This window comes from Natator depressus, chromosome 17, assembly GCF_965152275.1.
Source record: "Natator depressus isolate rNatDep1 chromosome 17, rNatDep2.hap1, whole genome shotgun sequence".
Taxonomy (NCBI): Eukaryota; Metazoa; Chordata; order Testudines; family Cheloniidae; genus Natator; species Natator depressus.
The window spans coordinates 16,486,242-17,049,671 of NC_134250.1; the positions used below are offsets into that span (position 1 = coordinate 16,486,242).

Sequence of the window (563,430 nt, forward strand, 5' to 3'; positions counted from 1 at the left end):
CTGGCTCTGTCACTGGCCTGCTGGGTGACCTTGGGCAAGTCACAGCACCTCTCTGTGCTTCAGTTTCCCCATCTATAAAACAGGGACAATAATACTTAACCTCACTTTGTGAAACATCTTGAGATCTACTGACGAAAAGTGCCTTAGATATGATATTTTCAAAGCTACCTCAGGGATTCAGACAGAGTTTTGAAAATGTCACCTCTTTTTAATGTGCTTTCAGATAAGATGTTACAAAAATGATCATTAGTTAGTATTATGAAGTTTAAATAAATCCTTGTGTAACCTCCCTGGATTCAAATTTTAGGTCAATTGCACAATTTTATGAAATATTTTCATATGATATTTCAGTCTTGGTACTAAAATTTCCATATATATAATTTCACTTACAGTCCTCTCTCCATTACAGCGTATAAGGTCAGCAAGTTTTGTGTTATATTTTGTCTGAGAACAGTTTGTGGTCTGCACAGTGGTTGAATGTCATTTCCTCACTTCAGTTTCATTTTATTACAAGGTCCCAGGACTAATTTAATCTAAAATGCTTTAAAGGTAGGCTTGGAAGGATTAGATTTTTATCAGTAAATGTTGATTTCACAATGCGCACACAAACCGAAGAAAAAATATTTCTATCAATAATAGTCAAAATTTACAGACAGGCAAAGTATGAAAACTGCAGCTTCAGAACTCTTAGAGTTTGATTTAAGGCCATTGACTTTATGTATTTTGATAAGTGATGTTGACAATTTGTTTTTAATGGTTATAAAGCTTTAACTTTTTGAATCTCAGCGTCTACTGTCATTAAATAATTGTCTGACCACTGCCCCCCATAATTTCCCACAACTCTGAAAATTTAAATAGATAAAAATAGAAAAAAATGCTTAAAAATAAACTGAATTGTGCTAAGCCTATTTTAAAGGCAAGTACATCAAGAGCTGGTATGTTCCTGAATGTTTTTATATTTCATGAGCAGAAAACTTGAGTTAAAAGAGCACTTTACTTTCTCCTGCAAAACTTCCAGTACTCCTGAGAGCTCCTCTCGTAAACAGCCATCTATCAAAGTGACTCTTATTTGCATTTCACCAGTGTAGCTTCAACCAGGATGAGAGGCCAGTTGTGTTAGGCATTGTACACGCTTATAGGAGGACACAGTCCCTGCTTGAAGGAATTCACTATTGTAGGATCAGGGCTCTAAATTGTAATCTGCTCTTCGGAATCCCTGAAAACCTGTGGGGTCCCAGAGGGCTAGATTCTCCTCTCACTCACACTAGTCTACATTAGTGTAAAACTGGTGTAGGTGAGAGGAGAATCAGGCCCGTTGACCTCAACACAGAGCTGGTCAAAAAAACTTTCTACTACACTTTTTCCATTGAAAATGCCATTTTGTCAAAATCAAGAAGTTTTGCAGAAATGTAGCTGTTTTGATTAAATTTCTCAGGTCCAGGATGGAAATTCTGCTGACAGGATGGAATTCCCCCCATGCAGATTTACCAGTAGCACAGTTGTTAAGTAAGTTGGGAGACCTAGGTTCAAGTCCCTACTCTGCTTGATTTGTAGGCAGGACTTACACCTGCTTCTCCTACATCACAGGTGAGCATCCTAACCAGCAGGCTATACAGCCAGTCTCTCGGGCATGCTTTTTTCACAAAACATTTTGAAAGGTCTCAGTTTTGTTGCACAGTGGAACAAAAACAAATTTTGAAACCTCAGACTTTGTTTTGCAAAAAAAAAAAAAAAAAAAAAGAGCTGTTTTGTGGACAGCCCTGTTCAACGGGGCTCCTCATAGGTACAGGAGCTTGCACTAGCAGACCCCAAATCAGAATCAGAGCACCCTGTCCTGCAAATAGTTATGCATTTGCTTAACTTTACACAGGTGAGTAGTGCCAGTACAGTCAATGAGGCTATTATATGCATAAATGTTGGCAGGACTAGGGCCTCTGACTAACAAACGTTTCTAGCCTACTGTATTTGCCTTAACCACCCTCCTAGCATAGACTTGCTGCCTTGAGCTTGAAGTGATGGGATGTACATCTTGTTTTGAAAAGTGGCTTTTTATAGGTAGTCAAAACTCTCTCTGCTTGACTGATACATTATTTTGATTCAGTGACGGGATTTGCATTAGCTTTTGGGATCACTGCAAATCTTCAAGGTTGGGGTTTTTTTAACGGTTCTGATTGAAATGTTACACAGACAAAGTAACACAGAAACCCAGGGCATATTCAGTGCGCGCACACGCATAGTGAAAAGAAGAGCAGACGCAGGACATCTATATTGCTATATCTATGTTATCTCTGAACGGAGACAGCAGAGATGAAATGGACGCAAACTCTTAGCTATTTTGTTTTCTTTTGTTCAGCACATCCTCAATCAAATCACCAGGAGGGCTGACGAGATGTCTTGAAACACAATGACTCTGCCATTACTTCAAAGGATTACTCTTTCTAAGGCCCTGGTCGTGCAAGGTGTTCTTGGGAGGAGGCGACACCTGTCACTTCACATGGGGACCTATGAATAACTTCTTGCCGGATCAGGGCCAACATTTGCTAATTCACTCAAATCTCCTCAGTATGTATTGTTGTTTTTACAGCACCCAAAGCAGGGATAGGTGCAGCACATAAACCGCATGGGATCCCAGCCTCAGAGCTCACAATCCATGTCCCCCATCCAGCAATTGGATTTGAGTGAGCAGACCCCTGTGCCCATGCAGACCTTCACTGACTGCAGTGGGACCCTGTGCAGGGGTCTATCCATACGGATCCAATTGCAGGACTGGGGCTTAACTGGGGAGAATACCACAGAAGGGGGAAGGGATGCAACCCAAGACTCTTCAAAATCCATTCTAATCATCGTGTCTCTGGGGCTTTTTCAGCCCTTGCCATTTTGCTGATTTTTATTTTCTATTTTTCCATTTGTTTGATTGTAACCTTTTCATTTTTCTTTTTGTTTTTTAATCCTTTGCTATTTTTCTTATTTCCACCCTAACCCTATTGGACTTCCCCACCCCAAAACAATTTCAAGCACTCCTCTTTTCTTTCACATTTACACCAGAGTAACTACATCTTGGCCACACTCTCTGCTCCCCACCAGGGACTTCTCTCCTGACAGTCCTACCTGTCTTTTTACTCTTAGAGTCCTATAGCCCAAGTGTCACTGAATGCAAGTTAGTTCTGATGGTTAGTTCTGCTGACGTCAATTACCAAAGGCCAAAATGAGAACTTTGGTGGATGGAGATTTGCCCTGATGACATCAGTCTGCTACATGGGACGCTGGAAGTTCTTCCCTGCTCCGTTGGTGTCCTCCAAGCTTTTACCCTGGTGTATCTCCCCTGATTTCAATGGAGTTACCCCTAGTTTACATCACTCTGAGTGAGAGAGAGAGAGAGAGAGAGAGAATGTGGCACAAGATCTTTTAACGACCACTTGAACACATGTATGTTGCCCATTTGATTGGGGTGAGGGAAGGCCACAGGGGCCTGATTTCATAAAATATGAGAAGTGGCAGGTTTGAATTCTTACAGGCTGTGTGTTTGCAACTACAAGTGCTCTTAAAAGAATGTTTATGTTAAGTAGCCCATGGAGGGCTATCAGTCTGAAAAAATGCCAGTTGCTCTTCTCTTCTTCCTGAAGTGAGCCTAAAAGAGCCCTGTGAATCTTAAACATTCATGTTTCTGAATATATATATATTCCTGTGATTGTGACTTGGGAGGTGGGGGTGGAAATCTACTTGTTTGTTTAGAAAATATCAACATGAAATGACCATATTTGGAAATGTTACATAATTTTGTCTGCTTCCTCTGTGCACTTATTTCATTCCCACCAGCTCATTGATACAGTAGCAATGACAGCATAAGCTCTTCCTATACAATTACACTGGAGCTATAAATAGTATATTGCACCGCAAGGCAAAGTACAAATCCCGGCATTGGTGGGAAAAGTAGAATTACAAGAACGATTCCAAAAAACGAGTCATTTAGTTCTTTGGATCCAGATGAGCTGGAAGGATTTGCTGCTTTAGGCCTGATTCATGCTGGGCCAGGAATAAAGTTAAAGAGCAGAGTGTGAGCAGAATTTAAACATAGCTTCAGCTAAACCAGTTTCCAACACATTTTGACCAGGTAGGGCTGGATTTTCAAGGGTTCAGCTCCCATTTGGCACTGAAACAAGAACCAGCTATTCAAAAGTTCTCTAGCACCCAGCAGCCCCCGCTGTGATACTTATGGCCACATTTCCAAGACAGCTCAGCACACTGGGTGCCACTGACTTTAGTGCCTGATGGGAGCCGATCTCTTCTGAAATTCTAGCCTCAATTGTGGGTGCTGAATTCTTTTGAAAATCTGACCCAGAGTATGGATGGGGCCAATCAATGTTCAAACTAGAACATATTTTAAAAATATAGTTGTAAGGCCTAATCCCAGTCCCACTGAAGACAACTGGACTGTTGGCATTGATTTAACAGGAAGTAGGATCTGGCCCTAAGACTCTCCTGTGGGGCTCTCTACCCTAGGATTAGCACAGGCTTCTGGAAGGAAGCTTTCCTCAGAGCTGTGCAGTCCTAAACACTTGTTAAGATCACTTAGAGGCAGTGCGTGGAAACACGCTGAAGGATCATGGCAATTTTCTGAGGAATTGTGAAGACAGAGAAGAGCTCACTTACTGCTTTTCCATTATTGTTCACCCCTGCTCAAGTTAAATAGGTATCTTGACTTTAAAACACCAGTATAATTTATTCATTAAAACAATCCTGGTTCCTGTTGTTCTACATTTTTAAAATAAACCTTCTTGCAACATCCCTGTTGATCGTATGATGGTATTGAACAGAGTCTATGCAAGAGCAACCTGATAAAGCAGCCCATAATATAACAACTGGGGAGTCAATGTGGTTAGCCGCTGAAAAGGAGCAAGAGTGCTCAGCACCCAGCAGCTCTCCTGGGGGCCAGATTTTCAGAACTGCTCAGCCTTCAATATGTTGAGCCCTTTAGAAAATCACACCCCAATTTTGGGAGCTGAGTCTAAGTGGCTTGCTCAGGATCACACACAGAGCCCATGGCAGAACCAATAATAATAATACTAGCTCTTACCTAGCACTTTTCATCAGTGGATCTCGATGCACCTTACGAAGGAGGTCGGTATCATTATCCCCATTTTACAGATGAAGAAACTGATGCACAGACGAAGTGACGTGTCCAAGCCCAAAGTAACCCAGCAGGCCAGTAGAAGAGGCATGAATACAAGCCAAGCCCCCTGAGTCCCAGTCTAGTGATCTAGCTGTTAGACCATCCTTCCTCCCAGCTGTCACTGAATGTGCAGGTGCAATGCAGATAGGGGTATCAAACACCTGGGAAGGCAGAACCAAACTGCAAAGTGACCCAGGAGGGTCAGAGCAGTGAGAGGCTGAAAGGAGACTTGATGCTAATACATGCAACCTCCTATGCTCAGGAGAGAAGATAACAAACCCCAATATAAAGTGAAGAGGAGGATGTAACCAAGCAGCCATACTCCATTGTCTTATGGCACGTTCACTTCCATTTTCTTTTCTTGATGCTGCCCTAATATTGCTGGTTTGCCTGAGTAAGGACTGCAAGTTCAGGCCCTTACTCTCTTCTCAGAGGATCAAGGCAGTTGACTGTGCTAGTTCAGCTAAAAAGCAACAAGAAGAAGGAGCACTTCTAGCGAGGACTTTCCCACTGTAGATCTCAAAGCACATTACAAAGGTGGGAAAGTATCATCATCCCCATTTTGCAGATGGTGAAACTGAGGCAGGAAGCGATTAAATGATTTGCCGAGGGCTGCACAATGAGTCGATGGCAGAGCCTGATTCTCCTCATTAAACTGGTGCATTTCCATTATTTTAATCAGTTACTCCTAATACACACTTGAGAAGCCAGCCCCAGCTCTCCTGATACCCAGTCTAACGCTCTATCCCCTGGACAAGGCTGCATCCAACCCCACTCACCTTATGCCTGCTAATTCTTTGCTTAATCTCTTACCGGCTACACTGTACCTTAAAAAAAGATCTTATTAATGAATGGGGCAACTCTGAATTGCTTTGGAAATCAGGATTAGTTCAGGCTCATGGATAGGGAGGGTTATCTTTAGAGAACATGATAAGATGACTTTTTCTTGCTGCTGCCTCAGCTATGGACCAATGGAGTTTTCTTTTTGTTGCAGGGAGAAAGTCTCTTACCTCTCAGTCCTTATCATTTGGGGTGTGTAATGATCAGGGCCCCCATCATATGGTGTGAAGAAAGTAGCCTGGTTGCCTGTTGTATGGGCCCTAACACAACTGTTTTTAATCTGAGACTGAATAGAAGAACCAGATGTTTCTGGCACAGAACTATGGACAAAGTGAGCAAGGGGACAAGAGACTCCCATTTCCTTTGGATAAACTGGGTGTTTTAGAAAATCAAAGAGTGGGGATAAGAGCCAGGCTGAAAACGTCCCAGCACTCCTATTTCCATGCCTACAGTTTTCAGAAGAATTCAGCATCCACAGCTGGGACTGCATTTACAAAAGAGCTTAGCTCCCATTTACGCACCTAAGGAAGGGCCTGATATTTTCAAAAAAGCTCAGCACCCAATGTGTTCAACTCTCTTGAAAATCTGGCCCCAACTGCAGGTGCTGTGCCCTAGAAAATTTGACCCTGTCTGTTACATGCAATCAGCTTGATTTCTTGGCTTCTCAGCACTCCAAAATAGTAGCACTGTCAGGAAAGAATGGGCTAGCGAGTAACCCCTTGCCTCAGAGGATCGCCAAGCATTTAAAAATATAGGAACGTAACATTATTCCCCACTTTGCACATGGAGAAAAAGTAAGGCAGAAAGAAATTGGTGAGACTTGCTCAAGGTCCTACAAAGAACATCCTGATGTCTCTTACTTTCCATGTGCCAAACTGTAACCAGTAGACTACACTGTCTTTCCCGTTTACAGGTGACCATGTATATGGTATTTGGTTTTAGCCGGAGATCTTGACCCACCCCCTCAGATATCACAGTAATGAGCAGGGTAAAACAGACAGATGAAACCCCAGAGCAAATCCTATTTCCAGACTAATGGTGGGAAGAGGAATGTGCCTCGGGGTTTTTCTTGATGACAATGATTAAATTGTATTTTTTTTCTTTTAACAGAAGTGTCCACATGCAGCAGCAATGCTTTCTTCTAATACAGGGGAAATATCCAACATCTGCTGGAATTTCAGTTTTCTCACCACGCTGTTTTTGTCATCAGCCTGCTCCACCACCCACTAATCTCTGCTTTCCTTTGTTAAAGAAACAGTAAAAGGTTTAGAGAATTCCTGCATAGGAGAGAGACTATTTCCTTGTGGAGTAAGGATATATGCCTCTTGACAGAAGAGTAGTGAATGACCTCATTCTGCCACAGGATATTGCTGGAGCGTGAACGCCATGTGGAAGGGACAGCAGTTGACAAAAAACACTCCGATTAAAATGTTGATACAATCAGGGTGAGGAGGCAAACTATTTTGCAACGTGTTTTTTCTTGCTTTTAGAATGTTAAGTATGGAAAAAGTCCAGTGTCGTGTGGAGTTTCAGTTAAATGCCATAACAGATATTAAATCCAGGAATTCTCTCACAGTTTCAGGCTCCTGTCAGCTCATCTGTACAACGTCTTGCCTGCATGGATATCCTGATAAGACAGAATCACCACTAGGGGGCTCCATGGCACTATAATACTACTATAATACTAGGTCCCATCGTGAATACCTACCCTTGAAGCCAGTGAGTATCGCACATGCTTGATACCATTCAGTCATGTCAGGTCTAATAGTATTTAGCATTTATCTTCAACATGCAGTGCAAGACAGTGTGGCCTAATGGAGAGAGCACTAGACTAAGATTCAGGAGACCTGGGTTCTGTTTCCAGCTCTGTGAGTGGCCTATGGAGTGAGGCACTTCTCCATATGGAGATAATGATACTGACCTCTGTTTTAAAGTGCTGTGAGGTCTATGGATGAAGAATGCGGTAAGAGCTAGCTATTGTTATTACAACCATTAACTAATTCATCCTCACAACACCCCTAAGTATCTACTATTATTCTTATTTCATAGTTGGGGAAACTGAGCCACACTGCCAGTGAGATCTAGCATTAGAACCCAGCAGTTCCTGGATCCCAGTACTGTGCTCCTTTTAGTTGAGCAGACTGCACCCATACCACATTACATATACATAGTGCTTGACAGGAGCAGCATGCTCTTTTACTGCTGCTAAGTAAGGTACAAGAAGTATGATTGCAAAGAGCATCCCTTTGGAATAGGATGGCCTATAAATCAGACACAAACTGATGGTTAATATTTTATGAAGTAGGTTATATTCTGCATGGGGAGTAAATAAAAACCAGATCCATCCATCATTTAGCTTCTTGAAGTTTTAAAAACAGTTTAACTTTCTGGAGCAAGGCCAAAGCAGGTGATGTGTGTATTTCCTTCCTTGACGTCAGAAGTCAAGTGTGCCCTGTGCATGAATGACCAGACAGAGCAGTCTGCTACAGCTGAATCACTTTCTGCAAATATGGGCCCAAACATTCAAACACATACTTATACTTATGGGCTTAAATAGCATGGAAGTGGTGTATGGGCCTCATGCTGGGATTCTGCAAGGGGTGAGCTTCTCTCCGTGTGAATTAGAAGGGACATATCACATGAATACAAAATAATGCATGGATCGGAGGAGGTAAATTGTGCACTCCTATTTGCCCTCTCATTATACAAGAACAGGAGATGGTCAACAAAACTGAAAGGCAACAAATTTAAAATTGATAAATGGAAATCTATATACAATGCATAATCTGTGGAACTCCTTGCTACAAGATGTTAAAGGCAAATGCTTAGTGAATTCAAAAAAATTAGCAGCAAAGAGTCCTGTGGCACCTTATAGACTAACAGACATATTGGAGCATAAGCTTTCGTGGGTGAATACCCACTTCGTCTGATGCATGTCAAAAAAATTAAACATTTATCTAGATAGGAGAAATATGTAGAAGGGATATAAAACCACACGTTTGAGGTTATCGGAAAGAAAATTCTATGGACAGGCTATTCTGTAATTGTTTGCTTGTAGGGTTTCTAGTCCTTTCCTGTGAAGCATCTGGTACTGGTCGGTCTGCAAGGCAGGATATTGGATTAAATGGATATTTGGTCTGCTCCAATATGAAAAAATTTATGTTTCTAGGATCTTACAGACTTTGCAGTGCATATGGCAGCTTTTATGCAGAGAACAGAAATAAGGGGTTATTGTTGTAAATATACACTGAAGAAAGGAAATATGTCATGAACAACACGTGTCATTTACTTTTTATGTAAGGATCTCAAACTGCTTTAAAAGCCATTAAAGAATTAAGCCACATGTATCTGCAGATAAATATAATTTAATGGCCCCATTGTGAAGATGTGGAAACTGGGTCAGAGAAGTTAGCTAAATCTTCTGGGTTCTGCAAAATTGGGCTCAAAATCTCAAGGAAACGTGTCTTCACAGGATATCCAGGACTTTACCTCTAGCTCCTGCAATGGAAATTTATCTATTTACCCCCTGTACCTATGTAGGCATGTATACCCCACACAATAACTTGTAAATATTTTTTTAAAAGCCAGCAACACCAAATTGTAATGTCACGTTTGTTCTAGCCCTCCTCCGCCGGAGGCTGTAGTAAGAGATAATTAATAGCTTCTGACATCAAGGTCATAGTACAAAACCACGACTGTATTGCAATTCCAGTGAAAATTGCCTTTTGAATGACATATGGCAATGACCTTCAACTCTTAATAGTTTAAAAGGAGGTCACATCTGATGGCTCATGCATTCAGAAAGCCCAGCTTATGCAGAGCATCCTTTAGGAGGCTGAAATGATAAAGTTAGGGAAGAGGAGCCAGAGGAGAAAAAAGAGCTTGTAGATGCAGGGTTATCTTCTAAAAAAGTAAACATTAAGCACGGCATAATCCCCATAACTAGGAATGGCTCTGAAGGGGAGATTAATAAAAACCACTCTGTTCTCTTCCCCTGTGCACTGAAGTAAACAGGACGATACTCTTATGGCTGTTAGTATCACTGCATGGTCACAGTAGAATGTGACCTCAGCAGATCCAGAGGCAGGTCCGGATGGGTGGTGGGTGAGGAAAAACCAGGCTCCTTTTCATCAGAGATGATACCCTCCAGCATCACTGCTTTGGTTTTGTATCCTAGGAGGCATGGGATGCTTGAGGAAATGCTGGCTCCGGCTGCCCCAGGGACTGTCCATGTGGTGGGCTAGGTCCACCCTGGCTAGCTCAAAGAGATGGAGTAGCCCCCCACTCACTGCACTCCTGTAGGGGGAGGGCACTTCCAGAGGAAAGGAAGCAGCATTCCCACCTCCATCTCTGAGAGTTTCTGCTGGGTGGAGCAGCACTAATTTCCAAAGGAACCTCACCTCCAGAGTCTCTGCTAAGTCAGCACATCCCCTGGCTATACCTGTCTCCAGCCAACGTCTCCCAATTTTGTCATGCCACTGGGCCAAAGTAGATCACAGCCATTTTCGACCCCGGCAACTGGCCCTGCCCCCAGCAGACTTTCTACCACATCACCCTTGTGCAGCAGGAGTTTGCATATTAGACTACAGTGGAATAGTTCCCATGTGTCCGATCCTAACCGGTCCTGAGGCCCTTCCACTCTCTCATGTCCATGGGAGTTGAAGCCCCAATTCACCAAAACACTTAAGTGCATGCTTAACTTTAAGTGTGGAAGCAGCCCCACTGAAATCAATGAGACTACTCATGTGCTTGAAGTTAAAAACTTGCTTGTGTGTTTTGCTGGCCTGGGGCCTGAGGATGCTCAGCACCCCACAAGATTAGGCCTTTACATGAACTTCACGTACTTCCATTGTTTCTGGGGAGCATAGCACAGGTTCACTGGGATGCCATTAGAGACAGCACTGGAATTTCAAATTGTAAATCGTTCATTTCCTCAGGAAAACTCCATTCTAATGCAGCAGCTGGTATCTTCAATGGCGTTCTGCCTTTTACCCAATTTTACAGCTGGGCAGATTGAGGCATAATGAAGTCAAATGCATGCTCAAGCTTAGAGTGACTGATAGGCTTTTTTTGCCCAGTACATTTTTGACTGTTGAAGATGACACGTATCTTCAATCATTTACTGCAAGCAGAATTTTTTTTAAAAAGGACACCAATTCCAGCAGGAAAAAATGATAATTTATAACCCTGTCAGATGAGGTGTGTCTGCTAGATATGTACCTCTTTCTCACACATGCACAAACTACTCTGTGGAACCCTTATTGTAAAGTCTTTTTTTTTTTTCTTTCAGAGAACAGCATTCTGAGATGAGAGGCACTCTCATTGGAATGGCCATTTGTTCTCTACAATGCTATGAAACAAGGGGGATATTGATGTATGTTGGTTCCATGAGAAGTCAGACACCAACACATCAATAATATCAGAGGTGTGGCTGACATCGATAACCCATACAAGTAAAGCAGGTTGTATAATTGCTAATGCTGCTAGACTCCAGTGATAAATGTGATCCAGTCTCTACGCTGGCGCAACACAGCACAGGATGCCACATGCATTGTCCTGTCATCATAGTCGATGACAATAAATTCTGAAAGGCAGAGAGAAGCCACCAGGCCAGCCCCACCTCCATTCCAGTTTCGTGGGAGTACATGAGGTTCCCTCATCCTTTGGCACTTATACCACAAACCGTCAGTGACGGTTCCCTGACCTGACAGTCAGTAGTGTCTTTGAGGGAACAGTAAAGGTCGGTCAGGTCACTGTACACTTACGGAGCACTCAATTTGCACGCCCTTGCCAGCCCGAGCAGCAGTTTGGCTAACCATGAACTGCAGCATTAAAGGGTAGTTTACAAGAACAATGGCCACCTCATTGAGTGAAGAATAATTTGAACACTTAATAATTGCACTTGATTTACTTTGACTAGTACAGAACACTGCAGCATTTCTCCTCAGAAATACAGGCTACTACCAGCACATCAGACCTCTCCTTCACTCCCTACCCTGGCTTCCCATAGAATTTTGACTCAAGTTCATGATCTCAGTCCTTATCTTCAGAGTGCTCCATGGCCAGGGCATAAAGCTCTAGGATGAAGACCGTGGTTGACAGCTACATTCCTCTGGCCCAATGGAACTCTCCATTATAAGGGTAAAACTTGTCAGTGCATGAGGCAGGACTTTCTCAGGGGCTGGTCCAAGACTGTGGAATGAACTTCCCCAGGAACTAAGGGCTATCATAAACCTCATCACCTTCCGCTCCAAGCATAAAGTGCATTTCTCTGACCTTGCCTTCTCTAACAGACAGAGAGCAACATGTAGATTTGTTTTAAAACAAACCAGAAAAACCCACCTGCCAAAACAAAACATTCCACTGCACATGCTTCTATCCCTGGGGAGAGGATGAGAGAACAAACACGGGACTAACGGTAGTTGCCTTGTGCAATGCGTTAATGGAAGGCACTCAGATACTACAGTGATGAGCATGGTATAAACACCTACATAGAGTAGAACATATAGCTTCTGAATGTACAAATACTTGTGTGTACAGATCTACACCAATACTTGCATGTGCACACACACTGAAACATGTATGTACATACACACACTTTATATAGGTGCATAATAAACACATGCACACTTATACAAACAAAGGAGGAACATACTAGTTCTTAATGAGAGTGATGGTTCCAGGTGTATGCCTGGCTTAGCTGCTGAATTGCTCTGTGGCCTGGGATAAGTCACTGCACTGATTCTTGCCTCAGTTTCCCAATCTATAAAATGGTGATAATAATGCTTACCTTGCAAGTGAGTTGTGAGTCTTAATTCATTAAACTCTGTTCATTGCTCTGTAACCGTTGGATAAAACAGGATCTAGAAGGGTGAAGAATTATTATTAGTGCATGTGATAAATTATTTCAAGACTGAATCCTTCTGTTACCACACAATAACCCTGCCTAGGTTCTAAATCTTGGAAATAGTGAGCTATAATAGAAAAATTGGCACCTAGCAGGTCTGTTTCCTGCTGATATGTATGTATATTACACTCAAAAAGCTACATAAAAAACTTTAAGGTTCAAAGTTGAGCACTCAAAAAGTTAGGCAATGCCAGAAGTAAGGTTGTTTGTGCAACCTTAATTCAGCCCCTGCATTATGATACAGTCTTTAACTGCATGATCACATACTTACTTTATCCACAGAACTGCCTGGTTCCTAGTAGTAAGAGCAATGAGAGCACAGGAGAGACAGTCACCCTCCTCAGTTCTGGTGCCAACCACAGTAGCCAGATGCAGCAACTGGAGGGAAAGTCCTGCTCAACCCCTGCAGCCACAACCTGGAGCATGCTGAGTACAGACAAGGTCTTCAGAGAATTTAGGTGCCAAACTCTCACAAGTGTCTACCAAGCATGTGCAAAGTGAGATTTTTTTTTTTTCAAAGAACTAGCAAAATTTGGGTGGTTTTTCATGGGAACAGCAAAAGGTGCAGACCTGACATCAGTGTGACCCCTCTGCCAAATTTCAAGACCCTGCTCCAAAGCATGGAAGCATGGAAGCACCAGAGCTTCTCAACAGAATGGTTGTAAGAAACTTTTTAACGTAGGTAAAACAATGCATTATTTTCTAATCTCATTCTCAGAAAAGGCTGAATCATTTTGCGGAAAATTCAGCCTGAGGCAGACACCCAGCGTGGAAACTATCAGCATAGACAGTGAAAGTTTTACGATGTTATAAGCAACTGAAAACAAGGTCTTATAATGGGACGTGTTGGGCAACATTGACTATAGGCAGCACCATCAGCTCTGCCGATAGTTTTGATGCCTATAATTCAAAGCTGACGGCATTCAATCTTGAAGGCTTGGAGATTGGTTTTTCCCTCTCCACTCTGGCTCTCTGGGTATGTGAGGCGGGAGGCATCAGCAACCAAAGCAATAAAGAGCTGTGGGCCACACCAGCTGGCAGTGGTTTCCTCCCTTCATGGCTCCAGAAGAACAGCTCATATTTTATTCATGAAAAGCGGCTGCTGGAGGTCTAGGCAAGAAACAGGAAGTAAATATTTCTTGGGGCACACTGGGTCGCAATCTGGCCAGCATCCAAAAAAAGGAATCGAGAGGGAGGTGGGGGCAGGAGGCGTGAAACCTCCCTTGCTAACAGATGCTGCAGTGGGAAGGAGAAGGATAACGGAAGGCATGCAAGCCCACCCAGCAGATCTGCTCCCTGCATTATTCCCAGGCTGAGCAGCAGGCACACTGCATATGGAAAGAAGCTCCCCTTAGTGCGGTGCATGCGAGGGCTCATTCACATGGGGTGGCCTAACGTGGCATCTCTGCCTGTGTCCTGACGCTGCAGAGCCATCCTCCTGCGAGTTGTTTTGAGTGCTGCACAGACCCTGCAAGGTTGATTTGTGTGGGATATATAAGGGAACTCTCCAGGGTTTGGTTCACAGAGGCACCAGCCTAGTCTCTGCTGGTCAACCTCTTGCATGAAGGTCTGGCTTCAAGTAGAATCTAAACCTCCGTGGAAACTTCCCCTCTCCCTCTGCCAGGTTCCCTCTCCGGGGTCACTCTCAGGCTTCTCTCCTAGGTCCCAATATTAAAGTCACCTAACTCCAAGGTTTGCAAGTGACTTCAGAGGGAGCAGGTTTGGGCCTCTAGTCCTTATTGCCAGGGCTTGCTCCTCCTCCATGCAGTTAGAAATCTCCCTTCTTCTCCTTGTGTCTTTGTAGGGGGTGCTTGGTCTTTCCAACCCCCTCTCCAGGTCTCTTTGGGGGTTACCAAGGGGGTCATCAAGGAAGCCACGGTCTTCCTCAATCTTACAAAGTTCTTGCAGGGACAGAAATGGTTGGGCAGGAGGTGCCCAGACAGGCAACCCACTGCCGCTGCCCAGGAACTGAGGAGGGACAAGTGATATCCTGTAATCCTTATGCCGCAGTAACTAGGGAACCACCACTAGAAATGCCCCATGATCCCTACTCTGTTTACTAGGGAGCACGTAGGGCTTCCCAAGCTACCCTACCCTAAGGATTATGGGGTGTTGTGTGTCCCTAGTCAGTCCTGAGCAGGACTGAATCAGTTTACCAGCTCCGGTTGCTTGGTACAGGACATCCCTTTTCGGAAGATCTTTCAAGACTGGGGGGCGTGGGAGGGGAGGAGGGCTGTGGCCCTTTCTGCTCTTCCCTAAATATCTGGGGAGAAGGGAAGACCCTACACAATGCCCACTTGGAGACCTGAGGAGGAGGGACAGAGCGGAAGGAGGTTCACCCACTGACAGTTACAAGAGAGATACAGTGTTTCACATTTACACCAATCATTCCTTTGTTTTAATGACCACCTAATAGAGACCCCCAATATCCACTATACAAGGCCAGAAAAAAGAAACAAGTCACAGCTGGGCAGTCAGCGTAACAAGAAACAGGAGAGGCAGAGAGAAGCAACCTTGGTTGTAGGAAACTATCCTTATTTAATAATCCCAATCATATGCAAAGTCTTTCTCTGTGGCAGTAAATCTATATTAACATTTCACATGTACTTTACAGTTTAAGAATTAAATTCAGAAATCAACTTGGGGGGATCACATTTTTCACATAAGTGAAAAGACTTAGCTACTAGCAGTACAAGTATCACCTACGGTTACTGTAACAAAAAGAAGCTAGTGAAAAAATGGGTGAAATCCTGACCCTACCGAAGTCAGTGGGAGTTTTGCCATTGACTTCAATAGTGCCAGGATTTCACTTATTATATTTAGTTACCTTTTTAGTTAGTTTACTTTGAAAATCCCACCCAAAGTGCTGTTCAAAAACACCAAGCCTCCATGGGATCTGACTGTCCAAGCCCCATTAGAAATTCATAGGAATTGGGCATTCACATATGGAAAACACAGACTCTGAGGTGCCATTCAAAATCTCAGCCTTGTTCATAGTTCGTTCCACTGTTCTCCAGTTACAGTCCCTTTTCCCTTGGCTGAAAAGACTTACATATCTGAGCAGAAGAGGCAGAGGAGGAGAAGTGTAACAATTAAAGAATATTTTGTTTTTAAATCAGGACATATTATTTAAAGAGAGCTCTATCAATGTATTTTTAATTAGTCAGAATTTTTTTAAAAAGTCAAGCTGTGTCTCTTTAAGATTTGAAGAGGCTACCAGAAATTAAGGTATATAAAATATATATATTTTAGATATGATTTTTAAGAATGAGTTTCCTTTTACATTTATCACTGAAACAAGACACATCTCCCCAGTGGTATGGCTAGTTATTCTATGTATAGTGTGTCAAGGTGTTTGTTTAACCTCTGTATGACAGTAATGATAATCATCTTACATTTATCCAGATGGGGCTCAAAGCATTTTACAGACTATGGCCTGGATCCTACAAACATTTAAGCACATCTTTAACTGTTCGCAGGTGTGAAGCCAATAAAGTCATTTCACAAAAAAAAAAGGGGGGGTGAAGACTAGTTTAAGGTACACATGCCCCTGAGTCCCCCAGCCAATTTTGCTATATTTTTACATTTTCTTTCTCCCAAATACTGTGTAAAACACTCACACAGACAACAGCGGAAACTGATTGAATACACTACCCATAGGAACCCTACCCCTAGGGCGGGGAGCCCTAACCATAGCAACCCTAACTCCAAATGGCCTACCCATACGAACCCTAACTCTACAGCATGGAGCCCTACCCATAGGAACCCTAAACCTAGGGTTGGGTATCATACCCATAGGAACCTAAAGCGTAAATCCAAGTGGTCTACCCATAGGAACCTAACCCTAACTCCAATTGGCATAACCATAGGAACCCTAAACCTAGGGCAGGGAACACTACCCATAGGAACTCTAACCCCAACTCCCAGTGGCATACCCATGGGAGTCATAAACAGGAAGTCCTACCCAGAGCAACCCTAAACCTAAGGCTGGGCGCCCTACCGATAGGAACCCAAACCCTAGGGCAGGGAGAACTGCCCATAGGAACCCTAATCCGAACTCAAAGTGGCCTACCCACAGGAACCCTAACCCTAGGGCAAGGGAGCCCTGCCCATAGGAACCCTAACGCTAGGTTGGGGAGCACTACCAATGGGAACCCTAATCCTAACTCCAAGGGGCCTAACCCATAGGAACCCTAACCCTAACGCCAAGTCACTCACCTATAAGAACCCTAACCCTAGAGTGGGGAGCCCTACCCATAGGAACCCTAACTCTAGGGCGAGGATCACTACCTCTAGGAACCCTAATCTTAACTACCCATAGGAACCCTAACCCTAATTCCAAGTGTCCTACCCCTAGGAACCCTAACCCTCATGCCAGAAACGCTACCCATAGGAACCCTAACCCTGGGGCCTGGAGACCTACCCATATAAACCTTAACCCTAGGGAGCCATACCCATAGGGAGCCATACCCATAGGAATCCAACCCCTAACAGCAAACGGCCTATCCATAGAAATCCTAACCCTAACTCCAAGTGTCCTACCCACAGGAACCCTGACCCTAACTCCAAGTGGTATACCCATAGAAACCGTAACCCTAGGGCGAAGACAACTACTCATAGGAACCCCAACCCATAACTTTAATTCCAAGTGGCCTACCCAGAGGAACCGTAACCCTAACCCCAGGTGCCCTACTCATAGAAAGCCTAACCCTAGGGCAGGGAGCTCTAACCCTAACCCCAAGTGGCCTACCTATAGGAACCATAAGCAGGTAGCAACCCTAAACCTAGGGCTGGGAGCCCTAGGAGAAACACTAAAACCAACTATACAAAAAATGTTGTCAAATTCACAGAATAAACAAACTGGAAGAAGAAAAAAAATGAGAGAAATACTATTTTCTTGCTTTAAAAGCTTTCCATTACTGTAATTGTAGGGTTTACTTGAAACAATAGGAGGTAAAAAATATTCAGAGAGAAGTGGTATTTTTTAAGTTAACATGGTACCTGTAACTGACTGCACTAACTATGGATTAGATTGTGATCTCAGTTATTCTGGTTACACTCCACTGATGTCAAATGCTGGATGAGATGGGCACTGGTCTAATCTGGTTTAGCAATTTCTAGTTTCTTGCATGTGAGATCAGTGGGGTGGCAGAATCACTTTGACCACCACTAAAGTGCAGCCATCTCTAGGGTGAAATGTGACAGCCGTTTAACAGCGCCCAGCAACACCTTACAACAGGTGAGGACAAAGAGGCCAGGGTTTTCACTACCAACTTTTTCTGGCATAGCTGTGTCTGTCAAAGGTGTGATGAGGTATGATCTCTGACCAACATAGCTATGCTGGCAAAACCCCTACTTTAGATGCAGCTGTAGCTGGCATATTATCATTCTGCTCTGATCCAGCACTTTGCATCCCAAGATGATATTCAACCATTAACACCAGTCCTAAAAATACAACCCCTGTAATTGTATCAGGTGTGTGGAGATTTATATATAGCACTTTGGGTGAAATTCAATAATGTGTAGAAGGCTACCACAAGGCTGATAAACCACTTAGGTTTTCTTTTCCTCCAACAACCTTCCCACTCACACATCTGCATGTCTGTCCATCACCACCACCAGAACATTGCTGGAATCCATCCTTACCATAACCTTCTGCTATAATCCTTCTTCAGGCTTCAAGTACACTCTGACTTGACTACTGCAGTTTCCTTTTATGGCATTTCTAAATGCTCACTCTGTTAATTTCAAGGATCCAGAGTGCTCCAGCCAGATAAATATTAGGCTCTAGATAAACAATAAACTATTATTAGTCCATCTTTAAAACACTGAAATTGGACAAAAATGCAATTGGTTCTGATCTGGGTCCCATTTTCTCATAGCCCCACAGAGCTTGGGTGGATGGACTCTGATAAGTAGTTTGGACCTCTCTTTAAGAGACTATGTACAAATGAAATGAATTGCAATGTGATGCATCACAATCAAGAAGCCAGTGTTGAAGAATACCTGAGTGCTGATGCTAGGAACTGAATATGAGATAATGCAAACAGTGTTAACACCATGCCAGGAACCTAGAAGCCTGCAATAGTTCACAGTAGAAAGAAAAATGTAATAGCTTGGGATGCAGTAAATGGAAATGCTCTGGTGAGATATTTCCTACTAAATCTTGCTTGGGCTGTGTCTGTCCTGTAATCAGGCATTATTAGTAGTATTAATACTTTGTATTTCTGGCGTAGTCTTCATCTAAAGGGTTTTAAAGCACTTTATAAACATTCATCAAGTTTTATAATAACCTGGTCCACTTTTTTATATGGGGAAACTGAGGCCACAGAGGTTAAGTGACTGCCCACGGTCACACAGTATGTCAGTGGCTCAGCTGGGAACAGCTTGGATCCCAACGCCAGTTCTCACCACTAGACAACATTACCCTACATTAGAGTGGACTGAGCTACCTGCGTCCCAATATGCATCATCTGGATCTGCACAGCACCACAGCTGAGTTTCAAAGCTGGATCCTCATGGTGCCTTGATTGCAGAAGCATCAGGTGAGACAAAGGGATCCTTCCTCTGGCTGAGCCAGTGAGCTTGTCTCAGCTGCAGGTTGCCCTTTGCAGAGCTTACGTTTGGCAGCAAAACTCATGCGCACAAATGCTTTCTTTGTATCTTCAGTGAAAGGAGAGGAGGTGGCATCATCTCTGGAAACACACAGCATGCAAACAGGACACTGTAGCCATTTATACAAGTGCCTGATCCTAACAATAAAAGATGCCACCCCCTGCCAGCCGTTAGCAGCAGGTGTATGTGGCCAGAGAGCCCCAGAGCGTGTCAGCTGTAAGAGTGAAATCTTTTAGGAGCCTAAATGAACATTCGCTTCTCCACCATTTTTAGCATATTAACAATATCCCACATTTGCATTGTCGCCTCCAGGAAAATCTGTGATTAAAGGAGTTCTCTGTTTACATAGACGCAAGAGGAATCTCTAGTTCTATTTGTTTTCATGGCTAGCATACGGCAGTATAACTCCCTCTAGTGACTAGTGCTGTAACTTCCGCTCTCTTGCATTGATTGGAAAATTCAGACGGTTGAAACAAGAAGTTAAGGGGCTTTCACGAGGTTGTTGTTCTTAGGCTATGTCTATACTATAGCCGCTACTGGGCCACTGTAGTTCCATAATGTAGATGCTTCCTGTATTGAGAGAAGGGATTTTCTGTCATTGTCATCAAGCGAACTCTCAGGGAGGCGGTAGCTAGATCAACCGAAGAATTCTTTTGTTGACCTACCAGCATTTACACTGGGGGGTTAGATCTACCTAACCAGGCAGTCAGGGCCCAAACTTTTTCACAACCCTGAGTGACTTAACTAGGTCAATCTAATATTTAGAGGTAGACCAGGCCTTAGTCATCAGTCCAGAGAGTGTGTGATCTAGAGTTAGAGTAGGACCTGGGAGCCAGGACTGCCGATTCCTATTCTCAATAGCCCTGCCACTCATTCATGGTAGGACTTTGGGCAAGTTATTTCTGTGACTCAATTTCCTTATCTGTACAACTGGGATAAACTTTCGGTACCTCATAGGAGTGTGTTGTGATCCAAACCCATTCTTTTAAGTGCTTTGATATCCCTTTATGAAATATATGTGTTATTTAAATGACAATAAAGGTATCCGAGCTTCCCACTCAGGCAGTCTACCGCAAAAATCAACGTTGGATTGCTGCTATTTTTTTACAACTACTGGCCCACAGGCCCTACTGAATGTGCCATGAAGCTCTTCCAGGAGTATGAGTTTGCTAACCCAGGGCTAAGGCACCAGGCTCAGATTCTGATGTTGCCTGTGACTCTGTATACACCATAAAAAACCCACATACAATACTTAGGCACATAAAGTAAAAAGTGAATACATGCAGTGTATAAAGGTGCGTGCCCAGAGTCAATTAACAGAAGTGGATAAACATTTGACTGGGCCCATCCTGCCTATCCTGAGGTGCCTCCACTGCTCTGCAACAGCTGGAGATGCTCACTTGAGAGGAAGGAGGACCTGGTGGGTAGAGGGATAACACAGGGCCTGGCAGAGTCAAGTTCAGTTCTCTGCTCTGCCAGAGATTTCCTGTGTGTGACCTTTGGCAAATCACTTAGTCCCAGATCCACAATGGTATTTAGACTCCTAACTTCCACTGAAATACCTTTGTGGATCTGGGCCTCTCTGTCTCTATTTCCCATCTGTAACATGGCATTGATAGTTAGTTCTTTAGCTCACAGGGGTGCTGGGAGGATAAACAGACAAACAGATTGTGAGATGCTCAGAGACTACGGTGATAAGGACAATCTAAGTACCTTACATTGTTAGCAATCTAGGATACCCCATTCTTGTTTGGGGTGATCAAGCCTGTTAACTCCACAGTAATCTCAGCCTCTACAGGCCTGAGGAGGGAGAGCTCCAAGACACCCACCCAGCAGTGCAGTGTTTAACACGAGAGAACCAGCCAGCTTCCCTTGTGGCACTCCCTTTATCATTTCTTCACCTAGTGGCTTCTGTACCTGCTTCACCTTCTGTTACAGGTAATCTCTTACCACACTGGGAAAAAAACAACCTGTGCAAAACAAAATGATTGGCAGCAGTGGTGGTAACAGCATTCGTTCCAGCCCCAGCAGCATGAGAGAGAGAGAGCAGGGAATATTCTCAAAAGGGATTGCCGACACTGTATGTCTCTGGCAATGAGACAGCCCGGCTGCACAACCTAATTGTGGTGCTGAACAAGAGCAAGTTGCAATAGGAAGCAACAGATTTAAGATTAAGAAGGTGCTGGTGGGATGGATGAGAGGAAGGAACCCTGCACATCTCCTAGTCACCTCACCTTTGTCCGGCTTGTCCTCGTCCGTCCTTCCACGAACACAAGTCGATGCCACATTGTTCTATTTTGTTGCGAGCACGTTCTTTCCATTTCTGGCCAAAGAGTTTTGTCCTGGGATCAGCCCCGCACGTTTTCGGTCTGCCCAGCGGTCACTTGTAGTCTCTGGGGATCAAGTCACTGATGCGGGTTGTCCACCTATTGTCTTGCCTGCGGACTACATGACCCACCCATCTCCGCTTTGCATCATACATCGCCTGCACTACATCAGTCACCTCTGTACGCCTTCTGATCTCCACATTTGGTATATAATCACGGAGCAATATCTTACACATTCGCCTTTTCATTGCTCTCTGGGTGACAGCGAATATTTCTTCCTCTGCTTTCATCATTGACCAGCTTTCTGCTCCATATATCATTGCTGGCAGAACAGTGGAGTTAAACAGTTCTTTCCTTTTCTTCATGGGCAGTTCATCATCTGTTAGAGACGTCTTTATTTTGTTGAAACTTGCCCGCCCCACCTTTCGCCTCTGACTGCATTCCCCTTCAAACGAGTTGTCTCTGCTGACGCTGGTAAATAAATTTGTCGACCTCCTCAATTTCTTTCCCATTTACAGTGATGATTCCTTCTGCACAATGCTCATTCCGCATCCATTTTGTCTTCTACGTGTTCACTTAGAACCTGATATCATGCAAAAGTGTTTGCAGTTGTTGCAATTTTGTTCTCCAGTTCTGCTCTGTCCTGTGCCAGTATTACCCAGTCGTCAGCAAAGAGAAGACGTGTTAACTGTTCTCCATCAATTCTGATTCCTTTCTCAGTTCAATTTCTTGAACAGCAACTCCAGTACTGCTGCACACAGCTTCGGTGAGATTGTGTCACCTTGTCTGACTCCTCTGCATATAGTAATAATGCAGGGGACATTGAATAACGTTATCTTTGTCAAACAATTGTGGTTAATTTCTTCCAGCAGATTGATGTACCTTGGGTCACTTCCAATTTCATTGAGCGTGTTGAGTACAGCGTTAATCTCTACCGAGTCAAATGCTTTTTTGTAGTCGACAAATGCAATATACAATGGTACTTTGTATTCCTTGCATTACTCTATGAGCTGTCAAACTGAGTGGATGTGATCAATTGTCGAATACCCTGGGTGGAAACCAGCTTGTTCTCTGCTTTCGTGCATTTCAAGATCCTTCTTAATCCGATTGAGTATGATGCAGGTGAAGACTTTATACACTTGTTAGAGGAGTGTGATCAGACAGTAGTTGCTCCGTTCTTCTGGATCACCTTTCTTCATCAATAATATTATTTTCGATTTCTTCCATGCATCTGAAACATGCTTGCTATTGATGTTGATGGTGAACCATTGTGCCAACGCTTTGAAGAGAGTATCTTTCCCTGCTTTGAGATATTCCGGCCAAATATCGTCCACTTCCGGACTCTTCCCCTCTTTTTGTTACGAACTGCGTATTCAGTTTCTTCCCACATAACTTTAGGAACTTCTTCTGTAACCTGCTGCCTTGACAGTGTACGCTGGACATTGACATGCAAGGAGTAGAGGTCATTGTAGAATTTTGTACATATTTCGTTCCTTTCCGATGTCCTTTCACCATTTTAATCTTTCAGCTCTGCTGGGATAATCTGTTTCAACCTAACATCTCTTTCTACTTTCTTCAGACTCTCATTCTTTTCGGCCGCCTCTCTCAATTTCTTCTTTCTATAGTCTTCGTAGTCTTCTTTGATCTTCACACGAACTTCTTTGCACAGTGTTCTGTATTCTTTGCCCATGTTTCCTTCTAATTATATGCGTGCCCTCCTCGCCATCAGATTCAGTTTCCTCACTGATCCTCTGCTTGTGTCCCAGCATTTTCAATGCCTTTGCCTTCTTAGCTGCTGAGATTATCTGCGAGATAAACTCTTCTAGTCCTCATCAATGTCCTTGTTGACCTTATATTCAAGGTCCATTTCACTCATTTCCTGTGCAAATGCCTCTTCATTGAAGTTCCATTTTTGCTTTGGTTTCTGGCTTCTCCTAACTCAGTCTTTGTAGACATTGTCAACACATAGTTTTGAGCGCAACATACGATGGTCTAAGCCTGTGAAAACAATTCGTTCTCCTATTGTCGCTACATCGTTGAAGATTCTTCTGGTATCCATCATTACATAATCAATCTGATTCAGTGTGACTCCATCCGGGCTTTTCCATGTCCACTGCCAACGCTGTTTTTTTTAAAAATATCATGTTCATTATGTGGAAATGGTTTGCCTCTGCGAATGCAACCAGACATGCTCCACGATCATTTTTTACACCTTTACCAAATTTTCCCACGTACTTTTCTTTCTCACTCTCCTTTCCACCTACTGTTGCACTTGGATAATTGTGTAGGTGGATCTTTTCTGCATCACCTCCTCCAGCTCTTGGTAGAAATGTTCCATTTCTTCGTCTTCCGCTTGCTGCATGGGAGCATACACCTGAATATTCCTAGTGCTGGAGTTTATAGTCTCAGCATTTGGCCTCATATAAATCCTGGACAACAAAAGCCACTCTGTGTTAGTCCCAGTCTTAAACGAAACTAAATCCCAATGTTTCTTGGCTCTTTGTGTCCCCTCACCAGCCTCTTCTTCTGGTTGCTTATGGACAGAGTAGCTCTTCTGCATAAGTGGAATGATCTCCCAGGAGAAATAGTGGAGGCTCCCATTGTTTGGTATACTTAACATTAAGCTAGACTGTTGTGAACCTTCCTGCACGAGCGCCCAGTGATGGACTATATGGCCAAATTTTTCAATTCTCTGAGCTGGTCCTGGATGGAGCAGGGTGTTAGAGACAGGGTAGCAAGCAACAGCACAGCTGATTGCAACTGACCAGCTGCCTGTCCAGTGGGCTATCCTGGTCCACTTGAGATAAAAATCGAGGATTTAGAAGCGGAAGTGTAACAAGAATCTATCTGAGGCTGTGGGGCTAGGAGGGAGAGTCTGTCTCAGGTTAGGTGGGCTGTATAGGAATTGTATAGTCTGTCCAGGGGACCACAACATTTTGATTGCATGTTGGTTCCACTTACCATTAAAAATAATGGGAACTGCTGGGTGAGCACTTTGGAAAGTCTGGCTACTTCATTTAGGCACCTAAAAGGAAGCAGAACTCTTTTGAAAATCTGAACTGAAGGCTCCCTTACCCATCACCAGTTCCCTGAGCCATCTAATACCCAGGTTTTTTTTAACTTTGCTGTTTGCAGTGAGTGCGGGTGGGGAGTGTGAAAGCTTCAGAGAGAAGTCATTATAAACAGAGAACAGTTTAGTTACCTCCTTCTGCTACCCATAATCTTCTGGCCTCTTCCCTGTTTGCAGGCTAATAGGATGGACAATACCATATCCTTTCTTCCTTCTGTATCTCCTTGGTACTTATAATTTACTGACAACAGTCACAAGGGCAATTTCTCTCCTGCCAGGGAAAGAGGATTAATGATTATCATGGGGTCCAACAACACCCAGAAAGAATTTTCAGTGAATATATTTTCACAGCATAGTAGTTCCATGTGGTCTAAGCCTGAGGCTTTCTGCTCCTTAGAATGTCTCGGGGCAAGTGTTGATATTATTGATCGGGTCTGCTCCTTCCCGTTATTAAATGGCCACGGTTTTGGTTGTATTTGCACATGAGCTGTGCAGTCAGACCTTTGAGGGTTTGGTTAGGGCATCAAGAACATATCATCCTTCAAAGCAGGGACATGGATAAACAAGGAACTGAAACCTTTAGAAACAATAACCCATTTTTTTGGTCTGACAGGGAACCTGACGTGGTCCTACCCTCAGGAGCCTGATGGAGGCTCCCCAGCAGTGTGTTTTCTCTCATGTATTATTTTTCCAATTTTTGTATTATATACCAGTTTGTACTTTTCTCTATAGTATCCTGGTTAGATGCTGACGGGTACTTATTTTTTTCCTTCTTCAGAGTGTTTGCTTGTAACTGGACCTTGAATTACAACTCTACCTGCTACATTCACTTTTTTTATTCCAGGCTTCTTCATTAACATATTAAACAAGTTCTGCCATTTTGACACTGAACTGGATAGAGTTGTACCCTGACTTTGGTCCAGGAGCCTAATAAAGAAGCCAGCTTAGCAACGGTTGAAATTGTGGCAGAGACATTATGGTTTTAAAAGGTCCAGTTCAAGGGGTTCTGATATCCTAGGGAACCTAGCAAAAATCCACTTTTCAACCTGCCCCAAATCACCACAGTTACAAGCAACCCTTAACATTCTTCTGCGCTAAATGAGTGCCTGATCTGCCTTTATGGCAAAGGCAAAGCCATCCCTGATACCAAACTACTGGATCACCATGGATCTGAAAGAGGTTACCGCTCTTAATGGAAGCCTGGATGCCTGCATATAGGCTGTACAGGGCTACTATAGAATACTGTATGCCAAAGAAATACGTTAATTGCATCTAGCTAGTGGAATATCATCATGCAAGTGGTCATCATGCACTCAGCAACAGTTCTTCCGTATGGTTTGCACAGTGCCCTTGAGTGGAAATTTGCAGCAATACTGCACGCATAATGGGAGAATGAATGTCAGCCAGGAAATTCTATCTTATCAGAAGGTTGGCACCTCTTAAGAGTGCAACACCTATTGAACTTGGCAAAAAAACAAAGCACAATCCACTGTTTTGTACCATGGGAGCGCTCTGACCAGCAGCACTCAGTCAGTTCAACCTATCTGCATTATCTCACTCGAGTGAGTAGGCTCCTTACAAAGGGGTTTAATGAGCTACCCCGAGAGACAAATAAAACAAATGCATTGACTGCCTAACTCTAGTGAGTATAATAAGTTACTAGAACTATGCATTCAGATATCAACAGTGATGGGAACAGTGCAAACACTGAAAAAAAAAAAAAAAGCTTATGCTCAAATAAATTGGTTAGTCTCTAAGGTGCCACAAGTACTCCTTTTCTTTTTGCGAATACAGACTAGCATGGCTGTTACTCTGAAAACTGAAAAAAAGATTGACAGACAGATAAATAGGAGACGTTTGTCCTGTCAGCCATATATTCCTTCCTTAACAAGTTTATTAATTTACTGCCCTTGAATATCTAACCCAAAGTGACTTGCACAGTAAGTCTGTGTCAGACTTGTGTCAGAATCCACAATCTCCTAGCGTTATATCACTCAAACTCACTTCCCTTTCTATATTTTAATCGGTAGTTCATTTTCAGTCAGATTATTCAGACTCATACATTTGGGGGGTTTTTTGGTCAGTTGCTGCCTTACCTGGGATACATCAAGCTATACAGAGATCCTACTTCTGCTGAGAATATATGGCTCTCTGACTCTTCTCACAACAAAACACCAACCCGAGCATGAAGTTTAACAACTGAGATTTGTAAATATAAGTTTAAAAGGTAGGTATCAGTCTCCTCAAAGATCACAGCCAATTCCGAATTTCTAAACAAGGGAACATCACATTCCCGATTTTTTTCTCCCCAGTTTTACATCAGCCTAATTGCACTGACCTTGAGTGGAGTTGCTGCTTATTTACAACAGGAGAAGATCAGAATCAAGCCCTCTATTTCTAATTTTTTTTAATGAAAATGCGGCTGACTCTGCCATGGCTCGCCCCTTACACCCATACAAAATGCTACTGTTCTGATTTGTCTAAAGAGAGCAGTACTGCACCCAGGACTCCCAACTACTCGAACACCAGCTCAACCCTCTAGCTCATGCTCCCACCTAAGGGGTGAGACCAGAATCTAGGAGTCCTGGTTTTCAGTCCTCTGCCCCTGGCATGAGCATGGAACCCAGGAGTCCCGGCTCCCAGTCCCCACTGGGTGGAAAATAGGACCCAGGAGTCCCGGCTCCCAGCCACCCCGCGGTGGAAAATAGGACCCAGGAGTCCCGGCTCCCAGTCCCCCCGCGGTGGAAAATAGGACCCAGGAGTCCCGGCTCCCAGCCCCCCCGCGGTGGAAATAGGACCCACGAGAGCTCCCCAGCCCCCCCGCGGTGGAAAACAGGACCCAGGAGTCCCAGCCCCCCCGCGGTGGAAAACAGGACCCAGGAGTCCCGGCTCCCCAGCCCCCCCGCGGTGGAAATAGGACCCAGGAGTCCCGGCTCCCCAGCCCGTGCTCTGTCCCTCAGGTCCCCCCATGGAGGTATCCAGGAGCCCCCATGCCGGGGGGGGGGGCACACACAGAGCCGCCTCTAGGCTGCCATGGAGACCCGGGCAGGAGGCCGCGGAGGCCCGGCCGGGCGCCGCCTCTTTTCAGGCGGCCCCTGGCTCCGCGGCCCGGCGGTGACAGGGCGAGGGGGCGGTGCTACGGCCGGCGGGAGCGGCAGGCCGGCATGGACGCGGAGATGGCGGAGGCTGAGCGGCCTGGGCCGCGAGCCGGGGAGCAGCGGGGAGCGGCCGAGGCCCCTGGCGCCTCCGGCAGCGCCCACTATGAGCTGCCCTGGTGAGAGCCGAGCCGGGCCGGGCCGGGCCGGGGCTAGTGCGGGGGGGCGGGGGCTGTAGGGCGGGCCTGGGCCTGGCACTGTGTGTTGGGGGGGGATCTGGGGGGTTGGGGGGGAGAGCTGGGGTCTCCTGGCAGCTGGGGCCCCTTGAGCGAACTAGGGGATCCCCTGCCCCCCTCCCCAGCTGCAGAAAGGAGGGAGGGAGATGCCAGCTATTGATGGGGGGGGTTCCCCGGGGGATCCCCTTAGCTGGGGGTGCAGCCCCATCAAGCTCAATATCCTGTAACACTTCCTGAGGGCCCATCAGCCTCGTGTGCTCTGGGGGCGTCCCGCCGCCTGCGGAACCTCCCTGACATGCAGCTGGCTCTGGGGTGGGGAGAGGCAGCTAACCCCAGCATTGCTGCACAGCGAGCCGATGCAGCGTCGGCAGGACATCCGTGCACTTTAAGGACAGGATTGTGGGCTTGTTAATGTCCGTGCAGAGTAAAGGGGAGCTTGGTTCCTAGAGTCTGGACCTGAAACCCCACAGTGCATGGAACTGAAGCCTGAAAGAGCAGCATCCTTGGTGTAATGAGTTGGCCGCTATGCAAACACCGGTGCCTGCTATTAGCGAGCGCTAGCTAAAATTATTAGTGGCTGTTGGTCCACTTCACTAGCAGATGTAATGGCTCTGCACCTGTGGCTTCCATGGGAACATACATTTTGCTCTCTTATCTCTGGTTTGTGTAGCCCAATATCAGCCGTAACTGATGCTTCTGAGAAAAGGATGCTAGGCACAGTTATAAAAGGCCCATAGCCAGATGTGCAACAGCATAGATAGGGTGGATGATTCCTTTTTGCCCTCACAAGTACTCTTCAGACATGGTCATTGATTATTCTTGTAATTTGCATAGCTGCACAAGTTATTAAGGTCATAAAATGATCAAGTCCCAAGCTGTCCTGCAGCTTACCATGTAGAAGTCCATGTCTGGCGCTACCGTTTGAGAGTTCAGTTTTGTTGTCACATGTGATTTGCTGATGGACCTGGTATCTCTAAAGCAGTCACATAACTGCAAGGTTTTACGTACATGGCCATAAACTGTTGCAGTGAAACAAGTGTATTACTCCTTGGATATTATTCCTGGTCAAATTCCAACTTGCATAATTACGTTATTTTCCTATACCTAAAATGTTGTATAGCAAACAGTTGTTGCATTCCATCCTAGAAAGTGGATAAAGGAATCTGTTTATCCTTTGCATATCATTTAAAAGGACATCATCAACTCAAAATCAAGTCAGTTTGATAAATAATTAAAAGTTTCAGGTACTACACCTGCCCATATGTCCCTTTGCAGTTTTTAAATGGTTCTGTTTTGTGAAAAAACAAACAAACATCCAAATAGCACAACAGACAGCAGTGTGATCTAGTGGGTAGGTCACTGAATTGGGTGACCTGAACAAGTCACTTAATCTCGCTGCCTGTGTTCCCCTCCTGCCTTGCCTATTTACATTTTAAACTCTCTGGGGCAGGCACTGTCTCTTACTGTGTGTTAGTACAGGGCCTAACACAATGGGACCCTGAACTCAGTGAGGCCTCTAAGTACTATTGTAATACAGATCATGACAATAAAGAGGGTAAACTGAAACTGACAGCGTGCTGTCATATGCACAAAGTAAACAAACTGAAAAATAAGAATCTCTAATGTTTTCCTACTCTAACAATCGTAGGTGCCATACTTGTGGCAGTAATGATTTTTTTTTAAATACTTAGTGTGAGGGCATTGGGATTTGTTTGTTCTAAGATGATGGTGCTCTTCTAAGTATGCAGGTGCTTTGGAATCCTTGGGAGGAGGAGTGCCATATAAGTGTAAACTGTGCTGTCATTCTGCATGACTATAGAACCAAAATGATTTCCCAGATATTTATCCTGAGTTCTGTTAGCACAGTATGGTGCCTTGCTGTGGTATAAACTAGGCAAAATGAGGACATGCTCAGATGGCCCTGACCCTACAAATGGCTATGCAGGGCCTGTGCAGAGTCCCATTGACTTCGGTGGGGCTCTTTGCGGGTGCAGCCGTCTGCCCAAATGCAATCATTTGTGGGATCAGGGCACAAGTAAGTATGAAAATGGGTGTGGGGAAACAGCAATTAGATTGTTACTCGGCATAGGATTACAGGTCACATTGCATTGGTATATAATGTTTATTTAGAATCCAGCATTTTTTAATTATCTGAAGGGTGTAAACCCTAATCCTGCAATTGATAGTGTTCAGTGCAGCAGTTCAGCATTATGCTATCAGTTGCAGGGTTGGGGAGGCCTAAGTGTCATGTATGCAAATAGTGTACAGCAGTTAAATAAATTTCTCATCATCCTTCTTTGTCCTTTACAAAAAATCAATCAGATTATAATGATGAAATAAACAGTCATTTGGTAAGATAACTTACTGTGAGGGAATACAGTCACAGGATCAACATCTCCTCCCTTTGCATTTAGCAGCATCAAAAGCTTATCAAATGGCTGTGTTCTAATATATTGACATATTTAAAATATTTATTGAATGTTTGCTCTTAACCACGTGAGCAATTTGCATGTAATTTTCCTTTGAAAATGTCAGAAATCCTCCTTAAGAAATTTAGACATTGACTTCAAACATTTCCAATTATTTTATACTAATTGAATCTGTTTTGATTAGTGTAAAACATGAGCTAAATTAGCTATGTCTAATGTTTTGGGATTTATTTTTAAATAGGGTTGAAAAGTACAGACCTATGAAGCTATCTGAAATAGTTGGGAATGAAGACACTGTGAGCAGACTGGAGGTGTGTACTTGGCTTGTTATAACAAAAACAAATTGTTGTCCTGTATTTATTTTGTATGTATTGTTTTACCATACAATTCTGCTTAGAAACCCCAATTCAGGAAAACATTTAAGTCAAGTTTAAATCCCTCTATTCAGGAAAGCACTTAAACAGATGTTTTTGCCTTCAGTGGGATTTAAGCCTGTACTTAAGAGTAAAGCATGTGCTCAAGTGTTGTCCTCTTCAGTAAGGATGCTTTCCTGAATCAAGGTCTAAGTTTATTCATTTAAACTTACTATCAATTTGTCCAGTTTTGGGGTGGTTCAGAAAATTAAATTAGTGCCCAGCATGTTAATTAAGCGTGTTAATTGTAATCATCACTAAACATAGTTTGAATTACAACTAATTTTATGTTGTATCTTCCTACAGATATATTTTTGTTTTTCTAGAGTCTTAAGTTAGGTGAAAAATATTTTCATTGTAGTCATCCTAGCAAACTAGTTTGTAACAGAAACGTTTACTAATGTTGTGGTCATACAAAGTTATATTCAGTTTTGTATACATAAATATATTCAACTTCTTTAAATTGCACTATTTTATGATGTGTGTGTACTTGCAATTTGGAATGACCATTTTAACAGCTTCCTTGGGGGTTACTCTACAAGGAAGTGTTTAATGGTTAGAATGTGGGACTGGTAGTCAGTATTCCAGAGTTCAATTCCCAGATTTGCTAGTGACTTATCACAATGTTGTTGGTTTTTTTTTTTTTTTTTTAATGGATGGAAGGAAAATGCAAGGATACTAAAAACCTCAGGTTAGATGAACCGTTTTAAGTACAACAGGACTCTGCACACACAAAGGATTCATATAAATGATCAAGTAAGGAAACCTGAAGTAAGGCACCTGAAGAAGAGCTCTGTGAAGCTCAAAAGTTTGTATCTTCCACAAACAGAAGATATTGAAAGATATTGCCTTACTTACTGTCTCTCTCAAGTAAGAAATATGAAAATGATAAGGTGGGGTAAAAATTAAAGTAAGAGGGGAGGAAGTGAATGAGGAGTTTTTCATTCCAATTATGAAAAATGGTAGTATGTAGGAATTACTCTCCAAGTTTTTCTAGCCAAGTAATCACTCATTCTTTTCCTAGGTTTTTGCAAGGGAGGGAAATGTACCAAATATTATAATTGCTGTAAGTATTTTTGTGTTGCACCATATTTCTGCTTGCTGTATTTTTGTTCTCTATTGGTGGTGTCAGTTCAGGATGGTAAACAGGCTCTCTCTAGATTTGCATTGGTCCATGAGTCTGTTGGTAAGGGAGATCTTAATTGTACAGCCAAAGATCAGTATTTTTGTTTAATCTGTAATTGTCCCAGATACACCCCCTCATGCTTCAGGGAATAAACCTGTTGGGGGGGTTAGGTTTTGTCCCATAATTCCAGGGTTTCTTGCACTCTTCTCTGAAGCATCTGTTTGAAGCAGGATATTAGATTACATGGACTCCTCATATGAGTCTGTATAGGAATTCCTATGTTTCTGTTAGTGCTAACAGAACACAGTAGCTAGACAGTGCAACTCACTTTAATGGTATAATACTTAAAACTCATTGTATTCAAAGGGTCCTCCAGGAACTGGTAAAACAACCAGTATCTTATGTTTGGCTCGTGCACTGCTTGGTCCTGCATTAAAGGATGCTGTTCTGGAGCTGAATGCTTCAAATGACAGGTGTGTATGAGAACTCCGAAACTAAGCTTCAAATTAAGGAAGAAATGCAACAAACTTCAAATGTTTTTACTTGAAATCTACTATGATTGTTAGATTAATGATAGTAAGGTTTCCAATATTTGCTTCTCAGTCTCTTCCTGCCTCCCTCCCTCCACAAAAGACTTACATGATCTTTGATGTTTTAAGGTCTCTTGTAGACATTATCCACTTCCTGTTTTGGGAACTTCATAAATATTAATGGAATGGAATTGTTAAACATATGCAGATTATTAGGAGCTATGTAATCTGTAATTTCTGTCCATAATTTCTTAAATTTATCCTAAAGAGCTCTCCTCCTTCTGTTGTGTTCGTAAAGTTCCCATTAACATTTAAAGGAAAATAATTTTATTTAGCTAGTTGACAGAGGAAAGATTATTTGAGTTTAGGTATATAGGTGGTAGGAACCTCAAATACTAAAGATTGCTTTGTGGTGAAAGCTTATGGGCAGGAGAACTGGGTTATATTCCTGATTTTGCTCGAGACTTCCTTTTTGATCTTAAGTAAGTCACTTAATTTCTCCCTATGTCATTGCCCTGGTTCACAAGGGTGTTTTAAGGCTTGCTTTGTGCATAAGGGCTTGCCGCACCACTGATTACTTTCAGGCTCTAAGTGGTTTGAGAACCTATGCTGGAAGAGTGCATGTATTGTTCTGTCTTTATTGTTAACTTCAGTTACTGAGTAACTGTAGAACACTAAATTTTGTAACTCGAAACTGAACATTGAAGGATAATAAAATGTTTGCTCTTATTTTCCCCAAAACTATTTACTAGATACAGTTCCCCTCAAATGTAAATAGCGTCCATTTTGTGTTAATGGAATGTAATTTGTTGCACTTCTTTCTTTAAATTGATGTGAAATACAAACTGGTCTGAGTGATCACTGAATGAATAAGATTATTGTTTCAGGGGCATCGATGTTGTGAGAAACAAAATCAAAATGTTTGCTCAGCAGAAGGTCACACTTCCCAAAGGTCGGCATAAGATAATCATCCTGGATGAAGCAGACAGGTACACTGTGTTTCTTTTGATCACAAATAACCCCTCAGAAGTGTTCTGCCTCCATGTTCTGCATAACTTGCATAAAATGTAAGGCTTCTATTATAAACCAATTTCAAGTTTAAGGTATTTTGCTAGCCTCTCAGAAGTAATTTAGTTGTGAATAGATCTCCATTTAACAGCACTCTTATCAGACGCTCTTTCAACAGAGGCTGCTGCATTTCAGAGATGTTTAGTATCTGAGAGAAGCACTTTAGGATTTGATGGGATGTAAAATAGTATCCAATTTACAGGCTATTTCTAAGCTCTCATTTGAAAAAGGGGTGGCTGATATAGCATACATCATCCTATAGTAGATAATTCTATTTTAGCTTTACTGGATGAAAAGATTACTACATGTGCATCTACACCTAGAGATCATTCTTTCAAATGTGGATGGTTTGGTTTTAATTGGGTAATTTGTATAGAATATTCAGAGATGGTATGTATTGTATGGTGACTTGTAAGTTTCTGGATAAAGCTACTTAGCTTCCTAGTTGCCTCGCCAGAAGATCAAATAATTCGCAAGGCAGTAGCTAATATAAATAGAAACTCTGAAGGCGGTATAACCATTTATTAGACTGCAGCTGGATGTTAGATAGTGAAGGGCAAAAGCCAACCTAACTTTTTTTTTTCTCCAGCATGACAGATGGAGCACAGCAAGCATTGCGAAGAACCATGGAAATTTATTCCAAAACAACTCGCTTTGCACTTGCATGCAATGCCTCAGATAAAATCATAGGTAAAAGAAAGCTGCTAGTCTCTGTATGCACCTTTATTACACATCTTCCACGTTTACAGTTAGCTTCCTGCCGCTGTTACAGTATGTGATGGTAGGGCTCCAAGATTGGAGCTCCCAAAGTCTCCTAGGTAAAGCTGTAGGGTAAAGTAATCATCTGCCTTTGCTTGTACTTTCTTTGTAGAAGACTTTGGAGTTTGAGGCAAATCTTGGTAAGTTCAGTAAAGCCAAACTTTTCAAGTTTAAATAAAGGTGGCCTGATTTTCATAGATGGGTGAGCATCTGCCTGCACACCACAAGGTGTAGGTGCTCATCGCCCCCCTTGAATCGCCCCCACCACCTCTCTCTCCGTGACTTGGCCCTTCAGCCAAGTTGTGTAGTCCTCCCTTTCTGGGGTATCAAAGTCCCACTGGACAACTGTCCTTGGCAATCTTCAGCTCCACTGCCTGGTCTGTGCCACTTCCCCAGTGGCTGGTAGGGAATCCAGGCCTGCCCACTACTCCAGGTTCCAGCCCAGGGATCCTACAACCAGCAGCCAACATCTGCACAGTCCCAAACCTGGCTACTGTTTCGCTGGGCTGCGCCTACTTTCCCTCTATCAGCCTCTTTTTCCACTCTGCTCTGGGAACATACTTCCTTCAGGGCTTCTATTCTCCTCCTGGTTTCCTCCTTTCCCTCTCAACAGCTAGAGAGTGACTGCTCTATGTTGCAGCCCATCTCTGCTGTCAGCTGCCTGCCTTTTTCATAGCCTCACCTGTTCCTTCTCAGCTGAGCTTTATTTCCAACCGGGGAGGGGGGGTTGCTTATCTAGCCTAATTCCCCTCAGGTGTACCCTATCCAGTTAATTGGCCCCCTTCTCTGCCTCATTAACCCTTTTAAGGCTGGTATGGGGTGAACACCCAATCCCAGTTACATTTCAGAACCAAATTTGGCCTTCATATTAGCTTGCCGGAGACCTGGCCTTTGGTCTCAGTTGAAGAGCTCTATGGCAGAATGTAAGGGTACTACACTGCACAAAAACAAAAACTCTGCAGCATCAAGTCTCAGCATCAAGCTCAACGGACTTGGGCTCATGCTATGGGGCCAAAAACACCATCTATACTGCTAAATATACCTGTGGCAGGTGGGGGTGCAGTCAGACATGCCAAACCTGCGAAAAAAATGCAGAAATTGGGCTTGTTTTCGGCTTAATTGGCTTGTGAGTTGCTTGTTGGCTAGTTTTTGGGTTACAGCTTGTTGCTTTTTTTTGATGGGCTCCTGGCAAGGGAGGGCAAGCAGGAGCAAGGGGAGGAGAGTCAGGAGTGCACAGCTGGCCCACCACAGTCTCAGACTGCACGCCAGGGAGATCTAGTCACATAGAGTGTTGTGGCTCTTAGGGCTTGGCTTGTTTTGACCTTGTTTTGAAACGGGATTAGCTTAATTTTTAGCTTACTGCAAGAGTCGGGGTGCTTATTTACCACGTGAAAGTTAGCAACTGTGTGTGCAGTATACGTCCACTACACACCACCATAAGTAGTGTGCATTGTAAACATGCCCTCAGAGTGGACTTTGACAGTGAAACTATTCCATATAAAAGGAAATCAGATTAAAGGGTGATGCAGAAATTTCACAGATGCCTTCTCCCAAGCTGAAAAAAGTAATCTTGGATGGATACTTAAGAAGAGAACAAGATGTCTCTCTCTCTCTCTCGCTCCAGAGCCAATCCAGTCCCGCTGTGCAGTGCTGCGCTACACCAAGCTGACAGATGCTCAGATCCTTGCCAGGTTAATGAAGATTGTTGAAAGAGAGAATGTACAATACACAGATGATGGACTGGAAGCTATTATCTTCACAGCACAAGGAGATATGAGACAGGTATTAAAACAAACCCAGCAAAAGAAAGGCCTTCTTACTGAAGTACAAAGCCTGGGGTTGTGGCCGTACAGGCTTTAAGTTGTGGGAAGTAAAGGGGAGATTACATGATCTGCAGTATTCCAGTAACTAAACTGTATGGTTTTGCTGAATTCTGAAATGTCTAGTCACTAGACCCTGCATCAATGGAAATTGAATGCTGACCTGTAGCTGGAGGAAGTAAAATCTTCACAGCTCTTAGAGTTTGTGCTATTAATTCGTGGGAATGCTTGATATGGCAGCAGTTACGGAAAAGTCTCTGGTTGAGTCTGAGGAGGGGAGCCAGAGGTAGAGCTTTTCAGATAGTAACAGAAACGTTAATTTTACTCTTTACAGGCACTAAACAACTTGCAGTCCACCTGTTCTGGATTTGGCTTCATTAACAGTGAGAATGTGTTTAAGGTTAGTAAAAGTTCTTATAGCAAGATGTGATTGCTCAGTATTTGCACTGTTATGGGAACATACATAAACACGTTTTCTTCCTAGTTTTCAGTATCTGGCATCGTTCCCACACTAAAAATACTTGAAGTCTGTCAGCTCAACTATATCAGACATTGTTTAGGACATGTAAAAGTTTGACATTGCTTTGTCAGTTCCCAAGCAGTATTATGTCTTGAACAAGATTGCTACGTTAAACATGCTGCATGTCCCTTATGAAAAGACTGACACAAAGTAAGAGGTTTTCCCTTTAATGCTGGAGAAAGAATGCATCTGAATGTAAACTGATACAGCTGAGACCCATTGTCTGTATAGCAAATAATGAATCTTAATAGGACTGCTGTGAAATTCAGTGATAGTAACTGTTAATGCCTAGTATGTTGGGTGCTTTGTACTCAGTGATATAAAGTCTGACTTAATGTTGGGTGAGTAATTACGTTACCAGCTAAGTTAGTCACTTAAAAATAAAATGTGTGGTGAATAGCCTGTGTTATAGGGCTCTCTCAGATATAGCATTTAAACTATCAACTATATAGAAGACTATTAAAATTATTCAGGGTATTTGGGTGCAGGAGGGAATATGCGCATTGATGTTTCCTAAAATTCTAATTTCTCTTTGGTATAGGTGTGTGATGAGCCACACCCTCTGCTAGTGAAGGAAATGATACAGCACTGTGTGAATGCAAATATTGATGAAGCATACAAAGTATGTATTTTTGTCTTTTCAGACACTTTCTCAACAGAATGCTTGCTTTTCAAAAGATTTTAGTTTACCTTACTTTCCATCCAAAACAAAAGTAAAACTATACAAATGCAGATAAATTCATGAATATAAACCTTTTTCATGTAAGGAATCTTAATACATAGAAATCCCGATAGCATGTATATTTCTACACTGAAGCATCCTTGTGATTGACTGGATCTAAATGTCTGAATACAAGTGACACCACATTAAGTGACACACTTTGTAATTCACACGCACAAAGCTCCACTTCTCAAAAATTTAGTAGGCAAGACAAGATAAGGTCTAGTATCACTACCTGTATTTTCAAAGAACATACTACAGAGCCGATACTGGTGTATTTTGATAAATGGAAAAAATCTGTTGCCAAGATAAACAAAATACATCTTAAGCACTATCCTTGCTTTCAGTCTTCACTTGCAACTCATTCATAATTATGTGAATTATTTACTGGAGAGGATGAATGAGGTTCTGATACTTTACTCTAAACAGGCCCTTCTGGCATCCACATGAGGTTCTCCCTCACCTCCCAACTCTTTGGTGCCATTTTTAATTTATACCTCTCTGCTGTTGTCAGACAGTCATGGTGTTTCCACTTGCAAAGGAAAACTTGTGTTCATTATAGAATCCCACCACTACTACTTCGTAATATGGCTGGTGGAAAAAGGTTTTGGTCTAAATAACATGTCTGTTCTCTGCTGGCCTCTGAAACAGCTCAATCCCAAACCTGGATTATTCTAATGGCACCATGAAGGGTACCAAGGAACTTGAGGGATTTTAATATAGACTGTTTACCTTATGGTGGCAGATGTAGCTACTGTGTAACTACTGGATATAAATATTAGGGCAGTAGCAGCACCAGGAGGAAATGTCTGCACTCAGATCACTGAACAGGAAACTTGTCGTTCTGGTAAAAGATGCTAAATACAGCAATAAAATATCAATTTATTAGTTTATAAATTGGAGACCATCGATCCTGGCTCCATAAATGTGCAGCTTGCCTCAGATGTAATTATGTCTAAGGTGAAAAAAAGTAACAACCAAAACAAGTACGAATGGAGTGTCACTTTGGCACAAAACTTCTTGCTAGCACAGGATGGAGATTAAACCTGTTGCTTTAACATTAAAGAACTATATGCAGTTTCACCATGTGGGAAATGATTCATATACAAAAATGAGTACAAACTTGATCCACATTACTTAATTTTCCTGGGGGAAAAAAAGTTAACATTTATTTTCTCCTGCACAGATTCTTGCCCACTTGTGGCGGCTTGGGTACTCACCAGAAGATATAGTTGGCAATATCTTCAGAGTGTGTAAAACCTTCCAGATGCCGGAGTATCTGAAATTGGAGTTCATCAAGGTTAGTGCTAGCCTCATTATCACATTCGTCTTTAAAAAAAACAAAAAATGATTCCTATTAAAGGGGCAGCCTCAGTTTGTTCTCCAAGAATCGCTAGTTCTTAGTACAAAAGGTATCTAAACCTCTCATTGCGTTTCCCCTCCCATAAACTTGTCATAAGAACGGTGAGAGTTTATTTACACTTTAACAATAAACTCCCATGCAAGCTCAAGGTGCCATATCATTTAATTAGACTTAGTCATAATATAATCCTATTCAGATAATGAACAAACTCAGCTGGCCACTAAATCAAAGCTTCAAATAACCATTTCAGCCCTTGGCCCTGGAACGTACGTTCTTATTTCCCCTAAAACTCTGTCAAATAAATGGCTTTTGTAGCATGGCCAGATGGTCATCAAGTCTGAGTTATTTCAGTAGCTTACTAAAGGTTAAATGGCATTGAGTTCTAATTTGACATGTGATAATCATTGTATGTATTGGAATCAGACCCCTTAGGGTTAAATCCTGCCCTCAGATACAGGCATAGTGCTTCCTTGAAGGAAAACGGGAGAGATATGCTTGCACCACAGAGCAGTATTTGACCTGATCTATCAGAAAGTTGTCGTATTACCCTAACGTGGCTGGCTTCAAGAAGAAATCAGCCCTATGCTTGTTGACAACTTAATTTTTCCTTCAGCTCAGGTAGCTTGAGGGCAGCATCTTTGGAGCGGACGGGCAAGCTCTATTCCATATGGTGTATATGTAATTCATTAATGTCTGGGGACTCTGTATAGTGTGTGCTATCACAGGACAAAGTAGACAAGGCAAACTACTCTTGCTGCTGGGGGAAAAAGTACAAGTCAGTCTTCCACGAAAACTGCCTCGCTTTGCTGTAGAAATGTAGACAAAGCAACAGAAAAAGCTGAGGTTTGACACCTAATATTTGTATTGCCAGGAAATTGGATATACTCACATGAAGATAGCAGAAGGGGTGAATTCTCTCTTGCAGATGGCTGGACTGCTTGCCAGGCTCTGTCAGAAGACGGCTGCTCCTGCAGAAAGTTAAATGGAGTATTTTACTGGACTGCAATTACAGCCTTGATTCTGGAAGTATGAGGTTACAGTGTTTAAGGCCAGCAGCTATCTGCATACTAGAACCTTGTGTATATAGTAAATTCTGAATTCAGTGAACTTATTCTCTGTTCTTGCTGAACTTGAAAATGAAAGCCAGCATTTGTTTTTAAATTACTTTGTACTTTTTTTTAGGCCAAATAAACTTAAAATCCACTGAGAACGGTTGTGTCTGTGGTGTAAAAGTGGTGGGGTCGGACTGGATAGTACAGATGATTAGCAATAGAATTAAAACCCCTTGTCCTGGTCTGCCTTTTGAAATCGTTCATGGCTGTACTGACCAGAAGTTAACAGCCCATGGCTGTTCAGTGACCTGTGAAATGAAATGGTGTCAATCTCATTCCTAATGGACAGATGTATCCATCAAACAACCGATCGTGACTGGAGATCTCAGTGAAGCCAAGGATGAAATGGGCTGTGGAAAATGACCTACCCTCTTGCGCACAGGTGATTTTACTAGGTTCGTGTTGAGGTGTATTGAGCAGGATCTAAGCTATACCTGTGCTGTGAATAACAGGGAAACCATCCAGTAGGCACCTTTAATACAATTAACAAAATGTGTGGTATAATAAAGCGCAGATGTAGTCGATGTGACACCTTCCCTTGGATACTGCCTTTGGAACCTTTGAAAATGGAAGTACTGTGTCAGTATTGAAGTGTGTGCCCATCTCAAATAGATGCTGGTGCATTCTAGATTTAGGCATCAATTCTTGCCGGCCTGGGTTAACTTAATAATCATGAGAAATGAAGAATGCCTGATCTTTTGCCTGTAGGATTAATTCATCTAAAAGCTAAGGCATCTATTCTCCCCTTCCATGTTCAGATTCAGAAGTAATGAGCAAGCAGTTCAAATAAAGTATCAGAGGGGAAGCCATCTTAGTCTGTATCCACAAAAAAGAGGAGTCCGGTGGCACCTTATAGACTAACACGTTTATTTGGGCGGACTCCTCATAGTTCAAATAAAGTAGTTCCTCTCATAGGCAGTAACTATAAAATACAAAAGGAATATAAATATGGAGTGAAGATTTTACCCACCTCTCCAGGAAGTCTAAGAGAAGGCTTCTGGAAATGGAGCCATGTTAAAATACCCCAAGTTCATAATTTACAGGAATTATGGATACACAGAAGGAAGACAAATTAATTGTTGATGCTGCTGGCGATTACCCGGTCATGCTTCTGTAGGCGGGGAAAATCTCTTGCCTGATTCAGCTGCATTATGTACATATCTGCTCACTGAAGAGATATGAGAGTTGAGTGAATTACTGTATACACAAATCTCATTGGCTGTAGGGATTTCAGTTTAGGAAAGATTTGTAATTTTTTCAGATGTAAAAAAGTGGAAGTAGTTAAGGCAGTTTGGCAGAATGATGTGACAAGTTCCTCTTCTGAAAGGGCAGTTCTAGACTGTGGCATGGAGAGGGAAGCTGTGAATGAGGCCTTTGCATCCAAAGTACAGGTACGCTTGGTCTAGGTCCTGATTGGTAATGCAAATGAAGACAGCACTATAAGCACGTAAGAAAGAGTCAAAGTATTTTATTTAATTAACACAGTATTTCACAAAGTCTCTATCAAACTGCGTACATCATCACGGACACTTCTGATTCTCAATGTATATAGCAACTCCTTAGTACAATTATAAACTATGCATTTATTAAATACTATAAAATCCAGGTTGGGACCCTAATCTGCTGCATGCTCTACACACGCAGTCTTGGCCCCAAAGAGTTTACCAATCTGAATAGAGTAGGCAGCCAAGCAAGATATGAAAGGCACTGAACCACTTCCCGAATCCTTCCCCTTTTTCCATGTATTCTAGACAACCTGTTCTGCCCTTAATGACCCTCATTTTCATAGCATTTACTACAGGCCCAGTCAGAAGCAAGGGGAACGAACTACAATTGCAGACTAGTCAGGTGTTCAAGGGCTTCCACGGGCACAGTGGCCAAGGCCCTATAGGGTTGGTCTTTGCCCCCACTGTATCCTCCACTGGGATCTCCTAGCTGTACACTTTCCCTATTCCCATAGGGGAGAGAAGAGCAGCTTTTGGTGACGTCTAGAATCTAGGGTGACTCCCTCTTCTGTAGCAGCTGCTGCCTGTTCTCCTCCTCCCACCATCAGCAGCTTCCAGCAGAACCCCCCAGGATTGAATGAAGGTGTGGTCGTAGATGTATTCAGCTTTGCGCTACGCCCCGTCTCCCTGGGTTGTTGCTGGAACACACAGGCTGGATGCTACTCCCATTCACTGGCAGCCAACGTTGTGCATAGCCTGAATTCCCTGTACGCCTATAAATTAAAGATTTCTGAAAAGGCAACCAATCTGTCATTGTAGATACTTTTATTTCTGTACACAGGTGACAAAGGAAATGTTAGTAATGGGTGGGTGTGTTTTAAAAGCTACACTGTAGAATTCCAATCACTTCAATATAATTTATTGTAAAATTTACTGGATATGTTCCAGCACACTGTGACCCTTGAATGAAAGGTGCCCTTTTTATTTTAAAGTGCTTCACAAAACTAAGAAAGGGTTTACCTTGCTTTACAAAGGACCACCAGAAGGTGGGGATTTGCCTGCATTTTCACACTGGCAGATTGGGGAATAGAATCTGTATCTTCTCCTTTAATCACTCTCCTACCCCATTTATCTTACACACTTTGAACTCCTGTTTGGGCAACAAATATTTTCCATAAATGCTCCAAGAAATATTACTTGGTTTATTCACCTCTCCCTGCTGAGCACAGAGTACAATAAATCCTGTATTGCCCTGGCCTAACATCTGTCGAAATCCTGGAACTTATTCAGAGTTCTGTTACTTGATTAACTGTATCCCAGGCAACTTGTATTACCACTAAACTTTAAGCATTTGAACGTCTCCCTCCAGGTATTACATCAGAATCTTAAACTGACACATCAACACAATTGCACTTCTCCCCTACAACTGAGACCAACATTTTCAAAATTGAATTGTAATTCTGAGACACCTTTATAGAGTCAACACTTCTGATAATGAGGCAGTTTTGAGAGGTATCATATTGGACATTCATCATCACCGGTCACATAACATTTTGCATGGTCTGTCAAGTAACACAATATTTCTATAACAAAGGTTAGAACTTTTTTGTTCAGTCACTTTGGATGAAATTCACCTTTCAACAAAAGAGCCAGGACATGGTCTATGCAGTGCATAAATCTTCAGATTAGGGCTTTAATGGTTTATTAGGCTTTAGGTTGTTCTTCAAAGGTAAATTGCACCCTTAGTCTATTGTCTGTGTCCCTTATTTGTGTGGGCCCTTTGCACAGCAGAGAAAAAGAGAAAGTGTGATTCTAGATACCAACTGGTAGGAAACTTGAGTAGGTGTAAAACCGACGCTGTTTAACTCCAGTTCTGAAACTAACTAGGTGTACCCCTTTTAAGAGGTTAAGGACGTTCTAGATAGTTCTCTTTCCTACATGGACTACATTAAAGGCCCTGTCTTGCTGCTCTTTGCAGACTTCAGGAATACACCCATTAGTGGGAGCTGCAATTAAGTTTTCCCCCAATCGCTAATTACAAAATGCTTGATTGGCCTCCTAGTTTCAGACACAAGAGTAACAGGCACCTTGTTGCTGTGATTAAGGTGTCTCAAATACAAATGAAATGTCAAATCCACATCTGTAAAGAGGCTTAAATTCAACCTTAACTCTCACTGTGCATAGACTGATTAGATCAAATAGACTCCTCCACTCAGAGCAAAATTTCATAAGTGAAGTACTTTGTAGTAGGAAAGGTTTCACGTCCATACCTTCCACTGCATAGCTGACTCTTACTACCCTTATTCAAGGTTCTTTCTAATCACTGGTAACAAAAGGGAGGAAATTGCTTGTGTGACCCTTTTCCCTGCTAGTTAGAGAGTACCTGTTCATGCCAGAGCATAAAAGCTTGGTGAACCAGTTTCTAGCAATAAGTAGGACTGGCAGGAGACAGTCGCTCCAACACATAACTTGCTGTTCTAAAAACTCCCTTACTAGGCATTTACCTAACAGTTCTCACTCTACCGTGGGTGAAGTTTACCCCTATGCAGCAGGCCAGCATGTACACCACTTAAGACTAAAGTAGTGCGTGAGCTTTTCCTTGATTTCCTGCACAGAGGTGCATTTCACTCTCAACGAGCATGTGCTGTAATGCTGCCGGGTAAAATGCTATGCTCCTGAACATTTTAGTGGTCAGAACTAAAGCATGGTTCAAATGCAAGGTCTGAGTTCTAGCAATTCTGAAAAGCAGGTGCAATTCCTGAGGCTGGCAATGTGGTAAAGATGAGCTCAGGGCCCTGTTACCTGTCTCAACTCCTATGGATGGCTGTAAAATAAATTCCAAAAGCACAAGAAAGATACTATCTGACAGCACTCTGAATATGATCTGTAGCTGCACTGATCTTGTTTGTAGTAGCCTTCGGCCCTTCACCATTTGTGAGCACTTCAGTGTATTACTTAGCTATACAGAACTACTCCTATTCTAAAAACTTGGCATCTGGCTGGAAGGTTCGATCCCTCTGTTGGAAGCAGCGTCTGTCCAAGAGCTTTGCTACATTGGGAACTAAACAAGAAATATAATTCATTCGCTTTAATGCCTCCTTACACGAGTCAGCTTGGCAAGTTAAACTGTCAACTGCGTTGCTGCTCAGCGGTTTAAAGATTCATTTCACACTTGACAGCAGAAAACATTGGTGAGCAGGCAAGCCATCGCTCCCTTGAATGGATGTGGAGGAAACTCTGACAGAATAACAAAACCTTGGCATTTCCTCTCGGTAACTAGGGGACTTCTATAAAGATCCACCAAGCAGCTGAAATTCACTTGTCGGGAGGGAGGGGGGTGGGCTTTCTCCATATGCTTTTTCCAGCTATTTTTGTGGGACTTCTGGATCCAGTGCATTTACTTTCAGCAGTGTGCATCCATGTCCTTTAAGTTAGTTAACGACTTTTGGCAGGGTTTGGAGAACAGGTGATTCCATTACACTCGTGAAGCCAAGGATTCCATTACACTGTGTGTGTGTAGCAGTCTTCAAAATAATACAAGCTTCTGCAACTTTGCAACAGCTTTTCTTTCAGATTGTAGGGAAGGTACCTTGAAATAAAAGAAAGACAGTGAGTTCACTGCTTCTTTTCCCCCATACCATCATTGACTTTCTGCTTGCGTTTTATTTTCAGTGCTAGGGTTTTCTCCCTGGGCTGCTATCATTCAGGTAGATTTTTGTATGAGCTGGATAATGTAAAGATTTAAAATTCGTGGGGAGTGTGTTGCCTAATTGTTATAACTGATGAATCTCTGAACAGTTCCAAAAATATATGGATGCCAGGAGTCCAGATAATTTAAGAATCCATCATTCCTGCAAAATCCATCTAACTAAGGGAAAGTCTATACTAGAAACTCTTGTCAGCATAGGTATATTGGCAAGGGGGGTGATTTTGTTTTGAAATTACATTGCTGTGCCAGATGTGGTTGCAGATCTAAAGGCAAAAAAGTTCTTTTGGCAGGGTAGCTTATTTTGTTTGCAGAACCAGTATGAGCTGTCCTGGCAAAAGCAGCCTTTTGCAGTATAGCTGTGTATACCCAAGGTGGGTTTACTGGTATAGCTATACTGGGAAAACTTTTGTAAAGTAGACTAGGTGTTTGTATGGCCCCTCCCATAGTCATTTACAAAAGGGGGTCTTAACCTTTTTCTTTCTGTTTGGCAGACCCCCTGAAGCCTGCTTGGGGCCCCCCCAGTGGGCCCCAGACCCTTTCTTGAGAACCACTGATTTATAACATTCAGTGTTGTTTACTATTTCTTTGTGGTAGCACTGATGATGTGTTAAGTGCTTACCTGAGATTCACGAGGGGACTTCCATAGAGATTTTTTTTCAATTACAGTGCTTTACAGAGATCTAATTAATCCTTGCCTCATCCGGAGAGGTACCTTCCATTTTACAAAGAGAAACTGAGGCATCAGACTGACTGGTCAGAGCAAGGACTGGAACTTGCTCAGTCCCATAATAAAACCACTAGACTAATCCACTCTAATATGAAAATTGAATCCCCTCCTCTTTGAAATTCCATTGGAAGGGGGGTTAAATGGAGAATAGCTTACAAATGTTATCAAGTAGCCTTTTTCTCTGCTTTCATGTAGATCTGATTTCCCCCTACATTTGTCCAAAACAGTGCCTTGTAATTCAGTAAAACTTTCACACACGCCAAAAAGAAAAACTTCAGTTAATTTCCCCTAACACAAATTTCCCATGCCCCTTTCTGAACTAATTCACTTTTATAATAATCACTAATGGAAAACTGTCATTTTGCTTCTGTTAAAGCAAAGAGCGACACCTAGCTGTGAAATGCTGCTAAGACGTGGACAGTGAGCATCTTTAAAGGTAAAACTGTTCCTCTCCCACAACTATGCACTTTAACTTCTAGCAGACTCCTAGTACCACTCAGTTATAGGCTTAGGGGGACTATACTGTCATATAATGGCTACTTGCTTTGGAAATTTAGGACAAATATCAGATCATTAACGTTGCCACAGCCATGACTTGGTTTGTGGCATCAACCAGATAATTTTATAGGCACTAGATATTTGCTAGCTGATCCAAAAATGTTAATTCCTATAACAGGGGCAATAAGCACTTGTCATGCTGTTACTCCGATTATGGATACATCAATACATGCAACATCATCCCCGCTTTCTTAGAGTCTGCCAATACAGAGATTCGCTCCTTCCAAGTTTGCTTTTAACATAGGCTAACGCCACCTTGCTGTAGAATCAAGTTTGAGTGCAAATCATTAACTAAGAACTGATATGCCCCAACCTCTTGGTTTACAAAAAATGCATCAAACATTTTATCTATTTTTACCTTTAGTTCGGCATGGCTGCAACATCTGAGTTAACGTAATCTGGATAATCATCTGGGCTTTCTAAATGTAGAGAGTTGTTATTGGGAATTGAAAGCATTGATTAATAAATGCATTGATTTACAGACATCTTTATACACCCTGCCAACCTCTTTAAGCCTTGATGTTGATATCAGCTTGTGTGTTCCTTACCAGCCATTTTTCTGTATGTGCCAAGAAATACCAGATTCCAGCATCAAGGCTCCTTGCAAAATCTTCAAGACTGTACGTAACAACAGTTTGCAAGTGTTCCTTCAGTAGATTTTTAGAATAGATCATAACAGATCCACAGAGACATTACAATCTACTGGATTTATAAACAGGGCACACACACAAAAACAAGAAACTGTTTGCTTAGAGCATCCCCAAATCAGATACGAGAAGTTCCTAAGTACACTCAACACCGCATCTCACAACCAAAGCTATCCCTATGTGCCTCATGGGAAGCTACATATCCAATTGAACCTCTGTTTTAAAAAATTAACCTAACCAAGGCTTTTATGCTGACATAATTACTGCTGGCCCATCAGGGAGCTTCATAGTCCACGGACATAAGATACAAAGATACGGTTGCTTGTTCGTTTCCTGGTCTTAGGGCTCTAAAAGCAAGGCAGAGTTTGCAGCATGGAGAGTTAAAAACTGAGAAGGTTTGAAATAAGAGAAGAGACAGTCTTCTGTAAGGGCCTGCTGGGGGATCTCAGTCAAATTTTAGGCCTTCCAACTCTGTCTGTGCTCCCTTAAATATCAGAAAGGCAAGAGTCACATAAAGATTCCAAGCTAGTACTCAAAATCATTGCTAAGATATGCAACAATGTGCAATTAGTTTTTAAAATGTTTCTATTATCATGACTGTACAGGAAAAGTACAAGGAAAATCTCTCGAGGCAGGGGTCATGTCTTCATCTGCAGCTCGCAGAATGGGACCCCATTGAGGTGCTACCGTAAAAATATTAAACAACAATAGTTTCAGAACATACCTGACATATTTGATTGTTGCCATATCTTTATAGATGCACTATTCTCATAGTCCTCCACATCATCTGTGAGCGAGAAAAGTGTGCACAGAGCAATGGAAGCAAGTGGACTAAGAATGTGGAACCGTTCTTTGAAATGTCTCACTTCCACCCTCTAAAAATGTAACCATTTGGACAAGGCTGAGTTCCCAGTCACACCTGTGGGCTTGTGCATTTTAATGTGGAGCAACTCCACTCCCATGTCTGGTCATCACCATCTCATCTACTTCCCAGTTTAGCGCGTGTTTTGTTTTGTTTTTCTTCCCAGGCATGGGTTAGACCTGCCTGTTGATGCTACTGCTGCCCATTATACCCAATGTAATCACAAAGCTAATTGTGATCAGATTCTGAGGTGTTATCAACAGAGCATATAATATCAAAAGCCAAAATTAATCCACAATTCTGAAAAAATATCCCAGAGATAAATGTTCTCAGAAGTTCATAATCTCTAAGCAGAATTCCCCCTCTTCTTCACTGAAACCAAAGCTACAATGAACTCTGTGCAGAGCCCCAGTGACTTCAGCTGGATTCCATGTGGGGAACTACCTATATGGACCTCATTTCAGGATAAAGGTCTGTGTGAGTAAAGCTTTTAAAGCTTTACTTTAAGCGAAGTGATCGGGGGCCCTGCTCCGTGACTGGGGCATCTCAGCACCACTGCAATACACACAGTAATCATCCCCCAAAAGCGGACACTTACCAGACTCAGTGCTATTGGATGCCCCGATCACAACATTTTGATAGGAACAGGAATCCTCTTCCTTTTCTGTAAGAGATAAAAAGGAAGGACTTAATGTGTTGGATGATGGTGAGAGCTCTCCGCGCATGGCTCTGTGTACAACACTAAGTTTCAGCACCATCCGCCAGTGGAGAAGTGGTGTTTACCACAAAGAAACAAATGCACTACTTAAGGAAGTTAGCAGAAAGGTCACTGTAAAAGACTGTGCTAGAACTGGAGTTTGTGAGGCATGTTCACTTTTAGTATAATCCCTTTACCATGTTAACATGGGATCAGATCCTGCATTGAAATCAACTGGAGTTTTGCCGCTGGCCTCAAGGAGAGCAAGACTGGGTGTTCATGACAGAGTTTAGAGAGGCTGGGAGCATCTGCTGGATGATAATAGAGCAGGGGTGGGCAAACTATGGCCCGGGGGGCCGCATCCAGCCCTCCAGATATTTTAATCAGGCCCTCAAGCGCTTGCCGGGGAGTGGGGTCTGGGGCTTGCCCTGCTCCACGTGGCTCCCAGAAGAAATGGCATGTCTCCCCTCTGGTTCCTACATGTAGGGGCAGCCAGGGGGCTCCGCACACTGCCCCCACCCCAAGCACCGCCCCCGCAGCTCCCATTGACTGGGAACCGCGGCCAATGGGAGCTGCAGGGGCGGCACCTGTAGACAGGGCAGTGCGCAGAGCCGCCTGGCTGCGCCTCCGTGTAGGATCCTGAGGGAGGACATGCCACTGCTTCTGGGAGCTGCTTGAGGTAAGCAGTGGCATGTCCTCCCTCAGGATCCTCCCTCAGGATCCTCTGACCCCCTCCTGCACCCCAACCCCCTTCCCCAGCCCCAATCCCCCTCCAGCCCTCTGAACCCCTCAGTCCCAGCCCAGAGCACCCTCCTGCACCCTCAACCTCTCTAGTGCATGCAGTTATAGCAGTATAACAGTGCCTTACACTGACATAGTATATTTCCCTTCCTGTACGGGAAATTAGCTAGCCCAGTATAAGCCCTTTTATACTGTATCCACACTAGGAAGTTGTATTGCTTTAACGATATGAGTATAGTAAAGTTGTCTGAGTTGTATGTAAACATGCCAGTTGGCAGCCCTTGAAACCAATGTTACCTACTGAGCGCACAAGGCAGCCGGGCAGTTGAGAAACCTGCATCTGCTGTGCACTGCTCCACCTAACCAGATAGAGACCATTTTTGGGGTGAAAGGATTCTTCATTTTCCATGGCCAAATCACTCCTTGGCCTCTCTGCTGAGACTGATAACAAAGGATGGTTTTCTTGGGACAAGGACACAGATTCAGTGAATTGGATGGAAACGCTCGCCAACGAACCATGAGAGAATAAGTTTCCATCATTACCGCCTACTCTGAAACTGGTCTCTCAAAAAAGTAATGGTGATGGGAGCTGTCTGTGTTTACTGTCGGTCAGTGGCTTCCAGATCAAATGGGCACCGACTGCTGGTTTTAAAGGACGTTTCTCTAACTACCACTGTCTATTTTCAGACTAGCACCACAGCTGAGAGAGACTATTGGCTGAGAGAAAGGCTCAAGTACAGGCATTAAATAATATTTATAATTAGAATCTGTTTAAAAACCAACCATGATGTACATGGGCAGTTAAACCACACGAGCAACTGCCTGCAGTTTACTATCTGAAATGTACATCCACAGATGCAGAAAATGTAACAGTTGATGTGGTCACCACATCAAAGTTAGGAAGATTCTGCAGATATTCATTCTTGCAAATAGACATGCCAATCACTTTCCATCTTGCTTTAACCCCTCCTATGGCACAAAATGGAATATCCCTCCCCAAATAGTTACTTTTTGCCACACACACAAAAAAACCATTCCAGGAATGTGTTTCTTTTTCTTTTTTTTCCCCTCAAAAATAAGACCATCTTTGAATGGAAAACAGACAAAGTTTTGAAATTTCTTTCGGACAAAAAAAATGGATTATCCAAAAATGGTGTCAGAATCAGATAAAATTTCAGATAAGTTTTGCACACTTTGGGATATCAAAATGGCCATTTCACAGAATTTCACACATGCAGCATCTGCATTGCGTTTTTTGAGAGTCTCCTCCTGCCCATAATTTTCACACAGTCCTCAAACACTAGTTTTATAAAATAGAAAAACAAAATAATTACAGACATTGCTCGGATTGCAAGCTTTTGGGACAAAGACTGCCATTTAGTATGCATATGTATGGCACCAGGCACAATGGGGTCCTGATCTCCATGAAGTCCTGTGGTATATACCACAATATAAAAGAATAATAATTAAACAAATAAGTCAGATATGTTTTTTTAAAGGTCTTTACACCACATCCACCTTCTGGTGACAGACTACTTAAATTAGTTAACCTCTTTTTTGTACTTTTAAGAACAGTGTATTAAACACCTCTTTCTGTTACAACTTATTTAACTCTAAGTGCATTACAGGATTTAGTTTTGCAGAAGCAATTTGGGACAGAGTTTTCATGAAAGACCCTAGACAAAATAGGACCCTAATTATGATGATTATTATTTATTGTTTTTATTATGGTATCGCCTAGGGGTCAGGGCTTCATTGTTCACGGCACCGTACAAACATATAACAAAGAGGCAACCTCTGCCCTGAAGAGCTTTCAATTCTGCAATGGGTTTAGCTGCACCTGCATGGAGCCCCGTTAAAGTCTATGTCTCTCTAAACATAGCTTCCAGACTTGCTACCTCATCTGTTCTGTATTTAACACTGATTAGTGTTCCTAACAGTAGAGATCTGGGGCACCGTCCTGCATCCCTCACAAGAGCAGGCCCACTTACTTCAGTGGGCCTGCTTGTGAGGATGAGAGCTGCAGGATCAGCCCCAAGGTCCAGGACCTGCAAGCATTTACTCTCGGGAGTAGCTTGAGACACTTCAGGTAGCCAAACGGGATTACTCCCTCCCAGTGCATCCAGGGAAGCACATCTATAAGTGTGTGTGGCGTCAGGGCCTAGGTGGATGCACCTTTCAAGTTATGAGAACACAGAATATCATATGGTTTGAAAAACAAAGTGACCATTGGAGATTTAAGACCTATGGCACTTTGTATTCTCTTCCCCGGGACAGCCAGCTGCCTCAGAGAATTCCCCTGTGAATGTTAAACCTCAGGGAATTCCCCTGTGAATGTAAGGTGCTTGGTATAGGACAGCAGTGCCCAAATCACTTTCCTGACTTGCTTGGGCTTGGGGCTGATTTTGTTTGCACCACCTACTGTACGCCCCTGAGACACGCACTTGATGGTGCTGCTGTTAGGCAGGGATAGCATCACCTTTGAACATTCAGGGCTTCAGTTCTGGACTACCTGCGGCTTCAGGCAATGCTTTGCCACTGGCCTGAAGCCAACCAGGGCTTCATGAAAATAAACCAGCTGATTTGCACTGAAGGATGGCACCTGACCATAGCCCTGAAGCGTGTCACAGCTTTTCAGTGGTTTTGCCGCTCTGTAGAACACTCCTTTTGTATTCCCCCTCCTGCCACAATAACTTTTAACCCCTTGCTGCCCATGAGCCATATGTCTGTTCCTTAACTAAAATTGTGTCAAACCATACTGTAACAAAGGAGAAAGATAAAAGAAGAAAATTGTCTGTTTCCAGCTCATTCTAAACCCACACTATAACCTGGCTGGCTGGAAATACTTCACTGGTTTTATCGTCCATAATAGGATTGAATAAACAGTCATTTGTCTGTCTTGTGAACATACCATTTGGTGGTCTCAAGAACGTCCCACAGTTGTAGTAATCTGTAGCTATAGGGTTGCTGGAAAAGATAAAACATCTCAGTCTTAGATATTTTCTGCCTTTGAGATGGCACTTGGGGCAAAATCCCACTCACCTTACTCATGCGTGGGACCCCAATTTCCCAGCCACCCCATGGCCCCAAATCAATCAGAAAGAGCCATAGAGCCTTCTCTTCCCAGAATCTTAAATTTTCCTTAAAGTTGCCACAACTATCACAAGCTGCCTCATCTCCTGGGCAATACACGTCTAACTGAGTAAACCAAATACAAAACTTCCAGAGAGGCAGCCCAAAGCTACTTCTTTTAAATGACATTTCTGTGACCCACATCAATACCGCTGTCCATTTCTGTGACTAATCGAATAGGCAGATTCTACAGTAGTAGGTCCATGTAAAGGTGAAGTATTTGGTTTTCTGTATCTTGGCTGCATCTGGCATGGGTATGTTTCTTGTAAGTGATTGGCTCCTTGTCCAAGATCATTCTTGAAACAAGCCAATTGTATTCTTCATGGTTCTAATACTACACAGACTACAAGATATGTAGTTTCACGTTCAGGTGTGAGCTGCACTAAAGGCTAATATGATACAATGGAAGTCATATTCAATACGAGTTAGGTACAACTGCAGAACTTGGACATGGAACACCTTCTCTGTGCTTGTATCCTGCTTAGCACCTGGCTTCCCATAGGTTGTTCATGACAAATTCAGAAGCACTTAGGACAGATTTTTCATTCCCATCCTGAGATCTTGCATATTCTTCTGAGAGTAACTGCAATAGCAAGTTACTATTCACAGCGGAAACAATGGCTCGCAGTAATGTGGCCCACTGCAAGGTCTTAGAGAGAGTGTGAAATTAACAGAGCTATGCATAATCTGAATAATGAAACCACAGGAATGTCATGATCTTCAAAGCTCTGCTTCAGAACCCAAATCTTTGGAATTTAATTTCCTCTTTAAGAAGATGAACTAAACCCACTGTAACATCCTACAATTCAAAGCTACCGTTAGCAAGGGAGACTAAAGAGATTAGATTCAATGTCCTGGTGGATGAGAGAAAGATTGACTTACACATAGGCAGCATCCAATTCCTGGTTGTCTTCTGCAAGTACAAATCATTTGCCATTAGCACAGTCTCAGGGACATTTCTCACAGTGCAAAATCAAAATAAAACCACAAAACTGATCCAGAAAAAGTCTATGCACTTAGAAACACACAGGGCCAGGTTAGATTCTCCAGGAACATCTGTAGGCGATTGCTTCCCTTCAGACAAGTATTCCAGCTCTTTCCTTTCTCACTCAGTTTTTTACTGGATCTGTGTATCTCTTGTCTCTGAAAAATTAACACTCCCCCCCCCCCCCACAACGTACTGTTGCACATTCTGCACCAGTCTCACCTTCCTGTTCTCTTGTCTTGGTGTTCCTCATTTCCTCCCCACACCCCATTCTGCAACACCTTCTCCTCTGCATGCCCCACCCTGCTGCTTTCTAATGCACTGCCCAGAATCTTCAAAGTGAACTGACCAAACGGCATCACTCGCGAGCTTGCCACTCAGACACCTCAAGAGAAGCATCTGAGCAGGCTCAAAATCTTGAGCAAGCCACATCCAGCCTCACACCCTTTAACTAAGCATGAATTCAATGCAAATTTTGCCATTGACTTCTATGGGAGCAGGACTGGACCCTATGGGTATGTCTACATGGCAATAAAACACCCGCAGCTGATCCTCGTCAGCTGCCTTGGGCTTGTGGGGCTCAGGGTGCAGGGCTGTAAAACTGAGTGTAGAAGCTTGGGCTGGAGCCTGGGCTCTAAGACCTCACAAGGAGGGAGGGTCCCAGCCCAAGCCTGAACATCTACATAACAATTTGATAGCTCCACATCCCACATCCGAGGCCGCTGATGTGGGCCAGCCGTGGGAGTTTTGTACAGTGTAGATCTACTGTAAGAGCCCAGGGAAAGAGAATTTAAGGGGCTTTGTTTTAGGTAAAGAGTAATTTAGCGTATAGTCTAGGTTATCCTAAAGCAGTGATTCTCAACCAGTGGTACGTGTACACCTGAGGGTACGCAGAGGTGCTCAAGGGGGTACCTCAACTCATCTAGAGATTTGCCTAGTTTTACAACAGGCTACATAAAAAGCATTAGCGAAGTCAGTACAAACTACAATTTCATACAGACCATGTCTTGTTTGTACTGCTCTATGTAGTATACACTGAAAATGTAAGTTCAATATTTACATTCCAATTGGTTTATTTTATAATTATATGGTAAAAAGGGGAAAGACAGCAAGTTTTCAGTAATAGTGCGCTGTGACACTTCTGTATTTTTATGTCTGATTTTGTAAGCAAGTAGTTTTTAAGCGAGGTGAAACTTGGGGTACACAAGACAAATCAAACTCCAGAAAGGGGTACAGTAGTCTGGAAAGGCTGAGAGCCACTGTCCTCAAGGACTATGAGGCCTGGTCAAGGGGCATAAATAGTTAAACAAAAGGATTTGATGAGCTCCTCTATAAAAAACAGACTGAGCAATGCCATCGTTTGGGCTTCAACATAATCATCTGTGGCCTTTGTGATGGTTGCTTCACTCTGTCATTGCGCAATGGGCTAGTGCCCCGATCAGCCCTATCTTCCTCCAAAGATAAAGTGTCCGTTATAGAGCTGTGCTACTGGAGACCTCAAGACCGGAATAATTACTATATTCCTCTGTATTAAAGAATAAAATACTAACGAAGGGAATTCGGACGGCAGGAAATGCCTTCTTCCTGCTACCTCTATTATTATTATTATTAATTATTTGTATTACAGTACCATCCAGAGGCCCCATCTGAGATTAGAACCTTGTTGTGCTATGGATGCTACTAAGAGACAGTCCCTGCCGCTCTTACAATCTAAATAGACAGGAGAGGAGAAAGGCAGCATTCTGACCTCCATTTTACAGCTGGGGAACATCTTTTAGCCTAAGAAATATCCTGACACATCTGAATACAGGCAGGGTGTGATTAGCAACTCAAGGGGAAGCCAGCCCGTATCCTAACAGGTTCTCCACTCAGAGAAGGGACAGGAACAGAAATGTGATGTTGCTTCCAAAGGCTAGTGACCTTCCATCTAATCTAGGTTTAGAAAGCAGAAACACCCACATACAGTAAAGCAGGGATCACAGCTTTTCATTTTCCCACTGTTATTTTAAATAGAGGAGTAGATCCAGTCCTAGCATAAGTGGGCGCAAGGTCTATTGACTTCAATGGGAGTTACTTATACTAAGGCTGAATTGTTCTCAGCCTAATTGAATTTCGCTGCAGTTGTAATGTTTACCTCTCCTGAAATTTTGGTATCTGGGCTCTGCACTGTCACCTAGAAGAGAGCACATGTTGACATTGTACGTTAGCCGTGGTATGCTAGCTAGCAATTACAGGGGCTATGAAATCAGATTCGGAGGCGATCAAGCCACGAGATGTGAAATAGAGCTCAGTATAAAAAGAAAGGGGAAATGATGAATTGTGGAACATGGGACCAAGCTGGGGAAATGCTCGAACAGGAAGAGCCATCTAGGTCACTAATTAGGAAATAGATTTGGGGGTGAGAGAGGAAGAATCACCAACATCATCAGCTCAGTGCAACACTGTAGGAAAAACAGAAACACGAGGTAGCAAGCTACAGTAGCAGAGACTAGAATCCAAAACAAAAGTGGCAATACGACTGCTTCTCTCTAAGACCCTTGCTAAACTCTACCCCGGGCAGAGCGGGTAGCGCTGTGGTTAGGGCATTGGTCTGAGCCTGAGTACAGCTTGTTTCAATTCTCAGCTCTGCCACAGACTTCCTCTGTGAGCTTGGGGGAGTCACTTAATCTCAGTGTCCCAGTTCCCCGTCCGTAAAGTGAGGGAACAACAGACCGACAGACTTCAATAGGGGGTCTGGGGATACATTCATTCAATATTTGTGAGATCCTCACATACTACCTAGAAAGGGGCTCCAAAACTTGGACAGAACCCTTAAGGACTCTGTCTCCATGGCCGGCAAGGTGCTTCTGGGAACAGTCCCTAGCTGTATGGGGGACCAAAGATGTGAAAACTCCCTCCCCTCTAGTATTTCAGCAGAGCCCTGGTTTGCAGATCAAACCAGGGTGTGGTGCGAGACATACATTTTAGGGAAAGCTGTGGTCCACTCGAGTTATCTATTATTATTAATTATTATTATTACTGGGATGTTTAAGCTGTTGGAAGGGCTCCGCATTTGCAATCAGCAAGATCTTTCCCCCAAAGGAACAGGGTTTGTAGCAAGGGACGGGAGGATAATAAATGAATATAAGCAGAAAGTCAACAGGAAAAACTCCCCGATTGCAGTTTAACCCAGTCGTAGGGCCATTGGATGAGAAGCCTGATCTTCAAAAGGGCATTTTTTCTACCACATTCTCACAAATAGCCACTCCTATAGCCTTGGCTAAGCAAGAGGAGGGGGTAACGCTGAGCTGGTATTACTCCTTGCTCACCAATGACTAGGTAGAATACTGTCTCACAGCAGGACAGGGATGGCAGCTGTTTGTATGGAATATTGTGGGGAAGAGGGATTTCACTTAATACCACATTTAGGGCCTGATTCCCAGAAGCGTTGAGCACCCAAAACTCCAGTTGAAATTACTGGGAGATGCAGGTGCTCCGCTTCTCTGGAAATCCAGGTCACCTGCCCACATGCTACAGCAATGGGCACTCAGAAAATTAAGCTGGAATACTGTGTACAGAGCTGGCTACCGCACCCCAGCAAGACAGCCATTGCTTAGGGGAGGGTGCAGCGTAGGGCAACAGAGATCAGGTCTGAAGAATCTGCAAAGTTGTGGAAAGACTCAGGAGGTTGGTCTCAAAGGAAAAGAGAAGAGGAGAACTAAAAATAGAGTTTTCAAAGGGACTGAGAAAGGTGCTAGACAGAAATAGTCACATAGGTAAAGGGTTTAAACAGGGAAAATATGGATAGAGAATGTAGGCAACATTCCATCATGCAAAGAGTAACAAGTTACGTAGGGTGTCATGAAGATTCGTTCTGTTTGTTTGTATAGTTCTACAAATGTTTGTGCATTAGGGTATTATTATAGGAGTAGGTTGTAGCATTAGCTAACTTACTTCCAAGGTAACACCTGTCCCCATAATGCACCATTCAGAATTCAAAATGGATGACCATAAATGGGAACGGAACATCCTCTCCTGGGCTTAGCTTCCTTGAACATTGTAGGCATATACAGGAGTCAGGGATCTTTTACCATATATGTTCCATTTGCCAATATAAACAGGCAAAGATTTGTAATATTCCCACATACTAATTTCGTATTGGAGTAACAACCCACCCAGGGCAGATGACAAAAGGTGTAAAGAAATGGATACTTTTGTATAAATACCTACCATCAATGCGTGAGGCCTGCAGTCGCTCACTGGTTTTCCTGAAAGAGATAAATTTATTAATGTAACAGATTCCTGCAAATGCTATTTCTCCCGCTGTGTAGGTCTATACCTGGGATACAAGCCATTCACACTGGAAAGTAGCTAAAATCCCAGTTCTATACACACTATATTAAATATTGGATATTACAGTGGTCCCCAACCAATGGGCTGAACAATCCCCACACTCCACGGAGCTTTTCCTGGTGGTGCTGTGCAACAGGAGACATTTTGAGGACTAAGAACTGGCGTATTTGGAATGGGATGTGGATAAACAAATATATACTCGAGCCACAATATTTCTCCCATATATTATCCATATCCGTTTGCTAGGGCTTCACAATATCAAAACGGTTAAAATCAAGGACCTCCTGCACTACTTGCCTTTCATCTGCAATGACAGTTCATTTCTGTGGCTTGATTTTAAGGATTCATGCTAGTGGATGCTATAAAAGCAGTTGGAACGCAGATATCAAGAAGATTTAGAACATTATGAAAGGATAAGCAGTAAATTAAATATAAGCCAAGCCAGGGAGTTCAGATCCAAATCCTCAATTTTCTCAAAGTTTGGGGGGACCAGTAGCCCAAATTTAGGCTGAAATATCTTATTTTGTCACATACCTTGTTACTGGGATGTTGTCTGGCAATTTAATTTGCTCTTGCCTTGTCACTGCAACTGGCATGGGAAATAAAATCAGTTGTTGAAGGTTATGGCAGCAGGAGACACGTTTTCAAACTGAGCACAGAGCAGTCAAATGCAAAGGATTGCCAAGTATTTGCAGACTACGAAATCCAGAACTTTTTCAGTTACCTACTTAAAAAGCATAGGATGGGCCAAGGAAGGAAATGACTATAGAAACCTGTTGTATCTACAAGCAACAGGAACAGGCCACTACAAACAAGTACATGTTAGATAAAGCTCCAGTCCTAATAGTTAGGCTGGTCCCTTTTCCCCCTGTAAGTTATCTGACATTTTCTCCAAATTTGCATGAGTTTCCATCCCTAAGCTGCTAGCAGTTCTTTTTTATAGACTTCCACTCTGAAAACTATCGCTATGGGTTCTCCCAGATGCTCCAATAGCAACTTCTCCTGAGGTTTGGTTGCATCTGTCATTGTCCTAGATCTTGTTAAAATAAAGATTTCTTCGATTGTTTGGCCCATTGCTGCTTAATAATCCTCACTCTCCTCCAGGGCTGGAGGGCTGCAGAAAGGCAAAGTATTATTAAAGGTAAGTTGCTACAGCCCACTTTTGTTCATTTTTAAATTAATTTCTCTCCACGCCACAAAAACCTCTTCCCAGTTCTACCTATCTATATTAGGGACTTCTCTGGCCCCCCTCACTGTAGTAGTCAAGTGAGGCTGGAAATTGCTATTATCCCCACATATTACAGATGGGGAAACTGAGGCATGTAAATACTAAGTGACTTGCCCTAGCTCATATAGGGAATTTGTGGCAGAGAAGGGAACTGAATCCAGGTCTCCCAAATCCCAGGCAGGTACCATAACCACTGGACTATCCTTTCTCTCTATGCTGGTTTAATCCTTCTGTGGCTGGGAACACATTCCATTGTACAACAGAAACAGCACTCTTTGGACCGATGGATCATCGGAGGCAGAATATCCACAGCTCCGATTACTGGAGCTTTCCACAGCATTTGTTGCTGTTGATCATGGTTTAGCATTGTCCCATTTTAAAGACACTGGAGGAGTCAAAGGACACCTGCTGCAATGACCCATATCCATTACTGTCAGGGAACAGCCTGGAAGGACTGTTGGACGACTGCTCTTCTGCCACCAGAGCACTCCCTCATGTTTTCCCCCATCCCAGACAGTCACAGCACCTCGCTGCTGGGGAAAACTGAGACATCAAGTCAAAGGCCAGCAAGACATGGAGGGCACCCAGATGTGTTTCGTTTACATTCTGAGCTAGCAGCACCGTCTTTCAGCTCTCAGAGGTCAGCACCTGGATGTAAAACAGCTGCTTAAGGCAGCAAGACAGAGGTATTGTAGGCAGAGAGAAGGAAATGCTCTGAAAATCCAGCTCCCACCGTAGTGTCTCGCTCTGTGGCGGGAGCCTTGCTGCTCAGATCCTCGTGTCACTTTGCAGCCTCGACACCCTTTCGGACTCCTCATTGCTGCTAGATACTCTAACGACTACCACTGCAAAAGACGTTATCTTCCAGCTGCAGCTGGCCAGAAGACTGCACCACATCCTGTCCAACACGGACTTGGCCAGGATGCTCTCTAGGCTGGATTACTCCAGTTCACGGTATCTAGCTTCGAAACGCAATTGGTTCAAAATGCGGCAGGCCCATCTCCTCAGCAGCACAATCCCATAGTGCTTTGCTTGTTTTAATAGCGGCCATTAGAACACCAGGCACATTCCAAGGTCTCAGTCCTATGTGCTCCATTGGATTGGCTCATGTTACCCAAGAAACTTTCCCCTCTCTCAGTGTGACAGCACTCTCCCGAGAGACCTGTGGTCCTCAGGCACTAGGACGCAGCCTCAAGAACCAGAAGACAGAGTTTTCTCAATAGTCAGCTCAAGACTGTGTAACTCCTTTGCACAAACCCTGCTCCTTTCAGAGCCAGGCATAATACTTCTTTCTTTCAGATTAGCTTTCCCAAAACCCAATCAGAAACAGGAGAGGAAGGGAGGTAGGAGCAGGAGATGATAATAAAGAGAAGAGGGGGAAATAATTAAAAATTTTTAAAAAAGACTAGAAAATGTAAAGAAAGACAAAGGAAGGAGAAAAAAGAAAGAAGGGGCAGCCGGAGAGGAAAGAAAAGATCAAAATGGAAGTCCCCTTGTGGTGACTCAAAGGAACAAGGGACCAAGTGATGGTGCCTTTCTTTGGTGCTGTGATATTACTGCACTCAGGATGGTAGGAGTACTTAGATAGACTGCAGCGGGAAGCCAGTGCCTCAGCAAGCTTAGCTTCCAGCACCTTCTTTGTTTACGATGACCTTTAATACCGACCCAATCAGCAGCTCAGTTTAGGATGAAACCAAAAGTTCAGCTTGTAACCAAATATGCCGCAGGAAGCAGTGACAGGGCAAGGATAAATGAGTCATTCGTATCAATTTGGGTTCAAGTGTTTCCCCCTCACTCTCTGTCATTTTCAGGGGCAGTTTAAGTTTCTGCTCAGAAGAGCAGGAACCCTGTAGCTTAAGCCAATATGTTGTTACATTTCACAATACAGATTCTATGTGGCACTAAATATTTAGGCTGGGATTTTAAAGGAGCTTAGGGGAATTAGGTACCCAAATCCCAAGTGGGCACCTAAGTCTGCTTTGAAAATCTCAGCCTTCTGGTTCTGTCAGTTAGACCTTCCATGCTTTCCCAACTGTAATGCATTATTCTTTGAGACAGGAATTTAATTCTCTGCACTGCAGGACACGGTCATGAAAAAAAAGACACAAATTGGTATCCTTGCAAAAACTGCAGCCTGAAAAACTTTCTCAGTACTTACAAGAAGATTCTTCCAGATAGCTATAGAGTTTTGTAAAAATGCATACTCACTTGAATAGGATCGTATCACCTCAAATCCCTGCTGGTTTTCATGCCTGAAAATACAGGGAAAGTTTTGGCCAATGCAATATGTCCTAAAGGGAAAGACATGCAATGCGGGGCGGGGGGGCATTGTTGATGTCACAAAGCATAAGACTGGGGTCTCAAACATGTGGCCATTTCCTGCGGCCGGCCATAGACGCCGACTCCACCGGCAGCCAAGCTCCCCTGCCCCCCTGCCTCCCACCTCTGCCCCCCCCCAAGCGCGCCACGTCCCCACTCCTCCGCCTACCTCCCAGCGCTTTCCACCACCAAACAGCTGTTTGGCGGCACTTAGGACTTTCCAGGAGGGAGGGGGGAGGAGCAGGGACACAGCATGCTCAGGGGAGGAGGCGGAGAAGAGGCAGGGCTGTGGCAGGGATTTTGGGAAGAGGTTGGAATAGAGGCAGGGAGGGGGCAGAGTTGGGGTGGGGACTTTGGGGAAGGGGTTGGAATGGGGGCAGGGAAGGGGTGGGAAGAGGCGGGGCAGGGGCAGGGCCTCATGGAAGGGGTGGAGTGGGGGCGGGGCCGGGGGTAGGAGAGGGCTTTTGTATCTTTGTATGAAAAGGTGTCAGTGATGCGGCCCTCGGGGCCAGTATACTAGTCCTCATGTGGCCCTTGTGGTGATATGAGTTTGAGACTCCTGCATAAGACTGTGGCAGAAGCCACTAAGGGTATGAAAGTGGAAGCTAAGGAAAGAGGAGGCTTATATTTCACAGCACGTCAGCACGAAGGCTTTTGCAACTGAAATCCAAAGAAAGGGGCTTCCCTGATCACTTTAAATGTGAATATTTCTCTGAGGGGGGCAGACAAGTTGTTTGATTTACAGCTAGAACTGGGCAAATAACTGACTCTATAGCCCAATGAACTGAAAAACCATTCTCACTCTCTCTCTCTGGCCCAGTGACTAGTCAAGTATTTTATACAAAGTGGAAAGACCCAACCCAGAATACCCTATGGTCCAATGACTAGGGCACTCCCCGGTGAGTGTCTTAGCCAAAGGACGATAGGTATTAGGGAGGCACCACCATCATCTTCGCCTCCTCCTCCTCTCCTCTGGCTGTGTTATGAATGGAGCCTAAGTCCCAAACATATTTTTTGGCCAAAACTTTTTGGTGACATCATGTCACATTCATGAACACTTTCGGGTCAACCAAAACTTCATTTTCAGCAAACAAACTAGGAGTCAAAAAAATTTCACCCAGCTCTATTTTCAGCCTCTTTATGGGTCTGATCTTGTGACCTTTGACGTCAATGGGAGCATTGCCAATGACCCTTGAACACACAACAGGAGCTGGGGAGGGAACCCAAGGATGGGGGCAAAGCCAGGTGTGATGAAGAGATAATCCTGGTCCAGAAAACAATTATGATTTTGACTCTTTCCATCCCATCATGGAAGCATTTCGACATAAAGTACATGCAGACTTGCAATAGAATTCAAAAGATTCTAGAGACAGGTCCACAAAGCCCAGAAGGAAAGTTTAACCTCTCGCATACCTTGGGTCTATTCCAGGGGTGGGCAAACTTTTTGGCCCAAGGGCCACATCTGGGTATGGAAATTGTATAGCGGGCCATGAATGCTCATGAAATTGGGGGTTGGGGTGCAGGAGGGCTCCGGCTGGGGGTACAGGCTCTGTGGTGGGACTGGGCATAAGGGGTTCAGAGGGCAGGAGAGGGATCAGGGCTGGAGCAGGGGGTGGGGCACAGGACAGGCTCAGGGGTGCAGGCTCTGGGCAGCGCTTACCTCAAGCAGCTCCTAGAAACAGCAGCATGTCCCCCCTCCTGCTCCTATGCAGAGGTGCGGCCAGGCATCTCTGTGAGCTACCCTGTCCGCAGGCACTGCCCCTGCAGCTCCCATTGGCCGTGGTCCCCAGCCAATGGGAGCTGCGGGGGCAGCGTGCGGCACCCCCTGGCTGCTCCTAGACATGCCGCTGCTTCCAGGAGCCGCGTGGAGTGGGGCAAGACCCTGACCCTGCTCCCCGGCTGGAGCACCAGAGCAGGACAAGCCCCAGACCCTACTTCCCAGCAAGAACTCGAAGGCTGGATTAAAATGCCTGGAGGGCCGGATGTGGCCCCTGGGCCATAGTTTGCCCACCCCTGGTTTATTCGGTCTTTTCAGAAGACAAGCATCATGTTTTTCACTTTTTTTTTTTTTTAAATAAGGTAAAAGAGAGCTGTTGACCATGCATTTTGCTGTGGTAATATTTAAAAAAAGAAGGTGACATACCAAAGGGAAGGGAACACAGCAGAGCGGTAACACTAAAGATTATCTGTTACTGTGGGTACATACACTGAGGGAGGTTTTCAAAGCACTAATGGGATTTGAGCACTCAGCTCCCATTTACTTCCCCAGCCCAACCCAATGTCTTTGGGAGTGGGTTGGTCTCCTTCCTCTGAAGCATCAGGGCTGGTCACAGCTGGAGATGGGATGTTGGACAGGAAGGGACAGGACTCTGAGGTGGCGCCAAGCATTCTCTCAGGTGCTTGGCTGGCTGGTTCTTGCTCACATGTGCAGGATCTAGCTAAGGGGTCGGCAACCTTTCAGAAGTAGTGTGCCGAGTCTTCATTTATTCACTCTAATTTAAGGTTTCGCGTGCCAGTCATACATTTTAACATTTTTAGAAGGTCTCTTTCTATAAATCTATAATATATAACTAAACTATTGTTGTATGTAAAGTAAATAAGGTTTTAAAAATGTTTAAGAAGCTTCATTTAAAATTAAATTAAAATGCAGAGCCCCCCGGACCCGCGGCCAGCACCCGGGCAGTGTGAGTGCCACTGAAAATCAGCTCGCATGCCGCCTTTGGCACGCTTACCATAAGTTGCCTACCCTTGGTCTAGCTGATCGCCCTACGTGGGGCTGGGAAGGATTTTCCCCCACATCAGATTGCCACTGATCTTGGGAGTTTTGACCTTCCTCGGCTGAAAATGGCTGTGGGTCACTTGCCAGGATAATCTGGGTATACCTCACTTAATCATTTCCCTGCCATCGTGGAGGCCTCAGGCACTGATGCCCCTCCTATTCTCCCCCGTGACACATTACGTCTCCTGTGGGCTGTAACACTTCAGTCTCATTTCAGTTGTTGGGTTTGGTGAGCGGATGCTAGCGGGTGTTAGACAGGAGCTCAGATTAGATGACGTGGTGGTCCCTTCTGGCCTTCAACTCTGACTTTCAATGGGCGCTGGGCACTCAACTCCCCTTTGTGCCTGCGAAAATCTCTCCCTCTTTCTTCCAGTAGCATAGCTATTAATCTAACACAGAATCTCTTCATTCCGATCAGTCCTGTTCCTATAGCCGCAGTTTGGCGGCTATCAGGGGTGCTTTCAATCAAAGTCCCTGTTTAGATTCCTTGTGACTGTGTGGGTGTGTCACAGGGGTTGCAAAAAAAGCAACAACCAAAAACCAGCTATAGAAATGGAACGTGAAATCTTGACCCCTCTCAAGTCCGTGGTTGTTTTGCTACTGACTTCACTGGACCAGGAATACATCCAGGCTCTTGGTTTAATTTCAGCAAGCCAGGACATCTCTCTAACCCCAGACAGGATTCAGAGGGATAGAGCCCCTGCGGTTGCTCTTCCATCAATTGCCAAACATCACACCAAAAGCCTGTCACGCTGTCATCTTTAAACTGAGCAGCAGGGTGGCAGCACACAATATGGCCCATCCTTGGGCCCTTCCAGAGCCCTCTGCAGCAGGTTAGCTATGCTGCCAAAGGCAGGAAGAGGTTAAAAGCCATGATTTTTCTTTTTTCTCTAATCTTCTTACTTGTGGTTCGTCTGTTATTGAAGGAAACAAGAGTGTGTGTGAGAGAACTCATGTTTCCTTACTTAGCTGACGTTGTAGGTTTGGTAGTTCAATGCTAGCATATGATCCTATTAGCTAGCACATGTTATTGTTTCAATACCGGTTTTTGTACCTAATGAAGTTGTGAATCTACCTTAATCCTAGAATAGATCAATGTGGTGGCACCATTTTGCAGTGCACTAATTTGCTCCTCTACCCTTTCTCATCTAAAACTCTTATTAAAGCCAATCGGTACATCATTTAGGCCCAAGCTCACAGCTTGTCGTTTAATTTCATGTTATTCTTTCTAAGGGCACTAGGCAGCTTTCCTGTGTCTCTGAGCCATTCTATGTTCTTGGGCACTATGGGATTGTGGACGATCATTATTGCTCCGAGGCAGCTATTTTTCACCTCCAGATTTCCTAACATGTGCAGAACTGGGATGCATAGAGCTCCACAGAGCCCACACAGCAGCTGGGATCAATTTCCTCCCTACGAGGACCTCTTGGGAAAAAAGTGTGAATGTGAAGGGTAACTTACAGTTTCCTCTGCTTGCACAGCTTCTTTTCCCGTTTAGTAGCTGGAAGAAGATCATCAAAATGGGTGACAGGAATTCAAGTGCCGAAAGAAAACAAAAGACTTAAGATGAGCTAAAAGGAATTTAGACACAAAGAGGAAGTGGAGAACAGCAATTCTGAAAGGATTTCAACCAGTGCCTCCATCAAACCTGCAGCCAAGACCAGGAAAGAGCGCTGGACTAAAGCGGATGTCCTCTCGGCCAACTGAGAGATGTTTTAACAACATCTGGAGGATTGGAACCAGGATCAGTCAAATTAATCCCTGGCCCAACAGCATGGAACGCAGTTTAGCCAAGCCATGCAAGTCTGTGCCCCACAAGCCACTCAGTAGTAAGCCTTAGAGCATTACTGTCTGTGGCATTCTCCAAGGGTCTGCTCCTTTGTGATGCTGAGCAGCCTCCATTCCCCATGACTTGCATAAGAGGTGAGGGTACTCGGCATCTTGCAGCAGATGCTGAACACCTCACTTCTTAGGTACTCTGCTGGCCCTCATTACTGTAGGGTCTGAGCACCTCACAACCTTTCCTTTACTGTCCCCCCAACACTCTTGTAGATCGGGCAGTGCTATTATCCCCATTTCACAGATGGTGAACTGAGGCCTAGAGAGACTAAGGACCAGATTTTGAAAGTAACTTAGGCCCTCAGTGGAATTTTCAAAAGCACTTTGACACTTAACTCCCCTTGAAACCAATGGGAGTTAGGTGCTTTTGAAAATCCCACTAGGCACCTCTCTGCATCTTTAAGCACGTAAATAATGTTAACAATCTGTCCTTAAGTGCCATGCCTAAGGTCACACAGGAAGTCTGTGCAACAGCAGGAAATCAAACCCTAGGCTATCTCCCTGACCAGCAGACCATCCTTCTTCTCACAGGATCAGCCGTAAGCTGGGCAAGGGCCACTTCTCCAAGTTTAGTACCACTGCTGCTTTGGGGTTCGAGAGAGAGAGAGAGAGAGAGAGAGAGAGAGAGAGAGCGCGCGCATGGGGTCAAACTCATCCTTTGTACAAATCCAATGAACTGAGTGGAATTCCACGAAGGAGGTATTTGACCCATGGTTTCCTTTAAGGAGTCATTTCATCTCATCTCATCTCTGACAACAGGTAGGTATACAAGCTCTGACCTTCAGGTGGGAGGTGAGGGTCCCCATATCCCATTGTCCTAAATGATCACAATGGCCAGACAGGTGGCTGCCAGTAGCAGAAGAAAGATCAGTAATGCCCAACTTTGCTTTGAAACCACTGGCACCATGCTTAGCACGGAGGACCTCCTGTCTACGACCTTTTGGAATGACCCACTGGGCCAAATCAGTGCAACTTCATTAAACTGCTGCAAAACCCACCCAAAGCACTGCCAAAACCCACCCATGATTACTTTGTAGCAGGAGCCCACTCTGGCACTAAGCAGTGTGGCTAGTTAATTACCCACATCTCCGAGTCAAACCAGCCTGGGGAGATCCTTTATGGCTCCGCACCACCGCAAGACAATGGATGAAACGCATCCATTGACTCGGAGATAGATTTGCCCCATTGCACACAGGTGCTGAACTGAGAGAGGAAGCGGCAGAACAGAGATTCAGGTGGGAGATGTGATACTGAATGCGAGGGCTCTGGGCCAGGTCGGAGATGCGTGGTATCTCCCGACATTAGAAGGCCGATGATGAATGAATCACAGAGTTGTAAAGGTCAGAGATGGTAAAGCTCTACTAGGTCATCGAGTCCAAAGCCCCTGCCAGAGGGAGAGTTGGCTAGGAAGGGAAAGTTTTAATCTCAGTGTAAACTGCACTGCTGAGCTCATCCCCACTGACCAACCACCACCAACGAAATGCCAGCCAGTCAGTGCTCTGCCTGATGTGGATCCTTTGCTGGAGGAGAACAGAGACAGAGTCAGGTCCAGCAGCCTGGCTGGTTGTGACTATTGGGCCGTACTGCTGCTGTGGTTGCATTCGTTTGCATAATGCCCACTCAGCAGCAGAGCAGGGCAAGTATGCTTTGCAAGGCTCCCTTGATTTACTGCAGGACTGTGAGCCCGTTATTGGGGGTCCCATGCACACACAGAACATCTCAATTTCAAAATAAGACTTCTTGAGCGTCTTGCTTTCCTAGTGAACAGCCACAGCCAAGTGCTTTTGGATTTCTCCCCCATCCCCAAGGCTATGAAGCTTTTCCTTCTACATCCTGCAGTCAGCTGCACTGACTGGGGTGGAGAGAGAACCCCAGGGCCCTCCTGCTGTGTCTCTCCCTGTGTAAGAAGCCAGGGATTACAAACTCCTGATCAATGGTTCCTTGCATCTGTTCCCACTGGCCCCTAGACAGCACAACTCCTGAAGGGGCTGTGCTGCCAGGGACTGCCCCTAGAACCACCCCTGAAAGCTTCCACAGCACGGATGAGTAAAAGTCGCAAGCCCACACGCAGGCTGTATTAACTTTCCCTGGTTATGTATGGCAGGGGTTAGAATCTGGAGGGGTCCAGGCAGATCCCCACCATCCGTCTTCCTCTCTACCCCATTCCAGCTCTACAGAGCCCTAGCTCTGTGCAGGGGATTGCACTGGTTGAAGGGAAAAGAAGGGTGCAAGCCGCACAGGTGGGAACTGCCTGCGAGCACCAGCTTCCCGCCACCCCCCATTTCAGTAACAGGAGTTGCATGTGAAAAGCAATACTCGCTATGCACACGGTGGGGTCGAGGCAAGTGACTCCCTGAAGGACTTTGTGTATCAGAGGAGAATGGGCAGCAGGAGCTCACGCTGCACCGAGTGCGGGTGGCAGACAGGTAACGCCTAGATCTCGCCTTCCCGCACATGCCCAGAAGAGAAACGCGGGCTCAGGCACCTGTTTTGGGACATCAGGCTCAGCTTGACACGGGGGAGGGTGCGGGGGGGGGTCATCTCTGCAATACTGAATGGCAGCAAAACCTTCATGCTCAGGCAACCCACCCGTGACAGTTAACTCCTGAGTAGGAGAGCAGGCACCATGCCCAGCGCACACTGGGACTGCAGGGAGATATGTAGCTGTTTGGCATAGGCAAGCAGACTGAGCAATGCAGGATTTCCTCATGCTGAAGGTTCCCCAAATTCAAGGCTGTGGGAGAAAGTCCTACCAGAATGCCGACACTTCATGCACATGCTCACAAGAGCCCCCAGCAGCATCAGTGAGGCCGCAGCCCAGAGCAGCTCCACTTGGCTCATTGCTCCGCTGAGGTCCAGCCTGAAACACATGCAGCAGAGGAGAAAAACGTTAACTGAACCTGTCAGCGCGTTACAGCTGTGTCAGCCACATGCACGTCTGTGGCTGGGAGGGTTTAAGCACAAACAAGACCTATTTCATGCCTGCTCAACAAGTCTTTCACACAAGAGCCAAATACTTCCCTCCCTTCACCACAGAGCCAAAAGTGCTTTTCAAAGGGGATCAAAGTATCGTCATTAAGTTGTGTAGAAGTTGCTTTTTCTTATTCCCCTTTCCCTGATCTTTGTGGTTAGATTGTGAGGTCCTCAGAGCAGGGACTCTCCTTAAGCATTTGGAAAGCATCTAGCACAGTGGATGCTACCTCAAATAATTCAAAATAATCATCATCCCCATTTTACAGATGGGGAAACTGAGGCACAGGGAGGGAAAGTGACTTGACCAAGATCACCCATGAGAGGTCAGTGGCAGAGCCAGGAAGATAATCTGGGTTTCCTGACTCCCAAGGCAACTCCCAATCCACTAAGCCACACTGCCCCCCCGCCATAATTTTATTAAATAAAAACCATCCAGGAGAGATGGCGATGGAGAGGCAGATAGTGTTTTCTAGCATAACAGACCTCAGAGGTGGGAAAGACCTACACATTAGGCCATCCAATTTTTCCCCCTGTTAATGCAAGATTGTTCTCTGCACGATATTCTCCAATATTTTTTCTGCATTTAAATGGCTCAAACCATGGGGCCTCCACGGCTCCTCCACCCCCTTAACAGAGTGCCTCGACAACAACAAATATTTCTCACTATTCTGCCTGGATTTCAGCCTTAAAAATGTGAAGTACTACATATCATTACCCTAGACTAGAGAAAACAGAAGGTCTGATTCTCCCCTGCCTTGACCTCTGTGAAGCGGGCGTAAAATGCTACCAAATCAGAGCTCTCCACTCTCACCACTGGTATCCTTCACCAGCCACTTTGCATAGGTAAAGGTTGGAAAAAATGCACCCAAGATGGCCCCATTACCACAGCATCCAAGCACTTCACAATCTTTAACGTATCCTCACAACCCCCCCTGTGGGGCAGGGCAGTGCTACTATCCCCGCTGTACAGATGGGGAACTGAGGCACAGAAAGATTAACTGAATGGCCTAACATCAGACAGGGAGGCTGTAGCAAAGAAGGAATTGAGGCCAAGTCACCTGACTCCATAAGCTGGCACTTCTACCACTGGGCCATCCACGCTCTCATGGGAACCCACAGGAACTAGGCCTTGGGTGAAGTTAAGGAAAGCACCATCCAGTACTTCAGGCTGATGATCACCTGGAGACAATGGTGCTTTCTCTCTGCCAGCAGCACCTAGATGTCAGAAAGAACAGCAGGAGCTGCAGCAGGTCTGTAAGGATTACTAGTAACCTCTCCCCATTAGAGCAGAGTTTATCGGCAGACAGTCTGCATTCAGCACACAGGTCCTGGCAAAGCCATCCGACTTTCCAGGCATGCACACAATGACTTGGAGACCAGCATGTCATTACAGATGACAATATTAATCCATATCAATCTGGAACCACTTGAATCCTCTCTGCTCATCTAGGATTGGATTAAAGCTCCCTCAATTCACTACAAAGTCATCTTTCACTGACAGTTTCCACATCCCTCTCTCCACCTTCTCAGTTCTTTCCGCCTTCATAGAGAACGTTGTGACATTTGCATGAGTACTGAAACGATTCTATGTCCGCAGTGTGCGGAAACCATTCCCGCCATAGCTTGCCTTCTAGAAGGCCGGGGTACGGACAGGCCCTTGCTTTTAGTACAGCTCTGTCCTACGCACACATACGCACAATGGAGGATAGCTTCCTGCAATCTCTTTTCCTAGGATTGACAAAGTGGGTGAGGTAATATCTTTTATTGAACCAACTTCTGTTGGTGAGAGAGATGAGATTTTCCCCTGGGACTGCAAGTCATGGCTAGAGCTGGTGACTTTCTGGTAGTTCTCCTAAGCAATACCCAAAGTTAGGGTAAAAACCAAGTCAGGGATATAAACCCTCATTCTTCAGGGCATAAGGAAATCACTAGCTCCCCATGCTTAGGAAGAAACTTCTCGTTTCTTAATCATAGCTCAAGCTTAGAACTGGGAGGTGCTAAGCACTTGGGCCGCTCGTCAGCAAAGGACTTAAAACACTCGCTTACTCTTATGTACACGAGTAGCTCAATGGCATTGGCCAGAAAGGATCCTGGACTAATTAGACCATTAGTCTGATGCTATATTTGAATACTGTTCTCACATTCTGTATTTATCTATATGCACTCAGAGACAGAGAAAAATAAGTCCCTCGGTTTTCTCCATGCGTGGTCCAAAATATTCCATGTTACAGACTGCAGCCGTTCAGGCAAATATGGTAGAGTTTTAATTTTTTTTTAAATAAAGGTTCTACGTGGGCCAGTTAAAATCTCTGCTCCCTGCAGCGGGCAGGGAGCTATTTAGGCTTAAAGGGCTGTGACTGTCCTTCGGCTATGCCAGGTTTTGCCCCCCTCAGGAAGGAGTGGGGGTTGAGGTGTCTCAGGAACAGGATTTTAAATCAGTAACTGCACGAGCTAGCTGTAAGAAGAACTGCAGGAGGAGAGTGCTCCCGCCACAGAGCCCGTGAGAACACTGTTGTCCTCGCAGTATATCGTCTTTTTCCACGGGAAGCCATAGCCCAGTGTCTCTTGTTGAGGTTTGTGCAGGAAACAGACCTAGTGAGGAAACAGCTACTGTGAGCAATCAACTGCACTCTGCCAAAGCCCTGAGGACTCCCCCTTCTTTATACCCTGGCCACAGCCGCCGCATCTTCATTGTATTCAATTCCCTTCACTTGTGTGTGCATCCATGTAATTTTTAGCTTATTCCTCTCTCTGTTGTACAGATTGCCATTGACCACCCCAGAGGTGGCTGCATTGCTGTGGCACTACAGGTACATAGCCTGTGAAGTGCTTCAGGATGCCCGGTACTATAGAAGCACAAGATGTGATTATCAATGAAGCCTCCAGAGTACAATGAAACTTTTAGGTCCTGGTCCTACTGATTCAAAAGGGGGGAAACCTCCCATTGGCATCAAGTGGTGCAGGATCAAGCCCTTGGTCTAAAGGTATTTTGGTATTTAGCAAGGTTACAAGGTGGCAAAATTGATCCCCAGACAGGCTATTGCTGTCACAACTCAATGTCACCACAACAAAATGTTAAGAACAGCTTTTTCTTACAAGACACCCTCCCCAAATCCCTGAAATTTCCCACTTCTGCAGTGTCAGAAATTGTTTGTGGACATAAAATCCTCCTGGAAAGCCGAGCCCCAAGAGCCCGGCGATGCTACATTCCATTATAATTCAATCCAAGCCCAGATAGAGGCAATTTGCACTCCTGAAATAGGGGTGGAACTGGTTTAAAAACTAACGAAACACCCCAAATCAGAAAAAAAAAAGTCCCCAGCCCAGATAAATGCATTATAAAAGCCCACTGGATGCCTGCAGTATGACCAGGTTCATGACTATGCAAGGATGGAAGCACAGTCTGACTCTTGGAATCTCCAGGTCAAGCAGACATCACGAGAGCTGCTGGGAATGTGATCGTGAGGTGTACAATGACTGTCCGTTTGTCTGTAGCGCGTTAGCCCCAGAGTGCAGAAATGCTGAAACACACAAGCCTCTCTCTCTCTTGAAAGATCTAATGGAAGAAGTTGACAAAAGGATTTACGACCCGGCAGGGCGAGGCCGGTAACATTTGCTCAGCGTTTGAGGAAAATAAACCAGCGGGATGTCTTTTTGAAAGGCTGAACTCTTCCTTCTCTGGCTGTCTTTGGGAAACGGGCAGGGAGGATCAACATCCTCAAGCAGCCACGTGTTTGTCTGGGTTTTCAACACACCACAGTTCAGGGGATTTCAGAGCACAGGGGGTTTTGGAGTGGGATAGTTTAGAAGATGAGGGCCATTTGCAAAATTCGACTGTGGATAGAAAACATGATTCCCTATAGTTTGGGGCAGCTCAGCTCCTTCTCTAGGGGTAACATTCAGAGATAGCGCTGCAGGCTTGGTCCATTTTAAAGTTTCTCAAGCTTCTCCTTGATCTGTCACATGTCCCCACACAAACAAGGAGACCTCTGTAAGTGTTAGGTAGCTGGAACCATTAATAGTCACTGTTCTAATGCTTAGATTTAAACATTGTAAGAGGCTGAAGAAGAGCAAGCAACCGTCGGTGAATCACACACTGCATGACAGTTCCTGGAAGAATGTCTGACCATAAATGATTATTCCATTCAGAACAGCAAGTAGTAGGGTGGATACACCACTAGTAGTTTCCATTCCATACCACCCCGTGAGGATTAAGCATACATTTCGGAGCAGGGCACTCAACTACAGCAGTGCGGGGAGTCTCTTTTTTCAAATACAGGGGTATTCTGCATAAACAAAGATGCACATTTTAATGACAGGTTTCAGAGTAGCAGCCGTGTTAGCCTGTATTCGCAAAAAGAGGAGGACGACTTGTGGCACCTTAGAGACTAACCAATTTATTTGAGCATAAGCTTTTGTAAGCTACAGCTCTTGCATCCGATGAAGTGAGCTGTAGCTCACGAAAGCTTATGCTCAAATAAATTGGTTAGTCTCTAAGGTGCCACAAGTCCTCCTTCTCTTTTTGCTCATTTTAATGGAGATGAAATAGGGAAGTTTTCAAGTGTCCTTCAGTCTATACTAGCTAGGTCCTGTGATCTGGGCTGCTATGGTTAAAGGCGTTTCAGTGGTTGGACATTACAACCTGATCCTACAGTTAGGTCCCCATAAAATCATTAGCATTGCCAACCCTCCAGGATTGTCCTGGAGTCTCCAGCAATTAAAGATTAATCTTTAATTAAAGATTGTGTCATGTGAAGAAAATTCCAGGAATATATCCAACTAAAACTGGCAACCCTAGAAATCATTATAGCGAAGCCAGCAGGGCTCTGTGAAGGCACCATATTTATCCTGATTGCAAGAGAAGGGTTGAAATTGGTCACCGAGGGAGTTCATAAACCTCATCTACAAAACACATGCTTCTGCCTGAGAGGCTGGTGTAAGTAGAGGGTCATCCCCCCCCCCTTCAACCTCCCCGCCCCCCCACACCACTATTTTAGATTATGGTTATGAAAGCCACTTGTATAACCCGCCCGGCTTTTAAATAAAATGTGAAGAATCAAGATGGTTTGGTGATTTGCTGGAGTAAAAAAATCAAATGGTTGGCTGATTGAAAAGCGTCACTCCAGGAATTAAAGCACGCATACTAAGCCTACGTGTAACACGAGGAACACTTTATTGGTACAGGAGTTCGGGTATACTACCACGGCAAAGCGCTCCTGGTGTGGATGCAGCTATGCCAGGAGAACCGCTCTTTGTACTGATATAGTAAAATCACCCCGCCCCGACAGAAATACACTGCACTGGTAAAAGCACTGTTTTGCTGGTGTAACTGTCTATGCCTGAGACTTCTGCCAGCACCACTCTGTTGGTCGGCGATCACACCCCTGACTGACAGAGCTATGCTGGCAGAAGCCTGTAGCATAGACAAATCCTTGCTAAACAGAGGCAGTACTCACGCCAACTCAGAAGCTTCTAATAGTTACAGAGAAAGACCCTTCCCTTTTTCCCCTCATCTATACTAGCTATTTCCCCAAAAATTCTAACCGATTTTAAAAACTATCAAAGCCCTAGGATAGGCCAGGCTCCAGCGACTGTTTTTGTAAGCGGTTTGTAGTTAAGCCTTCAAACCAGTTACAGAAAGCGATCAGGCTGCCAGAACTTCGTCCACACCAGTTCTAAAATCAGTTTGAGCTTTAGGGAAAGTCTCAGCAGCAAAGATAAGGCCTTACTGTGTATTTGTGCAGCACCCGACGCAAGGGGGCCCCGATCCCGACTGACACCTCTGGGCATTACTGTGACACAAATAGCAACATTGTCAAGGAAAACAGACTAAATTCAGCTCACAGTTCCCAAATGAAAAGGAGTACTTGTGGCACCTTAGAGACTAACCAATTTATTTGAGCATAAGCTTTCGTGAGGTACAGCTCACTTCATCGGATGCATACTGTGGAAAGTATAGAAGATCTTATTATATACACACAAAAAGCATGAAAAAATACCTCCTCCCACCCCACTCTCCTGCTGGTAGTAGCTTATCTAAAGTGATCACTCTCTTAGAGCTACTACCAGCAGGAGAGTGGGATGGGAGGAGGTATTTTTTCATGCTTTTTGTGTGTATATAATAAGATCTTCTATACTTTCCACAGTATGCATCCGATGAAGTGAGCTGTAGCTCACGAAAGCTTATGCTCAAATAAATTGGTTAGTCTCTAAGGTGCCACAAGTACTCCTTTTCTTTTTTCAGAGTAACAGCCGTGTTAGTCTGTATTCGTAAAAAGAAAAAAGAAAAGGAGTACTTGTGGCACCTTAGAGACTAACCAATTTATTTGAGCATGAGCTTTCGTGAGCTACAGCTCACTTCATCGGATGCATAGCATATCGTGGAAACTGCAGAAGACATTATATACACACAGAGACCATGAAACAAAACTTCCTCCCACCCCACTCTCCTGCTGGTAACAGCTTATCTAAAGTGATTATCAAGTAGGGCCATTTCCAGCACAAATCCAGGTTTTCTCACCCTTTTCCCCCCCCCCACACACACATACAAACTCACTCTCCTGCTGGTAATAGCCCATCCCTCGACTAACATGGCTGTTACTCAGAAAGTTCCCAAATGGAAACCAAAGGAGTTGCAGCCACTTAAACTTGAGCTGCATTTTGCTCATGTGTTTTCCAGATAGCCCTGAACAGATGTTCAAGTAGACCCAAGTATTTTGTGCCAAGAGAGGAGTAGATACATGTTAGCTGTAGATGGAACAATACAGATAATGAGTCCCTTCCAACCCTCCATTTTTATGATTCTATAAACATTTGAACTGGTACATTATTACTTTCACACAGATTTTTACCTAACGGATTCTGACGGATTGCATGACAATCATGTGATTTGCTGTTTTGTTTTGTGTTTTTAAGTAGGCAACCACTCCCCACCCCCCCAATCCACCCACGCTACCTCCTCCTGGAAAAAGAGCTGCCTGAATCTACACGTATGTCAAAGGGTACAAATAAATAAATAACTTGCTCCTGACATGGCACGCCATTTGGGTGTATGTTAAATATGCCCACCGTCATTGTCTCTCTCCATCTATATGCCGATATGTAACCAATTCAGGTGAAACACAACAGGTTAGTGCTTTTATGGCCCTTTATCTTTTCAAAGCTCTCCACACACCTTAGCTCATCCTGCAAAGTTTATTTTGCACAAAAGCCCTGAAATTGTAAACTTTGTAGAAATATACAGGAAAACCCCCTGCCTGAATTCATATGACGCTTTGTGTCCCCAATCTAGCAGCCAAAGGTGTAAGTAAAAACAAGATCCAATGGCTTAAAGGTGAAGATAGACAAAAAGGAAAAAAGGGGCAACTTTGTAACAGTGAGGTAATTATTCACTGTAGCAATTTACCGAGGGTTGTGACGAATTCTCTATCACCGGAAATTTTAAAATCAAGATGGGATGGTTTTTCTAAAAAATATGCTCTAGTACAAGCAGGAATTAATCAAGGAAGTCCTAGGGCCTGTGTAATACAGGAGGTCAAACTAGATTATTACAATGATCCCTTGTAGTTTTACAATCTGTTAATCTTATGTTTTGAGCATCAGGATTGAATTCAGAGCTAGGCAAAATAAAGAGGAGACAATGGCTCTTCATCTCAGATTTACAATGTCAAGGCCACAATCCTGCAATGCGCAGGTGAATCCTGTCACCATCACAATGCCCCTCGAAAGTCAATGGGGAACCATCCTCTGCCCACTTAGATCCCATTGAAGGATCAGGGCTAAAGGGCCTGATCCTGAAAGCAACTGATTGTTGAGGAGCGTTTGCTGTTGTTTAACCCCAGTGAAGCTGATGAGAGTAAGCACGGCGCTGGTAGCAAGTGTTTGCAAAGTGGTTTTAAAGAATTAGAACAATTTCCCACAAAAGGAATCCAGCACTGTATGTCAAATACATATTGTGGATGTCAGAGTCGTGGAACGGTTCAAGCAAGAATAAATTGACATAGCAAAGGAGAGAGCTAGAGCAAATGTAGAAGCTGCATAGAAAGAGTTAAGGAATCAGACAGCAGGTGAAATAAAACAGAATGACAAGGAGCCTCCAGTTATCAACTAGTTAATTCCTTAGAATCTTGTAAAGTGTGTTGACAGCCTCAGAAGATGCTAAGGAAAAGTCTATCACCTTCTGCATTGGAGATTGCACTCACATCAGAAAATAGCTGATAACTACCCATTACTTGTCAAGACACAGGCGACACTGAAGCCATGCTGTATGGTTAGTCCTCACCACAGCTCCTGGGAGGGATTCAGCGTTCGGAATGGCACACAGAAGTATTTTATTCCATATATGCGCTTATATTAACTTCTATGAGACAGAGAATGTGTCACAAAATTCTCTGATTATCCCAGATTTTGCTAACCTCCTGGGGCATAGCTCAATGAACCTAGATCTCAAGAACACTTTACACCGGTCCTGATCTTAAGAACAATTTGGCACGAAGAGGGTTTTATTTTTTTCTAACCAGAACTGGTAGATATTTCAAGGCATCCGTATGCACGAAAATTCAAACACACACAAGCCATGAAACAGGAGGAAACCCCAGTAAGTGTAATTACAGCTCAGACCTTTCATAGGGCTGGACTTCTGGGGGGGAAAACATGGCAGACAGCTGGAGCCCTGAAGTCAAGAGTCATACGCAGGAAGCTATGGCCCGATTGCTGGAGAGGACAGCTAGATAAGCCTAGCACATAACTTATACACAGGATCCTGTAAAACCTAGGGCTCACTGCAGATTTTATATTATAAAGGGCATAATAAAAATAAACAGCCAGGATCAACCAGCAGGAAGACAGGGAGGGGATGTAAAGCCACTTTTACGGTCTGACTCAAAAGCAGTGGAAGGAGCCGGTAGGAGTCTAAAGAAAAGGAGTACTTGTGGCACCTTAGAGACTAACCAATTTATTTGAGCATAAGCTTTCGTGAGCTACAGCTCACTTCATCGGATGCAAAGCTTATGCTCAAATAAATTGGTTAGTCTCTAAGGTGCCACAAGTACTCCTTTTCTTTTTGCGAATACAGACTAACACGGCTGCTACTCTGAAACCTGTCATTATGGTAGGAGTCTAATGGCCTTTGGAGCAGGCTCTTAGTGTGAGTAAAATGCTGCTGGGGAAAATATATTTTGGTACCTTCTTTGCATGGTGAGGCCGATCAGCTAATTTATGTACATTCCACCTGAACCCCCACCACACAGAGCGACACACAACAGAATGACAGTAGCCCAGATGCAGTTCTTCTTGACACGGATAATCCAAAGCTCCAAATGCCCTCCCAAAATCATTGCAGAATTAGGGCCTGATCCAAAGCTCAGTGAAGTCAATGGGAAGACTCCCACCGACTGCAGTGGACTTTGGAGCAGGCCCTACCCACTCCCAGCCAAACCCCCTTCTCTACCCATCTCACCTGTAGCATCAGCCAGTTCTTTGCAGCTTCCCCATTCTTCTCTATCTCCCCTCACGGAAGCAACCAGCAATACTGGAACAGGTTCCTCATGGGGACTGTAAGCAGGTCTCTGGTTTCCTGTCACCATCTGAATCACTAAACCCGACATCCGTTGCTGTGCTGGACAACCCCCTTTGGCTGATAAAGAAATCAACACACATTTTGACACACTCGTCTCAGCTGGCTCTCACTCAAACAGTTCATTTTGGGTTTGTTGGGCGGAGGGGGGAAGAGACTCAAACAAACCACACTAAATACACCTATTGCTAGAGCTTGTTTCTACGCTGAAATAGAGCTGCAAAAATTGTCTTTTGCCCCTAAACAAATCAGTGCCAGCAAATTATTACTCCTCGGTCAGCAAGTCAGTACCAGGAATTAATAGCTACACAATTCACTACAATTGTTATTATTCGTATTACAAATAGCATCTAGAAGCCCCAGTTGAGTTCAGGGCCCCAGCCTGCTGGCTGCCGTTTACACACATAGGAAGAGACAGTCCCTGCCTCAAAGAACCACCGGTCATCCCCATTTTACATATGGGTATACGGAGGCCCAGAACAATTGCCCAAGACCTAAGTTGCCGTCCAGTGTCTTTACCACATCCCTCCCTCCCAGCTTCAGCAGCACTTTCCAGATTGAAAGCCTGCAATTAGATCACAGTCATAGTTTATTCCATTGAACTTTTCTACAATGCTTGAAGAATTGTTTTGGATTTTTTGTTTTTTTGAAGATAGGGGTTCTGCTTAATGGCAGTGGGGAAGGACTTATGGCAGGGAATTTACTTACTGGCTCAGAACTTTTCCAAGGAAGCAGATTTTCGTGTTTCAGGAACAAAGTGTGCGCATAAATATAAAAAACCCACAAAAACCATACACACTGGATATACCATGTTGTAAAGCACGTTCCATTGCTGTACAGTATCTCCCAAATATGCAGCTGTGTTTGTATTATATGTGCTTTAATAATTACACACCTACTGGATGTTTTTCAGCAGATGGAGGGGTTTATTAAGCTTGACATTGAACAGTAATGGCACATAGTATCTGTCGTAACAACCAGGGATTTAGAGTAGCAGCCGTGTGAGTCTGTATTCGCAAAAAGAAAAGGAGTACTTGTGCCACCTTAGAGACTAACCAATTTATTTGAGCATAAGCTTTCGTGAGCTACAGCTCACTTCATCGGATGCATTCCAGGGATTTGTGCACACATTCAGCAGAAGGTGGCATTTTTCTATCACAATACCTTATTGAACCAGCTCCCCAGTTTTGGGTCAGGAATGCCGTTAGCCAGGTTAACATCAGAAAAAATAGAACTACATTAGCAAATACACGTGTATGTGTCATGGAGCGTGGGGGAGTCAGGGCCCTGCACCCCCCACTTCCGGCAATTCACCGTGACTCTCAGCCAGCCAGTAAAACAGAAGGTTTATTAGACAACAGGAATACAGTCTAAAACAGAGCTTGTAGGTACAGAAAACAGGACCCCTCAGTCAGATCCATCTTGGGGGGGTGGGGAGCCCAGACCCAGGTTCTGCCCCTCCTCCCCACCCCATCTTCCCAGCCAGCTCCAAACTGAAACTCCCTCCACCCCTCCTCTGGCCTTTGTCTCTTTCCCTGGCAAGGAGGCCACCTGATCTCTTTGTTCTCCAACACCTTCAGTTTGCACCTTGCAGGGGAGGGGCCCATGCCAACAGTTGCCAGGAAACAGGGTGTTGGCCATTCTCTGTGCAGACAGCATCACACCTGCCCTCTAGGGCTCTGCAACAATCACACCACCTAGATACTTAAGAAATGCATAGGGGAAACTGAGGCACCCACACAGCATTCAGAGAAAACATTAAGAACATTACCACTTCGTCAGTATGTACATGTGCAAATATATTTAAGTCTATATATAACTTTGATTTTGGGACAAAAAGTAGTTTTTTTCCACGTCTTTCAAAATAGCTACTATGCAAAATCCAGATTTGTGGAAGGCTACATTGGAAGCAGCATGTATGTTTGTAGATAAAGCGCCCTAGGAGCAGGGCATGGAATGGAGCATCGGTCTGCTTATTTATTATTTGATTATGCTGTGTTCTATTACGGGGATGGTACTGTGACCCTTCCCAAGGGTACGCGGGGCACCTCACTACCACCCGTCCTTAGCGCGAGGGAGCCTTGTCTGTGCCTGCCGGGGCTCAGCTCCGACTCTCCCAGCCACAGGCAGCACGAGCCCCCCCACCTCAGCCCACATGGGCTTTGCCGTCCCTCATGCACGTTAGTGACATACTCCAACTCCAGCTTCCTCCCAGCAGCCCCCCGCAAGGTCCACCTTCCAGTCCACTAAATACCCACAGCATTACCAGACCTGCTGTTCCCAAGGAAACAATCACCGCAGCTTAGTTACACCTTCGAACACAGCTCCACCTAATGCCATGCTTTGATTTGTTTGCAGAGAAAGCAAGGATACATTTATTTAAAAAGAACAGAGATGTATAGGATAGCAAACAAACATTGGCAAACAGTGCTACATAGAAAATCAAATCACAACATGCATTCTAGTGCCTAAACTTGACTAACAAGATGCCCCCTCTTGTCTAATAAGGCACTGTTTACCCAAAGTCCTTCTTGCAGCATTTTTCAACCAGGATGGCTGCTATCCTATTTCATAAGGCAAAGCCTGTCAGGAGCTTGTCTTCCCAGAAGTATGCCCAGGTGTCTCTCTGCACCCCTAGATATATTAGGCCAGTCCTTTGTTATATAAAACAGAGTACCTCCTCTGTTTACGTATTTCTTCTGAAACGTCACCATCTCTTCATTTGACTCACTAAGCTAATAGACTTCTGTGTAAGACACACAATACACAATGGTCAGCTAAGAATATAAGCATCTCACCTTCTCTCTGGAGGACTCTCCAGGCATGCTACAGGTCACCTGCCTTTAACTACAAGGCCTTAAAAACATAATTTCCAATATATCTACAGATCTCCTTACATATCATCCACATATACCTTGTGCAAAGGTCATGATGATCAGTGTGACATAGGCTTTCAGAAATCTTCACTACCAAACCCAGGGATCCCTGGGACCCTTATGCACCCCTGTGGACTCTGCCTGTTGGCATTAAGATACTAACTGAGGTTATTTACCCTAGTGCATAATTTTGGATGTGGTTTTGAGTAATAGCAGGGCAGCTAGAACTTTGAATATTTTTTTTCCTCCAAAATAAAATAAGGATTTTAATCAGAGCACTTAGCTATCGATCAGTTTATTAGGTGTTTTCCAGCGATTTTTCTCAAAAATATAGAATATTAGCTGTGCATTGCTATTTAATCTTAAACAACCTATTTCTAGTCCCCATTATTACAGGCCCAGTAAACACTGCATGGAGAGAAGTGAAGAAGTTATTTTACAAGTGTAGTCACCCAATAGCTATATGTTCTATAATTAGAATGAAGATCATGGCTAGTTTTCTCTCTTCTTCAATATTAAAAGCAGAAGTGTTTAATTCCATTTGTTGCTCCATTCACATTATGACTGTACGTGACAAGGAGAGATGACTTTTTTTTCTTCTTCTTTTTGGTAGTTGGCACACCGCTCTGTGGTCATGATGTAGGTGTTCTTTATACCAACATCCCCCTTTTCCACTAGTTTGCAGCTTGTGTGGCCATTTTCAGGTGGATAGCATAGGTTTGAAATGCCACTGCAATGGAATGGCAATGTTTTACAACCACACTGCCCAGAAGTAAATGACAACAGAAGGTGCCGTGGTGGAACAGACACTTGCTGGATTCAAGTGGCATGCATTTCCCCCAGTACTACAGGTAGACTCTTTTCCCTTGCTACATTGCTTTTAATTTTAGATACTGGGCCACTTTCTTAATTTCTAACTAACTTAATTATTTCAACAGTAGGGTCAGGTATAAAAGCAGACTATTTACCAACCATGACAGCTGCACCTAAGAGGCTAGTTTGCACAGTTGGAAGGTTCCAAGATGCTGTCTCCTCTAGTGTTCAGGTTTCAAAGTAGCAGCCATGTTAGTCTGTATCTGCAAAAAGAAAAGGAGTACTTGTGGCACCTTAGAGACTAAAATTTGAGCATTAGTGTTCAGCTACTTCTAGTCATCTGGACTTTGACTTGTGAAGAACCCAGGTGCCTTTAAAAGCAACCGGAAATGAGACGACAGCCTGGCTGCAACAAGGGAATAGGAAAGATGAGGCCTTGGCTTGTTCAAGTGTCCTACTCATCAGGACAGAGCACACACTCAAAGCAGGAGAGAAGCTAGCTGAATACTCTGGTCTTTGTAATACAAGACAAGATTTGGGGAGGGCTGGCAGCCTTCTTCCTGCCTGAGAGGAAGCTCGTGAATGGTTATTCTCTGGTGATATTTGAGGCTGCAAGACCAGTTAGTTTCCCCCCCGCCCCCTTTCTCTCTCACACACTCACAGTCCCACTGATTTGAGTTACGGGTACAAAGGAGGGGTGATTAAAAGCCAGTGGTAGAGCCGCATGCTGTCACCTATGGCAATAAATTACTTCGGCTACATTTATACTCGAAGCTGAGGGTGCGATTCCCAGCTCAAGCAGATCTACTCACGCTAGCTCTCAAGTCAAAAGTGGGTAGCCAGCCGCAGTAGAAGGGTCGGTGGCGAGCAGCGGCACAGGTTAGCAGCCCAAAGCGTGTACCCACGGTATCCGGATGGGTTTGTTCTCAGGGTGGCTAGCCTGTGCTGTGGCTCTCCAGGCCCAATGCTACCGCAGCGACACTTCTTGTTGTCGTGGGCGAGCTCGCTGAAAGCTAGAGCGAGTCACGTCTATTTGAGCTGGGAAGCACAGCCCTCACTCACACCGTAGACCCAGCATCCGATGCCAGCTGAGACTCCATTACGCTTTTAAAAATGTATCCGTTTCAGGTTTTTCTAGGCAAGTTTATACAGGTTGCTCCTTTGGGCCAGTGCTGCCTTGTACACAGTGCTCCACATGCCAGTTCACATCACCTCTGTATTCTGAGAAACTATTGATGTGGGGAGACTTCTAGAGGCACTCATCGGACGTAGGCACCCAACTTGTATTTGTGCCATTGAAAATGCACCCTCTATGGGGTGGGAGAGCTAAATGATTCAAGTGTGAAGGATTTTAATTTGCAACCACCTTGCCTTGGAAGGTTGGCTGACACCCCTAATATGCCATATAGAAAGAGGGATGACAGATCAAAGTCTCTAGCCCAATTAGCTTGGAACAGAGGTTACAACTGCACAGGCCTCAGCTAAAGAAGAGAGAACATTTCCCACAGTCCACCCTTCTCACTGCCTTAATGCTGTAGGTCTGACCTTACCGTGGCTGTAACTGAAAGTGGCTGAAGATGTACGCTATGCTACCACCCAGTGGAAAGAAGACCTAAGTACAAAATAAAGACTGTAGCAGGCCTTTATAGGAGCTGAGTAGCAATTTGACATGAAAATTTACCCTGGCACATAATTTTAACCTTCCACCTTATACTTACAAATGCTACTGTACACCACTTAATGTTAGGATGAATCTGGCAAAGGGTATTCTCATGCTAGTGTTCACTTTTTATGGTCAAGACAATCATTTCTAAATTGGAACACAACCCTACCAAGGGTAGAATGCTTTATTTGATTGTTTACAGCAATACAAGTTACACATTTGTTACAGTAGAGATATTATTGCAGGAATTTATAGAGATACTTACTGATTTTGGTTAAATTTAGAATAAAGAGGCAGCTCTCGGGAGCAAGGTGTGCACAAGTCATCCAGTCTCAGATACCACTCTGGACACTAACCTGGCTGAAAACCAGTAGGCAGAAACAACTTGACATTACTACATGTGGCAAAGATAGCAAAATTAAACACCAACCCTAAAGTTTTACGTAAGAGCTTGTGGGTTTCCAAGTAGCACATATGTTTCTTTAACAGGGCTTAAAACTAACTCTTCAAGCCCACGGAGATTGTTTTGCTTGGAGTAGAACAAAAGTACCAGGGAAGCCAATATTACAAGTTTTAACTTGCAGCTGAGAATGCAGTGTTAACAGGAGGTGAGTGGACCTGGCTGCATAAAAGTCAACGTATCCCTCAAACACTTTAGACATATGGGCTTATGTAAATATCTGTGTGTAAAATTGAAATTTCTTTTTTGTTAATTGTCTACAGTTTAGACTAGAGGTCCCCAAATTGTGGGACGCACAGAGGACCCCTGACTCCCTGCTGGAGCTGCAGCCCCACTCTCAGCCCTGACTCTTGGGGGGGGGGGGGGGGACGTGAGCTGTGCGGACGGGGCAAAGGGGTTGTGACCCTGAAAAGTTCAGGGACCACTAGTTTAGACCCATTGACAATTGATTACACCATGATCATATACAACACTGGGACCAGTACTGCATTCCTTATGAACCCATATACTTCCACTTTAAATCAACAGTTTGGGGAAGAAACAGAAATGCAGTGCCTGGCCCTTTATGAGTGGGACAATTCTAAGCAACGCAAGTATAGCAAGGTACAAGAACCATGGGGGAACAGAATACCAAGGCCAATTAGAAAGACCCGAAGTATTGTTGTAAGGACAGCAATATTACTACATATAAGCCAGGCCTTGTCAAGCTTCTTGTGTTAAAGGATTAAATTACTGCTGATGTGAGAGTCAGTGTATACTTCTACATTGTTTCAAATGCCTCTCCCAGCTCAAGTCCCCTGCCTATGGAAGTACTTTGCTTTAAAAATAAGCTACTGAACATGTAGTTTGTCATGTGGAGCCAGTTATCACTAACCAGAAAGGACAATGTAAGGTGGTACAAAATACAGATGCTTTCAGTCATCGGGATTAAAATACAGATTTTTGAGTCCCTATGACCCTGGGTAAATGGTATGTAATGTGTGGGATTTAGCCACCAGCTGATAAGAGGTTGATTACTACAAATCACTGCAAATTTAGCTGTCTTAAGAGTGAAAAGTAATCTGGTGTCCAAGGACACAAAGGAAATTTCTAAGAATTAAATACAAACATTAGTACTTTATATTCAGAATTTAAATCTCAAAAGCTGAGACCAACTGAATGCTTTTGGGTACCTCCAAAATTATACTTAATTCTACATTAGCTGAACATATACACAAATATTCTTCATAAAACTACCCTGGTGCACCACCACTACCTACAGTTAGCTAACAAATGAAAGGCATGTTATCTCCAGCACACTAAAACACCAGCAAGACACAAAAAGCCTGATGTCCAGGACCTGGCAAATGTGACCTTGAATAGGACACCGTGGCCTGTGATAAGTCAGTAATCACCGAGCAGAACAAACTGATGGTCTCTCCTTTTGTAAAAAGAAAAAGAGAACTTAGTTAAGCTCAGTCCATGCCATGGGATGCATGCTGTTAAACCCCAGGAGGAATACTGGTGGGCCTGCATCAGAAGATACATTTGATACCTGATTTATCTGGATATTCAGGTTTGCCACTGTGATCCAGCCCAACAGCAGGATATTTAAATTTAGTTTCAGTAATAAATTATGTTTCCGTAATGTTTAGTTAGGAGATATTCAATGTATTCTAGTTTTCCAACATTGAAGTTTACTTCCAATTCTGAAGAATATTTCACTAGGTTGAAGACCCCAAATCCCCTGCCTGGTGACTGACAGGTTTCATCCTGCCTCTTGAACTACAGAGCAGAGGAGCAGTAAGCCTGGACACTCAGAGAAACCAAGTATCAAGTTTATCTCCAAGACTAATGTGTATTTTTACAATGCTGTTACAAGCTGCACCGAAGGAATCTTGTGTCTCAGAAATATGCATTAAAAGAACACTAGCACAGATCCATTGGTGAAGAGGGACTATTTGCAGTCTCAGAAAAACAGGTTGCCTTCAACTTAATGTGATTTATTAGTACATTGTACTTAGTTTAAAAAGCCCATGCAAAGTGTAAAATAAAACAGAATGGTATTTTTCAGTACAATTTAGATGCTCTTATGTAATATTTACAGATTTCCCACACCAAAAAAAGCCTTAAAAGTACAGTAAATCCTTGTTTTCACAGGCACCTAAGAACTTCAACTCCTACTGCGGGTTTCAGTTATGCTACTAGGATTCTCAGAACACCAAGTCTCTCATGTTTCCCACTTTCTGCTGAAGATATGTATTTGAAATGCTTCTGTATTTTTAACCAGACTCCAAGAGAACCTATTGCAATGTTAGAACAATGCAAACTACCCCATAAAAACAAGCACGTAAATTTTTCATTTAAAAAAAGTCATGTTACAGAACAGCCTTCTTTATGAGGAAGCCATCACGCCCAAGGCTGCTTAAGCTTATAAGCAGTTTCCCCCGTCTTGCCCAGCTACCTTATATCTCACTGCAGAGAGAAAAAGACCTCCCAATGGAGTACTGACCTGTGTGAGAAGACCTTTGTGTCCTATCAGATAAGATAAATTCTAGGAACAGTTCAGAGATCTGTCCACTTAAGGCTGTTAACTTGTTCCACTTTAATAAAATGCTCTGCAAGAGGAACAGAACTAAACTTCTAATTTAACATGAATTAAACCAAGAGACATCAAACTTTTAGAAGAATTGCAGCTTTCACTTCTGCATCTGTCAAGCAGCCCAAGGCAGAGAAAGAAAATTAGGATTGTTTTATTCAAAATGACCTTAAACACAAGTATTTTTACTGTATTTACAAACTAATTGATCAGTTTTATGCCATTCTTATAAGCTCCCAATGCTTTATTAAACAAGAATCTCTCTCCACTTAAGATGTTCCTTTGCTACTACAAGATACACCCCATTCTGCATGAATATCTAATCTGATAGCTTCCCTATTTTAAATGGATTGACCAAAACTTTAGAATTAAATGCAATATTGCAGAGGGCTAAAAAACTGTAGCAGACTCAGAAATAAAGATGAGCATTAAATATTACTTAATGTTTTCTTTTATTTAAAAGATCATCACAAAATACCATATTCATAAATTTACTTTCTGTTATGAAGCAGAATGTGTTAAGTGTTTGGAATTCCTTTTTTACATTTAAAAGTCAACTTTATTGAGTAGAAGTGAGTTTATATGGGAGTTTTTTGTTCTTAAAATCTTTTCCACATTGAAGATGCAAATAGGTCATTGGCTATTATTGGTTTGGAATACAACCACACAAATGCATGTCTTTGTCTTAAATTAAGTATTAGTGTTAGACAAATGGTTCTTATCTCAGAAGCAGATTAAGTGACAGACAGAAGGAAGGAAAGAAGGATTGTTCCGTAAATTGCTGAGACTCTGATGTTAACAAGGCAACAGTAAGGAAAAAATCCAGTACTATCAAGTGAATTTGGTACTTCCAAAACTCTTGGCCTCTTGCAGGTACTCTGGTAAACTGGTTGCTTGACACTTGAAAATTCTCAGCAGTGGTGTTTGGGATCCAAGAGTTCTTTTCATGCACTGGATAAGTCTTCACTTAATATTTTTTATAAAGTGTTACAGCTCAAAGTTTTTATAACACTGCAACTATTCAGTAGGTCCTTCCCCACACTCTTCCATCAAAACTGGTAACAAAATAATTCATATTCAAAGAGATGCAGCTATTACCACCTATCTATCTGTTTGGAGATAACCATTATCTGAATCTCTATGCAATACAAAGCAGAATTTATGGAGTGAAATGAAAGTAAAGAATTTAAATCCTGTTCATTTTAGAGACTAATCTGTCAGCTCTACACCAATGGGCAAAGATATACAGGGGCTGAAGGCAAAAAGAGTGGCAAATTATACACTCCTTAAACAAAACAAAAATAAAAAGTCAACTTTATTTGTAGAAACTTCATTTAAAAATTTACCAACCATGTAAAACTTAAATAGTAAGCAGAAAGAGCCAGCCAGCAGTAATGTGCTAGAACATGCACAGCTTTATAGCACCAATCTGCAGGTTCAAAAGAGTGTAGCATTTACCATTGGGGAGCTAAAGGTAGACGGCATGTTGCAAAACTTAATGGCAGATGCATTTTCCCATCTAGCATGCCTATTGAAATGAGTGCTTTATTTGTTCACGTAGACCAACAGCCACAGTGGTTTGGTGAAATCAGTTACAAGGTATAGTCAGCCCGGAGGATTTCCTTGTGCACTATACACAGATATTTCAATGGAGATCTTTCTTCTCTTTTACTTCTGTTTAGAAGGGATATTTTTCCTTACTGTTGGAAAGGACAATCTAATTTGTTTTCTTAGTTATATGGAGCTCTACTGTTGTATGTGGTAATCCTATTATTCATCATTGCATATGGTACCTAATTCTACATAGTCAGGGATGTATAGCTTACGGATTCTGTTCATCTTGCCAGGACTCTCTAGTTTACCTCTTTAGAGCCACAGCAATACAGAACAAAACATGCAGATCAGAAAAGGAGCACTGAGGACGTCAAAAGAAAATGATATTCGATAATAATTAAGTCTAACCTGTGCTTCTAAAGTAAAACAAACCCAGAAAAGAGAAAGTGAAGCAGCACCTTAGTCTAGAGAGGATGCCACAATGGTGGAAGCAGCCACTGATTTACCTGCTAGAAACAGTGTGCTGCTTGGAAGGAAAAGCAGAGGAGGGAAAACTTAGCACAAAGCAGGCACTAGATACAGCAAAGCCAAGAACGTACTAAAAACCACTTGTTAACAGCTGACATGCATTCACAAGCTCTGTGTTTTGGGTTTCAAAGAAGACAAGCATCAGATGGCAGGAATGGTAACTGCAGGGTAGACGTTCCAGCAGAGCTAGTCACTCTGTACTGTCTTGCTTATTCTCCTGCCCGCCCCAGCCCCTCCACTCCCATTCCCTCAGCCCCAAGCTCATTCTTGCTCTTTTGCTGTTTCCTCTCGGGGCTTGGCTCCACCGAAGATAGCAGAGTTAGGGTTGGCTACTTGATTGAGGGGAGTAGCAACTGTTCGAGGTTTGAGCTGAAGTCGGGGCCGCTGTGCTCTTTCCTCTGGAAAGAGAATATTTAAAGATGTTAAAGAGGGACGAAATGCTGAGCAACAATTTTGAAATGCTCAGCTATATTATATGCATCACTTTTGCAGAGCTATGCAGTTTACTTCCGGGACAAGAATAAAAATATTGCCTGTTTAGGGTGCTAGCTTTAAATTTGGAGTGAATGCTAAAGGTTAGCTTTACTGGAGATACTTAGTACAAAATATACAAGTTTTCCACCTTCTGTTGGCTCTCTGAAGTCCATGGAAGTCCCACGAAGGGGAGGTCCATCTCTAAAGCGACCAGTCCCACCACCCCCCATTGGGGGGGCACCTGTTCGACGATCTCCACCAGGACGAGTTCCTCTATCCCGGCCTCCCAAGAAATCATCATCTTTGAAGCCTGAAGAAGGAAGATGTTGAGTTTTGAGAGCAAATTTTTGTCATACCTTCAAACTTAATGCATTTCTGGATGACTTGATCGCTGTGTAACTATCACTGCAGTTAGAACAAATACTGCAATGTGATTTTATGTAAAAGACAATTCATCTTGTCATTGAGAATCAAAGATCACTTCACAGACCTGAAGGAAGCCAAAACTAATTTTAGAAAAAAAACCCTAAAACTTCCACTTGAACTGGAAACATTACCATGTGGTTGTCTTGACTCAGAAGCTATTTACCCACGTAGATATATATACCATGCTCACCAAAACATCAGGCGAGCTTTGGACATGAGTTCTTAACAGCAAGTGAAAGTATTGTTAAAATCACAACCACTATAATCTGGGAAGAGGGTTGAACATTACACCACTGAGTAGATCTAACACAGGCTTTCTGTTTAGAAGCACTTTGACTTTGCTAGCCACAGAAGTGGAGGCAGCTTTTGCATGGAGTATGTACAAGCTGTGTACGAGGAAGAAAGGAATGAGGGAGCAGAGAAGCATATATTCAGTACTATGAAAGCAAAGCCAGACAACAGTAATCTACTGATAGTGTGAAAGTGACTGCATGTCTCCAAAGACTAAAGTTCAAGAAACTAAATAAATAATCAGCATTGGGGGAAAAACATCACTGGATCATTAAAGATGAGGTTTAGAGTACCTCCCTGTGATTTTTATATCAAAGAGAAGAGATCAGTAGAGAGAACCAGGAGAAGAGGAAATCACATCAGAAAAGGATTCTTGTACAAACACCACCTTTTGTGGTAGCAAATACTTCTGCCACGTTACCAGTGGAGCGTTCTCTCAGATTCATCAGGAATTAGAGAGTTTAGTATACCTCCCAATGCAGTGTTTCATAACTATCAGAATATCGAAGTTTATTTGGAAGCATATTAAGAGATCTTGCAGACGTTACCTGGGATTGAAAGCTATCTTGCCCCTATTATTAAATCTCTTGAATTAGAATGATAGGGTAGCCCCCTTCACCAGAGCAGAAATAGCAGTAAGGTTTACGGAAGACAAGTTTCAGACCAGTGTAGTGCCCCAAGAGACAGATGTTCTGTAACAACTAATTACAGTGACAGTTATTTAATGACTTGTAAGTATTTGGGTGCAGAAGAGTACCATTTGAAAGAGTATCATTTAAACTGTAATAAATTAACTGCATTATGAAATGCTTAGATATCAGACTTGCTGTGCATTTCTGTCAGATCAGCTTATCCAAGTAGTGCAAGTAAACTGTACTTTCATGAATAGGCTACCTTCTGATTGCGTTGATGGTTTTTATCAGTGAATGGTCATCCATTCAACATCTAACTGGCTGGAACAGATTCCATTTCTTTCAAAAGGAAATTACTAGTGAAAGGCACAAACTAAGACTTGGATATCAGAACTCTAGCTAGAGTACACTGTATGAGCAGTGGCATTACAAGACTCTCCTACTTCCCCTCAATATCATGCTCCTAATAGTATTATTTCCTCCAGGGTGAAGCTGAAGCAGGTTGTGCAGTTTGCATGTCCATTCAATTCTAAGCAGGGACTGACAACTGTCCATTTTGCAACATAACATCTCCCCACCAGAAAATGGATCCAATGCATCAACCCATTTCACAGAGGGCAATCAACTGCTATCAGGTGGTTATAAATGATATCATCCAAGCAAGTAGGTGGGTTTTCTGGATGAAGAAAAGTTATCAACTTTTCAACATGAAAAATACATCCATTGTCACCTGCTATTTACAAGCTGTAATCTGAAGCTACTTGCAACTACATTACCAAAAAAAAGATTAAAAAAGAAAATTCTGGAAAACAATTTTTAATCATTCAGACTTGATAATCTCTGTTGGAGAAGCAAATCATGGATTGTTCAATGTATTTGAAAGAAAAGATGAGACCATACTCCCACCTGTAGCAAAAATAAATATCAACTTGTAAGCATCTTGTGAAAGTTAAATGCATCATTTTCTGCACAGGAAGTACCTACTTCTGCTCCTATTCAGACGTGTACTCTGCTGATGAGTTTGTTTTTGTCACAGATTATGGGGCAATCCTCCAACTGTTCTCAATCATCAGGTTTTTAAAGGAAGCATCTATTTTGCAGATTCACACTGAACCACAGGCATCATTTTATCACCTTTTCCAGAACTAATGTTACTCCGTGCATCCTGCGAGCTTCCCTGTCCTTGCTATTGTCAAAGACAACGGAAACCTTCCGTCTGGAAAGTTCTGCTATAACTCACCTCAGATGCCTAAGTGAGACTGGTTTACAAATATTACTTCTATAAATTTGATACTTAATCACCAGTTACAGGACCCACGTAGTAGGCATGTCAATTAATAGGCAGCATAAGAAATGCAGGAGTTTGTCAGTAAGAGTATATATACCGATACCAGAACTGAAGTCATCTCTAGGTTCCCATCCACCTCCTCTTGACTCTCGAGGACCTCCTCCCATTCCTAGAAAGAAAACCATGTCACAATTGTGGTCAGTTCTAAAGCTATGCAAAAGAATGATTAATGGGGAAAAAAATCTGAATTCTAGTCCGTAAACTGCCAAATTAATCTGGTGCAAAACCCTTGTACAGTTTAATAAAGTCACAATGCTGCCTACTCCCATTAGAGATACACAAAAACAGTTTCCGAAGTGAGAGCTTTCCAAGTGAACTAAGGAAGGGCTGATGACAAAGCCTCTCTAATGCAAAATCAACTAGGTAAAAATCTTTAAAATACTCTCCCTCTAGAAATCCAGCTCAGAGAAGCTGTGGTGAAGGAAGTCAGAACTCAAATTTATCACAGGATGTTTGACGAATGTCATATTAAGCCTATACCGTCTCAAACTGACTTAGCCTGCTCATCTTTTATCCCATGAGAAAGCATAGAAGACCAGACTGCTGGACTAATGATTGTAGTTTCACTTCCTGGGCCAGGAGCAACAATGCATCCAGTTCTCGAGTAAGTTTATTTACTCCTCTAGACAAACTAAGGAGCAGCAATGACTGGGCTAAACGGAAGTATGCATCATTTCTACTTTACATTAAATCTGAGTGGAAAATTTATCCATATGCCTGCTCTTCAGATGTCAGGTAGTTTTCACCCTACATGGTCACTATACAGCTATAATAAAAACCTGAACACATTTTAAAACTGCCATGTAAGTAAGAGAAAGTCACCTCTGTCATCAGGCCCGGCACCTTTTCTGAAGCCAAAGCCACCTTTGTCTTGTTTTCTGCCCTCTGCTATGTCCACTCGGAGTGGTCGGTCATTCAAGAGCTATTGAAAAGAAGAGGGGAAAGTCCTCTTAAGAATTTGCCAAACTGGATTGTCAAAGAACTCTAACATTCTGCTTGTCTTTACATTTAGGAACATAAATGGAGTTATACTTACTGCACCATCGAATGTCAAGGCTTCCTTAAGTGATTCCACCTCATCAAATTCTACATAACAAAATCCTGTAAGAAAAATTAGAAATTAATAAAAGAGCTTCAACAGTGGGAACACACATCAATACCTAGAAAGGTGAGGAGCAGGGATATGAAGAGTAATTCTGCTGTATATAACTAATAGATGGCATGCACATGTCAGACTATTTGCTTTTAATTTTGCAGGTTCTCATGATAGATTAAGTTTAATATTTCTCAGATTTTACGGTTAAGTAGACAGTTTTCAACCACATCAATGAGTGAACGATTAGTTGTACCCAAATTTTCTAGGATTAACTGCAGCATCTGTTGGGCTGAAATCCTGATTATTTTAAACGCCAAAGTAACACTATTACCCAATTCATTTTAACATCACCTTAACACTACCATTCTGCTTGCCATTGTGTTTTTTGAAATCCTCTCCTTCCTGAAGTTACAAACTCACTTCCTGCTCCAAACATCATTAGATTATATACAGGCTACCCACTCTGGCAGCTGTTGAGGGAGAAAGATGCCAATAGCTTAGTGGTGAAACAAGGGTGCTAGAATCTTTTTTTTTTTTTTAAAGCTGGTTGTCCTCATGAAATGCAACCCCCTTCTGCAGTTTATCCTTTTCCTGTAGTAACTAGAATTGAAACCCATTCAAGTTTTCCTAAGAGCTAGAAACTGAGTTGATCTAAGGACTGAGGATCAGTAGAATTTGTCTAGGTTTCATGGTACTTAACTATTGCAGAAGTCTCAGTTCTGTTCTCAGAAGACTGTCAGTTGCACAACTTGTTAAAAATATGCATGGTCTGAAAAAGCTTGCAAGGGAAATCCATGAGAATAATTCAAGTTCTAAAGTCCCTTGTGTTGGGCAGCAGAAACATTTATTCTTCTGGACCATATCACCTCAGTTTTCTGCAAATGAAGTTCCTGTCTCTCTCTGTTATCCATTTGAGAGAGGTTGTGTTCATTCAATTCATATTCACGTCAGATGCCAATAGGTCCACAGAAAGTCATCAGCATGCATGAGAAGATTCATTCAAATTTGTCAGATTTACTTTAAAAATACGGATTAGAACCCTCAAAGATAAAGCATCTCTGCAAACCCAATGAGTCTCACCACCCTTTACTAACCATCTGTAGCTATGTAAGAAAAAAAAAAATCACACAAGTGCCCACCTTTAAATTTGTCTGTTTCTTTGTCTCTGACTAGTCGTACACTCCTTACACTGAGATCCTTAAAGATTGCATCTATGTCTCCTTGAACAGTGTTGAAGGGTAGATTTCCCACATATGCTGTGAAAGGGGGTTCTGTCGGCAGATCTTTCTGTTTACGAGAACCAGGGCCAGCACCACCACGAGACCTAATGAGAAACACAGAATTACAACTGACACTTGGACAACTTCCAGGGTGGTTAAGCAGTAGTAGTTACATTCTAATTGTTGTTTGACTTGTAGTTTTTAGTCATTGAGATGATCCCAGCTCTTAAAACATTTGTTCCTTTTTATTTCTTTCAAAAGGTTAGGTAATATTAAACACGAATTTCCCAAGAGACATGAAAAGTCATCACTTTAACGTAAGAAACACTGGTTAGCTCAAATACGTTAACGTCAAACCAATAATAGCCATGGGGAATGAAATCTACCCCAAGAACTACAGTGCAAGCTTATGGACACTGCCCACCAGTACACCTCAAAACTGAGCAGAAGGGAGGGAACACTTTTAGGGGGCTATGTTCCCTGTAAGCTGCATGGCTGTGCAGCAGGCTGAGCAGGCAGGTCAGGAGAGACGCCCCTCCCTCGGCCTGCCCCAGGCCCACCGGAGCTGCCGCAGCCGGGGAAAGGCGTCTCTCACTCGGCCCCGAGCTGCTGCAGCAAGAGGGGAGCTGGGGGGAGGGGGGGGAGAACAGGGGGAGAGTCCTCTCTCCCCACCGCAGCCCTGTACAGATTGCACCCCAAACCCCTCATCCCCAGCCCCATCACATAGCATGCACGCCCCATCCCAACCCTCTGCTCCAGCCCTGATCCCCCTCCCGCACCCCGAACTCCTCGTCCTCAGCCCCACCCCAGAGCCCGCACCCCCAGCCGGAGCCCTCATCCCCCAACCCTCTGCCCTAGCCCTGAGCCCCCTCCCGCACCCCAATCCCCTCATCTCCAGCCTCACCCCACAGCCCTCACCCCAACCTTCTGCCCCAGCCCATAGCCCCCTCCCACACTCCAAACCCTTCGGCCCCACCCCCACCACATGAATTTTGTTATGTGCACCACTGTGTCACACATCTCCGCCATATTGGTGCACATAACAAAATTCATTCCGCACATGGATATATAAAAAAAAGAGGGAATACTGGTGAGGGGAAGTCTATCTGACTTCCACAGAGAATGCCCAAAGGGTTCAGATTAGTGCTTACTGGGGTGGACATCTTTGACACTTACACCTTCATTTTAGCATCTTTAAGTTTTTGCAGTATGGTCTTGGTTTTGTTTTTTAACCTGTTTAAGGTTATTTTTCAAAGGTCAGAACAAGATGCACCTGGGATATCACAAGCACCTGCTGCTGTCAAAGAAAATTAAATACTCAAAGGAATACGCAGTAATCAAGGAAAATCAAGCAATGGCTGAAAACTGAGGGGAGACACCGCATCTTTGATTATAGCAGTTTGCCCCTGTACTGTCAAATACAAGACTTACGGGAGCCACGGTTATGCTCTGAATATAGAGTGTAGTTGAAAGCTTAATTAAGAGTGAGATTTTCAAAGGCACCTAATTCCCTTAGGCACTCAAAGTCAACAGATTTGGGTACTCAGCTCCCTTATGCTCCTTTGAAAATCCCAACCTTAGACCAATAGATCAACTCAACTACCCCTTACCTATCATTTCTAGGCTACTGAAATTTTGACTGTTAATTCCAGTATGTTACTAGATTAAGCTGTACCAGTGTGAGATCCCCTTTGCACTGGTGAAGCTCATCTACATTGGGGGTTGCACTGTGTGCAGTTACACCAGTCTGAATTTCCTTAAGGTAGACAGGACTGGAGATTGGAGAAACATCCATTCAAACTACCTGTAAGAAAACAATTTTAATATCAGGTTCTTAGAAAACAAACTTTCCTCCAAAGCTGTTTAGAACTTGGCTCTACTAAACTTTTTGTCAAGTCAACTGCATTTCTCTGTCCAGAGGCTATAAAAAGACATAAAACAGCCACCTAATATTACAAGTTTACTCTGCAACCGCCTAATAAACTCACTGAGATCATAAATAGGGTTCAGCATGATGGCCTAACGGTGATCTAATGTCAAAATTGTTATTTTCTAGGCAGTATTAAGACAATAGTTCTTGCAGGGGAAAGCTACAGGTGAAGGAAAGAATCAATAGCATGGAGATTGCTCAAGACTTTTCTCTTTAGTGATATTTATCAGAAAGCAGTGTACAGGCTACAAATTGATCGGTCTCACTGTAGGAGTAAAGGTACGCCAAACCATATTGGCCATTTCCCAAAAATGAATTTGGGAAAGAGGGAAAGGCAGAGGGAATAAGCAAAGAATACTAGATTTTCAAATGATGTTCTCAATTTACTGGCATTCAAGACTTCCAAGTGCATTTGGAATTTCAATATTGTTTACTACACCATTCCTGAAACAAGAACACAGTTTAAATGAAAGTATAAACAAGTACTGTTCCAGCAGTGTTCTTTCTACCTCCACATCAAGTTACTGGATTCTTTCGAACGTTGTCCTTTGCTCAGATGTCTGCTGCTACATGTGTAGTCTGCTTGTCAAACTGGCACTGGCTTCCAGTTGCCAAGTCACCGTCAAGTTCTCCCTTGATTTCATCTCTATAAATAAAAATGTTTGCACACTGCTGCCCACCCTATTTGAAGTTGGTAGTAATAGAGCTTATATTTGTTCAAAAACTACAAGTTTGTATTTGAAGTTTCACCATGTATGTTCTATTTGCCACCTCACCGACCTATTTTACCCTAAACAAGTGAACTATGCAAATGAACTGAGGTAGGCTACAAAAGAAAAAAGAGTGATTTACTTCCAACACTTACAATTGGCAATACCGTTAAAACATGGTGTCCTTCGCAGGAATTTGTAACAACCTGCTTCCACTGGACAGGTGGTCTCCAACCTTTTTACGCACACGATCACTTTTTAAATTTAAGATCAACCCAGGATCTACCCCGCCCCTTCCTCACAGCCCGGCCCCTTCCCCAAGGCCCAACTCTGATCACTGCTGTCCCCCACCCTCCCTCTGTCGCTTTCTCTCCCCCACCCTCACTCACTTTCATTGGGCTAGGACAGGAGGATGGCATGTGGGATGGGGTGCAGGCTCTGGACTGGGGCTGAGGGGTTCGGAGTGTGGGAGGGAGCTCTGGGCTCAGCCTGGGGCAGGTGGTTGGGGTGCAGGAGGAGGCTAGGGGTGCAAACTCTGGGCTGGAGAAGAGTGCTGGGGTATAAGAGGGGGTGAGGGGTGCAGGCTCTCGGAGGGAGTTTGGGTGCAGGAGGAGGCTCCAGGCTGGGATAGGGGATTGGGGTGCAGGAGGGGGCGCGGGGTGCAGGCTCCATCTAGGAGGCGCTTACCACAGGGGGCTCCCGGTCGGTGGCGCAGTGGAGCTAATGCAGGCTCCCTGCCTGCTCTGGCCCCACGTCGCTCCCAGAAGCAGCTGGCACGTCTTTACAGCCCCAGGGGACCATCCTTCCACAGGCCTGCAAGTGCCGCCCATGCAGCTCCCATGGGTCACAGTTCCCAGCCCATGGAAGCTGCGGAGTCAGTGATGGGGTGTGTGCGCGTGTGTGTGTGTGTGGGGCAGTGCCAGGGGCCGCAGAGACATGCCAGCCGCTTCTGGGAGTGGCATGAAGCCAGGGCAGGCAGGCAGCCTGTCTTAGCCCCGCTGCGCCACCGGACTTTTAGCGGCCGGAGATTGCAATCAACTGGCAGAGGCTCCAGGATCAACCAGTTGTTCGCGATCGACCGGTTCGTGACCACTGTACTAGGCTGTAGAGACTGCCAACTTGCCATGACGTGATATGACACAGTTTATTTATCTGTATTGCAGTCATATCTAGACTTCCCAGTGACGGACCAAAGTGCCATTGTTCTAGGCTCTGAAGTAAAAAAAGATCCTGCTCCAGAACAATTTACAATCTAAGTATAAGACAAGAAATTGTAGATGGATGCAACTGAAAGGGACAGAACACAGACAGTAAAACAATACTTGTCACCAGGAGAGGCAGTGGTCTCAGAATACCAGCTGCCTACCTCTCCTGATGAAAGTAAAATGTCAGAAGGATTTATTTGCCTTATATGAGAGAATTTTACCATCTAATAATCTGTACTTGAGAATCAGGTTTCAGATCTCTATTTGGGATTAGGTGAACAATGCTCTCCCTCTAAGTCAGTGATTCTCACACTTATTTGATCACATCCCTCCTTCGTGTCTGTAATAGTTTATGCCCTCGCCCTGCCACACAAGTACATATAATGATAAAAAAGTCAACAAGCAATTCTCACTAAATATTAAAAACAATAAGGCATTGATTCAAACAGAGCCTGTCCAGAATACCTTCTGCGCCCGCCCCCCAGTTTGAGAAACTCTGCTCTAAGTCAACCACATATGATTTTGGATATATCTTATCAATACAGTAGCTATTATGTTTCAACTGATAATTCTGAAAAGTTTCTACAACAATTTTATATATGCTATTTTATAAAATGGGTAGAACAACGGAAGACAATTTCTGAATTTAAGAAACTCGAATTGCACAGAATAAGATTTAACTTCATTTCCATTAATCCTTTGTTTCTATTAAAACAAAAATGGAAGGGAGACTGGAGTAAGGAGTACAGTGACCTGGTATGTTCATGCTCATCATATTCATGATGTCAAAGCCTTATGAGTCAGCAGTGACTGAACAGTCATTTTCATTGGGAAACTAGTAAAAGCTCTCAATTAGGCACAATTAAAGAGATGATGAAATGTTTTAAAGTAGCACAACCATTTACAAAACTTTACTAAATTGAGAGTTCAGTGTTTCAGGCACAAGAACAAGACTGTATTAAAGAAAAAGTAATGTATTCCCTCAACCAAAGATTTATTTACTGATCTTCCAGGTATGTTTTTATATTCCAGCTTCATGAGAAAAAATGTCTAAGCAGACGAAGCTGTCCTTTGCTTAAGAGATACAGACTGTCCTTTCGTTTGTTAAATCTCATCTAGATTTTCATTTTTTTAGGAAAGAAACTTGTCCTGTCTCTAGAGAACCACAGGAGTGCATGGCCCTATGTTTATACTAACATAGCCTGTGAACTCCTCTTGTATATTTCATATGACTCCTTCCCTCCAATTTTGTGCTTATGTGATTAATATACTTACCATATTTCAGCCATCCGAACACTATTTGAAACATCTGAGAAAGATGAACAGTGAAGTTGTTTTAACTTCATTTTCATTTCATGAGTTTTCTACAAAACCTTCGGATGTTTAACAAGGTTATATCATTAACTGGTAGTGGCAAGATATGATACAACAAATTCTGAGTTTTATTTTAAGTCATTGTCAAATAAGCTTCTAAACTAACATGGGCTAAAAAGTATTGCAATTGTACTGGAATTGCAAATAAGATGATGCTTTATACATCCTTCAAGAGATTACTGGTGCAGAAACACAAGAACACTTGATCATTCAGGCACAATATTTGGTTGCTTAATTTAAAAACCTAGACATTCTCTTAAATATTTCTAAATAATAGATGCAGGGTTTTGTTTTGACTTTCTGTTTCTATTACTTCACTATGCATTGCTTATTATTCGGACAATGTGCTAGGACACAGGAACCAGAAACTGAAACTAATTAGCCAATTTTCACTGTGGACACTGACAGAAGGGCAAGAACAACACAGGTGTAGTGGAGAGTAAATTTGATATTTTAAAGTGTTTTATTACATGGTAATTATATTTTATCAACTAAGATTTGTTTTACAAAAGAAGATCGGAATACCCCTTTTATACACATCTGTGGTCCAACCTAAGCAAGACACATTTTAATTAAACCATCTGACCTGAATAACCCACACAACAGTGGAATGCCAACTGCTTCCTCCTGCAGTATGCAGTAGTAGACTATGCTGTTATCCTAAAGAACCCGTTACCCCTCAGAAGGGCTTGGAGGAGAGACAGAGCACGAGGCACTCCCGGGGAGTAAGGCAGCCCCTCGAGACAGCTTTACCACGAATGTCACCCTGCAGCCCCAACGCTTTGACTGACGCAACTCCCCCCTCCCCCAAGGGCTCGCAGACTCGGGAATCAACTTCCGAGCCCTGAAGCCCCGAAAGCTCAGCAGGCAACACGTAACCCGCGCGCCCCCCAACCCCCGCGCGCCCCGCGGCGAGGCCGCAAAGCCGCCCCACTCTCTCCCCGCCGCAGGCAGCGCAACGCTCCTCCCCCTCCGCACTGTCCCGACTCAGGCCCCACAAGACCCTCCCTCCCGGCCCGTCTGCCCGCGCCCGCCCGAGGCGCAGCCCCCGCCGCACACGCGCACCTCGCCCTCCCCTCCCCGCTCCACCACCGGCTCGTCCCCGGCCGGGCGTCGCCCCCCGCCGCGCTCCGCCTTCCAGCTCCTCCCGGGCCCGACTATCGGGTCCCCCCGCCCCGCCAGCCCACCGGGACCCTACGGCGCCGGCCCGCAGCAACTCGCCGCGCCCTGGGCCTCCTGCCACCCAGCCCCCAACGCTGCCGGCCCGGCGGTTTCGCCCCCCAGCCAGGGCCAGTCCCGGCCCCAACGCTTCTCCTCAGCCCTGGCCCGGGGGAGGAGGGGGGGGTCCCAACATTTCCCCATCCCGGCCCCAAGGCAGGGAAGCGCCGCCCCTTTTCCCCGCGCGCCCCGGGAGGGCCCCGGCCACCCCCCGCCCGCGGGGCCCGGGCCGCGGCCCCCCGCGCTCACCGGCCTCCGCCGAAGCTGCTGTAGGCCCGGTCGTCATAAGCATCAAAATCCGCCATCGCCGCCTCAGCCTCCACCCCGTGCGAGCGTGACAGGGCCGCGCCCTTAGGACCCCGCGCCACTTATATAGGGGGCCCGGCCGGGGCTGCCCGCGCCGGTGCCTGCGCCAAATCCCCCCCGCTCTGCGGCAGCTGCCCGCTGTGCTGCCTGTCTAAAAAGTCACACCCCCCCCCCCCACACACATCCCCAACGCACATGGGGCTGCTGCCCCTCTCCCCGCTTGTGTTAGCACCACAGGGACCAACGCAGCCACCCCTCCCCCAGCTAGTGGCAACACCACAGGGGCTAGTGTGTTGCCTCCTCCAGTTCCCAGGCTGTGTGCCCCATAGGGGTCAATGCAGCCTGCTAACTCTGCATGCCTGTGTATGGGCCATGGGGTGCTCGCCCCCAGGCCTCCAGCTTGTATGTGGGCCAGGAGCGGTGGTTACTGCCTTTGTCATCAGACCCTGTGCCAGCACTGTCAGGGCTCGGGCCGTTATGGGGTGACCAGATGTCCTGATTTTATAGGAACAACGAGGAGTCCGGTGAGACCTTAAAGACTAACAGCTTTATTTGGGCATAAGCTTTCGTGGGTAAAAAACCCACTTCTTCAGATGCAGATGTCTGGATACAGACTAACACAGCTACCCCTCTGATACGATTTTATAGGGACAGACAGTCCCGATATTCGGGGCTTTTTCTTATATAGGTACCTGTTATCCCCCACTCCTTGTCCTGATTTTTCACACTTGCTATCCGATCACCCTAGGCTGTTATCACAGGCGTGTACTTGTAGAAACCAATAATGTGTAATTCATAGCAAGCACATTGGTGTACTCTGTCAGGTACTTTTAAAGAAATGCTGTCAGGCAGCACAAGGCCACAGCATTTAGGTTTTGGAAAGAAAAAATAGTTTTACAAACTATTATTCATAGAAATGGGTTTTGATTTTTTTTTAAATATAAAAACAGTGGATTTGAACAGTGCTTCCAACACAAACGCTGCAGCACCATATTATATATGGGAACTAGAAAATGGAATGGCCTTTAAAAAGACCCTGACCACTATCCATTTTCGCCATGCAACCTGAATGGAACGTAGAGGTAAACAACATAAATTGTGAAAAGCCTTAGATGTTACAAACGCTTTCACTTTTAATGATCTAAGATATCAAGAACACAAAGGATATTTGGTTTAAAATAACAAGATTTTTAATGTATTTTAAAATAATATATGAATATATGAATCTGTCAGGATGCCTTTAAGTTGACAACAGATTGTCTAGCTATCACTAATAGCATAATAAAAAGTACAGTTATTTCACATTCCAGATACTGTTCTGTTTTCTCTATATACTTGTAACAGATCGGATATGAGAAGAGATTTTAAAAGGAAAAACTACAGTACACATTTATTGGACAGTTCTTCCTGATAAATAGCATCTTCAGTGGGAACCTATCCTGGTTCTTTGTGGTACCGTTGAGAGGGAAGATAATGGATTCTTGCTGAGAAACTTCTAATATCTTTAAAGGTATATCCTTTGCATTATTTATTTGTTTTCTTTTATTGAGCTGCTCTTCGGGTTTTTATTATTGAACTATAAGACTTATTGATTTTTTCCACAGTCTGATTGATTGTATCAGTATGGCTAATGTCTGACCCAGACAAAACCAGGCTGTCATATTTCAAAAGCATTTAAGAGGCGAGCTTTCTCAGCATCCATATCCACACAGCAGCCAGTTTTAGAGAATCTCATGTTAAAATTTAGGTCAGGAGAGATGGTTCCTGTTCATAGGGTCTGAGTCAACTGCCAATAGGAAGATCCTACTTTGTGTGTGTATGTGTGTTTCAGACTTCGACACTGGTCGCTCCGTGGAGTTTTGTGAAATGGAGATCATGTGATTCTAGAAAATTTAAGCAATACATGTTAAAAAGAAATTAGTTGATCTCACATCACTGGTTCTTGATTTCCAGTTCTCTGCTGTGAGTTTTTTGGCCCGTCTTCCTGTTTGAGGCCTATCTCAAGCTATGAGAGTTGGCTTTAAGTTTTACAGGGTCCTATCCAACTTTTCTGCCAAGGGGACCCTTTCCTAGATCTCTCATGATAGCCGGTGAGCTCCTCTCCCTGCCTATAACTAGTAATAACAATACTTAGCACATTACATAGAACTTTTCATCTTCAAAGCTGTGTACAAACATTACAATCACTTGACAGATTGCTCATGAATTTAAACCGGGCAAGTCACTCAGCCTAAAAATTATGGGGGAATCTTCAGACATGGCGATATGGGTGGGGGATTGTGAATACTGAAGGACACAAAGGCCCATGGGGAAGAGGGATAAGATAGTCACCTGACTGTGTGCACACTGACAGCACAGGTTACCCCAACGTGCAGCACCTCCCCAAGTGTGGAGCCGGGGGCATTTGCCCCTTCTTGAGGTCTAGATTCTGCATGTGTAAGACAATTTAAATGAAGGGATTGGGGGGAGTGCTAAATCAATAATCAGTGAGATTTTAAACATTTTCTACTGAAGGGCCCACAGCAAAACCCTTCATTTCCAAGAGGGAGAGACTTTAAAGGACTCCTTAAAATATGGTTTCAGAGTAGCAGCCGTGTTAGTCTGTATCCGCAAAACAAAAGGAGGACTTGTGGCACCTGAGAGACTAACACATTTATTGGAGCATAAGCTTTCGTGAGCGTCCGATGAAGTGAGCTGTAGCTCACGAAAGCTTATGCTCAAATAAATGTGTTAGTCTCTAAGGCGCCACAAGTACTCCTTTCCTTAAAATATGATACCTGCCAATATTTGAAACCTATAAATGGACACTTCATGAGCTGGTCGCTCAGTTTAAGTACACCAGGCTAGAGATTTTTGGATGGACCCAGTGGGAAAATAATAAGTATTTTGCTAAAAAAAAAAAAAAAAAAGAGAGAGAGACTCCACTATTTTCTGCCAGGCTTGGCCATGTGAGCTGCCGAGTGCCCCCTGCGCCGGGGCCATGCAGGACCTTGTAGGCTGGGGACCAGTTGGCACGTGTGAAGTGACTTCCCAGAGAGGTGGCCGTGGCTCGCTACTCCGGAGTCAGACGGAAGGCAGGTCTGGCGAGAGCAGCCCCGTTGCTGGGACCCTGCTGCCGGGGCCTCTCCGCTGTTGTGACTGGAGACCCTAAGTCCAGCGGGGGAATTTCAAAGGGCGCCGTCTCAGCGACCAACCCAGCCAAAGACTCCGCCCAAGCTCCCAGGCTGGGCCGCCTTCCCCGGAGGCCAGGGCACGGGCTGCGCGCAGCGGGGGGCGGCTGCTGGGGCGAGCCCGGAAGGGGCTGGCCCCGGGAGCCCACGTGGAGCTGCAGCGTGGGTCCGAGCCGCGCCAGCCGCCGCCGCCGCCGTCGCGTTATGGAGGCGGCCCCAGCCCCGACCCTCCCCGGCTCCGGCCCGCGGGGGGTCCTGCAACAGAACCGGCAGTTCCTGGACTTTTTCTGGGACATCGCCAAGCCCCAGCAGGAGGTTCGCCTGGCGGCCACTGAGAGCCTGCTGCGGTACCTGCGGGCCCGCGGGCAGGTCAGAGCGACGGTGCCTGGAGGAGGGGGGGCTGGGGCCGCCGTGGGAGCTTCGGGGGGAGTCCAGAGCCCTCGGGGCAGCTGTAGGCGGGAGTGGAGTCCCGGGGTGTGGGGCGGAAGGGGGGTGGGGGAGCGAAGGGAATCGGGCTCTGCGGGGGGGGAGTCCAGGTTCCCAAATGGTTGGGGGGAGAATCGGGCCCAGAGAGATGGGAAGGGAATTGGGCCCAGTGTCCCAGGGGGCCGGTTGGGTTCAGGAGGGGGTGGAAGGGTCTAGGCTCTCAGGCGGCTGCTGTGATTGGAGCTAGATCCGGAGCACTGTTTTGGTTGAGGTGAGTGGGTGCATAATCCCATCCCTACCTTCTACAGCTGTGAAGGAGAGGATCTGGTTACAATGCAGTTGTTCCCTGGTCTGGTACCAATCAGTGTCCCTTTTCCCGGGTTTCAGAGTAACAGCCGTGTTAGTCTGTGTTCGCAAAAAGAAAAGGAGTACTTGTGGCACCTTAGAGACTAACCAGTTTATTTGAGCATGAGCTTTCGTGAGCTACAGCTCACTTCATCGGATGCTGTAGCTCACGAAAGCTCATGCTCAAATAAATTGGTTAGTCTCTAAGGTGCCACAAGTCCTCCTTTTCTTTTTCCCCGGGTTAAATCCCTGAGCAGACCAAGGGTTTGATACAGTCGCAAGGATATATGCTTGGGCCTGGCTAATCTGAATTAGGGCAGTGAGGTGCATTTGTAGAACTGGGTATTCTTTGTAACTGACAGTCATGAGGCCAGTTGGGAGAAGTGGTCAGACAGTATTTATGTATTAACTAGCAGTACATCCTTATGATTTTCCTTATTGTAGGGAAGCATTCCTAAATGTACTGTATTTTTTAAAACATAATTTTTTAGGAAGATGAGCTGAAATATACTCTAAAACGATTGATAGAAGGACTGGGAGCAACTCGAGAGGCAGCCCGTCCCGGTTTCAGTCTGGCACTAGCTCAGGTTGGTATTTTCCCATGGGAGCGCACTCTCTATGGATTTCAGAGTATGCATCGATGGGTATGTTAGTAACGAAATAGTTCTAACTTGGCTTGGTTAAAGCATGGTGCTTATTTTTTGTTTAAATACTTGGGAGTTCTGATTGGTTAATCTCTGGATGCACAGGAGTCTTGGGAAGAGTTCTTGCATCTCAGAGTGAACTCTTGTAGGCCTTGTCTAAACACATACTGTTTTAGCTACACTGATGTGGTAAAGCAGTACTACCCCACCCCACACGTAGTGTGGGCACACTGATGTGCTTTTTCCCATAAGGTAAGGGGAATGTGTTCTATGGCAGGACTACGATTTCCTGAACATCAATCTTATGAACAACTAATTATATGAACCGTTTTTTTGCCGCTGAACGAGAGTTCAGTTCTTTAGCTAATGGTCAAGCAGCTATACAGGTTGGAAAAGATGAGAGAGTGGGTGACAAAGAGATGCAGTACTCACAAAGAAAAATCAAGCATACTGTATAAATTTGTTACCATTCTTTGAGTACACTGGTATTGAACAATTAATGCATTAACTTTCACACCATACCCACAGTCATTTTGAGATCTTCAGTTTTATGAACTTTTTTAGTTTTTATGAACTGATCAATCCACAAATAGTTCATAAAACAGGGGCTCTTCTGTACCTACATTGGGCACCTTTAGTGTGGACGCTATTATACTGGTATAAGGGTAGTACTGGTATAACTGTATTGGTTTTTAAAAAAAAAAAAATCAAACCCCTCGCTGACATAGAATAATGCAAAAACTCTCCAATCCTTAACTCTGGGAGCCAGCCTTACCCTGCTCTGCTGTGAGAACCCCCACTCCTGAACTGTTCACGCACATGGAGCGTCACAGCAGACCAGGCTTCAAAACAAGTTGGCCTCTGGAACTGATTGAAAAAACTGAAAACATTTAAAAATCAAAGCCAGTCTGCTCTTGTTTGGTGCCAGTCTGTTTGACCTCTGAAGACTGAAGTACCCTACCTTCGGAACAGGTACAATATGGGCAATGAAGACTGTTCTCTTTCATGCACCCCCTTGCTAGCAGGTCTCTATTCTGACCCAGAAGGACCACCTCTCGAGGTCAAAGCATATTTTGTGCTCTACTGTAGACGGTTATACTTGAAAAATGGTGTGCACGCTATGGCTTTTCCCAGCATAGCCATGTCATTTGAAAATAAAATACAATTTTTAAAAATGGCACCCCTAACCAACATAGCTGTGCAGGGAAACTTTTAACTGTAGACCGGGTCTAAGGTTGGTAGAAAGAATCAGAGAGTTTGGTTCTAGTTCTTCGTTCAGTCTATAGTTGTTGAACATAAATATGGATGTTCTGAGAGCATTTTCTCCTGGAGTTTAATCTCTGTCTCATGTTGGTCCTGATATCCAGGTTTTGCAATTTTTTGAAGAAATTCCACTGCATACTGTCCTGCAGCAGATAAAAGAAAAACACAACCTTGAGAGAGTAAAAAAGGTACGTCCGTCGTGTGCTCATAGCAACACCAGACAGTAGTTGTAAATCCTCGGTGTTCCTCAGTGAGTATTGATTACCTCGGTCACCCTTGCTTTGGGGCCCCTTTTAAGGTACATGATTCTATTTGTCTGCCGGAATCTGTAGTTACCCATGTTGTCACAGGACCTCGATGTGCGTGTACCGCTTCCATTGAAGAGGTTTGCATATGTGAATTGAGGGCAGCACAGCACCTTTTGCATGGAAGGATATTCAAGGTTGACTCTTCCTGCCTGCTTCTGGGCATTTTTCACCTACAGTGGGAGCTGTTGTTGAACATGAGATCTACCTGTTTTTGCATTTTGAATTGTTGGGCTACAGTGTTGATTTTCTTCTTTTCAGAAACTCTTTAGAAATGCTGCCTTTGGAAACTTTTTTGGGGTACTGGCTCTGTTCCAGTCTGGTCGTCTTGCAAAGGTAACATGGATGTTGCTTGTTCATGAGCAATTGACCTGGTGCTGTCCCAAATGTGGAACAAGACCTAGAGAGAAGGGATGGTCCATTGGTTAGGACTTTAGCCTGCGGACTTAGGAATCGCAGGTTCAAATCAATTTCTTGCTCCGCCATATGCTTCCTGTGTGACTGTGGGCAAATCAGTTAGTCTCTGTGCTTCAGTTCCCCATTTTACAAATGGAGGTAATAGCATGTCTCTCTCCCATGGGGGTGTCATGAGGATAAATACATTTAAGGTTGCAAGGTGCTCAGTTATTATGGTGATGGTGGCCAGACAAGTACCTTAGATAGCTGATACCTGCTGCTAAAATCCCAAGCTTTGTTTCGTTCAAATTTGTTATATACAGCTGGAAATCAGCAGCGTCAAGAAGATCCAGAAAATGTGTAGAAAAGTGATCAGATCCAATCACCTTTGATGTGAAAACTGGGGAGGGTGGGGGTGGAGAGGGGAAGGGAAGGATGCGGAGAGAGTGAGAGAGGACAGAGATAATATGGTAACCATATAAAAACTGTCCGTAGATAGAGGGACAGAGGAGGTAGAACAATTCCTTTCCAGAAGAAAGGATATCGCGTGTCAGTCACATGCAGGGAATGCTGTATCAGGAAGATCTGACTTACGCATCAGGAAGCAATTGGGTCGGTTTATTATTAATAATAGTAAGATTCAGCATATCCATTAGGAGTTAATAATGGAGCCATGAGCTTAACCGTGGTTGTGTACCCTTTACTTTTTTCTTGTTTTAATTTCTAGGACAAAAAGGCCCTCCTGGAGTGTGTCCGACTTCTGCAGAGCTTGGCCCAGCACCATGCCCACCTCCGAGATCTTCCCAGGAAAACGCTCGTTGACATCCTCTCGGAGGTATGAAGACCTGGCACCTGAATAGCGGAACTTTTTGTTTGTGGTCTTTGGTTTTTTTCCTTAGGCTGGGTCTGGACCAGCTCCACTGATGTCAAAGGAGTCTTTCCATTGACTTCACTGGGTGTTGCACCAGGTGGTTGGTGGTCCTGAAAACTGTCATGTGGGCAAGTCAGTATAGGGAAGCTCCTTGTCCATAAAATTGGTGCAGCAGTGTAAGTCTCCATGTGTTGCTCGGTGCTGGTTGCTCAGGATAGGGGTGGATATGTGTAGATTGTTGGGGCTGGAGGAGAGGTAGGTGATGATGAGAAGGGGAACTGAGGATTTAGCATAAAAAGAGTGTAGAATGGTTTATATGCATATTTCCGTGCTCCGTATGGTTTCTGTGGGTAGACTGTGCAGACTAGCAACCTTAACTCTAAGTTTACCAACCTTTTGATGTAAGAATGTTCTTGGTCTAGCAATTTTGATATAAGGTTTTTTTGTATGCTTGCCATGCTCCTGATCTGTGGCAGATTCAGATACTTTGTAGGTTCTTCAACAGTGGAGTTGGTCTTTTTTATTTCAAAAGCATCTATCCAGTTTATTCCAAAATGTATTAAAGTGTTCAAAATATTCAGCCAGGAAGATCCCATGGAGATGAACAACACCATTTTAAAATTGATTTGTATTTAAGAAATAATACAAACAAATCATGGCTGTATAGCACTGAAAGAGAGAAGAATCAAAATGCAGCAGGAAGTTTGCAATTAGAGCCATGAAATAAAGCTCTTAGGGCAGAGACCATCTGGGCCCCATTCTTGGTTTGCCTTTAGGTTTTACTGTAGCAAACTAATTACAGCACGCTTTCTTCCTGTTGGCATGTGTGTCTCTTGTACATCCTTATAACCTTTTGGGCCCATTGATAAATTTGGGTCCAATATTGTCCTGAGGTTTTGGGGTTTCTGTTTGTTTGTTTGTTACATCAGTAAAAATAAAGTTTTTATAAGGTGCAAAAAATTATACAGCCTTTGCTGCAATCGATGATGGATCCCTAAGGTATTTTTAGGTCAGAATCTGTGTCTTATAAAAGTGAAGGAAAAGGGTTGATATCCCTTTTCCTATCAGATCCACCTTGGCTTTTCATGTTGTGCAGTCTTGTCTCTTAGGGTCTGTTTAAGCACAAACTTTGTACCCCTTTAACTATACCAGTATAATTACACTAGTACAACACCCCTAGTACAACTATATTGGTATAGCGGTGTGGTCGGTCAATATAGCTATTTCTGTGTAGGAAGGAGAATATGCCATACTGGGTATAAGGCACCTTTGTACTGCTACAACTGCATCCGCTCTAGGGGATTTAAAAAAACCCACCCCTTTACCTCATATAGTTATACTATTCAATAACTATGTATAGAGCCGGTATCACTTGCTGTGTTGCTTCTCAATTGCATTGCTGTGTAGATTCCTGAAGCTGTGTTTGAGGAAGTCCTGTTCAGCGCCCTACAGGCTGACCTCACTTCGGCCTTCAGCACCCCGGAGCAGCTGCACCTCCTGCTCGTGGGCATACAGAAATTTCCTGGGGTTCTGAAACCCGATAAGCTGAAGATACTCCTAGGCTCATCTGCCATCGTAACCATGGAGAACGTTCCCAGGTGAGCTGTAGGAGAAGGGTGTAAAGATGCCAAGTCTCCCAACTTCCTGAATGTAAATGAGAAACCTAATTTGGCTCTGATGCCTAGGGGTGCTGGATGCCTGCATCTCCGGTTGAATGTAATGGGAGATATGGTATGGAGCTGCTGCTGGGGTTGATATTTATTCTTGGGCATCTCCAGACTGGCAGAGAGTGCTGCTCCCAATATTCAGATCAGTTGCTCATCTTTAGAGGCCGTGGCCGCAGATAACTTGTTAGTTTCCGTGCAGTTGTCTGTCCATTCCAGAAGGTGGTTAGAGGAAGGGATTTTGCCTTCAGAAAGTTCCTTCCTGACTGGATAGTTCAGATTTCCTATCCTCCTGTGGTTGCTTTTCTCTCAAGGCTTGTGAAGGTTTTGAAAACTGCTGCCAGGTCTGAGAAGAAGGATAGGAATCTTCCACGTGTCGGGCTGGACTTGCTACGAGTGTCTGTGAAGGAAGGCGCCTTTGAACTCTTCTGGAAAGAAGCTGTAGAGAATGGGCTGCTTAAGGAAAAGTCGGGTCCTAATAGGTTTGTTTTAAAATGTCATTCATTGTTCTTAATATAATCTACTCTTCTGCTTCCTATCCGAACATGAATTCTGCTGCTGTATGGTAACTAAAACCTGACTAAAAAAAAAAAAAAAAAGAGGGGTGGGGGGGAGAATTTCTCACGAAAAATCTGTCGGGTTTTTATTTATTTATTTTTTTTAACCCAGATCTGATTGTGACAAACTGAAGAAGCAGCTTTGCTGCAATCTAGGAAATACTGCTTGAAGTGTGATGATGTTTCCTGTTCTTAATAACTGGGACAAAAATTAGGCATATGTGATTGTGAGGACCATGGAAACTGGCAGAAGAACTTAAGGGCAGATGTACAACCTGAAACTACTGACACTGAAATCTGGTCAATTTAAGAATTATAACAGTGTGTGTCTTAATGTGAGATTTGGAGGTGGACCAGATCCTGAAATTTGTGTCCATTCCCCTTTGTGTGTTACCATGAGCTGAATTCAAATCCTTAGACCGTATGCACTCCCGATTTGGATTTGACACAGAACTAAAAAGTATCTGTTGTTTCCATTTCTAACATGAAGGTGGTTGAGACGGCAAGAGTTAATTGTTTTAGCAAGTTTTCAGGGTAAGATACCAAAATATTTTCAAGAACAAAGCTCATCAGTCATCTGCTGTATTGAGATTGATGCTATTGAGATTGGAGCCAAAATCTTGTGAGTGGTTTTTTGGCACTGTTTAATCTGAACCTGGGTTTGTTCACAAACCTGCTCCCTGAAACCTGACCCGAATCCAGAGTCAAACACTGGTTCCTTGGCCTGTTGCTAAGGGATTTTGTTAACTTGCTGCGTGCAAGCTTCAGGGAAAAAAAGAGGCTATTTTCCAACAGGAGCTGCCCAAATCTTGTATTTTGGTGCTCGAATCAGCATCAGGATAGATGGGTGAATGCTCATTTTATGCTCTGAAGTGCCGTTCTTTTACAAAATCTGCCCACCTTAGAGTGCTAGGCTGGTAGTGTCCCTGTAGTCTTGACTGCTGTCCGTTTCTTTACATCTCTGTGAAGCACACACAGGTGGCTTTCTTTCTCTGCCCTGTCCTTGTGTGTGGTGTTACTACTGTGTCCTTCCCTGAGGGAATCTGTTCTCTTTCCACTCAGTTACATGTGCTATCGGTTGCTGGGCAGCGCTCTCCCACTCTTGTCTCTGGACCAGCTACAGATTGTTCTCCGAGGGGAAGTGATGCGGCACTATGGGGATCATGTGGTATCGGCTCAGGTAGGCATCCCTGTGAGGATATGATGCAACCCATGCTAAAGACCCCAAACTCAAGAGCAAACCCTACCTGATACAGCCATTTTCAAATATCGCATTACAGTATTGTTAGACCTTGTGTTGTTTAAGGCAGTATTCGCTGTAGGTATAGTGGTCATTATGGGCTGAATTTGGATTGTTCTTTATCTTCATTGTGTGTTAGTTTCTGGTCTTATTCCTCAACTGCTATTATTTTAGGCTGAGATTTTTCAAAAGGAGTCAGCAATTGCCTAACTCTTTTTATTAACGTTGGGGTAGAATCCCCATTCATAGAATCATAGAATATCAGGGTTGGAAGGGACCTCAGGAGGTCATCTAGTCCAACCCCCTGCTCAAAGCAGGACCGATCCCCAATTAATCATCCCAGCCAGGGCTTTGTCAAGCCTGACCTTAAAAACGTCTAAGGAAGGAGATTCCACCACCTCCCTGGGTAACGCATTCCAGTGTTTCACCACCCTCCTAGTGAAAAAGTTTTTCCTAATATCCAACCTAAATCTCCCCCACTGCAACTTGAGACCATTACTCCTTGTTCTGTCATCTGCTACCACTGAGAACAGTCTAGAGCCATCCTCTTTGGAACCCCCTTTCAGGTAGTTGAAAGCAGCTATCAAATCCCCCCTCATTCTTCTCTTCTGCAGACTAAACATCCCCAGTTCCCTCAGCCTCTCCTCATAACTCATGTGTTCCAGTCCCTTAATCATTTTTGTTGCCTTCCGCTGGACTCTTTCCAATTTTTCCACATCCTTCTTGTAGTGTGGGGCCCAAAACTGGACACAGTACTCCAGATGAGGCCTCACCAGTGTCGAATAGAGGGGAACGATCACGTCCCTCGATCTGCTGGCAATGCCCCTACTTATACATCCCAAAATGCCATTGGCCTTCTTGGCAACAAGGGCACACTGTTGACTCATATCCAGCTTCTCGTCCACTGTAACCCCTAGGTCCTTTTCCGCAGAACTGCTGCTGAGCCATTCTGTCCCTAGTCTGTAGCGGTGCATTGGATTCTTCCGTCCTAAGTGCAGGACTCTGCACTTGTCCTTGTTGAACTTCATCAGATTTCTTTTGGCCCAATCCTCCAATTTGTCTAGGTTCCTCTGTATCCTATCCCTACCCTCCAATGTATCTACCTCTCGTCCCAGTTTAGTGTCATCTGCAAACTTGCTGAGGGTGCAATCCACACCATCCTCCAGATCATTTATGAAGATATGGAACAAAACCGGCCCCAGGACCGACCCTTGGGGCACTCCGCTTGATACCGGCTGCCAACTAGACATGGAGCCATTGATCACTACCCGTTGAGCCCAACAATCTAGCCAGCTTTCTATCCACCTTATAGTCCATTCCTCCAACCCATACTTCTTTAACTTGCTGGCAAGAATACTGTGGGAGACAGTGTCAAAAGCTTTGCTAAAATCAAGGAACAACACGTCCACTGCTTTCCCTTCATCCACAGAGCCAGTTATCTTGTCATAGAAGGTAATTAGATTAGTCAGGCATGACTTGCCCTTGGTGAATTCATGCTGACTGTTCCTGATCACTTTCCTCTCCTCTAAGTGCTTCAGAATTGATTCCTTGAGGACCTGCTCCATGATTTTTCCGGGGACTGAGGTGAGGCTGACTGGCCTGTAGTTCCCAGGATCCTCCTTCTTCCCTTTTTTAAAGATGGCCACTACATTAGCCTTTTTCCAGTCGTCCGGGACCTCCCCCGATCGCCATGAGTTTTCAAAGATAATGGCCAATGGCTCTGCAATCACATCCGCCAACTCCTTTAGCACTCTCGGATGCAACGCATCCGGCCCCGTGGACTTGTGCACGTCCAGCTTTTCTAAATAGTCCCTTTCTCCACAGAGGGCTGGTCACCTCCTCCCCATGCTGTGCTGCCCAGTGCAGTAGTCTGGGAGCTGACCTTGTTCGTGAAGACAGAGGCAAAAAAAGCATTGAGTACATTAGCTTTTTCCACATCCTCTGTCACTAGGTTGCCTCCCTCATTCAGTAAGGGGCCCATACTTTCCTTGACTTTCTTCTTGTTGCTAACATACCTGAAGAAACCCTTCTTGTTACTCTTAACATCTCTTGCTAGCTGCAACTCCAGGTGTGATTTGGCCTTCCTGATTTCACTCCTGCATGCATGAGCAATATTTTTATACTCATCCCTGGTCATTTGTCCAATCTTCCACTTCTTTTAAGCTTCTTTTTTGTATTTAAGATCAGCAAGGATTTCACTGTTAAGCCAAGCCAGTCGCCTGCCATATTTACTATTCTTTCTACACATCGGGATGGTTTGTCCCTGTAACGTCAATAAGGATTCTTTAAAATACAGCCAGCTTTCCTGGACTCCTTATGCATCCGATGAAGTGAGCTGTAGCTCACGAAAGCTCATGCTCAAATAAATTGGTTAGTCTCTAAGGTGCCACAAGTACTCCTTTTCTTTTTCCCCCTCATGTTATTCTCCCAGGGGATCTTGCCCATCAGCTCCCTGAGGGAGTCAAAGTCTGCTTTTCTGAAGTCCAGGGTCCGTATTCTGCTGCTTTCCTTTCTTCCTTGTGTCAGGATGCTGAACTTGACCATCTCATGGTCACTGCCTCCCAGGTTCCCATCTACTTTTGCTTCCCCTACTAATTCTTCCCGGTTTGTGAGTAGCAGGTCAAGAAGAGCTCTGCCCCTAGTTGGTTCCTCCAGTACTTGCACCAGGAAATTGTCCAAAACCTTCCTGGCTTGTCTGTGCACCGCTTTATTGCTCTCCGAGCAGATATCAGGGTGATTGAAGTCTCCCATGAGAACCAGGGCGTGCGATCTAGTAACTTCTGCGAGTTGCCGGAAGAAAGCCTTGTCCACCTCATCCCTCTGGTCCGGTGGTCTATAGCAGACTCCCACCACGACATCACCCTTGTTGCTCACACTTCTAAACTTAATCCAGAGACTCTCAGGTTTTTCTGCAGTTTCATACTTGAGCTCTGAGCAGTCATACTGCTCTCTTACATACAGTGCAACTCCCCCACCTTTTCTGCCCTGCCTGCATTGACTCACCAAAAATTGCCTGCATTGACTTTGATGGGAGTGGAGTTAAGACAATGCTGAGCACTTTTGAAAATCCCATCCTTAATCCTTATAGTTTCTTTTTATTTTTCGTGGTGGGCTAGTGCCCAGAGGCCCCCATTAGGACCAGGATCCCATTGTGCTGGGTGCTGTACAAACACATTTGAAGACAAGGTATAAAAGTGTCACGGATTTTGGTAAGTCAGGGGTTCCCAAACTTTTCACTGGCACGATCCTGTTTTAATTAATAATTTCCTCTTAGGACCCCAGAGAGCCCATGTGCGAGGTAATGCCGCACGGAGGATGCCATTTTGTAGCGCAAAATGGCGTCCTCCACCCAGCAAGACTTCGCAAGAACTGTATGTGCGAGGTCACGCCGCATGGAGGACACTACTTTGCTCTCCAAAATGGCGTCCTCCATGACCTCTCACCCACCAGACACGTGAGATCACGCTGTGCGGAGCAAAACAGTGTCCTCTTTGTGCGTGCGCGCGCGCACACACTCACACGATTGCTGTGACCCTGTCTGTTTATGGCGTGACCCCATTTGGGTCAGAACCCACAGTTTGGGAACTGCTGTGTTAAGTAGTTTACCATAAAATTGTTAAATAATTTGGTTGGGGCTGAGGTGTGAGTTTCATTTGGAAAGTCACTGTAAAATTCATCCCTTTTGGCTCCAAGAAAACTAAAATAGTCATTTTTTGAGGGGAACTCGCCAAAAAATGGTGCTGGCTAGGCTTTGTGGGCTAACGCAATCCTGTTGCCCTTTGCTGTGGACACAGCAGTCATTGCTCTTTTCTTTTTTGGGGACAAGCCAATGTTCCAAGCTTCCATTGCTGGTATCACAGCAGCAGCTGAAGTCTGCAAGTGAGGGTATCAGTGGCACCTTCTTGCTTTTTTTCTCTAATATCTGCAGATTGACAGTTTTAGTACATCTTGCTCCTGTTAGCCCTGCAAAGCCAAGACAGTTGTGGGAGAGTGGACTGAATTCTGTTTCTCTTTGTGCATCAATAGACTTGTTTACTAAATTCTGTTCCGTCATCCTTGTACGAGGCTATGGGATTCTACAGGTGACATGGAAGGCCTAATTCGAAGGCATAGAAATAAATGCTAATTAATTTTAATCTCCAGCACCTTTATTACTAGTTTGAGCTTCCAATCCCAGGTTAAATTAGCAGGGTTGGCTGTTGGGAAACTACCGCTGGATTCTTACTTTCCTCCAGGTCACCGGTGTAGGTTATTGGAGACTGGGTGCTCGTTTGGTGATTCGCCTGTTCCTAAAAACGTATCAATCCATTATATATATTTATTTTTTCACTTGTAAAGTCACCACATTTGATTTTGTTTAATCAAGAGACAACCAACATGAAACCCCTGTATCCCGGTGCTACTCCACTTTCAGCATAGAATCACATTTTAATGAAATTTTTCAGGGTGGTTCTGCTGATTTTGGGGAATACTGACAGTGGGAGGAGCTGACTAATAGAATGCAAATGTAAGCTTATTCAGATGTGCTTTGCAGACCTTTCTTTCTGAGGCATATGTTTTATGGCCAAATGGATGTGGCTGCAGATTAATTACCTGTTAAATTTATTGGCTTTCTAGTCTAGGGGAAAATTCAGTCTTTAAATTTCATTACTGCTCCAGCTTCCCTCATATCACCGTATTGATCTTGACATTTCATAAAACAATTTGTTTAATTCACTTAGAAAAGTTGCATTATATGGTTGGAATGGAATCACCGTTCTTTTCCCCTTCAAGCTTTCTCCAGATATATTTTCATTCTCTTCACAGCACAGTTGAGCGAGCGGGGATGAATGTACGGCATAGTTGAAACGCTGTGGGTTGTAAAAGACCATCACGAAAATGGGATAAATAAATGTGTCTGGTGATGCTGGCCTGAAAGTTCTGACCCTCGCAGACTGCTGTCTGTGTCATTCTAGCATATACGGCGTCTGGGTCTGGGATCTAGTGTCAACAACGCTCCCAGACTCAACATTTGAACCATTTGATCTGCACAGCTTTCAGAGAATTTGGAAGAACAGGCCACATTTATATGTGCTGTGTTTCTACTGAAGGAAGCTAAAGCAGTTCTCACAGACTTTTTGGGCAACACTGCCAGCTGATGGTTCTTAAGACTTCACCTATATCAGTCCATGTAGTGTCTGATTTACCAGGGAGGGAGGGCTACTTGCAGTTTGAGATTAAGGTTTGGTGAAATCCAAGATCAGTGGCAGGTTAGAGCATGCAAGACTCCATTGCTGGTAGGTGAGGCAGTTTGGTCTAGTGGATAGAGCACTGGACTGGGCCCCAGGAGACCTGGGTTCTATTCTTGACTCAGCCACTAGCTTCGTGGGTGACCTTGTGTAAGTCGCTTCCCTTCCCTGTGCCTCAGCTTCCCCATCTGTAAAATGGAGCCGATGAGCTCATTGTCCAGCACTCTGTGATATACTGATATCTGATAGATCAAGCTAGCATGTAGGGCTGACCTGACCACTGAAGGGGTGAGTGGCTTGTGGGGATCTGGTGTATCGGTACTGCCCCGGTGAATGTTCAGACCCAGGATGTACCAAGCGCAAGTACAGAGCAAAGTCAGTTTTGTACAATGACTGTGTGTGCATATTTCTCTGTCTCCATCGTGCAATATGGTGGGCCATAACCTGCTTGTGTTGACTGTGCCTTTCAGCTTCCGGACCGGTTTAAGTTCGCTCCAGAGATGGAAACCTATGTTAACTCATTCCTAGAGGGCTGTGATGATCCAGAGAAGCAGTTGGCAGTGATGATTGGCTTCTCCACTCTGACCAATCAAGGCTATCCAGTTGTGCCCAGCTTCTGGAAGGTGGTGAAACACTTGCAGACTGAAGCGTTGCTGAAATATGTCGACTGGCTCAAGAGGATGTTTCTTAGGCCAGAGTTTGATTGCTGCTTAGATTTCACCACCAGCCGACAGAAGCAGAACCAGGAGAAAGTAAATATGTGAGTGTATTTACAGCACAGCTCCCTCCTCTCTCTCAGATGCGTGTGGTATGCATCCTCCCATGTTTAGCTCTGTTCGGTTGGCCTGGAGGAGATGTGGGGCATCTACAACAGCTGATGCACTTTTAGCTGGTCCTAGGTCAGGAGCAGCTTGTGTTTTCTGTTCCCTTTATCCTTATTGGGAAACCATAGAAATTTCCTATTGGGAAAACCTCCTGGGAAAATTGGGGAGTCTCTGTAGGTGGTCTTTCTCACTGAGTCATTACTGTGCTACTAACCCAGCTGGGCACTGTGTCGCTCAGTGTCTTTTCAAACTGAGATGTAAAACTTAGGTCCTGATCAGTTGTGTTACAGCACTTTGTGTGACAGTTGGAGCACCGGTCAAATGATAGTTTGGGTAATGCTTATTTAAAATTCCAACTGCACTCCCTCAATTTTCGATGAAGTGAAGGATAGGGGCCTGTCTGTCTTAACTGTTACTGTGGTGTGGTATGCCAGCATGATGCTTCACCCCAGACATGGGCAAAGGCTTGTAAAGCATTTTGTGATCTTCCCGGGTTAAACACACTATGTCAGTATGTTGTACTCTCTTTGTGAATAAAGATCTTCAACCATAGGAACATTCTTGCTTTTCTTTAAAGCAGTTTTTGGTGGAACACAGAAGCTCACTGGATCAGAATTGATCTGAGTTCATATTTGTTTATAAAGTGCATTTATACCAGCTGAAGAGCAAATGTAGGTCGCTTAGGAAAGGTACCTTTATACATGCACCTGTCACTTCTTTCTGCATATGTGTCAGTATATGCTGCATTCGAGCTGATTTCTAACTATATAGGGGCTTTGAGTTGCTAAAAGTCTACACGGTATTCAGATTCTCATCACCCATTGTTTCAGTGTTTTCTTATCCAGTGCAGTGTCTGAGCTTCTGTTTTATAATTGTATCCATTTGCTTATTGAAAGGACCCAGCACCGAGTGGTTCGGCTGAGAAAATGGATTATTGCCCGACTAGTCAGCATCATTGACAGTCAAGGGAAGAAGGAAGAGGATTTGGTGACAGATGTTGTCAGGTGAGAAGGATTTAAAGACTACTTAGTGTCACCCAAGGGTGGGGTGATTCTTGCTAGAAGGCTGGAGTGGTACTAAAGCAACTGACAAGCAACCTTGGGCCAGTCACTTACGGTAAAAAGATGGAGGAGTACTTGTGGCACCTTAGAGACTAACAAATTTATTTGAGCATAAGCTTTTGTGGGCTGAAACTGACTTCATCGGATGCATGCAGTGGAAAATACAGTAGGAAGATATATATATATATATATATAGAGAGAGAGAGAGAGAGAGAGAGAGAGAGATAGATATAGAGCTATAGATATAGATATAGATATAAAACATTCAAAGTTATAACATTCAAAAACCAGTCGGAGACCACTTCAGTCTCCCTGGTCACTCGATTACAGACCTAAAAGTCGCAATACTACAACAGAAAAACTTCAAAAACAGACTCCAATGAGAAACTGCTGAATTGGAATTAATCTACAAACTGAACACCATTAACTTAGGCTGGAATAAGGACTGGGAGTGGATGGGTCATTACACAAAGTAAAACTATTTCCCAATGCTTATTTTTTTTCCCTCTACTGTTCCTCACACCTTCTCGTCAACTGTTGGAAATGGGCTATCCTGATTATTACTTCAAAAGGTTTTTGTCTCTTGCTGATAATAGCTCACCTTAACTGATTACTCTCGTTATAGTTGGTATGGCAACACCCATTTTTTCATGGTGTGTGTGTGTGTATCTCTCTTCCTACTGTATTTTCCACTGCATGCGTCCAATGAAGTGGGTTTCAGCCCATGAAAGCTTGTGCTCAAATAAATTTATTAGTCTCTAAGGTGCCAGTCCTCGTTCTTTTTGCTGATACAGACTAACATGGCTACCACTCTGAAACCTGTCACTTAGGGTAGAATTTTCAAAAGCACCAAAATCACTTAGGAGCCTAACTTCCATTGATTTTCAGTAAGACCTAGGTTACTTAGGCACTTCATATGTGCTTTGAAAATTATACCCCTAAACTTTTAGGCCAGAGTTTCCAAAGGTATTTAGGTGTCTTATCTGCATCTTCAAGCACCTAACTACCTTTAAAAAGTTGATCTTTGTGCCTAAATGAGTATTGTAGTAATAAAAATGATGTTGCAGGGTGTTAAAGGCCTTTTTTGAGGTACTGAGCACCCTCCTCTTCCATTAACTGCAAGTACCTGGCAGGGTCGGGTGCCTATAGAATTAATGAGGCCTAATTAAAATTTGTGAAGTGCTTGGAGATGCTTGGATGAGAAATGCTAGATAAGCACATGCTGTTTACAATATTGAATTTGCTTTTTGTAAAGGCTGCTTTGTATAGGTACACAGAACCCAAGTCAACTCTTCATTCTGCTCTCTTCCTTTCTCCTCTCTAGGTTTTGCTTCTTCCATGCTTTCTTCGAGACCCAGAAACCAACCTCTGAAATACCAGAGACGAAATCCCTCCCCTCAGTACCTCTGGATGGACAGTCTCACTCGACAGCTGCAAACTTGTTTTTCAGGTATGGACTTTGCCTGCGTGCATTTAATGTTAGAAGTTGATCTCCTTTCCAGAGAAAAGGAGCATATTATTATTTATTATTTGTATTGTCCATGGCTGGGGCTTCTAGGTGCTAAGACAAGTACCCCATGATAAGTAGTGTACAAACACAGAACAAAAAGATGGTCTCTGCCCCCAAAGAACTTACAATCCAAGTGCCAGGAAACAATGGGACAATATTGTCTAAATAGACAAGACAAACACAGGGTAGGGGAATGGGTAGAACACACAAGCAGAGTGAACAATGTGATGGTGGGAAACACCATGTGCATTCCACCATTTTTTGGGGGGAGGGGGTACTTAGGAGAGTGTCTGCTAAATGGGGGGAAAAAGGGACGGGGGAGGGGGACAGGACAGGACAGGTGTAGAGTGAAACTGAGGTGAGAAGGGAGTGGGAGGGCTGGCGCCAACAGTCCATCAGCACAGGGCTCCGACAGCCAGAACATTCTGGAATTTTGACTTGGAATGTCCTGAGGTCCCAGCTTTGGCCGCTTCTGAGGAGTCTCTGGCTGGCTTCTCTGGGGTAGGGGGAAGGCACTGCCTTTTCCTAGTGCCTCCGGGGGTGTGTGTGTGTGGTGTCTCCCCTGCACAGTTGTGGGTCCGAGAGGGATGTGGCTGGACCTCGTATTGCCCCCTCCCCTGCAGTACGGCAGTCCCTGCTTTGGGTACTTCTGGCCCTACCAGGTGCGTGGCAGGAGACAGGGGTTATTGCACTTCTGTTGCATGAAGTGTTGTGTGCTCGTGCATCAGTGCAGCCATAACTGAAAGCCCTTTCCTTAGAGGTCTTGGGTAAAACTTCCTAGAAATGCTTAAGCGTCTTCTGAACACAATAACTGACCCAAATTGTATCTGTGCTGTGCTGAGGTGAGGCCAGATTGCCTTTCTCCTCCAATTTCAGTTTGGCTCCTATTGACTGGCTGAGGGGAGCGCTATTTATGGACTCCAGAGAGGTGGGTTTTGTTTTGACACTGCAGAGCCTGGCAGGGTCATGTGGCTGCTCTCTGTTGCCTGCCAGTGGTGTAATACAATTCCAGTGATCCAGATTCCCTCGATCCCAAAAGCCTAGTTATCCGAATCCACAGTGTGTTCCAGTTGTAGCCCGTGTTAGTTAAGATAAGTATCGGTTTATCTGACCACCTGGTTATAGGCAAGTTTCGTCTGTCCCATTTCTATGAGCAGGAGTGTGTTGTTTTGGGGACCTGCTGATTGGTGCTCCACTCACTCTGCCTATTCTTAGGCAAAAGAAATGGAGTATTGATCTCAGGGACATTGCTGCAGCTAACGCTCTTCTGTCAGGCGATTGAGAGGCCAGGTGCTCAAGTGCCCCTCTGTTGGAGGTTGGGAGGAGGAGGTGGCGGGAGTATGAGTGGAGCGGTCACTTTGCAAAGAATCCTGTGAAGCGTTGTGGGATAAAGGGTTTGGGGAAGGATGGCCTTGTGGTTATAAGACACTGGACTGATAGTTGGGAGATCTGGGTTCAATTCCCAGCTCTGCCACAGACTCCCTTGATGACCTTGGGCAAGGTACTTAATCTCCCCTGTGCCCCAGTTCTCCATCTGTAAAATGGGGATCATGCTTCCTGTTACGGTCTACTTAAACAGGACAGGAAGTCCTTCAGGGCAGGGACTCCTCTGACTTTGTGTTTGTACAGCGCAGCTGGTTTTGGTTGGGGGGTTTAGCTACAGCTGTAGTACAAATGGGACCACAGAAGCGAACTGTGGCTACATTTTGGGCCCTGGAAGCAAAAAGCTTGCAAACTGATGTTAAATTAAATAAATCTGTGGAGCTACCCAGAAAGGAATAGAATGAGTGAGCCATGTTTTCAGACCAGTTCGTCTAACTCATCCCAGCCATTGTGGTGTTGGGAACGGATGGTGGAATAAATCAGGCTCAGTGGGGCGCTAGTCCATAATTAGTGTGTCTTGATGCTATAATAATCCAGTAAAACTAATGAAAACAGCAGCATTTCTCCATGTTAATGTGGCTCTCTCTGCTGTCTGCTTGCTTTTCAGTTTGCTTCAGATTTTAAACTCTCTGCCCGTGCTGGGAGACACGGCAGAAGCTGTAGCCCTGAGGGAGAAGCACATCCATGGTGTGACTGCAGACAGGAACCTGTGGATCTACCTCATTATCCAGTACGCCAGCGTCCTCCTGTCCCATGAGAAACATGTCAAGGCTGTGACTCCTTTCACCGCTGAACAGAGGGCTGCTTGGGACCGGTGAGAGGCTTGGGAAGTCTGTTGACTAACTGTGGGGATGAGGAACGGCATTGGGAATGGCTGATGCATGCAGGAAATTGAGGCTTGCTTAGCAGAGTGCAAGAGATTTGGGGAAAATGGGCTCCATGAGTGTGTTTGCCCAGTCCCTTCTGTTGGTGTCTCTAAGACTGTGAGTTATGCCTCTGCTTTTGGGTCAGATCGTCCTAGATCAGCTGATTTGTCTAGGCCGATGGGTATGTAACATGAGACAGTGGAAGCTGCCTGACTGAATAAGCATCTCCTCCACTCTGGGTGAAGCAGCCTGTATCTGCCTGCTTAGTGTTTGCTGAGGGTGTATCCTAGATGTTAGAAGTGGATAAGCCCTGATAGGGCACCTAGTCCAGTGACTTGTCCAGTGCAGGATTGTTCCCTATTCTGTACTATGCTTTTTATTGCTTTGTCCAGTGTGGTTGAACCGTCCTAAGCAGTGCGGTTCTGTTCCTTCCCTTTGGAGACCCGTCCTCAATGTTTTGTTAGTCTGTGGAATTCTGCCTGAAATCCAGCTTGTGTTTTCCCTTTAACTTCACCCCATTGCGCCTAGCTAGACTCCCTTGCACCAACTCTAACTCTTCCTCTTGCTCCTTCCTCCCTTCAGATACTTGTTAATGGTCATGTGACTTCCCACTGCCATTAGCTTTCCCAGGCTGGATTTCTCTTTTAATCTTTCTTCTTAGAAGGCCAGTTCCTTTGGCCCCTATCTGACTGTTCTTTTCTGAACTCATTCTCCTCTAAATAAGTATGCTGTTGCTGTGTATTCAGCTGAAGTCTATTGGGAATCCATGCCTTGCCCTAAATACATTGTTGTTTAGAAGCCATACAGAGAGTGCTGTTGCGAGAATTAAAGCGAAGACCTCTGTTACTGCCAATTGTTAGTCAAAGACAGATCCTTTCCTACATGCTTTGATGTCATTCTGGTCTAGTTAAATTGCCTCTGAGTATTTGAAGTGGTGCAGCTGATCTTGCTGGTCCCTGCACAGATTATCTGAAGCTCTTGCTCTTGTTTGAGATTACATGGACTTTATCTTGTAACACTGAAAGGCCCATCGTTGTTTGTCTCTTCAGAATGCTGCAGTCTCTGGAGAACCTGCAGAAGAAAGAGAAGGAGTCCCGCAGTATGGAAATCTTTGCTTTCCAGCACCTTCTGCTCTTAGTGGGCATTCATCTGTTCAAGGTAACAGTCGTAGTGCACATTGAGCTGTATAAACCATGCCGATGTCTGCTGGGCTTTTTCAACCGCTGGCTGAAACAGTTTGAGGGTTCCTTTGTGTTTGACAAGATATGACAAGAATCCAACACTGGTCATAAGCATTGAGCTTTCAGCCAACAAAGGAAATGCGTTTGGCTATCAGGTAGGGAGCAAGAGTGACTGGGAGCTGGCATCCTGGTTTCTAGTCCCAGCTCAGCCTCCAACTTGCTGTGCTGCGACGGTGGCAAGTCGCATACTTTCTTTGCTCCTAAATGGGATAATGTTGCTGCCTTCTCTGGGGTGTTGTGGTGGTTGATTAATGTCTGTAAATGTTTGGAGTTCCATTGGTGAGTGGTATTATACACATGCAAAGTTATTAATACAGTGGGGGTTGGAGGACTCACGTTGGACTGTCCATCAGAGTCCTCATTTAAAATATAAAGAGGATCCAAAAATACATTGTACAAAGTGCTGCTATTTTCAGACCCTCCACTTTGGGATTGGCACCTTGTTAAAATAAGAATCATGTCTGCTACTGGTAATACAAAGCAACCAGGAAATCCTCACTCTCTTTCTCATCTTGGCCACCCCAGCTGCCAGCTTTGCATCATCTCCAGCTCAGGTGTGTGCTATGGGGTGGCCTGGTGCTGACGGCCAAGGTGGGCTCTTCAGTTGTACGTTCTGCTTGAACTGGAATCCCTGGTCTGAGCTATAATATAATGTTCACGTGCACTATATATACAGAAGACCAGCAAAGCGTTTTCTGGCAGTTAATGACCGGAAAGTGAGGGGCTTTAAAACTGCACTCTCCTTGCAGAATTGTTCTACATACAAAAATCCTTTTTTGGGGGGAGTGTAGGGAGTTGCCTCTGAAGTGCTGAGATCCCTTCCTTCCTTCCCATGGACTTGACTCCTGATTCTCCATGGCACTTTCCTGAAGGCCTGCACAACCCTGAAGCACTGGGTCCAGTAGGTTCCCAACTAGTCCTGTTAACTCCTGCCCTTTGTCCTGCGATATCCACATGGTTGAAATGACAATCCCAACATGTCTGTGGGCCTAGCATCCTAATGGTGGCACATTGTGCTGAAGTCGGGAGCAGAGATGGGTACGTTTCTTGCATTGTCATTGCACTTGCATTGGTAGAGGGTATTCACTGCCTGGCTTCTCTCTCTGCTCGTGTTTTACATCGAACAGACTCCAGCAGAAACCCTGGACCTTCTGAATGACCTTCTGAACTGCATTGAGAGGGCGTTTGACAAGAAATCCAAGAAGAAGAAGCCTGGTGAGTTCCAGTCTAAAGAGAGAGACTTGGGGAATTTATTAACAATCCTTTACTCTGTTAATGTGTTTTCCATTGCCCAGAGCACTGGGAGCCTACCAAAATATAAAGCCCATCTTAAAACAAAACCAGAGGAAGTGCGCTACTAACCAGCGGGAGCTAGGTCCTGCCCTCTGCAGAGAGTGTTGATTTTGGTGGAGGAGGGAGTGGGGTGTGTCTCTTCCCTTCCTCAAGCATACAAAAATATTAGGTGCAACACCCTGACGGTTGCAATCCATGTCAGCATAGCTTGTCAGCTGGGGGTCGGCTTGTTGTCCTCTCCCACCAGCAGGTGTGTATGGTGCCCATTCAAAGGTGCTCAAAATCCACCTCCCCATGTGACTAATTCCCTTCACCCTCCCACCCAAGGAGAAGAGCTATGGGGAATATACTCTGAGATCCTGAGCACCTGGATACTATTGTGATGGCCATGTTATAAATGACGAGTAGTTTCCTTGGTTAGAAGCTCAGGACAAGGATTCTCGATAAATCTCACAAGGGAATCATCTTTAGGAGTTTGGTCTGAATTTTTACTTATGAAAAAACTATTTCTTAACCACTGACGGCTAAATTCATTGCTGGGAGCTTCTGCAGTGGATTCGTTGCATCTGCTTTTGCCAGCAGTGAATTTGGCTTACACCATCTGCTTTCAGTGTGGTTATTTGAAATGGTTGCTCTCTAAGGTAATCCTTAGGGTAGAACTAGTAACTCATGCATGATCCAGTGATTGCAGCTGGGCACTGGGAGTCAGGACTCCTGGGTTCTAATTCTGGCTCAGCCACTGACTCATTGTGTTGGACAACTTGTGTCCGCTCTCTGTGCCTCAATTTCCCCACTGAGAAACCGTGATGATAATACCTGACTTGCAGGGTGTGTTGTGAGGCTTAAGCCTTTCCCTTAACTAATTTTTTCCACAGAGTGGCACAGTAGTTCTCTGTGTATATAAAATCTCCCCACTGTATTTTCCACTGTATGCAGCCGATGAAGTGAGCTGTAGCTCACGAAAGCTTATGCTCAAATATATTTGTTAGTCTCTAAGGTGCCACAAGTACTTCTTTTCTTTTTGCGGATACAGACTAACACGGCTGCTACTCTGAAACAGTAATTCATGTAAAAGATATGGCATAGAAAACAAAGCATCAAAAACCAAGCAAGGGACTGTGTAAACATACCTCATTAGATTATTAAAGTAGAACTTGTTACATTGTGGGGCCAATAGGACCTCAAGATCCCATGTAAAACCCAGGTACAAAAGAGCATGGTTAAGCTGTATGGTCTGGGGATTGTGGAAGGAAATGAGGGAGAGCATTCGAATTAACTTTCCCTGGCCAACAGAGTAGGAAGGCTAATGGAGTGTCCAACTCATTGGGAGCAGAGGGCTAAATTCCGTGCTTATTCATCTGAAGGCCAGGGTATAAATTCAGAACTGTTTGCTCCTCACAGCACACTGGATGCCCACTGGCATTAATGGGAGGTTTGCACGGAGATCAGGGGTGAACATGACCTGTATAGATTAGCTAAGTGCTCAGTTATAAGTGGGCCAGTGCGTTTTTGTTGTTCATCACTTGATGAGAGCATCTGCTCCCCTTTGGGTCACTGCTGCTAGAGTTGCTGTTTGTTTCTCTTTCTTCTCCTCCAAGCCTTCCCATCTTTGTGAGTCATCTTTGTTCGTCCCTGTGGCAACTCTCAATTCCCCTGCCAGAGGGTGTCAGTTCCGCTCCCTGTCCCTATCGTCCGTGGAAACGATCAGCCGTTCAATGGTTGATGTTGTCGTTAGTAGTATGAGTGTTGGGATTTAAAGTTGACCCTTCAATCAGATTAATTGGAACGAGGGGAGTTTGCTCCTTCAAGTCATTGGTTCCAGGCTGTCTGTTGATTCAGGCATCAGTTACCCTTGGTTCACTTTTGGAAGGTTTTCTCTCTAGTTGTAAGGCAAAAAATTTACTCCTTTTTTGTTTTGTTTTGTTTTTGTTTGTTTGTTTAAATGAAAGCTGAGAATCTGGAAAATGAATATTTCCGGTAGGCTGGGTTGGTCCTGCCTACTCTGTACGTGACACCCCTGATCTAGTGGGTGGGACACTAGCCTGTGACTTAGCAGACCTGTTCAATTCATAGCTCCCGCACAGACTGCCTGTGTGGCCGTGGGCACGTTGCACTTTATCTACCCTGTGCCTACATTCCCCATCTGTAAAGTGGGGCTATCGCTTCCCTGACTCAGTGGGCATGGGGACAAATCCATTAACGGTTGTGGGACTCTTGAATACTAAGGCAATGAGAGCCTTTACATAGCTAGATACAGGCCTGTGGAGAAAACCAGATAGCAGGACTGGCCAGGCCTGTTGCCTGGTGGAATGCTCATTTGCTTTAGGCTGTGTTCTAAAGAAGATTTTAGGTCTGTCATCTTTATAGTGATAGTAACATTTTCAATACAATTGCATCAACCACCAACATAGTGTATTATTCCCGGACCACGTCACTGCAGAAAAACCTGTGTTCTTCCCCCATTTGGCTAGCATTATTATATTTTTGCCTGATGGAGGTGTCTGCAGCCCTTTCTTGGAAGCACCTTGAGAGCCTGGTGCCCAAGTTTTAATTTCTCCTCTGCTGACGCCTTTCTGTTTCCTGCACAGATGACGAAGAGCCAGAATGGGTGGAGGTGATTGTGGAAATTCTTCTATCCCTCCTCTCCCAGCCCAGCCTACTGATGCGCCGGGTCTCCAAAAGTGTGTTTGGACGCATATGTCCTTACATGTCAAAGAAAGCCCTGCACCTGATCCTGAATGTAAGTGAGGGATCTGGGGTGGGAGCTGGATGGGTTGAAGTTTCTGATTGTTTCACAAGTAAAGTGAGGTTTTGGTTAAATGAGGACAGTAAGGGGGCGTCCTATGGCTTGGGGGGTTTTGGTAAAGCAGATAGCTCCTTCACCTTCTAGGTTGCAGCCTGCTATCTACCTGCCTGTGTCATTCTAGGTCCAGGAGTATGTGTCCAGTTCCTAGCTCAGGGGTTAAAGGAGAGGCCACCGTGAGAGTGCATGCTATGAAATGGGAATGTCCTAAAATACGTACTTCTGAGTCTTAAAAGAATCTTATGAGAGGATTTGTGCCGGGCCACCTGTTCTTGAACCAGCGAACCTGGGACAGCTTATATTTGTCCACTTTTTTTTCCTTTGTTATCTTTAGTTTAGGAAATTATTGGGTCACTTTATACATCAGTGTGCTTATATGTTTTAGCATGAATCGTAATTAAAAAAAAAAGAAAAGAAGCTAAAAGTACCTGAAGTTCAAACTCTGAAAGAATAGTGTTACACCGCTACCTAATGTTGCATCTGATGAGAGAAGAATCTATCGATTGCAAAAACAACTCGAAAGTACTTGCTATGAGGAATGTAATGTGTATTATGAGTTAAAATAGATGTCTGTTCATTTTACCACTCTCTTCCTCTCATATTTTCCTTTCCCCCTCTTATTTGTTAGTTGTAGAAGTATCCTATGGCTTTTTTTCAAATTTTCTGGTATGGGTTTCCATAAATAGCAGGTGTAAAAGTATTCACACAAGCTAGAAAGGTATGTTTTTCTAGCCTGTTATAACTTGGTCATTGTTCAGCTAATTCAGTTTGCTGAAAACAGCTGTACATTCTGTGTGTGTGTGTGTATAAAAATCAACACACACATATATATATATATATCTATATATATCTATATCAATCAAAGTAAAACTTATTTGGAAACTCTTCCACAGGTTCTTGATCCAGAGCAAGACCAGGATGAGGAAAGTGCTGTTGTTGTGATGGAAGAAACAGACAAGAAGAAGAAAACCTTGCTGGAGGATTCGGTAACTCTCCCTCATTTAAAGAAATAATCTTCCATCCCTGATCATTGAAAACAGTATTACTGCAGATCTGTGGCTTTAGAAGTTAGTTGCATTTCTCTTTTAATGAAATGACTGCTCCTCTGCTAAGGGATATTTTTCTGATGCAGTCCTAACACGTCTTGTTGAAAGTGCCTAAATGTTAGTCTCTTTGTGCTGAAGACAAATACTGTTGGAAATACAGCTTTATAAAGTGTGTGATTTCCAGTGGACAGGTCTCCGCATCGGACAAGCCACCATGATGATCACCTGTTGTTGGCAGTTAAGCAGAAGGGCCACAGCCTGAATAGTTGCGACAAAGGATTGTCTGGACCCTGGAGCTCAGAGTTTAGGAACTGCAGAGACTCAAGTGGTGTGGGCCAAATCCAAGTTCATTAGGCATGAAAATAACTCTCCAAAGCAGGTTCTCCAACAAGGCCCCTTCCTGCAGTGCCTGCAGGTCTTTTTCTCCAAAGCCAGTACCAGACTGACTTCTCTTTGGGAATTCTCTTATTTTATAGCCTGGAGCGGTTTCCCAGCCTGTCCTGCTCTTTCTGCTACAGTGATATCCCTTTCATGCAGACTTGATGTCCTTTCTGCCAGCATCACTCTTTCCCCATCCCATTTGAGGCACACGGGCCGGGCAGCATCGAGAAAGCATGCGTTGCCATTGCTTGTTCTTTGTCTCACCAGCGTTAAATTCGCATGCCACTTAATTGGTGGGGTGGACTCTTTTTTTTTCTTCTTCACAGAACGAGGAGGAAAGTGCCGACTCTTCTGATGACGACAGCTCCGAGGAAGATGGAGAGGAAGACCGTGAAGATGAGAATAATAATGAAGGCGTAGATGAAAATTTTCGGAATCAGCTGATGAATGTCCTGCAGGCGGGGAATGCATTGGTAGGTGTTGGCAAAGCTGCAAGATGATTGATGCTTCGAAAGAGCATAGGGGAAGGCTCTGAATATTCTGTGGTACAATATAACTAAGGCCCTGATGCGGTGTAATCCACTTTCTTTCTGGGTAGGAGGAATCCTGATCCAGCTATCCTTTATATGTATTTGAAACCCGTGGCCGGTGTTTTCACAGGAGTCTAAGGGAGTTAGGCACTTAACTCCTATTGAAAGTTAATGGGACTTGGATGCCGAGCCCCATTTAGGCTCCTCTGTAAATCTCAGCCTGTAGCTAAACATGTATGCCTTAGGCGATATTTGTGTGGACTGGCACACCTGGGCTATGCCAAGCGGTGTCACTAGAGGTCTGGATTCAGGTTGGTCTGCGTGTGGGGGCGCAGTGCCTGCGTATGCTGCCTGTGGAGACTTCTCATGTCTGTGGTAGCAGAGCATCGGGGGCAGGGGGGCAGATGATAATGCTGAGCATTTGTATAGCAGGTTTGGTTGGAAGTTCTCTAGGCCCTTCACAGATGGGGCTAAGGGTTACCCATTTTACTGATGGAACGACTACAGGACAGAAGGAGCTGCCAGAGATCACACCATGAGCCAGAGACCAGAGGGAAACACAGGCCTCTTCCCTGTCACCTGCTCCAAACTCTAGGCTTCTGCAGTCATCTGTAACCCTGAACTCGTCAGATGGGAGGGATTGGAGCACAAAAGTTGTCCTTCTTCTCTGGCCGCTTTTTTCCCCCCCACATGCATCCATGTTGGAAGCAGTCTGAGTTGGGCCCATATAGCGCAAGTGTTTCTGCCTCTTGCCCCTCGCTGGGTCGGGTGGCTGGAAAGCACCCAATCACCTGTCCAGTCAGTTTCGCAGTAACCTGGCCATCGGAGACATGCATGCAAGACATAGGCAGGTAGTTGCCCTTTTACACGTCTCTGCAGCCTTCTCACAACCTTTGCATAGTAGGCTTACGCTGGGCTAATCTTTGTCGCGTAAAAGCTTCTAAACCTCAGGTCGGTCTCCACATGTGGGGAAGTCTGTCTGACACCTGTGCTAGCCAAATCCATCCTGTCCCTCTTGAGGCTTAATGGCTAGAACTCTCCTTTGCTCTAAGTGTTTGGACCCCAGTGAACTGCAGTCCCAAGAGGCTGAGGAAAGGGGGATCGAATTTTAAAATAAGTAAAATTACTTTTTTGTTTTTTAAAGGGAGGAGACAAGAGTGATGAGGATGTGGATGATGAGACCATGCTGGCCCTTGATGAGAATGTTTCGGCCCTCTTTGCTGAGCAGCAGAAGCGGATCCAGGCAAAGAAGGACGAGAAAGAAAAGATGCGGAAGGAGAAAATCTTACGGAGGGATTTTAAGATTAAGGTGGGAAGCAAATATCCTATTGAATGGCTCATGTCTATCTTTGTAGCATGTTGTTAGACAGCTGGGTGTATTTTATCGCATTGAATACGCTGCTAATGCAACCAAAAACATAAAATGTGTCTTTATATTGTAAGCTTCGTTTGATGGGGACTGTGTTTTGTTCTGGTTTTTGTACAGCTCCTAGCACATTGGGGTTCTAGAGCATGAGTAGGTCTCCAAAGACTTACTACAGAATATATAATAATAATAATAATAATAAATTAATAATAAAGAAGCAAAGCTTTTCAAAAGAAAACAGTGATATTGGGTGTCTTAGCTGGCTGTTGTATGTTCAACTGGGGACGCCTTAAAGGGGCCTGATTTTTCAGGTGGTGAGTACTTGGCACTTTTTGATTTTATGTCTCAAGTTGAGCACTGAGAAATGGAGGCACCCAAAATCCCTCCTGGAAACTCTTGGCTGTATGTTTTTCCCTGAGTTATTAGGTATAATAATGGCAGGGCTTGGAGATGAACTCGGCAGTGAAAAGAGTTTCCCTAGGTAGCTGTGAACGTAGTATTAATTTGTGACCACTGGGTGACAGTAGAACCTGTAGAATGGATTTGCAGTTTGTCAAGCTGCTTCATCTGGTAAAAGGATTCTTGAGCAGTAATTTATAAATAGGGCCCTATCAAATTCACGGCCACGAAAAACATGTAATGGACCATGAAATCTGGTCTACCCCTGTGAAATGTGGTCTTTGATGTGCTTTTACCCTATACCTCATACCATACCTCATAACGCAAGAACTAGGGGTCACCAAATGAAATTAATAGGCAGCAGGTTTAAAACAAATAAAAGGAAGTATTTCTTCACATAACGCAGTCAACCTGTGGAACTCCTTGCCAGAGGGTGTTGTGAAGGCCAAGACCATAACAGGGTTCAAAAAAGAACTAGATAAATTGATGGAGGATATGTCCATCAATGGCTATTAGCCAGGATGGGCAGGAATGGTGTCCCTGGCCTCTGTTTGCCAGAGGCTGGGGATGGGCGACGGGATGGATCACTTGATGATTACGTGTTCTGTTCATTCCTGCTTGGGCGCCAGGCACTGGCCGCTGTCAGAGGATGGGATGCTGGGACGGGATGGACCTTTGGTCTGACCCAGTAGGGCCATTTTTATGTTCTTATGCTATACAGATTTCATGGGGGAGACGAATGTTTCTCAAATTGACCCAAAAGGGAATTTCAGGGTGGGGGGATCACAGGGTTATTTTAGGAGGATCGTGGTGTTGCCACCCTTACTTCTGCGTTGCCTTCAGAGCCGAGTGGCCAGAGAGCGGTGGCTGTTGGCTGGGCTCCCAGTTCTAAAGGTGGCACCCTACCAGCAGCAGTGCAGAAGTAAGGGTGGCGATGCCATACTATGCCATCCTTACTTCTGCGCTGCTGCTTGCTGAGCTGGGCGGCCGGAGAGTGGCCGCTGCTGACTGAGGGTCCAGCTCTGCGGGCACCAGCACAGAAGAAAGGGTGGTCATACCATCCCATCCCATCCCATCCCATCCTTCTGTGCTGCTGCTGGCCGCAGTTCTGCCTTGAGAGCTGGGACCCTGGCCAGCAGCCGCCGCTCTCCTGCTGCCCAGCTCTGAAGGCAGCGCTGCAGCAGCACAGAAGTAAAGGTAGCAGTACCACAAACTGCCCTACGATAACCTTGTGACCCCCCCACAACTCCTTTTTGGGTCAGGGCCCCTACAGTTACAACCGTGTGAAATTTCAGATTTAAATAGCTGACATTATGAAATTTATGATTTTTAAAATCCTGTGGCCATGAAATTGACCAAAATGGACCCTGAATTTGGTAGGGCCCTACTTATACGTGTGGCCAAACTGATGGGGGGGAAAAGAACGAAGGGGTTTCCAGGGTCACAGGAGCATCTGCTTTTTAATTTTAGTAACACCTACCAGTGCACTGGTGTGAGATCATCGTGCTGGTCTGGAAATCAGTGGGTCTTCAGCTGGTGAAGTGGTTGTAGTTTATTTGTCTTCAACCGAATTATGCCTGTTTACACCAACTGAGGATCTAGCCAGGAAGTGTTATTGACCCATCAACAACACAGAAACTGACTATCCACAAAGCACTGTCAAATGCATTAACTAAAGAGAATGTTCTTCTCTCATCTCTATCAGTTACAGTAATTCTGGGTGTTAGTAGGTGTCCAATTTTCAGATGGAAATGTGATTTTGTTTTATTCCCTACTACTTCCCCCAAGTTGACAGGTGACCATTGAAAATGGACAAATTTGAAGGAGCTGTATTTGTCCCATCCTGATATTCGATATTGCCTAGTCCACAGGGATTCTCATTTGAATGACCTATATTTCTAGGTACTGGACCTCATCGAGGTGTTCCTTGCTAAGCAGCCAGAGAACCCCCTTGTGTTTGATATTATCGAGCCCCTCCTTCTGGTGATTGAGCGGAGCATGAGTTCAGACTCTGACAAGCAAGAGCAAGACTTCCTCCAGAAAACAGCTGATATCTTCACGTAAGTGTCTGCACTGAGGTGGCTTTCAAAGTCCTTTAACTACCTGTCAGTATGACTTTGGTTTCTGTAGCTACTGCTTGGTGGTGCTGACCTGACTCCTAGCAGCTGGTTGTGATGAGTCTGCTGTGTATGTGGATTAAGTATAATTCTTCTTTCTGCTAATTGCCTGTTATTAGAAGGAAAAGAATCCTGATAGTTTATAGCATTCCTCCTCCATGCTTCTCCCACTGAAGGATTCCAAGTACAAAACACATATGGAGGAGGTGAAATCCCTACATACCATGCCGCTGAAGTCAATGGTAACTTTTCCGTAGACTTCAGGCTATGCATTGAATTACATGCTTTAAGTGGAAACTCACCCTCTTTTGTCCAGAGTGAAATCACCCAACATCTTACTCTGTTACTAAATTGCTGTGTAAATTTCACGGGACTGTAAAAGATTTTTGTAACAGCCCCACCCTGCTAGACCTTGCCTGGTGAGCCCTGCAGTCGGGTGGGGGAAATCACCAGCTGAGTTGTTCATGATCATGCAGCAAGGAATCTCACTCGGCTGCTGGAGATTATTTTGAGAAACATGCTATTCTCCTACACAAGGTGCGGAGACACATGGGGCTGACACATTCCTGATTTCTCTGCTAGTTGACGTCATCCCAGACAGCTTTGGCAGAGAGGGTGTTTTTATGAATAGAGATTCTTCACGTGCAGAAGCAGAATTCTGCATGTGTGTGTGAGAGAGAGAAAGTGTGTGTGTGTGTGTTTGGGGTCGTTAAAGAGCACAAGAGCGGCTGATAGGACAGGCATAAAGTGCTGTGCACGGCACATGATACTCTCCTGTCCCTCACACAACCCTGCTCTAGGCACCTTCAGTTCTGAGTCACACACTCAACTCCAGCCGCTGCTCTGCATGTGCTTCAGTACTGACGAGGTTCGAGGCCACCAAATGCATTTCATGTGTGAGCCTGGATCTCTAGGTGAAAGGTATAAACAGCTGCTCCGCAAACCCTGCCATCTTTGAATTGAAGCACAAGAAGTATCAAGCAGCTAACGAGTCCTGTACCCACTCCGCCACAGGGCTACCTGTGGCTACAGCACAGCTCACATTTCCAGCCGTGAGATGCATGCTGGGTAACTCTGAGCCCTAATGTCGAGGGTTAATGCCAGCGCTTTGCTCCGAACTCTCTCTTCCGAGGTGACAGCCCTGCATTCTTACTGCCTGCATCCTCCTTTCAGGAATCACTTATGCAGAGCCAAGCAGTACTGCAGGAGCGTGGGTGACCTGCGGGAGGATTTGCATATCCTGTTGGAGAGCCTGGTGAAGAGAGCCAGCAAGCACACGGACTCCGCGTTGGCACTCTACTATTTCAGGTGGGTAGCAAGGCTGGGAGAATTCTCTATTTAACACTGTGCTAGGAGGAGGGCCTATTCACAGCTGCTGTAAGTGGGTACAGTTGCACTGACCTCAGTGGAGACATTACACAAGGTCTGTCTTTGGTCCATATGTCCATATGCCGCAGGCGTTTCACTAAGTGAGTGGGGAGGTGTCACCATTCAGGTTGGTGAAACTGAAGACCTCGGTGGCTCATAGGCTGAGGAAATGGTGCTAATATTTCAAATCGTTAATTGAAAGGGGTAAGGGGGGCCAGCGGCAGTTTTGTCTGGTCCATTTTATTTGATTACAATGGTTACAACTAACCATTATAGCTTGTTAGTTATGGTAGCACTGAAACCATTCCATTAGACAGAGCCGGTGAAACCAAGTTGACCAGTAGGCCTGGGGGAAATGTGAGCGTTGGAAAATCTTGAGGAGGCTGTAGAAAAGTGAGGGGGGAAGTCCTGAGGGTCATGGGACAGCGCCTGAACTGGCAAGCTAGGGAGAGTGTCCTGCCAGTTTGAAGCACCACTGACATGAAAAGCAAAATTTGTAATGCTTCTCTTGCCTGGGATATATGGTACAGAAATGGTCCAATCCAACTGGTAGAAAGTCTCTCGCTGGCTTCCGAAGTAGGCGATGGAATTGGGTCTTGATTCTGGCTGATCGGGATGGGAGCTGGTGTCACTGCAGGGCTGGTGTCCCCTTGCAGTGGCCATTCTGCATGCACACTGGTAGCTTGTTTCCCCATCTGTGTTTCACAAGAGCTTTAAACAGCTGAAAATCTTAAACGGAAGGGCGCTAACCTCTACTTGACAGCGCGTGCTTCTCTCCCCCTTGGTACAGGTGGGTTAGGAGCTCCCAAGATGCTGGTGCAGCCTATATTTATTTCTCCTGTTGCCGTGTTATGCCAGAAAACGTGGGTGACCTCAAGCTAGTCCCTTCCCATCTCTGAGCCTTGGTTCTCCCATCTCTGAATGGGGATGCCACTACTTAGCTCTCTAAACATGCCTAGTCAGGTTTGACTCAACTGTAACATTGTGCTTCCCTCTGCAATCTGTTGGCTGTATCCCCCTGATGCGTTAGACTGTCTGCCCTTTGGGGTAGGGGCCGCCTTCCCATTGCATGTGTGTACAGTGCCTAGTGCAATAGGGGAGCTGTAGGCGCTACCACAAGACAGTAAATAAGAGTGTGCAAGGCACTGGGCAATTCTGGGGTGGAAGGTGTAATGAGCAAAGGGGTGTTAGCTCCTGATGTAGCCGTCAGTAAAACAGAGACTGCATTAGAGAGAGGAGACCCTGCAGCCCTACCCCAGCATCCAGACTTGTTTGTTGTCCCTGCTGCAGATCACTGAGAAGAGCTGCTTGCTCTGTCTGTCTGACCAGTGGCCTGCTTGTAAGTTCTGTTGGAGACCTGATTGCAGGGGCCACGAGCCTCGGCTTTTGGGCACTCCACTAAACACTGCCCACCTGTCCGTTTTGTTTCTGGTTCAGCGCCTCTTTGTACCTGTTCAAAGTGCTGAAAGGAAATGTGGCCAGAGAGATGGCGACTCCTCTTTCTCCCTCGAAAAAGAAACAGAAAAACAGCGAAGGGAGCAGTGCACAGACTGACCAGGTAAGAGGGCTGGCCGCTTCCCCAGGCAGGGGCTTTACGGGGCTGGGATCCCAGGTGGCTTTTGTATTGTCAGTCTGCCTTGTATTATTGCCCTTGGTGGTCATGGTCCCACAATGTCCTGCCTCTCTGATGAGAAGACCCTTCGTTTCCTGAACTCCCATATCCTCCTACCTTGTCTCCATCTTAACCACTTGTCCAGGTGAGGTATCTCTCCTTCAGCCATCAAGGGGTGCTAATACATTTTGGGTGCCTGCTAATTGGATAATAAACCAGACCCCGAGCATACATATTCATACTGCTCACCCCATTGTTCTCACATATCTTTGCCCCGCTACCTCTTCCTGCTGACTCTGAGCCCTTTTCCAGGAGGGTAGGGTGTAATCCAGCAAATTGGAGCATGGCCTAATTCACCTGTGTGTGGCGGTAGTGTTGTCCAGTGGATTGTCAGTCAGGAAACCTGGGTGCTGTTTCTAGCTCTGCCACTGATCTGTGGCCTTGGGCAAAAAGGTCTCAAGCTGTTCTGAAAATCCTAGTGTCGATCCCTTTCTGTGCCTTAGTTTTCCCTACCTGGTCAATGGGAATAAGGATAGTTACCTTTCATAAAGCACTTGGGGAGCTATAAATTAAAGGCACCAGGTAAGAGCTGAGTGGTCTTGATCCCGCATTCATTGCGCGCACACAGCTCTCATGAGTTCGGTGGTGTGAGGAATATGCTTGGGGCGGGCCCTGAAAGGCATGTTGTTTGGGACAAATGTGCAAGTTACCAAAGAACGATAAGCTTTGGCAATCTTGACGTGCTCCCTGGTGCTCTGGTATCGCTCCCGTTGGTTCACAAGCTCATCCGTCCTTGCTGCGCTTTCCAGCTTTCTGGCACAGGCCTTCTAGACCTGAAGAGAGTGACCGTGCTGTATCAGGAGGCGTTGAGTGGATTCCTGACCAGGCGAAAGAGTGCCCTCACGGGACCTATGTTTCTTGATCTCTTCAACCGCTTCCCGGTAAGCATTGCTAGGAATGTGGTACCCTGTGTTCCAGTGTAAACCCTCAGAAAGCAACGAGGTTTTTTTTTATTTCAGTTAATTGCAGGCTTGCAGAACAGCTGTAAGATTTACAAGCATTTCAGCTTGCTAAGTCTAAGAGGCAGAGGAATGAACTATTCTTACATCCTGCCATTAACAACACAGCATCATACAGGGGAATACTGGCATAGAAATCTAAATTGAATTGAAAGGCCATACTTTTTAGGATGCCTTATGAGGCCCTAGCCAGATGAAATCTGCCATTGTGTATTAGCTTGATATGTGTACTCAAGACGGTAGGGATGCATTAGGCTTGCAATTCTAATCCAGCTGCCTCCGGGCAATGGCTTTTTATCTGCACACACAAGGTGTGCTGAGTGTCTGCATTTTCTCAGTCTCCTGCAAACTAGACTCCAGTGCACATATTCCAACCTTGTTGGTAGAGCAGTGTCGTCACCCTCAGACCTTTGGGATAGGCAGTGGATGTTGACTCCTGCAGGCTTTGAACCTCTGCACCTATATAGGCTGCCTCCAGCCCTCCAGATGGCTTTCCAGGAGTCTGTCCAAGAAACAGTTCTCTGAACCCCTTCCCTCCTCTTGACAGCTAGAGGACATGCCCCTCCTGGTACTTCAGATACACAGAGGCTTTCGGGTAAAGGAGACTATGCTTTAGGAGGGCCCTTTCTCCAGAATCCTCAGCATTGTAAACCGTCTCTGGGGATGAGGCTGACCTCAGTGTGTTGGACTCAGTGAGCAGTATTTGTCCTGAACACGTCTCTTCCCAAATAAAACCTCAGACCTGCAGACAGCCATCTCTCCCTGGGCTGCTGTGGCAGTTTAATTAGCTTCCTGGAGTGCTGTGGTGTTTGCAATAAGCTGTGATCATGGAGCGTCTGAGCTGGGGCCATCAAGAAATGGAGGTGATGGCTTAATAAAAAACAAACCCAAACCAAAACCCACGAAATTCTGTGATGCTTCAAGCCCTTTGGGAGCAGGGGAAATAGCCACTGGACAGCTGTCTCATAGCTGTTTAACTAAGGAAAGAGGCTCCAAAATGTCAAACTGAGAGTGAGCCATTTTCAGATTCTTTACTTAATTCAGCTCTGGCCAGGGGGAGCTTCTGGAAGGTTGGTTTCCTTGCGAGGCTGTGCCCTGCCCTACCCTAATTGGCCAGGGAGAGGTGGGAAGGGCAAATACTGGCTATTGGCCACAGAGTCTCATGTGCCTACTCCTGGCTTTTCCATTGATCTTGGGCAACTTGCTTAAGACCCGATTCTGCAACACGCCAAGTGCTCTGGGCTCCCATTGGAGGCACCAGGATCTAAGGGCACGGAGTTGCTTTCAGGATCATCCCCATAACCTTCGTTTCTGATTTTTGTCCATTTAAAGGTGATGGTTTACCAGGGTGTTGGGATGTTCAGTTTCAGTTTAACCTGTTGCCCGGCCTATTCATTCACTGAGTCACAGGTCTGAGTTGTCTCCTGAGTCTCTACGGTTTTTAATAACCACACAAAGAGTTCGGGAGGGGTCCATTCTATAGCAAAGAACTGCGAGTGCTCTGATGGACAAGGTGCTTGGTCAGAGCAAAGCATTACAATTATTTATACATGAAATCACAGATGTTTGAGCAAGATATTTGTGCACCCTTCTTGTTTGCATTGTTCTCTTTGGATTCTTAATGCTCGTGAAGCTGGAAGGATTCATTTACGGACATAGGAGTTGCCAGATTGACCTCAGACTTCAGGTCCACTAGTCTGGTAACCTCTCACTGACAGTGGGGAATACCTGCTTTTTCAGAGGAAGGTGCAAGAAACTCCAGAGTGGGCAATTATGGAATAACCTGTCCACAGGGAAACTCTCCCTGACCCGCATTAGTTGCAGGCTGATTTCACCATGAAGCATGATAGTGTCCCTTCCAACACTCTTGTTTGCTTTTTTTTTTTTTAGTATTCTCCATTCTAAGGGCTTGTCTACTCATGAAAACTAATCCGGAATAAATTAGGTTAGGGTGTGACTTTAAAGCAGGATTAAGCACTTGCAAAGTGGATTAAGCTAATTCGGAATAAGGCACTCTGTTCCAGAATTAGAGCATCCACACACGGAATTAATCAGGAATAATTCCCTTTGTAGACAAACCCTAACTCTGGGTATTCCCATGCGTCAGTGGGATTGTAGAGGTGCCTAAAATGTTGGCAGGATCTGGGCTTAAGCCCACAGTGCCAGTCAAAAGACAGAGCATGAAATTGGGGCCCTATTGAAGACAGTGGGAGTTTTGCCACTGACTTCACTAGAGCTAAGGCTTTGCCCAGAGTTGTTGTGAGCAAAGCTGGTTACCTTTCCAGTAACCGGGTGCTGAATCAACATACACAACAGCTGACTAAAATTTAGGCCTTTTTTAAAAAAACAAACAAGGAAACTAGGTTTTGCAGCGAGTCACTAATGGCCGGGTCTTTCTTTGTTACAGGTCATGTGTAAGCCGTTAATAGACACCCTCGTGAAGTCTATCACAGCAGGAGCAAGGCAGCATCAGCAGGTAAGAAGGAAAACAAGGAAGCAAAGCTGCGTTCAACGGCAATTTGGAGATGGCGCTTAATCATGCTGGCTTGGCTGATGCTTCATAGATGTATTGCTGCCTTTGGAATTGCCCTGTTCTGCAAAGTGGGCTTCCCAAGGAGTGTTCTCTTGTGGCTCTTGCTTTCCCGCTGTGGGTATATGAGGTAGATTCTGAGGTTTTGTATTTTCCTGGTCGCTCCCCTGTATTCTCTCAGCTGCTGAGCTTTTTCACTCCTGCTTTTTACTCATTAGTGCCATCAGGGTGCTTGGCACCTCACAGGAGTGCTCCCCTCGCAGCGCTGAGCTGGTGGTCTTGCAGAAGGTGCCTGATTTCCCTTGCCTTTGAATCACGGCTTGACGCTTTGTGGGTCAGAAGCTCCTTTTGTTAACTCATCATATTAGGAAATATCTGCTTCCTAATGTCACGGGCCTGCAATCCCAAGCTTAGCCTCCTGCACCTGCCTTAAGCCCCATATGCCCTCCAGGCAATGCCTTCTCCTCAGCGACCCAGCTGCGGCTATCCTCTGCTTCCCCGGTCCCGTAGTTCTGTGTTTCGTTGGCAAGCCCCTAGTCTATGGAACTGTTTTGTTTTTTTTCAGGTTAATTGTGTGAGCCGGGCTTTGCTATATGTGTGTTGCCTTCTTGATAGAACGTGACCGGGATGACTGCCCACTGAGGCTGCTTCACGCCTGTGCGATCGAAGCCTGTCTGTCAGGACTTCTATACGTGCAGCCATCACTGTGACATCCGAGTGCCTCCGCTGAAAACCCCTCTAGGCCAGTGGCATAGTCTCTCTAACACTCCCTTCCTTCGCTGTAAGGTGCATCTGGCTTAGAAACCCACAGCCTGGAGTGACCTTACTCTGTTATTGTTTGATCATTAACAGCAATGGAATTAAAACACGAAGGGCCAGATACTCCTCTATACTAAGGCTGCCTGAGGTTGCCAGTGTAAATGAAGTTAACTCACTCTGAAAGGCCCCTGTACGCTGCCAGAGTGACCTTGGTGTAAATGAGAATCAGACCAAAGTGACTTTGATGGATGAAAATGAGAACGGGTTCTGTTAATAACAAGCAAATTAATTAATAGAAGCATGTTCTTGGTTCTGTCCCCGAGAGACCGTGCAGCATCCCTAGCAGAGGGCTTCGTTTGTGTTACTATCTCGGCTTCTTCCATGGGGAATAACATCTCTTTCCTGTAGGGATTCCCGTGGTAATGTGTGAGCTTCATTTCAAGAGTCTATTTAGCGGAAGGACTCTTGGCTCTGGGTGCGTGGGAGGGGAGAGAACATAGATTTGGCTACACTGTGCTGATAAAGAACAGCCTGGTGAAGTGTTCTTTTGGAGTCTGGAGTAGCAGGTAACTCACTGCAGTCAGCCACCCGAATTATCCAGGCTGCATTCATCTCAGGACGTTTGGCTTCTCACAGTCAAAATTTCAGTCCGTGTGTGTGTGGGGTGGGGGTGGGGGGTGCCTTCTGTTAAATCCTCCCTTTCTGATGCAAACTGGCTTTATTTTGTCTGGGGATGTGGCCCAAAGGGAATCCCGTCCCCTTACCTATAGTGTAGGTGGTGTGCTAGAGATGGGGGGGTGCTGGGCACAGGAGGGCAGGAGGGGACATTTGCGTTGCACTTGGTGTTGTTCTGAGCTTCCCTTGGGAAACTCATGAATTAGAACAGCTCCTTGGAGGATCTCACTTATACACAGCGCTATTCTGCCCCAGAATCCAGGAGGTGAAAAAGTGGAATAAAGCCATCTTTGGCTCACCCTGGACTGTGCCTAGGAACATAGGATTTGCTGGACTGGAACCGAGCCGAGGTCCATCTGGTGGAGTGTCCGGTCTCCAGTGTCAGATGTTATGATAAATGTCCATGCTATGATAAATCTGAATATTCTCGATAGCCATATGAATGGCCTTGAATCTTGTTGAATCCTTGGCCTCAACAATTTGAGTTCCACAGACTCTGACCCCTTGTCGCTGTGAGGAGACCTTGTACTTTCTGCAGGGATATATTCAGGATCTGTAGGGCATTCAGAAGCGATTGAGTCTGCTGACAGGTGTCTCTCGTTAGCCTGTCAATTAACCCAGCAGGCTATCATCGGCTGTTCTGCTGCTAGGCGGAATGTCCCAGCCAGAGCCTGCAGGAAGGACTCGTGCCAAAGGAACAGGGTGAGTCAGATCTGAGTTTGGACTTTTGTGTTAACGTCTACAGTTAGTTTATGGTGAAAGGGGCGCGAAGCCTGTTACCCTGGGTTTGGGGGGGGGGGGAGAGTCCTCTAGTGCAATGGTTTTCAAACTTTTGTACTGGTGATCCCTTTCACATAGCCAGCCTCTGAGTGCGATCCCCCTCCCCCCCCTTATAAATTAAAAACACTTTTAAATATATTTAACGCATTATAAATGCTGGAGGCAAAGCAGGGTTTGGGGTGGAGGCTGACAGCTCGTGGACCCTCACCCCCGCCATGTAATAACCTTGTGACCCCCCTGAGGGGTCCCGACCCCCAGTTTGAGAACCCCTGCTCTAGTGGATTTGTTCAGCTGAACCCTCAATGTGGAGAGACAACATGGCATGGTCTTGTATTTAGTATATTGGGCGTCAGGAAACATGGGTTCTGTTTCTGGCTAGGCCTCTGGCCTGCTGGGTGCCCTGGGGCAAATCACTTCCCCTTTCTGCTCCTCTCCCATAGTTTGTCTGGCTTGTCTGTTTAGACTGTAAGTTCTTCAGGGTGGGGACTTTCTCTGGGGTGTGTATGGTGCCTAGCAGAATGAGGCCCTGCTTTTGCTGCAGGGCCTCTGGTGCTATTTTCATACAAGGAGTTGAGCTACTAATAATGGGTAACACCTTCTGTTTCAGTCGTAACCCTCTGTGTGTGGGGAGGGAGGTGAGAGAGACAGACACACACACAGCAGGCTTTCTGTGTTTGTTCGGGGCTTAGTACAAAGCAGCTCTGCCCTGGTCAGCCTCTAGGCACTAGCACAATGTTTAAATACTAACAATCCATTTGTAGACCCAATGCATAGCTGGGGTGTGTGTACGTTTACATAGCATTTACAAAACCATTCCAATTGTTGGAGCGGGATTGGGTTGGGAGACCTGGTGCAGGCTCTTGAGACAATGCTGGATATTTTTAATGCAGCAGGCTTCGTTTAGGAAACTCATCAGTGCAGATCAATGATTGAAGGTTCTCTTGAAGAGAAGAAACTATGCCAGATGCAGAAAAAGGATGGCCCAGTGGTTCGGGTGCTAGTCTAAGACTTAGAAGACCTGGGTTCAAGGCCCTGCTCTGCCACACGCTTCCTCCAAGACTTGGGGCAAGTCATTTAATCTCTCTGTTCCCCATGGGTGAAATATGGATAATAGTACATCCTGCACAGGGGTATTGTGGGGATAAATACATGAGATTGTGAGGTGCTCATAATCACTACAGTAATGAGGGCCATAGAAGTACCTAATAAGTACATTGCATTGACCCTCTGTAACACCCCCACAGCCCCTCCCTCCCCCCAGGGGGTTCCCTGGGAAGGCAGATCAGCACTACATGTTGCTAACGCTGTTGCAAGCATCGCAAAGCATTTTGGGGAGGGTCAAAGGTGTAAGTGTGGAGTGGAAGATTCCTTTGCAGGCTGTGAGAGGCCAAAGCGGGAGGGAGGAAGAGAGCAGAAAATGGGTTAACTCAATACTTCAGCTAGCTCAGTCTGAAGATAAGACACTGGCCCCAGTCCAAGGTCATGGAGCCCCACAAGAAGTCTGCAGCTGTATTCATCTCTTAGCCAACCCCAGCCAGCCGTAAGAAAAGGGGAGAACTAAGCTGAGCAGGACTGCAGAGATTGCAAAAACGAACGAGATGGCAAAGGCCAGCAGAATGGGGGGGAAAACAAAGTCTCGCGTTCCTGGAGCCGATGTGTTTTGGGAAAGCTGGGGAGGCCACAGAGACCCGGTTTGGACTGGTACAAAGAGCACGGGGAACAGAGGTCTCTGAACAAAACGCCCCCAAAAGAACCCAGGACTTAAAAACCCTTCCGAGAGCCGAGGCAAATCGGAGATCAACAGGGGACCCTGGACGACCTGTGCGCACAGGATAAGAACTCCCGTCCCCTCCTCCCCCCCTCTTCTTTTACGTTACACCCAGGCTTGGCCAGCCTTGGGTAGTGCGTGTGTGAGTATGAAAGTTGCTTAAGGCCTGGAGCACTAACACTTTCTTCATTCCTTTGAGTGACATGGGGAAACACCCCCCCCCACCTCCGCTGTTGTTTTATGATTTTATTAACAAAGCTTTAAAATTTAGACACTTGGTGTGTTCCGTCATCTCCTCCCCAAATGATCCCACGGCCTTAGCCTGATCACCTGACGCCTCAGGCAGATTGGTAACAGAAATCTGTCACGCCTCCTTATAATTACTACAGAACCAGCTCTCTCCTGGAGGGATTTGGGGGAGGGGGTTCTGGAAAATGGGGCCTTGTCTGCATATAAAGATGCACCAGTTGAGTGAAATATGTGGTTTTTAAACTGATTCATTTAAAATGGTGCAACTTTGTGTGCAAGTCATTTCTCTCTCAGGGCTTCAGTTTCCCTACCTGCGATATGAACTGATGATGCTCATCTCCTTTGTAAAGCACTTTGAGATCTGTGGAAGTAGGTGCATCATATTGTGGGTGGGAGCTCTTAAATCAATATAAACCTGGCTCATAGGGGGTCTAGCCTGTGTTGGTAAATTTGCAGACAAGCTAAACCAGTATAGCCAGTTTTAAACTGGTAGAAATGTATGGAGAGTGGTTTGTACCAGTCAATCAGTCTGTTCTGAAACCAGTTCACGTTTAAACCAGTGCAACTTGTGTGATTAGATAAGGCCTGTAATTCCATGAGTGTTACTCCCATCGAAGAAAGGAATTATAGACCAGTCAGCCTAACTTGGATACCTGGCAGGAGACTGGAACAAATTATTAAACAATCAGTTAGTAAGCGCCTAGAAGGTAACAGGGATATAAGGAATAGCCAGCATGGATTTGTCAAGAACAAATAATACCAAATCAACCTATTATCCTTCTTTGTCAGGGTTTCTGGCCTAGTGGGTAGGGGGGAAGCAGTAGATGTGATGTATCTTGATTTTAGTAAGGCTTTTGGTACAGTTCCCCATGACATTCTCATAAGCAAACTAGGGAAATGTGATCTCGATGAAATTACTGTAAGGTGTGAAGTATTTCCTTCCTGTTGGTACAGTGCTCTGAGACCCTCTGATGGAGTACAAAGCATTGACATTTGTAGTTGGATACAGTGGTCACATTCCGAATGCTGTGTTTCTTCTGAGCTAGCCGCAAAAGAACAGGGACTGATGCTCCAGACATGCCCATCTTGAGGCTAAAAATCTACAAGCTGTTGAAATGAACCCCCTTCTGCTTGGTAGTGCTTGGCAGCTGCTCCCTCTACAATGTCTTTCAAAGCTTAATTTCCCTTCAAGGGCTGGGGGGAGTGGGCTGTGCTTTTTAAATTTATAAAAATTCACAAAGGCTTAAAAATCTTTCAGCTCTTTTGTTAGTTGCTTTTCTTGCAGTGCTTTCTACCATTGCCCCTGAAGCCATATGTATAGGTAATTTAGATCTCCACTCTAATGACCTCTAGGAATATGGCCTATTGCATGTTTATTGGAGTGTTAATTTAATGCTGCTGCTGCTAGCAACAGGGACTTTTTAATAAAAATTTGTTTAAACAAATTCTGGATGGCAAAGGATTATTCATTGAGCCTTTAGACCTGCTTGCATGTGTATGTATCTGTAAGGCTTTCTTACAAGTCAGAGCAATAATTACCGTTATAGGCCAAATCTTCCTTAGGGCTCAGCTTGTTGGATGCGGTTCTGGGTGCTGAGCACTTGAAAATACTGCCAGCTAACCTTGATCCTGCATCCACTGAAACTAGTGGCACAATTGCTGCAGGATCAGGCTCCGTGTTTGTATAGAAACAGTCTGCATGCAGTGAAGGCCACGACGACTGTCCTTACACTTAGTGGTATGTACCTGTACGGTTTCAGATTCCTTTTTACACGTGCGCACGCACAAAGGTAGGACAAGCAGAAGTGGCAGCTAGCAGGAGGTTCTTTGATCACGCACATTAGCACAGGAAAATAATACGATGTCTTATGCCGCCAATGAAACTGCTTGTGTCAGACCTTTGAACTAACCTGCCACTAATGAATTGCATTGAACTTCTGGTGCGTATGGGTCTGTTGGCAGTTCCGACACTTGTAATTAGTTAAGCAGAATGTGTGTGGCATATTAACAAGCGTGGGAGGCATGCTGCTGTCTCTGCTGTTTTGTTGACTATATGGGACATTGGCTTCTAGTGCTGTCAGCCTGACAGTTTCGATGAGCACTGAACTCCTTCTTTTAAATTCTATTTTGAAATATACGTGCATGGGTTCATTTCCCTCCTACTTCCCTGATGCGACTGTTGCCTCGGGGAACTTGACCTTCAGATTGCCTCCTTGTGCTTTGTTTCACTGCACGAAGAATTGTTTTTCAATGAACTCTTGAAAGGATTGTATCTGCATGTTGGGCTGCCAGAGTATGAACAGGGGATTGAGGTGTGTATTTCACAGAGCTCTCCTGACTGTCAGGTGAGAAATGGCTTCCTGCTTTATTTTTAGCAGTGTCAATACATTGTGAAAGTAGCTGAAGTAACATTGAGTTGAGTAACTGCCCGTGGCCTTGGGTGCATCCCTCTGAAACTATTAATGTGTTGTTTGTTAAAGCCCCTTGAGCATCGTTGTGGAAGGGGCTGAAAAAGAGAGAAGTCTGATCATTCTTTGTACCATGGGACCACTTCAAGGCTGCGGCAGAGATCGAGGCTTTGTTGTGCTATAGGCAACATACAGGTACATAAGAGACTGCCTGCGATGAAGAGCTTACTATCCAAATAGGACGAAGAGAGAGTGGAAGACAGGAAGTGCTGTTCATCCCCTTTTTACTGATGGGTGAACTGAGAGAGTAAGTGATTTGCTCAAGATAAAATAACAAGTCTGTGGCAGAGCTGGGAATGAAACCCAGATCTCCTGAGTCTCAGTCCAGGGCTTTGACTATGAGCCCAACTTCTCTTTGGAAGTAGCAATATACCTACACTGGTGCTTATGTGCTGTCGTTACTCTAGGGGCTTGTGTATATGGGAACATTTAGAGAAATACAAACAAACTGACTAATCTGTGAAGAATGCACATCAATTAAAGCACATTCAGGACCCCCCCACGGAGGGCTCTCATTCCGCCAAGGAGGATTAAACCACAGTGAACTGAAGGCCACTTTATTTCTGAATGAGAACATCCGTGCATGGGTTGAATGTACTTTATCTTAAGTGTGGTAACTTCCCAGGGTTAGTTAATTCATCATAGCGCCCTGCGTCAACCAGCTCTGGGTCTGTTGCCGTCATCCAAGCAGAGCCTTTGGTCTGGATTAGACGGTTGATGCGTTCAGTTGAGACAGTAGCAAAATGTGCTTGGTGTTCAGATAATTTTGGTGAGGGGTAATAGCCATTTAGGGGCGTGTACAAACCGAGCACTGAGCCTTTCATGAGGGCTTAAGTAATTTCCCTGCCATTTTCCAAAGAGAAACTAAGTAGAAAGTGTTTGACTGTCTCGAAAGATGCCCATGCGCGTACTCTAAATCTCTTGGGGTGAGGCAATGTCTGTAGTGAAGACTTCTCTTTGAAAGGCTGATCCAGTCAGTCATTTTAAGCTTTAATGAACCTTCTAATGTGGAAAGGCTTTGGGCAACTGGATGATGACTCTGTACTGGCAGTGGGGAAAAAGAACCTTTTGCTCAAAGCTTGATTTTACTCGGGTGGGTTTTGATGATGGTTCAGTGGCCTGTGTGACGTTAGTTTCTGATCTCAGTCTGTTTCCTAATGGAGAAGAGTTCATCCTACAAAAACATCCATTACCATGGATAGGAATAAGTCCCCTTATTGAGTGTCTCATTGGAAAGCTGTAGGATTCCCAATCTCAAGACCTTTTTCCAAGTCTGGGCTAATGGAGTAATGCATGGTCAATGGCCTGTTTGTCTGGCAAATATTCATCATTGTGTGTGTTTGTGTTTGTTTAAACACAGGTTTCAGAGTAGCAGCCATGTTAGTCTGTATTCGCAAAAAGAAAAGGAGTACTTGTGGCACCTTAGAGACTAACAAATTTATTTGAGCATAAGCTTTCGTGAGCTACAGCTCACTGCATCGGATGCATTTAAACACAGTAATCTGGAGCCTTTGTGTTCACCTCAGCATTTTGGCATAGACACAAATGTACCAGGTGAGGTGCAAAGATGACTCACCTGCCTTTTCTCTGTGGAGACTAAAGATGGAGGGGTGAGCCAGGGAAACAGAAAGATATTTTACTTGTCCAGCAAACACAAGTTTCTTGTCCTTGAGTGATTTGGCTAGAATTCTTCAAGGCCTTCAAGTAAGTGCATTGCTGACAAGAAACCAAAAAAAAAAAAAAAAAAAAAAATCACTTGGAGCATTGAGGCTTCAATTGGCATGGAGGTGGAGCTCAAAATGTGACCTTTTGTCATATATATATATATATATTCATCACTGTTTCAAAATACATTTTCTAAAGCAGCCCATGATGGGAAACACTTGAAAATGTATTTAATCTAGACTATACTTTAGGCAAGTTACTGATTATTCTTGGTGTCTCCGGAGCCTCCTTTAAGAGCTCTAATGTATGTAGATAAACTTTGCAGAATCCAAGTAATTCTGTGCCAATGCTGCCTTCGCCATGAGAGTGAAAAATGATCCCTATACCCTGCCAAAAGTGGTCTTGGCTGGATGACAATGTATCTGAACAGTTGGTTTCATATGAGTTTTTTAAGTTGAGGAGTAATTAAATTTTAACACGTTAAGTACAGCTAAAGAGCCGCACAGCCTCAAAAGCTGGCACCTCTCTGGGTAGGCATATATTTCTGTCCATGCTGTGATCAACAAATGAATCATTACACTAATGCACCTTACTTTGAATGCATTTTCATAGATGTTTTCCAGCGGGTGATAGGGAGAATTTGTTATGGAATAGTTTGCATAAGCTACTATTGGTAATGAAGCAAATTTGAAACCTGCCCAGATTAGTACCGTTGCCATTTGTACTCCACTTCCTTTCTTTTTGAAATGTTACTTGAGAGGAGAGGAAGGGTGGGAGATGATGTTTCCCAGATCTCAATCATTTAAACCAGCCTCCATTCTCTTCTCTCCGCATTGTTCCAGTCATGGTACTTGCTGTGTATTTCACTGGGGGAAGAGTTCTTTCAGAGAGCTTCCACGAGGGGGCAGGCTTGACACTGTGTCCTGCAGAGACAGGTGGGCTCTTGGAAGCCTCAGTGAACTAGAGGAAGTGGTATGGTTCTTTATGCAATGCAGTTATTGCAGCCGGTGTTGCCTGTAGACCTCTCTGTTTATTTTTAATCATGGCAGACAATTTTTTAAGAGCAGAGGTATCTGTAAAAGTTAGGGGTGTCTGCACTGAAACCTGATTACAGTTTTCTGCTTGATTTCTCACCCCCACCTTCTTTTGCTTAAAGAGAAGAGTGGTCTAGGCCAGTTGGGTGGAATTGAAGGAAAAGCTGAATTTAGGGGTTAATCCCACAGTGCTGAGCCACTCTGATCCTGATCCAGCAAAGCACATAAGCATGTGCTTAACTCTAAGCATGGGAGTAGTCCCTTTGGCTTCAGCTGGAATATTCATGTGTTGAAGGGCTTTGCTGATTGGGGCCAGAGTGCTGTGTTCCTGGCAGGATCAAGCCTTCAATTCCTAGACCTTTGAGCTGTATTGTGGATGTATGCCATCTCAGCCTTCCACTTCTGCAGTGGAATTGTGAATTTGACATCCGGTTGTTTGCCTCAGGAAAACTCAAAGAAACCCTTTTTTTCCATTAGATGCTGCTGAATCTATACATAGCCTCTGATGTTATTTGGAAACGTGTCTTGTGCCATTTTTAAATGCAGCCCTCTGGCCTGAGTTGCTTTATAAGCCACTTTTATTTTCACCTGTTAGACTGGGCTGATTTAAAATAAAAAAAGGATCATATTAACCCATTCAGGGGAGCTTGAAACATTTAAATACGCATGGGTTCCAGAGGAGCCAATGCCTGAGTTTCCATTGTGGTACATACCTGCATTGGTTACCAACTGGGGTGTGTAAATGGGGTTGTGCTACATCTCAGCCATAGATGTGGCTTACTTTGTGCACTCAAACTCTCTTGGGAGCATCATATGCACCTGTGTGTGCCTCTTCTGAAAGATCATCTCACACCTCTGTTTTCCCCTCGGTGGTGGTGGTAACTTTTTATTCTGGTTGCTGTGTGATGGCTCTTGAGTGGCCTGTTGCAAATGTTGATCAGAATCTGTTTTCCAGTGGACAAATGTCTGCGTGGCACACACAGAAACCCACAACTGGCACTAGCCTGTCTCAGCAGAGACGGTGAAGACAGATAGACTTGGGGGCTTGAAGCAATCTTGAGGTGGGGCCCCCCCGCGTCAGGCTTCTGAGGCAAGTTGATAGGTTCTTGATGACCAGGTGGAGAAGCTTGCACTGCTGCTGCTGTCTGTGCTCTACCTACTCTGTGGATAAAACAGGTGAGATTAGGTTATTGCTCCAGCACCTTTGGCAGCTACTAGACACATGCCATCTCTCTGGGCCAGATTTTCAATAAGAGCTTGACTACCATTCAGACACCTAAATAAATGGACTGATTTTGGGGTGCTGAGCTCTGTTTGAAAATATAGCCCTGTCTGTATGTCATGACTTATTTGTTTGCAGTGTTGTTGTACCTGTGTTGGCCCCAGGACGTTAGAGAGACAAGGTGGGTGAGGTTGTATCTTTTATTGGTGAGAGAGACCAACTTTTGAGCTGCACGGTCTGCAAGAGGCTCTCATAAAGCAGAGCTTTGTGTCACTTAAAAGCTTGGCTCTCTCACCAACCCAAGTTGATCCAGTAAAAGATATGACGTCACCCACCTTGTCTCTGTCATTTTTATATTGCTGGAGCATCTAGGAGCCTGTCATGGACCAGGACCCCATTGTGTTAGGCGCTGTACACAAACAGAACAAAAGAATGGTCTCTGCCCCAGTTCTTTCCTCCATTTTGGTTTTTAGGGCATGTAAAATATTCACTCTGCTAGATTCTTCATATTTGATTGCAAGATGATGGTTTCTCTAGCAAATTCCCAATGATAGAGGAAGGGTATGTTTTTCTTTTTTGTTACTCCATCAGAATAGAGGCTCTCTGTTAAATGCGTTCTGGCACACCAGTTTGCGGTTCCTCTTTCCTTCAGTGCTACAGGTTACAGCTGATAACAAGAACTTCCACCAGCTTTCCTGGCTGGAGTCATTCACTGGGCTTGTAGTAGCCGTACCTGTCTCCAGTGGACGAGTTTGCAGTGAGTTGCAAGTCTGAGTGATTTCGTAACCTACTGAATTCTGTTTGCCATCTGAGGTTTTTAAAGAGCCGCGCATTTGAGAATAATCCTCTACTGTGCATTCTGTTCCTCCTGTTCAGCAAAGCTTTTTGGTCTAGTCACTGGAAGGGTCTTTGTGGAGCAAGTGGAATAAATTTGTTCGGTTACAAGGCTATTGTAACATGCTTAATAATTAAGTGTGGAGAAAATGAGGGATGACTCTCTTATGTTTGCTTATTTTGATGCAGTGGGTGACTGAATGGCTGGATCGTCTGGATTTATGTGGCATAGATGGTACGGAATGTTTTATGGTTTTTAGGGTCAAATCCTGTTCCATTGAAGTCACTGGTACTTTTGCCTTTGCCTTGAATGGGACCAGCATCAGACCCTAGGAGAGAAATCACTGCTTTGCTCTCAGATTTGTATGTGGCTACTATTCTGCTTGCTGCTTTCCTTTCACATACTGCAAAGCCGAAAATGGCAGGGAGAGCATATGTGCAGTGCTGACCCTTTTCTTGGCCTTTGATGGGTGGAGGAAGTTGAGATTCTTACAACCTGCGACGGAGAGATCGTTGTATCGCCTTGACTACCCTATCCTAAACAGGGCCTGGAATGTGTTGCTGATGGCCGCCAGTGAAGGAAGGCTGTAATGCAGACAGAACCACCAGGTATTCTTATGCCCTGTGAGGCACAGCAATTCCTGTCTGTGCTCTGGCTTCCATGGGAGAGCTGCTGTGGTGGGTGCAGCTGGAAAATTATGGCTCTCCTATTTTGCCAAAGAAGATGCAGTTAGGACCCAGTCTTGCAACTTGTGTGAGTAGTTACTGAACCCATTTATGCTAGTCCTCCTCCTGACGTCCGTAATAACAATAATGCCTGGCTGTTATAGAATGCTTTTATCCACAGATCCCAAGTGCCTTACAAAGTGTTGTCATCCCTGTGTTAGAGATGGGGAAACCGAGGCACGGAGCGCTGATGTGACTTGCCCAAGATACCTTACCAGGCCAGTGCCAGAGACCCCCGTTCTCCTATGTCCTAATCCAGTGCTCTATCCACTAGGCAACATTACCTCCCTTATAGCGTTCCTTCCAGGACTAAGGGTTGTGGGATTGTCTTAAATGATGAAACTGCATTATTTGGCCCAATATGTGCTCCCGTGCTTTTGCTTCCCAGACGGCAGCTTTACTGGCGTGATTTTTTTTTTTAAATTGTTTGAATGTTAAACTCCAAACTGATACTTGAGTGAATCCGAATTTTAATTTTTCATTATTTGGCTGGTTAGAGTTTGAGAGAGATGAAAAGCTCTGTCCATCAATTGCAAAGTCACGAGCCTCACTGAGTGAATTGGGGAATACAACTGAAAGAGAGAGAATGTATGGGTAAAATGATAATTAGGACACTTTTTCTTTGCATGTATATTGGTCTTAAAGCTCTGAGGATTTGGCTCTAGCAAGGTCTTTTTAACTAGGTTGCTTAATGCAGTAGCCTCATTATGAATAGCCTTGAAATAAACACTGGCACGTGCCTCTCTGAATTATGGAAAGGCAGCATTTTGGACCAGGAGGAGCCATCCAGTTCAGGAATTGTTTGGAGGAGAATTTATTGCAGGACAAGGGCTTTCTTAGGCATGCAGATGACTTTGGGCACATGAGAAGTTCCATGGAGTTTGATGGGATTACTTGGGTGTGTAAAGTTACTCATGTGCCTCAGCATTAGCAGGATCAGGACCTTGTTTCTCAGGAAGAAGAAAAGTCTGGGTAAGGAGGGAGGTGGTTGCTAACTCTCTCTATTCTGAGGTTTGTGATATTTGACCTTTTTTCTTGAAGCCCCAGCTACTGCAGTATTCCATGAGGATCTCTGCTTGCATTTAAAACCAAAAGGTTCTGGGGCTCCCAGCTGGGGAGAAATCACAAGATATATATATATATTTTTTTAAATCTCGTTTTTGGAGGCTGACTTGTGGTTTTTGAACACTTGTGCTGTTGGCAAAGGTGAAAGCACAGAACTAGACCTTTCACCTGGTGGCCCCGTTTCAGATGTATAGCACAGTTTATATTTACAGTTCCAACACTCTTTGCTAAGAGCCCAGTCCTGTAGTGAGATGCTGTAACTAGAGCGAGAGACTATATATCTGCATGTGAGAGTGTTGGTCCCGGCTGTGCCACTAGTTCATCATATGACCTTGGGCAAGTCACAAAACCTTTCTGGCATCAGTATATTCTCCCTTTCCCCCCCCTCCCCCCTCTTAAATTTTAGGATAAGAAGATACTGACTTCTGGTGAGGTGAATATTAAGACTGATTGGCCCATCTGCTTTGGTCAATATTTACCTCAAGGGAAAATAAATCTTTATGTTCAACAAAACAAGAAGTCAATATATGGATTGCTACATCTATTCTGATTAACTTCATCAGACATTTCGGATTGGAAGAGGGCAAGGGGATCAGTGTGAATTTTCTTTTCATAAGTAATGTTATCAATAGCATCTGCCCAGTAGTCTATGGTGAAAGAGAAGCAAAAAAATTAGAAGCCCCCTGAAATACTTGAACTTTGCGGGGCCTGGTGCCTGTATGTCCTTTGTGTTGAATTACTATATAGCCGATGTACTCTGAAAAATGCCGGGAGGCAGGAAGGCACCTCCTTCCGGTGTGCATTAGGCATATCTGCTGACTTTAAAAAAAATGGTAAAATACTCTTTCTGTTGCTGAACTCCTGTTAGCTCTGCAGTGACAGCACAAAACTGGATTTTGTACCAGTGTGTGTGCATGGTTGTCTACTGAGTTCTGATCAGCTACACCTGTGCCAATGGGGCTGCACAGGTGTAACTGAGAAGCTGATCAGCAGAACCCCTACTCGTGGGGGTGTTGTGTAAGATGGAAAAGAGCCCAGCTTGACTTGGGGGGAGTTGCAGGGCTGGCCATTGAGGGGAGGAGGTGGGGGTAAACATCCTTTGACTTGTGAACGGAATATTTTTCCATCGGAAATTGCTGAGAGGGACTGGCCGTGGGATTCCACAATGCCCTTTTTAGGCCTGGTTTGCAGTTGAATCGCCCTTGAAGTCATCGGAGGGCAATGTTACACACTGTAAGTGGCAGATAGATAGCGCTGCATGTACCTTGCCCGGGTTGGCGAAATCATTACATTTTTCAGAGGCACCTAACATTAGACAGTGTTTTGGGGTCCAGTTTGGGCTCTGGTGCCTGGGAACAAGCAAAGCAGCTTGCTCTCCTGTGTTCAGCAGAGCATTAATATTATATGAATAGGAGATTTTTTTTTTAATGGCATTTAATTGTAAGCTTGTAGTGAAGCTCTGCTCAAAGGCACTAAGTCTGGTCTGATACTGCAGATCTGAGACTATGCAGAGAACACACCAGGAGCTTAAATACTTGCTAATACCTCATAGCAAACTTTCAGAGGCATTTGTGCTTATCACTATTGTCCACATTTATAAGGCACCTATTACTGCATATTGTGTTCTGTGTTTCTTCTCCTGTTGTTGTTGTTTGTTGTTTGTGTTTTTATTGGGAGATAACTATCATTGCTGTACCACAGCAGGATGGACTACAGCTGTCATAGTGTTTAAAGTAATAGCTGTACTCAGAGCTTCCTACTCTCCTGATTCCCTGTTGTCATTTTGTAGCTGTTGGCCCTCTCAAATTCATTACTTAGGCAGTGCAGGGATCTCATGCTGGCAAAAAGACCATTCTTTGCCTGGGTTTGTCAGAAGTAGACTGGCTTTGCCTTTGGAAGCCAGCCTGTATGTGGGGAGAGGAATTCCTCTTTCTGTGGAGATTTAAATATAAAATTGAGACTTCATATTGCATCCAAATGTTTGTACCTTTCTGCAGCACTTGAAAAATCCACTCTCCAGCTGGGAGCAAATGGACTTGCTCTGATGAATGTGGGCAGCCCAGGTCATCAATTACTCAAGAAGCTAAAATTTTTAATTTAAACAAAATATCTTCTAGTCTTTGTGCTTGTGAAGGAAAACCTCCTGAGTGTGAATGGATGCAGTGTGGTCTGCCTGCGTGTTCAGACAGACGGCTGCAGTGCCTCAGTAGCTGCTCAGAGCTTTGCTAGGGGCTGGTGTGTACTACAAAAGTTAAGGATTCCCCCCCCCCCCCCCCGATGGGGCCTATATTGGCATAACTGTAGTGTGGACACAATAGTAGCAGTTAAAGGTGCCTTATATTGGTATCGCTTATTCCCCTTCCTGACCCAGAATAATCTGTATCAGTGTAAGTGCTTTTGTACCAGTAAAATTGCGTGCACACTAGGGGAACTTGTACTCCTTTATCTATATCAGTATAGTTCAAAGTGGCAGAACAGTGTAGTATAGACAAGCCCGAAGTAGCAGCAGAGTGAAAGTACCCTGGGGGCAGCAGTGAAAGAACTTGGAACTTGACACTGCTGCCACTGAGCAGAGGAAGGAGGGGAGAGAAACAGAAGACCAACGAAACAGGGACTGGGGGCGGGATAGAATGGTGGTGATCTCTTCCTCCTTCCAGCAGGTTCTGGAGTGGGGTAGAAGAAACCGAAAGATCCTTATCTCTTATCAGCTGTTGGGGAATGAAGTTTCAGATCCATAAAATGTGAAAGATGGCACCTCGGAAGCAGGGTCCAGGGTAGAAACACCAGTGCCTTTTCCCTTGCCAGCAGCTGGCAATGCCAGAATTCTCTTACCAGGTCATTGCCCTTGAACCTCATTGGTCAGTGTCCCATCTCTCTGAACTGGTTAACTCTGCCAAGTGGGGTTAGTTCTCTATCTAACAGGTGTTTGGTTATCTGGGTTTGTTTTTCCCCAAGTGCTGCAGCATTCCTGAGCTAGTGACTGGGTGCTAAAACTGCAGATGAATCCTGCTGAGTTGGTTTTTTTTCATGAGGGAGAGGAATCACTGAGACTGGGTGTTACAGCTGTTCATAAAAACACAGAAAGCCTTGTGTTTACTACACATTGTTTAACTTGCTTTAAAGACAAGCTTGGGAGGGAGGGAGAGACTCTTTGGATCAGTGTAAAACAGTTGACTTAAAAACATTCATTGATAGTTTGCTCACGCAAGGAGACACCACACAGATATTCCACATATTGTAGGAGCAAAATGTGTCTAGTATGTGATGGGATTATTTTTAATGTGCTAATAAGCAAACCGTTGTCAGTTATTTAAAGGATCTTAGAGCGGAAGGCATCCAGCTACTTCTCAGGAATCTGCATTATTATTATTATTATTTAGATGTGGCAGGTACTGTCTTCTTTGGAGAATTCAAGGTTGCAGTGCAGAATTACTCATTCTGAAACAATGGTAGTGCTTTAAATCATAAAAGCGTAAAGATCTAGGAATTGTGGTTGGAGTGTATTTGGTGAGATTTTCTTACTTGTCAAAGGTAGTAAAATGTGATGATAAAAGTGCCACTTAAATGCTTCATGTATGGTGATTAAATCAATCTGCAAGGTTCTACTTATCCATCCAGCTGGCTCTGTAACCTTTTTAAACAGGTGAGTAAAGTGTCATAATTGCCCCCCACACACCCTGTTGTACTAAATTTTTGGCAAGGAGAATTTTGTTTAGGCTTGTAAATTTTCCATTGGATTAACCAGTGCTGCTTCTTGAGCACATGACCAGCCCTTTGGTATGCTTTAGTGAGAGTGGATTTTGCAAAATGTTATATGATGGGCAATTATGTCAGGCTTCATGCTTCAGAGAATAAGCTTATGGCCTCTGAGGTCAGGAATGAATTCCTCCTCCGACCCGTGTACATTGCTGCACAATGTCCGTGGTGCATTTTATGGGATTTTTACTATTACTGCAGCAGCATTCCGCATTGGCCATTCCTGGAGGAATGCGTAACTCAGACCAAAATACATAACTCAGAGGAGATTAGACTGAGGTTGTGTCTACCCTTAAACAGCTACAGCGACGCCATTGTAGCGCTTCAGTGTAGACCTCACTGCAGTGACGCAATTATTCTGTTGACCTAGTGGTGTCTGCCCCAGAACTTAGGTTAGCTTACCTTCATCGCTCGGGGGTGGTATTTTTTCACACCCGAATGATGTAGCTAGGTTGGCCTAACTTTGTAGGAGGAGATCTGGCTTTAATCCCTGGCTCCGCTACACACTCTTCCCTGTATGACCTTGGGCAAGTCACTTCAGCTCTTCCAGGCAGAGACTGTGTCTCGCAATGCAAGTATTCAGCACCTAGCCCAGTGGAGCCCTGATCTGCGTTGGGGCTTCTTGGCCTACAGTAGCCTAGAAGAGAATAGAATGGCTGAAAGCCTTACAAATGCATTAGGGACGGCTGTTACCGGGACTTGTTGCTTGTAGGAGGTGAGGTCTCCGGTGACATTGATCTGGGATGGGAGATGCCTGGCTTCCGGAGGCCCAGTTGCAGTTACCAAGTGTGTATTCTTAAAAGGTGGACATGATTGCAACTAGGCTAAAAAACTGTGTGTCTTGGAGCATTTCTGAATTGCTGCCCTGATCCAAAGTAGACAGCACTTGCTGTGTCTTAATAATAATGCACATTCTCCCAGAAGTGGTTGGATACTTTCATTCTAAACCCCTTTAAATAGCCCCCAAATAAGGTTCTTAGGCTGTTTGGATTCTCTTTGTCTTGCACCAGTAATGCTGAAATAGGATTTTGTTCACTTCTCAACTTGATCAGGAAAAAAAAATTTCTAATCTTTATCAATAGGCAACTTTTCTTGCTTATTAGCACATTAAAACCAATCCCGTCACAGAATAGGCACATTTTGCTTGCACTGGTGAAATATCTCAGTCGTAGCTCTAGGTTGGAGAAAGTTATTGGTGGAGGCTTCTTAGTCAACTGTATTATCTCTAAGCTTTTGAATTGGAAAGTGGCTCTTTCTCAAGCCTGTCTTTGAATGAGTTGTTGCTATCCTAATGTGTTTTCAGTGGCCATGTGAGTTGGATCTCATTTCAGAGCCTACAGGACAATTTTCCATGGCCCTGATTCAGGAACACATTCCTAATCAGGAGAGCACTTAACTGGATGCTTACGTCTTATCAAAGTTAATGGAACTGAAGCACATGCCTCAAGTTAACTATGTGCTACATTGAATAGGAATGGACCTAAGCATGTAGTTAAGTGCTTTCCTAAAGTGAGGCCTGTATCATAACATCAGCAGTCTTCAAGACACCAAGGACTGAATGGGCGAAATAACCATGCAGCAACCCTGCAGTGATCTATTCAGGCATGCTTGGACGGATGGGATATGGGGAAGCTTGCCCTGCTGCTGTTCGTTCACCGTACTTGCTCCGTCTCCAGGGTTGTGAGTCTGTACTCTCATTCTTGGTTTTTAATTTTTTGTTTCACGTTTTGCTTGCTATAATCTGTGCTGGCCAGTTGTGGGGGGGGGGGGGGGGGGGCTTCAACAAAGATCAGGGCCCCATAGCAACATTATTTCTGCCTATTGAGGGTTAGGTATGTTACAGGAAGCAACACGGCCCTCTGGATAGGGCAGAAGACTGGCAGTCAGGAGACATTGGGCCAGATCCTGTTTTCAGTTACAGCATTGTAAATCCAGAGTAATTCCATTGCTTTCCCTGGTGTTGAATCTGTACTGGTGGAACAGTAGACTTTGAACAAAGGTTCTTTCCTTGACTCTGTCTCTGATTCCCTCTGCGATCTTGAGTTGAATAGATTGCTTTAACATGTCTGGACTTCAGTTTTCCCATCTGTTTTAAACTGAAATAAAATAAGGAGAGGACTGTTTCTTTCAATAGGCCCTTTAATGCCTTCCCTACGCTGTCGTGGACGGTGATTTGGGTAACCTTTGTCTTGTTTCCAATGTCGCAACCACAGCAGATGTGATCGGTCAGCGGGAGAACAGCGGTTGTGTTGCTCATGGTTAGCCTATCACTTGCCATTTAAAATTATCAGATTGCCAATGCCTTACTGGGACAGATAGAGGCATGCTGTATATCCCAGCATCTTAGCCTGATTGATCTGTGTGTTAGCCTGTAAGTAAGGGGAAAGATTTGGGGATCCCCCATCATCTCAGTTCCTGCAGTGAGTGTACAGTTAGTATTTTAAAGGGAGACTTTGACTGTTTATACTGAATTGACATGCATGTTAGTGTCAGAGAGAAACAAACAGCTGGCAGAAAACCACAGAACTGGCATGTTATGGATTGTTGTTCATTTTCGTCCTTCCACATGAACTACTAATGAGCGTTTCTACCCCATTTACTCCTATGGGTAGGTAGATGGATATGTGTGTATATCCTCTTTGGATAAATTTTTTGGTGGATGGGGAGGAAGGTTAGTGTTTTTCTTCTTCTTTTTTTCCCCCTCCCTTTTTTTGTTAATGCTGAATTTCCTGAACTGGTTTCTATAGTAGATTTGGCTGGGGAACTAGATGGCTTATAGGACCCAGAATGGGATATAAAGTTTTTCACCTGGTTACTGGATCTAAGCTAGCTCAGAATGTGGTTTCACTTACAAATTTTCATTTTGGGGATATAGGGGTTGGGGTATGTGTGTGGTGAGAAGCGATATGTGTGTCCTAGAAGTATCCTTGTCTAGTGGATTAAGCCCAGGGTTTGGAGCTGGGAGCTCCTGGGTATTCTGAGAAAAGGTTGTATTCTGAGTGTAATTTTCTTGAGCCTCAGTTTTGACACTTGTAAAATGGGGAGAATGATATGTCACGAGCCACAACTAAATAAAGGGTCCAATTGCACTTCTAGCATGGTCAATGACAAACTCCCTCTGACTCCATTGGGAACAAAGTTGTACTGCTTTTTTGTAAAGTGCCACATACATGCAGAGGGGTGGGAAGATTTGGTGGCGTAGACGGGGATAGAACTTCAGCCTTGCTGGCCTCTGTCCATGGGCTGAAACTGTTAGAACCACACTCCCTGTAGGGAGCTCTCCTGTGCACATGGTCAGTCTCTCTTTTGCCCCAGCAAACATCCAGTTTAAAATGTAGGAAATCACAGATCAGATCAGGCCAATAGTCCCTCTAGTCCATTATCCTGTCTCTGACGCTGGCCGGGACTCAGAGGAGGGTGCAAAAGATTATGGAGGAGCCAGGTATGGGACACATTGCACACAAGGAAAACTGCTCCCTTATCTCATTCAGCTAGAGGCTGGTCTATGTCCTGAATGTGAGGGTTTACATCCCTTCCAAAACTCTTGGCTTTTTAAACCCTTGCCATTGTGTGAAAATGTTCTGCCAAAAAAAAAAAAAATAATAATAATTTTTGCAGAATGGAAAACAGGCTAATGTCATTGGAAACTTTTTTCTGCACATATTTTTCACAGTTCTAGTAGATGGCAAGCTGTTCGGGGCAAGGACAGCATAGAGGTCATTGCTAACTGTAACCGTATTTTTATGTATACACGTGTACCCAGAGCAGGGCATGTTTCTAAGCATCTACTTAAAGAAAAATAAATAGTACTGGCTTATAGAAATCTTACATCCCTATAGGTTTTGCTGGTCTCTCTCTCCCTGGCCCACCTCTTGGATTGCCAGCACTATCTCTTGGACATAGAATTTAGTCACCTAAATTTTCAAAAGTAAATAGTAATTTTAGGTGCCTTAATTCTTAGGCTATCAGCTTGAGTCACCTTTAAAAGAGCTGGGTTCTCAGGAAGTGCTGAGTACCCATTCTAAGAAAATCGGGCCCCCTTATGATGGGCACCCCAAATCACTAATCATGTTGCAATCTTAGCGTGTTCCTATGTAGATTCCCTAGCTAAATTCTGACAAATTTGAACTCCTTGATTTCCTTATGCATTGTGTTCACATCCTCAATGTACCTCCTTTCAGACAAGCTCTGTCTACTAAGGAAATATTAACTATAAAGAGAAGAGAGCAAGTGGTTTCTCAATGCATCTGAAAGGAAATGGCTTGTGGATAATTTGAGTTATAACTGTACTTCAGTGACTCTTGTATTCCTTCCCAGCAGACTTTTTTCTCACCCCTCTTAAAGTGTCACTATATAAATAAAAAGGAAAAGCTTCCTAGAGCAGCCCACTCAAACAGCAGATTATCCCTTCCTAATTTGTAATATTCTCTTAACTTCAGTAGGCACCCAGAGGCCGTTGTTCTGCAGGCAGCTTTTAATGTGTGTCCAGCCTTCAGGTCCATAGCTTGTCATTTCTCAGGGGGGTGCTCTCTTGGTTTAGGACTCTAAAACTATTGTTAAGGGCTGGTAATTTCCAGTCCATTGCGGTGCTGTCACTCACCGTCCCGGGCGCCTGGTGAGGTTCAGATCTGAGCACCGGCAAGTTTCAGATGTCCACGATTGTCCCTTTTGTAGAGCTGTAGAATCAAAGTTCCATTTTTACATGCAAATAAAATGATACGAACAAGGACCGGTATTCGTACTTCTCTCTGAACAAGAGGGTGCTGAAATTTGCTGCTGGTTTGTTGTGTTGGTTGGTTGCTTTCATGCTATAATTTGGGACCTGCTGAAACTAAGCAGTTTCCTTTCTTTTACTTCCTCTCTTCAGGATTGTTTAATTTCTTGCCGTTTCCAAGGACAGTGAAGCATTAATGTTACCGGGCTTGATTTATCGATAGCCACAGTTCATATGTTCATTCAGTATGCAGTCTGCCTGGAGCAGGAGTTTGGCGGTAGAGTAGACAAGGAGGAATATGGGCCAGGAGATTAAAACCACCCGTGACAGTAATCCTCATTGCAATAGGTCAGCCCGTAACCTCTTAACTCACCATGCCTCTCACTCTGATGCAGAAGAACTAGTCCCAATGCCAAACTGAAGTCTGTGGGGTAAGACTATGATTATCTGAGAAGAGGAAAATTGCCTCTTGCATTAGCAATCTAGAAGATAAAAGGGAGTGATGGGGCGGTGAAGTCTCTTTGAAAACTGCAGCCATTGCAATTCTACCTGCCCGTAGAGCAAGTTCCATTGGAATAAAAACAATAGAAATAGAACTAAACCTTTCTTCCCAGCAAAGGTGGGATTGTTAAGGTTCATGGGCTACAGGAGTGACTCATCTTCAGGGCACATAGCAACCGTGATAGCAAGAATAGAGACATATACTGTGGAACCAGGCTTTTTACTTCCGAACAGGAACTCCATTAGCTGGGTTATTTCAAAGAAAATTGCAGCGGACGTCATTCAATTGATGTTGATTTAACCAGAGTTACAGATTCCTACCACCACATGCCAGGCAGGCGCTCTCACCTACTTCTTGTAATTAAGAGGCAGCTATGGCTTATGAGACCAATTACGGCATGTCTGGGTGCATACACCGACGGTAGTGGAGAGTTGCCTTTGTGCAATTATAAAGAGAATAGGTGACCCCTGAAGTAAATGAAAGGCAGTAACTCACTTGAGGGGCCAGACAAGATCATAAACCTAAAGACGTCATCTCTCCTCTTGCAGTTTCAATAACATTTGTCCAGGCAACTCATCTTGATTGCACCAGGATGCAAAGCAAGAGAATGGTTCCTTTAAATTGCTTTAACAGCATCTCAGGACTGTAGATTAACTCCAGGGTGCCGTCTTGCTTTTGTATTTTATTTATGTGAAATGCTGATCTTGTGGAGAGTCCTACCAGGGGCACCAGTGACGAAGCTGTATTCCAGAAGAGCTCAAGTAATTATTGGGTGGGAACATCACAGATCAGAAACAGGAGAATCAAAAGTGACTAATAATCATAGAATCATAGAATATCAGGGTTGGAAGGGACCCCAGAAGGTCATCTAGTCCAACCCCCTGCTCGAAGCAGGACCAATTCCCAGTTAAATCATCCCAGCCAGGGCTTTGTCAAGCCTGACCTTAAAAACCTCTAAGGAAGGAGATTCTACCACCTCCCTAGGTAACGCATTCCAGTGTTTCACCACCCTCTTAGTGAAAAAGTTTTTCCTAATATCCAATCTAAACCTCCCCCATTGCAACTTGAGACCATTACTCCTCGTTCTGTCATCTGCTACCATTGAGAACAGTCTAGAGCCATCCTCTTTGGAACCCCCTTTCAGGTAGTTGAAAGCAGCTATCAAATCCCCCCTCATTCTTCTCTTCTGCAGACTAAACAATCCCAGCTCCCTCAGCCTCTCCTCATAAGTCATGTGCTCTAGACCCCTAATCATTTTTGTTGCCCTTCGCTGGACTCTCTCCAATTTATCCACATCCTTCTTGTAGTGTGGGGCCCAAAACTGGACACAGTACTCCAGATGAGGCCTCACCAGTGTCGAATAGAGGGGAACGATCACGTCCCTCGATCTGCTCGCTATGCCCCTACTTATACATCCCAAAATGCCATTGGCCTTCTTGGCAACAAGGGCACACTGTTGACTCATATCCAGCTTCTCGTCCACTGTCACCCCTAGGTCCTTTTCCGCAGAAAAAGGCGGATACCATTTTGGATTCGTGACTTGAGACCTGAGTGGGACCTGATTTTCAGTAAAGTGCTGAGCACCTGCCCTCCGCATATCAGGCATCCGATGAAGTGAGCTGTAGCTCACGAAAGCTTATGCTCAAATAAATTGGTTAGTCTCTAAGGTGCCACAAGTCCTCCTTTTCTTTTTGCGAATACAGACTAACACGGCTGCTACTCTGAGGCCTCTATGAAGTGTCTCAAAATCCCTAGTCCCTTAAGAACTTTGCTTGTCATCACTATTTAGTGACAATAGCTGGTGTCACTCGAATAGTTTACATGCCTCCAGCCTGCACCCTAAATTCCAACAGACATACACACATACATGGTTTTGATTTTCATCTAGCTAAAATATTGCTGATTACTCTAACCAAAATTATGCTATGTTCCCAATTATTGTTTTTGTTGGATGTTAATTTGGCACCAAGTATGGATTTTTTTAAAAACCTCCCTGCTCACTGGCTGGAACTGTCAGTTTTAATTTACGAGCATCTCTGTCAGTGTGCAAAGGTAAAGCCAGTAATTGCTATTTCATTATTGCCCATTCTCTTCACACTGGGCCTGATTCTCCTCTCAGGGGTTGTAATTCAGGAATAAATTTGATTAGATCAGTGGACTTCCACCAGCATCACACAAGCTGCGTCCAGACTGTGGTGTGTACCTACGTGTGTCAGTGAAAGGCTCTGGCCGTGGGGAAAGGTTCCGGCAGCGGGAGGCAGCAGGAGACGTCATGCTAAAAATAGCAGTGTGTAGATGCCAGTACCAGGAGGCTGGGCCACCCCAGCCCAAAGCAGCTCCTTAAACCCTTTCATGCTAGTGCGGGGTTTATATACCACATCACACACCCAGATTGAAATTAGCCCTTTGTGACTGTATCTGCAGACAGCAATATGGTGTTTCTATCTGTGGCTAGAATTCACTCGCTCTTTTTCTTTCTGACATTTTGTTGTCAGGGAAGTGTCCCCTTTAAATCCTACAGCGTGTTGACACTAATGGTTGGCATAATGTCTTGATGTGTTTCTTTTGTTTGCTTTGTGCATTGCCTGTACCTAAGCGGGGACTTCAAATAGAATCTCTGAACTAGAAGAGGACACGTGAGAAGGCTGGAAATTCCCGTTGGGTTTCTTTTGGATACTCCTCTTCAATGGTCCTGTTAACATGTAGGTTTAATGAGTGCGTTTTATTCCAGGGCTAGGCTGAGTGCTGCTTTGAGCTGCAGTTTCCATCTGCAGCTTCCTTTTGCAACGGAGCATTCGCTAGGCTGCCAGCTCCAATCTTTTACGTTTTGTGTGTAATGCATTTACCAACAGAGCTAGAGCACAATAAAAGGTAAAGTGACTGAAAAGGTTGCTTATAGATTTATGGAGACTATATATGTTGGACTTGGGCGCATTTCTGCCATAAAAGGTTGATTCTGAAATAACGGTGATCTCTCCACCCGCTTGACTCACATTTTAAAATGCATCCGTTCTACCGAATAATTCCAGTATGTTACGCAAGTGCCTTGTGTTAGGAATGACTCTGAAAGGGAGAATGAATGTTCTGTGACAAAGCGTTAACTGTGCTGGTGAGTCTAATGCAGACTATCCCCATCCCCATATTTAACTGGGGGTTTCAGTGATCTGTAGCTAGGTGGCTAATGCCATCCACCAAAAAGAGCAGAGTTTCACATGTCCCTCTTTTCCTTCCATTCCAGGCACAGGCGTGCATGCTTCTCCAGAAGGCCCTGCAGACTCGGGATTTGAAGCTCGCCATGACAACGGAGGAGGAGTGGGAGGAGCTGATCAGAGAGAGTACCAATCAGATCACAGAGGTAATGAGAACTAGCAGGTTAAATGTGGGTCATGCCCACTGGATGCCTTTTCTGCACCTGTTCCTCATGGGCTCATAGGGCCAAATTCAGATGTGGTATAATCGCTTTGGCTCCATTAAATTGACTTCAGTGCATTTGCACCCACTTACATTTGATCTGAATCTGGACCCCCTAGTAGCTAGCGAATGGTTTCTCTGGTGTTCATGCCACATGAACTCCTGCATGCTGTAGGACATGGCCGTTTTGCATCATATATAACAGGCCTGGGATGCTTGGCTGTAGGTCTGATACAAGAGTGTGTGGATCCAAGTGGGAGAGGCTAAGCATGAGGAGTAAACTTGCATGGGTCAGAACGTTTTAGGCATTTTAGATTCAATACACTAATGGCATTTTGCATGTACCTTTCATTGGAGAATCTTGAGGGGCGTCATAAATATTAATTTAACTTCGCAAAACCTCTGAAAGTTACACCTGTTTTACAACTAGATAACCCTGTAAGCCAAAGAGGTAAAGTGACTTGACTTGAGTGCGGTTGTAAGTGGAACCAAGATTTAGAACCCAGGAGTCCTGGCTCCTGGTCCCCTGGCATAGCCCCGGACCATTCGCTGCTAATGGCAGATGGATATTTGCCAAGAGAACCCTAAAATCATTTATTCTAAAAATAGAATGATGCCAAGATTGCAGCACAGAGAGAGCAAAAGAATGATGGGTCCACGCTGCTTCTGATGCTTTAGGAGGGAGCGTTCCGAAACGGTACAAAGAGGGGGTCTCAGTGAACAGAGAGGGCTTAATTTCAGTGACTCATATTGGTTAGGGTCTTACCTGTATTATTATCATCTCTCTGAGAATAGCTTTCATTCTTTGCACATTTTTAATTGGTTATGATGGTCTTAAGTTTCTATAGCAATAAGCAATATTAGAATGTTGTCAACAGATTGAATTTTCCTTCATTGAGTAGGAACAAGAATTCCAAGCAAATCTATTTTAAGAAACTCAGGGATGACCTTTGTAGTACTCTCGAGAAATCAGGGAGTCTTGGGTTTCAGCGAAATGCATTTTATTAATGATTACATCAATGACGCGATGGGTAGGATCAAATCAACTATCCTCCTCCGCAAACCTTCTGTGTCACCATGTCTCTCTCTAGCTGGCAGGCGCTGTTATATACCTGCAGGGCTCACAAGAGGGCCGTATGTCACATTAGTGATACACATTGAATTTTACGATGCCTCCATGTCATTCAGTTCAGGATCTAGTGTTATAACAAGCTTTGGTAGCAACATGAGCTGTTGCTGAGCTGAATGATTCTTCATCCCTTTCCATTTCTGCGGATGTTTGCATTTTAACAAAAACTGCCACAGTGTGGTCCAGGTAGATGGGGATTTTCAAGGAATCCTAAAGGAATTAAAATCCTGACTTCCACTGAATGTCAATGGTACTTGGGCACCTACCCCCTATGGCTGGAAAATCCCAGCTGTAGGGTCTGAATCTTCACTGCCATGCACCAGATTTATACCAGTGTAACTTCTTTGAAATCAGTGCATTTACACTGGTGTATAACATCAAGAAGTGCAGAACTAGCCCCATAAAATGCTAGTTAAGTGCTAAGTGTGGTGGTGGGGGTTAACAAATACACGGTATACAATTCCTAATTCACTGTAAAATGATCTGCCTGTTTCCGCGATTTAGTGCATTGCGAGGTTGAACGTTGTGCCAGAAAATTGTTTCCAAAGTTACAAACGTTGTAACAGACCTTGCTGCAAAAAGAGGACCCGGTGTTGTGGGGTGTTATTGTACTGAGTAACATAGACAGTGCCTGACTGATAGCACCTGAAACATGCAGTGGCTTGGTGGTCGAGTGGAAAGATTCTTACCAAGTGGGCACGGGTTCAAATCCTGGCTAATCTCCAGGAGAAAAAGGCGCATGACAGATCCAGTGGTTAGAAGCTGAAGCTGGACAAATTCAGACTATGAATAAGGCACACATTTTTAAGTGATGGTAATTAACCATTGGGACAACTTACCTAGGAACTTTCCAAGGGTGTCTCTGTACTTTGAGCTGGGGGGTGTGAGGAGAGACACTGGCGTGAGCTCTCATCAAGCTAATCTGCTTAAAGAGACTGTTCCTGCTCTGGCAAGTGCAGCAGGGGAGGAAGCCACCCCGAGCACGTACCTAGCTGTGTCTCTGACAGGCATATCCGTGGTGCGACGAGCCTCTCTTGCCGCTCTCTGCCATGGCTGCGTTCTGTTTTTAGCGTGTTAGCGCAATCAAAGCAACCATGTATTGAGCTGGGAATTGCACCTCCACCTTATAGCCGTACCCTCAGTCAAGATTGGACATTTTTTTTTTTTTTTTTTTTTTTTTTTTAAGGCTCTAGCTCAAACAGATGTGAGAGGCTTGATGCAGTAGCTTTTGGGTGAGGTTCTTTGGCCTGTGTTGTGTAGGAGGTCAGACGAAGTGGTATCTTGATTCTTTCTGGCCTCAAAATCTAGGAATGCCTTTGTTTATCTACAGACTAGGTTAGGGCATAGGAAGAGGCAGGAGGAGCTTCTTGCTCACTAGGGGGTTCACTCTCTTGCCTGCTCAGCCCATGATTCCTCTGAAAACTCGGCCAGCTGGGAACAGGATGGAGACCAGTAACCCATTACATACCGGCAACTGGGAGGTGGTAACAGAACTCGCTGGCTACCGGCGGGAGGGCGGATTTAGACACGAAACGCTCAGTAGTCTCCAAATGTCCTGCACCACCCACCGAGCCATCTGTTTCCCAAAGAGGTGAAGGTGTGAGTGCAGCTTCTGAGATAACCTTGAAAGCCATAACTGTTAAGTGGCTCTTCGCTAATGCGTGCGACAGCTGTTTAAACAGCAGCAGGACTGGCCAAGGAGGGATCAGTTCCATTCTCGCAGCCGTCAGTCAGGTTTGCAGCAGCAGTGCCAGTGATTTCCCAGCAGTCAGGGGGCAGGAAGTGGGAGGGGGCGGATAGCGGGCGGGGGCCAGGCTGTTTGGGGAGACCCAGCCTTCCCTACCCGGCCCTCCATACAGTTTTGGAACCCTGATGTGGCCCTCAGACCAAAAAGTTTGCCCACCCCGTCCTAGTTCCACGGCGGGTACTTTTTAAAAAAATATAACGTTAGTGCAGCTTTTAAAGTTGCCCTAATTTGGGCACCTAGCCAACAGGATGGTGTTGCCAATGAAAAAGGAAGAATAACACTTGCCACTCGAATAGCTCCATTCACCTGAGGCTCTCAAAGAGCCTTAGCTATGTTTATTAATAGTAATAATAATAGCACCTATTCTTACCCAGCGCTTTTCATCCGTAGATCTGAAAGCACGTTAAAAAAGGAGGGTTCAGCCATCACGTTGTTGAGGTAATCACTAAATAAAAACCATTTCACTGAAACCCGAGACTCCCAGCTTCCTGAAGAGTAGCACAAACATCGTTATCCCGGTTTTGCAGATGGGGAAACTGAGGCACAGAGAAGTGACGTGACTTGCTCACGGTCATGCAGTGGGCCAGTGGCAGAGCCTGGAATAGAATCCAGGTCACCTGAGTCCCAGTCCAGTGCTCTCTCCACTACTGCCTCCCGATTAAACCTTGCAACAGCACTGTGTTAGAGAAGTAGCATTATCCCTATTTTGCACATGGAGAAACTAAGGCTCAAATGAATTACTCAGGGTCACACAGTAAGTCCAGTGGCAGAACCTAGGACTCCCGACTTCCCAGCCAGGACATCCCTCCACCCTCGCTATATGTTTTCACGAGTGGGGGGCCATGCATACATTGGCTTTGCAGATTATTGGCCAAATCGCTAGCCGATGTCGCTACATTATAAAGATCTCACTTCAGATGCAGCTGCCCTGAATTCTTCTCACCTTGGTGCATTCCCTCACCCTCTTGTATCTGTAGAGCTCAAATTTCTCTTTGTCCTCCTACTCTGCTGCTGTCCTGCCTTTAAAGTCGTCTCAGGGCCAGTGACCCATTGATAAAATTTGGTTAGGAGCCAATGTAATTCTCGGCCTTGGGCAGACTGTTTGAGTGCATTACCTCTTTTCTGTGGCCAAGTCTAATGCTGCATGACCAACCCCCCGTCAACTCTTGCATAGGATGCTGCAACTGAGGTTGTAAGTAGGTGTTGAGAGTTGAAAGCCAGAGGGAAATGGAGAAGAGTTAATGAGACGTGTCACTGGAAAATTGGTACTTTTATTACTGAGCCTTTGTGGAAAACCTGTCTGTGAAGGTCAGTCTTTTCTTGGCTTGTCAACAGTGGTTTGCGGGTTGGTTTTTGTTTTGATCTGCCTTCTCCTGTAAATGCATCCTGGGATGGCCTGGATTAGTTTTTAATTTCCTATCAATGTAGCATCCTGTACAAAGGGAGGGGTCAGCAGGCAGTGCTGCTGTTCCTGTGCTCAACCCATCACTGTGCTGAGAAACTTGTGCCAAATTTGATACCACATCAGACCGTTAGCCTGTCTACCCTGGAATGAAGACTCTGGCTATAGCCAGTAACTGAGGCGTCCAGAGGAAAGTGCAAACGTCCCATGCTGTGATACACCTATTTGTGTGTGTGTTTGTGAACCCCTCCACCCCCACGGGTGATCATTTTAGGCCTTGTCTACATGGGAAAGTTGTGTTTTGTTTTTTTCCCTCTATATAACCTCTGAGGCATGAATTTAATGTTGATCTAGTTCTGCCATTATAACACCCCATGTGGACGCTTTTGGGGGTTAGTTTATGTTTGTTGCTTAGGAAGAGGTTTAAGCTACACTGGAAAAAGCCACTAGCGGGATTAGAGTTTACATGGTGGGAGAGAGAGTGAAACCATATAACTGGTCGAACTTTCCCATGTAGACCAGCTTTAGTCTCCAGAGTGCATGACATTTGATGACCTGTGTTGGCATCTTAATTTGCATGGCTGTGAAAATCACCAAGTCCTTTTTAAAAAATCCAGCCACAGTGTGTGTCCTGATGATCTCCTGAGCCAGTGAGTCTGTGTGTGTGTCTGTGGGCACATCTCAGCAGCAGCTTGGGTGGATGTGCCTGCGCTAGCGATAAGCTAGCCAGCTTGCTGAATGGCTGTGCAGATGTGACAGAGCTGTTAAAGTGCTCTGTGGACACTGAATATTGCTGGGGAAGCATTCAGTCCTGTTTGTTCCATCCCGTGCACCCTGGCTGTCCTACAGTTTGTCTTTTTCTGTATTGTTATATGGCTTTTAAAAACCCCAAAGCTTTAAACTCAGGAAAAAAAATAAAATGTTCTGCATGAACTTGTCTTTGCCGATTTTTTTCCATGTCTGCCAAAATAAACGTTGCGTAGAAAAACGTAGAGTCCTCCAGTGATGCTCTTTTGAGTGGGATCTGTTCGGTCTCTCACGTGGCCAGGGACAAAAGAGGGTTTGATTCGCTTCCTTCCCCACACATTAACGACCACATCCCCATTAACACTGGTCCTTTCCAGGCTAAGTAATTGTGCCCTACCATCCCTGCCTGCACCTCCTGCTTCCTGCAGTATCAGCTGCATGCATATAACTGAGCAGCATGGAATTCACCCGCCTTTCTGCACAACCTCCATAAATGGGCAGGAAGGGAAATAAATTTTGAGGTTTGAGCCTGATTTCTCACAAGCTGATCATTCTGGGGAGGAGATAATATGCTGCCTCCTCCATAGTGTTGGTGGTAGCTACCGTTTTGTTTGGGAGTATGGTTTGATAGCCCTTCCTTAATGTACAAATGGAGAAGAGTTCTCCCATTCCACGGATGCTGCCTATGCTGGACCTGTTCCGTGGGTAAACAGAGGTCTTCTGTCTTCAGGCCTATCAATTTGAAACCTTTTGCCCTTGCTGAAATTAAATGATTGAGCAAACTGTAGTTAGTTGTGGCCAAAGATGATGAGTGTGGGGGCTTGGTGGAGCTATGAAAGTGTTTGTGCTTTTGTATCCATGAGGTCATAGGTTAGGGCCTCGCTCATCTGTTGCAAAAGTAGTGAAAAACCACTGGAGAGGTAGTGGTTAGGATGCCGCAAGCTCCTTGGGTGACCTTAATCAAGTCACTTAGCCTCAGTTCCCCATCTGTAAAATGTGGATAGTAGCACTTCCTTACTCTCAGGGGTATTGTGAGGATAAATACATGTGCGATTGTGAGGTGTTCAGATAGCATGGTGATGGGTCCCATAAAAGTACCTAAGATTGAATGCTTTGGGGGTTTTTTATTAGGCTGTTGATTTTTTTTTTTTCTTGGCCCTAACTAGAGGAATCCTTTCTACTTGCAAATCTCTGTGTAACAATGAAGGAGTGAACTTCGCTCTAAACATTAGAGTGGACTTCGTGTAATTTGAAAAGCTCGCTGAGCTGTTTGCTGGGCTGGACAATAACCTTCAAAGCAGGAGTTTCCTTGGCAATGTCTGGGTGTACCAGGGGATGTGAGGTAGTGAAAGGTGCAGACATCTGGCATAGAACTCCATCACTAATCTGTACATCCATCCATTAGCAACCAGGTCTGTTGTGTGGGAGGAGGGAAGGATGGGGATAGCGCGCGGCATGTGGAAAGAACGCAGCTTGGCTGTGGGTTTTGTTTGACTGAATGGAAGATCCACCCCACGGAGCTGTGACTGATACGTCAGGTGAAGGGCTGTTTGTTTTATATAATGAAGTATGCTGGAGGGTGTGCCAGGGATATAGCATTTTGAACTGGTGCCAGGGCCCTGAGCTAGGAAACCAGCCCTCTTCTCTCAGTAACAGCATGATTATCTGGGATATCGCTGTGTTTCTTATCAGCCTAGACTAACTGTTCCCACTTCAAAAGTACCAGGCAAGAAGACGTACTGCTTGGAGCTCCCTAAGGCTGCAGAGCACCCCACCCTGAAATGTAAAGGCTTTGAGATGTGTTGAACCCATAGGGCCTATTTCATTGCCATGGTGTCTTTCCACTGACCACCCCCCAGATAGCTCAGGGAAGGAAGGGTGTCTCTCAGGTTAGGGTACTGGCCTTGGACTCTGGAGACACCGGTTCAACTCCCTGCTGTGCCACAGACTTCCTGTACAATCCTGGGCATGGACTTATTCTCAATGGGTCCTGAGGCACAGCTGTGGCTGGCCTGGGTCAGCTGACTTGGGGTTGCAGGGCTCGGGCTACAGGGCTAAAAATCGCAGTGAAGACCCTGCAAGGCAGGGGAGGGTGAAATCTCAGAGCCCGGGCTGCAGCTTGAGCCCAAACATCTACGCAGCTGTTTTTAACCCTGGGAGCTCACGTCAGTTGGCCTGGGCTCTGAGAGTGGGTGCTGTGGGGATTTGCATTGCAGTGTAGATGTACTCTCTGTCTCAGATCCCCATCTGTAAAATGGGGATCTTAGCATTGTCCCACCTCACAGAGATGCTCTGATTAAAGACAGCAAGGTGCTCAGATGCTACCGTAAGTATTTGAGAGAGAGACAGCTTGGGCTTTGGAGCAGCGTGGCTATTTATTTGCTTGTCTGGTTTTTTTAATACCTAATGTAACTTAAAGCTCTTGGCAGGAGTAGGGGGAAACTCAAGGTCTTACACATTTTATACAACCATGGCTCTGGTTCTGCAAACCCCGGCATGCACGGCGACTCCCCATTGACTTCGGTGGAGCCCTGCACAAGTGCAGAGATCCAGCAGCACAAAGCAGCAGGATCGGGTTCTGGGTTTGTATTTTGTTTTGTTTTTAAAGGTCAGATTTGTAGCTGGTTGAGGAGTGTGACTGCACCTGATTTACAAAGTTACCATAATGATGCTTACAAATCAGGTAACTGCATGTACACAGGTTTCAGAGTAACAGCCGTGTTAGTCTGTATTCGCAAAAAGAAAAGGAGTACTTGTGGCACCTTAGAGACTAACCAATTTATTTGAGCATAAGCTTTTGTGAGCTACAGCATCCGATGAAGTGAGCTGTAGCTCACAAAAGCTTATGCTCAAATAAATTGGTTAGTCTCTAAGGTGCCACAAGTACTCCTTTTCTTTTTGCATGTACACAGCGTATCTATCTTACCTGCATGTTTAGTTACCTTGAATTATACCTGGTATAATTACCACAGGAATTGTGTCTCCAGACTGGGTGTGCACGTGTGTGCCAGTTTGGCCTCCAGAGTTATACTAAACATGGGAGTGAGCCTGTGACCTGTTTTTAAGAGGGAAGCTGAGGGCATTTCTCTTCTGCTTTCCCTTCTGAAGTTTCCTGGCTACAAATGTGCATTAACTTCCTAGCCTAGGACTATATTTCTCTTTTTCCTCTGTGTGTGTGTGCGTGTGTGTGTGTGTGTGTGTGTGTGTGTTTTTCTTCATCCCCCTGGTATATGCTTTGTGTTATCACTTCTACAGAGGTTACATGTGCTATTTACTGTCAGTTCTATGTGGCCCCCACTGCTGTAGTATCCGAGACCATAACCAACTCCGGTGTCCTCACCTCTGTGATGTAGGCACGTGCTATTATCCCCATTTCACAGAGACACATTGAGGCACACAGATACTTGCCTAAGATTATACAAGAAGCCTGTGGCTGAGCAGGGAATTTGAACCCAGCTGTCTCGAGTCCCAGGCTAGCCCCCAAACCACCGGACTGTGCTTCCTCCTACTCTGGTCCTCTGTTGAAGACCAGTTTTTGTGTCTCTCACTCGCTTTAGTAACACTGGAAAAATAATGAATTGGAAAATTCCAGATGTGTTTTGCACTCCAGACAGCAGCCCTATGGGCAGCAAGGCTTAGATTAAGAAATGCCACACATTGCAAATGGCAGAAGCCTTCAGAGGCAGCAGATCCCCTGTGTAGCCACTTCCACCATTTGAACATGAGCAGGATGAGGTAGAGACTCGGCTGCTGGTATTTGGCTTGGAGTGAGATGGGAATTCCAGCTGTGAAAACTGCCTTCATATTTTTTCCTCTTGGAGAACTACCTGCCCAAATACGCTGACAACTCAGATGTGCTAGAATGATTTAACTGGCGAAGGTGTTGCTGAGCTGAAATCTGGGCTGAGTTTCCTTGTTAAGTGGCACTGGTGGTTCTTGGGGTAGCAACAATGGAAACAGTAGGAAATACTGTAATTGGCCAATAGTGCCAGTGTGGACATAAAGGATGTCCTAGATGGTTAGAGAGAGTGACGGTAATTTGATCAGTCAGCTGTCCTTGTGAGGGATCTTTTAACTACAAGTTCCATAACCTTGAACAAGTCATTTCACCTCTCCATGTCTCTGTTTTCCCTTGTATAATAGGAGGATATTTATCAATTTTGCAGGGGTTTAGTTAGTATCTTGTGAGGATGTTACAGATGCCTGAAGTAGTATTAGAATAGTTACATATTTGGTGTGCCATCTGTTGTTTGGTAATCACTTCTGCTTTACATTTGTAAAATGAATTTTAAAAGTTTGAGCTTTCAGTAGTAGAAATTGCATTCCATATAGTGACTTGCATACCTAGACAGACAGTGCAGAGGTTTGCGGGGGTGTGAAGAAAACCAAACCCTCATGCAAGCCTGTGACGTACAAACAGTAGTCTATGCTGCAGGTGGCAAGAATACTTGGGCTGATATTTTTCAAAGCTGCTGATGGGATTTGGAGATAATTCTCATTAAAATGGGCTGACCCACAGCTGGGAAACAAATGCCTCCAGGGACTGAGGACCATCAGAAACCTCACCACCTTCCATTTCAAATGCAAGGCATGTTGCATTGGCCCGCCTTGTCCAACATAAACATGGTGTAGCATGTATAACAACTTAAAAAATCCTCCCTTGTCCATGTGTCTCCCTCTGCGGAGAGGATGAGAGGAATAAACACTTGTGACAGAAGTTAGTCGCCTCACGTAATGCACTGCTGGAAAGGCGCACAGATACTATGGTGATGAATGCAGTGTAAGAAGCTACGTAAAATAGAATGGGAATTGGGTGCCCAAGGCTTCTGAGGCAGCTTTAATCATCTCAGCTATAACGTGCACAAGGATTCGAATAAACTAATGTGCTTTCACACTTGGAGGAAAATATCTTCATTGCCCCTGTCAAAAAATGAGCATGAGCTGGAAGAGAAACCCAATAGGATAAACCGTGTCTGGATCCGATTTCATTAGAATCATTCTCTCCAGCTTCTGCACCATTGAAGCTTGCACAAGGGGCAAGAATGAATATTGGCTTCTTCTGTGCTGGGTGATTGCCAATCATTTGTCTGATTGAGCTTCTCGCCAATAGCCACTTGCAGGTGACCGTTTTGGTTGGGTGGGTGTTTACATAGCGTCAACAGTATGCTGGAGTCTTCTCGAGATTTTGCCTGGCATAACTAAATCTAAATACCCTCTCACATGCAAACCACCTACATCAGTGCAGACTGGTACAAAGCAGGGTTTTTGCTGAAGTAACTTAGGAAAGCACTTAAGTCAATGGGACGAAAGCCCATGTTTTACTGCACCAGTGTAACTGCATCAGTTTGGTTATATTGAAATCCATCGAGATTAAAGGAATTTGCACCAAAGACCTGATTTCAAAGGTGACAAACCAATGCCATTTTAATTTCAGTGAGAGCTGCAAATGTTCAGTACTTCTGAAAATTAGGCAATAGGTAGTTCAGGACTGATCTTGCTCCCACTGAAATCGGTGGGAGTCTTCCCTTTTGATTTCAGAGGGCTCCGAATCAGGCTTCAAACCCAGCGGCATGGTGCTAGTGCCTGGGAATCAAGAAGTCAAACTGAACAGAAAATATTGAGTCTCTGTCTACCATTTCTCTAAGCTCAGACAATGACACAAACAGCAGACACGGTGGAAAGTCAATGGGGATTTTGAAGTCTTTGTTTTAATGATCAGAAGTGTTGTTAATTTTCAAAATGTCAAATAGTTTTATTTCTCTTCAGTTTCCCCCTCCCACCCTTTGTTTTTTCTGTGTAGATTATAAGCTCTTCAGGGCAGAAGTGTCTCTCACTAGGTATTTGCACAGCACCTAGCATAAGGGCCCCCCCCCACTCTCGACTGATCTCAGCTACCGGAATACAAAGAATAATGCTAGTCTGGTAGCACCCTATTTTACTATTAGCAAGGATCGTTTTAATACAAATCTATCTCTGCTTTGGTGGTTTAAACAAATAATTGACTTGCTGATTTTTTGTGGGGGGAGGGGTAAGTGGAATAAACGGACTGTGCATCGTCTCTGGAATAATTTCATGCATGTGAGTATTTTTAATTACACAGCTAATATTTGTTTTGTTTTTCCTTTTACCTGAGAGACTTCAGAGCCATTGACTCGTGTGTAACCTTGGAGGTTATTGATAGCTCTGGCATAGGGAAGGGAAGCATAGTTTCTACCCACCCAGAGGGAATAATCAGCAACTTATTGAAAGTCAAATGGAGTGACGGTGTGAATTCTAGCCTGCAGAACATGGTGGTATTCAGTTGCTGGCTCTGATTGGTAGATGTGGAGCATTTGGTGGACCTGATCATGAAATGATTGTATTCTTGTAAGAAATTTAATTCAGGGGTGCGGAATCCCTTAAAGATAATGAGCTACCTGCTACTCCGATAGTTATATAATGATATGTTTCTGCTTTATTTTCCTGTAAAGGCATGCATCAGATTGTCTTGCAAGAAGACAAAGAAGTCAAAGAAGGCGCTTCCCTGGTGCAATAGAATTCTTTATACTCCTCAGAATCTGCTGTACATAAGGGGTTTGATTCTGATTTCATTTACTCTGGTGTAAACCAGGAGTAACTTCTCTGAAGCTGTTGGAGTTGCCTTGGTGTGGCCGTTGAGTCAGAATGAGACCTATGTTCTATGTGATACAGTGGGGATAAGCGTCTGGGTGGGTGCTCTGATGTCTGTTTCAGGTACTTATCACCACAGAATCTGCATGCTTCACACTCTTTAACGTATTTATCCTCAAAACACCCCGGGAGGCAGGGCAGTACCATTAGCCCCATTTTACAGGTGGGGAACTGAGGCATAGAGAGGCTGAGTGACTTGCACAAGGCTACACAGGAAGTCTGTGGCAGAGCCGGGAACTGGTCTCCTGACCACTGGCGCATCCTCCCTCTTTAACATTTACTAATGTCCAGATTTCTTTACCTTCTTAATTCTATTTTATGTTTGAAGTGAGTAAAGTTCTGCTAGAGGAGGGCGAACAATTCTCAAGGGAAGTTTATTCAGCAAATGTAGTCCTTTTCCTAAACTATTCGTGAATTGTCTGAGACCAAACTGCAATCTTTATATTATCTGTTTGCTATTTGAAATTGAACTGGCTGATACAGGAGCCTTGACAGCTCAGTGTAGACAGGATCTTGAATTGCAGAAGAAAAGGAGGAGTTTCTGAAGAGACTCAACAGGTCTGTAGTTGTGAATTCATAACCTAGTGTGTGTGTTCCAGGACTCCACATATGATGTCACTTGGCACACAGTCACATTGAGACACTTTCTGCAGCGGTCGGTGCCTTTTCGCACTTGTCCCCCATGTGAACTTGTGGCTTTCCTGATTTGTTCCAGATAAACTCTCTCCCCTTTCCCTACATACACAGTGTACAGTCATTCTCACCCCCTTGGTGTCATTTGGCTTCATTGCAGCATGGATTGATTTAAATCAAAGTGATTTAAATAATTGATTTTAAATCAGCAAGCAGGAAACCTTGATTTAAATCATCGATTTTAATCTTGTACTTTTTAGTTATTTTCCTAAAGGAAGTTTGATTGTCACTGGTTAGTAACCATTAATACATGCTGATTTGCAGCTAAATATAGCCTCTACACTAAATTTGGTGCTTCTTTTTTGCTAATCAGGAGGATACACTATGTCTATACACATTCATTTAAGCGATTAAATAGCTTAACTTATATTTATTCAGATTCTTAATTTTCAAAATGTGTATGTTGGGGTAAATGATGCATTTCTTATTTAATCGATGATAATTATTTTTTCACCTGTACCGCTGAGCTCCCCGTCAGCATCAACAAGCGCCTTTGAATGTACTGGATACATAAGGAATAGAAGTTTATAAAAGTTTATCAAAATATGTTTTGCATTTAAAACTGATTTATTAAACAAAGGAAATATCTGTAGTTAGTCAATTGAGCTGATTGTTTTGGGTCACCCTGTCCTTCAGGATTTCAGAACTAGTAAATCTCATTCTTTTAGGCCTCATTTTCCTCTTCTAATTTATGAATAAAAATAAGTGTTCCTGCTTTTTGAACTCCCAGTTGGTTTCTTAACTTTGAATGAACTAGTTGTTGAATTGAACTAGTTGGATGAACTGAAATGAAGAAAATATTCTCTCTCTGCAGCTGTGGTTTAGCACTTCAACACACTCTGGTTCCAGGTGCTTAGCCAGTGATTGCCTCTAGTTTAGTGGTTTGACTTTCTTTGAAACTTGACAGCCAACCTGTACCATTTAGTATTGTTTTTATATTTAAAGTAAATTATTTTAATAGATTATAATCTAAGTTTAGACATTAACATAGGTTGTCATAATTTAAAATGTAATGTTAAATAGGGTTTTTTTAATGTAAAAATATGATTGATTTAAATCATAGTATTCTTATCCACTGTGCTTTATTGGTAACTTGAATAATAATAATAATAATACCAGGAGGTAAATCTGAGCCTAAACTTTCTCCACCAGCCTGACTGTTCCATCTTGTCTCTGCCTCTACTTCCCTCTAGCCAGATGGTCATGTGGATCTCTCCACAGCAGTCCAGATTTGTTGACCTTCAGAGAATGTTGCATGGCTTTTGAGGGGAATTTATTTCTTATTTTTGCAGCATGGTTATCAGGGGAGTTGATGTTTGGTTTGTTCCCTTTTCACTGCATTAACTGTAATTGCCTGAGGTACTGAGGAGATGAAGATGGGAGTGAAAACTTTTGTTGGACTGTTTTTTGTTTTCTTTTAAAAAAAAAAAACCTAAATCAATAACTATTCTGCTGGAGTTGAGAAGTCACAACCCACCACCATGGAACCTAGGGTGTGCCCAGAGCAGGGTGTGCATAGTGCAGTGAGGTAGCAACACTGAGGACTAAGGCTAAGATTTTGTCAAGGATATTTTTGGTAAAAGTCATGGACAATAAAAAGAAAAATTCACAGAAACCTGTGACCTGCCTGTGACTCTTACTAAAAAGATGCATGACAAAATGGGGAGTTCAGCTGTGGGGGCCCACTCCCAGCACTAGGGGCCCCCACCACCTGTGGGGGCTTGCAGCTCCAGGGTCCCCCACGGCCTGCACTGGCTCAGAGCTCTGGGGCGGCCAGGAACTCTGGGGTGTCCGCGGCAACCGAGAGCTGTGGGGTGTCCCCACCAAGCAGCAAGGGGACCCCGCAGCTCCCGGCCGCCAGGGCTGAAGTCACAGAGGTCACTGGAAGTCACGGATTCTGTGACTTCCGCGACCACCGTGAAAAAATCGTAGCCTTATTGTTGACTCCACTATAGACAGATTTTTACTTGGGCCCTGCATTCAGGATTCTAACACCTGTCAACAAAAGACCCAGCATCTCTGTGCAGGGTGGCTGCTGCTGCTGCCCTTCATGCTTTGTTTTCCCTTCTTCCCCTCATAAATAAATCTGGCCTCCTTTTAACCCATCTCCGCTACCGCTTGCGTGGCTCTGCTTTAAGCCGAAGCATGCTGGTGTCTCAAAGCCTTCAGTGCATAAAGGAAATACAGAGAGAGATTATTTTTTCCCTCTCCTTTTTGGTGAACGTACACTTGATTGACAAGATCCCTCTTGGGACTCGTGATTGGCACTTCCTAGACATACGTGGTAATAGAGTTTTGCATTAGCAAGTTGTGTGTAAATCCCCGGTCCTGCTGCCGTTGAACTGGATGGTGGTCTCTCAGTAGAAGCTGTTTTCCAGCAATGGAGTTCTCCTTTTAGCGGGTGAGATATTAACTTTCCTCTTTTATCCCGCGTACAGTAGTAGGTCTCTAATTGCTGCAGTCTCCCAGCAATGCAGGATCGTGCCTTGCTTTGTTTGGTCACATTTATTAACCCAAGTGATAGCAGTTCCTGGCACTTATCATCTTAGGCTCTCCTGCAGTCTGATGCCTCTTGCCTTTCTGAGTGTTTTACTGATGTTTTAAACCTGCGAATCGCTTGTTGTCTGCTTTTTCTTGAGGGAAGCTCTTTTTTTTTTAGTTTGATTCATCTTCGTTTTAGTTTGATGTTCCTTCCTTCCTTTTGCAGAGTTTGAAGGTGGTGACCGAGTTCAAGGTGAAAGTTGACCAGGAGAAAGTCATTAAGTGTTTGGAGCTGTTGAACTTCCTCATCAAAACTGTGAACCAGCAGGTGAGCCCAGACTTTGGCCGAATTTGTGATCCCTTCCAGGTTCAGTCCATCATACATGCTGTTGACAGGCCTGCTGCTTCAGTCAGCAGCTGTCCTGTTTGCATCCTGCATGAAGGTCTGTTTCCAAAAGTTGCACTGGGCTTTTAACCAGATGGCTCCCACTGAAGCCAGTGCAAGTCCCATGTCTATATCTCTGTACAGCTTTTAGAAAATGAGTTAGTAGCTAAGTCTGATGACAGAAAAACCCTTAACGTCCACAATAATTATAATAATATCTAGCTCTTATATAGGGCCTCTTGAACTGGCCCTGCTTGGACAAGTCACTTCCCTTTTTCCCGAGCCTCAGTTTCCCAATCTGTAAAATGGGAATAAGGATACTGCCCTACTTTGTAATGTGCTTTGAGATATCTGGGTGGAAGTTATATTATTATATAAAGAGACAGAGCAGAGAGCATGATTAGCTTTGATTCCATAAAAGGATAAAACTGCATTAAAGGCCTCTTACAAAAATGCTTTCCTAACATCCCTTTCTCATGGGAGCAATACTGTGTTGCTACAGGGGCATTATGGGCCTAGGAATGGGAGGGTGGGTGTCCGCAAGATGGCAGATGGGTTTGAAACCAGGATAAGCCACGCAGGTGCAAGTCAGTTTTGACACAGATGCAACGTCTTTGCACTAGAGGTATGTACTAGGGCATTGTCCCCCAAGATAGACAGTCCCTAAGGAAGGGAAAAGCCTAGTGGCTGCTGGGAACTGGCTAAGGGTTGGGATTTGCCTGTTGTAGCTTTTGGTTTAAGGAATAGCTGGGTGCAGTGCCACTGTGAATGAGGATTGAATGCAGTTCACTGTCTGTCTGTCTTCATTTACTACAATTCTCCTTGCAGAAGCTGAATGTGGAGTTGGCGGAGCTGAGTCAGGCGTTACAAGCTCTGAGCCAGCAGGAGGGGTTTGGGAAATCCGTGCGCCTCGACAGTCTCTACTGGAACGTCATGAAGCTGCTGGGATTTGCGTATGTACCCTCAGCTCCGGGGCCTCTACGCCAGTTTGTGCATTGGGCTTTCTGTGCTGCTCTGGCTTCTCAGATTGGGGAAATAGGAAGAAACAGATCAGTGCCTTTGCCATATAGGAGACTGAATGTCAACCTGAGCTGAGCTCAGGGGGCTGGTGGAGTTGGGACCTCATTAGGCCAAGTGTGGTATGTACATGTGTCTCGTCAGCCCTGGGGGAAGGAAAGCAAGCTCTCCCTGATCTTGGATCACCTTCAGTTAGCTGCTCTGCTGTCTCCGGACACTTCACTTTGCAGTGCGGACCAGCCTTCAGCTGGAACGGAGTTGCAGCCCAGGGCAGACAGGGGCAGTGAAGGAATTTCTGGAGCGTGGTTTGCCATTCTGCCCCTCACCGTGTGAGTATGACTAGCTACTGTGGAGGCAGTCCTGGATGAGGAGAGCAGAAATACTCAACCAATGGGTCTGAGTAGCAAGCAGGTCAGCCGTTTCAGAAATGACTTGTGATTTTGGGTGCCCCGCTTTCTGGATGCCCAAATTAAAACGCTTCAGTGGGTAGGGTGCCCAGGTCCTTCTGAGGTGCCTCAAGTTAGATTCTCAAGATCACTGGTCACTTGTGACCATTGCAAGAGATCCGGAGGGCGAGGCCAGCCGGTTTAGGTGACTGTTTTAGGCTCCCACCCCTTCCTTGAGCTCTGTTACCCTGTGAGTCTCTGTGAGTAGGGAACACATTAGTTTCCGCATCTCTCAGCAAGGCTTTAAAACCATCTCGGAATAACAGGGTGGGAGTCAGGCACAGGGGCTGAATGTGTCTTTTATCTGTCCACCGAGCGGGTTAGTTGTTGGACTGTATTTAACTTCTGCCCAAGGGCAGAAAGAAATGCTCTGTCTCTGGAAATCTGTCTTGTTTGTGGGCTAAAATCAAACTTTACAGCTTTGCCACTTCCTGGTGGTGGCGTCAGTTTAATTATTATGCACACATTAGAAGACGTGGTCCAGGATCTGTAGGGGAGGGACTTGTGGAGTGTGTGTGACTCATTTCACAGGATGCATAGGCATGCAGTTTGGGTTTTTAGGGCTTGACCCAAAGCCCATTGAAGTAATTAGGATAAATCCCTAAAAACATCTTTTATCCTGCTAATGCAGTAGTGTAAGCTCTGGTAGAACATACCAATGAAGGAATAGTACTGGCACTCTTTATCCACAGCTGAAACCATTGCTAGGCATTCTCTGTCCCTGTGATCTCCTGCCTGAGTTTACAGGGCCCAGCTGCCGTAAGCAGAGACAGAGTGGAGTGTTGGTGGCTTATGTATCAACTAAGGCGCAAAGTGGAATCCAATTAAGTTAACGAACGGGGGGTTTGTGGTACTTTCTCCCCCTTCGTGACACGTTCTCATTTTTCAGCCTAACTCAAGGGCATTCTGTCTAAGTGATGCTGAAGGCTCATGTTATAATGGCAGATAATAAAAGCGAATGTTGCTACCCAAACGACCAGCCTGGCAGTGTCCGAGGGAGGCTTTAGGGATTCCAAATCTTATTCCCTGCATCGTTCTTGGATTGCGTCAGTTCCTTGGGCTGGCACCAGGGGGCTGGAGGGGTCGCAGCGCACTGAATGGTGCGGTTTGGCCCCATCTTTCCCGGGTGGAGTCACTGATGAGCAGCCCTGAGAACCCGAGACCTCTGCGGTGAAGACACACTGACTTGAAAAGGGTTTTCTGGATTAAAAAACAAGGAGAGAAGCCAGGGAAATTCAAGACTGGATCCTTTCCCGAATCCCTGCTCTGTGCGTTCTGAGATACACGGTAGCTGTTAGCAGTGCTGTAACCTAAGTGGTCCAGCAGGCAAATGGATCTGGATTAACTGGATTAATTGACTCACGCTGCCTCCAGAGGAGATCCAGGGAGGTGGCCGGGTTTGTCATAGGCTGGTGTAATTTAGCAGGGTTAGAGGTGACTCATTCGAAGTGTCGGTTGGGATTGATGGCATGCTGAAAATGGCCTGGACCTCCCTCTTCTGTCATGCCATACGAGGACAAAGGGCACTAGATAGAATTAAATAGGAGTGTGGTTTCACATAGTGTCTTGTAAACACGGGCAATTGCTGCTGCATAACGAATGAATTCATGCTGGGGCGGAGGGGGCTAGCCTCCCTGCAATGGAAATATTGTGGGCCCTCCACCCCTGTGGGAACTTGCATAGGCCTGGGTTAGGGGCTGGAATGAGCCCAAAAGTTAAGTAGGAACCCCTGAGATCCTCCTTTCCATCTTTGAGCTGGCTGCCCCAATCAAGTCTCTTGCTCCCCCTCCTGTCCCCCCACTCCCCCAAACTTGTGTACTCAGAGAGACAGACACACACACACAAAATGTATACAGCATTGTTCATTACTGGAGTTGGGGTTGCCTTCCTCTGAAGCTCTTGTTTATCTGCTTGGATTCCAGCCCAGCTGGGGTTGTCGTGTGATCAGATAATGTAATCGACTCTGGCGCTGAATGTAGCTAACCTGCTCTATTTGCTTGCTATGTTATGCTTCCCGTGACGCGCTCATGCTTCCGCTTGCTGTTACTGGCCCGTACTGCCATCCATAGGGGGCAGGCTGCGGTGCATGTCACCTTCCTAGCTGGAACGTGCCATGATCTGTGGTGCTCTTGGTTTACAGGCGCCCCAAAAAGGAGAAGGCAGTGGCCCGGCCTGAGCACGCCCCTGGAGCAAAGTCTCTCAAGCGGAAGAAGAAAGGCTTCTTGCCAGCTACCAAGAAACGCAAGAACCGCAAAAAGGCTCTCCAGGAGAACGGAGCGGAGAGTGGCAGAGAGGCTGGCCCAGAGAACGGGGCAGAGAGCGGCAGAGAGGCTGGCCCAGAGGGAGGGGAGGCCGCAGGACGGAAGAAGAACAAAAAGAGGAAAGGAGGAGCGGGAAAGGGCGGTGCAGAGGGCCCTTCGCCAAAGAAGGCCAAGGGGAGCCATGGCCAAGAAACTCAGGGGAAGCAGGGTAAAGCCAAGAAGAAGAAGAAGAAAGCAAACAAAACACCAGCTCAAAAGGCATGAACTGTGTGGACTTAATCAGACCTGGTTGGGATGTTTTAATAGCTTATATATATTTTTGCACTATCCCGTAGTTTTAATAAACCATCTGTGGTGCTGACCCCTACGACCTGCCTGTCTGATTCATGACCGGGGGAATCTTCTGAGTGCAGGGTGTCGCTGTCTGCTGAGCCTGAAGCCTGGGATCAGATAGACATATCCCTGCCTCCAACCCCTCTGCATGTGTCCTCACGCTCTCTGCTCTGTAACCGTGATGCAGTAGCAGTGTGCCCCCAGGTACCATCCTCCTTCCTGTCAGGGTGATTGTCTGGGATAGCGGGAGCTCTTGTCTCGCTCATGTCTCTGCTTTGCCCGTGGTAAGATCTGTTTGTTTCTTTGGAGATTAGGCAGGTAGTTGGCCAGTCAATCAATGCTGACATTCTGCAGGTCAGAAATGGTCTCTGGTACAGTCCCGGATGGACATTCATGTAAGTCGCTATGGCTGGAGAGGTCTCCTCCCCCACGCCTCCCCCCAACATCCGTCTTCCACTGCTCCAGCCGAGAACTGCAGGGCTTGGTTCCTTTTAGCTCTCCCGGGCTGGACTGGGGCCCATTCACAAGCCGAAGGTGCAGCCTCGGCAGTGGCTCTGGTCCTTGCCAGCCTGGGAAGCTGGAGCTGGGCTGTGGGCCAAATTTCCAGCAGGTGTAAGTGACACCTTGGCATTATACCCACTTACGCCAGTGCTGAGTGCTTCCCATTGGAGCCACTCGGGTGCCCTCTTGTGCTGTGAATGCAGCAGGCCCTCTATCGGCCACGCCAGAGTGATGCCCTCCTGTCTCCCCCTTCACAGTAGGATGGTCTCTGTTGAAGCAGCATTTACTGGGAGGGTTCATGTCGGGCCAGGGGCCCTGGTTCCCTAGGGCTGGGATGTGGGTTCCAGCATTGCTGCTTCTGAACTGCTTTACAGCTGGTGGGGTCGGCGTTCTTGACGGATCTGCCCCAGATTACAGGTATCCTTTCCAATCCCCCATATAGTCACCCTTGATAAGTGCCTGTAGTTAGTAAATGGAGACTAGAATGTCAAGAATCGATCGCTTCTTTTAAAATTTACCTGTAGAAACACTCACTGGGTCTTAGAACTGGCTTCAGCTGCGGTTCACCCTCCCGGCTTCTTTCCCAGCTCTCCCTCCCTGCCTGGAGCACAGCCGAGGCTGCTGGCAGGGGAGCGTTATCCCCAGCAGGGACAGGGTCTCGGGAGTATCCCCCGGATTTAGAGGTGTATGGGCTGGTGGGAAAGGTCTGGGTTTTTAGCTGTTCCTCCAGCCTCCTTCCCCTGCTTTATTTCCCCCACCTAAAGGGCTGCTTCTTGCTAATCCAGGTAGATCTCACCCCTCCAGGTTTCCACCCTGCAAGAGGGCTTCCTCCACAGCAGCTGGGGGCCCTGTTCCAGGCAGCAAATGCTGATGCAGGGAGAAGTCCCACCTGAAACTCTCACTTTCCCCAGGAGGTGGGGTGAGCTTGCCTATTTGTGGCCTCTGTCAGCCTGGCTCATCTGCTTCCCCACTTGCTGCCCCATTGTACCTGAGCAATGCACGGCTTGAGCTACCCTATGGCATCTCCCATCCTCCTGCGTATCCCAGAACGGCACTGCAGGGCCCCCTGCCCTCATGCTGGTCGCTTTCCAAGGAAGCATTCGGCACCAGCCTCAGCAGCAGAGGCGGGAGATCCCTGTGATTCATACCTGGCGAATCCGTTGCAGAAAGCTCTCCTGCAATATCCCTTCCTCCCTTGGGGTGGGGATCCTCCTCTGATGTTGTGCCCCCAGTGCCCTGTCCGGGGCTGGTTTGGATTTTAAAGTGTGGGGTAGGGAGGTGCAGGTTTCAGTGAATGCTAAACCCACATCCCCTTTGCATGCCAATTTGCTGCCCCATTGTTCTGTAGTGAGACTTTGTGAGTGATTTTTCTCCCCCCAGTGCACCGAGGAGGGAACAGCCGGTCTGCCCAGCTCCAGGAGGACAGCAGCTGCCTTCAGGTGGTGCAGAGCTGTAGTCACCAATGACTTGAGTCACACGGACCCTGCCACCGTTGGCACTGATCACCAGTTTCAGCAACGAGGCTGGAGATTGACGCTGACGTATCTGCTCTTCTGGGAGGTTTGATGACACCATGGCTGGCGCAGGAGGTCGAGCTCCCGCAGCCTGGGCTCAGCCTGTTAGTGCAGTGGGATGAAGGGAAACTTCTGTATCCCATGCTAGTGAACACACTGTGCCCCTTTTTCCATCTCTGGACTGTGCAGAGAGGTTGAAGAGGCTGCTGCTCAAGTAGCCGAGAGGCTCGTGCTTTTAGATCCAGGGCGCGGGGATCAGTCCCTGCCAATGACCCGTCTAGGGCCTCGCTCCAAAGCCGTGGCCGTACCATGTTGCATGGGTAATGCTTGTGTGCTGGCTGCCCTTGTGGCCGACACACCGGGGATCAAACCGAAAGCAGGAGCGGCTATGGCTAGAGCTAAAGAGCTGTGACTCAGGAGCTGGGACGGTTCCTGCTCTCTGTGGATTGGCACAGCGGGGACCTTAACACGCTCCCCTGTGGGTTGCACTGGCACAGCCGCTGTCCTTGCTGTGCCCGCTCTGTTGCTCACCCCACCCGAGGGAATTCTGACTGTTCAGGGCCTGACTGAGCGACTCAGGCTTTACGTCCAAGACCACTTGCTTTTAGGGTTTGAAGGGTCCCTGGTGACCAATCCATGGCTGTTCCTGGAGGGACTGAAATAGCCTCTGGTTTAGCCTGCGGAACATCTGCAAACCCTATCTCATTCCCAGCATCCCCCGGTCAGCTATTACCCTTGATACGGCCAAAAAACCTCCCTGTGAACTTCAGAGCAAGGTGATGACACGCAGGGCACCCTCTGCCACCTGGAATTAGCGGGGCCAGCACCTTTCAGAGCCTCTGCCCTAATAAAGGGCCCCACTCTTCAAATGCCTTTCAAGACTCCTCCTAAGAGATGACGGGTGATAAATTATGCAAATGGAGTGTGTGGAGTTCGGGCCTGGCCTGCTTAATGCTCTGCCGATGGGACTGAGAGGGGTCTGAAGCTGTGTGTGTGTATCCGCTGCTGATTGATTCTCTCCTTTGGAAAGCTGCCGCCGCTGCTGGGGATCGGGATTTGCTGTCACTGCCCCTGCAGAGCTGGGGAATGAAGCAGCACACGGGCTGGGCAGCCCCCTGGCAGCAGAGGTGTGCGTGGGGATGGGGTCTGGCTGAGCCGTCTCACTTCCCCCACCCCCTGCTCCAGAGGCTGCCCCTGGGCAGTATTTTAAGCAGCAGTTGAGGGGCCCGATTGCAGTTAAAATGAGACTCAGTGTCCTTGTGCTTGGCCTTCCCGTAGCCTGGTCTGCTGGCAGAGACGAGCCCGGAACAGAGCCAGGCACGTGTTGCACACAGGCCCCCTTGTATGCGGGTGTGGAGCCTTCTGCCCCAGCGGGAGCCTCCTCGTGGGCCCGATCCTGAGAGGTGCTGCGCACAGCGACTCCCATTGATTTCAGTGGGCCAGTACTCGGGCCCCTTTCAGGACTGGACCCCGTGTGTGTGTCTTCCCCTCCTCTCCCCCCCCCCGGGTACAGAGTGGGTGAAGCAAGAGCTTGGTATGTTTTGAACAAGGGCCTGCAATGCTCTCCAGTGGCTGGCTGGAGTGGAGATCAGATCTCAGCAGGACTGCAGGGGAGCAAAAAGCTCCTGGCAGCACTGAAGTGTTTCTAGGAGACTCCCCATCGCTCTTGCAAGGGGCAACAGGGCAAAAATACATAGGACCAAATTCTGCTCTCAGTTGCGGTGGCTTTAATACCTAGATACCAAAGGGGAAGGGCCTGTTGTTGGCTGTTTGTGCAGCACCCGGCACAAGGGGGCCCTGCTCTGTAGAGGCCTCTCCTAGAACATAAACGATTGACTCTGACAGGTGGGTGGTAAATGTAGCATAATACCATGGAGGCTGTTGAGTTACACCAGCGTACATCCAGAGTAACTGGGAGCTGAGTTTGGCATTTTGTCCTAGTGAGGAAGAGGCCAAAGACGGGAGAGGTATAAGCCTGAATTCCTGTGCCCGGGATGTTCATCCACCTCTGTCTGGGGGATGGAACAGATTGCAGTGGGGCAGTGTGGTTTGTAGCAGAAGAGCTTGTGTGAACTGTCACCTGGTAGTAGTATGTGTAAGGCCATGTCTACACTATCACGTATGTCGGCAAAACGTACGTCGCTCAAGAGTGTGAATACCTCCTCCCACTGACATAGCTACCGCCGCTCGTCGGGGGCGGATTAATTGTGTCGACGGGAGAGCTCTCACCCATTGGCATAGAGCGGCTACGTGAGATCTTACAGCGGTGCAGCTTCATTGGTACGGCTGTGCCGCTGTAAGCTCTCTAGTGTAGACATGGCCTTACTCTTGGAGATATGGGGGGCAGAAAATCCTTGTGGGTTCACCCAAGCCATTGTGCTAGGATAACAACTCTGTTGCCTATTACATTGCCTGGTGGAGCCTGGCTTTGATGTGCAGTTTACAGAAAGTGTTTACTAATCCACCAAGTCCAATCTTGTTTCCCCGGTACTTAGTTCTGCCTTTTAACAATTGCAAAGGCTTCATTTCACTTGGTTTCATGTCCTGCCCATCGCCCAGTTTTCAGGAGACAGATGAAGTGTTGATTTCAATTAAGGCTTTTCTTTCTGTTGGTGTCTCAAAAATTCCAGGCAGAGAAACTGGTCAGCAGCCTTGAGAATATAACTGGGTAAGTGCTGAAGGCTGCTTCGGCAAGCAGTATAGTCACCCGGGATCTGGACTCACTAAGGAGACCAACAAATCTGTAGTAAGTAATTATGTAGAGCAGCATCTGTGCAGAATAACTGGGCTGTGGGTCTGAAGACAGCACAGGAAAGATAAGTGACAGCTGCCCTTCCATCTTATTTGCCTTAGACTACAGAGAGTGGGTTGGTGGTTGGAGCAGGGCACCAGAAGCTGGGGCTGCAGGGTTCCCTTCCCAGCTCTGCTTCTGCCTTAGGCAAATCGTTTTGTGGTGCTGTGTCTGTTACAGCAAGGGCTGCAGTGGTTGTTAGGTGATGACCTGCCTGGTGTTTCTGGGCCAGGGGTGGTCCGTTGCCAGCGTCGATCTCCCAGCACATTCAGGGGCTGCCTCCACCTCCCCACAAGACCCTGTGGAGGCAGGTTTGCCCAGTCCCGGGGCACTCGGGACTGGAGAGTCCATGGGGAGCTCCCTTTCAGAATTGCAGGTTCAAGTCCTGCTGGAGAATTTTAACAAAAACAAGAGTGAGTGGGAGCCAGAGGAAGTTTGTGCTCCCAGCCATGCAGGGAGCGAGGCACCAGAAACCAGTCTGGGGATGGTAAGGAGGGCCCCCATTAGCAAAGTGAAGCAAATTAAAAATCCGTGTGTCAAACGCCCCAGGGCAGGGCCCAGGGCGCCGAGGGACCCTTGGCCGGGGTGGTCATGGAAGGGTGGGCGACAGGAGCATTGTAGGAGCAGCATCTGCACCACGGTAGCTGCGGTGCTCCGGGGTTCCCATCCATGACTGGAAGAGTTGATTGGAGCCAGCACCGGGGGGGTGATGGAGTTGGGGCAATGCTGGCAGTGCCTGTAAAATGTTAGCAGCACTTCAGTGGGGATGGTTACCTCCAAGGACCAAAATTCTGAGTTCAGTGGCATTTTCCTTTGCATCCAGGACATGTTAGGCTCCTCACTGGGCGGGGCGTACGACATGGAAATGCAAGGTGTGGGTGTTAACAAACCCTCTGTGGCCAGTATGCTCCCGGTCCTAATGACAGGGTGCACAAATTCACTAACTAGGCAGCCGCTTGTGCTTGGTTTGTTTAAATGAAGAAATAGTGTTTACGTCTCCTAGGAAAAGTACATGGCAACAGATGCAACGGCATTCAAGACTGCGCTCGTCACCTGAAGTGGAGTAGCCACAGGTGGATTGCACAGCATTTTGGGCAGGGCGAGGGCAGTGGCACTGCATAGCCAAGAACAGTGCAGCTGTTTTACATGCACAAAGGCTAAAATCGCTCCAGGGATAACTGGAACTTCTGACTCTCAGTGGATCTCTTTCGAGATTGCTCTCGGCTGCCAAGAAACTAACAGTAAGGAGTGTTGATTTTTTTTCAGCTGCTACAGTTGTCAACTGTGTATGGATTGGGCTGGGCCAGACCCTGCTGTGAAACCAGCCTGGAGGAGGCACAGAGAGACGAGGACACAAATATGACCTGCTAGTTGAGAAACATTTCACGAGGAGTGCAGCGTGGAAAACTGTGAGTGTTTTTCCCAGAGAAATTGGGAATAATCCTAGCAGACGCTTCCAGGGTCTCAGCTAGCCGTTTGCACCCTGCTTAATGAAATTCCAGATTAAGCAAAGGTTGGGGGGGGGCCTCTGGGGCGGTACTAAGGAATCAGCTCTTCTCTGGGGAGCTCCTAAACTCAGCAGGCATAGGGTTTCAGCACTTAGCGCTGAAGCGGTGTTATCCCAAGCCCCAATATGGACAAAGGTTTGGAATGCTGGCCAGGACCTTTGTGTAATCAGGGTTGATAGTGACATGTCTACAGTCTCCAAAGGGTTAACCCTTGACCCAGAGAAGCCCTAAGGATAGAGGACAAGACTCTCATCTAGTAAAAGCTAAAGCCAGTTTAGGTGCCTCTAAGAAACCCTGGGGATTGGCACACTAGTGCAGGCATAGGCAGTCTGAGGCCTTGTGCTGTGATCCCAAGAGCTAAGAAGCTATGCAGGGTCTGTCTGAGTCCATATCCCCAGGGGAGGCCTGCTGCAGGAAGTGGACAGATTGAATGAGTAGTAGTTCATCCCGCTGTGTCAGGATGGGTGCTGAGCTGCAGGAGAAGGGAATGTTTTGGATGAGCTTTGAAATGGATCATGAAAGATCCAAAGCAAGACATTGTGGTGTCCTGGGCTCTTTGTTGTGTGGAGACTGTTCTCTCTCTCTCTCTCTCTCTCTGCATCTGTCTACCTCACTAACTGAACAAATAAAGACTCAGGTATTACAACTCATACTGAGTGACTTCATAACCCTTGAGAAATCCCTGTTAGAAAGCGGTTTTCCCCTATATACTGTAATTGGTATTTCCACTAGTGCAGACTGACGTTTTTTGCAGCCGCTGGTAATTGTGGAGGGTGGGTGAGGGAAGCTTAACGCCCTCCCTTAAAGCATTTGTTTGTCATGTTGTGAGTGGTTTTCAGTAAGTGTGATATTCTGAGTTCTAAACAAAGCTCTTGGGCAGGGAACACAGGAGGCTGGAGTCATTTGCAGTGATATGTCTATTGCAGTAGAGCCTAGAGGCCAATGCGATTGGGTCTCTGTCATGCTAGCTGCTGTACAGATGTAGTAAATGGCAGTCAGTCATACTGCGATCAGGAACTCTGTGAATGAGACTTGGACTCCCAGAGAAAGCGTGCGTTGGCATTTCATAAGCAGATCCCATTCACAACGCGGGAGCGTTGCCCTCCATTGAAGGTGGTGTGAGTTGCAGGTGCTCAGCAGGTCTCAGGACCCGGGGTCTCTGTACCAGGACTAACCCAGTAAATTGGGCTGTGGTCTACTTGTCCTATTGCAAAAGCCCTCAATCAATGCCTTGGAAAGATCTCCAGGGCCAGCAGCAGACGGGAAAAGGAGTGACTAAACGAACCTGGTAAAGGAGAGGAGTTGGAGGTGCAGTATCTAATCCAATTTTTGTCTCATCGCTGCAGGGCCTGCTAACGAGAGTGCCATGTACCTCCTGCCACAGCCCCCCAAAAAATGTGACCAGGAGAGAGACGCTGGGAGCTTTGGCTTCCAGCTAACTGGGCAAACGCTGCTGAGGCTCAAAGTTCAGCTGCAGGAGTATCTGAATGCATAAAAACCTGCATAATCAAATCATTGGCACAATCTGATCAAGCTGAATGCCCGATGCTCTTTGCCTACAGGAAATTAGCGCTGATGGCAATTTCTGTATTTAAGGGGCGCTGGGATTTGTGGTGCATTCCCTGGTTGGAACAAGGGCTGGCAGCACATCAGCTTCTGCTGGTGTGGTGTGAGGAGCACTGGAACTAACAGATCACTCCTCTTGGGCTGGTGGAGGACTCCCGCCACCTGGGCCTCTTCTCCCACTCAGGCTGGGGGCTGCCAGGAGCGTTGCGCCCACTGTGCAGTTCAGCTGAACGTGTCACCGGCTTTAGGTTCTTGCTAAGTTTAGCCCCTTCTCTGTGATTCTCATCCACAGGACGAATTGAAGCCATTCCTTAAAACGGGTGAAAGGTTTTGCCTCGGCAGCCCTGGAGATGTCAGCCTTTTATCCACAGAACAGATCCACCAGCGGGATTCTTCTTACTGCACCTACCCCAGCTCTGCTCCCCCGTGCTGTGCTACCCCTTGCTGCACTGTGGGCAGTTCAGTCTCCCGGGCTCCTTCGAGCCGGGGGCTGGAGGCTGCCTGAGGTTGTACTTCTGTGAGACAGATGAGTGCCGGGTCTCTGGACACCACTCCCCTGAGAGCACTGATTTCACATGGGTCACCAGCTGAACACTGTGTTTGCCAGCCTGGTTTAGACTCAAACCAGCATCCTGAAGAGGCTCTGTAGTCCCCTTACTCTCCTCCCCGCTGTGTTTCCTTTGGATCCATTTAAGAAAAGGTTGATGCTTCTCCCATCAGGAGCTGCTGCAAATGCTGTTGGAGCATGACTGTCCAGCTCTACATTAAATCTAAGGCAGCCCTGAGCAACCTTCTCTCTGGGAATTGCACCCCAGCAGTGCGAGCCTGCAGCTCCTCTGGAAGCCAGAGCCACGACACAGACAAGAAAGCTGGGAGGTATGTTTTAAATACTTTTATTTCTTAATTTACATAAAGGTATATATTTGGCTTTATTTTTCTTTATACTCTGAGACTGACAATCAGTTGCTCTTAAAAAATAAAATAGCCATTTGCTTCTGAAAGAAATCAGAAAACTATTTTATACTCCTCCCTTGTATAACAAGAAAATGTACAATATACTCCCATACATCACATAGTAAAAGTGATTGCAAGTGCTGGTTTACAAAACAATAAAGCAAACAGAGAAGAAACCAAATAACTAGGATGTGGGGGAAAGTGAGACAACCTTAGCGTTCCAGTCTACATAGAGTTTATTTATGTCTCCATCACTAGTTTGTCTCACTCTGAGGTTCGACTGAGATTAGAGGATGCTGGCCCAGTACTTCAAGCTTCACTCAGGTAAGCAGTCCTGTAGATTTTACCAAACCCTCAGCTACGAGAGTAAAGGCTGCAGGATGTGAATACTTATTTGGTGTGGTTGCAGTGGCACAAATGCCGCTCTTTGTGGCAGAGGGTAAATGCTTTTAAGATGAAGTGAAGTATAAGGAAGCTCTTGCAATCTGCTGTAACAATCTGGTTTTGCTGAAGGCACCCTGCAGCCTCCTCAGCTCTCTGTAAACTTTACCCCACCCATTCATGCAGAGTGCCATTACACTTAATATACCAGGGTAACCACAGACTATTGCACTAAGGGAGCAGGTGTCTTGCAGCAAAGCATCACAGGTGCTGAAATTAGGGATTTCAGAGGAGCACTGAGGAAGAAGGATGGACTTAACGGTAGCATGGGCTAAACCTGGACAAAAGGTACAGAGTATGCTTGCCCCTGGCATTGACCACCTCACCTCAGGTGCTCTGTGCATACGGGAAGGAGGGGGAGAGTTTGCCAACCCCCCCTTCCATTCAGACTGTTTTAGCTGCTCTAAGGTTTTACTAGACTATACACTAGTTATCAACAACGCAGTTTGTTTGGGGTTTTTGGGGGGGGGGGGGGTGTGGAGGGGAGAGAAGGTAAGAGGACAGTAGCCTTACAGATGCTCCCAGGACGCATTTAAATTAAAGACTTAAGTCTAATGCACTGAACCACATTTTGCTTACAAATAATCAACCCAAGCCTTGCTTCTCTTTTGTGATGGGTGCTAATAGATGAAGTTTCTTAAGGTAGATCTTTAATTGTGGCCCCTCTAACAATTACACTGAGGTGTATTTTCAAGTGGAGTTGATAGCTCTACAATCCTACATTTTGTGGCCTAAATACAGAAATGAAAGGGTCTCTCCTTCCACCAGCTTCACTCTAATTCTACCTTCATATCCTCCCTCTCCCCATTACGCCAGCAAGTGCAGATACCCACAAGACACTTTTGCTGTGTATGTTAAATAATAAGCCCATGGTTCTAGCTGTTAAGTGACAAGATCCCATTAAACAATCTGGATTGTGGTGCAAAACGACATTCACCACATTCTCTGTTTCTAGATGACTTCTCCTGAAGCACTTCTGTGGGTAAAACTCATAATAGCTGTGTCAAAACTAACTACTAGAGACCCTGCCCTAGTACTACAGAGTAACCCTAGCGTTTGGCATGCTGCACCAGAATACTGGAATTGGATGTTCGAGAGGGTGGTAGGGAAGAGCATACTTCATTGAGACAGTGCCTCATAGGTCAAGTCTCTCCATTTTACAGCTGAAGAAACAAGCAGAGAGGTAGTGACTTGCCTGCAGTCCAAGTGGCAGAGCTGGGCCTGGAACCTCACTCTTCCTGTCAACAGAGGGAGCGGGCACTAGCAGACACCCAGAATGTTACAGCAGAAGGTAGGTTGTACCCGGCCACCACCTCGTAGTAGTGTTTTTCAAACCTCTCTTCTGAGAGTGGTTGGAAAGCTTGACTTGACTTACAGCTTTGTTATTGTCTTACCCCTTTTATCCCAATTATCTGGTTTCTTTCTAAGAGAATAAATATTTAATAGAAGCTCTAATAGAACAACCCTTGAAAAATTCCATCTCTGAAGAGAAATATGTAGCTACAACTTAAAAAAATACCTTCATCTCTTCGGGTGGCAGATCATGGTCTGTCACGGGGAAGTGGCAGCCTCAGGATGGGGGTTCCAAATTCCCTGCTCCTTCCCCTCCCTTAGTTCTCATGGCTGGCTACTCTACCTCCTCCAAATGGAGAAGAAATCAATCAGTGAAGGATCATTGGTGTGTGGGGACTGGAACTAATTCTCCATTTGCCTATCCGTGGCTGTACTGGGCCTTGTTTCATAGGAAGTGAGGTCAGCCCTTTCCACCAAGGAGACGAAGTTGTTGTAAAATAGAAAATGCTGTCAAATGAAGGGGTATTTATCAGCTCTTTCCATTGCAAATTTATGGGAATAAAATCTCAGTAAATGTCAAAGTTATGCTCTTGAGAGTAAGTGCAGTAACTTTTAAGACAAAGCACTTCAAATAATAATTTAGGAAATTCAGCTAATTTTCCCTTAGCCTCTGAGATCAAGTGACTAATTGTTGTTTATGTTTTACATAAATTAATGGAGAACACCTTAATGAGAAGCACAAAAAATTCATGTGCTTCTAACTCAGGCCTTTGGCTGCCAGACTGCAGAGTTGACATTTTCTCCAAGTAATGTTAATAACAGTATGAGATGGGAAATGAAGCATTGTTTTGAACTTGCTTTGCTTATTATTTTAGTGACACACAAGCACGTTCACTGTTCTCCTGGGGGTGGGGCTTCTGTCTCCAATTGTTTGCTCAGCCTATAAGAATTACTTTAAAAAAAACCAAAACAAAACCACCCTTTGCAGAATTCTATAGGGCACTTCCATAACAGCCCTTTAATCCTTATTTCCGCAGTTTAGAAGAAATTAAAACAACATCTTGTGAGATTTGTTTTAGCAAACATGTAGGGTCACTAACCTCTCCATTTAAGGTAATCTAGGCAATGCTAGTTTCTCTAGCATTACTGTTCACCAGCGTGAAGGCTTATATTGCTCTCATTCCTCTGGTAGGTTATCCCAGATAAACCACCTCCTAGCCCCAACTACAGTTAAGAGCTGGTCTCCTTAATTCCAAGGGGATTAACAACAGATATTTCTTGTTTGACCAGGCTGCTGGTAACTGGAAGTATCTGCCCTCTCTTGTGTTTTCACTGCAGATCACAGCTGCCTCCCTTCAATGTCGAGTGTGAAAGTGAAAAGACCTGAAGCATTTTAAATTGGGGTGGACTCTGATTACTTAATGCAGATATGCAGTCACTGCAGTGCTGCTTGAAAGGATGAAGACATTAGCCAATTAATCAATGGCTCCAGTGGTCTCAAAAACACTGATGAGTTTGCTATTATTAAAACCATCCCAGAGCTGGTAATGCCTTTGTTAATTTAGTATTGTTTCCAGTCCAGCCCTGGCCACAGTCTGAAGGGAAGTGTGTTCTGCTGGACTGGTTGAGAAGGTCTGAGGCCTAAACAGAGTTTTCTCCCAAGCAGGAAAATAAGGTGAGTGGGCAAGCGGACATTTTTCTGGAGCTGTTAGCACTTCATTGCTCTCACAGCTGTACTACAATCATGCTGGCATCATGTACACTTTATCCTTGAATGTCAACTGCAAGAAACAAGACCCCTTTGTTCATCAAAATCAGCTAAGACAGGCTTACAGTTTAGACCAGTGTATTAAAAAGAAAATCCCAGTTGCATTTCTGTAAAGATCAAAGTGAACTTAAGTAATATAGTCACTCCCATGGGAGGGAGCAAACCAGAACAGGACGACGGTGGGGAGGGGGAACGGGGTGTGCGTTGAATCTAAAAATCCTTCTATAAATGCAGTTGCTAGATAGAAACAAAGCTTTGACATCATAAATGTGCCTGAAAATACTGGAAAAAATGATTCGTATTTGCAACATGCTTAATGATGAACATTATATGCATGTAAACAAAGACGGATCATCAGTGGCACATCAGGGCACCAATACCAGACTCCACATAAAGCAATTAATCTCTGGATTTTGGTATTCTGTAAACCTTCTTCTACCTGGAACTGAAACTAAGTATGTTAAACAAAACTGGAAGCCACCAGATATCACTGACCGTGCTTTTCCTGGCTCATCTGTAACAATCCCAAAGAACTCCTTGTGCTGGGAGAGATTTCTCCTCCTTCCAGCTGATCAGGAATAAGAGACAGATCTCCATGCTAGCTCCTCCGGTACTTCCTTAAGCAGGATGCTGTTGCTTGAACATCTGTGCCATCCTTTCTGAATGTTCCTTGGAGCCCTCTTGGGGATAGATGGTGCAACACAGTGGAAGCTTTCACATCCAGTACAGGTGCATGGGCCTTTCGAGATGCTCAAAGTTTAAATACAACTCTATCAAATCTCTATTTTATGAACATAAAGCATCCTCTGACTTGTTTAAATAATAATGAAAGAAATCTGGCTTGAGCCTTCAATTTGTAAAGCTGTGATGTACAGAAAAGGTCCCCATCTAGCATAGTCTCTGGCTGACAGAACTGGTAGCATTTAATAGGACGGAAGATGCCCTGTGTGCAACACAGACTTCTTCACTGCCTAAACTTAAAACTGTATACACAATGTACAGTCACTCACAGGGGTAGCGTGGTTGTGGGCTCTTCGGACACTCACTGTTGACACTCAGCAATGTGGGGAAACCCTACAATATCCTTAGGCTTAGGACCCCTGATATCTAGGCCATCCTCATTCATGTCTTGGACCCTGACCCTGCAGCTGGTTAGAGTGAAGTGATTGGTTTAGCACTCGATAAGACTCCAAATGCATCCCGGAGCTGGAACTTTTGGTTGTGTCCAGTGCTGGGGTTTCCTAGCAGGAGGTTGGAGCGGTGGTTGTGGGAGCTGGAGTCCACGCAGCGTTTCCTTCATCATCCATAATGGCAACTGTGAATAAAAGCGGGGAGTCTTGTTAGTGTGACAGGGGCTGCGTATGGATCTATGAAGACAGGCACTGGTTCTGTTCTTCCTGTGAGCTTGGAAAACAAGCCCTAGTCTTCACTCGAGAGGTCGATCCGAACAGATGAGGCCTCATCTATGTGCGAGTTGTACCGCTTTAATTATGCTGGTATAGTTAAAGCCGTACAACCAGCCTGTTGCAGAAGCTTGTTCCCACAGGAGAAAGGGGAAATGCTGTACCAGTATAAGGTACCATGGACTCACCTTACTGTATCCACATTAGGGCTTGTACTGGTATAACTAGAGAGGTTAAAAAAATCACTCCCCTTCCCAAAATAGTTATACGGCAGTGTAGACCAGATTTGTCTTAGCCAAGTTCAGTGGTAATTTATGGCTGTGTAACCCACACCATGGATAAGTACATGAAGAATGGACAGTAGGAAAAAACAAGGGAGGAGGCAGCGTAGGTGCACTTAGCCCTGCTGCAGCACAACAGATTTACCCCATTGGCACATTCGACATTCCCTCTGAAACCAGCTCATTATCTGTATCACAGGACACCCAAGAAAGATGCTTGACTATTGCTTGAGGTTCTGCCAGTTACCATGGCTGTTCAGATTAGAGCCACAAGCCTCACGCTTGTCTTTAGAGGACCCTAACCGTGTCTTAAATTGCTCAAAGACTAAAAATTAAGTTTTACTAGGTGACATGGAGTACTGGGAAAATTCCACTAAAATTAGGAAGAAAAGGAAATCAGCAATTCTGCTACTAAAGATGATGAAATAGAACCCAGCTACCTCTCTTGGCACTGCAGGGGTCAAGGGAGTAAAAGGCAACATAAATTTTATTTTAAGCAAGTGGCACCAGCAGTGTTGATACTGAATTCCCTGTTGAGTAGGGAAATACTATTCTTACATCACTACATGACCTTCCATTTCTAACTGCTCTAATGGGAAACATGTTAATGCCATTATAAGTAAGTCTTGCAATCAGTCTTTAATGATTCTTTAACCATGTAAAACAGCTGCTATTAAATGGCATGAAGTTGGTGTTCGACTCCCAGCCCAGCACATGAAAGGTATGAGCTTGCCTATTAAATTCTTAGATTCTACAGTGATCTACGTCCCCCCATAGAAACAACACATCTGCTGCAGTCAAGATTGCGTTACATCAGTCCCCCAAAAAGTCCATTCTTAATTGTGCTATTTCATGATGAGTCTCCCAGTGCACTTAGTTTATGGGAAAGAAAAATCTCCTTTTTTTTTAAATGTGCTTAATTAATTTTGGCCCCAGTCAAAACCCAGGAAGAGTTTATCCTTTGCTCTAAGCTGTAGTTCTGTGACTGGCAGCCAGTGATTAAAAACACCCTGAGCTGGGGGGACAGGGGCTGGTTGTCCAGTAATAAGACTTGCCCGGGCAGGAGGAGAATGATCCAGCAAAGAGCAAGGTCTTGCACTGTCAGAAAACATTTTTCAGTGAAAGGTCTTGGTTCTGACATACATTTATGGATAGTCACATGGCAGTGCCATAGAAGATTTAATATATGCAAAAGAATTTCAGGAGGGGCCAAATACTGAACTTGGATGAGTGCAGCTGGCTTCCACTGAAGTCAATAGGGGTTGATTATGCACATGGGCCCTATTCTTTTAGAGAAATGGTCATGGTGTTCCTGGACATCAGTCAGTCCAGTGATGGGCTATGTCTATCAACACTGCAGAGACTATGCAGGCATAGCCCCTCGTGTGGACAGTGTATACTGATGGCCGGGTTGTTTTCTTCAAACCCCCGACTGACACAGCTACACCAGGATAAATTTTAAGAGTAGTCCAAGCCAAGAGCTGGTGGCTTGACATTAGTGTCAGTGTTCATGTGATGCTCCTTATTTGGTTGGGACTGCAGTATCTTTCAGGGGCTGCTGCAAAATTGGGAAGTGTTATGCCCTAGAGCTCCCCACTCTCCACCAGAGCAGAAAATGAAGGAGATGTAACGTGGTTCTTTTTCAGCACACGAGCTGGTTTAATAGCAGGGAAGCTGGGTGAGGACTCAGACAAATTTTATAGACCCTTTCTTCTCCACGTTAATTTATTTTAATCAAGGCAACAAATCTACTTCTCAAACTATATCTCAGGCCATGCAAAACACGGAGTGTTGTGCAGGCCTCTCAGATGCCTCAGTCCCTTGCACTTTTTTTGCCTAAAGTAGTGATTTTATTGCAAGAGTCACAGAGATCTGATGCACTGGGTTTTTGCTCTTATGGGTAAGCAAGGCTGGAGGTAGATCCCATGTAATTTGCTCCTAGGAGGCTGTAACATAAGGCCTTGGGGGTGGGCAAATAGAGTAAAATGGAGAGAGTTTGCAGCTGGGGCTGTCTTGCTCTAATTATCAGAACCCACTTTGCACTCTATCAAGTTGCTCACCCTTGATCCCTGGAAGATGTATAGGGGAAACCTCCTAGTACACAGTTCAATCCCTCTGCCAACAGTTCATGTCAGGAACTGGAATTTCTTTTCCAACGCCCAGCACACACACAAGTCACCATTGTCATTAAGAAACATTTTGTGTTGGTTTTGGTCACTCACCGTTTCAGACTTTCACAGTGGCTGGTGGCATCATCAGTTGATTCACCCTGGATGAGGGGGGGAGGAAGAGGGGAGGGAATGTCAAGTATAAACCACTACCATGGAGGTGTTAGAGCATCAATTAGCCAAAAAACACTACCTAAAATCTACCGTCCTTGCATTGAATTGTCAAGGTTCATACTGGCAATGTCTCTGTTATTTCTTTCAGAGTGCTCAGTCTCTAAAGAGATAGGAAGATAGGGTGCATTAGCAAACACAGGGCTGGGGCTCCCAGCTCTTTCACGGTAGTGTCTGATGGTAATTCTGACAGCCACTGGAACACACAAAGTAACACGGCTGATACTAATTGACAAGAACCCGGCAACCCTCCAAAGGCATTCAGACGGGCAGCAATTGTTTCCCTAAGCAGGGAACAAGGCTGTTTGTGCAGTAGCGATTGCTTGGTGTCCTTTTGACTGACAACATAAATGTAAACAGCCACCACTGATAAAGGTTAGTTAAGGCAAAAAAGTCATCTTTCAATCACTGGAGCTGAAAGAGTTGTTGGGCCTGACAGCAGCTCTCAGGGCCAGATTTAATCCACCAGGCTGTGCAACTTCTGCTTGACAGCCCTGTTCTCTGTCCCAGTCAATGTAAGCTGCCTTAGGTCGACCTAACAGTAGTGTAGACCAGGGCTCAGATCTCAACCAGTCGCTCATTCGGAAGCTATGCAGAACAGGTTAATTCTGCCAGCGTTTTATTCTTACCACAGAGTATGCATGTGCATTGCTGGCAGGTGTGCCAGGGACACTCAGAATGCACCGCTTGTGCTCCTTATGTGCAGCATGTGACGGGTTAAAATGTATCTTCTCCATCTATCTTGGGTACTTCTGTAGCCCCCATCACCATAGTATTTGAGCATCTCCAACGTATTTATCCTCATGCGCCTCTGTGAAGTAGGGCAGTGTTATTACCCCTTACCCCCTTTTACAGATGGGGAACTGAGGCTCAGAGAGGTTAAGTGTCTTGGTCAAGGTCACCTAGGAAGTCCGTGGCAGAGGAGGGAATTGAACCCAGATCCTCACGTCTTACCCACTGGATCATCCCTCTGCCAAACACTCCAACTGTTCATGTGGTTTTCTGCCTAATCTCCTAGGAACAGCCAAGTAGAACCTTCCTGCTCTGCTGCCCACCTACATCCTAAGTATCCTTTGATTTCAACACAACTCCCGGGAGGCACCAGAAGGTCAGCAGTGAAGACTTACCAAAGGGGGGGAAATAAGGGAAAAAATGCTAATAATTCCAAATTTTTCAATGGTAGTAAAATGTCCCCCACGGACCTGAGCTGCCAGGAGGCTGAGGAGTATCCCAGACCTCAGAGGGGTCCCACTGGTCTAACAGCGATAATCCCACGTTGAAGAGTTTGTCACTTCCCGTTTGGGAATATTTGCTGACGAAGCAGCTGTTCCTAAACTGTGCTATTTTCTCCCGAGGGAGGGAGATGGGAACCGTTCTGTTATTTCCTGACAGGGAAGGAAACTTCCAAACTGCCTTTTAAGAACCAAAACTGGTCAGAGGCACTTTTTTTCTGGTTGTTTTACTGTTATCTCCACCAGTTCCAAATGAGACCCTGTCCCCAGTTTCCTCCATCTAGAAAACCCAAATATTTCTCCTAGATGTGATCAAACAGATTTCATGATATGTGACAGCATCTGTAATTACAAAGTATTCATAGAGCCATCTCTTTAATATTAGACTACATGTCTGAAATTATGTACTAAATATTTAAGGTTGTAAACAGACCTAATTTTGTTCTATCCATAGCAATGCCTAAGATAGAAACTTCTGTAAGAAAAAGAGCCAATTTAATATACAGTTGCTGTGACCTTTTATGGGTTATTTTCTCTATGCACCACCCTCACTGGAAGTAGTCTGGGCAGTTTAAAAAAGGCTATCCTCCAATTACCCTTTTAATCCAGGCAGTATACATGGCCAGCCAACGCACCCCAAGATTTATTATTTGTAGCACAGTAGACCTCATTATGCTAGCAGCTATACAAACACATAATATGAGGCAGTCCCTGCCTCAGCTTCTGAAACAGAATTTGCTGCCAAAATGCTAGCAGAGCCAAATCTTCTCCTTCCCTATGTTCAGGCATAAAGAGGAAGTCAGCCTTCCCCTTCTAGCCGCCCACTCATCTTGTCCTCATTTAGGCTAAAGTTTTCAAAAGTATCTTAGTGGCTTGGGAGCCAAGCTGCCCTTTTCAAAAGTGACTTAGACAATTGGGAATCTAAGTCCCCTTGACTTTCCAAGGGATGTAGGTTCCAAAGGGCTGGAGGCACTTTGGAAAACGTTACCCTGCCTGTGCTTGTGACTTCCCAAACTCTAGGCTGCAGTATCACTGACTGAACTGAGGAGGAGCAGAAGGGAGAGAACACAATTGCTAGCTAGAACCTAGGGGCATTAGCAAGGGTGAGACTCAAAAGGAAGGAAAAGGCTGTGATTTGTAAAGGGGAGCAATATCTGTCAGTGCTTCCCCAACGTTTGAACAGTATGTTTCGTGCACTGATTACATCTACAGTGTGCACATTTTAGTAGCCGACACGTTTTCAAAACACCTCTTTTTGCAGTACCCAAATTAGAGCTATCGTTTTGCTACAAGGAGAGAGGGATATTAGGAAATAGTGCCCTAATTTTTACAGCCTTCTGTATCTAACGTTAGTTAACTTATGAACAGCAATAAAATCCCTTTACAGGGTTCCTTTTGCCCTGTGATGTTAACAGCAAAACCTCATTCAACCTTCGCAATACTCAGGGCAGTGGTTCTCAACCAGGGACACGCATACCCCTGGGGGTACGCAGGGGTCTTCCAGGAGGTACATCAACTCATCTAGATATTTACCTAGTTTTACAACAGGCTATACAAAAAGCACTAACAAAGTCAGTACAAACTAAAATGTCATACAGACAATGACTTGTTTATACTGCTCGATATACTATACACTGGTTTCAGAGTAACAGCCATGTTAGTCTGTATTCGCAAAAAGAAAAGGAGTACTTGTGGCACCTTAGATGTCTCTGAGGTGCCACAAGTACTCCTTTTCTTTTATACTATACACTGAAAATGTAAGTACAATATTTATATTCCAATTGATTTAATTGTACGGTAAAAATGAGAAAGCAATTTTTCAGCAATAGGGTGCTGTGACTATTGCAGCCAGTACTTTTGGGAGCAAGTAGATTATTAAGTGAGGTGAAACTTGGGGTACGCAAAACAAATCAGACTCCTGAAAGGGGTACAGTAGTCTGGAAAGGCTGAGAACCACTGATTTAGGGCCTTCAAATTCCATAACCACCAATCTCCATTGACTGCAACTGGAGTCAAAATGCTAGAGCCCAAGATATACACAATGCAGGCTGGCATTAAGTTTTAGGACAGGTATCTGACCATTTGAAACACAAAATTCTCTGTGGTCAATTTCCTACAGAAATAGAGGCATCATGCAGAACATCCCTTAGAGCAGGGGTTCTCGCAAGAAAATTTTTGGCCTCAGAGTGTGGCTACAAACTCTTGCTGGTGGCCACTCTGACAATTTTTCCTAAAATACTTTAGGAAAAACAAATATGCACATCTACATGTCCAAATCATTGTAATTGATGTAAGTCGGGTTTTTTGCTGACTCAATAATAAAAATAATATACAGCTGTCTCTAGTCTTTACTGGACAGAATAGAAACAAAGTAAGATGCTCTGCATGATCTTGCCTTTTTTGGTGGTTTTTTGATTTTTTTTTGAGACTTGCTAGCTAGTAAGTCTAGGGCTGTGAAAACTGATATTTGTATGCTTGTTAATATCACTTTAAACAGCTGACTTACTATCTAGCTGGCAGGCAGTGAAAAGTGATATTAACAAACATTCAAATATTGCTTTCACAGCAGTCTTACTCAGCTCTGACACAAGCTGGGTGATAAATTAAACCCTGGATAGAGAGGTGGGTAGGGAGGCGCGGGACCCAGGGGTGATGGAGGGCTGAGGGAAGCAGTGGGGCCCAGAGACAATGGGGGTTGGTTAGCCGGCAGCCAAAGCTTGAAGCCCTGCAGCTGGAGGATGGAGACCCACAGCCAGAACCTGCCACAGGGCGGAAGCTGGAAGCCCAAGCCCCACTGCCCCAGGAGAGGGGCCACTGCTGTGTGTCCCCCCATCACTGTCCAGGAGGCTATGGCCGCAAGAAGAGCCCCTGGTGGCCATATTTGAGAACTGCTGCCTTAGGGTGTCTCCTGTTAAAGTGATGTGGCCAGAGGGACACCTGCAAAAAAAACTACCTTCTGTCCCACTAAAATGGTGCCTTTCTGCAGACACCAGTTACGTCCAAGAGAATTTCACCTAGTCTTTGGGAAACAGGAGCCTCCCCGAAAACACCAATGTCACTATTTATTTCGTAAACACCAACACAGCTTGTCTGTTTGAATATATATAAAAACCGACCTAAGGAGAAGATTTCTGATACCAGAGGGTTCTTTAATCTAGCAAACCAAGGCGTAAGACCCAATTACTGAAAGCTGAAGCTAGACAAATGCAGACTAGAAATAAGGCACAATATTTGTTTTAAAACAGGGAGCGCCGTTAACCACCAGAACTAGTTCCTCAGGGCTGCGGTGGAGTCTTTCTAAATAATACACAATAGCTAAACCAAAAGTTAGGCAGGAATTGTTGGTGAAATTCTCTGGCTGTGTTACGTGGAAGGTCAAACTCGATGACCATAATAGTTCTTTATGCCTTTAAAATTATGAAAAAGCAAACCTTTCCTTAAATGCTAGAAATAATTAATCTGCTCTATTTCTTTTCTTAAAGGGCTTTTATACTCTTCTGCCCCAGAGCTTAGTTAGCAACAACTCTCCCCTGCCTTGCGTGTGTGACTACAATTGCCTGCAGTAACTATAGTAATTAGCAGCCCAGCAGGGTCCAGCAGTCTGTGAACCCACCCACTGGAACTCATGGAATCTGTTAACTTCGTAACACTTCTGTTTGAACCTGCCTGACAAAACCGGAGGCAGAGGATACACCACTCATAGTCGCCTCATCTTGTGGAAATGCACAGTGAATAAGTACGTTGAAAGAAGCCCTGTGAATCGGCAGAGGAATAGAACGAGCTAATTGTACAATGGTTCAGCTCATATAGTGTCTAACCAGAGGGCCTGTACCCAGTGAACATCCCTGGCTGAATGTCCAGGGTAGGCGTCTACTATTGGGTTTCTTGGTCTCAGACTGGCGCACACCAGGCTTGTATTCCAGGGGGATAGGCAATGGTGTCAGCGTAGTCCCCCGACAGTCCGAAAGGGACTAATGCAGTTGCGGCCATCCAGAAGGAAGGTGGGCAGGGACTCTGAGGGGAAGGAGGATGGGTCCCAGCGTGGGGTGGGTTGTGGGAATCTCCATGTAGTCTGGGAGGAGTGCTCCCCGCTATGGAGCAGAGTACCAGCAACTCCCCCTCATTTACAAAGCGAGGTTCTAATGGGCTTTCCTGGACGAGGAATACAACAGGAAAAAACCTGAGCCCTGGAACCAGCTCACTTAATCAGTGTTGGGGTAACTGCAGGGAACATGTGAAATGGGCTCGTCCCTGTAGAAGCAGAGCACTGAGATAGCTGCATGTTAAGGTTTTGATCAACCCACCCTGAGTCAACTGCCTACCGCTATTGTTTCCGCAACTGATCTGGTCACATCAACAACTTCATAAACACGCTCCAAGCAGATTTAAAGCTAGTTGTTCTGCCAGTCCTGTCCCAGCCTGTGATACAAACAGGTGGCCATGGACTAAAAGACACGTTCAGATTTTGTTAGGCTAGGGCTGACCCTGTTTAGCTCACTCGGACTCTGCACATACCCACAAGCTGTGCTCAAGGCAGCGACAAAGCCGCTCCTGCCTCTCGCCATCATTATTCAGCCTCCACATAAATTACAAGCGCCCGTCTGTACAGCACCGTCATGGAGACTGCACCCAGCTGAAATATCACTGCATGGGGATTCACACCGATCCCCTGGAGGGCTCTGAGTCAGTCAGACCCAGTTAAATCCAACTAGTTTCACCTGATGTTGCTTGTTGCCAAGCTGTCTATTGGGCCCAGGTTCGTTCAGAGGTTCTGCCCAGTATTGAAACAAGTCAGAAAAATCCCTGAATTTCCTTTAAAATTATTTTTTAAAGAGTCCAAGGAGCAACAAAAACCAAATCAGCTGTCTAACTATTGTACAGTGTTCTCTTCAACAGCTCCCCACAGCTGCACGGGGAACAAGCACTGGTCACAGCAACGCATCCTCTTTATGTCAGTTGCCAGGCTCTTCTAGCCAATAGGAAAACGACAGCTCAGAGCCTCTAGCTTAACAATTCAGAGCTTCAGCTGCATGGTTTTTAATCCATCAACGTACACAATGCTTCAAACACCTCCTTTATCTCCTTCCATCCCCCAAGGCAGGAGGGACAGTCCAGTGGTTAGGCTGCCAGGCTGGGACTCAGACAACCCTGGGACTCAGACAGGTTCAACTTTCTGCTCCATCACAGACTCCCTGTATAACCTTGAGCAAATCAGTGTGTCTCTGTGCCTCAATTTCTCCTCTGCACAATGGGATAAAGGGCACTTCTTTATCTCACAGGGTGCTGTGAGTCAACCCCATTCAAAATGGCGAGGACCTCAGAAACTATGGCAATGGGGGCCATATAAGTGCAGTATGTGGCTTCCTGACCAGGACTTGAGAACAACCAGAGCAGAGGGTGCTTCCAGAGAGCCCCTGCCTGGCTTTACACCGAACCCGGTGCACTTTGGGAGTTTGGTCCGTACGGTGTAGATACTCAAGCAGCGCAGAGGAAGGTAATACCATGCAGGGTGGTGTACCTCACTACAGAAGGTCAGTGCTTTGATTTCAAGGGCTCCTGGTGACCTGGTACATTGAATGCAATGCCCATGTAAAACTGCATCCAAGCAAGAATGCAGGGAAGGTGAATGGTGATGATACAGAGACAGGAGCCCAATGATTTGCAGGGGGAGGAGACGGAGAGTTAGTGTACAGCTAAAAATATTCCATCCAGTAACCATGTCCTGATGCAGCACGACAGATTTGTCTAGCCTCTCAGGAGCAGGATCTGTTTGATGCAGCAAAGGTCAATTTGCCAAAGGAAAAGACACTAATGATCTGAGTGCTTAAAAATGTTAATGAACAAGCAGAGCTGGCAGTAGCTTGGTTTGGGGTGGGAATTGTTACTTAATTTAACTCTCCCTACTGCTTACCCAGGAAATTCACCTCTTTGCAGATGTGCAGCCCAAGGGTTAGACATACTTCAGCCCTCCAAAGAGGAAGTGACAGTGGGAGGTCAGTAATACACAGACCTCCTGCTAGCCCTCGGCATGGAGGTGAATTTCACCCTAGGCATTCGATAGCCGATCTCACAAAAGCACAGCCCTTTGGCGAGATGACAGTCTGGTCTGAGCTTCATTCTGGTGATGTCACATGCTCTGCCAGCTGCCCTAAGAAATGAATTGGCTTAAATCCACTATTTCTTCCTATACATCAATGGCTTTATTGAATGGAATCAGTAACCACGTACAGTACTATTTTTTCCTCTTCATTCACCTTTGTCCCTAAAAGCTGCACAGACTTCATTCAAGTTTTCCATCTGCAATATTTAATTCAGGTACTAAGCATATTTACTTAGAGGGAGAAATACAGGCCAACGGTCTATGTTCCTTTGCTACAGAGATCTTGAGAGAGGGATAAGACTGGAATTAGGGGGGAAAATCCATAACTTTCCATTCTATTTTTCAGGCAGCAGCCGAACGGTTTTGAAGATGAATGGTTAACAGCACTCATTAGGTATCAAGGACCTGGAAGGAAATAAACTTCAAAGATAAGCCTGTCACACTCCTTTGGGGCAGCAGGCTAACGTGAACCTTTAGAAAGTGCTATTAAAGCTGAAAATCTCTTTAAATCCTTCAAAACCTGCTGACAAAAGGTTTCTCTGTCATGGACAATTCTACCTTGGTGACAGTACAGCTCCGGTGGAAGCATTCTGGCCTGACAGCCAACCGTTCTAGTGCCAAGCTTGACACCCTGATCAATGAATAGCAGTATTGGAGGGAGGAGGAGGATTTTTGTTTTGAGTGGAGGTGGGGAAGAGGTGTCCTCTGGACGCAACATTAAACTCTGGCTCCCATCTAGCTCTGAAGATAATTTTTGATGCAATTTGGTTAGGAATGTACCTCACCCACGATATTTCTCTTCCATATAGTCCAGAGAGTGCAGGTAAGGACAGCCAGCTAACGTGGTAACATCTGTTGTTACTGTCTGATTTAATAGCATATAGAGAGACCTGAGTGCCTGACTGAATGTACCCCTTCCTTCAGCCTACTGTTAACAGTCTGATCAGGATCTGACTAGGATGTTGGAAATCACTTAAATTGGGCTGAAGCCCAGTGCTTACGGCACTCTTTGATCCAGCACTGGGAGACACAAGGAAACAGCTGTGGCCTCATTTCACTAGTGGGTGCAGTCTGGGTCACCCCTCCAGACATTGTTAGTGGAGACAGCACAGTACCCTATAACCCAGCCTCACAACTCAGTTGAGTCCGCCTTACTGTGCATTTAAAGCCTACTGTCCTGATTCAGAACGGGTGTAAGTGCATGCATCTCCACTGATTTCAGTTATGCCAGGTGTAAATTAGCTGACTATTATTCTCTTGCCTTAATCATAAACATGTAATTCTTTATATGAACAAATGTTACCTTCCTTTGGCAAAGTATTTACGGTCTATGGTGGCATATTCATCCCATGACAGATGACAATGGTAGGCATCAGGAAATGGAACAGCAAGGCTGAGTTTTTCATGATTTGCTCTTCTGGTTCCTTGTGTCAAAAAAGTCCCTGGACTGGAAGGCAGCCTCCTGTTCCATCATATTAACCACCTGCCTGTGATCTGATAAGATTTCATATCTGTGCCAATGCAACATTAGCAAAGAAACTGTCCGAGTACACACTTAAATCATTAGGATCTTCCAACTGGATACAAAATCTGGATTATAAACCCTATGTATGCCAAGAACTGTCCCTCTGCAATGATACTGCAATGTATATAATCTATTGGGAAAGATAAGGATTAACAGCATTTAACAGTTACATAGCTCTTTGCAAACATGAATACTTACAATGCTTGGGAGGCAGGCAAAATGCTGTTTATCCCTATTTTACAGATGGCAGATTTTTATGGAGAACTTTGACTTCCTTAAGGCCAAAGAGGGGAGTTAGTGGCATAGCCAGGATGAGGACTCCAGGGCGTTCCTGGCTTAGTCCTGTGCTCAGACCACTAGGTCTCCCCGTCCTCTCAGTTCAAGCTCAGGAAAATATTCCCTCCCGTCTGCAGCGCATCACACAATTGACTAGGAGCATTCTAGAGAGTATTCGTTTCTCAGCTGCATCAGGTATTCATGTTCCCCTCTCTGCAGGAGAGTACATTTGGATGACTAGTCCTCACATGGAATTGATGGGCTTGGAGAGTCAAAGTCCTGCCTATGTTTAGGATGCAGTTATAACTGCCAGTGCCAGCTGTCCCAGTCTTTCAGGCCTTACTCAAGCAAAGCTCCCGCCGCCTGCTGATTAGCTTGAGTGGCACATTTCAAACGCCACAGGAAATTTACCTCCGTAAGGGCCTCACTACTGGACCCAACGTGTCTGAAACAAAATAATGCCACAGGCAACCAAACCAGGCTTGGATGCCTTCCAAAATAACCTGCAGGAGATCAGGTTGGACACAGCAGTAAAACGCCACGACACTTTTTTGATAGAAGACAGTCTTTTCCCATCTGTACGGTGGAAAAAGCCTGCTGCAGTGAGCTAGTTACTGTTCCCATCTCCCCTAATCCCAAACGGTCATGTTTCTGAATCTATCAGCTTCTTTTGCCATTTTAGAATTGTGGCTGGGTAAACGGTTTAAAGCAATGGGGAGAAAAGAGAAAAGGTGGCTTTTTACACCAAAAATGGCAGAGAATAATAAACCCCCCTTCAACTCCACTCCTGTTTCCCCTGCATTCCAATTCTCCAGCCCTTCCACTCCGTTTGGTGTCCTTTCCCCACCCTCAGCCTTGTGCCTGCTAATCTTGTTCTGCCCCCAGCACACACTCCTTGACTCTCTCCTTCTTTCAAACCTTTCCCCTTCATGCAATCTTCCTTTCCATCAATAATCCTCCAGGATCCTGAATCGTGCCCTGCATCTTCCTCTTTGTTAGTCTTATCTTATTAAGATTGTAAGCTCTCCAGAGTTGGGAGTGTGTCTTATCTAGGTTGGGGAAGCATAGGGAATGTTTATAGTGCCATGGAAGATAAGCTCTATTTTAGAGTGTAAGGCTGGGATTTGCAGTGGAACTCAAAGGAGTAATGTGCTCAGTTTTCACTGAATTCCAGTGGGTTTGGGCTCCTAACTCCAACAGGCTCTTCGGAATATCGCAGCCTGGCTTTATTTGGGAAAGGACGATGCTTGAGATCTGCAAAGCTCACTAGGATTTAGCTACACAAGTTCCATTCTTTTGGGGATTTCAGTCGGACACATTGCTGGTTTGTGGTGATGCCGTGCACTGTTAAACAGCGGTCATATTATTCCTCACAAGCGGCTGTATGCCAATCGTGGATTAACTGACCCTCAAAGATCCCTTTACAGGAGTTGTGTAGGTAAATCACCAAGTCAGCTTTGAAAATATCAATCTACAACTGTGTTTTGTGCAGCACTGCGCACATCACATCCCTCTAAAGCGGGTGTCTAGCTTCCTCATCAAGGAGAATTTTTATGAGTTTGTCTTAAATAGATTTGCAGAAAAAACATTTTCCAATTATGTAAATGGGCACAGCCCACTAACATGTAGTATTAATTAAACACAGTGTACATATCAGCTTAATATTGCATACATCCTCTGTTGCGGGGACTGTGTCCTGCCCATGACAATATCTGACACATCTCTTCTGTCTCTAACTACGTTCCTACATAAAAGAAACTGAAAATAATTGCTGCAATGAAACAATGAAACAAAATAATTGCTGCAATGTGGGAATTTTGAGATGATTTTGTACCTGCCTCCAGAAAAGGCTAAAACAAGTCTAATGTAAAGTAGAAAAGAGAGTCTGAAAATGGATTGTTCTTCTCTTTGCTACAAGAGAGTCCACAGTTTGTAGACTGAACTCATTTAGGAAAATATAAAGATGCATGCTAATCAGGCAGTGTTCTTTTTGTGTCTTGCATCACCTGATCAGTAGTGTAAAAGCAATAGCTTCCTCCGAGTAAGTGTCTGTACTAATCACGTTTAAATGACACATAAATCATTATGGTTACTCATCTGGAGTTTCTGCACTCCATCAAAGGTGTTAAGAGCTGCAGGGATTTTTTTTTTTTTTTTAAATAAAATGTTTAATTTTTCATTGCAAATATTTCAGGGAGGGAAAAACAGAGCCCTTCAGCTGGCCTTATCGTTTATTGAAAACATGAGCTAACGTGAATTATTTACCCTCATGAGTCCCTTTGAAATTGCCTCAGTGTGCTATCTAGTTAAATACCTACACTCTTGTTTAAGCCAGCTGCATCTGGGCAATTCCTTACTCCTGTTCTTGGTTGAATGGGGGATACGTACAACAGCTGCATCCTGCTGCCTGATCTGCATTGTCAAACATCTTGTAAAAACCTGACTGTGCATGTATCATGCAAGATTCAAAGAGGGACTGGCCGATTATATGGATAACAAGAATATCCAGCGTTATAACAGTTAATGCTAAAAAAGCATGGGAAGGGATGTAAGACCTCATGCTTTGGGGCTTACACTGGGAATTAGAAGGAGACCTTCATGAGCAGCAGATTATCCCACAACTGCTTATTGTGGGGTCCTTTCACCTTCCTCTGAAGCATCTGGCACTGGCCACTGCTGGAGATGGAATTCTGGGCTAGATGGACCACAGGTCTGATCCAATTTGGCAATTCCTCTGGTCCTATGTCAAGGAGGAGACAGAGTAGATGGTTCTTCCCACGGGAGGGTCAATCTTTAGATGTATGATAGATCAGCACGAACCATATGAAAAAGACGTCCAGTGAATGCGAAGTGGTTATGAGGGTCTATGTATTGATTGGTGTAAGGCCATGTATTGGCAGGAGCCTGTACCCTAGTATTCCTAGTAATGTGGGAAATGGCCCTTATTCTGTTTGTTATGAAGAGGGTAGATTCTCCCTAATTAAGGAGCACCAACATAATGCATTTCTTCCATGGTGCTCTACGTGCTTCATAGGGGTGGGCAAATATTTATTTTCCAGGGGTTATCTGCTTTACAGACAGGCGAAGGATGTGATTTTCAGAAGTGCTGAGCACGCAACAAAAACTGAAGTCCATGGAGCTGCAGATGCTCGCATGTCAGAAAATCAGGCTTGAACTGACTTCCCCCAAGGTCCCACAGGACGGCAGTGGCAGAGCTAAGAGTGAAATCCCCACCACTAAATTTACACCCAGGTGCTGTATGTACTCAGCTATGCAGTCACAATACTGTACTTGTATACACTGCTGAAAGAATCTCAGACTTCACGTACATTAATTAAGCCGCACCACACCTTTATGACTTAGGTAGGGATATTTTAGGAGGATCAGTCCACCCACAAATAACCTGCAGCCATCCCCAGAGAGCAACACAACAGTTGTTTAACAGTGCACCATGACACCGCAAAACAGGAAATGACATCTTATTCATTCAAGTGCAACAACAGGAGAAATTTCAGGTGAACAATGTACTGACCCAAGTCTGAATGTGACCAAGGCCCAAAACTAATACTCCTGTTCTTTCAAAAAGGATTGAGAGAATTTTAATTACTATAGGTAGCTAAGACTCTGTAGACATCCCTCTCTCTCTGATCACTTTTTCTTGTTGGGCGGGGGAGGATTGGGGGTTATATTTTATGTATATATGAAAACACACCAAAAGTAATTAAGTTACATTATGGACTAAATGATGTCCAGATTGTTCTCTTGTGTCATTCCTAAATTTACTGAAAACCTCTTGCAGCTAGTATATTTCCAAGGCCCTGTTATGTATGTGAAAGACCCAGTATTTGAGAACAATCTCATCTGAAAGGAGAAGATTCATTGTATTGCTCTTATCATGAGATTTTTCTGATTCGTCTTTACAGTGTGTGTGGAGGGGAAGCTTTATCTACTGGATTTAACATGCTAAAAAAAGTAATTCACAAAGTAGGCCAGGAGCTGCCGTGGTGACACAAGGAGCATAAAGACACTGCGAGGGAGTGACAGGTTTCATCTTTTACATTCTCTCTTCTGAAAAGGAAGTGTGGCAGAAACTGCAGTGCAGCTTCTCAAAAGGGGTCACAGGGGGTAGCTCTATTTACAGCTTGTGCTGCCTGGATGAGGAAATTTTTCCTAAGCAAATACCCAAGCACAAGCCATAAACCTTGAACTGTCTTTTAGCCTGGCAATTAGAGATAGGACAGATCCATCTCTCCCTTCTCCCTCAGCAGAAGAGGACTCCAGGCCACAGAATTACACCTCTTGGCCCCCATATTTATTCATTAGTCAGGGCTGTGACCTCCAGCCTTTGTAACCTGACCCTACCTGTGATGAATGGGTTTAATCTCAGGCGTGACACTGGGGCTTTCAATTCCTGCAGGTTAATCAATTTCACTTGGCAGGGCACGTTTGGGAGTCCCGATGACTGATCGGTGGGATCCTTGGTAGAGGAGAACACGGATTCCTGAAAGAGCAGCGCTCTGTGCCCAGCCTATAATGGGTGCGTGGAAGTGGGGATTGGCCAGGCAAGGAAACTATTCTAGCTGAAGATGCATAATGCCATGTACAGACTGCCTGTTTCCACCACCCAGGAAGCACGTATACAGCTGGCAGCTGGAGATCCTAATCCCAAGGTGCTCAGACTTCTTCTTATCACTGCTATGTGTTCAGCCACTCCCAAGCCCTGCTCCTCCCACCCCCACCTCAAATGCACCTGTTCCAATGGGATCTGCCAGAGGATCTATGCTGCTGAGCAAATCAGGAACAGGCTGACAACACAGACAGCATGCCCACCGCAGATAGCGAGCGGGAGGAGGGAAGAGGCGTTGTGGCTTGGTGGTGGCTCAGAGGATCAGAACTCAAAGGTTACTAATACTTATTAAAAATACAGTAGTATTCCTCAGTAATGGTCCAAAACATTGCAGTAAGCAACACCGTCCTGGAGCATGACTGTAGGACAGCAGGGTATTTTTAACAAGGGAATAACTGTTAATGGGCATATTGAAAACCCAGCTGACGGAAAAGCAGAGAATTTACTTCGCCAGCCATGATTTATAGTAACTGTTCTATCTGTATTCTATCTGAGCCACTCAGCAATTGCACATGACAGAGCGCTAGCTAAATATCAGTAATACACAACCAGATGCGAGTCAGACAGAATGGAAAGGGGAAGGATGCTGAAGGGGAGACAGAAGTAAAAATAGGTTGGAGGTCTGTGTTTGTTGCTTTGATAAATGGAATGACTAAGGGGAAGGAAACTGGGTGGTTCTGGACGTGAGCAGAATACGGGAGGGCTCTGCTCAGGGTGGAGAGAACCATCTAGATATGAGCGATTTATATTTATTGCCGGGGAAATGAATGCTTGGGGGCTCCTGTCCCTTAGGATTTGGTTTGCATATATCAAGTCACCTCAGCCAATGGCTCTTGCATGCTGCAGGGCTGCGCTGTAAAAGGATCGGGTAAAATATGCCACTGCACACTGGCACCGAGACGAGGTCAGCTAACAGCATGGGCATTTTCAATATAAGCTGAGAAGCACCCTCCTTTTTTGGACCAAATAAGGGCTCTTCCGGAACCATAACACTAGCCAGACACTGCAGAGAATTCACCAGCCACCAAGGGGTCTGGACTGGGCTGGTGCTTCAGAGTTGCCATTGCCTGAAAGCTGTTTCTCCCACACTCTAATCCTCTAATGCAGGTGCTAGTTATTCACGTGCACAGCTGAGGATGAAGGATCATACTGAACTAAGTGCAGAGAAGGTTGCTCAGCACTACTGGCTGCTCTCACAACAGAGATGGGGTCCACAAGCAAAGATTCACACTGCTGCCAACCCCCCTGAAGAATGAGATTTCTTTAAACTCATAACATGGCAATGTTACATGTTATTATTAAATCCAGTTATCACCCTGGACTCTCCGGCAACGAAAGCCAGCTTGAGTTCCTATTGCTGTATTAGAAGCATCCGTTCACCTCACTGCATCCCCCCGACGATTACCACGTTGATTCACGGCTAGGCACCATCTGCTTTACGACTCTAACAGAGTCAGGAGACAGGGTAACATACCGCTAAAAGCGGCAGTGCGGGGTGGACAAAATCACGCCCCCAAAGCCAGGTTAAAGTCTCTGACTGTGCAAGGCTGTAATTCAATTACAAGGGACATGACAGGGTCCTGTCCAGGCTACCCCTTGCATATTGGTTAGAAGACAACTTGTAAACAGGTCCCTTCCCACAATTATTGGCGACGCATGAAAAAAAGGTCTGAGGGCGAAGAAGCAGAGACCTTTGCTTAATGTGACATCTTGGCTCTCTGCCACCCTGTCTTCTCTCTCCACCCATCAGCTGGCTCTTTCATTCACTTGCTGCGTCTTGACGTAACCCAGATTGTGAGCTTTTGGGGGCCTTTTGACTGCGTGTCCGTACAGCGCCTAGCCAAAAGGCCCATGATCCCCAGGGACTAATAAAAAGGAATGGCAGAACCACAGAGATCCAGCTAGCCTTGTGCACAACCCAGACCCCGTTATCAACTGCCTTGTGAGCCAGAAAGTGCTTCTAGCTATTCACATGTATTCACAAAGCGAGGTACTCCCAGCACTTCACTCTGCTCTTAGATTTCTCATATGTGATAATGCTGGGACACAGGGCTTTTTTAAACTAGAACAGGGTTTTTCCTCCCTCCCCTGGGCCTGGCTTGCAGACAGACACACGTTTGGCCCTGTTACGGCTCTGGACCTCTCTGCATTGAGGAGATTTGAACTGGTGTAACAACAGCAGTGTTACTACACCGGCACGAGCCCCAAATGCAGATGTGCTGCGCTGGAGCTGGCACCGGGGCAGCAGCATCCTGAACCCTCTCGAGGTCGGCTGCATTCGGGCAACGTATCTACATCAATGTAGCTGCACCACTGCAAGTTTCCTTAATGCAGATGGGGCCTCTCTCAGAGCGAATAACGTCACCTCCTTCTTAACAAGCAGCAGCAACACAAAGGCTACTCTCAAGCAAACACCGGCCCAGGACTGCCAGTATTCTCAACGTGAACATAATACACAGACAGTCATAGTTTTGTGCAAGGATTACGAGAAAAAGACTAACCCAAAAACTGTGTGTCATGTGGAAGCGTCTTCTGAGTTACTGTAGTTGCCAACAGTGAAGTGATCTGAATCGGTTTCCTTACTGAAAAACACGTAGCTTTTTTTTATCAGCTGTAATTAGGAACCAGGAAAGACTATCTTTCACATAACAACTCGGGACTTAATATATGTATTATCTCCCCTCTGCCCCACGCACACAGACACAATGTTTTTAATTTTCTCAATTGTTCCTTTTGACTATTTCACATACCGAGTAGTGCGAAGGTGGCCCAATTGTGTAACCATGAGCTAAAAGTTAACCACTGAGATCTACAATGTGGCTCACGTTCATCCTCTGCTTTAATGTGGAGAGCTGGCCCTGGGAGAGTACAGTTCCCAGAATGCAATGCTCCATCTTAATCCAAATGGACAGGATTCTAGTGCCCCCTGGACACACCCACGCAATAAAAGATCAAAAGGAGGCTGCAGTCTAAAATCAGATGCTAGCTCCAGGGTGTTGCAGCCCATGGTTGAGAACCCCTGGAAGCAGAAATTTAAAAGGATTCAAAACCAGCATAACTAATTCCCAGTGCCTCTTGCGGCATCATGTGCTCTGCTGCATCCTTTACCTGGAAGGGCTTGGTGAAACACTCCAAACCTAACTGTGGTATGAGATAACATGCTCCCCTCCCTCCCCCATTCCTGGTTGCCTGGCTACTCACTGTTGTTCAGCTTTGGTGCGGTCATTTAGAAAGAAGAGGGCCGTGGCCAGGAAAAACATCCCTCCGAGGACGACGACAAACGGGCAGAGCATGAGTGCGTAGCCCAGGCTGAGGAACTCCCAGATCGGGGACTCCTTTGTGCTTTGTCGTATCAGGTCTGAGATCTACGAAAGAGGGGCAAAAAAACCCAACAACAACATTACTCACAACTCCAGGCACGGCGTGATGCAGAAAGTGATTTATCATCGTTCTAGGCAAGGGAACATATTTCCTTAAACAACTACCTGCTGAACATGTGGGCTTGGAAGTTCTGTTTGTTAAGTATCTTGTGTCCTCTGTGTGCTTTAAGACACCTCCTCTGTACACACCATTATTCTCTGTTCTGGAGTCCTCAGGACATTTGCAGAGAGAGGTGTGTTAAGAGCTCTCTTTTCCTTATCTCTCTTGGCCTGCCTCCTTATTATTCCCACGATCCTTCCCCACCCCGCTTTGGCATCTGAATGAGTGAACAGCTAACCTATGTGTAACCAAGGCTGTTAGTGAGTCTGCAATGCAACATGGGGAAGTATGACCGTGCAGTGATTCCTGGTTATACCTACCTATTATCTGTCCTCCAGCAGCAGATACATCGAATTCCATGCAACTTAACTCTATGTGTGTGTGTCAGGGGGTGGGCTTTCAGACAATGTCAAAGCTATGGTCCTATCAGCTTTTCATGGACATTGTGCACTCTTCTGAGAATAGGGACCCCTGTCCTCTCCCGTTCGTTATTTTGTGTGCCCATTATTTGTCTTGCAGTAGTGCCTAGGGAGACATGGAAAAAGGACGCACTGTGCTAGGTGCTGCACAAACGCTGAACAAAGAGCCTTGCCCCAAAACAGCTTCTAGGCTAAGCAGCTGGCTTATTCTACCAAAGTGGCGGCATGACTTCAGTGTAGGAGAGGGAGAGCCTGGAGCACTGGCCCTGGTGCAAGATCTCAGGCCTGAATGAGAGGCTGCAAACCAAAGTCAGGCCATGTATTAAAGCAGATAAGCATCCGGTACATGAACTTGGCAAAGTTGTTGCTAGTTGACTAGGTACTAGATATGTACGTAAATATATTCCAGCTAGTACAGATACATCCCAATCTAGTACAAGATAGGTTGGTTTGACAAAATAATGAATAGGGATGTTTTGTCCGAGATATCAGGAACAAGGGAAGGTAAACAGCTGTCATGAAACATGTAAAGTGGTATGTAAGATATTTATCCCAGTTGTTTGTCCCAGTCTATAAATGTTGGGGTATCTCGCCTTAACCCTTTGTGTGGCCTAGGGGACAGTAGACATTTCTGCTGCTGACTGAAACATTCCTTGCCACTGGACACTCATTTGTTAGTGTACCTGTAACCACGGAGCCAGGGCACTAGGACTATGCCTTGGGGGCAATAAACCTGGCTGAGCACCTTTGTCACCAAACCATGCCTAGGGTCTTTTTTTGTGAGTAACATAGATGTCGGCTGAATTAGCAGGCTGCCTTAGTACTGATAACACTGGAGCTCCAAGGACAGAAGCACCGAGCAGTGTTACTGAGGCAACGACATTCTAGCCTTCAACACTTAACAACATTCAGCGATGAAACGGCATAATTATATGACAGTGTGCGTGCATCTGGGGTGACAGAAATACAACGTAGAGTGGCATTATTTATTCCAATCTTCTGGAAAGTTTGGTTGCTAAAATGTAGTTTTAGGTAAATTATTTCTATAGGCAAAACATCAATCATCTCTTAGCATTAGCTGGTCAATGATCTAGTAAACAAATCAGCTTCCAATATGACAAGAGCTGTAACAATGATAATCCGCTGGAAACGGGTATTTAAATCTAGTGCCCATTCAATCTGTGGCTTGCTTTTTTTTTTTTTTTTTTTGCTGATACTGCATTAGTGCCAAATACAGCAAGGTTTTTGTCCTGCAGACTCCTGCTGAAGCCTGCACTGAGACCCACCAGACTCTTTCCAAACTATCTGAACATATACAAATCTTTAAAAAACCAACATTTCAATTCCAGGAATGGACAAAGGCTGTGCAAGGAGAATTCCCTCCTCCCTCTTCCCCCAAAAAACTAGCTTCACCTCATGAAGCAAGTTCCTCTGTGACAAGAGCAGCTGGCTCAAAGCACAAACCAACAGCAATAAGTGACATTTAAGTTTGAAATTTAAAGACATCGACTAATTCGAGTGGGAGAAAATCCTGTACCCAGAGGGAATCCCCAGCTCGCAGTCCTGAAGCTGGAAGTACCGAGGCAGCAGGTAAGAGCCATTATAAGAGGCACCTCTGCAGCTGAGAGAATTGAAAACAAAAGGTCATAGAAATATGGGACATATCGGGACTTCATTGAAACTGTAGCACAAAGCGCTCTAAAGGTCTTGTGGTTAGACACCCTCTATATGAATGGAGCAGCAGCACTGGTCTCAATGTCTTACTATTCCTACCAGCATGCAGATTGGGGTCTACTATGGAGAAGCACATGTCAAGAAATATACAGAGGGGCATGTGGCCAGATGCTGACAATGAAACCTGTCTCAGCTTAGAACAGCAAGAGGAACATCTTTAAGGAGGGAGCTACCAGAAGTATACGGGGAATGTTTCAGTAACTAGTATCCAAGCCATCCCAGAAGTGGAAAGGGATTTCTCCCTAGGAGTGGAAATCTGCCCCCTGGCCACAGGTGAAAAAACTGCACTCACAAAGAGGATTTAAATTCAAAATCTAAGGATATGTCTACAGTACAGCGGCACAAATGCAGCGGTCCAGCTGTACCACTGTAGCACCATCGTGCAGATGCTTGCTACACCGACAGGAGGAGTTCATCAATTGATGCAGTTAATCCACCTCTCCAAGAGGCAGTAGCTAGGTTAATAGAAGAATTATTCCATCGACCTAGCGATGTCTAGTGGGGGTTAGGTCAACCTAACTACATCGTACAGGGTGCAAAATTTTTCACAGCTCTGAGCAATGTCACTAGGTCAGCCTAAGTTTTAAATGTAGCCCAGGCCTAAGCTTCTTTAGCCAAACTCCTGTCCCCCATTCCTTGCCCTAGAAAGGAGGAGATTTAAGTGTCTGGGATGTAGCAGAGGGAGGTTTTGCTGTCCTCTACAGGAGAGCTTTGTTTCAGCTGATCAATGCTTAATTTGCAGATAGGAAATCAGAAGAATTGTCATATGGGAGGTTATTGTAAAGACTGGTTTTAGACTGAAAAGCAAATACAGTGGCTGTGCAGCATTTTTAAAAACATAACTACAAGACAAGAATGTGAAGAGCATAAATGCGCAGGAAATTAGCAGACCATACAGTGCAGCCTGTGTGCAGACATGCCAAACCTGTGGGAAAAAAACGCAGAAACTGGGCTTGTTTTTTACTTAATTGGTTTGTGAGTTGCTTGTTGGCTAGTTTTGGCTTGTAGCTTGTTGCTTCTTTTTTTTTTGTTCGGCTCCCAGCAAGCAGGGGCAAGGGCGGGAGAGAGTCAGGGGTGCACAGCGGGCCCACCACAGTTCCAAGTTGTACGACAGGGGTATCTAGTTACATAGGGTGTTGGGGTTCTTAGGAATTGGCTTGTTTTGGCCTTGTTTTGAAATGGGACTAGCTTGATTTCTGGTTTATTGTGAAAGTCGGGGTGCATATTTACCACATGGAAGTTGGCAACTGTGCCTGTGTGTGGCCAGGAGACAGGGACCTCAATTTGTAGCTATTATTCCCTGGCATGCCCAACTGTCATCAAAGCAGCATCTCAATGTGTAATAGCAACAATTCTTGCTTTGCACTTCAGAAGCACCTTTCACCTAAAAATCTCAAAGCCCTTTTCCACGGTGGCTGGTATTATCCTCCACAGGGTCAGGTGGCTTGTCCAAGTCACATGACAAATCAGCAGCGCCGAGAGGATTAGAACCTGGACTTCACCTCCCATGTGCATTTGCTAACCACTAGACATTGCCAGATGACATGACATTCCAGGCTACATGGAGCTTGTTACACTGAAATAGTCTAACACAAATACCAAGGTGGCCTCCGCACACCTGTTCCTCTCTTACTGACCCACCACCACGTCAACACCTGCCTTTCACCACTCTTGGTGCGAGAACTAAGCCAACCCCATGCATTCTGCGGCTATGCATTGTTCAATCCAGTACCATCTGGATACCAGGGAGTAGCTGAACTGCCTGCAGAACTTCTGCAGAAAAAAAAGCAGAATTCCTGCACAAGTGGCATGAGGCTGGGAATAAAGGGTTTGAGCCTCAGTGGGGCTGAACACCCACAGCTCCCTAGCAGCCAGTGGTCGATGCAGAGTATTCATCCTATCTCTGGAGCAAGCAATGCCAAATCCATGAGACCAGTCAAATGACGACTAACGTGAAGGATCTAACTCCTTACAGGCTGTTACAGCTCAGACCGTTTGATTTTATGGGCAGAAAAAAAGGGGGCAACCCAAATGGGACCAGTGGGCAAGCAGTGTCCCCAAAGCTTACGTAGAGAGCAAGGCCCCTGAGTGCAGCTGGGCCAGAGAATTCATGAACTTGATATTATTGCACCAAAAAGATGACCGTGTATAAAACAGATCCCAGCACGAATCCTGCTAGATGGATCCATTGGGGCCAGCCCTGCTTTAATCCTTATACCCACGTTCATCTGTCTGCACAGACTCAGGGGGAAGGTTCCTAGCAGTAGAAAGCCCATTGTGGGGGAGGTGGCCGGTAGGGGGACCCAGCACAACCATGGGGGCCGGTAGGGGGACCCAGCACAGCCCAAAATGTGGGTACGGCTGGCTGGAAAAGAAGCACACCCAAGAGATCCCCTGGCGCAAGTCTAGTCACCATCCCAGAGTGGAATCCCTGAAAGAGGGCGAGATGGGGCAAAATCCCCCCACGGAAACACAGGGTCTCCGGCGTGTGCAGAGAGCTCTAATGTACACCTCTCTGCACCACCAGGGGAGAATCTATCCCTGTGGCCAAGGGAAAGTTACATCTCAAGCCACAATACAGTGATTCCCCCAAGCAGACAGGCATCAAATAAACACCACCATTTTGCAAGGGCAAAGTGAACTTTACTGCACATTTGATGTTATAATTGTCTCTACCCAGTACTTTCCAACCCGTCACCTCTTTTACCAGCAGCAGAGTGGCCCTTAGGAATACATGATAGGATGGCAAGACCAAAGAAAATCAGAAAAATTCCTTCTGATCTGATCTTTAAGAACAAAGCACCCATTACCGATCAGTACAAGCTAATGGCAAATACATCAGCCCTCAATAGGAAATGGCATACAGGAAGTAGCATCCGATCCATCATTATAAGCAGAAATCACTAGAAACTCAATTCCACTCTGCTAGCAAGAAAACCCACAACATGCACTGTCCTTCCGACACTCCCTGGAAGGTGTCCTAGTGCAGTGGAGGTTTCAAAGCTTCTGCAGACTGTGGGGCACATCTTAACAGAGAAATTGTCTGGCAAACGTCTCCCCTCCACTCATAAGCTTACGACCTCTCTCTCGTCGTGACAGCAATGGCTCACACAGAGAAGTCGTATTGGGAAGGCACGCCACGCATTTTTAGCTGTTTGAGCATGGTAAGTGTTCGGTCCTTTTTGGATTCAAGTTCATCTCACGCTGTACTTCTGCTCTTCATTTCACCTTCTCCCCTCCCATCAGTTCCGGTGCTTTCCGATGGAAACAAGGATGCCAGCCAGCACCAGGTGAGCAGCCAGCTCTCTGCAGATCACTAGCAAGTGCTCTGGAGAGCACAATTTGGAAACTACTGCATTACTCCTCTCAGGTCTGGGCTACTCCTAAAAAGTAGGTCAACCTAGCAACATCACTCACGAGAGTTGAAAATTCACACTCCGGAGAAACATAGTTAAGCTGACCTAAGTCTCTTGTTTGTTAATGGCTGTCTTCACTGCAAAATAAAGGTGTGTTTGTACATCAAGACAGCAATCCTGGGGGAGACAAAGCACTGTAGTTTTTACTTTCATGTAGCTAGTAAAGGCAAACCTCAGGTGTAAAGTGTTAATTCTGAGATAAGAACTGGCTGTGCTTTGGCTCTACTAAGATTTTACATAAGGGTGGGTCTAGTTGAGAAGTTATTCTGGAATAATTCCTGATTAACCCTATATGTGGGAATGTTCCTATTCTGGAATAAAGCTGTTTTATTCCCACTTAGTTTTATGCAGTGGATTAAGCTAAATTTGAAAGAGGGCACTTTTAGGGCTTTTCTACACTGGGAAGTTAATTCAGATTAAGATAGGGTATGAATTTAAAGATTAATATGGGGGGGTGAATGTAATTCCAGAATAATCCTCTTTCACAGTGGATTAAATTAATTTGGAATTAGACACTTTTGTTCCGGAATAAGAACGTCCACAGAGGGAGTTAATCAGAAACAACTATTCCGGAGTAACAAGCACTTATCCAAGAATCAGGGCATTCACACATGGAGTTCATCTGCTTTAAATTCATAGATTCATAGATACTAAGGTCAGAAGGGACCATTATGATCATCTTGTCTCACCTCCTGCACAATTCAGGCCACAGAATCTCACCCACCCACTCCTGTAATAAACCTCTCACCTATGTCTGAGCTATTGAAGTCCTCAAATCATGGTTTAAAGACTTCAAGGTGCAGAGAATCCTCCAGCAAGTGACCTGTGCCCTATGCTACAGAGGAAGGCGAGAAAACCCCAGGCCTCTTCCAATCTGCCCTGGAGGAAAATTCCTTCCCGACCCCAAATATGGCCATCAGCTGAACCCTGAGCACGTGGGCAAGATTCATCAGCCAGATACCCAGGAAAGAATTCTCTGTAGTAACTCAGATCCCATCCCATCACAGGCCATTGGGCCTATTTACCATGAATAGTTAAAAGATCAGTTAATTGCCAAAATCATGTTATCCCATCATACCATCTCCTCCATACACTTATCGAGTTTAATCTTGAAGCCAGATAGGTCTTTTGCCCCCACTGCTTCCCTTGGAAGGCTGTTCCAGAACTTCACTCCTCCCGATGGCCAGTTTATATCCATTTGTTCTTGTGTCCACATTGGTACTGAGCTTAAATAATTCCTCTCCCTCCCTGGTATTTATCCCTCTGATATATTTATAGAGAGCAAACATATCTCCCCTCAGCCTTCTTTTGGTTAGGCTAAACAAGCCAAGCTCCTTGAGTCTCCTTTCCCAGGAAAGTCTCCTTACCCAGGAAAGAATTTTCTGTAGTATCTGGCTGATGAATCTTGCCCATATGCTCAGGGTTTAGCTGATCGCCATATTTGGGGTCGGGATGGAATTTTCCTCCAGGGCAGATTGGAAGAGGCCCTGGAGGTTTTTCGCCTTCCTCTGTAGCATGGGGCACGGGTCACTTGCTGGAGGATTCTCTGCTCCTTGAAGTCTTTAAACTACGATTTAAGGACTTCAATAGCACAGATATAGGTGTGAGGTTTTTTGCAGGAGTGATGGGTGAAATTCTGTGGCCTGCGTTGTGCGGGAGGTCAGACTAGATGATTATAATGGTCCCTTCTGACCTAAATATCTATGAATCTAAGACAGGTTTTCCCTTCCTCGGATCATCTTAGTAGCCCCTCTCTGTACCTGTTCCAGTTTGAATTCATCCTTCTTAAACATGGGAGACCAGAACTGCACACAGTATTCCAGGTGAGGTCTCACCAGTGCCTTGGTATAACGGTACTAACACCGCCTTATCTCTACTGGAAATACCTCGCCTGATGCATCCCAAGACCACATTAGCTTTTTTCACGGCCATATCACATTGGCGGCTCATAGTCATCCTGTGGTCAATCAATACTCCAAGGTCCTTCTCCTCCTCCGTTACTTCTAATTGATGCGTCCCCAGCTTATAACTAAAATTCTTGTTATTAATCCCTAAATGCATAACCTTACACTTCTCACTATTAAATTTCATCCTATTACTATTACTTCAGTTTAAAAGGTCATCCAGATCCTCCTGTATGATATCCCGGTCCTCCTCTAAATTGGCAATACCTCCCAGCTTTGTATCATCCGCAAACTTTATTAGCACACTCCCACTTTTTGTGCCAAGGTCAGTAATAAAAGGATTAAATAAGATTGGTCCCAAAACCAATCCCTGAGGAACTCCACTGGTAACCTCCCTCCAGCCTGACAGTTTACCTTTCAGTATGACCCGCTGTAGTCTCCCCTTTAACCAATTCCTTATCCACCTTTCAATTTTCATATTGATCCCCATCTTTTCCAATTTAACTAATAATTCCCCATGTGGCACCGTATCAAACGCCTTACTGAAATCTAGGTAAATTAGATCCACTGCCTTTCCTTTGCCTAAAAAAATCTGTTACTTTCTCAAAGAAGGAGATCAGGTTGGTTTGGCACGATCTACCTTTTGTAAAACCATGTTGTATTTTGTCCCATTTACCATTGACCTCAATGTCCTTAACTACTTTCTCCTTCAAAATTTTTTCCAAGACGCATCAATGCATACCCTATCCTGTTCCAGATTAATTTTCATGTGTAGATAAGCCCCAAAATAGCTCTCTAGACCCAGTGTATACACAGTTCTGCCACAAAGTGACCTTCCACCTGTATTTAAGAATATTCACGTGCATGGCTATGAACCCAGACAGCTCTTCAAAAATTAATCTGCAATGAGGCCACTTCAAACCAGGCCAAAAAGCCTGAGAAACCTAGAGCTCCAATTATAATTTTCATTAAAGAAGTATCCCAAATGCTGCATTTACTCTGATTCTCCCTAGCTATGTTGCCGATCTAGTGCTGCTCTATATTTGTGCAACTCAGCACCAGCCATAATTAACACTGTTCTGTTAACTACTTGTTAAAAGAAAGTCATTAGCATTCTTGCTATTTAAGTAGCTCATTAGATCCATGTTATCAGCCCACTCAAATAATGGAGTTGGGACAGGGGTGGGAGGTGAGAAGTGACAGGTTTATGGCTAAAATTTTTCCAGGAACTATTCAGAGCCACACTAAGCTCTTTTAGAATAACAAAACATCTCAGATTTGCCTACAGTTGATTACAAGGTCACCTACATTCTAGTCACTGCAACCCTCTGTTTTGGGGTAACATGGGTGGGTCAAAAGGGCAACGAGCCTTCTGCAGACACTGCCGTCATCTGCCAGCCACACAAACGAAGCTCCTGTCTTGAAAATGAATACCCCCCTGGGTCCCAGAGTCTCAGGCCTGTGGGTTCCACAGGGAGGAGGCTGTGCAGAGCACAGGGACTCAAATGAAGCCAGCAGCAGAAGCACCCATTCACGCTACTGGGAGCTGTTCCAACAGCCTACATGAGGGGGCAGAGTGGGGTTGTGAGGTCCTGAAGCCCAATGCCCACTCTGACAATGCACAGTGGAGTTGTCACACACTGTCTTCAGGATGTGTTGGTTTGAAGTCACTTTAACAACAACAGGAATAATAAAAATGGCTCTTGAGGCTCTCCAAATTAAAAGAGGAATCTTTTCAGGGGATTCCTTATCACCAATACTGTTCGTGGTAGCAATGCTGCTGCTGACATGGACACTCTGCAATTTAACTTCTGGCTCTCGTATCAGCAGAGACCCACCACCAGTTACCCATTTGTTATACACAGATGATCGATCACAAAAGGAGATGGGGGACACATAGGACAGTTTGGTGAAGATCTAAAGCTTGGCTTGGCTAAACACGCGGTGGCGTCTCAAAAGAGGGGTAAATTGGTACAATCAGATGGCATATAAGTTAACGAAGATACTATCCAAGATATCTCGCAGCATGCCCCCTACAAATACCTTGGAATCAGGGAACTGATGGAGTTACAACATAAGGAAGTCAAAGAAGAAGTGAGGAAAGAATATTAAAGACAAATAAGAATTACTCTAAGGACAAAACTTGAAGAATCTTGTCCAAGTCATTAATATGTGGGTCATACCAGTCGTATAGCACACTGCTGGACTGAACACGTGGAAGCAAGACGAGAAGAAAAAAACTGAAATCCAAACAAGAACACTCCTGGCAATGCACAGAGTAATGACGATCACTCAAGAAGTGGAGGAAAAGGACCTGTAGAGGAAGCAATTGACAATGAAGAATACACGATCAAAATATCTGAGGACTCAAAGTAGACGATCTGGTGGCAATAACAAGTGTTGGCTGAGTGTGCATCCCAGCCCAAGAAAGCACAAATGAAAGGAGAATGTAAATCACCAAAGAAAAACTTGAAAGATTTACACAGAAACCAACGCGTGGACAGCGGTGGAGAGAGACTGAACCCATTAACGATCAAAGATTAACAAAGAGCCTCATTATGAGTGCACAAGAGCAGTCCTTAAGGCTTAATTACATGCAAAACAAAATTGACCGACAGAACTGCTCCCTGAGTTGCAGAACGTGTTCTGAAAAGGAAGAGATGGTGGAGCACGTGCTGAATGCAGGCAGGGGCCTGGCTGGCTGAGAATGAAGAAAATAAGGGCTAGTCCTCACTAGAACTGCTACATCAGTGCAGCTGCACCGCTGTAGCGCGTCTGGTAAGATGCTCAATGCTGACAGGAGAGAACTCTCCTGTCCGCAGAACAAAACCACCTCTGTGAGTGGCGGCAGCTATGTTGGTGGGACAGCTTATTGTTGTCCACATCAGCACTTAGGTCACTGCTCTCATATAGTGTGTTTATGGTAGATCTCAAAGCATTTTACAAACGTTGCCATATCATTATCCACATTTTATAGATAGAAAACAGAGGCACAGAGAGAGCAAGTGACTAGCCAAAGATGACCCAGCAAGCTAGGAGCAGAGTCAGGAATAGAAACCAGGTTTCCTGAGTCCCAGTCCAGTGCTCCATCCACTAGAACCCGCAGGGATGATCTGGAAGTGGCAGGTCAGTGTGACAGACAGCGAGGGATCACCACCAGCTCAGCGCGGGAGACGAGTCTGGCTGATGGAAAGTGCTGTTGGAGGGATCCGAGTGCCTGGTCAAGCTGGATCCCTGGCACTCCCAACGCCTACTCCTCAAGCCTCAAAGCTGCCAGATAACCAATGGATACAGTTGAGTTTCAAACCCTCATGCAGGTGTGGGCCTCCGCTGAGGAGGATTTCTATAAAGCTACGAGGTAAACAGAGGAGGTGGCAGTGCGGACAGCTTGTGTCAGTGCATGAAACTTCTCTTGCAGATGAAAGGCAAGAGCCTGACACAAACCCCTGGTCGCCATCATGGCCAGGCCTGGAAGCAGAAGGGAGGATGAAGGAGGAAAGCACTGGTTGTGCTCAGATTGGAAGTGACTGACAGCACTAAAAGCGTGAGAAGAGTGCTAAAACACAGCCTTGAAACTGACACCAAGAGAGCTGTCTGTCCACACTGGCTTTTCCTGAATCGAAGGAATATGTCAGTATACCAAGGAACACTGCCTTTCACGTATGGAAATACTGTAAATCCACACCAGTGAAAACAGGCATATACACACCCACCCACCCCCAGAAACACTTATTCATCCTAATACTATATCTGTAGAAGGCAGCAGAGACATGGCTGGTTAGAACGAAGAAAAAAGGCAGCTTGGCACAGGAGGAGTTAACTATGTACCAAACACTACCCTGCATTAACACCCAGGCAACTTCACTAGGTGTGCAACAATGCAGCCTAGCACAGGATCAAGTTTTGGGAGGCGTGTGTTTTATGCCAGACAATACCACTGGGGGATTTTGGACAAGCCAGTTAACTGCTCTGTACCTCACTTTGTCATCCCGTCTGCAGAATGGGGATCACACCTTTGCAAAGTGCTTTAGAGCACTTCGGCTGCAAAGTGCTATATAAGGGGGAAACCTTGTTGGCCTCCCTGAGGCTGACCAGAGCACAGGGTGTCCCTATGTTGTTCAACAGGAGTGATGTCAACTCTGCAAGTTACTGAAAGCTCTTTAAAAAGACAATTACAGCCATCGAGGAATAGAAACTATCTCACCCAAAGTAAAAGTGTAATGGTGCCTTCCCCTGCTTGCAATTCATCCGTCAGCACCAATTTACAAGTAATTGGTCCCTGTGCTAGGCAAGTAATAAAACCATTTATACAAATTACAGCCACTTCCCTAAATGAACACATTTGCACAGCATCTTCATAACACAGAGTCACGGGGCCTTTTACCACAATAAAGCTGAATGAAAGTTATCAATATTTTAAAAGCCGTGAAAAGCAGCCACACACAGACTTCTTGCCATTTAGTTTTAAATACCGAAACACACTGGGAAAGTTGGATGATAATACGAAACCACATAAACAAGGAACATAATTACCAAATGCCCCAGCTCCTGTGGTCTCAAGGTTTGGAACTGGAATAGATTAAATGAACAGCCAATTCTGACCCCAGCAAACAACTTGGGGCACATGACAACAAAGGATCACTCAAGCATGGTAGGCCATAGCCGCTAAGTGTCTTATATGTACCATAAGAGGGCTTTAAAACCAATAGGACATTTTACCAACAGCTGAACCACGATGGAAACAATATGTTGACACAACCGAGTGCCTGCAAGGCCGGGAGGGCTTGAGTTCTTCATAGAGAGCCATTCTAGAACACCCACTCCCAGAGATAGCATCCAGCCTTATAATAAACAGAGCGGCTTTTACACTTCAGATCAAAAGCCTCCTTGATGATCAAGGGAGTCTCAGCTGGTTGATATTCTGTAAATGGCTAAATGAAATGAAGTGGCAGAGTTTAGCGATTAAAGCACATGTTGCGGGACGGGGGAAGTTATCCACACTCAGAGCTTGCTTGTCACTTCATTCTTTTCTTGCCTTGCTTTCCCTCTCCCTAGGAGGATTTACACTATGCTGTAGGTGTGCCACATGATCACTCTGGTCCAGCAGCAAATTGGTCTAAGGTCCTTAGGCAGAGGCTCACAAGGGAGCTAAAGGGACGTAAGTACCCAAATCCTATCGGCAGTCAATAGGAATTAGATGTTTAATTCCCTTAGGCTCCCTTGAAAATCCCAGTCTTAATCCAACCCCCTCTCACCTGTTTTATCACACACTTAGGACCTGATCCTGCAGCCCCTATTCCAGTGGGCAGTTTCACTGACTCACATGCTGAGATCTCCCTGCAGTATAAATGGCTGGCCTGTCTCCAGGAAGTCGACTGTTCACATTTTGGCTCTAAATAATATTTGCTCTTTCCCATTTTGAAAAATGACCAATTGACCTTTCAGCCATTGCGCTGCAGGGACCGTGAGTCAGCTAAGCCAGGCCAGAGAGGGCTGCTGAACACAGGGCTCTGACACACCTCCCCCCAAAGGCTGAAAGCTTTCTCTCCTGAACCCCATTACAAGTGGATTTGCTTTTGGGACTGTCTTCCTCCAAAATGAGAAGTGCTTTATCGCCAACACATTAGACACAAACTAATCAAAATCATTATTTAAAAAAAATATCTTCAACTAAGATAGGGCCAGAGAAAGTCTAGGGCTGCTGTTACCTCACACACCTTAATCACGCAATTTGCAGGCATCCCTAGGTAATGGAGAGCTCAATCAGTCTGTGGAGACTGTAGGGTCAGGCATGTTATTTTTATGAAATCCAAGTCCCGTCTAGTCAGTGGCACAAAGCAGCTCTGGGCAACTTTCACGATTAATTGCATTCATTTTAGGGTCTTGGTCACCTCTCTAGGACATCCCTTATATATAACACAATAAGCAAGGGAGGAAATGTTTCTTCCAGGACGTTTGCAAGGCGTAATTGTGCATGTGTGTGATATCAAACACAAATCCAAGCCTACAGAGCAGACCTTGCCTCTTATATTGCCTTCCTCCCCCACACCCACCACTTACGCAAGCCTCAAAGCCTGGTTTATTTCGTTCTCCCACCCGAATAGCTATGCCTTTCCCCATGCTGCCTACCCTGCCCAGCCTCTTCCCATCCCTGGTTTGCTAAGCAACTGCCCTTTCCGCATCCAAGTCCCTTCTAGAACTCAATAGGGTGCCCACCAGATTTGAATGAATTAAAAGTGAGTACAATTACACAGATTTATGCTGTAAGTTCTTCCCTTCCCGCAGTTGCCCCGCACATTGTCTTCTTGGTGCCTGTCTTTTAGCACGTAAGGCCCACGTGGCAGCAGCTTTCTGTGTCGTACAGAACAGTCTAAATGTGTATCATGTTTCAGCTGCTGCCCCCTTCTGGTCGTGCAAGATGCACCTCATTGGATCTGAGACTGATGAAACAGAAATGACTTTTAACCATAGAAACCACACAGCTAAGTAACACGGGACGTGCCAGTGGACATCCAAAATACTCCAATCAAAGCCATGGCGCTCAGCTGGAAGGACTAGCCTGAGAGTGATGTCTATGACATGATGGGTCAAATTCAGATCCCAGTCATATCACTGTAAATCTGGAGTAACTGCAGTCACAACTCTGGCAATGCTACTCAAGATTTGCACGGGGGTAACAGAGCAGAATTCGGCTTGGCCTTTTAAGGCAGTGGGTCAAAGTCTCCGATGACATAGCTGCATTGAAGACAGTGGAGTTGTAGTAGTAGAGAATTTGGTCCAATATACCCAGAAATGTTTCTTTTCACGAAGCTTCTTAGGCCTCACATTTTCAATGGGGAAAGTTTTCAGACTCTGTCTTTTTGTTCTCTACTTGTACAGCACCTAGCGCAATGAGGTCCTGGACCATGACTGAGTGTCCTAAGTGCTACCATCATATACATAAATAATAAATCATCGTAAAAGATACAACCACCCACACTGCCTTGCATTTTGTTTAATCATTTACGCCTATGAGAGTGTAAAATACCACCCGATCAGAATGCTGGCACTACCATAGCCACACCTTCCCAGAGATTTTTGGCTAATGAGACTAGGTATTTAGTTAAAAAACAAGAGACACACACACAGAATGTCTAATTTCTAGTGCACACATGTCCATATCACAGAAACCACGGCTGTCTCCCTTGTTGGCATTTGCCTACACAGTGTGATGGGCCTTTACAGATTCCTTCAACTGGGATGCACTTAGAGTTCCAACTACCCTCCCAGAAATGGTCCCACCAAGTCTGCAGCGTGCACTTACGAATCCAATCAGGTAGGGGCTGCCAGCATCTCCCAGCAGGTGCGAAGTGAAGCTCTGCAAGGCCACAGCGGTCGCGCGTCGTGTCGGGATAACCACATACTGCAAGGAAGAGGGGAAAAAACACACAAGGGAAGTGAAATAAATAACCTGCCAACCTTCCCTGTGTGGCTGGGTTTCTTTCCACCTACAGATCCAGGCTCAGTGCTTGTGTCGTCGGGGAATAGGAAAAACAACCCCATGGCTTTCAGTGGCAGCCGTGTCCAGCTCCATACTCACAGCTGTCCTGCGGGGAGCTTTGCTATCGCCACCACATTTCTAGTGCGCCAGTCTGCAGATGGTTAACAAAGGAGACTCTCTGTCCCGTCTGACCCGCGCCTTCTCTCAACAATATCATAAGCACAAAGGCAGCTAACAAGTGGGCTCCAAGGTGTGCACCCCCTGCCAACTCCTCAAATCCTACCTCCCCCTACTTGCCCCATGGCACTAGAGCCCTTTATGCCTTAGGAGGAGAATGTAAAGGAGGGAGCATGAGTTTTCCAGGGTTTCACTCATGCAGCAGAATGGCGTCAAGCCACATGCCCCTGCCTCTCCCCCCAAAAACAAGAAGCAGCTGCTTTTTATAGGGCCAACGTGGACCTTCTTTACCTAGGAAGAGACCCTGTTATGTCGGCACCAAACTCAGCGGTGGCCTTGATCCCACAACGCTTGAGGAAACACACCCAAGGCTTGGGGAGGCTCAGGTCTGGTTCTGATCTTTGTGGCTCTGACCCACCTCTACTAGAACAAAGTCATGTCCGAAAGGGAATTTCCCTGGGTGATTTCTAAGAGTTTAGTGGATTTTATACCCACTCAGGTGCCTGCGTGCTTGATCAGAACTTTGACTGAGTTAGAGCGGTGGTTCTCAACATGCAGCCCAGCTGCGTGCTAAAGGCTGCCAGGCCCACGTGACGGGGTCCGGAGTCCTGGCTGCCCGATGCAGCTGCCGCCCGGCCCCACACAACAGGGGGCAGGGTTCACGGTTGGGGCGGGACTGCCCTGCCGCCCAACCCAGCCTGGCCCAGTGCCCAGGGCTCCCTGTTGGCCCTACTCTGTGGAAGGGTCTCTGGGCAGGGGGCGCTGGGTACAGGGGTCTGTGGGGGAGCTATGGTTCTCAACCTGCGGCCCACAATGATAAACAGGTTGAGAACCACTGAGCTATAGCATCTCTTTTAGAGGGAGATCTAGTCTGGATTTACAGAATGCAAGTGATGGAGACTCCACCATGTCCCTAGACCTGAATTTGTTGTGTTCAGCTTCCAAGCACTGGATCTAGTTGTACCTTTTGCTGCTGGATTAAAGCACTCTATCCTACCAGAAATCTCTTCCCCGTGTAGATTCTTGTAGATCTTTTAACCTTCTCTTTGATAAACGAAGCAGACTGAGCTTCAGCCGTTTAATATCAGCCACTGTTTTTCTAGACCTCAAATCATTCTTGTAGCTCTTTTCTGAACCCTTTCCTAGTGCAGTTCATTTGCTGATGTGCCACTCTAGCCCATAATGGAGTTCCACTAGGAACGACTTTGCCTCTGTTTCACTAATTTATTTATCCTGGGTTTTAGGGAGCTAATTGCTGCACAGTAACATGCCGCTCTCTCAGACGAAACGTGGCAGCTTTGTTTCAATAAAGCATCATTCCCTCCTAAGTGCTACCATCATATACATAAATAATAAATCATCATAAAAGATACAACCACCCACACTGCCTTGCATTTTGTTTAATCATTTACGCCTATGAGGCTGTAAAATACCACCCGATCAGAAGGCTGGCACTACCATAGCCACACCTTCCCAGAGTTTCCTTCCTTCCTAAGGTGGGAACGTGCAATCACTGTCTCTCTGGTGTATAAAGGGTTAATCACATGACTTTAAAAACTTTTCAAGGCCCCATAATGGAGCAGAGCCTACAGCAAACAGGCTCCGTGAGGGACATGTCTGCATGTGCATATATCGCTTTAGGAATGATGGGTAATATGGGACTTGGGCACCTGGGAAAATTTTACCCCATTTCTTGTGATTTTGCCCCTGCTCCTCAGGAACACCAGGCGTGGGGGTTCTTTCACCCCAGCTGTGATGGGGCTGCAACGTAACCAGTGTGCACTTAAAGCAGCATGCCACTCAGACGATGTCCCACTCCTGAGGTGCAGCAGCACTCCACCAAAAGAACGCAAAGCTCAGTCAGCCCCCCACGCAACATCCTGGTCACAACGATAATAGAAAAGGACCTTAGAGATTAACCAATTTATTTGAGCATAAGCTTTCGTGAGCTACAGCTCACTTCATCGGATGCATACTGTGGAAAGTGTAGAAGATCTTTTATACACACAAAGCATGAAATAATACCTCCCCCTCTCTCCTGCTGGCAATAGCTTATCTAAAGTGATCACTCAGGAGAGTGGGGTGCAGGGAGGTATTTTTTCATGCTTTGTGTGTATAAAAGATCTTCTACACTTTCCACAGTATGCATCCGATGAAGTGAGCTGTAGCTCATGAAAGCTTATGCTCAAATAAATTGGTTAGTCTCTAAGGTGCCACAAGTACTCCTTTTCTTTTTGCGAATACAGACTAACACGGCTGTTACTCTGAAACCTTTGAGAAGGTACAATCACGTTCCACCCTCGAGGGGTCAAATCTGAACAGAGGAGTATTCAGCTAAACACAGTAAAAAATACATATTTGTTATATTTGTTATAAACAGCAGGTGAATGAAACTCAGCTCTTCTGACTCACAATCCTATGCTTTAGCCAGAAGCCATCCTTTTCCAGCAAAACAATAATCTAAAGGCATTAGAATTTACTACTGATAAATGAGTAGCAGTAAATTAATGCTATTTGGTGCAAATACAGCTTCTTGTCTTGGTTAACTGGGTTCGGACCATTAGTTGTTCTTTTAAAAAAACATAGCATTGCAAATAGCAATACAACTTCCAGTAGATTTTAAGCTAATGAAATTATTGATGGCCGAGACCAGACTTTATAATGCCAAATACATTTGCGTGTCTAGCTTGAAATCCTAGTGACAGAAATACAACACAGCAACCAAATGAAACGTGAGATTGTTTCTCCTCCCTTAAATAATGTTAGGGGGAAAAACAGTTATTCCTCCTTAAAGGATATTTTATTTTGACAGAGCGGAAATAGCTGGTAGTAAACCTTAGCTACTGTCCTAGGGAGGAGAGCAGTAAATTAAAGATCTGAACTGGGATTTCGATATTAAAATAGAGCTAAATTCAAACCATGCACAGGCTGGTTAGTTAGAATGTCCCCGCGGAAGCTGGAACAGCCACACCAGCCAAGAGGAAGAGTGTGGGATTGTCCTGGCTCGTCTCCCTGACTGCAGGTTGGGTGGCACACATCACACAGGATGTCCAGGGAGGCTGATGAAGCTGCTCTAGGGCGAGCCTCGCCTCTTTAAATAGAGGCTCAGAAAGGCTGTGGTTTTATTACTGACGTTGTACTCCCCTAGTGGAGCTGGCAGAACTGGTTTTCCCAGACATGTGCCCTGTCCTTACTCAGTTTAACTGTGAATGCCTCATAGCTAAAGGATATAATATCCTTCCAATTTAGGGCTCCCATGTCAAAGACCACTTCTAGATGATGGTGCTGAGAATAAGGCTTGTTTTGTGCAAATCTGCATTTGGAATAAATATCAGCCTTTTGGAATCTCAGACAACAAAGCACAATCCATCCTGAAGCACTGACTGTTTATCAAATCCAGTTCATGAGGGAGTTTTGCAGGACAGACATCAACCAGGGAGCTGGGAGCACAGATAAATCTACAAGAACAGAAGCATGGCAACAGCATGGAGCTAGCTAGCAAGAACTAACATTTAAATATCAAGATAATAAGCAAACATAAGGACCTTGGAACCTGATCTTGCGAAGTCTATGAAGCTGCTTAGCAACCTGCAGAATCGGGCCCATAAGCAGTCATCAGAGTTGCAAACCTTGGGTGACCTTGGCTAAGTCACTTAGGGTGAGATTTCCAAAAGCCCTCACTGCTGGCCTCATTCTGCTCCCACTGAAGTCAGGATAAAATTCTCATTGACTGCAATGGGAGCCAAGGTTGGCCAACCCTGAGAGCTTTTGGAAACTACCCTTCATCTCTGTGACCCAGGTTTTCCATCTGCACAAACAGGATAACAAGATTTGTGTGCGTCACAGGGGTGTCGGGAGTCTCATGTTCTTAATGTTTATTAAATACTTGGAGAGCCTCAGACTGCAGGCACCCCAGACCTGCAAAGTGCTGTTACTAGTCCACCAAATAAATATATTGCCAATTAATTTCTACTGGGTGTTGTTCAAAGTGAATCCCAGCTGGAGCATTTACACACCTCTCTGCTGGCTAGGACTGTTATAAAGCTAGCTGATAAAACATGGTTATATAATCTTGGCTCTCACTGACTGTCTGACTACATATCCTTTCAAGGTCCACGTGTAATATAAACACACTTCAGACCATTTCTTCAATTTATGGGCTAATATTGATCTGCATGGATGTTCACATTTATTTATATAGTGCTCTTAAGTTCATCCTCCCACTAATAATGTATTAAGCAGGGGCATTATTGTATATTACAGACAGCTCATTTGTCTAAACAGCCAACTGCAAGAGTGGCTTCAAAGTCTATGTCAATTAAAAAGTATTATTAAAAATCATTTTTGATGTGATTTTATGTTCTCTTTCCTGTGCTCACTTAAGTTTTGTTTGTTTGTTGTTTTGCTTTTAAACTGGATCTTAGAAATTATTTCAGTGTTAATTTGTTGTTGTTGTGAGGGGTTTTTTTTGTTTTGTTTTGGTTTGCTCTGAGACAATGCCTGGGACTACAGCAGTGTCTCTGCAAAAAACAAACAATGTAGGATCCAGTCATAAAAGGCAGACTGCAGACATCAGAAAATCTATTCAAAAGCTACAGGATCCTTCACTCCCATTGAAATCAAGGCAAATTTTTAACGGGTTAAAGAGGGTCATGCCCTGAGCCCCTGATTTAAACCAAAACATTTAGAGGAAGGATAAGGATGGTCCAGTGATTAGGGAACTAGCTTGGGACCTTGGAGACCTAGATTCAAATCCCTGCTCTACCACAGGCTTCCTGTATGACCTGGGCAAGTCATTTAGTCTCTCTGTGCCTCAGGTCCTGATCTGTAAAATGGGGGTGGATAACAGCACTGCCCTGCCCCACAAGAGTGTGGGAAATTAAATACAGTAGAGTGACGTGCTCAGGTACTACAGTGATGGGGACTATAAAAGTACCTTAGACAGACATACATAGGCATTTGTTCTGGGTTCGTACAGCACCTAGCACAATGGGGTCCTGGTCCCTGGCTGGGGCTCCTAGGTGCTACCATAATACAAAGAAATAATGTGCTTAACTTTCATCAGTATTCCCCAAAGTCTTTAAGCATGTGCTTACCTTTAAGCTTAAGTTCTTTGTTGAATTAAGGCCTTAATGTGTAGAAATACTGGGCCTGATTCTTCACTGACTTACGTTTGTGTAAGCGAGGAATAACCCTATCGGTATGTCTACACTACCCGCCGGATCGGGTCCAAACTCTGTCATGTGACCTTGGGCAAATCCTGTAACCCCTCTGTGCCTCAGTTTCCCCACCTGTGAAACGTACCTATTAATAACCTTTCTCACAATGGCACTGTTAGGATCAATATGTTTCGAGATCCTTGGGTGGAGGGGGCTACAGATGTGCAAAAGCCTGTTGGGGAGGTGAGTACTATAGGGCAGAGAGGCATGAAACGTTTTATGCAGAGAACAAATGGAAGATGAGGGACATGATGTGAAAAAGCCTTGAGTGTTTCCTCTTGGAAGAAGTGGACACAGTCCAAAACTTCTTCATACTTTTTTTCCCCCTCCCCTCCCCTCAAAGTGATACTCTATTGTGTGTGTGATGAATGGCTAGTTTCCTGGGGCTGTGAGACAGAGGTGATGGCTGGCTTTGTGTGTGTAGGGGGTGACTTCCTATTACTAAACAAAGCCAGTGGGAATTCTGGACGGTAAAACTGGCCAATTGGCAGCCTATTCACGAGCTCTCACTGAGCTCCATTCACAATTCCTTAGGATTTCAGGGCACCCGTGGAATTCTGTGGAGGTTTCACCGAACTGACGTTCAAAAGGAAGATAAGGGAGGATATACAGCTCTTTCCCTCGCAGCAAAAAAAAAAAAAAAAAAAAACAGGCTGGAGTTGGAGTTAGACTTTTAAAGGGACTTGTGAACACCCACCGGCTGTCCATTGCAATCTGAAAGGCTGTTTCGACCCCTCCGCCCCCAAAAGGAAAGATGCTTGGACAGCATAGACTCACCATTAGTATGTCAGCTGTGATCGCCCAGTTTGAAAACAGAAGAGTTTCTCCGATAAAAATGCAAATCTGTCATAACAAAACACATACAAAGGACAAGGTTTAGTCACATGAAACTCAATTGGGGTATGGGGGGGGGGAATTATCTGCCACAAACCTTCCTATACTGTTTATTTCAAACTTATTCCAAGGCTTCTACCTACAATAAGTCCCCGGTTAATGTTCAGAACAGACCACATTACAAATACATAGATTTTTATCTCAACTCTGAGTGCTTGGATCAGGTCTCCTTTAGAAAACATTGTTTACAATCTAGAGAACAGTTAGGCAAAAGGCTGACACCTTCAGTGACAGATTAACATGAGAAGTCAACATGAGTGTACGTTGTCATGGTGGATTCCTGGCTTCAAAACATGTGGTCACATAGACCCAATCAGAAAAGGAACAACGTTTGTGTGAAATGGAACTCCCCGGGACACACAAGTCAGTTCCTTCACTAGCAATTAGGTTAAGTATTAAAGGTCACATAGCAAAGTGGGAATGAATTTCTCTAGCCCCAGAACAGGTGGATCAGTGCAAGATTCCCTCAATATAATATTAGGTCTCTATCCCTCCTCTGGAGCGAACATACATCTAGGAATCAGCAGTAATAGTTTAGGTCCCAATGCACTAAGTGCATACTTAGCTTTCAATACATTCAACAAAACACACAGCACATGCTAGGTAGAACTGGGGCTTCAGTCTCTGTAGCTAAATCAGTTCTTGGCCTCTTGCGGAGAATCAACAAGAGTAACTAACTTATTCCAAAAGTACACCTAATTGTTTTGAAGACCCTAAAAATAAAGGTGAAATGCCTTAAATGGGGATTCATTTCTCCTTTCAACTTTATACCTTGTGCTTTAATACCATCTGTTTGTAAGATGATCTGGCTCAACTCAACAGAGGTACACACCATTTTGATAGGCTTGTGATGACCCAATACTCCCCAAATCAAGAAGTTAAGAAAAGCCACGAGTGTCATAATACGCCACCTCAACAACTTATTTTGCTTTGTCATACCACTCACTTTTTGATACTCTACCTAAAAGAAACAGTCCTCCTGAATTGAGTCCTGGTGAACATAGTGGACCATGGTGGACACTGGTTCTCCACCTGTAAGGTAACTACTTTCTCTTCATGTGTGAGTATATTTATGCCTGCATCTGTAATTTTCACTCCATGCATCTGAAGAAGTGGGTTTTTTACCCACGAAAGCTTATGCCCAAATAAATCTGTCAGTCTTTAAGATGCCACCAGACTCCTCGCTGTTTTTGTGGATACAGACTAACACGGCTACCCCTCTGATAATAGACGGACTGACAACTCTGGAGACTCAAGCTCTCAAATTATTTTTAATTCACTTCTTCAGTATCCTCTCAGGTCTGGTTACCGATTCCACTTCTAACTGCCTCATTTCTCCTTCCTACTCCTTGACCTCATTACCTTCAAATGGGGTACAATTCATTTCTGGAATGAAACTAGCTATGGGGGATATTTCTGAAGTACATTATTTGCACTGTCCCTGTGAGTTCTGATGGCCTCTGAGAGGGAATGAAAGATTTAGCAACATGCCCACTGAAATGAATTGGGTTAATTTCTCTTGGTCGTGTTAGGGGTGAGCAAACTTTTTGGCCCGAGGGCCACATCTGGGTATAGAAATTGTACAGCGGGCCATGAATGCTCACAGAATTGGGGTTGGGGTGCAGGAGGGGGTGAGGTCTCTGGCCTGGGGTGCAGGCTCCAGGTGGCACTTACCTCAAGCAGCTCCTGAAAGCAGCGGCATGTCCCCTCTCCGGCTCCTATGTGGAGGCACAGCCAGGTGGCTCTTCTGCGTGCTGCATCATCTGCAGGCGCTGCCCCTGCAGCTCCCATTGGCTGCGGTTCCTGGCCAATGGGAGCTGCAGAGGCAGTGGTTGGGGCAGGGGCTGCGTAGGAGCTGGAGGGAGGACATGCTGCTGCTTCTGGAAGCCGCATGGAGCAGCCCCGACCCTGCTCCCCGGCTGGAGCACCAGAAGCCCCAGACCCCACTCCCCAGCAGGAGCTCAAGGGCCAGATTAAAACAGCTGGTGGGCTGGATGCGGCCCGTGGGCCATTGATAGCCCACCCCTGTGTTAGACGTACATTTTTTGGGGTGGAACATCTCATTGCTCCCTAGCAGTTCTGATCCGGACATGGCCACGTCATTTGCTTTCACTGTGTGCTGGTTCCCTGAACTCTGATCCTTCTGTTGCTGCTGGGAAGATTTTTCCTTATTTAGCAAATCTTCACCCCTGCACTTATTTGTTTCTAAAATTATCTTTATTTCCCACCCCACCTCTTTGTGACTGGTCTTGTTTCCTGTATTATGGTGACTGGGCCAATTACGACGGTACGGCTTCTGAGCTAGGAATTCTCAGTCCTTCCCTTGGTTCTTATGATATGCTTGTCTGCTCTGCCATTGAGTTCCTAGCTTCTTCTCCATTATGCCTTTACATTAGACATCTGTACATATATATACACCTGTATCTGTATACACATACACACACACACACACACACACACACACACACACCCTACACCTGCTTGGCTATGAGGAATATATATATGAATTATTGCATACAGTGGGTGAAATTTGACCCCGTGCAAAGGCCCATCACCAGGCCATGGCACACAAGTCTTGTGCTGGCTCTGCACAGGGTTGTGTTTCTCTCAATATGCCTTTCAGAATTACCCTCTTTGTATATGTGTGCTGGTGAAAGAAAAAGAGAAATACTCAGAAAATCGTACTCAGCATTTCTACTCAAGAGAGGTGCCAAGGACATGTGCTGTAAACAGGCATTGTCCCAAACCGTACCGACTCTGCAGTTCTGGTACCAAGCACATTAGGAAGCATTCTGGATTCCCTACAGATGTTTTTGGTGTCTACAATTTAAAACTTGATTTCATAGGCTTCAAAATGAGGTTCATCATTACAAGTATTCTGAAGGATGGGGAACACAGCTGCTGTGCACTCACTCAAACTGAAGAGTCCCTAATTCTCAGTGTTGGATAGTATGCAAATCTCAAAAAGCAAAGGAGGAACCGCCTTCGGGACAAAAGACAGATCACAGGATTTGGAACCAAGCAGCCACCAAAACTACATTGGAAGTGTTTCATTTGGGAGAAGTTGTTTGTTTTTAAGATGATCTTGGGAAACCGAAGTAACTGCTGAGCCCAAGGTACCGCAACAGCTAAAAGCTTGGCAAAAGGCACATAAAACACCACTTTGAAGTTGTCTTGAGATTTAAACTAAGTGTTCAGCACCTGAAATCTGCTTCTAGCCCCAGAATCTTTTGAACTACATGAGCGGCGTGACATCATGATGCTGTGCAGATAATGGGTTTGGAAAGATGAGCTTGGATGTCCTGATGCTGAAAGAGAAGTGCAAACTTCAGAGAAAGTGGGACTTAAAGATGTGCAAACTGTTGTTTTAATGTGCAGGATGACACCACACACACATATATATGGCAGAGTAAGGGGTAATCAGGATTTACAGCAAAACACAGTAGTAACAAGTGGAAATTGGAACAATCAGTGGTTCCCAAACTGAGTCCAGGGATCACTGGTGGTCTGTGGACAGCTAGCTAATTGGTGCTCCCTCTCTTACTTCAGAGTAACAGCCGTGTTAGTCTGTATTTGCAAAAAGAAAAGGAGTACTTGTGGCACCTTAGAGACTAACCAATTTATTTGAGCATAAGCTTTCGTGAGCTACAGCTCACTTCATCGGATGCATACTGCGGAAAGTGTAGAAGATCTTTTTATACACACAAAGCATGAGAGTGGGTTTGTGTGTGTGGGGGGGGGGGGGGGGGGAATGTGCTGGAAATGGCCCAACTTGATCATCATACACATTGTAAGGAGAGTGATCACTTTAGATAAGCTATTACCAGCAGGAGAGTGGGGTGGGGGGAGGTATTTTTTCATGCTTTGTGTGCATAAAAAGATCTTCTACACTTTCCGCAGGATGCATCCAATGAAGTGAGCTATAGCGCACGAAAGCTTATACTCAAATAAATTGGTGAGTCTCTAAGGTGCCACAAGTCCTCCCTCTCTTACTTGTTTCCAGCTACTCCTACTACAGCACAGAACAGCCTGGAGGCGTGTAAAGATAGCTGAAAGAGAGAAGCTAGCCTACCTGGCCTGTCTAGGGGCTGCTGCTACATAAGAGAAAGATCAACAGAGCTGTGTTCAGGGACCAGAGCCACCAATGGGAAAGGAATGAAAAGGGGAAAAATGAACCAGGAAGCTGAGTACATTCAGGAAAGTGTAGACCAGATGGCTGGGCAGCTATACAAGCAAGCCTATATCCTTCATTTTTTTCCATATTCAGATATGACTTCCCAAGCTTATCAACTCACTTCTCATGCAACCCCCAGAGTGACCGTCTATTACAGTTACTGCTTATATTTCTTAAAACTCCATGCTGGTGTTTGGATTGTTTCATCATTTCCACTCTCTCCTCAACAAATAGAATGGCTACACAGAAATATAATCTACATAAAATCAGCTCTCTTGAGATAATAGACAATGAAGAAATGATTAAAACGGGATCAATGAAAGCATAGTATTTGTCTTTTGTTGCAGAAATAGGTGACAGATAACTTTATTTAGAGCCAGCTAGGAATAAAGGAAGGGTAACAATTTTGCTAACCTTGAACACCCTTCTCTAAGGCGTTGTGGTCATTTTTCTGCTGCTCTCTGAATCAGAGGTTAATACTAGACCAGGCCACGAGGCCATTGGTCCGGATTTCTTTCTGACTCTTACTCAGTAGGCAGAGTGGATTTTTTTTTTAATTTTCACTCTCTTCTCAGAAGAGTCTGTATATAATGACCACAGCAGCAGCACACAGAACGATCCCAATTAACCTAGTGATGGGTTAGACAGGAAATTGTAGTGCAACTTTTTGTTTCATTTAAAATCAAGCCCTACATCCCTGGATTGATTGTGTTCTGGTCAGGGAAAGCAAGGTTTTGACTTTCTGATTTTACCCTACTCCCACCTTCCTGCTTAGTCCCTAAAAAACCCACCTAGCTTCTCTGTCCTGCATAAAAACACAAGGGCTTTAGGGTTTAATGTAACTGGGATCTGTTTCACTGCCCAGGATTTCCATTCTCCTGTGTTAAAAGCAAGATCCAGACCTGGGACTGGACTGTGATAGGAGTCCCTCCCCTAGGCCAGCCTGCACACAGTAGGGGAAGACGACAAAAGAAATGAAGGATTCTGCGTGGGAGTCTGAAGTGTACCTGGTCACACTTTATTACAGTACAGCGCTATTGCAGCTGTTGTGTAATCACAGACACTGTCCAGAAAACAAGAATTCCACTTTGTGAAAAATTCTGAGGTTTCAATATTTGTTTTTGTTCTGTATCAGAGTGAAAACAGGACCTTTCAAAGTTTTGACACACCCATCCACTCCAGAAGTTAGGGCACTTGCCTGGGATGTGGGAGACGCAGATACTCAGGATGAGGGGTACTGTAGCTAGGTTCAAATTTCTGCTCTGCCTGATTCAGAGGAGGGACTTGAACTTGGGTCTCCTACATCCCAGGCAAGTGCACTACCCCCGCAGGCTATTGGCTAGACTGAAATCGCAATCTTTCTTCACTACCATCCTGGACCATTTCTGTGAAAAGTTTTGGTTTTGACAAATTAGCATTTCCAACGAAAAAAACATGTCGCTGAAAAACTCCCAACCATCTCTGGTAATCACACACTTCTCACTATGTAATTACCACTAATTCTTCCAAATGTCCAGTGAACTGCATGACTGATTTACTTACTACCCCTTTGGTAGCCTTTTCATTATGCACTACCTCATTGTTTCCTTGTATCCCCATCTGTCTGTACCCACCTGTTGTCTCATACTTAGATTGTAACCTCTTTGGGGCAGGGACCATCTTTTTGTTCTGTGTTTGCACAGTGTCTAGCACCATGAACCTCCAGTTCATTACTAGGGCTCCTAGACCTTATGGTAATAAAAATAGATAATAATACACTGTATCTGCTCTATTATTCTCAGTCATGCAGCAAACTGTCCAGTCTCAGGAATTAAAAGGTAATTACCGGTTTCAAAAAGGATAGCCTCAGTGCGACTGAAAATTAACTACATTGTAATGACAGAACTTTCATAATAAAAGTGACCGACATTTCCCGGTACTGGCATTCTGGACTACGGCAATGCTCTTACCTGGCTAAAGAAGAACAAAGGAGGAGAACGATAGATTTCTGCACATGAGCTATATCCCTGTGTCTAATCTATAGCACTTATTGGTGAGATTTTGATGGGAAAGGTGAAAACAGTACAATGCTGTTTTGCCCCCAAACAGAGCATGGTAATGCTGAGATGGAAGTGAGCAAAAGAAGGAAGGTCAAGCAGAAGAGAGGCACGTACAAACCAGTGTCTCAGCCCCACTGCATGGAAAGATGCACACCGATCTGCTAAGAAGTTTGGTGGACAGGGCACACGCGAGATGGCATATGCGTATTCAGAGAATGCACTATACTTACGTAGGCTCCCACAATGCTGCTCTTGGCAGCAACGAAGATCAGACAGATGAAGATGGCTGACCCTAGCATGCCGACAGCACAGACCAGGGGGTCAGCTCGCTGGGTTTTTAACCGGCACCATTTGGTTGCCCCAGCCCCTGTGATCACGCCCAGAAAACCAGTGAAGCACGTGATTGCTCCGAAGATCAAACTATTAAAACAAAATATTGAGAGAGGGTTATTTGTTCACTGACACACTAATGTGGACAAGTTTTATTCACAAACAAGCCGGGAAAATACAGGGTGATGGGATCTGAACTTCACTCTCTGGCTTTGCAGATTTAAGAAATACAGTCTTTGTCACTGTCAATTTTCCTTGAAGAAAAGAAAGGCATACTAGGTGCCCCCAGCTCAAAGGGCTATGGACCTAAATGGGACTTAGGAGGTGAATGGGGCCTTCAGCTGGCTCTCTGAACAGGGGTGAATTTCATACAAAGTGAGCCTGCCTTATGCATCTGGGTGTTAAGCAGCAGTACAGCAGGGCAAATTCTCAGTGTTGTCAATTCTCATGATTTCATTGCAAGTCTTGTGATATTAGATGTTATTCTCAAAGCCTCAGCTGCTGGATTCATTTGATCGGGGGGAAAGTTTCTCGCCCGCATGGCTGCGGAGAAAAGCTTGAGATTTTAACATTGGCTCGGTCGGAACGCAGCGAAACGCTGGTCCAGTACTTATAAAGAAACGAAATGGCATCCTCTGCACAACAGGACCTCACACGCTCACGGTCATATTGGCAGGGGCATGCGCCCACTGGCAGGGATGGAGTAAGGGTCCTTAAAAAATCAGGACTGCACCTTACGCCCTAGTGGCTAAAAAAGAAGGGAAATAAAACAATCTCCAGATCATCATTTGAACAAAATTCTCGTTGGGATTTTTAAGCCCGTCTCCGGATTTTCTGACACCTGACTCATGCTTTTTGAGTGCTTTTGGCATTGGCAACACTGAAAATCTGTAACTTGCTTTCTAGTTCGTGACCTGTGGCAAATTCCTGGACTACCAAGGAACTGGGAATGCCACGGTGACCATAAAAACTAGAAGGCCACTTGTTCCAAAACTGGTTGCCAGACCATGTCTGCAAAGTCTGCATGGGAAAATTTTGGAAAATGTCATGTTTGCATGTGAGGAAAGAACGGAATAGGTGTCCATTGTGGGGAGCCAGCAGGGGCCTCGTGCACAGTTAGTCTGATGCAGAGTTCAGAGTAGAACAGGGGAGCAGCTTATTTCAGACCCAAGCTAACACAGAAAGGGCAGAGTGGGCACACCCGGCAGCCTTACAGCACTCCTAAGTGCTGCTTAGTACTAAGGGATCTGCCCTTAATTAATTCCAGCCTGCAATCTTTACCACTGTCTCTGCCTGTCAACAGGTTGTCTTCTAACTCCCTCTAAAGTACAGCAGCCATTACTGGTGAGCTGCGTGCAACTTAAGTGGCCAGTTTTGAAAACACAGCCCTAAGAGTCCAGTGCCAAAGCCGCTTTCTTCTTCAGTCTCTTGTCCTGTTACAGAGTTTTGCGTGCGGAGCTGAGACCAGTGCGGCTTTACAACAGTATCATGCAAGGAACTCTGTCTTAACTGGGAATGGGGAGGGAGTGGACAGTATATTAAATGCCCCCTGCCAGCTCAAACGTGGCCACATTATGGCATGAGAAACAAGCAACAGGTTGATGATGGATTAGGAATCACTACTCCACTGGAGCCCTCAGCTCCTCCCCCTATGCTGTGGGTCGAACGTATCATCCAAGTAAAAGGCAGGGTGAGTGTGAAGGAGTGTAAAGGGAGTTAGACACTCAAAGCTCACTGAATGAGGAAGGTTAGGTTCCTAACTCCCTTTGGTCCTTGTGAAATCCCATCCAAACTGACTCCTCTGCTGCTGCACTACAGATTTGCTATTTATTTGTCAAAATGTAAAGGAGTGTCTGTTCATCGCCCAGGTGCTCTGCATCTTGTGTGCATGATCTGGAACACAACAGTCTTTGCGGTAATGGCCAAGAAGCTTCAGGATAGCTAAAACTGTAGGAGGAGAAAACCTCCCTTTATGAACGAGAGATGGGCAGGCTGTTGGGGCTGCTTTCTCCACTAGCGACATTTTTGCAGGATGGACTGAGTCTGCTGGATTAACCACTCTTGGCAGTTAATTTATGATATGATATTCGCTTAGACAGGTGGATTTTCCTACTATTTGTTTTCTATAGTCAGTACAAAGCCAAAAAGCTGGCAACAGGATGCCTTCCTACAATTTTAACCCAGTCGGAGCAATGCTTTCATCAGCCTCTGAGCACCTTTCATGCAAAATATAACCGGAGACAACACAAAGCAACGTTCCATCAATGGTGCTGAAAGAAGAGACCCAGGTGCAACGTGAAGCAAAACAGAATGGAGCAAGAGCCTTCTGTTATACATTAGCAAAGCCAGTAGGACCCAAACCTTACTTTTCTTCTCCCATCATCACAGCTCCCACGCTCTCCCCCACTGCCGTGGTGGATACACATCAAAAGTAGTAACAAAGTACTAGCTCTTAAAGGACCAGAGGACAATGGTATCCAGGTAGGGCAATCCTTAAGTAATTTAATGTAAGATTAGTGAAAGAGGCACTTCAGGCTGTTAAAGATTTCATGGCACATGTTAAGGGTATTAACTAGAGCTGATCAAAAAATTTCCACCATTTTTAAAAATTAAAATGCAACGTATCTGAAAAATATTCCATTTTCATTCAAAATTCTCAGGTTTTTGTTGAATAACTGAGCTAGTTTTCACGTTTTGATTTAAAACTTTCAGTTGTTGAAAAATCTTCAGGTTTTTATTTCCCAAAAAACTTGAGAAAGTCAAGAGATTGTGACACAAATGAAAAAAAAAATCATTTTTCCAAATGTTCTGTATGGGGAAAAAATAATGATTTCCCAATCAACTCTCACATTAACTCTGGTGTGATGGCCAGTTTCCAACTCTGGTAACTGTGTTCTTACCCAAGTTCCCCCTGCAACTCGGCAGTTATTCACTGTTTTTTAAATAACAGGTTAGACAAACACTTGTCAGGGACGGTCTCGATAATATTTAGTCCTTCCTCCGTGATGGGGACCGGACTAGATAAGTAGGACTTTCAGTTCTGCACTTCTGTGATTTTATTCTTCCCAAATAACGTACTACAATGTTGTCCTACTGCTGCAATCTACTTCAGAAGCGGCTGCATGTTAGTAGCACATGAGCGACACCAGCATACACACACCATCAAGAGCTTAAGGATATCTTCAGGATGAAAGGTAATTACTAATACTCCTCTTCGGTATTAAGCTACTCCAGCATGGCAGGGAAATTGACTCAGTCTGATACCCACAGACCTTCTCTCTTCATTGCCTTAGGGTCAGCGCTACAGTAATATTAAAGAGAAACTTTCACCCTGGGCACGTTCAAACCAAGAGCCTTTATATGGAAACAGTAACAGGCAAAACCAGTTTTCGATACTTCCCCTGCAAGTCTGGGATCTCTCTTCAACTCATAAAGGACCCCCAAAGCCCTTCATCCAGTCAAAGATGTTTACAGCACATGGTGCATCGGGCAGAGGAGCGGTGCACCAACCACAGGGGCTGAGTACATGGCCACAAGGGCACTCCCTTGCTGGCTCCTAGAGGGAGAGCAACCAAACTGAGTCCTGAACTTTGGCCACCACGCCAGCCCAGTCCCTGCTATCGCTGATGAAATGTGAGCCACGATAACAGCCTCCTCTCTCGCCACAGCAACCATCTTCTGCTGGATCCTGCAGTGAGGTTATGAGCTACTACCTATGACATCACAGTGTGCTGCATTCCATGGAAGATTTCCAAGCGCTATATACATACAAATCAATTAAACGGCTTAGCCCCTCTGCAGATAGTACATCCACTTTACAGATGGTGAAGCTCAGGCACAGAGAAGCCCCATCCCCAGGTAACATCGTGCTGGGAATCAGTGGCCACAACAGAGTAGAACTGAGATCTCTTGGCTCTCAGTCCTGTGCCTAAGTTACAAAGCCATCTTTCTTCCCTGATCTCACCTGCCCAGTATTCCAGCTTCACTACAAGTTCATGTCCAGTAGCAAGGACGGGATCAGCTGCAGCAGCGAAGAATAAATTCTGGATTTAAACCCCAGTGCTTCCTATCATTTTGCAAAGGGCCACAGGAAGTTATAGGGATCCTAGTCAATGGATTTCATTCTCTTAAGCCCAAGCTCTGTAAGTTTGAATGTCGGCTGCAATAGGAAAGCCCCCCTTTACAATAGCACAGGATGAGCCTTACCTGTCCTTTGTGCCGCAGGGCTCCGAACTGCAAGTCTCGACGGTTTTCTGCACAACTTGTGCCCTGTGAAGGTAGAGGGGGATCCACATGCCCAGTGCCCCTGTGGCAAAGGAAACGGCAGAGGTGGCCAGCGATGAGAACACATAGCTGCGGCTGTGGAGATGCAAGAGAGAAAAATCCAAGGGGAAATTTTAGGTCCAGAACTGCTTTATCCCTGCAGTAGGGAAACCCCGAAGGAATAAGGGCCATGGGAGGCAGCAACAGAGAAAATGGCATCAGCTCAGCCCCAAACTCATAAGCCAGAGGATCCCTAGAGCAAAGATCAAATCACTAGCTGCTCAAATAGGCTCAGATGATATAATTACAGTACTTTCTGTTGGAGCTGCCTCTGCATTTTGCAGCGGTCGCCACTGTGGTTTTAGTCTGTTACAGGCCATACAACATAGGTTTGTAATTCAGGTTAAAGCATCACTCACAGTGTATACGGCCTGGATGTCCCTCACTTGCACCTTGTTCAGTCATTTACATCAGTGCAAAGCAGGTGTAAAATTTTACCAGGCTTCGGTGCAGTACTGTTTTGCACTAACTTTGCACAGGTGCAACAATGGTGCAAGGGGATGGAAAATCAGGCCCAGAGTACATTTCTAACACACTATGTTGTGACAGTAACAATACGTCTCACCTCCTGGACAGCACTTTACATCCACAAAGTGCCATGTGAGCATCAAGTAATATAGTCAGCACTCAATCATCAGGATGCCCTCCCTCTAGTCCTACCATCATGCCTACTTGCCTGCTCCAAATGCCATTCTCCCCATCTGAGTGACCCTGTCTCACTGGGAGAGTAGCGTCATTACCATTTGGATTACCAGGCATTCAAATGATATGAGGGTAAGCCCCATGGAGACACCTGTGAATTAACCATAACCACGTGTCCGAACACCCTTGTTCTTGCTGACAACACCGTGAAGATGCACTAGTCAGTACTGTCAGAAGGAACAAGATCACGCGCAAGTTCCACTTTGGAACTCCATGGGCAATCTGCGGGTAAATGGAGACGTGCTCAGAGGCAGTCGCAGAAACACCCTGACAGCGAGTGCAGCAGAATGACTGACACTGTGCAAGTGTGGGTGCATAGGCATGTGGAACTGTGTAAGCATGGGTATACCTGCAAGCAAGTGCAGGCATTTGTATATCTGCTCCTCAAAATTCACTCTGACGTTTCATTTCCCCCCCTCCTCAGGAAGGTGTCTCCTTTCCTGGCGCCCATCAAGACAGAAAAAAGGGCGGAAAGCCAGTAACACCATTTGCTCTTTCATATGTTTCCACTTCCACACTTGAGCTTCCCTGAAGCGAGAACCAGATATGGACCCGAGAAAACCCTCCAACCTGAACCTTGGACAGGGTAGATCCAAATTTGGATTCTAACTGGGGCCCATTCCTAGTGAAAATACAACTGTGGCTTCCTTTCTCAGGCCCAAGGATCGTGCTTTCTGCTGCTCCTTGAGCATTGCCGCTTGCAAATCGAGCATTGCCACCGGCAAAAGCTAGCTTGCTCCCAGGCTGAGAGTTGAAGGCCAAGCGCATTTTAGCAGATCTCTCTTACTTTCTGATCAGTGCCTTCATGTCTCTTAGCCATGAAGTCCGAGCCTTCAGCTGTCCCCCCAGCTGTTCCACGTTGCCTCTTTTAGCAGCAGGTACAAATATCAAGATGAGTGTCCCCGTTATCATGCCTAGGAGTGGAGATACCTGGAAAAGAGGACCTGGGAATCAGCACAGGAAGTTGGCAGTGGTTACCATGGCTAGTCAAAAAGAAACAGACTGCATTAGTTTCATTTCAGTGGCCAGATTCTTTACATCTGGTCCGAATCTGTATGTACCCACTGCCGCATCTGCTCCTCTCTGTCGAGACTCTTACTTACTCTTGTAGCTCAGCTTTGGAGATGCTTGTGATTAAGGTGGTTGCATTCTGTGTTACTGCTGTACCCAGCTCATCTTCTGTGACATTTAACCCTTCGGAAGCCAGCTTACTCCCAGGTGGGCTAGGGGATTGGCTAATTTCTAGAAGTATTTGAAGGGTATCTGGGGTGGTATGCCAGGAAGGGGAAAGGTTTTCTCAATGTTGGGAGTCACTTTCTGACCTTTCCCGTACTTTCCCCTGTGTGCACGTGCCCCTTGCCCACCTCTGGCTTTCCATTTTCAGCCAGTTCCTGACTGCTCCCTGCATAGGGCATTCAAGATGGAGAGGGGGGAAAACAGAAGAGGACACTGAGGCACACGAGGATTAGGTCTCCTGACTTCCAGTCCACTACTCCAATGACTAGAGAAGATTTGCATCATCCAAAGGATCCCAGAAGGCTTCACAAGCTATAAAACCGAACCACCTGTCTACTACTGAGATTCAGTCATCACCAGGGTGCAACACATCGCTGTTCAACAGGGCACTAGAACGCAACGGGTACATCTACCCAGCCTGCAGCAGCGAGCCACCCAGTGCGGGCCGACGGACTTGTGCTCGCAGGGTGTGCGCTAGCGCTGGCGACATAGCTGCGTACGCAGCACTTTGAAGTTATGGCTCAGGCTCGGACGCCTGGGGATGGGGGTGGGCTTCAGAGCCCAAGCTCCAGCCGGAGCCACAACTCCAGAGTGCTGTCTACACCGCTATTTGTAGAGTGCTAGCGCAAACCCCGCTAGACCAAGTCTGTTGACCTGCGTGGGGAGGTTCACTGCTGGGCAGACGTTCCCTAAAGGGGGACGTTATCAATAAGGCTGAGGCCTCCCTTTTGATAGGTGCAATTTTTACATACAAATTCTGTGCCAGCCAAAGGAACTGTAGGCTCCAGTCTGAGTACTGGTGCCTCAGAATACCTAACCTACACATGCAATGCAAAACTGCAGGCCCAACAGAAGGCAGGTCCCAGTTTGGTTGCAAAGAGGAAACCTAAAACATGGGGGGAGGGATAGCTCAGTGGTTTGAGAATTGGACTGCTAAACACGGGGTTGTGAGTTCAATCCTTGAGGGGGCCATTTGGGATCTGGGGCAAAAATTGGGGATTGGTCCTGCTTTGAGCAGGGGGTTGGACTAGATGAACTCCTGCGGTCCCTTCCAACCCTGGTATTCTATGATTTCAAGACAGGAAACTAAGGAAAATACCTCATTCAGCTTGAAATGACAGGAGGAACTTATGGCTGGAAGAAGGCAAGTAACTTCGCTGAAATTTGGCCAGTTCACAATGCCCCTAACTCTGGTGAAAAGTGCCATGGAATCCTAAAGGACTCCAAGTTTTCCTGACTTCTGTTTTATTTATCTGAAAGACCAGCTCCTCCAGCAACACAGCATCCTCTGGCACTCTACTGGGGCACTGGAATTATTACTGAACCAGAGGGAAGACTGCCACCTACGAAGCACCTCTACAAACACTCTGGTTCTTCTTCTGGGGTCTCTCATCCAAGTACTGACCAACGTGACCCTGCCTAGATTAGGAGATCTGGTGAGATCACAAGAGGTGACACAGTAAAGCAACACACCTAGGAAATAAGCAATTACACTCACGATGCTACTAAATTTAGGGCTTGACGCTACTAGATTTAGGGCTTGTCTATATGAGGACACTCAAGAAAATTAATCTGAATTAATTTAAGATGTGAATTGAAAGTGGATGAATTAAACCACATGAAACTCCTCTCCTATTCAGAATTCAAGTAGTCTTTATTCGATTCAGTTTAATTAATTTGTGAGTTAATGACGTTTAACTAATGCATTTTAAATTCATACCTTTAGTAAATTTGGATTAACTTTCGTAAGTGTCCCCATGTAGATAAGACCAAAAGACAGACCAACGTCTCCTGATAGTTTTCATATGTTTTGTACAGTCAGGTTATCACTGGCAATTTGTTGTGATGTTTGCATAGAACACAATGGAGAGATTGATGCACAGGGAGCCTGGGATCTACAAGCACAGGAGCCCAGAAAGACTCTTGCCAGAAACAAAGGTGGAGATCTCACTTGAAGAGAAGGGAGCTAATGGCAACTTCCTGCATCAAATAATACCGTTAGGCCTTTACAGCAAGGTTTCTCAGCCTGTGGGTCACAACCCAAAATTAGGTCTCCGGAATGTGTCAAGGAGTCACTTGGGCGGCCCTGGGGAGGGCTGCAGACAGAGCCCATCTCACAATCACCCTGCAGTGGTGGCCTCAGTCCCTCAGGACTGACTGGGCTCGGCACCCCACTCTGGGCCTTGCGACCTGGTCCACACGGTTGTAGTGCCACTCAGGGTTGGCCCAGCCACCCCTCTGTCATGATGATAGGGGGCTGGCTAAGCTAAATTTGAGTGAGTGATGTTTTGATACCATGCACCAAGTCACAACACCACTCGCATAGATTTGGCCTGGCTAGCCCCCTGTTAAGGGGGCTGGCCCAAATCTGAGCAGTGCTGTGACCCCAGAGGTTGCAACACCTGGAGCGGGGAGCTGCGCCCAGCCAGGAGCCGCCACTATAGTATGCATAAGTGTACTTTTTTAGCATTTATTGTGTTAATGTGTATACTATATATCGTGGGTATGAAATATTTCCTAAGCCGGATGTATCTGGCACTAAAGCTATATCCTGGGTCCTGAGCCCCAAAAGGTTGAGAACTATGGCCTTAGGGTGCCTTTCATTTTGATGCACTAGGCCAGCATGATCCTATGTAACACATCAGTCTCATTTAAGCACAATGGGTTGAGTAGGGGGCTAAGGCCTAGTGCTGCTCCTCTGCTCAGAAGTCAGCTTCACTCAAAGTATTCCTGCCTTTAGGTAAGATGGCCAATTTTCTGGTCTGAAACTTCAAGGCATTACACTTAATTCTTTTCATTCTAGGTTCCTGGTTGGAATCTGCTCCCCACTCAGCTGGCTGCTGATGGACTATTCCCGGTGACTTTACTGGCTTCGCTTCTCATTTCCAGCCGCCAAAAAAAGCCGTTTGTTTGAGGTAGGGAATCCATGTATTTCAGCACCTGCTGTTATAAACTGCATTGGCACGAGCTTCATGCAATTAATTGCCTTCAGGAACTGCCAGCCCTGAGAGAGCATCTCACTCAACCCCGTGCTGGCCAGACTGTCAAAGGCCAGAAAGCAGGTTTGCTGGGCCATTTCCTGCCAGCAATTTCAAGACATCGCTGTGTGTGTATGTGTTTGTGTGTGTGTGGTTTATTATCTTTTCAACACATTTATCAAGGTCCCTAGAGGTTAAAATAGAAGGAAACTGAGTGTCTCTGGGCAGAAAAACAAGCGGAAACTGGAACAAAGTGTTTTTTCCTCAAAGCAGGAGTTTCTTGACAGCAGGGGACTGAAAGGCTACAGAGTTGATTTAAGGTTCCTCCTATTCCCCAGCCCATCAAGAAACCACGGTTAACTGATAATGAAGTGATTGGAAATATGCTACTCCCAGGCAGGGAAACAAGAACAAAGAACCAACAATAAACACCTTTCCCTTTTTGTCCAGGAGCTGCATACGTTTAATCTGCTACATGCTTAATATCTGTACACATATCTTTCCAGTGCTCCAGTTTTTTAATCCTGCCCTGCCTAGAAGTCCTCTTCTGCCCTCAACCTCAACCTGTTAAATACTGTTCAGTCAGAAGATGGTGCTGCCCACGGATTATGTAAAGCAGAATAAAACTTGGTGAGGTAGCACCATCCTCTTTTGAAATGGGATAAAGACTGTGACAATGACAAGTGCCAGCTTATTGGAGTATGTTGGAAATTTTCAATTTTGCTGGGGGAAAAGATGATGGAAATTTCACCCACCTGAAAAACTGCAAAAATTCTGTCCATTTGTTGGCAAAATGTTGATGAAAAATGACAACGAAATTTTATATTTCAAAATTTTTGACCAGCTGAAGAGCTGGAAATTTTCAGAAAGTTTTCATGAAAGCTACACCCTGTTTTCTGGCCAGCTCTAACGTGTGTGTGTGTGAGTTCATGAGGGATATTTTAACAGACTTATTGAATATGAGACAGGTGCTTACCCGCAATGCCCAATGCCAGTCTCCTGCTACTTGCTTCACGCTTGATCCAGTGATGTATCCCAAACCACTGCAAAAAGTACAAAGAAGGGAGCCAGTTTTAATAATGTGCTATCGGTGTAGCTGTTCTCAAAGAACGTGAAATGCAGACAAACAGTCATGGTCACCTGCTGAGTCTGCAAGTTCCCTTTTCCTGCAGAGACAACAGTAAGCATCACTAAAAGCAGAAAAAGTGGAGAACATGTAACTTCTAACAGCATGATGGGACCAAATATCCTCTAGTTTGATGGAAATTTAGCTACTGATCTGAACTTCACTGCAGGCCCTTTGCCCTATAAGGGGTTGAAACAAAGCCCTAGGATCCAAAGACTGTCCCATTCAGATTCCTACATCACACCAATCACTGTAATAAGCTTAGCACCTGTGTTTTTGGGCCCAGACCTAGAATTAATAAGAAGTGCCATCAAGTTTATACTGCACCAAACCATTTAAATGCCATCTGTTAATTTAACAGCAGTTGTTCCCAAATGTGTATCAAGAGACTGTTTTTTATAAGTTCATACCAAAAATCTTAGAAGAACCAACACATAGGGCTGATAGGCGAACATCATAAACCTGTCAGGAGACTAGAGAAACCAGCAGACTTTCAGCCAGGTACCACAGAATTATGATCAGGTAATAAAAGGCAGCTCTAGTTGAGTGGTCCAGCTGGTGAACTGCAGTGATGCTTCCCTATAACAAACGAACAGGCACGAAATCCATCTTTCGGAAATGCCAGCATTCAGCGCAAAGGCTGCTTTGGGTAAAAGCTGCCAGAGCTGTTCCAGGGCGGCTGGCTGTTGCCAGACACATTTATTGTACAGCTTTCTAAGCCATGAAGGCACCTGAGTTACCATCAATACCATTCGGGTACTGAGCCATTCACAGATATGGCTCCAAAACCAAACCACAGATCCAAACTCCATTAGACTTTGGAAAAAATCAGGTCCAGAGCCAGATGGAGCAACTGGGGCCCATTTCTAGCCATTTGCCATTATCAAGCATGTTTGTCTTTGGAAGGAATTGATTTGCTGCCAACCACTGCTCAGCTCAATTCTCTACGTAAGTGTTCAGTTTCTGAGGGCTGTTTAGGAAAAAGTTATTTCCATCAGTTAAGGACCAGCCATTTCTTCTTCCTGAAGAGCAAAAGAATGTTTCAATCTTTGTTTCAAGGTTACTACAGTAAGTTCTAGCTGGCGTATCGCCACCCTAATCCAGATGTTTTTCACTGCAATGGTGGAGTTAACTGCTGTCCAGGTTTTCCCTTTCTGGAAATGAACTTACTGTGCCACTTCTTCAGAGGAAGTCATCTGCTTCTGGGAATCTGGATCCACATTGTCTGAGCCCACCCTCTCTACAACCTCACAATGCAGGGTCAACCATTGTAAAACATACAGGATCTCTCTAGTCCCAGCAATCAGATACTGCACTGGGCTGATAAGGGAACTCAATTGAAAGAAAGTGCCAGGGGAAATAATTACTCAAAGACTGAGTCTGTCTGTTACATTCATCAGGAGACTATGGGCTGTATGGTCCTAGACGACTCTGCGTAAATTGAAGCGTGAATGCTCCTTACAGCAGCTCTCCTCAGCCTTGCCTACATTAGACTTTTAAAAGTAATTTCCCACAGTGGTCGCTGCAATGGTGGGAGTACTAACAAAGACTAGCTACTGTGGTTTTAACCACTGGGTCCCCTAGAGCGTCTCAGCCAAATTTTGCAGATTCAAGTAGGTCGGAGTTTGAATGTAAGCTACAGAATACTTTGGAAAGGCCAAAATTTCAAGAGCTAAATTGTGCCTCTGACCTGCACTCTCCAATATTCACATGCCTTAGGGAGATGTGCCTGCAATTACACGTGCACAGTTTTGACCATTTAGCCCTTAGTACCTTAACCTAATGACTCTTCTAGAGTATATGGTAACTTGGAGGTACTTGACTCAAAAAGGCCCATATCTCAAATGAATATAAACAGCAACTAAGAGAACTGGTATAATATTATTCATCAGTTATACAAGTAACATTGCTGTTATTCCAAAAACGTATATGCTGAATAGTTATTTTCTGTTTTCATCCAGCTCTGTTAATTAGTAATACCTCACCTTTATTCCATGCAAGGGTCTTAAACGAACGTGCACATGAATCAGTGGCAACACAGGTACCAGCACCTCTTTCTTCTAAGCAGCCCCTACTCTAGCCATCAGTCTGCAAACTTTTCCCTTACAAAACAATTCAAATCTAAGAAAATGTGTCTTTCTTGTCAGCCGCTTCGGATGTATGGTAATTCAAGAGAACAGCAGTGGACTGGTTACCTGCCAAGAGGGATTGCAAAGTAGAAGACAGACAGCATGAGGGTTCTGGTGTTTTTGGTGAAAAGGTCTCCTATGATGGTGGGAGCGATGGTGGAATAACTGGCTTCACCGATGCCGACCAAACCTCGTGAAAGGACGAGGAGCCAGAAATACTGAGGGAAGTAATAAGAAAAAATGAATCAGTCTTCAAAATGGTTCATAATGAAACAGTCCACAGGGAAATGCAAGCCCATGTGATCAGTGAATAACACTTACCTCCCTCATCCCACTGTCACTCTTACCACTGCTCCTTGTGTTTCTGTTCCCAGGGAAAATGTCAGTGCCATATTTCTGTAGTGGTTTACACATATTTTAAAAAATAACTGTAATAATAAACCCTTGCCCTAATTGGCATTCCAGAAGATGTTCCAAACCTTCTGGCTATGAAGGGTCCATTGGCAGCTAATATGGTTAAAGAATGGGAAGCAGGAGATTCTCATTTCACTCTCAGGGGGAGGCTCAACCATAGGAGGTTTATGGGTGTAGACAGAGCAACCCTACAGAAGGTTTGCGGGGAGCTGAGCTGATGACGACTCTCCTATTTGGAGGTCTTAAATGATGAGTATAAATCCTCTGTATCCAAGTTGACACAGAGCACTGGGCTGAAAAGTCAATCCTGGTGCAATTTTTAAGACTCTTCAAAAAGTATGGAAGAGCTTCTCCTCTCGGCATAGATAATCCACCTCCCAGAAATGCGGTAGCTATGTGGACAGGAGGAGCTCCCCCATTGACATAGCACTGTCTATACTGGGGGTTAGATCAGCATAACCACATCGCTCAAGGGTGTGGATTTTTCACACCCCCGAGTGACTTAGTTATACTGATATAGGTCTGTAGTGTAGACCTGGACTAACTTTGCCCAGGGAGCATTGGTCTGCAGTCAGTGTGCTGCTTATCAGTAACAACAGCGGATTCAGGGACATCCTATGCAATTATACCCATTGCACAAACGTAAAGCCGGCAACAGAAATCACTTGGAAACAAGTGCACTCTCTGCAAGCAGTGGAAGTGAGCAGACTGAATACAGACCAGAATATGTTAGAAAAACGTGAGATGCAACAAACTGAAATCTAATACAAGCCAACATGGAAGAGGAAAAGGAATTTTCTACAGATGTCACGGAACTAAGAGAAGGTATTTCCTGATGGTGGCTCCCCTCACATCTGACATTGTATAAAACACTGTAAGCGCCCGATTTTCAAGCAAGCTCCTCTGTACGCTTGCAGCTTTCTGGCTTCAACTGTTTGCAAGCATAGTTTATGCCACTTTGATGTCTAACTACCTGATGCACTAGCACAATCAATACTTAGACATCAAAGCAACATGAGCTGCACTCAGAAATAACTCCAGGTGCAGAAATACAACAACAATTAATGGCAGCTGCAGACTAAGGACAAAGAAAAGGGCTGGGGAAAGCCAAATTTTAAATATCTAACCCTTACAGGTCCCCATATACTGTCACTTTTGTTATCCAGTAGGTCACTTGGGAGAGTTGGAGCCATATGGATTACACTCGTCCCTCAAATGCAAAGGTGAGTATGTATTATTGATCCCCTTTTACAAAGGGGAAACTGAGTCAGCGAGAGGGCAATTTGCCCTAGGTCACACAAGTCTAAAGTAGTGCTGGGATTGGAACTCAGGTTTCTCAGGTCTCAGGTTCCCTACTCTAACCATGCAAAGTCCTTGCTGAGATGAGCTGAGAAGATGGGCGCTGAAGCACCTGCTTTACCATATATACACCTGCTGGTAGACAACTTCCGTGCTTCCTCTAAACACACTAGCAGTGCTGTGCACAGCCATCATCAACCGCTTATTTGGATGCCAGTTCCACCTTGGTACGCATTTTCTGAACGTAATTATAACTTGCTGGGTGTTTGCAATTACAGGTATAATTAAATGTCTCCTCTAGCCCTGTCATACTGAACAGATGCACGTGGGTGCCTGCAGAAAGGGCAATATCATGACTCAAACCAGTTAAATTATGTCCATTGCCCAATGCCAAACCATTCAGGAATGCTGCGGAGATATACTGCCTGTGACTGGCACACTGGTAGCCAATGTGGTTGGGATAAACAGCATTATTCATATACATGCTGAATGCATTAGTGAGGCAGAATTAGAACTGGGCAAAACTGGAGGCTGGTTTTGGTTTGCACACGTTCATCCGCTGGTTTCTGGTGTTGCAAAATCAAAACCAACCATGGTTCAGATACGGATCCCAACATGCGATGGAGATGGGGTTAAGGAGGCTCCGTTCCAGACCAATAACCGGTAAATATGAAATGTCAACCATGACAGGAAAGTGGCAATCTTGCTGACATATAGGACCTTTCTAAAACTTTATCTATATGAAAATACCACCAGAGAGATACAGCAACAAGTACAATTCTCAATAACCATTCTGCATGGGGTTTACTCTGACCATTGCTACAGCAATGGTGACCTCTCAAATCTTGCCTACAAACCTCGTGCAAAGCTTTCTCCCTGTTGTTAACACCAGTTCAGCTCCACCAATATTGATAACGTTGGCTGTCCTAGTGCACTGAAAACACCTGCAACCCCTGGTAGCCTATCCACATCAGGGCTCATTCTCACACAGAGAGCCAAATCCCCTTTCCAGTATTTCTGCCACACACTCTCTCATGCTTTGAGAGTCTGAAGATGTGTCTACACTACAACAGCATAGCTGTGCCACTGTAACGCAGATGCTTCCTACACTGACGGAAGGGAATTCTTCCATCAACCTAACTGCGTCTGCAGTGGGGGTTAAGTCAATTAACTACGTTGCACAAGATGCAAAATTTTCCACAATCTGAAACGATGTAACTAGGTTGACCAAAATTTTAGGTGCAGACCAGGCCTGAGTGATGAGTTTCTGACTCTAGATGGTGATCAACATAAGACTCGCATAAGAGAAAAGCAGCATATAAAGATGTAACCAGTGCTGCATTTCACAGAAGGCATCTTCAAGGCAATGGACAAAAGCACCTAATCAGATGTGGCAGCTAGGCAGAAGATATAAAAACATAAAATCAGATTAGGGCATTATTTACAGTCATATCCTAAGGACTCAACCCCCGGATTAAACCTGATTTATATTACGGAGAGATTTCTCCAAGGTATTTTGATAGCACCTATCATCTAAGTACCTAAGTGATACAATTACTCAATAAGTCATTTCGCTGTATGAACCATAGCCTAATCTTCCAAGTTTAAAACACACTGGACCATCGTATTAACACTTTTCTTGTCAATGTGAAAAGAAAGAGCTCACTAGGTGCCATGGGTAAAGTATGGCCATCTCGCAAGGAAGCAGACATTTTCTTCTGTCCACACAGACAAAAAAAACCCAGACAAAAACAATCACCCCCAAACTCTTATGCTATAACATGCTGAGGCCACAGTCATGTAGTGAACCAATAGGACGTCCACAGATGTAATATATATAAAGAGACGTACCATACACGTACATTCATAGTTCTAAAGGCCAGAAAGGACCACGTGATCATCTATTCTGATCTCAGACCTGCATGTCTCTTCCCCATGGGTGGGCAGGATAGTTTCCATTAGGTTGAGTCCCTTTCTTTCTGTTGCTTTTCCTTTTTGTCACACCCTGAGGCCTGGGAAGAACAGTGAGACACATACCCTGGCCACCTTGTCTGCTCTGGACCAAACTGCCTCTGAGAACAGCATGAGTAGCAGAGTGGGAATTGTTAATCAAATTTTACCCTTTCCCAAATAAGGATTGGTATGTATTAAAGAAGTTTATTCCTTCAAACATTACTGCGTAGTTCTTCCATAATTTGTTCCCCTGTGCAAACGCTTCTAACTGTGCTGGGGGATTCTAAAAGCCTGAGTCAGCTTTCAGCACCTAAGCATATTTTACATGCATACAAATTAAGACCAGAAACCTCAAGGTTTTGGTGCTTTTTTCCCTGGGTCAGTGATGACAGACAACTTGATGGAATTTTTGGACACTTAAGAACGGACAAAGCAAACACTTCATTTTCAATAAAGGTTAATGATCACACTCGGGAGTATGGGTTTGCCATTGCTTCCCATCATGTCTGCCAATGACCTCCCCGGCACCTGAGGATGTATCCCCCAGAAGTGAATGCAGTGTGCAAATCCACATCCCTCCATCTGCTGCACTCTCAAGCCCTAGACAGACCAGCACAATTCCAGCCAAGGCGCTAGAAGCACCAAAGTGGGGGTACAGACAGCAGGAGAGGGAGCAGCCAATCTGCAAGGCCTAATCCCCTAGAATTCCCCCTGCTCAGCTTTTCTATACCACAAAGGGACGTCAGCAAGGTAGGGTTCAGGTGCACCACAAGCTGACATGGTGGAGAAAGGATGAAGGCTGGTAGAGATATGGTGCCTCTGCCACTCTTGTTGGACACTCCCCTGAAAGCCATGTCACCACAGGGCGTACCACACGGAGGGGGCAGTGGAGTGGATGGCAGCAAGGCAGGAACTGTGGACCTGGCTCTTCTCTTCCAGTCTCTTTAAGGGAAAATGTGGCCTTTCTCCAAGTTCCCAGGGCTTTACTGCTTTGTCCACACATCCCATTGCTGGAAATACAGGGTTGTACATAGTCATAACTAAAAAAAAAAAAAGGAGTTTTAGAAGATGTATAAATCTTTATGATTCAGGACATAAGCCAACCACTAAGAGGGGCTGGCAAGTAATTTTCTCTGGGGGTAGGCTATCCCGTAACTGCCCACTACTGGGTTTCTTGCACCTTCAGCTGGGCTGACGGAGAGGGGACACTGGGCTAAGAGGTCCCTGGACTGATCCATTCTGCCAAACCCTACAATCCTGTTGAAAACTAGAGACCAAATTGAATCCTTACTCGGTTCTTAAACAGGCACAACACACACCGCAAAAAACAGTAAGGGCTTCATTATTGGACTCTACAGTATTTAAAAGGCACCAAGGCATTGCAATTTTCTGTAGCACACACACAAGAGGTTTACATTAACATCTTCATACTGTTTCTATTCCTGATCTCACACATCACATCAGAATTCAGTGGGCCAGGACATCCTTTGACCAAGCTGTACATGTGACTGCCTTTTATCATGTTTGAACGAAGCCCCTAATTACACATTTAGCCCAGTGGCACAGACCACTGAGTGAGTAATGTAGGTTTTAATAGGTCTAATAGTGCTTACCTCTTTCTCTTTAAATAAGTTAACAAAAGGAATTAGGCCACGGTTCTCTACAAGATTAGTTGCCACTGATAAACCTATAATCTGCCAAAGTATGCATAAAACGCTGAAGAACCAGCCGTGTCTAGAGAGCCATGTGATCCGTAAGCCTGGTCATTAAGCATCTGAATATGAAGTAGCTGTAAAGCATCCCATAATAAAAAGGAAATATTGGCTTGTCCAGATTAGGGAAATTTGCGCTGGTCTAACTATATTCAGTGCTTAAAGTGGTCTGAAAAAAGCATGTGTGCGCGCGCGGGGGGGGTGTCTATTATTTCCTAAAGAAATGGAAGTGACATCACAACGGCCTCTCCCCCTAATCACCACATCAATTCTGCACCCCAGGCTCATCTCAGTTCCTCCTGCAGCTCCTAGGCCTCTTCACCCTGCCTGTTCTGTCCCCAGTAGGGGTGGGACTGAAGGAGGGGAGAACACGGCCTACTTCTGCAGCAGCTCTGATTGATTGCTCTGCCCCAGGAGGTGGGGTAGTGGGGAAAGCAGCCAGAGCTGAAATGTGCGCCCCTCAGCAACCTGGCCAGAGCTTGAGAAATTTTATTTGCTGGGCCCATAACCTAGCACACTTTAAGCACTGACTACATTGGAGTGGCTGCACCAGTGAAAATCCCTAGTATAGATGCACTGCAGGTGTGCAATCCATGTTTTGCACTGGTGCAACCTTGTCCACAATACAGGATTGCAACAGTATAGCTACATCAATTGCAACACGTGAACATATTCTTCTATCTGACAAACACACAGAGTTGACCTCCTAAAGATCCCATATTTAATTTCCTTAAAGGAGGCTCAGCTCCATTTAATCAGGGTGTGGACTGCTGAGAGTTGCTAACATGGCATTATGATTATAGACATGAGGCATAATTCAGCATGAGGAGTCAGACGGGACCCATATTTTCTGACCAGATGAATAACACTTTCTGCTGTGTTCCATTAATAGCTTTCCCAAACAGATCAGCACTGTGTCAGGTTCTAATGATTGAAGCTGACACACCACACCTTCTGCCGTAGGTATGCAAAGGCGTTCCAAAATCATAATACAAGCCAGAATAGCAACGTGCTTCTCCAGTACCAGTACTGTGACTAATAGGACTGGCAGCTCTGAAATCACAGTTCAAATTTGAGCTCATAAATAGACACTCCCTAGGAGAAGTGAGCAATGACACAGCATGACAAACTCAGGTGACATATTTCTTTAAACTCCCCTGCAAAGACGGAATCATGTTTAAGAACCTGAGGGTTTCCAAACTGCACAGGGACATCCTCCCTTTGAGAAAGATGAGTAGATACTGAGACAGCTGTAAGTTATTTTTGGAGACATGGTGGGGTGACAGTCGTTGCTTATGGTGGAAGAGATGGCCCTAATGATAAACTCCTGATCTGAACCTCGCAAAAACTTTTATAGGTGTTGGAAATCCATAACTGAATAATGGATAAAACAAAAATCCGGGATCCAAACATCCCAGAACATTCTGGATCCATATCTAGATTTGGAATGGCAATGATACATGCCTCAACTTTATTATACACCTGCCCACAAGGGTGCTCTACCCTACAATTTCATGCATTGTCAAATTAATTTAAAAAAGAAAACATTTTGGGGGAGATGAAGAGGGGAAGATATTTAGTGAAGATGAAAGTTGCTCTGTGAACAATCCAGGAGAACGGGGTCTTCTGTAGAACATGTACAGGTCAGGCCGATAGAGACTGAATTTTAATATCATCTGATGGCCATTTCAGGATCTATGAACTGGGAGATCTTTGTCTAGCTCCTCAAGAAGACATGTCCATGCCATACAAACCACCTCAACAAGAGGCACCTAGCCCCTTGTTGGGAGTGCTAGCACAGATGCCGAAGTCTGAATGAGCCAGGAAGATAAGCCAGAAACTGAGGGCCAGCATATAAGCAGGGTGCTGTCCATGAAAAACTGGCTCCCCTCTAGGACTGAGGGCATGCTAGGAACTTGTTCAGACGCAACAGGTAACTTGTATTAGAAAAGGGAATTTAATAAATAAAGAAGTATAAAGCCTGAGGATGTGTCTTCACGTTTATCTTCTGTGTAACTTGTACATATTTGCTTTTCCTTAGTATTTCATCTTTGAATCTATGATTTTTCAATTAAATAAGCTTTTTGTTTATTTTTTACCACTAGCTTGCCTCTATTGTGCAAACTGTATGGAGTGTATCCCCCTGAACTGATAACTGGGGCAGGTTTCATTCCTTCAAGTGTGACAAACCATAAGGGCAAAGTCTCAGGAGCAGAAGGGCTGTTGGAGTTCACCCTGCAAGGAGTAATAGGTGGGTGGAAGCCAGAGTGAGACCTTTATTCTTGCAAGGCTGGTAAGGCATGCAAAGTTACAAGACGTGTGTGTGTGTGTGTGTGTGTGTGTGTGTGTGTGTGTGTGTGTGTGTGTGTGTGTGTGTGTGTGTGTGTGTGTGTGTGTGTGTGTGTGTGTGTGCGCGCGCGCGCGCGCGCGCGCGCGCGCGCTATGAGTTATCAGCACTGATGCAAAGCTATGAATTTACCAGCATTCACTTCTTTGTCTTAGACTTGCAAGGGCACATAGAGGCTTGGGTGATGGGCACTTGCTTGGCAGATGCACTTATAAACAACCCTCTCCCCCCTACAAATCAGCTCTCATCAGACATGAGTCACATTCGCAGAGTGGCCTAGGGGAAGCTTTCACTGCAGCTGCCAGTTCTGTTCCCATCTGGTATATTTAGGCTTGGCAAAATTCAATTTTTTTGAAATAATTTCAACAGATAATATCAATGTTTACTTTTAAGCATTTTTACTTTTTTTATGGATTTAAATTTTCACATTTGTGGGAAATTTTTTTTTTGGGGGGGTCGAACAATCAATTAATGACAGCTGATATTGAGATTCAAAAATTTAAAGCTTTATAGCTATTAAAACACAAATTGCCAACATCACATATCAAAATATACACAGTAAATATCTTCACATGAAACTAAGAAGTTCTGAAGCAGCATTTTTCTTACTTTGCCTTTCTGTACATTTCAATGATTACGAAAGGAACTGTTTTTTGGGTCAGTTTGTGTGGGTTTGGTGAAATCAACCAATGTACTGATAAAACTCCATTCCTTCCAAGCTTAGGTTTATTAAGTAGTTTTCAGCGCTCCTCATCCTCCCTCCCTCACCATACCCTTCTCACCCCATCCAGGCTGTCACTAAATCCTAGTTTCAGTTTCTCCAAAATCTGACCTTTCCTTTGAGACATAGTCTGCCCAGAAAAGTTACATCAGCCTAGCTATGTCGGCCAGGGCACAAAAAAACCATAGCACTGACCAACCTAGTTAGGCCGATACAACCCTCCATGTAGACTCAGCAAGGTCAATGGAAGAGTGCTTTTGGCAACATAGCTCACTTGGTTCAGGAAGGTATTGTTCCTACACTGACAAAAAAAACCCCTTCTGTCAATGTAGATTGTGTCTACACTTCAGGGCTATGCCGGCATAATTATGGTGATGGTCTCCGTAGCCCAGACATACCCTCAGGGCATGCAGAACGCTAACTGCGCTGCACCTGTGCCACTGCAGAACAGACACGACAGCGACAGAAGGGCCTGAGAGTTGGTAGCTAGGTCGATGGAGCAAATCTTCTGTTGACCTAGCACTGTCCCCACCAGGGCTTGGGTTCGGTTTGACTCTACCTAATTCTGCAGTGCAGTCCAGCCTTCAGCCTCTACTGAAAAAATCTTTTTCCACACCTTGGGTCATCTCTGGTCTCAAGTACTGCTGTCTCCTCCTCGCTGGCCTCTCTCACCTTTCACATCAAGCTCAAGCTACTTGTCCTTCCCCACCTTCTTCATGGCTCTTCACCTCCATCTGTGACTATGGCCTGGTCTACACCAGAAAATGAGGTCAACCCAGCTATGTTGCTCAGAAGTATAAAAAACCCACACCATGAGCTACACAGGTAAGCCGACCTAACTCCCAGTGTAGACAGTGCTGGGGTGATGGAAGAATTCTTCTGTCAACCTTACTACTGTCTCTCAGGGAGGTGAACTATCTAGCCCTCAGTCTCAGGTCTCATTCTTCCTGCTCCCCCTCAACACACACACTTGACATGTCCTCTTCCTTCTCTCTTCAGGCTCATCTACGCTGGAACTGGAGAAACTGAGCATTAGTTTTAGTCCATACTTTTAGTGATTTCAATACATGCCTGTGTGTGGACACTCTTATTTCACTATTGCATCAAGAGGACACGTTTATTCCCAAATTAGAGTGTCTACACACAGACTGCATTGAAATAACTAAAGGGTGTAGATTAAAACTGATTCAGTTACTTCAGTTCCCAAGTCTGTGTGTGGACAAGCCCTCAACGAGCAGCTGGTAAAATAAGCAGGAAACTTGTGTTTGATTTTGCAAAGAGCGCCTGCAGCTTCAAGAGTCTGTGAAGCTTAATTCTGCAAGTAAGTGTGTGTGGGGAGTTGGGGGGACAGACAACAGCAGGGTGCACAAGTGGGGCCATTACGATTAAGCTCAGCACACAGAGTGATAATAAATCTTAAGCCCCTTGCACACCCTTACGCACAGGCTAAAAAAGGAGCCAGGCTGGAGTACGGGTATCTAAAGAGGTCTGTGCTTCAGTGTGATCCTCAGCATGCTAATTAATGAGGCATACAGCTCTGCGCTCCCCTCTTCAGTCTCAATCCTGCTCACTCCAGCAGCTTGAGTGTTTCTGAAGAGCCATGTGCCTCAGATTGGCCAGTGGCACAGAAAGCCCTCTCTGAAACACTGCTTTCCAGCAGGTGAAGCCCTTTCAAATCTCCCCCAGGCTCAGCTTTTACATACAGTAATTTATTCCTGCTCTAAGATTATTTCAGTCACACTTTATATTTAAGAGCATTTTTCTAAAGGGTTAACAAATGACTACTAAATGTTATACGCATGTTACAGACATGAGTAGTACCTGTTCTAGATTACTGACCTGTCAGCCTCTAACAATTGTTTAATCATTTATTCAAGTGTCTATTGATTTATTAAGCCTTTAGAAACTACCCTTAATATAAACGGTGGCTGATTTTTCTAGTCTCAATAAGCTAAAATCAACACCTCAGTTTTAACCGATTTCGACTGCTTTAAGTATCCCAGAAGCTCTCAGTATCACGCACCTGTCTCTAGAACACGCCCACCTCGGAGGAGTTTGGCTGCTATCAGTATCCCACTAGGAGAGGAAGGATTTCAGCAAGGAGAAAAGGAAGAAATTATATTTAAATATAACAGTGAGGGAGGGAGACGATGCTAAGCCCACTAGCCTCTGCTCTAATTGTTCCTAGTATTTGTTAATAGCTTTAGCTCTCCCTGGTGACTTGTTCAGTCACACTTGATTGAATACGGAGTGTTTTATTTGGAAATGTACTTGCGATCTGCTTGAGATTCTGCCTGATTAAAATCCCCTCTAACTTTGTCAGATTTACACCACTAGTTAGTACAGAAACCTATCCAGTGAAGGGAGCTTGGTGGGAAGTTCCATCCTCATTACTTGCACCCTTAGACCAAGATGTTTTACAAATGGGTGTCTACAGGTATGGCTCTAAGTCTCTATTTAGGCACCTAATTAAGCATTCGGATCTTCAAAAAAACCCCAAGAATAACAAAAACAAACAAACAAAAAAAACCCCAAAGAGTACTGTGCATCCCATAGCTCTTACGAGTCTATTCAAACTCAAACAGGAGCTGCTGGGTGCTCATCATTTACAAAAACCAGGCACCTATTTCAATATCTGAACACAGATTTAGGACTGAGATTTTCAAAGCTCCTTAAGGGATGTCCAATTTCCATTCAGATTTGAAAGTCTCAGCCTTAGAAGCCTGACTTCAGGCACCCACTGTTGAAGGTCTTGGTTTTAATGCAGAAGACCTCAATCTGCCCCCATTTCTAACCTGTCTGGAGCCTTGGAGACTCTGCCTTCACATTTCAGATATTTTCAGGTAAAAAAAGCAAAACTCTAAGCCCACTCCCCACCATCACCTGATTAAGTAATTTAAATAGAGGGTCCAAATGACAGCCTCAGTATAGGCAAAGGCAGCAATTCAGTTTGGTAACTGAAGTACCTCTCATTTGACTGTGCTGTCTTGCAATAGAAATATTACTTGACACTCACACTGGCAAATTTTTGCTCCTTGAAATGTCAGTCACCCTTTCTGTAATTGAAGCTGACTGGCAAGCTTTCCCAACTAATAGGCAACTAATAGAAACACATACAGGGACATGCACAGAGATTTATTTATTCACCTTCTGCCAAGAGTAGACTCAGCCCTAGGTCTTCTAACACGCTCACCACTGGGCCGAGGTAATTATTTCAGTTTTCTTTCTCTCTGTGAAAGATTATTAATCAAGCTGTCCTGAAGCCCTTCCAAGAGTGAGACCTGGAGAACACCAACCATAAATGACCTCTTCTACTCGCAAAGCAAGGATACATTGGCTTACAACCCCTCTTCAAAGGGATCACTCTTCAAGACCTATATCTGGATAACCTGAAGACAATCGAGCACCAGACTAACTCCCAGGTCTAAATACAATGGAACACAGAGTGCAAGCCAGGGAATAGCACCCACATATTTACCTTCTATCAGATCGTCACAATTTTTCATGGGCTTATCCTACCAACTTGATTGACAATTAAAGAGGCCTAACTTTTTTTTATGCTTCATGGCAATGCAACAATACATGAGTAACCTTATTTCACAATAAAGACACAAACACTGAGATGGCATGATATCACTGTTGTATCATCGTTTTATTTCATAGGATACCTGTAGTAAACGCCTTTCCCAACCTAGTCCTGGCCTCCTGCAGTTAAGAACCCACCTGCTCTTATCCCCACCTCAGACAACTGCCTTTCACCTTCACTTTATCTTCTCAACCTAGGACCACAACTACTGAAGTTTAATGCCTTCTCCTGAAGCTTTATAGGACATGCTAATAGCGAACAGGTTACATGACTGGACAGATGGGCTCATGTAGAACTGATCAATGAAATTGTTTTTAATTGTTCACTTTATTAATATAACTTCATAAGCAAAGTTTTATGAATGAAACAACATTCATTCATAAAACTAGTTACCCCAATAACTGGCTAATTGAGTTTCACTTTCAATCCAATTGCTGCTTAAATCGCTGAAACTTACACTGTTTCAACATTGTAACTTCTGCTCACTGTTTGTCATTCATTATACTTGTCTATATTGTAACTTCTGTTCACTGTTTGCCATTCCTTACACTTGTCCATATTGTAACTCAAACTCCATTTTAACTTGTCCCAAACTCCATTTTAAAATGCTCACTTCATTTTGTAAAAGCTTGCTGCAACCTTCATTTTTGCAAAACCTTGCTGTAATCTTATCAGTTTAGTTTAGATGTGTGAATGAGGTATGTATGGATGATGGAATCAACCTCCAGCCCCAGCCTGTCCTGATGAAATAAAGTGTAAACACCCAATGGCTGAAGATGCAGACAACAGCCCTGACAAAGTAAGAGGAGTCCACCCTCAAAAGAAAAGAACAAAAGTACAATTGAAGAAACATCAAAGCCAGGTCTTAGGCTGAAAGTCATGTCTGCAATTGACGGGTGATCAATCACACCGGACCCAGAGGCAGCGTGACACAGCAAGACCTATAGACTCTGGATTCAAACTCAACCCTACAAAAAGGATGGGTGAGATGGAAGACTTTGGAGGGTAACATTCTGCTGCCAACATGGAAGGGCATCGGTGCATGCCCAACAGAGACCCAGCTCTTCCTTATGCCTGGCTTTCCTGGCCAGTTAGCCGCCACAAGCTACGGACCCAAGCCACGAACTCACACTACATTCAGGACTGGTAACTATACAGCAGCTGCAGAACCTGTGCGTGTGTATGAACGAACGTGTGAATGAATGTGAAACTGAATGAAATGTTATAGCTATAACTGACTGCCTACTACGATTCTTTCTGTATTCACAATAAATGTGACATTTTGTCTTATCCCCTTTAATAAGATCCTGCTGGTTTTTATTTTATTGGTATAACACTCATACGGTGAGAAACATTGTACACTCCACCAAATCACGTTTAATTCTCCAGAAAGTTTAGGAACAGGATCACATGGGACTGCAAGGCCATCGCAGTCTAGCAAACTGCCAAGGCAGGCTTCCACAGTGTTGAAACGTAGCACGCAATGCCATCAGTAATGAAATGCTGCATACTGGGAAGGCATGCAGCTGTCTTATCACCATCGTTAAAAGGACCACATGAGGTTTATGGGCATTTTATATGTACTCACTCTCCCCTGTAACATGCATTTAGAAGCTTACAAGTATTTCTGTCCTTGCCAATTCAGTCCTGTTTAATTTAAGGAACATTTCCCCCTCCCTCCATACAGCCCCTTAACTTTTTGAACAGGGCTGAAATGAACAATGATAAAAATTATTTATGAAGCACTCCCTAGCACTTAGTAAACATTCAAGGAGATAGGACTGACAGACACGCCAGCACCCTACACAATATGACATCTCGGGTTGTGCACCATCAAGCTCAGCTCTGAGAATCCACAACAGCTGCAGCAGGACAAACAAAACACTGATGTTACGGGTCTCACAAAAATAGAGACCGCTTTAAAAATGTATCCTGGTTGGCAATGAATTAAACACAAACACACCCACACACACCCACTGAGCTTCCTCACTGAATAGCTCAATCAAGGTCTTTCCCCACCAGACAGCTTAAAAGCTGAGAAGGGATGATTTTTGCTCCTTGAAATGTCAGTCACCCTCTCTGTAATTGAAGCTGACTGGCAAGCTTTCCCAACTAATAGAAACACATACAGGGACATGCACAGGGATTTATTTATTCTCAGAATGGGACAAAGATACTTAAGACTGCAAAGCTCTTCAGGGCAGGGTCTGTCTTCCTGTTATGTACGTACATTGCCTAGCACAACAGGATCCCACAATTTCAGTTGGAGCCTCTAGCTGCTACCAAGATACAAATAATAAATGAACAATAATCATATATAACCATGTCCATTTAAAGAGACAGGTTCTGATCCTACAACTCCCATAAAGACAGTAGAAGAAGTCTCACTGACTTCCATGGTAGCTGGATCAGGCCAACAATGTGTAGACTTCATGGCGATGTCCTTTACGTGTGCCAAACATTTTTCAATAGCCTAAACATCCAACATCTTCCTAAACAGAGAGGGGGAATGCATGCGCACGCGCACAGATGCACAGAGCCACCTCCTCAGGTCCCTACTCCGTTTTTACTCAGCCCTCATGCAGGCCTGTTGAAGTTAACGAGAGTTTGCCAGAAAAAGGATCCAGCCCAGGGCGTGCGCAAGTCTCCTCTAGCACAGTGTTCTGTCAGGCTCACCCAGAAGGATGCCTGAGCTCCGATTAGCAATCCTGATGTCTCAGTGCTGGCTGCTGTCTTCATTACCATGAGCTGGCAGGGAACATGAAAGCCTTTGCGGCAGCGTGCATGAGTTATGCTTACAGTGATTCTGAACGATAGAGACATCTCCTCTGATTTCAGCATCCACAGCGTTAGTTTCTGCATCTCAGGACATTAGACTAGCTAATGAACCCAAGAACAGAGAGCAGCAGATGCACTGCTACGAACAGAACAGTATTGTGCATGCAGTAAAATCCATTCAGAGTTATTTTAAAGGTTTCAGTAGGACATGGTGTCGTTCTGCCCCTACCAGCCAGGGAGCTGATATTCTGAGCAGGCAGTCAGGCTCTCATAGTGCTCCAGACCCCCAGCGGGGAGAGGAGAACCAGCAGATATGGGAACTGTTACTTGAGAACAGTTGACAGGGACATCCTTTTTGATAATTTTGTCTCCTTTATTTTTTGTAGCAGAAGTGAGCTCACCTTCCAATGAACTCTTCTGTCACATGAGGTGGAAATTCGGGGCTTTGGCGCTACAGCTGCACTTGAGACACCTTCATCACCAGCTGTCACGTCTTTGAATGCATCACACGCTCCTGAATGCACGGACAGGGGGTAAGGTGAGGCGAGAACACAACTCCTCCCTTGCTAAAAGCAAAGGGGGGGCTGCCCTCCTTCTCCCCAACTTGGGTAAACAGTGCTCCCGCACAGCTCCCTCTCCTCCTCGATTGGTGCTGAGAGAGCTCCCCCTCCCCTTTCCATCTACTGTAACCACTGAGGAAGGGCCCTGGGGCCAGTAAGGGGTAGAAAAGGAGCACAGGATGGGTGAGAGACACCTGTATGACTCAGAGATCGGCAGAGCCCTCCTGCTTCAGTCAACTCGAACCACTTCATCCCTGTGGTAACTCTTGCATCTTTCCCCCACCTAGCAAAAGTTGAGAGGTTCACTGGAGTAAGGGCCCAAAGTCAGGGTGACCATGACTCTGCGCAGGTCTGGCTTGAGCCCTCTCCCCCTGCGGGGCTGTGGTTGCTGCTTGCCCAAGCCCGCCCTGAGCCTTGGGTGAGGCTGTCACTGCACAAGGCTGTCATTGCTTGCTCCAGCCCTGCCTGGTCCTCTCCCTCCCACATGAGGCTGTCACTGCTCGCTTGCCCCTCTCCCGCCCCGCCCCCCACTTTTTTGACGAAAGAGGATAAAGTCAACTGACACAGTCAACAAAAGCAAATGGGACAAATGCCTCGTTTTGGGGGGGAAAAGTCAGGACGGCTGGGACAGGGCTTAAAGAAGGAACTGTCCTGGTCAAAACGGGACGTATAATCATGCTAGTTACTCAAAGCTCAGCCACCCTTATTTGTGCAAACCTCTCAAGCACCGCTTAGCTTGTGATATTCTGGCCAGAGCCAGTCCGAGATTGAGCTGACCCCAGCCAAACTTCTGTGCCTAGAAGCGACAGAAGTAAATGTGAGCCTCTTTCCCTGTCTTCCCCCACCTTTTAAAAAAGGTAAGAGGATAGAAGGTGTAGCAGTGGGAGAGAGGAACTGAAGAAAATGGCATTCTCCGGTTCCTTCAGGAATTCTCACACTTGCTGTAAAAATATGCAAGACAGGCTCTGATTTTGGCACCTCTGGGTCTAGTCCTAGCGGGAACCAAGTCGTCAAGAGGCAGCCAGGAAAGTGAAGAGAGAGCTATCTGGCCGAGCTCCAGCTCAACAGGCCAGGGTTGAATTTGAGAGAGTTTGGGGTATTAATTGTAGATGAACCAACGTATCCATGACAGCTACCAGAAAGTTCCCCTCTGGAGGAAAGAAACCATCTCTTCCCAGCAGAAAGCATTTGTACAGGACTCTTACACATGTATCTCTTTCTATAGGGTGGGTAAGGTGAGTAGTAGATTTTACTTTTCCCCTGAGCAGTTAAGACTAAACGGACATTTCATATCATAGGCTCATCCCTGCAAGGCTCTAACTCATGGGTGGGCAAACTACGGCCTGGGGGCCACATCTGGCCCTCCAAACGTTTTAATCCAGCCCTCATACTCCCACCGGGAAGCGGGATCCAGGGCTTGCCCTGCTCCGGCGCTCCAGCCAGGGAGCGGGGTCGAGACCTTGCCCCACTCTGCATAGCTCCCGGAAGCAGCAGCATGTCCCTCCTCCAGTTCCTATGCATAGGGGCAGCCAGGGGGCTCCGCATGCTGCCCCCACCCCAAGCACTGCCCCCGCAGCTCCCATTGGCTGGGAACCGCAGCCAATGGGAGCTACAGGGGTGGCACCTGCGGACAGGGCAGCGCGCAGAGCCACCGGGCCACACCTCCGTGTAGGAGCCGGAGGGGGGACATGCCACTGTTTCTGGGAGCTGCTTGAGGTAAGCACTACCCGGAGCCTGCTCCTCTGCCCCCTCCCACCCTCTGAACCCCTCGGTCCCAGCCCGGAGCACCCTCCTGCACCCCCAACCCCTCATCCCCAGCCTCACCCCAGAGCTTGCACCCCAGCCCCCAAATTTGTGAGCATTCATGGCCCGCCATACAATTTCCAAACCCAGATGTGGCCCTTGGGCCAAAAAGTTTGCCCACCCCTGCTCTAACACCAAGCTGTGGCTACCAAAATACTGCTGAGCCAACTTACAGCCCTTGTCCATCAGCACCTGAATTACTTTTAGCACAAATCCATTTAACAGCTGTGCAAACTGACAAGGATCTAATGTTAGTCCGGGGACCAGGTACAGCACAGCCACAGCTCCCAGACTCTAGATACAAAACTGCATTGGGAATCTATTTTGCCTGCCCTCTGAAACAGACTTCAGCTTGTATACAATGGTATACAACCATTCCATCAATTCAATGAGACTTCAGCAAAAACATCCAGTCCCCTTTAGACCTACAAAAAGATGGCCTAGTGCTTTTAATTTTGCTTGTTTCTGCTTTTAAATCTCAGGATTTATTTTACTCAATAGCACCTAACACACATTATTAGGTATACATTTTATGAGGCAACAGACGCCAGAATGCTGTAGAGGGCTTGAGATTTTTCTTTGCTTCCAAGGAACCTCAGTTTTATTTTTTTACACTGAGTAATTTTCTGTGTCTCTTTTATCTCTCCTTGAACTAAAAGGACTTGAAGTAAGCCAGGCATGTTTCAAAGACATGATTTTATGAAGCACTGAACTCTCAGACGGATTTTTGCTTTGGCTAATATTTTGTTCCACGGGGGGTTGTTTCTTCCCTTTTTTCAGGGCCAAATTCAGAGTGGATGCACACAACAAAGGTACCTAACAGTAAGTCTGTATAATTTACCTGCAGAGGGAGAAGAAGCTGGGTTGATTCTGTCTTAGATATTTTTATAGCATCTGCCCTACTATACCATAAGAGCATTTAAGCACTGAACCAACCAACAGGAAGGTGCTGGAGGCTGGAAGATACAAGACACCTTGCTTTATCTCACAGCCCTCTGTTGGTTGCTCTTCCTGCTCCAAGCTCTTCTTCCCTCAGCATTTAATTCACACAGACTTACTGATGTGCAATTTACACCAGCTCCAGACTGCCATCACCTCTGAAAATAGCCATTAATTTTCTGCCAAGTCAAAAATAGTTTGAGCCTCATATCAGAAGAGCAGTCCACAGCCTCAGGGCCAGGCACAGATTATAAAAAGAATTTGTGGCCCCTGTGCTACCTGAGCCTCCAGAAGTAGATGTGATCCAGCAAAGCCTTCTTGGGTGCTAAGCTAAGCAATAAAAGGCAGGCAAACAATCCTCGAATCAATAGAGCTGAAGTTTGCTCCTCCAGGTGTTCTAGCTTGTTCCCCCATTCAACCAGCTTTGTCACAACCTTATCTGGGTTGAGCCTCGTTTATATATAATCCCCTTTCATCCTGAAGGAGCCCCAAATGCTTAACTACACACACACACACACACACACCACACTGGGATCATTTTGCCCATCTCTGAAGTACAGCCACCATTAAGGAGAGGTGAGCTTTACTCAAGCCATGTGTATGGGAAATATCACAGCACTGTGAGATACTGAAAGCACTTTGCAAGCTTTCCACGCCTACGCACCTCCTCACTTTAAGAAATCGTAGCTGTCTGCCCACCAGAGAGCTGATTACTGGACCTTAGTGTGAAGGGAGGTGTGGGAGGCCAGCACGAGAGGGGGAAAAATACAACTCTTCAAGGCTTCCCCAGAGACAGAACTCTGGACAGATGAAGCAACCATGAGAGCTATTAGTCTGACTAACAGAGACAGTCACGGGGTCCCAGCAGCCACATCCAAACACTCAGACGATCCAGCACATTCTGGTTACTCCTGATAACTAAGTGGCTTCAAGGTGAAGTTATTTAGAAAGAGAACAATGGAGCAATCACAGGTTTATATGGCCTCCTGATGAAACACCATAAGGCAAGGCAGCCCAGGGAGGATCAGCCCCAGATATATAGGGCAATCAGACCTATGATTAATCAAAACACTATCCAAAAAGAAGACTTCACTTTTGCCATAGTCATTAATCAGTGATGACGGTGTCGGGCAAGGGGGCTGGAGAAATATTCACCTCTTCATGTGGAATGAAAATATAACGACTGGAGCCATGTTTTGGTAGAGGAGCTCTGTGGGGCCTCTTGTGCGCAGTAAGCACCTGAATGAATCGTTTGCCTTTGAGCCCCATATGACAGCTCACTCAGGGTTTTAAGTCTGCATGTTGTCATTTCATTACTGAGCCTGCACCAATACCCTGAAGGGGTTTTCCTCAAACACTCACCAAAATGCCAAAAATGGCTTGCTGGTGAAACTGCTATGACTTGCACACGCACAGGGACAGGACTCCTTAAAGGCCATGCACAAAGGACTTGAATTTTTACTGGGTGTTTGCACGTGCAAAGTACAGGCACAGGTACAGACTTGTTTAATTCTGGGCAGGGAGTTGAACCAAAACCGAATCGGTTTAAACCAGTACCGAACCTGAACTATACTTTTGTCCTATTTGCTGAACCTCAACTGGAACTGAACTGGTGGGTTGGGTTACCGCTTCAAATAAAGGTCCGGCATTTTTAAGCGCAATATTTTAGAACGCTACTGTGATCTTATTTTCAACAAGACAACAAAAATAACAAACAGGTACATGGTGGCTACCAGAGAGGCCTGCCCTGGGGTATAATGAGATGGGAATGAGAAGAAAACAAGGCCAGTCACAAGAGCAGGGAGGGAGCGAGGAAGCTTAGGAGCTGCCTGCACACCACATGAGGCAGCAGGAGGCGCCAGAGATAGATGGACCATCTCTGAGACACCCTCCGGAGGACAGAAGCGGTGGAACGCTTCCTGGTCCCAGAAGTTAACAACAACTCTTCCAGCCCGGCTCCCCAGCCCTTCTCCCCCTTAGATTCCCTCCTCCCACCCACCCCCAACCCCAGGGGCAGCTCCTCCCTCCAGTTCCCACACTTGAGGCACGACTCATGCACCAAACTCAGATTTATCCTCTCAAGGAATAAACATTAGAAAATGTTATTTTAATTTTCTCGAACAAACTGTTCATAGAAAAAAAATAATTAGGCTTATTTGACAGCACAAAAGCACTAGGAAAACTCATGTAAAGTTAAAGTTCATAAATAAATGGCCAAAAAGCAAAATAGTTTCAATTGTAAGTTTCAGCTCTCCTTCTTGAGTTTACTTCCACTGAGATCGAAATTTGATCTGAACTGGTTGAAACTGATAACCGAGCCATTTGAAGGAAAAAAAAAAATCAGAACTAAACCTGAACACACTGAACCTGAATCAAACCAAAATAACCACCAGTTTGACTCCCTGATTCTGGGCATGCACAAGTGGAGGCAGATCGGAGGCTGGCCTGAACATTTATCCATGTATAAGGAGCTTGCTAACTGCTTCCTTTATGTCCAATTTTCAGTCAGCAATGAATATTTATGAGGCAGACCCCATAAAAGCCCTTTAACAATCCAGTGGCCTCATTTTTCATGGGATCTGTAAGGTACTCAGCACCTCTGAAAGGCAGGCCCCTTGTATTTACAGTTAACATGGTAAATACCATGTAACCACAGGGATAGGTGCTTAGTAGTGTTATTCATGACATTGTGGTAGCATGCACCATGCAGTCAACACTTTCCAAACAGAGAATGGCAATTTACTATTTTCACTGAATGGCTATTGTTTCTTGCCTACTTCAGTATTTCTAATGTCACCACATAAAGGAGTTTTCTATGCTGTATTTCTATGGGCTCAGGCTGTGCCAACTTGCTGCTTCTCGACGGGTGTTTTCATGTCCACATGAACGTGGGCAACCTCTTCTGCTAACAGTAGATTCGCTGCTGCTTTTATTTAAACCAGTGAAGGGATCTTCATATTTTAAACCACCATCCCCTCCCACTATCACTTCTCTCCCTTCTTTAAGAACCAAAAGTGTTTTCTCCTTAAGCTAACGTTAGAAGTCAAAGATCATAAGCTGGGAAGCTACTGTATAAATAAAAACTGCACTTCCTCTTCTCTGACCTCTTGTCATTGCTATTTCAAAGAGTCACCTTGTGCAAGCTGGTGTGACTCGTCTGTTAGATTTCAGATTCCTGCCCAGGAGAGAGAAGTGGCAGCAGGACTGTCTTCAGTATGACCCAGGATCTCTGTCCTGTTGCTGCAGCCCTCTGATATACTGGTTAAAGAATGTCCTCCCACTGGCTGTAGAGTCTACGCTGGAGGTGGATCTCATGGCTTACAAGAAAGGTTTATGGTAAAGCTGAAGATCACAGTGGACCTTGGGCAGGGAATCAGAAATGACCCAGAACTTTTTCAGAATTTGGGGTTGTTTGGATCCAGGATTTTGGTTTTGGCCCACATCTATTGGTGACTGCAATCCAGAAGGAATGAGTCTGTACACAGAACATATTCTCCTGTTACTTGATGTTTAGAGTTGTATCCTTGTTTTACGGCAGCACTCACTCTTTCTTAGACTAACAATAATCCCACATCCACACTGAGCTACAGGAAAGCCTTTCACCTGTTGGCTCTTCATGAAGGGTTTAATGGCTTAACTCTGTTGCATGTCCTCTGTGGCTTACAACTGAGGGGTGACAACAACAACTACCTTTTTGCTATAACCACAGTTGCTTTCACAGCATGTTTCCAAAGAAAACCAAAAGAAACCTGATGTCATTCCAGATGGGAAGCGTTCTCTCTCCACTAAGAGTGCAGCATAACTGATTTTAAACCAGAGCAATTTGCTGGCATAGAAGAGTATATCTACACTGCAATGAAAAACCTGCAGCACTAAGTCTCAGAGCCCGGGTCAATTGACTCAGGTCAGCGGGGGCTTGGGCTGCTGGGCTCAAAATCGCAGCATAGATGTTCCTGCTCAAACTGGAGCCCAGGTTCTGATGGGGTGGGGGGGAGAGAAGGTCTTGGGAGCCCAGCCTCCAGCCCGAGCAGGACACCTACACTGTTATTTTTAACCCTGCAGACGGAGCCACCTGGGCTCTGAGATGTGGCTCCACGGGGAGTGTTTCTTTGCAGTGTAGACGTTACCCTAAAGACTTCTACGCTTGGCCCTATGATTTATGGGGGCTTAGAAATGCCATCCTATCCAAGTGGATGTCAAGGTGAGCAAATCACAGGTGTGACTTCCACCACTTCCACGGATGGTGGTGGCAACCTCTGTATTAAAAAACAGCACAGCATGCTTGTCATCCTTGGGGTGTGACCACAGCACTGCAACCTCTGGAATGCAGCTGAACCAAGAGGATGAATGGCTGATCCCTAGGGAAATCCGTCTGCGGCTCCCCTAGCTGTGATTTATCTCTCCAGGAATGCTGCCACCTGCAACAATTAAGCTTCCTCTGTGGTATAATTTAAATGAGAGGATTCTTTTCTCAAGCACTCCCAAGCCTTTGTTGTTTTGCAGTATCCTTGACAGGCAAGAAAACAAACAGACTGACATAGCCTCATTTACTGTAGGCTGAAACTGGGAGCATTGTGAAACGTATCGAAAGCTATCTTTGACTTTCCAAAATTAGGTGAGCCTGAGGATCCTATCATCAATTCCCAGAGAGATAATTTAATAGAGAAAGGAGCTGACACTGTACTAATCTAAGTCCTATTATTCACCTTCACTGCCTTTCAGGGAAATTGAGCCAGGGTGGTTACTCAAAATCTGTCTCTAAACTCCATCTGCCCAGCATTTTGCCATTCCATATAATCTGTTCAAGCAGAGTTAATGATAACTTACCATGGTTTGTGCAAAGAGGGGGCAAAAGAACCAATATTTGATTATGGATAGGTTTTTTTGGTTCTGTAAACTCTCCCTTAAAATAAAGCCTACACATCAATTTGAACATGTGTCTATATCTGCTTCCCCTGGGATGTTTAGGCAATTCACATGACCAGGGAAGAACACACTTCACTTTCAAAGAGACATGTGACCACAAACATTAAATACTTTATTACACAATACCCTATGTGATATGCCACACATACATCAACGGGGCATCTCACGTCCCTATACATTGTGGTGGGGAGTTTGGAACAGGATCCCATTACATTCAGTACACTATGCGGAATGCTTTGCTTATAATCCCAGAAACCACGCAGGTCTTACTTGCTCAGTGATGAAGGAGCTTGAAAAGGTGATAGCTGACCAGAAGAAGATCCCACAGCTGAGGATGATCTTCCTGTTGAAGCGGTCACCAAGGTAACCAAATATAGGTGCTGCCACCATGAAACTACAGATGAAAACTGCAGAGGGGAGAAAAGCAGGGGGGACATTTAATAAACATCAGGCAAAAATATGAAAACTAATTTTCTTCAAGCCAAGCCCTCTGGAAAGTAGTTCCACCCAATTGGATGTTCTGCAGCCCTGCTTACCAAGTTAGGCAACCCAATAGGCTTTCAGAAAGCATAGTGCCCATAAGCAAACAGACTTCTCATTACCAGAGAAAATTCAGACCAGTGAACTTGGGTTACCTTTTACAACACTAACACCCCTCAGAGTCTGCTGCAAGCTTACAATTGAGGGATGGGCGAAACAAGGACGGGATAAATCAAGAGCCTCTGCTCAAACCTCAACAAGAAGCGGACACAAACGTTTGAGAGCATTCAGATATAGTGTATAGATGCTGTCCCCCTTGTTGGCTATCTCAGCACAGACCCTGGGTGAAACACCCCATGGAGACTCACCCTTAGTAGCAGCCTTTTAATGCAGCGCTGAGGCAGCGTGAGAGGCATTTTCACTACCATTCCCCTAGCTGCACCTGCTGTGTGGCTCAACAGAGGGCTCCACCCTCCAGTTCACCCACCAGGACCTCAAGTCACTTTTCTTTAAATTTTTGCCTGACCCAGCATGATATACACCAGGGAGTAACTATTCTACTACAGGGGATAGTTTTGACCTGTAAGGCCCTAAATGGTGTGGGACCTCTATCTGAAAGATTGCCTTTCTCCACATGCCATTCCGACTCAGTTACAGTCAGCTGAGGTACCACTCAAATAAGGTAGGAGGCAGCTGGCAGAGTATCCTCTGCCACGACTTCTCAACTTGGGAGCTCATTCCTCCACCCGGCTCCAAAATAGTACTTGGGTCTTGTCCATGTTAGATCTAGGGACACCACTATATACACCTAATGTAGGTGCACTTAAACTAGTTTACACACTGCTTGTGTCAATTTGGCTAGTAAAGAGACTTATGTTAAAATCTATACAAGCAAGGTTTAAACCAGCATGTGTCTATATTCAGGATTTGCACTGGTGCAACTACAGTGATTTTTACATCATTGTAGGCACACCAGTACAATTCTTCTAACACAGTGTTTCTCAACCTTTTGGATACCAGGGACCGCCTTGCTGCCTTCCTAAACTGTATCAGGGAGACCTCATGCATCGATGCTGGTCCATGGACCAGTTGTTGAGAAACACTGTTAAAAGACCCTAGTTTATTGACATCCAGAGCATGCTGCAAGGCCCATGTATTCCTTGAGCTGACAGAAACTCGGTATGGTCTGGTGGCAAATTAGAGAGACTGGAAATATGTATTAAGGGTTATAAATCATATTAATTATTGGGTGGCTCCTGGCAGGCAAGGTGGGTTTCTGGCATTGTTTATTTGTAGCGTTCTATTTTTAAAATGCTAAGAGGAGACTGTGGAGCAAAGTACAAGTACTCCTTCTGATTAAATGTGTGTTTAAACAAAGTAATTAAGGGATTTTCATGGTAATAGGAAATAATACCCTAAAAAATGTGTGTAATGCTGGACCCTGGGAAGCTGTTTTAGAAGATATATGTGTATCTTTTTACATACTAAAATTCCAAAACCTTCAAATAAAACAATACATGTATGTCAGTTAAAGTCCATATTTTGCAATCCATACAATGGTACTTTATATTTTATCTCAACTTTTTATATTTCCTGTAGTAAGCAACATCACAACGCAAACATGTGTCATGTATGTAAATAAAATGAAGGAGTAATTCAAAGATAGAAAAACTAGATAAAAAAGAAATAGAAGTGCAAGATTATACCCATGCTCCTGTTTCACTTGTAGTGACAAGCCACTACTCTGCTATATGGACAATATACAAAATCTCACACTGAATACACGGAGCCTAGTTTGGCAGTCCCTGCATAAGCAGAACTCCCAGTGGAATGTTCTGTTTTTGCTGGAATAAGCTCTTTTCACCAGTAGATCACAAAGTGCTTTACAAAGGGAAGTCAGGATCATTATCCCCATTTTACAGATGAGGAAACGGAAGCATGAGCAGGGTCATGGTTTGCCCAACATCACCCAGCAGGCCACAGCCAGGAACAGAACTCAGGTCTCCCAGTCCACTGCTCTATCCACTAGGCCATGCCAGCTCCATAAAAGGAGAGCAGGATAAGGCCTGTAGCTATTAGGATTATCAGGTGGTGCTACTCCTACATTGCTATAGTACATGGAAACACACTTTCATGTGTAGCTCACGAAAGCTTATGCTCTAATAAATTTGTTAGTCTCTAAGGTGCCACAAGTCCTCCTTTTCTTTTTACGAATACAGACTAACACGGCTGCTACTCTGAAAATTTTCATGTGTAGGAAACACAGAGGTCCCTGAACACAGTGTAACTGGTGCAATTCCACTATACACCAGATTTAGGGATTCTACACAGTGTTCTCCATATGCACCACTTACACCACTCTGCAGGACTCCCCGTGTCCTCATTGAGAAGGGGTGGGAGTGACCTGAGCAGGAGCCAGTTGGATTCACTACCTTGCTGGACACTGCCCCCCTGTATTGCTGAAGGAGCTGGGGAGCACCTGGGCTGATGTTCCGTAGCCTGGGGCGGGAGAGGGGATTCCTTAGCCCCCTACCCTCCCCCAAGCCCCTCAATACACAGTACAGCTACTCAAGCTGTGCATTCAGTGAAGGATTTGCCCTGTACTGAACTCGGCTTAAAGAGTTTGACTCTGCAAGGTGCTAACCTCAATCTAGCAAGGCACTTAAGATTTAAGCACTTGCATAGTCACTAACCAAGTGTTTGCTGGATGGGGGTGACAGTGGTCAGCACCTTGCAAGCTTTAGCCCACAATGAACTTGGATCTCTCGAGAGAGAAAATCTGTTTACAATGAAACAGAAGAAGATGACAGATCCAAAAAGTGTCAGAACGTAGCAAAAAGGAAAGGAGTACTTGTGGCACCTTAGAGACTAACAAATTTATTTGAGCATAAACTTTCGTGAGCTATAGCTCACTTCATCGGACGCATGAGTGGAAAATACAGTGGGAGCTGGTGAGCTGTAGCTCACGAAAGCTTATGCTCAAATAAATTGGTTAGTCTCTAAGGTGCCACAAGTACTCCTTTTCTTTTTGCGGATACAGACTAACACGGCTGCTACTCTAGAAGGTAGCAGTGTGCTGATTGCAGTTCCAGGTTGAGTGACCCTTTCGCTTGGAATCACACTGTAATTCATTCATTCCAGATTCACAAAGTCTGCCATTTTTATTCAGACAACAAAATAGAAAAAATTAAAACAAGCATCCAAAGAAACCTCAGCCCTGCATTTCACTTGATTCAGGTACCGAACAGCCTCATCAAACCACCTCTGGGGCATTTAGGGCCTGATCCAAAGCCCACAGAAGACTGGGAGTCACAAGACCTGAATTGTATTCCCAGCTCTGCCACTGCCTTGCTGGATAACCTTGGGTAACTTTTTTCTATTGGCTGTAATGAACTCTGGATCACACCCCTAACATCTACTTCCAGCATCTGCGTACAAGCAGAAGACAAGATCCTATGTGCATTCAAATATCCTCTTCCCAACTCACCCAACATCTCCCAGTTCCACACCAATAAATAACATGTTCCTTGCTACTCATGGGTCCCTGGGGGAACATGATGTTGGCAAATTCTCTTCTGAACCAAGCTGAGAGCTCTCTCACAGGTAAAAAGCTGAATTCACAGCTCCACAAAGGAGTAAACAAAGGGACAACAGAACCTAATAAATAATAGATAGCTGAATAAAGCTGTCACAATAATAAATTTAATTTGCATCAGATTATTTATGACCCAAATATGCATCAAAGCACTGATTGACTCTTAAGCAAATGCAGAAAATGATGGCTATGTGATCTGTCAAGCAGATCTGCCTGTTAGATGTGTGTCCCACAAATCAATTTTTGCGATTGCTCCTGTATATGACAGATGAGGTTCCTGAGCAGGACAGACAGGTGCAAACACAACAAAAAGTGACTCTACACAACTTACAAACTAGGATAGGAAAGCAGAGGAGAATGAATCCAGGGCACCTCACTGGGCAGAAGGGAAACCTGAGTTACTGTTCCAGATCTGTGTCTCACTCTGGATCCTGGCCCAGGTCTCAGTGCTAAGTAAACCTCATGGCAGGAAGGATTTTATCCCCCACACAGAGCTACCGCAAGGTTATTCATTAGGCAGAGGGGGAACATGAGGGTAAAGGAAGATCACTGGTCTGTAACACAAAATAAAGAGCTCAGCTCTCATGCTAGCCCCTCCTCATTTCTATTTCCCCCTTCAGCTCCTCTCCCCTTACACAACAGCTTTCACCTCAGAGCACCACACTGCAGCCACTGGGTGTCTACATTAGAGAGAGGACAGTGACAAAGAACCACCATGAGTCAAATGTCATTTCATTACCCTCCTCCCAATGAGCAGCTGCTCTTTCCATTTGCACTTCCTGCCCTTTCAGAATAGAATCAACTGCTGAAAAGAGAGAAAGTGAGATGGCACAGTGCCAGGCACCCACTGAGGTTCAGGATAAGCTGCTCAGGAGGTACAGTGGGAATGTCAGCGCAAACCCATAGAGGAGAGGGGTACAGGTAATGTGGGTTGACAGCCATTATGTAGGCTGAGAGGTGAAGGACCTAAAACAGGGCCAAGCAAAGCAGCCAACGCCCAGCTCCGGGATGGAGTTGACGTGCGCATCAGCAGAAGCAAAGCAAGCCTCTGAGGAGCGGATGAATAAAAATACATTTAATAAATGCCTCCCAGAGGAAGGCTCTTTTAAGCACAGGCGTTTTCGAAAGGGGAACACATTTGTCTTTATCCCTCCTTCTACATCACAACTAAACTAAAATGCCTACTGTGGTGAAAACACAGGAAGTGTCTAATTGCCTAAACAGGATGGCTCCGTATCTATTTCTGCCTCTGAATGCCTGACCCACCCTGAGACAGGTGGGCCGGCACTCCCAGCAATCTTTCCGTATGTGGTTGGAATTATAAAAATTATATCTTTGAAAAACAAAAAGGCAAAGCATCCTCTCTGGGCTCCATTGCCTACTTCATGCACCGTTGCCCCCGAGTGCTCGTTCAGTCATTTTGGCCAGCAAGCTGCCATTCAACTCACGCATTCCTCCCTCAGGAAATAACCAGCTGCCCGTTTGCCCAGTAGAAAAGAAAAACCCTAGATACTTGAGACAAAGAGCGGGAGGGAGAGAAAAGACTGGAAGTGCAGAATTTAGTGTCTTATAGCCATGAAATCCTCCTGGAACTAGACCCATTGTTTTCCCCCACCCCCTCAATAAAGATTTGACCCCTGTTGTTGCACCCTGTAATGATGGCCCTAAAAGAACCTGCTGGTGAGAACAACCACCATCAGCTTTCCACATCCTCACTCTATTCCGATAGCACTGTCTGCTTTGCCACACTTGCTCCCTCCCTTGGGATGGACCAATCCTTTCAGGCTTGTGGGGGCCACAATAGCAAGTGCTCTGTACGACTGAGGGGAAGATGGGGTTCTACCAAAGGAACCAGGCATAAGCTGCATTTGCCCAGTTACTGAAAAGCTGCTTGGCTCCCACTGCATCTGCCAGAAATAAAAACTCCAGCCAGGTTGTGATTTAACCCTTACAAGGGTTGTTTTTCCATCGGGGATCATTTAAAAAGGCTCCGTTTCAACTAAAAATAGCTTTCTTTCTCCGAGCAGGGATGTTTCCTATAAAAAGTGGCCACTATGTTAGAACACTGAATCAGCATGGAGCTGTGTATTTACTATTAACTGAGTGCTGATAGTACACGTGGCTCTCTGGAAGGCAAAGCCAGACAGCCTCTGCCCCAAGGGACATGCAATCTAAACAGAAACAGAGAAGACAGATGCGCTGTGAGGTTGTTAATATTTTCCCAAGAACAACATATTTCTAAACAATGGGAACACCTGAAACACCCAGAGCACCTTTCTGGGCTCTGATAATATTCAGATATATACAAGCACAATCTTTCTCTGCACCTGCAATGGCAAATAAAGTTCTTACCATCTACATAGCCAGCCCCACTGTCTTGAGGACACTTTTGTTGAATACTGCATTATTGATGGTTGCTTTATTGGTATAATAATATCACTTAGCACATACATAGCACTTTTAATCGCAAAGCACTTTTCAAAGGAAGCTGAATATCATGAACTCCATTTACAAGATGAGGAAATTAAGATCCGGAGAGAGGGGAAGGGACTCGCCCAAAGTCACCCAACAGGTCAGTGGCATAGCCAGAAAGAGAATCCAGATCTCCCGAACCCCAGTACAATGCCCTACCCCCCATTAAACTGCACCTAGACGGGAAGGTGAATGAGCAATGCTAATTCTTCCCAGGGCAAAGTCTAAGTTTTTAACCCTACGATCACAACTACTGAGAAGAATTTTTATTATAGCACCAAATGCAGGACTGGCCACTCCACAAGGAGTGTGCTCATCCTGTGGTACTGCATACTGCTGTCCTCGATACATGAGGGGTCGAACGTGGCTTTCTTGCCATGAACGGGGGGGTTCTGCTCGCTTGGCAAGCTGAAGCAGTCTATCATTCTTAATCATTTTGCTCACACATTTCATGCATCCTTCTCAGCAGCATCCTTATGAATGAAGGGAGAACTGCACTCACATGTGAGATGCCAATGCATTAATACAATCAGAACCAATGATACAGCCTCCTACATCAGAGTTCAGCCTCCACTCCATCATGACCACAAACGATTTGATTACGGTAATATTGTCATGTAACTCCCCATGATCATTATGTTTTACTATTTTCCTAGCTTCGCAGCCAGTGGCTGGATCATGCCAAACAAAACCAAATAAAAGCCATGAGATGGGCCGATTTGAGACAATGAGACTGAGGCGCACAGATTTCACAGGTCAGAGATCTGTAGGGGTTGGAGGCCGATTCAAACCATGCCATCAGTCATATGCTGAGTATGCATGCTGTATATTGACAATATTGAGACAGCACCGCAAGGAAAATGCACTAAATTGATCTCAGCATCTCCAGAATGGAGCAGAGGCCAAAATCAGCTCGGGAATCTAATCAACATTTCATCCTTGTGTACTCTGAATTCTTAGCATACTAATAAGAACACATGGACAGTGGGAGCCATTAAAAGTGAGATACTTCCCACTCACAGCAATTACATTTACCATAGTCTTCCTCTAGCTCTGTGCGAGGTAGGACATTCCGGAATACGTTTCCCCATGCTGTTGTGTGTGCATGTCCTCCAGACACTCTATATACTGCTGAGGGACTATGGGATAGCTGAACGGATTTTCCCACAATACACTGCTACAAAACATTGTTAGGAAGCACAGTCAGCGTGGCCGCACACACATAGTTGACATGTAGTTACGCTGAGAAACAGGCTTCTGTACAGACCCCTCTCAAACTGCTCACTGTCACAGGGTCCAATGGTTGTCACGATCAGGGTCCTGAATGCATAGCTTTCCCAACAAATTCATGACTCACTGAGCTTCTAACAATACTGTCTACAGGGAAGGATCAAATACTAACAGCTCCATCCCTCTTGATCACTTCAGAAACTGGGTTCTTCCAGAAAATAGTTTCCAGGCTCCCAGCAAAGGATATCCTGAAAGTAGACTCTGTGTACCTTAGCTACCATGAATAATTGCTTCAGTGGGAATTGCTGGGAAATCCACTCCTCTTGGAAACAGAAGAGCAGATAAAAATAGCTAGAGAATCAATGCAATAGCATATTAACATACCAGTGCGCTGGGAGAAACTGTGCTAGGCAAAAGGTATCCAAAGTCAAGTGGGTAAAAGGATGAGCTACAAGCTAGCACCACCTCTTACAGGAACATAAGATTTACTCGAAATTGGAGCAGACCAACAGTTCATCAACTCCAGGATCCTGCATTAGCGGGTATCTGATACTTCAAAGGTAGACAACACCCCCAAGCCAATTGTGCAATGCTATACAAGGGGGGGAAAGATTCCTTCCAGCCCCCAGTTTACAGTTTCTTTACCATTTTTTGTAGCAGGTCATGATTGCTCAAGAAAAATTAACCATCAATAAAATCAAGGCTAAAAGAATCAACTCAAATAATATAACCATCCACTACCAGCCAGAAGGCTCAGAGATAAGAGATTGTGCACAAAACAACATAAACAGTAGCAAAAGCCTATAAAGCACTACCCTGACAGCATTTCTGAAGAGCCTTTTATAGAAGCAAGATGGAGGATAAGGAGAGGTCATGACATTGATTAGTAAGAGCTGGTTACAGCCAACTAGCTGTCAAAAGGTGGCTTTGCTCATCATTGTTACTGGTGGGTTGAGACAGGCAGGGACTATGCCTGCAGCCAACAGGACATTACCAGAGGGAGAAAGAAGGGGAGGAGGAGGAGGAGTGTGTGTTTTCTGGTGGTGCTACCCCACTCAGCATCACTCCTGTGCTGCTTGGTGAAGTAAAGGCTAAAAACATGGCTGCTGTTTACAGCATTTGTTTCCCACACTTGCATCAGTGAATTTCTAAACTAGCCACTGAACTAGGGTGACCAGAGGTCCCGATTTTATAGGGACAGTCCCGATTTTTGGGTGTTTTTCTTATATAGTCTCCTATTACCCCCACCCCGTCCTGATTTTTCACATTTGCTGTCTGGTCACCCTACACTGAGCTGGGATTTTTCTGCCCTAGAAGAGCCGCGTGACAGGTTTTCCCTGATGGGTGAGGAGGATTTAAAATGTCTGCCCCATTGGGATAAATCTCCTTCTGCCAGAAATAGTGTGTGTGTTTGGGAGAGAACTAAACAGAGTTTAACATTTTGGTTTAGGTCCCAGTCGGATCCTAGAAGAGCAGAGGCAGCAAAATGGTGGGCTAAGAGGATATAAACTGCAATTTTTTGAAATATTTCCAAACATCAAGAAGGTCTGAACAAAGTTTCAGTATGGTTCTGAAGTTACCAGAACCCATTCATTCACCTGTAGTCAGTGAGCCATCTCTATTTTGCCTAACTCCTCCCTAAACAAAAGGAAGCACTAGAAGTCCAAAATCACTTACTGAATTCAATGAGATTTGGATCAGACAATTTTTTATTTAGAATCAACTGAGATTTTTAAACAGTGAAAACATTTCTACCACCAATATGTTTTATTAAAGCTTCTAAAACACAACAAAAGCACAAAATTAAAGTTTGCAGTGTTCTTTAACATAAAACCTTTGTACTGATTAGGTTTAGGAAGACAACATTTCATCAACATAGTAGATTCAATCAGCTGAACTAGCAAAAGGTTTACATGTATGTCTACTGAAATGTACGCAGAAGAGTAAGACTTCTGGAGGCTGCTTTGTGGTTGATAAAGTTGTAATTCCAAAAGCTCAAAACAAACACACAAACCCCTCTTTTGCTACTGTAAAGTAATAATCTCCCTTGTCAGGCAACAGAAGTTTCCTTCCCTTGGGATTTCTCTCTCTCCATTTGATTTAACTTGGTCTGATGATTTGAGAACTTTGCAGATTAAAACAGTGGAGTAAGATAGCAAGTCATCCCTTCACAAACACAGCCTCAACACACACAGAACGTGTCTCGTGGGTTTATTTGCCATTGTGCAATCTTGTTAGGGATAATCTTGTTAACTGAACCAACCGATTAGAATGGATTTGCATCCATTTTGGTCAATGCTGAATGAGAACAGAAGTCCCAGAAGTACAGAGTCTGGTCGATAACTTTGCAGCACTGAAACATTCTCAGAGACGTTTATACAGGATTGGTTTTGCTTTAGCACGACTGCTATACACTTAAATGAGATTGATTGCTGTTCTGGAAACAGTTGTTGACTGAGAAAGTTAAAGAAGACCTCATTTGAAAAATATACCAGTTCTCTCCCTTCCTTTGTGTTCGATCTGTCTATCTTTCTAAGAGGAATTCAGGTCATACAATGTATGTCCCCATCCTGATGAGAGCGCTAATTCCACATAAAACCCAGAGAGAGCAGAAGGCAGTGTTTCATGAGTACCATGCGGTGAGATGAGCAGGAGGATGGAATTTTCATTCCCAGGCTTTGGGTTAGAGAGAGATGGCTGGAAAGAAACACTAAACAGTCACGAAAATTGATTATTTTATCCCTCTCTCTCTAGCAGAAATATTTTCCCACTGTATCTATGACACAGCACGCACATGGCTGTTGCGTTCACTGCAGCCCCAATGAAACAAGGCCAAAATAATCTGAAATAGCTAGTGATTTTGGGGGCTGAAATTGAGATGCCTTAAAAGGGCCTCAGTGCCTGCACTCTTAGATATAATCAGGCCCCTATTAGGTGTCTCAAGTTGGCCACCCAAACACTGAGGCTCCAAAATCACAAGTCACTTCTGAACAATCTTTGCTCAGGGCTGCATTGCAAGTGTCAGGAGTCAGACTTCAGAAAGAATGGTAATGTACAACAGCTCATGCTGGCCTTACAGGGTGCAGAGGATGTCACTCGGCTGTGAAGCCCCATGCTGCAAATTTTGGTCACACCAGCTGCAAGTCTCTTCTTAGCCAATGGGTATTTTAAAACCAGCCACTGCCACCCGGAAGCCTGCACTATCATTTGGTAGAAGATTATCCCTCAAGCCTGGTTTCCTATGGCAGAAACAGATGTCCATGTGCTATGCACCTCTGCCCACTCAGCAGTGTCATCATGGGTGTGTTACAGCAGCAGGGTGGAAAAAACCCAGCATGTAAGGAAGAAAAGGAACAGAAAGAAAATTGACTTCAGGGTCTAAAGGAGAAGGAGCCAATAGAAATGCCTTCTGTGCTCCTGACCAGGACTCTGGAACAAGTCAGTCCTGATGGTTTCAGGAGAATCCGTCCCAGGCTTTATACAGGAAATATTGCCTGTCAAATGAGGGTTTGTTTAGATCTCTAAAGCCCTCTAGGCCAAGCAGGGTACAGTCAAAGCTACTAGCTCTTAAGATCTGACCTTGTACTCCATATGCAGGCAAATTTCAAATGACTTCAATCAAAAGTATTCCTATCTGAGGAGTACAGAATTGGGATTCAAATACAGGCCAAATCGTGACCCTCTGGGCCAAATCCCAGATTTCCATAGGGGTCAAGGTCTGTTTTGTGTATGTAAAATCATCCCCCCTCCTGGAGGCTTCTCTGTGACTGCAACAACAGCCTCCAGGCGGCTTCATGGCACCAGCTAGACCAGTGAATGTGAGTAGCACAGATTTGTTTGCAAGACCTCCACCTCCACTGAGAAGGAATACAGGCAGCAGGCAGGGAAAGAAGCTGCTGAGACACATAGCACTCTGGAGTCAGGATCCCCCATCAGCCCAGCTGCACCAGCCTGACCAGCCTGTAGGTCACTGGCAGGATCTGGTCTGATATTAACTGAAGGTGCCCACAGACCTTAGACACAGCATGGCTCAGTTGGGCTTTTAGTTAATACACCCAAAGATTTTTGCTATCTGTATTTAATTTGGTGAGGGTCAAAATAGCTGGTTTTTATTTAACAGCAATATTTCCCTCAGCAGGGAAGGGGGAGGAAGGGGACTGTTAACTTGTATTGCAGACTAGAGCCTATAAAAGGGCACCCACTGCCCTGCTCACTGAAGGGTGGCAGGGAAAGAATTTCAGATGGAGATTTACTGCTTGGGACACTCCACTCCGGCTCCAATATAGCACATTTCCCCAATTCAGAACAACAGGGAAACCCCTTGTCTGCTCCTATGGCACATGCCTGCCCTCTCTCCCACCTCCGGCACTGCTGCCTTGCTTTTGATTTTTACCCCTTGTATTGATTTGCAGAAGGGCAGGCTGTGCTCAGATTGAGCTCAGCATTAATCAGATCAAACCTAGGTGCAGGAGCGCTGCAGGCAGAAAGTCCAACTGGAGCATGGGGTCAGGGTTTTGGCAATGGCAAGTTGTGGTAACTTCCCATCTGTGGGAGGTGCAGAGCAATCAGAGGCCAAAACTGCCCAAAGTGTAAATTGCACTGGCTGGGGACAAAGCATGGCCAGGACATGTAGTGATTCCTGGGCCCAGAAAACCACTTAAGCATATGCTTAAATTTAAGTATGGAACTGGGATGATTTCATTGCTTAAAGTTAAGCATGTCTGTGCTTCAAGAGCTCTGCTAGATCAGTGCATCCTCCTATGGAGCCCTCTGGTAGAATTAAAGCTGCCCCAGAGGAAACCCCAACAAGGCAGTAACAGAGCCTGTCTTCCCTGAAGGTCAAGTCCCCCCATTAAAATGTGTAGCTCAGGAATTCTCAAACTTCATTGCACCGTGACCCCCTTCTGACAACAAAAATTACTACATGACCCCAGGAAGGGGGATTGAAGCCTGAGCCCACTGGAGCCCCACCGCCCTGCATGGGGTGGGCCCAAGCCCCGTCACCTGGGATGGGGGTGGAGGGCGGAGCCCAAACCCAAGGGCTTCAGCCCCAGGTCGGGGACAGTAACCTGAGCCCCACTCCCCAGGGCTGAAGCCTTTGGGCTTTGGCCCCGGGCGGTGTGGCTCGGGCTTTGGCTTCAGACCCAGGGCTTGGGCTTTGGCTCTGGCCCCGAGCGGTGTGGCTTGGGTTTTTGCTTTAGCCCCAGGCAGCAAGGCTCGGGCTTTGGCTACAGCCCCAGAGCTCAGGCTTTGGCCCCACGCCCCAGCAAGTCTAAATACCGGCCCCAGCGATCCAATTAAAAGGGGGTTGTGACCCACTTTGGGCTCCCGACCCACAGTTTGAGAACTGCTGGGACTCTAGCTGGTTTAAGTTATAGGTCCCTATGTCAGCCAGAGTGAATCAGGTCTATCCCCTCGTTGTATCCCTAGCAATCACCACTGTGCTAACTCTTCCAGACCAGACGACCATAAGTGCCATTAAACCATCCCAGATGCTCAGTGGCACAGACCAGAGCTTGCCAGCAAAGATGGCACAAAGCAGCATCTCTCCTCCCCAGAATCATACCACACCAATATCATTGGAACCTGGTGCACAGGAAAACGTGATGTTTCCTGATCCTAATTTTTATTTTTTTTACCATAAACACCAAGTCGACATTTCCCCCTTTCCAATGAATCACTAGTTCCATTTCTTGCCCCAGTAACACATCCCAATTCCAGATCATGTCCTAGTTTGCACTAAGTTATTCCACCTCAGAACAAAAATCAGCCCCAATACCTGTTTTCTGCAGTAAGCAGAAAACAGGAAAGAGAGAGCGAAAATACACCATAAAAACACAGTGTATTCCGAGTAAATCCTTTGCTACTTTTAGCTCACCAATAGCAGCAACTTCCTAACAACAACGTTACAATAGAAAGTACAAGAGCTTCTCATGCCATGGTTGCTAATGGAAACCTGCTAAAAGAAACATATTCTTATCCCAGGGCTTGAATTCAGGCTCTGGGTTTTAAAAAAATAAACTCACATGTAAATGCCTTTTCCCCACTGGGGGGGGCTTTTATTGTAATGGGCTCCTGGGAGGGTTCTGGCTGCACTTACAAAGCTGGAGAAATGCTGTGATGCTTGGACTTGTGCTTCAAAATATCCTGTCTGAACAACAGGGACACACGCCAGCAAACGGCTCCATGGCAGCCACTGCAGTGCAAAGCATGATGGGAAAGCTAGGCTTCAGTTGCTGTCCCACAATGCCCTCTCCCCCTATGTTCACCCAAAGCAGTTAGAGACTGCTGGGGACCCTGCAATACTCAGCCCCACACAGGGTGGCCCTCATGGAAACGGGAGAGGACGACACCGGCAGTGGCAGATTCTCTGCTGTGGAGAAGGCTCCCACAGCGCCCCAATCAGAGCTCCTGTCACACCACTCGTGCCTCTCTGCCGCTGTTTTACCCTGACGTGAGTGCTGCTGCCCCCCTGGTAACTGGTCTCCCCGTTACCATCCCCTGGCTCTTTAGGGGGCTGTTTTACTGGCTGATGTGGGATGTGGCAGAGTACCTGCTCCCTATTTTGGGGGAAAGATACCCTGCTTACATTTTCATTATGTCATTGGCACCCAGACAGAACAGTGATGGACACAAGTACTTCCTACTCCTATCTGGCAGTGAGAGGAGCGAGATGCTAGGTTTTGCTGAAGCTACTGATCTAGTGGGGTTAGGTAGCCAGGAGCTGCTCTCACTATCTTTCCAGCACAGCCTGTATTTGGGGTGAGGTCCTGCTACTGTACCAGAGCAGCCAGAACTGTGGGAGCGAGGGCTTTACAACATGTTCTGGGCACTGCGTGAGTAAGGACAGTAGGGTGAGTGAACAGGAAATGCTCCACTATGGGGTGAGATGCTTAGAACTTGCTCCAGCTCCTACTTTCATATTATCCAAAGGAGCACTGCTGTGTGAGTGTTTCTCCTGCACGAAGGACAAGGAATGGCATTCGCAACACACTTTTCTACACATGCAAATGAAAATGTGCAGGGTTTGAAAGCAAATTCCTTCACACGGCTTTTGTGTAAAATTCTGACCTTTTCAATCAAAGACATGTATGTACATGTGCAGCAGAGAACTCTAACAGCTCCAGAAACAATAGGCTATTAAAAAAAATGAATCTATGAATATATTTTAAAACACAGATAACGTCTTTGCAAACTGTGACCAACTTTCTTCACTGAAGTTAATTTAAATCCCTGTGAACTTCTGAAGAGATAGCACAAGACCAGGAGTGACTCTCTTGTTTCTCATTCTTTAGCGGAAGGAAGACATTTGTCAAATTACATTGGAATTCAGTGGGTGGTACGGGGGCAATGTATTATTATACTCCACACCTGAACATAGCCATTATATGAACAACATACCCCCATATCTCAATGTCTGTACTTTGACCCGTTAAACTTTTACCCCCAACTGGGGAGATTGCAGATTATGTATTCCTTATGCCACCCGTACCTAAACCGAATTTCGCACCCCTTGATAATCTGTACCTTATTCCTTGATAACCAGAAACTTCTATGCTTAAACTCTGTACCGTTTTCTTTTTACTTCAACACCTGGCAGCAAAGGCCTCAAGAGGATATTGGAAACCTCTGATCTTTATTCACCTCCCTGTTCTAAACTGGGCAGTGCATGGGCATGGGGTATAACTCTGAAAATCATGCCGTCAGCAGCTTTATGCTAATTCGGTTCTTTAGGAATACAAATCACTGTGGAATGGGAACACATTCTGTTTAATACCTGGGATTTTGTCTCTCTTCTTTACAAGTGATTTTTTTTTTTAACTGCTAGTGAAAGATGCCAGGCCAACAAAGGGCTCCCTACATTCCCAGTTCATTGAGAGAAATCACACAAATTTCCTCATGTTGGCCTTACCTGTAGGGGAGTATGTTCCAGGGATGAGAGGGGATTTCAGACTCCATTGCCCCGTTCAATGGCCTGCCTCTGCGGCCATCAAGCAGGAGAGTCAGTGCCCAGTGCAATTACAGTTTTTGTGATATGAATGCCTCCTGTCCATTAGGAACTGGACCAAGAACACGCTCATTTCACAGAAGCCATCTAGTCCAGTGATTAGCACCAACTGCTTCAGAGGAAGGTGCAAGAAACCCTGCAGTGGGCAGTTACGAGATAGCTTGCCTTCAGGGAGCTTCCTCCTAAAAAACACATTAGTTATAGGCTGGGTCATGCCCTGAAGCATGAGGGTTTACATTACTTCCAAAAAACTCTTGTTTATTTTAATATTTACGGGAGGGATAGCTCAGTGGTTTGAGCATTGGCCTGCTAAACCCAGGGTTGTGAGTTCAATCCTTGAGGGGGCCATTTAGGGATCTGGGGCAAAACTTGGGGATTGGTCCTGCTTTGAGCAGGGGGTTGGACTAGATGACCTCCTGAGGTCCCTTCCAACCCTGATATTCTATGATTCTATGTTCAGGCTTTTTTTTTTTTTTTTAAACACTCCCGCCACACTCTTAGCCTCAATGATATTGCTTGTGGCACTAAGTTCCACAGGCTAATCACTCATTGCGTGAAAAAATGTTATCTCCTAAGATCGGTTTTGTATTGGCCATCTTTCAGCTTCACTGAATGTCCCCTTGTTCTGGTATCATGAGAAAGCGTGAATAGAAACATCCGATCTACCTTCTCCAGACTCCTGGTCATTGTATGTGCCACCATCACACTCCCTCTTATTTCTGAAGGGGAAATCTACAGTACACTGCTCATCTCTGAAACTGCTGCTCCAGGGAAGGAAGCGATTGGGGTAAGAGAAGGGACATGGAGACAGAATGACAGTTTATATAGGAGTACAGGACTGGTGAGCTGAGCTAGACATGCTAGCCAAGAATGTCTTGAGTGCAAATGAACTTGGTGTCTAGTTTCATTATGAACCACCAATTCCTGTGCAAAGCTGACAAGAGACTGTCTGCGCTGGCATTTATCCCCTCCCCCAAATTTATTCTCACTTATTTTATTTCCCCAGCTGTTATAGTCTTCAAGTCACTCACGTGCACAGCTACAGAAACAGTTTATTTAGTCCTGACAGCATCTGACCCAACAGATATCTGCAAGGGCCAGAAAAGAGTTAAAACAGACACATTTACAATATGCCAGCTTCACTCAAGGAGGAGTGTGGATACAGCACACAGCAAATTAAATTCTCAGCTCAAAACATGAGCTGAACCTCTGGAATCTCTGTAGTCACTGTGTGGCTTTTCCCTTGTAATAAAAGAACACTCACCGCATCTCTAGCTACACTCACAGCTGCTACTCTAAAAACTCTCTCACTTAGTTATTTCTAAGCCATCTACCACCGTGGTATCTAATCTCCAATATATAGGCTTTCTATACATTAACCAGTGAATCCTACACCCCAGGTAGGAGGGAAGTAAAGTTCAGGACCCGATCCTGCGCAGTACAAGGCACCCTCAGCTCCCACGGACTTCAATAGCAGAGAAGCACCCTCTGCATACTTTTCAGCATTAGGCCCTATATTACTGGACCATAACCGCAGAGGGGGTCACGGTTATAGCTGGGATTCAAATTTGGAAAGGTGTGGCCTGAGCACAGGACTAGAAGCCATAAACACTCAAGAGGGATAATCCCAATTTTAGAAGCAATTCCATCATTAGGTACAGTATATACGCTAATAGCCAAATGAATCTCTCCTCCTGCCTAGGCCTGTTGCCATGGGTTTGCCAATCTGTTTCCCCAAACAGCTAGCAACCTTTTGCTGTGTCTTTTGCACCATTAGCGACTACAAAGAAATGTTGGCTATAGACTGTAATTTGCAGTTATGCATCAAGGGGCTGCAGGACAAAGTGTTGCAAAAATGGCAAGCCCACAAATAAACACGTATGCTAACAAACAAGCTTCATCAGACAATGAAGAGGGATTACCAATCTTGTAAGGAAGCTTCTGTTTTACATTTGTAAATGGCTGGTGCTATTCCATAGAAATTATTCACGGGCGATATTTTCCTGGCAGCAGTTAGGAACTGCATTACCTCATGCAGTTATAAAGCAATCTGTTCACATTGGCTGGTTGCCCTTTCAAAGGGGCAAATTCATTCAGGTGAGTTGTTAAACAGTGATGCATCCCTGGATTGAGATTAACTTGAACTAAAAACAAACAATCCCAATTAGAGAGGGGCCTGGGATGGATCACTATTGATTTATAAGGGAACCATCCTATTAACAGCCAAGTGGCATCACTGTGTGACCTGGAAACACCCCCAACCCTCAGTTTTTGGGAAATTCAACTAAAGAGCTTGAGCTGAACTTTGCAACTCAGGAGCATCTCTAGATACAAAACACAACCTCTAGACAAGATCAAGGCTATCAGCAATTCCAATTGCCATAGAGGGCTGCTATTCTCGTGATAAGTGTCCCCCATATTTAGGAGATCTATTCTGTTATGCTCTATTTACAGAACTAGTGCTACCAAAATAAAAAAAGGCTGAGTGCAAACTACTGTAGAGTGTAAGGTTTGCAAACGCAACATATACTTGTGCATCATCAGTTACATTAATGTTAATTTATTCCCTTTTTTTTTTTTTTTTTTAAAGGTACCGGATGGCTCCAGGGATTGTTATTTGATTAAGGAGCCCATCACTTCCAGATTGCTTGTTTCAATCAGGCCTCAGTATGCAGTGGATAAAAGTAATGCCATCTGATGGGTGCTGAGTAGCTCATTTGAAATTAGTTTGTGCTTGAAGCCCAGTCCTTTCCATTCTTTAGGGGACAGGTGTTTGCAGGCATCCTAAGATCCCACCCAAGACAGCATCTTCCTTGGCAGTCTCTGCAGAGACCAAGGACTGAATGGTCCAATGCATACTGAATTTGTGCAGGGAACTTGTCCTGCTGTTGCCAGCACTATATCTTTCCTGTGGTCAAAATGATGGCCCTAGTCTTTTGGACTGTCAATCCAGCACTTTTCACCCACACAAAATTCACTAGATGCCACTGTGAAATAAAAACAAACCAGAAAAACAGAAGTATCTTCAGCGTGTGAAGCGAGTGTTTTCTCACCACGCATGTACGAGATGTACTCTATTATCCAACCCACTGTAAGCATAGTACATTAACGAGCTCATAGGTATATCTCACTGGGGAGCTTTTTGTGTGAATTCAGCATTTCATTGTGTAGCATTCTACTTTATCACCTCTAGGATCATATAAAATCCTCAGCAGGAATGAGGGCAGATTTGGCCAATACGTTTCCCAGGGAAACCTGTTTTCTCTCTCTCTCTGCTTCTGAGTCCTTCAATCCCAAAGTCAGCTCTTCCCCCACACAGTAAGTTTTACATAACTTCAACACTTTTCCCTTCTTCAGCACCCTCCCCAACCAAGGATTTCATAGCACTTTGCAAATGTGATGACTGTCATGGTGGCTGGCACCTAGGACTGAACTGTGGACCTCTAGAGCTAAAATCATGAGTTTACAGCTTGAGCTAAAGAACCAGATTCTGTAGTAGGCGCTGTATCAGACTCATCCTCTGTGAATGGGGGACACCTAAACACATACTGGTTATATGTGCACATCAGTAGAGTTAGTCTCACTGTCCCTGGGATGCGTTGCAAAGCCAAGTTTTCAAAGCAGCTTTAACTTTGTGGTTAGCTTTGTGTGTCCAAACTCGAGCACCCCTCAGAAACAATGGATTTTGAATGCAAATGATATTTGCACAACGAGATTGGAAAATTAAGGAGCTACTGCTACAGTGGAGAGTTAGACCCAACATGCTCGGGCCACTCTGAGGTTTTGGGCCTGGAAAAACAGAGGAACCCAAATCTGTATGTGGACATCTTCAACGAGCAGTTTAAATTCAGCGGCCCTGAATGACATTTTTACTGTTTCCATCAGTTGGTTGAACAGGGTTTCCCATTAGAGGAGCGCCAGTTTAACCAAACTTCAAATCGCATATACAAGGGTACAGATGTATTGAAACAACTCACACAATACATGGTTCCAAAGCAGCAAAGCCTCTATGTGCCTGCAGGTGGTTAATCAAAGGAACCTGCATTTGTAGCTCCATACAACTTCAGAGCCTCTTATCCCAGCATTCTCACACATTGTGAACTCATGCCTGGGATGGACAAACCCATTTGGGGCGGATAATATACATTCCCCTTTCTCCCTGCCTACTGGCCCGTTTTTAACTCAGAACTGTTATGCTTTTCAGAAGCATTCACTTCCCATCCCTGCCAGAACCAGAACTGGCAGAGCCAAGACATAGCCAGAAGCTGCTCACATGTGATTTCCAGTCCAGTCTGTGGACTCTAGCGGTTCAGATCAGCATCCAAACCAAACTGAACCTTCTGAGGTTTACCCATCACTGCAGCATTCCTAGTGACCATGGTTATATAAGAATGCAAAAGAAATTTTGGGCCACATCCTTCTCTGGTCAGGGTGCTCTCTAAGAAGAAATAGTGGAACACCGATGAGGGTTTTCTCTGCTCTGCAATTCTTGTTGGCAAGGCAGAACTTCATGCAATGGGCGTATCGTGGACCACACACTGCTGATCCTTGAGAAAGAAACAGAATCACCCCCACCACATCCCGTTAGATGCACTGCAAAATGCAGCGTGCGTGTTAGCCAGCTGGGGAGCTGGCAATAACCAATCGCCAGAAAGTCACACTTCTTGGGGGAGTCTCTGCTGGCACAGAAGTGGGTCTGCCTACATAGCATTAAGGGTTGCCTGCACTGGGGAGCTGCCCCAGTTCCAGTAGCAGTGGCCAGACACCAAACGAGCTGCATCAGGTCAACTCGCAAGGGCAGAAAGGCAAAAAAGGGATTTGCTCCATTGCAGCTCAATCCAGTTTCAAGCACTGCGGCCAACTGCAGCTTGTACCAAGTCATCCTGTCTGCACGCTAGGGGTTTGCATGCTGCAATCAACTGCACCAGTGGCTGAAATCCCCAAGGTTCGCAAGGTCACAGCTGGAGTCTTGGAGCTTAACAGGAATGGAGAAAAGAAAAGAGGCTCCCTGTACTCTCTCATGAATTAGAAACGCTGCTCAGCAGAGAGCAGGGTCCAGCACTTAGCTTTCTGCAATCTCTCTCACACCCCAGTGACACACTTCAGCCAGCAGGGCTACTCCACTTCACGCTGGGTCTACCACTTATCCTGGGGAGCCCAGCATTTTGACAGCTCAGTGACAGTGATTAACGAAACCAACAGTCACAGAGCAGTAACCTTCCAGCAGAGGGGCTGTGTTCACCTTATGATGAAGGCAGAGAATAGCCCCACAGGCCACGGCTTCTTTACAGATTTCCTCTGCCTGGCCCCCACATGACTAAGCCAAAAGAAACTGTATGGCTGGTCCCCTTATTTTCATTCTTAAAAATCACAACCATAGCAATACAGCAACAGATGGATGTTGAACTCTCCCGCATTGCTTCTGAGAAAACCCACCAGGGAGATGTCACTAATGACAGCACATTAGTGGAGAAGGTGTCAGTAAAAAAACAACAACTATCCTTTCAAAATGAAATGCAAAGCCACCTAACCAGATCTGCTGTGCAATTTTACTTGGAAGAGTGATCAGTCAATGAGGTGGCTCTGTCTACCCAAGTACGTACATGGCCCCCCCATCATCATCACACTTTCCTTCACCCCACCCACCTAAAATCTGTTTTAAGGGCCTGATTTTTAAAGGGTCCTCAACTCAGCCACCAATTTTGAGCCTGCAATTTACCTGAGGAGCAATTCTACAGGTGCAATTTATTCCATTTAGCTTTGCAGGCACAATCAGGGAATTAAATGTCTAAATGCTGTAAACTACACCTGTAAAATTGGAAAGCCAGGCCCTAAATACTTGAATTAACAGAGCTCAGCTCAATCAGACTTAGATTTCTCTAATCCATCACATGTCATTCAGAAACTTAACAGAGGAAATTACTTTTTTTGTTCATTTTGTTTTGCAAGGATGCCCTCTAACTTTCCCATCTTCCTCAGACAAGCACTTACTGTGACAATGGCCATGTCAAACAGATAGTGCCCATCTTTCTTTATTGGACTGAGTCAATGACGTGATGCTACGGAGGGGTTTAGTATTGTTCATATCACTATCCAGGGCCAATAAACCTGCTGAGTAAAAAGGCATGAAGGTCCCAGCTAACTCCATCAATAGCTGTGATAAAACTGGACCATCTACGTCACAATGGTGGGAAGCTGGGGAAGAAGTGGGAACTGGGAAGGGGGAAGGAGAAAAGCAAGAACTTTCTTTGAGCACATTACACACATGCACCCAGAAAAAAGGAAAATCTAAATAATTAAATGGGGACCCAAGTCTGCAATCTTCACTGTGAAGTCAACTTTAATAGGACTTTTGCTGTCCAAGGAAGGACTTCTGGATGGGCGCAGGGCACATCTCTACTGCAAAGAAAAGCCCATGGTGCTGAGCCTCAGAACCTGGGTTAATTGACTCTGGCTCGCGGGGCTAACAATAGCACTATAGACTCCCTGCTCCGCTGGAGTCTGCGTTCCAAGACCCTCCCCCGCCCCCCCTCGCTGGGTTTCACAGCCCAAGTTCCAGCAGTAGCAGGAATGTCTCCATTGCTATTTTTAGCCCCACAGCCCAAGCCCTGACTACAAGACTCTACACCACGGGTTTTTCTTTGCGGTGTAGACATTCCCTCAGAGATCACTTACCAAATACAACTCATCATCTGTTATTACACTTAGAGACCCTGACTGAGATTGGAGCCCCAGAGTGCTAGGCACTGTACACACAGCCAGATTCTGCCCCTGTCTCAAAGAACTGACTATCGAAATAGACAAAGGGTTGGGGGTGGGGAGGGAGCCAGAGAGGGGAAGTGCCCTGAGCAAGGTCACACGGCAGGGCAGTGGGTGAGCTGGGAACAGAGCCCTTTTCTTCTGAGCCCAGTACTTTACCCTAACCATGCCGTCTGCTTCATGTAACTCCAAACCTACTCTTTTCTAGCAGTATTTCATTATAGCCACCATTTTAAACTGCACCTTTTATCTCGGCACAGATTGATGGAGAATTATTAATACAACTTCTGATTTGTCTCCAGCAAGTCTTTGCAGGATGATCAGATTAGTATTAGTGCGATCAGTGAAACATTGTTAGACTGCAAGAGAACAAATGTGAGCTGCCACAGTCCTGAGTAACCCTCAACTGAGACATGGAATGAGAAGGAAGAGATGAAATGGTACGTAAAGTAAATGCTGGCTGTGCAAGGAAATAAGTGTTGCATGAAAAGGTAAAGAGAGAAAAGATGGGAGGAAAGAAGTGATTAGGGAGGAAAGAAGCGATTACAGCAGGCTGAAAATTTTCATTCAAAGCACTTTATTTTTTTAATGAAAAATGGCTTCCCACCCCCTCCCAAAAAACCCAAAAACCTGACATTTCCATGCGAAGTATCCATTTCTGATTAAATGTTTCCGGTTTTCATAACCGAACTTTTTTTGCTTTCATGTGCCAAAAATGGAAACATTTCAAATGGAAACCAAAACATTTTCCTGCTTTTGGCAACCAAAAACAGAAACAATTCTGCAACTTCCCCAAATTCAGTTTCCATCTGAAGTTTTTCAATTCCCAGCAACAAAAATGTTTTTGGTCCCTTGAAAACCTGAAAAATTTAAAAGAAAATTTTCAGCCAAAACAAAAACTTTTCCATTGAAAATTTTCAATAGAACAAAGAACATTTCGCAGCCAGATGCAGTCAGCGTACTAATGATGATACTATAAAGGAGCGGGACATTAGACATAACATATAATAATAAAACCACCTAAGTCTTATTATAGCACTTTTCATCCACAGATCTCAAAGCACTTTACAAAGGAGGTCAATATCATTATCCCCGTTTTACAAATGGGAAAACTGAGGCACAGAGCGGGTAAGAGACTTATTTAAGGTCACCCAGCTGGCCAGTGGCTAAGCTGAGAATAAAACCCAGGTCCTCCTGAGTCCTAACCCAGTGTCCTGTCCACAACAAGGCTCACTACTTGTGATTCTAACCATAAATGTAGACGCTGGGTGTTAAAACCCAGAACTGCTGGTTCTATCAGGGTGTGAACCATCTCATGTAGCTTGTGAGCTTTTCTAAACTGCAGTTAACAAACCAACTGGCCGACCAGCACAGCCACAGGTCCTGTGGAGTATTAGTTTGTTATAATAACCCTTTTTACCCTCGTAGCTCATTTCCTGCGTCCAATCACTGCACATGAGTAATTACAAACCCAGCCACAATAACTCTAATGAAGGCAAGCAAGCAAGTAGGAGACACAGAGCTCATTTCCTCTGGGGTTGAACAGTGACTGCTCTCTAATTACACTGAAAATACAGTGGTTCCTCCCTATCAGCTGCAGCGTATTTTCCTATGGTCTCACCTAGGCAGTTACTCAGGGATAGGTCTCTCTCTCACACATACACATGCACACTTCACTTACATACAATACTCCAAATCAGTGCAGTGTTGTTCAGACTCCTCTTGTAGCAAGGATAAAGCACTCCGGATTACGTGCTCCAGAAAGCAAGAAGGGGGTGGGGTAAGTGTGAGTAAAGGTGGGGGTAAACCCTCCTGAACAGCTCCAGTAATGCACCTTTTATGCAATTCAATGTTATTGCTCAAGTTGGAAACCAGTTCTACAGGTTAATAACACTGCTAAGGCTGAGAAGAGGGTCATTCACTTTTAAACACACTGCTCTGGCAAACAGCACTGAATTCATTTTTAAAGTCTCCAGATACCTTTGCACACACAGGTACATACATGCATGTAGATTTTGTACATACATTACAATTCAAAGGAGTGTCCCTTTTTCAGACAAAGAACTTCATACTGAAATGCAGCCACTTCTGATGTAGAACACATCACCAGCACACAGCAACAATACACAATAGTTTAGGGCAAAAGCCAAAGATCATCATATCAGACTGGAACCAAATGGGGAATTTTAGATAGGCAAAACTCTCACTCACTTGGAATATGGCCAGGACATCCCTGTGACTGCAAAACAAATGCCATGGTATTATCAGTGGCTGCTAGCTGTCTCAAAGAAAGACAACACCTTCAGCATCACAGCACTCCTGACAATATGCTGGGTTGCTCAGTCCATACTGAGTCAGAGGAAAATGACACCTATTGGATCAAACACCCACCTCCATCACCAGCACCTTCACCTACACCACACTGGATTTGACTGGAAATCACTGATCAAACCTGACTGCCTGTCACAAGATCTGAGCCTAAATGAATATAGTTGCTTAGTTTTTTCACATCACAGTATGTTACGCTGCAGAGAGCGCTGCAAAAGTGCAGGTTTGTGCTTTGAGAAAATGAGAGAATTATTGCGAAAAAAATTAGGGCAGAAAAAACCCTGTTGCTTTTTTGTTGGGTGGGTGGGTGTGTGAGAAAGAGAGAGAGAGAGAGAGAGAAAAAAAGTTAAGAACCTAAAAAAAGTGCTTTGGGATTCCCTCGGGTGACACACAGTATGTAAATGAAATGCATTACAAACAACAACTGTATTCTTCTCAGTATTAATTCATATAAAGTCCTGGATGAAGGAAAAAAATTTGGAAATATCAAAATGGCTTTTTTTAGCATTACCAAAACGAAATGCTCCAATTTTTCATTCGAGAAAGACATTTCATTTCAGAATTTCACTCAACTTTATGTAAAAAAACCTCACCAACACTTCGATTTTTTAAAAAAACTTTGAAATTGAAATGTTACGTTTCAAGTAAACCTGAAATGAAAGTTTTCTTGACATTTCTCTTCACCAGAAACTTTGAAACACTTTCATTTAAGGCTGACCTGAAACAAATTTGTTTTTTTATTTTTCAGATCTGCACCCATGCCAAATAGTCATTGTACCAATCACCGGTTCCAATTTAGCCCTGATGTTAACTAAGAAGTAATTGCAATCTGAAGTCTTGATTCAGGAATGTACCTAAGCACATGCTTAATTTAAAGTACACCTCTACCCCGATATAATGCGGTCCTCGGGAGCCAAAAAATCTTATAGGCGAAACCGTGTTATATCAAATTTGCTTTGGCCTCGAGCATTTCCGTTATTAATAGTCACTTCCCACCCCCTGACTGACCCCTCAGAACCCCCGACCCATCCAACCCCCGCCCCAGCTCCTTGTCCCCTGACTACCCCCTCCAGAGACCCCCCACCCCCAACCACCCCTCCCAAGACCCCACCCCCTATCTAAGTCCCCCTGCTCCTTGTCCCCTGACCACCCCCTCCACAGACCCCCCCATCCCTGATCACCCCCAGGACCTCACCCCCTACCCAACCCCCTGCTCTCTGTCCCCTAACTGCCCCGATCCCTATCCACACCCCCACCCCCTGACAGGCCCCCCGGGACTCCCACACCCTATCCAATGCCCCTGTTCCCCGTCCCCTCACCGCCCCGCCCCCAGAACCTCCGAATCATCCAACCCTCCCCTGCTCCCTGTCCCCTGACCGCTCCCCCGAGACCCTCTGCCCCTTATCCAACCCGGCCCTGGCCTGGCACCCTTAACGTGCCGCTCAGAGCAGCTTGTCAGTGCCAGACGTGCTGACCCGCCGGAGCATGCAGCCCCACCCCCCAGAGCACTGCTTTACTGCATTATATCCGGTCGCGTTATATTGGGGTAGAGGTGTATGTACTTAAATCCCACCAAAGTCAGTCGAACACAAATACGTGTTTAAGTGCTTTCCTGAACTGGAGCCTGAAGGCAGTTCAGGGAGTTACAGGAAAATTATTTAGAGTCCTAATCTAGTCTCTAGTGGACCAATGTCTAATACAACCAAAACCACCATTATAATTGGAGGGCTGGCCAGAGAGCCCTTTGCTTGGATGGGCTGCAAAGTGATTAGCCTTCTCACTCATAAGCCTTGTCTTCACTAGGAGAAAAGGTGTGTTCTTACCTTGTGTTAGTTACCATGTGTCAGTTAATACAAGGTAAATCCTAATGAAGACAAGGCGATTTGTAGTTTTCACACGAGTTAGCAAGTTGAGGTGAACACTAGGCTCCTGTATAGTCTTAACCTTGACTTGCTAATGTGCAAAAACTACCAACTGCCTTGTCCACACTAGGGCTTTACCCTGTGTTGCTAATGAGTGGTATGTAACACAAGATAAGAACTTACCTTTTTGCCCTAGAGAAGATGCATCCTTAGCACGTCTACACTACCCCTTATGTCGGCAAAATTTATGTTGCTCAAGGGTGTGTGAAAAAACGAGCTGCCACCGCTCGTTTAGTGGTTTTATGTCGACAGGAGAACTCTCTCTGTCGGCTTAGGGTACGTCTACACTGGGAACACTCCTGCGGCAGCGGTTTGAAGTGCGAGTATGGTCCTGGTAATCCACCTCCACGAGGGGATTAGCTCCCAGGACTGGGAGCCTGTCTACACTAGCGCTTTATTAAAGCACTCAGACTTGCTGCGCTCAGGGGGGTGATTTTTCAGACCCCTGAGCCAGCAAGTTACAGCGCTATATAAAATGTAAGTGTAGACAAGCCCTTAGAGAGGCTACACAGCTGCATCGATATAGCTGTGCCGCTGGAAGTTCGCTAGTGTAGACATGGCCTTAGTGTTGATCTCACTGTAGCGCAGGGCCGGGCACACGGGCTGCATATTGTGAGAAGAAGCTTGCACTGCCATTGCCCATGCTGTACTGCTTCTGTGAGTAAATCTAAGACCTCCTTCCCCAGGGCTGTGAATCCAGCACCTCTCACCAGTGCTATATTCACTTGATTTATTGACTACATTATTTAAGGAGAGAGACCCACACCACAGAAATTAGAGAAGTTACCATTCCACCAGAAGCCCTAATGGTTTTTACATTCACCTTAAAATACCCTGCCCGTCTCTCCTCAAATACCTCCACCAAACTCTGGGATTTCATCTAAGTCTTTTATAGTGGGAAATGAAATATTTTTGTTGTTTAGCCGCTTTATGCAAGAGCAAATGTCTCTTTCTCAATAACTAGAATGCAAGCAATTGCCAGACATCTGGAGCACAGTGTATTACAAATATTGTGCATGAATATCTCAGAAAGGAAAGAGTTGCCTGTATTGCTGTCATTTTGCAACCCAGACATTTAGGGTTTTGTAAAAACTTCTGCAAGTATGAACAAATTTACATTGTGTATATTTTAGAGTCAGGCTGATTTTAACTTGGGGGGAAGGACATTTGGAAACATAAACAAGCCAAAATTAGCCTGTTTTTACTAAATATCATCCTATTTTTTGAGCAAATGTCCAAAGCATTACACTTTTATTTTGTAAAATTGGAACATTTTTTAAGATTCTAAACAAAATGTAAACATGTTTTTTATTTAAAAAAGGGATTTTTAACTGAGCTATTTATTTTTGCAAGCATGTAGTACAGAAATACTGGTCAGATTCATGTCTTCAAAAATAAAAAGGACCGCAAGAATTTGTGAAAAACATGCTGGTGATAATCCGCTTATGCATCAGACCTCCCCAATCTGCCCCAACCCTGAGCTGTAAAGAACTGCCTAGCGAAGAATTCTGAAGTGTAGTTGTAGCTGTGTCCGTCCCAGGATATTAGAGAGACTCAGGTGAGTGAGGTAGTGTCTTTTATTGGACCAACTTCTGTCGGTGAGAGAGACAAGTTTTCGAAAAAAGAAAAGGAGGACTTGTGGCACCTTAGAGAATAACCAATTTATTTGAGCATAAGCTTTTGTGAGCTACAGCTCACTTCATCGGATGCATGCAGTGGAAAATACAGTGGGGAGATTTTATATACACAGAGAACATGAAACAATGGGTGTTACCGTACACACTGTAACCAGAGTGATCAGGTAAGGTGAGCTATTACCAGCAGGAGAGAAAAAAAAACCTTTTGTAGCGATAATCGAGGTGGGCCATTTCCAGCAGTTGACAAGAACGTGTGAGGAACAGTAAGGGGGAAAAATAAAAATGGGGAAATAGTTTCACTTTGTGTTATGACACATCCATCTCCAGTCTTCATTCAAGCCTAATGTAATGGTGTCCAGTTTGCAAATTAATTCCAATTCAGCAGTCTCTCATTGGAGTCTGTTTTTGAAGTTTTTTTGTTGTAATATTGCGACTTTTAGGTCTGTAATCGAGTGACCAGAGAGACTGAAGTGTTCTCCGACTGGTTTTTTAATGTTATAATTCTTGACATCTGATTTGTGTCCATTTATTGTTTTACATAGAGACAGTCCAGTTTGGCCAATGTACATGGCAGAGCGGTTTGCTGGCACATGATGGCATATATCACATTGGTAGATGCGCAGGTGAACTAGCCTCTGATAGCGTGGCTGATGTGATTAGGCCCTATGATGGTGTCCCCTGAATAGATATGTGGACACAGTTGGCAACGGGCTTTGTTGCAAGGATAGGTTCCTGGGTTAGTGGTTCTGTTGTGTGGTTGCTGGTATTTGCTTCAGGTTGGGGGGCAGTCTGTAAGCAAGGACTGGCCTGTCTCCCAAGATCTGTGAGAGTGATGGGTCATCCTTCAGGATACGTTGCAGATCCTTGATGATGCGTTGGAGAGGTTTTAGTTGGGGGCTGAAGATGATGGCTCATTCTGTTATTTTCTTTGTTGGGCCTGTCCTGTAGTAGGTAACTTCTGGGTACTCTTCTGGCTCTGTCAATCTGTTTCTTCACTTCAGCAGGTGGGTACTGTAGTTGTAAGAACGCTTGATAGAGATCTTGTAGGTGTTTGTCTCTGTCTGAGGGGTTGGAACAAATGAGGTTATATTGTAGACCTTGGCTGTAGACAATGGATCGTGTGGTGTGGTCTGGATGAAAGCTGGAGGCATGTAGGTAAGTATAACAGTCAGTAGGTTTCCGGTATAGGGTGGTGTTTATGTGACCATCGCTTATTAGCACTGTAGTGTCCAGGAAGTGGATCTCTTGTGTGGACTGGTCCAGGCTGAAGTTGATGGTGGGACGGAAATTGTTGAAATCATGGTGGAATTCCTCAAGGGCTTCTTTTCCATAGGTCCAGATGATGAAGAGGTCACCAATGTAGTGCAAGTAGAGTAGGGGCATTAGGAGATGAGAGCTGAGGAAGCGTTGTTCTAAGTCAGTCATAAAAATGTTGGCATACTGTAGGACCACACGGGTACCCATAGCAGTGCCGCTGACTTGAAGGTATAAGTTGTCTCCAAATCTGAAATGGTTGTGGGTGAGGACAAAGTCACAAAGCTCAGCCACCAGGTGTGCCACAGCCTCATCAAGGATACTGTTCTTGACAGCTTGTAGTCTATCCTCATGTGGAATATGGGTATAAAGAGCTTCTACATCCATGGTGGCCAGGATTGTGTTTTCAGGAAGATCACCAATGCATTGTAGTTTCCTCAGAAAGTTGGTGGTGTCTCGAAGATAGCTAGGAGTGCTGGTAGCGTAGGGTCTGAGGAGAGAGTTCAAATAGCCAGATAATCCTGCTGTAAGAGTGACAATGCCTCAGATGATGGGGTGTCCAGGGTTTCCAGGTTTATGGATCTTGGATAGCAGATAGAATACCCCTGGTCAGGGCTCTGGGGGTGTGTCGGTGTAGATTTGTTCCCGTGCTGTAGCAGGGAGTTTCTTGAGCAGATGGTGTAGTTTCTTTTGGTACTCCTCAATGGGGTCAGAGGATAGTGACCTGTAGAATGTGGTATTGGAGAGTTGCCTGGCAGCCTCCTGTTCATAATCCGACCTGTTCATTACGACTACAGCACCTCCTTTGTCAGCCACTTTAATTATAATCTTAGAATCATAGAATACCAGGGTTGGAAGGGACCTCAGGAGGTCATCTAGTCCAACCCCCTGCTCAAAGCAGGACCAATCCCCAATTTTTGCCCCAGATCCCAAATGGCCCCCTCAAGGATTGAACTCACAACCCTGGGTTTAGCAGGCCAATGCTCACACCACTGAGCTATCCCTCCCCCCAATGTCAGAGTTGTTTCTGAGGCTGTGGATGGCATTGCGTTCTGTACGGTTGAGGTCATGGGGCAAGTGATGCTGTTTGTTCACAATTTTAGCCTGTGCACGTCTACGGAAGCATTCTATGTAGAAGTCCAGTCTGTCATTTCGACCATCAGGAGGAGTCATGCAGAATTCTTCTTCTTGTAGTGTTTGTAGGAGGGTTCCTGTGGGTCAGTGCACTGTTCAGTGGTGTGTTGAAAATATTCCTTAAGTCGGAGACGATGAAAGTAGGCTTCCAGATCACTGCAGAACTGTATCATGTTCGTGGGGGTGATGGGGCAGAAAGAGAGCCCCCGAGATAGGACAGGCTCTTCCGCCAGGCTAAGTGTGTGGTTGGATAGATTAACAATATTAACACCATTAATTTGGGCTTGAATAGGGACTGGGAGTGGCTGGCTCATTACAAAAGCAGCTTTGCCTCTCCTGGAATTGACACCCCCTCATCTATTATTGAGAGTGGAATACATTCACCCCGATCAAATTGGCCCTGTCAACACTGGTTCTCGACTTGTGAGGTAACTCCCTTCTCTTCATGTGTCAGTATATTTATGTCTGCATCTGTAATTTTCACTCCATGCATCTGAAGAAGCGGGGTTTTTACCCACAAAAGCTTATGCTCAAATAAATCTATTAGTCTTTAAGGTGCCACCGGACCCCTTGTTGTTTTTGTGGATACAGACTAACACGGCTACCCCCCCGATACTTCTACATGGAGAGTCTACTAGGAAACGACCCCTGGGGGAATGTGAGCTCAGGTCAAGCCTGACATCACAAAGACTCCCTGGAAAGCTATCTACTGAACGGGATTCAAGGGTGGTACTCTATTTTCTCTCTACACCGGACAGCATGGTTTCCTCTTGAGAGTCCTTTCAGGCTACTCCCTTCCCTTCCTCCTCTTGTTCCTGATCCCATCCGTCTGGCTTCGGGATAGCAGGACTTCCTCTTCTGATATTACCAAAGCCTTCCTGAAGATAGCCACTGTTATTGCTTTTCAATCATCCCCACAGTCCTTTGCCAGCTGGTAGTCTGAAACTGACTGCAATACCGGCATACACTGCGCCCACCTGCCAGGTGGCTTTACGTGGCTTGCCTCTGTCATGCTCAGAGCTTGGACTGTTTAGTGTTGGAAGAGAATGGTGCTCATTAAGGAATCTCACTGGGTCAAATTTTGAATCCTTTCAAATGTTATAGGTTCAAAAGTTGGCCCTGGCTGGGAGCTGTTCCTGGCTCTGCCCCGGCCAACTGTGTTACCGTGGACAATTCCCCCGCTCCCTCCCGCCTCATGTTCGCCATCTTTAAAATGAGCAAACATCATTAGCCCTTTTTTGTAAAGCAGTTTGAGCTCTGCAGAGGAAGCAGTGTGTAAGAGACAGGTACCATCATCATCAGCTCCGTGTTCCACTTAAGAGAGACAGGGGAAAAGGGCAGAGAAAATAAAACCACTGCTGGGAGGAAAGAAAGTAGGCAATGTGAAAAAACAAGGGTGATACTGAAGGAAGGATAGGAAAATTTTTTTATCAGCAGTACAATATAGTGTACAGGGCACCCATTCATACAGGTTGGCATGCGGGTATCGGGTACCTTCATCCCCAAGCCAGAGCACAGATGTAATTGTCAGATATGTCTACACTGCAGTATAAAACCTGCCGCTGGCCCTGGCCAGCTGACTCGGGCTTGTGAGGCTGAGGCTACATACACACGACCGCTTGCGTCAGTATAAGTTACCTCGCTCAGAGGTGCGAATAAGCTACCACCTGAGAGATGTAAATTACAATGACCTAAGCAGGACAGAGCTATGTCGGCGCGAGAAGCTCTCTTGCTGCCGACGGGGACTGGAGTAATTAAGTGGTCGGGAGAGCTCTCTCCTGTCCGTGTAGAGCATCTGCATTACAGCTGTGCCGCTGTAAGCGCCGTAGCGAAGCCAGCGCCTTAGGCTAGGGATGTTTAAATGCAACGTAGACTTCCAGGCTTAGGATGCAGCCCCAACTCTGGGACCCTCCCACCGCGCAGGGTCCTACAGGACGGGGTCCAGCCCAAGCCCAGAAGTCTACACGGCAATTAAACAGCCCCTTAGCCCAAGTCCCGTGAGCCTGTATCAGTTGGCACGGGCCAGTCACAGGTATCTACCTGCAGTGTAGACTTACCCCTAGAAATTTGAGTTTTTAAAACATGATTGAGGGGTTTTTTTTAAACCAAAAGAAACAAAGACAATTTGAATAGTTTTATTAACCTAATTCCCCTCTCTCCCCCAGTTTATGAGGTTTATAAAGCGTTCAACTCCAGGAGCTTCTCTCTGCCCCAAGCACTGTTCTAGACCCACCTCCCTCACAACTCTGCACTACGGAATCACCTTTTGCATGGCACAGCTTATAACAATCATCCTGACTGATCACAGCTGCCCTCACTCAACTAGCCAAGAGAATTCTATAACACATCTAAATATCAGCCAGCCTTATCCACTCTCTGCACGGCAAAGGCTAAGGGTGGGAAATGAAAGGAACCTCAAGATAAAAAACCCACACGGAGCAACACTCATGCACAAGCCTCAGGGATAACTCAGCAAGAATTATTATTATTTGCATAACAGCAAGTGCATGTAGCACTTTAAAAAGAAAAAGGCTCAACTCTCAATGTAAGCATCATCGAGAGATCACTGAAGTTCTGGGATCGACACAGTTACATGCCTATCACCCAAAAATACTGAGCAAGCAGCAATTGTGATCCATCTGTCAGCGCGCCCTTCGCTGTCGCAGAATCCTTGTTAACAGAGATTACTACATTTTGACGGCGGAGGCACTAGAATTCAGAGGATTTCGCCACACGAGGCGTTACTGTGCTCCTCAGAGCAGCTTACATTACAGATCTGGTATGCACATGAAGTACTAATTAGTGCACAAAATAAAACACAACTCAGGTTTCCTCTCTTCCCTGCCAGGATAACAGGCACCTGTATTATCCAGAAACATTTGGGCCTAGAGACTGAGAACGAGTGCAAGTCAGTTCTGATGTGTTTAGACAGTGATTTGAGAGACAGTTCATGCGTGTGTGGATGTGTACGAATTCAGGAGCATACAGCTTGCCTTTGGGGGATTTCTTTTCTTCCTCCTCTGTTTGGGTTTGCAATACCATCGGGCCCAAAAGAACTTTCTATGGCATTTTGTCTGATCTGCTAAGAGGGTTTTTTTTTTTTTAAATGAGAAATTAGCTTGATTATTTGATGAGTGATAAGAACTAACAAAGCATGTCATATTATTTTTATTCCTCCACGTTAAGGAGGTTTTAAATTAATTTGCTGCTCATTAAAATGCAGGATTAATAACCCTGAAAACTGAAATCCTCCCTTTATCCATAGGGCACGAACAGGATGAGCAGCCTTTCTCCCCACATCACCCCCAGCAATGACTGGAGGGACCACCTCTGAGGGGATCAGAAGCTATTTCTGACTCTAAGGCCTTGTTACTCTTTGGAAGAGGATGGATGAAGTAATGAGTTTAAGGAAGAGGACTAAGAGATGCAAGCTCTACTCCTGCCTTTGCTGCAGGCTTCCTGTGCAACTTTGGTCAAATCACTAACTCTATGCTTCAATTTTCCCCATTTGTAAGATGCAGACAGTAAAAATTATCTTAACTCTTGAGGGTCCACCCTTACGTGAACAGCCACTTACTCTGTGAGCAGTCCTATTAACCCAGTGCAAATACTCAGAGGGTAAGTCATTATTCAACCTAAGTCAGAATAATGGCAGCATCAGGCCCTCATTGTGTTTATAAATCCTTGGAGTGGAAGTGCTACAGAGGTGCATAGACATCGAGAACCAGACCGCAACCACCAATTTGTCACAGGTAGGACCACTGGTATGTTTTCTGATAGCCTGCCTGTTTTCCTACAGAAATCAATCCTACTACTACTTCTCACAATTAATATAAGAGATGCCTTCTAGGAACCCAGCTCTTTCTACACTTGCTACTTGTAAATAATCTGTAAAAGCTTCTTATCCAGCGAGAGGAGTGAAGATTAAATATTTGCTTTGGAGGGTGCAATTTTCTGCCAGAATGTTTTATTGGAGGTGCTCGGTGTCTCATGGTCAGTTGAAGATCTCTTCCTCAGAGCAGAATAAATAAATAAAAATAACTGCTGTAGAGGAGGGCCTAACAGATACCCAGTTCCGCTTTGGGCATAACTGATTGATGCCACTTCTAATTAGCAACATTTGTAAAGTTCAGGTCTTCTGTTCCTGACATGTATCACGCATATCGGTTTAGCTGAACTCTGCCGTTCCAAGAGGCGAGCAGCTGATGGAGTATTAACAAGCTAGGGATGGCAGATAATTTGCCCTTGTACCCATGATGCTAGAGCAACTCATTCTTAGAATGCAAACTTTGGGCCATTCCCACCCAGTGCCAAGCACCATTAACTCTTAGTGTGTTGCAAGGATCCCTCTCTAAATGGAGCCATTTAGTGTTAGCCTGCAGACCTCTCTGCAATTTGCTACTAGACTGGCATTTCTACCCATTCCCATTGGAGCTACACCAGAGGTGGAAAAGTTTTAGAAAAGTCCTATTGTAGGTTATAATGATTTATTATTTGTATAGCAATAGTACCCAGGAGCCCCAGGCACAGACCAGGACCCCATCGGGGTAGGAGCTGTACAAACTCAGGACAATAAAACAGTCCCTGCCCCACAGAGCTTACAATCTAAGAGAAGGCTTAGGATTCCATCCGATCCTTTCTGGGAGACACACTGTATTCCTACTCTAGATGTACACTCCTGAACAGGGCTATGAAACAGAAAAACCCACGTGCAACAGCAGTCGCACCATCTTTTCAGGACTCCAGCAAACAATTCTGCCACCAGTGTCCCAAACCAGCTCTTTCCCCCTAATATCGCATTTGCTCAGTGACTGTGTCAACTCCTCCCCAACAAAATCAAACACTTTGTTATGACCGTCCACCTAGCGCTGCCCCTCAAAGTCACTGAATTCAGCCACTTGGCCAAGGTGTCAATCAAGACCACACCACACCCAGGGATCATAACATACAGGTTTATCCTGTAGTTGACCAGATCTATCTGTAGTTGTTTGCAACACAAAAAGGAAGTGCACTTGGATTTTAACAAGCCTTCTCACTTCAACACAAGGACAAAAGTGCTTGATGTTAGTGGCTGAAAGTCAAATGTGTCTGTTTTCATCAACTAACCCAACAGGATGCTGAGCTAAGTGGGTGCAATGGCTATTAAACCTTTCTGTAGTTCTCAGTGCCATATTTATGTCAATAAAATGAATGTTTCATATCATCATGCTAGCTTGTGCTACACATGATCATGAGACCACATGATCAGCATGTTCTGTACACAATGCCATAAGTGATTAATACCATCTGCCCACTCCCTTTCAGCAGAAGTTTGAGTAATAGGGCCCCACGGCTGACCTATACTGTACCCTCCCTAATACAAGTCCAGGTGGCTGTCTCTCTTACTGTAGCTTGGTACTTCTTTGCCTTGATTCAGTTCCCACAAACTGCCTGACCAGCCATTCACTCACTCTCCCTGTTGCGTCACGCCATCCCTGCTGTATGAACTGGTAAGCTGAAGCTGCAGCAGACTTCGCCGGCCCTGTCCAATGCCAGTGAAAATTTGGGTGCTGCAAATGCAGCCACTGCTAGACATAAGCCCAGCACAGCCACTCAGCGCTAGGAGCAGTCTGAACACCAATTATGATTTAACAAAGCAAATACGTTCATGCAAGGGCAGCACGACCTTCGCTCAAGAAGCCTTACAAAACACCCCATAAGAAAGAGAAAATAAACCTAATAGCCGGGAAACATGCACACTCTTACCTGTCTGTAGCAAGCCAGCCCCACTGTCTTTAACTCCAAAGTGCTGCTGGATGTCTAGTAATACACCTGTAGAGAAAATGGAGAGAAGAAACTCAGTGCCTTATTCCTGTGAATGTGCTGCAAGGATATGTGGTTTTGGGCAGCAACAGGAGGGCCTGCAAAGCCTGCAGCAACTCACAACACACAACAATTTTCAGAACCTGTGCATTGACTTTAGGGTGACCAGATGTCCCGATTTTATAGGGACAGTCCTGATATTTGGGGCTTTTTCTTATATAGGCTCCTATTACCCTCCAATCCCCGTCCCAATTTTTCACACTTGCTATCTGGTCACCCTAATTGACTTCTTCTTTCTTGTGCATGTTTGTAACTTTGGGGGTAACTGGGGCAAGCAAATTACCAACAAGTGTCAGCAGGTTAATAGAGTGCAAAATGTTCACAATGAAACCCAAATGTATGAGAAGCTTGCCTTGCCCTGTTCCTTATTTATTATTTATGTTGCAGTAGCACCAACACCGAGGTGCTGTGCAGACACATAGGGAAAGGGGGTCTCTCTACCCAAAAGAGCTCACACTCTACCAGGCAAGACAGACAAAGGGTGGGAGAGGAAACAGAGGCATGGAAATAAAGTGACTTGCTTAAGGTTATGTAACAGGTGAGTGGTAGAGCCAGCACTAAAATCCATGTTTCCTGATCACCAGCCTAGTGTCCTATCTACTGGACCACACTGGCTCTCAAAACTCAGATCAAGTTCTTCAAATATTTCACCATGGTTTGCAAACTTTTCAAGCAAACCTGGGACTAGTTTCAAGTGTCACTCTGTTGGGAGGCAGTCAGACTTGGGCAAATCCCCTCTCTGAGCCTTGGTTTCACCATTTATCCAGCTTTGGTGAACTCTCGTTTCTGATATTTTGGGGGGAAAGAAATGAAATCAATGGTTTAGTAAAAGGGGAAAAAGTGACTAGACATTATTTTAAAATAATTGAACAAAATACATCAACACGCACCCACACACGCACACAGTCTAAACACACTGGAGTGTTACATGTATATTTTGTAGGAAGTATCTACTTTATACATCTAGATTCTCATACTGCACCCAGCACAGGGGTATGAAGGCCTCACAAATTTAGCCACGTGAATGATGTTGTAGTAGAATCATTGAGTCCAGCCAGGCTTTGCAAGCCATAAGTCAAGGTGTGCTGAGTTGTTGCAGCATAGTCTTTTACAGTTACTTATGATGGGCAAATATCTCCAAAGGTTCAGAGGTTCCATTTGGGTCAGATAAGGATCCAAAGGCTTCCATGCTTGTCCAAAGTTGAAGCAAAGTTACTCCAACTTCTCCGGCCTGGAACATGCACACTCACTTGCTTTCTCAATTTCTAGCATGTCCTTGTTTTGGCCAGATAGCAAACAGCACATAAATAGCCTAACTTGTGGAACTGCTGCTTGTGGCTTCTACCAAAACTAGGAAATGCATGGAAACCCTCTCTTCAAGAAACTGGAAAGTTTTCCCAACTGTATTCAACACCTAAACAAGTTCAGATCCAGCTCAAAAGCTGGCCCTAGGTTTTAACCAGAAGGATTCTGCTCGTCCTTACGGGTCATTAGAAGCAACTCTCAAAGTTAACTGGATCTCATTGGCCATAAAACATCTTAACTTTCAGAACAGTCAGGAGTCATGTCAAACAACAAGAACAAAGACAGATAAAACAGAGACAAGTATTTCCAGAAGGCATCTGGGACGGTAGCAGGAAAATTCATGGATTAAAAAAATGTAATAAGGAACAAAGAGGAGGAGAAAAGAAACCCATTTTGTGTCCCAACTGGGTCACCTAATAATGCACCATTTACTCCAGATGATAGCATTCAGATTGCTTTTAGAATGACTCCAATCTCTGTCCACCAACAATAATTTAGTCTCATATTCCCCACAAGTTTCTTTCCTTAATTCTCTGAATGACATAGATCTTTATATGTCTGCCCCGAGGTAGCATCTCCCTTCATTTCTATTCTTCTACCATGACCTCACATTGCTTTGAAAGCATTGCTGTGTTTTACAATTTCAGGATGTATACAATTCTACCAGTCCCTCCAGAGCTTTTGGTTTGTTATTGGATCACAGATAAATCTCCACTGTCACAATTCTTCATTCACCTTCCCTAGGCTCATCCCATTCCTACCCTTCCACCATCCTTTGCTGCTTGCTTCCTTTCTTGCTTCATTAATAACCGGAGTATAGTCATCTAGGCAGAATCTGAGGGATGAAAATAATTTTGCATCTACATAGTGTAACCCACTGGGGTCAGTGTGTGTTCTATACTCCCTTTGATGCCTGAGCCAAAGAGGATACAAGTCTATTACAGCTTAAGGGCCTGGATCTCTAACTCAAGCTGTCGTGATTCCTGCTTTCAGTTCAATCCTTGGTGTTGGCCAAATTGTGACTATCAAGGACGCGGGGGCTCGTCTGGGAATAGACAAGTAAGATGCATTCAAAGAGGGTATGACGACAGTTTCATCTTTACAAAAATGAATCCCATCAACATCCCCAAAAAGCAGGTAAATTATTATCCCATATTCCCTATTAGGTGAGGAATACCACCTCTACTATTTACACCAGAGTTTACCATCACCACTCAATCTTGCTCAGCTGCCATAGCAGGAATTGAACCTACTCCTGCTCATACTTAGCCCTTACTCTCCGCAGCCTAGTTTCACACAGCTACTCCAGCTGGAGATGCAAAACAAGACAAGGTCACCAAAAGTTCTAAACTCCCTATGGTCTGATGGAGGCGATGGACATTACTCCAGGAACACATTCAGTGCAAGGCTGGGTATAAGGGCAGCCATGTCAGTTAGGGAAAGAGATGTGTGCTTATCTGCTGATCCAAGGGCAATTGCTCCCTGGTAGAAAGATCATTACCCTGGTGGAAGCCCAGCTGTTCACCAGACCCACTGTGTTGTGATCTCTCTCTGTTTTGCAAACGGAGGGCCAAGTTCCGCCCTGAGTTCGACTCCCACTGAAATCCCGATGAACTGGAATTTTAATGCTTACATTAATCCCCTGAGGCAGACTGACTATTAGCATTATCTATAAATCTCTGAGAGAGATTCAAGAGCCCAGGCTGTGCAATGCCAAGCCAGTGACAGTATGATTGCACTGCTAACCACAAAGCTCTCGAGTTTGGTCTGAAGTTGATGGAAAGATTTTCAGAGCAGCTGGTGCTGGTTTCTAATGGGCACCACCTGATTTCTTCTCCCAAGTGCAGTTAGAAGCCTGCATTCGGAAGAGTGGTCTCTCATAATAAAGCCATGTGGGTCATCATCAGGCAGGATCTATACCTTCTGAGCTGAGAATTCCTAAGCACATAAGGCAAGCACAAGCTAAAAATATGCTGATCACTACATAAGGGCTTTTATATCACAGGCTGTCTTAGAAGAGGACACTTAGGGTAATGTACTTCCATGTAACTCCACGATTTTCTAAAATTCCTAAGAGACGCATAAAAAATATCAGACGTTACTGGGGAGAGGAGAACATGGTATTCGAGAAAACAGAGCCACAGAAAGAACAGCGGTTTAGATTGACATCAGAAGTCTGAACGGGGGCGGAAGGGATTATAATGGTGCCTGCCTAGTAAAGAGGCAGATGTCTTTCTAGTCATTATAAAGAAATGGTCTATATAAAGATCATGGGTTTACATTTATAAAGTGCTTTTCTTCCTGAGGGATCCCGAAGTGCTTTACAAGCTGGAAGTGATGGAACTATAGACTATACACAGTTATTACATCTAAAATGCAGCCACCTCTGAGGAGAAGGACGGAAACTGTAACACAGAACAGTTGAGGCCAGGAAGCAAAGAATAATGCCTCTCCATCCCAGGAAAACAGATAGGCAGGATTCACTGGTTACATAGTACTGGTTTCACCAGAAAGTGACATTAACCCTTTAAAAGATTCTGGCAATGGTAGAGTCAAAGGAGAGAGAAAGAGAACATATTTTATTTTGCTTTGCTCTCCATTTGTAATCCCTCAAGCTCTTCTTCTGATAAAGCTGTGTGCTGACCAGCAACTCCATCAGGCTGCGGTTTGAATGGATATTGAAGTTCCAGTCATTGTTACACTTGAATCCAAAGACAAAATCTAGGGTTCGTCTACATCTCTTTTGATTCTCAAGCAAGGGGATTTGCTTGCTCTACAGGGTGCATTTTAGGGGGGCTGTGGGGTTGGGGAGGGCTCTCCACTCGTCAGTGAAATATGACAACAGAGCCATACTCCTCCTGGGTGGGGTGGGGGAAACAGTCTCATGTGGTTTATGGAGATCTGCATGATTAATTGGCGTGAATTTTCTATTGCACTTTAAGCCCATTTTGTATTCCCTTTGGAGCACAGGTGTTTTGATATAGGAATTGGAATAGTAAATTGGAGGCAGCAGGGAGCCGATGATGTAACACATGCACAGAATGAGTTTCTCTCTAGTGGAAGAGAGAGCATTCCTCCTCACTGTGTTCCTATTATGCTGGGGAAACACTCCTGCCTTTCCTTATTTTGCTCAGCTCTGCTTATTTCTGTCTGCATACCACCTATCAGTGACTCACCCAGATCTCTAATAAGATTCAGGGGCACAATTGAGAGAGGAGAAATTTTTTTAAAGCAAGTAAAAACAGAAGCAACAACAGTGCCTTTGTGTCTTTCCTACACTGCTCTCAGATCTGTGCTTCTGGACAGCGGGAAGGTGGAGATAATCTGGAGCCCGCACCAGGGCCACAGGAAACAATCATGTTGTTCGTTGAGCTGTGCATAGATGTCTCCCACTGGAGCACAACACCTGATGCAACTGAGGAAAGGGATGCAGCCAAATGTGGCAGACAAAGGCTTTTCTAATTAGAAAGTTCATCTCTGTGTCTCAGGAGGAGCTGGGAACAACAGTGACAAGCTAACAGGTAGGCAACACCCTTTGTGAGAAATGGCCTCTTGCCATAAACTATTACTGTATGGGACGTGTTTACGACACACATATACAGATTATTATTATAATTATGGTGTGTTATTTGTCAAGCACCATCACTGTGCTCAGGCCTGAACAAATACACAGGAAACATGGCGCCTCCCTGCCTCAAATAGCTTATCTCCTGAATCAGACACAGTTAAGTGTTCACAGTGTGCTTGGCGCTGCAGAAGACAAAACACAGGCAGACAAAGAGAAGACAGGATGCGGTATAAAGCCCAGAGGAGGAAATGACTAGAATTGTTTATTCTGACTATTATAATTAGTTCTGTTATATTTATCTAGAGTATTATCACTGTGATATCTGAGCACCTAACAAAAAGTTTAGAAGTGGACATCGGAGCCTTGAAAGAGGGATCTGGAGGAGGAAAGGGAGAACTGGAACGAGCATTTCATACACAGTGAGCAGTGTGGAAGAATACATGGTAAAGCAAATAAACGGAGAATTGGGGCTGACACCATATGCCTCCGAAATCTGAGGGTGTCTGACACCTGACTCAAGATCCAGATTCCAATTTGGCAGATGGCTGCCTCTCTCTTTACAACAGTTTAACCTCAAACTCTAATCTGAAAGACCCTAGCTCTGCGACACTCAGATTTCATGTCCAGTTTTTGCAGCTTGAGCCCATCTCTGACTTTAAGGAAGGACTTAGGGGTTAGGTGGAAACAATTCTGGTGGGCACATAGACTCAGACTTTAAGGTCAGAAGGGACTATCATGATCATCACGGGTGCCGGCTTTTTCCTTTGCCCTGGGGTGCTCAAGCCCCACTCAGCTCCAGGCTCTGCCCCCACCCCGCCTCTTCCCGTCCAGTTCTGCTCCCTCCCCTGAGCGTGCCCTGTATCTGCACCTTCCCCTGCCCCCCACAGCACCTCCTGCATGCCGCGGAACAGCTGATTGCAGCGGACAGGCGGCACTCGAAGGGAACAAGAGGAGCTGATCAGTGGGGTCACCGGCAGGTGGGAGGCGCTGGAGGGGGGAGCTGGCTGCCGGTGGATGCTAAGCACCCACTAATTTTTTTCCATGGGTGCTCCAGGACTGGAGCATCCAGGGAGTCGGCACCGATGGTGATAAGCTAGTCTGACCTCCTGCCCATTGGAGACCAAAAAACCTCACCCACTAACTCCTGAAATAGATCCCTAACATCAGGCTGAGTTACCAAAGTCCTCAAATCATGGTTTAAACTCTAAAGACTTCAAGTTACAGAGAATACTCGTGGTGCAACGGTAGTGCGTCTGACTCCAGATCAGAAGGGTGTGTGTTCAAATCACATCGGGGTCAGAACTGGCTGCTTTTTGGGGGAGGGATAGCTCAGTGGTTTGAGCATTGGCCTGCTAAACCCAGGGTTGTAAGTTCAATCCTTGAGGGGGCCATTTAGGGATCTGGGGCAAAAATTGGGGATTGGTCCTGCTTTGAGCAGGGGGTTGGACTAGATGACCTCCTGAGGTCCCTTCCAATCCTATGATTCTATGAATTCACCATTTACACTAGTTTAAACCTGCAAGTGAGACGATCAGTTAGACCCTGAGCATGTGGGCAAGATCCTCCAGGCAGAAAAAATTCTCTGTAGTAACTCAGATCTCTACCCATCTAGGGTCCCATCTCTGGCTGTTGGGGATTTTTGCTACTGGTAGTTGCCAATGGGCCACATGCCATTGTAGGCAGTCCGATCATACCATCCCCCCTCCATAAACATACCAAGCTCAGTCTTGAAGCCATTTAGGTTTTTTGCCTCCACTTGGGAGGCGGTTTCAGAACTTCACTCCTCTGATGGTTAGAAACCTTCACCTAAACTTGTTGGTGGACAGTTTACATCCATTTGTTCCTGTGTCCACATTGGCTTAACTTAAATAACTCCTCTCCCTCCCTGGTATTTATCCCTCTGTTGTATTTATAGAGAGCAATCATATCTCCCCTCAGCCTTCTTTTGGTTAGGGTAAACAAGCCAAGCTCTTTTGAGTCTCCTCTCGTAAATTAGGTTTTCCATTACTCAGATCATCCTAGCAGCCCTTCTCTGCACCTGTTCCAGTTTGAATTAATCTTTCTTAAACATGGGAGGCCAGAATTGCACACAGTGTTCCAGATGAGGTCTCACCAGTGCCTTGTATATTGGTAGTAACACTTCCCTGTCGCTAATGGAAATACCTCGCCTTATGCATCCTAGGACTGCATTAGCCTTTTAGCATGGGTGCATCACATTGACAGATCATAGTCATCCTGTGATCAACCAATACACCCAGGTCTTTCTCCTCCTTTGTCATTTCCAACTGGTAAGTGCCCAGTTTACAGCAAAAATTCCTGTTGTAAAATGAATGACCTTGCACTTTTCACCATTACATTTCACTTTTCATTATTCCCATTTCTATTATTCCAGTTTTCAAGGTCATCTAGATCTTCTTGTATGATATTCTGGTCCCTCTCCATATGGACAATACCTCCTAACTTTGTGTCATTCGCAAATTTTATTAGCGCACATTCACTTTTTGTGCCAAGGTCAGTAATAAAAATGTTAAATAAGATTGGTCTCAAGACCAATCCATGAGGAACTCTACTAGTAATCTCCCTCCAGCCTGACAGTTCCCCCTTCAGTATGACCCATTGCAGTATCCTCTTTAACCAGTTCATTATCCATCTTTTAATTCTCATATTAATTCCCATCTTCTCCAATTTAACTAATAATTTCCCATGTGGAATGTATCAAATGCCTTATTGGAATCCACGTAGATGAGATCTACTGCATTTTCTTTGTCTAAAAAATCAGTTATCTTCTCAAAGAAGGAGATCGGGTTGGTCTGACACGATCTACCTTTTGTAAAACCATGTTGTGTTTTATCCCAATTACCGTTCACCTCTATGTCTGTAACTACTTTCTCTTTCAAAATTTATTCCAAGACCTTGCATAACACTGAGGTTAAACTAACAGGCCTGTAGTTTCCCAGACCACTTATTTCCCGTTTCTTAAAAATAGGAACTATCTTAGGAACAGTTCTCCAGTCACAGGATATGACCCCCGAGTTTACAGATTCATTAAAAATCCTTGCTATTGGGCTTGCAATTTCATGTGCCAGCTCCTTTAATGTTCTTGGATGGAGATTATCTGGGACCCCCAATTTCGTCCCATTAAGCTGTTTGAGTTTGGCTTCCACCTTGGATGTGGTAATTTTTACCTCTGTATCCTCATTGCCACTCTGCCACTACCCCTAAGCTCTTCATTAGCCTCATGAAAAACTGAGGCAAAGTATCCATGCCTAGATAATCTTTAACCTCCACTCTATCCTCAGTGTTTAGTGGTCCCACTTCTTTCCTTGTTTTCTTATGTATATGGCTATAGAACCTTTTATTGTTGGTTTTAATTCCCTTTGCAAGGTCCAACTCTGCTTGGCTTTTTGCAGTTCTCACTTTATCCCTACGCTTTCTGACATCCAAGAGGTAGCTTTCCTTGCTGATCCCTCCCATCTTTCATTCCTTGTAGCTTTTTGCTTTCTCTTAATAACCTGTCTGAGATGCTTGCTCATCCAGCCTGGTCTGCAACCCTTCTCTATGAATTTTTCTCCCTTGCTTGGGATGCAGGCTGCAGATAGAACTTCTGCAACTTTGACTTAAAGTAATTCCAAGCCTCCTCCACATTCAGATCCTTGAGTTCTTCAGTCCAGTCCACTTCCCCAAATAATTCCCTTAATTTTTTAAAGTTAGCTCTTTTGAAATCAAGGACCCTAGTTGCAGGTCTATTTTTGTTCATCCTTCCATTTAGTTTAAACTGAATTAGTTCATGATCACTCGAACCAAGGGTGTTGTCTACAACCAGTTCTTCTGTGAGGTCCTTACTATTCACCAACACCAAATCTAAAATGGTATTACCTCTTGTTGGTTCAGCATAACTGCCTACCGCTGGATTTCAAACTCTGAAACAGGTTGTGCTGGCCACTGTCGGAGACCAGTTGCTGGACTAGATAGGAATTTCTGTACTGGATCAGACCTAAGGCAGGAAGGACATTTGACAGAGAGGTAAAGAGGCTAGCCCGAACATAGGGTGGACGTCACAAAAGGAGATTTCAGACTGACAAGCCATGGACCGAAGACCACACCACACACATTTTAAATGCTACCTGTGTGTTAAGATCCTATTAGCAAACTTTAGTCGCTATTAATTTTAAAAGTATTTTTTTAAAATGTGTATCACTGAAAAATACCAAGGGCCTTAAAAGGACATCACAGTCCAAGGATACAACTCACTACACTAAAGTACATAGCTAGACACGCCAAGCTAGGACTCATCGCCCAGAGTTGTACTCAATCCCCCACAATCCTGAATTAAGCAGACAGCGGAATGGCATATACATGTCTGACAATGAGCAGACAGACAGACGGCATGATGGTTAATAGCCCTAGTCATGGCACCAAAGCAATTTCCCCAGCATGATCCTATTGGAAAGATGACACAGGTATACCATCAAACAGACATCCAATGGATTGCAACTTTTGGACATTGCCAACCTGGTCTGGATATGAACCAGTGATCAAGGCATGAGAGATTCTAGAACACATTGCCACTCCCCTGAGCTATTCAATCACCCCTTGTGTGTGGGAGGAAGGGAGCCCTCAGGGGGTAAAACCAGAGTATGTCATTTCCCCTACACTTCTCCCCTCTGATTGTTGTTTTCACTTGCACTGTATGCAAAATACTGCCAAGGTAGTTTCTGGACGAACAGGGAGTGCGTGGCCTAAAAATGTTTTCCAGCAATCCTCATCATTATAAAGGAGATGCATATAAAGAGATTCAGCAGAGACAGATTTACTCCTAGGTCACAGCTCACTGTGAGAGAATGTTACTGAGACAGTCATTGTCTCACATACCCAACAAGGAAACAGTCACTCAGGAAGAGGAAGAGGGAAGGGAAACCCTTATCTGTCCCACTGGTAATCTGATTGAGTTCTGGTTTGAGGTCCTGGTTTAGAAAGACTGTCCTGGCTTTCTGGGATAGTCACAGAGGTACCTGAGCTCCAAACAGGCTGATTCACTGGAGGGGGAAGAGAACAGAAATGGGGGTCTATAGTTTGGGGTTTTATTTAATTTGGACTGGGACCAAAAATCATCTTTGTTTAGGACGCTGGGGCAGCCCTGGCTGCAAATCACGTCTTCCTCCTGTAGAACAGGGGTCCTCAACCTGGGGGACAGTATCCCAGTGCCAGGAGTCACAACCACCCTATCCTTGATATATTTCTGGATAGGAGGTAATGTGTCGCTAAGGAAATGATTGGAAACAACGGCTCTAGATCTTCTAAACACAACCTATGAGGAAAGGTTGCAAAAACTGAGTACGCTTAATCTAGAGAAGAGAAAGCTGAGGGGGGACCTGATAACAGTGTTCCATTATGTTAAGGGCTGTTATAAAGAGAACAGTGATCAATTGTTCTCCATGACCACCAAGAAGTAACTGACTTAGTTTGCAGCAAGGGAGGTGTAGGTCAGATATTAGGAAATCTTTCTAACTAGAAGGATAGTTAAGTATTGGAACCAGTTACCTCGAGAGGTGGCTTCCCTGTCATTGGAGGTTTTCAAGAACAGATTAGACAGACACCTGTCAGGGATGGTAAGTATACTTAATCCTGACTCAACATTGGGAGAGCTGGACTTCCTGTGGTCCCTTCCAGCCCTACATTTCTATGATTCCATTATCGCCACAGATGTTCAAACAAATATGCTTTGCTACTGCTAAATCCACTACCATGGTGGTAAAACCGCTAGCTAGCTCCTACTATTGCATTGATGAGATGTTCACTTTTGCCTTTGAAATCACATTGCAAGCTTTTAATCAAATAAATTACCAAGACAAAATCAAGTGCAGAGGCTACAAGCAAATAAGTGTTTCCTCTAAATCTCTCACACACATATACACACACATACACAAACCCCCATACAAAATGACCTTGCAACAGAGCACCTACCCTGAGAGAGATCCCTTTACACCCACAACAGCATATCTAGAAAGCGGCGTCACTAAGTAATACAGAGCTGAGTGCTGAACAGACCAGTTAAGCAAAATCCAGTTCAGATCAGAGTGAGCCAGGCGTCTCAAGAATCAATGTTGTAATCCTTCACAGGCACTGCAATAGCTGCTTGAGAATCTGTTAAAAAAACAGGACAACCCAAAAAAAAAAAAATTGGGAGGGTTCAAAGCCTTAGGCTTTGTCTACACTACACACCTTTTAGTGACACAGCTGTGCTGCTACAGCCGTGCCGCTAAAAGTCGCACAGTGTAGCTACTGTTTGCCTCCTGCCAACAAAAGACTTCCACCCCCAACGAGTGGCAGCAGCTTTGCCAGCAGGCAGCGCTCCTGCCAACAAAGCGCTGTTCACAGTGGCGCTTTTCATCGGTAAAACTTCTGTCGTTCATTGGGATGTTTTTTTAACACCCCTGAACGACAGAAGTTTTGCCAACGAAGTTCCAGTGTACACAAAGCCTTAGAGTCAGCCGTGATGGCACTGGAGATTTGAGAGGCTTTCTGTAAGTTTGCACATGTGGAAAAGGGATGGTCTGAGGCTCAGCTCAGGAGACTGTGTTTGACAAGGGAGGTAAAACCAAAGGACAAACATCTGTACCTACTCCATCCAGGAGACCTCCTTGCTTCACTGCGGTGGTCTTTTCAAGGGGGTTCTGTGGAGCAGTAGTTGCTATGCATCTGAATCGCTGTTTAAGAAATTGCTGGCTACCGCACAGGAAAACACTGAAGCAAACATTTCCATTTGCCATACCACAATATTCCTATTCAGGACAGGAAAACAGGTTTCACTGGAGAGCTGCTCCACCTGTCACACCCATTTTTTTCCATTCAATTTTTTTTTATTATTATTATTATTATTATAGCTGTGGGAAGATATCTGAACTATTCCTTCATCCCCAAGGCCATTGGCTTATCTGCGTGGTATGTAACAGGTAATTAAGCATCAGACAGGAGGAATGGAATTAGCCAAGGGGGGAAAGAGGAAAAAATATTTAAAAAACAACTCATCACCTCTCTCTCTCTCAGGGTTTGAGTAGAAATGACTATGGGCTTGTCTAAGGTGAAGTTTTAGCCGTCAACCCCTCGTGTAAATGTGGTGTACCAGGACAAAGACTTGCACCAATGCAGTTTCAAATCAGGTGTAAGATAATAAGAGTACCTAGGTATTAAACAGCACCTTTCATCTATAGATTTCTAAGTGCTTTACTGAGGATGTCAGTAACATCCCCATTTTACAGATGGGGAAACTGAGGCACAGAGAGACTTGCCCAAGGTCACTCAGCAGGCCAGTGGCAGACCAGTGAACAGAACCCTACTCTCTCGTGTCACAGTCCAGTTATCTGTCCACTAGGCCAAGCACAAGTCACTATTTACATGGGTGAAATATCCTCACAGTAAAGGTTTATCGATGCAGTTACCCTGGTGGCTTGAACTCCAGTGCCAACAATCTCTTACCAGCAGAATTAATAATTTTATTAAGATGATGTTAAAATAAAAGAAATGATACAGAGTTTAAGCGTAGAAGTTTCTGGTTATCAGAGAATAAGGTACAGATTATCAAGGGGTGCGAAGTTTGGTTTAGGATCGGATGGCGTTATACTCAGGGACCTTCACACACGTGGCACCTGGGTACAGCTCCAACAAAGGGAAGGGCTGAGGAGGTGAGAAAGCACAAAGAAAGCAGATAGGTGGCACTATGCAGAGCGAAAGGCAGCTTTTCTTTCCCATAACACATGCAGCCAGAAAAACCCTGACATCCTTATTTTATGGAACTGAAGTCACTCTCTACGTTTCTTCCCAGATGCCGTTCCCAGAAAGTGGGCAGGACTGCGCTAATCCTGCTCTGTTTTTAACAAGAGTTTGAATGCAAATTGCCTGCAGAGTGCTTTGGTGGTAGGATCACACCCTAATCAAATCCCTGATCTCCCTAATTACAGCTCAGGATTATGGCTGGGAAGCAAACCTTGTGCATGTCAGATGGAGGGTACAGTGTTCTCAGTCAATGCAAGCAGAAGAGCTATGTGAAACCCGAAGTAATGAACGCCTTCCATATATGACCCCAACAGCAGCTCCCTCTGGTACAATTGTGGACTAACTGCAGATTAAGTTTGAAACCCAGATCCCCCAAATCTTTGTCCCCACTAACCTACCCTCATCCTCCAGTTTTCCTACCAACTCCTTACTCTTGCTCTTTTATCTACTCATGATTAAGTGAGATATACCCAGAAAATCCTGGCAAGTGACCTGCACTCCACGCTGCAGAGGAAGAAGAAAATACCCCAGGGTCACTGCCAATCTGACCTTGGGCTAATTACTTCCTGACCCCATGTATGGAGATCAGTTAGAAAGTGAACATGTGAGCAAGAACCAGCCCACCAAGCACCTGAGAGAATGCTCGGTGCCCCCTCAGAGCCCTGGCCCACCCTGTCCAATGTCCCAACCTGACCTGAGCCTTCACCAGACTCATCCTTTGAGGTTTGGAAAGTTCCATACGGAGATGGAGTGAGGCTGCAAAAATTGGAACTGGTCTGAATTCTGAACACACAGCTCAGGGGTGCAATGACAGGGGCGACAGGCAACATTCAGGCCTGGTCTACACAAGGAAATTAGGTCAGTATAACTACGACACTCAAGGGTGTGGAAAAATCCACACTTTTGAGCAATGCAGTTGAATCGCCCTAACCCCCAGTGTAGACAGAGCTAGGTTGACAAGAGAATTCTCCTGTTGACCTAGCTCCTGCCTCTTGGGGAGATGGAGTACCTACGCTGATGGGAGAAACGCTCTTCCCTGCAGTGGTGCAGCTGCGCTGCTGCAGCGTTTTGCGAGCAGACAAGCCCTCAGATAGCCAGTGCCCTTATACCACAATCTCAGGTTCCAGATCTCCATCTGGACCCCATTTCTAGCTCTTCAGAATTCTGTTTAGACAAAACACGAAACCTGAACAATGACACAATTTCCATTCTCACGCCTCTGCTCTGCCAGATCCCAGTGGGGAGAGGAAACAAACACTTACATATCCTTGAAAAGGCTGCTCTGGTGGGGTGTGTGATCCAGCCAGACACGTCACCCACTCTTGCAACATTTCCAGCCCAATTTTGAAGTCTTGATTGGTACGGCCTTTTGAATCCTGCTTATTCAAACCTCTAAGGTTGCTTGTGAGGCTCCGCCATTACTACTCATAGAATCATAGACTATCAGGGTTGGAAGGGACCTCAGGAGGTCATCTAGTCTAACCCCCTGCTCAAAGCAGGACCAATCCCCAATTTATTTATTTTTTTTATTTTTTTTTTTTATTTTTTTTTTGCCCCAGATCCCTAAATGGCCCCCTCAAGGATTGAACTCACAACCCTGGGTTTAGCAGGCCAAAACTCAAACCACCGAGTTATCCCTCCCCCCGAGTGCTCTCACTGTGTACACCACTGTGAAATGGAGAGGGGACATAACACTGCAAGTTCCAGCTGCGTTTAAGCTTCCAGATGCAGTCCTTCGCCACACGCTTTAGCATATCTTAGAGACAAGACTCAGAAGGAGAATTCATGCACCAGTAATTTCTTTCAGATGGTCACCCTGAGTACAGATTAATTAAAAGCAAACCAGCACTGATAAGGACAGCACAAATCAAACTACATAGGAATCCAGCCAGTGACTCACTGCTCCTTTACTGGAAAACTTGGCATGTCATAGCCCTAGAACAACAGTGAGTCATGAGGCTGGCAATAGCCGCAAACAGAGAACAAAAATATTAGTGCCTAAATATTTATTTATTGGTTATTGGTTTTGGTGGATTTGTCTCTTTAGAGCTGACATCCACACCAACCCCAGAATAATCTCAGGTGTCCCAGATGGAGGAAACCAACAATGCAGGTTATTTTATTGTCACAAATATAACACCAGCAGTCTCTCTTTCACTCACACACACACATTGTCCAGTGCATTCCCCGCCGAGAGCTGTTCAATGTGACATGAGCTTGGTAGGTCTCAGCCCAGTTTCTCGCAGATTTGTAACTACCATCACAAAACCCACCACAGAATAATAGAAATTTAGGGCTGAAAGGATCCCCAAGAGGGCATCTAGTCCAGCCTCCCATATTAAGGCAACATCAAGTATGCCTAGACCAGGGATCTCAAACTCAAATTCTCATGAGGGCCACATGAGGACTAGTACATTGGCCCAAGGGCCACATCACTGACACTGCCCCACCACTACGCTGCCCCCGCCCCACCTCTTCCATGAGGCCCTGCCCCGCCTCTTCCCACCCCTGTCCCGCCCCCATTCCAACCCCTTCCCCAAAGTCCCCACCCCAATTCCGCCCCCTCCCTGCCCCCATTCCAACCTCTTCCCCAAATCCCTGCCCCTGCCCTGCCTCTTCTCTGCCTACTCCCCTGAGCGCGCAGCTCCCCGCTCCTCCCCCCTAGAAAGCACTAAGCGCCTCCAAACAGCTGTTTGGAAGCGGAAAGCGCCTGGAGGTAGGCAGAGGAGTGGGAGGGCGGGGGAGGGAAGCTTGGCGGCCGCAGGAAATAACTCGTGGGAGGCGGAGGGGGGCAGGGGGAGCTTGGCGGGCCGCAGCAAATAGCTCCACGGGCCGCGTGTTTGAGACCCCTGGCCTGGACCATCCCTGACAGGTGTTTGTCTAACCTGTTCTTAAAAACCTCCAATGACAGGCAATCCACAGCCTCTCTTGGCAACCTATTCCAGTACTTAGCTATCCTTATAGTTAGAAAGTTCTTCCTAATATCTAACCTAAATCTCCCTTGCTGCAGATTAAGCCCATTACTTCTTGTCTTGCCTTCAGTGGATGGAGAACAATTGATCCCTGTCCTCTTTAGAACAGCCCTTAACATATCTGAAGATTTATCGGGTCCCTCCTCAGCCTTCTTTTCTCAAGATTAAATATAATCAGATTTTTTTTTATCCTTCCCTTATAGATCAGGTTTTCTAAACCTTTTATTGTTTTTGTTGCACTCCTCCGGACTCTCTCCAATTTATCCACATCTTTCCTAAAACATGGTGCCCAGAGCTGGACACAGTTCTGCAGCTGAGGCCACAACAGTGCCAAGGAGAGCTGGACAGTTACCTCCCAGTGTCTTACATACAACACGCTTGTTAATACACCCCAGAATGATCTTAACCTGTTTTGAAACTGCATCACATTGCTGACTCATTCAATTTGTGACCCACGCTAACCACCCCTAGATCCTTTTCAGCGGTACTACCGCCCAGTCAGTTATTCCCCATTTTGTACCTGTGCCATTGATTTTTTCCTTCCTAAGCATCGTACTTTGCACTTTATTGACCTTTATCACAATGGCCTCTATCTGGCCTCCTAGCCGGCAATCTCTGCAAAGAAATCAAGGGGTAAATGGGCCATGGAGCCTGCACTCCCCTCTCATCTTCTAATATGGGCCATGATGGAGTGTAGGTATATTGACAGGGCAGCAGGGGACTGGGTGGGAAGGGAGGGCTGGGAAGCATGCATTATTTGTGCTATGCCCCATTCACAGAGTTAATTCTCTGAGCTGGTCAGTCGGGCACATTTCATCACCACGAAATTCAATCCACATTTTTAACAAAACATTACCCACAGGAAAATAAGAAATCCATTTCTTATTTGTAATGGGGCCATTCAAGGCACAGGGGACTGGGTGAGGCGGGGAGAGATGAAGCAATCTGTAAGTCACGGATTCTGTGCACGAGTGGAAAGTAATTGTAGATCCACTGAGCTCCTACCTCCCCCATTTTATAGACACATGCTTTCAGGGCACTGAAGAGAAGGCTGAAATGTGGGTGAACACCGAGGATAATTAGTGACTGAAGCTTTACAGCAGATGACAGCTAATTATTCCATTTAAGGAGATTTCTATCAAATCTGTAGAAATATGTATTTAGATTAGACATACTTCAAAATTATCTCCTCTCATTTCACGTTTGCATTTTGCTTTTGCTTAGCAATGCCTCACAATCTATTTCCAAGAGCTGTGTGCCCTCCAGGGCGTGCTGGTGTATTCCCACATAACTGAGAAGGGTTTTCTAACTTCTTCACTCCAAGTGTATCGTATTATGTAAGGGAGATTCCAAAGATAGGTCTGTCTTACACACTGTGTTCATAGAAGCGAAGGATTAATAGTGCTTGATGGAGTATGATAGGTCAGGCAGGTGCCAGACAAGTTTGCTCTGCACTGCTCTGCCTGACAGGAACACACCTGTTATCCCAATCCTGGGCTACCACGGAGCTCTGCTAACACACCACAATTCTGATCTGAAACTCATAACTACATCTCTAAGGCTCCCACACACTGCATAGTGGTTTTGCAATACGGGTTAACGCCCACCAAATAATTCTCCCTTTGTGATCCCAGTCTGGACTGGAACTCAGGTCCTTCAGGGCAATAGCACCAAAGGTTAGCATAGTATAATGGCTTATTCACTCCCTCCACTGAAAAAACATTTAAAAGCTTGTTGGCATGCACCTGCTGCTCTGTCCTACTTCTCAAAAGAGAGGAAAGCACATATAGAATATGTCACTGCAGCCTAACAATCCAGGGGCTCTTGTTTTGAGTTAAAAGTGAAAATACTATTGGTTTAAAGAGGCTGTTAAATACTTCCCCTGGCTATTTCACTTGGAGCCTTCACTGCTGAACTTGCTAAGGAGTATTGCGAGTGTGCTAACTTCCAGATAAAGCCACTGCAAGGTCCATCTGTGGCTTTTCATCTGCTACTTCCTTAATTTTCCATCTCTTTCCCCTCCATGTTTTCTAGAGCACAGTATCCAGAATTTTCAGTCTTCATACCCCATCCATCTCTTTTATCAATCTCTGATCCGTGCAGCCATGCGCTAAACACAGCCTTTTAATGCCTCTGCTCCTCACCACACACACCCCCTCACCCACCCTGGGTTTCTGTCTGCCAAAAGGGCACTGATCTATCCTGGAAGCCTACGATTAAGGATAAGATTATGTCACAGAAGTTGCAGATTCTGTGACTTTCAGAGACTTCCATGACTTTTCCACTTCATAACCCGGGGCGGCAGGGCTGGAGCTATCAGTGGTCCTGTAGCCCTGATGCACTGGAGCCTTCAGCTGCCATGGGCAGTGGGTGCTGGACACCCCGCAGCAGGGCTCAGGCTCTCATCCCATCCCACTAAGGTTTCAGTTGTCCCCCCGCCAACCCCCAACCCCCCAATTTTTTTAGTAAAAGTCACAGACAGGTTTTTGTTTATTGACCACAACCTGTCAGTTATTTTCAGCAAAAGTCACGGTGACAAAATCTTAACCTTACCTATGATGTGCTGCTTTAATGTATTATCCATGTTGCATATAAATCAGAAGATCCCATTTGTAGGAGCTCCTTTCATATCCCCATATGGCCCGAGGGAGGCATCTCTTCTGCAGCTGAGGCCATATTACTGCAAGGCTGCCAAAGCAGTTGCCTGGAACCCCCTTGAGTTTTCTTCTGCAGCTATTTAAAGCAGCCACTGCAGCCTTCAGCATATCGATTCTAATCACGGCTATTCTCTACTTCAAGCAAGGCTAGAAAGGAGCTGTTTCTCCCTAGCCCAGCACTCCTCATTGACTGAAAACATCCTTTTACTGTGGACAAAACAATCCAGCACCTCCCTGCTACTGCTACCTATGAGATAAATGCACCAGCTTTAAGGGACATTTCATTCTGGGTCATGGTCAGCAGCAGTGGGAAATGATCATGCATGGTGCATAACTGACAGAGGGTTGCATTCGTTATTCTAAGCAACATATCTGCAAATTCATCTGGCTGACGAGGCAAGTGGCTTTTGTACAGTTAATTAATAAAGCCCATATGCGTTCGGGAGGAAGAGCTGCGTGAGGTCCAGAAAGCTTGATAATGACTCCTGGAGTCACGTGCGGCATTGTTAGGTACCAGAGGGATTAAAAAAAAAGCAATGGAATTGCCATAGCACATATTTAAATGTGTGTGTGTGCGCGCATATATATTTTAAAACATGTTCTATTATAGTTTTTTTTTTTAAATCTGTCCTATTATAGCTCCACTGCTGATATACGATCTGTATAACTACCTGTGTATCTTCTGTGTGCATGTATTTATGTGCATGTGTACACACAGAGATCAGTAGCTTTCATACACTTAGGTGAGATTATAGTATAATGGCTAAAGTAGGGTGAAAGTCAGGACTACTCTGCTCCATTCCCAGCCTACCATTAAATCACTGTGTGATGCTGGGCAAGTCATTTAACCACTCAACAGTATGAAGTCTCAGCTAGTAGAGGATAATAGTAATTTGTTTCCCAGATGTTGTGCGGCTTGGTTAATAAATGCCTGGGAACTGCTTAGGGATCCTCAGACGAAAGGTGCTAGAGGAGGGGAAAGAATAATGATGAGACACGTGCATCCCAAATAAAACAAAGTAAGGGAATATATTTTCTTGTCATTAAAAGAGAGTCTCTATCTCAGGTTAAGGCAGTGTATATTTCTGTATTTCCATAACGCTCTCTGGCCCGTTTTAACCATTTTCAATCTTGTGACTTTTTTGGGACTGCGTGAAGGTGATAAATCATGCCAGGGCTCTGCCGAGGAAACATAAAGGCTCCTCTCTGCTCAAAGCAAATCACAGAGCAGGCAGCAAACCTGATCTCAGAGTAAATGGCATTCTGGGCATCTGTGACAGGGCAAAGCTAAAATGCCTCTGTTCACTGGTGCTCTGAACAAACGAAAGCCTGGGATCTAAGCGGGGGAGAAATCTCTTGTGAAAAAATTCACCATAGTGAGCAGTCAAGGTCCAATAGCTTTGGTGAGCCCTTCAGTGAGTAGTCCCTTTAACATAATTGAAACTTCATGAGTTATAACACTTTTCATCTATAGATATCAAAGGGCTTTACAAAGGAGGTCAGTGTCATTATCCTCCATTATACAGATGGAGAAACTGAGACAGAGAGAGGGGAAGTGATTTGCCCAAGGTCACTAGCAGGCCAGTGGCAGAGCCAGGAATAGAATCCAGTTCTCCTGAGTCCCATTCCAGTGCTCCATCCACTAGGTCACACTGCTTCCCCTAACAATAAGTGGCTGACCAGCATGAGGAAGGATTCTGCAATGGGGCCCTCTGTAGTTACGAGGGGAAATAACTTTAAAAAGGAGGGTAAAAATAATCGTACTCCATCTTTCCATAGGCCCTTTCAGCAAATGGTCTCCAAGCACTTTGTATCCAGCCTCCCAACACCCCCATGAGACAGGTACATCATCCACACTTTACAAAGTGGCAGACTGAGGCTCAGTGAGACTGAGTGACTTGCCCAAGGCAACTGTATAGGAATCAGTAGCAAAGCTGAGGAAAGTACACAGATATCCTAGCTCCTAGCCCTCCACTCTAACTGCCTCCTTCAATTCCATCTCTTCTGGAAACCAACACCATTCCAGCTCTAAACTCATTGCATAATATTACCAGGACAATGCTGACTACTATAAGCTGTCCCTTAGAGAGCTCAATAATAACATCTTTAAAGAACACGTGGACAGGAGAATCTCGCAAAGAGATAATTGTACCCTCTCTCTCTCTCTCCCCCAGAACATGCAGAAACCTTTCACTCACTTTGCGAAGGAAAGTTTTTTTTCATTTCTTAAAAATGAGACAGTATTAAAGTCTCCATTTCTCAGGGGTCAGACGAGACACATTTTTTGAAAGTGCTGCCAACAGAGCCTGTTGTTCTTTAATTTATGATAATTATCAGAGCAAGAGGAGACAGAGGGATGTATTCACCACACATTTCAGAAGGAAATGCACTTAGGTTTGCCAGATAGCCACTTTTCATAGGAAGAGAAAAATCCTCTAAGGGCCCAGTCCTATAAATCTATATTCATTGCAATGGTACATGCAACTCTGACTAGTTATTTGGGTGACTAATACACTCTTCACAGGGGCTCTTATGAAATGAATGTGAATATGAGAAATATGATGATGGAGATTTTCAAAATCAGACAGGGAATTTGGCATCTAATCCACTAATATGGCATTAACTTTAATGGGAACTGTATGTCCAAATCCCTTTGGCAGTTTTTGAAACCTCAGTCTAAATACTTGGCTATGGTTAGACCCAGGTGGTTAAACAAGCAGCTCTGGACATCTCAAAGACCTGCCTGAAATCTCCACCCATAAAATACTGAGCAATTTCCTGCTCCTTTTATTTTTGGCAATAGGAAGAAGAAGAAAAGCAGCAAGAAATGGCTTTTAAGAAGGAAGAAGACGCCGTAGATAAGGCCACTTCATAGCACTACTATGAACCATTAAAGCCAACAGCCATGTCAATGTATTCATCACACTCTGATGGGTCTGGCCCTAAGCATGCAGTTTCAGTTTCCTGGACTTGGAAAGGAGGATGTAAGCAGAGGAGGAGTGAGGTGAACCTGCAAATGATGTCACTTCGCCAGTGTTGTATGCTCTCGGAAAGAAGGAGAAATGCTCTGCTCCCCACCCCCATGCCCAGTGTTAGCCATATGTTCATTACAACAACCTGCAATTAATAAAAAGCAAAAACCCATAGCAAAAAGTCACCTTGGAGTTCTCACAGGCACTTCCCCTGTGGAATTAACACCAACCCCCTGGGGACCTAGCCAAGAAAGACCTCCTAACTTCTGGGGACATGAAAAAAGCTGCAAAACCTAGAAGCTAATAAAAAGCAAAAGCTCCTATGGCAGACCTGAAATGCAAATATGGCAGTCAAAAGACGTTGCTACCTCTGGCACATACGATAATAGGTCTTGCATTCTTAGACTGCACTCGGTGAGTCTCAAGAAGACCATTCAGATTCTGAAGCACTGTTATCTAATTTGTCTTCTGCCCTGATGGCTGAACACCTGACCATGGAATAGGAATAGGGGAGTTCTCAATCCAAGAATCAGTTTAGCCGTATTTTAATGCACCAGAAAGACACTGAAATATCAGGTCAAATCTGAGCCATATTGCAAATCTAGGGAGAGTTACCTTTCCTGTAGAACACAGTAGACTAGCAGGGTTGTGTCTGAATATTCATACATTAGAGATGGAAATGGGTTTGTCAGATCAGAGGGTCTGTCCTTCTTCCAGGATTGGATACAATAATGGACATAGCAAAGATATCAAATAATACTAGACAGGATCTCAGCCAAAATATGTTCAAAAATGCAGAGACCCCACATTCTAAGATAGCGTCCAAGCAAAGACAGCCATATACACGGTGTGATAAGGAATAGTGTGTATGCCAAAGGAAAAAAGTAAGTAGAGGTCAGAAAAAAACTGTTCCCTCAAATCAGTTTGTCAAGTATTACAAGTGTTTTTAAACAGTAATTTCAAAAAAACCTCTTCACCCTTCCTCCCCAATTGCTTCTGGATTAATTTATGCTTCCATTGACTGTTTTTGCTTTTGTGTTCCTTATTTCGATCATATTGCTCACATTTTAAGATGGAGCTTTGACTTTTGGGACATCGCAACTGCTGTACACATTGTGAATCCAAAACCAGGCACAGTGGCCAATCCCCTCTCTGTACATAAATCAGCACTTTTACTGTAATTACCTATATATAAATATACACATATACATTATCCAGACTGTGTGTCACTGGCAACTTTCATTTTTGTTATTTAGTTAGCAACATTGATATCAGTGCTCTAGTACAGATAAGACAAACAGGATTGGGCCGGGGTGAAATGGTGTAGGAAAAAGGAGCGGAAGGTGAAAATGAGGCCAAGAGAAATTTCTTGCAATGATATTTGACAATCTGGAGTCCAAGGCAGGCCATTAATTTATCTCTTTGAGGGAGGGACTAGATGGAACTGCCATATCTTGTTCTCATGGGTGAAGGGGTATGACTATCATATCTTCAGAGATGACAAGGATGCCTATAAGTAGAGCCCTACCAAATTCTCAGTCCATTCTGGTCAATTTCACAGTCATCGGAATTTTTAAAGTGTTGTAATTGTAGGGGTCCTGACCCAAAAAGACGGTAGGAGGGGAGTCGCAAGGTTATTGTAGGGGTGGCGGGTGCGGTACTCCTACCCTTACTGCTGCGCTGCCTGGAGAGTTGGGCATCTGGAGAGCGGCGGCTGCTCTGAAGGCAGAGCTACCGCCAACAGCAGCGCTGAAGTACAGATGGGATGGGATGGTGTTACCACCCTTTCTTCTATGCTGCTGCCTGCAGAGCTGGGCCCTCAGTCAGCAGCGGCCACTCTCCGGCCACCCAGCTCCCAAGGAAGCAATGCAGCAGTAAGGGTGGCAAGGTATGGTATTGCCACCCTTATTGGCGGGGTGCTGCCTTCAGAGCTGGGCACCCGGCCAACAGCTGCTGCTCTCCAGCCGCCCAACTCTGAAGGCAGCACAGAAGTAAAGGTGGCAATACTGTGACCCCCTTAAAATAACCATGCAACCCCCCTGAAACTCCCTTTTGGGTCAGGACCCCGAATTTGAGAAACGCTGGTCTTCCCCGTGAAATCTGTACAGTATAGGGTAAAAGCACGACAGACCAGATTTCATGGGGGGAGACCAGATTTCACGGTCTGTGACACATTTTTCATGGCCGTGAATTTCGAAGGGCCCTACCTATGAGGTACTAGAAACGGAGAGTTATCAAAAATAGGTGGCACTCATCTTCCCCCCCCCGCCCCGTTTTTGCATGACTTTTCCAGGTTGTTTTTTGTTTTTTTTAACACTGACTTTTACTGTGGCATAGGGGGGCACTTCAGGCAAGTCACCTGAGGTCTATGCCAGAGCTAGAGCTGCAGGCATTGCTTAAAGCAGTGACAGACTTGAGGATCCTGCTGTGTGTCAAGGGCATAACACATCTCCATTAACTTAAACATACAACAGAAGAGTGGGGGGCAAAGAACAAAGAAGAAATTGCTTAAAACACAAAAACAAGTGGCATTTTTCTACCAGACCTCATCATATTTGCTTGTTAGTTCTGAATCTATATTTTGTGCTCCATTCATTTCCTTTGTAAAGAAAATTGCTACTTGCAATATTTCCTCTCGTCCAGTGGCGTGTGCAGCTGTAGTGAGACCTCTGAACATTTTCTGGGGGCTGAGGTGATCAGCAGAGGAACTTCTACATGAAGCAATGGTATCTCAGGAAGAAAGGGGCATGTTAAGGACCGATTGGCTGCTGGAGCTCTGAATTGCTTTTCTCTGGCCAATTTACAGCTGGCCCTTTAATGTTACCTTCGTGTAGGCTTCTGAGCATTTAATTCTTTTACTAGACATTAGGAAAACTCAACAGGCATCTTGGGGCCGATCTTATGATCTGCACAAGCTAGCTCGAGAAGCCAAAGGGGAGATGTGGCCACGAGGTGTCTCACCTCTAGTTCAACTGTGGAAACGGGAGGCGCTGATTGGTCTAGGCTCTGCATTAGGGCACTGCATAGCTCTCTCTGGTGCCGCAAGCAGACACTTGTCTGGCTTCAGCTTCAGCCCTGACCAGGCTGCAGATGCTGCCTCTACCTGCAACTTTTTAAAGAAACAATACCAGGGCTCTCAGCTCTTGTGATTTTATTGACAGTCTCCTGATATGTGGTGTTTTCTTAAAGCCCCAGCTCCTGATTTTAAGTGATTATGGGAGAATCCCAGCTTCCATTAAAAAAAAAACAAACCCTAGGTTTCTAGCCCTCATGGTTGTGGAGAAAAGGTTGAAAACACATCCCCGAAATACCCCAAACAAGAAGGCATATAATAAGAACCCCATTTACTTGTAAATCTCATGATGCGTTGCAGGCCTGACCCAGGATGTCTGAATACCTGGGGCTGGCAATATTATTATTTGCACAGAGGTAGCACCCAGAAGCCCCTGTATCTATGGTGCTAGGTGCCGTACAAACCGAGAACAAGACAGCAATCACTGCTCCAAAGATCTTACAATCTAAATGTAAAACAAGAGAGAACAGGTGGCCAGAAAGACAGACCGACCAGGGGAGCACAAGGAAACAATGAGAGAATATTGGTTGGCATTGTAGGCGGTGGTCTCACTACTGCAACTTTCCCTAGGTCTGATTCTCTTCTCACTGAAACCAATACAAACCGTAACTCCACTGACATCCCCTGAACCATACTGGGGTAAAGCACAACGAATACATCCACACTGCAGCTGGGAGCGTGCGTCTCAGCACGATTAGACAGACAAGCACAAGCTCTGATTGAGCTAGTATGCTAAAAATAGATGTGCAGCTGGGGATAGCATAGGTGTCTGCTTAGGCTAGCTGCCTAGGTATATTCCGAGGGGATTCGGGCGGATTTGTATTCAGGCAGAGCGCCTGAGCTCCTGCCCGTGATTCCCCCCAGCTACACTGCTATTTTTAGCACGCTAGCTCGAGCAGAGCTTGCATGTCTGTCTACTCACACGATGAATTATGCTCCCAGTTGTAGAAATCAGGTCTCGTGCTTGCTTCTCCACTACCAAAACGGTGCTAAAGGCACATGCCCTGTATTAATCCCTGGGATTACAGTGAATCATCATGAACAACAATACAGATTTTATTTTAGCAGAGGGAAACCCAACTGATGCGGTCTCCATTATCCCTTCCAGTTACACATATGCACAAGGAGGCTCTCTGCCTTTACATGCTCTACACTGCATCAGTTTCTTGTGATTTCTCCCTCCAGTTCCTTGACGCTGACTGATACTTTCTGACAGAGGATGTAATTCAAGTGCTGGCACTCCTGTGCCATCCGTCCGCTTGTTTTTTAAGAAAAATTCCTTTAAAAACAAACAAACAAAAAAAACTTGCAGGCATAATGCTGGGGAAGCTTCATGTTTTAATCCACAGTGACATCAGCCGCAGACGAGAGGCGTGATGAGGAATTCAACATGGAAATGAACTCATTCACAAATCGCGTCTACATTCGTTTGCGTGTGCTTGCTGCACAGGCACACCAGGAATAGCTCCCCAAGTGGGAACAAGCCATGGGAATGGCAGTGGTTTCAAGGCAGTGAAAACAACCAGGGTAGGTTGACAGAAGGGTGTCTTCCTTCTGAAAAGCCATTTCAACCACCACGCAATAGAGTCTTTACAATCTACATCCCATCTTTGCTGCTAGTTGTCCTTCAAATATCTCACATTTCCAGCAGCAGACAGGGAATGATGATGATAAATATTCGGCTACCTCAAAGGAATACTGTGAGCCTTAATTACTTGATATTTTCACTGTGTTATATAAGTACTAGGCATCATCTGCATTTCACAGATGGAGAAATAGACGCAGAGGGCCTGTCTACACTGCCATGTCAGCCCAGGGTGAGCAGACCTTGGGTTTGTTAACCGAGGGCTTGAGCATCTACTCTCATTTGCAACCCCAGATGAGGAATTGTTCAACCCGGGGCTCCAGCATCTACATTGCATTATGTGAACCTGAGTCCAACCATCCATACATTCTAACAGCCCTCCCAAAATGTGGCCACACTAGCCCTTTCGGAAACCTTGACTGTCCACCAACCTTGACTGGACACAGGACAAAGGAAGTCAGCTTGTGGTACTGTGGGATACTTTGGTGGACTCCCGGGGCACGAGTCCAGCGGGGCTGCGTCAACACTGCAAAGCAACAGGGCTTGACCCCTCGGTTCCTGCCTTGACTCGAGGCTTGGACCCTCCACCCCCATGGGATCCTGAGACTGTGGGCCAGTGAAATTTGTCTATAGACGTAAGGGGGTTAAGCTTGAGTCAGAGTTCGAACCCTGGGCTTACATTGCAGTGTAGACATATCCAGAAAGGCTTCAGTGACTAGTCCCAGGGCAGAGAGCTAGTCCATGGTAAAGTCAGTCCAAGGCTGGCCTTACCATGAGGCAAACTGAGGCAACCACCTCAGGTGCCGGGGGTGGGGGGGTGGAGGGGTGGGCGCCACTAGGATCCAGAGTGTAGAAAATTGTGTCTGCTGCTGGTGCACATGTGTTCTCTCTGCTCTAGATGCACAGAGATGGGGGAGTGCTGTGCCGGAGGAAGGAGGGCACAAGAGACATAACAGGCAAGCAGGAGAAAAGGTGAGAGGGAATAACAGAAAGCAGCAGGAGCTGCAGGGACAGAGAGGAGGAGGAGCCTCTTATGTACCTCTCTAGCACCCCCAGGAACCTGGACTGATTAACACCAGCTTCTTTGGGAGCTTCCTGTTTCCTGCTGCTTCCCTGAACCCACCTGAGGAGAACAGGCAGCCAACTGAAGTAGTAGGAGCCAGTTAGACCCTTAAGACGCTGATATCTTACCTCGCTCAGGCCCTGCTACCAGCCTACTTATTTGTCCCCTTCAATTGAGTGTTGAGAGCCATTACAGCCGGCACAGAACAGCGGTCATGAGTGAAAGAAGAAAACGCCCCTCTGGGGCAGCATTCAGAAAAAGCAAGCAAGCAAAGGAAGCTTTTCTATCTAAGCAGGAAGGAGCTCTCCTGAGATACATAGACACAAATAGAAAAGGAGTACTTGTGGCACCTTAGAGACTAACCAATTTATTTGAGCATAAGCTTTCGTGAGCTACAGCTCACTTCATCGGTTGCATCCGATGAAGTGACCTGTAGCTCACGAAAGCTTATGCTCAAATAAATTGGTTAGTCTCTAAGGTGCCACAAGTACTCCTTTTCTATTTGCGAATACAAACTAACACGGCTGTTATTCTGAAAATAGACACAAATGTTCATGGTGAGCCTTCCAGCCACAGTGAGGATGTGAGTGGTGAGAAGATGCCTGATCTTGCTGTAATAATGGATGCTGCAAGATATTACTCTGTTATTCTGGACTGCACACCTGACATCGGCCATACAGAACAAATGACTTTAATGGTGCGTTTTGTAACAACAACAGAACCTAGTGAAAATGTCCCGGCAATGACGACTGTCAGAGAGCGTTTTCTAGAATTTATTGACATTGATGATACTACAGGAGCAGTATGACAAATGTGCTTCTTAAAAAGCGGGAAGATACGGGAATTGCAATAGCTGACATGAGAGGTCAGGGCTACGATAATGGTGCCAACATGAGAGGAAAGAACAGAGGAGTGCAGACACTGATCCAAGAGTTAAACCCTTGAGCTTTTTTTGTCCCTTGCAGTTCTTCAGCCAGGTGCTAGGTTGTGCAATACAGTCAGTTGAAGAACATTTCATGCAGCTCAAGGAACACAGCAGTATATTTGGGATGGTGTATGATATTCCAAAACTCCTCATTATACCCGAAGAAGACCTACACCAGCCCATCAGGGCACTAGAGACAGTGTTGACACATGATGACATGCGCGATATTGATGCGAGTGATTTAAGTGATGAACTGAAAGCCCTTTCAAGATACATTTCAGCAGGATCAACTCCAAAGGCTGTTCTGAAATATATGTGCACAAATAAGATGACCACCCTCTTTCCAAATGTTTTTGTTGCTCTGGGCATACTTCTAACACTTCCTGTGACAGTTGCCAGTGGAGAACGCAGCTTCTCCAAGATGAAGTTAATAAAAAAACATCTACGCTCCACAATGACACAGGAGAGGCTGGTTGGCCTTGCAACCATCTCAGTGGAGCATGAGCTGGCCCAGACTGTGGACCTTCAGGAAGCAGTTCAAATCTTTGCAAGCAAGAAGCCACGGAAAGCACCACTTTGATTATTCAAACAGATAAAAATGTCAGTGTTTACTACGCAGACAAGAAAAGTTACATTTGCTGTTCAGACGTTTCAAAGTTAAGTCTTATTTCGAATTTTTGAACAAGGCATTTTAAGTTGTTAGTTCTCCTTTATTGGGTAGGTAGCAGAGGAGTACCATGAGAGGAGTAGAACAGGAAGAAGGCAGAATTGAGACCTTTCAAAGTTTTGGCCCAAGCGAGGGGGCATCGGGGCGTCATTTGAGCTCCCTGCCTCAGGTGCCAAAATGTTGTGGGCCAGCCCTGAGTCAGTTATAGAACACAGGCAGCTCCTGCTCCCCAATCCTGTGGTCAAACCCCTAGCTTGACTGTCCAGATGAGACATGTAGCCAGTAAGTCAAAATATCACTGGACTTTCCAGTGACTTTTCCCCACCATTGTCTGTAATGAATACAGGGAGTTTCAGAATAAAAACCTAGTGCAATGGGGTCCCAACCTCAGTGCTGTCTAGGACTCTATAAACAACAACATTGCTCTGAGAGTATCTGAAGCCTAGCTTAATCCCTACCTTCATTTCTGACCTGCTTTGCCCATTTAAAAAAAAAAAAAAAAAGAAACATAACAGGCCAAATTCTGATCTCAGTTGCATGGTAGAAATCCAGTGGATTCACACTAGGCTAAACGACAGCAGAATTTGGCCAGTTCACTTTTTCTTTCCAAGCCATCAGGATCTTCTTGATTAAAGTTTTAGGAAAATATTGATATATTTCACCTTCCAAAACTTTTCATCCAAAAACAAAAATCCAGCCTAAACACTAGTAGCAACTCTCTGCTAATGCACCAGAGTGAACTGGAAACAAACACCTGCAGAGTATCAACAAACTAAATGGTCGAGTTCATTTAACCACTGTCCCTTTGTTTGATTAAAGAAACAATCCTTTTGCTTAGTTGCTGCATCCGAGGCTTTTCAGCAACGCAGCGTAGCAGAGGCTACTGCAGTTATAGTACGCACATTGCATGCTGCTTAACCAAAGCCTTCCTCACACCGCATATTAAGCAATGAAGAGTTCTATTAGAGCAGTGGTCAGTTTATACCTGTTCTGAAATGAAGCAGCCAACTGGCGTAACAGTTAAAACCATTACCTAAGGGAGGGGATATGATGCTATCTGAAGCCCAAGGTGCAGCTCAGATACAGTTAATTTGCAGAGAGAGGTTTAAAAAAAAAGTTCAGAAGAAGCCAATGGCCTCAGCACTGGCTGCTGGGAGTAAAAGAGCAGTGCATAACCTAACCCTAAGTACCCACAGCCTGGATCAATGCTGCCAGCTCCCCAGAAGTCCAGAGAATGGGGGCCTATTCTAAATAAAGACCACGTGAGAGAGCATTTGTTTTCCCTGCTTGTTTTACTTCCAGTATGGGAAATCTCATATTTCTTCTCTGTAATAGCTTCTTCGATATCACACTTTGGAGTAGAAAAGCCTGCTTCTTTGGCATTCACTTTTGCAGGAACGCTGCACCACTGTCTAAGGATACAATACGGTTTTCCTCTTTGCAGTGAGCGACAGCTCCAAGTCTCTGCCACGTGCACAGCACAGCATGTACTCACTCTACCACCCAGCAACATAGCTCTTAAGATTCCCCCCTCCCGCCACACCCCACCAATGCCACAGAGACCTCCCTAGCTCTGGCTGGTAGGGCCTATAATCTGAACCCTCCCATCTTGCTCCTAGGAGATTTCTCTCCCCCTCAGGCCCCACAAATGCTATAGAAATACTGGACTGTGGGTTTTGTGACAGCAGCCTGTGTAATGGATGGTCAAGAAAGCACCTTGAGACAGAAGCCATGGGCAGCTCTATCACAGAGACCTTTGCAATCCTATTCTCCATATACACATACACAGAGCTGGCCTATTTTATATTTGATAGATACAAGGAAGGCTGCCGACAACGTACACACAATCCCCCTGTTCTGGAAATGAGGAAGCAGAACGCCCTTTAGTAGTTCAGTCTCCTGTTTTCTGTTTTACTACTCTGGTCATTCTCTGAAAGGGAACCCCTGCACCTCAAGGCACTGTCTCCTCAGCTTCTCTCTTTTACTCCAGGACATTTTGCTATAGCTCGTTCCCCACTACAGGCACATCCTCCTTTCACCTGTCCACAGTCACAGTGTGGACAAAGCCTTCAGCTATGTCTAGATTAGAAAAGAGACCTATTTTCCTCATCTAGACAAGGCCTTAGAGAGAAAAAGGAACCATAATCACAAGCTGCCTCTTGTTCATGGAGTCCAACGGGCTAACTCATTCACAACAGAATCTGGCCATAGTCGGTTAGGGTACAGTGAGGACTAAAAATACACAAAGTCAAGTCAATCAGGCACCAAAGGCTCACCCTGATAGGAGAGTGTGCCTCAGTGTTATAAAACCACTCAGCCTAGCCCCAGGCTATCTAACCCTGCCAGCCCTTGTGTTCACTTGCAACAGAATCTGAAATTCTATGAGGAGACATCACATTCTTCCTGTGAAAAACCAACCAGCCAGCCAACCACCCTCCTTTTTCATTCTTTTTTTGCTAAAAACATACATCAGAACACAATCCTCAGCAATGGGGGGACAGGGTCAGATCACAGGGCCATCTAATGCGCTGCCTTTGAGGGCTTTATGGTCCCTTCAGAGAGGCGAGAAGCTCTTCTTTGGAGCTAGCTGTGAAAACGCATGGTGAGAGTTGAAAGTAAGCCAAGCTCCAATTCAGAAAGAGGCAGCTACCCATCGCCAACGTTTCCAAGGGCAAAATTACAGTGCGTGGGAATTACAGATCTGCAGACAAACCAGCAATCTGTGAGGAATTCAAGTCACCAGGAGAAACAAATTAGGACCACAATGATAACAGAATTAGACACAGTCTTCTTTTAATCCCATCTCTATTTTTAAGATTTTTTTTTTTAAAGGGATTCTGTTTTTGTTTATTTGTTGTTGCGCTGTTAAAGGTTCCATGAAATTGGACAGAGAACAACTATTCTGAACTAACCTTCCCCATAATTTGCTCTCATTATTTGGCGGTGTGAAATTATCCCCATGTGTGCAATTTAAAATAGTGACAGCCAAAGTCCGGAGTCATGCTGCAAGGAGAAAACTCTGCATGATCAAGTAACCCTAAATGGCCTCTGTCAACATGCCAGCTAGGAGAGGGATGGAATTTGCAGAGACTCTCTTGCCTTCTTAAAGATTTTCCCCAATGGAGGACAGGAAGGGACATGACTAGAGCTAGAACCCCTGTCTTCCTCTCAACTAAAGCCTGATGGACTGCACTAAAGACACTACTTACTTCCACACTAAAGCTTCCTTGCAACTATTCTTATCAGTACCGGTAATCAATGGAACAGTTCATGTGAGCCGCACAGAAACTGAAACCTGGACCATCAAGAGCAGAGGCTCATTCGCTAAATGCAATGTTGGGAAATACTGGTCTTCCCCAGCAGATGTGCAAAATCCCTCGTGCGGAGGTCAGGTGGGGTGCCCTCATATGCCAATTCTATCACTCGAAATGGTTATATACGCATCGGGTCCCTCAAGCACCAACTACCGCATATATCCTCTATTGATGCTGATTTGGACACCTGGCTGGATATTTTTCTAGTGTCTGAACAAGGCTTTCTGTAAGTTAATTTAGTGATGGTGAAGGTGATACTTTGGCAGTCGAAGAAAACAAAGTTGTTAATTTATCCACAAAGAAATACAGCAAGAGCGGTAGCAGGACAAGCTTCCCCGACATTGCTCCATCAGCATGCCTCAACTCTGACCAGCCGAGACAGCCTTCCAAGATTGAAGAGTATGTCGTCATCCTCCCTGGCCCACTGAATTTTTGGCCCCTCTGAGCAGCCCGCCAAGGCTCAAATGAGAAAATGCCACCTGAAACAAAGACCCAAAATATGGGGCACAAAACAATCATTCATGCAGGAAACTTAAAGTACCATGGGATTTGTCCCGTTGCCCTTATAACCTCATTTTCACAATGTTTTGGGGCTGATGTAAATAATTTTCAACAACAGAAGTGAGAAGACACCAAATCTGCAAGGAACATAAGGAACTTTGGGACTAAAATGAAAGAAATCCCTTGCAATGAGGGACATTTGAAAGGTAGGTCTCCAAGACCAATGAGTTTACCAATGAATACCAACTGCGGCAGCAGTTTCAGCTTTCCGTAACGAGTTCAAGGCCTAGGTGAAATGAGTTTGGTGGTCTCTGTCTATAAGGTCATCAGATACTACAGCGATGAGCGTGGTAATAAGAACCAATATAGAATTAAAACACAGCAGCACTGGATGCTACCAACCTGGGACTGGACTGAACTAAGAATCTATAGTGTTTCATCTCCTACTGTCAATCCTTTGAGCCACTTGGTCCCCTTGCACAATTATCCGACTCTTCCACTCCTGGTCGGATAGACCTTTCTTTAGCTACAGATCTAATATAAACCATGTAATGTTGCCCTCTGCAGCTCTCAGCACATTCACTGGCAAGATTCCTCAGCCAGGAATCGGACAAAATATCCTTAATGTTTGTGGACCAAAACAAGCGTCACACCAGTGGGAGACCTGAAAGAAAAAACACATGTGCCTCAAATGAGGCAGAGAGAAGAGAAACAGGGAGGACACTTACCAGTGGGGCTGCTGGCATATGAGACCACATCAGTAGCAGGTGCAATGATGAAATCTATATGTAATTTCTAGTGGGCCAACTTCCTAACAGGGAACTCAACTCTTTTCCACTGGGGCTTGGGCCACTGTTTACTTTGATTAATTACACAGCTGCCAGATTTAGAACATTTTTAAAAAGCAAGTGCCCTATAAGCACCCATGCTGAACGTGAAGCATACACATGCAGCTTCACGATCAGCAGCAGGGATTCTGAGCAACAGTCATAGCGAAATTACAAGGGGCACCACACAGCTGACATGGCACAATAATTTACTAGGCAAAAAACGACTTGCCTTCCGCTCAGCAAACCACATGCTGCACAGCAAATTCAGCGGCACAGAGGCGCTCCCACTTTTAAAGAAAAACTGGTCTTTTGTTTTAAAAAACTAAAACAAAACAAGGAGATTCCGCAGTCCCCTCTCCACCCATATCCCACCTAATCCTTAAGTCTTGCAGGCTCAAAATGGCCATCATGAATTACAGAAAGCCTGGATCCTGAGGATGTTGCTACAACAGAGAGGAAGTGCTGCATTTCCTCTTATTAGTATTATGTCCTTTAATCATCCTACTAAGGATCCTGCATACACTTACACGTGTGTCTGGTATTATCCATGTGTGTAGAGTTTTGTATGCGTATAACTGTTTACAGCATCAGGACCTTAGACGTGGTCTCAGCACCTTCACTGGCGATGTCCTGTTTTGCTGAAGGTCTACATAGGACCAACTAACCTGTCCAGAGTGTCCCCGCACTGCAGGCACTAAATGTCATGGCAAACGGATGGATTCTTTGGGATACTAATACATATACAGAAGTTCCACCCAAGATGACACCATCCAGCATTAAACCCAGGAATATCACTAAGGAAGAAAATCATTGTTGCTAAGTAGGCTAGGCACATTTTTTAAACTACTTTAAAATTGTCCAGACACTCCCCCTATCAAAGTCTAAATGATACATTCGAAATTATATATATTAATATCTAAAGTATATAATTATAAGTAATGGATATAATTATAATATATTTTAAAACCACCACACTTTCACAAAGGTATTTTTTAAAATAGAAGCACCGTCTGCATGATTACAACACAACTTCTAGGTCTGCTGCCTCGAAGCTGGACAGCTCACAGAGGGAACTAGAGTCAACACATTCTATTTCCAGGACAGGAAGCTGCAAATGTATTACAGGGAATATCATTCACAATGAGGATGACAAACAAGGAAGTAAATACACTAGGGTCTTAATGCAGGGAAAACATTTCGACATTCCTCCCACAAAATGTGGCAAAACTGTGTTGCTATGAAACAAGTCAGTATAGAAACAACTTGTTATAGCGAAGCTCACACAAACAATGGAAAGTTTTGGGGGGTTTTTTGGTTTTTTTTTTTTTCTTAAATATACGGAGCATTTGACAAGTGTCCCTGTAAATAAGAATTCCTGGCCAAAATGGTGATTAATAAAATTAACAGTTAAATTATCTCAGTCCAGTCCCTAGTGAGCTGATGTCTACATCACAACTGATGCTACTTGGTACTTTTGGCAGGCTCTGCACAGAGACCCGAAATTGAAGGGCCATGGAGACTGAACTCTTCTCATTGCTAGGCTTTGTCTACACTCACCTGTTTTACCCACCATTGCTATCATTGGTGCCGCTAGAGTTAACACTGGTGTAAATGGTCTCTCCAGCTCAGGGGTGGAAAACACAAAGGAGAGCAGGAATGAAGAAGCTTGTAGCTCCACTGCACATGCCATGCAAGTTCAATGACCAAACAGAAGACCCAGTCTCCAGGACATTCGGTCCACCACTTTGTAAGCTTTAAATGAACAATTTCATCATTATGTATGGGAAAAACAAATATTTTATAATGATCTATCAACTGTAACAAGGAAGTTTAATTAATCAGATACGTCAGGATTTAGTGGATGCACTTGTGAGCCAAGAAACCTTTATCTACAGACTCATACAGTCCTCATCAGAGTATTAACTGAGCACCTGGGTTCTAATCTTGGTGCTACCCCTCATTTGCTGTGGGCAAGTAAATGGGGATAGCAGCTCACAGGGATGTAAGAAATGATTAGTTGACATTGGCACCATACTCTGACAATATAAAGTAAAGCATTATCTGAAAGTGCTAAGTATTAATGATGAAGAGTCAGCTTTAAATTGTAAAGGCAAATTTGAAAAAGTAAAGAAATTCAGTGTAAAATAAAAGCTGCTTGCCTCTCCTTTTCCCCAGGCTGTTATCCATATCCCTAGCTACAGACATAATATCTCATAGCTGCAGTTTAAGAGCCAGTTATTTAATTAGCTTAATCATGATTAGTAAAAACATTAAGATATGAACAGTTGCCAAATGAGGGCCTCATTCAGCAAAGCATTTACACGTTTAACTTTAAGCATGTGAGTCAACCCCCCCTTGTTTAGCAAAGCACTTAAGCATATGCTTAAGTGCTTTACTCAGTCAGGGCCTGAGAGACTAAGCAGCCCTTGCAAGGACTCAGTAGAAGTATAGGTAGGCTTTCACCGGGAATAAGCACCGAGAAGTATGGCTGTTTGCACTGCATTGGGTGCAAAACTCTTTCAATCCACATGTGATATCGACAGAGACATGACGATTTATTCTTCAGCCAAGGAAGACTCCCCACATCTCTAGTATGCCCAGTTCCCATGAGCTCAGAGCTTGGTTTATAAAGTCGTTGAATTAAATGAAAAGATTCCTCTTGACTTCAAGAGCCTGATCCAACGCTTATTGAAGAACAGTATTCCAGATCCCAGAACTGGTCACCGTCCCTAAGACCGTGAGCCAACCACTAGAGCAGGGGTTCTCAAACTGGGGGTCAGGACCCCTCCAGGGGTTGCGAGCGGTCAGCCTCCACCCCAAACCCTGCTTTGCCTGCAGCATTTATAATGGTTTTAAATATATATAAAAAAGTGTTTTTAATTTACAAGGGAGGGTGGCACTCAGAGGCTTGCTGTATGAAAGGGGTCACCAGTACAGAAGTTTGAGAACCACTGTGCTAGAGGAGGTTCGCCTATGCCAAGCTCCAGCCTGCTGAGGAATAAAATGTGTGAATTAAAAGCCTCCAAAAATACAGGTCTTACGATGGAAATTGTGCATGACCCTGAACTACAGTGTTGCTACTAAGGCACAGCTATAATGAAATAGGCGAGAGAAGTAATCTCATTTATTTTATTGCTTTTTCATTTCTGCTGTACGGTTCAAAGCAATCCACAGAGCTGGCAGTCTCCGGCACTCTAAGTGCTAGGGAACTGTTACAAATGTCTTATGAATATCCGGTGCTTGAATAAATACAAAAATTTAAATTAAATTAAGAGAGACGGTAGATGAATTACAGATACCCATACTCAAAATGCCAACTACTCCACACAAGTGTGGGGGATATTAATATCTTGTGTTGGTGCAAGTGCATGTTTTATTTTACTAGTCCCAGATCATGCAGCCCTTACTACTATGCCATGTACCCTTCAGTCTGAGTTTGGCTTCAGTATGGGAATTATTGTTATCCGTCACTCTGACAGGTCTGATTGATGATTTGGAAATTCCTTCCTGGTGGGACTGTAACTATTTATGGACCTTGTATACAGGTGCAGATGCAAATATTACAGTTTGGCTTCTCGTATACAAGAGGATCACAGCAATTTTGTGTCTTGCGATAACACTTTTATTTTTGTGACTTTAAGCCTGATAAGCAGCACGGCAGAAAGTTAATTGGCCCAAAATGTGCTGCATGCTAGCAAGAGTATCCAAAATAAAGAGCTTGCAATGAGCAATTTAGGATTTCCTTTACCATGTGAAAGGAGAGGCAAGGTAAAGGAGTGATTTGAATATGTTTCTACCTCTGAGTTTAAAACAATGATATTGTCAAACATTTCTCATTACTAGAATATAACCTGTGTTTATACACTCTGAGAAGCAACATCCACTTAAGGGGTGTGCTTTGTGCATCAGGGAAATCAGGGTATTATGATAACAGACACAAAGCCTAAACATAGTGGGCCCAATTCCCCTCCCATTCAGACCAATTTTTATATTGGAGTTGCCTTCAATGTTATTTTTAATTTACAGCAGTTAGAAGAAAATCATAGCCAATTTATTTTGGACAAAAATCATTTCACATTGAAAATATAAGACATTTCAGAAGTTAAGATTTGCAATGTGAAAATGGCTATTTTGTTTAAAAACCTTGTGGAGCAAGAATCCAGTCAAAATAGAAAAACTAAACATGAGATTTTAGTATGACAACATTTTTGTTGACTCTTACACTATTCACTATGACCCCAATTCAGCAACACGCTTAACTTTATGCACCTGGTAGTCCCACTGAAGTCAAAGGGACTATTCACATGCTTAAAATTAAGCGCAAGCTTAAGTGTTTTGCTGAAACAGGCTCATGGCTGATATTTAGATGCAACAATTTCTCTCATTGTCTTCAATCTTACGATGTTGCAATAACACATTATTTCCGCTTCCCCATCCTGCAACCATGGAAATCTGACAGAGAGACCAAGGATGGAATAATCAGGAAACTTGTTGTTCAGCTCTCAGTGGAACACAGTTCTAATCTGAACACTACAGCTGAGGATACAAGTAGTGTCTGAGAGCTGACTCTGTGGACGTCTGTTCCTGCACACATATATAAGATTATCCTGAATGTTAGTCAGCAGTTTTGGCTGCTAGGAAAAAAATCAAGAATATTTATAAATGCATTAAAATTAGTGTAGCTGTGGCAGTATTAGAATTTTAATAGCCTAAAAGTAAAGGGGGAGGGGCGGAATGCATCAAAGAGCTTTAGGGGTTTTATGTTGTATTAGAAAAGACAAAGCAAACATTTTTCCATTAAACTATAGAAAGAAATATTTCCACAGCTAGCGCTGTTAATAGCATTGCAATGCCATGCGAATTATTTATTTAGCACTGGCAACATGCTAGGAACTGAACAGGGTACAACATACAGTCCCGGCCCCAAAGAGCTTAAAATAGAGCTAGCTAACAGCATCCCTTGCCTGATGGTTCTTATAAATACCTGTTCAACTGATGGAGACTAAAGAACTACAGGACTCTGTCAACCCATGTAAGACCACGTTATCTAACTTACATTATCAAGGCTGGCAGGCCTCAAATGGAACTTTTCAAACCTAAGCACCCTAAACAGAACACCCAAACACAGCTCAGATCAGTGCTTAGGGATGTAAAAAGGGGGGTTTTGTACCATATGGAGATTTCATGTTTGTGAACTGGATGTCCTGGAATAGCACTGATGTTTTGAAATTAGATGCCTTACTCAAGAAATATGAACAAAGACTGCCTGGCCAGCTGCTAGTTCCCTGTGCAACTGTCCACATTAGAGCACTACCTTCCCCATGGTGAACCCAAAGCAAGGGTGTACACAAACAAATTCTGCGACAGCCCAGCTCATTCCTGCAGCTCTGGAACAAATGGTGAAATAGACTGGTAAAAATTAAAGAAGGATTAAAAACCCATTCTGAATGATGATGGGCAAAATCCTCCTTTCAGATCCACATGCAAGTACTCTGTCTCATCAGCCCACTTTTCCTATGGGTGTGGCTCACCCACTTACAGCAATGGCAGACAGGGAGAGCCCGGAATGCCCAGCTGGATACGAGAGGAGAGTTAACATTAAATGGTACTGGACTGAACTCAGCAGACGTCACCCAGGCAAAACTCCTGTGGACTTCAGTGAGAGTTTTATCTGAGTGGGGTCTCCATGGTTTCACAGAGTCTTACTTTTTGCACAGTCACCAAGTATAGTAACTGGTGCTCACATAATAAATAGTTATTGGCAACCATTTACTTATAATAGGGATAACAAGAAGAACAGCCAGGCTAAGAAAAGTAAGTCGTTAACTGTGTTCTTTTAATTACATGATTATTAGCAGAAGCCTGAACAAAGAGCAAAATGGATTATAGCAGTTTTGGTTTAATGCAGCCTTTAAAAAAATCATCATCACATGCCAAAGCTAAAAGGATTATCGTTCCAGCATGTGGTTCTCTCGCTCTGTCGGCCAAGCTCTCAGCTGCTACTGCAGCTATTCTCCCTATAGCTTGCCCTCATCTTTTCCCTCTGCTGTTCTGTTCAGCCACTACAGTCACTAGCCTCCTCCAATAGAAATACAAAGACTGTGGGAAAGAATAGTGTTCGCCAACAATCAGAGGCCAGTGCACATGGACTTTAGAAGGCACAATTTTGCTCTCTTCCGGTTTACAGCTGGATTTGGACTCAAATTTGTCGTCTTCTCTTCCTGTTTTTTTTCTTCTTTTATATTTAAAATTGCTTTGTGAATTTAGTGATGGCAGAAGCTGCCAGATTAAGAGCCTTGAAGAAGGATGATTGAAGCTACCCCAAAACCCCCACATCAGATACAACATACACAGCAGCAGCCACTCAATGTATCTATCTTAGGTACTATCATTGTCCTCAAGACTGTAGTATCTGAGCGCTTCACAATCTTGAATGTAATTATCCTCTACACCCTGCGAGGCAGTGCAGTACGAGTATCCCCATTTTACAGAGGGGAACAGAGGCACAGAGAGTAAGTGACTTGCCCAGGGTCACCCAGGATGTCTGTAGTGGAGCAGGAATTGAGCCTGAGTCTCCCACAGCCCAAACTAGAGTTCTAACCACTGGACCATTCTTCCTTTCACGAGCTTCTCAGCATCACTCTGCTAACATGCTCACTGCTGCCTTGGAGTGACCACCTCTACAGAGGATGAGGGTAGTTTGGATTCTCAGCTGAGGACTAGTAACGAGAGTTCCCAGCAGTGCCAAATGTGGTGATGACTTTCGTGACATGAATAGCTGAGCACCGAGACATGGAATGAGAGGACCAGCTCATAGGCCATCATGCAATCATCAGATGGAAACTTTCAATCACTCCAGACCAGGGCTGGTGACCAAAGAGGTAAAAGATTCTATATCCCATTAGTCATCCAATCTCCATCAGATTTTCACTTTCCTAACAATTGTGATGCTGTAAGAACCGGAAGCATAGAAATGAGTGTCCCCCTTCCTCTCAGAGCAACTTCACTGAAATAGCCAAGTTGCACTAGATGTAGTTAGATCTCTCACCATGAATGGTCCTAGTGTAGATATTCAAATATCTCCATCGCTGATAATGATATTTTCAAATGAAACATTACAATCCAGACTAAAAGTTTTTTAAAAATATCTTCCAATGATCATCATTACGTGTATGTATACATCACATTAGAAACCCACTAGAAAAAACAAATTTGCCAAGATATTTTAAACCAGGATATTTATATAGCATGGATATATCATTTAGAGTCACATATCATGAACAGACCCAGTCTTTGGAAAGTTAAGGTAGTACAGACCCGTAATGCAACATTCCCAAGTAAGTCTGAGGGATTTTTTTTTAAACTAGTACTACATTCTCATCTGTACCTTTGTAACAGAGTCATAAGATACTGTTTTAGGCTCACTAGACTCCCAGCATGCTGCATAAAAGCATTAGACCAACACTGGATAACAAACCTCTCTAAATCACAAGTTGCTCAGCAATATGACAAAACCATTTCTAAAGATCTGAAGCAAGAACTATGACCTTCATAAGAGGGGAGAGACACCAGACTTTAACAATGTCTACTGAACTCAGCAGACTGCTAAGCTACCTGGTAAGCAATATAGTTACCTACGATGTGCAGCCTATATGCAGTAATAAGAAATAAATGTATAATAAAGAAAACATAAGCTGTCTGATGGAGTTTAACCCAGTTCAACTCAGCACTCCCCTAAGGTATGGTTATAAAGTTCCAATACTCTTGATCCCGAACGTCTTTTCCACACGGCTTCCAGTACTGATGAATATAAGCACAGAGATTGTGTGTGCCTGATTATAATATCAAAGTATTATTGGAACAAGATTATCAAGTATTTACCAGAATCTAACAGCCTCGTTACAAAAGGCTTTAGTCATTAACTACAATAAAGTACACACTTTAATTCGTTGGGGGGAAAGAAGCTAACTGACCAACGAGCAGATCGTAAAACGTATGAGAGTTAAAAAGACTGACTATAATAACAAAGATACAATTAGTAGCTCGAACACACAATTCATAGAGAAGAAAAATGCTTCCACAAAGCCTAATGTGACTTCACATTAAGTGTAAAATGCTCTAGGCCAAATCCTGCCAATTCACACAAAAGCTGGTGCAACAGAATGTAGCTGGATATGCCAGAAGCTGGGAATGGGCGACAGGGGATGGATCACTTGATGACGACCCGTTCTGTTCATTCCCTCTGGGGCACCTGGCACTGGCCACTGTTGGAAAACAGGATACTGGGCTAGATGGACCTTTGGTTTGACCCAGTCTGGCCGTTCTTATAAAGCCCACCCTGTGTAAGAAATACCCTTCCATTGCACGACAGGATGCCACTTCACATCACGAGTCTTTGTGCTGCAGAATGCTTCTTATTGCTCTTTTCTGCAGTAGCAATATAGGTCTCGCTGCTGCTGGCACGCACTTAATTGTACAGTGCTTCCTGAATGTTGATTCAGTCGCACCCATTACCCAATCAAACCACTCCCCTTGTGGTCCTGTTGCACATTCCTGCCATGCTTGCTGGCTGTATCTCATGAGCACCATGGTATGGTTGGGTAACAAGTTATGCACACTGCTATATGAACAAAGATCTGTGTGGCTATTTGCACCTTATTCTTTCCAGCACACAGTTCCTTCCCCAGCCAAACCTATGTTACAATAATGTTGAGTTTAGCTCAACAAAAGGTGAAAAATAAAGCTCTAAAGCTGCCACTCTATGCTTTCGTCACTCATACTATAAGCACTGAGCACAGTCTCATTGCAGGGATATTCCAATCAGGGATTAAATGGTTTATTTTTAATGTTACATCTATTAGTTTGTTAACTGTATAAAGCTCTTTGGGATCCTTCAGAATGAAATGCACTATGTACAAAGTAAGATACTACAGAAAACGTGAATAGCTGACAAAGATAGATTGGCCTTTTTAATTTTTAAAAGTCCTTGCATTTGAGAATTAATGTTGAACCTTTCCAATCTTGTTAGCACAGCTTGTACTGCCCAGAAGTAAACTTGACTTTTACATTTCAGTGGCAGAGTATACATATGTATTTAACTAGTGTCAAGAGTGGAGTTGGCAGCTATATGTTGTAGTGAAAGGCCACATCTCTTCAGGATTATATAAATGATTAACACAAAAATGTGGTCAGACTTTACAACAGAAAGTGATATAAAAAAAATGAACTAGGAAACCTAAACCTATGGCTCATTCTGTGTCACAGAGGTATGCAATCTTCAAAGGATGTTGACCGCAAGAGTCAGAACTAGGATTCTAGTCCAGCCTCTACCACAAACTAGGTGTATCACCTTGGGCAAACCACCTAATTGCTGTTTCACTCAGTTTCCCCATCTGTAATGGAGACAATGACAGTGACCTACTTCATAGGGGTGTTGAGAGGCTCAACAAACATTTAAAAACATTATCCTTAAATGAAAGGTGCTAGAGAAATGCAAACTACTACTGTTTAATTAGGAGGAGGAGGAAAGAGATGACAATCATGATGAAGTGAGACTACTGTCATAGTCATCAATGGGAACAACAAAAGCTCATTTGTGACATAATGTCAGAGCTGCATTCCAAGACTCTGAAGATAATAGGACTTCCCCGAAACTTTACTAAAGAAGAGGATAAGGTCAGGTATCACTAAGACCTTTGGAATGCAGCTCTGCAATGATGTCAGACTCACAGGTGATCTTTAATGGCTTCAGATTACCAGTCTCTCTCTCTCTCATTTCCTCATGATTTCCCTTCCTTATAGCTGAAACACCAACAGATCTTTTAGAAGAATAGAATTTTACAACATGCAAAGTCATCGGATCAGCTGTAACCTAGGTTTTTAGTATGCTTCATGCTATTTTAAGACAGAATTACAGAAAGTGATTTCCCTTAAAGTCAGTATTGTTCAGTACAGTGGTAATCAAGTTTTTCCAAATTAGGAACCATCCCAGGAAACCCTATACATCTATCTGAGACCCTCCCCTTCTATTTATCACTATGGAAAGGGTAGATGGCTGCGATCTTCAGACACATTTCAGAGTAACAGCCGTGTTAGTCTGTATTCGTAAAAAGAAAAAAGAAAAGGAGTACTTGTGGCACCTTAGAGACTATATGCATCCGATGAAGTGAGCTGTAGCTCACGAAAGCTCATGCTCAAATAAACTGGTTAGTCTCTAAGGTGCCACAAGTACTCCTTTTCTTTTTTCTTTTCAGACCCATTTGTTACTCCCAGGTTTAGAACCCCTGGTTTAGTGTGTGTGTCTGTAGAATGTTACAGAAGATCCATCATCACCTGTACAGTAGTTTCCTTTAAACTTTTGGGATAAACTTTCTTAAACAGCAGGAAAAAAAAACCAAAAAACCCACTCCACAGCAGTTGTCCAGATCCACCTCACTAGTGTACCACTAATTCCCATGGACTTCAAAGGGTGTCCTTGAGTGTCCAAGGTTTGTAACATTGTGTCCTAATCTGCGGTTTACTGGATAGAGCACTGAACTGGGACCCATGACATTTGGGTTCTATTCCTGGCTCTGCTACTGACCTGCTGGGTGACCCTTGGCAAATCACTTCACCTCTATGCCTCATTTTCCCATCTGTAAAATGGGAATAATGATACTGACCTCCTTTGTAAAGTGCTTTGAGACCTACTCAAGTAAAGCACTATTTAAGAGCCAGTTATTGCTACTTCTGGCCACATGAAAGACCTGCAAGAGTTTGCAAGGTACATGGAAACACATGCTATCTTGACTCATTTCAGCATCACTGGTACGATGAAACCAGAACTAACCAAGAAGAAACTGAGTGTGTGACTCAACATCCCCCTCAAAAACTGCAAGAATACTGAAGAACTCAACTCACTATACTCAGTCTGATTGTGCCAAGGCAGAACAATATAAACACAAGGAAATAAAAACAAGAAATTTTTGTTTGAGTCTATCGCAGCAATGAGGAGCAAGAAGTGCTAGGGATGGAGAGTTTTCTCTCTCTAGCTTAAAACCTCCTTGCATTGATAGAATTCATGTTCTTTAATTTCTATGTGGTCAATTAGAAGTATATGAAGAATATTTGGGGATTCACATTTTAAATATACTCTACATATTTACCCAATTGTTTATTGTATAAATACATATTTGCAAAACTTTAAAAGATGTGTATTAGTGACCAGATAGCCTATAAGTGCGTAATAATCTAAGTGCAAATATGGGGTCTTTCTTCAAAGCCAAAGATTTTACATTATTCTTTATAGGCAAAAAGAGGAGTAATCTGAGCCAGAAACTAATTCCAGTCTGACATCAACTCTATGGCCTAAAGTAAGTCGCAGCTTCTGACTCAGTTTCCCCTTCTATAATGGGCATGCTTGACTCTCTCTTCATTGTATTGCAATAATTAAGGTATATAAAGTGCTTTGAAGATTTAAAGAGCTACAAGCACTAATTATTACCTGGCTTGAGAGGCAAACTGGATTTTTGACCTACTAACTGGATGCATACACAAATATTTGTCACACTATTATGTAGTGTGTACCAGAGGTCTAAAATACTAACTTGTAGGTTTTCTTATAAAATAACTTTATGGAAAGTAGTTTTTGAAGTCAGTAGCCACACCATTTTTACTACCTCAGCTGTTTTATTGGACTGAATTAAAATATTTCATGTTCTGAATTAGCAACTTGCAAAATGTCATTGTGAAAAACAAATATCAAGTTAGAACACACCAGAAGAGCAGGGAAACTTTTTGCATTTTTGCATCTTAAAAAAAAACTCCAAAACTCACATAAGCAAAATATGGCTCTTAAGCAAAAATGTTTATGTCAAGCACAAGCCAACAGCTAAATTTTACACCTGAGTTATCACTCAGCCCCTTCAAAACTAGGGTCTCTGCTGGAAATGATGAATACCTTAGAGTCAGGCCTGGTGCTATTATATAGTAGTCAGCTTGCATTTACACTCTGTTTGGACAGACATTTCCTGGCCTTCCCACAAATGAAGATACTCAATTTCTCCCTGTCAGAGGATCCCTTCCCTTTTTTCCTGCTGCCAGAAAAATCAGATGCTAGGTCTCTTTACTGGAGCTCCTGTAACAAATGGGTGAATATAATAACGAGCCCCCTCCCTTCCTTTTTTTTTTTCCCCCCCAGTTCTACCGAGGGAAAACTGGTTTCCTGCACAATAAGCAAAAACCCTCATAAAATGTCTAGTGCTTTTCAGCCTACATCTTCTGTCTCAGATGGATTTCCATTTTCTGTGCACAAAAATTACAGGAAATCACAGTGACAGAAGATTAACCTGGTAACCTGATCCTGCAAGATACTGAAGATGATCAATGTCTTGCAGGATTGGGATCTTAATTGTCACATAGAAGGGAATCTCTTTTTAAAAAACGAGGTAGCATAACAACTAACTTCTCTATCTAAACACACACAGTTAAATTTGAATTAATCTTGGGTCCAAACTGCAACATATTTTCCCAGTCCCCTCCAAACTTACACTGTTTTAAGAAAGTCTAAACAAACACAAAGATTTTTTTTTAGTACTGTATATCCTGTTGGTTTTTAGTCATTGTGAATGAGTGTATATATAGATGTTTTTACATGCACAAACCCTATTTATGGCTCTGAAGATAGGATTATCAATATGGAAGACATTAAAATAAATATTCTAGTAGGTGGGTCAATTTAATACCAACAGGCCTACTACATACCTAATTACACAGAGTTCAATAAGCATTTTCCTCCCTGCTGCTACTGCCTGACAAGAATAAATGAAGAGTCCCTCTAGGTGCTATACAGTAAACATCTTAAGACATACTTGTTCCTAAACCAGGCTTCACAGTACTGATTGCTTGGGCACAAGCTGCAGACTGCCTTCCACGCGATGCAGCATGTAAAATGTATCTGTGAGGGAGCGCACAATTTTGAAATGTTTGTCATCCCAGGGAAATACAGGCTTTACAAAATGCACTGCGGTTGTATCATTGCTTCTGCATGTCATTCCGTTACAAGCAAGCAAAATCCTAAGCCATTCTCTTGTTCTGTTGTGTCACCTATTAGGGAATTCTGCAGACAATTATTCTCTGCTCATAAAGAATCCTCTTCAGTTAAAAAGAGAAGGATGGCCTTCCCCTCCTCTTCCCCCCATGAAATTACAGGTTTTCAATGACCCATCAAAAACAAAGCAAAGGTGATTTGCTTCTGTGTGGATTTTCCAAAGTAACAGGCAAATGCAATTCCAAGCCCCACACTTCAAAGTGCATTTTATCTGTCTGACAGCAGCTGCACCTGTCAGCCAGGGCATTTTATATTATTCATGACTTTGTCAGCGTTTCTCCCCCATCAATTCATGGTTTTACACACTTTGTGTGCATTGTCAGGACTGTGTAGCCAACAGCGTTCTTTAATGATCGAACATGTATGCTATCACTAAACCAAAGGAAAGAGTAATCTTTAGTTTCTACAAATATGTGCAATTAAGATAGCATAGACGATAAGAGAGAATCAGCACAACAGGAACTAATTACAACATATGTACCAGCTTTCACTTAGTGCTAAATTATTATAACTAAGCCATCATGAAACTGGGATTTATTTGTTGATCAGACTATTTGTCTTCTGATCTGTATTGGGATAGATGAACCTCTGTGTCACTGCTTATACATACCCTGCCTACTAATGGATAGACAGTTTTGTATAGAAGACAATTGTATTATAAGCATTTTCTTCCTATCCACTAGACAAGGAGAAGACTCCTGGTTTGCATCCTACTAGAATCGATTCCCTCCCTTTGAAAAGCATGCTTCCGCTCCTGCATCTCCTGTGTCCCCAAGGATCACACATTTCCAATACAAAAGGCTCCTTGCTTCCAGGTGCTCTCAGAACCCATCCCTCTCCCTGCTGGGAGGGATGGTCACAAACCAGATCTCCTGGGAGTTTATCCTTTTGTATATTGCCATGGAGCCACAGCGCTGCATTTCCAGGAGCTGTGCTCACAGCATGCGGTGGCTGCGGGGCAGGTGGCAGGCAGAACCGTTGGAGAGAGGGAGGAAAGGGGTGGACAAATGAACAGAGACATGGGAAAGCAGCGAGGTGAATGAAAGGGGCGGAGGACTAGGATGGGAACACAGAGGGAGAGGAATGAGAGGGGGGGAAGGACCAGGGCACGAGGGACGAAGACAGCCGGGCGGCGAGCTGGGGGGGGGGAGCTGGGGGGGCCCTGCCCCTTACCTGCCACCGTGTACCTGTCCAGGTAGTTGAGCACGTTGCCCACGCTGAGGATGCCGGCGGCCGCGACCCGGGCCCTGCCCAGGCTGGGGGGCTTGTGGCGGGGCGCCAGGCGCTCGGGGCTCTTGCCCGCGGGCGGGGGGTTCATCCTGCCCGACAGGGTCTGCACCTCGCCCTCGGCGCTCCGGCCGCAGCAGCCCCGCTCGCCCTCCTCCTCCTCCTCCTCGTCGCCGGCTCGGAGCCGCCCGCTGCAGCCCGGGCTGCCGGCCGCGGAGCCGCCGCTCTCCAGGCACATCATGGGCTGCGGGCGGCAGGCGGGCAGGGAGGAGCCCGCTCGCTCCGCAGCGCGGCCGGGCAGAGACGCCAGCGGGGCAGGCTCAGCGCCGCATCCCGCAGCCGGCTCGGCAGTGGCAGCAGCAGCCTCCTGCCTGCGGGACCGGCCGCCGCCAGCCTCTGACAGCGGGGCGGCCCCGCAGCCCAGGCTCCGCCTCCGCTCCCGCCCGGCTCCCGCCAGCCGCAGCGCGCCCCGCACCCGGGCTCCCCCGAGAGAGGGCCCGCGTCCTCCGCGCCCCGCGCCCCGCCCGGCTCCCCGGAGACGGGACCCGCGTCCCCAGCGCCCCGCCTGGCTCCCCCAAGGGGACCTGCGTCCCCAGCGCCCCGCACGGCTCCCCCAAGAGGGGACATGTGTACCCAGTGCCCCGCACCCTGCCTGGCTCGCCCGGCCCGGCTCCCCTGCGCACACCACGGGGCCTGCCCCTCACAAGCAACCTCCCGCGGTTAGACACCCAGGGAACCCATCCTCCTATAGTGCACTGGGGAGCCCCAGTGCCTACCCTGGAGAGGGCCTCCACTGCCACCAAGCACCTCACCCACTCTAGCCCCACCTGGAGCCCCATACTCCCCATCCCTTTTCACTGCCCCTCCCATACACAGCGGAGAATCCCCCTCCACCCACTACCCTACTTCCACCCAAGGCCCACCACACTGCTCAGAAGGAGTCCTTCTCCCCCCAGCCGCATGCACCCCTGGGGCTGGCTTTTTATGTCAGTGCGCAGAGCTCCCGCCAGAGGCGCAGAGCTCCCTGCAGACACCGAGGTTGGGTGGCCATGCACACAGACGCACAGAGCTTCGTGGCACGGGTCTACAGGGTTAAAATTTTAACAGAGTGGAAGTCACTGCCTATTCATAGGGGCTTAAGACCATTCTGAGTTTGGAGAGTCCAACAGTTTCAGATCCTTGACAGGGGTTCAGAGGCTCTCAAGGGAGGCATGTTGTGCATTGTTACCTCCATGTGTACAGCCTGGAGACTAAGGCAGGGAGGGCCCCATTGACTCAGCCCCTGTACCTTCTGTCATTATTTTACACCCTTATACAGCAGGTGTGCAACACTACCAAATCACGGATAGCACGTTACAGCCTGTTAGCTAAAAGCACAGGTTCTTAGCGCAAGGCAATGGTGATCCTACGAGCATCACACAGATTCCTGAACCCATCTGATGCCCACTGACTGCAGAAAGGTTCATCCTGAGCACAGGAGGCTACACACAGAGCTCTTATTGCTGGATTAGGGCCTGAGGTCACACACAAAGTCATGGCAGGGCTAGAAATGGAGTCCTAATGGCAGAGTCCTAACTCCCTGCTCTAGCCCCAGACAACACTCCCACCCCAAAGAAGTTGGTTTTGGAACAATTCCGTCATAAGCATCTGAAAACTGCTCAAATATTCCACCTGCTGAAAATCAACAACCCACATTTTACCCACACTCTCCCCGAAGAGTCACCTCTGCACTAAGAACAAGCAAGAGAAAATTCGGCTCAAAAAGTAAAGAGGTGGAAGTGTTCAGAATGAAAGTTCATGTACACGTGGCAGAGTGCTGAACACAAAGCGCTACCGGAATACAGGACAGCGGAGGAGCTACCATGGAGCTGCCAAAGAGCAGTGGGTTTCCGATCCAGAGCTTTCTTACCCACACTGAACCTGCTACAACATGAGGGAGAGAATCGTCATATTCAGGACACACTTGAAATTAATGTATTTATAAATCATCAGCCATGCCCTAAGCAAACTGGGGCAGAGGGTGCTACTCTGGGAAGAGCACAGGAGTAGTGTTTGAATGAATATGTGCAGCTTTGTCACACCCATTCACCGAGAGTAGGAACTAGAGTAAGCAGCTAAGCTGTGCTCACCCCAGGGTTGGGCTAAATCCGTACTCTGATGAGACTCAAAGGATTTAAGGTCAGAAGGGACCATCATGAACATCTAGTCTGACCTCCTGCACAGTGCAGGCCACAGAACCTCACCTACCCACTCCTGCAATAGACACGCCAAAGGAAACCCCAGGATGCTGCAGAAGACGGACGGCCCAACAGACAGCACTTTTCCATCTGAGTCAGGGTTTGAATCAGTTCCTCTGGGGTGACATGCTTAAGACACAAACAAACAGAATATGACTGGCCACTAGGGGATCTTTAAAAAGATGCCATGGGTGGTAAGGGTTAGCCCCAGTCTCCTACTCAAATTCCAATAGAGCTAATTATGTACCACTTAAATTGCTTTGGTAGGTTCAACTTGATGCCATATTTTTTCTTCATTTCCTGTTCCAAATAGTTGGGCTGTCTGGTATTAAATAGCTACCCATATTGTATCCAGTAAGCGCCTTCAATCTAACAATGGAGGAAGTGATTGAGCGTGTAATAGAGAATTTATTTGTAGTATAGTAGAGTTTATAGGCTGTAATTCAGATAAGTGCCCCACTGTGCTAGATACTGTACATACATGTAGCAGAGACAGTGCCTGCTCTGAAAAGCTTACACTGTAGTCTGTTTAGATACACAAAGGGTGTGAGGAGAAGCAGAGGAACAGAGAGAGGTGAAGTGACTTGCCTGATGAACCTCTATTCCTGGGTCTTACTCCAGAATCCTACCCACTACAAGCAGGCTCTCTCTCACTTGGGAAGAGCTTTAGGGTACATCTATGCTGTGATTAAAAACCCGTAGCACAGCTGCGGATGCTCAGGTCAGCTAACTTGGGCTCACAGGTCTCAGGCTGCAGGGCTATAAAATTGCAGTGTAGACATTCAGGCTCACACTGGAGTCTGAGCCTGAGCCTGAATGTCTACACTGCTATTTTATAGTCCTTGTGAGAGAAGCAATAAACCAAGGCTTCAATGTGTCCACACATTCCAGATCTGAAAACAGCAACCTGTTCCTCCCCCTCTCCTCTCCCTTTTGTCCAGATTTCTATCATTTGGAATCAGCCCATATTAAACTAAAACACTAACGAAGTCCAAAAGATAACATGACAAAAGGCCTCACAATATACTCAGTATCAAAATTAATGTCTCAATTAATCTCCTAATAAGTGAGACAGAAACCTGCATAGAGGATGCTATAATCTGTTTTCTCTGGGTCTATTCAGACAATATCTCCTTGCTAAAGTTCACAAACATATAGGAAAAATAAGTTCATACGCACAAAAAAAATCTTTTTACTAACAAAATGTATAGATTTGTGTGTAGAGAATATAGTAATTGTTCACATATTAGTAAATCTAAAAATGTATGAAATGTAAGAGTCGCAATTGTGAAGATGTCATTATTAGTAAAAAATTAGCAGTCTTGTTGCATTGCTAGTGTTTTCTAGTATCTAGGACAATACTTAATACAAGGGAGACTATTCTAACCCTATGGAGTTAGGATATTAATTGTATAATGAATCTAGAAGTTATTTAAAATTAGAATCAAATTGGGAACCATTTCTTCTTGCATTTGGAAGTGGAACGGAATAAAACGCTCCTCAAATTGAAGTTAAAAGTAAGAAGAAAACATAATAAAGCTTCCAGAAGATAATCACCGAGTTAAAACAATATGAGAAAACTTTATCCTGGCATTAAATGATTCAAGAACAAGAAAAAGAAAATGAGCCAAAAGACTTTTTAAAAAATTCTGTTAGTGTTTATTTTAACTAACCATGCTCAAGAAAAAATTAAGGATTCTGAGGAAAGGCTGGAAACTCTTGGAAAGGAACTTTGTGTAAAGCTTGAATGCCTCCTACTGGATGGGCAAGAAATTTGCCATGACACTTTGACCTGTCCAGTTAATGAACGACCACTTTTCCAAAAGAAAAGAGCCAATAAAAATGACTAAATATGTCCTTTTGAGGTAGGCCAAGCCCCAATCAAATGGGGAGATAATACATTAAAAGGATTGCCAAGCCCAAAACCTTTGTCCAGCAAAACCTACATTCAACAGATCAATGCTTGATCCAAAGGAGCTGGTCCATTCCACGAAATAAGTGTTTAATTTTCCCTAAGAGAGTGATTTTCTTTGACTAAGAGTCCTTTACGGAGCATTTTTGGGAAAGAGATGTCTTTCTGAAGACGAAGCCTAAGCCCCACCATGAAAAACAATCAAACTGCACACTGAACAGAAGGAAGAGTAAGAGATTCCACCTGCTTAAAGGTACAGAATGATTTAGGAAATCAGTGCTTATTGCTATAATTCCACAGGGAATTTCTGTGCTTTAAAGATCAGAATTTAGCTGTGGAGTGCAGAATTATTGTTTTCTCAGAACACTGAACCCATTAGAGTTCAAACCTATTCCATTAAACCAGACTCTTGGGCTTACAGGAACTCTGAACTTGAAAATACCAGTCATAAACTTAATTTCCATAGATACTATTAAAATCTCCATTTCCAACTAATCAAAATTAAAAAAATTATACTAGAAATAGGAAAACGGAGTCTTATAGTAGCTCTAAAGATTGGGGAAAAGTCTCCTAAAATATAACTGAACTAAGTTATATAATTTAAATCTAACAACATTTTCACTAAAACTGATTTGGTGCTAATTTAAATTGCATGTCTTCACCTGTAACTTCCAGAGTTATTGTTCACACCTAGTGTGTAGTGCTAATATTACTTCGCTTGAATTACTAAATTACCTGGTTCAGAAAACCTTAACATCTTTGGTTCAATACATACATAACTAAATCTCAGATGTACTTATTATATGTTTGTGGAAATTAATTATTTGATGGTTCATTTTGTTTTGTTGGCTTGTTTCAACTCAATTCCCCACTTTAAAAGTGCTATTAAGAACTAGCAGCTTTGTAAAATCAATGTTGTTCTTTGCCTTGTATTTTACACAGCACTTTGCAGTTATGCTGCCTTTGCATCTGTGAGTGTGAATTACTTGCCAATGAGAAACAGCCTTTGATCTCTCTCCCTTGTAACACTACTCTGTGTGTGAGACAGTAAGACAAGGGGGTAGCGGGGCAGGGAAGAACCAGCTATTACCAAGCTACAGCTTCCACTAGAGGAGCCATACCTGCAGTTTTTGCTTAGGTTCTTTCATGCATTACAGAAGCACCAAGAAGCCTCATCTGGGTCTGAACCAAGTTATGCTGTACAAAGTCCTCTATAATCACTGACAGTCCCTCCCCCAAAAAGCTTGGGCACTGAGGTGATACCAGATTCATTTTATTGTCCTACATTTTACATTACTGCAATTACAGAATAATACACTGCACTGCAGTAGCACCTTTCCCCCAAGGATGTAAAAGGTCTTTGCAAACACCGGTAAAATCCTCACAATATTCACATCTCCCCCCGCTGCGCACATACGATCACACACTCCGCCACAGTAAGTATTAGGACCAACCTGGGGGATCTGCACTTATTTCAGCCATTGGTAGCTGAAGTCTGGGCAAATGCTCAGTGCAGGCAAGCCATTTCACAGAAGGGTAAATTAGGGCACCAAGAGATTATGTAACTCAATCCATATCACAACAGCACCCTCTACACTACAGCTACTGCCACATGGCAGATCCTGTTACAACATGGTTATCCCCCACAGTTATTTAGCACAGGTATTGTCGAAAAGACTAGAGGCCCTAGCTGAGATCAGGGCCTCCCTCATGGTAGGTGCTGTACAAACACATAGTAAGACAACGTCCCCCCAGAAACAGCCAGGTTACATTTTGTTGGGCATTAAGAGTGTCCCTAAAACATTCTAAAGTTTTGGACATAACCAATGCGTTAGCACAGACCAAGGACATTGTTAAAACAAGGTTAAGTCACAATGGATCCATGTTGTAACTGTGTCCCCAGACTCAGCTGAAGCTGATGGAGACAAGGATATACTGAATCAGGGGAAGTTTCAGAAGTAGGAACCAGGAGTCCTGGGTTCCACCCTGCTGCTTTAACCACTAGGCTACAGATCCCTTAAATACCAGGTCAGACACACAAGATAAGCTATGTTGCAGTGAAGAAGTTCATGCCTTGTAACAATATAAGAAGGCTTGGAAGGATTAGATTTTAATCAGTAAATGTCGCTAAATGCCCATTTCACTATATATGCACAAACCAACAAAAAAAATATTTCCATCAATGATGATCAAAATTTATAGAGAAGCAAAGTAAGAAAAATGCTGCTTGAGAATGCATTACAGTTGGATTTAAGGATATTTACTTTGTATATTTTGACACATGATGTTGTGATTTAACAGTGAATCTCAATGCCTACGGCCATTAAATAAGTGTCTAACCCACCCCATCCTACTGTCTGGCATCCCTCCTCCATTATTTCCCACAACTGTGAACATTTAAATAGATGAAAATAAAAGAAAGCTTAAAACCTATATTTTTGCACCACTGTGAAAATTTAAATAGATAAAAATTGAAAAAAGCATAAAAATAAACACTGATATTATCCATTGAAATTATAAAAAAAAACAATAAATTCTGCCAACCCAAATTACAAGCAGTTGCCTGGCTCCCCTAGGTAAGTGACTGTATATTTGTTTGTACATCTTGCAGTGAAATAACTTTTTATTCAGTTCCGATATGCATGGAATTCTGTGGCCGGTGCCAAGCAGAAATGAAAAAAGTTACAATCATATCAGGCTGCCGTCAGAACCACTGTGTCCAGAGGCAGTTGCTACAGCAGGCAAATAGCTCACCCATCCTTTGGAACTCTTAAGTGAATAGCCTTTGATGTTTGGGGTGGCTTGTTGAATGTTGCAATCCATCGCCAGAAGCACTCAATTTCATTGCACTCAGAGGGATGTCAGTGTTCCAAATAAAATGAGTTTTGTGGTCTCAGCTCAGCTCCCAATGTAGATTGTCATCTCGCATACAGCACATTTTTGGCAAACCCTGCCCCACGTTCAAATGAATGAGCACTGACCTGAAATACTGCCTCTTCCCACTAGAGGCCTCAGTCTGCATGAACAATGACATGGGCATTTGCTGTTCGAAAGCATATCTGCTCCTCAGAGCTGCCAAATAGTTGAGGTCTGATTAACTAGCATTTAAGAATCCTGTGTGGAGTGGAGAGCTACAGAAATAGTATTGCCACCCCACCCCAGCATTACAGGATGGGACTGCCAACCCCTCGTGGGAACGGAGGAATCACAAAACAATGCGGACAAACCCAGCAATTACCAACTTACAACTGGATTCTTGGCGTCTCACTAAAGGACTTGAGACAGATGAGGAGTTCCTTAAAAAACAGCATCAACAAAAGGCTTCCACCATTTTTCTTAGCACACAGGAAAGAAATGAGCATCATCAAGAAGAGAGAAGAAATGAGGTTACACAAAATGAAACAAGTCAAGGTGAGAATCCAGGGTGGATAAAAATAAATGATTTTTTTTTTAATTTAAAAATTGGATTTTTGTTATTTAAATCAGATTTTTTTGATAAAATGCTTTTTGAGGAAAAACCTATCTAAAGATAGTTTTAATTAAGATACCTTATAGCTCAAAGATAAAAGAACAGGAGTACTTGTGGCACCTTAGAAACTAACAAATTTATTAGAGCATAAACTTATCATGGAATAGGGATTATAAATTCTAATTCTATAGCAGGGGTAGGCAACCTGTGGCCCACGTGCCAAAGGCGGCATGTGAGCTGATTTTCAGTGGCACTCACACTGCCCGGGTGGCTCTGCATTTTAACTTCATTTTAAATGAAGCTTCTTAAACATTTTAAAAACCTTATTTACTTTACATACAATAGTTTAGTTATATATTATAGACTTATGGAAAAAGACCTTCTAAAAATGTTAAAATGTATTACTGGCACACGAAACCTTAAATTAGAGTGAAGAAATGAAGACTCGACACACCACTTCTGAAAGGTTGCCGACACCTGTTCTATAGTATGAGACAATATATTTATGTAATGGGTTAAGAAAAGTTTTGTAAATTAGTTCCAATAGTTCATTGATTAGGGACCCAATCTTATGGGGTTCCAGGGGCTTCCATATAGATTATTTAGTTAATCTTTCTATCTACCCAATGGGACTCAGTGCTCAGTCTAGAAGATACCATAAGAGATGCTTAGTTTTGCAGTTCTCAAACTGTGGATTTGTGTCTCCAGAGGTAACAGCAAAAATGTTGTTAACAGCAAAAATGTTGTTAAATAAATAAATAATATAGAGAGGTGAGAAACAACAAACCTCAACCCTATTGTCCCTCTGCAAATTTGTGTGCACAGAGTCAGTCCCTTACCTCTCTCTAAAAGTGCAACATTTCAAAAAGTTCAGTGAATACAAAATTGTTGGGGGCGGAACAGATCTGGACAAGGAGAAGAAGTCTGGAGATAAATGTGAGAAGGGAGGGACAGGCAGTAGAAGCAAAAGTGAAACCATTTGAGCATCATATTCCAGAAGTCTTGATGTCTTTCTGAACGTAGCCTTCATTGATTTGAGATCTACCATACCTTGAAAACCTATAATGGTAGCAGGCCGTAAAAGAGACCCACTTTGGGAATATTTTAATGAAGGTCCTCTACCTGTGCGTAAGACAGGCATGTGTGCAAAATGCAAACAGTGCAACAAAGAAATGCAAGGCCTGGTTGCCTGTATGAAACAACATCACGAGAAGTGTTCCTTCTCAGGAGGAAGCTGCCTTGAAGATGATAAAAGGAACATGTCTGAACATGCTGGATCTTCAGGTTGGTCAACTTTTTTATTTCATACTTCTCTCTTAAGGACTGCCTGTCTTCCTTCTGGACTACTCTTGAATTCTCATGTTTGAGCAAAAAATATAGTTGTTACTCTATGGTACTATCATTTTAGATGCAGTTGTGATAAAAAATAAATAGCTGAATTAGGCAGATCTTCCTTTTACAATTTCACCTTTAAAATAGTCCTGAGTGTCAGTGAATGCAATGAGTAATACTAAATGAGCCGTATGGTTATAATAATTAAATAACTGCATTGACTTATTTTGTTTAGGAGAATCCATCCTCAACATACAGGATTCTGAAGACTATCCACTTTCAAGATCACCATCATTTTCTATAGTTTCAGAGTTATCTGCCAATGATAGTGTTTTAGTCACATCATCAATGTCACATAGCCACAGTATATCACCTATAGCAAAAAGAAAAAAAAAATCTCCATCGTCCAGTAACAACCATAGATAAGTTTGTGATAAGAACCAGCAGAATACGGTTTGTTTATGTAACAAACTCTCCTTTCCGTATGATTGAGAACCCACACTTTATTAACATGGTTCAGTCATTAAGACCAGAATACAGTCCACCCAACAGAGCAGATGTCGCAAGCAAATTGCTGGATAAAGTATATGAAAGACAAATTGAGCAGTGTGCAAAAGGTGTAGAGGGTGAAATTATTAACCTGAGTCTTGATGGGTGGAGCAATGTTCACAATGATCCCGTTGTATGTGCTTGTGTGACAACAGAAGAGCGGAATGTCTTCCTTACAGAAACAATTGATACATCAGGAAATGCACACACAGCAGAATACTTACAAGAAGTATCAGTAAAAGCTATAACAAACTGTGAAAAAAAATTCAAATGTCTCGTACGCAGCTTGGTCACAGACAATGCTGCAAATGTATCCAAGATGAGAAGAAATTTAGAAGAGAGTGAAGACGGTCCCAAGATAATAACATATAGTTGCAGTGCTCATTTAGCCCTCCTAGCTAAAGACTTCAGCGTTCCAGAAATAAGGTTAATGTTGAAATTGCAAAATACTTCCACAATAACCACTTTGCAGCAGCTACTCTGAGAAAAGTGGGAGGAACCAAGCTAACTCTCCCACAAGACGTGTGATGGAACTCAGCAGTGGACTGTTTTGAGCACTAGATCAAGAACTGGCCTAATCTGATGACAGTTTGTGAATAAAATCATGAAAAAAATAGATGGCCCTGTCACAGCCAAAGTTCTCAACATTAGGCTTAAGAGAAAGGTTGAACACATGCCGAGTACCCTGAAGCCTATTTCCATAGCCTTGAACAAAATGCAGAGTTGTTTTATTGCCGACGCTGTTGAAATTTGGAAGGAACTGAGTGAGATCTTAAGAAGAGAAATATGCAATGACAGAGTTAAATTACAAGCATTAAAAAAATGAAGGAGACAAGCACTATCTCCAGCTCATTTTCTTGCAAATATTCTCAATACTCGTTACCAGGGTCAAACCTTAACTGCTGAAGAAGAGGAGCTGGCTATGAATGGACATCCAGCAACCATCCCCCCATAAGGCCAACTAAGGGTGAACCATTCAAGAAATATATGTTTGCTGATGATGTTTTAAAGAAAGTCACACCAGTGAACTGGTGGACATCACTTCAGCACTTGGATTCACAGACCGTTGAAGTGATAATCTCACTTTTATTAACAAACGTAAAGGAGACTGGAGGGCAGCCTCAGGTGGTGATAGGGGGTTTTTGATTTTGTTTTAAATTGTTGGGGGGGAGGGGTTCTTTTTGAACAAAGATAAAGAGAAAATCAGACTCCAAATACTGCAGTGATTGGTGCTCTATAAACAGCACAGGAAGCGATTATTTCTATCACTTGTCTATTTCTAAGCTTGATGCTGTAAAACATAACGAACCAAAACTAATTTCTGGCAAAAGGGCAGGTTTTAAGGTTTGTTAAATAATCCACAGAATGTGTAAAAAGCCAGAGAAAAGCTGGAAGGGAAGGCCGAAGGGTTAAAACTTCAGGCTTGCAACAGATTCCTTGGAAGCGCACCTTCAAGCCTAGCAGGGTCTGTTTGGCAGATTATGTTTCCAAGGTAGATACACTGACATAAGCCCAAAAACCACACAGTGGAGCTGAATGGTTTCAACTCCTGATTTACACCAGTGAAGTTCAGAGTGTGTCTTGTGCCTCCATGAGTCTCTTTCTCTTTCTCATGGGCGACAAGCACTGAACCCCACCATTGGCATCATGGGGGTGAAACAGAACCAGACGACTTGCGAGCTGGTGAGGGCTAGGCTGGTGAAGGCTACCAACTGCAGCATTTGCCTCTCATTTGAAGATCCTTGGCAAAATTGGCAGAAGGGCAGCAGCTAGAGGAGAGGCCTAGCAAGCAATTTCTCTGTTCCCAGCCATGCTGAAATACAACCTTACATTGAGACCAACGTCATTAGGTTTAGGAAAAGGGATGAACTGCATTTGCATGCATACCTAAAAATAACATTAAGGCAAAGGTAAGGACAAGAGCACCATCCTTCAGGGAAATGAGTTATTTGTCTATAAGCATTGGGTAGGAATCCCACTCCCTTCTTCCACTCTTCAACACTGCACTTTCCCATAAAGGGGACCACTTTCCCAAAATGCATTTGATTCTAGCCACTGCTGGTGCGGGAGTCATGCTCTGATTCAGGTCAACTTCTCATGGTCCCTAGTGCCCATCCAAGACCTGATGGGTATACCACAAAGACAGCTTAGGTTCACAATCATGGTTACAGCTTTCGGTAGGCACAGCAGCGAGTCCATTAGCAAATTTCTTCACTGCAAGAAGGAGAAGGGCAAAAATAAAAGCTACACAGTAGAGAAATCTGCTCCAACAGGAAGAATGCTGGACAGTCCCCAATATACATCATTTCCTAAATGAAGGCTAATCAGCAAAATTCCAACACTTGTGCTTTGCTGCCTATTTTTTGGGCTCTGAATTCCAGACATTTTTCAGCATCACTGTAAACTGCATTAAAAATAAAATCCTTGCAAGCAAGGACTGGCTTTCGGCAGTGGAAGATCTAATTGAATGCAACTGTAACTCACGTTTTCCTGCCATTCATAAGCTGAGTGAACTTCCATCAGCAGTTCCTCTGACTGAATTACAATGTGGCATGGAACCAGGAAACACACGTTTTCTACTAGGCGATGAAGAGATTGTAATGGAGAGCTCAGAACATCCCTCCTGACAGTGCACACTTGCGTTTAATGCTATGCCATAATCAGGGAAAGAAAGGGTATTTGTACAGCAGGAAATCCAGGAGAATTAGTGGCCTGGAAGAGCTGCCAGAAAATGATGAAAAAAACAGAGGTGAAGGATGCTTGGAATGCATCAGGACAGAGTAGTCCAAGCTCATTAAAAAAAAAGTTTTATTTCCAGTTAGCTGTGAAAAAGAAGAATGTGCCAGGCTCCCTACAGAGCTTTTCTCAGTATTACAGCTCACCCAGTATTGTTCACGTTATTCATTCCATAAGGGCCCCGCAACATTCTTGCCTCAGCTACGACTGGCTGATGCCCCCATCCTAATGCTTAACGTGTCTATCACCATTATGAAGCCCCTTTGTTTAGTCATTGTTTGTATTACAATGAGATCTGGGCCCCATCATGCTGGTGCTGTACGGAGTAGAGAGACTCTTGCCCCAATTTGGAATTGAAAGAGACAGGACAAAGAGTGGGAGAAAGGAAATATCTGTTCCACAGAAGGGGGTGGGAGGCAGAAGGTCCAGGGAGATTAAATAATTCGTCCAGGGTCAACGAAAAGCTTGTTGTGGTGCTAGGACCTGAACCCTGATCTCCAGAATCCCTGTCCACTGCCTCAACCGCAAGACCCTCCTTCCTCCTCTCTGATCCCTCTTATAGTGAGCTTCTGTCCCTTTCCATGGGGGCAGGCATCAGCAGCATCCCTCCTTGGGATGGCACTAAGGGCTGTCCACACTGCAATTAAAGACCCGCAGCTGGCCTGTGCCAGCTGACTTGGGATTGCGGGACTCAGGCTGTTTAATTGTGGTGCAGACTCTGGGCTCTGGGACCCGTCAAGGGGAGAGAGTTCCACAGCTTGGGCTCCAGCCAGAGCCCAAACATCTTCACCCCAATTAAACAGCCCCGTTGCCTGAACCCTGCTGGCATGGGCCAGCCATGGGTGTCTCATTGCAGTGTAGATAAACCCGAAGGGTTGTTCTTGCATTCTTCACACTCCTCTCTCTGTTCTTTAGAGAGGGCAGCGACTACATGGCAGGTGATCTTTGCCAGCATACAGGTTAAAAGAAAATGCTGGTGCATGGGCTTATGCCATTCCCCAAGCCAGGTTTCCCGACAGAGCCCTTCCACCATAACCGCAGTCTGGCCAAGCCCACCCAGCTTTCACATCACTTAGCCACCTTTGCACGCTGGAGACAAAATGGGAGGACTCAGGTTGGAGGTCATGCGGCCCAAGTTAAAATACACCCCCATCCCCAAATCAGTGAAATGAAGTATTAATACCTCCCATCACACACATACATTACACCCATTAGAGAACTAAGCATCAGTTTGAAAATGCCTAAGGGCAACACTGGAACCACAAATTCAACTCAGCCCACTACCCTTCTGTAACAGAGAAACTGAATTATCTGCAATTTCCTATGTGTAGGTCTCTCAGACAGCCCATGGCACTTGTTTTAGCAGTTGGAGCTTGCCTCCATTGTCCTTGGACAATATCTCCTCCTCCTTATGGCTGTGCAATGTGCTGTCTGTTGTCCTCCACCCCAGCAGTGGCTGCATTTCAGGCCTTGGCTACACCAGAAAGGGTTTGCCGGGATATCTACACAGCAAATCCTCTTAGTAGAGCCATAGCTTATACCAGCAGAAGAGTTCTTATGTTGGCACTTGTGCCAGCTCCCTGAACAAAATAAGCTACCACAGGAAAAGGATGTTTGCCAGTATAATTGTATCTACACTAAAGCTTTTACTGGCATAGCTGCTGGCTACAGGGTGTGATTATTTTTTTTTTCACACTGCGAACCAACCTAGCTAGGCTGAGAAAACTTTTAAGTGTAGACCAGGCCTCAGTATTCTTTCTTAACATCTTGAAGTGCTTTATGCTGGTCCAATGAGGTTGAATCTTTAAAAAAAAAAAGTCCTAAAGTCAAATTCAGAGACAACATAATTTACACGTCTCGGTAAGTGGGTGTAACTTGCAGATAGAAGGGATAGCAAGAAAAGCCAGAAGGAGGAAGCTGTAAATTATACCCACCTAAAATACGCAGCTCACAAACTTAGTTGCCACTTACATTTTGCTTAAGAGAAAGAGAGTCCCAACTCCCTGGTTCTTGTTTTGATCGTATCACTAGATAAACTGATCTGCTCCTATCTCCCAACTGATGCCTCCACGAACAAAACTTTTCAGGGCATAGAAACAAAGCAAGATATTTTACAAATCAAACCACACGGAGCACAGTGCAGCGAGGATGGCAAAGTGGCTCGGGCTGCGCTGAAGGGCAGAGGAAATGCCTTTTCACTGACCTCAGCTTGTTTTAACCCAAAAGATCGTAGTTCATGGCGAGTTCAACTGCAATGGATGCCGCCACCCCTTTGGATAACAGGGTAAGAACATGTTGCCAAGTGTGCTCTCAAACAAAAACGACTCCACAGGAGCCATAAGACTCTATAGGCTCCAGTGTAAGTCAGAAAGAAGGACACCCATCAGGCCATCCTGGGTCTGTTCTTCCATCAGTTCAAAATGTTGAGCAAAGTCTTCCTCACAATCAGTGCGTACATGCGCATGAGTGTGAGCAGGATGGCCAAGGCAGAAATAAAGCAAGAGACATGGCCTTGTGGTCTCAGCACATGACAGCGATCCAGGAACTCCACAGTTCTTAATGCTGACTCTTAGCATTCACAGACTTCTGTGAAAATACAAGGTTCTCAAGCTCCTTGCCACAGGTTTCCCCCGTGAAATGGGGATGATACTCCTTTACTCCACCAGTAAAGTGGAGGCGGGGGAGGGAAGGAGGTTGCGGGGAGATAGCAGGGATGTTGTCAGGATAGGTTCATGTTCACAGATGAATATGCAAATTAGATATGCTAGATTTTAATTAACATAAGATAAACAGCAACAAAAAGAGAAAGGGAAAAAGTCCCAGTTGGAACATTTTGCATAATGCCAATGGATTTTGGAGAAGGATGCTACACACAACTTCAGAGCCGAGTTGCAATAAAAATAAACTTAAAAAAAATTCCCACAATAAAGTCAACATTTTATGGTGGAAAACAACCAGGCCAGTCCATTACACTAGCTTAATTTCTGTGTCCTTTAAACTGGACTATAGCCAATAGACTGAAATAAAGGGGAGGCGGGGGCAGGGGGAGGGGCGAGACTGTTTCGTTTATTATTAGCGTTGACCCTGCCAGGAAGCCAATGCCTCGACTGTTCTACGGAAAAGACTCAAAACAGCCCCTGCCTCCCCAAGTCTTTTGTTCCATGGGCAAACCAAGGCCTTGGAATTGCTGCTCTTAAAGCTGCTCCAAACCTATTGCCCTGCAAAAGAAACCACAACTTGCAAGGAACTGTGCAGTTAAATGATACATAACTCACAGGACTTTCACCACCACAAAGAAGCCTGCCCTTTAAGCCACATGAATGTGCTGTGGTTTTTCTGCCCACTAGAAATATTTTTGGTAGTTGGGTTTTCCTAGCTTTTTCTTGGATTGAACTCTCCAGGGAACGGGTGGTTCAGTGAAATACACTGGACTTCCCCACATCTGAGCACCATGGGAATTTCAGGCCCCAGCCATTAGCGCAGTGGAGAGCAGAAGCATGGCCCAAAGGCAATTGAATTATATAATCATCGTCTTGCAAAGGCCAGCTCACCTCCTCACAGTATGAAATGTTCTCCTCCCACACAAGTTTAGGGAGTTGATTTACAGCCTTCTGGATCAGGAAGCAAAGGGCTGGATTGCCATAGTTATTACTGGGAGGGTGGGGAAAACTAGTCTGTGAAGTTTTACAGACTGTAGATCTCTGTAGAAACCTTGGATGACTTCATGCCATAAATATACCCTGCTCCACCTATCCAGCTCACTGAAGAGGTATGGTCCTAGCACAGGTCTGGGAACCAGGACTCCAGATTTCTAAACAGAGCTCTGACACAGACTTCACTTCCAACCCTGGGCAAGTCACTTCACCTCCCTGCCTTTATTTCCCATTGGGAAATAAAACAAAGGCCTTGTGTCTCTATGGAAAAAGGTGTTTAATTTAAATGTGTATTTAAACTGGTACAAACTCTTATGTGGACACACTTATTTCAGTTTAGCTTAAACTCACTCTCAATAGACTTTAACTGAAAAAGCCACTCTGAAAGCAAGCTAAGAATGCCCTCAGTGGGGCTAGTGCCAGTTTAACATCAAATAAATTGGTTAGTCTCTAAGGTGCCACAAGTACTCCTTTTCTTTTTAGTTTAACATCAGTTGAATTCACACTTTAGGTTAAGCTGGTGCAACTTTCTCATGTAGGCAAGCCACAATTTACCCAACATAGTTGCTATGAGGATGAATTAATTAACATCTGTAAAGCGTTTTGCAGTGCTATGCAAATACCAAACCCCTTTACAGTCCTGGTCATAGTCCAGTTGAACAATTAAATGCTGCCACCATCAAATTTCATCTGCTGGCACTTTTTGTCACTACTCTTGCATGGCAGGGAAGTGTTGCTGATGGTAATAAGCAGCTGCAAGTGCAGGGTATGTCCCTTTTTTTTTTTTTTTTTTTAAGAAGGCCAAGTATGAGATCATCCTTAGTCAGGATCAGCTTGGGGGCGGCGGGGGGGGGGGGGGGGACAGGGTGGAAGAAGAGAAAAACAATCAGGTCTATACCCAGCCATCCTACTGTCAGTATCTTGATTTGCCTTTTTTCGGCATTTATCATCATCTGTATTGCATGAGTGCCCAGGGGCCCCAGACACAGTCCAGGACCCCACTGCGCTAGGTGCTGTACAAACACAGAACAAAAAGATGCAGTTTACATGGGCTGTGGGCTCCCCTGTTTCCACCCCAAGTGGCTCCTTGCTTTTCTTGTCCTCTCAATGCTGGCGATGGTCAGGGTTGTGTGACAGAGAGAGAGGCTCCAGGTACCGAAGAGGAGCAGAACTGCCTTTGAGCTGTATGGCTGGGAGACGTGGGGGGAAGGCTGTCCTGATGGGGTACTGAGGGTAAATGGAAGCGTGAGGAAAGTCCGCAAATCTGTTATATGATACTACAGTGGAAACTGGAGAAATTACTTCATTTCCCTCCCCAGAAATCTTGAGCCAAGTTCATCCCTGATCTAACTCCATTGACTGCAGTGGAATTACATCACAGATGAACTTGGTAACATCTGTCCAGCTGCCCAAACTGTTGTAAAAAGCAACCTACATTACTCATAAAGAAGGAGGGGTTGATTAAACAAACAACACTGCACCATGTTCCTCTGCAGAGCTGGCTGCATTTCAGTGTATTAGACAGAGTGTATTACTACTGATATCCATATACCAAACCAGTGATCTCTATGGGTACACAAGAGTCCCCATCTCCAACACCAAAGAATTCAGCCAGGTTGCAGCTCATTGCGCCAGCTGCCAAGCTACTTAATTTTAGCTCACCTGGCTGAGCAGGAAGTTCCTGGTTCAAACCCCAGCAGAAGCGGCATGCAAGTCACAGGCAAGGGTGAGTCCTGTTGGAGGGGCTGGGAGCTGTCTACTCCCCACACTTCAGACTGACAGGTGCAGTTGGCACCAGGGGTGGGACTAGCTGCTGCAAACAGTCCTGTAAGCAAGAGGGGGGAAATGTGAAGCAAAGAGACTGCTAGCCGAGAGAAAGATTAACTGGCTGCGGAGAGCCAGCCAGACATCACTGCACTGCAAGATCTAACAGGAGGCGGCCAAATACAGCAGGCATCAGCAAAAATGAACGAGGAGACCCAGCAAAAGGAACAGGAGTCCTTGTGGCACCTTAGAGACTAACAAATTTATTAGGGCATAAGCTTTTGTGGGCTAAAACCCGATGAAGTGGGTTTTTGATGATACTCCTTGTTCTTTTTGCTGATACAAACTAACACGGCTACCCCTCTAAAACCTGAGAGACGCAGGGGTACATTAGGCTATACACAAATCACTGTGTCAGTCAGGTCCTCACCTGAGTGCTTGGGGGGTGAGGAAGATCATTTCCCTCCAAACCTGCCATTCCTGCAGATTAGAGAAAATGCTCTGTCCAGCTCTGGTTCTGCCCAAGCCTGCTTCAGGAAGCAACTTATTTATATGGAGTCTGCTTGGAGGTGACAAGGAGCAGATGCTCCTGTGCTTTGGATTCAGTGGCACAGGAGCATGTAAAGCTGCAGTATTGTGGGTCTCATTGCACAGAGCACGACCCATTCCCACGTAAAGGTTGTCATCACCAACACAACACCAGTTTCTGCATACACTTTCCTAGTTTCTTTTTAAGAAGAGAAAGGAGACTCTGGAGCATTTTGCGTGTGCAGCTTAGAGGTCTCTCTCTCTGCATCTGTGGAGGGAATGTGCTTGTGCAACTACAAGGTGCTCCCATATATTTCTCCAGCTAAACTCTTTGCTGCCCTTGTTTGGAAAATATTGGAGTGAGCCAAAGGAGAGACATTTCCTTAATATCTCCCAGAAATGCACAAACATTTAAAGCTATTTTATATGTTGGTAACCAAGGATCTCATTTAAAGTATTTGGATACAAAGTGTCTTTAAAATTAGGGAAACTGCCGAAGTGTCTTATTTTAAGAGTAACATCACTTGAGACCAGCCACAGATCAGATCAGTGGCCCACCTAGTCTAGTATCCTGGGTGACAGATGCCAGCACCAGATGATTCAGAGGAAGATAAGAATCCTTGCAGTGGTCAGATATGGAATAACACACCCAGATGGGAAGTTTTTTCCTAAGTCCTGTCAAATAGTAGCTGACTGATGTCCTGAAGCAGGACGATTTACAACCTTAAAGAGACATTTTTACCATACTGAACGATCTGGTAACAGTGTAAGTGCTGACTCCTTGAAGTATCCTTCCACTACTGTTTTGAGATCTCCCTCTCAGTACAAGTTTCTTTTAAGGTATTGAGCTCATTCATTTGAAGAAAATTACTTTTCTTGCTCCTGTCTTATTTCTTGGTCTAGACTTTAAGTCGCTGACCTGAGACTCAGAAGATATGGTTCTATTCCCATCTCTGTCACAAATGCACTACTACATCTTGGACAACTCCACTGTGCCTCAGTTTCCCCAACTACAGAAAGGGTAACAATGCTTTCCCGATTTCTCACTGATGTTAAGAGACTTAATTCAGTAATGCCAGCAAAGCCCTTTGCAAGCCTCTGATGGCAAGTGCTGTAGAAGTATTATTTACTACTGTACTTTCCTGGCTGCCTTCCTACATCGTCCTCGGAACAGATGGAGTATGAGCAGCACAAACACCAAAGCTTGGGTTGCAATCATTCACACATGCCTAATACTCCATTAAGTAGCAGCCGCTTCACTTACGAAAGAAAAATCTGCTGACTGCGATCAAGGTGCTGCAAAAAGAGGGAACTTCCTTAGTGTAGTTACCTGGCAGCTGCTATGCACAAGCATTCCTTTAGACACAGTTTACAGGGATGGAACCCTGCTGCTTCCAGTTCTAAAGCACCAGACTAGCACATTGCAGCAGATGTGGGGTGATGCAGGAAATAAGTGAATGATTTTTCTCCCTATGCCAGAGGTAGCAATCTTATCATCCCTGAAGCAGACAGAAAAGCTCTTGAATAGCTGGGGTAGAAGATCTGTTACCCTTGTGAGAACAAGTGAACAGTTTCTAAACACACCTCGAAGAGGAACTGTGATCGAGCAAATGGAACCTAAAAGTGGGATCAGGCCGTCTAATGCTGCACTACACAATTTGGCCCCATCAGACCCGTCCTATAATATTTTTCCACCTTTAATCTTAAACTGCTTCATAATGGTGGGTTAGTATGCCCATTCTGCAGCTGAGGCACAGAAACTGAAGGCACAGAGCAGGAATGCAACTTGCTCAAGGTCACGCAGCAAGTCAATGGCATATTCAGGACTTTATGCCGGAAAGCTGCACCAGTGATACCCAGGTAGTAAACCCACTGTATTTATACCGGTATCATTTCCCAAGTGGACACTCATTCTGCAATAAGAGTTGCCCTTTTTTTTTTTTTTTTTTTTTTTTGAGACTTTGTTTAAACTGCTTCCAAAGCAACCATAACCTAAACTGGAAAAAGACGCTCTCTAGACCAGACCAGTTGTGCAGCCTTCCCAGTCTGTACTCTCTTTCTGCTCCCTGCAGACAATCCTATCCTTTGTACTCCCACAGAGATGGCCTGTCACACAGGCACCTTCTGAGATCCTCCTCCACACTTCATAACATTGCAGGTATAAATATGCTAGTTAATACACCCAGACACAGGGACAAGTCAGCAAAGTCCGCTTGGCCTTGGACCAGCATCTTCTTCAGCAGATGTTCATTAGACAAGTAACTGAGCCCCTCCAAGCCAGAATGCACCCTCAAACTCTGACACAGAGGATCATGAGATGGGACCTCACCTTTGGCAGACAAATCACCCATTCCATTTATACACATGCATCAGCTGAGGTCCTCACCACACCTCTTAAAAGAAGAGGTGTATGCAACAATCCATTCATTTCCAGGGAGAGGTGGAACAAGGCATTGTAGCAGCGTTGCATTCCTACACAAACACAGTGCCAATGGTGCTAGGCGAGCAGTTCTGGAACATGGTGTGACTTACTGACCCATATGGCACCTCATTTCATGAGGTGTATGGTGCCCTCTACTGGTCACTGGCTACATGTCACATCAGGAATCACTAAAGCCACTGTTTAATTTGTGTTTCCAGAACTGTCCTTTCACTCTTAGGCAATTACATAACACAATAGGAGCTAACATACATTATACACAGGCCAACTTATCTACACTTAATTATTCATTGTGCTATAAATACCAGTAGGGGTGAACCTCATGGAGTGGGGTCCAGTGAATCCATCATTTGGGAGTTGGCAGAACGAAGTCACGTTCGCTAACATTTGTCCTGTAATTTAACCCCTTTAGGTAAGGCAGATTGGTTTAAAAATATTTCTAGGCAAAAGGAAGCCTGTGATGTGTATAAGAGTAAATTAGCTCTTTGCATTACAGTATCCCCAGCTCAGAACAGGGCCCCATTCTCGGCACTGTACAAACACGTAAGTGAGACGTCCCTGCCTCAGAGATCTCAATCTGAACAGACAATGTGCAGGAGAAAAGAATCATTATCTCCATTTTACTGATAGGGACCTGACACACACAGAGATCAACTGGCTTGCTATAGGTCACATGTAGCAGAGCCAGGAACGGAACAGAGATCTGAATCCCCAGTCAAGTGTCTTATCCATAATACTTTCAAAGATAAATTGAAACACATGGGTGTTTAATGATTCTCTCCCCCCAAAATATTAGTATCTCCTCCTCACTTTGGTCCTTTTCCCAATCTCTAAACAGTTGTGTTTAACTCTGGCCTCTTTATTCATTCCTTTCCTAGCCTCTAGGAAGAGCATTCAGGTTTAACTCAGGATTAGCTAATTCGTGTTAGCTGAGCCTGAGCTAAACGTGACCTTTTTCCCAGTCAGGACAAAACCTGAAGCATAAATCGAACTTCAGCAACACACAAGTTGGAATTCTGAACCCACAGTGTTAGAGCTGGTTTGAAGTAGACCAGACTAGCTTGCTCACGCATCCAACAGACTCAGTGTACAGAACAGTCATGAGTCCACCCCTGCAGAGAGCTCAGAAATCTTTCAGAGCTAAACATAAGACTCATTTCTTCCACTTAGTTTCCCCCTCAAATAAGTTCTAAACACACACACACTCCTGACTCACACCAGTCTACAATAGCCAAGCTAATCAAGCTGTTCCTCCTACAAGTTAGGAACAAAAAGGAAGAAAAAGATAAAATAATATTGCCAAGTATCCGGGAGGCACCCCGATACTGTGAACCTAGGTACCTCGAGAGATCAAACAGATTAAAGGGGGGGAAACAGGGGAGAATTTAATACCCTATAATCTCTTCTCAGTCACCTTTGGGGTATTTGTCCTAGGAGGAGGATACTGCTTCCACTTCAGTAGCACTCCTCCAGCCCTGCATCCCCTGTCACTGACTAAGGGTTAGGCTGTCATCGGGGAAACACTCCTATTTCAAAAAGAAAAGGAGTACTTGTGGCACCTTAGAGACTAACCAATTTATTTGAGCATAAGCTTTCGTGAGCTACAGCTCACTTCATCGGATGCATACTGTGGAAACTGCAGAAGACATTATATACACAGAGACCATGAAACAATACCTCCTCCCACCCCACTCTCCTGCTCCTTTTCTTTTTGCGAATACAGACTAACACGGCTGTTACTCTGACTCCTATTTCAAGGCTTGTCCCATCTCTTCATGTGGCCTAATGAAAAATTCAACTAGAGAGGATGCTCGTTCCTTCTGGCAAAACATACATAGTCCTTTTGTGGCGCTTAGCCTTTGACCTGCACATCTGCATTCTCATAATTAAATAATTACAGATGAGGCAGACCCACTCATGGTTTTGAATGGGAAAACATCAGTTCAGTACTACAGCTCAATTACCCTGTTCGCAGGCAGGTTTGGATAGAGTGTTCTGGTTTGGGTCTTGCGCCAGCAGGAACTACAGAAACACACATGCAACACACTCATTCTAGGAGGGAACTACTCTGCACTTCCACAATACTTTCCCATCCAGAGATCTCAAACCACTAGTGAACTAAGATCAATATATTTTTATGCACCTCACCGAATTGTTATTTTATAGAGAGGTGCACGTAGGTTACAGAAACACTGTTAATCCTATGTATCATTTTAATGAGTCTCATTCCTAGGTTCCTAATACCTTATATTAGCAAACACTTGCTTTTATATCCTATCCCCCGCCCCATCCTTCATCTATACATTCACTTAATTTGCCCTCTCATCAGTCAGGGACCCTGTCAGATATCTGTAAATGACTTAGCACATTTCTAGCACTGCATGCTAACTAATTAACACTGAACATTTTGTACATTTAATCTACATGTCACTTACCTTGGACAATTAACCATTGCAGCACTGAGCTACTGCTGAGAACCTGACCGTTTGAATTGCACGCAGCAGGGGAATGATAAAGATGAGCCTTTTCCCACGCACTCAGAAAAACTATGGAAATACTCCTATTGCTCTTAGGCAGACATCGCACAGCTTAGGAGGCCATGTGGTTCACCGGTGAGAACAAGGGATCAGGAGTCAAAGTTGAACTTCTACACCCCAGTCTGCCACTTATTTGCTGTGTGGCTTTGGGCAGCTTGCACCATTTCATATCAAATTCCCTCTGTAGCTTAGTTTTAGTACATCAAAGAGAGATAATCTTTATCCTCATAATCTAAGAATGTCAAAGCACTTTCTATCGAGAGCTGTATGCAGTGCTAAGTACTACGACTCTCCTTGGAGTGCTTTCCATTCCCCAACTGCAGCCATTTAGATGGACAAGCGCGCCCCATCCCTTTGAACCTGCACTCACACATGCTCCCTCTGAGCGCCAGTCTGAGAAGCGCTGTGGTGCTCTCTGAAGATAATACCCAGGCATATCACATTGCACCGTATTTAATTAAGCCTGATGATGGAGAATAGCAGTAGTATTACAATAGCATTACAGAGCCTCCAACTGAGATCAGGGCCCTCTTGTGCTGGGGGCAGGGGCTGTCTCCTGGGGAAACACAAGCACAGAGAAGGGAAGTGGCTTTCTCAAGGTCAGTGTCAGAGCCAGGAACAGAACCCAGGTCTCCCAAGTCCCAGTCCTATGCTCTAGTCACAAGGTCACACTGTACTGTTACAGCTTGCTAAGAGCCAGATGGATCACCACCACCTGGGTAAGCAGGCATCTTCCCCGTATGCTAAACCAGAAGCTCAAGTCAGTCTTTGGAACTGAGGAAGAAACCTGCCAATTCACCCTGCCATGTCAGTACAGGATGAATATAGCATAGCAGGCATGAAACGTCAACAGCTGCCCCTAACTGGGTTAACAGATGCATAAATGACATTTTGGCTCCATTTATTTTGGGAAACACCTGCCCATCAGACTGGGTAATTTATCCACTATCCTTAGGGGAGGAAGCAATTTTCACTTCCACTGACAAGACTTTATGAGTTAATTACTGAAGGTAACTAAAGCACATTAACTGTAAAAATAATTGGACCTAAATAATGGAAGTTATTGGATGCCAATGTATATCAGGGATCTAAACTTCACCATAATTGCTGTTCAGGGCTTAAGAGGATGTGCTGCTTTCACCCCAGATTTGTTTCTTTTCTTCTCCTTCTTCTGGTGACAGCTGTGATTGGTTATCATCTTCTCAGCTCTCTTATCTTAAGTGGGCCTTGCAAAAATCTGATTGGATTTGTGGACCTGAAGCTCTATCCTCTACTTTTACCACATATAAACAGGGTGAAAAGTAAGAGGTGTCCTTCCCCTGGAGTGAAGTGCTGTTAGTCCTGCTGAGCTGGCAAGGTCCTGGAATGGAAGCTGAGTGGTTTTTGCTTTTTTGGGGTTTTTTTTACATTTCTACACTCTTTTATTAACAGTTTGAGGGAGAACAGTTCATTTCTTCTTCTCCACATCCTGCTCTGCAGCTTCCTTGGCTCGTTTAGCACAGATTCCAAAGAGACGGGCATTTGCCCGGGCCCTATGCAGGCTGGCAAAAGCTTTGAAGTTCTTCTTGTCCTCAGAGATAACACGGGCCTTTTCCTTTTTGTAAACATTCCTGATTGGCATAACAGGTCCAGAGAGCTGAGTTGCCATCTTGAGTTCTTCTGGAGAGCTGTCTCCCTTCTTGGGTGCACAGGGCTTCCTTGGGAAGAGGATAAGTTTGGAGCGATACTCCTTCAGTCTCTGCACGTTGGCCTGCAGGGATTCTGTAGACTTGTTGCATCCCAATTGTCCAGGCAACCCTTTTATTGATGCCAGCCATTCTCAGCTTTTCCAAGGTGAATCCTCTGCCAGCACGAACTTTCGTGTGGTACCTAACAGTGAGACACCTCACAATGGGTCGGATTGGCCCTGACACTGGGCATGGAGCAATGTGACGAGCCTTTGCCTGATGGGCCTTCCTCCTGCGGATCTTCCTAGCAGGCTGGTTAAACCATGTGGCAACTCATCTGCAGGGAAGAACACTAACCACACAGTCCCAACACCCCAACCCAGACCAGTGGAACTTTATCTTCACTATACAAGTACTCCAAGATCAGCTGAGCTTTGGTGGGTCAGACTGGAAACTCTTATGGATGTGTAGATGCTTACTTCAGTTTCCACTGCTCAGCTACATTGACTGCATGACCAGTAACATCTGCCTGTCACTTCCTGAGTTGAGTAATTAGGAACATCAGCCAATGCCATTTGCCGTTCCTCGTGACCTACTTTGAATTAGCAGCAGATTGTGAGATGGTAAAATAGGAGCAGTTTTCCAAAGCTGCCTTCCTGTAGCTATTTGAACAGCTGAGGGAGACCAAAGCCTGAGCAATAGTTAAGTCAATCACATTCTGAATGAGCAGAGTCCTCACCCTGCTTTCAACAAGCCCACAAATGCCACCTTAGTGTCCAAAACTGATCACCTTTTCCTTTAATCTGAAAAAAGAGCTTAGCCTGAGGTTTCCACCCTGCAACATCTCCTGTGTCCTTCACTGGAGACTCTCCACCTGTCTTCTGAGTTGTAGCCAATGAGGCCCAACCAATTTGTCTCTCAGGTGGAGTCGGTAAAACGTCCCTGCATTTTCACACAGGGTCCCAGGACCCAACACACCACCAACATGACCAAATAATTCTTCAGATTTTGCACCATCTCGTTGCCTTTATAAAGTATTTTTAGTTCAACTAATACTAATAGTTCCTAGTTGGCATTACGGCAAACTACAAACAAAACAAAAACAAACAAACAAAAACACCCCACAACACTTCCCCTCTTCCGCCATCCCAGAGAGGCTTACAGGAACATGAAACACTAAATGTACACTCCTCCCAGTTCACATTAAAACCACCATGGCACCTTATCCAATATTAAGTTTCATGCACCGAACAGGGCAGCAATTGCCACCATCAGTTCTCAACGGGGAGAATTCTTTAATGCTTTAGTCTATTGATTCTAGGCAGAATTATTTCACATTCACATTGTGGTAGTGCCTTGTCCCCCTTGGAGACACATTGAGTTGAGTGAATGCTATCCACTACAGCACCCATCAGCATTCATTTGAATTCACAAGTGTTCATTTTTACCATGCTTGCATCTTTTCGTTGCTATTCTCAGACATTTCCATCAACAGGTTTTTGTCTGCACATGCCCTGGGGGAATGGCTGTTTTTCACACAAACCCTGGGGTTAATGTACAGACAAGAGTATTTATCCACCACCAAGAGAATTTGCTATTTTTAAAGCGTTTCAACCATGCAGTCAGGGAGCAGGAACACTTCAGTGTGACTTAGGTCAGCTCTCAACTTCTACCATGCCTGAATTCACCCAAGATCAACATCCCATCTAGCCAGGACCTAGATGGGACGCCTTCCTACCACCTCCATTTACCCACACAGGAAGGACTGGATGCTTGTGACTCTCCGACACTTGTTTGCATCCCACCTTAGATGATAAATCACACGCTGCAAAGAGCCAGAAGTAACCAGTCCAGACACCCCATGCAATTATATTTATTCATAAACACTAGTCAGCATTTGCCAATAATGAATCAATTTGCAGAAATGAGGATCAGCGCATGAACAGAAAGAATGTTACATTTGTCAGATATCTTTATCTGCAGCCAATAATTCAAACTCTCTAGTTCTGCATCACAGTATGTTCCATGAGGCAAGGTGAAATTACTTTCCACTACAGAATACACTTTATGATCCCAGAATAAAAGGTAGAGAATGAAGATTCACTTGTGGGAGGCTGACAGCAAGTGCCATTCAGTTTGCTTTAAAGTGCCCATCAGTCAACACTGCAGATTGCCAAAGTGCCAGCCAGGATTTGGCAGGTACGATTTTATACCATGCACATCCAAGCTATAGGTGACTGGTTTCAGAGTCAGGAAAAATAAGAAGCATTCCAGCTTCTCTACAGAAATCCTTCTATTGCATTTCCATCAGTTTTAAAGGGCCACTCTCCTTTGTAATCTGCCTGTATTCCGATTGCTTCCCATACAAGATTACTGCTATGCCCACCCATTACTTTGTATAAATTCCATTGCTCCAGAAGTACTGCTGCGTCCCAGAAAGCTCTCACCATCGTAAAGACGCAAAGATCCTTTCACACTCTGTGACCTTGAGGTCTGCAGCCAAAAGCAGCAGTGGAAACCTGGCTACATCCTTCCAGAGATTTCCGAAAGCCTGCTCATGCTAGGAATCCTCAGGTACTACATTAAATGGGGTGGGAAGAGGCATCTTACACTATTGTGTCAGCAAACAGACGATATAGAAACTGTCAAAGTACTGGCCATTATATCTCTCCCCTTCTCCCCCGACCCCTCCTGAATGTTCCTGTTGTGAGATATTCCCAACCCAATCTCTCTCACACTCACACTCACCCACCAGCACAGGGCTGCTCATGAGCGTTGGTCAACTGGCACTGATTTTTTGTTAAAGAAAATTTGCTTTAGTATTTGTTCTTTTTAAAGATACATGGAACTATGTAGCTTCTGCAAAGAGGTAGAGAGAAAAGGAAAGATACTGATCCTACTACCTTCGGTCGGGTCTCTTTGAAAGTCAGTTACAAATTAGCCCAACACATATGGCTGTCCTACGTGCTGTTTACAACTATCTGTTCTGGGGACGCTTTGATTTCAGCTGGTTCAACAAGAGTCCTACAAAAAGAAAAGGAGTACTTGTGGCACCTTAGAGACTAACCAATTTATTTGAGCATGAGCTTTCGTGAGCTACAGCTCACTTCATCGGATGCATACTGTGGAAGCTGCAGAAGACATTATATACACACAGAGACCATGAAACAATACCTCCTCCCACCCCACTCTCCTGCTGGTAATAGCTTATCTAAAGTGATCATCAAGTTGGGCCATTTCCAGCACAAATCCAGGTTTTGTGCTGGAAATGGCCCAACTTGATGATCACTTTAGATAAGCTATTACCAGCAGGAGAGTGGGGTGGGAGGAGGTATTGTTTCATGGTCTCTGTGTGTATATAATGTCTTCTGCAGCTTCCACAGTATGCATCCGATGAAGTGAGCTGTAGCTCACGAAAGCTCATGCTCAAATAAATTGGTTAGTCTCTAAGGTGCCACAAGTACTCCTTTTCTTTTTGCGAATACAGACTAACACGGCTGTTACTCTGAAAAGAGTCCTACAGAATCTAATAGGAACAAAAGCAATGGAGTTTTATTGGAACAAGTTTCTATAACTGCAGAAACCTAGTGCCCAGCGGAGTCTATGGAAAGATTCCTATTGACCCCTGTGAATTTTAAAATTGAGACCCTTAAGAATTTAGATTGGGATTTTCAAAAATGCCTAACTAATTCAGGAGCACAAGTCCCACCGAAAGCTAATTAGATGATTTTGAAAATCCCACACTACAGAGTACTACAGGTTCTTTCCCGCTCTGGTATTTACATGACCTCCATTACCATAGTATTGGAGCACTTCACAGTCTTTCATGTATTTACCCTTACAACACGCCAGTGAGGCAGGGAAGTGCTATCACCCCCATTGCACAGATGGGGAAACTGAGGCCCAGAGAGACTAAGTGATTTGCCCAAGGTCACAGAGGTAGTCTGTGGTGAACAGAATTGAACCAGGCTCTCCAGAGCCCCAGGCTAGTGCCCTAACAACTGGACCATCATTCCTGTCAGGTTGGTTTAGGAGTTCAATGGCGACCTTACCATTCTATTAAATCCAAGAGGATCTTTCCATAGGCATTGCTCTAACTAGCTGGCGTGTCACTTATGCAGTACTTCTGTCTACCAGACAGGTACTGCCCAGCATCAAAACACGCATGTCAAAAGCCATGAGTGCAAGAGGCCTGAATTAAGAATGCTGCAGCAGCTTCTTTCTCTGTTTCCAGGCTCTTGTGGGATTATTGCTCAGCTATATTTTGACTTGGTTGCTTTCGGGTTTAATGCTAATAAGGATGAATTTAATTGCATTCTTGCTATTCTCTTGAAACTCATAGGGGATGCGCATAACTTGTTGGCGGCGAATAATCTTTCTAGTGCAGTAACTGGCTCTTTCCATATAGGAAAATCAAGAGGGAAAGAAGAGAGATGCTGCTTGGTATTGACAATGTACCCTCCACAGAGGAGTTCACATTACGCCAACAGGCATTGTACTAGATAAAGTCCTTGACAGTATTAATTTACATGCAAGCCTGCCAAGGACTAGATTTGGGAGGCCCTCCAGTGAATGAAGAGATTCCCCATGGTCACTGCACAGTGGTATGTGCTGATTATTTCTCTTCCCATTCCCTGCTTTGATGAAACTGGATTTGCTTATGTTTGCTGCCAATTCCCATTCATTTACTGTTCCACCATCTGCTTCTGGTAATTTTTTCCTGTGCCACACACTTCAGATTTTTATTTTAAGATGTTTATTGCATCAATCTAAGGGTCTCCCCCACCTCCCCCCAACTCTAGGGAGCACTGGTAGGGGCAAAAGTCTCTAAAAGAGCTACATTCCTTGGCCTAGCTCCTCCTAGCTAATAAAAATTGCAGGAATACATCATAATACACTCACAAACATCAGTCATTAATGCATCATAGAATCCTACAACTGGAAAGGCCCTTGAGAGGTCTTCTAGTCCAAGTCCCCAGCATGGTGACACTTCATCAAGCTTCCAGCTCATGAAGCACTCTATAGAACACCGATATTGATTTAGCTCTCAGTTTTAAAAACAAAAGCCATCGGTCAGATCCCTGTCAACAGAGAATAACATTTACAGTGGGGACATGCAATACTGGCATCATCATCAATAGACAGGAGACCCAAACAAATATGTTTTATTTCTACAGTGCTCTTGACCGTAGCACCTGCAAGAAAAGATTCCAGTATCTCCAGGGAATATTCTTCTCCCAGGTAATTTATACGCATGTGTGCACACAAGTGCAATGGTGCCACAGCCTGTAGGTGCCAGGGGTGAGCTCCTCTGCTGGCTCAGACAGACTGGCAGAAAAGAAACATTCAAGGGGCTATAGAGAAAGGGCTACAGCTACACCGATCCAGTGGCCAGGAACCTCTGTTTAGGGGTTCACAGGGGTTCATAGTTCAAGCTAGAGGGTGGAATGACAGCAGCAATGGGGCTGCATTGTGAGATAAGTGGATTCCATCATGCATCTACCTCCACTTAGTTCCTTGCAATTCATTTCTATCTACCTACACAGGCTTTCAGTGTGGCATGAACTACCCAACACACTGCAGCAGGCCAGCTCCTGTAATGGGATGCAGCAGAGCTCAGGGTTTAAATCTAAACCGCTCTCTCTTTTTTTTTAATTAAAAGCTTTCCCACCATTTGTGACCCCATTGCCAAAAAGCTAATTATGCAGAATTAGCCCACTGAGCCCCTACTCATCCGCTGGCAGGCTGAACACCGCGCTGCTCCCATATGGTCAGATATAGAGGGGATACGCTCAGTGAGTGTTTAAATTCCCCCCCCACCCCATGTGGATTTGGCTAGAACTCCAGCCAGATGGTAGGGTATACTGCAGTGTATTTATTTTACAGAGAAGATGGAAACACACTCCAGCAAATGCAACCCTGTCCCCTTACAGAAGCAGTGTGCAATGACAACTAGGCTCCTAGGTTCTATGGTAATACACAGATAATACGAAGTTATCCCATCTCACTGGGGAAAGGCCACTGCACAGGGCTTCTTGATGGTGGCTTCCTTTCACTGGAAATAGAGGGGCAAGCCCTGGTGCCACTGAAGGGAAACAAATTTTGCGATTGATTTCAAAAGCAGGGCTTTGGCACAGTCTGCAAAAGAGAGCCAAATAATGTAGCAAATATCTCGCAAGACTGAGTCACATCAGTACACAATACACATAATAAAGAGGCCAGTTATAGCTCTTCCTCAGCTCCACTAACTTTTCATCTAAAAAAAAAGGCGAAGATTGGCAAAAATTTAGTTTTCCGCTCATTATGATTATCATTACAGTTACAAACAGCTCCTAGCAAAGCACAGAAGAAACTGGAACACACGTAGTTATGCAAGACTGTTATTAATGTGAATATTAAAAATTTATTATTGACCCAATTAGATTGAGGCCTTTTTTCTAAACACCAATCACATGAGCAACTAAATTGCTGTTCATGGTCTCCAAAGGGTTAACAATGGTGTGAACTATGGGTAGAAAGACCTGGCATGCAGAATGCATCCTGCTTTTCCTTGGCTGGGATGGAAGGATCTGCACTGGAAGGAGGCATGTCATGTCCATTCTGGCTGGAGCTTGTCACACAGATACAGTCCAGTGACCCAGTTCACAAGAAATGTCTATGCCATAAAACTATGGACGTTATTGACTGAGCTGTGCTTAAAATGAAAAACTCACTACCAATCCCAAACTGCCCAGTATGGGATTGTGTGAAGCCCAAAATTGGAAAGGCTTGCAAATGCAGCTCCAGGTTATGGGGAGGACATTGGAGTTAATTCTCTTACTTTTATGGAGGAACAAGGGTGCCAGAGGATCTTAGCCACCCACGCTCAGCATCTCTGTTTGAAGCCTCACAGCATCCTGCAGCAGTATAGTACTGCTTAACACCATGGTAGGGCACTGGTTCAGGACTGAATCCAAGGAGGAAAATGCCACCTACATTGCTCCTGCAGCATCCAAGCATTCCTTGGTCTCCCATCTAAGTACAGCATTAACCTGGCCGAAGCACCCTTAGTTTGGGAGTTCTTACAAGGCTGCAGGAGGATAAGGCATGCTGTCCTCACAAATGATGCTAAAGGAGGTGCAATTACAGGCTACAAGTAGTGGGGAAGCTCACAAGCCCTGCAGCTCAAGGGAACGATGCAAAGGTTTACAGAATACGTGTTTTGGAATCTCACCAGGACTTTGCTAACATATTTATATACCCAAATAAAATATCGAGTGACAAAAATACATCTCCTTTCATGTGCTCAATTGCGGTCATGATTCATTCTGAGCAGCCAGAACAACACACTGGTCTATACGGTTTAGCAAATCCTTAATTCTCCGTGTTTCTGAAATTTAGTCATCAGCACATTTGCTCCTGCACTGTCTCCACCCAACAGAGCTTTGCAGACAGATATTGATCACGTTAGGTATTTCCCCCATGCCCCTGTAATTAAACTCACAGGACTGTCTCTGAATTGATGTTCCTTTGCAGTTCTTTGACCCACTTTTATGCTGTCTGTTAAGAGTCAATTATGCTGGGATCCTAGTTTAAAAATATCTCAAACTTGGCTTTTATGCCCTGGTACTTGCAAAAGCATGTCACACTAACTGTGTATTTGCATTTTTTTAAGCTTTTCACAGGTAAAGGTCTGTGCATTAAGGAACAACAGGTACAAATGCCAAAGTGCCCCAATCACCTTAATACTAGGGGCTTTATGCCATCTCAGTTCCCACATGACAACAGTTAATTTGATTCCCTGCTCCCACAGAACTCCTAACTCAGAGCTTTGACAGGCAACTGCACAAGCGGCTCCTAGTGCTTGCAAAATCCACAGCCACTGACATTTCCTTTGCCTCTCCTTGGCATTCAGGCTGGGTGAAGGGTCCCTCAATGGCTCTCCTCAAGTGTCGCCTATAGCAGAACTAGAAGAGGTGGGAGATGGTTCATGTACACGTTCCACTGTAGGGGAACATCAAAGGAAGGGACACCCCCTTACCTCATACAATACATTTTGGGTCTCTTTTGTTCTCTGTTGCCTGCAATTTGATGTTCCAGCTGCATTCTTTCAAGTAATGCTACCGTAATATAAATATATACAGGCCATCTACAAGTTTCATAGAGCACAGCACTGAACAAAATTGAGCAGATATTCCTGCTTCAGTGAATATGAAGATACCTACCTTTACTCCTTGAAAACAATCCATCTTGACACTCTCAGACACATGGTATCATTCAGTGTATTGTTACATACATTCACTGTGACAGTAAAATGACAGATGGCATTCCAAATCTGACTGCAACTGCCAGTAGGTTTCTGCATTGCTTTTAAACCAGTGTTTTAAAAGACAGATGAAGTTCTATGTCCAGAGAAGTAACTTCCTGAGTCATAGGTTTCACTGAACTCACACTGCAGTCAATCAGGATGGATTCACTGGCACATGCAGTCCGACTGTTAATATTGCTCCAGATATCAGTATTATTCATGCTTTATTATTATAAGCAGACCAACTCAAGATCACCATATGGAATTCTTTCCTGCCAATTAGAAGCCACGATTTGCTTCATGTCCCTAGCAGTGCTTTGCATTCACCTTTCATCCCAAAGTCTCAAAGTGTTGTACAGTTAATTAAGCCTCAATTTACCCGTGTGATAAAGGCAAGTATATTCCTATTTTGCAGACTGAGAAACTAAAGCAAAGAGAAATTAAGGGGCTTTCCCAAAGTCTCTGAGCATGTCAGATACAGAATTCAGGAGATACTCTGGTTCAGCCCCAAGTTACTGGGCTCAACAATGTTCACTCTCACAAAGGGGAAGAATAAATCCTTCCCACGCAGGAATGGCTGAGTGAAGCGCTCCAACCTGAGCTACACAGGAGTTGAGACTAGATGTTGATTATGGTCCCTTCTCACTTTACAATCTATGAATCTATAAGCCCCAGCTCTATTCAGGTATTACTGTCTCCAAGTTCATTAGACAAAATATCAGAGACAGGGCAGAACGTGCTTACTCCCACCAGGTAAAATGAAAATGGAAAGCCTTCCTCTACCAAACGTCTAGGACAGGCATATCAACTCTTACCACTCCACTACATGACTTGTCTGCAACTAAGAGACAGGTGCTTTCTTCACAGATCTCCACTTCCACTAATTCCAGGTCTCCAGCAGCAGCAAGCTGGTTACCCATTGCCCTCGCTGAGCACCACACATTCACAATCTCCAACACATACTCAAACCTCCTCAACAGTAAAAATCCGTCTCTGAAAACAAACCTATTTTCCTAGCTTTGGCTAACTTCTCAGATCTCAGGGTGGACTAGCCCCTGGTTAATCACCCACAGCCAAGTTGTTTCATGTGTAATCACTTTTGCCTATTAAGGCTATCCATTCTAGGCAATACAGGCAGGGAGAGGTTTAACCCATTCCATTCCACACCAACACAGTTACCTGTTTTCAGAGTAGCAGCCGTGTTAGTCTGTATTCGCAAAAAGAAAAGGAGTACTTGTGGCACCTTAGTGACTAACAAATTTATTAGAGCATAAGCTTTCGTGAGCTACAGCTCACTTCATCGGATGCATTCAGTGGAAAATACAGTGGGGAGATTTGTATACATAGAGAACATGAAACAATGGGTATTACCATACACACTGTAACCAGAGTGATCACTTAAGGTGAGCTATTACCAGCAGGAAAGTGGGGGTGGGGGTGGGGGTGGGAACCTTTTGTAGTGATAATCAAGGTGGGCCATTTCCAGCAGTTGACAAGAACGTCTGAGGAAAATTCTTAGGCAAAAAAAGAGAGTTATGTTGGAGATAAGGAAAGGCATTTTTATTTTTGAAGCAGCAGTGTAATCAGCAGTACTGGATTGCTAATAACACTTTGCTTTTAAACAGCGCCTTTCATCCAAACAGCCAGAGCACTTCGAAACCCTTAAGAGTTACGCTTCAAAACCGCCCTGACTATTGCACGAACTGGCTGCTGTAGATGTGTATCACTGCCTCCTACTTTCAATCAGAGCTGTTGATCTGCATTGCCAGCAGCTAATGGAAATATTCTAGGATCAGAATTCTAGCCTCCCTTTCACCAAGTTCCAAGTGGTCAAGCTGTGCAACATATAGATTCACGTGACGTTATGAGACGGGCATGGGTTTGTTGCAGTATTAATATTATCCCCATTTCACAGATGGGGAAACAGAAGCACAGCAGAGTCAAGTGATTTGCCCAGGGTCACACTGCAAGTCAACAGCTAAGCCTGATGCAAAACCCATGAGTCCTGATTCCTAGCCTCACTCCTGTTCTGACCACTAAACATGCAGGACTAGATTCTCCTCTCATATACCAGTGTGGCTCCACTGATTTCCAGGGAGTTACTCCCAATGTACATTAGTGTTAGCTCAGAATCAAGTCCATCTCCCTGCACTGATGTCCGATTTGCTGACATCATACAGGAATCAAGAAGTCTAACTGTCTTTTTATACAGTACCTCGCAGAAAGGGGTCCTGATCTACAAATGGGGCTTCTAGGCACAGTGATAATACAAATAATAATAATCAGAGGGAATAATGTCTGTAACATGCTGTTTTCCTGTGTTCATTAACCTTTTAACCAAGTTGCCAGTCTGGGTCCCCAACAGTACTTGGGGTTAAAAAGCCATGAGGGGTAACCAACTGGAGAGATGGCACTGTGCAAACTGTCCTGTCATCCGATCAAGTGAGCTGTAGCTCACAAAAGCTTATGCTCAAATAAATTTGTTAGTCTCTAAGGTGCCACAAGTCCTCCTCCTCTTTTTGCGAATACAGACTAATACGGCTGCTACTCTGAAACCTGTCTCCTGTCATTGTAAGTGCTGCTTTTGGCACTATCAGGAAGCGGTACGTGGTGTGAGCTGATGCTGCATGAAGCATGTTCAATAGGATACTGTACTCCCTAACTTGGGAGCTACTCTGCTACCCAAGCAAGTGGAGTAAATCAGGATGACTCAGGTCCCTCTGACAGCAGCTGTCATATTGAGCGAACCCACTCCCCCAGCACTGCTGTTACTGTGGACCAGGGAGATTTTGAAATACGAAGCCACAAAGATAGGCGGTTTAAAGCAACCAAGAGAGATACAAGTATCAGGGTAGGAATCCTCAAAACAGTTAAACGCCTTCACATTTGATTAAATTGCAGCAAGGGCAGTTTAGGTTGGACATTAGGAAAAACTTCCTAACTGTCAGAGTGGTTAAGCACTGGAATAAATTGCCTAGGGAGGTTGTGGAATCTCCATCATGGGGGATTTTTAAGAGCAGGTTGGACAAACACCTGTCAGGAATGGTCTAGATAATATTTAGTCCTACCTTGAGTGCAGGGAACTGGACTAGATGACCTCTCTAGGTCCCTTCCAGTTCTATGATTCTATGATTCAGTGGGACTAACAGCAATCTATTGGAGAGAGACAAACCATTTTGCTATTTCCCTCACCGCCACCTGGTTATTTTGTTTCTTAAAATCCCAGCCTCTAAACATCTGATTAAGTGCCATTCAGAAGGAAATATGGCTGTACACTCTTGGTTTGATTTGCCACTTGTACACAATCCTCTCGCTCCTCTATACAAAAGGGAGCCTTGGTGAAAGGGAAGATGAAAAATGACTCAGTGCCTGTCTAAACCTCCAGTCTCATGCTGGTGAACTATGAAGGCTGACACATGTTATTTAAAAGTAGGACGACATTTTGTATAACGTATCTGAAGTGCTTTATATGCAAATGAAAGATGACTAGAAGAAGGTAAAACAGACTGTGTAAGAAATAAGCCAAATCTTCCCACTGCCTCTCCTGCTCAACTCCTTCCCAAGATCCTTCTACGAGAAAAATGGGACCTAGGTCCTGTTTCAGGAAGGTCTGAAGATGATGCAGAAATTAATCTGAACCTGAATTTCATGACATTCTAAGGAGTAGTTTATTGCGTGTATCTTTGATATTCTGTGATGTCATTGGACCCAGTTAACTCCTGGCTTAACTCCACTGCCCTCAGTGAAGTTGCACGTCCAATGAGTTTGGCCCACTGCATTTAACAGTACCTTCTCTTTTACTTCCCCCAAGGGTAATAGCTGTAATTTTTTCTGGTGGCCTTTTTGAACCTCAGATTTTATTATGGGAGCTGCAGCTTTATGCAATTTGTGATCATCTGTTTTCTAAACATCCCAATTTAGGCATGTATTACAGAGGCCTTACCCCAGCCATGCCACATCCCTCCCCCATCACAACCTTTCTCCATTTCACAGTGACCTCTGAGAGGCACTGGTGACATTTCTATGCTCTAGCCTATAGGAACTCAGTAAGGATGAAGATACACTAAATTCCCATTTTAACCAGAGAGGGGCCCAACCCACAAGATTCAGATCGAGGTCCAGATTTTGAACTCACCAAAATCCAGAGGCACTCAGAGCTGATTCATCTCTTTGTGACGATGGGCTAGATGCAAAATTCAGATTTAAATCTGAGTTTGGATTTCATAGCATCTGCAAAGTTTTGGAGATGCTCATTTAGACTTGGGCAATCCCACTGAATGACCGGAACTTAGCTAAGAGCAAGATGCATTCTATTTTTCTCTCGGCATTGCAGTGTTGTCTGTATAGAGTTAAGAGTAGTGAAAGGCAGCAAAAACTGACTTTAGTCATCGAAGTGTGCAGATCAGACTCTCAATGCGCAAAAGAGGCAGATCTGCTGAATAAGAACGTGCAGGTTTTCTAGAGTCTCTTTTCAGGGCAGAAACAGAATTTAAGGGAAAAGAAATAAAGGAAACGAGGGAAAAACACATTTGCGTCACTTTAAAACTAAATCAAATAAAGCCCACAAAAATACAATCCTGCAGTGGCGAGGAACACGGATCTAACAGAACATTTTCATCTCCCTAGGATTATTCTGTAGCTCTCTTATATGCCAGATTGCAGAGGAGGGGGTTATATCTTTGTTCTCAGCAGTTTACAGGGCTGATTCATTTAGACTCAAAATAAGCTATGAAAATCTTTTCAAAGTTCTTTGCTTTTCTGAAATAAAGGTCCAGTGCCAATGGATGTCAAGAGGAGTCTTCAGTGGACATTGGATCAGGCTTAAGGACCTTATTTCGTTCGGGAAGTGAAGTGTCAATGAATTTTGGATGCTAGTATATGGCATACCGGCTTAATATATGGATGCATGTGTAATAAATGTACTGCTGTGGAACAGTGAGATTTTCCAATGCAGCCCACAAAGCTCTCTGGGGAGTGACTGAAAACAATGTCAAGTGCTTGCATGTTTGAAATGAGTCACAAACTGGATCCCAGCAGAAAGGTTGAAAGATCCAACTGAAAATTGATGGTGAGGCCCAAGGACAGGAGTGTTACCGTCTGGCCAGTAGCTAGTGAAAGGAACTGGGAGGCAGGATTCCTGGATTCTGTTCCATTCCCAGCTCTACCAATTACCTTCTGAATTGCCTTGGACGAAGGGAAATGCTGGCAAGTAGCCTTGGAAGGCTTGAGTCTGGGTGCAGGCAGTTCCCTCTAGAGGGAGTTATACAGACTACTTGCGTAAAGGATGCATAGGCAGGAAAAGCCATGATGGCGTAATGGGAAGGGAGAATGAGCATCCTTGCCTCAGTGTAAGTCACAGCACCACTCTTAATGATTCAGCATCAATCAGTAGAAGCATCAAGACTATGCAAAGGAGAGCCCAGATGAAATCTGGCCATCCAAGATGGTGGTAAGGTGCCTGTAAGTGATACAGAAGAGGACTATGCTGTATGCTGAAATAATGAGCCTGCCTGGACATGTGTATGAGATATGCTGGCTGTGTGTCCACTCAGTCTATCTGGTTACAGTGATATACAGAAGGTGAACATACAGGCTCCCAAAGGTGTATTTTGCTTGCAGATCCAATGCCCTTCCACATCTGTAAACCCACGTATGTGCATTGTTACAGCTGCAAAATGGGAAATGAATGACTGCCAGCATGAAAAGACCGCAGCACCCAAGCCACTTGGAGCACATGTGCAATTGTGCAGATTGCCTGGTTTCAGAGAGAGTGAAGAATGTATACTCCTGGCCACCTTCTTCACATCCTTGTACAGTAAGATGAACAGGCTGGGGGAATGTTGATGTAGCTCCCCAGAGCATAATGTAAAGTAACACTTGCTTGGATAAGAGCCATGCAAAGCTAATTTAATAGATTCAGGCTAAGTATTAGATTTGCATGGAACATGTCTATCTCCAAAGTAGATCAGTGCTTTCCACATTACAGCTATCACTTGCAGCACTGACAATGGCTTGAATATTTCTCCTAAAATGTGATCCTTACCAGCTTTATCTGATTCTCTTGTTAAGTCATTGACCAAGGGATGAGCCTCTTGCTTTCATTTCACTGGAGTTATAGTAGTGGTGAAGCTGCTACATCATTACTATCTACTGCAAGCTCTAGAGACATGGGAAGTATCTGACATGCTTTAACAGACAAGGAGACCACCTGTGCCTGACTTGGGAGCTGTGCAATCCCATTAAGTCCCACTCCCTTCAAGGGGATTACATGGGGAGTAAGACAGCCAAGAATCTGACCCAAAATGTTCACTACCCAAATTTGCAGTTCTTCAGTTTCAGTGATCACATTGCTGATGGGAAAAAGCCTCAAAGACAGCCCTGAAGACTGAAGGATTCCATTGATCCACCAACTGGGTAGCAGGAGTGCTACCGAAACACCAGGCCCGAAGTCTGTATGAAAGAGTGAGAAAATCAGATCAAACTTCTAAAGACCTTTCAAGGCCTTAAACTCTTTATAATCCAATAAACTGGAGGGTCTGGACCATCGCTGTGAGGCACTGTGAGTGAGGATTTCAAAAGTTTTCAGTGTTGGTTTAGGTAAGTATGATCTCATTGAAATCTGTGGCAGTTTGACTGTTCACTGCAATGGAAGTAGTTAGGCCAATGCAGACCACTTTTGAAAATACCACACTTAATTTCTTTTTAAGTTAGGGAAGGATACAGGCCAGCCGTGATGGTATTTTTGATCTGTTCACATACATCCTTTAGAAAGTACACAGAAACCAACTTGTGGCAAACAGATCATGGAGCAACAACCAATCAGATGCACTTTTGATCATAACTGACCCATGTTGGCTTTGACCTTGGGTGACTTACGTGAAAAGCTCTGCATCATCTAGAATGTCCAGGTCCCTAGAGCTTCTTCTCAACATGAGCCTAACCTGCATACTCCCTAAATCTACAGAGTCAAAGAGAGAGATTCAGATTGTATTTACAGCCACAGCAAGGAAATGCATCACTACGATAAAGGAAACATCTTACATTTACAATGCAGCCAAATAATCTATGAGAAATAAAAAAGCCCCCAAGACTGGTCTAAGCCTATGATCTACTTGTAACATGCAAGATACCATGACATTGAGTTAAAACCAAATTGTGATATCTCCAGAAAGGTGTTAATCTCTTCTTTCAAGATTTTAGACCTACATAATATGAAATACTATCTCGTTGCACCACACGGTTTTGTACAACCATACTGCAAACCAGACCTGTTTAACCCCCCAAAACTTATGCAACCTGCTATACACGTGAATAACACGCTACATTGAATTCCCAGGCACCCATCAGCATATAAGACAAGCACAAATACCAATGTACCTGACATATACATCTAAACCAATCCAAATGCACATGCAGCCCGTGGTGTAAAGACATAGCCCTCCAAATACATGTATTATCTACGAGCCCATCACAATTCTACATCAAACCTCTATACTTGTATATTCATCTGTGTAGTTACCTGTTTATGTCTCTATGAAACACAATCCACTTAAAAAAAGAGACTCCTTAGTACATACATGCTGGTTTTCCTCAATAACAGTACTGCATTGTCATGACAACATGATGCTAAAGGCTCATGCTAAGTGGAATACTCAAGATAAAAGCTTTCGCTTTCGTAAGTGAACTGGAAAGGCCTAGAGCAATAAGCAATGGCTTCAGAATTGCACGTGAACTGAGTCAAGGCCAATAGAAAATGTGTACAGCACCATACATGAGAATATTGTATCTTGCAGGCACAGTAAGCAGAATGAACTATGCTAGGGGCTCTCAAAACCACATCTTCAAAAGAAGGTTCAACTGTGAGCCTGACTGCATGCTCACACAGGGGAGTAGAAGACTATGAGGCATCCCCTTAATTCTCTGCATGGGCCACCTGCATTGCCAGACCTACACACGGTTGACTAGGAGCTGCTGCTGGGCTGCTACTCCCCATCCCATGCAGGTGGGCAAAAATGGGTGGAGCCTTAGAGCTGCCCCCATCCCCAAAACACGGCAAGTGTGGCTAAGTCCGTGCAGCGAGGGAAACAGTCTGCACCAGCCAAAGGGCAGATGCATCTTACTTTACCCGTGGGACATGGGACTAGATTGTGACTTGGAGTCACAGTGTAGCTGCTGCTCTGTTCCTGGGGCATTACACAGGCTAGATTGCAAGGTGCCCACCCAGCCCAGAAAGATTTGGGCCCCTTCTGATCAAGTGGATACCTCCCCACCTCACGACATCCCTGTGGTAACAATAATCGCTTACATAGAAAACTGATATTGGGAAAGTAACATTTTTTAGCTGCCTCTATCTTGACAAACGCTTTGTCCTGTTTGGAGAAAGCTAACCACACTCTACTTTTGTGCGCTCTTCCTTTCTGCCACCTTTTCGGTTCCCCTTGGCTGGAGAGGAAGAGGAGAGGCACCATGTGACCCATCAGCTCTCCACAGACCACCAGGTGCTCTGGGAACTACTCAACCACACGGAAAGCAGCTTTCACCTCAGGGTGAGAGGGCCACTTAAAAAAAAACTTTTCTGACTTATTATAAAATTATCTTCAGTTCAAAAGCAGGCAGACACTTTTAATAAATCTAAGCTCATCAGCAGTACTTACTAGTATGGTCCAGCAGATAAGAAGGTACCTCACTGGGATCTCAGGTCTGAAACCGACGTCCTGTGGGATCTTGGGTAAGTTACTTCTCTCAGAGCCTTGGCTTTCCCATCTGAAAGACAGGGATGATAAAGCTTACACATCTTTCTAAAGTGCTTTGTAAGGGCGAAGTGTTCTGTCTTCTTATTGGCCTATATTTTCAGACTCACATGGGTAAAGTTAGGCCCTAAATCAATATTTAGGCACCAAAATAAGAGGCTCAACTTTCAGAAGTGCTGACTATCCTCCACTCTCATTACCTTCCATGGGAGCTGTGTATGTTGTTCACTTCTGAAAGCCCAGCCACTTATTTACGTGCCTGACTTTAAGCACCCTGGTTTGAAAATGCTGACCTGGAATTAAGTGACAGCTTCTTCAGAGAGTCCTGTATCTTGGAGATACAGGACTTCCTCTAGCCAACACCCTTTCATAAAGCATTTTTAATACAGACACTGAACTGTATCGTGTTCTGGTCTTAATTATGGAAGCACTGGTTAGCGCTCCACAGTTATGGTTGTGTTTTGCATTTATACAAACGCTGAGGCTGGAGACAATAAAAGAGTATGGCCAGTGCGTGGAAGTGGATTCAGAGATACAGTTCCAACACCTTCTTAGCTAACTTGTGAGGAAGAATAATAATTTAGTGCTCTCTAGCTTTGAACAGCATGTCTTTCCATGGATCAGTACAAGCCTCCTGCTGTGAACTCAGAAGCTTTATGGGCTTGCAGTGATGCCCTGATTTCTTGATATAAACAAACAAATGGGCTTTAGCATCTCCTAGTGAGAAGGCAGTCTGGGTGCTGGATGGGTGTAAACAGCTCTGCCTTTCTGTCCAATCAAAGACACCCCACTGGACCTGGGAAGCCAGTGGATAATGTCTGCTGTTCCCTTGCTCAGAATCAATGCATTGGCATCACTTGCGAAGACACTCTCTCTAGGATACTGCAACTTCAAAGAGACTGACAGATAACACAGGTCCTGCTCTGAGTAAACAGATACAGGACAACAAAAGAGACCCCTGCGCTGCAAGTTGGGGCCCTACAGACTAGCCAAACCTTGGAGAAAGAACTAAGACGGTTGGGGAGAAAACAAAACAACAATTTCCCCCCAAACCTCTGCTCATTTCCAGTGCCACACTGGAACTTCTAAACGGAGCCTCTGTGAAGATCTGAATTGTTCCCTTAACTCCCGCTAGCCCCAGAGTTTTCTTCCCCCTACTCATGCTGACACTGAGCCCAAAAGGCCAACAATCCCATAAGGAAGGCAGCTCTTGGGGTAATTACGGCCTGACCAAAAGTCTTGCGAGGGAGCCTGTTCTCACCCAAAGCTTCCAGACTCCTGACGTTCAGGTGAACATCTGAGCGCCAAGCTGAACTGAACCCAAATTCTAAATCATCTGACATTTCTTATTTTAATGTCCTTGGTAGTCCTGACCAGGCCTTTGCCACCACCACAGAAGAGACTCTGTCCCAGGGTTTACACTGAGTGCAGTGCATGCTTGGACAAGGGATGAGGGGCTACAGTGTAGAACATATGCCCATGGGCTTCGTGAACATGATCGACAAACCCCATGGTTCTGTACTACCCTACAGCACAGAGCCTCGGTGCTTTGAGAGAAGCAGCTCCCAGTCACTTGGCACGCCACACTCACTGACACAGAGAATATACCCTAAACACAGTGCCCTAGTCTGTAAAGTGGAGGCCACCTTCTACAAAACGCCAAGGGCCCTGTGGCGCTAGCACCTTCCAGGACTGAGACCATCATCTGGAATGAAGCCTGTATGTAACATATCTCTCACTGTTCTCACTAGATAACTTACTGTAGTTATACAGCCTAGACTGTTCTTGTGCTCTTATGTGACAGCTCCCCATATGGTTGCACAGAACCTGCCCAGATATCAATTGCAGGTGTGGTGCAAAGCCTAGATCCTGCAGTCACCCCCAGGCAAGAAAGCAGTCAGGTAGGAGGCAGAGAAGAGAAAGAAACAGATGGAGCCTGTAAGGTAGAAGTCAAATGGCCCCTAGGAATAGGTTTCACAGCTTGCTTCCTTCCAGGAAGTAATGAATCTGTCTGAATAGTTATAATTCCTTCCTTCCCCACACACCACCTGCAATGGTGCAGCTACCCACAGCTCCTTACTCTGGACTGAGCTCCATATAGCCCACAAGCACGTCAGCAGAGCTTAGGTCATAGTTTGCACACTGGGGTGAGGAAAGCTAGACAACTAAATAAGTTGGTTTTCAGATGCCGAAAGAGCAGACCTAGGAAAAGGTTAGTTTAACAGTATGTCACTTATATTGAAAAAAGAAAAAAAAGTATGTAAAGTTTCAAGAGAAAGACAGGGGAGAACCCAACTGCACGGCTAACATCTGCCTTTCCCCCTCTAATGGCTTTTATCTCAAGTAGCAAAAACATTGATGCTCTTACCTGAAGGCAATATTTTAGTGGAACTTTCTTGAGAATTAAGAGAAGCCCTCCCTTACACCTTGCTGTTGGACTCCATTTTGGCTTCTGGGTGGGGTTACAAAGTGCTACTATTTATAACTTTTGCAGACCACCCTCCGGTGTCAGGCATGCAATACTGCAAGGGGACAGGCGCTCTCCACTGAAGACTGGGAAAACGCTAAATATTTGTTTGTTTGCTTGTTCTACATTCAGTTCATTTATAGGGGTGCTTTGCTGATAGTGACCCCTTGCATCTTTCTGGCCAGAAGAGGGAGCAATGGGGAGAATCCATACAAATAAGAAAGCAGGGGAAAAACACCCCAGCATGGAAAGGTGAAGGGGGCTGATTGGCCAAAAACCAATAAAGAATAGAGCCAAGAGATTCTAAGGTTGGCCTCCAGCTCCTCTCTTCCCATATCTTGTAAATGAAGAGTTAGTGTTGCTATAATTTTAGGTTAAAATTTTCTTCCAATGCTTTCTTGTCCTAAAAGTAGATATTATAAAGGGGTGAATGTTTCATTTGACTAGTACTGTTGGGACTCTGTAAATCAAAATGTATTTTATATTTTTCAATTCTTTGTTTCTATAGTATATTGACCTTCTTTTGTCCTATTGGTCAGCACTGTATTTGAGTTTCTGACCAATATTTCCTATGCTACAATTATTTTATTTATCCTGAACATGGATAAGACTTGCTTTCACTGTGGTTTCCCCATTTTGCTTTGCAGTAGACAAGAAGTTTTGAGTGAAATTCACCTTATCCACAAGATGAAAATGCTGAATGGGGGATGAGTAGCTAAATAACATTACAAGCTAGTGAAAAGTTAGCTAAATAAAGGGATGGTACATTAAAGGACTAATCAATTTCTGGAGCTTTGAGCAAAACCAAATACAGTCAACTTTTAAATAACCTTCACCCTTGTGCTGAGGGCCAATACAAAACCTGTGCACTACTTGAGTCTTTGGAATAGGGTTGCATAGATGCTGGCTCTCCTCTACAAAGAAATGAATTTCTCCCTCTAACATGACTCCCTTTGGTTCGACAGTATGCTCAATGCCATTTCATACTTAAGAAATCAGTTGCTAAATTCTACTACTAAGAGCTCTTTTTCTATGATACTCATGTATGTGCAATGCTTGCAAATGCTTCATAAATGCTTTGAACTTTAAAGAACAGTCACTTTTTTTATAACCACAACTTACAACTTCTCCAATAACTCGCCAATTTATTGTATCTAACCTTCTGGAATAGTCCAAGAATGGAAGCTGAAATTAAACTGCGTGTATTCTTACTATAAATATGTTGTTGTTTCTAGTAAATAACTCTAGCTCCAGAAATGTAGCTGACATGCTTCAACTGGAAAATATTTGGTGACCCTAGTTTGCTAGTCTAAACTAAACTAAAACTGAAAGAGGAGCTGTTTTGAGTGGGATGAAGGGAAATACCCTTGCTGAGTATAATTCACCTGTGGAATTCATTCCCTCAGGGAATCCTTGAGACAGTTTAGCAGGCCTCAAGAAAATAATTAGATGTTTGAGCAAGAATAACCTCCCTTGGAGACAGTCACTTTAACTAGCTGAGACAAGCTCATCGCAAATCCTGGTTGGGGTAAAATTCCCCTCAGTGCAGATCTGAACAAGGCCTATGCACTCCTTAAGCTTTAAATAATATATAGGATTTGCATGGGTTCTCTGTGGGAGGGTGAATTTCACTTTTGAAGGGGAGGAGGCTCACCAGGTCAGGTTGCCGCTGGCAGACCTGAAAGACCCTGCTTGAAGTATTGATTGATGCGGCATGCGGGCAGCACCCCACAAGCCCTCAACACTACTGTATCCCAGAAAGGTTAGGCCCAAGTAATGTCTTTGGCCCCAGTAGAAAAAGTCAGCTTGAGCTAGGGGAAAAAATTAGAAATGGGTGTGATTGAACCACCTCTAAATGCTGGGCAGGTCTGCATCTAGCTCAGCCCTTCGCAGTTTGGGTCTGTCGCTTACCATGTTTTGTGTTTCACAAGCTGTTCTATGGTGGAAGATGGGCAAGAATTCCCATCTGTCATGAGTGCATAACTCATACCTATGGGAGAATGTCTCTCTCTATTTACCTCTCTAAATATCATTGTCAGAGGCGGGTCACCTGACCTGATAGATCAGTTGCCCTCTCCAGTATTAACTCACGTTAATGGGGTTGCAGCAGTGGTTGTATGCTGGAGAAGTGGCTTCCAGTGCTGCTTCCAGCCCACTCCCAAAGCGTGAACAAGTGAAACTGGAGGTGGCTCTACGTTTCAATTACACATGCCTTGCGCCCTGTCTAAACATAGCTTTTGTACTGCTATTGCTATTTCAGTTAGGGGTGTGATCATTACTGAAATAGCCCTTACTGGTACAACCTTCATCACGTGGCTGTAGTTATACTGATGTGAAGGTGCTTATTGCAGTCTAGCTTATTTCCTTTCTTGTACAGGAATAGCTGTACCAGTATGAACACCTTTCACACAAATATAACTGTCCCTGGGCGAGTACCACTTTAACTACAGTGATACAGTGAAAGCTCTAGGACTTTGCGTAGACAAGTCCTTAGTCCAGGAGCAGAATTCACCTTTTGTGGCTCTGCCTACTCCACCTGAAATGGAATATGCTAACAAACTTCATATGCTTTGGCAGGTGTGTGTTTTATGGTGGTCTTTTTCCCCAATGTAAAACAAACCGATCCAAACGTCCTAGTGATGCCAAAACTGAAAGGTGACAGTAAATGGGTGAGAGGACATAACCAAACTGCTGAGTTAGACAGGCAGCAGATTGGGAGGAGACTTAATACATATGGAGCTCAACAGGTCAGGAGAGGATATAATCATCGGATCCAAAATGGGATGGAGAATCCAAGTAACTGAACCCACCATGTTAAAGGATTTTTACTTACATAAAATATAGGACAAGATGCAACAACATCTACTTTAGTTTCCCCAGGGAAGTTGTGGGAGTGGGGTCAGGACAGAGCAGGTGGCTAATGAAAATCTCAATCTTAAAATGTGGTTCAGACTATAAAAATGCTTGATCAATTAACTAGACATTTGAAATGCAACTGATTAGTCATCATATGTTACTTAGTCAGGTGAAGCGTATATTTAGAGGTGTGATTTTGTTAGCATGCTGTATTGGGTTAGAAATAAACAGACCTGGAAGAGGAGGGAGTTAATAACTTTTGCAGTTTAACAGAATTGTTTATAAAAATTGCACTTCAAATTACAGCCAGAATAGGAATGTGCCTGACTTCTATAGAGGCAATATATTTGCACGTAGCTGATAAGCAGCAGCTGGACAGAAGTGCCCTGGGTACTGGGTGCTTTTGCAAATCAGGCCCCTGGTACAAAATGAGCAAGATGCATTATCTTGCCAAGAGCTGAATATTGCCAGCCACTCTATGCATGGAATTCCCATTGAGTTCCATAGATGGAGTGCATGGAATCTGTTTGAAAACAGTGTAGAATCAAAAGATGAGGGGCAGCAGCTATCATCCCACATGCTGTATCCTTCCCCTCCCACCAGCTTTTCTATCTTGTAACCTTCATTTTACCACCATCGTCTTCCTCCTGAGAGTCTGCGACACCACGGCGGTCATCGAGTCAGCACCAGCCCAGGTTAGCATACCTCTAAAAATATGTAGTATTTATATAGCCCTTCAGCTATAGATAGTGAAATGCTTTACAAAGGTGGGTAAGCGTTATAAACCCCCTTTTACAGATGAAGAACCTGGACACAGACCTTGAGTCACCTAGTGTTGGAAACACAACCAAAGAGATACCATGATGATTCCTGCTAGAATAGCATATTAAGCCCAGTTTCCTAACAGTTTTCAAATAAACTTATTGTGAAAACTCTGTGGGGCAAAGACTGTGGCCTTATGTGTTTATACACGCTACAGCACAGTAAGGGGCCTGACCTTGATTAGGCCTCAGGGGGCAGTAGGGAATCTACCGTAACAAAGGTTTCAGAGTAGCAGCCGTGTTAGTCTGTATCCGCAAAAAGAACAGGAGGACTTGTGGCATCTTAGAGACTAACCAATGTATTTGACCATAAGCATAAGCTGTAGCTCACGAAAGCTTATGCTCAAATAAATTTGTTAGTCTCTAAGGTGCCACAAGTACCGTAACATAATAAAATCTTATCTAATGAAGATTCTCTATTTCAAATAGGTCATGCTCCAACCAAGTGGTTGCATTTCAGCAGTGCATGGAGCTGTAAATAAAGCACTTTGAGATCCTTAGGAAAGAAAAGCACTACATCAATGTCAGATTCCCCCCCCCCCCGCAATTGTTCATCCATTTGGTTTTGTTCTCATCAATGCCCAATTTTGCACTGATTTGTTCAGTCTAATTAGTGGTGCTCAGGTGGGCTGTATGTATTTGTACACTACCCCAATCCCACATGAAAATGGATTACTTGGATCATGAGCATTCTGTTCCATCCATTTTGATGGACTAGGCAAGCTCATAAGCCAGTAAAACTATAAAATACCAACCGACCTTTCCACTTGTAGTGGTAGAGAGAAATTAAGACGAATTAACTGAAAGACCAAGAGCTAAAGGGACACTATAACCTGAACTGGTTAATATTTTTTTTTAAATAAACCTCCTCTCCCTCTGAAGTGGTGCTGTGCATCACAAATTAAAAGTAGCTCCTGTTCAAAGGGGGAAAATAACCTTTCATTCAAAGGAGGTGTTAAATCACCCAAATTAATGTTCCCTTTTTGGGAAGCATACTCCTCACCTCTCATTCATAGTTGCTGTTGATTTTTACAGTGACTAATATCAGAGGGGTGAGAAAGGAAGAACACAATGGTATGCAGACTGGAACCATAAATTCTCAATGGACTAAGGTAAACTAACAAATCAGTAGTCAAAATAACAGCTTCCTCATTTCAGAGATAGGTAAAAGCAAGACTTAAGGAGTTTAAGGAAGGGCATGAGTAACTGGAGGAGGGGAACTGAGTATTGGGTCACCTAGGTTTTATTCCCAGCTCAGACATAGATTTGCAAGGTGACCCATTGGCAAGACAATCTCTGCCCCTCAGCCACCTGTCTGTAAAATGCATAAAATGAGCTATGTATTTTCAGTGGCACGTTTGACATCACAACATTTGTAAATCCCCATGTGAAAGGCAGTGTAAAAAACGGAAGGTAATTTCTCTGAATACTGGAAGCAGAGATAGTGGAATCTGCCAACAGCACATCGAGCAGTAGATAACAAACTCAGCACTAGCGTGGAGTCTGAGAGGTCCCACTTGCAGCTTCCTGCAGGAGAAGGCTTCTGGGATATTTAACAGTGACACTGGTATGACTTCTACATTGAGTAGGCTTGTCTAGATTAGGATAAAAGGTGCTTGTAAAATATGTTACCTAACATATAAGGCAAGTTGTATTCTGATGTTAGCTTGTAGAGGCGAGCCTTGCATTTCCTCTTGCGGAAACTCTCTACCAGATAAGTTTGTTCAAAATACAACTTGCCCTGCCTCCACTGTGTTAAAATGCTAAAACCTGTCAGCTAACATTTTAACAATACATCTTCTATACTAGTTTAGACAACCCTGGGAGACTACTCTTTGGCTTTGACTTAACGGCAAAAAGGGGTCCTTCACAAACTATGTAAAATTCTACTGGTGATAAGGCAGAGGTGGCCTTTACCAGTCAGTGTAGCCAGTTGACCTCAACCTTACATCCCTGACTTGGTGTTTACCTGACCTAACTACAGCGAGGTAAAGGCTACTGTGCCCTGTCTCCACTCATCGTCAGCCATTTCCGTTCAACCATCCCTCCCCTTTGCAGTGAAGACTCAGCTTTACACTACAGCCTCTTCAAGGTCAGAGTCAGAAGCTTTTATTGCCATGGTCTGTGGCATATAAATAATGGACAAATGAGCTTTGTGTAGACTACAGTTCGTGTGATGCCAGCATGTCAGCTAACACATTCTAGCAGCCTAGTGCAGACAAGGCAGAGAATACTTCAGCACATGCTTAGTGTACGCTTTAACATGTGCTGCCTTGAATAATTTTAGCAGCTACATCACACCTTTAAATTATAGTCTAGACAAGGCCATAAAGGAGTTAGAGATTCCAGAGCTGAAGGGTTGACTACTTTTTCCCAGCGTTAAAATGGCTTTATTTTAATGGCGCAAACATTGCACTTTCCAGATACAGCAACCTGGTGAGAGAAGCCCCTGCGAGTGAGACACCCAAGATGGGTTAATGTAGCAGAGTTCGTATAAGGATTAGTCCTGGTTCTGAGGCAACATTTTCTCTCTTCTGAATGAATGTAGGGATCGGAAGAGTGACCCAAGAAGTAGCAGATCAGTCTATATAGAGGTGACAAATGCAGAACTATTCATAACACAATTACCAAGAGATGCTTCAGTTCTGTCACTGAAGAAGCCCCAGAGCAGTAACATTCCATCTTCCAAGATAATGCAAGGCAACATGATGGAGGCTGCTTTGGACTCTGAAGTAATCTTGCGATACTCTGGGCAAGGAGCAGACAGTTCTATTTGCCCCTCAGCTGTTAGGATGGCCTACGCTTCAGGGCAGCTTAGAAATAATAAAACTGTGAACGGTGGCACTGGGAAAAGGTGCTGGTGTGACAAACCATTAATGAAAGAATCCCACACATGCTGTCCTGCATGCCTCAGCCTTGACAAAGGGACCACTTCAATAGGCCAGTTCAGTCTCAAAGGCTTGTAGAGTCATTGGTCCCTCAGTTGAGAATACCAACACAAATGTCAATTGGTACAGAGTTGGGTACTGGTTCCTATGTCAGTCACTGTCCATTGGAGTCTACATGCTCCTGCACCCCAACACCCAGCCCTGAGCCCGCCCTCAAACCCAAAGCCCCTCCTGCACCCCAAACCCCTCATCCTCGGCCCTACCCCAGAACCTGCACCCCCAGCCCAGAGCCCTGACCCCTCCTGCACCCCAACCCCCTGCCCCAGCCCAGAGACCCCTCCCACACTCTGAACCTCTCATTCCCAGCCCCATCCCGCAGCCCTCACTACCACACCCCAACCCTTTGCCCCAGCCCTGAGCCCCTTCCACACCCCAAACCCCTCATCCCCATCTTTGCTGGGTCACGGGCATCAACAATTTTCTTGAACTGGGTCCCCAGAAAAAAAGTTTGAAAGCCACTGCTCTAGGCCAGTCGGCGTAGTTAATCCACCTCCCTGAGAGGCAAGAGTTAGGTCAATGGGAGAAGGTCTCCCGTCAACAGAGTGCTGTCTTCCCGGGGCATGAGGTCGAGATAACTACGTCTCTCGGAATAATGGATTTTTCACACCTCTGAGCAATGTAGTTATAATATTAGTCTGTAGTGTAGACCAGTTAGTCTACACTGCAATTGGCAGTGTGACTGCAGTACATGAAGACATAACTGAGCTAGGTTTGATCTAGCTAGCTTGGGTACAATGCATCATGGAAGCGTTCAGGTCAGATCAGAGCTTTGTCTCTCTCCAGGTGCTTTCATCAATACGATGGAAATCTGAGGCAACCAGTGTGATGCAGCCACCTGATGAGATGTACACCGGGGCGAGATTCATAGAAACAGGCAGCAGGAGGTATTTAACCAAGGCTTTCTTCTTTCACTGTTAGAAATGGATTTAAATTATTGATCCTTTGAAAGAGGCTAAAATCAGTCCCTGCCAGTTGTGGGTGGACAGATGCAAAACCTGCCCCAGCTATCGGTCAATGGGTATTTAAGTGCTTTGGTACATCTTCAGCTTTCAAGTGACTTCATGCTGTGAGAGTCTGCTTCATTCATAAGTCATTATGCTCCCTTCAGGAAAGCATGCTTTTCTGTGTTGCAAAACGAGCTTCACTTGCTTTTAACATGAAAATATCATCATAGGCTTGCAATATCGTAAGCTGCTGGCAGCACAACAGAGTGGCAATAAGATGGGTGGATATAATATAGTGACAGGGAGAGAGAGTTTCGGCTTGGACAGACGTGCCCAGAAGTGCAAATGCTTCAATATCCACATCTCAGCTGAACCCTGTAGGCCCCTAAAACTAGGGCTTTAGGAAAGACCGCACAAGGACCACTGTCCTAATAGGAGTGATAGGAGAGAAGACTCCTGTCAGACTAGGGATTTTTGAATGCTCCTATATACTCTGAGGCATTAAGATCCGGAGTGCGTTTTATTTATTAGAGACAGAGGTGCAAGAAAGTGGAGGAGTTAGTGGGCCTGCTGCTTCAGGACACTGAAGCAAGTTTCTAAGATTAGGGTTACCATAATCATACCCTGTGCTGTACACTGGAAAGGCCTGGACCCTCCCTAGAAATAGTTACAGCCCAACTCTGACCAATACAATCCATGGGACAGCAGGACAATGCAAGAAGGCAAAGACGTGTAATCCCTGAGTGCCACAGGAGAAGGAAGGCAGATGTTCAAGCATCAGGGATGGCATGAAAGAAAGCGTGAGTCAGGGAATGTGAGGAGAAGAGCGCATTGGGTCCAGGCTAGGGGCAGAGGTGGGAATAGGGAGCCTTGAACTGGAAGCTAAGAAGCTTGAATTTGAGGCAGAAATAAACAGGAAGCCACGAAGGGGGTTGCAGATTGGGATGGCTATGTGGCCAAAGCAGGCAATGCTTGTTTCTCTCTGAACTAGTTTTGCCATTCCTAACTGATGGAGGTCTGACGCTCTTGCTGGCCCTCACACTATTTATGTTTTCACAGATTCTATGGCCAGAAGGGACCACTTGATCATCTAGTATGACCTCCTGTCTGTCACAGGGCACAGAATTTCACCCAGCTACCCCTGTGTTGGAACCAATACGTTGAGTTTGACTAAAGAAGATCTTCTAGAAAGGCATCTAGGTTTTGTAAAGCCCTATCGAATGGCATTAGGTGAGAAGACCATAATTAAAAAAAAATAAGTTCCTAGTCTTCACAGGTGTGGAGAAAAGCTTGAAAATGGGACAAGCATACCCTGGCGGCTCAAAAAGCATCAGGCAATAGAAAAGCACCTTTTTTTAAAACCAGTACTTTACATCCAGTCACAATATTGAGGCCTGACTCGGGATTTTTCAGTGTGTGCAGTTGACAATACCGTGTGTGGACATAGTTGTGTAAACCAACTGCAGCTTTCTTTTAAAGAAAGAAAACGAATGCCCTTCTAATTAGTGCCAGCTGGTTCGCTGAGGTTTAATTTTCACATGAAAATGAATAGGCCTAAATATGAACTCATAATACAGATTGTAATGGCTGTACATAATTCCTTTGAAAAGATCTAACTCCTATTCCACTATATAGAGCAGAGTGGTGGCTCCCAATTGTTGTAACTCAATGCTTATTCTTTTATGACAGTAGAACCTACAAGCCCCAAATGAGATTGAGGCCCTATTGCATTGGGTATTATACAAAACCCACAGTCCCTACTGTGAAGAGCTTGGTCTATTGCAAGAGAAAGGGTGGGTGAAATTAAGTAGCAGATTCCCATTTTATAGACAGGGAACAGAGGCACAGATTAAGTGATTTACCCAAGATGATTTAGGAAGTCTGTGGCACAGCCAACCCTGGAAGCTGGGACTCACGCCAATGCCTGAGCCACACAATCTTCCTCTGTCAGTGTTTATTTAGATCTAATAGTGGCACTTCCATTTGGTAAATACCTGCTTTAAATGACTGTGGTAGGCAGGGCCTTTTTCAGGGGTTGCACACCTTCAAAGCCCTTTCCCCTTTTCAAAGGCCGTTTGGGTTTTGCTAAGTCTCGGGGGGTTTGGGGGGGCGGTCTTGTCAGCTGTTTCCCTTTCAGCTCCTCTGCAACACAAGTCAGCTCCTTGTGAGGCATGGCAGCTTTCCTCCTGGTTGCTGCCCCTTCCTGTGACCCACTCTCCTTTTTAAGTTTGCTTCCTCCAACTGTGTGTCTGTTTCGTGGGACTGAGCCCAGAGGAGCTCATTAGCCATCTTCTGATTGGGATGGGAGCATGCCCCCTCACAAGGAATTATAGTCACCTTTGTACTGCTAGGGATCCTTTTCATCCAAGCATCAGAACACTTTGCAAACACCAAGTACCAGAATTCTCCTGAGTGGAAAGTATTACCCCCTGCTGTGCAGATGAGAAAAACTGAGGCCCAGAAAGGTTCAGTGGCTTGTTCAAGGTCATACATGGAAATCAGTGACACAGCTGGGAACAGAAACCAAGAGTCCTCACTATGAGTCCATATCCTCAACCAGCTGGTAGCACCTTTCTCTCTCCTGTTGCTGCATGGATGCATCTATAGCTATACCTATCAATCAGCCTGGACCAGATAGCACCCAGGAGAGTTATGGGAGGAAAAAAGCTCATTTCAAAGTCTCTCTCCTACACCAGAGTAGGGAAATATTGCAACGTGCAGTTGTCTGATATTGTCCATTGGATAAAAGGAACCCAGCTGGTGGTAGTTAACTTGTATTGTAAGATACACAGGGTACATCTACACAGCAATTAAACACCCACAGCTGACCTGGGCCAGCTGACTTGGGCTCATGAGGCTCAGGCCCTGGGGCTGTGAAATTGCTGTGTAGACGCTCGGGTTGGAGCCTGAGCTCTGGGACCCTGCAAGGGGGGAGGGTCCCAGAGTTCAGGCTCCAGCCCGGGCCTGAATGTCTATACAGCAATTTCTTTAGCCCTGCAGCATGAGCCCTGCCTTGGGTCTTTTATTCCAGTGTAGACATACCCATACAGAACCTCCAACAGCTTCTGAATTCCATCTCACCAGTAGTTACTCTTACTGTCTTCTACCTGCTCTGTCCAGTTAAGCTGATTCTAGCAAGTAGAAAATCAGGATACCAACTAGCCCCTTAATTACAGTTTAAAGGGAAAGGAACGTGAGCAGAAACAAAGGGGATTTTATTATATATTTCCCTGCATAGCTCCTCCAATGTTTTTTCCCCTCTAATTGGAACAGATACTTAGTGTTTGACTGGGTGGAGATGCCCCATTTTTTTCATTTGACTCGCTTATCTGACATTTTAGGACCTTGGTATCACTCAGAAGTATAAAGCATCTCGACATGTGTGTGCTTCATAATGGTAAATTATGCTCAGAGCAATTTTGTGGTAAATTACATGGAAAAAACCTTTAGCAGTATAGATTTATGAAAACAAAAATTAACCAGTCCTTCTCTTACTGATTGAGAGCTTTTAAATCTGAGCCAGAGCCATCCTCTCTTACAGTATAGGGAAAACGTATGGCAACATAGTACCTGCTACTTTCAATAGTACTAGGTACAGTTATATTTTATAAATATATAAGACAGCCCAAATCCTACAGGCTCTAACAGAAAATGAACTTATCAAGCAAAGGAAGATTTCAGGCACATATATAAAATCTTGACTCCTGATATTAATAGGACTGAGGCCAGTTGGCAATGATCTACAGATGATATGAAAATGTCAGTGTCCTTCTGTTAGGGGTGTAACATAGAGGAGAAGGAAGAATTTCATTGGAGCCACAAGCCAGGTCTGTAGCAACATAGACCAACTTAACACACAGATTGCAAACATGGTTTAAGTAACTGGAAGGACTGATTAGTGAGGAAAGACAAAAAGAGCTAAGTATGTATCGTTTTCTTAACATGAGCATAAGGGAGCTGACTACAAGTGCTTGAAAGGCATAAAGGGAGAAGAATTGAAGAGGTACTAGGATGACATTAAGAAAAGAGGAAAGTGAATATCAGGGGAAATATGCTCTTGGTGAAATCCATTAGACTCTGGTATGGTCTGAGGGAACTGACAGAAACTCCATGGGTAAATACATTTAAAACTAAACTGCACAGAGCACTCAAGGGAAAACTTTATGGAACAATCTTGCATTGGCAAACTGGTCAGAGAACAGATGGCCCAACAGATCTTTTCATCCTTAAGGCTAAGCCTATGATACAAGAACAAATGCTACTAACCACGGGGTAGGGGTAGGGTGGTATATTTGGGCGGGGGGGGGAAGGTATATTTCCCCTCACACTCTTCACCTTCAATTGGTTTTACATTTTTGATTTTTTAAGGTCATCCCTGACAAATGCCATTTCTGACGGGGCTTTCAGAGATGTCCCCAACATGGCACTGGGCTACCATTCACAGAGCCTGCCAACCCAGTTCAGTTTTGCCTCTTCTTACAAATACATATTCAAATATCATGTTTTGGGGGGATGGAAATCTGTCTGGATCCTACCAACATTTAAAAAACACGTAGTTTGTGCCTCATTCCAGGGGCATTCCAATGGTACACACAATCACAGAGCCTCTCATTACCATTGTACAAATATGATTATGGAAAATTACAGTTACCCTATCCAATTGTAGCGCTATTACACTACTGCCCTTGAACACCAGAGTATAGATTACATCTAAAGACACTCAGACTGTCCTCTGCCAAGACAGAAGATAATGACAGAGTGTATATCAACATAATTGCTACAAGTGACTGGCTGCCTCATTTGAAGGATTTGGCTGAGGTTGCTTGTTTAATTTCACAGAGAATAGAAATGTCTCAAGTGTCATGCATGGAAGTTTGGGTGGCATCAACTGGCAATTTGTGAACCAAACTGGGTGTCCCTGGCTACCAAGTCTCTTCTCTCCCTTCCCATTCTCTATTTCTTTAAGGTCTTCCTGTTGTGTGGGGCCTAGGCAAGGAGGAGCATATCTATGACTGAAAGACACCACGATGTTAGGCTCAGAATCTCTGTATTCCAGCACAAGATCTTCTGAGGCCTCCAAAAGCCATGGCTAAGGGAGCATCTGGTTTGTTGTTGTGTGGGTGTACCATGCTACAGACTAGCAAATCAGCGTGGTGAAAAAGTACCAGCAGTACCACTTCTATCTGTATTATATCTAGATGGCCGACTCTACATCCTACTCTAGCCGCAGGGTTCTCACCCAGGTACTGTAGGTAACCATAGGCCAGTTCATTCCATGTGCGAAAGAAAATAAAAACACCCAGCTTCTTAAGGTACATTTCCCTCTGCAAGCAACAGGCCTCTCATAATGAAACAGTATGTTCCCTACACAATAGGATGCCTTCTTTCCCTCACCTGGACCAATTTATATTGTCCCCTACTTGTTCTTGCCTTATGCTCACACCAGGCTGCCAGAGCAAGTGTGAGGCTTGTTCATGACTTCTGCCTGCCTACTGTTCCTCTGTGTACACTCAAACCTGCCCTGGTGCTTGGGCTGCTGTGAAGGCCTCTGGGGTTTACCGAAGGTAGGGCTTGAGCATTCCTACAGCATTTGATAGCAGATACTGGCTGCTGGAAGCAAACTGTGAGCCTGGCCAACTGGTAGCGATGTCCAAGAACTGCTTGAATGTGAAGAAGTATTGTCAATAAATAACGGCCAGCTAGGAAGTTATCTCTGCACTGCAATCCCCTCCATGGCCCCAGGGAACTTCATAGCAAAAGCAGGGATAAGATTCCAGTCCTCCAGCCCTGCAGAGCAAGAGAATGCACTCTTAGCCGTTGCAAAGGGACTATGCCCCACAGATGAGCAATTCTGAGTCTATGCCATAGACTCAATCCAGCTTGCACAGTGGTGGCAGTGTAATATCACTCTGAAAAGGGGCGCTTTCTTTCGCAGTGGTGTTTGTCTGTTTCATTCCCTTGTAGCCAATTAATTATCTGCTCTCTCCAGTAGAAGGAGGCAGTTTTGATTTGCTTCTTGTCAATAACAATTCCTCTCACCACAGAGTAGATCAAGAGCTTTAACTTTTTAATACAGCAGTTTCAGTGAACACCCTCAGGTGGGTTTGGCAAGTCCCCCTTGATGTGCAAATTAGTGGTTCCTGACACACTCAGATGCATGCCAGCTATTTATGGAAATGAATCCTCATTCACATTTCATCCTTCCACTTCATGAACTACCTTTCTGCTCCAGCTTGCTATTTTATTTTAAAAGGAAATCAACGAGACTTTACTCTCCTATTGTCCTTTAGGGCTGTTTTATTCTGTTGTAGAGAAAATGGACTTGAAGCCACTGAAGTTTTATCGGAACATTTCTTTCCAACTCTGAAGTCAAGCTCAGTTTAAGCCTGGGCAAGGGATGCTTTTTAAAGCTCCCTAGCTATTTTGACCTTTTTTTGCTGTTCCCTAGCAGCCTGACTGCCCGTTCAGCAGCAGTTTGTGGCTCAAGAGAGAACTTGCCTTCCATTATAAGAATGAAATGCTCAGCACCCACAATCAGGGCCAAATTTTCAAAAGTGGCAACTAAAGTAAGCAACTGGATTTTCAAAAGTGCTCAGCATATTTGCTTCCAAGCTGTTAGGAACATGTGGGCACCAGGGTTACAGTGGAAGATGTTTGGGTGCTGAGCACCTCTGAAAATCTGGCCTTTATTTAGGTGCCTCAGTGAGGGATGAGCACTACCACTGAGTCGGTGCACATCTTTCAGCAAGTCACTTAGAGCCAGAATTTTCAGAAGGGCTCTGGTGCCATAACTGGGGCCAGTTTTCAAGAGAGCTCAGCTCCCACTTTCAGCACCAAACAAGCAGACGGATTTTCAGAAGAACGCCGTGTGCCAAGTGCTGCTGAGCTTCTGAGAATCTGGCCATAAGCTTCACAACGGGAGCTGCTGGTTGCTGGGCACTATTGTAAGTGTGGCTTTGATTTAGGTGTCTAAATAGGAGCTGAGCTCTTTGGACTATCTGGCCTCAGTTGTGGATGCTGTGCACCTGAAAAAATAGCCCTGACCTCCCGGAACGAGTGCAATCCTTCACCTCTCTGTGTTTCTGTTTTCTCACTTTTATGATGGGGACAATACAGCTTAACCACAAGGGGGTCAGAAGGACTTATTCACTGATCTTTGCAAAGCTTTTTGAGATCCTAGCATGGAATGAACTTGAGAATTATTATTTATTTTACAACCATGGTGACTCTATTCTGTTTGCACAAGATTCCTCCCTGGCTGCCTCCTGCAGCATGACAGGCTACATCAGTCAATCCCATCCTATCACATCTGTAAGCCCCTTTGTTTTCAGATAAACTGATTTTTTACCGAAAAATTCCCAGGTTTTACAAAAAGTATTATTCAGTTTTTTTCTGATTTTCACCCTACTTTTGTATCATTTAAATATATAAAAAATAACTTGTCTTATTAGGAAAATACAATACATTGCATGAGATATATGTAGTAAGATAATACATTTGTCTGTGTGTATATGCAAAGCTGCCTGTTGAAGGAAGGCTATGTATTAGTCTAGAAGATACACACAATAACAAACAGGCGCACACGCAAGCTCTGAATGTACAGATGAACCACACACCCACTACGTACACATTTCAAGCCATTAGCAGATAATGGTTTAAAGATCTGACACACTAAAATAGGAAGAAAACGAAAATCTGTATTAGAATATGTTCTAGAACACAAGGAAGTATTCGAAAGTTTTAAACAAAAACAAGAGAAAAGGATGAAGCTGAGTGTACGCGCTGCAAATGGTGTGGCCCAATTATTAAATGTAAATATTTATAGCTAATAGTTCTAAGTCTACAACAGTAAACTGTTTATTCAAATGAAAAGTTTTATTTGGGGATTAGAGAGATATTGTTTTCTTAAACTCAGGAGGTGGCATTGCGTTTTGAGTTTTGTTTTAGTTCTGCAGCAAACCACGTTGATGAACGGAATTCAGAGCATTAATCTACTGAATACCTTTTCCCCATCTTTCCGTCCAACAAAATAAACCCCAATATTTACCCTGAAAAATTATTAATATTTTTGCACTGATTTTCACCTGTTTTTGTTGTTGTATAACAAACACTGATAAATTTCAGGGAAAAATAAAATAAAATAAAAACTGAAAATGAAGGGCCCTACACATCTGCTTTGTGATTGATTGATGCCTGAGGTGTGTCTTCACACTATTGGTGCTCCAGGCTGTGGGGCAGCATTACTTTCTGCCTTCACTTTGCACCTTCCCCACCTTACTCCTTTTGTAACTGGTTCTTGCCTCACCTACCAGTGGCCCTGCTGCCACAAGTCCAAACAAACATGCAGCAAGGTGTCATGAAGAAGCAACAGAATCTCATGATCCTATGCAAACACGGGTGGTCAGTAAACCCACTTCTTGGTCTGGTTAGACTCCCATCACATTTATGCCCCCCGCCCCACAGAGGGAGGTGCCATGCTCTAATAAATATGACACTGAGCAGGGAGTCAGGAGACCTAGGTTCTATTGCCAGCTATGCCTTGGGATCTCTACCTATAACATGGGGATAATAATACTAACTTTTGCCTTTCTAAACTGCTTTGAGAGAGACATATAAAAGGAATGTTAGATTCCACCCCCACCCCTTTCAGTTGTTCAAAGCGTAAAACCGACAGAAACCAGTACAAATGGTCTCAGACCAGCAAACTGAACCCAGGAGCTATAGTTAATCTGTGTCTCAAAGGCAATAGAACTGTTGGCCCTAGTACATGAAAGCCCAGCACCAGAGATTGCAACCCTGCATTGAAAAGGAGGCCTGAGCTATAAGCTTTGGCTCTGGATACAAGTGTCTCCACTTCCTCTCTGTTTAAAGTATCAATGCTTCTTATGGCATTTCCACACTGGGTGGCAAAGAGCAATATAAAGTAAACCAAACACGAAAGTAATTAGGGTAATGACTGACATTGGAGAGACAAATCTCCTGGTGGAAATGGAAGCCCTATGAATAATTAGCTACTGTTAACACAGGAAAATATTGGCTTCATTTAGAGCAACTGAACTGAATGAAAGTGAAGGGCTGGGCAGGTGGAGGAGATTCATCCCCTTTATTCTGTTCTCCCTCATCATAAAAATTAATTTCCTCGCTGCCAATGAGAGGGAAAAAAAAACACCTGATTCAATCTGATGAGCCGTTTTCATATAGGATATTTGAAGAAAAGAACCCATGGTGGGGGGGCTCTAAAATTAATCCTATTAAAATGGGAGACACCCATGTACTTCGCTGATTTTAATGAGGAATTAAAATGAATCCTTTGAAGAAATAAATTAGTTTGATGTTTCTTTGAAAAATCTGAATGTCACTACTGTTAAATCAGACACTGTATGTCTGTGAAATGGGTTTTCAATGGATACCACAAGTAATTTTCACTTTCCTGACCTCCTCCCTGCTCTGCCCCTTCCCACACCACCAGTTTTTCCCACCATCCTATCCCCATATGCTTCTTGTGCACCTGCTGGCCCTGTCTCCCATCTGATTTGATCTGCATTGGTTCTTGGCCAGCTTAACCTCCTGATGTGGCCTATACTAACCATGTTAGAGACAAACAAACAGACCATGGTTATGGACATGGTAAAGGAACCTGAAACGAACAGCATTACTAAACACAAAACCATACAAAACTCAAGTGTCTGGGGGGCGGAGGTCCCTGAAATTCCAGGCCAAACCCACAGGGTGAACCCTTACAGTGCTTAATTTGTAATGAAAGAGGTGCCAGGGCTCAAGCAAGTTTTTTACATTCATAACTGATGCAGCAAGCCCAGAGGTGCGAGGTGTATGACCTGCCAAGCCTAGAGGTGTCGGGGCTAAGCCCTGGCACAAATTAAGCACTGGACCCTTTGCAAGCTGAATGTTGAGAGGAAGATGTCATGAATCCCTGTGAGCTCAATTTGGCCAGTTTCACCCAGAAACGTCATCAGTTGATTTTTCTATAGCAGGTTTTCTACCCTTTAACAATGGTATGAGTTTGAGCGGACAAGTGACCCACCATGCATGCCAGTGGCACTGAAGCTGCTTCCTAAGATTTACCCTTTAGAAACAGGGTAAATCTCAGTGCAGTTTATTTTGAATTAAAAATACCTTTGAGGCTCTTGGAGGCAGAGGTCAAGGAACCGTGACGAAGATCAAATGAACTCCAACCTAAGGCAGCAAATTTTGAGGATGGCTGCATATAAAAGCCTCTCTTCTGGCCCACAGAACGTCACCCAGGTGAGCAACAGAGGGTGAAATGGGGATGACCTGGAGAAAAACCAAGAAGTGTAGTTCTTAACTCTAAAGATTCCTGTATCTGCCCCTTCCTGAAAATGTGTATGAATTCTTGTTATTGCCACTAGGCCACACATGCTCTACAAAATCAGGTTGTCAGTGAAGTGCTAGAGCTGGGAAGCATCAATCCGAAGGGGCCTGGAGCTGTCCCCTTTGACGTCAAGAGAAAGATCGGGCCCTCCATGCCTTTGCTGGTGAGGCAGCAAAGCCTGGCTGGGGAGGAAATATAGAGCAGAGCTGGCAGGGCAGACCTGCTGTCTGGTGGTCCCTTTTGCTAGTGGCATGCGTTGCAGGGCCACCTGAACAAGCTGCATCTCATCCCAGACCAGTGTTTAGGCCTCCCAAGCCAAACGCAAACCTGGGCAGTGTTCCTAGCTCTCTCACCCATGACAGGTAAGATTTTAACTTTACTCCCTCTAGCTCTGCAGAGCCAAACAAAGATTCAGTGGAGTGGAATTACTAAGTTCCTATTCCTACATCTGTGCAACCCCACTGTATTTGGGCTGCAAAATCTATCACCAGGAATGGAACAGGGGCCAAAGAGAACCCAGCTTGACTCAGCTCTAGGGCAAGTTTGCAGAGCTGGAAGTTAATGTATTTACTTGTAACAAAACAGGTCTAATCTGAGGTCACTGAGATAACAAAAAATGAAGCCCCAGCAATGCCCTAGTTGAAGTCATTTCTGAGCAGACCCACACTTGCAGCATTGTTTCTTCTCTAGGGAGCATGCAGCATCCCACTAGAGTCATCTCTCTGATCACGTGACTTACTTTCCATTATGAAATAAGTTTGCCTTTCAGGAGGCATCAGCAATTAAGACACTTCAACCCCATCTCCTTATCCTCCCCTGCACTTCTAAGACAAGCAAAAAATAATTCCTTAAAAATTTGACCTGGCACAAATGTACCCCACCTCCATTAGTGTTGAGGTTTCATTCTCTCCAAGGCAGAGACTGTCCACATCCTTCAAAGTCACTGATATCCACAGTGAACACTACAATCTCATTGTTACTGTCAGTCCCTCCTAGTGCCACTTTGTCTCCAAACTGCACAGGCTCATTAAAGTGTAGCAGAGAGCATTAGTCATTGCACTAAACCAGGAGACACTGGCCAGCTACAATGTGACAGCGCTTAACAATATCAACTGAATTTACAGGAGAAAGCAGCTGGTATGAAAATAACTGTATCTACCTCATTCCCTGACATTCTTCGACTTGCATGCGCTCAGCAGTTTGTTCAGAGATGATGATGAATCATATTTAATCACATGCTATTAGAGGAGGAGAAGATCACACAGCGTGTCTAGGTTAATAGGTAGGAGACGGGCATATCTGATGCCAGCTTAAAAAAACCCAATTCCGTAGACAGAATTCAAATCACAGAATTCTCTTTAGGAAGTGTGCCTTCCCATTTGAAGGATTAGGCAAACAGCTCTGTCCTCCATGACTTCCAGGAGGACAAAGTGCCAGAGAAAACTAATTCCCCTGCATGGGATTTAGCCCCATGACTCCGACTAAATAACTTGGAGTGACGTGTGTCAAGTTTGTGGAAGAGTGAAAATTAAGTGGGGGTGAGCAGCATGTAACTCTGACCTGGAGGGGAGTCCAAGTTTAAATCAGGTGGCTGTTTCTATGGTGAAATTAGGCTCATTGGTTGCCTTCCAAGAGAAATAGGTGCAGTTTAGCTACCTACATACTGATACATACATACCTTATCAGTGTGGCATCTACAGCAAGTTTTATTTATACTGCTTGAGGCATTTAAAAGCGGACAAAGCACTAGAAAATGTAGTACAGGAAGATGAATGGGATTGCCAGTGTAGTATTTACCATCTCTACCTTCTGTGGTAACTCCACACCATACCATCAGGTTATTTTCCCCAGGCAGTGGCCATAAAATTCTGAAATAAATGAAGCTATTCATTTACAATCTGACCTGCACTTCAGTCAGCCACTACGCAGCTCAGTCGGGTGATCCAAGTGTTTTGCAGAAGTGTTTTGACCCGGACCTGCTGTGGAATAAGATTTCAGCATGGCCATTAGGGAAAATGAGCTGGGCTTTTTCAATTCATCGTATCCACTTTGTGCACTCTCGCACATCTCCGGTATGTTGGGCAACCTCTGGCTCCAATGCCACCCCTTGCACTTCAGAAGTCCAGTGGAGTCTTGGTGTTTTAAGAAACCTTGTTCTAACCCTAACCTGCAGCGGCAGTGGTGAAGAGCAGTAAAGGGGTTAGCGTTGCATGGCTCATCATATTGAATATTAATCCCAGGTAGTACTTATTGTCCTGTTTTTTTTTTCATTCAGCAGATTAAAGATATCCTTAAATTGGCCATGAATACATTTAAGCTGGGAGTTAGAACAAGATTTCTAATCATCAGGGAATAAGGATCTTCCAGTAGGACTAGAAGGGGCAGACAACCTAATTAGCTTTTAAGATAGGTTTCAGAGTAACAGCCGTGTTAGTCTGTATTCGTAAAAAGAAAAAAGAAAAGGAGTACTTGTGGCACCTTAGAGACTAACCAGTTTATTTGAGCATGAGCTTTCGTGAGCTACAGCTCACTTCATCGGATGCATAGCGTATCGTGGAAACTGCAGAAGACATTATATACACACAGAGACCATGAAACAAAACTTCCTCCCACCCCACTGTCCTGCTGCTAACAGCTTATCTAAAGTGATCATCAAGTGATCATCAAGGAAGGCCATTTCCAGCACAAATCAAGGTTTTCTCACTCTTTCCCCCCCCCCCCCCACACACACACATACAAACTCACTCTCCTGCTGGTAATAGCCCATCCCTCTTTGAAACCTCTCTTTATAATGCGCATGATAATCAAGGTGGGTCATTTCCAGCACTAATCCAGGTTTTCTCACCACCCCCCCCCCACACACACACACCCCCTCCAAAAACCACACACACAAACTCACTCTCCTGCTGGCAATAGCTCATTTTACAATGTGCACAGCAATAATCCAAGTTTAACCAGAACGTCTTGGGGGGGGGGGGGGGTTTGTAGGAAAAAAACAAGGGGAGATAGGCTACCTTGCATAATGACTTAGCCACTCCCAGTCTCTATTCAAGCCCAAATTAATAGTATCCAATTTGCAAATGAATTCCAATTCAGCAGTTTCTCGCTGGAGTGAGCTGTAGCTCACGAAAGCTCATGCTCAAATAAACTGGTTAGTCTCTAAGGTGCCACAAGTACTCCTTTTCTTTTTTCTTTTTACGAATACAGACTAACACGGCTGTTACTCTGAAACCTGTCATTATGCAAGGCACTGCATTTAGCCGCATGGAGTGGAAATCTATCAACTGCATGAAAAAACTTGTACAGATACAGACAGACATCATCTTCCTTTCCAAATGGAAACAGATGGACATCGTACCAAAAGGACTGAAGGTAAAAAATCCATTACAATCTACATACCACACAGATTATGCTGACAGCTTGTGCCACACGCTCTCAAAGAAACTGCGGAATCACCTGATCAACATCCTCTACAGCAAACAGGGAAAGATTAAGAATGAGCTCTCAAAAATGGATACTCTCATAAAAAACCAACCTTCCACACAAACTTCCTCGTGGCTGGATTTTACTAAAACTAGACAAGCCATTTACAACACACACTTTGCTTCTCTACAAAAGAAAAAGGACACTAAACTTTCTAAACTACTACAGGCTACAAGGGGCCACAGCAATGGTCCCCTCAACCCACCCAGCAATATTGTTAATCTATCCAACTATACTCTTAGCCCAGCAGAAGCAGCTGTCCTATCTCGGGGTCTCTCCTTCTGCCCCTCCACCCCCTCGAACATGATACAGTTCTGTGGTGACCTAGAATCCTATTTTCGACGTCTCCGACTCAAGGAATATTTCCAAGATACCTCTGAACAACATAATGATCCACAGAGGCCTGCCTACCAACATTACAAAAAGAAGGATTCTGGGTGGACTCCTCCTGAAGGTCGAAACAGCAGACTGGACTTCTACATAGAGTGCTTCCGCCGACGTGCACGGGCTGAAATTGTGGAAAAGCAGCATCACTTGCCCCATAACCTCAGCCGTGCAGAACACAATGCCATCCACAGCCTCAGAAACAACTCTGACATCATAATCAAAAAGGCTGACAAAGGAGGTGCTGTTGTCATCATGAATAGGTCGGAATATGAACAAGAGGCTGCTCGGCAGCTCTCCAACACCACTTTCTACAAGCCATTACCCTCTGATCCCACTGAGAGTTACCAAAAGCATCTACAGCATTTGCTCAAGAAACTTCCTGAAAAAGCGCAAGATCAAATCCGCACAGACACACCCCTGGAACCCCGACCTGGGATATTCTATCTACTACCCAAGATCCATAAACCTGGAAATCCTGGACGCCCCATCATCTCAGGCATTGGCACCCTGACAGCAGGATTGTCCGGCTATGTAGACTCACTCCTCAGACCCTACGCTACCAGCACTCCCAGCTACCTTCGAGACACCACTGACTTCCTGAGGAAACTACAATCCATTGGTGATCTTCCTGATAACACCATCCTGGCCACTATGGATGTAGAAGCCCTCTACACCAACATTCCACACAAAGATGGACTACAAGCCATCAAGAACACTATCCCCGATAATGTCACGGCTAACCTGGTGGCTGAACTTTGTGACTTTGTCCTTACCCATAACTATTTTACATTTGGGGACAATGTATACCTTCAGATCAGCGGCACTGCTATGGGTACCCGCATGGCCCCACAGTATGCCAACATTTTTATGGCTGATTTAGAACAACGCTTCCTCAGCTCTTGTCCCCTAACGCCCCTACTTTACTTGCGCTATATTGATGACATCATCATCATCTGGACCCATGGAAAAGAAGCCCTTGAGGAATTCCACCATGATTTCAACAATTTCCATCCCACCATCAACCTCAGCCTGGTCCAGTCCACACATGAGATCCACTTCCTGGACACTACAGTGCTAATAAACGATGGTCACATCAACACCACCCTATACCGGAAACCTACTGACCGCTATTCCTACCTACATGCCTCCAGCTTTCACCCTGACCACACCACACGATCCATCGTCTACAGCCAAGCTCTGCGATACAACCGCATTTGCTCCAACCCCTCAGACAGAGACAAACACCTACAAGATCTCTATCAAGCATTCTTACAACTACAATACCCACCTGCGGAAGTGAAGAAACAGATTGATAGAGCCAGAAGAGTTCCCAGAAGTCACCTACTACAGGACAGGCCTAACAAAGAAAATAACAGAACGCCACTAGCCGTCACCTTCAGCCCCCAACTAAAACCCCTCCAACGCATTATTAAGGATCTACAACCTATCCTGAAGGATGACCCAACACTCTCACAAATCTTGGGAGAAAGGCCAGTCCTTGCCTACAGACAGCCCCCCAACCTGAAGCGAATACTCACCAACAACCACATACCACACAACAGAACCACTAACCCAGGAACCTATCCTTGCAACAAAGCCCGTTGCCAACTGTGCCCACATATCTATTCAGGGAACACCATCACAGGGCCTAACAACATCAGCCACACTATCAGAGGCTCGTTCACCTGCACATCCACCAATGTGATATATGCCATCATGTGCCAGCAATGCCCCTCTGCCATGTACATTGGTCAAACTGGACAGTCTCTACGTAAAAGAATAAATGGACAAAAATCAGATGTTAAGAATTATAATATTCATAAACCAGTCGGAGAACACTTCAATCTCTCTGGTCACGCAATCACAGACATGAGGGTCGCTATCTTAAAGCAAAAAAACTTCAAATCCAGACTCCAGCGAGAAACTGCTGAATTGGAATTCATTTGCAAATTGGATACTATTAATTTGGGCTTGAATAGAGACTGGGAGTGGCTAAGTCATTATGCAAGGTAGCCTATCTCCCCTTGTTTTTTTCCTACAAACCCCCCCCCCCCCAAGACGTTCTGGTTAAACTTGGATTATTGCTGTGCACATTGTAAGATGAGCTATTGCCAGCAGGAGAGTGAGTTTGTGTGTGTGGTTTTTGGAGGGGGTGTGTGTGTGTGGGGGGGGGTGGTGAGAAAACCTGGATTAGTGCTGGAAATGACCCACCTTGATTATCATGCGCATTATAAAGAGAGGTTTCAAAGAGGGATGGGCTATTACCAGCAGGAGAGTGAGTTTGTATGTGTGTCTGTGTGTGTGTGTGGGGGGGGGGGAAGAGTGAGAAAACCTTGATTTGTGCTGGAAATGGCCTTCCTTGATGATCACTTGATGATCACTTTAGATAAGCTGTTAGCAGCAGGACAGTGGGGTGGGAGGAAGTTTTGTTTCATGGTCTCTGTGTGTATATAATGTCTTCTGCAGTTTCCACGATATGCTATGCATCCGATGAAGTGAGCTGTAGCTCACGAAAGCTCATGCTCAAATAAACTGGTTAGTCTCTAAGGTGCCACAAGTACTCCTTTTCTTTTAGCTTTTAAGATGACGCTCAATACATTTATAAATGAGACTGTATGATAGGTTGTCTGCAATAGGATTTGATGAGCTAGGATTGAAGGTCCTTTCCAGTTGTGTGTTTCTAAATGCCTCCACTCAAGATTTTCAACAAATGGATGCCTATGGTTAGGCTCCTAAGTCCACAGTTAGGATCTTAGGTAAGTGGCCTCATTTTTTAAAGTACTGAGCATGCAGCAGCTCCCACCATTAGGAAGAGGTGAGTATTTAGAAAATCAGGCCACTTACTCAGGTCCTTTAATATGGATTTAAACTCCTAGTTTTAAGCCAAGATTTTCAAAAATGGTTGCCTTTGCCTTTCTTTTTCAGAGTCCTGACCCACTGTCCCCTCACTGTAGCAGATGATATACATAAACACAAAAAACAGAATTTTATTTTTCAACTTTGTTTAGAAGCACTTTTCATAGCAATGTGGAAAAAATATAGACGTGGGAACAGAAGCTCCACAGTACAAGAGCCAGCAAAATGGAAATCAGTACTGTCAGGAGGGCCAGATATAGGGCCTTCTAATTCCTACTGTTTTTACTCTGAGAGTCTTATAGCGTATAGGCCAAGGTGCATGCATTATAGGCACCTGATCCTATGGAGGTACTGAGTACCGGCAACTCCTATTGACTTTAAGCCAGTTCCACAGGTCTGCTGGAATTCAGTTACAATTCATTAGTCCTGTGAAAACAGCAAAATGAAGTGAGCTGTAGCTCACGAAAGCTCATGCTCAAATAAATTGGTTAGTCTCTAAGGTGCCACAAGTACTCCTTTTCTTTTAGCAAAATATCAGTGCATTTGCGGACAGTGTCAGCTGTGCATTTACAGTTTTCACAGCGGTTGAAACAATATCTCTGAAATTATAACCATTTTATTATTACAAACAAAACTGTGTACTCAACTGTATATATTAGAATAAGACTGCCGTGATCGTTAAGTTATATTGAGTGAAAACAATCCCATTATGTTCTGGAGTTAGTACTGGAGGCAAACCTCTCTTTGTATTATGCTCGAGTCAACATTACTTGACTCTACCACTTTACAATAAGGAGAATGCATGATTAGTAATTTGAACCTCTAAAGGCTGACCGACTCTTAGTAATGAGATACAGCCAATTTCGTCTATTTGAATGCCAGCCAAGCTCAGGGGTGACCCAAAGGTATTACCATCCGAAGGCTTTTGTGGCCTGTGTGAAATGAGCTGGTGCTCTCACTCCAGATCCTCGTAGGAAGGGTTTCCTGTCATTCACTCAAAATCAACACTATAGAGCATCATTGTTGGCAGACTCAGCAGAGTCCCTGGACTGGCTGGGGCCTGGAGAGTGAACTAAACTCTCCTACCTCAGAGGAGCATATTGGAAGGGTAGCATTAGAAAGCATGCCTGGTGCTGTACCTGCTCTATGGGTAAGTGAGGATTTCTCGCCTTGTGTCTCTCAGACGGGCAGTTTTCACAGCTCACATTTTAGAAAAAAAGGCTAAGGCCAAAAAGTGCACCTCTATTAGGCACAATCGGCTACACAGTGTGTATGGCTCATCTGGCCTTGCAGTGGTAACTTTTCCCTTGTATGCCCACCTGAACATACACATTTGATCACCCATTTAACTCATCTTTGGCAAGAAAATTAATTCAGTTTCATCATCCTTTGTGTCCTGAAAGGAAGGAGGACAACACACTATGTAATTAAATCACTTGGTTACAATCTCCAGTGAACAGGATGTCAGCTTATTACTGTACAGAAGACTTAATAAAAGTTATTCATCTGACAAATGGAAGAATTACAAGGCAGTGGATCTGTGTTACTCAGAACAAAAACAAAACCAACTACAACTGATGGACGAGGAGCTGCTCTCTAATAATGTATGAATACTGAATGTTGGCTTGGTTATTGGCTGTTTACTGTATGACTGTATTGGTTTAGTTTAATGGCAGACTGTAAGGAAACAATCAAGAAGGAAAGAATAGCTCAAGATAGGCCACACGCTCAAACACTTGAGGGTTGTTATAGGACAATGGTAGAGCCATAGGGGATAAGCCTAAAACACACAGTTTGTCATGTCAACATTACTCACTTGACATGTAGTCTGAACTCCCCTCTTGCTCCTGGGAGGCGGTCCCTTCCACTCATGCTAGACTGAAGCAACTGGGCAGGGCAGCATGGGGAAGCTTGCACGCTCTCTGTTCTGCTAACACACATTCTCTCCAGGGCTGCCAATCCAATACCTTCTATCAGTACATAAATCACTCTCTTTAAAAGATCAGAACATAGAAAGAATTGGAAAAAATCCAGGCACATGCTGTGCTGAGCGGCAGGCATTCACTTCACTACTGCCAACAGCTTGCGAGAAAACATTCAGGGAGAAATTCAGTGCAACTGCTCTTGGGACCAGCCAGGGGCTCGGAGTGCACAAAGGGCTCAACCACCCCCATCACTATTGATCATACCTTATAAAGCCCTTGGTTCTACGTGAGTTAACTTAGAAATCCTACTTCCATGTCCATTAAATGCAAGCTGTCTGTGCCTTAAAGAACTACTAGGTCACTTGTTTCAATATCACAGAACTCCAGCAACAATCAGAGCCTGGTATTGATGGCAGTTCTCTGCAGTCCTGAACCCTGCCTTCCAAACCGAAGGACCACCTTTGGTTTCTGCAGCCACACTCCACATAACTGTGACCACTGCTCCACACAGTGTCCTGGCCAAGGGCATTCAGCTGTGCCAGTGGTTAGAGTGAAAAGGAACGAGACAAGGGATATTTAAAAAGAGCAACTCAGGATACCTCTACACTACAGCTGGGAGCATGCTGCCCAGCTCAGGTAGACAGAAAAATGCAACCTCTGCTCAAGCTACCATGCTACAAATAGTAGTGTGCTCAGGGGTAGCACTGGTGGTGGCTTGGGCTAGTTGTCCAAGTACGTACCCAGGGGGTCAGGGTGGGTTTGTACGAGGGTGGCTAGCCCCAGCTACACGACTATTTCTAGTGCACTAGCCCAAGCACAGCTATCTGTCTACTCATGCGGGGATGCACGCTGACAGCTGCAATGAAGATGTATCCTTTGCGAGAATGCAGGGCTTTGTATTCTGTAAAGCCGCAGACTGCCATCTCGACACCTTCAGTCATCGCTACAACGAGCGGGACTTCTGAAGTCTCACACTCCACTTTCAGGAGCCGATTCCCAGGGTCATTGTCCAAGCCAATAAATGGGCTTTGAAAACGAAGTCTTTCCATTAGCAATAGCGTGTAATATCAGCATTGCTTCTGATGAGAGGAATCATCTGTGGAGATGAATGATGTGGCGTAACTAAACATACCATGGACTTGTCCTGCTGGCTTGCTGTTTTCTGGTTTGTCACCCCTTTCAAATCAAGCTGAGGGCCTGTAAAGTTCTAAAAATCTTAATAAGAAAAGGAGGACTTGTGGCACCTTAGAGACTAACAAATTTATTTGAGCATAAGCTTTCGTGAGCCACAGCTCACTTGCTTATGCTCATATAAATTGGTTAGTCTCTAAGGTGCCACAAGTACTCCTTTTCTTTTTGCGAATACAGACTAACACGGCTGCTACTCTGAAAAAAATCTTAATGTACACAAAAGGCGCTAAAACCCAACATGACTCATCGGCCCAGAGTTTGCTTTGCTGGGCAGAACATAACCTCATAGGATGACACCACTGCATCTTTTGAAGATGTTCCAAAACGCTGCTGCTGGTTTTTGTTCTTTTACTTTTATTTTAGTATGGGAGAGTAGAAAGGAGATACAAGGATAGGAGGAGATATGCTTTTTATTATTATTATTAAAGAAAATACAACTGATCTCATTTTTATTCATTTGCCAAATACAAGAGACAAACTGAAATCTTCCAGGTGATTGCGCATTCCTGCATTCATTACGAGCACCCACTTCGGTTTCCTTAACATACTAACCTTTTATTGAATCACACAAAGAAGATTCCAAGACAAAAGAACAAACTCGCTCAGTAACCAGAAGTTATACAGCAGCTCTTTTCTAAGTGGGCAGACACACATGTGCAAGTTAGAAAATTCATTGCAACCAGTCATCATTTCTGTCTACTTCGAACACAGCAGGCACTTTGTATTCTAATTAATTTAGATGCAGTGGACACCTAACTAATGCTCATTACTTTATTGGCATGTAATACTGTTCCAACAACAGGCCTACTAAAGGTTTTTGATGGCACTCTAGAAGTGTATAACCTTAAATGTTATATCCTTCCCAACATCTCTTGGTTGATTTAAAATTCTAAGACATCAAATCTTATACCAAGAATTATGGTAGGAATAGGGAACATGTTAGAATTAAGTAAGCCCAGGAAAAGAAAGCAAGAGGACGGTGGCTGAGAGCCATATAAGTAGGCACATGTTCTTGTATTAGACAATCCTTATGAACAACAGGTAACTCAATTATTTAATTTCCCCTTGATCAAGAACACAAACCTAGAACTACATTGTAATGAGAGTTGGCACCACGGTGTGACTATGCACTATGGGTCCAGATTCTTTTGCACATGCCTGAAAATTAAGCTATGCATCATCCAAATGCTGTGTAATGTCAATTCTGACTACCCCCAAACTTTGGGAAGTTCAGATCTAAACATCATGGATGATGCTAATTCCATAATGAGCAAAGCCAAAACCCAAGCAAACATTAAAAGTTATCACACCAGCTTTTATTAACCGCAATGTTTTGGATATTTGGATCCAGATCCAAATTTTACAGCTAGGGCTGACACATGGTTTTATAGACATGAGAAGTGTGCAAAAATGGCTTTGAATACCTAGCTCCTGATGTCAGATATCAATTCTTCCTGGTGCCAGAGGGGCCGAAACAGGTAGGAAGGGCAATATTTTCAAGCTTATACAGCTAGAATAAAAGGGAAAGGGGGGAACTAGAAAGAACTGCCCTTACTTTATTCTGGGGCAACTCCTTTCTTACAATTTTCCCCACATTTAGTTTTGTAGTCTGTTATCATGGCTTGGGGATAACATCAGTTGTAATAACTGATACATCCTCTATATCCTCTGCTTTCAAGAGTAGGGACGCCATGTTCTAATAAGACTTCCACCTCGAGCTGACATGAACCGATAACACACTTTTCCTCCACCCAGTAATGCAGAAAATTCAATATGCGGATAGCCTGAAATGCCCCTCCAGTCAACCAGGAGGTGTCAGAGATCAGCAAGTTTGATACCACCTCCATGCACTCATCCTACCCTAGAGACAAAACCTCATCTCCCACCCCAATGTAGCCAAATTGTTTCTTTCATCTCTCAATGTAAATATTGGTGCTGTCTGTTAAAGAGCATACTAAAATTTTTCAGCAGGTTGATTTTTTATTTAAAGAAGTCTAATTCCTTTCATGCATCCCACCCAAGGGGTTACACTTCTTTTCTGATTAAAATTTTAATTTGCTAGCTGTAGTGAGTGAACAAAGGGAAAAAACTGAAGGTCTGATCAGGCAAATTTTGAAAAAAGCATCAGAGGTTAAAGACTGCAAATCAAGCTCTCTGCTCTGGTCTACACTACAGAATTACTTCAGTGTAACTACGTTGCTCAGGGTTGTGAATAATCCACACCTCTGAGTGACGTAGTTACACCGACCTAAGTGGCAGTGTAGACAGTGCTATGCCAGCAGGAGACCTGAGGTGGATTAACTAAGCCAATGGGAGAAGCTTTCTCGTGTCGGCTTAGAGCATCTTCATTAAAGCGCAGCAGCTGCGCCAATGCAGACCTACCTTCAGGCTCAAATGCCTCAGGAAAAGAATTTCACAGCTTTCAAGAATAACTACTCACAGGTTCTTTACACTCACTCAGTCATTGCCAATCTGAAAGAGCCCTGCCTCAACAAGCCATACGGTAGTCCTGCAGTTTCAGAGCAGTTAGCGGTGACCAGATGTCCCAATTTTATAGGGACAGTCCCAATATTTGGGGCTTTTTTAAATATGGGCTCCTATTACCCCCCACACCCTGTCCTGATTTTTCACACTTGCTGTCTGGTCACAAGCAAAACTCAGAGCATCTAGCCTTTTAGATGGCTGGGATCAGTAGCAGCATAGTTAAAAAATCTCTCTGCAGCATGACAATAAAAAAAGCATGCATTGGAAAAATACTGGAGTGAAGTGTTGCCTTGTGCACCTCTGATTTCTACCATGAAGTCCTATTTTCATGAACTTGCACACAGGCAGGTAAGATTTCAGGAAATCAGAGCTGGAATCAGTTTTATCAAGGAATTCTGCAAAAAAAGCTATTTGCCATCTCTCACTCAATATATTGAGTATCGAAATCTCACAGTGAGTTTTTTGATTTTTGTTTTTTTTAAAGAACAGCGAGTTTTAGTTCTGATTTGACAGTTATGGAATTATTCACAGAACAGACAATGCAGTGCAGGGAAAGCTTCATAATGCTGCCCCAAACATGCCTTACCCTCTATCAGAAGAGATAGATACTATAGGCTCCATGGCCCTTTAAGATCTTGGCCTCTCTGCCAAGACTGTTAGGAGACTATTGTGGTGGTGATTCTGTGATGTGGGCACCTGTTAGTGGTAGCAACTTTCCATCACTGCTTACCCTAGGCTAGAGTCAGCCTGGATGTTGAAGGCGTCAGATTCCTTTACTGAATCTCTCAGCCATTCAGTTCCAAACTCTTTTACTATCTTCCATTACCTTAAAAGATATAATTCGTGGCCAGAAAGGTAGTAACAGTCAAAACAAAATAAACCCTGGTCAATTCATAGTTATGGTGTATGGCTGCATGCGAATGTGATGTGTGACTTATGAAGGAATGTAGAACCTTTAGTATAGCATGAATATATGCAAATTCTCAAAAAAACAAATAAAATATGAAGAAAAATTGTCTAATACAAAGTGGAGAACCAATAAAAGTTTGGGTAATTAAATTGACCAGATGACAAAGTTCTGGCCTCTGGTTCTGGTGTACACCTGCCATTGAACTCTGTAAATACCACAGAGGCAGAATTTGGTCCCAAGTATCACGACTTGTCAACACTTGGAAGTTTTGGAATAGCTATTCCAAAATAATTATTTTGGTATAAGTCACTATGCGGACACTTTTATTCTGGAGGAAGAGTGTCTTTTTCCAGTTTAATTTAATCAGGTTACATGGGGCCAACTCCTATTTCCTTATTGAGGACTTCAGGATTTAGCCCCATGGGTTTTTTTGTTTCTAGATGATTATTTCTATGAGAGCTTTACACTCTGTGTATTTTAAGTTCCAATGAGCTTTCTATTGTTACCAGATTGATCTGGGGTTTGCCCTTTCTGAAAACGAGGGTAAATTTAGGGCATAAGAGATTGATGTGCTTGTTGTCAGTTGTCCCTAGTGAAGACATGGCTGCAGAGTTATCAAATATATGAATGATTTTTCACTTGCCCTTGCAATTTAGCTTGTTCACCTGCAAGAGTCTGTGAGAGCCCTTTGGATTTATCCGCACAGCACACTGTATAACCAGAGGCTTTTCTGGTATTTTTCCAGTTCCCCTTACTCCATCCCATAATGAGGCGCTACATTTTGGAAAGTCTAGGAAGACTGGCTGAACCAGTGCAGCAGCAAAGGTGAAAGACCATTGCTGACTCCACCAGTTCTGTCACGCTTGAACCAAAGCTGTCAATCCAGGCATTGCCAATAACTGGTACAAACACTGGGAAAATGCCATGAAAGGCTGCTGTATGTGGACACATGATCTCGTGTTGCAAGCTCAAGCTGTTCCAGCACTTTCACTCGGAATCCATCAGTGACTATAAGACTTCATCTGCACCATTTCACTTTCCAGTCAGAATTTTAGTGGAAGAATGAGGTCAGTTGCTTCTACAGCTGGGAAGAGTTGGTTAGTATTTCAGAATCCAGATCGTTTTGGACCCTGACATACTAGGTTACGGTTGAATGTCCTGCAGAAGTTGCTCCGAGTTAGTTATCCATTTTTCCCCCATGATTGTTTAAAGTTGTAATTTATTAAACTTCCATAACAGAAAGTTCTGCCCCTCCTAGTTACACTTGTTCAATTCCACAGCCAGCCTTTGCCTTCCATTCTCATAAATAAGGACATGGGGATACAGAATCCCCAGCTATGTTTGTACTTGCCCTGATTTTCCAAGCTTTTAGACAGACAACTCATAAGCCTGCTGAGAATTTACAGTAACTGCATTCCCCATCTCAACTAGACATTCCACCTTAAATGGGTTTTGTTGTCTTCTTTGGGATAATATCCGTTTCTGTGACAGCTCTATACTCCCGGCTTCTGGAGCTACTAAGCTCCTCAGAGCTCTCGTGCCAGTCTCACAGATGGGGGTGGAGGTTTGCCATATGCCATTTCAGTAGCAGGTTTTGACTCTCAGTCAAAAGCATCATAAAAATCAGTACACAGGTTTTTCCTTCCATAAGGAAGGATTGTTATTTGGCCTTTTCCTCCAACTGTAGCTTCATCAGGCAAAAGGAAAGGAGGCAGTGGCTCCTTCACGCTTTGGGGAGCTCATCCTGGAGTTCATCTTCACTTGAAACATAGCCTTTGTTCTCAGTACCTGGAAAACAGAGTCTGAGTCAAAAGAAGTGGGCTACTTAACAGAGTATTTGTGATAAGGGAACATTATACATCATTTTTCACTAGAATTCTTACACTTCTGAATCTAGATCCTTGTATGGAATGAGAGAGAACTTATAGGAATTGTTGCATAAGACCAGAAATGGTCCTTCTGATCTGGCATTTTGCCTGAGAAAGACTGATATCATGATCTGGAGAAAGACCTAAAACTCCCACAGTGTGTTGAATTCTGCAATACTTACAATAATGCTATCTTATTACGTCGTCTTATTGTAGTATTGCCAAGTTACTTGAGGAATTGCCAGGAATGGCAATTTGCTGATTTTCAGGGCACATTGCAAAGTCTATTGTCCCAGGGCATGAGGAATTTGTTTAGTCTGCTACTGTGGTTGACTGGTTTTGCTGCGGGTTTGAGCTGAACAGACTGTCCTTTGTTATGTCACATACTTAGAGTGTATTTTAGTTTGGGGTACAAACAGCTACAGCAGTTGGATAGGCTGATAGAGGAAATTACAACTGGACATAGAAACCTCTGCAAAGTTGCTGGGCTTCCTCACGATCTTTCTCAACATGAAGGGCTGTCAGGAGGAAAAAGCCTCCCCCAAGGACACCAATGAAGGCACTCAGGATGAAGCTGTACTGCAGGCTCCGGAAGGCACCCCGGTGTGAGTCATTCTGCCTGGTCTGGAGAGCATCAGAGATCTAGGGGGGGAACACAGTGTCATTTACTTTGGACTCAATGGCTTATTTTCTCCCTGTTTTAAACACGTTGCTCGCAATGCCATCTTTGACAAGAACAAGACTGAGAGGGCAGGAAAAGAAAACTCACTGCCTGCATGCGCTAGATCTGGTAACACACATAAACTGGCCTTCACTGCATCTCAGTATTCACTCGGCTTAGAAGTCTCCTGCAATCGGGTTGTTGCATATGTCCAGAGCTTCCAGTTTCACATGAGCTGGAAATAGTTGCAACCATGGCAGGGCGGAGTGCTCGTGCAGTAGCCATTAACTCATTTTACTGGGTTTCCCGCTTTGTCTCCATAAAACAAGCTTGAGCCACAAAGCTTGTACAAAGGTTTGAGTCATTTCTTGCATTATCAGAACGTCTTCACCCATCCCTCATCAAGGCTTTTACTTTTGACAGATGGGTGGGTGTCAAAGCTGGCACTATTGGCAGAAGTAGGCGGAAGCAGCAATAAGAGACAAGAAGAGAAGGGAAGAGCTATGAAGGGGCTTCAGGGTGAGGAAAGGGAGTCTGATTCTGAGCAAGGAAGCGTTCAAGATGAGGTGGGGTGACAGGATAAGGAAAGGAAAGGAAAAGGCGCACACACCTGATTGGAATCTAAGTGAACAAGCATTCGAAGAACTCAAGGCTCATACCCAGGTGCTTCTCAGAGAATGTGCCGCTGCTGTCCTGGCACTCATGTACAATGCAGCTTTCCCGAGCTATCCAATAAGAGCTTATTGCTACTGTGTAAAGGTTACTGCACATCAGAGTGATTTTCAAAGCAGAGCCACACAATCAAAACCAGCATTCATCAGACCACTCACATATACTTTTCTTCAGTGAGCATATTTCTCCCAAATTTCAATTGGCTATCCCAATTTGGCACTGGAGCCACTGAACCTTTCAGTTATTTTTGGAAGTGACAAAGTTCATTCCCACTCGTTGAACTCTCTTCTTTTCCTCAGTCTTTCCACCTCTTGTCTTTCTGTGTGAATATTTTGAAAGTTTGAGTCCAGAAAGGTAAAGTTTTGGAAAGTTAGGAGCATTTGAGACCAGGGGCTTGGAATGCCAATCATTGGAATGCCAATGCAATCTCAACTACAGCAATCCCCCTGCTATTACAAGAGTTGCATATTTTGAGTTTTCCAGAGGGTATTTTGCAGAATGAGATCTTGCCTGCAGATTTTATTTAATTGTATTTTTCATTTTGAAGTGCAAAATGGTATTTTATTAGTTCCCATGAACTTGTCCATTAACCTGGCAGAAAAGTTCTGCACTTGGATTTAAACACTCTGAACAAGTGCCATTGCCATAATCAGACTGCTACCAAATCCTTATGAATTAGTATAGTTGATATCAAAGTGAAGTCCTAAGCCTGCAGACACTTTTGTACTCAATGGGACTAATGGTACTTATAGAGTTAAGCTTGTACTTAAGGGTTTGCGGGGCTAGGAGGACAATAGTGATATAAAAGTGCTTAGTACAGAAGTGCTGGTTTAAGTTGCATCTGGATTCCAATTCCACATTGCAAGAAAGAGTATTCAAAGCATTTCCAATCTGGGAGCAGGAATCAGAGTCTATTCTTCAGAAATTTCCAAATGTTTTATATTTAAAAAGGTTTGGATAAGGTTCAGAGAAGTAGCCATAAAATCCCATTACTTACAATTCCAGTGAGGTATGGGCTGCCTGCATCTCCCAGCAAATGGCTCATGACAATCTGCAAGGCAACAGCTGTTGACTGGCACTTTGGCACCACCACATACTGAAACAAAACAAGAGGATCATCAATATTTGAAGAATCAATAATTCCATGAATGACCTGCACGGATCTAGGCTACAGGTAATACTGCAAGCTGCAGACTACTTTCTGTGATTGGTTTTGAGAAACTATTCAGTGAAAAAAATTCAGAAGAAAGAATGAAGGTGAAATGGGGAGAATGTGACACTCCATTAATAGCCTTCCCCCTCCCTTCCTCCTTCTTCCCCCCCTAACTGGAGAGCAATTAGCTGGCCACTTCACCTTGAATGGTCCATTGTCTAGCATAAGGAGTTAACACATGTTTCAATATGTTTCACAGACTGTCTCTCTCTCCAAGAGACGTTGGTCCAATAAAAGACCTCACCCACACTGACTCTTAATGCAGTATGTACCGATCCATTCTGCCACGTGATTTTCGCTTTTATAGATGATGCTGAATGATAGCCGTTGTGGCTTTATTGACGTACCCATAAGCAGATACTTGCTCTTCAGTTTTCTATGTAGTTTCATCCACCCTACATGGTCAGTTTGCCTGGCGTAGAAGGACTGCCTCTTGGATTGAGGGTACTTGTGATTGCAGACTCAGTCTGGAATCTCTGCCAAGACTAACAAGGATGCCAGCCAAGATGAAACATTATGCATTCCAAGTCACTAGGGATGGAGCTGAAACTTTTCATACAGGGCATCAAAAAGGTGTCAGATGCTGGCAATTCTACCTCTGATGACAGACTAAATTAGTTTCCTTTTATTAATCCCTAGAGCCATCCATTCTACCTTGCCCGACAGGTGGGGCAGGAAGACTCCGCACGCCAGCCAGACTGCCCTTACGTTTATGTGCAACTTCGCCTCCTCCGGGGACCACATCCCCTGTGTCTGGAGGTCGCTGAGATGCGCTCCCGAGCCGAGGTCCGAGGCATCCGACACCAACTTGATGGAGTGAGGGTGGGTTGTCGAATGGAATCCCCTCCAAGACTGTCCTGCTGTCGGTCCACAATCGCAGCGAGGTAAGTATCACCTGGGGAATGGCAACAATCTTTTCCAGGGCGGTCTCTGGACTCGGAATAGACAGTCCCTAGCCATTGTTGTAGGGGCCTCATTCGGAGCCTGGCATGGCAGACCACGTGCATGCTGCCATGTGACCCAGGAGGCGCAGACAGACCCTGGCTGTAGTCAGAGGGTACGCAGAGACTTCTGCAATGAGGTTTGTCAACATGTGGGACCTTTCAAGAAGCAGGAACACCCTGGCGCAGGTCAAGTCGAGGATGGCTCCAATGATGTCTGTCCTCTGCACCGGCTCTAACGTTGACTTTTTGTCGTTTACCAGTAGGCCCAGAGAGCAGCACGTGGCCTGAAGTACCGCAACATCCCTTTGGACTTGAGACCTGGAGCTGCCCTTGACGAGCCAGTTGTTGAGGTACGGGTAGATCTGAATACCCCGGCGCCTGACGTAAGCTGCTACCACTTACATGCACTTGGTAAACACTCTCAGTGCTGTTGCCAAGCCGAACAGGAGGACCGCAAACTGGTAGTGGTGGGGCCCCACCATAAACTGGAGGAAGCATCTGTGCCCTTGAAAGATCACTATGTGGAAGTATGCGTCCTTCAAGTTGAGGCGGCATACCAGACTCCCGGATCCAGGGAGGGGATAATAGAAGCCAGGGAAACCATGCAGAACTTTAACTTCTTTAGGTATTTGTTGAGGTCTCACAGATCCAGGAGGGCCTGTAGACCACCCTTGGCCTTTGGGATTAAAAAGTACCGGGAATAGAACCCCTTGTTTCTGTACTCGAGAGGAACTTCTTCCACTGCACCCAGCTGTAGTAACCCCTTTACCTCCTGCACGAGGAAGCTCTCATGAGATGGGTCCCTGAAGAGGGATGGGGAAGGCGGGTGGGAAGGGGGATTAGAATGGAATTGAAGGGTATAACCCTGTTTCACTGTGCTGAGGACTCATTGGTCTGAGGTTATAGCTGTCCAGGCAGGGAGAAAGAGGGAAAGGCGGTTGGAGAACACACGGAGGGATGGATCCAAGGAATAGTCTGGAAGGTCGCTCTCGGGTGCACCCTCAAAATGACCGTTTGGGTCCCTGCTTATTATGGGTCGAGACTGATTGGGCAGAGGGTGGAGGCGGGTGGCTCGGGCCACACTTGTAGCCCTTGGCTCGTTTATGGGGCTGGTCCTGCTGAGGCTGGCTCCCCTGACCCTGCAGCTGCTGTGGTTTGAACTGCTTACGCACCAGGACTGCGACGTAGAGACCCAAGATTTTCAAGGTGGTGCAGGAGTCTTTGAGGCCATGCAATTTGCTGTCTGTTTGCTCTGCAAATAGGGCCCGGATGTCAAAGGACAGGTCCTGCATTGACTGATGAGCCTTGGTGGACAACCCAGAGAGGAGCAGCCAAGAGGGTCGCCTCATGGAGATAGCAGAAGCCATGGTGCGGGAAGCAGCATCAGCAGCATCTGACGCCACTTGGAGGGCCACCCTGGCCGCGGTCGTGTCCTCATCGAGGATCGCTCAGAACTCCTTCTTGGAAGCTTTGGGGAGCGACCCTTCGAATTTGGCCATGGCTTGCCACATATTAAAGTCATATTGGCCAAGGAGGGCTTGGTGGTTGGCCCTCTCAGCTGAAGTTTGGGAGATAAGTAAACCTTACATCTGAAAAGATCCAGCCTCCTCGAGTCTTTATTTTTGGGGGTGGCTCAGGGCATTAGTGATTTTGGAAATCCCTTCATGAAGGGGTAGAGCCACCTGGCAGGAGGCGAGGAGCAGAGGACGTCAAACGGAGTCCGAGGGCTCTTCCAATTCCTCTGCCTGAAGCCCCAAGTTAGAAGCGACCCTCTTCAAAAGTTCCTGGTACGCCTTGGTGTCATTCTGAGGAACTGGGTGAGAGGGCCCTGTGATAGCCTCGTGTGGCGACAATGAGGACGATGCTAGTGCCGAAGGAACCTCCACATCCATTGGTGGTCCAACAGCTTGCTCCCCTGGGTCCCCCTGGACCTGCAGGGTCTTACCCCCCGAAGTCTCCAGCACCGGAGGGGGACGGGATAACGAGGCCACTGGCCTCTCCGAGGCTCCCGACACTGATCGGGCAGCCTAGGAAGGCTGCGTGAACCCCCAAAGGCTCCACGGGTACCATGGCGCTGGCCATTGCACTTGCAGCCATGGGACAGGTTTCGGTACTGATAATGTAGTTAGCACCGTCAGAACCAGGACTTGTCCTGAGCCAGAGCTACCAGCGGAGCGGTTGGTCCCGGGCGACCATGATCAGGCTGAACGGTGGCTGTTGTCTGACTAGGGCCGTTTGCTGCATCCCGAAGCTGACCTGTCCGAGCAAGACTGTCTTGGTCGGCTCTCGGGGACCAACAGTGTTCGGTGGATCTGCATCGGATACCTGGCGATCCATGCCTCACGTACCGGGACGCTGAACGGGACTGGGAGCTGCTATGAGCCGGTAGCTGGGAGGATCGTCCTGAGTAGGGCGACCTTCCTTTTGGAGATGGGCGATGACGGCCCAGCGATTGGCAGTCTCTGGTGCCCGATTGGTCCTGGCATCAGTCCCGGGCCCTGAAAGATGGTTGGGGCCAGTCCCAGAGTTCTTGCTGGGTAGCACGTGCCTCAGAGGGTCTGCGCCAATCTACCGGCGAGGTATGCCTCGAGTGCCTCGATCGGTGCCCCTGGTGCGGGGACCAAAAAGAGGTCCAGTGAGCCTGCCTCTCCCATCCTGAGGTGTGACAGCTGCGGGCGGGTAAATGCTGGTGTGATGTCCCTCCTGATGGGGAACAGTACTGCTGAGGCATGGACGCATGCATAGGTCCCAACATGGGTTTTCCGCGAGATCAGGGTATAACAGGAGCCGGTGAGGGCAGCACTGGGAGCGTCAGGATCTCCTGAGCTGCTTAAACGGCTTTGGGTATCGATGGCACCTGAAGCTGGCTGGGGCCTGCACCACTATCTGGAGTCGCAGGCAAGGCATGGGATGGGCTGCACCACTCGACTTGAGCTGGGGCCCAACTTCCCGAGGGGGATGTTGAGTTGCCCAACACAGGTCTTGGTTCACCCCCAGCCCTCTCCTTTCCCTTGCGGGAGGTAGGAGATCTTCCCCTCACTGTCTTTTTCGGCTTCTTGACTGGAGCTGTGGAGGGAGACTGGTGCCAGCTCGTGGACGCCATGGTGCTGGGTGCAGAGTTGGACTGCTGCTCCGGTGCTGGAGTGAGTGCCGACTCCATCAGGAGCACTCTTAGATGGATATCACGCTCCTTCTTTGTCCTAGGTTTGAAGGACTTGCAGATACAGCACTTGTCACTTATGTGCCCTTCGCCCAAGCACCTTAGGCAGCTGGTATGTGGATCGCCGATGGGCGTAGGCCATTTGCAGTGATCACAGGGCTCAAAGCATGGGGACTGGGGCATGCCTCCCGGCTGGGTCCTGTTCAGGACTAATGGAGAGTTTGAGAACTACTACTAAGGGTAACTAAGAAAACTACTAACTATGTATAACTATTTTACAGGATCTCAAAGTTTTCAAGAACAGAGAAGGAATCAATGCTAGCCAAAGCACCATCACTGGCGGCAAGAAGGAACTGAGGGTGGGGGAAGCCGGTGGCGCCCCTTACACTGCGCCATGCGGGCGCCACAGACAGTCCCCTATGGATACTACTGAGGAAAAAACTTCTGGCACAAGTGGATGTGGCAAGCACACACACCTAATATGGAATGGACATGAGCAAGCACTCAAAGAAGAACATATGTACCTGTGTGTCCAAGACAGTGAAAAGCACTGAGATAATTACAGTGATTTTTAAAAATGGAATATGGTCATTTTGGATAATGGAGGAGATAAATTATGCATAAAAAGTACAATGGGATCCTACATAGTTTGTTCCTCTTTTCTGTTCTGACAATATGTTTACACTATTACAGATAGCCAGGCAATGTATTTATACAGTCCTGAAACACCAAAAATTTTAAAGCTTTAGGACATTCTGTTTTTAAGTATCTGCCATTTGCTCACTTTTAAGACAAAAGCATATAGTGTTCTTCCCCCCCCTCCACTCCCACCCTTTATAGTCTAGTCTTTTTATCTGTATTATCTTTGAAGAGAAAGACCCATTCATACATATAGCCCAGAGATAGCACACACAGCCTCAGATCAACTGCAATCAAGCCCATGCCAACCTGGGGCCCACAGATAAATACACAGTGATATTATGGTAAATCCACGAGGTCCCAACTGAGATTAGGGTTCCATAGTAGTAGTTCTGGGCAGCCAGTATAAGCCTACACCGGGAGAATGGAATGTGTGTTAACATGTCTTCAACCTGTTCGACGATATTTTACCCTTATTGTGGACAAGGATAAGTTGTATTTTAGAAACGTGTCAACTGTTCATGGTTAACCCCAAGGCTAAAATTGTATTTCACAATGTGTTGAAGATCCGTTAACACACTATGTATTCTCCTGATGTAGAAATACCCTGAGTATGACAATCCCTGCCACAAAGAGATTACAATTTAAGTAGGCAATTTAAGTACGCAAAACAAGGAGTAGGTGAGAGTATTATCCCCTTTTACATGTGTTCCTAACCAGGGAGGACAAGGCATTGGTGTCTGGCCCACTGGAAGTATTATTGCTGCAAGAAACTCTGATCCCAGCAAGTTTGAAAGAAGATCCCTGAGGAGGAAGAGGAGAAGCACCAAACCCTACCTTCACCTAAAGCTCTAATCCCAGGTGATACCCTAGCATCAGCCATATCAATGGCAACCTTTCACAATAAACCCCAGGCCTACAGAGTCTTGTTTGGTCTCAGGTTTAATCTCAAACCCAGAAGGTGCCGAGGGACACTAACATGGCGTTCTGTGGGGTTCTAGGCTGCCTGCTCGACTCTGAGATTAATTCCCTGCTGGAGGGGGAGAGTGGTTAGAAGTTGTGCCTCCTCCACAAGTCTGTGGAGTTGACTCCTGTGAACCCCAGACTTGGGCAAGTGCCCCCTGATGGGACTATAACACACTGGCTAAGTGTGATGATATTTCTCTCTCTAGTGACTAGTCTGGCTACTGCTACCAGCCCAGTTACTCATTTAAAAAAAGAAGGAAAAAAATAGTTGAGTCCGGCCAAGTTTTGCTCTGAGTTCAATGAAGCCCAGAAACAGGCTGCAGCCACAGGAGCCTGAACTGAACCCACTAAAAAGGTGGGCACAGAGGCCCTGAACAATTGAAACCTAATTTGAGCAATGCTAACATCAGCCCCAAATGTAGGAATTCTGACACTAGAGCATCAGCAGGGCTTTTCACTGAAGAATAAAGACCTTCAGGAAAGGTCTTCAAAGCTGTTTGAACGAGGATAGACAATGTAACTGCATTACAAGTCAATCCTAGAGCTCCGAGGTTCAGATAGACAGCTCTGGCATTGCGGCCCTCTCCTTGAAATTTGAGGTTAGCCCAGGGGTTCTCAAACTGGGGGGGTGGGACCCATCAGGGGGTCGTGAGGTTATTGGGGTCGCGAGCTGTCAGCCTCCACCCCAAACCCTGCTTCGCCTCCAGCATTTATAATGGTGTTAAATATATAAACAAGTGTTTTTTTATTTATAAAGGGGGTCACACTCAGAGGCTTGCTATGTGAAAGGGGTCACCAGTAGAAAAGTTTGAGAACCACTGGGTTAGCCCATTGCTAGAAGAATCTGAAGACTCAAAATTGAATGAGCTGCTTATCCTGGTCCCAACTCACTATATTCACCTAGTTTCAGACATGTGAAATTCATTGTTAGTTTCTATTGGCTGCCTAACTCTCTAAATGCTGCTTAATTGGCACCCTCTTCCCTCCCAAAGCAGAGCTACTGGGATGCAGCACTCTTATGCAGAGAGGCAGGCAAAATTCTGTTCCGGGACAGCATTCGGAACCTTTGCATCATTACGCTCTAATAGATGTTTAAGGGACTCAGATGTTTATCCCTTTCCTCTTACATGAGGTTACTGAAAATCCACCCCTGGATTAAGGCAACCCTTGGATTTTACAGCCAGATGAGGCAACACCAAAGCTCCAGATCCAAACATACATGAAGTTTGGGAATTGCTCTGGACTTCACAGTTGAGGCTCCTCTCCATCCGGTAAGTGAATGGAGAGAAGCTATGTAACATTATATTCCTTTCTCTGTGCTCAGTGGAAGAACAGTTTCTTCTGTTAAAGGTTCATATGCTTAAAATCTTAGATGAGACAGAACCAGACAAGGACACAGTGCTGCATTGTTAATTATTAACATTCTTCTCATAAATATAGAAACTGTCCCTCACCTTAGGGCATCTCATCAAGTATTTAATATGATGGCTGGTGTTTTTCTTTCTAAACCTAAGATGCCTACATTAGCTACTATGAGAAAGGAAGTATTTGTTTCTTGTCTGTGTAAAAGGGAGCTAACAAGCAAGGTAAAGAAATCTTAGAAAAAGATCCACTTTCATGTTTAACGTGCACGTGAAGTTCATGAACATGCTTTGTGTCTGTCTATATGTCACCTTCCATGTAAAGAGATCCCAGAGCCCTTGACAGAGGGATCACTCCACCCATCACTGAAATGCAGCTACACTGCACCAACAACACTCCACCATCACATATAACTCCTTCAGCTGAAACTGAAGGTGGAAATTAGGAAGGCTAATTTAAATAAGTAATTACTCAAGCTAGTTTTGGCCAGGACCCCAGGGTTAACACCCATACTCTTTCAAAAAAGGACCATACACTCTTTAATTACCAGAAGAGGTTAGGTTCTATGCATAGATGTTTTATGCAGTTATACCAGTATAGCTTATTCCTGTATTGGAAAGATAAATTAGCTTAACGGGTATAATTGCGTCCACACTGCAGTTTGTATCAGTGTAACTATTTTGGTTCAAAATAAAATTCACCTCCCTAACTGACACAGCCATGCCAGTACAAAAAAATGGGCGAATAGAGCAGGCCTCAATTTTACATCTTTAAGAAATCATTTGCAATAGCCCCAAAGCCTCCCTCCACACCCTGTTGAGGCACTGGGTTCAGCACGAACAGACCACTGCCTCGTTAGCAAATACCAATCCTTGTTGTACCTGGGTTTTCCATAAAGGTCCCCATTTGGGGTCTAACCAGGCAGGTAACGTTGACTGCTATTGGCATCACTTTAAAATTCAATTCTAGTGTTCTCCAGTGACTTCACATGAAAAGCCCCTTCCCTCATGTGTTATTCAGACACTAGTTTGTATATGCTGCTTTAAGTTGGCATCTTATTTCAAACGTTATGCCTACACAAACTGGAACCAAAATAACTAAGGCCATGTCTTGACAGCCGAAAAAGGTGTGTCTGTTTACAGTGAGACGACTAGTACATGTTAGTTATATTGCCATAAAGTCCCAGTGGAGATAAAACACAGGTAGTTTTTACCGTGAGGTAGGTAGGCATAGTCAGCCACAGTGAGTGAGTGAGTGTATGTCTGTCTGTCTAAAATACATATATGCTCTAGTTCAAAGTTCTATGAGCTGTGTCATACAGGAGGTCAGACTAGATGATCACAATGGTCCCTTCTGACCTTGGAATCTATGAATGTTAACCACTGTGTAGCTAGGTGAGGTTAAACCTGCCTGCATTTTGTCACCATTAGAATTTTATAGGAGTTAACTAATACATTACCTCTCTTGCTATGAACACATCTCTTTGCTGGCAGTGAAGACTTTTTTTTTAAATTCACGCCACTAGTTTGGTGTGAGTCTGTGTGTGGATGCTTTTTTGAAAATAAAAATGTCCGATTTAGATATAACTGGGCACTTAACCTAAGTGCGTGTCCACACACAGAGAGTTGCCCCGAAGTAAATAACTAGTGGCATGTATTACAGCCAGTTGAGTTATTTCAGTTCCAGCTTGTGTGTAGATAAGCCCTTACTACATCTAAAGAACAGCTTTATGTTGAGTAATGTTATTAGTTTAACCACTGACCTTTATTTAAAATAACTGCAAGAGAAAATTAAGCACAGATCGCTGCCCAAAACAAAGGGATAAGTGAGTCAGCTCAGGAATTTACAAATCTGGATAGATGAACTTCACTTGGTATTGTTTTGGCTAAATGTGTGGTGTGCATGGCAGGAGAGAGACAGATACATTGTGTGGCCCTGTGAGAAGCTAAGAGAGAGGTTTTGGGTCGGGTACTAGCTGAAAGAAGTTTGGACCTGTGAGGCAGAAGACAGTCTCTTATTGTTGTTTGATTGTTCCTATATTTGGGGAAACAGGATTTGTACATTTTTGAAAATCAGCCAGATTGCCTCAAACAAAACCTGGCTTCATCATCAATTTCTCCTCCTAGTGCAAACAACCGGCAAGGCCCCACATTTGACTAGCCACTTGGGTCAAAACCGTAAGATGTCTTTTACTCTTTGGGTCCTAGAAACATGGCCATGGCTACAGTAACTAACATGTTCAACACCCCTTGTGTCTGGCAATTTGGGAAGCTGGACTCCTGCCAGAAGTATTGTGTGTCTTTATGTACCTGGCTATCTGCTATAGAAGAATATATATTATTAAGGATACTGGGCTAGATGGATCCTTGGTCTGACCCAGTATGGCTCTTTAGGGTGAGAAAGTTCATTCTCGATGGCCCAAGAGGTCTTTGGCCTATCTGGAAAGACTATCAAGGTGGCAGTTGGTGCTTAGTGGCTTTTGGGGAAGGATCCTTTTCTCCAGGGACAGAGACCAAAAAGATTGCCAGCACACAACTATAAATCGGTGGATAACATGGTGCCATGCTATAGTGAGTAAGGCACTGGAGTGGAGTCGAGAGACTTGGGTTGTATTGCTGACTCCGTTTCCCATCTCTACAAGCGACTAATGATGCCAACTATACACTGAATGATATAGAGATGAAAAGTATTAAGAATTATTGAACAAGCATCCCAGAAATTGAAAACTTTGTAGCCCAATTCAATACCTTGCACCCATTCAGTTCCACTGATGCTGCAGTCACTCAGCTGAAGAGATTTTCAATATCCAGAATTACAAGGAGTGAATGGAGTGGGTCTGCTAGGAGAAGTAGTCAACAAGAATGAAGAGGTGAGATAAGGTTGATCTTATGGTTTCACTCATATATAACATTAAGTGTTGTACAATTGTGCAGTTCATTCTGTCAGAGTCTGACTGGACATGATGCTTGCTAATGAAATGGGAACTGCGTGGAGCACTCTTCCTCTTACTAGCATATAATGCAATATGGCATTTGTCAGGAACAGAACAAACCAAGCACCCCCACACAACGGCTTCTGAATCATGTGCCATAATATCCTGCTTATCAAAGGACATGTCCTAGACACCCACTCATTCTCACTGATTCCAGTGGCAGCCTGCAAGTCATCTGCTGGGAGATCCCGTCAGGATTCCTTGTCAGATAGGCAAGGTGCCCCAAACAAATGTCTTAATTTACAGGGCCTGTCCTGCTCGCCCTGATGATTTTACAGAGACAGCCTCTTGCTAATTGGCTACATGGAGGAGTGGCCAACTAGCCAAGCAGATGAAACTGACAGACTGGCCATGCACATACACTGCAACCAGAGAATGGCAACCAGGCAGATGTACTTGTGCTGGATGTACTCCAGCTAGTTCACTAACAATACAAGTGTGGACGCTGCAGTATGTGCTTCAGTGCTGGCTGCACAAGACTGAGTACGCTCCCAGGAGAGCTGCCATTCACACTCCCATCTGTGACACACACAGATGTACCCATATACCTCATGAGCCACTTCCAAACCAGACAAGCTGACCCATCCCAACCCAAAGCCTCCAGCCAAGGCATCTTCCTCACCCTGAGCTGCCGAAGACCTCCTGTGCACACACTGACACCTCACAAGTAAATGTGCTCTTCCCTGGGCTGCCTTCTTCCCTCATCACTGTTGTCTTGGTTGTTCACTTTGGTAACCAGACTCATACACATGGAGACTCCATCTACAACCTCTCTCGAAGAGAGCCACAAAGGAGCTTGGCATCTCTCCATTCACACACGTTATTTTGGCTATGGTTGTACATTAGTTCTCTTCGTGTTTAGTGCTGGGGGGAAGGGGCACAGAGGGGCTACATTCAATACAACTTAATTCAATAGCCACAAAAGAGCTTTATCATTCAGCCAGCATCTTCCTTTGTCTGCAGCTCCACAGGTTGCAGGATAAATAAAGCCTGGAGATATTTTCTAGATAGCAACACCACTTGGGGAGAAAAAAAAGCCACTTTCATGGCAAAATAAGAACAGCCATTCCCAAGTCCAGCTGTATTATTAGCAACTGTCTGAACAATACAAATGACAATACATATATATAAAAAAAAAAGATTAAATGTTTACTGTGTTGCTCTGCAGCTAAGATGATAGCATCAGTACACTGAACCCACATGGCTTTTCAATGCAATGGATACAATTCCTAAGTTATAGAGTCCTTGAGTGAGCAAAGACACAACAAGTGATCTAAGTGAAGATTGGTGTAACCAGGAAAATGAGAATTACTGAAGTTTACAATTTAGGATTACATCACAAAGCATTCTCAGAAAATAGCTTACCACACTTTGCCCTGATGGGCATTTAGTCACTCTGCACTGGCAAGTGAGAAAATTAAAAGGTTTGGACCTGACTGGTATAGGGTCACCTTCTATCACGACAAAGAGTGTATCAAAGTTGTGACGTGCTTGGTCTTTTGAGTTTTTAAACTAGCTTTCTAGTTTGACCTACTGCATAATAGAATAGGCCGTAGAAGTTTACCCAGTAGGAAGGTGTAATTGTGCACTCATTGTGTACGTGAACTCCTCTATAGAGTAGAAATGTTAGCAGACAGTCCCTGCTAAAGAACAGAGTCACAATGACAGCTTCCAGTGCTGGAAAGAAGATGTCAATATTGAGAGGGGAATTCAGCAAGTTGTTATTGAATAGGCAGAGAAAGGAAGGACTGACTGACTGACTGAACGAACCGACAGAAGGGTCACCTGAAGGCAAGCTGTCAAGGTTCCTTCCCCACTCTGAACTCTAGGGTACAGATGTGGGGACCTGCACGAAAGACCCTCTAAGCTTATTCTTACCAACTTAGGTTAAAAACTTCCTCAAGGTACAAACTTTGCCTTGTCCTTGAACCCTATGCTGCCACCACCAAGCATGTTAAACAAAGAACAGGGAAAGAGCCCACTTGGAGATGTCTTCCCCCAAAATATCCCCCCAAGCCCTACACCCCCTTTCCTGGGGAAGGCTTGATAAAAATCCTCACCAATTTGCATAGGTGAACACAGACCCAAACCCTTGGATCTTAAGAACAATGAAAAAGCAATCAAGTTCTTAAAAGAAGAATTTTAATTAAAGAAAAAGTAAAAGAATCACCTCTGTAAAATCAGGATGGTAAATACCTTACAGGGTAATCAGATTCAAAACATAGAGAATCCCTCTAGGCAAAACCTTAAGTTACAAAAAGACACAAAAACCAGGAATATACATCCCATTCAGCACAGCTATTTTACCAGCCATTAAACAAAAGAAAATCTAACGCATTTCTAGCTAGATTGCTTACTAACTTTTTACAGGAGTTCTGAAGAGCATTCCTGATCTGTTCTCGGCAAAAGCAACACACAGACAGACCCTTTGTTACCCCCCCCCACCTCCAGCTTTGAAAGCATCTTGTCTCTTCATTGGTCATTTTGGTCAGGTGCCAGCGAGGTTATCTTAGCCTCTTAACCCTTTACAAGTGAAAGGGTTTTGCCTCTGGCCAGGAGGGATTTTATAGTTCTGTACACAGAAAGGTGGTTACCCTTCCCTTTATATTTATGGCACAAGCGCTGATGGGACAGGTGTCCATCAGGACACTGACTGACAGCATTAGTGATAACAAAAGTATATTATTAATCACACTGGATTAGGCAGCAATCATCTTCCCTATCTCCACCACAGCTACTGTCCCAAGATCATGCACACTCCAAATCCATGACAAGAATGATGCCCAAGTCCCACCATTGTGTCTAAGCTAGTATCTCCACATGGCAGCAGCATGGCAGTAAAGCCATTGTTCTGAGGGGCTTTCAGGTTCATGCTGCAAGTGAATTTATTCTCACTGAGCATGCCCCTTCATTTACACCTTCAGTAGAGATCACTAATGACAGCATAATGTCCATCCAAAACACTGGTATTCGCTGCTAGAACACTTTTACCCCTTCCAGAGAGTTACGGTCTCAAAATGTTAAATAGCTGGGGTTAAAATTACAAAGCAAGTGACTCCATCTCATTTCACCACTCTGTCAATTATCAGCAAATTCCTCTATTCCCCAAAACAGTGCACACAGCTTTCAGCGTTTACAGATCAAATTAATAAACAGTGCCACATTTCCAAAGTGTTAGGAAAACAGCGAAGTTCACTACACTACTGGAGGTTCCAGTAGTGACACCGCAAGCCAAGGAGAGTAACGATGCATATTTCATCAGACTTCCCTAATAAGCAATTTTCTTTAGAAAACAGTGATTTAAAGATGTTGAGTTTTCCCCACTTGGATCTCTTATTCAAAGCCATTTCAGCACAAACATAAAACATTTGAATATGGGCAGTGAAATGGAGTCTATTACTGGTGCAGGCCAACTTTTAGTGTTAATGGGGTACCAATTATGGTATTCTTGGGAGGAGTCAAAAGGCTTAGTAGGAGAAGCAGGTACTTTGAGTACACAGATTTGAGAACAGAATTAAAATTATCAGCACAAACCATACAACAGCAGGAAGAATGAACTTGAACTTACCAGTAGTATGTCAGCCACAATGGCCCAGTTTAAGGCTAAAAAAAATTCTCCAAGTGCAATAAAAATCTGAAAAAACATAAACAAAATGAACCATAGTAGTTCTGTTTGACAGATTGACTTTCTGTACCATAAAGTGGCTAGGTGAGTTCACTGAAGTGTAATTATACTTTGCTATGGTAATGAGAGGTGCTGTACATGAAAATCTCTTTACAAACCTTAACTAAACATCCTAACACCGCCAGAGATAAATGCAAATAGTCTCATTTTAAAGATGGGGAAATGGAGGCACACAGAGTAAGTGACTCGCCAAACATCACATCTTGTCAGTAACAGAGTCAGGGACAGGAGTCATGAGTCCTCACTCCCAATCCCCACACACATAAAACATAAGGGGCAGGTGTAGGTGTAGCAGATGGGAGCAAGCATTTCAGAACCCAGTTTAAAAAAAAAATCAAACCAATAGCACGGAGGAACTCCCCACAGTCAGATGAGTTTTAAAATGAGCTCTACGAGGTTCTTTTGGCCAGGTTTCTAAATGAAACCAACAGGATGACTCTGTGCAGGCAAAGTTCAAGTACTGCACTCAGAGGGCTCATCCCAAGAGGAGGCTAGACACAGCCAGCCCAGATTCCTTGGATCACATGCCTCTTATGGTGCCCTGTAGGATTCCCTAATTCACCACAGATGGGCCACACCACACTTCCCACCATGGCTGGGTCCCTAATAAATCTTACATCTGTGGTCTTGGAAACCCTCTCCCTGCTAGTCCCTAGATATGGGTTTAAATCAGGTTGTGTGGACCAAACCGCATCTGATGGAAACACCACAAGATTAAAAAGTTAACCTGTAATAAACTATCAATCCTGAGCAATTTCAGAAGGCAGTATCCGACTTTAGTGACAGTGGCCACAGTTATGCACTAAGTACAGTAAGCTAAATCCGTGGTGCTCAACCTTCCCAGACTACTCTACCCCTTTCAGGAGTCTGATTTGTCTTCCGTACCCCAAGTTTCACCTCACTTAAAAACTACTTGCTTACAAAATCAGACATAAAAATACAAGTGTCAGAGCACATTATTACTGAAAAATTGCTTACTTTCTCATTTTTATCATATCATTATAAAATAAATCAACAGGAATATAAACATTGTACTACATTTCAGCGTAAAGTATATAAAGCAGTATAAACAAGTCATTGTCTGTATGAAATTTTAGTTAGTACTGACTTTGCTAGTGCTTTTTATGTAGCCTATTGTAAAACTAGGCAACTATCTAGGTGTGTTGATTTACCCCTTGGAAGACCTCTGTGTACGCCCAGGGACACATGTACCTCTGGTTGAGAACCATTGACACAGGCGCTGACTCCGTCGGTGCTCCAGCCCTCTAGCTCCTGCCCTCGCCCCAGCGCCTCCCGGCCACTGGCCACTCTGCCAATCAACTTCTCCTCCTCCCTCCCCCTTCCAGCCCCTCCCGCCTGCTGCAATCAGCTGTTTCGCAGCGAGCGCTGGGGGGGAGGGGAGTGGGGGGTGCACTCGGGGGAGGGGGCAGAACTGGGTGGGAAGAGGCTGGACAGTCCTAACTGATCATGTGCTAGACAAGTCCCTTCCTTCCTCTCTTTTACTGGTGCCATGAAAATTCAACTGGATCATTGTTTGTAATTTGGTACTTCAGAATCACTGCAGATTGAGGGAGCGGATTTCAGTCCTGGAAAGGGACTTTCTGCAAGTGTTTGCATGAAGTTGAGTCCTGCTGTGCAGCTTAAGCTTTATGCAAATCCATCCATCCTACAGCAGGTTATAAGAGGCAGTGTGGATTCAAGTGACAGAGAGAAGAGACGGAAAGAAAGGGGAGATTTATGGAAACATGGAAAGAAAGTAGCAGATCTTTTGGATCTAGAAGAAGTGTGTGTTTGTGTAGCAATTACAACCAAAGGACTGAAAGAGTCCAGAACTCTTCCTGGACACTACTAACACACTATGGCCTTCAGCAACTCACTTATCCCTCTTTTATAGAAGTAGCAGGTTAATACTACACATCTCCCTTATAGGGGACTCATGATGCTTTGCATTTGTAAAATAATTTGAGATTCTGGGATGAAAGGCAGTATAGTAGGACAAGGCATTATAAAATGTACATGCACCAAAAAAAAAAAAAAAAAAAAAAAGAGGACATGTGGAGCATGTTTGTCGTACAGAAATAGAATAACTTTAAACCGTAAAATCTAGTGTTAAAATCCAAGTGACAATAGGTCTAGACACTTCTTCCAGCACAAGGACGTGCCAAACAAGGTGCTGAGAAAGAGGGCCAAATTCATCACAGGGAAGTCAAAGATGAATTGGGCCCAGAGTATTACAAGTGGTGGGATTGACATGAGCTGGAACAGCAGAGAAACCGGGATAAAGAGTTACAGCATGCTACAGCAAAGGCCCCAGGCCCTACAGCTCCACACAATTCCACTAGAGTAGTTTAGATCATTATTAAATACCTTGTACTAGTCCATATTATCAGATCTATTTAGTTCTGGTCGTATGAGTGATTCCATCTTGGCCTAACAGAGTTCATTTTTAAGGTCTCATGCAGAGGATAGTTTTAGCTCAGAGTGGAAAAATATTAACTCCCCCCCCCCCCAGCTTTGGGATGCAACACCTACAGCTGCAGTGTCCCGTCGTAGCTGTTCTCTGTTCTTGAACTAGCACCAATTTTATTTTCCCACCTATGATATAAATGCACCTCAGGTTTCCTCACCATCCAGCTGTGCACAAGAGTATCGAGAGATTCTGTGTGTGTTCCTTTTCCCTGGATCAGGGAAAAAGATCCTGGAAGCCGTTTACTCACACAGAGAAGCCACACACAATGCATTATTTATGTGCACCCTGCTATTTCTGCCATTCCCCAGTGCAGCCTAAGACCTCTCAAATCACTACTCTAAATTAATATGGGGAATGGCTCTGTTAGAGCTACAGACAATCTTGTCTGTTTTGTGGCAAGTCAGCTCTCATCTGTTAATAAGTGTAATGGTTTGGAATGTCTGTCCAAAACAACAGGGAAGCCCAGCTACGGTACTGTTCAGACCACAGAGTCAGCTGAGGTCCTAGATACAGTACTAGGAGACAGCCATTAGTTACATTGGAATGGTTATAAGATTCCACAGTAACAGGGTTATTATTTTATTAGGATTATTGCTGTGAATGAGGTATTTGTATTCTTATATAGCCCCTGTAAAGTAGACTGAATGCTGAACTATGATATTTAAACATGAAATGAGATTCAAGAATGCCCTGCTATAGGTCAGTCACGTATCTTGTAACATATTATTACACAAATAATCTTCCATGATTTCTTCAAACTGACTAATAAATACACTGCAACAATGGCTTGCGAAGCTAGATCATATCTGCCTGTCATACATAATAGACTAGATTTATCCCTTCTGCAACAACTGAAGTCAAGGGAGTTGCACCAAGAATGCACATTTGGTCCATTATTTAAGTCTTAATGATGGTTCCCTCCTTGCCTCAAATACATTATGTTTTACATTAGTGGCCCTAAATACTGCATATTTAGTACAGCTGTAGTGTTTGGGCAAGAACCATGTGTACTGTATCAAAGGAGATTTGTATCACTTTCTTTTCCCCCATTTTTAAGCCCCCTTTCTTCCCCGCCCCCCCCAACCCTCCCTGCCAGATTCCAGCACTATGCCCACTCCAATTGTCTATTTCTTTTCCCTGTTTCCCTTCCCAGTCCCTGACAAATGAGCAATTTAAAGCCTGATGGTAGTTTACATGGCACACTGGCTACAATTTCTATTTGAAGGTACCGTCAGCTTTGAAGAAAAGACTTATATCAGCCCTGGAGGTTTGTGAACAGGAACAGCAACATGGTGAGCATCTGTATCTCTGGGGTTCCCTATAACCACCCTAGAAAAAACTAAATCCCCTGTGATTTTTTTCCTGAAGAAATTTGGAAAGGTATTTTAAGGGCAGCCAACATGCTGTTACATTGTCAAATGAAAAATAAAATAGATGAAGGAATCAAGTTTGTATGAAATCAGTTCCAGCAAGACCTATCTAGGGAAGAGTCAGAGTAGCAATTAATGGGCTGGTTTAAGGAAAACATGGTGCCTTTTTCCTAAACCAAGTAAAAGAGTCACTTGGGCAAGAAGCAGACATCACATGTAACCAAGAAAGTCTAATTGCAGGCCACAGGTACTAATCCCACTGGATCGCAGCAGTCGGTGGCTAAGAAGAGAGGAACTGCAGGTTGGCTCAAAATTTGGCTTCACTGGGGCAAACTCAGTGCTAAGGTCAATGGAGGTGCACCCATTTAAATCCAGTTTGAATTCAGCCCTCATTGTAATCTGGCTCCTGATAAATAGCTAAAATTCAAACATAAAAATGTATCAAGGCACTAAGGAGACAGTACTCGCTGCTACAGCCAAGTATACTCCTCTCCTATCAGCATAAGGAAATTTACAGCTTTGGATGGTGGAATAGATTCAGACAGGTGATCCAAACCAAACCACATCCTGAGATGGAACAAAATTCAGACACCGTTGTTGCAATTTGCACCACCTGCACAAAAACTAATTCTGAAATTAAGAATTGCTGAACTATGCACACGGAAAGCAGAGGAAAGAGACTGTTCTAATGGCATCTCCAATCCAGCTGTCACAGAGAAATACTGAAAAAGTCTTGAAATACTTCCATTTCAACTTCCACAAGAGGTTTCTTGTAAGTTTGGATAGACAACACAAGGCTGATGTTCACCCACCAGCTACATACAGCCAAAGCACCATTCATAATTTATTCAGATATGGACAGAGGAATACAGCAAGCACTCTTAAGAAATTCTGTGAAGTGTGCAGTTTTTGCCTCAGTCGCTTTTCTATACTGTAAGGTATAGACTACTTTGCTGGCCTCCATGTGGCTGAATTAACACTGACAGGAAAGCCAGCTTCTTTGCCTGCTTCCTACACCATGGAACGCTCCAACTCAGTGGGATCTTTGAGTCAGATGCACCAGCTGGCAATCCACCCCAATTCTCACACCATTATGACTTATGCCAGATGGAGTTTGAAAGAAAAAAACAGCATAGTGGGTGCTGGGAAGGGGAACAGTTAGGCAGCTGTAGTTGTAAGAATCAGAAGAAACAGGCGGCAAGACTACACAGACCTCAATAAAATAAATAAATACATAAATAATATTATATTCTTCTATCTATATAGAGAAACTGCAGCATTTAAAGACCCACTGGCCTGTGTCTGCGGGGGCGGGTGGGAGAGAGAAGGGAGAAATTATGGCTGTCCATATCCCACTCTGGGATTTCCTCCCAAATCCTGAGGACAGAGTGCTGGATGCCAACCTCTATTCAAAGGAGGATTCTGCCACTATATTTTGGAGGGGATGATGGTATGTTCCTCCACCCTTTAAAACTAAGAGATTTTTGTGTGAAAAAAGTTTTTCATTCATGAAGATTTTCATCTCATGCTGCTTGGTTGTCATTTGATGTCTCATGCAACAACTAGGGAACAGGAGCTGACAAACTCCTTTGAGCAAATGAATTTTCATCCAACCATCCATAGTCAGAAATAGGGGCTGGGAAGGGGGAGAAGCACTATGATAGGCTGGCAGAATCATCTATGAGGTTGGTTAAAGTTAGTGGAATATGCAGTTATGATTGTGTGCTGCACCTTTAGGTGTAAAAATGTCTGCTCGAGGCAGAACTGTAAACGGATTTGAGACAGAGGCTCTTACAAAGAGAAAGCACACAGATTCTCAAGACAGTTATATTCTCTGCCATTTACCTCCGCATACCTGAATCTTTTTTTTTTTAAAGTCAAGTCCACATTTTGCTCTGTGCGAGTGAAAAATTCATCTGCTTTCCCCCTTAAGTGTCAGTGGGATTTTAGATTGCTGAAGAGGTAAAAGGAAAACCTTTTTGAACAAAAGCTATTTTTAGAAGAGAAAGCACTGTGAAAGCACCCTTTTTTGCAGTGAAGTGTTGATTACTGTAATTAACTTTACATGGATCCTATTATTTATGTTAATTCTGGTAATAGTGAATCTAGAGTCATTGGAGAGGGCTTGGGATTCCTTTCATAGCTGTTAACGGATTATTGCTAAAATAAGGTTTGCATTCAGTTCATCCTCATGCGGAGTTCCTGCAGCTACTGATCTCTCTTGTTATGTTTCTGCATTCCTCTTTACCGAGAAACACTTCTGGATACATCTCCACAGGTCTAAGAAAAGCAGCTAGTGATTTTGGGCACCCAACTTGCTGACTAAATTCTTCTTACCAGGAACTCTGTTTATTGTACAGTGCCAAGCACAATGTAATCTTTAAGTGTTCTGGGAGAGAAGAGAAATAGTACCATACATGGCAGATTCATTTAAATAAACACCAAGTTAGGACTTTGAGTTTGTGCCTAAATATACCTTTGGAAACCTGGGGCAGTCAAACCATGCCCAGATAAAGGTGCACTGTAGTCTTTTAGCAAGTGGCCATACTAGGTTGAATAAACTTACTACACTTTCAGTACAAAGATGCAGTGCATGGAGGTTATAAGTCCCGGTCTGCATTGTCCCCTTTTCCATAGGTGGTCTGGCTGTTCATATTAAAAGGGGAGCTCCGCACGATGGGGCGGGTAGTCCCTAGGCTACACCTCGGAAGTAGAGACTGCAACCACAGATCAGGTTAGAGCCCTCTGTGCAGCACTTGGCCTGTGGGCTACATAGTGGCATGAGCCATTGCAAGCTGTTAATTAAATTCCTTCAACTAGACCATTCTGAGGACCACCCTGCAACCCACCCATGCAATCTTACAAAACCATCTATCAAGGCTACACAGTTTATCGACACTTACGTAGGTAGCAAGGATGCTCTGCTCGGCCAGCATGATAGACAGATAGAGACATGGGGCGGAGGAGAACATGCCCACGGCACAGATAAGAGGGTCGGCCTTAGTGTTTATCTTCTTATATCTTCTTGCAACTCCTGCCCCGGTGAGGACACCAACAATTCCCGTCCCGATAGTAATTGCTCCAAATATTAGGCTGGCAGTAAAGGAAAGGAATGGGATGAGTAGGGCAATAAAGGCACATAAAGGGAGAAGAATCAGTCCATGTGTCTGTCATTAGTTTGTGACCTCAGCTTCTCTTGTATGTTTCAGAGAGAAGTTTCAAGCTTCTTTTCTCACCACCACCCCTTTTTTTTTTTTTTGGTGTTTATTGCACAAAGCAGAGAAGGATTTTAATGGAGAAATCAAATCTGGGCTCCATTTTACCCAAGTCCTCCAGGGCTAAATACATGCTTAGTTGGAAATCAATGTTGTGTCCACCAAAGCAGTGATGTGCCCTGCCACAGAGCAGGTGTTATCACCTGTGCCAGAGGAAGGGAGATTAACAACCCACTGGGTGCTCAGTCAGTAGGAGCTGCCTTAGAGAGCCATAGAGTCAGAGGAGTTTCCAGCCATCTTGGCCATACCTATGAACTAAGCTACTCCCTCGCCCCCATTACAGATGGGGTAGCTTTGTACCAGTCTGCTCTCTTGGAAGAGATCCCATCACATGGGATCATACTGGTAGAACCCATCATAACCCTCAAATTAATCTGGCTCACATGGGACACTTCGCCCACTGCTGGATACAGCCCTTCTTTACATGACAGCTCAGGGCAGACTGAACAGGTATCCAGTTGGAACTACACAAAATATTTTCACAATGTAGAATTTCAAATGCCATTCAGTTTTGTTTCATGTGCCTGTGAAAGCTGAAGGCTCCTCAGAGGAACAGCCAGTTTGTCTTCTTGAAAGCAAGACTTATCTTGACTTCCAGTGGGACTTTTGTAAACCCTTTCCTCTATCCCAGATGAGATTCTGATGACAAAAATAAACTTCCCTGTGATAAATAAGATTTTGGTGTCCCTGACTCGCAGAAGCTACTAGATCGCACGCCCTGGTTCTCATGGGTGACTTTAATTTTCCTGATATTTGCTGGGAGAGCAATACAGCGGTGCATAGACAATCCAGGAAGTTTTTGGAAAGCGTAGGGGACAATTTCCTGGTGCAAGTGCTAGACGAGCCAACTAGGCGGGGAGCTTTTCTTGACCTGCTGCTCACAAACAGGGAAGAATTAGTGGGGGAAGCAAAAGTGGATGGGAATCTGGGAGGCAGTGACCATGAGATGGTCGAGTTCGGGATCCTGACACAGGGAAGAAAGGTAAGCAGCAGGATACGGACCCTGGACTTCAGGAAAGCAGACTTCGACTCCCTCAGGGAGCGGATGGGTAGGATCCCCTGGGGGACTAACATGAAGGGGAAAGGAGTCCAGGAGAGCTGGCTGTATTTCAAGGAATCCCTGTTGAGGTTACAGGGACAAACCATCCCGATGAGTCGAAAGAATAGTAAATATGGCAGGCGACCAGCTTGGCTTAATGGTGAAATCCTAGCGGATCTTAAACATAAAAAAGAAGCTCACAAGAAGTGGAAGGTTGGACATATGACCAGGGAAGAGTATAAAAATATTGCTCGGGCATGTAGGAATGAAATCAGGAGGGCCAAATCGCACCTGGAGCTGCAGCTATCAAGAGATGTCAAGAGTAACAAGAAGGGTTTCTTCAGGTATGTTGGCAACAAGAAGAAAGCCAAGGAAAGTGTGGGCCCCTTACTGAATGAGGGAGGCAACCTAGTGACAGAGGATGTGGAAAAAGCTAATGTGCTCAATGCTTTTTTTGCCTCTGTCTTCACTAACAAGGACAGCTCCCAGACTGCTGCGCTGGGCATCGCAACATGGGGAGTAGATGGCCAGCCCTCTGTAGAGAAAGAGGTGGTTAGGGACTATTTAGAAAAGCTGGACGTGCACAAGTCCATGGGGCCGGACGAGTTGCATCCGAGAGTGCTAAAGGAATTGGCGGATGTGATTGCAGAGCCATTGGCCATTATCTTTGAAAACTCGTGGCGAACGGGGGAAGTCCCAGATGACTGGGAAAAGGCTAATGTAGTGCCAATCTTTAAAAAAGGGAAGAAGGAGGATCCTGGGAACTACAGGCCAGTCAGCCTCACCTCAGTCCCCGGAAAAATCATGGAGCAGGTCCTCAAGGAATCAATCCTGAAGCACTTACACGAGAGTGAAGTGATCAGGAACAGTCAGCATGGATTCACCAAGGGAAGGTCATGCCTGACTAATCTAATCGCCTTCTATGATGAGATTACTGATTCTGTGGATGAAGGGAAAGCAGTGGATGTATTGCTTCTTGACTTTAGCAAAGCTTTTGACACGGTCTCCCACAGTATTCTTGTCAGCAAGTTAAAGAAGTATGGGCTGGATGAATGTACTATAAGGTGGGTAGAAAGTTGGCTAGATTGTCGGGCTCAACGGGTAGTGATCAATGGCTCCATGTCTAGTTGGCAGCCGGTGTCAAGTGGAGTGCCCCAGGGGTCGGTCCTGGGGCCGGTTTTGTTCAATATCTTCATAAATGATCTGGAGGATGGTGTGGATTGCACTCTCAGCAAATTTGCAGATGATACTAAACTGGGAGGAGTGGTAGATACGTTGGAGGGCAGGGATAGGATACAGAGGGACCTAGACAAATTGGAGGATTGGGCCAAAAGAAACCTGATGAGGTTCAATAAGGATAAGTGCAGGGTCCTGCACTTAGGACGGAAGAACCCAATGCACAGCTACAGACTAGGGACCGAATGGCTAGGCAGCAGTTCTGCGGAAAAGGACCTAGGGGTGACAGTGGACGAGAAGCTGGATATGAGTCAGCAGTGTGCCCTTGTTGCCAAGAAGGCCAATGGCATTTTGGGATGTATAAGTAGGGGCATAGCGAGCAGATCGAGGGATGTGATCGTTCCCCTCTATTCGACATTGGTGAGGCCTCATCTGGAGTACTGTGTCCAGTTTTGGGCCCCACACTACAAGAAGGATGTGGATAAATTGGAGAGAGTCCAGCGAAGGGCAACAAAAATGATTAGGGGTCTGGAACACATGACTTATGAGGAGAAGCTGAGGGAACTGGGATTGTTTAGTCTGCAGAAGAGAAGAATGAGGGGGGATTTGATAGCTGCTTTCAACTACCTGAGAGGTGGTTCCAAAGAGGATGGTTCTAGACTATTCTCAGTGGTAGAAGATGACAGGACAAGGAGTAATGGTCTCAAGTTGCAGTGGGGGAGGTTTAGGTTGGATATTAGGAAAAACTTTTTCACTAGGAGGGTGGTGAAACACTGGAATGCGTTACCTAGGGAGGTGGTAGAATCTCCTTCCTTAGAAGTTTTTAAGGTCAGGCTTGACAAAGCCCTGGCTGGGATGATTTGATTGGGGATTGGTCCTGCTTTGAGCAGGAGGTTGGACTGGATGGCCTCCTGAGGTCCCTTCCAACCCTGATATTCTATGATTCTATGATTGTTTAATCTATCACAGCCCTCTCGAATGAAGTGGAGACAGAAGTGTAGTGTTCAGAACACAAGAGGCTCTAAATATTTTAGCATTCTGGTAGCATGCTATGTGGCTTTAAGGGTATGTCTACTCTGCAATTAGACACCCACGGCTGGCCCATGCCAGCTGACTCGGGCTCATGGGGCTGTTTAATTGTGATGTAGATGTTCAGGCTCGGCTGGGGCCTGGGCTCTAGGACTCTGAGAGGTCAGAGGGTCCCAGGGCTTGGGCTACAGCCCAAGCCCATCTACACCACAATTAAACAGACCCTTAGCCTAGCCCAAGTCAGCTGGCATGGGCTAGCCATAGGTGTCTAATTGCAGAGTAGACATACCCTTAAAAAATGGTGCCCTTTCTTGGCTCTCCTCTAGGGCAGGGAGATCTGCACTTATACATAGCAGGCTGTGATGCCAAACAAGGACTCTGTTCTTTTAAACTGCAGCACACTGACTCTTACCATTTCTCCCAGACAGTTAGGAGGAAATTAGTTACTAATTCTACACTAAAAAGGTGAAGCAATAACTGACAGCCAACTCTATCAGGCAGAGTTCAAGTGTGCAATAGGCTTACCACTCTTCACTACTCTAGGCAACCATCACAGTTAAACAGTTCTTAGAAATGACATGGATAGAGGATCAATGGTCAGAAGATTTATTTTATACACATTTGCCCGGTACAGGCAAGTTTGAAGATCTAAGGTTACATTAGTGTTTCTGAGGGGCCCTGCAATTGTCTTTAGAGATCCCTTTTTATCCCAAAGGAGCTATGAGCTGTAGGCTAGTACTGAAACATAGCCACCCGTAAGATAGAAAAGGAGCATTTAAGACAGAAGGAGTGGAAGAGACCTTTTGGCTAAGTGCAGAAACCCATTTCTGGAGATAATTTTTTTTTTAAGACTGTCATGGGATCTTTTAGTGTTTGAAAACCCCAGGTACTTGCCTGGATACCTCAAGCACCAAATTCAGAACCTTCTGGCCTGATTCCTTGAGGTTTCTTGCATCTCACAGCCACCAGGACATGACCAGGGTTCTACTGATTTGCTTTACTTCATTCGAAACCCCCTACAGGGATGAAGAGTATGGCAAATCACTCAATCCTTGAAATATCCTGAAAGGCTAGGAATAACTTGGTTTGGGACGTCCATGACAGATCATAAGCCTGATGAGTCACACTTGCATGGAGTCTGGCAATCAGTACATAGAGGAGGAGAGGACAGGGAGATATTTTGATGCTTGTGTTGTGGAAGACAGTAGCTGGCAAGGGTGGGAGCGCAGTATTGAGTACACTCTACTATCCCTAAGTACAGAAAGCCAAGGAGGATTGTCTTTCTCCACTCTGAAGGAGGAAGGGTTCTGAGAACGTCAAAGCCAATGAAATGCCAGATCGGAATTACATCATCAGCTGCTCTGTCCTGCTGCCTTGCTGGGACACAAAGTAACAAATCCCTCCCGTCCTCCCAACACCACACATCATTTTCTGAAGGTATCTGATATTTTATCTGCATTTCAAGATCTGTAACGGAGAATTCCTCTCCAGAAGAGCTCTGCCTGCAGATAAATTATTGATTGGTGGAAATTACCTTATTTTTATATAAAAGGTTATGGTACTGTGCCAGATGAATCAAGCCTGATTCACACTGGAGTCACAGTAACTTTGCCACGTTGGCAGTTGATTCTAATACCAGAATAGTAGGAAAGGAATAGGGATGGCCACACTTTTATAAAGATCTGGACAAACTGGAGAGTCCACAGGACAGCGACAAAAATTATAAAAGGTTTCGAAAACCTGACCTATGAAGGAAGGTTAAAAAAACTGGGCATATCTAGTCCTGAGAAAAGAAGACTGAGGAGGGAGCCTGATAACAGTCTTCAAATATGTTAAGGAAAGAGGACAATGATCAGTTGTTCCCCATATCCACTGAAGGTAGGACTAAACTCCCTTAAACTCTGAATCTGAACCTCATGCTTGAACCCTTCTCCAATCAGCAACTTTTCATTACTTAGATGTTTAAATTACTTCTCCCCTCCAACCCACGTATTCTAATACTGATATAAATCTGATGTAACTGGAAAGCCCTTTAAGAGAATAAGTTTAACTGGGATGCTCCCCAAGAAGCCAAATTAAGGGCTTGTCTACAGACTGAAATTGCACAGATTTAACTAATTCAGTGTAGCAAAATCAGTGAAAGTCCTTATGGGAACACCTGTATTGGCATATTTGTGTGTAAGCCTGGCTCTAAGACTTCTACTTCTTGCAAGGGCTGCTGCTTGTCTGGGACACCCATCAGGGATTCAGTGGCATCCAAGTAGGGATGCTCTTCAGATCAAGGGCTGATACTTCTTTGTAAGGAGGGAGCCAATTCTGCAAAGCCAAACCGATTTAGTACTGTCTTCTAAGCGCTTTTTAAAGAAGTTAGTATGTTGCCCTGGATTTCCCTCCACTACAAGTCAGCTCCTTCTGGGAGAGATCAGAGCCTTTCACCAGTGGCCGATTTTAACCCTTTAGGGAGCCGGCACATTGTACACGAGCCAAGTCAAGGAATTTGAGAAGCATTTCAGGAGCAAGCCAGAATCTTCTCCTAATTAGGTGATCCATTCACTTGGGATGAGGAGCAGTCCCTTAGGGCACCCCAGTTCATTAGATTCTGTTGCAAGAAGTGTACATTAAGAGTAATTTAGTCAAGAGATTACATTGCTAATCGTAATATGCACAGTTTATCTCTTTCCTTGGATGATTTAAAGCAATTTATAGATGAATTACGCCCCATCATAAGGAGGGCATGCTGGCATTAGTTCCTGGCTCCATTACATACTACCTGTGTGACCTTGGACAAGTCAGTTATCTGACTCAGTTTGTCATCTGTAAAATGGAGCAACACATCAACACTTACGCCTTCTCAATAAGCGTTCTCAGCCCCATCCTACCCTTTGTCTTTAGGAAGAGAAAGCACATGACCGCCGTTAGCATTTAGAAACATGGAGTGTTCATATATGCATTTCCTATACCCTGTCTGATCTTTTCAGAGTGAAGTGTGTCTCACCTGGTGGAAGAATCGCATGGCTCCTGAAGGCATGGAGGTACAAGGTCATGGAATAGCTGAGCCCTGGAAAGGAACACTGGTACCCATAATCCCAGGGCTCCAGTCACAAAGGCCATGGCTGTCACACCCAATGAGGACCAGATGAAACTTGGGCTGTCACACCAAAAGAAATAAGTATTAGTGCTATGATCAATAGTTTGAAAGAATGGGACATGGGAAGGAAGGAGAAGTCCAGCCTGGATATCTAGTGTTCTAAGTAATCAACATGAATGGATTGCTTCAGAAAGCTGTTAACAATGTGAGTAACTTCCCTGTTGATTATGAAGATCTGATTACTGAAGAGATCAAATCTATATAAACTCAGAGCAGCAAGCGTTAGGCATTAATTAGTTGTGTGAACTTTTGCTTTCACAGTGTTAAAGTCCATCTTTTTCTTGGAGATTCACACAAGCATTTACTGCAGGTAGGCTGTGAAAGAAAAATGACAGTGTTGGAAGGTGGTGAAAATGTCATGACTTGCCAACAGTTTGAAAATACAGTGCACAGAGAGAGCCCTGAGTGCCTCAGGATGATTTGAAGTCTGTTTTGTTGCCAATATACACGAGCACAACAGTTTGGACGGTCCAATAGTTAAGGAAGGAGTTGAGAAGTTAAGTGTTACTGTATCTCAAAGTGTCATGAAAGTATAAATTATTTCTTAATCAGCCTACAGAGTTTTCAAGCAGAAGGGTAAGCAGTATAACAAGCTGCCTCTACTGGAAGCAATTAGAACTGTTAAACTGTTTCACAGACCCCCTAGAACGAACAGAAAGTCTACTTTAGACTAAAAGGTCAATAGGATAAGGATGACATCTTAGTGTAAGACGGTGGCTCTCAGACTACTGTACCCCTTTCAGGAGTCTGATTTGACTTGCGTACCCCAATTTTCACCTCACTTAAAAACTACTTGCTTACAAAATCAGACATAAAAATAAAAGTGTCACAGCACACAATACTACTGGAAAATTGCATACTTTCTCATTTTGTCTGTATGAAATTTTAGTTTGTACTGACTTCGCTAGTGCTTTTTATGTACTAGGCAAATATCTAGTTGAGTTGATGTATTCCCTGGAAGACCTCTGCGTACCCCCGGCAGAATGCGTACCCCTGGTTGAGAACCACTGATGTCAGATACATGTGCTATAGATGACATGTCGTAACCTCCCAGTGAGCCAGGATTAGCAACTTAGTATCTCAGCTCCTCAAGACACATGGCTCTAGCATTTGAGTTAAAGAGATCTCCCTTGATTTGCAGTAGCAGGTCCCTTATTCTTTGTGGATCAGTCAGTAGAGGCAAATAGGTCACATACATACACAGCCAGTACATGACACTAGGGGGCCACAGATCTGTTACATCACTAATGTTTGAAGAGTGACCTCCTGATGAGTAAAGCTTTGCATTGCATGCATCAGAACAACCAAGGACCTTTTGGCTCACCTAAGACAGCAGTTGCCTACAGACCACAAAAATCCTGATTTGGGTCTCAAGTGTGACTATTGTGCAGAGTGCCCATAAAGAAATGCCAGTCACCAAGTGGAGTACTGTGCTCTAGTGTCCAGCCACTACTAATGAACCACAATTCCATCCTCCCAGATGATGTAGTCACTCTATGGTGGTGAGATATGATCAAGCCTGGTTCCCAGGAAAGCAGAAGAGGTAGTTTGTCCTTAAAATAAAGGGAGCAGATAGGAATGCATTTGAAGGCAGATTACAATGTTAGTCCGGCCTGGGAGAAAGAAACTTCATGCAGGTAAACAGTGCCACCTAGTGGATAAAAGAAAAGGAGTACTTGTGGCACCTTAGAGACTAACAAATTTATTTGAGCATAAGCTTTCGTGAGCTACAGCTCACTTCATCGCATGCATTCAGTGGAAAATACAGTGGGGAGATTTATATACATAGAGAACATGAAACAATGGGTGTTACCATACACAGTGTAACGAGAGTGATCACTTAAGGTGAGCTATTACCAGCAGGCATATTTGTGTGAGCGGGGGTGGGGTGGGGGGGTGAACTTTTGTAGTGATAATCAAGGTGGGCCATTTCCAGCAGTTGACAAGAACGTCTGAGGAACGGTGGGGGGGAATAAACATGGAGAAATAGTTTTACTTTGTGTAATGACCCATCCACTCCCAGTCTTTATTCAAGCCTAAGTTAATTGTATCCAGTTTGCAAATTAATTCCAATTCAGCAGCCATTTACAACACACACTTTGCTTCTCTACAAAAGAAAAAGGACACTAAACTATCTAAACTACTACTTGCCGCAAGAGGCCACAACAGTGGTTCCCTTAACCCACCCAGCAATATTGTTAATCTATCCAACTATACTCTTAGCCCAGCAGAAGAATCTGTCCTGTCTCGAGGCCTCTCCTTCTGCCCCTCCACCCCCACGAACATGATGCAGTTCTGTGGTGACCTAGAATCCTATTTTCGACGTCTCCGACTCAAGGAATATTTCCAACTCACCTCTGAACAACATACTAACCCACAGAGACCTTCCTACCAAGACTACAAAAAGAAGGATTCTGGGTGGACTCCTCCTGAAGGTCAAAACAACAGACTGGACTTCTACATAGAGTGCTTCTGCCGAAGTGCACGGGCTGAAATTGTGGAAAAGCAGCATCACTTGCCCCATAACCTCAGCTGTGCAGAACACAATGCCATCCACAGCCTCAGAAACAACTCTGACATCATAATCAAAAAGGCTGACAAAGGAGGTGCTGTCATCATCATTAATAGGTCGGAATATGAACAAGAGGCTCTTATGCAGCTCTCCAACACCACTTTCTACAAGCCATTACCCTCTGATCCCACTGAGGGTTACCAAAAGAAACTACACCATTTGCTCAAGAAACTCCCTGAAAAAGCACAAGAACAAATCCAAACAGACACACCCCTAGAACCCCGACCTGGGGTATTCTATCTGCCACCCAAGATCCATAAACCTGGAAATCCTGGACGCCCCATCATTTCACGCATTGGCACCCTGACAGCAGGATTGTCTGGCTATGTAGACTCCCTCCTCAGGCCCTACCAGCACTCCCAGCTATCTTCGAGACACCACTGACTTCCTGAGGAAACTACAATCCATTGGTGATCTTCCTGAAAACACCATCCTGGCCACTATGGACGTAGAAGCCCTCTACACCAACATTCCACACAAAGATGGACTACAAGCCATCAGGAACACTATCCCCGATAATGTCACGGCAAACCTGGTGGCTGAACTTTGTGACTTTGTCCTCACCCACAACTATTTCACATTTGGGGACAATGTATACCTTCAAATCAGTGGCACTGCTATGGGTACCCGCATGGCCCCACAGTATGCCAACATTTTTATGGCTGACTGAGAACAATGCTTCCTCAGCTCTCATCCCCTAATGCCCCTACTCTACTTGCGCTACATTGATGACATCTTCATCATCTGGACCCATGGAAAAGAAGCCCTTGAGGAATTCCACCATGATTTCAACAATTTCCATCCCACCATTAACCTCAGCCTGAACCAGTCCACACAAGAGATCCACTTCCTGGACACTACGGTGCTAATAAGCGATGGTCACAAAAACACCACCCTATACCGGAAACCTACTGACCGCTATTCCTACCTACATGCCTCCAGTTTTCAGCCAGACCACACCACACGATCCATTGTCTACAGCCAAGCTCTACGATACAACCGCATTTGCTCCAACCCCTCAGACAGAGACAAAACACCTACAAGATCTCTATCAAGCATTCTTACAACTGCAATACCCACCTGCTGAAGTGAAGAAACAGATTGACAGAGCCAGAAGAGTACCCAGAAGTCACCTACTACAGGACAGACCCAACAAAGAAAATAACAGAACACCACTAGCCATCACCTTCAGCCCCCAACTAAAACCTCTCCAACGCATCATCAAGGATCTACAATCTATCCTGAAGGACGACCCACATTCTCACAGATCTTGGGAGACAGGCCAGTCCTTGCTTACAGACAGCCCCCCAACCTGAAGCAAATACTCACCAGCAACCACACACCACATAACAGAACCACTAACCCAGGAACCTAATCCTTGCAACAAAGCCCGTTGCCAACTGTGTCCACATATCTATTCAGGGGACACCATCATAGGGCCTAATCACATCAGCCACACTATCAGAGGCTCGTTCACCTGCACATCTACCAATGTGATATATGCCATCATTTGCCAGCAATGCCCCTCTGCCATGTACATTGGTCAAACTGGACAGTCTCTACGTAAAAGAATAAATGGACACAAATCAGACGTCAAGAATTATAACATTCAAAAACCAGTCGGAGAACACTTCAATCTCTCTGGTCACTCGATTACAGACCTAAAAGTGGCAATTCTTCAACAAAAAAACTTCAGAAACAGACTCCAAAGAGTCTGCTGAATTGGAATTAATTTGCAAACTGGGTACAGTTAACTTAGGCTTGAATAAAGACTGGGAGTGGATGGGTCATTACACAAAGTAAAACTATTTCTCCATGTTTATACCCCCCACCCCACCCCACACTGTTCCTCAGACGTTCTTGTCAACTGCTGGAAATGGCCCACCTTGATTATCACTACAAAAGTTCACCCCCCCCACCCCACCCCCGCTCACACAAATATGCCTGCTGGTAATAGCTCACCTTAAGTGATCACTCTCGTTACACTGTGTATGGTAACACCCATTGTTTCATGTTCTCTATGTATATAAATCTCTCCACTGTATTTTCCACTGAATGCATCCGATGAAGTGAGCTGTAGCTCACGAAAGCTTATGCTCAAATAAATTTGTTAGTCTCTAAGGTGCCACAAGTACTCCTTTTCTTTTTGCAAATACAGACTAACACGGCTGCTACTCTGAAACCTAGTGGATAAAGAAAATCAGCTTTTCCAGCCTTTTGCCAAAGCTGACGTGGTTAGCTGGTCATACATCAGAGGATGCACAGTTACTTCACAAATCTAAGTCCTGATCTTGCAGGATCTAGCCCCCTGATATCATAAGGCACTGCAGCAGACTATTCAATACATGCAAGACTGCCTGAGAAGTACTGATACAACATTCCTTAGGAGACACCCACAAATTCAGCATCATGAAAAGGAAATGATCACACAATGGTATTAACACTGACACCTAGGCACAAAGTTCAACAGCACATTGGTCCCAAGTAATGGCACCACTAAGAGATATGGATTTTCCTGTTCTTATTTTCCCCCTGCTGCCAGCCATGTCTTCCTCTAGGCACTTTTCAGAGCTGAGGAACTGATACTCCATGGCAACAGATCCTGAGCCCAGCGTTCCCCTAAAGGAGCAAGGTTGGGAGAGGCAAACATTTACTACCAAGTGTAGCCCTGCTCAAGTCACAACTGGTAACAAACATATGTCCAGCAGTAAGCAGTAAGCACAGAGCAGGCAGGCCCCTGTTCTGGAAGCTCTTAGGGGAAGGGAGGGCCTTTTACTCTGATTGCAGAAGGCATTATAGATTCACAGGGCTGAATAATTATTAGCAATAGTGCGCTGCTCCTGCTGCTGCAGAACACTAGGAATGAGACAGATTCCGTTAGAAAGCCCCACAGGGCATTCAGTCATTTGAACTGCTGCTTGTCTTCATTTGTTATTTGTATTATTGTAGTGCCCAGGAACATCAGTCTTGGACCAGGACCCCTCTGTGCTAGGCAATATGCCGAAAGAACAAAAGACAGTCCCTGCTCCAGAGAGCTTATCGTCACAGTATAAAGAAAAGACAAACAGGGAGCCATGAGGCAGCAGTGAGACAGTAGTAGTGTAGAATTATCTGGCCTGTTCCTAATTGGCAGGTGTTCAATTGGCTCTCAGACCTGTTATAAAGACCCCTCGTTTTCCTGTATCTCCTGTCATCTGAGACCTCCAAGCACCCTATAGACCATAAAGTCTAGGGCCCGCAAGGCTACTTTGAACTGGGATCAACTGGTTGTAGCACAGCTCTTTCTGCCCTCTAATGTGCTCCATTTGCTTGGATCTGAAGGAGCCTTTGGGTTGTTCATCCTCATACCATGACTCAGGATGTTGCAACCTAATTGTCAAAATACCCAACACTTGGGACCGCCCCTTGTTTGTTGGGGTGAACTCTCAGCCCCGTCAGCTGTACACCTAGGAATAGGATTATGTTTGCTCTACCACAAGCAGGTGAGGAGTTCCTCTACACTGGATTTATATTTCATTTGAGTCCAACTAATCACAGCAACAGATAGCCTCATGGGAGACCACAAACATTTGTACATGCTAGGGATGGGCCAGAGTTGTGAAGTTATACCCCTGAACTGAATCCCAACATAGAGCCCCAGGAAGGTTAAGTTTGGAGGCAGGTTTGGATCAGGATTCAAACTGAATGACAGTATCAGCTAGACTGAACCAGTGCTAGAGTTCAGGCCCATTTCTAAATTGGATAGGCAATTCTAACAGAGTCTCTCCAGTAATAAGTGAGCCAGACACCCCTGTTCCCTCTGTCCCAAAGACTAGCTGCTCTGCATCTTGCAGTGACCAGTGCAGATCAGTTCTTAGTCTCACAGGTAGTAAGTTTATCAGTAATTAAGGAAGGGGGATTCATTACAGACATCTCTGTGATCTTACATGCCCAACAGCATATGGATGTAGAGGACCTGCATGTAGAATATGGCAGCTTTCTGAATTTGGAATTGCTCTATTGGTTTAATAGCCTTTTGAGGCGGGGTGTAGCCTTTGCAGCCATAGCCACCTACTTCTTGCTGAGGGACTTGACATCTTCACACCAGGTCGTGCTGGCAGTACTCTCGGCACCAGGCTTCTTATCTGCTCCCTGAGTTGTGTTAGAGATGCTCTGGCCTCCATGTCCCTCAGCTGCATCCTGGGTTGGATCAGGGACCAGTAGAATCAGAAGAGCCACTGCTATAACACCCATACAAGGAGTTATCTGTAGAGACAAAACTGGAGTAAGGTCATGGTCACTTTTCCTCTAATACTGAAGGCCAGTTAATAGCAAAAGAAAGTCATGACTTTGCTCCTAAAGATTTACATTTAGGGAAGCTGCAGACAAGCCTAGACCCAGTTGCATGCATCTCCTAGACATAATTAGCTTTTCTCTCAGGGGAGAAATCCTTTTGGTGATGTTGGTGAAAAGATGCAGTATGTTCCCCAACCCTTATGCATTCTCCTATGCAAAGGCACTGTTCCCTTCCCCATGATCCTGGAGAAAAACGTAAGGGGAGGGAATCCCCACGATTCAATGTTGGGATCTCGAGCGGGAGGGTCACCAGATATGGGAGCCATAGCATCCCTTCTGCACCTAGAAAAGCATTCACACCCACATGCACACTTCTAATCCTGCAAGTACCTCAGCAGGGGGGTTATTCAGGACATTTTGAGCGGCATAATGTAGAAGAATTGAGCTTGGGAATACAAGTCAAGTATTCCAGAGTTCTAGTCCCAGCTGTCACTCATTTTCTGTGCAGCCCTAAGACAAACCCCATGTCCTCTTTGCCCCACTGATACTAGCTGACATACTTTGCAGGTGAGTTAGGAAGATTTATCAAGTGCTTTGAAGATGTGAAATGTCCTATAAGGGCAGAGCATTCATCACAGCAATATGACTAATACAAGACTGGAATAGGTGTTATTTCCAGCAGTATTTTAAAAAAACTGGTTCCTCTTGTAACAATGTCTCTGCAGAATGACATGATTCTATACCAAAGTGATGACCATTTTAGTTTTTAGGTGCCTCTGTTTGAAAAGGCCTCTAGGCCCACCACCAGCTACCCATCAGTCCACTGTAGCTCTTCCAAATGGGTCTGTAATTAAGGGGTGCCTATGAAGCGAAGGAGGATCCAATGTTCCACCTAAAAATTGACTGGATGGCAGCTCTGCAGTTCACCCATCCTTGCGTTTAGCACAGTTACAGTCATGAAACCTTAAAACGCCACTCACCCTCCAGAAAGAGTTCCATTAAATAGTGAATTCACGTAAGAAAGGGGGGCTTTAATGGAAGGTCATAGGACTGCAACTCTCTTCTCTGTTGGTAACTATGTTCCCCTCCATTCATTCTTATATTTTGTTTCTTTAAAACCCTTTTAACATTCTTGTTGAGACACAGTGACATGAGATTGAAATCCTAATGAAACAGACCCCAATAGGCTATATGGATCCCAGTCAAAACCAGGATTTTACAAAGAGTGGATCAGTACTGAGCAGTGAGAGAAAGGACTCACCCTGAATGCCCAATGCCAGTGGCCAGCAGCCTGTGTTACACTAGATGCCAGAACATAACCAAGACCACTGTAAAAGACAAAATGGGATGCCAAGACTACATTAGTTTCCATTGGTGCAGTGAGACCCCAAGGCCCTGCAGGGGTAGGATTTGTACAGAGAGGAGCATAGAGGAATATTTTTGCAGGCATTTCCAACCAGTGAGGCCTATTCAATTGTAGCTCCCAGAGAAACTAGTTGGGTTTAGGCATTGTAACCTGTTCAGAGCAGGTTTGAAATGGTGGTAATATCCAAGCCACATTTACATTAATATTTATGCAAGTATGCTGATGCTGAAAAACAGGTACTGATTTTTCATAGTACAGACACACTCTGCGTGTCCCTACTGTTGAACCACAGGTGGTCAGGTTACCTTTCCCCCAGAGGACAGATTTGGAGGACAATGGAAGATCGGCCCTTATCCAGCAGCCCCACACAAAATGTTAAGATTGGGGAGCAGTTACTCAATCCTGTTGGGACTATCCTAGAAAAGGGTTTCCCAGGCCCACGAAGGCACAGAAGCAATGTGATGATGCCTCTGGCTTGCCCACACTCCCCCCATGAAGGTAATGGTAAATGGGGAGGAGGGGAGGTAGGGGCAAGGCGAAGAAGCAAGGTAGGGGAGAGCATTATCCAGTGTATCAGATAGAACAGGGGTGGGCAAACTACAGCCCGCGAACAGTTTTAAGCTGGTCTGTGAGCTCCCACTGTGGAGCAGGGTCTGGGGCTTGCCCCGCTCCGGTGCTCCAGTGGGGTGCAGGATCGGGGGCCGCACCACGCGGCTCCCGGAAGCTGCGGCATGGCCCCGCTCTGGCTCCTACATGCTCCAATGGCCCCCTCCGGTGCTCCAATGGGAGCTGCAGGGGCGGTGCCTGCGGACGGGGCAGCATGCAGAGCCACCTGGTAGTTTCTGCGTAGGAGCCGGAGAAGGGACACGCTGCTGCTTCCCGGAGCCACTTGAGGTAAGTGCCGCTTGGAGCCTGCATCTCTGAGTCTCTCCCCACACCCCTGCCCCAGCCCTGATCCCCCTCCCGCCCTCTCAACCCCTCGATCCCAACATGGAGCACCCTCCTGCACCCCAAACCTCTCATCCCCAGCCCCACCTCAGAGCCCACACCCCCAGCTGGAATCTGTACTCCTTCCCACACCCCAACCCCCTGCCCAAGCCCGGAGCCCTCTCATGCACCCTAACTCCTCATTTCTGGCCCCACCCCGGAGCCCGCATCCCCAGCCAGAGCCCTCACCCCCTCCCACACCCCAACCCCAATTTTTTGAGCATTCATAGCCCACCATACAATTTCTATTCCCCGATGTGACCCTCGGGCCAAAAAGTTTGCCCGCCCCTGAGATAAAAGGTGTGTTTCCCCTGGGAATAAACATTTATTCTGTGTAATTAGACCCAAGCATCCAAATCCAGGCAGCCCACACACAGGTTCACTGCAAGACCTTGTTTGGGTAAACCATATGAATTAAGCTCTGCAGTGGTTCCTTCCTTTAGCTTTAACTGGGAGACTGAGCTCTAGTCCTGACTGTCACTAACACATGGTAGGACTCTGGACAGCTTATCTGTAAGACCATTATTTCTCCACTCTCAGAGGAAGTTTTGTATTAAGAAAGCAAACCACATTTTCAATACCTTATTCTTTGTATATTTAGAGCTGTTTCAAAACTGCAAGTTTTTCATGGGATTTTTTTTTTTAAACCACCCTCCCTGACAATATTTTTAAGGAAAAACCAAAAAGCTGAAGAGCTTTGGGTATTCCAAAAATTTCTGCTTTTCAGTTTGCTTTTGTTTTGTTAAAAAAATTCGATTTTTCCCCCAAAATCAAAGTTTTCCACAAGAAAAAAGATTGGTCTAAAAGCCATTCTTAGTTGAAAAAGTAAACATGAAAAAATCCAACCAGCTCTATTTAAGAGTGCCAAACAGGTAACAGACCCTGCCCTAAAAAGCTTAGTCTAAGGCACAAACCAACATGACTTAGTCAAGTTATGGCATATGTGTTCTAGTTCTTTCCAGGAAGTGCTTCAAGAAGTGCCAGTTACTGGTGAGCAGACAAACCTTCCAACTGGGATGAAGATATAGAAGACAGACAACATACAGGTCCTTTGGTCCCTCTCAAACAGGTCCGCAATGATGGTAGGCGCTATGGTGGAGTAACTGGCTGTGCCGATGCCAACAAATCCTCGTGAAAGGAAGAATATCCAGGAGTACTGGGGACAGAAGAGGCATTAAGATCCAAAAAGCACACATTAAAAGGAAGCTACCTCTTAAGGAAGCATGTTTCTCATGGGATGGGAGTTTAAGGCCTGGTCTACTCTAACTAAGGGGGTAATGGAAGTCGACTTAAGTTACGTTAGTTAAATTATGTAACTTAAGTTGACGTAACTTAGATTGACTTACAGCAATGTCTAAACTGCACTATGTCGACAGGAGATGTTCTCCCACCAACACAGCTTCTGTCTCTTGGGGAGGTAGAGTATTGAAGTTGACAGGAGAGCGCTCTCACATTAACTTATCTCATCTTCACCAGAGCCACTAAACGGATGCCCGCTGCATCAATCTAGCCAGTAGTGAAGACAAGCCCTTAGTGTAGACAAGGTCTTAGCTGCCTCTGCCAGGGTCATTACAGTTACCAGTGTTTACAACAGGGAGAACACTTTGAGTCCCCCATGGTTACTACGGTAGCCTCACTAAACTGGAGGATCTAAGAAGGGCAGCTGAAGTGACTGGGCCAAATCCTGCAGTGCTTGGCATTTATTCATTCATGACTCCCATTGACTTCAGAGTGCTGTCTCCTCCCACCCCTGCAGCCCCTCACACCACAAAGCTGTACTTTTCAAGCTTCCTTCTGCAGCAGCATGTGCTGAATTCTTGGGGTGTCACCAGGGGGCATTGCAAGGCATGGTCAGTAGTTCCACAGATTCACCAGCCAATCCCCTACACGCCAATGCACATGCTCAGCAAGAGGGAAAGGACAAAGCTAAGAATACTACAGCAGCAGCTGTAGAATAGCTTCACTGGTGCTCTATGGCCTGGAAGGGACAGGATATCATTCCCTGTAGAGCTTTTCTGCACAAAGCCCATTTACTCATGTTTCAAGCAGTAAGCTCCAGGGTGCTGCCTGAAAGCTTTTACAAACTATAACGTGATCAGAACAAAAGTTCCATGAGTCACTGAAAGACTCAGGCAGCTGATTTCTCTAAGTACCATTCCAAATAAGTAAGTGACATACCGATTCAGTGATGAATGAGCTGCCTAACGTCACACCTGACCAGAGGAAGATACCAACACTGAGGATGACTTTCCTGTTGTACCGGTCACCAAGGTATCCAAAGAAGGGTGCAGACAGCGAAAAAAAGAAGATGAAGACTGCAATGCAAAGCAAGAGCAGTGACTATGCTGGTCATATTATTCTTATGGCTCCCCTTGCTCCCCAGAGAGGGATACCATGTGCTACTGTTAGGAATCCATTAGTCTTTAAGGTGCCACTGGACTCCTTGTTGTTTTTGTGGATACAGACTAACACAGCTACCCCTCTGATACTTGACGTGTGCTACTTATTAGGCTGAATGCCCAATTTTGAGGTTGCAGAAGTGCAATTCGTGAGTAGAGAGCTCTGAGCCAACCCTCCAGATCCAAAAAATTCCCATTTGTATATCCCTGGCTCTTTAGTTACAAGATGTTTGGATTTATTCATTCTGTCTTAGGCAGTGGCTTTTCTAGCTATCGAAGTTTACGGATGGAGATGACAGAACCCATTAACAGTAAAACAGATGTTTAAAGCAATAAACTGGATGAAATGTGTTACTAAGTTACTATTTTATATACATAGCTGAAAGACACTTCCCCCAAGTACCTCAATAGACCATGGGAGACACCGAAAATTCAGCTTAAGGTTGCGCCTCCAGACTCTGCAGCTACAGTTCAGACACTGTCAACCCAGCTTACTAGGTCATGTCACCATCCAGAATGGATTGGTTATTCCCAAAGCATGCTCTAAAAGGGAGTACACCCTTAAATACTATTGAATTCAGTTAAAGAGTTCTAATTCTGGAACTGATCATTTTACAGAGTCTGAAAGATACCCAACAGTTAAAAGTAAAACAAAGGGATTACACACAATGACCAGTTTATGTAGAGCTTTCATTCATGCCAATTGCTTTATGGAAAAAAGAGCTATTTAATTGGTTAGCCTGCTCTATTTATATCCTGGAGTCAATGGATTTGACGAGGTTAGAATTTTACCTATTGTGTTCAGGGCAGGAAGCAAATATATTTCCCAATGGTGACCTCAAGGAGAATTTTTATATTCAGATTTTTATTGCCCAAGTTGGAATTTAGGTGAGAAACCAAGTTTAACCCCCCTCAATTCTTATGATTTAAGTGCCATAAGAACTTTAGTGATCATAGGGTGACCAGATAGCAAATGTGAAAAATCGGGACAGGGGGTGGGAGGTAATAGGTGCGTATATAAGAAAAAGTCCCAAATACTGGGTCTGTCCCTATAAAATAGGGACATCTGGTCACCCTAAGTGGTGACCACAAACAGGCAAGGACTTTCTTTACTCCTGGAAGGCTGCAGGCTTGGTCAGACTTTAGCCAGTGACTTTCAGTCTTGTATTTGTGACCAAACTGACTAAACATTTTAAAGTTCAAAGCTGAAATCAACAGGACAGTGGGGAACTGCAAAAAATAAGGAGCAGGGAAGAACTAGACTTCATTTTAGAGACAGGCAACATGGATGTGGAGCAGGCTAAGCTGCTCCCAGTAGTGTGACATCTCTTTACCTGTCTGCAGTAAGCCTGCACTGCCATCACTGATGTTGAAGTACTTCTTTATATCTACCAGCACCCCTGCAACAAAGAAAAAATTCATAATTATGCAGCTATAGCAGAGTGTATCATTCCTCAGTAGTTGCCATTTTACCCATTTGCTAACCTGAAGACTCACTTCAAGTCAAGGGTTTGCACAGAGGTGGTGAGTTTGGCCCATTAATTTTCATGGGGGCTGTAATCTTTAAACTGAAGTGTAATCTTTAAACCTTCCATAGCATCTTGTATACATTAATAAACTAGTTATTGTGAAGTTTCCATCACTTTCTTCAGGCCATTCATAGTCATCCTACTGTGGAGATCTTGCAAGACTCAACTCAGCCAGGATTTCCATCTAATTTCTACAGAGCCATGTGTGTGCATAGTGATGTATAAACAGTTTACAATTCAAGGTTTAGACCAGTGGTTCCCAAACTTGGTTCGCTTCCTGCAGCTCCCATTGGCCGGGAACGGCGAACCGCAGCCACTGGGAGCTGAGAGCGGCCGTACCTGCGGACGCTCAGGTAAACAAAGTGTCCCATGGCCCGCCAGGGGCTTATCCTGAACAAGCCACAAACCAAGTTTGGGAACCACTGGTTTATACGGACCCAATGGGAAATAAAATAGAATAGATGGTAGTTTAATTTAGTGGGCTTTTAGCATGAAGCTAGAGATCCTGAAATGTTTAGGATAAGCAAAAGTTATTTCTAAAATTCTGATAAGGATGAGTTTTAACATTTCCAGTGTGCAGAGGTGCTCTGATTTCTGTCTCTCTCCAAAGAGTATAAATGGTTATAATAGTCCTTATTACGAGTTGAAGGCTAAAAGAAATAAACGCTAGTGATTGGTATAATAGTTCTGTAAAAATGGTTTCCACCATTTGGAAAGACTGTTATCCTGACAAGAGCCTTGATGTTTTGTACCCACTTTGTTGGGGCAAACTGAGGCACATGTAGGAGAGCAATTTTGAGACAAAGGATTTTTGTAATCCCTATGACACTGACAAACACTACAAGCTCGCAGAGATCAAGAATTATTTGATATTTCTGCATCTGGTTTATATAAAGGTGTGAAGAGCTGGTTGATGTACTTCCTCTTAATTAATTGAGACAGTGGCAAAATTTGAACTTCCAGCTTATTAAAAATTATTGAAAGAAATGTTAGTTTCTTTCAAAACTGTTTGACTTTACATCAGGGAAAAACACTGGGATTCGACATAATATGGATGCATTAATGCAGTTGTGATAAAACATGGTATTTACACAGTATCATGACCATCATTATTTTTAGGCTGCATTTGTAGCTAGCACACACTTATCTTTTAATCACACACCAGCCCTTTCCTGAGACAAAATTTAAAATAGATAGCAGAGGCTTAAACAACAAAGAAACAGGGATGTATTTGTATTCCTTTAGCCTGACTATAATAAAGGATATTTTATCAATTTCTTACTTCTTGTATTACTTGGTTTAGTTTATTTTTCTGTTTTTGAAAAAGGAATTTAAAGAATTTTAATGAGGAGACATGGTGCCACTCTCTAATCTCCAATAGTGTGATAGACAAGCAACTGTTGAATGTGGCCTTCTTTGATGACTGATTAAAGTGACTTTGAAATGAGACTAGCAGCAACACTGAGATTCCATATTTGATTCTTAATTTCTTCTGATTATATTCTTCACATACAAGCAACAGATTATTTTCTGTAGTCTACTACTCTTGCAATCTCCCTCAGTGACTGGAGAGTCTATTTTCCTTCACCAGTCAGTTTCTGCAATCATGTGTACATGTCATGTGTACAATCCCTGTGCCTTCATTATAGAAAACACAGGTGTAATTGAAGGCAGTACTTTGCCTCCAAACCCTTTGCTTTTAGAGATTGTGTAGACTTTCAGACTTTGATTTTCATATCCCAGGATAAATTTGCAGGGCTTAGAATGAGAAAAAAACAAACCAAACAAACATTGATGTACAACACATGAAACTCCAGTGACATTTTCAGTCACTTTTCAGAGCAGAACCACACTTAAAATTTGAAGTTATTTCAATGATTGAGACAGACTTTTAATAGTCAAGATTTTACCACACTAGAAATCAATCAAACTAAACCCTTTTATCCATGCCTCTAGGGTAGAACTGGGTCGCTATTTATCAACGCACAGCACCACTGATCAACAGGAAATGCAGAAACTAAGGTATCAAAGTAAAACTGCAACTGGAATTGAAAGTAGAATTCTCCACACATGCAAACTGAGCATTCCAACCCAGGCTAAAAAATTTTCAGTTTGAATGCTACCTAAAATTTTCCACCTAAATAATTCTCTAGCTGTCACATACCAAGCCACACAAGTCAATAGGAGCCAAAGATGATAGGCACCTCTGAAATTCAGGCCAGTTATTTAGGTGTATAACTTTTAGTGGGAACCAAGTTGGAAAGTATTGACCTTAACCCCCAGCAATGGGATTACAAACAAGAGGGGCAAAGTTCAAATGACCGTAATTATCAACACTTGAAGAAACATTTGACAGATTCTATTCTATCCTTTCCCCTCATATAATTAGATGCACACAGACAAAATGTCTCCTATGGCTGAGGGTCAGAGCAAAGCAGATTGTATACTGAAGAGAAGTGTTAAGAACAGAAAACCACAACTTCTCCATAGCCTTCAGTACCCTTGCAAGTTGATGCACACACCTCCCCTACTTTTCTGTTCAAACTTATTAAAAGCCAGACACTTTGGGTATACCTACACAGACTCGGGCTAGCAGGACTCACAATAGTACTCTAAAATAGTACCCTTCCCTAGGCTTCAGAGCCTGAGCTCCAGCCTGAGCCGCAACTTCCCATGCTGTTGACAGAGCTATTTTTACAGCATCAGTGCAAACTCTGGTAGCCAAAGTGTGCCAAACCACACTGGGAGGCTCGCTGTCATGGGCTGTGTAGACATACCTTTTACTTAAGGGTTCTGACATCCAAAGGGACAGAAGGGTTAAAAAGGAAGGTGGCTGATGCAAGAATTCTGCACTACAGCTTGACTTCAAGCTGATGTACAGGATATTGCTATACTGCATAAGTAGCCATTTTAACTGGCAAACAAAAGGAGATATATAACTCTGAGAATTGAAACATATTTCAGTTAACACCATCCTCCTAAGTCAGCATGAGCTTATTCAGAGAACTATATGTGATTCTGAAGGGCAATGAAATGGAGAATGGGTCTCCTCTAGCCTCAACTCCTCCCAAAGTTATGTGCAACTCCTAATTGCAGAGATCACATAGTTTCCACTGGGGCAGAAGATAAAGCCAGCCTTTCCCTGACAAAATTTTGGCCAAAAGAGTAGGTTTTTTGCCCCTTTAATCCCCTCCGTAAGACAAGAGAGTCAGGGATGATCTCATCATTAGTCCTTTTTCAAGCAAGGCTCACTAGTTCCAATGGGAGCACTGTCTAAAGCAAGCAAAGAGGGCAGTAATCCCCCACTCACTTCCCCAGGCAGATGGGAGAAAAGCCTACAGGAGGTAGATGTTGTGAGCTGCCTGTCTACAGCCCCAGAAAAGCATCTTTGTCAAAGCTCTGCAAAGTCATTACTTAGAACCAGATCAGTTGCCCTTTATACCTGGGTTCCATTTATAAATGGTTTAAGGGTTAATAAATGATTAACACATGTTATAGACATGAATAGTTGGAGATTGCTTAAAAGTTTATGGACATTTAACAATTATTAAAATCTATAAATGGCACTTTGACAGGAAGTGTGACCAACGGACCAAAGCAAACAAGTGTTAAACAGTCTGTGTTTCTGAATAATTTACTTTTATTTACACAGATAAACAGCTTTAAGCCAGAGGTTTCCCCGTTAACTGTGGAGTGAACAGAGTTGCTGAGAACTGTAGTTTGTTCTTTCTAAGAGAGAGGAGGAAGAGTCTTACCTGGTACAATAAACCAATCCATGTAGTTGAGTAAGTTGATATAGCACAGCACACCAACTGCTAGGTAAGATCTCTTTGCTGAAACATTTCCTGGTGTCTGTAAGAACTGAGAAGTACTTGTAGTTGGTGCAGTAGCCCCATAACTCTGTGAGCCAGGGGGCTGCTGGGACTGAAGGCCTGTGAACTCATTCATTCCACTGGACTCCTCTGGCACAGAGTTCTGCATGATCCACAGTGCATAAAGGCAAGTTTCAAAGTCTTTCCTAAGTGCATTAAGTGAAATCTCAATTTTGCAATCAAGTTACGAGGAACTTCACCCAGTGTAGTCATTTCCTGAAATGACGATCCTCCCACAAGTCTAGCCACTTGCACCGAAAATTAAGGTTCCCATGACAGAGCTTCTGCAGGAAAAGGAGATCCAGCCCTGTGGGCTTTGCTGAGAAATTTAAGTTGCAAAATATATTCTACCTTGCACTCAAGGCAAGATTGGACAAGGTAAATACAAGATAATCCGTTGTGCATGAAGAAAAAATACTACAGAATTCTGTGAAGGCCTCAAAGAGTGAATGGAGAAGATCTTAATAATAACCTTTCCCAGGTGCCACGACTCAGGGAGACTCTTTAGAACCAAAGATGGCCTCTTTGGCAGAGGGAAAAAAGGAGGAGAGACAAGATGATCCAGTGACTAGGGTACTAGCCTAGGACTTGGGAAACCTGGCTACAAGACTTTGCTCTACTACGGACTTCCCGTGTGAGCTTAGTCTCTGCCTCAGTTCCCATCTGTAAGAAGGGGATAATAGCACTGCCTTGCTCACAGGGGTGTTGCAAGGATCAATACATTAAAAGATCTTGATGCTCTGATACTGTGGTGATGCGGGTCACATATCTCAGATATTACTACCAGACTCCACATGACTCAGGATTAAGGGAAAGTGGATAATTATTTGATCTACCAGTGGAATCTCAGAATGTTTTACTGTAGGGATTTTTGCTGACAGAAACTGAACACTTTAGCATATTTGGGGGGGAATAAGGAAGGAACTTCCTTCTCTCTCCTTGCATTTTGCCAAAAATCATGGACGAATTTCATTTCAAAATTTGAGTACTGAAAAGGGCTCTGAGAGGATTAGGCAGGCATTATCACCAGCATGGGTTTCCTCCTCTAATCAGGCAGTGGACCATCGTCTTTCCAAGCTTATTTTTAGGCTTAGTTTTGAGCCTCACAAATACAACACTAAAGAGAGATTTGAAAATCACAGTGCAGCAGCATCTGCAATATTGTGATTTCCTGTGAAGCTTCTGGTCACAGATACTTGAGTATTGCAGGACACAAGAGTCAGTGACCTGCTCACTAAACGAAATCCAAGTTGTGAATTGTTTGTGATGTAGTTAAGTGAAGTTTTAGGATAAACAGGGGGAAAAAGCTCAAGGACACTTATTTTCCTTACACAGGAGAGACAAAGACTTTATCATACAGAGACCAACTATACTTGATGTTACAGTGGTACTGGAATTACTGTTTGAGTATTCTAATGGAATGTCAATTGCTAGACCATATTCACGGTGAAGTGCTTGCAACGACTCGCTGAAGTGCTTGTTTTAGAAGTTAGCATTTGCCTTCTGAAGTTATTTTAGCAAATCTCTAGAAACTACTGCAGAAAAACATTCTGTGAACACAGACTAGTCAAATCTAAGTTTTAGAGAAAAAATGGTAACTCGTCACACATGTCTTGTGAGTCACTCTCGCACATTACCAACTTCAGGTGGTACGTCTTTAAACTCCCTTAATAGACTGCAGCATGAGTAAAGTGTGAATTAACAGTGTAGTGTCTGGCCCTATGTGCAACAGTGAGGCAGGCACTTAAACTCTATTCCAGGAGGAATGGCTAATGACATCATTGGTGAGCTGTGCATAGAGACAGAGCAATAGGGTCACATTTTTAAGCGTTCAGCATCTCCCACTTGGGGCCAGATTTCTTTTGACAATCAGCACCTAGCATGCTGAATTCCTTTGACAATCTGGCCCCAATTGCAAGTGGACAAAAACTGCAATATTATGGTCTTGCTTTCTTGAAGATCTGGCTCTCTGTGAACCAGAGGGTTTGATTCTGCCCCTAGTGAAATTTAAGCAAGATTTTAGTTTTACAAAAACTAAAGGAAGAACATTTTAATTACAAACTAAACATCTTTTCAATAGATATACTCTAAAAACTCATTTGTTCATAGTTCTTCCAAAACCTAATTCATGACATTTCTCCAGTACTGTCTCTCTGTACCAACTGCATATGACAATTAGAATAGCTTAATTTTGCCACAAGTATTCTGCTTCACATGTCACCCAACGTGGTTCGGAGGATATTTAGTCCAGTAACTAAAGGATTAACTATATTTTAGTGCATACAAGTAGTCACATTCCTTTTGGCTACAAATACCTGGGAAAAATAAAGGATGAGAGAACCTTGTTGCAATTAAAATAAGCTACCATTGTTGGTAATTAGGGTGGAGATAGCGATTCTTAAACTGAGCTTGCATAGCTAAGTATTCCTAAACTAGACAGACTGCTGTTTTGATTTCAGTAATTAATCTTTCAACAGAGTTAAGTTTTAAGGAAATTGAAGGGGGTGCTCTGATTTCAATCCTGAATACGTGTGAATGAACACCAATATACTTTTAGTTTGTTTGTTTTCCTAGGAAATAGCTATGTGGCATAATGAGTGTAGTTTAAGTCAACAGGATAGTGGGCCACCAGATGTCACTGAAGTACGAAAAAGCAGCATAGGATATGGAATGCCTTGTCCAAGGTTCCTGTTGTATTTCATATCACTGTCACGCTTCAGTCACACAATGGGCTGCTGTGGGCCAGCTTCACTATTAATAAGTCATACACTTTTTAAAGAGTGTAACACTCAGAAACACTGACTGTTAATCTGCCCTAGCATTATTCAACTAAACTCAGACACTGAACATTACGGCCAGTGAAACAGTATCTCTGGGAGTGTTAGAAGTTTGGATGCAGCCATGGTTATGTTTTCAATAGCTAAGTTTCTCCTTTAAAGTAACACTTTAGTAATTTAGGTTTCAGTAGGTTTTGTTTTTTAAGGCAGCTTATGTTTGGGCCTAATATTACAAGTGTTTAAGTTAGTTTAAGGGTTTTCAAAAGTGTTAGTAAAAATATTGTCCTAGGGTGTTGGAAAGTCAAAAAGCACCATTGTTCTAGTGCTTCACCAGAAAGTGAGGCTGATTGTAAACAGGAAGTGAAACAGACCAGTTGAGTTTCACTGTTTAAGCTAAGCAAAGCAAAGAATATATGCAGTTAACCAAAATTTAAAAATGAAAATTCCTTCATAGTTTTAGCTATCCATTGTTTTTATTTTAAGCATCCCTTCAAAACAAGGGCAAGATGGATCTATTGCTCTATTAATTGTATACTTGTAAATTGTATACTTGTAAACTGTAAATATAAATTGTATACTTGTAAATTGTATAATTGTAAACTGCCCCACCCTACCCAATTTGTTACCTAATCGAGTCGTCTGTGCTTCAGGAGCAGGCATTCAATGGAAGGCTACTCAGGACCCACCTCCACTTCTGATAGTCTAAATCCCCTCTTCCTTGGGACCCCCTCCCACACTCACACAACTTCAGGTTCTGTTGGCTCCAGGGTATGTCCTGCATTGTTACAGGATTCTGAACATCAGCTACTGCACTTGTTGCCAAGTACCTCGTGTAAGAGATATATAGAACAGATATGCCTTGAAGGACCAATAACTACTAACTCCTTCTGGCCCTCAAAAGAAATTAGAAATGCTGTCCATCTCTACTTATCCCAAAATAGGAGCCAGAGCCACCTAGAAGTAAATAAAAAATGGTTCACACCATGTGAGACACAAGCTAGGGACCCACAAATCAGCCAAGGTCATAAATTCCTCTCCCCAAGAATAGAAACTAAAATGGCTAAATGAGAGTATTGTTAATCAGCTAGGCAAGAAATCACTCATAATCTGCATATTGATAAAACCTCTTTCTCTCTCCCAACCTAGCTAGAAAAAACTCCAAGTTACCAAGCAAGGGTAACATCCTGCTCTCCCATGGAAAGTAGCCCAGAGCACATTGGGCCTATAATCTAAGGGTCATCTTTGACATTGTCCTCTCATTAGGTTCACGTATCCAGGCCATATCGATTTACATGAGGATTTGGGTTCCACAGCCAAGATTTTTGAGATGTCACTTTGATCTGTATTTGAACCACATTTAGAAAATAGAGTCCTTCCAATTTTGGATCCAACTCAGCACCAAGAACATTGGAGCTGTTTTGGATCCAGACATTAGAATCTGATGTATGTCTGAAGAGATGGAAATTTGATTTGCTATTTGAACCAACATCTAGCAATGACAGATGTGGCAATTAAGAGGGACAGAAAGTTACAGAAGTCTGCAATGTGAAATGGTATGAAAGTGACTGCGATTTGGGACTTCAGAAGCACTGTAGTGCAGAATGCCAATAACCTCTCTAATTCTAGCAAGAGGCCATATTGTAATACTCCAAGGTAACCGGAGTAAATCTCCAAGGTGACTGGAGTACAATTTGTGTACATCTTTCTGGCATTCAGGTGTCCTTCTGACTTACGTACATCTTTCAGGATTTTAGTCACATTGGAATAGGTATTGTGAGGGATGTGGTCAGTGCCATCATGAAGGTGTGGCTACAAAAGTTTGAGAACCTCTGGACTCATAGCTTGCCAAATTTACCCAGCACTGATATCTAACATTGGACTACTCACTGGTGATGAAATAATGGTTTCATCTAATGGTTTCATCTAATAATTCTAATGGTAATTGCAGTAGTTGTTTACATGGAAAAGTAGTACTAGGAAAATATTTAACTTTTAAAAATGGAATTTAGCAGCTGAAAATTGAGAACCAGCACAACATGATCAGACTACCAGCAAGTACCCTGCAGACCAGGGGTGACATTTTGGGAACCACTGTTTCAGTTCATTCAAGTCTTGGTTGATTTGGCTCTGCTTTCTCGGGCTATCATAGCATGAAATGAAGATGTGTGAGGGTCTGAATTGTGCAAGCTAGCAGACTTATTTCAAGTTAGTCTTCTGAGTACAGTACACTTCAAAAGTAACATCTTTTTATAAAAATGTTCTGATAATACAAGAAGTCAGACTGGTCTTTAGTACTGACATATATGGGGAAAATATCCTCGTCAAACCAACCTTCACATTTTGTGAGCACGATTACTAATTTTTAGCCATCCCATCCTTGTTTGTTTTCACCATGCTCTATTGTGGGACAATTTCTCCTCCATTAGATTCATCAATCCTGCTGACTTCACTGGCATTACACAAATGCCAGACGGAACGAGATTTGGTTCTGTATTTCCAGTAGATAATTTTTTTGTAAACTTTCTAGCGTGCATGAGTTATTTGTACATATCAAGGAGATGGGCCTAAACTACAGGTAGAGACAAGCTTCAACAGAGTTAAGGGGATGTTTAGATCAGAGGATTTATTTCAGATCCATCTACTATTGCCAACGGAAAGAGAACTAAAATGTGACTTTACCAAAACTTTATACTGCAGCCTTATCTGAATAAGCCACACACGATGCTTCTTAACTACACCCATACAACTCTGACTTCAGTGGAGTTACATGTGTTTAGCACTAAAAGTTGCTCTGAATTCCCTCCCACCCACATTTAACACAAGCAAGCTCCCAACACAATCCCACTAGCCTTTTTCCCCAGCAAGAAAAATCTTGACTGATTTGCAGTGAGAGCATTTTGCCATAACTTCAGCTGAAGGAGTATGAAGCTGGAATTCTGCTTTCTGTTCTATCTGGGATTCATTCAAGCATAGAATAAGAGCAAATGATAATTTATGTAAGCTAGTAAAAGTTGGCCATTATCTACTATGCCTAAGGATATTATTTTGATAACCAATGTAGCTGGTCTTCATGGGTCTCCCCATTTTGCAAGACAGCACTGGTAACATTTTTCAGCCTAGGACCACCATTTATCTGGTATTCACGTAGCTAGCTGAAATAAAAACAAATCCATTTCTGAAAACTGTAAGGATGCCCTCTCGTCACAAATCAAAGTTTCAAAATCTAGTTGTGAAACTCACGTGGAAAGCCACAGCATTAAATGTCTTAACAATACTGCTTAATCTTTGTTTGGACCATTTTTGTACCAGGTGAGAGACTAAACCCTGGAAGGACCATTTAGAGATCACTGCAGTCTTAGTCACTTATCCATTGGGTTCTCTCTTAATTAAGATGCAACAACAGATAAGGAGTTACTTAACATGACTAATGATGAGTTACCAAATTATCATAAAAATACAGGCTGCCCTCTAGAACAGCGATTCTTAACCAGGGGTCCGCGAGCCCTTTCAAGGGAATTGTGGGGTCCCACGGCTGAAACCCAGACCCTGAGCCTTAGCGCCCCTGGCGGGGCTCAAGCTGGGAGGCGTGGGGCTCACACCCCAATCCCCAGCACCCCCCACAGGCCTCGAGCCAGGAGGCGTGGGGCTGAAGCCCCGATCCCCACCAGTGCCCCCACGGGGCTGAAGCCAGAACTCTCAGGAGGCGCAGGGCTGAAGCCCCAATCCCTGGTGCCTGCCACGGGGCTGAAGCCTGATCCATGGTGCCTCCCATGGGGCTGAATCCGGGAGGCGCGGGGCTGAATCCCTGAGCCCTGGTATTCCCTGTGGGGCAGAAGCCCTGAGCCCATAGGTAGAGTTGGGGACATGGAGGGCATTGCTCCCCCCCCAAATTGCAGTGCAAGAGCACGGCAGTCCAGGGGGCCACTCCACACCTCCTCCGCATCCTCTCCCCAGGGGCAGTGAGTTGTATGGGCCCATGGAGCCCATGCTCCAGCAAATTCAGGGCCCTGGGGGCCTGGCTCCACCAATGTTCGGGGCCGAGTCTTTCCCCCGGTCCCGCCTGCTGCCCCTGTGCGCCTCCCCCGGAGTGTCCCCCAGCCCCACCCGCATGCCTCCCCTGAGCGTCCCTGCCTCACCTGTGCCCTGGGCGGCTGCCCCTTGCAGCTCCACGCTGCGCTCCCTTGCCGGCCACTGGCAGCTCCCTGTGGAGGGAGGAGGCGCAGCAGTATGGCAGCCCACCCCCTACGGCAGGCGACTCCAAGGGGGCTTATGCTGTCTGGCTCTCCTGAGCAGCAGCCTGGGGCTTGGGTGAGTGTCAGGGGGTGGAGGGAAGAGAGGGGGACCCTCCCCTGGAGCTCACTACTGCCAGCAGGGAGAGAGCTGGGGAGAGTCCTCCTATCTGGCCCCAGCCCCGGGGCAGACTGTCTGCTGTACCCCAAAGTTTCAACTCCTCATCCCTGGCCCAGCCCCACCCCAGAGCCCGCACCCTCAGCCGGAGCCCTCACCCTCCTGACCCCAACCCTCTGCCACTCCTGCACCGTGAACCCAACATCCCCGGCTCCACACTGCAGCCCTCACCCCCGCACCTCAACCCTCTGCCCTAGCCGGAGCCTCTTCCCACACTCCAAACCCCTTGGCCCCACCCCATTAATTTTGTGTAATAATAATCAACAATGGATAAATTCTTAATAAAGTTACCCAGAGAAAAAGAACAAAAGGGTCATTCATCAAGTGACGGCCTCATTTTCAACACTCAGCTTGCAAAATGAAATTAGACAACAGAAAGATCCGGCAAATCTAAAAGATCAGAAAAGGAGTTTTCATCAGTCTTGGCTGTCAAGATTTACATGGTTGGAGTACAATAGCGAATTAGACAGAGCGTTTTGCTTTTGAGGGTTATTGATCCAAGAGTGCTTGGTTGTTTCTGTATTCAAAAGAGTATAAATAAAGTTGATATTCTTAGTTAAATACATTTTTCTTACAATAGTGATATTGTGCAATATAGGGAAACTGTTAAACGCTTACTGTTTCCAGTCCATTTTTACATTATTTTTAAAAATATATATCAGCTTACAAGGCAGGTGTGGTGAAGGGGCGGGACTTGGACCCGTTCTAGGTACCACCAAAAATGATACAAACCTGCCTCCACTGCTCTCCCCACCCCCTGGCCAGGTCGGAGGCGGGAAGACAGAACCGATGTAGTGGCACAAACAGATCCCCATGGCAGAATTTCCTATCTAGGTTGTACTGAGCAATGCCCACCCAAACTGAGCAGGCTCAGTAGGTAACTGCTATTGGTGGAAAAATGTGCCAGCTGCTGTTTTTGCTGTTACATTGCGCAAGGCGGGGCAGCTGCTGCTCTGGCTGGTGCCATGGAGCAGGCAGCCGCAGCGTTCCCTCCTCTCCTGCTGGTGCCCCAGGTTGAAGCTGCTCCTCAGCTCTGGAGTCCCAGCCCCCTTTGCTCCTGCAGAGGCGGCCAGTAAGAGCCGCCAGGGTGGGGAGACCCGGCTCCGTGGCTGGCAGACCCCTCTGGGAACAGGGACCACAGGGGAGCTCTCCCAGCACACAGCCTCTAGTACTCCTCTCTTACACCCTCCCTGCACCCTGAGCTACCCCCTGCCTACACACAGCCCTTAGCTACTCCCTCCTTGCACCCACAGCCACCCCATGCGCACACAGCCCTAGCTACCCCCTTCCTGCGCCCAAAGCTGTTTTCAAACTTTTTGAGGTAAGCCCCCCACCGTTGAGTTATAATTTTTGGTTGCACCCCCTCCCGCAACCCAGACAGGCGGGTGGCCTGCTGAGATGAATCAGGGGGTGGAGGTGGCACTCCCTCCCTGGAGCGCTGGCCCCAGCTCCCCCCAATAGAAGTCAAACTATGCCTATGCCCAAGACCCTTGCCTTGAAGCCCCCGCCAGGCCCTGGACTTTTTATAGCACACTGAAGGGGGCCTCAGGGAGAAAAAGTTGAGAACCCCTGCTCTAGAATGTTAGGACGCTGCAAGGGTAGAGAATAGAGCCTTCTGTATAGAACTATGTAGGTAAGCAACTGAAAACAATGTTTGTTATAACCTAATTGTGGCAAGTATTTAAACCAACATTAATTATAACTGAAGTAAATGCAAGTATAAGGTAAGACCAATATGATGTAGTGTTCCCAAAATGTTTTAATCCCTAAAAAGGTTTTAATTTTCCAGGTACAGACCATTAAGTGGCAGAACTCCAAGCAAGAAAAACAGTGAAATGTTTGACAACATCCCTGAAGAGCTAGCCAACATGGAAGTGGTGTCATATACATGGCATCTATAGTTTCACCAAGGAAAGTTCTTCTGGCAGCTCTTCACCAGGCCTTCTTGTAACATTAGACGTAACCAACCACACCTGTATTAGGTATGATTCACCATTACATACATCTGCCTTTGGAGATTCTTTTACATTCATAAAGCCTTTTTCATCCCAAATTCCTACACAAGCTATATACAGCATCACTGGAAGGCAGCCATATCCAGTATGGAGGGCAGCCTACAATTTACTGCTTGAGAGTGAAAAGGAAAGGGAAGTTTTGGCCAGTGATTAGTGTACTCTATGCTTACCATTATACTGACCATGATTATGCTCTTTTCTGAAGCGTCCATTTTCTACACCCAGGTCATTGATTGATAAAGTTTAGAAAAGCCACAGCCAGTTAGAACGCAGCTATTTATGGGTAGTATATATTTTATTCCATAAACACAAGAGCTGTCACTTACAGAGGGGAAGAATGGTCCAAAAGCTATGGTGCAAGCCTGAGAATCTGATTCAATTCCCTGCTTTGCCACAGACATCGTCTGACCTTGGGCAAGTCACTTAGTCTCTGTGCCTCAGGTTCCCATCTGTAAAATGAGGATAACCGTACTACCCTCAGAGGGGTGAGGAGAGGATAAATACATTAAACTGTGACACACTCATATGGTCCCCACTACTGTCTTCATCTAGCAGACTCTAAGGTATAGCATGTTTTTAGAATTCCTTGCGTGGTTCTTAGTGCTTTGTTTTGCCTGTTGTTCATAGAATATCAGGGTTGGAAGGGACCTCAGGAGGTCATCTAGTCCAACCCCCTACTCAAAGCAGGACCAATCCCCCATAGTTGCCCCAGATCCCTAAATGGCCCCCTCAAGGATTGAACTCACAACCCTGGGTTTAGCAGGCCAATGCTCAAACCACTGAGCTATCCCTTTTTGTATGAATTGTTGTATTGATCCTTGAAGAAAATGGTCTACAGTATAAACCACAGATACATATCTAGGTCTTCAGCATTGCTATCACTTGCAAGCAAACAATCATTAACATGAACGGTCTGTTGACATCATTCCAGATATAAATATGCATTCAAACTCTCTGAATGCTTAAAGGAAGTCTTCCTTCATCTGTTCCTCCAGGGAGTTGAGAACTGTCTCTGAGGATATGCTATTCTGACTGGAAACAAATCAACACCTTGGCTGCAATCCACATGCTCTGAAACTTAACTCACTTTTCTATCTACAATATATTTTTGCGCCCCCATTTTCCCTTAGTTCAGGTCTGCACAGGAGGACATCACTAGAGGGACCTAAAAGCAATCCACGGTAACTAGTCTCATTTCTGGAGTACTGTATCATTCCAGGTTATCATATTGTTTGTCTGCATTTGTCATCTCATACAATCTCAGTATTTCTATGGCTGTAGAATTTTAAATACAATAGTGATAAATAAGCATTGTTAGGGATTTACTAATGTGATATGCTACTACACTGTCTGCTAGATTCTTGTTTGTATCTTTCAGTAATAAAAACCTATTTTCATAGTGTAAGCAGGGTCTGAATGAATGCTTCCCGGACAACTAGCTGGGAGAGGGAGAGACTTGGGTGTGTTTATGTAAATACAGTTTGCTCCTGCTCTGCTTAGATATTCAGCACATAGAGCAGTGTCAAAGTAATCAATTTTGGTGGGTGTTGGTTACAAATCACTTTAGTACTGAATGCAGGGGTAGTGAAATGCTGTTACCAAAATGTTGTAATTATTGGGGGAGTACAGGGAAGCAGGACTGTGTTTAACCTGTCCCAAATGAGGGGGGTCACCTTCAGCTGAAAGGATGTCGTTAAGCCAGGGGCTCCATTGCCAGAGCCCTGTGAAGGTAAGAGGGATGGTGTCAGGGATGATTCCCCACTCTGGCACTTTGAGTGCAGAAAGTGGGGACCTGCAAGGATTCTAAAATTTAATAATGACCACTCCAGACTTGTATTAAACCCCCAAAGGTTACAGCTTCTCTCTGACCTTGTAGGGGTAGATGCTGCCACCACCCAAGTACAAAAACCCCTTTTTGGAATCCAGGAAGGCATACTTGCAAATTCTTTCCTGTGGGGTACCTCAAGTCCTTTCACCCACCCCCTACCGGGAAGAGCTGACAAAGAAAACAAAGGAAATCAGCTGTTGCCACCAGCTGATTAAACATCATATGCACAAACCTCTTAGGACACAAAAATCCAATCTTGTTCTTTTAAAAGAAAAAAGATAATTTTTATTAAAAACAAAAAAGAAAGAAGATACATTTGGAATTTAGGCTTTTTGCTAGATTAAAAAAAAACAATTACAAGGATTAAGCATTAAGATCGCTCTTGATGTCCAATTTAAAGGTTACAAGCAAAACAAAAGCACCTGGGGTTAGCACAGAGGAGTCCACAAGCCATAAAGAAATAAAAGAGAGAAACCTAATCGTGTCTTCCTAGACATTTCCTGACCTACTTACATATCTGGGGTTTCAAATGAGTAGTTTCTAGGTATGATTTGATGATTTTCATACCTGGCACAAGCTTTTTACAGCATAGTTTCAGAACTGTCACCTCTCTCTGGAGAACAACAACAGACAGGCAAAGGGGAATCTTTTCCCCCCCCAATTTTTAGAAAGTTCTAGCCTTCCCATTGGCTCTTTTGGTCAGGTGCCTACTCCCTTCCCTTTATCTATGGACTTTTTAAACTCTTTTTAGGTAAACCAAGCTACGAACAAGGATTTTATAGCTAGCTGGCTGGCTGGGTGTCCATAAAAGGGAGCTACCCCCCCCCCCTTCATTTATCACAGGTGGGGACAGGAATCCCCACCCAGGAGGCTGCACACCCTCATCAAGGTGGTTTAACCTGTTACTCCATACTGTTCAAAGAACAGAGCTAAATAGACTTCAGTAGGAACCTCTTTCTTATGTTAAATGCCCTCTCAAAGCTGAAATCAGTTGTGGTAGGACTGTGTTTTGGCTCTGCCTGCTAAGAGATAAAAATCACTGAGAGCTGAAATAACTTGAGATAGGGCAGTGTTTCTGCCCAGCTTGCAGAAAATTACTAAGAGATTGATGTGCAGAGGCCACAGCAGAGAGGCAGGTGGCAGCAGAAGGTGACTGACAGTCAGCTGGTGAACGGGAGTGGCTGGAGCAGCGGAGAGGCACGATGGGGGAGGCTGATGGAGAGGTGTGGTGAGCAGCCAGCCAGCAGGGCGCAGGTGGACAGCTGCGATGAGCAGCCAGCAGAGTGGCTGGCAGAGAGGGGCAGCAAATGAGTGCTCGAGCAGTGGAGCAAATAAGGTCTCTCTTTATCCCACCAAGGGGGGAGGTGAACTCTGTAGATGCACCTCTGAACTCTGGGTCTGCACTGACCAGGGACAGCAACTGTGAGTGGGGTGCAGAGAAGTGTCGGGCACGTGAAAGGGACTTTTGGGTTGCTGGATTTAAGAATCTGAGGGGAAAAGACACTGCCCAACCTACTTGAGGGTGGGTCTTTTACTCATGGTTTATGTTTATGAACTCTGTTTGCCTTATTTTCCCAAATTAACACCCAGTTACTTCCCTCCTTTTATTAAAAGTTTCTTTTCTACACTCAGACTCTGTGCTTGCGAATGGGGAAGTATTGCCTCTCAGAGGCGTCCAGGGGTGGTGTGTACATTTCCCAGATTATTGGGTAGGGGCTTGAGCCGGTTCTGTGTTGTATCAATGTTTCTATGGTTCTATTAGAAAGGAACCCCTAGATATAGAACCTGACCCTGGTTGCTGCTGGCTCCACCTGGCAGAAGGGTTACAATAGCATAAGAAATCAGAGTGAGATATTGAGTAACTCATGATTATGGCTGCAGGACTGTCACATTGGTGGGGGATGGGGGAGTCATAAATAGTATGGATTTTCCTATTTATCCATGGTGTGTGTGTGTGTGAATGTGAGAGACAGAGACTGACTCACCCTGCAGCAGTGGCTCCTATCCTGTGGGCTGGGCATTGTGACCAGGAACGCAGGATTGCAGCACCACTCAGGTTTGGCCTGGCTATCCCTCCATCAGGAGCTGGCCCTGTCTGTGCCCAAGGTGAGTATGGGGCAGCTCACTCTCAACCCCAGGGCCTAGCCCTGTGGAACACAGGAGCCGCTGCTGCTTGAGGTGAATGTGGGGCAGGCTCACTCTCCAGCTGTGCCCTCACCCCCACAACCCTTGGCCCCACCGAGGCCATGATTGGGGTTGCGGTGCCAGGATGGAGGATGCTGTTTCAGGTAGGCAGTACCCCCCTCATTTGCCAGTGCATTTTTTCATAAGAAAATCACTGAGCAGTCACTAAACCCATGACTTTCATTAAATTTACCACAACTTCTCTGTGATTTTTTATTTTAAAAAAATGATGTGACAAATCTGCCGTCCTACTCGTCATGAAACATCAGGCATGATCCCAGACTCAGATTGCTAGAATAGGAGCATGATCAGGCCCAGGATAATCTGCTGTTATGAGTCTCTGGTGGTCACAAGATATTATGTAGCAGGTCTTTGGGGTCAGCATACTAACCAAATAAAGAAGGATGACCCACTGAATAGGGCACTAGCTGAGGACTCCAGAGGCCTGGGTTCAAGTCTCTGCTCTGTCACAGTCTCCTTATGTATCATAGGCAAGTCTCTGTGCCTCAGTTCTACATCTGTAAAACGTGGGTGTTGTGAGGCTAAACATATGAAGGACTGTGAAGTGCTCAGATACTATGGTGATGGGGGCAATATAAACACCTAAGATAGACAGACAAACCACAAAGAAAGACCTGCTGAGATTCTTATTTTGAGTGAGCTCTCATTTAGCCTTATTTTTAAAACATTTCTGAAAATATCTCACTCTCTTGGAACAGTGGCTTTTGCAGCGTGTGTCAACCAGAAATCAAAGTCGGAACACCTTGACAGCCCTGCCCACATGGCCTATGGTCAACTACTTGCAGGATCACTAAATACTCATAGGATTGGCTACCAAAGCAGACACTCCTTTTTTTATTTTTTCCACTTCCATCTAGCATCCATATCCAAATATAAATAAGTGTGAACATGGCCTCTGAAGGCACACTGTACTTAACAGAAGATTACATACGATTACAGAAATTTAGGCATTGTTTTCTTCCCTACCCAAAGACATGTTGGCTGTTCCCCACCTTGAAACTGCACCAGACAATTGTTTTGTCACTGTTTTATTTCATGTTCCTGAAACAAAGGGTCAAGATGCCAATACCAGAATTTTATTGTCATGGTGTTTCTGCTACTTTGTCTCGAGCAGAGTAGTCTGCTAGAGTTTGTCAGGACAGAGTTGTGACCTGTAGTCTCTTTCAAGCATATAGAAGAAACCCACATCCAAGTAAATTGGAAAGGCAGGTATAATAGTGTGGCTTACTTGTATTTTAAATGGAGTATTACCAGGTACTTGTCTGCTTTGTTCTTGTGAGCAGGCAGCATACTGAGGTTTATGAGTGTTGAATGGTATATTTTCTTTTGGTGAAAAATGATGGTCTCTGCTACTGTTCTGACTCATTTAGGAATAGGCAGTTATGGTCTCCCTCTTTATTCCGTTTCTGTAAGGAAGGTCAGAAAACAGGCCTTATAAATAATCTACTCAATTACTGTCTCTAATATACCCGACTGGCTTCCAATGTAGTAATCCTTAGATTTCAGCCATGCTACCTTGTGAAGCAACCTTGTTGTTTCATAAGCTAAAGACGTTCTAAAGCTGAAAGCGATCCATATACTTGATCCTACAGCTTTACATAGTGACTACGGTATTGACTACAGTGGGACTACCTTTCTGAATAAAAGCTATAAGGATTTACCAATGTAAATGACATGTTAAATGGAGTTGAGTAGGACTTTGTTTATAAAGCCCTGGACAGTCACAGAAGATGAAAATTCGAATTTAGGAATACTCTGATCCTGGGTAAGTCACTTGGCCTCCATGCTTCAATATTCCAGTCTGTAATATAGTGATTTTCCTTACCTTACAGGGCTTGTACTCCTGTGGCTTACTTCACTTGTGTTGGTGAAATGTGTTCAGGCCCACTGCATGAAGATGCTCCTGGAAAAAACAGAAGTTAAGGAAACAAGTGTAAGCTGGTGGAGTGATTCAACTGGTTGAACAGACAAATATAACTCAAGCCACCTGTGTTTCTCTTCCCCCTTCAGAGCACAATAGCTGCGAAAACAAAAACACTAATTTTACATGATCAGAAATCAAGCCAAGAAGAACCCAACACTTGAGCATGACCTGAGCACCAAAGTGGCCAGATAGAAAACCTTCCTCCACAAGGCATTCTCCCTTTAGTTCAGCCCCCCGCACTCTCCCCAGTAGCTGACTTTATAGCGTTTCCTTCCCTCGGGCATCTGTGAAAACTGAGTCAGGACTTACTAGGTCTCGTCTACACTAGAAAAATTTATACTGATTTAACCTTTGGTTAGGGATGCAATTTTTTACCTATATAGTTATACCAATGTAAGTGCAAGAGTGGAAGCAGTTAAACTAGTGTACCTTATTTTGCTTCCCAGCCTGGAATAAGCACTTTTATGCTGGTATAACTGCATCCACAGTAGGGGGCTTTGCAGATTTAACTATACCAGTATTGTTAAAGTGCAAAATCTTTTCTAGCATAGACAAGGCCTCACTGCTTGCTGATGACCTCTTAGGGCTCTGCTATACAAAGTCACACCCAGAGCCATTGCTCCCATTGGTCTCCGTAGGAATACTCCTTGGTTACAGATTGAAAGATACTAACAAATACCAGGGAAAAAAAGTTATTTGCCATGCATAGAAGCTGGCTTTTGTTTTGTGCACCAAGTTTGATATAAACTGTTGACAATAATGTGTGTACTTTTTAAAAATATTTTTGTTTCTCCAAGGCTCTGTGCTACTGCAATAGAAGATGCAACTCATATTACTGTTTTTTAGTGTTATGTAGTCAAATATCATTCAGACAGAAGATTCTCTATCACTGCAGTTAATTTTGGCCATCTATCATTTTAAAAGCTTCACAATTTATGCCTGTAATGTACAAGGAAGACAAGCACTAGGGCTGTAAGTACAGTTATCTCTAGAGTGCATTTTTGGAGGAGATAATGGGTAACAAATTAATTCAGATTAAAAGAGGACAACAGTCCTAACTACCTAGCGCACTAGTATAGTCTTCTCTTTCTATACCTTTTCCACTTATGACATTTACAGGGAACTACTGCCTCAAATTTGGTGTCTCTCCTGATTACATGAATATACAGCAACATCCCCATTCTACAGAGACTTGAAGAATGCAAAGTATTTTAACAAAAGTGCTTTAATCTACACAAAACCCCCACGAGCTAGATAATAATCCCATTATACAGTTGAGGAAACTGAGGAAGAGCTGTTAAGTGACCAGCCAATGACCAGAAAAGGAGTCAGTACCAAAGCCAGTATTTTAACTCCTGGCTCCCGGCCCTCTCGTCAAATCATGAGATCATGTCATATTCTCATTTACAGAAGTGTAGCCTCTTATTTTCTTCAAATGAGAATACTTAAATTTGTGTCCTTCTGACAACATACCAACCTCAGACAAGCCAAATCTAAACACTGACTCCTCCATATTTCTTCTCCTGAAATTCCCTTGATAGATTGCAAAGTGCTACAAAACTGGATGTCTTTTGAGTTAGACCAGACTCTGTAAGTGAGGAAGCAAAAATCTTCCAACTCACCTAAAAAAAAAAAAAAAAAAAGATCACAAGGTTACACCCATTGATTAATTAATTCTCACAACACACACTTTAGTACCCCTTTTAGACATGAGGATATGATGAGATGTAATGGCAGGTCCAAGGCCATCAAAAGAGTCAAACTCAAAATTTCTTGTGGCTATTCCCCTCTAATGTACCCCAGTTTTACACTGGTATAACCAGTGACTTTAGTGACACTATACTAGGGTTGTCAATTAATCACAGTTAACTCACACGATTAACTCAAAAAAATTAATCACGATAAAAATTTAATCATGATTAATTGCACTGTTGAACAATAGAATACCAATTGGAACTGGGGACACAGCATTTCTGAAGAATCAAGACCAGGCTGTATCAAGTTGGACATCTGTCACACAGTCAGCTTATCTATGTCCTGACATTCCTGCGTGGACCATGCCTCAGTTTCCCCATCTGTTAGTGCTTTTGGTGTAATTGCACAAACTTACCAGTTTCAAGGTAAGATCATTCTGGTTTAATGAAGTCTCAAACAGAGCTACCCCTCTTAGAGTGTGATTCACCACCACCCAGGGGTGAAAATAACTTGAAGGATTTAAATTGGAGTCCTGAGGGGGCGTGGCCTCAACTGAAAGAAGCAGGGCCTTTAAATCAAGATTTAAAGGCCCTGCCTCTTCCAGTTGAGGCCAATCAAGATTTAAAGGCCCCGTGGCTCCGGCTGTGGCTGGGAGCCCCCGGGCCTTTAAATCACCCCGGAGCTACCAGCTGCAGAGGTGGCTGAGAGCCCCAGGGCTCAGGGGCGAATTAAAGGGCCTGGGGCTCCAGCTGCCACAGAGCTTTGGGCCCTTTAAATCACCGCAGGAGCCCTGCCGCCGCTACCCCGGGGCTCTGGCAGCCGGGCTCAGGCAGGGATTTAAAGCCCTGCTGCTGGAACTCCGGCGGCACTTTAAAGGGCCCAGGGCTCCCGACAGCGGCTGGAGCCAACTGGCCCTTTAAATCACCGCCGGAGCCCCTCTGCCAGAGCCCCAGGGCCTTTAAATCACAGCTGGGGAAGCTGGTCCGGTCCAGCACAGCATACTGGACCGGCTTACTTTCACCTCTGCCACCACCATAAAATCTCTAGCAGTTCTTCAGACTATCTTCCAATTACCTTCCAGTTCTTCCCCTCAAGGCTCCTTCTCACCAGGAATCTGTCCACAAAGCCTAAGCCCAAGGCTACATTTACACATCATTTACTCCTTCTTGGAATTCTTCTCCAGACTATATTTATGCCTCTTTTTCCTCAGCTCCAAAAATCACTGCTCCTTCCAAGGCATTCTCCATAGATTAACCCAAACACAACATGTATTCTATCCAAGTCTCCCCCAGAGTAAGCATCAGGTTTTTCCTTTTATATCTGGCCTTGCTCACATGATCAGTAATATAACGCCAAGACTACATTCCCCAGAATTCCTGGCCTTAAAGAGATAAGGCTTCACGGCCCATGCCTCAAGCACCTAGCACCCAAATATTGATGCATCCAAAATACAGCAGCTTTTGAAACATTTTGCATCAGTTTCCAGGAATACAATGGACTTTCCCCCTTCACCAACTTTAAAATTGTGTTTTTCCTAAGGACACATTTACAGTTACATCAGCCTTTTAAAGGACTTTAGGCTGCTTAAAACCAAATGGTTGTTTAAGATTCAGATGTTTAATTGATTCCTATCTGTTTTGAAACTGTTTCTCTGTAGAACAGCTCATCTGTAGTTACTGTTACACACTTACCAACATTGTTCAAACCTCATCAAAACAAGGATCAGAGGAACAGAAGAAAAGCTTAAATTCCAAAGCGATAGCTGCTTTGGTTATACCTCGTATATAGACAGGAGTACATATGGAAACAAATTCATCCCCCAAGAAATGTTGAATTCAGTGGAGTTATGCTGCAGAATCAGAGCTCAATCCTGCTTCACTGAAGTCAGTAAAGTTTTTCCATTGACTTCAGACAGGAGCAAGATTAAGCCCCATTTTGCCATACAGAATTTCAGGCCAGAATAGTTCTTTGTTGTAAGTGCTTTTATAGTCAAAAATAATCTTGTAGACTGGGAAAGGAAGGGCCAAAATGCTCTAGGTTTTATACTTTTCTCGATGTAAGGGCATGAGCAGGTTTTTAAAAAAGTCTAGTGGAAGTAGCAACAAAAACCCACTTACAAGGCCAAATCCTCCAGAAGACAATAGAGTTCACTGGTGTAACTGAGAGGAGAATCGGGTCCACAGCTACTAATGACTCCCAAATCTATCTGTTTTGCTAATTCAGCAGGTCTGCCAACCATAATCACATAATACATCCATAATTTCCATAACACATCCCACACATTCAGCTGTTTGCCAGCAATCGTGCTTAGATGTTCCCCAGAATCTTATGTACTGGCTTCCATGGCTCTTTGAAGTAGGTAGAGCCCTGCAAATCTGTCGATATCCGCAGACCATGTATGCAGATTATGAATGGATAAATTTTATATCTAGAGCCCTGCAAATCTCCAGGTATCCGCTTTATATCTGTGGATGCAGATGCGGCTATCCACAGACCATGTTTGGGGATCATGGATCAGACGCGGATACAAATTTTGTATCTGCACAGGGCTCTAGAACAGGGATGGGCAAACTACAACCCATGCGCCACATCCGGCCCGTCAGCCATTTTAATCTGGCCCTTGAGCTCCCGCTGGGGAGTGTGGTCTGGGGATTGCCCCGCTCCGGCGCTCCAGCCGGGGAGCAGGGTCGGGGGCCACTCCGTGCGGCTCTCAGAAGCAGCGGCATGTCCCCCCTCCGGCTCTTATGCGTAGGGGCAGCCAGGGGACTCCACTCCGCATGTCACCCCCGCCCCAAGCACCGCCCCAACAGCTCCCATTGGCTGGGAACCACAGCCAATGACAGCTGCAGTGGCGGTGCCTGTGGACGGGTCAGCGCGCAGCAGAGCCACGAGGCCGCACCTCCGTGTAGGAGCCAGAGGGGGGACATGCTGCTGCTCTGGGAGCCGTTTGAGGTAAGTGCCGCCTGGAGCCTGCACCCCTGAGCCACCCCCCACTCCAGCCCTGATCCCCCTCCCACCCTCCAAACCCCTCTGTCCAGCCAGGAGCACCCTTCTGCACCCCAAACTCCTCATCCCCAGCCCCACCCCTGTGTCCCAACCCCCTGCTGCAGCCCTGATCCCCCTCCCACACCCTGAACTCCTCATTTCTGGCCCCACCCCGGAGCCTGCACCCCCAGCCAGCGCCCTCACCCCCTCCAACACCCCAACCCCCAATTTTGTGAGCATTCACGGCCCGCCATACAATTTCCATATGCAGATGTGGCCCACGGGCCAAAATGTTTGCCAACCCCTGCTCTGGAAGTTCAGACTCCCACTTCAAAGGGGGCACTTCAAGAATCTGTGAAATGGTTCACTTCTGGCACCAGATAAGGACCTTGTTATAAGTGGCTGTGTAATTCTGCTTTAGCAGAATACTAGACGCAGGGCTGGGAGCCAGACAAATACTGATAATCCCTTTGTGGGTTGTGGCCACAGGAGCAATAGAGAATAGACTGCTTTAATTATGACCTAATCCTACACTCCTTTCTTATTGATTGCAATGGGAATTTTATGAAAGGACTAAGACTGCTGTATTGCCCCCCTCCCAACCCATCATCATCTTTTTGCTCTTCCTCCCAACCCAAGTCACTCCACTCTACTCTTCCCCTCCCCCCAAATGTTATTCTGCCAGAGAACCAGAAGAACTTGAGCAGTATGGAACACTGCTATGCTCATTAAGGCATAACAGACTGGTGCCAATTACATTAAATGCAAGACAGAAGTCAATATTCCGTGGGTATGTCTACACAGCAAAAAAACCTGTGAGTCTCAGAGCCCAGGTCAAGTGGCTCAGGCTCTTAGAGCTTGTGCTGTGGGGCTAAAAAGAGCAGTGTAAACATTCGGGCCCAGGCTGGAGTCAGTGTCTGAAACTTGGCAAGGGGGAGAGTCTTGAAGCCCAGGCTCCAGCCTGAGCCCAAACATCTACACTTCTATTTTTAGCCCCACAATGTGAGCTTGAGTCAGTTGAACCAGACTCTGAGACTTGCTGCCACAGGATTGTTTTTTGTTATTGTGTAGATGTGCCCTGTGTGTGTTGAGGCCTGGGCGTAGGACAAGAGCCAGTGGGACACTGGATTGGGAGTCCGACCCAGCTTCTATTTCTTGCTCCAACACAGGCTGCTGTAAGATCTTGGGCAAATCACTTCAGCACAATGTGATTGTTTCTCTTCCCACCCTTTGTCTATGTCATCTGTTAGGACTCTAAACTCTACAGGGAAACGTCTTAGTACATGTTTATGCAGGATTAGCTCAACAGGGCTCTGATCTTAGTTGGGGCATCTAAGCACTAGGGTGATACAAATAAACAACAGATATTTCAGTGAGGTTCACTCTATTAAGGGATGTGCTGTGGTAGGTGCACACTTTTTTCCCTTACAGTTTGCCACTGTGCTGCTCTCTGCTCTATTTTTCATTGGATACTCCTCCTGCTCTTCCCAGTGGAACATGAACCCAGCAACATTTGAGTAGGAGTTGAACTTTTGAACCTGTTATGCAGGAGTGGGTTTGAACTTAGATAAAATAGTTCTGACCATACTTAGTACTGGTCCTAGGGTCCAGCTTCCCACTTTATTTATAGATCAAGTTTAAGCAGAAAAATAACACAGCTTTTAGACCTTGCTGTGCTGTTATTCAAGCCATTGTATAAATCCCTGAAACAGGGTGTTGTATATGGAAGAACCCAGTGCTTGGCTCTATTCTTTTCCTCTGAGCCCTCAGTGACAGAAGAGTTTGCAGAATACTTGCTTTTGGCATGAAGCTGAGTATGCTTGCAAGGTTGAAGCCAAATGCTGCCCTCATACTATCTCTCAGGAGAAAATTTGGCCCTCATCACACACACAAGCTCATTCAGGTTTAGTCACTCAGATACCAGTGCTAAGGAATGCACTATAAAAAGGTAAAGGCTTAGAGTGGGCTTGCTTACAGCAGCGCAGCAAAATGGTCCTTTCCCCTGGTGACTGCTTGGGTACGAGAACCTAAGCCTTTCTAACCATAAGGACTACAGGGGTTTTTTGTTTGTTTGTTTACTATTTATGTAACAAAAACTTCAGATTGTGAGCTGGATGTAAACTGACGCAGTGGTGACTGCTCAAATCTGCAAACAGTCTGAAACAATAAGAGGTATGACATGCTCTCATTTGTCTTAGTGGGATTAAGTTTTAAGCCTAATGATAGTTATCAATTATGCAATTTAAATTTCATTTCATTGATCTCAGCATGCATGAAATACATTTGCATTACAGAGATCTATGCTATCTACTAAGAGTAGAGCGTCATTTGGTGTCATGAGTATACAGAAGTTAGGTGTGGTAAGCACACCACTTTTCCCTAATCTGCCCCGTGCAGATAGTTATCATGGTGCAAGGGAAAGATCATTACCCTCAGCTTCTGACCAAACAATCCTTGTTACTTCTACTAAGGCCAGGTCTATATTACAGTGGGCCATCTTGATTATCACTACAAAAGTTTTTTTTCTCCTGCTGATAATAGCTCATCTTAATTAATTAGCTTCTTACAGTTTGTATGGCATCTTCTTACTATATGTTCCATTCTATGCATCCAATGAAGTGGGCTGTAGCCCACGAAAGCTTATGCGCTAATAAATTTGTTAGTCTCTAAGGTGCCACAAGTACTCCAGTTCTTATTACAGAGTTGGGTCGACCTCAGCTGCCTTACGTCGACCTAAGTCGAAGTATCTACACTACAGCATTGCTTCCAGCAGTGTAAGTCCCCCACTATAGCGACCTAATAAGTCCACCTCCACGAGAGGCATAGTGTTTAGGTCAATGTAGTTAGGGTGGCGCAGTGCCTGTGTAGGCACTGTGCTGCCCGGCACTGAGAGCCCGTATCACAAGTCACCCCCATGAAGCTCCCCATGGTTAAGAAAGAACACTTTGCCAACAAGTGACCTCATGGCTAGGTACAGTATGATTTGGGTTATATTGTAATAGGCTACAGAACTGTTCTTGGAACTGCAATCTAGTAATAGACTTGTCAGAAATATGTACTCATGTCTGGATTGACAGCTAGAACAGAAACTTGAATTAATTTAGTACTGGCTTGACTGGCATTGAGAATTAAAGCTTCCTTTTATGCACAGAACATATATAGAATCCATACAAGCTTCACTTATGCTCCCCACAAACATGCCCTATCTCTGAGTTGGAGTGACCACTTCTCAGTGCAAGTGGGTAGTTCACAACACACTGTCTCCAAGTCTGCTAACAACAGTGTCAGTATGTGCTCACTGTGGTGATGGTTTCTCATGATAAGGACAGCTGAAATATGAACTGCTCTCACACCACCAACTCATTTTGCATGTTGTGTACCACCAGCCATCATAATGCTAACTCAAACGGAGTTTAAAAACAACCACCTATTGGGTAAAAGCACCATCTCCTGTTACCACTCACCTGAGCCATCCAGCCACCGCCCCCCCCCCCCACCCAAATCCAGCAACATTTAACATCAAGCAAAAGGTTTCCCATACACACTGCTTTGGGTCATACCACTGGTGTTTGTGTATGAGACAAGTTCTGACTTTTGTCTTCTTGTCAGAACCTTGAAATTCTGTTTCAATTAACTTTATGACATGAATTATATAACTAAAATTTAGAATAGCCCTGACTATTATTGACATATTTCTGATCTACTCTATCAAAAATCCTCCTTACCTTTAGAGTTTGAGATTTTTTCATTAAAGATTTAATACATATCTTACCACATTTTTAACTATTAACCCACTGACCTGAGAAACATTCAATACCTCAGTCTGGATTGGCTAGTCTGGAGTAAGCCTACAACAATGGTCCTGCTTAACAATGGGTTTGCTGAAGTCCTTTCTACATTTAAGAATTATACCAGCACATCCACATTACCTATTATGTTTCAGGGTTACCAGTATAGCAGGCTCATAAAAAGTATTCCCTGCAACTGTTGCAGTATCACTGCATTCTGGATCCCTATCCCAATTCCCATCATAGCTCCTCAAAAGTATCTCATTGCTTAGCACTATAAAGTGCAAAATGAACTCCCACACTAGAGACTTTTAACATAAAAATTAAATATTGTTTTTAAGAACTGAATGAAACTGACAAAGCGTTGCAGGTTGGGAGCTGTGTGAAATAAGTTTTGGAATCAGAGTCTACATCCCAATGAATGGGTGGCCATTTCCACCCCTCACAATAGGTCTCAGCTCTCTATCCCCTCAGTGTGATTCCCTCTAATGATAACAATATTGGTGAAGGGAAGAAAGAGGGTATATTTCATCTGTGTTGGAAATTCTTGTGTTATCTCAGTTGAATTACATAAGAGGACCAAGCCTTGATCAAAAAGATCAGTAGAGCGATAGCAGAAGTAACGAGGGGAGGAGGGGTAGTGTTAGAATGACCAATGCATTAGAGCAGCTGAATTGCCAGCTTTCAGGCCACATGTGGGGTTAGCTTCACTGCAGCATTAGCTTGAGGAGTAAGTCCAGGGATGCCCGTAACCAGACTCCCATTCACACACACAGACATTTCTAGCTCAACTGAAGAGGTGCTTTAAATTTGCTCTAACTGGCTCACTGGGGGCATGGGTTGAAGTTCGAATGCTTCTGAATCTTGAGCTAGTAAAGCAGCCAGGATTCAGCTACTCTGTGCAGCTAATATAACCACTCTGTGCAATTTGACTGGTCTCACTAGACTACCTCAAGAGAAGTTACTTTGGATATAGGTGATCTGAGCTAATGCCACATAAGCCTTAGAACTTCAGTGAGGCAGAGTGACGAGAAAGGAAGCAATAGTAATGAAACTCGCTGCACGCCTTTCCACTTTCAGAACTCAATGCAAGATTTCCCCCTCTGATGTGGCTTTCCCTTAGTAAATTACTGATTCACACTCTGTGGCCAACCCCAATTCTAGTGCCCTTCCATCAATAAGAAAAGTATTTTCCATAGTTCTAGGAGACTTTTTGGGGGGGAAAAGGACCTATTTATTTATTTTAGAGAGCCATCACAAAGTAAAGCCCTTTGCAAATGTAGTTTGCCTTATCTTTGTAGAAAGACAGCTACTTCCTCAGTTTCTCCTCATTAGTTGTGTAATTCAGTCCTCTAACCAAAGACTCCACTTCTTACAGGATTAAATAAACAATATAAATAATAAGAATCCAACAAAACACTTCACTATTCAGCATAGAGGCCTGCACCTCTTCTAAGGGCTCAAACAACCCTTTGAGACAATCACACAAGCAGCTCTTACTTTTTCCAGATTATTTACCGGATTTCTAGCTTAAATCACTTCCCTTCAGACAACTTCCATGCTCCCAAGGCCCTTTCCTCAGCCCTTTAATTGTTGTTTTAAACCTCTTCCTAAATGTTTCATATAGAGACCCTACAACCATCCCCATTCCCTTCAACTATAAAGCAACATAATAGATTTTATTTCAGAGTAGCAGCCGTGTTAGTCTGTCTTCGCAAAAAGAAAAGGAATACTTGTGGCACCTTAGAGACTAACAAATTTATTTGAGCATAAGCTTTCGTGTAGCTCACAAAAGCTTATGCTCAAATACATTTGTTAGTCTCTAAGGTGCCACAAGTACTCCTTTTCTTAATAGATTTTATGTTTTCTCAAGGAATTACCAGGGGGGCTACCTCTTTTATAATCCTTCCCCTTACTGCCCAGCCTAGCTTCCATAACCCCAGTCCCAGAGTACCTTTGTTCTGGGCTGACCCAGGAGAGCCAGAGCTGGTGACTGAGCTTGTCCTGTGCTACTTCATTTCCTTGAGCTCATTCAGAGAAAGCTCACATCACACAATCAATAAGCAAAAGTACATACACTTTGCAGCGCTCCCACACAGGGTAGAGAGAAAGAAGAGTTTTCTTTTAGCCGCAGCCATTTCCCTAAGCCTTGGCCCTCGCCCGGCCTCACGTTGAAAACCCATGTTATTTTCTGGGGCTTTGGAGGAGGTGGTACTTGGGTAGGCTGAGGGCTGCAGGGGTTTGGTGGATAATTATCTAGGGGCAGCCCTTTTTTGCTGCACCCCTTTGAATAAATCAGGGCTTGTGGAAATGCAGAGTAACTGTCCTGCCCCCTTCCCTTGAGCTGCTGAGGTAACTCCACTGGGACCCAGCTCCCCACCGCCAGGCACGCATGGCCTCAGGAGGCTGCTGGGCCGGGCTTCACTCGGGAGAGTTGTGTCCCCCAGACATACTATCAGGAAGATGCAGGAGCGAAAGACCCTGCTCCACGAGGGGAGGAACTGGGAGTCCTCCTGGGTGTGGGCCACTGCCAAGGCCAACAGCAGCACCAACCGTGGGCCTTCTCCTTCTCCGGGTTACAGCGAGGGCCATCGCCTGACCTTCTCAAAATGGCGGTGGGGGTGGATCCACCTGGACCCCCTCCCCAAGATGGCGACGCGGGGCGGCCGGCCGCCGGAGCCCGGTTGTGGGGAGTGCGCTTGCGCGCCGGGGCCCGGAGTGCAGTGAAATTCCGGGAGGGCGGGGGGAGGTGGTGAGTGAGCGGCAGACACGGAGCGACGGGCTTAAGCCCCGGTTAGGGACCCTGTGTGCTACGGCGGCGCCCGACGCGGAGCCAGACCCCGGGGGGGCCAGGAGCGGGCGGCGTGAGGGGGACTCGCCGCCGCCGGCCAGTTCGTTCGCCGCAGCAGCCTCGCCGCCGCTCGGACTCCCTCCCCGGGCAGAGAGGGGGAGAATGACGGAGCTCCAGTCCGCCCTGCTACTGCGGAGGCAACTAGCAGGTAGCCGGGCTGGGGCCCAGGCTGGGGGCGGCGGGCCGGGAGCCCTGCTCAGGGGGGCAAGCTGCGTCGGGCCTGGGGCGGACGGGAGCTGGCGGTGGGGGGCGGGAGCATGAGGGCGGCGGGTGGGGGGGGGGTAAGTTACGGGCCGGTTGTGTGGACAGGCGTGGGGGGGAGGAGGGCAGATTGGGGCACCCCTTCCCCCTCACGCCGGGAGCTGAGGGAAGTAGGCCGCCGGGGGGAGGAGGGGAGCTGCGTGGTGGAAGCGGGGGAGGGGCTCAGGCTGGGGTGTTTGGGGGGGCTGGAGGTCGCTGTCGGGCGCGTTGGAATCTTTCTCCCCCCCCCTCCCCCCAGGTGGCAGGCGGATGGGGGGGGTGTCTCCTTGTGCTCTCTCGGGGCGGGGCCTAAAGAGGATTTGAGGGATTCCCTTGTGCTCCCCCCCCTGTGAACGTGCCCAGGGTGTCTCCCCTCCCCTTGCTAGGTTGGGGTGCTGCTCGGCAACAAAGCTCCAGGAGGCGATCGCTTGGCTTGTCTGTGTGGGGCTGAGTCCCCGTCCCCCCCCCCTTACGGGGAGGATCTGAGGGGCTGCAGCTGTCACAGCCCCTCTTTCCCCCGGAACAGCGGGCATGGCGCTCCCCCCTGCTGCGGGGAAGGGTGGGCATCTTCCTCCTCCCTTCTTTTGTTTTAAGCTCTGAAGAGGCTCGGGGGAAAGCGGGGGTGGGGGGGGCGATGGATCTGACAAGCCGGGGTCTGGGCTGGAGGCGTGTGGGTGCCAAGTGAGGGTAGGGGGCTGGGGTTGGGGGCGCGGGATGGAAGAAGATAGCGAGATCCGGCTCTGCCCCAGGTGTCTTGGGGGAGTGGAGACGACAGGGAAGGTCGGGGTCGCTGCTTGATTCACTTTCCGACTCGCGTCTCGATCTCCCCTCCCCCTTCCTTTGTCCCTGGCCTGACCAGCCTTGCATGGCTAGCCCAGTGTGCCTCAGCCACTGCTGCTGATACAAGGGGACCTGGCTCGGCTCGGCCTGTCCCGGCGGCAGCGCCGAGCATGCGCGGGGCCGCCCGGGCGGCTGGCCTCACAATGCAGCTCCATGTGCAGCTCGCTGCCAGATTTAAAGAGAAATGATCCAGCAGTTGTGGCTGTGTCGGCTGCAGCAAGCAGCGTGTCATTTTCGCTCTTCTCCCTCCCCTACGGAGCACGTGCTCCCCCTTGATCCCTCTAGTTTCCTGCTACCAGAATGAAGTAATCATCTTTAAAAACAGATTTACCCGGTATTTGACTAAGGTGTTAGTCAGACCTAATGGCCTTCCTCTTGTCTTGTGCAAAAAAAAATTGCTTCACATCATAAGGAAATATATGGCACTAAGTATAACTAAACTCTGACAAAGGAGGCTTTAGAGAGTGGAGGAGTCGCACAGGGGAAGGAGTCATTCAGTGACAATGGAAACCAAAGTGTAGATCTAGTGTCAGAGGAATTATGGGAATTAGACTTGGGGGGGGGGGGAGAGCAGTAGAAATCATAGTGTACCAGGGCAGTCCATCCAAAGCAGAATGAGGGAACAAGATGACCAGTAGTTCTCTTCCAGTATTTAATGCCTAGCTTGTGACATAAGCAATTTTTAGAATGTTGTTTTATATCAACTTTTTTAAAATGCAACTTCCTGCTTGGTGTGTCTAGCTTTCAGTGGGTATGTCTAAGTTGCAAAAGAATGCATGAACTCGGGTTAGCTAATGTGAACTAAAACTACGGTGACCAGATAGCAAGTGTGGAAAATTGGGACACTTTTTTGGGGGGTGGGCGGGAGGGGTTTAGTTGCATATATGACAAAGCCCCTAATATTGGGAGAGTCCCAATAATATTGGCATGTCTGGTCATCCTAGTTAAAATAACAGTGAAAACCAGGCTTTTAATTCAGGTTAGCAACTAGAGTTCAACCCCAGGCTCCTCTAAGGTTTGAACTCCAGCTGCTAAGCAGATTAAAAACCAAGTTCCTGTGCGTTCACTGATTTAATGAATCCTGTCTGTCTGGTAAACTACACACGTGTAACAGTGTAAACTAGTATATAATTTCTTAAAGATGTCGTAAAAAAAAAGTTGTAAGGAAGGTGTCCAGTGCATAATGTGGCTAAAACGAAGTGTTAGCAATAGCAATGTTAAATGTGTATCTGTTCCCTTTCGTGGTACTGAAAATTTTACGGTGTCTATACTCAGTGTGAGTGCCTGCTGAGATACATTAATCTTGATAGGTATAGATTTGTCCAGAAATCCTATAGCTCCTTAGAAGGGCTTAGTAGTTTGCATCTTTGTGTATGGGCGTTGAGTGTATGTAGTGTAAGGGGTCTATTTTGTAGTAATTGCGAAGTTCAGTAACTGCAATAAAGACTGGTTAGGTTAAGAATTTTTCAACTTTCTGCTTCGAGTCACTGATGCTTATCTGACAAAATGAATAATCAAATGCCTCAAAGACATGGCTTATGATCACAAACCAAATTTCTTGGAAATGGCCTTCCTTGATGATCACTTTAGATAAGCTGTTAGCAGCAGGACAGTGGGGTGGGAGGAAGTTTTGTTTCATGGTCTCTGTGTGTATATAATGTCTTCTGCAGTTTCGACGATATGCTATGCATCCGATGAAGTGAGCTGTAGCTCACGAAAGCTCATGCTCAAATAAACTGGTTAGTCTCTAAGGTGCCACAAGTACTCCTTTTTCTTTTTTCTTTTTACAAAATTTCTTGGTTCTATATTATGTAACTTAAGAGTTACAAGACCAAATGATGGCCTAAATAGACACAGTACCTTACTATTTTGATGGCATTACTCCTGAAGATTGCATAATTTGATATTGGATTTCTTGAAAGAATGGTAAAGAAACTATGTAGATTTGATTTCTGTAAGGAGTCTCTGAAATCCTGGGCCACTCCAGCATAGGGCTAACAAGAAAAAGTGTGGGTAACTTCAGAGAATGGGCACTTGAGCGTACAGGTAGAATTGGTTTCAGTGCTTTGGGCTTCGCTTTCATGCCCTTTCTGTTGATGAACTCCTGCTTATTTGAAACTTTAGTCTTTAAAAGATGACTAGTGAGACAACTTGTCACCATTGCCATCACTAATTCAACAGTATTGGGAGTAACTGCAAATTGTCTGTAATAGTACTTGGAACAGATGTAACCCACAGTGTTATATGATGATACAGCTGGTAGCTCTTCCCCACGTGGGTTCCCATTGTAGGATTCTGTGGCGCTGAACCTATGGTAAATGTCTCTACGTCTGGGAGGTAGAAGGGGGAGGTAAAGGAACCTTGGAGTCTCCAAAGTACTACTACTTTGGGTGACTATCATTTTGACAAGTAGGACTCTTCTCCACATTTTGATAGCATGGATGGGATTTCTAAAAAGCAAATTGAGCAGAAACTTGAGACTCTCAGACAGTGCTCTCTTTGATAGCAGGCCACTTGAAATCCTAATGCAGAGAGGTTGGACTTGATTTGTCTGTCATCTGATGGACTGTTGGCTGCCTCCTTCCAAGTCTCAGTTTCATTTTTTCACACCCACAATATTTGCTGTACCTCCAAACAAAATGTAACATACTAATATTCTGATATTACTGTTTGCTTCTGGGGGGACTAATACTTCACACTCAGTGCTATGCATAGTAGGAAGGCTGGTGAGTCACAGGATGGGATTAAGGGCAGGGGCTGAGTAAAGACAGCAAATACATGTCTGAGATTCTTTGTGTGATCAAAGTTTGATAAAATAGCTCTAGATCATACCCATATCCTTTTAAGTAGTGGTACCTGAGCACAGGAGGTCTGAATCAGAGCTGTTAGACTTGGAGCAAGGGGTGAGTGAGGTAGGAGAGCTGAAGGTAGAGAAACAATTAGTGGATCTAAGAGCCATTAGTAGGGCAAGGAGTGGGATAGAGATTAACTGCATTCTCCAGTGCAGTTAGGCGAGAGAGAAGTGAGATCCTAGATAGCAATTATAAGCCCCTAGGACTCTTTTTAGTACCCATCCCATTTCCCTTCTACTGGCAGCAAAGTACTTGGTGGTTTTTGAAATTGTTTCCCTCCTCCTACCCCCCAATCGGTGGCAAAGTACCATAGACTGCAACAGAAGCTGGTTCGTGCTGTATGTATCCAAAAGCTGCTTTAGACCAGGGTATCACTAGCTTTAAAGTAAGCCATCTTCCCCACTAGCTAGAAACTAACTTTTTCTAAAAGAAAATACAAACTTGAGCAGAACCTTTAATTAAATCTTTAACCATGGCGATGTAAGGACATTAGGGAAAGCTGTAGGCACTCTTCACGTACAATCTGCAACAATATACTACCCTGGTTACCTTTTGCGTTGTGGGAAGTCTAGCTACCAGAATGGTGGTTCCCAGTAGTGCTGTAACTTGAGCTGCTGTCAGTGCTCCTGTCAGCTGAAAGGGCGATCCTCTTGCCTGTATGAAAGTAATAGTCATAGTCCAAGTGCTAACTCTTTTCTTGTCCTGGATAACACTAACATCTAAAGCTATATATGTGTTGAGCCTAACTTCTCAACCTGACTTCAGATGTGAATATATCTGATTTCATATCCAACTTACTTCCTCTTTCCACCTTCTCTAAGATGCTAATAGATCTTGTCTGTCTCTCTCCAACGTGGACTAGACAGTCCTGTTTTTTGTAAAGGATGCATTGACAGAAGGAATATAACTTTTCACATTTCACATATCAAATTACAGACACTGTCAGTGTTATAACGTGCATATACTTTCAGTATATCAACTAGATCCTGGACTAATACAAGAAGCTGTCAAATCTTGACTAAAGGAGTCCTGTTGTGTAACAGAATATTAATAGTCAAATTTAACATGACAAGCCTTACTTTAGATGGGACAGGCAGATATAAGATTCACATTTAGCTGGTAATAAGTTGGTATTGCCCAACTTTGATTTTGTTTTTTGAAGGGGAAGCATTAATTACTATTATCACCAGAGCAGCAGTATTTCTGGGACAGCTGTACCAGAGAGCGAGTAGTGACAAAATAGGAGCAAACTTTAGTGGATGGGCTTTTTGACTCCAGTGGCCTTTCCTCCCCAGCAAATCCTTTGTCCGGAAATATAACTTAATTAACGCTAGTAATTTACCTTGATGGAAGGAGAAGCTAAGTGGCCAGACATCAACACAGCCAACTCAACCATGTTCTGGTTGGATTTTTTAATTTCTGGTGGTGACAGTAACCAAGGTGACCATTAAAAACTTTTTCTCTTCCTCTTCACACCACAAAAAACTGTCAGAAGCATAATTACCCTTTTCTTTTGAGTTGTAATACCTGAAGTATGAATAACTCGAGATTTCTGATGGTGGTGATGTCTTTGCCTGCTCCTGGAGAATAGCAGAAGTTGGGAAAACAACATGACTAGATGGAAAAAGATGGAAGTATCTAAGGCTTGTACAAGACATCTCGCTAAACATACCGGACATACTGGGTCAGACCAAAGGTCATCTAGCCCAGTATCCTGTCTTCTGTTCATTCCCTCTGGAGCACCTGGCATTGGCCACTGTCAGAACAGGTAATCATCAAGTGATGAAGTACTAACAAGGGATACTGTGGAATGAGGAACAATCATAGTGCCTTCTCAGTGCCCACAATGAAGAAACTTTTTTTGTTTTGATACTATTAGGCAGATTAATTTTTGGGTGTGTTTTCACCCAAATTCCTTGAGAGAGCCTGACTTCCAGGTACCTACCTGTTCATGATGGCAAAAATTCAGTCTCCTCTGTAGTATTTCTGAAACAGCTAACTGATTCAGAAATGTGCTTCACAGGAAATAGACTAACTTGTATCATAGTTTCTTTTTGACTATAACTGCATTATGCTTGGTCCATCTTTCCTTAATCCTCATTTTTAAAAAAAAGTTATTTTTATAACTAACCAAGACTGCCTTCTTGTGCTGTCTTGTGTCTTTCTAATGGAAAACATAACTACATCTCCAATTCAGCAAGGATTAAATAGGCATTTGTTTTAAGCTTTTTTTCTTTCAAAGCTGTAGTTCTACAGCTGTAAACATCCCAACTGAAAATAACTGGTCCTCATAAATTAAACTCTTCTCTGCCAGAAATACCAGTGTTCTGGATCATTTTCCTTCTTGTAGAATGGCTACTTCAAACTCTCATCTCTTGATCTAGGCACCCTTGCTGGGACATTTTCAGGGTCTTAACTTAGCCTTGAAATCATGGTTCTAAAGCATGTCTGAACTATTTCTGCAGGAATAACACTAACTTTTTATGCACTCATCTTAACTCATGCCAGATCCTCTTGATGCAACTTTGTCGCTATTGCTGGTATTGAGGACCCAGTATAGTTAAATTGAAACTGGAAGAAGTAACTTTTGCTTGCCACTCTGAAAGGCCTTTCAGTGAAGTGTAGGGTTAGTGGGATAATACAAATGTCAACCAGAGTAAATAGGAAAATAAGTAAAAATCTAGGATATAGTGGGAAGGAGAGTTCTCATATCTTATGCTTGATCTTAGAGTTGATGTGTAAACTAATTATGTTTAACCAGTTTGTGTAGTGATTTAATATCAGTCTTACCGATCTATCTCCACTGCTTTTTTTCATACTGTAACTTTGCTTCCACTTGTACATCCTTTCAGGTAATGGTAGGAATAGGCCACCATGCCAGTGGAATTCATGCTTTCTTAGGGCAGGTCTACACTAGAAGCACTACATTGGTGCAGCTTCAGCTTGTCTGGTGAAGATGCTCTATGCTGACGGGAGAGCATCTCCTGCTGACATTGCGCTGGTGCAGACAGCACTTAAGTCACTAACTTTTGTCGCTCAGGGGTGTCTTTCCTCCTCTTCTTCCCCCCTCCTCCCCCTGTGCCCCACACACCTGGGTGATGTAAATTAGATCAACTTAAAGTGGTAATGTAGACCTTCCCTCAGACTGAGCTTTGGCAAGATCTATTTGATATTGCCAAAGGCAGGATCTTCAGATTTGGTGATCGAAGCCACCCTGCAACACTCATGCTTATTAGGCATAAAGTTCCCTGTGCTCTTTGAGTCCAGGGTAGATCAACTGGAGCACTGATCAGATGTCTAGCCTCTGTAAGAACGCTAAGTATAGCTATCTAAATGTAATAGGATTCCATAGAAATAACTGGATCTCCTAATAACAAATTACTCAAATGATAGTAATGCTTTTCCTGGCCTTGGTAGAATTGGTAAAGGTAGTTTATCTTCTGAACAAGAAGGTTGTAATGTAATTTCCTGTAGGAAATCAACTAAATACTTGAGAGCTAAAACTGGATAGTCAAGCTAGCTGCAGTGACTCAAACCTGGTATTCACAAACTGTATTCTGAAGAGTTGCTTGAGGAGAGAACCAACTTGTCTTACAGCAGTTCTGAATAACAATGCAGCCTAGAACTATGAATAACAGGTTTAGTGTTTTGCTGTTAGCAAGGGAAAAGAAGCTGAAAAGGTGCCTTTGAGTTCTCTTGTGCGTGTTATGGGAAATGTTGCTGGTGCTATGGTTGTGTGGCTTTTGTTTTTGGTATTTTGGGGCAGAGTGCTAGAATGTTAACATCTCTATATGGCATATTCCTGTGTGCTGTCATCCCCCTTCTGATGGGTGGATTCCCTGGAATGCATGCTATTCTTATGTAGAACAGCATAAATGGATGCTGGCTCAAGTTTCATACTCTGAAAATCGGTGGGTTTGACCACTTTCATAACAAGTATGTTATGGGTTCACACCAAAGACACTCAGATAATCTGAGATAGATAGTAAGCGAGACAATTACTTTTGCAACTTGTAAGGATTTGAATTTGTGACTACCTTAATCTGTTTCCTAAATGTACCAGTTGCAATTTGCTGTAACTTGTGCCTGTTTCCTCCTTGCAGGCAAATCAACTAAAATGTCAGACTTGGTTATTACTGGTAGTAAACCTTGTGGAAATCATGTGATCAAGTGAATTATCTTGCTTTCTGGGAAATCAAGACCAGATAGTTCAAATGGCTGTTTTGAACCTAGAATGCTTACATGTGATAAAGGCCTTCAGAGGTTCATGGGTATCCTAACTCTTCTGCTAATACCCCAGTTTGCTCTTCGATTTGGGAGGCATACATCTGTCAACTTGTACTCTCTCAGAGATGGAAGGGAGGGGGCAATTATAAAATGGCCCTATGCCATTCTTCACACTTAAAAGATTTTCTCAAATAAGAAATATAAGATGATGGGGGGGGGGGGGGTGTGTGTGTGTGTGTGTATGTATTGAGGATGGAAATATAAATAGCAGTGCTTCAAGGCAACCTTTACAACGGCCTGATCATTTAGCTGTTTTGGGACTTGACTAGACTAAGCCACAGAAAAGTATCACCATAACAGGACGTTTAGGATTAGTTGAAAGCTTTCCTGGCCACATTTCAGCATTCAGAAACTAGTACTGTACAGAAACACAAACTAAATGCAGTGAGGTAAAACCAAGGTTGGCTTAAGTCTTGTCTTCTACTTGTGCAGTAGGTGCTACATAAACTAATTTGCTGTGATAATATTACCTTTCCTTTGTCTTACAGTGGATCAGTTCTATTCTATTCTGGATTCCACTGCTTGTCTTCTAACATGGGTCTGTCTTACCTACTAGTACACTCAAAGAACATTGCGGTGTTTATTGGGTGGCTCTTGGCCTGTAAGCTTTCTGTGTTCCTGAGTTACTCAAGGAATCTTCTAACTGCCCTTTTGTAGATCAACTTAAGGCATGGCTATGCTTGCAGCCGTAGAATGCTTTGCGTTAAACCAGCCTTCAGAGAGCGCAGTAGAGAAAGCGCTGCACTCTGTCCACACTGACCGCTTCAAGTGCACTGGTGTGGCCACGCTTGCGGCACTTGCAGTAGCATTGGGAGCGGTGCATTGTGGGCAGCTATCTCAGCATGCAAGTGACTGCAAGGTGCTTCCCAAATAGGGGTGGGGTGGAGTGTGATAGGAGTGTATGTGGGGGAGTGGGTTTTTGGGGGGCTGAGAGTATGTGAGCATGCTGTCTTCTAAGTTCAGACAGCAGCAGACCCATGCTGCCGCCCCCCCCCCCAGCATTCCACAGTAATGGTTGCTTTGTCTCCAAGCAGATAAGCAGCCGACTGTCAGAAATTGATTTAAATCACTAGTCAGGGAGCCTCGATTTTTAATCATGGAACTTTTTTTAAATACACCCTGGTCTTGCATGAGTTTGTGTTGTGATGAGAGCACCTACCAGCTAATTGCTTGCCTGGTGGCTTTAGGTTAAAGCTGCTCCTCCCAACTAGTGAAATAAGGGTTGTGCAATACTGTGTTGTAGCCTAGTTTGTATCATTAAAATGGTCCTGCGTCTTTCCCAAAAATATCCCCTCAAGCCCTATACCCCCTTTCCTGGGGAAGGCTTGATGATGATCCTCACCAATTCATACAGGTGAACACAGACCCAAACCCTTGGATCTTAAGAACAATGAAAAATCAATCAGGTTCTTAAAAGAAGGGTTTTATTTAAAAATAAAAAAATCTCTGTAAAATCAGGATGGAAAATATTTTACAGGGTATTCAGAGTCAAAACACAGAGGATCCCCCTCTGGGCAAAACCTAAAAGTTACAGAAAACAGGAATAAACCTCCCTCTTAACACAGGGAAAAATCACATAAAACAAAAAATAAACTAATCTGCCTTGCCTGGCTTACCTATACTGGTTGCAATATTGGAGACTTGGATTAGGATGGGTTGGAGAAGATGGATTTCTGTCTGGCCTATCTCTGTCCCAAGAGAGAACAAAACTTAAAGAGCACAAACAAAAGCCTCTGCTGCGGCCCCCCCCACCCCCCATTTGAAAGTATGTTGTTCCCTTATTGGTCCTTTAGGTCAGGTGCCAGCCAGGTTAGCTGAGCTTCTTAACCCTTTACAGGTAACAGGATGTTGCCTCTGGCCAGGAGGGATTTTATAGCACTGTATACAGAAAGGTGGTTACCCTTCCCTTTATGACAGGCATATATGTAGAGCATTATAATATACCTGTTTTGTGACTTAATTGGGAACTATCTGAATTTTTATTAGTGAATCGGTAATAACTTGTCTAGCATCTTACCAGTTGAACAGTGAGCTTGAAAGAGCTCAGGTCTTCCAAGCTAAAGTCTCTTTACAGATAAAATCTCACTTAAACCAAACAGATTACTGATAGTGTAGTAATAGTGGTGTACCTAAATCTAAACCTGCATAAGGACTTGCTTACTGAAGTAAAACCTGATACAATCTGCTGTTGAACCAACTATATTTTGCAGAAACAGACTGTAGAAAGGGGTATGAGAAGAGTCTGAAGTAATTTCTTCAAAGCAGTATAAAACCACTTATTCATAAATGTACATTTGCACCACCATTGGCTGAACTTTCAATTGCTGGTCAAATAAAATTCAAATATCATGAAGAATCCGGGGATTAAAAGTACTAATCAAATCTGAGTACGAGAACTCAAAACACTCTACTGTGGCAGAGAAACATTATTCCAATCCCTGAATGGAGGAGTGAGGCACTGGAAGGGACTCCAGGTAAACTCCTCAAGCAGAGGACCAGGGCAGAAAAGATTCCCAGGACAGTGGGTAGCGCACACTGTTCCAAAAGGCTATATTTAACAGGACAGTGTTGTTGACTGGACCAGATCTCTGCAGTCTGTGGATTGAGCCAGCACAGGGTGGATATGGACAGTCTGGCATGTTCCAGGAACGCTTTAGTGGCAGCAGGAAACTACTTAAGCGTGTGGCACTTAAGAATCTAAAGCTACTCAGAATGAGAACCAGTAGCTGTGTTGTGGGGGTGGGGGGGGGGGTGAGTAGACAAAGAAGGGATGCAGCGGAAGACTCAACTCTTAGTTATATCCTACTGTAATTGAGAACCGCTCTGGTGGTAATAGTCACAGCTTGATATGGGAAATACAAGCTGCTAAAAATGAGACTTCAGTAGTCTGAGCCCTAGTCTTCAACAGTGCTGTATAGGTGGCTGTAGACTGGTATCTCTCGCCCTGGGTTTAATCCACTGAACCTCTTAATGAGATCTTAAGACCACTTGTTCAATCATCAAACTACACTCTTAAATCTAGTATTAAGCAGAGTAATGATTCTTTAACATAGTGCAGAGTACTCTGACTGAAGTATTCATGTGCAGTGGTGGGCTGTCTGAGTAGAAGTTGAAAAGTTTTTAAATGCCATACATAGCTGCTGCATTTAGCCATGGGGCTCTTTCTGCTTAGTCACTTTGACACCTCTGCCTTGCTTTTGGTTTTGTCTAAAGGGCTCTAGGCCTATATAATGGTAGGGGAATGCTTGTAGTTTGGTGTGCATTTAATTAACACATGAACTAAAGCCACAGCCCATGTAATACTTGTATTAAAGGCTTCTTTCTGGCTGATTCTATAGGTGCAGCACAAACCAAAAACACTTTGTACTGCGGAACTGAAGGCTGAGATACTGACAAAAGAAGTAAATTGCATCTTAATTGAGGCACAAAGATTACGAATATAGTTAAAACAGAATTGCAAACTTTAATTTCAGAAACTTAAATACAGAAAACTAATCAAATCAAGAGGCCAAGGAAGACAAGTGAGGTGCTTAAAACCAATTATTGGTTGACTCCTGCCTAGTTGTACAGGGAAGCTTCAGGCATTGGAGCCCTCTTTTTTTCTTAATTTGTTCATGTCGCTACTGGGCCCTGTTGCATGGGAGTTCCTCTAACTCCCATGCATCTGTACTTAGGAACAGCTTACCCTATCTGTAAGCAGTAACTACTTCAGGTGGGAATTGACATACTTATAAATCACTGTAAAACAGGTATGTCGTCTTCATCTGGTGCCTGTAAATGCAGAGTCCTTCAATCACTAAAGGTTCCAGCTAGTACAAGACACAGCAGCCCATATGCATAGCATTAGAGCTTGCTATGAACACTCTGTGCATGCTCCCTTCTCCTTGCAGTTGCTTTGCTCTGTTCAGTGGGGAGTTAATTCAGAGCTGAGTCAAGAGAGCCTGATATTCAAAGTCCTCCGTGGGACTGGCTCTAGCTATCTGGGAATGCCTAGTCCTCCATGATGGCTCATGAGTGTTGGAGCCAGCTCTTCTAACTGGTTATAGACTAGACCAGGGGTCGGCAACCTTTCAGAAGTGGTGTGCCAAGTCTTCATTTATTCACTCTTAATGTAAGGTTTTGCGTGCCAGTAATATATTTTAGAAGGTCTTTCTAAAAGTCTGTAATATATATAACTAAACTATTGTATGTAAAGTAAAGTTTTTAAAATGTTTAAGAAGCTTCATTTAAAATGCAGAGCTTCCTGGACCGGTGGCCAGGACCCAGGCAGTGTGAGTACCCCTGAAAATCAGCTTGTGCGCCGCCTTTTGCACGCGGGCTACAGGTTGCCTACCCCTGGACTAGACATTGGATTCCTGCAAAGTGAGTGACCAAGGACAACACCACTTCCAGAACCAAACGCAATTAAACTTTTCAGACTTGCTCTCCCTCAGTCTCATCGTGCACAACACATCCACCCACTCACTGATAAATAAAATCAAGCTATTGCTTCCATAGCCTGTAGGACCAAAGTTCTTGCCTGAAGAAAAGGCTAGACCAAGGACTTGTCTCTACTGCAGAGTTAGCTCAGGCTAGCTTAACTAGAGAGAGTGATCACAGTGCAGAATAACACCTGATCAGCACAGTAGCTGAATTAGCAGAAGAGAGGTGGTGTATCCCCACTGCATTACTAGCTTAAGCAACAGCAGTGCTCAAGGCTCACCTGAAAGGAAAGGAGTCTGAATCTGATGCTTAAAGAGAGTCGGGGAGGGGGAATTGATAAAGGCTTGAGGAGTCCAGCAGGTCACATGAGACCCATGACATGAAGCATTTCATCAATGAGGATGTAGACGTGCAAGTGCTTGATTGTGAAAGAATGAGTAAGTTTTAAGCTTGTAAGCCTAAAGGCCTGATAGTTCAGAAATGCTGAGCCCTTGTAGCTCCTTTAGACAGTTCAGGGGGGCATTAATTTAAATCTCCTCCAATTTGAATAATTTAAGTTAGTAGGAAACCTTGATTTAAATCAATTTTAATTGTTTTGTTTTGTACGTGGTCTTTGGGGGGTGGGGGCAAGGTTGATTCTCATTGGCTTTGAACTATTAAGACACCTTGATTTGCGACTAAACATAGCCTTTAGACTAAAGTTGTATTTTTGTTTTGCTAATCAGGAGGATACAGTATATCTATACACACTTATTTAAACAATTCTATAGCTTCACTTGCATTTATATTCAGATAGGTGAACTATGCATTATTTATTGGATGGTTTAACTAACTGTGTTCAGCACTATTTGTATAGAGATCCAAATTCAGTTAAATACAAACTCCAATTAAATCTACTTTGAATGTGCTGGATACTTGAGTCTACTAAAACCATTTTGTATTTGAAACAGCTGTATTTATAGTGAATTGTACTTATTGTTTCTGGTCACAAACTTCAGTATTTTTGAACTAGTTATCTCAGTCTCATCTCCTTTTTCTTCATAGATTGGAAAAGAAAAACCAGCTTTTCTGCCTTTTCAACTCCCACTTGTTTTTGTAACTTTAACTAGTCATTGAACTAAAATGAAGAAAATATTCTCTCTGCACCTGCAGAAGAGGCTACTGCTATCAAAAACACTTCAACACACTGGTTCCAGGTGCCTATCCAGTGACTTCCACTAGTTTAAAACTTCAGCAGGAAACATGCTGCCTTGTGGGTTTCTATGCTGAGTTTAAATTTTTTTTTAATTATGTTAAGTTTAGGCCCATCATAGGCTGATTGCTATTTTAATTTAATAGGTTTATTTTCTAAAATCTGTTTAAAATCTTTTTTTGGTCTAAAACTTTTTTAAAAATCCATCCTGCCTAGATTTCAGTTAGAGTTGTCTTCAGTACCTCCTAAAAATAATTCATAAGCAGTTGGGAGGATAGAAATGTCAATGTCTCAGAAAAGGAGAGAGTAGGAAATATGAGAGAATTCCTTAATTTACTTCTACATGGTCCATCTCTGCCTTACAATACAAGAGGTGATATGGGAAAGAGGCTAGGATGGAGAAGTCTTCCTCCTAAGAAGTGATAAATAATGTAAGTGGATGACAACACATGCAGAAAGGAGAGCAATACACACATTCCTACTTAATACGGCAGTTTCTATAATGCCTAACACTGAAGACAAATCTCTAATAGTGAGGTGGATGAGATTGCTGTAAAGCAGTTTACTGCTTGCTTGCTTCTTCAGGGAATTCTGCGTAACTTTGCAATGCAGAATTTGTGCAGAATTAATGATCTGCGTAGAATTTCATTTTCCTATACATAACTGGTGCTGCAGAGCTGCTGGCTGCCACTAGGGCCCACTGGACCCAGCAGGGCCCAGCTCTTCAGCTTGCAAATATAGGACACTTGGCAGGAGGAGGAGGGGAGAAAGATGGGGAGCTGAGGATTCTGGGCAGCTGTAGTTCCCAGCATGTCCTGAGGGAAAGAGGTGGTGTGCAGGAAACTCCGTACAAGCCCAGGACCCAGCCTCAGTCAGTTTCTCTGTCTGAATCCCTGGACTTTGGGAGGTGGGGGTGGAGGGGGAGAGCGTGGCTGGGCTCTGGGGGGGTGAGGGTGCCTGAGACTGGAGGGGTAGAGTTTTTTTTTTTTCCCCAAGACATGCCCAGCTGGCACGTGTGACACACCCAGACTGAAGGAACCAACAAAAGCATAACAGAGGAAAGAGGAACTGGGTTGTCTTAAGTGTTTCTTTTAACTCTATACTCCTGGGGGAATCTTTTTGTTTGTTAGACATACTTGCTGACAGGTATTTTGAAATTTACCAAAATAATTGGAAACTGGTGTGGTGATATGACAAATAAAATATGCAGAACTCTAAAAGACTGTGTACAGAATTCCCCCAGGAGTACTAATGGTATCTTTGTGGGATAAGTAATGGAGGAAAAGCCATTTTGGTATGTTGGTCCCAATGAAATTGGTTATGACCACACCTTTCACATTATCGTACTGCCCATGAACATGCTGGGACTACTAGGTCTAAAGCCCTTTTTGAGACAGATTTTTACAAGCACAGTAAAAATACCATGTCATGATGTTATTACCTATTAATGCAGCATAATTTCTTGGCTTAGTATCCTGGTTTGATTATTTGGGGAACAGTTCTGAATTTAATCAGCCCATGCTTCGGTGGTGGTGGTGGCAGTGTTACTAACTCCTCTGTAAAGGAAGTTAGTCCTCTGTAATACTATTTCCAAACCACATCTTGTCCATCCCTTCTACGTTTGAATCCTGCGGCTTCTTTGTGCTAGTGGAAGGCAATAAAGAAACTGAAGCTGCATGTGGCTTTTATGGGCTGGAGGTCCAAACATCTAGAACTGTAACTCGATGCTCAAGAAGACCCATTTGCAACTTCTCTAGAATTGTTGTAGGTTTGGCACCTGACATGCAATCCGGCAAGCCTCCATAGATACAATGGACTAATATTTACAGAAAAGCTGTAATCACAACTTCATTTAAGATACTCCACTACACATAATGGAATCCTAAAGATGACCTTGAAAGGAAGAGAAATTGAGGTTGACCTCTTCTGTAGAAGTCAAACGCGTGAATATCCTTATTTAAAATCCTGCTTGGCTTTTTACATTGGACTTAGTATTTTCCAAGGTAGGAAAAAAAAATCATGTAAGCCTTGCATCAGATATCTAGGAAGCAACTCCTGGCTAGCGAAAACATATTTAAATTTGATACCCTCTTCTTTCTTCCAAGGAAAGATTAAGGCCTTGTTCATACAACACAACGAAGGATGTAAATCCAACTTTGTGTTTCCGTTATTTTTAAGAGATAGGCATTTCAGTTCATGTGGTGAGCTTTAAGGAACTGCCTTTAAGTATCCACCTAGATTCCCACCCCCAGTGCATACGCACACGATGTGCATGAGTTCAGAATCTAACCAGCAGCATCTGTGAAGGCAGTAGCTGTACCTTACACACCCGCATGCCTCTCAAGGGCATAAAGGGTGGAGCAATCCAGATGCCACTGAGTTTCTTACCACCCATGACAATGAGATGTAACAGTCTCAGTGTTCTCCTTCCAAGTACACTCAGTTTGAGGTGCATTTAAAAAAGCTTATGAAGGGACCATCTGACTCAAACTGTTCCAGCACGTCTGTTGTGCACTCCTTAAACAGTCAGCAAATGCTCCAGATATTAGAGGTAACCCCAGGCTGTGGGGATTAGAGACTTTAAGCATCAAAAGAGCTATGCATCAGTGGTTTTTGTTCAGTTACCCTCCATGTCCTGGTCCTCGACATGAGTGACTTTAGGTTGAGGTAGCTGAATTGTTTTGAGGTTCCGGTGACATAAGGGATTTATGCATGGGAGCAAGATGTCCCACGCTATATGGAACCACAAAGTGAGAATGAGATGCCCAAGGTGGCCAGGATTGTGTCCTATATTGAGGCACGTCGGGTGAAGGAGGAGGCATCCACAGGAGTTGAGCTCTGTCCACCTCATGCTTATGATTAGATAGAATGGGATGTCACTTTTCCTCAGCTCTCCTCACGTTGTGTGTCTTGGGTGATAAAGTAGCAGCTTCTAGAAGATGCAGGTTAAGATAAACAATAAAACTTGCCTATGGGTGGTGCTATGCCCTATGGAGTAGCAGGACTCCATGAGAAGTCAGTTCCAACAAAGAGGGGTGTAATTTTTCCATTGCCAGTAACCAAAGTTTTATACTTGACTGGATTTAGAGCCTACAGATAGGAGTGAAACATTTAGCAAAGGAGACAGGGTTCAGAAGAGATCCTCAAATGCCTAGATGTTGTTGTAAAGGTGGGTGGAAATGAGGTGATTTTGTGCCAGGGTAGAGTGATACTGCAGACTCATGCAGTAATGTCAAAAGTAGCAGAAAGGAAATTCTCCTCTGTTCAGTACCAAGCCAGATGCAATAGAGGGTACCAGGATTGATGGTACCACAGGTTGTCAACTGTCAGCAAATGACAGGTGTAGAGTTGATGCCAAACTAGAAGTGATACCTACTTAGGTGTACACTCCCACCCAGTTAGTGGAGCTCATAGGAGCAATCACCACCTCAACAGTGGCAAAAGCTTTTCTTATGACAAGTATTTTTTGACAAATGATCAGATCTCCAGGCTCATCCAATAACTTCATTAAGTCTGCCTCAGATGACTCGGGCACATGGCTTTCTTGACATCAAATGTCTGAGTTCACTTCAGACCGCTGTTGTCTTTCAACCAAGCAGATACAGTATGAAATTATAGGGGGTTGTAGGAGTTTGACTCCTGAAGGAAAAGTTGGGGAGCAAAGGTGCACCTTTCTCTGACTCAGGCTATGGGGTCCCCTGTGGACTCAGTCTTACAAATATCTTTGAAATAAGACCTGCAGATAGCTTCTACCCCTTGTGAAGGGAGCAACTAGTCAGATCCTGACAGGCAATACTGCAGCAGTGTATATCAACAGGTGAGGAGTATGCTTTTAAAACTGGCAGATGACCCTAAGCTGGGAGGGGCTGCAAGCACTTTGGAGGACAGGATTAGAGTTCAGCAGGCTCTTGACAAATTGGAGACCTGGTCTTCATTCAACAAGATAAAATTGAACAAAAACAAGCACAAAGTACTTCACTTCAGAAAGAAAAATCAACTGCACTACTACAAAATGGGGAATAACTTATGAAAAGGATCTGGGGGTTATAGTGGATCACAACTTGAATAAGAGTCAACAATGTGGTGCACTTTTTCACATGTTAACAGGAGTGCTGTATGTAAGACACAGTAGGTAATCGTCCTGCTCTGCTCAGCACTGATGAGACCTCAGTTTGAGTTACTGTGGTGCCCAGAATTGTCTACACTTTAGGAAAGATGTGGACAAATTTCAAAAGTCCAGAGGACAGCAACACACAACAAAAGGTTTAGAAAAACCTAATGTATGAGGGAAGGCTAAAAAAAAAGGGTCATGTTTAGTCTTGAGACAGAACTGGTGGGAGGGGAGAACCCAGGTTAATATATTAAGGGTGGCTGTAAAGAGGTCTGTGAACAGTTATTTGGCATGTCCACTGAAAGTAGGACAAGAAGTAGTGGGCTTAATTTTCAGTAAGGGAGACATACAACTTTCTAACTATAAGGCTAGTTAAACTCTGGAATAGGCTTCCAAGGGAGGTTCTGGAATCCCTAACATTGGTGGGTTTTAAGAACAAGTTAGACAAACACCTGTCAGGGATGGTCTAGGCATACCTGGTGTTGCCTTAGCATTGGGGGCTGGAGTAGATGACCTCTGAGGTCCCTTTCAGCCCTACATTTCTAGGATGCTAAGGAGGGGCATGATCAACACCTGTCAGGAAGCAACTCTTCTGTAGGAACAGTGTCTTCAGAACTACATCAACCTTTTAGCTCTAGATATTGGGGGACACAACAATCTGGTTCATATCAGAAGAAATAGCTTCTCTAATGCACAAATGGACTTGAGAGCCATATCCTATTGGGGTTCCCACTCATGGATATCTTTGACCATCTAGAAGGCAAAATATGACATCTTCTGCTTGGATGAATGAGTCAAGCTCCAGCTAAGATGCTCTTCTGAGTCACTGGGGCAGCCACTTCATATAGGCCTTCCCACAATCTCCGCTAATTCCCAGAGTCCTTTGGCAGGATGATATGAGGGAACCATTTGATACTCCTAGCATCAGGTTGGCAACACCAGTTTTTATTTATTTTTATTTTGGAACTCTTCCATCTTGCAGTTAACCACATATTGTTGCCACCTCTTCAGGACCTGGTTTAACAAAACTATCATCTAATCCTTCATCCAAATTTGCAGTCTGTATCTAAGTTCCGTCTAAGCTGCATGGCCGCACAGCAGCCTATTAAGCACTGCTCAAGCTGCAGTGGGGAGAGATGCCCCTCCCTCTACCTGATCCCAGACCTGCCATGGCCAGGGGAGAGAGCTGGGGGGCGGGATTCTCTCTCTCCTGCCCCACCCCCACCATATGAATTTTATGTGCACCAATATGGAGGTTGTGTCCCACACAATTAATTATGCATGTGTCTGAAAAATTAGAGGGAACATTGGGCTGAATCTAACAACTTGAATGCTGGTTGGTTGACCTACATGGATAGAAGCTGCTTGGTGTAGTTTCAGGACTTTCTGATTCAGAGCAGGTAAGTATCCATCAGGTTAAGATAGGCACAAAAGGAAACGTTTCTCTGAGTGGACTAGTAAACGTTGCCTTCATCCACTGGAGACGTCCATTCCTGACACCTTGAGCTATAAACTGGTTTGAGTCCACTTGGCCACAATATCAGCCTCTCATACAAGATTTCTCAGTCTGTTTTCCAACAGTACCTAGATTTCTGAAACTGCAAATGTATTTCCTCTGTCTAGCCATTCTGTATGGGATTCCATTATGGTCCTTGCTTCTGATAGAACTGCCTTTCAAATAGCATCAGATTGTTTTACCTGCTTTCTGAGTGGCCACCAGTTCAGCTTGCAGGATGAGTGAGATTCAAGCCGTGGTGGTGGTGGTCATTCTGCTCTGTGTGTTGCAAGGACAACTTTGAAACAACCTTTAGGCAAGATCTTACGCTTTCACCTGAGCCAATACATATTTATGCTTTCATTTCAAGGGGCAAAACTTCATATATGGATAGTGATTTCTTTAATATTAAAGGAATACTTTAGGGAATTATGCCATAATGGGAGACTTTAATTTCCTGGATAGGGATGGAGAATAAATGCTACCAGCACTGGTAGGGCTCCTTTACCTGTGGGTGTGATAGATGGCCGTCTTTTCTTTATCAAGCTGTCACCGAAGTAACGAGGTGGTGCCGTTTTAGACCTGGTTTATTAAGTAGTGACAGGTTTCGAGTGAGAACATCTTAGAGCTGGCTGTCAGAAATAACCTTGGATCAAGAGCCAATTTGGTAAGAATGAAATAGAAGGCTAATGAAAACCATGTCATCAGCTGGTGGTTTGTGGCTTTTTTTTTTTTTAACTTCAAAAGAGCAGACTTGAGGAAATCAAGGGAATGAATTAAAGAAGTCAATTGGGCTGAAGAACTCAGTGACTTAAATGTGAAGGAGGCTTAGTTTTTTGTATAGCTGGTTTGAAGAAACTCAATCTGAAATTTTTATCCCAAGCAAGAGAGGAAATTGGTAGGGAAAGGCTCTAGACCCCACTGAATGAATGACCACCTCAAAAGTTTAGGAGTAAGCAGAGAGCCTATAGGGAACAGAAAAGAATTGATCTGCAAAGAAAACTACATTGCAGAAGCTAGAAAATGTGGGAATAAAGTAAGGTTTGCTAAAAGTCAAGATGGATTAGTGTTTATCGAGGAAATTAAAATGGTGGTGGTTTGGTTTTTTTAGTTGTATGAACAAGGATGGATGAGGTTGAGCTGCTATGCTGTGTGGATGAGAAGGAGGTTAAAGATAAACTAGATGTGGTCCAAAACCTAAATGCGTCAGTTTTCAATAATATGGAGCATGAAGGAAGTGCAGCTGATGGAAATGAGTGTCTAGAAATAGAAACCAAGCTCTTACATGTAAATTTTTTTCTTCCACCTCCCAGAATACTGAAATCTGGCATGTTAGACGGATGGTCAGTAGTAGTGGAGTTCCTCAAGTACTGATCTTGAGTGAAAATACTTATGACCTTGGCACAAAAAATAGGTGTGCTAATGAAACTTGCTGATACCCAGTTGGGAGGCATTGTCAGAACAGAGGAGGATGGGAATATTATACAGGAAGATCTCAATGACCTCAAAACTTCACCCCATTTCTCTCCAGTCCACAATAGTACAGAGTACAAGGTCATGTACTTAAGCTCTAATTTCTGCTACAAGCTTGGGACTCATCAGTTGGAAGCAACAGAGGAGGAGACACACCTGGATATGTAGGTCAATCACAAATAACCATGAGCAACCAGTGTGATGTGGCTGAAAAGGCAAGTGCAGTTTTAGGATTGCATTAGGAAAGGCATTTCCAGTAGAAAAGTATGAATGCTGTTGTACAAGACATTGGGAAGACCTCATTTGAAATACTGTGTAAAATTCTGGTCATCCATGTTCAAGGAAAAACAAATGAACAGGTACAGAAAGCTAGTAGGATGATTAGGTGAATGGAGGACCTATCTTATGAGAGGAAGACTGGAAGAGCTTGGCTTGTTTAGGCTGGCAAAAAGAATGCTGAGAGGGGATATGATTGTTCTTTATAAATATATTAAGAGGGGTAAGTACCAGGGAGGGTGAAGAGCTGCTTAAGCTAAAGGACAGTATGACCACAAGAACTAATGAGTATAAACTGGCCATGAATATATTAAGGCTGGAATTTAACAGAGGGTTTCTAACTATCAGAGGGGTGAAGTTCTGGAACAGACTCCCAGTAAGTTGTGGGGGCAGACAACTTGCTTTGCTTTTTTTAAGGCCACTGGACAAATAAGATGCAATTGAATTACAGGGTTGCTTGTGATGGTAGAGGGCAGGGCTCAACAGCCTTGGGGCTCACTTCTAGTTTCTTAAATACCTAAAGTTCAGGCTCTGCGGTTTCAATCAGGCACTTGTGAGGATCAGGAAGGGATTCTTCCTTCCCCCTCCAAAAAAACGTTCTGGGAAGCTTATCTCCTTGCCCCGAAGCATCAGGAATGGCCATGGCTGGAGATAGTGCTCTGGCCCACCCCACCTAGAGTCCTATCTGTCTCATACACTTAGTTTGTTGGTTTGTGCTCTCATGTTCGGGTCAAACTGATCACGATGTGGGGTTGGGAAGGAATTTTTCCCCCTAGGTCAGATGGGCAGTGACATTGAGGTTTTCACCTTCTCTGCAGAATGTGGGTACAGGTCACTTGCCAGGGTTATCTGAATGTACTTAACTTAACCATTTCTCTGGAAACAAGGGGGCTTTGAGCATCCTCCTGCACCCCCGACCTCCTTCTGACAACATAAATTACTATAGGATTCAGTTCTCCCTCCTGGGGCCATGAGTCTGTCTGATTCCCACTGCCCTGGGTGGGGAGCCCAAGCCCCAGCCCCACTGTCCTGGGTAGGGAAGGGGTCAAAGCCCAAGGGCTTCAGCTCCAGCCAGGGGGCCTGTAACCTGACAGCTGAATCCCTCAGGCTTCAACTTCCTTCCTGGGCAGTGGGGCTTGGGATTCAGCCCTGAGCCCCAGTAAGTCTAAGCCAGCCCTGGCAACCCCATTAAAATGGGGTCATGACTCACTTTCGGGTTCTGACGCACAGTTTGAGAACTGCTGCCATAATGTATATGGCCAGCCTGGAAGCACAACAAGCAAGATACAAATAGCCTCCCAGTGGATGAGGGGGACATGAAATAGAACCCCTGGCACTAGTCTCTTCTAGTCTTTTTCCCAACCCTAATCCCTCTAGACAACCTTTTGGTCCTTGTGAACCACTGCCTTGTGACCAAGTTGTAGGGACACTGACTTGGTTCTGCTACTCTTCTGGATCCTGAAAGACTTTTCAGTTCCTTCAAAAGAAAAAATACTGGTTAAAAATACTGACTTTTCAAATACAGCAAGAATAATCTCCCCATCTTGCTCCTGTGCTGTGGCTCATAAGACTAAAATGTACCCTCCAACACTCAGGATACCACACTACATAGTAAGTACCCTTGCTATTGTGTCAGTTTTGAGGTCTGCAAGACTGACTACTGAATTACAAGTCCTCTGGCATTGCCTGTTGAGCCTCAAACTTGTTCTGGCACTTACCGTCTCAGGATTTCCCTCCTGGATCTTTGGCTTTTCTTCTGAAGCAGGCAGATTAGGGATCATGACAGGAATTTAGTCCCTACTAGATACTGGACTGAGCCTAGGGACCTACTACATATAAAGTGAGTTGTAAAATTTTTTTGCAGGTGGTGATGAGGATGATGAGTTAAGGGACACCAGACCCTGACCAGTGACTGACTATTTTTATAACCAGTCCTCCCAACCTCTGTATGCTAGTTAAGTATGCAGATTATATTAAAGTGCACAAAGGTTCACAAGCTTGTTTTCTTTTCTTTTTTTTTTAAACAGAGCTCAACAAAAATCCAGTGGAAGGTTTTTCAGCAGGTTTAATAGACGACAATGATCTTTACCGATGGGAAGTCCTCATTATTGGTCCTCCAGATACATTGTAGTAAGTACTAGCAATCCTAGTAAAACAGAGTGTACCCTGGCTTGTTAAAACTTCTTGTTGAGATTTTAATCGCAATGTGTAGTTAGAGAGCCTATTCCTTCACCCTCTCTTTTTTCCCTGGTCCTTCTCGCATGAACAGAGAGCAGCCGAAGTCCGAAGGTGCAAACAATTCAGTGTTTGTTTGGGATGAACTTCCAACAAGCAAAGATTCCAATTTCCTTCCTCAGTGTTCCCCTTCCCAGCTCTGATGCCACAGAGCCTTGCCTGTGTCCCTGTTCCCATTCTCCCCCCCCCCTTAGCAAAATATGATTCCAATTTCCCCCACCCCGTTCCCATCCCCCTGTTACTTCCTGATAGACTGCAGACTATAGTGTAACTTGAATTCTGCTTAGCTATACTTAAATTTCAGTAAAATGATTTGTTAAACTAACCAATCCTAACATTGTAACATGATTATCTAACTAATTATATCCCACCACCTTAATTGGTTTAAACCCAACAAAATTAATTATACAGCAGACAGAAACAATCCCAGAACCAGGCAGAGATTATACAGACAAACAATAGGGAAATGGGGATGACAGTGATGGAACAACAAAGAAATGAGGATTTCACACCCCAGCTATTGATAAGTGAGTTCCTGCCAGACAGGATGTTATCAAACTAAATTTTATTTACATTTTCTAGGCTCTTCTCTTTCTCTGAAGGTGATAGATTGGATCACTTTTTTTAACAGCCCAAAACTGCCTTATTTCAGTGTGACTGGTGAAGATGTGATCATTCGCTTCCTAGCTTATGGCTGCCTCTGCTGCTTAGCCAAAGACCTTAGCCTAAGAACAAGGCCTCAGACTATCCTAGGGAGAGAAGGCTTATAAGCGGGCAGAGTGATTTTGGTTCTTGTTTTGTACATCTAACTGAGAATTTAGGTACATATGTTTATCATTGAGCTAAAGTATAGGCCTTTGCAGACAGACCTGAATATCTATATCCTAACAGTAGTGTTCGCGTTAACCCTAATTGAAGAGTAAGGCTTTAATGACTTGGTGCTCTTTTTACAGCAGATGTAGCTGCATTACTGAATGTGTGCTGGGTCTTACATTCCAAATACCTCTTATAGCAAAACTATTTGCAAGTTCTAAACAGGTTATTTTCTCTGTGGAACATGAAAAATGATCCTTCATTGTGCATTTATTTGACCCCTCTTTGGGGAGGGGAGGCAATAGAGGAACTTCTGGGATCCTCTGCTTGCTCATAAGAATGGCCACACTGGGTCAAACCAAAGGTCCATCTAGCCCAGTATCCTGTCTTCCATCAGTGGCCAGTGCCAGGTGCCCCAGAGGGGAATGAACAGAACAGGTAACCAAGTGATCCATCCCCTGTCACCCATTCCCAGCTTCTGGCAAACTTATGGTTACCATCCATGCCCAACCTGGCTAATAGCCGTTGATGGACCTATCCTCCATGAATTTATCTAGTTCTTTTTTGAACCCTGTTAGTCTTGTCCTTCACAACATCCTCTGGCAAAGAGTTCCACAGGTTGACTGTGCATTGTGTGAAGAAATACTTTTTTTTTTTAAAAAAACCTGCTGTCTATTAATTTCACTTGGTGACCCCTAGATCTTGTGTTATGAGAAGGAGTAAATAACGCTTCCTTATTTACGTTCTCCATATCCATCATGATTTTATAGACTCTATCATATTTCCCCCCAGTCATATTTTTCCAAGCTGAAAACGCCCAGTCTTACTAATTGCTTCTCATATGGAAGCTGTTCCATACCTTAATCATTTTTGTTGCCCTTTTTCTGAACCTTTTCCAGTTCCAATACATCTTTTTTTTGAGATGGGGTGATCACATCTGCATGCAGTATTAAAGATGTGGGCATACCATGGATTTATATAGAAGCAATATGATATGTTCTGTCATCTTATCTATCCCTTTCTTAATGGTTCCCAACATTATCCTTTTTTTTTTTTTTTGACTGCTGCTGCACATTGAGTGGATGCTTTCAGAGAACTATCTGCAATTACTCAAATCTTTCTTGAGTGGTAACAGCTAATTTAGACCCTCATTTTATAATTATAGTTGGAATTGTTTTCTAGTGTGCATTCCTTTGCATTTATCAAGATGGAATTTCATCTGCAGTTTTGTTGCCCAGTCACCCATGTGCACGTAGCCCTTCGTCTACAGCAGATCTCTTGAGCTATATGTTCCCTTCCTCCAATGCCCAACAGGGCTCCAAATAACTCGCTTAAGGATTCGGGGGTGGGGCTAGAGGACAGTTGACTTGTGTAATGCAAGGTGCTCCCTGCCCATGAATCTTGGGACCCAAATTCAAAATGCTTATTCCTCTTTCCAGTGCCTGGAATCACTCAACCTAGAACATGCTTCTAAAGTAATATTTAGAAGCAGTCTGAATGTACTGATATAAATGGATGGGTAACAGTTGTCAAGATAGTCAAGCCTTTACCCTGAAGACTCCTAAGATGCCCTTATGGCAAGTCCTAAATCTTTGTTTATGGAAGTAGAAGCTGTATTGAAGAATTAAACCACTGTCTTGCCATTACTCTTGCTTCAAAGGGCTATTGGAGCATGCACTTCTAATTGATGGTACTTCATTTGACCAGATAGACTAAGCAGTGTCAATAGCTGACTGAAGCCTTTTGAGTGCTACAAAAATTACTTGGCTCTAATTGTAGTAAGTGTATCATTCATAGAATATCAAAGACCAGTGGCACAAAAGGTTGAGACAACTGGTAATTTGGTTAGTTGCAGCAGATAGCCACTGATGTCTTTTGTGCCTTGTCAAGCCTTATGTATTTCATACTGTGTTTAGTGTCTTTCCAAAGTCTGCTAAAGAAGACTTAGTATGTTTGAGATAGGCATTTCCCTGCATGGCAACCCTGTACCTGGTTTAGCCTGCCAGTTGAACCAGTGTCATGGGGTATGATGGCTACTGCTGCCTACTGGCAGCTACTTGGGGTGTAAAAGAGGTAGTACCTCAGTCAGGACAGTCACATTTTTCACTCATCTTCTTTTTGCACCAAGCTCTGACATAAGAATGGTCATAATGGGTCAGTATCCCATCTTCTGACAGTAGCTACTGTCATATGCCTCAGGAAAATGAACAGAACAAGGCAGTTATTGAGAGATCCATCCACTGAGCCACAACCGTAGTGTGGGGTTGCATGCCTGACCATCTTAGTCAATAGCCATTGATGGACCTGTCCTCCATGTATTTATCCAATTCTTAGACCTTCACAACATCCGCTGGCGAAGAGTTCTATAGGTTGACTGCATGTTGTGGTAAGTACACACAATGGTTATTAGCCAAGATGGTCAGGGATGCACACCCCATGTTTTGGACATCCCTTAAACCTCTGACCTCCAGAATCTGAGACTGGATGACAGGAGATGGATTGCTCAATAAATTGCCCTCTTCTGTTCATTCCCTCTGAAGCATCTGGCGCTAGTCACTTTCAGAAGATGTGATAGTGGGCTAAATGGGCCATTGGTCTGACCCAGTGTGGCCATTATTATGTGAGAGCTGGCTGCAAAGTGAGGATCAGTTTAAAAAGAAACTCGGAGTGCAACTGTCCTGATTTTCAGAAGTACTGCTTCTCCTTCTATACCCATATAATCAAAATCTGATAGTGGCCTCTCAAACCATTTTCCCCCATATCTAATGGGGTGAAACCAGCTGCATGCTGGCATCAGTCCTCTTGAGTCTCCTTCATAGCCATTCTGAATTATGTAAATGCCCTTTTGAAGGTTGTCCGTTGCATAAGTAGGCCCTACCAAAATCACAGCCATGGAATAATGTGTCCTAGTTAATGAAATTTGGCCTCCCCCTGTGGTCTTTGTGTGCTTTTACCCTACTGGGGGGTGGGAGACCAGTGTTTCTCAAACTGGGGGTCCTGATCCAAAAGGAAGTTGCAGGAAGATTACAAGCCTATTTTATAGGGGTCATGGTATTGCCACCCTTACTTCTACACTTCCTTCAGAGCTGGGCAGCCAAAGAGTGGTGGCTGTTGGCTGGGCACCCAGCTCTGAAGGCAGCACCCCACCAGCAGCAGTGCAGAGGTAAGGGTGGCAATACCAGACAAGGCCACCTTACTTCTGTGTTGCTGTCTTCAGAGCTGGGCAGCCAGAGTAGCAGCTGCTGAGGGCCCAGCTCTGCAGGCAGAAGTAAGGGTAGTAATGCCATATCATGCCATCCTTATTTCTGTGCTGCTGCTGGCGGTCGGTCTGTCTTCAGAGCTGCGTTCCCAACCAGCAGCCACTGCTCTCCAGCGGCCAGGCTGTAAAGGCAGCGGCACAGAAATGAGTAGCAGTATTGTAACCCCTCTTACAGTGCCCTCGTGAACCCCCATCTCCTTTGTGGGTCAGGACCCCTGCAATTACAACACTGGGAAATTCCAGATTTAAATAGCTGAAATGATGAAATTTACAATTTTTGAAATCCCATGACCACGAGATTGACCAAAATGGAAACATAAGGCAAAGAACTGATAGAAAACTCTTCAGTCTCAAAAAGCTTACAACAAAAGTCCTTGAGGAACTAGTATGTTGAAGTCCTTTTTGTGGATCATTGTGCTCTACTTAGTCATAGTGTAAGTGATCTACAGCTTATTCTGGACAGGTTTTCAGAGGCAGCTAAACAAAGCTTATGCTCAAATTGGTTAGTCTCTAAGGTGCCACAAGTACTCCTTCTTTTTGCGAATACAGACTACAACGGCTGCTACTCTGAAACCTAAACAATTTGGATTCACCATCAACCGGGGGCAAAAAATGAAATCCTTTTCTAACCAGTCCCATCGACCACTGCACAAACATCCTCCTCAGTGGTATAAAAAAAAATGTCAAACGCTTCACATATTGTGGTAGTACCATCTCAAGTGATAGTTCCCTGGTTCAAGAAATACCAAACAGAAAATAAAGGCAAGCCAGGCTTTTAGAATCATTCATCATAGGATACTCTATCAGCAGATCATCACTGTTGTCAAAACTGATATTCAGTGTAGCATCCCTTTATACAGGTGAGAAATGCTGTCTTTGCTCTCTTCTGAAGGTCTGCTGGCAAGACCAAGTATCAAACTTTTCATCCGGGGGGAGGGGAACGGAACAAACCACACTGAGACAATGGTTATCAGAAGCTCAGCTTTGATGGACAGGTCACATCAGAAGTGGGGGTGATGGACTTCTTGGGGGCATATAAGATGAGCTGAAACTCAAACACAGCAAGGGGTGGTCAGTGTAAATGCCTCTGCCAGCCTTAAGCAGCATCTCAACTCGTGTGGCATAAGTATTTCTCTTTGCAAACAGAGCCAGGGACAGACCTGAATGGGGGACAACTATTAAAGGTTGTAAACATTTTGAGTGACTGTTGTGGGGGGAGAGGGGGAATTTTTTTGGGGGGGGAAGGTGAGAAGGAAGGACCAAGCATCGTGCCTTGTCTCCCGTGGGAGCATGCCAGTAGGACATCTGTTTGCAATCTTGCTGCTTGCAAATCGAATTACACGGATGTGAGAGTGCACAAGATGCCATGATGTAATCTTCACAGTAGCAAACAGCCGTATGTAAATCATAGTTCAGGGTGGCACTTTGTAGCTGTTGATTTGCTTATAACTACAGTTAGGGCAGCAGTCTGGGAGCTGTAACTTGTTAGGGTCTCACCTTTTTGTTTTCTTTCCTCCTTCTCCTGTGGGAGAAGGAGAACCACCTTCTGCTAGATATTCCCTAGGCCAGGGGGTTCTCAAACTTTTTTGCTGGGGTCCCTTTTGAAAATGTTTCAGGCAGTTGACACCTCCAATATCAGGCCACCCTTACTTCTGTGTTGCTGCTGGCAGTGGCACTGCCTTTAAAGCTGGGCACCTAGCCAGCAGCTGCTGATCTGATTGCCCAGCTCTAAAGGCAGCACAGAAGTAATGGTGGCAATACTGTAATCCTCCTCCTCCTCCCCCCCCCCCCCACACACTGGCCTTGTGACCCCCTTTTGAGTCAGGATCCACAGTTTGAGAAATGCTGCCTTATGCTCACGCAGATTCAAACAAAGTAGTATCCTGCTTTCCCTGAGATGCTTCCTGTCCCCATCCCAGCCTAGCAGTGGAGCCGCCAGGACTAATCCCTTGCCTATAGTACTGATTTGCCTGCTGCAAGGGACTGCTGAGCATCTGCAGCAGGGAGAGGATAGTAGCTGCTTCAGTGAGGGAGGCATTGCCCCTACTTGACTGATTCAAGCAACTCTCTAAATTTCAGGGCTCAGAATGATGAGTTTACAATAAGATTCTGTCACTTTGCAACTTAGCACCCAGGTTGGACGCCACTGGCTTAATTTCACTGCTGCACTCGATTCAATTTCCTGATCTCAGGAAATGTCCTATTCTGACTCAACTTGGCTGACTTCAGATGGGAACTGAACAGCTTGTTTAAGGTCTAAGTGAGTCTGTCTGGATCAAACTAAATGAACACTGGGTGCTTGACTCATTCTTCTGCTATAATCATTAGACTGCAACTTAAGTTGTGTATGAGCAAAGTAATTATCTTTCTAGCTTGCTCCTGTAAGCATCTGGATTCAGCAGCCAGAGTCCTGTCTTGTCAGTGCTGTTCACTATGCCCAGTATAAAATGGGAAACACCTATTATGAGTCACAACATTTAACAGGGCAATAAGTATAAACTGCAAAGGTGTAGTTTATAAAGGTACGTCAGCTTGTATATGGCAATAGACCTTTCTAATTGAAAGGATTAAAGGCTTATTGTTGGCTTAGTGTATGACTCAAAATACTGCATTCTCCTTTCGGGACTTCTGTTCTAGATATAACTTTTAAACCATCAATATTGCCCAGCTGGGTGCATCAGTGTTGCAAAAAATTTACTGAGGGTATTGAGCTTTAAAAGGCTCTACAATTTATAGTACCCAAGCCCCTAATTCAATTTTCTTTTCCTCTCAGGATTTGGGATTTCTTGATGTCTCTGCACTAGTTTTATATTAGTGTGCCATCAAGTATTTAGCCATCTCTTCCTGAACACCACTCTGCTGCTTCAGTCTTTCCTCTTATATTGAGGCAGTAACTTGCCTATCATGAGCGTCCAACATCCAATCAGTGTCTCCTCTTCAAATTATAGTGTCGTCTTCATTAGAAGTCCAAGCCTTTTTAAGCTGTAGCTGACAGCGATGGTAACTGCAAAGGGGCTTGTCATAGTATTCTACTCATAGCACTAGAGTCTCAACAACCTCTCTCCCAACTTCCAATGCCAGGCCTTCTCTACATGTACTCCATGAAGTAGTAGGAATAAGGGCGGTGTGTGGTAAGAGGGGAAATAAACTTTTTAACATGACATGTTTGCTTGTTTCTTGCTTTTCCATCTATATAGGGATTCACACTTACCAAGACTGTATCTTCCTTGGCTTCAAACCGCCATACTTAAACCACCAGATCAGTTAAGTTTGAGTCTAGGTGCATTTGTACCTAATCTGTGCTAAAATGGGACCTCTCTCCTGTTTAACTCCAACCCAGTTAGATTGGTCAAAATACAATTATCTCTGTTAATGCTAGAAAATAACTTGGCTGGGCTGGTAATGAGCCCCTTGATATCAGAGTGCAGAAATCCAATATTGGAAGTATTGGTCAAGAATGATGGTACTAAGGGTCCTGAGAACACTGTTTAGACTATGGATTTGGCAAGTGTTCCTGAGATTCCTTGACTTAGTAGGTCTCCTAAATCTAGTACTGCACCCGTAAACCTAGCTATAGAGCAGGCCTGTCAACTGATGAGGTGACCCACATGTGGAACACGAACAGGTGTCTGGGTTGTGTGCTTGCTTTTCTTCTGGGAGTTGAACTGGGGGTATTGATGGGATCCCGGGTCATGAGAAGGCAGTGGGAGCCTGGCGGGTGACTTATAAGCAGTGACTCTAAATGTTTGCTTACTCACTTAGCTAGCTGAGAGCTCTGTGGAATTTTGAGTTAAAATGACACTTTGTCCTCTGGAAAAATAAAATACTCCTAAACATTGTAGTCTGAGTATTTGGAGGGGATGGAAAGTAGTTTGTAAAAAGTTCTTATCCATCCATTGTGTAAGCTAATGCTATTACCATGAGTGCCAGTGTTACAAAATGTTTAAGCCTAATATAGGTTAAAGTGTCATCTGACTCAATTTTCTAGTGTTGGCCTTGCAAAGAACTACTTACTGATAATTCTTTAATTCCCCAGTGAAGGTGGCGTCTTCAAGGCTCATCTCACTTTTCCAAAAGACTATCCTCTCAGGCCGCCGAAAATGAAGTTCATCACAGAAATCTGGCATCCAAATGGTAAGAATTGCTACCGTTCTAGTTTTCTCTACTTGTAAATGAAATTGAAGGTGTGGCTAAAAAAAATTAGCCAGAGTGGACGTGTTCTGTTATAAGAAACCTGTAACAACCCCACTGTTTAGCTAACTGCCAGATCTTGTGTTATACTATTTTTCCTCTCCATACTTGACACTTCAGGGGTCTAGAGGTCTGCTCTCCAAGCATCTGCATCAGCCTTCCCAAGGTTTAGGCAGCATGTATTAATGGGCTGTGTCTAGCCCAGAGAAACAGGTGGGGCCTTCTCCTTAATGTAAGTCTTTGGTCTGGGGAAAGAAAAAAAAACTGGGTCTTTGGGTTAACTTTACATCACTGGCTTGGCAGATACAAGCTGGAAGGTGAAAAGAAGTGACTTTTCCCTTCTGTCTTCTGAAGACAAAGTTTCTATAGTCACACCTATATTGGGTGAAGAACTTTACTGAATTCCATAAATCTGTAGTAAAGCTTAGCAGCAAACCAGCACAAAGTGCTTCCGTGAGAGGGGGAAGAGACAGAGGCCTAATAGTGACATCAAGTCAAATCCCAACTTTCACATACATTGACTGACATCCACAGGGAAGACACAGCTTTATACCCACTCCTTAAGGTATAGATCATCTGCCCTGTCAGGAGGGTTTGCTGGCTGTACGTTGAAGACTCTCTGAACTCAGATTTATGCCTTCACAAGTGGGGGGGGGGGGGAATAGCCACTAAACTGAAAATGGAGGTATCAAAATGGTCCACAGGGCCACTTAGTTTTCCATGTGTTCCTGGATGGATCAGATCAGTGATTAGTCTACAGTTCTACTGTAACCTTTCTGGTATGAAAAAGGTGAAGATCTGATTCTGTAGAAATATGAAAGGGCTACAATTAAACTGAACACTTAAACTGTCAAAGTACTTGGCATACCCATATGAAGGCAGATATTGCTTTAAATAAATTAAAGTAGACTAGGGCAAGCCTACTGTCTTGCCAAATTTCAGTTTTTGCAGCTTCTTTGTAAAGTCCTCGAACAGTGATATAAACTTGACAGTGTCTTGAAAGAAAGTGTCTTCCCTGAAACTTCCCACAGCTAACTGTTTTGAAAGTACTTGGATAGAACACTTGTTTGGATGGAGAATAGCATCCCCATATAATACCTTGAAGCCAGCAATTTAATCAACACTAAAATATACCTCATGTGACTGCTTGACTTTGTAGTTGACAAGAACGGTGATGTCTGCATTTCAATTCTTCATGAGCCTGGAGAAGACAAATATGGCTATGAAAAACCTGAGGAACGCTGGCTTCCCATCCACACAGTGGAAACTATAATGATTAGTGTCATTTCTATGCTGGCAGATCCCAATGGTGACTCTCCCGCTAATGTTGATGCAGCGGTAAGACTCCTGGTTTGTAAATACAGTGGTGCTATGTGTAGCAGAAAGCTTATTTATTGTAAATGCAAAAACCCGAAGGGCATATTTTATGACTTGATAAGCATGGTATTAGATGACTGGTAAGCAAAGACTGTACTCTTGCCCAGTAAAAATGTACGTGTAATGAAGCTTAATAGCTAGTCTTAAAGGCTAGCGTCTGAAATTCAGCCCCAGAATTGCTTTGTGGATTACTTTTTCTTGGTAAACAAGTATTTGTTGCTAACTACAGACAAAATCCTCTTGCTTTATAGGCTGAACAAGGCAGACACTGAAACAGACTTGTCAGATAGCAACTTAGACAGGATACAGAAACAGGCAGGGTAGAGACTTTCTGCAGTAAATTTTGAGGCTTGGTTGCTCAAATGTAATCGAAAAACTTCAGCTGTCTCCATAGCAATGGAACTTGATGTAAGTGGCTATGACTATGACTAGATACAACTTGTCAACCGGTGATCTGAAGATGTAAAATACAACTCTTGTAGCTCACAACTCCTGTGTCTTTCAGTCTATGCTGGAAACCCTTTCTGATGGTTCATATGCTACTTAGCATGTAGTGCAGAAAAGGTTTGTTTAGGGAGTCTTTTGCGTCTTCTATGAGACTAACCATAGAAACTGATGCAGGGATCTCAGCAGGAAAAGTTAGTGATAAAAATGTATCTGTTCTTCCTCTTGCCCCTAAAACGTCAGCCTATGTCAGTGTCATGAGTATAGAGTTAAACAGTGTATACATGGGAGTTAATGCCTTCTTTTACAGACTTTAAATAGTGGAGGAATTGCCACTTAAAGTTGGGAGAGGTGGAGGGGGAGAAATCTAAATTAAGATGAGAAGGTCTTTAATAATGCAGGAGGCTGTAGGGATGCGTGTCTAGTGTCACTCTGCTGAAGTGGGAGCTCAGCTTTCCCAAGTCTGGGAAAGCTAGTGGTACAGTATGAGGGTCAGTCTTGATTAGTAGACTTTTGTCCTCAAATCAGTGGTGGAAACAGTCTTTTCCCAATACAAAATAGCTACCAAGAAAGCAGTTCTTGGTTATTTTTCTGTACACATCCAACCACTCATGCTGTGCATGTTACCATTGGAGACTTGAGTATCAAGGAGACACGGATCTTTCATACAGCAAACTTGAATCCTGTGGAGGAGCAAACTGGGCTTTAAATGCCCAATAGTGTGTAGTACATTTTAGTTCTCTAATGACTATTTAACACTAATCTGTAGCTGACTTTTTTTTCTGGTTTCTACATACTTATTTTTACACACTACATCTGGTGATCTTTCACCAAAAGTTCCAGTAACTAGCTTCTTTGAAAAGTGTGCTACTGCTTTCCCAGTAGGTATTTTGTGAAAGGGACACTCCTTTTGCGAATCTATAAAAGCACATGCTAGACTAAATCTCCGAACTTTTGAAAGTTATTCCAAAGGTAGGGAGAAAATTGCTGGCAAGAAGTTGGAAGGCTTCAGGTTTCATCCTGCGGTATGCTTCATAATAATTTCCACACAAGTAGTGTGGGTTTGTCAGGTCTCAACTCTTTGAGCTGGGTTTGTAAACGTGCTGTCTCTAGAAAATACCCTCCTGGAGTCTAGTCCTTAAATATAGGCATTTTGTATGGCCTAGTGTAATAGGACGAAATGCTATTGCTATGAAATACCCTTAATTCCCATCCCCACACAAACATGCGAAACTTCAGTGCATAGTCAAAATACTCATTGATGTGAAACTTCTCCCCTCCCCCCAAGATAGTGGGATTTTATTGTGCTGTCCAGGAAGCCCAGCATTTCTCACTGGATCTTGTCTCACTTTCTTTGCTTTTACCCCTTGGCCAGTGTGCCCCAGAGAAGGGAGCTTATAGATTGCTTAAACAGCTCATCTCCATAGGTCTCTGCTACACTGGTGTCTTCTGTTTAACTTCTGCTTTTGGTTTGCCCAGCTTACTGGCTACAGGCAAGACTCAACATCTGGCTCCCTGATTTTCTGATCGTTAGATTACTGTATCTTCCTATTGGGGAATCTAGAGAACAGACGGCTACAGACAAGAGATGGCTGATGGCTGGCATGGTGGGAATGAAAAAGCAGTGTCTGAAATCCATGTTGCATTTGCTGCTTAATTTGCCACACACCTGGGGGAGGTGAGGAGGAGTCCAAAGGGTCCTGCCTGCTATGTTTGAGGCAGTTGATGCCTTTCAGAGCTCTTGTTTCAGGTCCTCTGACTTTGGAAGGCATTCCTGCTTCAGTTGATGCTCTAATGTTTGAGGTCTCTGCACCCATAAGGATTAGAAACCACTTTTTTTAAGCTAAGATTTTGGAGCACAACTCCTTAGATGGAATTCTGTGTCTAATTCTGCAGTTGAACGCACAGGAGGCCACACAGCAAATGCCTGCCTCCTTGGGAGTGTGCATTTGCTGTACAGTCTATTGCCTGTATCTCTTCATTCTGGGTCTTAATTTCACTTCCTCTGTCATATTTAACAGCTCTTACATTTTTGTTTGGCTTTCTTACCCCAAAAGAGAGGGAAACATGAAGCCCCTTCAAAGAGCCACTAGCTGATGGCTTGACCAGCTGGAGTGCAGTAACAGTAGTGAGACTGTGTAAATATGTTACACAGAAATACCTCAAACACTTGCTATTGGAAAGAATGGAGAGGTCTCCTGCATGCATGGCCTACATGGTGTCTGTACAGAGCAGTTATCAACACTGTACACATGCAGTATAAGCGAGGCTTGGAAATCTAAACTAACCCCTCTCCACAGACTCAAACTTATGAGGGAGTGGGCCATTCAATATCGATCACTCACTAATTAGTGTCCAATTATAAGTCAAGTTTCTCCTCTCTTCACGTTCTATGAAACATGGCTTGAACTAGCAACCCATGGTGCCTTGCTCCCCTGTATCTAACCCTTTTTTTTCCTGTTTTTTAAAAAGGGGTGTGTGTGTGTGTGTGTGTGTGTGTGGCTTTTCTTCATAAAAAGCACCTTTCAAATAGGCACAAAATCAAGCCAGTAACGATGCCACTGCAAACATATGTACAAATGCATCATGCTGTACAAATACCAGGCTCAAACTTCTTGCTTACCTAACTTCCTCTTTACCTTTTGTCTTGTCTTGGAAAGGGCTGCATAGGTGAGGAATAGAGTTGTCCTGGCACAAAGTCCAGGTCACCTTGCCACCTCAGGATGCTCAGATTTCTAATGGGATTTTGTATGTGCACTCTTGTCCATGTCTGGCTATTATGTATCTCTTAACTTCCTGCATCCTCTAAATGCCATAAGGAAATAGGCTTTTTCCTTTCCTTACTATACCCATTGAGTACCCCTTTAAGTGGCAGGATAATGGGCATAACTTCCATGTGGATATCGATAGTACCAGCTTCGGCTTGTAGTTTTTGCTAAGCACCATTGGACAACTGACTTGTTTCACAACTGCCCATGAGATTCTGAATAGCAAGTGTGGTGTTGACACCAGAACTGGAAGACTGAAGTTAAAAATAACTTGGAATTTTTGATAAATTGGAGAGGCTTCAGAGAAGAGCTATGAGAGGGAGTGAAGAATTGGGAAAACTTGTCTTAAAGCAGCTTAGTCTCTTTAGCTTCAAGAGAGATTAAGGGCCAACTTGATCATTCTGTAAGTACTTACATGGAAAACAGAAACTTGAGAAGCCCTATATCAATCTAACAAATGTGTAATGAGTTAATGGCAGAAAGTTGAAGCAAGACCAACTTGCTCTTTCATAATAATAATAAAAAAGCAAATTTCCAACAGTGAGGGTAACTATAAGGGTTGTAGTGGATTCTCCATCATGAGCAATTAAATTAAGATTATATTTTTCTAAAAGATATAGCTATGCTCTAGTTGAAACAAGAATGAATTCAGGGAAATCCTATAGCCTATGTTAAGCAGGAGATCGGATGAGGAGGAGATGATGGTCTTTCTGGCCTTACCTATGAATCTGCTGTTGGTTTGCAGATGCTTTGGAACAGACCAAACAACTCAATATAGTCTCTTGAAATCTGGCTCCTGTTTGGAAGAAACTAGGTGGAGAGAAGGGTTTGCAACCACAAGGGCTAAAAACGTCTACTGATGAAAGCTCAGACTGTAAAATGGCCTAGGTGTCCATAGTTTTAGGGACAAGCTTTCCAGGAGCCTAGGGTGATCTTTGTTTTTCTCCAAGCCTTGAATGCCATGACTACTTCCAGGAACAGGTTTGCTAGCTTTAAACACCTTTTAAGAAAATCTCTTGGACTCAGAACACCTAGGTACTGAAAACTTAAATATGGAACTTTTTGCTAGAATAAGCTTATCGCAGCACTAAACTCAAAGTTGTCCAACTACTTCTTTACAGAAAGAATGGAGAGAAGACAGAAATGGAGAATTCAAAAGGAAAGTTGCCCGCTGTGTAAGAAAAAGCCAAGAGACTGCTTTTGAGTGACACTTATTTAGCAGCTAGTAGCTTCACTTTTTTCAGGGTAAGTAGTAATTTCTTCAAAGAAAGACCCTTCACCTCCATTAGTAGGAGGCTTGAAGGACAAACTAACAGTACAACACAGTCTGGATTCAGGCATATATACCTTCCCCTCATCTTTCCAAAAAACTTTGCTCTTTCTCCCAATTACACTCCATTTCAGTGGCAATATCTCCGCAGCCTCATGTCGGTAGACCAGCACTGCCAAAGACTACAAGGCTATGGAGACACTGAAAGTAACTTTTTTTTCCTTCATGCATTACTGTCTACCAACCCAGACAAAGAATTTAGTAAACTTGCATTATTTTATTAGCATGTCTTCAATACACTGCCCAAAGCCTGAGATTAGATTTGTTTTGGCAGTATTTTATACCAGTTCACTTATCTCATTAGTGGCAACAAATACACTTGTAATATATTTAGCATCAAAAGTGGACATCCACTATAGCTTCCTGCCCAAGCAGGCTTCCGAACAAGCTTTAAAATTCAGATGTCCGTTGCCAGCCCAAAACTGCAAATGTTGATGTACATGTGGTGTCAATCTGTGCACAGATGCTGATAGCAAGGCCACTTGCAGGCTCCATCAATTTTTAGGGTCTTAGGATCAGTCAGTGGTTGGGAAGACATGTCAGCCTTTTTTAAGCTTTCTCTTGAGTTAAAGATCTTGTAATACTTTTAGGATGGATGGGGAGATATAGAGAATTTTTTCCCCCTAGTCAATCTCAACATATGGCACCAAGAAAGTGTCTTCCATTGCCCCATAGTAGTAATACAAGATGCTTAATTTTAGTAGCTCCTCAAGGAAAATTAAATCCACTTGACAACTCCTCATGGTAGTCGGCAGTAATTCTGCTTGGGAGCTGAACTTTATAACACGCTTGAATTTCTCTCCAAGCTTTAACTCCGGGCTTAATACCACTTGTCAAATATTTATTGCCAACAACCACAGGCTGAAGACTGAAAAAGGTGTCCCCCCCCCCCCCCCCGACAACTTTTGATTTTTGACTTAAGAGTTCTTCAGTGTAACTTGAAACCAAGAATTGTAATGCTTTTAGAGAGGTCTCACAACAACTTTTACTCCTACAGTAACTTCTCTGCAGAACAGAGGCTAGACTACTGAGTACCAAATGAGTTTTTTTTTTTTTAAAGACCTTTTCCTTCTGTAACTCTTATGCCCTGAGATCAGAAACCTCAGGATGGAGAGGTAGTTAGACCATTGCCCTTAAGCAACCTACTTCTGATAGCAAGGGGGATGCTGAACTGGAAGCTTCCATTTAAAATGTAAACTGTGGCAGGCTGCAAGACCTAATGCTATAAAAGGACAAATTGTGTTACAACCTATATAACCATCTTGCTAGTCCACATGACTAATTGTCAAAGTACTATACTCTTACTACTTTGTAACTAGTCTCTAGGTCAGTAAGGTGACTAAAACTTTCCTGTTTAGTGTTCTTCACTGCTGTTGAATTGTATCTTCACCTGAAAAGGGTTTTAAGCCTTTTAACTTGAATTGCAGCATGCCCAGGAGTAACTTCTGCATTCAGCTAGGTCAGTTGATTTCCAGAGTGAGATGTCACTTACTTAGTCTTTTGTGTTTAAATGGCTGATTTGGCACAAATATTCCTTCCAATCTGTAAGCCACATCTTATCCACCACAATAAACCTGTATTTCTTGCATTCAGTACCCTGAACAAAGTTGCATGGAAAAATAGGGCTGCTGAATGCCCTCACTATGGGAAGGAATTGTCTTAACTGACCTTTCAAGGAAGCTTTCACAACTTGGAACAACTTGTGCTAGTTGTATTTTTGTTTCTTGACGTACTGCTTTTAACATTAGCAGATCTTCTCTAAAGGTTTCATGTACTCTAGCTTCACAATTACTCAAGTCAGTCCCACTTGATACTGGTGCTGTCCATAGCAAACCATCAGACAGGATTGACTTAAATTTTCAAGTGTGTGCTTAAGAGCAAGTGGACTGTTCTTTCTAGTAAAATTTAAAGGAGATACATGGGAAACACATCAATAACTTAGACGGATATTTCTCCCTCAGGAGATAAGGGGAACAGACCTAGAGCATGGGAATTCTCTAACTGGAGTGGGTATAGCAAATAAAGCAGTGTGCTGCTTCCAAGGTACCAGCATGTTGTCATATTGAACAAGTGCAATAGTGTAACTTGGCATGAATGATGTCCAAGAGTAGAAGGAAATAGTAAGCTGGCCATCTTGCTTATGGAAGGCAAGTTCTTTAACATTGAGTTATAGCACTGTGATGACTAAGAGCCTGGCTCCAATGACAGACCTAAAATAAGCACACTCACTTTTATAACAGTGATGCTTTATGCTGCAGCTCATGCTCTGTTCTGTAAAATACTACTATACTAGACTTCAGTCATTCAATAGCTAAAATGTTTGCTTGCTATACAAAATACTCAACTATAGCCTAGTCCTGGATGCATATGAGAAACCTACATATATAATATATGCAAATGCTTAAGACAGTTTTATTAAAATCTAACTGACAGAGGTTTTGGGCTCAAATTTACCACCAGTGTTACAGCATTGCACTGGTTAGACTCCTCTCCTTGAGATGACTGCATAGTTAATGCTAAACACCAAGCAAAAGACATACACATTCAAAGAAAAGGAGTACTTGTAGCACCTTAGAGACTAACCAATTTATTTGAGCATGAGCTTTCGTGAGCTACAGCTCACTTCATCGGACGAAAGCTCATGCTCAAATAAATTGGTTAGTCTCTAAGGTGCCACAAGTACTCCTTTTTCTTTTTGCGAATACAGACTAACATGGCTGTTACTCTGATACACATTCAAGTAAATTAGTTTTGAGCACAGACAGCCATAAATAACTTTCTATTGGGCTACAAACACTGTTTCCCATCTTTGATGAAATGCAAGATCTTTAGTTGCTCAATGTGGTAATACAGCTTTATCTTCTGTATTGTAGGTCTCCAGTTGAGAAACATGGCACTGTTTTTTCCTGCACTCTACCCACCTATTGCTGGACTTCTGTTGTAACATGTTGGCAAACACTGGCTGGAACTGGGCTGCAATAAAACATGCCAGTTATCAATGCTGACAAGAGCCTAACAAGTGCCAACATAAAAAGATGATTACGCATTTTGAAATCTAATGAACTGCTTTAACCTTCAGGAAGAATTGTAAAGATGTGTACATAGCACAACATGATCCGGATAATATATATACTGTTCATGTACATCCACAAATACACATTGTACCAAATAATGCTGTCTTGTAGTTAGGATAAGAATCGTGTACATTCTAAAAGATTTTAGTAAATTCTTTCCCTATTCATTGTTTTTTCTTATCAGTTTTTTTTAAAACAAAACCTCTTGAAGCATGTCAAACTAAAACCGATTAGGATTAAAGCTTTTTCCATTTTATTTTTCTTTGAACAATTGAGGCTTAATTAAAATTTTTCACTTATTAAAGTTTAGTATCTATTTGGAAAAAACACTCCCTCCTTACCCTGTATCTCTTCAAAGGTTCAGATTTTTCCTAATCAAACACTGAAAGGATCTATAAGCAACTATCTGACTCTGACTTTTGACAACAAAAAGGTCTTTTTTTTTTTTGCTCTCTTCTTCCCTCTTCCCCCCCCCCCCCTTTTTTTTTTTTTGACTCCGTTGCACACAGTTCTTGGATTGGGTGTAGCAATAAAACTTCTGGCTATGGAGCACCCTTGAGCCTGCTATTTTTTCAAAGGGCTGAGAGCTTTGGTTTGAAAGTGATCAGTTGACTAAGCTCAAGATAGGATAAGCTGCTTTCTCTGGTTTTTTGCCTCTTGCCTTTGTTTTTAAGTTTTGGATTTAAAAGGTATGCACATTTGTAAGCTTTCAAATTAGTAAATTCTGGGTTTGGTATTGGAAATACCATTTCCCTTCTTATCCCTATTCTCTCTCCTGTGGTCCTTCATATTTTTGCCTTCTATTCTTCTACTGCAGATTTTCCTCACCTAATGTACAAAGAGAATTGCGATGTATATTTTCATGTAATTTGATTTTTGGAATTCTGTCACCTTCTGTAGTGAGTTCTTCCAAAATATAATTTTTTCCAATAATCCTGTGTCAAGTTGGATTTTTTTTTTTTTTTAGTATTTGAGAAGTGTAGTTAGAGAAGCTTCAAACAGGTCATGGCCTGAGTAGGTGCGTTACTTCCATTGTAATGAGATCAAGTGTTTTTTTTTTTCTTTAAAGACCATATTGGGTGCTGTCTATATTAAACTAAATGTTTGTAGTAGAACCCAAAAGCCATCACAGAGCCCAGTGGGCATGGCATCTGCTCTGAAGATTCAATACTAGCATGGAGAATCTCAAAGCAGCAAAAAACAGGTTCTGCTTCAAGGTTCAGAGCACTCAGTGCATCCTCCAGTAAGGAGAGACTTGTTACTATCAAATTATTAAAACCACAGAGAGGAAACTAATGTTAGAGATTCAGTAAAGGAGGAAATGTAACATGGCACTAGAACATCAAAGCCAGTTCCTCTCTAATCCCTTACAGAAGGACAGTAAGTAGAAGGTGTGTGATGGGTGGAGGGAGACGTGCACAGGAGGCTCTATACTGTGAGGTATACGCTGCAAGACATAGAATATGTTCCCTAGATACAGTTGGCTGAGGTCTGGTGCCAAAGTGGTGTTAGTTCAGAGCCTTTGAGTTGGAAATTCTTCCCTTTCTGATCTAGTAAAGTCCAAGTCAAACTATAGAACCCTGTGACCCTCTTCAGAGGTGACAGGTCTTTTCATATGCTCTGTTACATGTGATCTAAGGTGCAACAAAGCATGCTTTATAAACTGAAGTAAAAAATGCAATCTCTCCTTTTATACAGCCAATTGTAGGCCTCCGATAAGCAGTAATATATACTACCACACAATGTTATGTAAATCTCTCTACTAAGATAAACCTTTAGTATTTAAGACTTGACAGCGGCATACAAGTGTGGGCACACTCTTGCCACCAGAAGTCTTTCTAGTACAATAGCTGTGATGTGTTAATTGATAAGCCACACTTTCAGTTTGACTAGTAGTCATCCTGCAACAAATCCTTGAATAATCATTGGACTGAACAGTTGGCTGGACTTAATTCTAGATTGTAGCTTCACAAAAGTGAGCACCAAAAAAAGCATATGGCAGGCTTCTGGAGAGGAGATGGAGGTCGGGGGGTAGTTACTGCACTAATTAGTAGTGCTACAGCAGCCACACACTAAAAAGCCAATTAGCAAGCACTAATTAAAACATAAAATGGAAGGTTCTTCCTATGGCTTTAGATAAATGTAGAAGTACTTACTGTATTATCTACGTTTCTATATTTGGTCATTAAAAATACTTCAGCAAAGCATGAATTCAACTGTTTTTAATTAAGTGGCTTCTTCTGGTAGGAAGACAGATGTATCTGGTGCTTCAGAGCTATTAGTGGCCAGACAGAATAGCTGATTTTTAGACATAAGCAAATGAGAACCAAAATTGCTTGGCTCCTGCTGAGGGGGATGAGGCTTCATGCCAGCCAGCTGGCTACCATTTGCTCCCTTTCACTTACATAAGAAGGCTCAGGATTGTACTGCATCCCAGCAGCATGGTGCCATCTATTCCATAATTAAAGCATTAAGAAAAATCCACTGTTTCTAGGACAACTATTGTGACCTAAAAGAGAGGTGTCTCCAGAAAGCCAGCTGCACCCAGAATTAGCCAAATAGCTGCTGTTATAGCAGGTTGAGCTCTGTGTTCCTATAAGGCAGTTGCCCATTTAAAAACAAATGCATACATATAATCATAACTCGGTTCACAAATAACCGAGTCAATCAGTTTAAGCTCAAGCTAACTTTTAGAACCTATGTTCCACATACCAGAGCTGCTTGCTTTTTGAAGAGGGAGAGCTAAGACAACCTTGCCTTAGGTAGCTGGCATGTTGAACCATTGTAATATCCAGCAACATCAGAAAGAGAAACACAAGACAATGAGTTCTTTTGTGGATTATAGTGCATAAGTGCCAAAAACATGAACAGGGGCCAAGTTGAATGTTTGTGCACATCTATTATCTGCCCAGAAAAACAACTTTTATCTTTAAATGACTTTAAAGAAAAGAAAGTCTGCCCTCGCCCCTAATGGCGCTGAGAAGGTCATCCATACTTGGTAAAATATGAGTTAAATGCTTAAGTAAGCTATCCTACCACAATTAAAGGAGAAATTAAATGTCCCTTGCAACTTAGAGGCTGCACTATATGGCAATAGTTCTCAGTTTTGCTGGCCTAGAGCAAGGTTGCACAGAAATCTGGATAACTGCTAAGTTTCTGGGAGGTTGCCCTTGTGTGGGGTGATGTTAGTTAATTACTAGAGATAACACTGCCCTTACCTCAATAAATATTTCAAATATGAAATTTCCAATAGTTGGCTCATCCAGCTTCTTGTATGGCTCTCTCCAAGGTAGCATCTGAGCACTTACCTTGGGCTACCTAAATCTAGCAAATACCAAGACTGGTACTAGGAGCTTGTTGGGAGTCCTGGTAATGCTCTTGTTACAGTCTGGGGCATCCAGGATTTTTAAACTAGTGATCCACCATAGGTTTTATTCTTAAATTCCCTAACTGCTGAAACAGAACTATTACTACTGTGACATCTACTGCTGTGTAGATGTGAGGCACTACAGCGGATGTGCATCCCAATGATGTATCCGACTTAAGAAGTTATTCGTAAGATGGGTCACAATGTATGTATATTTTGAATAAAAATCAATATTTGCTTATACTTGAGTCTGCCTTGATAGGTGAATGGAAATGGTCAGTTTGGCATGGTCAAGAGCAGTAAAAACTTACTCCCTCAGCTTTGTCTTCCACCTACACTCGCAGGGAGAAGTGTGATAGGGGCTGTAGACACTGCTGCCAGATCTAGTGAGTATCACTGATGTAGATGCCAGTGGGTGACCTTGTGACACCATGTCCTACTGTAAGCAGCTACAGTAATTACAAACATTGTCATCTTCACAGAATAATGCCATGCCATCAGTGAGCGCAAGGTGAATTACTAAAGTAATCTGTGGCTCACAGTTATTGCCACTTGTGAAATCTGGCAACCAGTACAAATTTTACATGGATCGCCACTGAATTAGGCATTTGTTATTTAACTACACCTTTCCTTGGGTTTTGGAGTGGGAAAGACTCCTAGTTATTTTTGTGCTTCTGTTTCCTTTCTAATGAGATGTAGAGACATGACTGGAAAATACAAAAAGCATGAGCATTGGGGACATTTTAATAGGTATTTTAACTGTTTCAATTTCCTCCAAATGTGGTAACCACACTTATCAATGTCCTTTGCACTTTCCACCAGGCTGCCCCTTAGGCATCAGAGGAGCTTGCTGTAAAAATCTCTGAGGCTACTGCACTGCTCTCCTATAAATCTGTCCTTTGCTGCAATGCCTAGAAAATGCTCACCAAGGGCTAGGCAATTGGTAAATAGTGGCTGGAGAATAGTAACAGGGAGATAGTTAGGATAAGTATACTGTGTTGTATCCACCTCTGGTCTACAGTGGGAACTTACAGCAGAATAGCTATGTCTCAGGGTGAATCTGCACCCCTGAGAGACATAGTTATGCTGACTTTACCTCCAACATAAAACAACACTAAGATGATAGAAGAATTCTTCTGTTAACCTAGCTATCACCTCTGGGGGAGGTGAATTACCTATGCTGACAGGAGAACCCCTCCTGTGGGCATAAGGAGTGTCTGTACTGAAGTGCTACAGTGGCACAGCTATTTCACTGCAGCTGTGCCTTTGTACTTGTTTAAGTGTAGATGTACCCTTAGAATGCTAAAAAAAAAAGGAGTACTTGTGGCATCTTAGAGACTAACAAATTGGTTAGTCTCTAAGGTGCCACAAGTCCTCCTTTTCTTTTTGCGGATACAGACTAACACGGCTGCGACTCTAAAACCTTAGAATGTAAGTTTCCCTAGAAAAGGGACTGGTCTTCGTTGTATGTGTAAAGTGCTTGGCATAATAGGGCTGAAGCAAATAGGTGCGATTGGAATACAAATAGTGCAGTGTCCCATGTCGTGTGATATTGTATCTCCATAGAGGGTTGCACTGGTGGTGCACTCCAAAAAGGGAAGGACCTTGGGGTTTCAGGAACGAGGAAATCTAAAATACAAATATTTCTCTTATCTCTCTGCATTGTGCCCTGTGAAAGCGAAGAGACAGGATTGCTGACTGTACTCCTTCCTAATATATAACATATAATCATGCACAACCAAAGTGACCTGTTTAGTGATTATTAATAAACTAATGAGACCAAAAGTGGCCACACAGTGACCATTTTTCACAGCTACATCAACCAATCAGTTAGTGATATGCATAAAGCAGGGTGATGTATGCTGTGTGCATT

The 563,430-nt window shown here is 44.5% G+C and overlaps 7 protein-coding genes, 3 long non-coding RNA genes and 1 pseudogene across 13 annotated transcripts; 4 read left to right on the forward strand and 7 right to left on the reverse strand.

Annotated features, from left to right (window-relative positions):
- Window positions 1-9,406: 9,406 nt before the first annotated feature.
- On the reverse strand, window positions 9,407-27,551 carry LOC142000398 (uncharacterized). Its single transcript, XR_012642230.1, has 7 exons — window positions 27,268-27,551; window positions 27,026-27,128; window positions 25,062-25,200; window positions 24,821-24,884; window positions 18,564-18,704; window positions 12,801-12,873; window positions 9,407-9,508 (listed from the first exon to the last, which is right to left on the reverse strand). It is a non-coding gene; the product is annotated as an uncharacterized LOC142000398 (long non-coding RNA).
- A 508-nt stretch (window positions 27,552-28,059) lies between these two features.
- RFC2 (replication factor C subunit 2) lies at window positions 28,060-40,212 on the forward strand. The gene is made up of 11 exons (XM_074974307.1): window positions 28,060-28,203; window positions 30,931-31,000; window positions 32,127-32,168; window positions 32,595-32,701; window positions 33,646-33,747; window positions 34,416-34,516; window positions 36,210-36,367; window positions 36,740-36,805; window positions 37,467-37,547; window positions 38,833-38,946; window positions 39,881-40,212. The coding sequence occupies exons 1-11, from the start codon at window positions 28,094-28,096 to the stop codon at window positions 39,989-39,991; spliced, it is 1,062 nt and encodes a 353-aa protein (XP_074830408.1). The 5' UTR covers window positions 28,060-28,093; the 3' UTR covers window positions 39,992-40,212.
- Window positions 40,213-44,923: 4,711 nt separating this feature from the next.
- Window positions 44,924-82,522, reverse strand: LAT2 (linker for activation of T cells family member 2). The gene is made up of 14 exons (XM_074974646.1): window positions 82,517-82,522; window positions 70,153-70,309; window positions 68,875-68,981; window positions 65,744-65,783; window positions 61,393-61,436; window positions 58,491-58,545; window positions 57,834-57,871; window positions 55,759-55,797; window positions 53,522-53,552; window positions 52,419-52,474; window positions 48,668-48,733; window positions 47,932-47,994; window positions 46,919-46,979; window positions 44,924-45,155 (listed from the first exon to the last, which is right to left on the reverse strand). The coding sequence occupies exons 3-13, from the start codon at window positions 68,960-68,962 to the stop codon at window positions 46,921-46,923; spliced, it is 579 nt and encodes a 192-aa protein (XP_074830747.1). The 5' UTR covers window positions 68,963-68,981; window positions 70,153-70,309; window positions 82,517-82,522; the 3' UTR covers window positions 44,924-45,155; window positions 46,919-46,920.
- A 3,188-nt stretch (window positions 82,523-85,710) lies between these two features.
- On the reverse strand, window positions 85,711-101,447 carry EIF4H (eukaryotic translation initiation factor 4H). Of its 2 annotated transcripts, none has more exons than XM_074974241.1 (7): window positions 101,314-101,447; window positions 94,547-94,731; window positions 93,348-93,412; window positions 93,134-93,233; window positions 92,349-92,420; window positions 89,763-89,924; window positions 85,711-89,538 (listed from the first exon to the last, which is right to left on the reverse strand). In XM_074974241.1, exons 1-7 carry the CDS (start codon window positions 101,367-101,369, stop codon window positions 89,402-89,404), a joined length of 777 nt encoding a protein of 258 aa, XP_074830342.1. In that variant the 5' UTR covers window positions 101,370-101,447; the 3' UTR covers window positions 85,711-89,401. The 2 variants fall into 2 exon arrangements, with proteins under 2 accessions (XP_074830342.1, XP_074830343.1); XM_074974242.1 differs by having other exon boundaries at window positions 86,401-89,538; window positions 92,355-92,420.
- Window positions 101,448-104,705: 3,258 nt separating this feature from the next.
- Window positions 104,706-185,719, forward strand: MYBBP1A (MYB binding protein 1a). Its single transcript, XM_074974556.1, has 27 exons — window positions 104,706-104,909; window positions 105,803-105,898; window positions 107,323-107,406; window positions 107,785-107,859; window positions 108,647-108,754; window positions 110,198-110,388; window positions 110,769-110,936; window positions 112,074-112,191; window positions 117,950-118,239; window positions 119,200-119,307; window positions 120,689-120,814; window positions 122,865-123,071; window positions 124,173-124,281; window positions 125,492-125,579; window positions 128,246-128,397; window positions 129,354-129,446; window positions 130,214-130,360; window positions 131,562-131,726; window positions 134,085-134,242; window positions 135,473-135,607; window positions 137,105-137,225; window positions 138,089-138,220; window positions 140,706-140,774; window positions 166,284-166,400; window positions 181,551-181,652; window positions 182,538-182,662; window positions 185,313-185,719. Exons 1-27 carry the CDS (start codon window positions 104,745-104,747, stop codon window positions 185,695-185,697), a joined length of 3,834 nt encoding a protein of 1,277 aa, XP_074830657.1. The 5' UTR covers window positions 104,706-104,744; the 3' UTR covers window positions 185,698-185,719.
- A 5,867-nt stretch (window positions 185,720-191,586) lies between these two features.
- On the forward strand, window positions 191,587-198,014 carry LOC142000348 (uncharacterized). Its single transcript, XR_012642214.1, has 4 exons — window positions 191,587-191,981; window positions 193,939-194,522; window positions 196,205-196,332; window positions 197,673-198,014. It is a non-coding gene; the product is annotated as an uncharacterized LOC142000348 (long non-coding RNA).
- Window positions 194,577-367,124, reverse strand: SPNS2 (SPNS lysolipid transporter 2, sphingosine-1-phosphate). Of its 3 annotated transcripts, XR_012642213.1 has the most exons (14): window positions 366,830-367,006; window positions 319,248-319,313; window positions 282,954-283,090; window positions 259,712-259,863; window positions 257,367-257,433; window positions 252,964-253,106; window positions 251,358-251,510; window positions 247,052-247,241; window positions 240,492-240,557; window positions 234,142-234,240; window positions 219,087-219,250; window positions 218,387-218,467; window positions 202,009-202,055; window positions 194,577-199,417 (listed from the first exon to the last, which is right to left on the reverse strand). XR_012642213.1 is itself a non-coding variant. In XM_074974558.1 (13 exons), exons 1-12 carry the CDS (start codon window positions 366,972-366,974, stop codon window positions 202,013-202,015), a joined length of 1,425 nt encoding a protein of 474 aa, XP_074830659.1. In that variant the 5' UTR covers window positions 366,975-367,006; the 3' UTR covers window positions 194,577-199,417; window positions 202,009-202,012. The 3 variants fall into 3 exon arrangements, 2 of the variants coding, with proteins under 2 accessions (XP_074830659.1, XP_074830658.1); XM_074974558.1 differs by lacking the exon at window positions 218,387-218,467; XM_074974557.1 differs by lacking the exons at window positions 194,577-199,417; window positions 202,009-202,055; window positions 218,387-218,467 and having other exon boundaries at window positions 219,083-219,250; window positions 366,830-367,124.
- Window positions 367,125-391,371: 24,247 nt separating this feature from the next.
- Window positions 391,372-392,040, reverse strand: LOC142000311 (large ribosomal subunit protein eL13 pseudogene; annotated as a pseudogene).
- Window positions 392,041-444,090: 52,050 nt separating this feature from the next.
- SPNS3 (SPNS lysolipid transporter 3, sphingosine-1-phosphate (putative)) lies at window positions 444,091-491,145 on the reverse strand. Its single transcript, XM_074974436.1, has 12 exons — window positions 490,920-491,145; window positions 486,970-487,035; window positions 485,415-485,551; window positions 484,241-484,392; window positions 482,145-482,211; window positions 480,663-480,853; window positions 473,884-474,036; window positions 467,273-467,462; window positions 460,413-460,478; window positions 446,566-446,664; window positions 444,706-444,877; window positions 444,091-444,155 (listed from the first exon to the last, which is right to left on the reverse strand). Exons 1-12 carry the CDS (start codon window positions 491,143-491,145, stop codon window positions 444,091-444,093), a joined length of 1,584 nt encoding a protein of 527 aa, XP_074830537.1.
- Window positions 491,146-505,129: 13,984 nt separating this feature from the next.
- Window positions 505,130-509,090, reverse strand: LOC142000431 (uncharacterized). The gene is made up of 4 exons (XR_012642247.1): window positions 508,962-509,090; window positions 507,670-507,814; window positions 506,094-506,171; window positions 505,130-505,674 (listed from the first exon to the last, which is right to left on the reverse strand). It is a non-coding gene; the product is annotated as an uncharacterized LOC142000431 (long non-coding RNA).
- An 8,286-nt stretch (window positions 509,091-517,376) lies between these two features.
- UBE2G1 (ubiquitin conjugating enzyme E2 G1) lies at window positions 517,377-558,661 on the forward strand. The gene is made up of 6 exons (XM_074974693.1): window positions 517,377-517,659; window positions 540,727-540,829; window positions 549,043-549,140; window positions 550,357-550,535; window positions 554,908-555,031; window positions 557,990-558,661. The coding sequence occupies exons 1-5, from the start codon at window positions 517,614-517,616 to the stop codon at window positions 554,992-554,994; spliced, it is 513 nt and encodes a 170-aa protein (XP_074830794.1). The 5' UTR covers window positions 517,377-517,613; the 3' UTR covers window positions 554,995-555,031; window positions 557,990-558,661.
- Window positions 558,662-563,430: the final 4,769 nt, after the last annotated feature.

Excerpts from the sequence above, each read along its gene's own strand:
- UBE2G1 (XM_074974693.1), top strand. The coding sequence starts at position 517,614 with ATGACGGAGCTCCAGTCCGCCCTGCTACTGCGGAGGCAACTAGCAG. Across the intron at positions 517,660-540,726 it reads ACTGCGGAGGCAACTAGCAG|AGCTCAACAAAAATCCAGTG; the intron begins GTAGCCGGGCTG and ends TTTTTTAAACAG. Across the intron at positions 550,536-554,907 it reads CCGCTAATGTTGATGCAGCG|AAAGAATGGAGAGAAGACAG; the intron begins GTAAGACTCCTG and ends ACTTCTTTACAG.
- LAT2 (XM_074974646.1), bottom strand. The coding sequence starts at position 68,962 with ATGAGCCAAGTGGAGCTGCTCTGGGCTGCGGCCTCACTGATGCTGCTG. Across the intron at positions 55,798-57,833 it reads GCAGGCCTCACGCATTGATG|GTGACAGTGCAGAGCCCAGA; the intron begins GTAGGTATTTAT and ends GCTCTCTTCTAG. Across the intron at positions 47,995-48,667 it reads ATCCAATAGCACTGAGTCTG|ATGATGTGGAGGACTATGAG; the intron begins GTAAGTGTCCGC and ends TCTCGCTCACAG.
- RFC2 (XM_074974307.1), top strand. The coding sequence starts at position 28,094 with ATGGACGCGGAGATGGCGGAGGCTGAGCGGCCTGGGCCGCGAGCCGGG. Across the intron at positions 32,169-32,594 it reads TACCAAATATTATAATTGCT|GGTCCTCCAGGAACTGGTAA; the intron begins GTAAGTATTTTT and ends TTGTATTCAAAG. Across the intron at positions 33,748-34,415 it reads ATCCTGGATGAAGCAGACAG|CATGACAGATGGAGCACAGC; the intron begins GTACACTGTGTT and ends TTTTTTCTCCAG.
- EIF4H (XM_074974241.1), bottom strand. The coding sequence starts at position 101,369 with ATGGCGGATTTTGATGCTTATGACGACCGGGCCTACAGCAGCTTCGGC. Across the intron at positions 93,234-93,347 it reads CCTTGACATTCGATGGTGCA|CTCTTGAATGACCGACCACT; the intron begins GTAAGTATAACT and ends TCTTTTCAATAG. Across the intron at positions 89,539-89,762 it reads CTTCAGAGAGCCAACAGAAG|AGGAAAGAGCACAGCGGCCC; the intron begins GTGGAAAACTTG and ends TTCTCTTTCCAG.
- MYBBP1A (XM_074974556.1), top strand. The coding sequence starts at position 104,745 with ATGGAGGCGGCCCCAGCCCCGACCCTCCCCGGCTCCGGCCCGCGGGGG. Across the intron at positions 140,775-166,283 it reads GAGCAAGGCAGCATCAGCAG|GCACAGGCGTGCATGCTTCT; the intron begins GTAAGAAGGAAA and ends CTTCCATTCCAG. Across the intron at positions 181,653-182,537 it reads TCAAAACTGTGAACCAGCAG|AAGCTGAATGTGGAGTTGGC; the intron begins GTGAGCCCAGAC and ends TTCTCCTTGCAG.
- SPNS2 (XM_074974557.1), bottom strand. The coding sequence starts at position 367,124 with ATGATGTGCCTGGAGAGCGGCGGCTCCGCGGCCGGCAGCCCGGGCTGC. Across the intron at positions 257,434-259,711 it reads TTTGCAATCCCTCTTGGCAG|TGGTTTGGGATACATCACTG; the intron begins GTAACCAGTCCA and ends TACTTTTTGCAG. Across the intron at positions 219,251-234,141 it reads GCCCCTACCTGATTGGATTC|ATCTCAGACCTGATACGACA; the intron begins GTAAGTGCACGC and ends CCTCTTTCGTAG.
- SPNS3 (XM_074974436.1), bottom strand. The coding sequence starts at position 491,145 with ATGCAGAACTCTGTGCCAGAGGAGTCCAGTGGAATGAATGAGTTCACA. Across the intron at positions 474,037-480,662 it reads GTCAAGTCCCTCAGCAAGAA|CCCAAGTTTCATCTGGTCCT; the intron begins GTAGGTGGCTAT and ends TTGGTGTGACAG. Across the intron at positions 467,463-473,883 it reads CCATGCGATTCTTCCACCAG|CCTAATATTTGGAGCAATTA; the intron begins GTGAGACACACT and ends CTTTACTGCCAG.